We start from the raw sequence: 500,619 nt of genomic DNA on the forward strand, positions 1-500,619 counted from the left end.
CTGGATGCCAGACCGCTATTTGAAGGCGATTAGGATTCAATTAGAAAAAGTTTCCTGGACGGAGGGGTCCCGGGAGGGTAAACAGGCAGCTATTTCAGAAATGCGCTAATCCCAGGTCTTATGACAACCCTCAGGCCAGCCCAGTGGCACGGATCAGCTGGGGTAGAGTCCAGTTTTATGGCTGGCAAAGTCCGTGCGAGGCAAAGCAGCAGCAGAAGGAGGAGGTTTTGCTGTCTCTAGTTAGGCTCCTTCCTGAGGTAAAAGTGGCCATATTGCACTCAGCCCTTTGATGAGCGGGTAAGCCTCATTGATATTTAAGGCAGTCCTTCTCAAATAGTGAGGTGCGACCCCCTGCGTGCGTGTGTGTGTGTGTGTGTATTTATTTATTTATTTGTTGCTCGCTCGCTCTCTTTCTTTCTTTCTTTCTTTCTTTATTGCTCACTTGCTCTGTTTCTTTCTTCTTTCTTTCTTTCTTTCTTTCTTTCTTTATGTATTTATTTATTTATTTCTCGATCACTCTCTCTTTTTTTTTTTTCTTTATTTATTTATTTAATTCGACTTCTATGCCGCCCAATCTTGAAGGACTCAGGGCGTCTTACAACAATATAAAATATATTTTAAAAAAACAATTAAAAAGAAGTCAAATATACAATTCTAACTATACTGCTCAAAATAAATAAATAAATAAATAAATAAAGGGAACACTTAAACAACACAATCTAACTCCAAGGAAATCAAACTTCTGTGAAATCCAACTGTCCACTTAGGAAGCAGCACTGATGGACAATCAATTTCATTTTGTTGTCAGTACGTTTAACTTTGTACAGAACAGAGTAGTCAATGAGAATATTTCATCCATTCAGATCTAGCATGTATTCTAGGATGTGTTTTTTGAGCAGTGTAAAAAACCCCGATTAAAACACATAATAAACTAAACAGTCAACATCATAGTTCCCTCTAAGCTGAGCAGTGAGCAATCGCTCACTTAAAAATCATCATCAACTCAAAGTTTTCCAAACCTGCCCAGAAGCCCAGAGGGAAAGAGTGAGAGGGAAGGAGAGAGAGAGGAAGAGAGAGAAACAGATAGAAAAAAGAGAGGAAGGAAAAGAGAAAGAAAAAGAATGGGAGTAAGGAAGAGAGAAAGAAAATCAAAATCTAGTTTGAAACTAGCTCAACTATTTAAGTGGCATTTTGATATTGATAGAGTTGCCCTATTATGAGCTCACTGTTATAGACACACAGTACAGTATTTTATTGTGAAATTCTCTGAGGCAAAACAGGGTGGGTTTTTAATTTGTTTGTTTGTTTGTTTATTTATTTATTATTTCTGTGCCGCCCAGTCCCAAAGGGACTGCCGCTCAGATACTATACTTTTCCGCCCACCCCCCAAAAAAATTAGAGGGAACACTGGTCAACATGCATGCGTAGCATTCATACAATTTGGGCATGATGGTGGTTAATTCATGGCCCCCCAAGCCTGCTGGCAAAGCCAGGTCTTCGTGACCTTACAAAAAGTCGTTAGGTTGAGAGCAGTACGGACCTCGGGGGTGGATGGGGAGTTGGTTCCATAGAGGTGGGGTGGCCAAAGAGAAGGCCCTCCCCCGGGTAGGGTAGAGTAGAATAGAATGGAATGGAATAGAGAAAAATAATGGGTTGGGAATGGAATAGAATAGGATAGCATAGGATAGCATAGCATAGCATAGCATAGCATAACATCATTGTCACTTTCAATGTTCACTAATTGGCATACATTAAAAAGGAGATTTCATTGCTTACAGCTCTTAAAGAATCATCACCCCAATTTTACACTACATAAACATGACAGGAAAAAGACACATATAGAAACTTATGCATATACCCACATATATTATATGCAGGGGTGGGCTGTTGCCTGGACCCGGGGGGCGGAACGCAGTGGGGTAGCAAAAATGGAGCTCCACCCCAGAGCACCCAATTTACACTAAAAGATGTTGAATGAAAATGCAGGGCGTCCTACATAAGCCACACCCACAGTGTGGTAGTAAAAATTTTGGTAGCCCTTCACTGATTATATGCCAGAGAGAAACAACAGAGTCCATTTTGGATGTATACATGTTTATAGCGAAAGAAACTAATCTTATGAGTTTACTGGATGGATGGCCTCGGCCAGTGTTTCCCAACCTTGGCAACTTGAAGATATCTGGACTTCAACTCCCAGAATTCCCCATTTCTGGCTGGGGAATTCTGGGAGTTGAAGTCCAGATATCTTCAAGTTGCCAAGGTTGGGAAACACTGGCCTAGGGAACAAAGCTGTTCCAGAATCTGGTAGTCCCGCTAGAAATAAAGTGGTACCTCTACTTAAGAACTTAATTCGTTCCGTGACCAGGTTCTTAAGTAGAAAAGTTTGTAAGCAGAAGCAATTTTTCCCATAGGAATCAATGTAAAAGCAAATAATGCATGCAAACCCATTAGGAAAGAAATAAATGCTCAGAATTTGGGTGGGAGGCGGAGGAGGAAGAAGAGGAGGAGGACAGTCGCTGCCAAAGGAAGAAGGCGAGGTGAGGTGGATCAAAAGAAATCCAAAACTTTAAGGCTTAAAAAAGAAAGAGGGACTCTAAGGCGGCGAGGAGGAGCACGCGCCTCCCATACACCTGGTGCGAGGCTGCCTCCCATACAGTGTGACGGAGAGAGAAACCCAGACAGGCGAGAGGGGGGAACCGAAAGGCAGCTGCTGCTACCTGCTTCCTCTTCCTTCCCATGCTGAAGGGCTCCCCTCTCCTTTCGCTTGCTTGCTTTGTAGCCAACGCCTTTCCTTCTCTTTGGTGACTCCTCGGTTTATTTATTTATTTATTTATTTATTTGTTTGTTTGTTTGTTTGTTTGTTTGTTTGTTTGTTTGTTCATTCATTCATTCATTCATTCATTCATTCATTCATTCATTCATTCAGTCCCTATCTGGACCGGGACTCATTGCTCACAGTCACTCATGCCCTCATCACCTCGAGGTTCGACTACTGTAACGCTCTCTACATGGGGCTACCTTTGAAAAGTGTTCGGAAACTTCAGATCGTGCAGAATGCAGCTGCGAGAGCAGTCATGGGCTTCCCCAGGTATGCCCATGTTTCACCAACACTCCGCAGTCTGCATTGGCTGCCGATCAGTTTCCGGTCACAATTCAAAGTGTTGGTTATAACCTTTAAAGCCCTTCATGGCATCGGACCAGAATATCTCCGAGACCGCCTCCTGCCGCACGAATCCCAGCGACCGATTAGGTCCCACAGAGTGGGCCTTCTCCGGGTCCCGTCAACTAAACAATGCCGGTTGGCGGGTCCCAGGGGAAGAGCCTTCTCTGTGGCGGCACCGGCTCTCTGGAACCAACTCCCCCCGGAGATTAGAACTGCCCCTACTCTTCCTGCCTTCCGAAAACTCCTTAAGACCCACCTTTGCCGTCAGGCATGGGGAAACTAAACATCTCCCCTGGGCACGTTAATTTATACATGGTATGCTTGTGTGTGTGTTTGCTATTACATGGGGTTTTTCTTAAATCGTTAAATATTTTAATTAATTGGATTGTTGTGACTGTTTTACTTGTTGTGAGCCGCCCCGAGTCTTCGGAGAGGGGCGGCATACAAGTCTAACTAATAAATAAATAAATAAATAAATTTATTTATTTATTAGATTTGTATGCCGCCCCTCTCCGTAGACTCGGGGTGGCTCACAACAACAATAGAACAATTCATAACAAATCTAATAATTTAAAAACAGCTCTGTGGGATCTAATCGGTTGCTGGGATTCGTGCGGCAGAAGGCGGTCCTGGAGATATTCTGGTCCGATGCCATGAAGGGCTTTATAGGTCATAACCAACACTTTGAATTGTGAACGGAAATTCATCGGCAACCAATACAGACTGCGGAGTGTTGGTGTGACATGGGCATACCTGGTGAAGCCCATGATTGCTCTCGTAGCTGCATTCTGCATGATCTGAAGTTTCCAAACACTTTTCAAAGGTAGCCTCATGTAGAGAGCGTTTTGCTGAAGCAGAGTTTATCCGGCCGGGGAGAAGCACCCCCTTTTGCTTTTCCGCGGCCAGACACTCTGGGAGGAAACCTCACGCCGAGTGTATGGGAGGCAGCGTGAGGAAGTCACCACAGCGAAGTGGTTTATTCCCGCTCCAAGCACCCAGAGAAAGGAAAACGCTCCGTTCGCTCTGGGCTGCCAAAGCCTCTTTAAGCGCCACCAAAAGGCTCCTTTGGCAGTCCAGAAAAGCCCGAGATGGCCGGGATCAAAGGGGGAATGGCAGGGAACTGGCCAGGCCTTTGTGCCATTCTCAAATTTCCTGGGAAATTTTTCCGGGCTTGGGTTCTTAAGTAGAAAATGGTTCTTAAGAAGAGGCAAAAAAAATCTTGAATACCTGGTTCTTGTTCTGCCGGCGTGTCTCAACTATCCTTAATTACAGGGTAATTAGTCCAGGAAGACACACGCCACACGATAAAAGGAAAATCCAAAAGTTTTTATAAACAGAAAAACAGAAACAGATCCCTTTTTAAATGTCAAAGGGATTTTCTGGTACACACAAGGCACAGGTTAAATGCAGTCCAATTGCTCACCCAATAACTGGGAAATTGAGTCCAATTCTAAAGTCCAGAGAGTCCACACACGCAATCCTGAACAGCAAAAACCACGATCGTGACGAAACAATGAATCAGATAAACTGCCATGAGGCTAAAACACCAGGCTGCGCCTTTATCTGTAGCACTAATTACAGCAGCTCCACCCAACCACAGGTGGCCTCATTTTCTCTTGTAATAATCCTTCAGTTGTTGTCTCCTATGCATCACTCTACGCATGCGTGGATGTGTCATTAATTCTTGTTCAGAATCCAGGGATGATACAGATGACTGATCTCCTGGGCTGTCTGCCAAACTCCCCTCTTCCCTGTCACTCACGCTTCCTTGGTCAGAGGAGACTTTGTCGGCAGATTCCACTGGGAGCAAAACAGGCATGTGGATGTCTCCCCCACCTTCACCTCCACATTCCTTGGGGCAGGAGCTGGGCCAGAGCTAACCACAACAGTTCTTATCTAGAAAAGTTCTTAAGTAGAGGCACCATTGTACTTCGAAATGGAGAGAGGCTTTCCTTTCCCTTAAAAGACTCAAAGGCAGTAAGAAATTTGGATCATCGTCCTTTGAAAGGGTAATTGTTTTGACACATCAAATTGCAAGGAGCAAAAGAGAAAATAGGAACCAGCCCAAGGTATTTCCAACCCAGGCGGAATGATGCAAGGCGTGCGCCCACATCACACTGGCCTTCCTGGCATATTTTTAAAAATTATTTTTTCAAGAATTCTGTCCGATGAAATTTCATTGTCCATTAAGTAATCCCTGAAACGAGCCTATAATGAACCCTAATTGCTCCGACTAGTCGAGCCACGTGGAAGGATTTAGAAGGTATTAAGGCAGTTGGGTACAGAGCGCGGGTTGTTACCTCGCCATTACTTTCATAATTCAAGGAGAAAATTAGTCCTTTTAAGGGAAAATCCTTTTGATTCCCCTTCATCCTGCTTGGGGTGATAGAATATAGCTTTGTCTGCTTTCAGTTCAAGACGGTGTAACAAATGAGAAATGTAACAAAACCTCCTCTCCTCTGTTTTTAATCACTAAAAAGGAGAAAAGAGAAGAAAAGGAAAAAAAAAAGAGAGAGAGAGAAATAAGTGGGGGGGAAAGCCAGAGCTTTTAAAAGGAACATCAGCTATTCCTGCATAAGCCAACAGGCATTTACGGAAAGAATTGATGCTTTTGAACTCCCTAGGATTCTGATTTGAGGGCTGTTCCCATCTCAGGGTAAAACCCAGAGCGTCTCAACCTTTAAAACCCCGGAACATTAAACGACCATTCAACCAAAATTCATCTGATACCACAAACATACTGACAGGCGGAACAGAATGTACAGGTGTTTAAAGCCTTTTGAAAGACTGGGAGGGTGGGGGCAGTGCGAATCTGTGGGGGGGGGAGTTGATTCCAGAGGACTGGAGCCACCACAGAGAAGACCCTTCCTCTCAGCTCCGCTAGTCAACACTGCTTGGCTGACGGGACCTAGAGAAAGCCGACCCTGTGGGATCTGACTGGCCACTGGGATACATGAGGGAGGAAACGGTCCAGTAAGTACTCTGGTCCTAAGCCATGTAGGGCTTTATAGGTAATAGCCAACACTTTAAATTGCATCCGGAGGCCAATCGGTAGCCAATGCAGCTCACGGAGTGATGGGCAGAGGTGGGAACACAGTTCCACTGGCGGAAATGAAGCTGTGTGCCCAGCTCCAGCTGACTATCCCCCCCCTACCATCCTCTTCCTCCTCCTCGGAAAGCGGCAGGGAGACCAGCACCAGCAGGAGTTGCAGGGGGGCCATTTCCTCCCCCCTCTTTTCTCAACAACTGATTGGCACCCGTTCTCCTAGCTACCCAGCCTGAGGTAGTAGGGGCGACCCAGGAAGGAGAGCGCAGGAAACGCGAAGCAAATTGTCACCCCAGAGAGCAACACTAGCGAGGTTGTAAGTCGAGGACTTAACAGTTCACTTGAACAATGATGATCGTTCAAGCCACTTCCACCTGGTCACATGGCCAGCAAGCCCCTCCTACCCAGTCACATGACCATCAAGCCACACCCACAAAATAAGCCACACCCACAGTGTGGCAGTAAAAATTTGGGTTGTCCATTACTGGTGATGGTGATACATGGATATATCTTGGTAGACCCATGAATAGCTCATGCGGCTGCATTTTGGATGAATCCATTAAGTATTGTTTGCCGCCTACTCCAGGACAGCTGGAGGCTCTTTGAGTCTTGATGGTGGGCCTAAAATTTCATTGTGATGCTATAAAGTCTGTCCTCGTTTATCTAAACATAAATCAAATCTGACTTCCTGGTGAGTTGCGGGGATAAGTATCCTCAGCACCTCGAGGTTCGACTACTGTAACACTCTCTACATGGGGCTACCTTTGAAGAGTGTTCGGAAACTCCAGATCGTACAGAATGCAGCTGCGAGAGCAATCATGGGCTTCCCTAGGTATACCCATGTTTCACCAACACTCCGCAGTCTGCATTGGTTGCCGATCAGTTTCCGGTCACAATTCAAAGTGTTGGTTATGACCTATAAAGCCCTTCATGGCATCGGACCAGAATATCTCTGGGACCGCCTTCTGCCGCACGAATCCCAGCGACCAGTCAGGTCCCACAGAGTTGGCCTTCTCTGGGTCCCGTCGACTAAACAATGTCGTCTGGTGGGACCCAGGGGAAGAGCCTTCTCTGTGGCGGCCCCGACCCTCTGGAACCAGCTCCCCCCAGAGATTAGGATTGCCCCCACCCTCCTTGCCTTTCGTAAACTTCTTAAAACCCACCTCTGCCATCAGGCATGGGGGAACTGGAGACATCTCCCCCGGGCCTATATAGTTTATGTATGGTATGTTGCATGCATGTGTTTAAATTATGGGTTTTTAACTTTGTAATATTAGATTTGTATTGTATATTGTTTTCTATTGCTGCTGTGAGCCGCCCCGAGTCTGCAGAGAGGGGCGGCATACAAATTTAATTAATAATAATAATAACAATAATAATAATAATAATCATCATCATCATCATCATAATCATCATCATCCTCTTTGAACAGTATAAAAATGGTGCGATATTTAGGATGCCCCCCCTGTATTAGATGCTCTCCATATCTAGTGAGGAAATGACCTTTGAAGGAGTTCCCCTCCTATTTGTGGCTTGGGACAATTGCTGTCATTCTTTCATGGTTGGTCTTATTCGAGAAGGGAACCATGGTTTCGTAAAATACCCCCACTCCTTCATTACATTTATTGTAATATGATTGCACATCCCATTTTTCTAGCTCCAATTTACTGCACAAATGGCAACTGGTTTGAACATTTAATATAATGTATTATGTGACAATTAATGAGTTATCGTTGTTCATAAGGCCTGATATTTGGCATGCTCTGTTTAAAAGGGGTTCTCTCAAGCAAGGAAAACTCACTGTATCCCTCTCTCTCCTGTCATCCTGACCTACCTGCTGGGATTATTGTATGTGTGTGTGAGAGAGAAACAGATGCATATGTTTCTGTATAGAGGACAGATATAAATCAGAGGTATGGATGGACGGAGGGATGGATGGATGGACAGACGGATAAACTCATAGACAGACAAACCGATAGACAGACAAAAAAACAAACAAATAAACTGTTAGACAGGCAGACAAATAGATTAGATAATAGATGATAGTAGATGGATGGATGGACAAACTGATAGACAGATAGATAAACTGACAGATATACGGACAAATAGATAGATTAGATAATAGATGATAGAAGATAGATGGATGGATGGATGGATGGATGGACCTGGATGACTGACAATCTCTACAAACTAATGGATTGGTTTGATCCAAAGTAAATATACATACATACATACATACATACATACATACATACATACATACATACATACATACATAACTATATTTACAGCAGCACGAAGCTTACAACTTCAGCCTGATGATGGTGACTGTGATTTTACCAAAACGTCGCATAGACATTCAAAATATTACACGGGGCAAAACCCGAACTCAGAACAATCTACATATATATATGAGGCCAAAATAAGGCCAAAATAGATCTATCCTAGTCTCCCTTAATTTTCAAATTCAGCAAAAAAAAACATGTGACATACAGATAGAATTGTCGGCTATCAATAAAATTAACTGCCTGGGAAATGGCCCTGGTTTGGGCCGAGAGGCAAATAAGGAGCTGTGATGTTCCTTCAATACTCCAGGGTGATTCGACATAAAAATATGTAACCCTTCCCTGGTGTAGAGCTGAAGGGATTGCATACTGTAGCCTAGAGGATAATTCTCTGCCTTACAAGGCAAAAGTTGCAGGTTCAAATCCCAGTGGGTATGGCTAGCTGATGAGGCCAAAATAAGGCCGAAATAGATCTACCCTACTCTCCCTTAATTTTCAAATTCAGCAAAAAAACATGTGACATATATATATATATATATATATATATATATATATATATATATATATATATATATACTTCCTTCCTTCTCTTTCTTTCTTCCTTTCTTCCTTCCCTCCTTCCCTCCTTCTCTTCCTCTCTCCTTTCCTTCCTTCTTTCTTTTCTTTCTTCCTTTCTTTCTTCCTCCCTCCCTCCCTTTCTTCCTTTCTTCCTTTCAGACAGAAAAAAACATTATCACTCCCATTTCCTCCCCGAAACCTTCAAGCCCCCAACTATGTCTTCTGCATAGGCCATGCCCCGTTTTCAGCCCCTGAAACTTTACTACGAAGCCAAAAAAATCTCTGATGATTCAAACCTTGGGAGTGCTGTGGGGAGGCGAGACCACACTTTGAAAAGCAGAGGAAGAAAGCCAGAAAATTAATATTGCAGCTGCTTCTTCTGATTAATGAGAGATAATTGCTCCTGAAAAAAGTCACCCCTGTGGCATTTTGTTGTCTCTTGGATCTTTGTTCTTTTCCCTACTATTATTGAGGACTTTCTGGAAGACGAAGCGGTTCTTTTCAATTTTTGGGTATTCAGAAAGTGTTGCCTGGTTACGGGGGGAATGGAGTAATTGTGGGGGGGAGATAGATTGGGAAGAGGTACCACAGCAGCCATCTCACTATGCCATGCTTTGGAGGAAAAAGACGGCTACAAGTTGACGGAGAACTTTAAAAAAAAAAAAAAATTATTTGCATATATCAACAATACAAACATAGACATTTAAAAGTTACAAAGAATAAAAATAAATAAAAAGCAGGCAAGTGTGCGGCAAGTCTGTATAACGTTATTAACTATGTACATTTTCTACTGCCTATTTTAAATAGAAACATAGAAGTCTGACGGCAGAAAAAGACCCCATGGTCCATCTAGTCTGCCCTTATACTATTTTCTGTATTTTATCTTAGGATGGATATATGTTTATCCCAGGCATGTTTAAATTCAGTTACTGTGGATTTATCTACCACGTCTGCTGGAAGTTTGTTCCAAGGATCTACTACTCTTTCAGTAAAATAATATTTTCTCATGTTGCTTTTGATCTTTCCCCCAACTAACCTCAGATTGTGTCCCCTTGTTCTTGTGTTCACTTTCCTATTAAAAACACTTCCTTCCTGGACCTTATTTAACCCTTTAATATATTTAAATGTTTCGATCATGTCCCCCCTTTTCCTTCTGTCCTCCAGACTATACAGATTGAGTTCATTAAGTCTTTCCTGATACGTTTTATGCTTAAGACCTTCCACCATTCTTGTAGCCCGTCTTTGGACCCGTTCAATTTTGTCAATATCTTTTTGTAGGTGAGGTCTCCAGAACTGAACACAGTATTCCAAATGTGGTCTCACCAGCATTCTATATAGCGGGATCATAATCTCCCTTTTCCTGCTTGTTATACCTCTAGCTATGCAGCCAAGCATCCTACTTGCTTTCCCTACTGCCTGACTGCACTGTTCACCCATTTTGAGACTGTCAGAAATCACTACGCCTAAATCCTTTTCTTTTGAAATAATAATTAATAATAATTATTTATTTATTTATTATTTAGATTTGGATGCCGCCCCTCTCCGCAGACTCGGGGCGGCTCACAGCAAGATACAACAATTCATGACAAATCTAAATATAATTTAAAATATTTTTTAAAAAGCATTAACTAAACAAACATACACACAAACATACCATGCATAAATTGTACATGCCCGGGGGAGGTGATTCAGTTCCCCCATGCCTGACGACAAAGGTGGGTTTTAAGGAGTTTACGAAAGGCAGGGAGAGTAGGGGTAGTTCTAATCTCCGGGGGGAGTTGGTTCCAGAGAGTCGGGGCCGCCACAGAGAAGGCTCTTCCCCTGGGCCCCGCCAACCAACATTGTTTAGTTGACGGGACCCGGAGAAGGCCAACTCTGTGGGACCTAATCGGTCACTGGGATTCGTGCGGCAGAAGGCGGTCTTGGAGATATTCTGGTCCAGTGCCATGAAGGGCTTTAAAGATCATAACCAACACTTTGAATTGTGACCGAAAAGTGATCGGCAGCCAATGCAGACTGCGGAGTGTTGGTGAAACATGGGCATACCTAGGTAAGCCCATGCTGCTCTCGCAGCTGCATTCTGCACGATCTGAAGTTTCCGAACACTTTTCAAAGGTAGCCCCATGTAGAGAGCATTACAGTAGTCGAACCTCGAGGTGATGAGGGCATGAGTGACTGTGAGCAATGAGTCCCGGTCCAGATAGGGCCGCAACTGGTGCGCCAGGCGAACCTGGGCAAACGCCCCCCTCGCCACAGCTGAAAGATGGTTCTCTAATGTGAGCTGTGGATCGAGGAGGACACCCAAGTTGCGGACCCTCTCCGAAGGGGTCAATAATTCCCCCCCAGGGTGATGGATGGACAGATGGGATTGTCCTTGGGAGGCAAAACCCACAGCCTCTCCGTCTTATCCGGTTTGAGTTTGAGTCTGTTGACACCCATCCAGGCCCCAACAGCCTCCAGACACCGGCACATCACTTCCACTGCTTCGTTGACTGGAAATTACTGATTGATGAGAAAAAAAGAAAAGTGATAATCTTAATTAGTATAAATATCTTAATTTTCCGAATTTCCATTATACATTATACATTATCCCCAGGTAATTTTTCTTTATACTTTAATAATTTAGTATGTTGTGATGGTTTGGCCTTTTTTCTAGCCAGCGATAGAATAAATCCCAGCAGTTATAAAATATAGATTCTTCTTTATTTTTGAGTTCTAATGTTAGTTTGTCCATTTCTGCGCAGTGTATAATTTTCTCCAGCGGAGAACTATCAATGAAACATTGAAACAATGAAACAACTACAAATCTCCACCACTAAATGCTCTGTCTTACACAATGGTAAAAAGAATCAGAATACTAAATATAAACTTGGAGGAATTGAACTTATTGATAACCCTCAATCTGTCAAAGACCTTGGAGTACTCATATCCAATGACCTAAGTCCTAGAGCCCACTGCAACAACATTGCCAAAAAGGCTTTAAGAGTTGTTAACCTAATCCTTTGCAGCTTCTTCTCTGGTAATTTTGAACTGCTAACAAGAGTTTACAAAACATTTGTCAGACCAATCCTAGAATACAGCTTGCCTGTATGGAACCCACATTTCATATCTGACATCAACACAATTGAGAGAGTCCAGAAATATTTCACAAGAAGAGTCCTTCATTCCTTTTACAACAAAATACCTTACTCCACCAGACTTGAAATTCTTGGTTTAGACAACTTACAACTCCGTCATCTCCGTTCTGACTTAATTATAGTTCATAAAATCATATACCAAAATGTCCTCCCTGTTAACGACTACTTCACTTTAACCGCAACAACACACAAGCACAAAATTGATTTAAACTAAATGTCAACCGCTCCAAACTTGACTGCAAAAAATACGACTTCAGCAACAGAGTAATCAACGCCTGGAATGCACTACCTGATTCTGTGGTTTCTACTTCTAACCCCAAAACCTTGAACCTTAGACTATCTACAATTGACCTCTCCCCTTTTCTAAGAGGTCTGTAAGGGGCGTGCATAAGCGCACCATTGTGCCTACTGTCCCTGTCCTATTGTCTTCTTTTGTTACTTTTGTTACTTTTTATAATTACTTATCTAATGTTTAATATGTGCAAATTATCACCCTATAATTGTTTGACAAATAAATAAATAAATAAATAATAAAAAACATTCCAGGGCTCCTTCATGCTTCGAGAATGGCATCATGAAAGGGAGGTGGAGCAAACTGGTACACAGGGAGTCGCGTGCATGCGCGCACACACAATAGACACAAACACACATGCACTACACTGCGGTGGATTTGTGTGTCTTGCGCCCCGCGCGCAAATGTCCCAGTATGTGTTTGCTTCTGTGCATGCGCAGGAAGCAAAATCTTGTGACGGGACCAAGACGTACATGAGATTTTGGCGATGCGCAGAAGCAAAAAAAAAAACACAGCGAAATCTCTCTCTTGCACGCGTCCCCTTACGAGATTTTGCTTCCTGTGCATGCACAGAAGGAAAAACATGCTGGGGCGTGAACACTGTTGGGCAGCTTCCCCCCACGAGCGGGGACACCATACGGGCAGTGGAAATGGAGCTATGCGCACAGCTCCAGCTACCGTCAGTCAGTCATGCATGAGACCGACAAATTTCCGCTGAAAATCGCCAGGTTTTTTGCTTCTGCACAAGCACAGAAGCGAAAATACCGGCGAAAAAAGCAGAAATTTCACTTGTGTTCGCCAGTTTTCATCTATTTTTGCCGTTTTTTTGCTTTGGCGCATCCAGGGAAGCAAAAATATTGGCAAAAATAGCCGAAACCTTGCAGGATTTGGCTTGCTGTGCATGTGCAGAAGTCAAATCTCGCATGGGGCCTGCGCGCCACCGAGGACCATCCAGGTAGCGAGGTAAGTGGCTGCCCAACACTGGGTGCGAGCATACAAGACATCCGAAGCAGTGTGCGCAGCTGAACGTTTACTACCAAGTGTGGCATCCTTTACCAGTGTGGCATCCTATTAACTTTTAATCTTTACTGTTCCGGTAGGAACCCATGATTGCACTACACATCAGGGAGGAGTGCAGTGAAGAAGAGACGACCACTGGTTTGCAAACTTTCTGGGGAAAAAAATAAAGTCACCACTGCTACCACGTCTTCTTCCCGCCAGGCCAGGAATAATAGTAATAGTAATAGTAATAGTAATGGTAATGGTGATGGTGATGGTGATGGTGATGGTGATGGTGATGACGATAACAACAAAACAACAACAATAACAACAACAACAACAATAATAATAATAATAATAATAATTTATTAGATTTGTATGCTGCCCCTCTCCAAAGACTCGGGGCGGCTCACAACAACAATAAACAATGCAGTACAAATCCAATAATTAAAACTATAGCTAAAAACCCACTATCAATTAAAAAACAGTCAACACTACCCAATCATAACCACACATAAATCTTACTAGCCAAAAGGGGATACATCAATTACCCCATTCCTGGCGACATAGATGGGTCTTCAAAGTCTTGCGGAGGGCGAGGAGGGTGGGAGCAGTTCGAATCTCTGGGGGGGAGTTGATTCTGGGGGCCGCCACAGAGGAGGCTCTTCCCCTGGGTCCCACCAGATGACATTGTTTAATCAACGGGACCTGGAGAAGGCCGACTCTGTGGGACCTAATCAGAATGCAGGTAGTCCTTGGCTTATGGCCACAGTTGAGCCCAGGATTTCTGTCACCCAATGAGACATTAACAGTAACAGAGTCAGAAGGGACCTTGGAGGTCATCTAGTCCAACCCCTCTGCTCACGTGGGAGACAGGGACGGATTGCTGCTACCGTTGCGCTGTGTGCAGCTTTAGTTGTCTTGCTCTCACTTCTGCGGATATGCAAGAAGGGAAAGAAGGGGACACACATGTGCGCGAGATTTGACCAACTTTTTTGGTTCTGCACATGACCCAAAATCTTCGTGAGATTTTGATTCCTGCACATGTGCAGAAGCAAAGACACGCTGGGAGGTGCATGCACACATATAAGACAACCAAAGCTGTGCACACAGCTCAACTTTTGCTACCGATGCCCCATCCTGTATCATTCCAGGAACAACCCACTACTGGCGGGAGACCTATACTAGGGATTTGAACCGCCAAATGGTCGACCTTAAGTCGCTAAGAGAATCATTGAGTTAACCTGCCTTCCACGTTGACTTTGCTCACGAGAGAAGGTTGCAAGAGGGGATCATGTGGCACCTCCACCCACGCAACCGTCATTAAACAGGAATCAGTTGCCAAGCATTTGAATTTTATGCAGAAGTTATAAGTGTGAAAAATGGCCATGTCACTTTTTTCAGTGCCGTTGTAACTTGAAATGGTCACTAAATGAACTGTCGTAGGTTGAGCATTATCTATATAAGCAGCAGGGACTTCTAGGGCAGGGGTCTCCAACCTTGGCCACTTTTAAAGAAAATCATTTATATTTTTCAAATTTTCACATCTTAACATTTTCAAGCAGATCGACATCTACATATATTTACATCGGCATTAATGCTTATGTAATTTATACATTGTACATTCTTTTTCCTTGTTGTCTTTTCACATCCATCTCCTATTAACTTTTAATCTTTCTTTTTTTTGTCCATTCGTACCATTTACCATATATTTCGGAGTATAAGACGCACCTTTTTCCTCCCTAAGAGGGGCTGAAAATTCAGGTGCGTCTTATACTCTGAATGCAGCTTTTTTTCAAAGCTTTTTCCCCCCAACCCTAACTAGGTGCTTACGATCTTCCCAGCTTTTGTCTTGCAGATTCTTTCATTGTTACTATCTGCAAAGAATATTTTCCAAGCTCTAAGTCTTTGCAGAGTTTTTTTCATTATTCTAACTTGCTCCAAGTAAGTTTCTTTCCTGTCCTAACCAGCTGCTAACAATGTTCCCTGTTCTTACAGCTTCCACGCGCTTTCATTGTTACTCTCTGCTAAGAATATTTTCCAAGCCCTTCTTTGCAGGTTTTTTTCATTGCTCTAATTTGCTCCAAATGTTTCTTTCCAGCCCTAACCAGGTGCTAATGATGTTCCCAGCTCTTACCCACTTGCAAACTCTTTCACTGTTACTCTTTGTCAAGAATGTTTTTCAAACCATGTCTTTGTAGGTTTTTTATTGTTCTACTTGCTTCAAATGTTCCTCTCCAGCCCTAAGCGGCTTGCAAGCTCTTTCATTGTTACTCTCTGCAATGAATATTTTCCAAGCCCTAAGTCTTTGCAGGATTTTTAATTGCTCTACTTGCTCAGAATTTTTCTTTTCAGCCCTAACTAGGTTCTAACAATGTTCCCAGCTCTTCCTACCTTGCAAGCTCTTTCATAGTTACTCTCTGCAAATAAGGTTTTTTAAAGCCCTAACCAGGGGATAAAATAATGTGCTGAAACTGACCAGACTAAGGATGCTAGCCAAAGGAATATCTGGTAAGCAGATTCTTTTCCCTATTTTCGTCCCCAAAAACTAAGGTGCGTCTTATATTCCGAAAAATATGGTAATTCATATATTATGATATTCCGAGTCTTTTTGACCCTTCAATTACAGTGTTAATCTGTCCATCTCAGCACAGTCATAGATTTTTTAAATAATTCCCTTTTCCAAAGGTATCTGGGAATCTTTCCAACGTTGCACGTAGGTGATTCTTGCCACTGTTCCAATGTGTAACATTACATACTTAGTATTTGGGGGTATTGTTTCTTAACAATTCCTAACAAAAAGAATTCAGGCATACTGTATATCCAATTGTTATACCTATTATTTCCTGCAACCATTTATGGGTTTTCCTCCAGTATTGTTTAGTTTGGGGACACATCTACCACATATGAAAGAAGGGCTTGGGCACTGTATGACTGGTAGACTTCAACTCTCAGAATTCCTCAATCCCTCAACCTTCTGCATATGCAGAACCAAAAAGGCCCGAAAAATGCTGAAATCTCGTACGTATGAGCATCCTTGCATGAGGTTTCATTTGCTGTGCATGTGCAGAAACAGAATCTCACACAGGGGCACATGTGCATGTACCATTTTCACTACTGGATTGGCAATCCTGACTGTTCCAATATCAGCCTGTCCCTAGCTAGACCTGAATTCACATGCCCACTGATATGGCTCCATGCAAGGATGGGCCACGACCCGAAATTCTAGTAACGCCATTCCAGCGGTGGAAATGGAGCACGTAGCCTTGCTCCATTGTCACCAGGCATGCATGCGCTATGCACCCGCAACTGGCATGATTCTGGTAAAAATTACTGGTTTTTTTGTGCATGGCCTGCTTTCTGCTTTCCTGCACTGCAGGCGTCTCTCACACAACGATGGAGCCCCAAGCGAGTCATGGTCTTTGGGAGCAGCAGCGCTGTACTCCTGAAGGCCACAACTCGCTCAGGGTGCCATCGCCACGCCAAGAGATGCTTGCGGCATGGGAGAGAACAGAACAGGCGATGCGGCTGGAGCTTGGGCCTGGCGCCATAGCCCATAGTCTCGGCAGGAGAGTACTCACAATAAGGGCCAGTGGCCGGGTGGCAGTGCAGTGGAGCGGGCAGGCCACTTGTGACAGAACCACCATGAGCGGAGCAGGTGAGTGGATGGTGTTGTACATACTATTATTATTTATTTACCGCAACATATATGCAGAAGCCAAATCTCCCGCAAGGACATGCATGTGTGAGATTTTGGGAGTTGTTGTTGTTGTTGTTGTTGTTGTTGTTGTTCTTCTTCTTCTTCTTCTTCTTCTTCTTATTATTATTATTATTATTACTATTATTTTATTAGATTTGTATGCCGCCCCTCTCTGTAGACTCGGGGCGGCTTACAGCAATGATAAAAACAATATATAATGACAAATCTAATAGTTAGACTCTAAAATAACAATAATACATTTAAAAAGTCTAAAAAACAAAAAAAACCCAATATATAAAAACATACATACAGTCATATCATACACAGAAAACTACATAGGCAGGGGGAGATGTTTCAGTTCCCCCACGCTTGATGACAGAGGTGGGTTTTAAGGAGATTACGAAAGGCAAGAAGGGTGGAGGCAGTTCTAATCTCTGGAGGGAGCTGATTCCAGAGGGTCAGAGCCACCATAGAGAAGGCTCTTCCTCTGGGTCCCCCCAAACGACATTGTTTAGTTGACGGGACCCGGAGGAGACCAACTCTGTGGGACCTAACCGGTTGCTGGGAATCTCACGCATACTCCTGGTCAGTTGGAGTATGTTGAAGAGGTTGATGACTCTGATACAGATAGTGTTTATGAATTAGTGGCAGGCCCTGGGTTACATGTATCAGAACAGGTGGGAGGCCAGCCACAGGATGTTGCTATGAGTCCAGACTCCAGTGAAGAAGAGACAGATAATCGCTGATTAAACCCTCACTTCAGAAGAGTTCAAAGGCGCAGGGAGCAAGTGTTAGGGAAAAGATATTAAGGGGAGGAACGGGTTAATTACTGGAGTGATGTATTCGTCAGATCAGGGTGCCAGCGGGGAAGAAGGGCAGAGTTTTCAGTGTTGTAAATCTATCATGGGACATGTGTCGTTTTTGTTCCGGAGTGGGTTAGCTTATTCTTTATTATTTCACAGCTATTCCTGGTGCTTTTGAACTACGCTGTATAGACATAAATCTTAAGATAAGGGAGGAGGCATGGAGGAATGTTTGTATGCTCTAATTGCTAAAGATAAAGAGAGAGGAATGTGAATGTCTGTATTACATTTTGGAATACGGAGGAGAGGAGAATAAAATATTGAGGTTTTTTGTTTATGAAATCCTGCATTCAGTAAGCGTTATTTCCAATGTAACCGAAGTTCTACCAGAATCCAGAACAGATGGGAGCATGGATGCAGCTGCCACTTGTGGTGGAGCAGGAAGGCCCCTTGTGGCGGAGCTGCCACGAACAGCGCAGATGGGCTGTTTGCGGCAGAGGTGTCGCGAGTGGTGAGGGGGTGGGCAGTGGCGGCTGTCACCTCATTTGCTGGTTTCCAGGCCTTTTTGCTTCTCCACAGAGTTGGTCTCCTCCGGGTCCCGTCAACTAAACAATGTCGTTTGGCGGGACCCAGGGGAAGAGCCTTCTCTGTGGTGGCTCCGACCCTCTGGAATCAGCTCCCTCCAGAGATTAGAACTGCCCCCACCCTCCTTGCCTTTCGTAAACTCCTTAAAACCCACCTCTGTCGTCAAGCGTGGGGGAACTGAAACATCTCCCCTTGCCTATGTAGTTTTTTGTGTATGATGACTGTATGTATGTTTTTATATATTGGGGTTTCTTGTTTTTTAGACTTTTTAAATGTATTATTGTTATTTCAGATTCTAACTATTAGATTTGTCATTATATATTGTTTTTATCATTGCTGTAAACCGCCCTGAGTCTATGGAGAGGGGCGGCATACAAATCTAATTAATAATAATAATAATAATAATAATAATAATAATAATAATAACAACAACAACAACTCCCAAAATCTCACACATGCATGTCCTTGCGGGAGATTTGGCTTCTGCATATACCCTACTCTTCCTGCCTTCCGTAAACTCCTTAAAACCCACCTTTGCCGTCAGGCATGGGGGAACTGAACATCTCCCCCTGGGCACGTTTAATTTATGCATGGTACGTCTGTCTGTGTATCTGTTAGCATATGGGGTTTTTAAATATTTAAATATTTTAAATTTGTCTGATTGCTTATGATTTGTTTTTACATGTTGTGAGCCGCCCCGAGTCTTCGGAGAGGGGCGGCATACAAATCTAAGTAATAAATAAAATAAATAAATAAATATGTTGCGGTAGCCCTGGGAATGGTGGCCCGTTGCTGGCTCCATGTGACACTTATTCCACATGTGCCATAGGTTTGTCATCATGGGTATAGTTTTTCCTGCTTCAGCATGAGGCTGGACTAGAAGACCTGCAAGGTCCCTTCCAGCTCTATTCTGATTTACACCTCTTTAACTGTCTGGTTTGGTACCTGTACCAAATAGGAGAGGTGTAAACTTCAAGAAAAAACAACTGCAAATAGCCTACCTTCTGTTGAGAATCTGTATACTGCACAAGCCAGAAAGGGGGCTGCAAAAATATCTACACACCATCTCTTATGTCCTAGACATAAACTGTTTCAACTCCTCCCCTCAGGAGGCCATTAGAGAGCGTTACAAGCCAAAACAACTAGACACAGAGGTAGTTATTCCCCCTTGGGCCATGACTCTGCCAAACACCTAATTCCCACAGCACTGTCTAAGGATGTTTACCAACATAGTAGGGTTGCATTGTTATTATCCTTTTTCTCTTTCCTATTATCTTCTCCTATTAGTATCTTACGGTTACATTACTTTGCTGTTGGTCGTTTCTATCTACACTGAGAGTTTCTGCACCAGAGGCAAATTCCTTGTGTGTCCAATTATACTTGACCAATAAAGAATATTGTATACTGTATTGTGTATTGTGAACTTGGCTGGTCTGTGCAGTTGTTTCTGCAGGCGTGAGATATATATACTACAATAGTGGCTTGGTCCCAGTTTGGACTGGTTCTTAGAACCAGTATACCGGCGGTGGAAGGCTTGATTGTTTCCTGATTTCTTATTTGGCCCCCATGACAATCACTACATGATCCTTGACAAATGTATGTATACTGAGAGCATATGGACCAAAGACAAATTCCTTGTATGTCCAATCACCCTTGGCCAATGAAGAATTCTCTCTATCTATTCTATTTATTTTGCATTGTCTATAGATGTTATTAACGTCTATGTGTCAAGTAAACAATACCCGAATCAAGAAACTGCCAAAGAGCCATCAGTAAAACAGCCCAACCAAAGAATTGCTAAGATCATCCCCACCCACACAGACAGGCAAGACACCAAAATGAAGCTGACAGTAAACTGCACTCTTTACTAGCTCTGATGATGTTACCTAGTAGGGTAATGAAATGTCTGCAAGAAAACAAGCAAGCTCAGAGAGAACACCAAGGATGTCTCATTTCAACCCTGAGCTACAAATATTCTCCTTTAGATTTAGAATAACTTTTGTCACTTTGAAGGTATACTAATGTGTAGCTGCCATAGCATAATGTTAGGATAGGATTTGATATCTGGACTTCTGACATAAATGCCTCATACACTCCGACTTCATTAGCCAGAACAGGACTGTACATAAAGGTCACATAGTGAGTCTGCATTTCTGGTGAAATCTGCTTAGGAAGTGACTGGCCATAAAACGGTTCAAAGCAACTCTCCTCGAATAACAAGAATGTAAACAGGACGAAGGCTGTGATAAAAGACCTTGCTTTGTGGTAAACAGGAGATGGTTGTATTAACAACAAAACGTCCCAGGAAATTGGCCATGAGAGACATTTGCTCAGTGGAAACTAGGTTACGTGTCATATGGAGATGGGAAGGACTCGGAAGTTGTGTCATATCTTAGAGTTACGTTATTGGATGTTTGTGTATCACTTGACATGTACCTATAATCATTCCCAATTTGCATAATCCCCCAATAAAAGGAGGTGCACAGCTCAATAGAATAGAATAGAATAGAATTTTATTGGCCAAGTGTGATTGGACACACAAGGAATTTGTCTTGGTGCATATGCTCTCAACGTACATAAAATAAAATATACATTTGTCAAGAATCATGTGGTACAACACTTAATGATTGTCATAGGGGTCAAATAAGCAATGAAGAAGCAATATTAATAAAAATCTTAGGATATACGCAACAAGTTACAGTCATACAGTCAACATGGGAGGAAATGGGTGAAAGGAATGATGAGAAAAACTAGTAGAATAGAAGTGCAGATTTAGTAGAAAGTCTGACAGTGTTGAGGGAATTATTTGTTTAGTAGAGTGATGGCGTTTGGGAAAAAACTGTTCTTGTGTCTAGTTGTCTTGGTGTGCAGTGCTCTGTAGCGACGTTTTGAGGGTAGGAGTTGAAACAATTTGTGTCCAGGATGTGAGGGGTCAGTAAATATTTTCCCCACCCTCTTTTTGACTCGTGCAGTATACAGGTCCTCCATGGAAGGCAGGTTGGCAGCAATTGTTTTTTCTGCAATACTGTGTAATTTCACCCGGAGAGAAATGTGTCCAAGTTTTCTTTCTAGGATTCGCGTTCGTGAGTGATCTCCCATGGCTGGGGTTGCTCTAAGTCCCTCTGAAGACATCGTTCCCCTCAGGGACTTTGTAGCACCCTCACTAATGGGCATACATTAAAATGAAATTTTGTTGCATTCAAGCTCTCAAAGGGTTGCCACTTCCAACACACACTACATAAACACGACAAAATAAACAAAAACAAAATTAACCATATACAGTGGTACCTCTACTTACGAACTTAATTCATTCTGTGACCAGGTCCTTAAGTAGAAGATTTTGTAAGAAGCAATTTTTCCCATAGGAATCAATATAAAAGCAAATAATGTGTGTGATTGGAGAAATCACAGGGAGGGTGGAGGCCCTGTTTCCTCCCAGGAGATTCCTAGAGAGGCCCCACAGAGGCTTCTCCCCGCCTTTTCGGGCCGTTTCTTCCCAGGAGATTCCTAGAGAGGCCCCACAGAGGCTTCTCCCCACCTTTTCGGGCCCTGTTTCCTCCCAGGAGATTCCTAGAGAGGCCCCACAGAGGCTTCTCCCCACCTTTTCGGGCTCTGTTTACTCCCAGGAGATTCCTAGAGAGGCCCCACGGAGGCTAGTCTCCACCTTTTCCAGTTACAGTTTCAGAGGCTTGGGTTTGGTTCTTGAGAAGAGGCAAAAAAATCTTGAATACCCAGTTCTTATCTAGAAAAGTTGTAAGTAGAGGCATTCTTAGGTAGAGGTACCACTGTATATCCACATACGTATGACACAGAAAAACAACAGTCTAGTCTGAATGTATACATGTACAGTGTTCCCTCAATTTTCGTGGGTTCAAACTTCGCAAAAAGTCTATACCAGTTTTTAAAAAATGTTAATTAAAAATACTGCGCGGTTTTTTCACCCTATACCATGGGTTTTCCTGCCCCGATGACATTATATGTCATCGCAAAACTTTCGTCCGCCTTTAATAAATAATTTTTAATAAACTTTAATAAATAAACATGGTAAGTAATAATCTAAATGGTTGCTAAGGGAATGGGAAATTGTAATTTAAGGGTTTAAAGTGTTAAGGGAAGGCTTGTGATAATGTTCATAGCCAAAAATAGTGTATTTACTCCCCCATCTCTGCTTCGCAGAAATTCGAGTCGGAACGCATCCCCCACGAAAATTGAGGGAACACTGTACATAGCGAGAAAAATGAATCTTGCAAGTTTATCAGACGGATGGCACAGGGGACATATTATTTATTGGAAATACTTCTAAAATGGAGTTACTCAAACATGTTTGGCTGGAGAATTCATCCATCTTAAAATAGCCAAGTTTGAAAATCACTGCTCCAGAAGACACATAAAAGGCAAATTAGAATTCTGTAGTCAAGTGCACAAAGTCAGTTTAAGGTCAATGCTTAAACTGGGTTCGGATCCACTGTCAGAATTGTCTCCCAAAGGAGCATCCAAGAGACTTGCACTCAGAGCCCTGCGAGGATGAACCCTTCCCCAGCCTCTCTCCCACCCGCCATTGCAAGAGAGGCTGCTATTCTTCCTTCCCCTCCTCCAGTCATTGCTGCTCTGCAGCCCCCAACTCAACCGATTCCCATAAATGTATGCAGTAAAAAGCTGCAAATTTTTTTGCTACTACTCTGTGGGTGTGGCTTACCAGCCATGTGACCAGGTGGGAGTGGCTTCATGATCATGGGACCAGGGGGTAGCTTAAAGGTCATGTGACTGGCTTAAAAGTGAACAACTTGACGTCACTCACGTCAAGGGTTTGGGTTAGGGTGCCTGGTCTGTCCTCGCCTCAAAGAGATACAATTTCCCTATCTATTTACTATTACTGAACACCCAAAATATACTATTTAATTCTATGTATATATGCCATAAGCAACGGTGGGCTACGAGACGGAATGCTAAATTGCGCTCGCCTCCACAGCTCATAAGTTCTTGCGGGACCAGCGCAATTTTGCTGCTGCACCTGTGGAGGTAGCAAAATTGCGCCCATGTTTCGGCAAAGTTTTACCTGCGGCTCCGTGCGCGATTTTGGTCCACAGGTGCAGCAGCAAAATCATGCTGGTCCCGCAAGATCTTACGAGCAACGGTGGCGAGCACAATTTTGCGTTCCAGCTCATAGCCCACTGCTGGCCATAAGTGTACATACATATTACACACTGGCACACAAAATATACATTATCTACTGTTGTGATTCAGCCTGAGGCTCCTCAGGGACCGGCTGGATATCTGCCGGATCCATGCCCAGAGGAGGAGGACAGTGAACAGGAGGGGGAGGACCAGGCAGACAGGGGAGAGGAACGTCAGGAAGAGGAGGAGGGAGAGCAGCCTGAGACCCCCGGGGGGGGCCCTCTCCCCAGCTAGTAGCCTGGATTCATTGGATGAAGACGCACAGGCTATAATAGACATGAGGCAGCGACGAGCAGCTCAAAGACGGGGCCAATTAGAAAGGTATTTCCATCCCTGAATTGGCAACAGCTGGGTTTGGGTGTGGTTCTCCTCAGCAGGGTTGAAAAGGCAGGCCCGCCCTTACAGTCTTGTGGAGAGTTATCAATTGGGAGTCCTGTGACCTTGCTTCGATTCTTGGCGTCTCTGATCTTGGCTTGTGGCCTAGAAGTCTGGAAGACTTGGGGGAGGCGTGGGTTTTATTATCTCCAGCGTTGTTTTTGCCAGCAAGAATCCTGTTTTATTGCCTGGCCTTCGTGAAACCTCTGTGAAGCTTCATAGTGTTCCTGTCTTTAAGAACAGTTTTTGTTACCTGTGTTTGCTTTGAATTATATAAACTGCCTTTGCTTTTTACCAGTGTGTCTGGCTACTCTTTTTGGTTGGTGTTGGCGTCTGGGGGGACCCAGACAGAACATCTACTATATAAACTGTGTATGTACACAAAGATACACGCACAGCTCTTCTAAAATTATACACATTCAACCTCATTTACTGCGATAGGAAAAACATACCCAGAACCCAGAAGGGTGTGTGTGAGGAATTCAAAATCTTTCTACCGGTTCTGCATAACTGACCAAAATTTTTCTACCAGTTCTGCATACCTGACCGTACCCGTAGGAGCCCATCACTGGATGTATTATGCCTAAGTGCACCATTGGGCCTATCATCCCTGTCCTACTGTCTTTTTCTTTTATCTGTTATTTAATACATGCTTGACTGACTGACTGACTGACTAACTAGCTAAATAAATGCATGCATGCATACTTCCCCAAAATATGGAAATACGTATGCATTCCATATGTATACATATGGAAATATGTATGCGTACATATATATTTCCCCAAAAGGCCACTGGACTTTCTTGCTATTTCCTGGAAGACGTTTCGCTTCCCATCTAAGAAGCTTGTTCCGTTTTACGCATGAGAACCGAACGGAAGAAGCTCCTTTGGTAAGAAGCGAAACGCCTTCCAAGACAAGGGGAAGGGAAAGTTGGCTCTTCTATGACATGTGGACTTCAACAACAAGAATTCCTGAACTAGTATGATTGACTCAGGAATTCTGGGAGTTGAAGTCCACAAATCATAGAAGAGCCAACAGTTTGGGGAGGTGGGGAGGGAGAGCCTCTCTGGGACAACCAGGATGACTGAGAACTCTACAGACACACTCATTCCAACGGACATGGGCAGACAGCGCATGCGCGGAGAGGGTCTTACCGCGCAGACCGCGGAGAGGACAGGGTTTCTCGACCCCATTCGCAAACTCCCTACAAGCCAGTAGCTTGGCGAGGCAGCCAGCGCATGCGCGGCGGGGGTTCTCTCGCGCAGACGGAGAAGAGAGGGCGGGGCTTCTCGGGGGCCATTGGCAGACTCCCTTCCGACGACCGGATGTTGTGATTGTGTGACCGTTCGTGGTCCCTCCCCTTCCGGGGGAGCTCGACGGGCGCTTCCTCCCGGCGGTTCTGAAGGGAAAGATTTCAATTTTTTTAAAAAAAGAGATTCTGGGCCGGACGGCTGCGGCGGCGGCCGCTTGGGCTGCCCGTCTCCCTCGGCTTTGCTTCCCGGCTCTTGAATCTCCTCGGAGGCTCCTCGGGAGAGTCACCGTGGCCCGGCCTCGGTCATGGCGGACTTCGACGAGATTTACGAGGAAGAGGAAGACGAGGAGCGGGCCTTGGAGGAGCAGCTGCTGAAGCACTCGCCGGACCCGGTGGTGGTGCGCGGCTCGGGCCATGTGACCGTGTAAGCAAGGGCCGCCGAGAAGGGCCAAGGAAGGGGGTGGCGGCTGGCGAGATAAGGCCGGGCAGGCAGCCTTTCCGGAGCTTCTCTTTCGTCCCCACCCGACCTTTCCTGCGGCTTCTTTTAATCCGGTTGGAGGAGGAAACCGGCCTCGCCTTTTCTTTAGCAAAGGAGCCGCCGCTAAAAAAAAATAATAATAATCAAAACCCGCTCTTTCCTTTACAAAAAAGGCCCCGAGGGGGAGGAAACCCCCCCCCCCCCCAATTTCGGAATTTCCCTCAAGTTCTTTTTTTTGTTCTAAGCAGGTTTCGTTTTTCCCTCACAGCCTCCCTTTTCCTTCCCCTCTGGTTCCCGACGCTTTTATAAAAACGATTCCTCTCCCCCCCCATCCGCGGGATCGGTTATTCTGGCTCCTTATACAGGTAGTCCTCGATTTACGACCTCGGGGGAAGCCTCCCCCCCATGTTTAGGTTGCTGAGTGAGACATTGGTGAAGGGAATTGTCTCTCCCCCCCCCCCGTCCGTTTTCTGAGTTTTCTTTAATCGTTAGGGTGGTAGGTAGACAGTGTGTGTTTATGTATGTATATACAGTGGTAACTCGATTTAAGAATTTAATTCGTTCAGTGACCAGGTTCTTAAGTTTGTAGGTAGAAGCAATTTTCCCATAGGAATCAATGTAAAAGCAAATAATGCCTGCAAACCCATTAGGAAAGAAATAAAAGCTCGGAATTTGGGTGGGTGGAGGAGGAAGAAGAGGAGGAAGAGGACAGTCTTTGCCCAGAGTGAAGGGAGCGTTTCTTTTCTCTAGGCACTGGCAGAGGTTTATTCCCTCTCCAAGCGCCCAGGGAAAGGAAAATGCTTTGTTCAATCTGGACTGCCAAAGCCTCCTTAAGCGCCACTGAAAGGCTCCTCTGGCAGCCCAGAAAAGCCCGAGATGGCCGGGATTAAAGAGGGAATGGCAGGAAACTGGCCGGGCCCTCATGCCGCTCTCAAATTTCCTGGGAAATTTTCCTGGGCTCAGGTTCTTAAGAAGAAAATGGTTCTTAAGAAGAGGACAAAAAATCTTGAAAACCCGGTTCTTATCTAGAAAAATTCTTAAGTAGAGGCGTTTTTAAGTAGAGGTACAATTGTATATTAAGAATTGTCCTAAAAATGTGAGTTCCAGGTGTATTTATAAATGAAGGGGTAACAGCCATTGCAATCCCCGGAATATTAAATAATGATGCTGCAGTGGTCATAAGTGTGAAAAATGATCGTAAGTCACTTTTTTCAATTCTTTTGTAACTTTGAATGGTCACAATGCAAATTGTTGTAAGTAGAGGACTACCTGTATCTGATGTTTTGTAAGATCTGGTACAACCGAGATGCCATTGTGGCTCTGTGATGGAGTAATTTTTGAAACAAAGGTATCTTGTGGGAGCAGAGAAAAAACGTAGTAGTTTGCATAGTCTTTTTTCTGGTATTGGTTTCTATTGTATTGGAACTATTCTGAAGATAGTTCCACTGCCATCACTTTGCTGAACGCTTAATTCATCCAGCACGGTCTCATTTTTCAGCTTCTCATCTTTCCTACTTACCATCTTCTATTGCTTTATTATGATTTATCAATCTTTTATAACTTAAGATTAAGTCACCCACTAACTCTACTCTTCAGTACTATATTAAATTGTGGTTTTAGTTTCACAATCTGAAGGCAAAAGATCCTTTGCTATGTGCTACCTTGAAATCCTGGGAAAAAGTGTTTGGTTTAAGAAATTTCAGATAAGTGTATATAATTTTGCTATTGTATACAAAACATCATTTCATATAGTTAGTGAAGACTCTCAATGTACATAAAAAGACAAGATATATTCGTCAAGAATCATCAGGTACAACACAATGATTGTCATAGGGTACAAATAAGCAATCAGAAACAATATAAATTGTAAGGATGCAACCAACAAGTTACAATCCTGCAGTCATAAATGGGAGGAAATGGGTAATAGGAACAATGAGAAGACTAATAGTAATAGTAATGCAGCCTTAGTGAATAGTTTGACAGTGGTGACGATTTGTATAGCAGAATGATGGCGTTTGGGAAAAACCACTTATTTTGTCTAGTTGTCTTGCTGTGCTGTGCTCTGTAGCATTGTTTTGAGGGTAAGAGTTGGAAACAATTTACTGTATGTCCAGGATGCGAGAGGTCAGTAAATATTTTCATAGCCCTTTTTTTGATTCGTGCAGTATACAGGTCCTCAATGGAAGGCAGATTGGTAACAATTCTTTTTTCTGCAGTTCTGATTATCCTCTGAAGTTTGTCGGTCTTGTTGGGTTGCAGAACTAAACCAGACAGTTATGGAGGGTCAGATGGTAGACTCAGTGATTCCTCTGTAGAACTGTATCAGCAGCTCCTTGGGCAGATCGAACTTTCTGAGTTGGTGCAGAAAAAACATTCTTCGTTGTCCATTTTTGATGACGTTTTTGATGTTAGGTATCCATTTTAGGTCTTGAGATATGATAGAACCTAGAAATTTGAAGGTCTCTACTGTTGATATTGTGTTGTCTAGTATTGTAAGAGGTGGAAGTATAGGAGGGTTTCTCCTAAAGTATGCCACCGTTTCTACGGTTTTGAGTGTGTTCAATTCCAGATCAACTTGCCGTCTGTCTTCTGCATTGCTGAATCTGTCTATGTTGAATGTCTTGAAGGAAACTTTATTTAAACAAAATGATTTGAAACATTTTGTTTTAAGATTCAGAGTATATGTTACATATACCCATATACACTTGTATTCAAATTGTACTTTCTGCAAAGCCTTAACAGTGATCGTATGATTTGTCTGATTGTTTAGTTCAGGCCAAGGGATTATTAGATTATACACTACTACTATGCTTATAAGTCAGTGATGGCGAACCTATGGCATGGCTGCCACAGGTGGCATATAGAGCCATATCTGCTGGCACACGAGTCATTACCCTAGCTCAACTCCAATGAGCTTGCCAGTCAGCTGATTTTTGGCTCACCTGGAGGCTCTGGGAGGGCATTTTTCCCTCTGGAGCCTGGTGAGAGTGAAAAATGGGCTTACCGAGCCCTCTAGAGATTGGGAAATGGGATATTTTAGGCCTTCAGAGAGCCTCCGGGGTGGGTTTTCATCATTCCCAGGCATTGAATTATGGATATGGGCACTCATACATGAGTGATAGCATATGCACACATGCTTTCAGCACCTGAGCAAAAAAAAGATTCGCCATCACTGTTATAAGTCGATTTCCTTTTTGAGGTTTTGGAATGTTGTATATGTTTATATCCTGGACTTGCAAAAGTAATAAAACAGGATATCAAGAAAACAAAACAAACAAGAAACCACAGTGTCTGGGTCAGTAAGAAAATTCAGCTTAATTATGACTAAGGTAGCATATAGAGAATTGAAACAACATAATGATGACTTCTCAGGTAGAAGAATGCTTGGAATATATAGTAACAGCAATAGTATAGCTAAACTTAAAAACCTAATGCTTCTATTAATCACAGCCTTGACCTACTCATGTAATAACAAGTTTGACCTTTTTTCTAAGGCATGAATTCCCTTTAATATATAGTTTGTAAATAGGACATGCTTGGTTATTTCAACATGATTACCCTTATTATATGGAATATAATGTATAAATTGCTCTGGTTTTTTTTTAATGAACCTGGACACATTTCTTGTAGCTTTATTAGTATTATTTCTCATAATCCTTAGTTGAAGCACTTTCAGGATACTAATCAATGTAAGAAATAGTGCAAAATTATAGATTTAGTGTGGATTGTTTGAAATTATTCAGGAAAATGATTACATTATTGATTTAAATCCTATTTGCAGTACTTGACAGCTATTACAAATAAAGTACAATATTTTGCAACTAAATATACTCTTAATATTTAGGAGCATAGTAAAACAGTGTAAGCAGCCCATTTACTTGTTGTATTGTGTAAAATATTTATGGAAGTGAATTTGAAGGATTACTTTAAAATGATTTTCTATTTTCTATTTTCTATTTATATATTCAGTGATTAGTAATATATATCCTTATCTAGACCATTTATTAAAAGTCTACAAAAATACATGATTTATATGCAATATGGTACTTTGTGTGACACTTCAGTTCTTAGGGAATGATAACACTGAAAACAATGATAATATAATTATTATATTTCTATTTCAAAAAATAGTAATATATTTCAAAACTAATTTATCTACTGCTAACTGGAAGTTACACAGCTGACAAAGTAGTGGGCAAAGAGAATGCGAACTATATAATTTCAGTTTTTCAAAATGTATAAGGAGACTAACAGTGAAAATGGGGAAATCGTTTTTTAATGAATAAGCAAGGATACCCAGAAATAATAAAATAGTTTGCCAAAATGCTTGCTGGAATTAAAAAAAACCCACCTGAGTCACAAAATTATTTGAAGGAAGTTTAAGGTTAAAAGTATATTACTTGGATGCAACTGGCCAGGAAGCCTCTCCAGGATTCCAGTAGGTTTTTTCAAAGACCAGCAATGAGAACAAACAGGAAGACATGTTCTCCGTACTGAAGGAGCGGGTCCAGCAGTCACATGGGTTGCTCATGTCCAATCCGGTGGAACTGAGCCTAGTGTTAAAAAAGCTTGCCGGATCCGCCCCTTCCCCAGAATTCGCTCAGTTCGCATATCCTGCGGTTGTATTGTGATAGCTCGTTCAACATTCTAACACCTTCCCTTCGATCTTTTCCTTCAAAAGTAGTAAGAATTGTTTATCCTTATTTGTTTACTTGCACTAATAGCGCCAGCCGTTTGTGGCTCGGCTTTTTTCCTTGGGAGAAGTTGCGGTTTCGTTTTCCCCCGGCTGTTTTTGCCGTTTACGATCCCCGCTGCCGCTTGTGGATTCTTTTAATCCTTTGGCCTGGAGGTCCTGGTGCAAGTATTGATTTGAAAAACATTGATTCATTATTGTATATTGTAAAAGGGCTTAAAAAAATACCTCCTGCGGAGTGAGACGCTTGTATCTAGTCTCCTGGACTTAGTCGATCGCTTCCCCTTTAAGAATTCTATTACGGAGCGATTTTTCGGCGCGAAGGCCTTCGCGCCCTTTTTAAATTTAGGCCTCTCGTGTTGGCCTCCTGCCAGCCGCGTAGGCCTCAGTCCACCGCGTGGATCCCGGAGTGGGCTTTGGGACGCTCAGGCTTAATTCTCCACCGGCTAAGCCTCCAACCAGAGTGCCTTGGTTTACTTTAATTTAAGTTTAGGGAGGCTGGGCCACGCTGTATTTGGGGACACGAACTCTGGGTTTGCCCAGATTGCCCTCAAGTCTCAGCAGCTCCGAGGCCTCGGAGCAGGATCCATACCTCTTGGGAAGTCCTTGAAATCTTCTCCCTAATTATTCAGTTTTTGGCTCAGCCTGGTCTTCTGTTAATTGTCAGACTATGGCTACCTTTCCCAAGAGAGGCACAACTAAAGGTCCCAGAGAGGCCAGGCCTTCAGGCGATGAGATTACCAGTATCCCCCAGGCCTCGACCTCCTCTTCCTCAGGGGCCCGCCCCTCGACCAAGGTCACCAGGGCTGAGAAGAGAAGGGACCTAGCCCTACAAAGAATCCATGACAAATCAGCAAAGCGTTTGAAAGTACAGGCCCAAGTACTCAGTAGTCAAGACCCCCCAGAGGCTTCTAGTCTGCCTCCTTCTGGGGTCCCTGTGTTATCTCTGGATGAGCCAAACCTAGACAGACCCCAACCTAACCTATGGGGAATAGGTCCAGAGGAACCAGATATTATTGAAGATTCCCCCCAGCCAGGATCCTCCCAGGCCTTCAGGGATTCTTCTGCCATTCCTGCTGATATTTCTAATTTACCTCCTGAATTCCAATCTATTTTTTCTGTGTTGTCCAGGCCATTGATGCCAAATTCTCTACCATCAATGAGCTTCCCTTACCTCCTCCTCCTCCTCGCCCCTCCCGCCCCTTGGGTTCTTCCCCAGCGGTTAGAGCTCCTATTCAGGATGATTCAGATTCCTCTCAGGACGAATATGAGGATATGGAGGAGGATGAGGATCCCTTTCAAGGCCTCTCAGATGATGAGGAATCTCAAATAAAGGTTCCTTCTCCAATTACTATTTTTCCTTCTCAATTGTTCAAATCTCTCCTCCTCAAAGCTAGAATTTCTACGGGATTGGCGGCTCAGGAGAAACAGGCCTCCACATCCACTGATCCCCCGGAGGAGAATTTACCTTACTTCACAGAGGAACAGGAGGATAACGAGGTAATTCCTATGCCTAAATTGTTTAAAGATGCCTTACTTAAGCAGTGGGATTTCCCAGCCTCTGGGCTTAATCCCTCAACCAAGGACAGAAAATTGTATAAACTCTCCTCTTCCTATGAGGAGCTCTTATCCTTTCCTAAACCGGATGAACCTGTCAAGATCCTTCACTCGGCGGCTGCTGTTCCAGGCGAAGCAGAGGAAGTCCTCCGCCCAGAGGACAAGCGGATTGAACAAATGCTCAAAAGAGGATTTACCGCAGATTCCTGGGCCATTAAAAGTTCTGCAGCGGCTTCCTTTTTCTCCAGAGCCATGCTTCTGTGGCTTCGCCAACTTCAGCAGCATATTCCTCCCGATGACTTGAGAGGTCAACAAGACTTCAACAAGGTCTTTGCAGCTGCCCAGTACGTGGCTGATGCCACTTTACAATCTACTAGATTTTCTGCTAAGTCTATTGCAGCTTCTACAACGGCAAGAAGACTCCTATGGATTCGCCCTTGGCAAGCGGGAGTACGCCAGAAGTGGCAGTTATCCCTGGGACCCTTAAAGCGCGACCTGCTTTTCGGTGATCTTCTGGATCCACTCCTCACGGAAACCACGGACAAGAAGAAAGTTTTGGGTCCAACCACCAAAAAGGCTACCAAAACGCAGTCCTTTCGTCGCCCAGGGCGTCAGCAAGATCAAGCGGCTTCCTATCAGAGATCTCCAGGTCAGTATTCCCCCCGCTTTCGTTCCCAAGGTAGGAACTCCAGGGGCAGAGGCTTTCGCTTCCAAAGGGGAGCGTCCTCTAACAGGGCTTCAAAGAAACCTAGATGGTAATTTTTCCTCAATTCCCATAGGTGGTCGCCTAGCCCATTTCGCCTCTAGTTGGCGTCTCACCTCCAAGGACCCCTGGGTCATTGACACTGTTCAAACAGGCCTTCTTTTAGAATTTATCTCTCCCCCTCCGAAACGTTTTATTTCCTGCCCTTCTCCCAGGTCCTCCTCAGATTGTAACCGTATGGAGGAGGCCATTTCTCACTTATTGTCCATCAGAGCCATTCAACCGGTTCCCTCCGATCAGAAGAGTCTAGGTTTCTATTCCATCCTATTTATGGTTCCAAAATCCTCCGGAGGTTGGAGAGCTATTTTGGATTTAAAGAAGCTTAACCTATTCATCAAATATAGGAAGTTTAAGATGCACTCCTTATCATCTATTTTGGCCGCCATCCACACGGGAGATTTCATGGTCTCTTTAGACCTCACTGAGGCCTACCTCCACATTCCTATAGCCAAATGCCACAGAAAATTTTTACGTTTCTCCTTTCAAGGCAGGCATTTCCAGTATAGGGCGATGCCTTTTGGCCTTTCCTCGGCCCCTCGGGTCTTTACAAAGCTCTTGGGGTCCCTGGCGGCCTATATCCGGGCGTCTCCCATTCACATTTTATGTTACCTTGATGATATTTTGATTCATGGGAACTCCCTAGAGAAAGTGAAAACAGACCTTTCTATCACCATGTCAGTCCTTCAGGACCATGGATTTTCCATCAACTTTGATAAAAGTCATCTCCAACCTTCCACATCCATCTTACACCTGGGATCCATTATTAATTCAGAATCCTCCCAGGTTTTTCTCTCTCCCGAGAGAAAATTCAGTATAGGGGAGTTAATTTCTTGCATTTTATCTAAACCTTCAGTATCCATAGTAACCCTGTCTTCCCTTTTGGGGAAGATGGTGTCATGCATAGGAATCATTCCCTGGGCTCGCCTTCATGCTAGGGAACTTCAGTGGCTCCTATTACCCTTTCAGAGATCGGGGCACAGCAACTCAAATCGTCGCATTGTCATCCCACCAATGGTTCGCAGATCCTTCAAGTGGTGGAAGTCTCCGGCCATGGACAAAGGATCCCCGTTCAGGTGCCCGGATCAATTTGTCATCACCACAGATGCCAGTCTATCGGGATGGGGCGCCCACGCCCAGGGGATGATAGCCCAGGGCACGTGGTCCCCGGAGGAAGCTTCCAAGCCAATCAATTGGCTAGAGTTAAGAGCCGTTTCCCTGGCTCTGAAGCACTTCTCTCCTCGCATTCCCAACCGGCACGTTCTCATTCTCACCGACAACATTGCCACCAAAAGCCATATCTGCAGACAGGGGGGCACGAGATCCAAGGCCCTCATGAGGGAGGCCCTCAAGTTAGGCCTTTGGGCGGAAAAACATCTTCGGTCGCTCCTAGCCGACCACATCTCGGGGAGCCTCAACGTCCAAGCGGATTGGCTATCTCGAGCAACGATAGACCCAGGAGAGTGGAATCTCCATCAAGACCTGTTCCATCAAATCAGCCTCAGATTCGGCCTACCAATTCTGGATCTCTTCGCGACCAATGCGAACGCCCAGCTCCCTCGCTTCTTTTCCAGATTTCCATCCCCGGGAGCGGAAGCAATCAATGCCCTCCGGAGCCCATGGCCTCCAGGCCTACTTTACGCATTCCCTCCAATTCCAATTCTCCCGGACGTGATTCACAAGGTCCTCACCGAGAGGGCCCGAGTAATCTTAATCGCCCCTCATTGGCCCCGCCGGCCCTGGTTCGCGGATCTCCAACAGTTATCCGTACAGGACCCTTGGCGACTCCCCGTTTCGGGGGATATGCTGTGGCAGGGGGCCTCATTCCATCCAGATCCGGAGTGGTTCCACCTCACCGCCTGGCTGTTATCAGGAGAGACTTAGAACTGCGTGGTCACGACCCCGATACAGTGGAGGTCATTTTAAAGGCCAGAAGGGGTTCGACCAATCGAATCTACGACCACACGTGGTCCAAGTTTCACCAGTGGTGTCTACAGGAAGGCCTCTCTCCCCTGTGCATTCCCATACACAGAATCATTTCCTTCCTTATGCAAGGTTTCCATAAAGGACTTTCCACCAGCACCCTCCGGTGTCATCTGGCAGCCATTTCATCTGTCCTAGGGGGGCCCCGCAGACAGCCTCTCCGATCCTTCCCAGAAGTTCAGGAATTCCTCAAGGGCATAGCCAACCTCAGACCTTCCAAGGTTCACAGGTATCCATCCTGGGATTTGCCACGGGTTCTCCATTCCCTCACGCAGGCACCATACGAACCCCTAAAATCGGCGTCCCTCAGATACCTATCCTTTAAAGTAGCCTTCCTGGTGGCTATTACCTCTGCCCGACGCATTTCGGAGCTGGCTGCCCTCTCAATCAGGCAGGACCTTTGTCAATTTCATCAGGACAAGGTAGTCTTGCGACTGGACCCTACCTTCTTACCCAAGGTCAGTTCCATGTTCCACAGAACTCAGGATATTGTCCTACCTTCCTTCTGCCTCCAACGAGACCATCCCTTGGCAATTAGATGGCACACCCTGGATCTCATTAGAGCGCTGAGAATCTATATCCAACGCACAGGACCCTTTCGGAGGTCAGAAGCACTTTTTATAGCCTATCACCCCAGAGTCATGGGTGCCAAAGTGTCTTCAACAGTAATAGGCCGTTGGATCAGAGGGACTATATCTAAGGCCTATGAGTCGGCCTCCCTCTCAGTTCCAAGGAACATCACAGCGCATTCCACCAGGAGCGCAGCCACCTCGGCCGCTTGGGCGACTCAAGCCCCGTTGGAGGAGGTCTGCAAAGCAGCCACTTGGGCCTCGCCAAATTCCTTCATCAGGCACTACAAGATTGATTCTTACGCTTCAGCGGACGCTGCCTTCGGCAGAAGGGTACTCCAATCCGTTATCTCACATGATAGCAATCTAATCCCACCCTAGGGACCATCTATTGGGTATGTCCCATGTGACTGCTGGACCCGCTCCTTCAGTACGGAGAATAGGCGTTGATTGCTTACCTGAACGCCTCTTCTCGTACGGTGAGCGGGTACAGCAGTCACTTCCCGCCCTTGTATGTGTCTTCTTTACCTTCCTATAACCTTTCTTCCTCTAACAATGAGAGTTGAACACTACAGAGCTTCACAGCTGAGCCTAGTCTATGGATTCGCGAATTCTGGGGAAGGGGCGGATCCGGCAAGCTTTTTTAACACTAGGCTCAGTTCCACCGGATTGGACATGAGCAACCCATGTGACTGCTGTACCCGCTCACCGTACGAGAAGAGGCGTTCAGGTAAGCAATCAACGCCTATTTTCCAAGTGAATAGAATATTTTTTTTATTAAGGCTACTGACCAGAATTACAAATAGAAACAGATTTAAAGTGGCTTCCAGGTGTCATTTTGGGTTTCTAGCATAACCCCCAAAATGTGTTTATTTGTAGTTAGAAAATAACTCAGTTTGCCAGAGACCCAGTCATATGAATTTTTGTTGCAGTGTTTTGCAAGCCAAAATTTTTCATAATAGTAGTCTGACCTTCAGATACGTTAAGTTCATGTCACTTAACTTTGTCAGCCTTATGAAGAATACATTTGACATACTTTCCCAAGGCTAATACCTGAAATTTAATTTCAAGAAATTAACTTATTGCAAGTGTGTTTTCAAAGGAAATGCTACTTCAATTTAAAGTCTAAAAGAGCATCTTTTCTTGATCTCAGAAATTACTCAGATTTTGGATACACTGGGAAGCTTGTGAAAAACATTCACAAGACATTCTTTAGCAACCATTGTTTGGTTCAGGCTGTTCCATCAGATATTTATAAGTTAGAATTAGTTTATGTGTTTAATCAACTTATATGTCCATCCATCTCACTAGGTGGATAATACTAATTATGGGTTTGATTATATGTATCTTGTAGTACTGTAGTTGCCCAACTTTCTAGGGGTGGAAATACTTAAATATCCTAAATATCTATTACTAGAATATTGCTCTTTTTATCTACCCTGATAATTATTTGCAGTCTTTTGCAAATCCCAATTTTTAAAAAAGTTGTATTTATTATATTAGACATAATAGCCCCTTTCTTTTCTATTGCTGCTTTATTGTCTGAGCGCAACTGTTTGTTCCTGTGACACTTACTATCCTTATGTATCCATGAAATGCAAAAATAAACCACATAAATTCTCTTATACTGCTCTATATCATGGTTATCTTCTGGGCGTTTGGTCAAAAGGAATTACAGTATAAGGCTTGCCAAAAATTCTACTGGCAAAAAGGAAACATAAAAAGAAGTGAATATAAACAATATAAAGGTTTTGTACTGTATCCATGTGTACTCTCCGAGTCTTCGGAGAGGGGCGGCATACAAATCTAATAAATTATTATTATTATTATTCTGTCCAGCACTAATTGGGTCTATAGATATTTTCTTATTTTTTCTCTGACAAATATGAATCCTGATACTTTGAAGTTGACCTAGGGGAAAATATATTGAAGACCTGAAAAATATTTTTTAAATAGTAGCCCTACTACAATTTCCTTAAGAATAGATAATAACACATACCATTTTTCTGTTAGTAATGCTGTATAATTAATCATGAAATTTTTTCTTAGTGGGAAAGGAAATTTTGAATTATAAGATCATCAGAACCAGGTGGTCCCTAGAATTGAGTTTCAGACTAGGCTGAATATAGGTTAGCAGTATGCTTGTGTATTTGTTTTGTTGATATAAAATATAACATTTGTCTTCAATGGGATTAGTCCTTAGAATATACACTGCTCAAAAAAATAAAGGGAACACTTAAACAACACTATATAACTCCAAGTAAATCAAACTTCTGTGAAATCAAACTGTCCACTTAGGAAGCAACACTGATTGACAATCAATTTCACATGCTGTTGTGCACATTCAACTTTGTACAGAACAAAGTATTCAATGAGAATATTTCATTCATTCAGATGTGTTATTTGAGTTTTCTCTTTATTTTTTGAACAGTATATTTTAAAAGTCATTTAAAATCTAAACTGTTCCTTGTACCTTATACCTCTACTTAAGAACTTAATTTGTTCCGTGAACAGGTTAAGTTAGAAACGTTCTTAAGTAGAAACAATTTTTCCCATAGGAATGAATGTAAAAGCAAATACTGCGTGCAAACCCATTAGGAAAGAAATAAAAGCTCGGAATTTGGGTGGGAGGAGGAGGAAGAAGAGGAGGAGGACAGTTGCTGCCCAGAGCAAAGGGAATGTTTCTTTTCTCGGTGCTGGCAGAGGTTTATTCCCTCTCCAAGCACTCTGGACTGCCAAAGCCTCCTTAAGCACCACCAAAAGGCTCCTCTGGCAGCCCAGAAAAGCCTGAGATAGCCGGGCTTAAAGGGGGAATGGCAGGAAACTGGCCGGGCCTTTATGCCTCTCTCAAATTTCCTGGGAAATTTTTCCGGGCTCGGGTTCTTAAGTAGAAATGGTTCTTGAGAAGAGGCAAAAAAATCTTGAATACCGGGTTCTTATCTAGAAAAATTCTTAAGTAGAGGCGTTCCTAGGTAGAGGTACCACTGTATACTGTTGGGATATCCTTTGGGACTTATTTATTTCTTTAACAATTTTGGATTGAAAAAGTTTCTCCAGAATGACCTATAATAGTGATGGCTAACATTTTTGTTGAAAGTGCCTGTGTCCCCCCTCTATGACCTGCTCCCCCACATGCACACCTGACCCCCTGTGCTCCCCCGTGCTTCCCCATGCATGCACATGCAAGTCCTCCATGCTCCCCCTACACATGTGCATCCCCATGTGTGTGCATGCATGATTGCGTGTGTGATCCCCCATGCTCTCCCTGCTCCCACACATGTATCCGCAACTCCTGCGCATGAGTGTGTGACCTCCTGACCCCCCCAGCACATGCAACCAACATCAGCTGGCTGTCAGGAGGCACATGCATGGTGGAGCTGAGCTGGGGCAATGGCTTGTGTGTGCCATAGGTTTGCTATAACGGACCCATAACGATGACACCTTTTCCCTCAAACATTACAACTCAGATGACTGGTGCAAAGTTTAAAAGGCACTGAGAAGGAAGCAATGTTTATAGTTACTAAGTCCTTGTAGCAATCAGCTTAAAGGGCCTGGCTCTGGCCTCACAGTGCTTTCCTATCCTCCCTCTGGTAAAGCTTTATGATGTGGTGGCTGCCAGGAGACCGTTGCTGGAGAGAAGCTGGCTGCTCTGTAAGGCTGGTATATGGCAGCACAGTTTCCCTTATTGCAGCCTTGTAGATTAGCAGCTGAAAGGTTTTATCACCGAATCTGCTTGACCTCTTCGGATTCTTAGCATTCTGCACCATAGTGCTGCTGTAAATTTTCTAAGAGCAAGGACTTACTCAAACTCATAGTGTCTCCTGCTATTGCAAATTGCCATAACTTTTGAGGATTGTGATCCACCATGAAAATAGAGGTTTTGTTTTCTGGCAAAAGTTTACAGACACAGACATACCAAGCTATGGAATGTTTCATATTTCCTGCCTTTTAGCCATGCTGTTCACTCTGCAAGACAGTTTTGCGAAGCTCCTATGTGTGTGAAATAAGTGCAGCAAGCACATACAATAGGAGAACTTAGCAGCATTACATTTTTCTAGCTGTTGTCATATGGCAAGAGAAGGCTTTCCCCCCTTTCAGTGGAGATCCTTTTGCATAATATGAGTCTGTTAACAGATAAAGCTGAACAGTTGAAAGAAACGTAGAAGTAAGAAAAATAACTCTATCTGTTATATGTATAGCACTATATGCAGGTTAAAATTATACTTGGTAACTGTCAGAATTTATTTGTAATTATCGTATTTGTCAGAATATAAGACACACCTTTGTGTTCCACAAAAGAGGGTGAAAATGTTGGTGCGTCTTATACACTGCATACAGCCATTTTTTTGCCTCCCGAAAGCCTACTCCTGCATCCCATTTTTTAGAAAATGGGCCTGATTTTTGCAAAAATGGGGTGCGCAGAGGGTTTGAGAAGACTGCAGAATGCTTCTAGGGGATGGGAGAAGGCAAAATCACCCACATTTTTGCAAAAAACAAAAGTATTGTAAAAATATTCTGCTACACTGGTATTTTATTAAATAATATATTACTACACCACGTGGTTCAGAATACTTTTTCCCTTGTTGTCCTCCTCTAAAATCTAGGTGCGTCTTATACTCCGAAAAATAGGGTAATAAAAGAAAAAAGAAAACGTGATGGAGACACATAAATTATCAAAGAAAATTGTGTGTGTGTGTGTGTGTGTGTGTGTGTGAAATTCATTAAAACTGCTTGAACAAAAAATAAAATAAATATTGCAAAGGAAAAAAGAGTGTATGTCACAACAGTAAATAGTTACAATTCTTTATTTATCTAATGTAAATATTCAAGTACATATATATTTCAAACACATTTATACAACGATTATTTTTAACATACTGTATTTGGTACCGATTTGGTACAAATATTTCATTATACTTGTCTTCATAAATTCTTTGGTCATGTTATTGTCATATGACGTATTGTCATGTTTTCCCCCCTTTGAGGAGCTAGGGCGTGGTCTCCGTGTGACACATCTGGCCCGCCAGCCACCAGTTTGACACTCCTGAATTAGGTTTTCAATCCACTGAATGAATGATGCTATCCTTTTATCTTTTTCTAAAACTGCAGCATCAGTCTTTTAGCTGCAATATGGATATGAAGAATCCATTTATGTTATCCATTAAATATTGTCAAATTCCATATATTAGATGTATAAAAGGAATATTGTATTCTAAAAATTTCATATTTGTATCATCTACTTTCTCCCCCAAATTGATAAGTACTGTATAAAACATTGTATGGTAGAAACACGTGATTTTAAAAAAAGCATTATACTTATTACATCTTCAACGAAGTGTTGTTTTTGACAGTCCTTTTCTATACAAACGTAATGGAGTTCTAAATATTATTTTTATTGTCATAATCTGAGATTTTTTGCCACTCCTAGCTGTAGATGTTAAGACACTGCCTTTCTCTAGACAATATCTAATATTCCTTATTCCAATCATTGTTTAACTTTTATATATCAAACTGATTTATTAATAACAAATATCTATAAGAAGTAAAAGTAAGTTTTCTAGTTTTAAAAGATTTAATAAGTTGTTCTAATATCTCTGGTGTCAATGTAATTTTAATTCTCCTGATAAGTGGAGATGGCAGTCAGTGGGTTGACATCCGTCCGTAAACCAATCAGGACTGAGCTCAAGTTCTGTCAATCATCCCACTTTTTTTCAAAGGTCGAATACCTGGTAAGCAGATTCTTTTCCCTATTTTCCTCCCCCCAAAATAAGGTGCGTCTTATATTCAGGTGCGTCGTATACTCCGAAAAAAAATATGATATATAGAAATGCAGCATCATGTGCCCATGATAAGTGAGGGAAAAAACTTTAAACATGATAATTTAATGCTTGTTATGTATAGTGTATAGCAGTGATGGCTAACCTTTTTGGTGCCGAGTGCCCAAAGCATGCACGCGAAACCCCAAAATGCAAAGGGAGTGCCCCCCGCCTGCACCTTGCCCCCATGTATGCACAGCAGAGACCCAAAGGCCAGCTGGCCAATGGGAGACATTATGTACATGCGTGATGGAGCTGGGCTGGGGTGCCCTCAGGGAGGGTTCTGCATACCACCTGTGGCACACGTGCCATAGGTTCGACATCACAGGTGTATATTGGATTCAGTGATTTACTAATCTTCTCTCAACATGTCTCAAAGTGAACTTTGTAATAAAATAAATATTGTTGTTCATACCACCCAATGTGATATGAATGTGGAGACAAGAATCAATCTTAATTTGACTATCTCTTCGATGTGACCCATCATCCATCCTTAGAATTTGTAATAGCTGATATATTTGATTGGTTTAGGGACAGTGTTTTGTTTTATGAAAATCCATCCATCCATCCATCCCATTGTCCAAAGTGAATCTGGGGGGCTTACAATATATTAAAAGCCCAAATATGAAAACATTAAAGAACATTAAAATGAACAGGACTTAGATAAAACCAGGAATGATTGAAATAAGATTTATTGTGCTAAATTATAATATGCATTTACTGAATGAGTAAAATATTGCTGTGCAAATAATGCAGCTTCCCTAATCAATTTTACCAGTGGCTAAGGCACCAGGATAAAAACTGGGAGACAATAAGTCCCTTAGGTATGAATGGGTGATTTTGGCTCAGTCTCTCTCAGCTCGACCCACCTCACAGAGTTGTTGGGAGGAAAATAAGAAGGAATATTAAGTGTACTTGACTTGAGTTATTTATAAAAATAATAAAAGTGGGATGAAAGCAAATAAATCAAAATCTTTTGTTACTATACAGCTCTAAATGCTTTGTGAAAGTAAAGCAAAGATGAAAATTAGTGATTGGGAATTCATGTAAACAGTTTCATTTTACTGATAATTCTTTTCAGTCAAACTCTGGCAGCTTATTCTATTGTTGGCTGCAGTGGGAAAAAATAGATGGTGGTTAGAACAATTTGTGAGGAGACAATGGATGGAGCGGCAGTAATAAGATCCTGAGAACTACATTTCTCTCATTCACATGCCTCATTCATTCATTCTCCCACTCGAGCACAAATTATTTCTGAAGTAGATCTTGGTCAAATGTTTCAAAGAGTGCAGTTCATTTGACTTTTCTCCTTTCTTTTTTTCTTTAACCCCCCCCCCCCCCCATTTCATTAAATTCATTCAGAGCAAATTAATCCTTAAAAAAGCAAGAGAAATGAGAGATAGACAGGTGTTTGCAAGAGCCTGGAAAACTAACAGCAAAGTATAATTATAATATCTTTCTGAAGGATGCTACACAGCTCTGCCATTCAGTTTGGCTTTCTGTACTCGCATGCTCTTGGCTGCTCTTCTTTCATACTCTATATGACAGTGAAAACAAGTGGATGTTTTTATGAAGGAATGACCCCAGTAGCAAGAGCCTATTTTTTTAAAAGGTTCATGGCTGTGCCTGCAATGGCTGTATGTACCTCTGTGTAGCTATTCTGAAACCTGGCTGTTCCGTTCTTTGTAAAGTCTTCAACAAAACTTCTTGTAAGAGAGGAATCAGTGCAATTCATTAACAATCTGCATATCGTTTTGCATCTCTCTTCAGTTTCAGATTTTTTTGTTTCTATCCTATCCAATTCATCATTACTTTTGATTATTCCTAGCTTGCTTGGAAGATCTCATTTCGGATTAAAAATATATCTTATTTTCTTTTTTATTTGCTAATATATATATGGAGTGACCCAGACAGAACAATATATATATATATATTGTTCTGTCTGGGTCACTCCAGAAGCCAATACCAACCCAAAAAGAGAAGCCAGACACACTGGTAAAAGGCAAAGGCAGTTTTATAAAATTCAAGAAAAACACAGGTAACAGAAAATGTCCTTACAAACAGGAAAATGCTGTATCTTCAGATATATCCACGAAGGCAAAAGTCCATGCAGCAATACAGAATTCTTGCTGCCAAGCCGAGGCTGTAGATAGCAGACCTACACCTCCCACGGGTCTTCCAAAGCTGCTGGGCCACAAGCCAGGAACAGAGACGCCAAGAAACAAGACAGGATAATGCAACTCCAAACTGCTGGTGGGGGAGAGGCCCCCCTCCGGGCTCTCATGCTGTTCTCCTTCATCCCATTCCTGATTTTCCTCTCCCCCGTCCGACTGTTCAGCCCCCTCCTCTTCGCTGTCATCCTCCTCCGGGCATGGAGCCAGCAGAGACACAGCCGGTCCCTGAGCAGCCTCAGGCTGAACCACAACTATATATATATATATATATTGGTCTTTTCCTATTTGATTATGGAACCCCAGGTTGAGTTACCATACACGGTTCTTATTGCCAAAGGCTGTTGTCCTCTATCTTTCTCTGGGTAGCATGACAGATTGCTTCGAAAGCATTTGAATCTCTTCTCCTTCGCAATGTTAGCCAGTGATCTCATCTGCTTTTGAGTTTTTCTATGCAGAACTGTTATCTATTCCATATTTCCTCAGGCTCTCTTTCATGTAGGTTTAATGCAGGAAATAAGGTAGTAAGCTCCTTTTTTTGCCAGTATCGTGAGCAACATGCATGCAGATCTTACACATCACTGGATGGTTAACACTGGAATCAAGTAAACTCAGTAATAGGGAGTAGAAAATACAACGTTCAATCCATTGTTGCATCTGTGTGAAGAATAGGGAATATACCATAAATTACTCGTCAGATATGTAGATTGAAGCTTAAAAAGATAGAATGTCCAACAGATGTTGCATAGATCTTGGAGGGAGATGGGTGGTTAAGAAATAGAATACATACATACATACATACATACATACATACATACATACATACGTACATACGTACATACATTTATCATTGCATTTAAAGTTTATTTTAAGACCAATTAGCCTTTTAAACATGTACATATTTTTAAAATGAAAAATAGCCGTTCTTAAACTAATAAATATCAGGTAGGCACTGTAGAAGCTTTTAATAGTTCATTAGTGACGCATGAGTTGCAACATATATTCAAAACTTGGAAGGCACCCGAGCCTCACTTCTTATAGCATGAATTTGCTTATCAGTCCTTAAAAGCATTAGTTATACATGGAGCCTGAGAATGAAAACTAAAATGATAATTAAAAACAATGACACGGTAAATGCAGCCCCAGTTCCTGAGGCCTTTTTGCTCATATTTTCGGGTTTTGTGAAGTACTTATCGTCGTTCCTATGTTCTTATTCTCAGCACGGGACTTATTAGTGGCTAATTATCAGGCCATCATGGTTCATTATTAATCTTTTATTATAGTATAATCTCTTCTCCACAGTTAATTGTGTTCATGGGAGCAAAAGGTCAGCCTTTTTTTGCCTACTAGAAAAAGGGAGGTCAAGATGAGAGAATAACACATGCCCTAAAAGCTTAAGATACTTGGAATGAAGTAGCTTGACCTTGCTGAGTCACTTTTGGTTAAGGATGACATGATTACTTCCAGAATCTCTCCTGAAGTTCCTGGGTGTGTTTTTCTCCGTCCTCCTCCTCTTTTCTTCATAGCTCTGGTTAACAGCCTGAGTGGATGGATATTATTTAAAATTGTGTTCACATTATGGAGTTTTGAAAGGGATATAAACTGTAAAGCTCCAATTGGAACACTTCTCATCTTAACATTTTAAAGACTCTTCCTTATGTACGTCTACCCCATAAAAATTATGAAGGTGAACGACAGCTGTGGGAGGGCGGGCACTGAAAACAGTGTTTACACACATTTTTCAGTGCCACTGTAACTTTGAACGGTCACTGAATGAATGATTGCAAGTTGAGGACACACTGTATATTAGGACTCAACCACCGATGTGTACTATTGTTCAGGAATAAAATACCCAGGAGAACTTTACATAACAGGTAGTCCTCGATTTACAACCACAATGGATCCAAGAATTTATGTTGCTAAGTTAGACATTTGTTAAGTATGTTTGGTCTGTTTTATGATTTTTCTGGCCGCAATTGCAGCAGTGGGCTACAAGCCAGAATGCTAAATTGCGCTCGCCGTGGCGGCTCATAAGTTCTTGCTGGGCCAGCGTGATTTTGCTGCTGCATCTTTGGAGGTAGCGAAATTGCGCCCGTGTTTTGACAAGGTTTTACCTGCGGCTCTGTGCACGATTTTGCTATCTCCACAGGTGCAACAGCAAAATTGCGCTGGTCCCACAAGAACTTATGAGCCACCACGGCAAGCGTAATTTAGCGTTCCGCCTCGTAGCCCACCGCTGCGCAAATGTTAAGTGAATCACTGCAGTTGTTAAATTAATAACACTGTTATTAAATGAATCCGGCTTCCCCATTGACTTTGATTCTCAGAAGGTCATAAAGGGGGGGGGGGGAATCACATGACCCCATGTTAACGGTCATAAATGTGAGTCAGTTGCCAACTGTCTGAATTTGGATCACATGACCATCGAGAGGTAGCAACAGTCATAAATGTAACTTGTTGTTATTATTATTATTATTATTACTACTACTACTACTACTATTACTATTATATAAATGGTCATAAGTCAACTTTTTCAGTGCCATCGTAACTTCAAACAGGCACAAAATGAACTACCTGTACTTATAGATATGTATGGGAATATTTTTGAGTGAGCTAATCTTGTAACTACTGTACAATAATCCCAGACTTCTGAAAGTTATACAGGAGATAGAGCAGTATTCTGAGCGGGACGTCAAGCTAATCGAAATTGGATAGACAATTAACTAGGGTTGCAAGTACTCTTGGTTTCCTTCTCACTGGAGAAGCCTGTTTTGTCGACACAAGTATGCTAGGCACATGTTGGGAAATTGTACTTCGTTAGCAGGTGTTGATCACATGCTTAGTGAAGCAAGATTTCTCATCCAGGGTTCCTTTTATAGAATGGCTTAAATCATTTATTTCTGCTTTCTTCTCTGTGGTGCCTCATCGTAGAGTGCAGCACCACAAAAGTAAATAAATCAAAGGCACTCTATATTTGTAGATGTGCTTGTGGAGTGCAGCAGAGTATATTGGTAGATGTGTGACATTTTAGCATAGCATCAAAACATCATTGAGCAAATGCAACTATGTTAAAGTCGGTAAAGCCATTAATTTAAACCATGGTTGATTCCTAGCCGTTAGGCATCCTTAATGGCCAGATCTTAACAAAAGGACCTGCTTGGATAACTGTTTCTATTGCTTCCCTAGAGGCGAGCAGTGATGCTACCATCCAGGTTTTTTGGTAGAAGGCTGTTCTGTAGAACAGTTTCTGCCAGAAAAACATAGTCATCATAAAGCTGCCTCCTCCCTCCTTGCTGGTTGCTGCTTTGGCTGAGACTATTGCTCAAGGCTCAGCTCTTTCAATGAGTAAGATTATATATCTGTTGAGATGGTGAGATAAAAAGTATTTTCAATGTGAGCTTCACTCTGGATTTCCCAAAGGTGCTTTGTCAGGAGGCAACTGGACTTTCTGGTTTTTTTTCTTTGAAGACATTTCGCTTCTCCTCCAAGAAGCTTCTTCAGGTCTGACAGGATAGTGGGGAATGGAAGGATTTATATTCCTTGCAGGCAGCTGGTCATGCTTTTAGAACAGTGTTTCCCAACCTTGGCAACTTGAAGATATTTGGACTTCAATTCCCAGAATTCCCCAGCCTGCTTTTGCTGGCTGGGGAATTCTGGGAGTTGAAGTCCAAATATCTTCAAGTTGCCAAGGTTGGGAAACACTGTTTTAGAGAGTTATTGAAGCACTTGGAGATTTATCTGTGTCCTCAGGGTCACCTGAGTGGTGCTCCTGGTTCTTTTAAGTCTGGAATTTTTCCTCTGGAAAGCCATTCCTATATACTTTTAGCTTTACAATTTGGGATGAACACCATTTGAATTGTGTGGGAGTAGAAATTGCCATGGCCAAGTCATTGCGGGGGAAGAGTTTCACTAATATATATATGCATATGCATATGCATATACATACACACACACACACACACACACACACACACACACACACCTCGGCTCATATAGTATGAAAGAAATGGTGGAATACAATCATCAAAGGATGCAAAAGGAGGGACAAAATGAACTCTGAATGATAAAAGTTAAAATAATGTTAAAATATATTTACGTTGAATTGTCCCATGATGACTTATTTATTTATTATTTAGATTTGTATGCCGCCCCTCTCCGCGGACTCGGGGCGGCTCACAACAAGACACAACAAATCGTAACAAATCCAAATAAATTTAAATATTTAAAAAGTTTAAAAAGAACCCCAATATACTAACAAACACACACACAAACATACCATGCATAAATTGTACATGCCCGGGGGAGGTGTTTCAGTTCCCCCATGCCTGACGGCAAAGGTGGGTTTTAAGGAGTTTACGGAAGGCAGGGAGAGTAGGGGCAGTTCTAATCTCTGGGGGGAGTTGGTTCCAGAGAGTCGGGGCCACCACAGAGAAGGCTCTTCCCCTGGGCCCCGCCAACGGACATTGTTTAGTTGACGGGACCCGGAGAAGGCCCACTTCTGCGGTGAGTTGGCACAACAAGTTGCCCATGATGGTTACATCAAGCTAGCTGCACCAAATTGTCTGATTCCTCTCCTTCCTACAGGCCTGTTTTTGATCTCCAATCCGCAGACTAACCAGACCAAAAACTGCTTAGTTGCCAAGCTTGTGCAAGGTCGGCTAGGTGCATCCCCCTGTTGAGACAGGTGCAGCAAACCCAACAAGCAAACCTAGTAATTAGAAATGTAGCTGGCTGGATGAGATTTCAAATTGCCACATAATTTGGTAAAGTACAGAAAGTTATTTATGAGTAAAGGGACGTATGGCAACATCCATGCAAGGATAAGGGTTGGATGAAAAGTCATGTTTCCAACAGATGGAAGTCCTGAAGCTCTACAGAAGTTCTGACATGTTATTTCGTACATATTCTTTCACTTCAGTTAATAGGAAGTTGCTGTGAGAAATGGTTATGCGACTCTTGTTCATGAAATGGAATCCTGCGCATTATTTTGCTTTAAGCAATACACTGTGATGTTAATTTTGACTTCTCCGTACTGAAGGAGCGGGTCCAGCAGTCACATGGGTTGCTCATGTCCAATCCGGTGGAACTGAGCCTAGTATTAAAAAAGCTTGCCGGATCCGCCCCTTCCCCAGAATTCGCTCAGTTCGCATATCCTGCGGTTGTATTGTGATAGCTCGTTCAACCTTCTAACACCTTCCCTTCGATCTTTCCTTCAAAAAGTAGTAAGATTTATTGTCTTTATTCATTTACTTGCACTAATTGCGCCAGCCGTTTAAAAGAAAAAAATAAAAAAATAAAGCGGCTCGGCTTTTTTCCTTGGGAGAAGTTGCGGTTTCGTTTTCCCCCGGCGGTTTTTGCCGGTTACGATTCCTGCGGCCGCTTGTGGATTCTTCTAATCCTTTGGCCTGGAGGTCTTGGTGCAAGTATTTATTTATTGAATTATTGATTATTTATTGTATACAAAAATATTTAAGGGCTTAAGAAATACCTCCTGCGGAGTGAGACGCCTTCTAGTCTCCTGGACTTAGTCGATCGCTTCTCCTTTAAGTATTTACGGGGCGATTTTTTCGGCGCGAAGGCCTTCGCGCCCTTTTTAAATCTAGGCCTCTCGTGTTGGCCTCCTGCCAGCCCCGTAGGCCTCAGTCCACCGCGTGGATCCCGGAGCGGGCCTTGGGGGTCCCAGGCTAAATTCTCCACCGGCTAAGCCTCCAACCAGAGTGCCTTGGTTTACTTAATTACAAAGTTTAGGGAGGCTGGCCCCGCTGGATTTGGGGGCACGAACTCTGGGTTTGCCCAGATTGTCCTCACGTCTCAGCAGCTTCGAGGCCTCGAAGCAGGATCCATTCCTCTTGGGAAGTCCTTGAAATTCTTCTCCTTATTATTCAGTTATTGGCTCAGCCTTGTCTTCTGTTAATTGTCAGACTATGGCTACTTTTCCCAAGAGAGGCACAACTAAAGGTCCCAGAGAGGCCAGGCCTACAGGCGATGAAATTACTAGTATCCCCCAGGCCTCTTCCTCCTCTTCTCCAGGGGCCCGCCCCTCGACCAAGGTCACCAGGGCCGAGAAGAGAAGGGACCTAGCCCTACAAAAAATCCATGACAAATCAGCAAAACGTTTGAAAGTGCAGGCCCAAGTAATCAGTAGTCAAGACCCCCCAGAGGCTTCTAGTCTACCTCCTTCTGGGGTCCCTGTGTTATCTCTGGATGAGCCAAACCTAGACAGACCCCAACCTAACCTATGGGGCATAGGTCCAGAGGAACCAGATATTATTGAAGATTCCCCCCAGCCAGGATCTTCCCAGGCCTTTAGGAATTCTTCTGCCATTTCTGCTGATATTTCCAGTTTACCTCCTGAGTTCCAGTCTATATTTGCTGTGCTGTCCAAAGCCATTGATGCCAAACTCTCCACCATCAATGAGCCTTCCTTACCTCTTCCTCCTTCTCGCTCCTCCCGCCCCTTGGGTTCTTCCCCAGCGGTCAGAGCTCCTATTCAGGATGATTCAGATTCCTCCCAGGATGAATATGAGGATATAGAGGATGATGAGGATGCTTTCCAAGGCTTATCAGATGATGAGGAATCCCAAATAAAGGTTCCTCCTCCAATTACTATTTTTCCCTCTCAATTATTCAAATCTCTCCTCCTCAAAGCTAGAATTTCTACGGGATTAGCGGCCCAGGAGAAACAATCCTCCACTTCCACTGATCCCCCAGAGGAGAATTTACCTTACTTCACAGAGGAACAGGAGGATAACGAGGTAATTCCTATGCCTAAATTATTTAAAGATGCCTTACTCAAACAGTGGGAATTTCCAGCATCTGGCCTTAATCCCTCCACCAAGGATAGAAAGTTGTACAAACTTTCCTCTTCCTATGAAGAGCTTCTATCCTTTCCCAAACCAGATGAACCTGTCAAGATTCTTCACTCGGCAGCGGCTGTGCCAGGTGAGGCGGAGGAAGTCCTCCGCCCAGAGGACAAGCGCATTGAGCAAATGCTCAAAAGAGGATTCACCGCTGATTCCTGGGCCATTAAAAGTTCTGCAGCGGCTTCCTTTTTCTCCAGAGCCACGCTGCTGTGGCTTCGCCAACTTCAACAGCATATTCCTCCCGATGACTTGAGAGGTCAACAAGACTTCAACAAGGTCTTTGCAGCTGCCCAGTACGTGGCTGATGCCACCTTGCAATCTACTAGATTTTCTGCTAAGTCTATTGCAGCTTCTACAACGGCAAGAAGACTCCTATGGATTCGCCCTTGGCAAGCGGGAGTTCGCCAAAAGTGGCAGTTATCCCAGGGCCCCTTAAAGCGCGACCTTCTCTTCGGTGATCTTCTGGATCCACTCCTCACGGAGACCACGGACAAGAAGAAAGTTTTGGGTCCAACCACAAAAAAGGCTACCAAAACGCAGTCCTTTCGTCGCCCAGGGCGCCAGCAAGATCAAGCGGCTTCCTATCAGAGATCTCCAGGTCAGTATTCCCCCCGCTTTCGTTCCCAAGGCAGGAACTCCAGGGGTAGAGGGTTTCGCTTCCAAAGGGGAGCTTCCTCTAACAGGGCTTCAAAAAAACCTAGATGGTAATCTTACCTCCATTCCCATAGGGGGTCGCCTAGCCCATTTCGCCTCTAAATGGCGTCTCACCTCCAAGGACCCTTGGGTCATTGACACTGTTCAATCAGGCCTTCTTTTAGAATTTATTTCTCCTCCCCCTAAACGTTTTATTTCCTGCCCTTCTCCCAGGTCATCCTCAGATTGTAACCGTATGGAGGAGGCCATTTCTCATCTATTGTCCATCAGAGCCATTCAACCGGTCCCTTCCGATCAGAAGGGCCTAGGTTTTTACTCCATCCTATTTATGGTTCCAAAGTCCTCCGGAGGTTGGAGAGCTATTTTGGATTTAAAGAGACTAAACCTATTCATCAAATATAGGAAGTTTAAGATGCACTCCTTGTCTTCTATTTTGGCCGCCATTCATTCGGGAGATTTCATGGTCTCCTTAGACCTCACTGAGGCCTACCTTCACATTCCTATAGCCAAATGCCACAGAAAATTTTTACGTTTTTCCTTTCAAGGCAGGCATTTCCAGTATAGGGCGATGCCATTTGGCCTTTCCTCGGCCCCTCGAGTCTTTACAAAGCTCTTGGGGTCCCTGGCGGCCTATATCCGGGCGTCTCCCATCCACATTTTATGTTATCTTGATGATATTTTGATTCATGGGAACTCCCTAGAGAGAGTGAAAACAGACCTTTCGGTAGCCATGTCAGTCCTTCAGGACCATGGATTTTCCATCAACTTTGATAAAAGTCACCTCCAACCTTCCACTTCCATTTCTCACCTGGGATCCATTATTGATTCAGAATCCTCCCAGGTTTTTCTCTCTCCCGAGAGAAAACTCAGTATAGTGGAGTTAATTTCTAACATTTTATCTAATGCTTCAGTATCCATAGTTACTCTATCTTCCCTTTTGGGGAAGATGGTGTCATGCATAGGCATCATTCCCTGGGCTCGCCTTCATGCTAGGGAACTCCAGTGGCTCCTGTTGCCTTTTCAGAGATCGGGGCACAGCAACTCAAATCGACGCATTGTCATCCCACTGAGTGTTCGCAGATCCTTCAAGTGGTGGAAGTCTCCGGCCATGGACAAAGGATCCCCGTTCAGGTGCCCGGATCAATTTGTCATCACTACAGATGCCAGTCTATCGGGATGGGGCGCCCACGCCCAGGGGATGATAGCCCAGGGCACGTGGTCCCCGGAGGAAGCTTCCAGGCCTATCAATTGGCTAGAGTTAAGAGCCGTTTCCCTGGCTCTGAAGCATTTCTCTCCTCGCATCCCCAACCGGCACGTTCTCATTCTCACCGACAACATTGCCACAAAAAGCCATATCTGCAGACAGGGAGGCACGAGATCCAAGGCTCTCATGAGGGAAGCCCTCAAGTTGGGCCTTTGGGCGGAAAAACATCTCCAGTCGCTCCTAGCCGATCACATCTCGGGGAGTCTCAACGTCCAGGCGGATTGGCTATCCCGAGCAACGATAGACCCAGGAGAGTGGAACCTCCATCAAGACCTGTTCCATCAAATCACTCTCAGATTCGGCCTACCAATCCTGGATCTCTTCGCGACCAATGCGAACGCCCAACTCCCTCGCTTCTATTCCAGATTTCCATCCCCGGGAGCGGAAGCAATCAATGCCCTCCGGAGTCCATGGCCTCCAGGCCTACTCTACGCATTTCCTCCAATTCCAATCCTCCCGGACGTGATTCACAAGGTCCTCACCGAGAGGGCCCGAGTAATCATAATCGCCCCTCATTGGCCCCGCCGGCCCTGGTTCGCGGATCTCCAACAGCTGTCCGTCCAGGACCCTTGGCGACTCCCCGTTTCGGGGGATATGCTGCGGCAGGGGGCCTCTTACCATCCAGACCCGGAGTGGTTCCACCTCACCGCCTGGCTGTTATCAGGAGAGATCTAGAACTGCGTGGTCATGACCCCGATTCAGTGGAGGTCATTTTAAAGGCCAGAAGGGGTTCGACCAATCGAATCTACGACCACACGTGGTCCAAGTTTCACCAGTGGTGCCTACAGGAAGGTCTCTCCCCTCTGTGCATCCCCATACACAGAATTATTTCCTTCCTTATGCAAGGCTTCCATAAAGGACTTTCCACCAGCACCCTCCGGCGTCATCTGGCAGCCATTTCATCTGTCCTAGGGGGTCCCCGCAGACAGCCTCTCCGATCCTTCCCTGAAGTTCAGGAATTCCTCAAGGGCATAGCCAACCTCAGACCTTCCAAGGTCCACAGGTATCCATCCTGGGATTTGCCACGGGTTCTCCATTCCCTCACGCAGGCACCATACGAACCCCTAAAATCGGCGTCCCTCAGGTACCTATCCTTTAAGGTAGCTTTCCTGGTGGCTATTACCTCTGCCCGACGCATTTCGGAGCTGGCTGCCCTCTCAATCAGGCAGGACCTTTGCCAATTCCATCAGGACAAGGTAGTCTTGCGACTGGACCCCACCTTCTTACCCAAGGTCAGTTCCATGTTCCACAGATCTCAGGATATTGTCCTACCTTCCTTCTGCCTCCAACGAGACCATCCCTTGGCAATTAGATGGCACACCTTGGATCTCACCAGAGCGCTGAGAATATATATCCAACGCACAGGACCCTTTCGGAGGTCAGAAGCACTTTTTGTAGCCTATCATCCCAGAGTCATGGGGGCCAAAGTGTCTTCAACAGTAATAGGCCGTTGGATCAGAGGGACTATATCTAAGGCCTATGAGTCGGCCTCCCTCTCAGTTCCAAGGAACATCACTGCGCATTCCACCAGGAGCGCAGCCACCTCGGCCGCTTGGGCGACTCAAGCCCCGTTGGAGGAGGTCTGCAAAGCAGCCACTTGGGCCTCGCCAAATTCCTTCATCAGGCACTACAAAATTGATTCTTACGCTTCAGCGGACGCTGCCTTCGGCAGAAGGGTACTCCAATCCGTTATCTCACACGATAGCAAGCTAATCCCACCCTAGGGACCATCTATTGGGTATGTCCCATGTGACTGCTGGACCCGCTCCTTCAGTACGGAGAATAGGCGTTGATTGCTTACCTGAACGCCTCTTCTCGTACGGTGAGCGGGTACAGCAGTCACTTCCCGCCCTTGTATGTGTCTTCTTTACCTTTCTATATCTTTCTTCCTCTAACAATGAGAGTTGAACACTACAGAGCTTCACAACTGAGCCTAGTCTATGGATTCGCGAATTCTGGGGAAGGGGCGGATCCGGCAAGCTTTTTTAATACTAGGCTCAGTTCCACCGGATTGGACATGAGCAACCCATGTGACTGCTGTACCCGCTCACCGTACGAGAAGAGGCGTTCAGGTAAGCAATCAACGCCTATTCTGGATTAGAATTCACTGCCATATACAGATTGTTTATGATAAGGAGTGTGGACGTGAGTCTCGATGTAAACATGAGCACTGGGAAGAGCTGATTGATGTGGTCAAGAACAAAGTGGCAGCAACCAACGAGTTGCACATAAGAAAGGTTAAGGCACAGGCTAAGTGCAATTCAGCAAAGGGTCATTTTAGAAGAATGAATGGGTAACATTATTGATCTTCAGCATCAGGAGGTGTGGCGAGATACGATCTTCACTTACGATGGCAGAAACAAAACCTTCAAGAGCTGGAATTTGCCAACAGTTGTCATGTTTATGAGAGTGAAGATGGGGAATCATTACTATCCAAAAACCGAAGTGCCTGCCCTTCATTGCAAAGTTTCCCCTATGGAAAAAGATTGAAAACCTAGGTGTTCTTTAACCTGGTAGTTCAGAGCACTATACTGCCAATGCTCGAAACTTTGAAACGGTGTCTAAGGATAATTTTGAGGCACAAGAGGAAAACTTTGCTGCAAAATGGTAATGCTTGGCCTCACAACTCACAAACCAGGTGTGGTTCTTATCCTCTTAGCACACAAGTCTATCTTTAGCCACATGGATCTTCTGTCCTTTTCCAGAATTGGAGGAACGCCTTCAAGGGCATCTGTTTGACTGAAATGAAGGGGTGAAAAGGAGATTTAAGTCAACCAATCATAATCCAATATCCTATTTTGCTCCAATTCTCCATTCCTTTTCTTCAGTCTGTCTTTTGCACTCCCTACCTCTACTTTCTTACTCCTCTCCTCCTCTCTCTCCCTTCCTTTCCATCCATCCATCTTGTCTTCCTCATGAAGTTTTTTTACAATGCCTCTTAAGAAACCTGTCCATCATTGGCAAAATTGTGTAGCGAATGGTAATGATTATGGGTAGAAAGAAATAGAGGAGACCTAAATTCTCATTTCAATTTATTGAAATACTTTTATTTACACTAAATATGATAATGGAAGAATTACATTTCATTCAGCTCCTCCGTGCCTCTCTTTGTCTGTCTTTGTCTTTCTCTCTTTGTCTCTGTGTTTCTGTCTCTCTCTCCGTGTGTGTGCACATGGTAAATATTGACATGTATGATGCTGTCTATTTTCCTATATAAACATTGAAAACTAATGATCTGTAAATAAAAAACTGGTTTCTGAAGGATAATTCTTCAGCAACTGATGGGAGCCAGCATAAAATGAAGCACTGATCTAATCTAGAATAGTTCTTGGATACAGCCATCATTTCTGCAAGGGCAACATTACACGCCAGAGAAATCCAACCACTGATCTTCAAGAACAGAGTAATCCACATGAGAATAAGTAGTCCTTTAATAACTAAATCATTCCGTTAAGTACTCTGTATTTTAAGAAGAAAAAAATACCAATCTCATGTTTAAAAAAACACCAAATTGCACTCTGAGAGAAATTGAGGGTTCCTGCATCTGATATAAACCCTTATGAGATGCAGGAACCCTCAATTTCTCTATGATATGATTCTAGTTTCCTATCTAAAGACAAGCAGCAACAGACTACATTATAAGTAATTCAGTCAAGATACAGTATACCTAATGCATTTTGGACCATTTTTAGATTGGTGTGCATTAGCTGAAATTTAGCAGAACCCCTTAGATTGTGCGTGTGTGTCTTTGTTTTGTTGAAGCCACACAAGATACTGAAATCTTTAAAACAGCTGGAAGTGTGCTTTTCAAATGGAATCTTGAGAAGACATTCCATTTAGAATTGCTTCACAATTTTATGCATGAGTTGTATATAATAATGCACTTGTTCCGCTAAGATACGTCAAATGTGAGAAGAGAAGGCAAATGTCTTCCCTTGGCCTCCTGTTTGGGCAACAGTTTATAGAATGTAGTTCTTTAGCAAATGTTTTCTGAACATGCCTTGGGCATTGCCATAAATGCCTTCATGCTAAGAATCTCTTTGTCCTAATACGTTGAGTGAAAAAATGTCTTTCTTTTTGTTTGCAGGTTTGGGCTGAGCAACAAATTTGAAGCGGAGTTCCCTTCCTCACTGACAGGAAAAGTAAGTATCCTGAAAGAAAGTAAAGTTAATAAAACCACTGCATCTTACTATTGATGTTACTGCTTTTAGAGTAGGAAAATGGTTTCTTAATGCATATCAAGCCTTAGAAATATATTAACTGTCCTGATTTCTGGGTTCATTCCTGAAGGTTGCGCCGGAAGAGTTCAAAGCCAGCATCAGCCGAGTGAACAGCTGTCTTAAGAAGAATCTTCCAGTTAATGTCCGGTGGTTACTCTGCGGCTGCCTTTGCTGCTGTTGTACCTTAGGTTGTAGTATGTGGCCTGTGATTTGCCTCAGTAAAAGAGTAAGTTAGACCCCATTTATTATCATAAATGTTCTATACCGTGTGATTGCCTTAATGCCCGGGAGGCCATCAGCAAGTGTGTGTGTGTGAGAGTGTGTGCACGCACACACATACATATGCGCTCTGGGTGGGTGGTTGTTGTTTATTTAAATCCCACTCAATTTTGTGTGAGCATTGCAAAAATGTGTTCCTGACTTTGGTCCCTGCCTCCTCTCTACAATCCAGGGAGCATTGAAATTACCATTACATTTGATATAATTTAAAATCAAAATTGTTAAAATCATAGTGATACCTCATCTTACGAACCCCTCGTCATATGAACTTTTCGAGATACGAACCCGGGGTTTAAATTTTTTTTGCCTCTTCCGAACTATTTTCACCTTACAAACCCTCCGCCGCCGTTGGGATGCCCCGCCTCCGGACTTCCGTTGCCAGCCGAAGCGCCCGTTTTTACACTGGTGGGATTCCCCTGCAGCATCGCAAAATATGCAGTGGGGTTTCCCATGGAGGGGAGCCTCAGGGGAATCCCACCAACGCGAAAACGGACGCTTTGGCTGGCAACAGAAGTCCAGTGGTACCTCTACCTACAAATGCTTCTACTTACAAACTTTTCTAGATAAGAACCGCGTGTTCCAGATTTTTTTTGCCTCTTCTCAAGAACCATTTTCTACTTACAAACCCGAGCCTCTGAAACTGTAACCGGAAAAGGCAGGGAGAAGCCTCCGTGGGGCCTCTCTAGGAATCTCTTGGGAGGAAACAGGGCTGGAAAATGTGGGGAGAAGTCTCCATGGGTCCTCTCTAGGAATCTCCCGAGAGGAAACAGGGCCGGAAAGGCGGGGAGAAGCCTCCGTGGGGCCTCTCTAGGAATCTCCTGGGAGGAAACAGGGCCTCCACCCTTCCTGTGGTTTCCCCAATTGCACGCATTATTTGCTTTTACATTGATTCCTATGGGATAAATTGCTTCTTCTTACCAACTTTTCTACTTAAAGAACCTGGTTACAGAACTAATTAAGTTCGTAAGTAGAGGTACCATTGTATTACTTCTTGACTAACCCTGCCACAAAATGTTTGGTTTTTGGGGGGGGAAGGGTTCACATAATATCATTCTAATGAGTTGAAAATTTGTTACTATTATCTTCTGCATCCTTCCCCCCCCCCGCCCATTTGCAGAGAAAATTTCTGAATGAATGAAAAATAGAATAACTGTTATTTACTTGATAAATAACTGTTATTTGCCTGTATATAGATAGATAGGTAGTCCTTGACTTATGGCCACAATTGAGCCCAATGCTTCAGTTGTTAACTGAAAAATTTGTTAAGTTTTTAAAATTTTTGTACTTTGCATTGATATTCTTATGTAAGCCGCCCTGAGTTCCCGTGGAGAAGTGCGGCCTAGAAATCCAAATAAACTTTTCTTGCTGCAGTTGTTCCCCAAAAGGGTCCTAAGTCACTTTTTTTTCAATTCCATTGTAACCTTAAATGGTCACTAAATGAACTGAAGGGGTAACGGAAAAAAAAGACCTATACTTTTAAATCCTCCTTCTAAAGAGTACTGTACTTCAGAGTTACAGTATGTTTTTGTAACATGCAATATCTAGTGTGGTCTGAACCTTGCCTTCTCTTCTTTGGTGAGGTCTTAAGAATATTGTCATGTGCACCATATCCCTGGGTTGCAGTCTAATATTAAATTTATTCCTAGCAATTATACTGAGGATCCAATAACATTTTCCTGACATCATTTCCTATTTACCAAATTTTTCCAGCCACGCAGGAAGAACAGTTCTTAAGGTAAACGGGAACAGTGATTAGGCTGAACAATACAGCATAGTTGTCAGCCGTCCCGTTGGTAAATGCAACAGAAGAAACTTCTGGGACATTATTTTTCCAAGAGTGTAACTTTACTATCAATTACACACAGGCACAGACACAAGCAAAGCCAGTTTCCAGGAACAAATTCTCGCAAATGGGTAAAGGCAAACTTTTGTGTGATATGTTAACTCAGATTTCAGACATTTAAGAATAATTCATGCACTTCCAATCTCACTTCTTTATGCACACAAATACATTGGCACCTCTACCTAAGAACACCTTTACATGATACTTGTCAGCTCAGTGATTTACAGTGAGGAGCAGGTGGGGACATTCACAGCCCAAGAGGGGCTCTTGAGATCTGAGAGGAAGATGGGGGATTTTCAATCACAGCCACACAGAAAACTTTCTAAGAACATCCGATAACACAAAACAGAACTAAAAGGGGGAAAGACATTAAGGAGATTTTGAACACTAACATCACATGTGTGTCTCTTTAAAAATGAAATTAATGCTTCTTATCTGGGAACAAGGTATAATTATTATTTACCATAAAGTCAGGTTTTAACATTCAGCATGAAGTATGGGATTCTTGTTATCTGCTGATTACAAATATGTCAAATTGTGGGCGATAGAGATTAAAGTTGAGAACATAATAGCTGAATATATCTCCAGTGGATTAGTAGATATTCTTCAGTCTTCCTATTTGCACACCCACTCCCTCTATTTACTAGGATGCCTAGTACTACATATACTGATGGTATATTAAGAAAATGGACTAAATTAACGCAGAACATTTAATTGTTATACAATGTAGTAAATAAGGCATTGTGTTTCTTTCTGTAATTGATAGCACTATTGATGAGCGAGCTAATTTTGCCTTGTTCATAACTTGTTCAGCCAGTGAGTAACATGACATTTTCAGACCAAGTTCCATTTGTAATTAAGCTAAAATAATACCTCAATGGTCCATGAGGTTTTAAATATATATTTTTAATTATTTTCTAAAATATTAGGAGAAAATCTTTCCCTCCCTTCTTTTAGTACAGCTCATGGAAAGAGTAGCATGATTTCCCTTCTGAGGAATAATTTGACTCCAATTGAAAAGGCACAGCAGGAGTTGTTGCTTCAAACATTTCCAAAAGGGTGCTGCCTTTCTCAAAACCAATCATTAAAAAAAAATAGTCAAAAAATCTTTCTAGCACATTGCTACTTTTAAATTTATAATAAATCTTTTCTCCTCAATTTAGTAAAAAACTGTTTTCAGAGTAATAATATGAGTGATTTCTATGTTCAGGATTTTCTGATGGAGAAATAATTTGCATGCTTAAAATAAAATTGCAGTACATTTATAAGTTATTCCTATCGTTAGTAAAACAGTTGTGCAGTTTTATGGATTGTGTTTACTGTATCCTCACATGGCCATACTTTTCCCTCCAGATCTTTTTTTTTTGAATAGTATGTTGTAGACCATCAAAGATGCCCTAAATTGACAAGTTAAAAATTATCCTTTATTTGAAGATCATCTTCATGATAGAATTACATTAAAGCCAGTACTTAAAGTTTTTATTGTATAATTTTGGAACTACTTCATTAAGCTTCTCCAAGTAACAGAATTTTTTTTGAAAGTGGTCCATCATACACAAAGGGGGAGCCACTTCCATTACTCCTCAGTAAACCCACATAGGATAAAATGGCTTCAGTATTGTGGCCCACTATGGCCCTTTTTTAAATTTAAGAATGATAGGTTGAAGTGGTTCCCATAAATAATCATACCTTGTTCCCAGATAAGAAGCATTAATTCCATGTGATGGTTAGTGTTCAAAATCTCCCTAACGTCTTTCCCCCTTTTAGTTCTGTTTTGTGTTATCAGATGTTCTTAGAAAGTTTTCTGTGTGGCTGTGATTGAAAATCCCCCATCTTCCTCTCAGATCTCAAGAGCCCCTCTTGGGCTGTGAATGTCCTCACCTGCTCCTCACTGTAAATCACTGAGCTGTCAAGTATCATGGTTAATTAAGCTGCACATGTCAGTCTTTTTTTCACCTGGCAAATAAAGCAAGCCCGAGAATTGGGTGATGCCCTTTAAAGTCACCTTTTCTTGATCCGCTTTCGAGGTACTTGCTAATGTTTCATTTAAATGTTCATTCCCATTTTGTTTAGGGGCCAGGGGTTGAGCAGATTTAAATGCTTGGCAGCATTTAAGTAACAATGAAATGATTTACAAAACTGGAATATTTTTTATAGAGGGGAACTACATTAAGCCTTAGGATGGTTTAAATCGACATAAAAGTATAAAAACAAAGCTTGCTTTCCAGATGCATGTTGCTTGTTTAATATTGTTTTAATTTTCTTTTTAAAAGCTAGGTTTTTAATGTTGCCTTAAATCAGGATTCTGTTCAATTTGTGCTTCAGGTTTTCTCCAATTTAAGAGTAACAGTTGTCAAATGTTAATTTTTATTTTAATTTTAATCTGCAGCTCCTTTGGAGGGTTGCATTGAATCTTCCCGTATTCAGTTTCCTATTTATAATGTAAAGTGTTTAATTGTACTAGTATTTGGGAAGCTGGTTTCATTGCCACCCTTTCTCCTTCCCCTCCATGCAAGCAATGAAATTTAAATTGTACAGCAGCCGTAATCTATTATTTAAAAGGCTCTGGCAAGAAAGATTACAAGGTAGCTTCACATTTTTTGAATCGGGTTTTGCCATTGGTTTAACAGCGGGTGGGCAGGCAGATGCCCTCTCGGAGGAGAACCTATTGCCATTTTTCACCATTGATAGAGTAGCCTTTCAGAGTCAATGAGCTCTGTCAATGTGAGCTTGTCAAGGCTACAACTTCATAGACCTGAGAGGCGGTTTGAGAGGTCAGCCCTTTTCAGGTTTGCTGTGATGCAAATGAGCTTTAATGCTTAAACAACTATTGGAATTTTTATGTCTGCTCCTTGTTCTTTTTTTCCTTCACAAAGTCATTGACGAGACATTCAGTGCTTTTTAAATTGGAAGTTGCATTGTGCTAAAGACCTAGTACAGATTTACCGAGGGCTGAAAGCAGTTAGATCATGTTCTTTTCATGGTGCGATTAGAATCAAATCGATTTCCCTACAGCCTTCAGCATTCAGATGGCAATTTTAACAAAGCTTAGGGGGCTAGACAAGGGACAAAACGACTGAACTGAATGTTAATTACACTCTGCAGCCTTATTTTCTTTTGATTTGGAGCTGACTGGCAACTAAATTAACAAAAGTGTGACCATAACTGCTGCCCTATTTTCATTTAAAAGGAGAGCAGGCTCTAAAAGGCTATCTTTACAAAGAAACAAGAGAGGTCTGCTGATCATTGTTAAAGGGCAGGCCCCGTCTTTCATTAAATAAAGTAAAAAGTATTAGTCAAAAGTAACAGAACTTCAAAAAAAAACCCCACTACAATGCGGTAATTTAATCGCCACTATTAAAAGGTGACTGGAATCCCTTCTTTTTTAGGGAAAAAAGATGGCACAGAATCTTACAATTCATCCGTAATAGATGATTCTTTCATTTAAGGCACAACTGAGGTTTGTGCGTTTGCATTGGTTGGAAATGCAAAGAATCCCCTCCCCCACAACCTCTTTACATTAGTCCATACATATTTGTGTGTATAATGTTCATTCACAAATATGTTTGCCTGCAGAACAATTCACATACTGTTTTCAGATTTTTTTAAAAAATATTTTTGACGACACTAAATAAATTTGGAGAGTAAGTTTAAATAATTTTTTTAAAAATCTTGCTGGACCATGGATGCAGTTTATAACACCTCTTGTTTAGTTTCAATTGAAGTGCAGGATACTTTTCCATGCACACATGCAAACCCTCTCTCCCTCAAGTGCCCCCCCTCTCTTTCCCTTATAAGGAAACTGCAGCTGTACAAAGTTGAATTTGTCACAAGGCTCAGTGATCCATGCCTTTGCACCTGCAACACTAGTCTCATCTCAGCACCTGGTGTCATGATTTATCCTTCCTTATACATAAAGACTATAAACCCGTCTTATTGTTGTGTGGTTGATAGCACAACCCTGTCGAATGACTATAAACAGTAGGATATATTTCTGTTACAACTCAATCGGAACTCTTGCCAAGTGTTCTTAAAGTTGCGTGGTTTCGCAGAGGAAGAGTTAATTCCTGGGTTTAGAACTGAGAATTTAGGTGCCGGGGTTTAAGGATCCAATTTTCCTTTCGCATAATTTTACACGAGGTGTTAAGTGAGGGAGCATAGATTTACAGCTCAGTATCTTGTTTTATGTGAAAATCCCTATTGTTCTTGTGTAGGTTGCTTGAAAAACGCATCCCATTAGATTAGATTCAGTGGATTGTGAATTAATGACTCTGTTCCTAAAAACTCTTTGTTAACTAAGAGCTTCGTAAGTTTTCCAACTATTTGAGTGTTTATTAAAAATTGCTTTGCTTCCATTTTACTCTCTATAAGCATGCATAACCTCTTGTTACTACGACCCCAACAAGTAAATTGTAGAGTACAACAAACTCCTATGTCTCTTTCCGCGGAAACATTTTCACATAAAGGCGGTTGCAAAACAAACTCCCCCCTGCCCCAAAGCAACTCAGGAGTAAAAAATTCTTTTTATTTGCTTTCTAGACAAGAAGATCGATTGAGAAGTTGTTAGAATGGGAAAACAATAGATTATACCACAAGGTGAGTATTGCAGGGAGCAGCTTCGTACTGCTGGGGCTAGAGTGGCTCAGTATGGAAACAGATGCTTTTGTTAAAGGCCAAATATGAAAAGTGGACCAACCGGGGATGTCTCAATGCCGGCAATAAAACATCGCTCATTTTTCTTCTTCCCTTTTCTCTCTGTTGTCTAGCTGTGCTTGCATTGGAGGCTAAGCAAAAGGAAATGTGAATCGAATAACATGATGGAATATGTAAGTTAAAGGGCTGTTTTGTGCGTTTCTCTATTAAATGATCATTTATTTTGCTTCTGATCGTATTCTTTCCATGATTATTAATCAGCGAAGGTGTCAGGAGGCTTAATCGCCTGAGTGGCATGGATTTTCTACGGTTCACAGATGCATGGATTCATGCGCAGGGCTGATTTATAAAGTTATGAATGACTTGAAAACAAGGCTTCACTGTGTCCTTGGAGGGGTGGGGGAAATAATAAATTAATTGCCAAGATAAAATGGCTTGCACATGTGCTGATGGGGTGTGAAATTTTCAAATGCTGTATAAAAAGAATAACTGCAACTTTGGTTACGCAGTGAATTAGACGTGGGCTGTTTTATATAATGCTAATCAAGCCTTGGCGTATGGAAAAGACCTTTCAACTTAGCGGTTGGAGCTTAGGAACTCTGTAAAGACTTTGTAGATTTTAACTGCTCCCGTATCTCAGCAGCCCTGAAAGTACTGCCTTCACTCTAATGTTTTAAAAACCTTGATTGTAAGAAAGGAAGTTCAGATCTTCCTGCTTCTGGAGCAAAACTTTTCATATTTTTATAAAGACTTTTGGAAGATGCAAAAGTTCTTCCTTTTTGCAGTCTTTGCAATTGAAATGGTTCTGCTTAATTGTTCTTTTTATTTTCCTTGGGGGGCACAGGGGAATTGACTGTCATAAAGTCAGCCCTCCCTAACAAATACACTATTGCAAAATATACCAGCATTGTGAAAATTTAAGATATAAGCAGGGGTTAACAAATTAAGACTAACCTGCAAAAGTATCTTGCTTTAGCTATTTCTAATGCATCCATGCCTTTTAATTATATATCTTGTCTATTATTTAACACAATGCACGCATTATAGACAGTATGTTAGAAGATTGATTTAAAACAGTGCTTAAATAGTTACAAATTATCTTAAAATCATCTTTTCTGTTAGCACAGAAAAAGAGGAAATACTAAGGCCTATATCTAGCCTAAAACATAAAAGACTGCCTAAAATGCCCTTTTTACAGAGTAGCTCTATTCAACAAACTATTTCTTTTAACATCTATTATACTTAACATGTTAATTTATGATCATCTATTATAGCGAACATGTTAATTTATGATAGCAGACACATGATAACTTTGCAATAATTGAAGGCAAGAAAAGAATTTTTGGCACTGGTTTTTAAGATTGGCTATGTAAAGAATTCAGCACTTTATTTTAATAATTACTTCAAGCTTCTGGCCTTTATAAGACCATAATAAAAAATAATAGACTTTTTGCATGCTCATAGAGAGATACTCTGATTACAATTGCTGCTTTCCAATAAGGTGTTCGGAGGGTAATAAGTTAATATCCCAGCCTTTAAGCCTATTGTAATGGTATTATAATGCACACAACAAAATCCAGGTCAGTTTCGAAAGCAACTGTGCAGAACTTCAAAATTGAAGAGGGGCATATGAGTGTGCAGGCAGCATCTGATGGCAGCTCCCTTAAACCACATACCTATTTTCACAAGTTCATGCTTCAGTGGTGGAGGCAGCTACACAATCCTAACAAAGATACAGCTGCTTTAAGCAGTTGCTGGTAGGTAGTATGAAAGGGCTACTACCTGATTCGAAATGCCAGTTTAGCTTTGAATATCATCATCATCATCATCATCATCATTATTATTATTATTATTATTATTATTATTATTATTATTATTATTTAGATTTCTATGCTGCCCAGCTCCACTATTTACTATTAAAATAATTGAATGTGTAGTATTAAAAACGAAAATGCAGGGGCCATACCACATGCGCAGTAGCACTTTAAAAAAAAAAAAAAAAGGCAAAAACAAGATGGCAACTGCATGCACATTGTCGGAAACTCGGCTTCTGCACATGTGCAAAAGAAAAAAAAAATACTCGGGGGGAAATAATCCCCCTTCCCCCCCAAAAAATCAAAACAAAAACCCCCCTGATTTTTTCTTTTTAAAAAAAGAGAGATACCAGCGCTCACCGACTTAACCGGTTCAGTGACATCATTGTGACATCACCAGCAGTTTGCTACAGGTTCAGGCAAACCAGTCCAAAACGGGAGGAGCCCACCTCTGATAGAGACCCAATTCGGGGTTCTTAAGACATCAGGCTTAGTAACAAGGCTAGAAGCCCTGAGTTTTAGTCCTGGCTGCATTAATCATGAAGCCATCTGGCTGACCTTGGGCTAGTCACTCTCAGCCCTAGGAAGAAAAATGCAAGGGCCGGCTACTTGCTTAAAACAAACAGATTAATTTAGGAAAAAGTCACTTCCTTTGTTCCCCAACGATGTATATATGTCAGTTGCAAAAAAAACCTGGAGAAGATTCAAAAATTTGCTTATGTACAATAAGGGAGCAGTATAAAAGCAAAATTAAATGCTGTCTTGGCTTTGCCTGTAGTCATTTGGATCCTGGCTTTGGGCTATTCCCTTGTCGTGCTGAAAAACGTTTGCTAAGAAACTTTGAAAATAACTATGCTGTCCATAATTCATTTTTTTTCTTTCTCTTTTAACAGGTCATTCTTATAGAATTTTTACCAAAGACACCAATTTTCCAACCAGATTAGCATTTGCTTTACCTAGAGACTTCCTGAGTATGCTTCATTTCCAATGGTGCCTTGCTTGGTGCTCTCCTTGTCATGATACAGAGTTGGTTCTACAGGATCTTGTGGTGTTCTTCGTTCTTTTCCTTTCCCATTTCCCCCCCTTTTTTTGAACATGTTTCAAAGTTCCTTCTGTCAAATTTGGCACATAGCATTCTGTGTGATTTAAATTATTACCTTCCCCCCTTTTTTTCTTCTGTTAATGAACAGAAGTCTTGAGGTATGGGGTAATAACGTGTGGGTATGTGTTTGAATATGCACACACATACATACGTGTGTGTGTTTCTATATGTATATATATGCATAGCTATTATATACAAATGAAAATAGCTATAAGTATTCTAACCCCAAGGTAGACATGAAAATTGGCAATCATTTGTAACCTATGCACTTGCGTCTCTAAATCTGAATCTCACTCTATTTGGCTGATGACAATATCTGTTTTTATCAGACTTTCCCCCCGTCCTCCTACTCTCTGGGATATAAAACCGGCCTCTTCCAAGCCAATAAGCAGTATTCCTCCATAGCCCTAGCATCTATTCCTTTTCTTGTACCTTGGGGGGAAGGAAAATACCCTGTCTGCTCAGAAGATGTTCCTCCTCCAGAAACATGGATTGCTGTTTCTCCACGAGAAGACTTAAAGTCGCAGTTTGGCAGGTGTCGAATGGCTAATCCTGCTCAGGACTGTAAAAATTGACTAGTATTTCCTAAGAGGGCTGCTGCATGGACAACGGTTGGATAATCTTCCTGTGGCTAAGAGATTTGAAGTGACTGAAGACTCCTAATCTCTTAATCATGGGTGGGGGTGGAGGGAATAAAGCGATATTTTTGTTTATACCAACTCCATATCTGTTTGTGTGGGTGCTTGTGAGAGAGGGGGAGAGTGAATGAGCGAGTGAATATGTCTGTCGGCGGGCAAGCCAGCGAGCATTGTGGTCCATGCCATGTTAACAGCTTTCTTATTGTTTACCCGATTGAATAATACATGAGGATGCAAGATGGGCAGAAATATATTTGTTAATGTTTGAGTAATTTTGCGTTATTGAATGTTACAGTGTTTGGCTCCAACCCATAGGAAGTTGTCTTTCAACCCCATTAAAATCACTGGGCCTAGTTTATTGGTTTCTAATGCGCTCAAGTTCTATTTATTTCTATTAGGACTTAAAAGTTCGACTAATATTCTCCTTTCTTTATTTTGAAGCTTTCCCTGGGGTTGGGGCCTTTGTGTATAAAACATGAACAGCATTTGTACCAGATGCTAGATGTGTCGTTAATGTCTTGATTTTTACATCTGTATTTCAGGTGGATGAATTAAAAAATATGGTTATTTGAATTAATAGTTTACTGAATGTCTGGAGTAAATACTGCATTCTAACTTTTAAATGTTATGTTTACATGGTTAGCTTTCTGTTTTATTTTATTGTTTGCACAAGGAAACATTTAAAAAAATATGACTATGTAATAATATGCTTTGGTCAGGCCAGTTTTTAGTTTCTTGGCTGTGCATATCTTCATGTATTAAGTTCAATGCCTGTTGTATGCAGTTACTTCTGAAACATTTGTTTCCGGATTTAAATGTAGGTGAAATATAACATATTTTAAGGGCCTGTTCTTCATGTAGCAGAGCAATAATGTGAATAGCCAACAAATACAGTTTGCATAATATTTGTATTAATGAAATGTTTATCCCACTACTACAACAATATCAGTTCTTTTCATTTAAATATGTGTTTTGCTTTTATTGTCATAACACAGATACATTTTATTGTGTATTTGCCAATGTTCGCTACTCATAGCAGATTGCTGATATAGTTTGAATATATTTTGTAACAATTTAAAGCTCTGCTTGCATATTACACCATATAGTGGCTCCAATATACTTATATTGGCTAATCTTGTTGTGGTTGATCCAGAGTCTGGCATTTCTGAATCTCAGAATCTCAATGGGAAACAAACGGAGTATTTGCATAGGCCCTTCTGTTACTGAAAACAATACAACTGGCTTTGATTATATGACATGCATTGTACTTTGCTCGAAATATGTACCCCTGGACTTCTCTTTAAAATGGGTAGTTTTCTTATTACTTTAAGCCATAATACAGTATGCTTGTTTGGGGCTGAGCGTGTTGCGTGACTGAAATCATGGTTTATTTTAAGGGCATTAAACTAGGATTTGAAACCATGATTTGTTGTTGGCTTGCTGACTGCAACCTTGATTGAGGTAATGTGGAAAATGAACATATATGTATGGTTTGGATTCTTTTCTGGTTCACTGTTGGTTTGATTCTGTACTCTATCAAGGACCACTTTAACTCGGCCTTTAGAAAGAAGGGTAGCCAAAAAAGAAGGAAAACAAATTAAATTTTCCCAAAGCTAAAATTGCTTTGCCCATCTGCAAAACTGATTCTAACTTGATTTTTTTTTTTTTTTAAATGATACTAACATTATTCTATGGTTGATTATGATACATGAATGCAACCTGCGAAAAAACTTTAAAATATGTATGTAGTTTTATGCAGGTATTCCAAAACTATTTCCTAACATTCATGATCTGCTTTTTTTCCTTAACGAAAGAAACCATGTAAAGCATTTTCTCCTCTCCTGTGAAATTTCCATAATGTCTTAGAACATCAATATTAATAATGAAGGTTTGGGCTCTTTTCCAACACAGTGTTCTTATTGATTTGAATGGGCTTATTGTCCTTATATCTGTGTTGTTGGTGTAAAGTCTCAAGTACACAAGATGTAAAATTCACCTCTGTCCCTAAACTGGAGAGAAAATTGCTATTAACCCTTAGCTTCTTAGGTCTCTCTCTTTACTTCTGTGAAGGTAAGACCTTTTTCCAAGGATCCGTTTTGCATTACAGTATTTAGTTTTCCTGGGGAAAGAAATTGTCAATTTCTTGCATGTGCAAGAAGCTTGGCCTGCATGCTAGAGCTCCTGTATATGGATATAACTGCTGAGTAGGTTGAATGTTTGATTGATTACATTAGAAAAAACTTATAAATATAAATATTTTCTTCCTTGAGAGTTTTTGTCTAGTGGAACTTTACATGGCTAGTTTTGCAGCTATAATTAGGGCTACAAGGACAGTAATGAAATGAGGATTGCTCCAATACCATATTTCTCTCTTAGTTAAACAATATCTTTGACCTAGCTCAGGTAATCTGTTGGATGGTGATGCAATCCAGTGGTTTTTAGAACCAATAGCACCAGTGATAGGAGGCTCCGCCTATCTGCCCTGGGGGGCTTCTGACCATACACGCATGCGAACTGGTAGCAGAATCATTTACAACCCACCCCAGTTACAAGTCCAACTAGCAAGTTTTGTTAAGCAGCATAAGTTTCTCCTTGAGCTGAAGCTCACTTTGCAGATGCTTCGAGTCACTAGAATGAGGTAAGATTTCAATTAAAATTGAAAGACGAGGTGACCCTGTGTAAAACCTTGCTTTTTAAAATTGCTCTACTAAATAGATATTAGAAACATAGAAACATAGAAGACTGACGGCAGAAAAAGACCTCTTGGTCCATCTAGTCTGCCCTTTTACTATTTCCTGTATTTTATCTTAGGATGGATATATGTTTATCCCAGGCATGTTTAAATTCAGTTACTGTGGATTTCCCAACCACGTCTGCTGGAAGTTTGTTCCAAGGATCTACTACTCTTTCAGTAAAATAATATTTTCTCATGTTGCCTTTGATCTTTCCCCCAACTAACTTCAGATTGTGTCCCCTTGTTCTTGTGTTCACTTTCCTGTTAAAAACACTTCCCTCCTGAACCCTATTTAACCCTTTAACATATTTAAATGTTTCGATCATGTCCCCCCTTTTCCTTCTGTCTTCCAGACTATACAGATTGAGTTCATTCAGTCTTTCCTGATACGTTTTATACTTAAGACCTTCCACCATTCTTGTAGCCCGTCTTTGGACCCGTTCAATTTTGTCAATATCTTTTTGTAGGTGAGGTCTCCAGAACTGAACACAGTACTCCAAATGTGGTCTCACCAGCGCTCTATATAAGGGGATCACAATCTCCCTCTTCCTGCTTGTTATACCCCTAGCTATGCAGCCAAGCATCCTACTTGCCTTTCCTACCGCCCGACCACACTGTTCACCCATTTTGAGACTGTCAGAAATCACTACCCCTAAATCCTTCTCTTCTGAAGTTTTTGCTAACACAGAACTGCCAATGAAATACTCAGATTTAGGATTCCTTTTCCCCAAGTGCATTATTTTACATTTGGAAACATTAAACTGCAGTTTCCATTGCTTTGACCATTTATCTAGTAACACTAAATCATTTACCATATTACAGACCCCTCCAGGAATATCAACCCTATTGCACACTTTAGAGTCATCGGCAAATAGGCAAACCTTCCCTACCAAACCTTCCCCTATGTCACTCACAAACATATTAAAAAGAATAGGACCCAGAACAGACCCTTGTGGCACACCGCTTGTAACCTGACTCTGCTCAGAATACTCGCCATTAACAATAACTCTCTGATGTCTATGCTTCAGCCAGCTTGAAATCCACTGAACTATCCAGGGATTAAGTCCAATCTTCACTAATTTATCTATCAGCTCTTTATGTGGAACCATATCAAAGGCTTTGCTGAAGTCCAGATAGGCAATATCCACGGCACCACCTTGATCCAACACCTTTGTGACATAGTCAAAGAACTCAATGAGATTAGTCTGACACGATTTGCCTTCAGTAAAGCCATGCTGATTTGGGTCCAATAAGTTATTGTTTTTTAGATGCTGATTTATCCTCTTTTTGAGTAGAGTCTCCATCATTTTAACTACAACTGATGTCAAGCTAACTGGCCTGTAGTTACCAGCTTCATCTCTACTGCCCTCTCTATATTCATCTCTATATTCTCCATAATAATGATTTCCACACACTTAGCAACTGACAGTTGGCTGATCACCCACTAAAACCAGGGCTACACTTTTGCTACACTCATAATGTTTATACAACTCTTGTTAATTTGGCAAATTAAAAAAAGGCCATGTTCACTCCTTTGATTTGGGTTGCTTTATATATATATAAAGCAACCCAAATCAAAGGAGTGAACATGGCCTTTTTTTAATTTGCCAAATTAACAAAAGTTGTATAAACATTATGAGTATACAGTATATATATATAAATTTGCCACCATGTCTTTTTTCCTACTGGTATGTACTGGATTTTTAAGGAAATTTGGGAGGGGGGGGCTGGGTTGGATTTATTGAGTTGCAAGCACAAACTTAAAGAAATGGCTAATTTATTCATGCATGCCTATGTATTAGATAACAGATTTACATCCCACATGGAAGTAGCAATATGCACATTAAAGCTGATAATAAAAATATTGGAAGTATGAAGACTAATGAGGCAGGGGTGAATTTCAGTTCCCCCCCACCCCCTACCGTTTCTGTAGCCATGGCTTGGGGAGCGTGGCAGGGGAAGGATACTGCAAAATCCCCATTCCTTTACCACTCTGGGGCCAACCAGAGGTGGTATTTGCTGGTTCTACGAACTACTCAAAATTTCCGCTACCGGTTCTCTGTGGAATTTCACCCCTGTAATAAGGCCAGAAAAACTATGTTATTGTCTAAATCTTGCATCCACAAAGAATTTTCAGAGACTTTACATTTAGTCACTTTAGGAGTGTTAACAGAATTACAGTTACACTCCTAAGCGACTAAATGTTATGTTGCATTTACATTGCTCATTTGGTAAGAATATTATGTTGTATTTACATTGCTCATTTAAAATAATCCTGTGGTTACAGGCCTTTCGATATGCAAATTACTTGATGCTCTCCCTGCTTCTATTAATTTTCCTCTGAACCAGATGTACTTCAAGGTACTAACAATAGCAGGAAGCCCACTCTAACAACTGTCTGGAGTCCCCAAACCTACCAAATTAAAGATTTGTGGACTTCAATTTCCATAATTCTCAGCTGCAGAATTCTAGGAATTGAAGTCCACAAGTCTTAAAGTTGCCAAGTTCGAAGATCTCTGCATTAACTGCTTGTCAGTACCCTCATTTTGGGGTATAACACAAGTAAGGAAAAAATGTTTCACCGGCTCCTTGACGGGCCAGTATAAGGAACTGATACCTCAATCCTTAAAATGTAATTCTTAAAATGAAACTGTTTTATAATTACGCAGGTCTGCATTTGGAAATACATGTTCTTTATGAAATTATCTCCCCCAAAAAAGTTTTCAAGCTGTACATACCAAGGTTAATCTTTCTGAAGAGTAAGCAGTCTTGAACATGTTTACTAAGCATAAAACTATAAATGTAACCATGACCAATTGGTCAGCTAATGAAGAAAAATCAAAATCAAAACCTCTTACGAGGATTAAGAAAACACAACCCTGCCTAATCAAGCATTTGTTTGTGTGTGTGTGCGCACATAGGTATATATGTATTTCCTTAAGTTTCTTGTTAACTAACTGCTGATTTGGTCCAGAGAGTGAATGCTATTCTGCACCATGAAATCCATGATATACAGACCTAAAATATAAAAGTTGATTTTTAAAAAGTTGATTAAATGCTACGTGAACAAATAGATGAACAAACCTTTACATTATACACATGATCTGCTTTCGGGGTTTGAGTTTTTTTTTAATGTAACCTATCCATCTTTCCGAAGTAATTTTAAATGCTATCCAGATTGCTCCTCTTAGATATAAAATCTAAGAACATGTTCTGCTAAAAAAATGTTCAAGTTTTGAATAAAATTGCCTTGTCTATATAAAGAGGGTAGTGAATAACATTTCTCCGTACTGAAGGAGCGGGTCCAGCAGTCACATGGGGTTGCTCATGTCCAATCCGGTGGAACTGAGCCTAGTATTAAAAAAGCTTGCCGGATCCGCCCCTTCCCCAGAATTCGCTCAGTTCGCATATCCTGCGGTTGTATTGTGATAGCTCGTTCAACATTCTAACACCTTCCCTTCGATCTTTCCTTCAAAAAGTAGTAAGATTTATTGTATTTATTTATTTACTTGCACTAATTGCGCCAGCCGTTTAAAAGAAAAAAAGACAAAAAGCGGCTCGGCTTTTTTCCTTGGGAGAAGTTGCGGTTTCGTTTTCCCCCGGCGGTTTTGCCGGTTACGATTCCTGCGGCCGCTTGTGGATTCTTCAAATCCTTTGGCCTGGAGGTCCTGGTGCAAGTATTTATCTATTGAATTATTGATTATTTATTGTATACAAATATTTAAGGGCTTAAGAAATACCTCCTGCGGAGTGAGACGCCTTCCAGTCTCCTGGACTTAGTCGATCGCTTTCCCTTAAGAAATTCTACGGAGCGATTTTTTCGGCGCGAAGGCCTTCGCGCCCCTTTTTTTAAATCTAGGCCTCTCGTGTTGGCCTCCTGCCAGCCGCGTAGGCCTCAGTCCACCGCGTGGATCCCGGAGCGGGCCTTGGGGGTCCCAGGCTAAATTCTCCACCGGCTAAGCCTCCAACCAGAGTGCCTTGGTTTACTTAATTATAAAGTTTAGGGAGGCTGGCCCCGCTGGATTTGGGGGCACGAACTCTGGGTTTGCCCAGATTGTCCTCAAGTTTCAGCAGCTTCGAGGCCTCGAAGCAGGATCCATTCCTCTTGGGAAGTCCTTGAAATTCTTCTCCTTATTATTCAGTTATTGGCTCAGCCTTGTCTTCTGTTAATTGTCAGACTATGGCTACTTTTCCCAAGAGAGGCACAACTAAAGGTCCCAGAGAGGCCAGGCCTACAGGCGATGAGATTACTAGTATCCCCCAGGCCTCTTCCTCCTCTTCTCCAGGGGCCCGCCCCTCGACCAAGGTCACCAGGGCCGAGAAGAGAAGGGACCTAGCCCTACAAAAAATCCATGACAAATCAGCAAAACGTTTGAAAGTGCAGGCCCAAGTAATCAGTAGTCAAGACCCACCAGAGGCCTCTAGTCTGCCTCCTTCTGGGGTCCCTGTGTTATCTCTGGATGAGCCAAACCTAGACAGACCCCAACCTAACCTATGGGGCATAGGTCCAGAGGAACCAGATATTATTGAAGATTCCCCCCAGCCAGGATCCTCCCAGGCCTTTAGGGATTCTTCTGCCATTTCTGCTGATATTTCCAGTTTACCTCCTGAGTTCCAATCTATTTTTGCTGTGTTGTCCAAAGCCATTGATGCCAAACTCTCCACCATCAATGAGCTTCCCTTACCTCTTCCTCCTTCTCATCCCTCCCGCCCTTTGGGTTCCTCCCCAGCGGTCAGAGCTCCTATTCAGGATGATTCAGAATCCTCCCAGGATGAATATGAGGATGTAGAGGAGGATGAGGACCCTTTCCAGGGATTATCAGATGATGAGGAATCCCAAATAAAGGTCCCTCCTCCAATTACTATTTTTCCTTCTCAATTATTCAAATCTCTCCTCCTCAAAGCTAGAATTTCTACGGGATTAGCGGCCCAGGAGAAACAAGCCTCCACTTCCACTGATCCCCCGGAGGAGAATTTACCTTACTTCACAGAGGAACAGGAGGATAACGAGGTAATTCCTATGCCTAAATTGTTTAAAGATGCCTTACTCAAACAGTGGGATTTTCCAGCCTCTGGCCTTAATCCCTCCACCAAGGACAGAAAGTTGTATAAACTCTCCTCTTCCTATGAAGAGCTTCTATCCTTTCCCAAACCAGATGAACCTGTCAAGATTCTTCACTCGGCAGCGGCTGTGCCAGGCGAGGCGGAGGAAGTCCTCCGCCCAGAGGACAAGCGCATCGAGCAAATGCTCAAAAGAGGGTTCACCGCTGATTCCTGGGCCATTAAAAGTTCTGCAGCGGCCTCCTTTTTCTCCAGAGCCATGCTGCTGTGGCTTCGCCAACTTCAACAGCACATTCCTCCCGATGACTTGAGAGGTCAACAAGACTTCAACAAGGTCTTTGCAGCTGCCCAGTACGTGGCTGATGCCACCTTGCAATCTACTAGATTTTCTGCTAAGTCTATTGCAGCTTCTACAACGGCAAGAAGACTCCTATGGATTCGCCCTTGGCAAGCGGGAGTTCGCCAAAAGTGGCAGTTATCCCAGGGCCCCTTAAAGCGCGACCTTCTCTTCGGTGATCTTCTGGATCCACTCCTCACGGAGACCACGGACAAGAAGAAGGTTTTGGGTCCAACCACGAAAAAGGCTACCAAAACGCAGTCCTTTCGTCGCCCAGGGCGCCAGCAAGATCAAGCGGCTTCCTATCAGAGATCTCCAGGTCAGTATTCCCCCCGCTTTCGTTCCCAAGGTAGGAACTCCAGGGGTAGAGGGTTTCGCTTCCAAAGGGGAGCTTCCTCTAACAGGGCTTCAAAAAAACCTAGATGGTAATCTTACCTCCATTCCCATAGGGGGTCGCCTAGCTCATTTCGCCTCTAATTGGCGTCTCACCTCCAAGGACCCTTGGGTCATTGACACAGTTCAAACAGGCCTTCTTTTAGAATTTATTTCTCCTCCCCCTAAACGTTTTATTTCCTGCCCTTCTCCCAGGTCATCCTCAGATTGTAACCGTATGGAGGAGGCCATTTCTCATCTATTGTCCATCAGAGCCATTCAACCGGTCCCTTCCGGTCAGAAGGGTCTAGGTTTTTACTCCATCCTATTTATGGTTCCAAAGTCCTCCGGAGGTTGGAGAGCCATTTTGGATTTAAAGAAACTAAACCTATTCATCAAATATAGGAAGTTTAAGATGCACTCCTTGTCTTCTATTTTGGCCGCCATCCACTCGGGAGATTTCATGGTCTCCTTAGACCTCACTGAGGCCTACCTTCACATTCCTATAGCCAAATGCCACAGAAAATTTTTACGTTTTTCCTTTCAAGGCAGGCATTTCCAGTATAGGGCGATGCCATTTGGCCTTTCCTCGGCCCCTTGGGTCTTTACAAAGCTCTTGGGGTCCCTGGCGGCCTATATCCGGGCGTCTCCCATCCACATTTTATGTTATCTTGATGATATTTTGATTCATGGGAACTCCCTAGAGAGAGTGAAAACAGACCTTTCTGTCACCATGTCAGTCCTCCAGGACCATGGATTTTCCATCAACTTTGATAAAAGTCACCTCCAACCTTCCACATCCATTTCTCACCTGGGATCCATTATTGATTCAAAATCCTCCCAGGTTTTTCTCTCTCCCGAGAGAAAACTCAGTATAGTGGAGTTAATTTCTAACATTTTATCTAATTCTTCAGTATCCATAGTTACTCTATCTTCCCTTTTGGGGAAGATGGTGTCATGCATAGGCATCATTCCCTGGGCTCGCCTTCATGCTAGGGAACTCCAGTGGCTCCTGTTGCCTTTTCAGAGATCGGGGCACAGCAACTCAAATCGACGCATTGTCATCCCACTGAGTGTTCGCAGATCCTTCAAGTGGTGGAAGTCTCCGGCCATGGACAGAGGATCCCCGTTCAGGTGCCCGGATCAATTTGTCATCACCACAGATGCCAGTCTATCGGGATGGGGCGCCCACGCCCAGGGGATGATAGCCCAGGGCACGTGGTCCCCGGAGGAAGCTTCCAGGCCAATCAATTGGCTAGAGTTAAGAGCCGTTTCCCTGGCTCTGAAGCATTTCTCTCCTCGCATTCCCAACCGGCACGTTCTCATTCTCACCGACAACATTGCCACAAAAAGCCATATCTGCAGACAGGGGGGCACGAGATCCAAGGCTCTCATTAGGGAGGCCCTCAAGTTGGGCCTTTGGGCGGAAAAACATCTCCAGTCGCTCCTAGCCGATCACATCTCGGGGAGTCTCAACGTCCAGGCGGATTGGCTATCCCGAGCAACGATAGACCCAGGAGAGTGGAACCTCCATCAAGACCTGTTCCATCAAATCACTCTCAGATTCGGCCTACCAATTCTGGATCTCTTCGCGACCAATGCGAACGCCCAACTCCCTCGCTTCTATTCCAGATTTCCATCCCCGGGAGCGGAAGCAATCAATGCCCTCCGGAGTCCATGGCCTCCAGGCCTACTCTACGCATTTCCTCCAATTCCAATCCTCCCGGACGTGATTCACAAGGTCCTCACCGAGAGGGCCCGAGTAATCGTAATCGCCCCCCATTGGCCCCGCCGGCCCTGGTTCGCGGATCTCCAACAGCTGTCCGTCCAGGACCCTTGGCGACTCCCCGTTTCGGGGGATATGCTGCGGCAGGGGGCCTCTTTCCATCCAGACCCGGAGTGGTTCCACCTCACCGCCTGGCTGTTATCAGGAGAGATTTAGAACTGCGTGGTCATGACCCCGATTCAGTGGAGGTCATTTTAAAGGCCAGAAGGGGTTCGACCAATCGAATCTACGACCACACGTGGTCCAAGTTTCACCAGTGGTGTCTACAGGAAGGTCTCTCCCCTCTGTGCATCCCCATACACAGAATTATTTCCTTCCTGATGCAAGGCTTCCATAAAGGACTTTCCACCAGCACCCTCCGGCGTCATCTGGCAGCCATTTCATCTGTCCTAGGGGGCCCCCGCAGACAGCCTCTCCGATCCTTCCCTGAAGTTCAGGAATTCCTCAAGGGCATAGCCAACCTCAGACCTTCCAAGGTCCACAGGTATCCTTCCTGGGATTTGCCACGGGTTCTCCATTCCCTCACGCAGGCACCATACGAACCCCTAAAATCGGCGTCCCTCAGGTACCTATCCTTTAAGGTAGCATTCCTGGTGGCTATTACCTCTGCCCGACGCATTTCGGAGCTGGCTGCCCTCTCAATCAGGCAGGACCTTTGTCAATTCCATCAGGACAAGGTAGTCTTGCGACTGGACCCCACCTTCTTACCCAAGGTCAGTTCCATGTTCCACAGATCTCAGGATATTGTCCTACCTTCCTTCTGCCTCCAACGAGACCATCCCTTGGCAATTAGATGGCACACCCTGGATCTCACCAGAGCGCTGAGAATATATATCCAACGCACAGGACCCTTTCGGAGGTCAGAAGCACTTTTTGTAGCCTATCATCCCAGAGTCATGGGGGCCAAAGTGTCTTCTACAGTAATAGGCCGTTGGATCAGAGGGACTATATCTAAGGCCTATGAGTCGGCCTCCCTCTCAGTTCCAAGGAACATCACAGCGCATTCCACCAGGAGCGCAGCCACCTCGGCCGCTTGGGCGACTCAAGCCCCGTTGGAGGAGGTCTGCAAAGCAGCCACTTGGGCCTCGCCAAATTCCTTCATCAGGCACTACAAAATTGATTCTTACGCTTCAGCGGACGCTGCCTTCGGCAGAAGGGTACTCCAATCCGTTATCTCACACGATAGCAAGCTAATCCCACCCTAGGGACCATCTATTGGGTATGTCCCATGTGACTGCTGGACCCGCTCCTTCAGTACGGAGAATAGGCGTTGATTGCTTACCTGAACGCCTCTTCTCGTACGGTGAGCGGGTACAGCAGTCACTTCCCGCCCTTGTATGTGTCTTCTTTACCTTTCTATATCTTTCTTTCCTCTAACAATGAGAGTTGAACACTACAGAGCTTCACAACTGAGCCTAGTCTATGGATTCGCGAATTCTGGGGAAGGGGCGGATCCGGCAAGCTTTTTTAATACTAGGCTCAGTTCCACCGGATTGGACATGAGCAACCCCATGTGACTGCTGTACCCGCTCACCGTACGAGAAGAGGCGTTCAGGTAAGCAATCAACGCCTATTTTTTAAAAAAAAATAAACTAAGTCCTTTATTTATGGATATGTGCATTGGCTTATTTTGAATTTAATCTCATTTCAAATGTACCTTTGAACAAAGATACGGTTTTACTACTTTTGTCAAATATACTGACAGAATGTTCTCTGAAGATGTCTCTAGAATTGAATTGTATACTGCTTGATTAATTCCTCAGTTGTTACATAGTTAAACGTCACATGTCTTTAAAACAATATTAATTTACTTTCCTAGCCTGTTAAAATGTATGCGTCTATAAGAGATCGTTTTCACAATATAGCCTTTGGCTTGGCGTCAAGGTTTGGGGCAACCAGAGTTCTTAACCAGAAGTTTCACCAGCATCCTTTGATGAATTATATGACCTTTGTCATATGGCAAAAAAAAAAAAAAGTTGCAATAAAGCTGAAAATGGATAACATACCATCCACATTATAACTTCATTCCTGGTCATTGTGGACCTCCTTATCCTAAGCTGGTAATGAAACTATTTTATACAGAGTTATCTAGACCAGGAAGTTTTGGTTTTGGCACCGCTAGGTTCTGAAGGCACACACCAATTCTGGCCAAATAAAGGAGAATGCTTGAAATGTCACGGGATCACTTTAAATGGGTTTATTGGGCTAGAACAATGCTGTGGACAACCTGAGGTTGACACTATACTCATTGCTGAGGTCAGCATTCCCACTGCCAAATGTCTGTCTCTTGGCTGTATTTGGAAATTCTTGGTCATCCAGGTCATAGTTGTCATTCCCCACCATCCAATCATAGCTGAAGAAGCTTCTTGGATGAAAAGTGAAATGTCTTCAAAGAAAAACGAGAAAGTCCAGTTGCCTCTTGAAAAAGCTCCTTTGGGACTTGGTTGTGTTGCAAATACTACACGAGTTGGAACTACCATGTTGTATTTTCTCTAACCTCCACCTATCAACAGGTAAGCTGGACCCAAATAGTTTTATCCTTAGATTTGTCAGTTTCTTAAGCAGTTGAGTGAGAAATTATGCTAGAAGGTGTTTCCCATTACCTCCTGGAATTTTACCTCTTGGAAAAGAATCAAAGAATTCAGATAGCCTTCCCAACAGCCCTGAATATTGTAACCTCTGCGAAAGACATTAGGTTGTCTATTACCAGTAATGAGCCGCTGCCCCCCATTGGGGGGCACGCAGTGAAGGTAGTAAGTTTATGCACTATTTATTGAATACTTAATAGCTTTTTTCATTGTCCCTCCTTCTCTAGTACCTTAGTATGATCCTTAATTACTTTTAAAATAGGAAATAATTAAATAGTATATTTTGCCCATAAAACGCTTTAATCATTTTAATCATTATCTAGAACTGAATTGTTCTAGCAATTAAAGAAAAATGAGCCACTTGCCTAATGTGTTACCATAATGAAGCTTGTGGTGAAGTTCAGTACAAAACCTTAAAATATTACTATGTCCCTCAACAAATAATGCTGTCTATCATTTATCCTTTTTGTGGCTATTCAAATAATGTGACTTAATCAACTGAAAAAATCTAAGCACCTATTTGAAAACTTACCTTGGTCGGTAAGCCACTCCCACCCAGTCACATGACCTTTAAGCCACCCGCAGTCACATGATTGTCAAGCCATTCCCACCACCCCCTTAAGCCACCCCCTGGTCACATAATTGTCAAGCCACTCCCACCTGGTCACATGATTGTCAAGCCACTCCCACCTGGTCACATAACCGTAAAGCCATACCTATGCAATAAGCCAAGCCCTCAGTGCGGTAGTAAAAATTTTGCAGCCCTTCACTAGCTGCAAATTTCACATGATGAAATTTTCCACCCCACTGTTGCACCCAGTTAGCTCTTTTTCCTCTTTATACTTCCACATGAAAACAGATCCTTTAATTCTGCATATCACTGGTAAAATTCCACTTATATACAGTGGTACCTCTACTTACGAACTTAATTCATTCCGTGACCAGCTTGTTAAGTAGAAAAGTTTGTAAGAAGAAGCAATTTTTCCCATAGGAATCAATGCAAAAGCAAATAATGTATGCAATTGGGAAAACCACAGGGAGGGTGGAGGCCCTGTTTCCTCCCAGGAGATTCCTAGAGAGGCCCCACAGCGGCTTCTCCCCACCTTTTCCGGCCCTGTTTCCTCCCATGAGATTCCTAGAGGCCCCACAGAGGCTTCTCCCTACCTTTTCCGGTTACAGTTTCGGAGGCTCGGGTTTGTAAGTGGAAAATAGTTCTTGAGAAGAGGCAAAAAAATCTTGAACACCCGGTTCTTATCTATAAAAGTTCATAAGTAGAGGTGTTCTTAGGTAGAGGTACCACTGTACCTCTATTTTAAACTACTTTCAGTAGAAGAGCAATCCACTGCAGGACTTATTTCTGAATAACACAGGATCGACTTAAGTCTTTAGGCCGATTATAGTTGGGTTTTAATGCAATTCCTTCAATTTTTTTTCAGATTTCTTTGTGTATGAAAGATAGTCTCATTTCATTAGAAGTACTCTCAAAGAATCCAACTTGTCAGTTCAAGACTAGCCTCCCATCTCGTACAAAATGGCTTTTGAAATTGTAGTATGACAATCTGCTGTTCAAAGAGGACTTTTTAAAAGAGGGCAGGTGTTTGTGTGGTGGTGGTAGTGGTAGTTTTTTCTTTCTGGATCTCAGCCATGTCTAGCCTTTTCTGACCCAGCTAATGGGAGTCTACACTTGTGGCCTTCTGGATTGTCATTGTCATATGTCATTCTTGATTTTTCTAAATAAACAGCACATTTGACTATTTGTGGAAAATCCTTTCAATCTGGAATTAATCTTAATATTCTAATATATTTTGGAGCATTAATATGAAATATATCTCCCTTGCCCCTAAAAAGCTTCGCATAAAAGATAGGAGGTGAATCAACGTTAGTGAAATAAAGATTTATTTACAGTTTACATAGAGGTGTGATTAAAATCGGATCTCTTAATAAAATGAGAGCATTGGTTAATCGACTTTCTCCTGAAAAGAAATGCTTTTAAAGTATTGTAAAACACGTATCTGATAATGTGTGTATATTCAAAGACATGGAAAGAACGATTAATAGGGTGGGTGTTTAAAACGCACAAAACACTTTAAAACCAATCTGGTTATTTTAAGTTGATCCACTCACCAACATTTCACAACTATTGTCTTTTTCTCAAATATCCTTTTTCCTGACCCAACCCAAAGCCTTAAATAATGCATTCCAGTCCGAAATCTCTCTAGAGAAAAACTGTTATGTGTTACAAAGGAATAAAATTGTGAAGCTATCTTACAAAGACTTGTTTTCCTTTCCTAAGTGAATGAACTTTGCATGGTTTCACCAGAATGCTTTTAATCGACAGTTTTATTCTTTACTACATAGGAAGCTTCCTTCTTCTCAGCTAAGCCTTTAGTCCAGATAATTCAGTAGAGTCTGGCTGGAGCTCTGCATGGCTTCCCAACCTTAATGAGATGCCAAAAATTAAATTAGAGGCTCTACCACCGTGCTGTGGTCCTTTCCTGGTAGAGAGATATCTCACCGACTTGAATGGAAGGCTGTGCTCAGGGTGAGCCTTGCTGAATTTCAGTGGTGATTATTTTCAGTAGCTACACCGAAACGTCTCTTATCTCATAGTTAGCTGTACATCATGGTATGGAACTAAGTTGAATGCACACGAATGGAGCTAAATTTTAATATACATTAATACTGCAGGGCTGTGAGCGTATCTTAAATTATTTTTAAAACTGTCGAAAAATGTGTTACGAGCGTATATTCAAAGGATATTCTGATTGGGTGGCATTGTTAAACATAGAAACAAAATTGACGGCAGAAAAAGACCTCATGATCCCTCTTGTTTGCCCTTATACTATTTCCTGCATTTTATTTTAGGATGGATATATGTTTATCCCAGGCTTGTTTAAATTCAGTTACTGTGGATTTACCAACCACGTCTGCTGGAAGTTTGTCCCAAGCATATACTACTCTTTCAGTAAAATAATATTTTCTCACGTTGCTTCTGTTGATAGTAAAGTTGTTGTTGTTGTTTTTTAAAAAAGAGCATCTTCATTTTTCTAAGTACCATTTAGTTTCTTGTTCTTTTTTAAAGCATAGGTTTCACCACATGCTGCTCCGTGGTGGGGTTGCTACTGGTTCACCCCAGTTCGGGTGAGCCATTGGTGGCAGGAGACTCCACCCACCCACCCACTCGAATGTCATCGCGGACAATCTGCGCATGTGCAGAAAGTTCTGGGCATGCGCAGAAGCGAAGTGAGCATATGCGCGTATGTGTTCACAGTTCCAAACTGGTAGCGAAGGTAAGCGAAGCCCACTACTGTCACTGCCTGCATCCTCTTTGGTAAAAAGGAAGAGAGTTTTGACTATGAAGGATTTGTTAATATGAATGGAATGGCTCTGCAGATATTTATAATACAATTGATGGGAAGCAGAGAGACATTAAAATTATTATTTATTTATCGGATTTATATGCCGCCCCACTCTGAGGACTTGGGGCTGCTTACAATGTATAAGGAAAAAATATACATCCTAAAGCCAATTAATTTAAGTTAATAATCTAAAAAAGACCTCAAAACCAATGAAAATTTAAACCAATTTTAAAAGTTGGAACTTTATTTTAAAGGATTTTTTAAAAAACAAATGAAAAGCCATGATATAATATCCAAGAAAATTGTGTTGAAATATTTTTTTTAGAAGAAAGGTGAAATTCAATTTGTAGGTGAGAGTTTGCCCAATTCTGTCTTCCAAGCTAGAAAATGGGAACAAGTACGTAATCAAACCTAAGCCTCCACAAAGGTTTTACTGCCAGTTACTCTCAAAAACTTTAGACTTCAATATTTTTAAATACGGGGATCTCCTAGCATCTGAAATTAAGTTCTCTTCAGCAGTCCCAAAGTCTAGCGTTAAACTCTTCGTGTGCATCTTTCTATATTTAGAGGGTCTTTTGATATTGTGTGTGTTTTTTTAAAAGCAACCGGTAAGAAAAAAAACCAGGCTAACAGTCTCTTTATACGTATAATTAAAAAAAGCACCCCGGAGCTACCCTGAACCGTGCAGGGTGTGGTAATTTTCGGTTTGCAAAGCAGTATGATACAATGTTGCTGAGCAGAAAGGCCCACGATAGATTTAATGTAGCCAATTGTGCCCTTCTTTTAAAAAAAAAAAAGTAACTGTTCAGTATGAGTTAATTTTGGGGGTTTTCTCCCCCCCCCTTTCTTTCTCCAGCATCTTTCTCTCTTTTTAGGCTTTGTGCCACATTCTTCCAGACAAATGCGTATTCCGCGCGGACCACTGTTCTGCTAAATGCTCTCAGTTCTCCCTTTGCAATCAAGATTATGTTGCTAAGGAGATCTTGCTTTTATTGGTGCCATTGATTTGTGTTAATACGTTTTGAATACCTCTCGGCATTCTTCCGCAGACAAGGCCAAAAGAAAAACTCCCCCACCCCACCTCGAGTTTCCCAATTTACATGACAAAACAGAGCGGTGGTGTAATGAAGCCGATAGAAAGTGGCCAGTTGAAAAGAGGACCAAAGAAGGCTACTCAAGTGAGAAATGAAGCAATGTGCCCGGCACAGTCTGGGCTGCCTTTGCTCCAGCTGCAGGATCTGGCTTGGACTTGGGCGAGGGATGCACATGGCGACGAGAGAGCGCCTCCAATCTGCAGAGACCACCCACTTCTCAAAGCCCCAGCTTTCCCTTGGATTACCTCACTGGTTTTAAGACAAACGCTCACAAAACGAGTGGCCTGAGTAGGAACGAAGGCTTGATCAACCTTGGGAAAGAAGAGAGGAGAGCCATCTCTTTCCACTTCCTCTGTTCCATATTGGTCCATCACTGTGTGAGACGCACTGGCTTCCAATCGGTCTCCGAATGCAATTTTAGGTGTTGGTTATAACCTATAAAGCCCTACATGGCTCAGGACCACATTATTTACGGGACGATCTTCTGCCACACATATCCCAGTGACCGATTAGAGTTGGCCTTCTCCAGGTCCTGTCAGCCAAGCAATTTATTGTATTTATATGCTGCTTATTCTAAAGCGGACTCAGAGCGGCTAACAAATGGGATAAATACAATACAAATAAGATATAATCAAAATACATAATAAAACCAGTAATATAATACCAATAATTCTGCACGAATCCCAGCAACCAGTTAGGTCCCACAGAGTGGGTCTTCTCTGGGTTCCGTCAACCAAACAATGTCGCTTGGCGGGACCCAGAGGAAGACCCTTCTCTGTGATGGCCACGGCCCTCTGGAACCAACTCCCCCCAGAGATTGGAATTGCCCCCACCCTCCTTGCCTTTCGAAAGCTGCATAAAACCCACCTCTGCTGCCAGGCATGGGGGAATTGAGATACTCTTTCCCCCTAGGCCTTTAAAATTTTATGCATTGTATGTCTGTATGTATGATTGGTTTTTATATAATGGGTTTTTAACTGTTTTTAGTATTGGATTTTGTTATATACTGTTTTATTGCTGTTGTTAGCTGCCCCGAGTCTGCGGAGAGGGGTGGCATACAAATCCAATAAATAAATACATAACATAACATAATATCCTAAAAAAGAACAAATGCTCTTTGTTATCCTTAATAATATCCTAAAAAAGAACCATACACACACAGCAGTCAATTTAATTCCAGGCCTGACGGAAAAGCAAGGTCTTAATGGCTTTCCGAAAGACCGGTAGGGAGGCAAATCTCTGGGGGTAGTTGATTCCAAAGGGTTGGAGGCTCCACTAAGAAGGCTCTTCCCTGAAGTCCCACCAACCGATATTGCTTGGCGGATGGAACCTGGAGAAGGACGACTCTGTGAGCCCTTACTGGTCACAATGAGGGAGGAGGCTGTCCCATAAATAGTCTGGCCCTGACTATTATACTTTGTACAATGGTATAATGTTGGCTTGTGTGTGGAAGAGCCTTTTCTGTTGTGGCTCCAGTCCTCTGGAACCAACTCCCCCAGGGATTCGTACCGCCCCCACCCTCCTGGCCTTCCCAAAGGCTTTGAAAACACACTTATGCCAGCAGGCCTGGGGCCGTAGTATTTTGCTCCTATTAGTAGTATGAATGAGTGGATGGTTGTATGTGTGCTTTATATTGGGTTTTAACTTTTACATTCATTTTTATTACATTTGCTTTGGGGTATTTTTAATTTTTGTATTTCATTTTACTGTTGTACGCTGCCCTGTGTACATCAGGAGAGGGGTGGCTTATAAATTTTGAAAATAAATAAAGGAATAAACAAACTTTGTATCTGAGCCCTGAAGGCCCGTCCTTGAGACGTGTGGAATAGGAGTAGTACTGGAAAAGAAGTCGCCAATTTTAGAACAGTGTTTCCCAACCTTGGCAACTTGAAGATATTTGGACTTCAACTCCCAGAATTCCCCAGCCAACAAAATCTGGCTGGGGAATTCTGGGAGTTGAAGTCCAAATATCTTCAAGTTGCCAAGGTTGAGAAACACTGTCTTAAAACACTAAAAGAGCCACAACGGTCTTAACTGGAAGCCCCCATTCAATTCTGCTGCCGACCAGAAGTCTGATTCCCCCATCATAGTCTCCTGCTAGTGCGGTGTCCATTTCCCTCTACCTGTCCTAATTAAAAGCCCTATCAATAAATCCAATTAATAAATAAATTAATAAATAAACCAACCAGCAGCGGGGAGCCGCAACAGAGGGACGAAAGAGCCACATGTGGCTCCAAAGTCACCCCTTGACTTACAACAGTTGGTTTGGCGACCATTCAACAGCGCCCCTAAAAAAATGGGACTTAACTACCGTTTTTTGCAGTTACAACCTTGGTGGCGGCATCGACACACGATCAAAATTCAGAGGCTTGTCAACTGATTCATATTGCAGCATCCCCAGGCTCATGTGATCCCCTTTTGTGATCTTCCGGCAAGCAAAGTCAACGGGGGAAGCCAGATTCACTTAACCACTGGGTTACTAACTGCAGTGATTCGCTTAACAACCGTGGCAAGAAAGGTCATAAAATGGGGCAAAATGCACTTATTTATTATTTCTTGAGTTTTTTGCCACCCCATTTTTTCAGAGTTCAAAAAGTTTTTGTTGCATGCAGAAATACAAATGTGTTTTCTCTGTAGCAGTTCATTGATTTCAAAAAAATCAACACTAGATTTTTTTAATACATAGTGTAAAGGTAAAAACCCACATACAGTGGTACCTCATCTTACGAACGCCTCTTCTAACGAACTTTTCAAGATACGAGATTTAAGATTTTTTTGCCTCTTCTTCCGAACTATTTTCACCTTACGAACCCAAGCAGCTGCTGTTAGGATGAAGGGGTTTCTTTTTTCCCCCTTTTTTGTAGAAAGAAAAGGGAGGGGCTGCTTGGAGTAGGAAAGATTTTGCAGAGAACAACGTGCTTGCAGAGGAACTGAAAGGGTGTCTTTTTAAGAAAGAAAAGGGAGGAGGGAGGGGCAGCTTGGGGGAGGAAAATTTTTGCAGAGAACAACGTGCTTGCAAAGGCACTGAAACGGTGTCTTTTGAAGAAAGAAAAGGGAGGGGCGCCCCCCTTGCCTTTCTTCCTTCCCACTCACCCTTTAGCCTAGCCTTGCTTCTTCCACCCGCCCTCTTTAGCTGCTCCTCCCTGTCCTCTGTTCACCTCCCTTCTAAAGTTTGGGATTTTCCTGAAGGATTTGCACGCATTATTTGCTTTTACATTGATTCCTATGGGAAACGTTGTTTCATCTTACAAACTTTTCACCTTACGAACCTCCTCCTGGAACCAATTAAGTTCGTATGATGAGGTACCACTGTATTTATTTATTTATTCATTTGTTTATTTATTGATTTGATTTGATTTGATTTGTATGCCGCCCCTCTCCGAAGACTCGGGGCGGCTCACAACAGTAATAAAAACAATATAGCAGTGTTATCTTCATTTTAGATGTCAAAAGGCTTTGTGGCTCCCTGTGTTTTCTCTTCTGTGGGAAATGGGTCCAAATAGCTCTTTGAGTGTTTACAGTTGCCGACCCCCGGTTTAGTGACTGAAAATACAACAGCACTGAAGAAAAAGTGACGACCTTTTCCCCCACATGACTGTTGCACAATCACATGATGAAATTTTGGATGCTTAGCAATTGGTGTGTATTTATAACAATTGAGGTGTCCTGTTGTACAATTACATTTTGTGACTTTCAATGATATGGGAAAGCCGTATTCCCTCACCAACTGTGTTACTGACTTCACAATTAATTTATACCGGTAATTTAATTTAATTTATTTCACTTCTATGCCGCCCAATCCCAGCGACCTACAACGAAAATAGTACATACAATAAACAAGTCAAAAAATTAGCAATAAGAATATTTAAAAAAAACATGATAAAACATTACAACATTTTTTTTAAAATTCATTTTAATGCATATATTAAATAAATATATTTTTCAAAAAAAGAAAAAAAATTCTTGCAATTCAGACAATAAAGCTACTATATGATGGAAAAGCTTCCAGGACAAAATATTGTATGGAAAATTCAGTGTATGATCCGATACATAGGGGACACTTATAAAGTCACACATCTTTTTTCTTAATAATCTGGAAATATCTATATTTCTCTCTGCAACCTCTGCAAGATTTTTCAAACTCCTCTGTTGTTCAGTTATAATCTTTCTTTTCTACCCTGTTTTCCCAAACAAGACATGGCCTGATAATAAGCCCAATTGGGCTTTTGAGTGCAAGGCCAAGCACTTATTTCAGGGGTCAAAAATATATATACTGCTAAAAAAAATAAAGGGAACACTCAAAGAACACATCCTAGATCTGAATGAATGAAATATTTTCATTGAATACTTTGTTCTGTATGAAGTTGCATGTGAAATTGATTGTCAATCAGTGTTGCTTCCTAAGTGGACAGTTTGATTTCACAGAAGTTTGATTTCGGAGTTATATTGTGTTGTTCAAGTGTTGCCTTTATTTTTTTAAGCAGCATATATAGGACAAGGTTTTATTTTCGGGCAAACATAGTGTGTGTCACACTGAAGTTTCCACACTCCAGTTAAAAAATGTCACATGGACTTTCTAGAATTCGGAGGCGAGTCTTTAATGTCAACAGAGTACACTAACTATATCAGGAGTGAAATACTCCTGGTTCACTTGTGCCTGTCAGTCATCAGCAGTAATGGGCAGCCAAAATGTTTACTGCCACACTGTGGGTGTGGCTTAATGTGACTGGGTAGGAGTGGCTTGCCAGCCATGTGGCTTGAACGATCATTGTTCAAGTGAACTGCTAAGTCCTCAACTTACAACCTTACCAGTGTCGCTCGCTGGGGTGACAATTTGTTTCGCGTTTCCCATGCTCTCCTTCCTGGGTTGCCCTCCCGCCCCAGGTTGGGTAGCTAGGCAAACAGGTGCTGCCAGAAGCATAAATGCTGCCAGTGCCGCTTCCACCCATGGCTTCTGCTTGCATCTCAGGCGGGAGGTGGCCATGTGAGGCTGGAGGGGAGCCAGGCAGGAGAGAGGGAAGCTCGTCCGAGACCAGGAAGGAGGAAAGAGGAAAAAAGCAAGGAGCACAGATGCAGCAGCAGCAGCAGCAGGGAAAAAAAGGAGAGCCGAGCCGAGACCAGTAATCCAGGACGTGACCGCCGCTGATCAGCTGGAGCTGCGCACGCATCTTCATTTCCGCTGGTGGAACTGCGTTCCACTCCATCCTGCCTACTGCCCACCCCTGGTCATTGGAGACCCAGTTGCGAAGGGAGTGTGAGGCTCCGCCTGCCCACCCAGATGCACAGATGGTAAAAGAACCCAACTGGCGGAGTCTGGGTGAGTGGGTGGAGCCTCACACTTCCTTCGCGACTGGGTCTCCGATTACTGACAGGCACGAGCGCACCGGGAGCATTTCACCCCTGGTCTATATATAAATTTCTGAAAGTAGTCATTTTAAATGACTCATCCGATTTGAACAAAAGGCAAGGAGGTAAATGTTCCATTAAAAACCACTGCCAACATAATTTTACCGTTAGCTTTTATTCTCAGCCTTTATTCCACCCTTTCCATTAGCGGTGTTGATTGCTTTAATTAAGGACCTTCCCTTCCATATGCAAAGATAATCTTTCTGAATGGCTTTCAAAGTACACGGAACAAAGTCTGCGGTGCACTTTGATAATATAAATATATTGTTCTCCTCTCTCTAGAAAAGGCCTGATCCTGCAAGCCACAACGTAGCTTGCAAGAGATTCCAGTGGTTTTTCTCCAAACCAGCAATTGCCATTTAAAAGCTCCATCTGTTGTAAGACTTTAGAAAAAACAAAGTAAGCAATAGGGAGTGGCAATTGGGCAATGGAGGATCGAATCTGGATTGCATCTCTTAGTACAGTGGTACCTCTATGTACAAACGCCTCTACTTGCAAACTTTTCTAGATAAGAACCAGGTGTTAAAGATTTTTTTTGCCTCTTCTCAAGAACCATTTTCCATTTACAAACCCAAGCCTCTGAAACTGTAACCGAAAAAGACAGGGAGAAGCCTCCGTGGGGCCTATCTAGGAATCTCTTGGGAGGAAACAGGGCCAGAAATGGCGGGGAGAAGCCTCTGTGGGGCCTCTCTAGGAATATCCCTGTGGTTTCCCCAATTGCACACATTATTTGCTTTTACATTGATTCCTATGGGAAAAATTGCTTCTTACCAACTTCTACTTAAGAACCTGGTCACGGAATGAATTAAATTCTTAAGTAGAGGTACCACTGTATCTCACTTGAAAGCAGGAATGTGTGACATATGTACTATCCATTGAAGCAATGAGAAGAAGGTGACGAGAAGTTGGAATAAACCAACCTTGGAAGCCATAACTCTACTGATACAAAGCCATTTTAAATAGGTGGCATTTGGCTAATCACAAAACATTCACATGGTTTTCCGGAGCCAACTCTGTTAAGATTAAACATGGCTCTTTCAATTCAAAAATACATGGCTTAGGGCCAGGCTATCTTTGGGATCGCCTTCTGCCACACAGCTCCCAGCAACTGATAAGGGTCCACAGGATTGGCCTCCTTGGGTCTTGTTGGGGTCGCAGGGGAGGGCCTTTTCTGTGGCAGTACCAGCTCACTGGAACCAACTACTTCCGAAGATCCATGCTGTCCCATTCTACTGGCCTTCCGGAAAGCCTTAAAGACTTGGCTCTGATGGCAGGCCTGGGGCAGTTGATCAATGAGACACCTTCTAGGTTCAGTCTCAATGGAATGTATGATTTTTCAGTTGTTTTAAATTGTCTTTTTGATGTATTTTCCCTGTTGTACGCTGCCCAGAGTCTTTCAGGAGTTGGGCAGCATATAAATCAAATGGATGGATGGATAGATAGATAGATAGATAGACAGACAGACAGACAGACAGACAGACAGACAGACAGATAGATAGATAGCTAGATAGATGATAGGTAGGTAGGTAGATTTGGATAGTCTTATGTTACTTTAAAAATGAAAGTGCTTGTTTGCCTCCATTCTTTGAAGCAAACTCTCCACACTTGGGAATGCTTTTTGAATATTGGAAAACTTGTCCAACTTAGTGCCTCCAAACCTATTAGGCTTCCCCTCCAATCCCTTAGCTAGGGTTGGTCCAAATCCATTCTGGCTGAAGTTGTGACAACCTAGCACACCCGGAAGGACACTTGTGGTGGCGGAGGAGACACTGCTGTTATATATCTGTATATTTGCATTTATTTTATTTGTTGTATCTTGATGTCCTGTATTTTGATAAATTCACGTTGACTTATATTTTTCAGAGTATAAGATACACCCTTTTACCCCAAAAACACGGCTGTGTCTTATACACTGAATGTACCCCCACCCAGCCACCCCCGAGGAGCTCCAGGAGATGAAGAACCAGAAGAGACATCTAGAGCAATGCTGGAGGACCAGTAATCCAAGGCTGACTGGACACTTTTAAGAGCCTTTATTAGGACTTATTTAATGGCGATACGGGTGGCAAAATGTTCACATTTTTCAACACTTATTGCATCTGCTGATTCATGCCCAGCACTCCTTAATGTAGGGGGAACAGAGGAGTCCCTGTGCGGTAGAGCTGAGGGGTTTGCGCTCTCTCTCTCTCTCTCTCTCTCTCTCTATATATATATATATATATATATATATATATATATATATATATATATATATATATAGATAGATATAGATATATATAGATATATATATAGTATGTATATATGTATATATGTATATATATATATATGTGTGTATGTGTTTGTGTGTATATACATGTATATATGTATATGTATATTTGTGTGTATATATATACATATATGTCACATGTTTTCGCTGAATTTGAAAGTTAAGGGAGACTAGGATAGATCTATTTCAGCCTTATTTTGGCCTCATCAGCTAGCCATACCCTCACTGGGACTTGAACTTGCAACCTTTGCCTTGTAAGGCAGAGAATTAACCTCTAGGCTACAGTATCCAATCGCTTCAAGCTCTGTACCAGGGAAGGGTTACGTGTTTTTTGTGTCAAAAATTAAGGGAGACTAGAATAGATCTATTTTGGCCTTGTACTGGCCTCATTAGCTAGCCATACCCTCACTGGGATTTGAACTTGCAGGCTTTGCCTTGTAAGGCAGAGAATTAACCTCTAGACTACAGGATTTCTCATCCCTTCAGCTTTGTACCAGGGAAGTGTTATATGCTTTTTTCTGTTTTTTTCTGAATCTTTATATATATATATATACGGGTATATGTATGTAGATTGTATATATTATAATAATAATAATAATAATAATAATAATAATAATAATAATAATATATTACATTTGTATGCAGCCCCTCTCTGAGGACTCGGAGTGGCTCACAACAAATAAAACATATACAACCCTTGGTTTTTTTTCTTCTTTTTTAACTGCATTCTTATGTTCTGCAATGCGTGAGGGTGGTACCAAGACCAAGAACAGGATAATGGTACCACCCTCCTCCCTTACATCAAGGGCACCACAGACAAAATTAGTAAAATTCTACACAAACATAATATCAAAACTTCATTTGTCACTAACCAAAAAATATCAAACATCCTAAGAAACCCAAAAGATAAAATCCAACTAGAACACCAAGGAATCTATGAAATCCCTTGCAAAACATGTGCAGCCACATACATTAGACAAACCAATCGAAGAGTGAGCGCACGCATTGCAGAACATAAGAATGCAGTTAAAAAAGAAGAAAAGACTTCCTCCCTTGTCCAGCACATTAAAAAAACAGGGCACGAAATTGACTTTGAAAAAACTAAATTACTTTCCAAAACAGAAAATTTATACAGAAGAATTACTATGGAAGCAATAGAGATAGAGAAACACCCCTTCAGCATGAACAAACGTGATGACACGTCCCGCCTACCAGAGATTTGGAAACCAGCCTTAAACAAAAAAACATATCATAATCATCACCATGTCAATCCTTCAAGTAATTGATATTCCTCCAACCAATCAAATCACTAAAACATAGTCACCCAATCTATTTGCTACATTCAAACCAAATCTCCACCCCCAACACTATATGTAAGGAACAAATGGCAGTTGCAAACATTCCATATTTACAGCAGCACGAAGCTTAAAACTTCAGCCTGATGATGGTGAATGATTTCACCGAAACGTCGCATAGACACTCAAAATATTACACGGGGCAAAACCCGAACTCAGAACAATCTACATACATATACCCGTGAAAATCTACGAAAACACACACACACACACACACACACACACACACACACACATATATATATATATATGTATATATGTATGTATGTTAAATGTTTTTAGCTGGAATTTTAAAATTAAGGGAGACTAGGATGGTCCCATTTTGGCCTTGTTCTAGTCTCCCTCAATTTTAAAATTCCAGCTAAAAACATTTAACACATACAGAATATAGTTGTCGGCTATAAAATATATTAACTGCCTTGTAGTGGTCCTGGGTTGGGCCTAGAGGCAAAAAAGGAGCTGTGACGTTCTTCAGGCTGGTGTTTCTATCCTTGTTCTAAGGCAAACACTTAGAACAAGGACAGAAACACCAGCCTGAAGATGATGAGTGGGACCTCATCGAAACGTCGCCAGAAATTTCCAAATCCTACACGGGAAGAAACCATGTTGCTTTTAAAAAATATCTGTCCAAAATGTGCAAGCACCCCTGGCAACCAGCAACAGGATGAAGTCCTTTGAAGGCACCTTCAAATGCCCACGAGAGACACAGATAAAAAGCAAGATTTTGAGTTCCCTTAGGGATGCTTCTATCCAGTTCCTAAGGGAAGACTTTGTGCTCAGTTAGATAAAGAACGCTGTCAAAACCCACTCTGGAAAGAGTGCCACTTCTCCAAGAGATAATCTCTGGTATTCTTGTCTCTTCACCCCACCTCCAAATGTTTGTTTTGACAAATCGGGTCTTTTCCTTTATCTCTCTTTAAACAAGAGAAGGTTTTAAAAGCTTAGAGGTCTGAGCCCTCTGAGAATTCAAAACTTCAGTTCTTTGGAACCAGCACTAAGTATATTTATCAAAGGTTTATGACAAATCCCCCAGAACAAGGGAGAATGCTAAATACATTTCAAATAGGCTGGAACTTAGCTAAATAATGATGAATCAATACCGCACTAGTTCCTTCATAATAGATAGACGTCACTATTCTCAACCAGAAAGAAGAAGGGAAAAATAATGAAAATCCCCCCCTCCCTAGGAATGAAAGTGACATTTCAAAAGTTAGACCATACATAGGCAAAGATGTCTCTCCTTTTATTAGCAACTAGCTGATTACATGGTGTTGCCTGGGTATTTATTTATCCCAGTCTTGTATTAACATGCAAAAAAATGAATTCACAATTGGGTTCCTACCAGAACGGGGGTTGGGGGGTTGTCATGCCAGTAGTGGAAATGGATCTGCGCATGCAGCGCCAGGTTATTGGCGGATGGGCGCACACATCAGAAGGAGATTTGCTTCTGCACATGCGCAAGAAGCAAAATCTTATGAGAGGAAGCACGCGCACATGAGATGTTGGTGATTTTTGCCGATATTTTGCTTCTGCGCATGTGCAGGAGCAAAAAAGAACGCCAAAACCTCATGTGCCTGCACATCTTGAAAGATGTGCTGCCAGTGCATGCGCAGAAACCGAATGTTGCACCAGATGCGCGAGTCACCCAGAGTTGTGCACACATCAGCACCTGTAGCGGCGGTAAATTGGAACCCTCGCCTGAATGAATTATATCTACAGTGTCAAATCAAAGCAATTTTGGATTTCTGGAGACATCACCTGCAAAAAGATATTGACAAAATTGAACGGGTCCAAAGACGGGTTACAAGAATGGTGGAAGTTCTTAAGCATAAAACTTATCAGGAAAGACTTAATGCACTCAAGGACAGAAGGGAAAGGGGGGACATGATCAAAACATTTAAATATGGTTAAATAAGGTTCAGGAGGGAAGTATTTTTAATAGGAAAGTGAACAAGGGGGACACAATCTGAGGTTAGTTGAGGGAAAGATCAAAAGCAACATGAGAAATAGTAGAGTAGTAGATCCTTGGAACAAACTTCCAGTAGACGTGGTTGGTAAATTCACAGTAACTGAATTTAAACATGTCTGGGATAAACATATATCCATCCTAAGATAAAATACACAAAATAGCATCCTTCCATCCCCCCCCCCCCAGCAGCTGGCCTTCTATGTTGGTCTTGAGCTGGGCAGGTGTGTGAAAGAGCAGCGGAGGAACTTGGAGGGCGGATCAGGGGGCTGTCCGGGTCCACTAGGCAAAGACTCCGTGGGAGAAGGGAAGCGCCTGCTGAGCCTTCGGACCCACTTCACCCCTCTGCCTCCTCTCCCGCCTTCACCTCCACCCAGGCACCTTTGGGGCAGGGAAGAGAGAGAAAGAGAAAAGCGAGGTAGAGAGAGAAAGAAAGAAAGGGAGTGAGAGAGAAAGAAAGAGAAATAGAATGGGAGGAAGAGAGAGAGAAAGAGAGGGAGGAAAGGAGGGAGAGAGAAAGTCAGATAGAGGGAGGAAGGAAGAGAGAGAGAAAGCAAAAAAGAGGAAGGAAGGAAGAGAAAGAGGCATGGAGAGAGAGAGCAAGAAAGAGGAAGGAAAGAAGAGAGAAAAAGGGAGGGAGGGAGAAAGAGAGAGAAAGGGAGGGAGGAATAGAGAGATAATTTTTTTTTGCTAATTTTTTTTGGCTAAACTTTTTTTACCCACCCCCCCACCCCCGCTCAATAGTGCCCCTCTTTCCCAATCTTAAAATCTGGTCACTATATGCTAGCGGTGTCACCAGATAGTAAGTAATAGGTGTACTAAGTTGGGTTGAAATTGCTCAACGCATTCCAAAGTTATGCTGTAATATACATACATACACACACACACATTTTATGGTATCCTTGCCCTTCCATGCCCACCAAGCCACACCACACCCCCAGAACTGGCAATAAAAAAAAATTGAATCCCAACACTGATCTGTGCCAGGATTTGGCCTCCTTCAGTCAGTGCAAATTCACTGAGAGGGTGGGGTGGGAGAAATGTAGTTATTGCAAATGATCTGGGTTCTGATCCACAGCAATGTTCATGTTTCCTGGGAGAGGCAGACAATCTCGCGGCTGACCCATTCTATTTATTTCATTTCATTTCATTGGTCTGGTCTGGTCTGGTCTGGTCTAGTCTATTATTATTATTTATTTTGTCAAGCATTTATGAGAAAATAAGTATAAATGCCGCTTGGCGGGACCCAGGAGAAGAGCCTTCTCTGTGGCGGCCCCGACCCTCTGGAACCAACTCCCCCCAGAGATTAGAATTGCCCCCACCCTCCTTGCCTTTCGTAAGCTACTTAAAACCCACCTCTGCCGCCAGGCATGGGGGAATTAAGACTTTTTTCTCCCCCTACGCCGTTACAACTGTATACATGGTATGTTTGTATGTATGTTTGGTTTTTATATATTAAGGGGTTTTAATTTGCTTTTAGTATTGGATTTTATTGTATATTTTCATGATTGTTGTTAGCCGCCCCGAGTTTTCGGAGAGGGGTGGCATATAAATCCAATAAAACTTGAAACTTGATAAATATAAACATCACATTTACATTTATACATATAAACAGATATAATTCTAAGCATAAGCAATAAGTACGAATAAATGGGAACAATAAGAAAGGGGGATGGTAGGCACGGTGGTGTGCTTATGCACACCCTCTTAGGTCCTTTTCTCATTGGCTTTTTTCCTGGAATGCCCACTAAGAACCTAAAGCAGAGATCTCCAAAATAGGCAACTTTAGATTGTTAGTATTATGTACAAGACAGTTGGGTTGGCAATATATAAACAAGCTAACAATGGATATTTGCATGTATTGAAGTACTATAGCTTTAAGAGGTAGTGTGGCAATTTGCCCTAAGAGGGAGCCAGAGAACATGATTCTCTCTCTGTTCTTTCTGCTGATTCACTGAGGCTTGTAATAATATTATTGTATTGAGAGATGTTGACTGATTTGAATGTATATGACTGGATTGTTTAATTTGACTGTGCTAAAACTAAACACTATTTTTTACACTTTAATACCGTATATCTGGTTTTTTTATTTTTTATTTTATTTATTTATTTATTTTTTACAATACACAATGAGGGTTTTAGTGGGTATATATCTATATACACCTAGTAAAATACATGATGAAGGTTATAGAGGAGATACTCATAGTAAAATATATCTAAGAAATAATAGAAAAGAAGATATAGCAATAGAACATATCAATGAAAGAGTAGAAGAAGAGATATAGGAATAGAAGAAAGGTATAGGAGATATAGGAGAGCAATAGGACAGGGGACGGAAGGCACTTACTGACCTCTTAGGAATCTGGATAGGTCAACCATAGATAATCTAAGGGTAAATTGTTGGGGGTTTGGGGATGAGACTATGGAGTCCGGTAATGAGTTCCACGCTTCGACAACTCGGTTACTGAAGTCATATTTTTTACAGTCAAGTTTGGAGCGGTTAATATTAAGTTTAAATCTGTTGTGTGCTCTTGTGTTGTTGTGGTTGAAGCTGAAGTAGTCGCCGACAGGCAGGATGACTAAGTAGCTACTCATGTCTCCTGGATATCTGCTGGAATTCCACATTTTCCTCTGTGCATGTTCTTGATAACTCAAGGGTTCACACACTCCTCAACAGACTTCAAGTCCCAGAATTCTGGGAGTTGAAGTCCACAAGTCTTAAAGTTGCCTATTTTGGAGACCCCTGACCTAAAAGATGCAGAAAGAGAACTCTGCCAAATATGTATGTGTGTTTGGCTGAGGAACAAGCCTCTCTAGCATCCCCAGAGGCTTGTCAGTCTTCATGTCTGAGGCATTTTTCCCCCGCTCAGCTTTGGGCAGGCGGCCCGCCAAGTAATCTCGGGAGACACGCTTTTAAACTGGTGGTCACTTGCGTGTCACGTGGCCTGGAAGCAAACTTGCGGTTAACGGCTTTCCTCCTGGGACCGTGGAGGTCCAAAGTTGAAAATAATGATCTTCCATAAAACACAACACAGCGACTGCTTCAATGAAGAAAACATGTGTGTCGCCTCCCAAGTGAAAGCAGATGGACCTCAGCAGACCGTGATAAATGTGATCGGTTTGGAGGCAACCCAGCCAAAGGGCTCGACTCGGGAGGATTAGAACCAGCTCTCCGCTCTTTAGAGAAAGTAAGAATAAGTTTGGCTTTTTGTAACTGTGAATCCTCCAAGTGCACGTGCATGTACACACAACACACACACACGAGTAGTCTTAGAAACATAGAAACATAGAAGACTGACGGCAGAAAAAGACCTCATGGTCCATCTAGTCTGCCCTTATACTATTTCCTGTATTTTATCTTACAATGGATATGTTTATGTTTATGTTTATTTAGATTTGTATGCCGCCCCTCTCCGCAGACTCGGGGCAGCTCACAACAAAGTGAAAAAAACAGTTTACAACAAATCTAAATTTCTACTAAAAACATTTAAAAAACCCCATTTTCTAAACACACATCATTCATAAATTGTATATGCCCGGGGGAGATGTCTCAGTTCCCCCATGCCTGACGACACAGGTGGGTCTTAAGGAGCTTACAAAAGACAAGGAGTGTAGGGGCAGTTCTAATTTCCGGGGGGAGTTGGTTCCAGAGGGCCGGGGCCGCCACAGAGAAGGCTCTTCCCCTGGGGCCCACCAACCGACATTGTTTAGTTGACGGGACCCGGAGAAGGCCCATTCTGTGGGACCTAATCGGTCGCTGGGATTCGTGCGGCAGCAGGCGGTCTCGGAGATATTCTGGTCCAGTGCCATGAATATAGAAACATATATGTTTATCCCAGGCATGTTTAAATTCAGTTACTGTGGATTTACCAACCACGTCTGCTGGAAGTTTGTTCCAAGGAGACGTGGTTAGTAAATCCACAGTAACTGAATTTAAACATGCCTGGGATAAACATATATCCATTGTAAGATAAAATACAGGAAATAGTCTTGCCAATCTTTGGTTAACAAGGATGCACGCAGTAATTAAACTATTAGATCTTGGCCAACGAATGATTGTACGGTTGTTGTACAAATAGGCGTAATTGATTTTAATATAGCTCGGAATTTCTAAACAGTTATATAATTTTTAATTTAATTGGATTGATTTTTATTTTAACCTGCTGTTTTTTTACATGTTGTAAGCCGCCCCGAGTCTTCGGAGAGGGGCGGCATAGAAATCCAATGAATGAATGAATTAATTAAAAAAAAATCTGCTATAAACATCAGAAGCATCTAGCGCCGATGAGGTAGCATTAGATAAGCAACATGTACCTAAAATAAAGAATGGTATGTTATAGAAATGACCAACATTAACAAATTTAGAAGAGATCAATAGGTAGGGCAGGGGTCCCCAAACTTTTACCACAGGGGGCCAGTTCACTGTCCCTCGGACTGTTGGAGGGCCGGACTATAAAAAAGAACTATGAACAAATCCCTATGCACACTGCACATACCTTATTTTAAAGTAAAAAACAAAATGGGAATGTACCATTTAGAGGGGGGGAAGAAGTTTGAAATTTATATATGTTTATGTTTTGGTTTTAATTTCCTTTTGTTAACATCTGATTGGCTATGCAAGGTTTTCTTGGCTTATAGAAAATGTATAAAGAAAGAAGGAAGCACTTTGGCATAATGGTTAATAAGTTAGAAATATAATTGATGTTGTACCTTTTGAAGGAACATTAAGGAGGGAATTTAATTTTAAAAATGAATGTAACTGGATGACAAAATTAGAGAAAAACTTTTGCAACTTTTTTGCTGATTGATATTAGTTACTAACAAAATACTGCATTTTATTCGTGGAAAATTAGATGGTACACTGTGTTGTTTGAATGTATGTTAAGAGAAAAATAAAAAAAATTACACCCCCCCCAAAAAACAGTCCCTCCTTCCTCTGTCCCTCCGTTTCTCCTTCCTTCCTTCCTTCTTTTCTTCCTTCCTTCTTTCCCTCCTTCATTCATCTCCACTTCTCTTTACCTCCCTCTCTTTCCATTTTCTTGCATTCTTGCTCTCTTTTCCCTGTGCTCCTGTCACTCACTGGGGGGGCGGATAAATGGCCTCAGTGGGCCGCATGCGGCCCTCGGCCCGTAGTTTGGGGACCGCTGAGGTAGGGGAACAAACTATCAGTCTGTTCAACAACAGAGGAATTAGGATAAGAGTCACTCGAGGAAAGGCAAAGAAGGAGAAAGAGGAAGTAGAAAAGTGAAGGGCGAAGAGAAGGAGAAAGAAGGTAGAGGGAAGTAAGGGAGAAAGAGGGGAGTGTGAAGAAGTGAAAAATAACAGACTGATAAACAGAAATAATAGACATTGAGTTAAGAATGATTGATAGAAATGTATAATTGTGTATATTATTGATATATTCTAAGGTATATGCATTGATATGTGTATGAAAATTGTGGAGAAAAAATAAAACAAAACTTTCATTTTAAAAAAGCATTTAAAAAAAAGCATAATCCTCAATTTGGCAACTGATTATTTACGGGACCGCCTTTTGCCACATTTATTTTATTTTATTTTATTATTTTTTAATTTAATTTTTATTTTATTATTTTATTTTATTTTATTTTATTTTATTTTATTTTATTTTATTTTATTTTATTTTATTTTATTTTATTTTATTTTATTTTATTTATTTTTCTGTTTGTTTGTTTGTTTGTTTACTTACTTACTTACTTACTTACTTACTTACTTACTTACTTACTTACTTACTTATTTATTTAGATTTGTATGCCGCCTCTCTCCGAGGACTCGGGGCGGCTCACAGCATATATAAAAAATCAGGAGAATAGTGTAAATCCAATTAAATTGTAAATCCATAGTACAATTTAAAAACAATTAAAACAAAAACTTATCGACCACATACCTCCCAGAGACCAATAAGAGCACACAGAGTTGGCCTCCTCCAGGTCTCGTCGACTAAGCAATGCAGGTTGGAGGGGTCGCTGGGGAGGGCCTTCTCTGTGGCTGCCCCAGCTCTATGGAATCAACTACCCCCCCCTGATGTTCGTACTGCGTGGGATTATGACTGTTTTATAATCAATGGGTTCTTTTTTTTTTTAATACGGGGTTTTATAGTTTTAGATATTATATTCGACTTCTTATTGTTCTGTATCTATTTGTCTTTACATTATTTATACTATATAATTTGAATTTATATTATTATTGTAAGCCACCATGAGTCCTTGGGCGGCATAGAAGTCAAATAAATAAGTAAGTAAGTAAGTAAGTAAGTAAGTAAGTAAGTAAGTAAGTAAGTAAGTAAGTAAGTAAGTAAGTAAATAAGTAAATAAGTAAATAAGTAAATAAGAGAAGGATTTAGGGGTAGTGATTTCTGACAGTCTCAAAATGGGTGAGCAGTGTGGTCGGGCAGTAGGAAAAGCAAGTAGGATGCTTGGCTGCATAGCTAGAGGTATAACAAGCAGGAAGAGGGAGATTGTGATCCCCTTATATAGAGCGCTGGTGAGACCACATTTGGAATACTGTGTTCAGTTCTGGAGACCTCACTTACAAAAAGATATTGACAAAATTGAACGGGTCCAAAGACGGGCTACAAGAATGGTGGAAGGTCTTAAGCATAAAACGTATCAGGAAAGACTTAATGAACTCAATCTATATAGTCTGGAGCAGTGTTTCCCAACCCTTTTTGAGCCACGGCACATTATTCATATTTTCAAAATTCTGGGGAACACTGAACGGGGGGCGGGGCGGGGCGTGGCGGGGCGGGGGGGCTAAAGAAAAGTTTGGGCAAAAAAAATATCTCTTCCTCCATTTCACTCTATTTCTCCCTCCCTCTTTCTCTCTCTCTCTCCCTTCCTTCCCTTCTTTCTCTTTCTCCATCCCTCTTTCTTTCTTCCTCTCTTTTTTGCTCTCTTTCTCTCTCCCTCCTTCCCTCCCTCTATGTCTTTCCCTCTCCCTCCTTCCCCCCTCTCTTTCTCTCTCTCTCTTGCTTGCTTTCTTTCCCTCTCTTTCTCTTGCTTTCTTTCTCTCTCATTCTCTCTCCCCTCCTTTTTCTCTCTCTCTCTTTCTCTCTCGTTCACCACGCCAGCAACAGAGAGAAAAAGAAAGAGAGAGAGAGAGAGCCGGAGAGAGAATGGAGGGCGCCGTTGTCTTTGCCTCCGCCCGCCGGCTCTGCAGCTAAGAGGCAGCAGCCATCAGTCCCCTTGCCCTCCCAGACGTCCCCAGCGCCCGGCCACGCGCCGCCTCCCGTTAGCCCGGCCGACTTTTCCCTGCTGCCGTTTTCTCTTCATGGCGCAAAACCACACAGTCCCGGACTCCCGGATCGCTCGCTTCTCTGGTCAGCAAAGCCATCTGCCCAGGAAAGCGCCGCGCTGGCCGGAGAAGCAAGCGATCCGGGAGTCCGGGACTGTGTGGCTTTGCGCCATGAAGAGAAAACGGCAGCAGGAAAAAGTCGGCCGGGCTAACGGGAGGCGGCGCGTGGCCGGGCGCTGGGGATGTCTGGGAGGGCGAGGGGGTTGATGGTTGCTGCCTCTTAGTTGCAGAGCCGGAGGGCGGAGGCAAAGACAACGGCGCCCTCCATTCTCTCTCCGGCGGCGGAGGAGAGGGGGCAGATCGCGCCCCAAGACAGGAGGCGGCGGCGGCGAGTGAGCGGATCGGGCGGGCAATGGGGCAGGGCAGAGAAGCCAGGGGCGTGTTTGGCCGGAGGCACCGTGGGGAGGCAGGGGCGGCCGCGGCTCCCTTTACTCCTACTGCCGCCCCTCCCCGCCCCTGCCTCCTTTTTCCCGCCTTCCTTCTTTGGGGCCCAGCAGGAGAGTGCCGGAAACAGCTGCATCGGGCAGCAGCCGGGGGACAGCTGCGAGTGGGAGCTCCAGGTCGGAGGCACTGGCGGTCTGGCACTGGCAGCGCCCCGCCCAGCTGGAGCTTCCAAAGACTTCGCGGCACACCTGGCCATGTGCCGCGGCACACCGGTTGGGAAACGCTGGTCTGGAGGACAGAAGGGAAAGGGCGGACATGATCGAAACATTTAAATATGTTAAAGGGTTAAATAAGGTTCAGGAGGGAAGTGTTTTTAATAGGAAAGTGAACACAAGAACAAGGGGACACAATCTGAAGTTAGTTGGGGGAAAGATCAAAAGCAACATGAGAAAATATTATTTTACTGAAAGAGTAGTAGATCCTTGTAACAAACTTCCAGCAGACATGGTTGGTCAATCCACAGGAACTGAATTTAAACATGCCTGGGATAAACATATATCAATTGTAAGATAAAATACAGGAAATAGTATAAGGGCAGACTAGATGGACCATGAGGTTTTTTTCTGCCGTCAGTCTTCTATGTTTCTATGTTTCTAAGTAAATAAGTTAAGTAAGTAAGTAGTAAGTAAGTAAGTAAGTAAGTAAGTAAGTAAGTAAGTAAATAAGTAAGTAAGGCATCAGACTAGAAACTAGGAGACTGTGAGTTCTAATCCTATCTTGAGCACCAAGCCAGCCAGATGATGTTGAGTCAGTCACTTTCTAGAATTATAGCACACATATAGGAGACAATGGGAAACTACTACTAAAATAACATCTTGCCAATAAAACTGTACAAACCTGTCCAATCTCCAATAATCTGATGAACTGGATTGGAAGGGGAGAAAAAATAAAGGATTACAATTTATTAATAATACCGATTCCCCAATGGTCAATAAATTTTGCTTTAATAGCAAGTTCATTATGAAAGCCATGATGAATAATGCAAAGTGCAGCGTTGTTGATAGCAAACTGGATTCTGTTTGGCTTGACCCTCTGCCAATTCCTCAGCTGCAAAGTTATCGTACTATCCATCTTCATAAAATATTCCCTTTTAAAATATTGTTAAACAGCAGGGAAGGATAGCAGCACAACAGTTGAAGAAATCATCATCTAAATTTGTATACATTTTTACTTTTCTTTGTGGTTATTATAATTATCCTTCCTTATGCTATATAGTGGTACCTCTGCTTAAGAATGCCTCTACTTAAGAACTTTTCTAGATAAGAACCGGGTGTTCAAGATTATTATTATTATTATTATTATTATTATTATTATTATTATTATTATTATTAATTAGATTTGTATGCCGCCCCTCTCCGTAGACTCGGGGCGGCTTATAGCAATGATAAAAACAATATATGATAACAAATCTAATAGTTGGAATCTAAAATAACAATAATACATTTAAAAAGTCTAAAAAACAAGAAACCCCAATATACAAAAACATACATACAGTCATCATACACAAAAAACTACATAGGCAGGGGGAGATGTTTCAGTTCCCCCACACTTGATGGCAGAGGTGGGTTTTAAGGAGTTTACGAAAGGCAAGGAGGGTGGGCGCAGTTCTAATCTCTGGAGGGAGCGGATTCCAGAGGGTCAGAGCCGCCACAGAGAAGGCTCTTCCCCTGGGTCCCGCCAAACAACATTGTTTAGTTGACGGGACCCAGAGGAGACCAACACTGTGGGACCTAACCGGTCGCTGGGATTCGTGCGGCAGAAGGCGGTATCTATGGTATCTATGGTGCCAAGATCTTTTTGCCTCTTCTTAAGAACCATTTTCTACTTAAGAACCCGAGCCCGGAAAAATTTCCCAGGAAATTTGAGAGCGGCACGAAGGCCTGGCCAGTTTCCTGCCATTCCCCCTTTAATCCCGGCTATCTCGGGCTTTTCTGGGCTGCCAGAGGAACCTTTCGGTGGTGCTTAAGGAGGCTTTTGCAGTTCAGAGTGAACAAAGCATTTTCCTTTCTCTGGGCGCTTACATAGGGAATAAACCTCTGCCAGCTCCCAGAGAAAAGAAACGTTCCCTTTGCTCTGGGCAGCGACTGTCCTCCTCCTCTTCTTCCTCCTCCTCCCACCCAAATTCCGAGCTTTTATTTCTTTCCTAATGGGTTTGCACGCATTATTTGCTTTTACATTGATTCCTATGGGAAAAATTGCTTCTACTTACAAACTGTTCTACTTAAGAACCTGGTCACGGAACGAATTAAGTTCTTAAGTAGAGGTACTACTATACATACATTTACTATATCTTTACTTAACATTGTCTTGTTAGACATACCGTATTTTTCGGAGTATAAGACACACTGGAGTATGCTTACCAGGTATTCATCTGGCTAGCATCCTTAGTCTGGTCACCTTCAGCATATTATTTTATCCCCTGGTTAAGGGCTTAAAAAAACTTTTATTCTGAGAGAGTAACAATGAAAGAGCTTGCAAGCAGGTAAGAACTGGGAACACCATTAGCACCTGTTTAGGGCTGGAAAGAAACATTTGGAGCAATTTGATCAATGGGGAAAAAGACTTAGGGTTTGGAAAACATTATTCGCAGAGAGAAACAATGAAAGAGCTTGGGAACATTAATAGCACCTGGTTAGGGCTGGAAAGTAAAGCAATGGGGGGAAAACCCATACAAAGACAGGGTTTGGAAAACATTCCTGACAGAGAGTAACAATAAAAGAGCTTTCAAGCAGTAATAGCTGGGAACATTGTTAGCACCTGGTTAGGCTGAAAAAAAAGCTTATTCAGAGCCGCTCCAAGTCCACGCAGAGGGGCGGCATACAAATCCAATAAATAAAATAAATAAAATAAAGTTAGAACAATGAAAAAAAACCTGCAAAGACTTAGAGTTTGGAAAACATTCTTCGCAGAGAGAAACAATGAAAGAGTTTGCAAGGTAAGAACTGGGAAGATTATTAACAGCTGAAAGAAAAAAAACCCCTGCATTCAGAGTATAAGACACACCCAAATTATCAGCTTTTTAAGGGAGGAAAATGGTGCGTCTTATACACTGTTCCCTCGATTTTCACGGGTTCGAATTTTGCGAAAACTCTATACCACGGTTTTTCACAAACATTAATTCAAAAATACTTTGTGGGTTTTTCCCTATACTATGGTTTTTCCCACCCGATGACATCATATGTCATCGCCAAACTTTCATTCTCCTTTAATAAATAATTTTTTAATAAACTGTAATAAATAAACATGGTGAGTAATAATCTAAATGGTTCTTAAGGGAATGGGAAATTGCAATTTAGGGGTTTAAAGTATTAAGGGAAAGCTTGTGATACTGTTCATAGCCAAAAATAGTGTATTTACTTCTGCATCTCTACTTCGCAGAAATTCGACTTTCGTGGGCGGTCTCGGAGCGCATCCCCTGCAAAAATTGAGGGAACACTGTACACCGAAAAATACAGTAAGTTTTCTTTACAGTTTCTCTCTTTTAAACAATTATAGAATTTATCCCATATTTTGTAGTACTCTGAGTCCCCCTTCTCCTTTAACCTCCCTCTTAACCTATCCATCTCTGCGCAGTCTGTGATTTTTTAAAATTATCATTCCCACTTTATGGATTTCTTCATTTACCCAGAAATGTGCAAGGGCCATTCTTGCAGTTGTCAGAATGTGTTTAATTAAATATTGGGTCACTTCTTTGTAATTCTTGGTGAAAATACCTAATAAGAATAACTAATACCTAATAAGAATAATAAGAATAACTCTGGGTTTTTTCAATGTTACTTTTAATTATTTCTTTTAATCAGAGAACTCTTTATTCTAGGTATATATTGCCAAAAGAAGAAAGCTACCTCCAGTAAAAAAAATCTAGTTTCTTTCTTCTGGGTTCTCTGTCAAATTATGGAAGTTCTGGGAGTTGAAGTCCACAGGTCGTAAAGTCCACATCTCTACTGACTTAGGAATTCTGGGAGTTGAAGTCCACTGGTCGTAAAGTCCATAGCACTAGTGACTCAGGAATTCTGGGAGTTGAAGTCCACAGGTTATAGAGGGGCCATAGTAGCCCACATCTGCCCTAAAGAATGTTGTTCCTAAAAATAATATGGGAGAATAACATCTGCTTTTCTCATCAATATCACATTCCCCCTCTCTTTGGATGTGATCCAGTTTTCTTTTTAGGGGAGAGACATCCATCAGTGAGAGCTGATGCTTCAGAGCCCAGAAAAATAATTCTGAGGCACAAGACATAAGAGGAGATTTGTTGAATTAGACCAGATCCAACTTCCTGTTTCTCCCCATGGTTAACCTAACACCGAGCAAAAACTTGCCAGCCAGCCAAACATACAGAGTACTAAGTTAAAACATGAACCAATTTTAAAAGAACATTTTATACGATGAAGAATGCTAAATATTAAAAATTACATATATTTTCATACATGTATATGCATACACACATATATATGACACTTCAATTATTTCAAAATGTCAAGAAATTTTAGATTTCTGCTATTTACTTGAACTTGTAGGAAAAAGTAAGGTATACATCTTAACAAAAAATTTCTTAAAAAGGGAATTTGTTCAGGCATAAAAATGAAGATTTGATAGAAAACATAGATCTTTAGCTTTTGAGAAGATTTTTTGGCTACACATATACCACTGGACTATGGTTTGGGCATATCACGTGACTCAACAGAAAACACACATATATTATACATGTCCCATTTTTTTTGCTGAATTTGAAAATTAAGGGAGACTAGGATAGATCTATTTTGGCCTTATTTTGGCCTCATCAGCTAACCATACCCACTGGAACTTGAACCTGCAACCTTTGCCTTGTAAGGCAGAGAATTATCCTCTAGGCTACTGTATCCAATCCCTTCAGCTCTGCACCAGGGAAGGGTTACATATTTTTGTGTCGAATCATACATATTTTTGTACGTATCACATGTTTTTTTGGTGAATGTGATCCGACATTAAAAATATATACATATTTGTACATATACATATACACACAAACACACACACACACACACACACAAATATGGGAGAGAGCAGGTGACTCAATAGAAAACCATTTAATCTTTCCCTGGCTCAACTGATAAGGGAGGAGAACCTGTGGCTTAGAGGTTAAAAGACACTGCCTAGCAAGGCAAGCAGCCCAGGTTCAAATCCTAGAAGGATATGGCTAGCTGATGAGAGCTAAATAGCTTGAAATGGTTCTATACTAGTCTCCCTTTATTTCTTTATCAGTTCTTTGTACGTTTGAATATATACACTGCTCAAAAAAATTAAAGGGAACACTTAAACAACACAATATAACTCCAAGTAAATCAAACTTCTCTGAAATCAAACTGTCCACTTAGGAAGCAACACTGATTGACAATCAATTTCATATGCATTCACATCAATTTCAATTTCACATGTGCACATTCAACTTTGCACAGAACAAAATATTCAATGAGAATATTTCATTCATTCAGATCTAGGATATGTTAATTGAGTGTTCCCTTTATTTTTTTTGAGCAGTATATTCAAAAGCATTACATTTATAGTCCATATATGACACCCCTATGCCTCTCCCATCAGATACAATCACTAATCACATCTACTCCATAATGCCTCAGAGACAACAGCAACAACAGGTGTTGATCAACATTTCCCCATTATTGCCCATAAATTATTTTGCAGCATTTTCTTATTTCTCTTGCCTTAGCATTTAGGAATGTCCCCTTAGTTGGGCCACACGCTAATTTACAAAAGAATATCTGTCAGCATATATTTTCTCCAACTATCTTATTTTTTTAAAAAAAATATTTTTATTAAATATATACATTAAAAAAAGACCAACACAACATATAAACATACATTTACACACATATAAATTAAATATTTTCAAGTTGGTCGACGTCCGTACTTTAACGTTCTGATCTCTATATGTTTATATACAGTATCTGTACATATAGTCTTGAAAAGGAGCCAATTTTCATTGTGAGTTTTCATTCCTCTTTTGCATGCATTTATACCACATTGTCCAGGTAGAATAATAGTCCGAATCTTTTTTGTCGTTCAATTCCATGGTTAACCGGTCATTTCTGCAGTCTAATTTTTTTTTATTGTCTCTTTATCTCCAGGTACTTTTGAATTCTTCCATTTTTGTGCATAGGTGATTGTAGCCGCCGTCACAACATGTAGCAATTCTTCAACTATCCTAAAGGAACTAATATTTAACATGTTGAAGCTGGAAGGGACCCTGGAGGCCATCCAATCCAACCCATTCCAAACAGAATTAAATCTTCTATATTTATATACATTTCTATGTATTATTTTAGTTTTGAATTTTCTTATATCCTGCCCAGCTCAAATGCTGGGGAACAAAATCCATCTCAACAGTGTGATACAGGTGAACATCTAACAGAAGTTCATTTGGTGATTGTTCAAAGATACAACGGAAGTTTTAAAAAGTGGCTGTTTTTTTACAGTTACTACAACCTTTGAAGTATCTCTATGAGTACATGTGATCAAAATTCAGATGCTTGGCAGCTGGCTCATACTTACGACCGTTGCTGTATCCCAAGGTCATGTGATCCCATTTTTTGACCTTCTGACCAGCAAAATCAATGGGGAGAGCCAGATTCCGTTAACAACAAGGTTATTAACTCATCAACTGCAGCGCTGAGTCATAAAATGGAGCAAAACTCCCTTAACAAATGTCTCACTTTAACAATATAAATTTCAGGATCAATTGTGGCTGTAAATTGAGAACTATTGTACCTATACTGTATTGGTTGCAAGTATGTTTTGGGACAGAATTCAAAACGTTGATTTTTTTTTTTTACCCTAAATCAGAGGTCTCCAACCTTGACAACTTTGAGTCCTTTATAAGGACTTCAACTCCCAGAATTCCCCAGCTAGCAAGCTGGTTGAAGATTTCTGGGAGTTGAAGTCCTCCAGGTTTAAAGCTGCCAAGGTTGGAGACCCCTGCTCAAAATGGCTTGGGTTCGGTCTTTATCACTAGATTGACTTCTTCAGACAAAAGAGTATTTGCCATTATTGTTGTCGTTGTCGTCCTCGTCCTCCTTTTCTCCTTCTCCTTCTCCCTGGAGGGTTAAGTGAAATATCCTGTATGTCCAAAATACTCTAACTTTCGCTTTTTAATGGCTTTGATAATTTCCCTTTGCTTTCCCTGGCAGCTTATCACCTCCTCATTTAGTGATTTTGTCAACCCAGCTTATACATTCTTTGCGCCTTCCTTCTTTGGGGCCCAGCAGGAGAGTGCCAGAAACCGCGGCATCGAGCAGGAGCTGGGGGACAGCTGTGAGTGGGAGCTCCAGGTTGGAGGCACCGGCAGCGCCCTGCCCAGCTGGAGCTTCCCTGGCGTCGGCGGCAAGTGTCCTTTGGGGCCCGGCGGGAGGGCACTGGCGCTGGAAGCGGGAGGGTGCCGGCTGCAGCGGCCCCAGGCAGTTGCGGGGAGATGGCGGCGGCGAGAGGGAGCTCCAGGGTGGAGGCACCGACGGTGGCTGTTGGACGTGCTGCTGGACGCCCTACATGCTGGCGCAAGGGGCTGGCATATACGGCGTCCAGCAGCACGTCCAGCTGCCGCCGTCAGGGCTCCCGCTCGCAGTCAGCCGAGAGAGAGAGATAGAGAGCGAAAGAAAGAGACATAGCAAGAGAGACAGAGAAAGAGAGAGAGAGAGAGAGACATAGCAAGAGAGACAGAGAGAGTGAGAGAGACAGAGAGAGAGAGAAAGAGAGATATAGCAAGAGGCAGAGAGAGAGAGAGAAAGAAAGAGAGACATAGCAAGAGAGACAGAGAGAAACAGAGACAGAAAGAAAGAGAGAGAGAAAGAGAGACATAGCAAGAGAGAGAGAGAAAGAGAGACATAGCAAGAGGCAGAGAGAGAGAGACATAGCAAGAGGCAGAGAGAGAGAGAGAAAGAGACACTGAGAGAGAGAGACATAGCAAGAGAGACAGAGAAAGAGAGAGAGAAAGAGAGACATAGCAAGAGAGGCAGAGAGAGAGAGAAATAAAGAGAGACATAGCAAGGGAGACAGACAGAGAGAGAAAGAGAGACAGAAAGAGAGAGAGAGAAAGAAAGAGAGATAGCAAGAGAGATAGCAAGAGAGGCAGAGAGAGAGAAAGAGACATATAACAAGAGACAGTGAAAGAGAGAGAGAGCAAGAAAGAGATAAAAAAAGCAAGAAAGAGATAGCAAGAGAGAGAGCAAGAGAGCAAGGGAGAGAGAAAGACATAGAGGAAGGGAAGGAGGGAGAGAGAAAGAGAGCAAAAAAGAGAGGAAGAAAGAAAGAAAGAGGGATGGAGAGAGAGAAAGAAGGGAAGGAAGGAAGAGAGAGAAAGAGGGAGAAATAGAGAGAAATGGAGGAAGAGAGAGATTTTTTTTGTCCAAACTTTTCTTTAGCCCTCCCCCCCCCCCCCCGATTCAATGTTCCCCAGGATTTTGAAAATATGAATAATGTGCCACCGCTCAAAAAAGGTTGGGGAACACTGCTTTAGAGGACCGTCCAAACTTTTCTTTCCTTTTTTTTAAGGAGATGCCAAGCTGTGATGATCACCTGGAAACAATTTCTAAACTATGCTGAGAATCCCAGAAACTGGGCATGAATGTGTTTCTTTCATGGTTTGGATAAAAAATAACTACCTTTCCGTCATGATTTTTCAGTCATAGAACATAGAATCATAGAGCTGGGATGGACTTCAAAAGTCTTCTACTCCATGGGTCTCAATCTTGGCAACTTTAAGAGTTGTGGACTTCAACTCCCATAATTCCTTAGTCAGCGAGCTGAATGAGGAATTCTGGGAGTTGAAGTCCGCAAGTCTTAAAGGTGCCAAAGTTGGAAATCCCTGGCAGGAGTCTCATATCGCCTGAATCCAACGGTTGTCCAATCTATGTTTGAAAACTTCCAATCAGTGATGGGCTCCTATGGGTACAGAACAGGTAGAAAAATTTTGATCCCCCCCCCTCTTTTTTTCCCCTTCTGGGCTCTGGGTATGATTTTTCTATTGCAGTAAATGAGGTTGAATGTGTATAATTTTAGAAGAGCTGTGCATGCGTGTGTGTGTACATACACATACAGTTTATATAGTGGATAATGTATATTTTTGTGTGCCTGTGTGTAATATGTATGTACACATATGGCATATAGGCATAGAATTCAATAGTATATTTTGGATCTTCAGTAATAAGGAAATTGTATCTCTTTGAGGCGAGGAGAGGCCAGGCACCCTAACCCTAAGTGTTGGTTATGTCCTATAAAGCCCTTCATGGCACCGGACCAGATTACCTCAGGGACCGCCTTCTGCTGCACGAATCCCAGAGACCAGTTAGGTCCCACAGAGTGGGTCTTCTCCGGGTCCCGTCAACTAAGCGATGTCGCCTGGTGGGACCCAGGGGAAGAGCCTTCTCTGTGGCGGCCCTGGCCCTCTGGAACCAACTCCCCCCAGAGATCAGAACTGCCCCCACCCTCCTTGCCTTTCGTAAACAACTTAAAACCCACCTCTGTCGCCAGGCATGGGGGAATTGAGATCCTCTTTCCCCCTAGGCCTTTACAATTCTATGCATGGTATGTATGTATGTATGTTTGGTTTTTATATCAATGGATTTTTAATCATTTCTAATACCAAATTACTATTGTACACTGTTTTATTGTCGCTGTTAGCCGCCCCGAGTCTCCGGAGAGGGGCAGCATACAAATCCAAGAAATAAATAAATAAACCCTAATCCTTGATGTGAGCGAGGTCAAGTTGGCCACCTTTAAGCCACCCCTGGTCACATGATCATTAAGCCACTCCCACCTGGTCACATTGCTGGCAAGCCACACCCACAAAATAACCCACGTCCAGTAAAAAAGTTTTGCAGCCTTTCACTGCCTCCAATGACGAAGCACCTACAACATTTGAAGGCAAACTGTTCCATTGGCTAATTGTCACACTGTTAGGAAGTTTCTCCTTAATTCCAAGTTGCTTGTCTCTTGGATTAGTTTCAAACCATTGTTTTTTGTTTTACCTTTGGGTGCTTTGGTGAATAGGTAGACCCTCTCTTCGTTGTGGCAGGATAAACCTTTGACAACTGTATCATATTTTTCGGAGTATAAAACGCACCTTAGTTTTTGGGGAGGAAAATAGAGAAAAGAATTTGCTTACCAGTTATTCATGTGGCTAGCATCTGTAGTCTAGTCAGTTTCAGCACATTATTTTGTCCCCTGGTTAGGGCTTTTAAAAAACCTTATTTGGAGAGAGTAACAATGAAACAGCTTGCAATCCGGTAAGAGTTGGCAACATCGTTCGCACCTGTAAAGAAACATTCAGAACCAATAGAGCAATGAAAAAACCCTGGAAAGTGTTGTGGTTAACTCTGGCCCAGCTCCTGCCCCAAGGACTGTGGCTGTGGGGGAGACATCCACATGCTGCAGGCCTGTTTTGCCCCCGGTGGAATCTGATGATGAAGGCTCCTCTGACCAAGAAGACATGAGTGACAGGGAGGAGGAGAGTGGGGCAGACAACTCAGAAGGAGATCAATTATCTAGCTCCTCCTTGGATTCAGAACAAGAGTTAATGATACAGCCACGTATGCAGAGAGCGATGCATAGGCAACAACAACTGAGAGATTATTATCAAAGAAAATGAGGCCACCTGTGGTTGGGTGGGGCTGTGGTAATTAGTGAGGCTGCTATAAATAGCAGCCTGTGGGTTTGGCCATTGTGGAGGATTATTGATCGTTGTGTTTCGTGCCTGCTTTACTGACTTTGACTTTTTGTGTGCTGATTTTTCCCTGCTTGGAAACTAAACCAGAGCAAAGTGTGTTTCACTTTGTGAAAGAAGAAGGACTGTGAATTGCCTCACAGCTGCAAGCTAAGTATCACAGAACTGATAAGGGACTTGTACAAATTACCAGTTTGTTTGGAGACGAGTGCTCTTTGCTATACCAAAAGAGGGCTTAGGTTAAGTGAATATTCATTATAAAGAACATTGTTTTGAATTTTCAAATGTGTGTGTGTCTGAAATTTGTACCTGTGAATTTTTGGGAGGATTCTACCAGAGAGCCCGACAGAACAGAAAGTCTTAGTGCTTGGAAAACATTCTTGACAGAGAGTAACAATGAAAGAGCTTGCAAGCCGGTAAGAGCTGGGAAGATCGTTAGCACCTAGTTAGGGTTGGGGAAAAAAAGCTGCGAAAAAAGCTACCGTATTTTTCGCTCCATAAGACGCAGTTTTTTTCCTCCCAAAGTAGGATGAAAAATCAGCGGCGTCTTATGGAGCGAAGATGCAGGCAGGGAGGGGGGGAGGCGCTGGAGCAGAGGGGGGGGCGGCGATATACTCACCAAAAGTATCTTGCCTCTGTCGCCGCCTCTCCTCTTCCAAACCCCGAAGAGAGCCGCGCCTTTCGGTCTCCAGAAGTGCTGGGCCGGGGAACGCCTCCACCGCGCAGGTTTAGGAGGCGGAGCGGCACCGGAGGAGCGTTGGCGGCTTCGAGCCTTTGGGAAGGCTACGGGAATCGCTTCAGGAGGCGGGGAGGTCTCGAAGACCCAAAACCCAGCCAGTCGCTCGCAGCCGGTCAGAGCTGCCCGTCCGACACCTCCGTCCGACCCGTCCGATGCTGGCGCCTCCCTCCCTCCCTGCCTGCCGGCCCCTGCGCGCCCCAAACCCCTCCAAACTCCCGCGGAAGGCAGTCCCCGTCCCCCCCCGCTTGCCAGCTCTCGCTTTGGTGTTTCTCCGGTGGAAGCAAGGCGGTTGAGTTGCTCCGAGGTTCTGCTTCCAAGCAACCGTTTGCCGCCTCCCCGCAAACCCCCTGCCCGAAGCTGCAAGCGCGAGATCCTGGGGCGAGGGGGAGGCGGCAGTCCTGAGCTTTACACTGGGGAGGTGCAGCGGGGAACCGGGGAGGAAGCCACCCCTCTGTGCTGGGAGGGAAGAAGGAACAATGTTCACTATCTCCCAGGACCACCAAGCCCCCTTCCAACAGCACATGCGAGGCTCCTGGCCTGCCAGCTCTCAGCTTCTCATTTCTGCTCTCTCTCTTTCTCTCTTGCTCTTTCATTCTTTTTCCTTTCTTTTTCTTTCTTTCTTTCTCTTGCTTTCTCTCCTTCCTTCCCTCCTTCCATTTCTTTCATTCCCCCTCTCTATTTTTATTTCTCTTTCATTCTCTTTCTTTCTCTCTTTTTCTTTCTTTCTTGCTCTTTTTCTTTCTCTCTTTTACCTTCCCTTCCTCTATTTCTTCTTTTCTTTCTCCTTCCTACCTTCTTCCCTCCCTCCCTTCCTTCAGTCCTTCCTCTCTTACTCTCCCCTTTCATAAGTTTCCTTGCTTCCTTCCTCTGTTCTGTCCCTTCCCCCTTTCTTTCTTTCTTTCTATTTTTTTTCTATTTTCCTCCTCTAAAATCTAGGTGCGTCTTATCAGCAGGTGTGTCTTATAGAGCGAAAAATACGGTACATTCAGAGTATAAGATGCACCTGAATTTTCAGCCTCTTTTAGTGAGGAAAAAGGTGCGTCTTTGAAAAATACAGTACAGTGATCCCCCGCTCGTTGCGAGGGTTCCGTTCCAGGACCCCCCGCAACGAGCGGGTTTTCGCGAAGTAGCGCTGCGGAAGTAAAAACACCACCTGCGCATGTGCAGATGGTGTTTTTACTCCCACAGCGCTAGCGAGGAGCCGAAGATTGGGGGCGGCGCGGCGCGGCTGTTTGCCGCCGGCATGGAGGGCTTCCTAGCAGCCCCCCAAACCCGGGTTGGGGGTCCGGGGGGCGCTGGCTCTCGGCGCTTTCGAGCTGAGTCCGGGAGCGAATTCGCTTCCGGACTCAGCTCAAAAGCGCCGATAGCCAGCGCCAAGGAACGGCTTGTCCACGCTGGCTCTCGGCGCTTTCGAGCTGAGTCCGGGAGCGAATTCGCTTCCGGACTCAGCTGAAAAGCGCCGATAGCCAGCGCCAAGGAACGGCTTGTCCACGCTGGCTCTCGGCGCTTTCGAGCTGAGTCCGGGAGCGAATTCGCTTCCGGACTCAGCTCAAAAGCGCCGATAGCCAGCGCCAAGGAACGGCTTGTCCACGCTGGCTCTCGGCGCTTTCGAGCTGAGTCCTGGAGCGAATTCGCTTCAGGACTCAGCTCGAAAGCGGCGAGAATGAACGGCGTGGGCGGGCGAAGGGCGGGCGGCAGCAAGGAGTTTGCGTGGGCGGTGGGGAAACTCCTCGCTGACGCCAGCAAGAGGGGGAAGACCCAGGGAAGCCGCCCAGCAGCTGATCTCCCGGTTGCCATCTACGCATGCGTGCCCATAGAAAAAACGGGCACGCATGCGTAGATGGTATTTTGACTTCCGGGTTGAAAAATCGCGAAGTACCCTGTTCGCAATGGTTGGGGACGCAATAAACGGGGGATCACTATATATCCATAGCCATCCTCAATTTCATTCTGTGCAATTGGTGGTGATGGGAGGGGGGCAGCTGCTACAACTTTTTTGCTTCCTTTTTTCCTGTTCTGGTGAAGCGGCCAGGTGAAAGCAAAGATAGCCAAAAGAGTTACGATGCCTGGCGTTGTTTCCTGGTGCCGTGTTCCATCGATTCCCATTGCCTGGCCAGGCCTCGGAGGAAACGAATGACTTCACAGTACAGGGGCAGCCAATTGCACTGGGTGTTACCTCTTGCATTTCCCAAATTTCCGATTAATCCTCCATCTCCCTAGCCCTGAAGTTATTGTAAAACGAAACCATGTGTCTTTTATTTAAACAGAGCCCTGCCAAATGCTTAGAAAAAGAAGCATCTCAATTTATGTTCGCAACGGACTTCACGTTGCAATCCAGTACAATTGAATGAAAAACATATTTGCGTTTGAACGAAGAAATTCCCATCTGTGTTTCAATTTATTTTTAAAAGTCAGAGCCTTGATAGGTGTAATATGCATCAAGAATGGAGAGGAATATTGTATATTTTACCAACTTTTTTAAACAATGACTGAAGCTGCAAAAACATGATCAAGAAGGAGATGAGGTAGTATAGGTACGGCTCATAAGCCACTATGCAGGAACTATCGGATGTAAGTATAGGTTTGCTGTGAGTCATCGACAGGGATGGGCTATATGCTGGAATGGTGGCAGCAATGGAGCATGTAGGTTTGCTCCATTACCGCTGGCGTGCTCAATTCCGCAATTCCAGTAACAATTACCGGGTTTTTTGCTGCCGCGCATGCACGGAAGGAAAGAAACCGGCAATTTTTGCTGCCAAACGGACGACTGCACATGGATCTTGCTGCAGCGCCTAGAGAAGCAGCTGGGGCCAGCAGCAAAAGCAGCCGGCGTGAGCTCCAGCCGTGTGGCCTGCTCTCTGCTCTCCCGCGCCACAGGAGAGAGATGCCTGTGCCGCAGGAGAGCACAGAGAGGCCGCACGGCTGGAGTTCGGGGCCACCTGGCCTGCTCCCCACACCATGACCCAACTTCTCCTTGTCCCTGCAGGAGGTCATGCGATGGAGCAAGGTAATGACTGGGTGAGATGGCAGAGCGGGTGGTGATGGGCTGCTTGTGGGGGAGCTGCTGTGAGCGGTGGGACGAGCAGCAGCGAGATGAGTGGCGAGTGGCGGCAAGCAGGGGGATCAGCGGGGCAAGCAGCAGCAGTCACCTACTTTATTTTGGCCTATTTCCAGGCCTTTTTGCTTCTGCGCATGCACAGATGCTCAAATACCTGGAAATCCTGTGCCGGGCGGGGCATACACACATGCACTCCCAGCCCGTTCTGATAGTGCCTGGAATGGTGGCCCGCCCTTGGTCATCGATAACCTAAATTCTCAAAATGTGCAATGGTAGCCATGGGCAATCCATGGTTCACAATTATCAGAATTACACAATTGGAAGGGACCTTGGAAATCTTCTAGTCCAGTGATGGCAAACCTTTTTTTCCTTGGGTGCCAAAACAGCATACGTGTGCACTATCACTCATAATTCAATGCCTGGGGAGGGCAAAAATACCTTCCCCCACCCACCGGAGGCCCTCTGGAGGCTGGAAACAGCCTGTTTTCCAACTTCTGGTGGGCCCAGAAGGCTTGCGTTTTGCCCTCCCCACGGTCCAAAAGCTTCCGTGGAGCCGGGGAAAAGTAAAAACTCCCCCCCATCCCCCTGGAGGCTCTCTGGAAGCGTCTGTGTGAGCCAAAAATCAGCTGGCGAGCACACACATGCACTTTGGAGCTGAGCTAGGGCAACGGCTCATGTGCCAGCAGATATGGCTCCGTGTGCCACCTGTGGCACCCGTGCCATAGGTTCGCCATCACCAACGTCCAACCCATTACACAAAGAAGAAAACCCTCTACCAGGGATGGCAAACCTTTTTGTCATCATGTGCCGAAATCACACACACGCATTCATGACAGCGCGCATACACCTGCATCCATGTTACACCAACACTCCGCAGTCTGCATTGGTTGCCAATCAATTTCCGGTCACAATTCAAAGTGTTGGTTATGACCTTTAAAGCCCTTCATGGCATCGGACCAGAATATCTCCGAGACCGCCTTCTGCCGCACGAATGCCAGCGACCGATCAGGTCCCACAGAGTGGGCCTTCTCCGGGTCCCGTCAACTAAACAGTGTCGGTTGGTGGGCCCCAGGGGAAGAGCCTTCTCTGTGGCGGCCCCGACTCTCTGGAACCAGCTCCCCCCAGAGATTAGAACTGCCCCTACCCTCCTCGCCTTTCGCAAACTCCTTAAAACCCACCTTTGTCATCAGGCATGGGGGAACTGAGATATCTCCCCCGGACCTATACAATTTATGTATGGTATGCTTGTGTGTATGTCTGTTTAATAATGGGGTTTTTTAATATTTTAAATTGTAACTTATTAGATTCATTATAAACTGTTTTTATTGTGTTGTGAGCCGCCCCGAGTCTACGGAAAGGGGCGGCATACAAATCTAATAAATAATAATAATAATAATAATAATAATAATAATAATAATAATAATACAATCCATGTACTCCGTGCATGCATGCATGAACACCCCACGCGTGTAGGTGGGGGTTGCTGTTACTGATGCTACTGCTGCCCAGGAGTCTGTGCTGTGGTCTTCTTCCCCTCACCAAGCCCTCACTCTGCCCACAGCTGAGATGAAAAGGCATCGTGAAGCAATAACAGTTCACTTGAAAGATGATGATAATTCAAGCCACTCCCACCTAGTCACATGGGCGGCAAGCCACTCCTACCCGGTCACATGACCATCAAGCCACACCCACAAAATAAGCCACACCCCCACAGTGTGGCAGCAAAAATTTTGGCTGCCCATTACTGGTTGTGTGCACAGCTTCAGGCCCCGAATCATCTTGGTTTCTTTTCTCTGCACTTTTTCTAAAGTCTCAACATCTTTTATTACATCGTGGCAAACAAAACTGAATGCAGCTTTCCAAGTGTGACGGTATTCCAATAGTCCAAATATCCATCTACTACAGTTTGGTTCAACAAGTTTATACTATCCGTTCTCTAGTATGGGAGAATATGCACACAGTGGGGAAAACAGGATCAGAGACTTTGGCTGATTTGGGGGCCAAAGATGTGTATACAGACTCACATCGTTTGCAAACAATGCCTAAATTTCTCCCTGTGTGTTTATAAGTAGTAAAACCCCCAGTTGCCAATTTCTATGTAACTTGACTCTCCTGTGAGACAAATAAAACGAAGAACTCTGAAGGCTTCTTTCTTTCTTTCTTTCTTTCTTTCTTTCTTTCTTTCTCCCTTCCTTCCTTTCTCTTTCTTTCTTTCTTTCTTTTTCCTTTCTCTCTCTCTCTTTCTTTCTTTCCTTCTTTCCTTCTCTTTCTTTCCTTCTTTCCTTCCTTCCTTCTCTTTCTTTCCTTCCTTCCTTCTTCTCTTCCTTCTCTTTCTTTCCTCCCTCCCTTCCCTTCCTTCCTTCCTCCCTTCTCTTTCTTTCCTCCCTCCCCCTTTCTCTTCTCCCTCCCTCCCTTCCCTTCCCTCCCTCCTTCCTTCCTTCTTCCTTTCCTCATTGAGATGACCTGCAATTTCTCCAGTGCAGGATGGTTAAAAACAAACCAACACACATTTGCGTCAAATCACCTATTGTGTGCGAAACACAGAAATCCTTGTTTTGTCTAGGAAAGGGTCGTAGGCTAAGCAATGAGATTCTTGACTCACAATTTGGGTGGACGTTCGCACTAAATATCTAATCGCAAACCCACTTCCTGTTTTATGAAAAGCTGGAAGCTGCACAGCTCGTAATTTGCTTTTTAAAAAATTATTTACAGCCTCCATGCTTTGGAGCCAGCTTCTCTCCCCAAGAAGCCAAAGAGCGCCCTCTTTTGTTCCTTAAAGTTCTCTGCAATATATATATATATATATATATAGTACATACGGATGTCAAAGATATTTAACAGAACTAGGATTTACTTCAGAATGAGAAATGGAAATGGATGTTGTGTGTGCGCTGTTCTGGTTTGTGTCAATTTCATGCTGCTGTTTAACATGTTGCCACGCTAATTATCTATTTTAAATTGTTTTTAATCAGAACACGGCTAGGAGATGTTTAATGGCGTTAGGATGTTATGTTGGTAGCTGCAAAGAGGTCCAAAATCAGTAACTTAACTGCAAGTCAGACACTAAAATTTGACTTGTTTGAATACACACACACACACACAGAGAGAGAGAGAGAGAGAGAGAGAGAGAGAGAACACCCCTTTTTTTGGGGTACAATCCAGCTAATCAAGGGAATCCTACAATAAACTATGGCTTCTTGTGAGCAGATAGAGAAATAGTTTCCAAATATGAAACAAACTACAATGGTACCTCTACCTAAGGATGCCTATACTTACCAACTTTTCTAGATAAGAATTGGGTGTTCAAGAGTTTTTTTGCCTCTCCTCAAGAACCATTTTCAACTTACAAACCCGAGCCTCTGAAACTGTAACCAGAAAAGGCAGAGAGAAGCCTCTGTGGGGCCTCTCTAGGAATCTCCTAGGAGGAAACAATGATGAAAAAGGCAGGGAGAAGCTTCTGTGGGGCTTCTCTAGGAATCTCCTAGGAGGAAACAGTGCTGGAAAAGGCAGGGAGAAGCCTCCGTGGGGCCTCTCTAGGAATCTCCTAGGAGGAAACAGTGATGGAAAAGGCAGGGAGAAGCTTCTGTGGGGCCTCTCTAGGAATCTCTTGGGAGGAAACAGTGCTGGAAAAGGCAGGGAGAAGCCTCCACGGGGTCTCTCTAGGAATCTCCTGGGAGGAAACAGGACCTCCATCCTCCCTGTGGTTTCCCCAATCGCAGGCATTATTTGCTTTTACATTGATTCCTATGGGAACAATTGCTTCTTCTTACAAACTTTTCTACTTAAGAACCTGGACACGGAATGAATTAAGTTCGTAAGTACCACTGTAATTGCTTTGGCACAAGCAAAAAAAAAAACCCTGTAAAAATTGCTTGAAGTTGATTTAATAACTTGACTAGTTCAAAACTTTTTAACCCTTGTTTTCTTCTTCAGTTATAATTGTTAACGATGGTTTACTTAAGTGCTTTTGGAATGTGGGGAGAGGCAGTGTGAGATGGAATATGTTAGCAAAATGTGTGTGCTCTATTTTTATTAATGAAGTTTCAGCATTATATGTAATGTTCACTGTGGATTGAGCAAGCTATCTTTAAAAGAAACTGTGGTCTGAAGGATTTGTGAACGCACTCTACATATCAAATGGCACTTCACATATTTTTCCCCCAATCACTGTATTGGTTTTAAAACTTTTCTATTTAAATATAAAACTGACGTGTATTGGTTTGCATCTACCTTTTGGGATAATATGGGGCTTGTTTTGGAACCTTATATAAAAAGACAGCCTTAAAAGCTTGGCTGTAAGTATTTTAAACTGCTTAATTTTATGTGGTTCCCATGTTGAGGCCGTTTAGAGCAAAAGTGTGGGCTTTGTTAAAAATTATCCAATTCATGTAATTGGATTAATTCCATTGTTTTCTACTCATTTTTTGCATCATGACAAATAGCAAATAATGGCAGTACAATGGCTGAATTTAAGATTCAATCTGTGGCAAACAAACATTGAGTAGTAATGTTGACTAAAAACAGATTGCTTTACATTTGTCAAACAAAGACCACAGATTGAAGTCTTGCAGGTCAACCTGTATCACCTTTACTCAAACAGATGCTGTCATTCAAGGGGTAGCGTAGAAACTTCCCTTAAACGTGGAGAATGGAGGGGAAAGCTAAATATACACCCTACTTACTGTAGAGAACCAATATACACTATTATATAACCAGCCCTTATCTGAGCTGCAAAAATCATTAGCTAATTCCTGCCACTTAGTTGCTGTCTCTATTTTTGCAGCCAGATGTGGAATTCATAGTTCATCCATTAAGTCAAAATAAAGTTTGCTTTGTTTTCGTTCCTGTGAGAACACAAATCATTGCAATATATAAACGACTGCTTGCAAGTTGGGTCAAACCAAGTAATATATGGGCCGAGTTGTTAAAGTCATACTCAATTTTCTTCAGCCTGGTGTCCTTGAAATGTTGTAGAGGAGTAACAGCCAATCATTTCCACCAAAAATTTGGGAGCTGTAGCCGTACATCTGGAGAATACCAGATAGGGGATGTCTGTCGTAACTCATATATGTTTAATTTACAGATACTTAACCTGCTTCTTAAAGATTAGTAGCCCCACTCTCATCTGCAGTTTTGATCTTGCAACTTTGGTTGAATTTTTTGTTGTTAATTTAGTAAATAAACCAATAAAAAAAAATTATATATATAAAAAAGAATTTTTGGTTTGACTACTCTTCCTTTTCTTGGATGAAGAAGGAAAAAACAATATTTATATACTAGGGCAAATATGAAACTGGCAAGGTTTAGCCTTGAAATGTTCTGGTGCTTAATTCCAGCTGCAAAACAGCAATAAGAAATGACTTTGTGTACACCAGTGATTTTCAACCTTTTTTGAGTCGCGGCACATTTTTTACATTTACGAAACCCTTGGGCACATTGAGCGGGGGGGGGGGGGCTAAAAAAAGTTTAGACAAAAAAATTATCTCTCTCTCTTCCTCCCCTTCGCTCTATTTCTTTCTCCCTTCCTCTTTCTCTCCCTTCCTCCCTCTATGTCTTTCTCTCTCTCTCTTGCTTTCTTTCTCTCTCTTGCTCTCTCTCTGTTTCTTTCTCTCTCACTTTCTCTTGTTCTCTTTCTCTCTCTTGTTCTCTTTCTCTCTCTCTCGTTCTTTCTCTCTCTTGCTTTCTCTCTCTCTTGCTTTCTCTCTCTCTTGCTTTCTCTCTCTCTTGCTTTCTTTCTCTCTTGCTTTCTCTCTCTCTTGCTTTCTTACCCTCTGAGCTTCGTGGCACACCTGACCATGTCTCACGGCACACTAGTGTGCCACGGCACACTGGTTGAAAAACACTGGTGTACACGAACCATTTATTTTGCTCTTACTAACCTTATTATAAACGATCTCTTCTGCCCAGGGAGATTAAGCTAAAGGAAATGCTTCTAATTCTAAACTGATAAACTAGCTAAACTTAAAATCCAGAAGTCTCTTTTTTAAGCCAAAGGACTGTGAATGAACAGTGTTGGTTGCTTAGTTCACTTAGCACTGCATTCTTCATCCTGGCTTAAATGCCTCAATAGAATCAGACAGTTTCTTCCTGCAGTTTTTTTTTAAAAGAAGAACAAAAAAGGGTCAAGAAACAACTTGTAATTAACCTACAGAGCTGTAAACTGCAGAGATTGTGCCACTCAAATTCAGCAAAAGCCCCAGAATAATTTTCGTTTTGATAGGTGTGATAGAAAAGTTTTGAGGTGAACAGGGCACATCAAAATAAGTATTGTATTTTTTGGAGTATAAGATGCTCTGGAGCATAAGATGCCCCTTAGTTTTTGGGGGGGAGAAAAAAAAACTGCCTCTGCCTACCAGCATCCTTTGGTATTCATCTGTCAGTGTGTGAGAGAGTTGAGGGCTGTTTGGAAACTGAAACAGTATTTGCTGCGTGAGCAACAAGGAGAGAGGAAGGAGTCTGGGCATGGCTTAGCTCTGCAGCTCTGAATCTGTGCTGAGCTCTGAAACTAAAACTGAAACTGAAACACCTCTCCTCTGCTTGTGTTTTGTTTGTATTTACCACCATGTCGGGAAACCTGCTTTTGGTATTGTATATTTACTTCATGTGTTATATGTAAAAAAGGCACTAAAAACCCTAGCTGATCAGATTACGGAGGCTGAAGCCAAATACCCTGATTCACTGGCCATTATTTTGGGAGATTTAAACTTAAGAGATGAGCTACCAAAATACTTTCAAATTGTAAATTGTCCCACCAGAGGCAATAATATCTTAGACCATTGCTATACAACAGTAAAAAATGCTTACCGGGCCTTACCAAGAGCAGCTGTGGGCCACTCTGATCATTGCATGATTCACCTTGTACCTGCTTACAAACAAAGATTTAAAGCCACAAAACCAACTATTAAATCAGTGAGGACTTGGACTGATGAAGCAAAGTTAAAGCTACAGGCTTGCTTTGACTGCACAGACTGGAATATTTTTAAAGACACCTCTGCAGACCTAGATGAACTCACAGATACCGTAACATCATATGTCAGCTTCTGTGAAGACCTATGTATACCAACCAGGAACTTGCAAATATACAGTAACAATAAACCTTGGTTCACAACCAAACTCAAGCAGTTACATCATTCCAAAGAGGAAGCCTACAGAAAAGGTGATAGAATGCTCTACAATCAGGCCAGAAATATATTAACAAGGGAGATCAGAGCAGCAAAAAGGAACTACTCTGAAAAGCTAAAGAATCAATTCTCAGCAAATGAACCAGCAAACATGTGGAAAACTCTCAAAACCATCACCAGTTAAAGCAAACAATCTTCCCAAGCTGAAGGAGATCAGCAATTGGCAGATGACCTGAATGTGTTCTACTGCAGGTTTGAAAAGAAACCATAACCACTTATCTGCACAACCTCTATCCTAGACACACCAACAACAGCTAAATCTTCTGCAACTGAACCCATCCCATTGGGTTTACAACCCCTAGTGATCCCAGAAAAGGAAGTGAAAGATCTATTTCACAAACAGAATCCTGGAAAAGCACCAGGCCCAGACAAGATAACTCCTTCTTGTTTAAAAGTCTGTGCTGACCAATTGGCCCCCATCTTCACCCAAATCTTCAACAAATCACTAGAGTTGTGCTATGTTTCTTCCTGCTTCAAATGCTCAACAATCATCCCAGTGTCGAAGCAGCCCTCCATCAAGGAACTGAATGACTACAGACCAATTGCTCTAACACTTGTAGTTATGAAAACCTTTGAAAGGCTAGTGATGTTCCACTTGAAAACCATCACGGATCCACTGTTAGACCCCCTGCAATTTGCATACCGAGCAAATAGATCAACAGATGATGCTGTCAGTATGGCTCTACACTACATGCTTCAATATCTTGAATCTCCAATGACCTATGCTAGGGTCCTCTTTGTAGACTTCAGTTCAGCATTCAATACCATCATACTGGACATTCTCTTAACCAAACTAAATCAGCTAGCGGTACACCTTAACAGTGAGAACAATTAACCAGTGGAAGGTCTTGCCTTCATAAGTTGTGATTGTTTCATCGCTGGAAGCTTTTAAGAAAAGACTGGATAGCCACCTGTTGTGTCCCAGCACCGAGTCCCCCAAGAATCAGATGCACACCACCGGATTAACTAATAAAGATTTTACTGTATAGGAAAGTCTTATGAAAGCTTCACCGCACTGATAATAAAGTCTTAGCAGCTGGCCAGTGTCCCAGGAATAGATAAATACAGCAAATAATTACTAGATTATAGTAGGTTTCTTATTATGGACTTACAGGAGCTGGCTAGAAGTCCGGAGCTCATCAAGAACGCCCAGAATGTCATTGTTCTCTACTCCACCTTAAATAGCCTGAGGGTATGGCCCAATAGCCACCAGTGCTACTCACGAGTAAACTTCCTCCTGAGTAACCGCTCCTGCCTCCCAGAGGCCCTGCGAATCCTAGCACCAAGAAGAGGCTCCTTGGTTGCAGAAGGCCTTGGTTGCTCTTCAGCCTCTGACACCACATCCTCTTTGCTGTCAGTCTCGGGTGCCCAGAACATAGGATGCCTATACAACACTTCCACTATCTCTGAGTCCTCTGGGTCCCTTACTAATTGTGCAGGATGTGAGCGGGTCCAACAGCCACCTATCTGAAATAGTATAGGGCAGTGATGGCAAACATTTTGTTCCTCGGGTGCCGAAAGAGCATGCATGCACTATCATGCACATGTGAGTGCCCACACCCACAATTCGGTGCCCAGGGAGGGCAAAAACAGCTTCTCCTGCCCTCCTGGAGGTCCTCTGTAGGCTGGAAATGTCTGTTTTCCAACTTCTGGTAGGCCCAGTAGGCTCGTGTTTTGCCCTCCCGAAGGTCCAAAGGCTTCCTTGGAGCGGGGTGGGTGGGTAAAAATGCCCTCTCTCATTCCCCCGGAGGGTCTCTGGAAGCCAAAAATGCCCCCACAGAGTTTCCGTGCAAGCCCAAAATCAGCTGGTCGGCACACACATGCATGTTGGAGCTGAGCTAGGACAACAGCTAGCATGCCAGAAGATATGGCTTCACATGCCACCTGTGGCACCTGTGGTTTGCCATCACTGGTATAGGGTCTCCAGCTTGAGCAAGGGTTAGACTAGAAGACCTCAAAGGCCCCTTCCAGTTCTATTCTGGTTGATTGATAACTATTTTTTTTTATGGTTTAGTAACTTGGGAAAGGCCAAAATAACAACAGAACTACACATCCAATAAATATGTTTCCTGTTGTGGTTAGCTCTGGCCCAACTCCTGCCCTAAGGACTGTAGATGTGGGGGAGACATCCACATGTTGCAGGCCTGTTTTGCCCCTGGTGGAAGGCTCCTCTGACCAAGAAGACATGAGTGACAGGGAGGAGGAGAGTGGGGCAGACAGCTCAGAAGGAGATCAATTATCTAGCTCCTCCTTGGATTCGGAACAAGAGTTAATGATACAGCCACGCATGCGGAGAGCGATGCATAGGCAACAACAACTGAGAGATTATTATCAAAGAAAATGAGGCCACCTGTGGTTGGGTGGGGCTTTGGTAATTAGTGAGGCTGCTATAAATAGCAGCCTGTGGGTTTGGCCATTGTGGAGGATTATCTGATAGTTGTGTTTCGTGCCTGCTTTGCTGACTTTGACCTTTTGTGTGCTGATTTTTCCTCGCTTTGAAACTAAACTAGACTGTGAACTGCCTCACAGCTGCAAGCTAAGTATCTCATAACTGATAAGGGACTTGTACAACTTACCAGTTTGTTTGGAGACCAGTGCTCTTTGCTCTACAAAAAGAGGGCTTGGTTTAGGTGAATTTTTATTATAAAGAACATTGTTTTGAATTTTCAAACGTGTGTGTGTGTCTGAAATTTGTACCTGTGAATTTTCGGAAGGAGTCTACCAGAGAGCCCGACAGAACATTTCCTAACCTTTTCTTTTTAGTATAAAATTTTTTAACATTATTTTCCTTCATACACTTTAATACAATGCCAAATATCCTCTACTTCCAGTACAATATAATGCAGTATTTTGTTAGTAACTCTTGTATAATCCCAGAAAAAAAAATCATAATACAAAATTGTTAATTTTTCTATAAATCCATTATCCCTTATTGCAAAAAAAAAAAATCTAATCTTGTCTTCCAGCAATCACAATCATCATGTATTATCTCTCTTCATTAATGTTCTTATTGTACTTATACCACTGTTGTAAGCCGCCCTGAGTCCTTCAGGACTGGGCGGCATAGAAGTCAAATTAATTAATTAATCAATCAATCAATCAATCAATCAATCAAATACATAAATAAATACATAGATAAATAAATGTTCCCTCAAATATATACTGACAAATAAACAATATTTCTAACATTCTAGTTAACTGGTAGGCCTTAGTGCTTCCTATTTCTCTTTACACATTTTTCTTAAATCTAAAAACCCCTATATAGTCTATCAAATCACAAACATTGAAGATACTAAAAAAGAAAAGAAAGAAAAGAAAAGAAAAGCAATACAACCAATTTCATTCATTTTCTTCAGTGCACCATAAATCATCTATTGCTCACTAATTCCATTTTTATAAATCTTTCAAAACCATCTCTGTTCTTATATGCCAATTTTACTTATCGGTTTCGACTTGCTTTATTAATATACTTCTTTAAAAGTATCTCTATTCTTATATTCCAATTTTACATATGAAATTCATCTTGCTTTATTAGTACATTTCAATAAAACTAATTAAGCTTATTTTAATATAATCAACCAACCTTAATATATTTTCGTTAAAATTCTTTGAACCTATTTTAGTATATTCAACGAACCAAATATTTCCTAAGTTTCCCAATCTTGTCCCAGAGTCAGTAGTAGCTTTTAACTTTCAATACCCTTTTGCCAAAACATTTGGCCAGCTTTTGCCTTTCGGTCTGATGGTTTGCCATCATAATGATACGTATACAGTGTTCCCTCGCTTTTCGCGGGGGATGCGTTTCGAGACCACCCGCGAAAGTCGAATTTCCGCGAAGTAGAGATGCGGAAGTAAATACACTATTTTTGGCTATGAACAGTATCACAAGCCTTCCCTTAACACTTTAAACCCCTAAATTGCAATTTTCCATTCTCTTAGCAACCATTCAGATTATTACTCACCATATTTACTTATTACAGTTTATTTTTAAAAAAATTATTAAAGGCAGACGAAAGTTTCGCAATGACATATGACGTCATCGGGAGGGAAAAACCATGGTATAGGGGAAAAACCCGTGAAGTATTTTTAATTAATATTTTTGAAAAACTGTGGTATAGACTTTTCGCAAAGTTCGAACCCGCGAAAATCGAGGGAACACTGTAATGATATGTATAAAGTAGCATCTGTGAGAGAGTAAAATGTTAAATTTGGCCAAGCGTGATGTTGAGTCATTGGATCCCGAAAGCCCTCTGAAGCTTTAACAGCAAGCCGTCCCATCTGACTAAACAGATTTTGGACCCTGACTGTGAACTTAATGGCCAAGAGCAGATGGGAGTGTGGGAATCTGGACTCCGAAGGTGAGACCTACCTAGCCACTCAGAGGTCGATGGGCATTTTTTTTTTTGGCTCTGCACTTCGGCGGTCACCCATCCAACTTATTTGTTTATTTGAGCTGCTTGCTCCCAAAGAGTCTGGGTGGGCAGCTTTAGCAACAGGGAACCTTCCCAGGTTGCCTGAATATTCTCCAGAACTTTGTATCACTGGGATTTAGATTTCCAGTGTGTAAGTTGCATTTTCTCTGCTCAAAACCACTTCATCTGCAAATACCACGGACAGACACACATGCAAACAGCTCCTACTTCCCCACCACCACCAACCCCCCCCTAAATATATTGCAGGAACTCAATTCATCTGCAAACACACTGACAAACGCACATACACACACGTGTTTAGAAAATGGGGTTTTTAAAAATGTTTTTAGTAGAAATTTAGATTTGTTAAATTGTTTTTTTCACTTGTTGTGAGGCGCCCCGAGTCTGCGGAGAGGGCCGGCATACAAATCTAAATAAATAAATGAATGAATGAATGAATGAATGAATGAATGAATGAATGAATGAATGAATAAATAAACAAACAAAAATAAAATAAATAAAATAAAATAAAATAAAATAAAATAAAATAAAATAAAATAAATAAAATAAAATAAAATAAAATAAATAAATAAATAAATAAACAAACAAACAAACAAACAAACAAACAAACAAACAAACACATGGGGGAATTGAGATCCTCTTTCCCCCTAGGCCTTTACAATTCTATGCATGGTATGTATGTATGTATGTATGTTTGGTTTTTATATTAATTGATTTTTAATCATCAATACCAAATTAGTATTGTACACTGTTTTATTGTCGCTGTTAGCCACCCCGAGTCTCTGGAGAGGGGCGGTATACAAATCCAATAAATAAATAAATAATAAATAAATACATACATACATACATACATACATACATACATACATACATACATACACACAACAACTCGGCCGCATGAATCCCAGTAACCGGTTAGGTCCCACAGAGTGGGCCTTCTCCGGGTCCCGTCAACAAAACAATGTCGTTTGGCGGGGCCCAGGGGAAGAGCCTTCTCTGTGATGGCCTCGGCCCTCTGGAACCAACTCCCCCCGGAGATTAGAATTGCCCCCACCCTCCTTGTCTTTCGTAAACTTCTTAAAGCCCACCTCTGTCCTCAAGTGTGGGGGAACTGAGACATCTCCCCCTGCCTATGTAGTCCTAGTACATGATATGACTGTATGTATGTTTTTTTATATTGGGGTTTCTTGCTTTTAGATTTTTAAATGTATAATTGCTATCTTAGATTTTAATTATTAGATTTGTCAGTATATATTGTTTTTTGTCACTGTTGTGAGCCGCCCCGAGTCTGCGGAGAGGGGCGGCATACAAATCTAATAAATAATAATAATTATTTATTTATTTTATTTTATTATTTATTTAGATTTGTATGCCGCCCCTCTCCGCAAACTCGGGGCGGCTCACAACAAAGTGAAAAAAAACAACTATTTACAACGAATCTAAATTTCTACTAAAAACATTTTAAAACCCCATTTTCTAAACACATGTACATACACACATACCATTCATAAATTGTATATGTCCGGGGGAGATGTCTCAGTTCCCCCATGCCTGACGACACAGGTGGGTCTTAAGGAGCTTACGAAAGGCAAGGAGAGTAGGGGCAGTTCTAATCTCCGGGGGGAGTTGGTTCCAGAGGGTCGGGGCCGCCACAGAGAAGGCTCTTCCCCTGGGGCCCGCCAACCGACATTGTTTAGTTGACGGGACCCGGAGAAGGCCCACTCTGTGGGACCTAATCGGTCGCTGAGATTCGTGCGGCAGCAGGCGGTCTCGGAGATATTCTGGTCCAGTGCCATGAAGGGCTTTAAAGGTCATAACCAACACTTTGAATTGTGACCAGAAATTGATCAGCAACCAATGCAGACTCCGGAGTGTTGGTGAAACTTGGGCATACCTAGGTAGGCCCATGACTGCTCTCGCAGCTGCATTTTGCACAATCTGAAGTTTCCGAACACTTTTCAAAGGTAGCCCCATGTAGAGAGCATTACAGTAGTCGAACCTCTAGGTGATGAGGGCATGAGTGACTGTGAGCAGTGAGTCCCGGTCCAGATAGGGTCGCAACTGGTGCACCAGGTGAACCTGGGCAAACGCCCCCCTCGCCACAGCTGAAAGATGGTTCTCTAATGTGAGCTGTGGATCGAGGAGGACGCCCAAGTTGCGAACCCTCTCCGAGGGGGTCAATAATTCCCCCCCCCCGGATGATGGAAGGACAGATGGAATTGTCCTTGGGAGGCAAAACCCACAGCCACTCCGTCTTATCCGGGTTGAGTTTGAGTCTGTTGACACCCATCCAGACCCCAACAGCCTCCAGACACCGGCACATCACTTCCACTGCTTTGTTGACTGGACATGGGGTGGAGATGTAAAGCTGGGTATCATCAGCGTACTGATGATACCTCACCCCATGCCCTTGGATGATCTCACCCAGAGGTTTCATGTAGATATTAAATAGCAGGGGGGAGAGGACCGACCCCTGAGGCACCCCACAAGGGAGAGACCTTGGAGTCGACCTCTGACCCCCCACTAACAGCGACTGTGACCGACCGGAGAGGTAGGAGGAGAACCACTGGAGAACAGTGCCCCCCACCCCCAACCCCTCCAGCTGGTGCAGAAGGATACCATGGTCGATGGTATCGAAAGCCGCTGAGAGGTCAAGAGGCACCAGGACAGAGGATAAACCCCTGTCCCGGGCCCACCAGAGATCATCCATCAACGCGACCAAAGCAGTTTCCGTGCTGTAACCGGGCCTGAAACCCGACTGCTGGGGACCTAGATAATCGGCTTCTTCCAAGGATCGCTGGAGCTGGAGTGCCATCACCTTCTCGACAACCTTCCCCATAAAGGGAAGGTTTGAGACTGGCTGGTAGTTATTAAGTACGGCTGGGTCCAGGGAAGGCTTCTTGAGGAGGGGGCGCACGAGCGCCTCTTTATAGGATGATGGGAAGGATCCCCTCCCCAAGGAAGCGTTGATAATCTCCTGGACCCAGCTCCGTGTCACCTCTCTGCTGGCCGAAACCAGCCAGGATGGACACGGATCCAGTAAACAGGTGGCGGAACTCACAGCTCCAATGGCCTTGTCCACTTCATCAGGTGTCACCAGATCAAACTCTTCCCAGACAGATAGACAAGTACGTGCCCCAGTCACCTCAACTTACTCGTTGTCAGCCGACTCTGTTTTCCAATTGGAGTCGAGGTCCGCCCGGATCTGAGCGATTTTATCAGCGAAAAATGTGTTAAAATCCTCGGCACTACTCTGTAAGGGCTCCCGAACTCCCCTCTGATTAAGAAGGGAGCGGGTCACCCTAAACAGAGCGGCCGGGTGAGATTCCGCTGATGCAATCAAGGCGGCATGATACACGCATCTTGCCGCCTTGAGCGCCACTTTGTAAGTCTTAATAAAAGCTCTTACAAGTGTTCGATCAGATTCAGACTTACTCTTCCTCCATCGCTTCTCTAGACGTCTCTTCTGGCGTTTCAACTCCTGGAGCTCCTCGTTGAACCATGGAGCTCTACGGGGTCTAGCGCCACGGAGAGGTCGCAAAGGCGCAATCTGATCAAGAGCCTCCGCTGCAGCCTTGTTCCAGGCTTCCGCAAGAGACTCCGCCGAACTGTGGACGAGTGCATCTGGAATAACCCCAAGCGCCGTCTGAAAGCCCTCTGGGTCCATCAGGCGTCTGGGGTGGAACATCTTAATTGGTTCCGCCTCCCTGCGGGGAAGGATTGGAGCCAGGAAGTCAAGCCGTAGTAGAAAATGGTCTGACCATGACAAAGGCAATGCTTCTAAGCCCCTTAGTCTCAGATCATTGCTCAATTGCTCAGAGAGGAATACCATGTCGGGTGCGTGTCCTCCCTCGTGAGTCGGACCCTGTATTACTTGAGTCAGGTCCATGGCTGTCATGGTGGCCATGAACTCCTGTGCCAGTCCAGAGGCTTCGCTGAGTGATGGCAGATTGAAGTCCCCCAAGACAATAAGTCTGGGGAACTCCACCGCCAACCCGGCTACCTCCTCGAGCAGCACAGGCAGGGCTTTTGACACGCAGCTGGGAGGCAGGTACGTGAGAAACAAGCCCACCTGAACCCCTGAGTCCAACTTCATCAAGAGAGACTCACAACCCGCAATCTCTGGAGCAATGAGTCTACGTAGGGAAAGGCTCTCCCTGGCTATAATAGCCACTCCTCCCCCCCCTTCCCTGGGGTCAAGATTGATACCATATCTGAAACCCAGCTGGGCAAATTTCAGAGAGAAGAACTCCTCCCTCTGGGCCCAGCCAGGTTTCAGTAATACATGCCAGGTCGGCCTCCTCATCCAGGATCAGATCCCGGATGAGGAGAGCTTTATTTACCACCGACCTGGCATTAAGCAGCAGCAACCTGAGCCCAGGGCCAGAATAATAATAATAACTCACCCCCCAAAAAAGAAACCCTAAATATGTTACAAGAACTCACTTCATCTGCAAACATACAGACAGACCCACATACACATAGCCACTCCAAAAAACCCTAAATGCAGTGCTCAAAAAAAAAAATAAAGGGAACACTTTAAAAACAGAATATAACTCCAAGTAAATCAAGCTTCTGTGAAATCAAACTGTCCACTTAGGAAGCAACACTGATTGACAGTCAATTTCACATGCTGTTGTGCACATTCAACTTTGTACAGAACAAAGTATTCAATGGGAATATTTCATTCATTCAGGTCTTGGATGTGTTATTTGAGTGTTCCTTTTATTTTTTTGAGCAGTATATATTGCAATAACTCACTTCATCTGCAAACATACACACAGAGAGACAGACACCCACACACCCACACACACACACACCAAAACCCCCTGAATAAAATGCAGAAACTCACTTCATTTGCAAACACACAGACAGACCCACTTACACACAGCCCTCCCCAAAGAGCCCAAAATATATTGCAGGAACTAATTTCATCTGCAAACACACACACACACACACACACACACACACACACACACACACACACAGATATGCATACACACAGCTGCCTCCCAAACCCTAAATATACTGCTCAAAAAAAATACAATAAAAGGAACACTCAACACATCCTAGATCTAAATGAATGAAATATTCTCATTGAATATTTCATTTGCATAACTATTCCATTTGCACAACAGCATGTGAAATGGATTGTCAATCAGTCTTGCTTCCTAAATGGACAGTTTGATTTCACAGAAGTTTGATTTACTTGAAATTATATTCTGTTTTTTAAGTGTTCCCTCTTTTTTTGAGCAGTGTATGTTGCAAGAACTCAGTTCATCTGCAAACACACACAGACACACAGCCCGCTCCCCCCCAAAACCCCTAAATATATTGCAAGAACTCACTTCATCTGAAAACACACATAGACACACAGCCCCCCAAAAAACCCTAAATACATTGAAGAACTCACTTCATCTGCAAACACACAAAGACACACAGCCCCCCCAAAAAACCCTAAATATATTGCAAGAACTCACTTCATTTGCAAACTAACAAAGACACACAGCCCCCCCAAAAAAACCCTAAATATATTGCAAGAACTCACTTCATCTGCAAACACACAAAGACACACAGCCCCCCCAAAAAACCCTAAATATATTGCAAGAACTCACTTCATCTGCAAACACACAAAGAGACACAGCCCCCCCCCAAAAAAACCCTAAATATATTGCAAGAACTCACTTCATCTGCAAACACACACATACACACAGCTCCTGCACCCTCACCCAAAAAAAGCCCCTAAATATATTGCAGGGGCTTTGGTTGATGCTGTGTGGAGATTATTGAGCCAGAGTACAATCGTTTTTGAAGTTGGAGGATTAAAAAAGATATACGAGGACCTTTGAAGAGCAGAATCCATGCCTGGTGCCGTAAACATATTCCACGTCAGACCAAAGCATTACTCAACGAAGAGGAGCTCCCACCTAGGATTGGGTAGTAAACGATCCCCTTAAAGCCAGATCTGTCAAAGCATTCTTGGCCAGAGTGTGTTGATACGGCTGCTGCATTGCTCGGCTGTTTGTCCTCCAAACTTCAGAAAAACTTGATAACCATCTTTCTTCTGGGGCTCACCTCGCTTGCCTTCAGGAAAATTAGCGGGCTAAGCAGTGGTCTGATGAGAGGCAGCTCAGTCTGCAGATGTGGGGGAAACGCATAGGTCAGTGATCGTGAACCTTCTTTTCCCTCGGCTGCCGAAAAAGTGTGGGCGTGTGCTACTGCACATGCGTGAATGCCCGCACCCATAATTCAATGTGTTGGGAGGGCGAAAATAGCTTCCCCTTCCACCTGGAGGCCCTCTGGAGGTCAGAAATAGCCTGTTTCCAAACTTCTGGTGGGCCCAGTAGGCTCATGTTTCACCCTCCAAAACCTTCCCTGGAGCTGGGGGAAGGTAAAAACGCCCTCCCTCATCTCCCCGGAGGCTCTCTGGAAGCCAAAAACGCCCTCCCAGAGCCTCTGTGTGAGCCAAAAATCAGCTGACCAGCACACACATGCACGTTGGAACTGAGCTGGGGCAACAATTGGCGTGCTAACAGATATGGCTCCGCGTGCTACCTGTGGCACCCGTGCCATAGGTTCGCCATCACTGGCATAGGTAAAAGCCCCGAGACCAAAAGAAGAGGAACCAGTGGTGGCCTGTTACCGGAACAGTCAGGTGCTCGGTTCTGGTAGCATTTTTCAGGATGCGTACGCAGCTGCATGCCCCTGACATGCTCCCATGTCAGATTTGGCTTCTGCGCATGCGCAGCAAGTAAAATCTCATGAGATTTTGCCGATTTCCACCAGTTTTTTTGCTTCTGCACATGCGCGGAAGCAAAAATATTGTGGAAAATCGCCAAAATCTCGCTCGCACAAGCATCCTCACACGAGATTTCACTTGCTGCACATGCGCAGAAGCCAAATCTCGTTCCAATGGGCATGTGTGTGCCTGCTGGATGCCCATGTGCCTTCAACAGCCTTGGGGGGCACACCGGTAGCACTGAAGACGGCAAGCCTTTGCTGAGAGGAAGGGAGAAATATTTTCACTCTTGCAGGATTATATTTAATGGAATCTTACAATCAACATGTAATGCCGGGCTTCATGTTACGAGCCCCAATTAAGTCAGAAATGTAAATTCAAACACACACGCTGTTATAAAGTGAACAGAAACACAGTTTATCCAAAATAAAGCTGTGCACACGCACTGGTGGGCCCAATTCATGTTTTGCCCTCCCCAGACTCAAAAGAATTCCTGGAACCAGTGGAGGATAGAAATGCCTTCCCCCATCTCCCCAGAGGCTCTCTGGAAGCCAAAAACATCCTCCCAGAGCCTCTGTGCAAGCCAAAAACCAGCTGGCCGGCACACACATGCATGTTTGATCTGAGCTAGGGCAACAACTTGAATGCCAGCAGATATGGCTTCACGTGCCACCTCTGGCACTTGTGCCATAGGTTTGCAATCCCTGGTGTCTTACGCTTGGGTGAGGATGTTGGACTAGATGACCTACAAGGTCCTTTCCAACTTGGTTAATCTGTATCATTGTCTCAATGTCTCTGGATGGTAACACGGTTTTTTGGTCTTCAGTTCAGATTTGGATGGCTGAATTTACTTGTTTTGCATTCAGTCCCACAACGTCAGCTAACGCTGTAGTCCTCTCTTAGAAGTAAGTCATGTTCTAGTGGTGGTAATTTATGCAGAGGAAAATCAGCATAAAGAAGGCAGGCTAAATTTAATCCCAGAGTCTTCCTCCTTCAAGCAACAGTGTTATTTGCTGCCACCCCTGCTGTCTGATTTAAATGTTATGGCCTGCTTAATCTTGAAAAACACCACCCCATGGCAGATCATGCAGAGCGAAAAACCTTTGAGAAGTGCTTGTTCTGTGCATTAACCCACTGGGTCGGTAGAGTTGTGTCTGCAGTCAAACTTTAGGAAGGTCCATTCTGTGCCACGCGAATATATTTTTCCTGTAAAGCAAAGCCCACATATTATGTGCATTTAAAACTATAATTAGATTTCTGTGTTTGTTTTCTCCATGAAAATTCATGTTTATTTTGTGCCTATGATGACTCATCAGCTGACTGATTGACTGGAAATTCTTATTTTTCTCCAGTCTAAATAACCTTCCTATTTTCTAACTCAACTGTTAGTCATAAATCATGGTTAGGTTTGTTTAGCCGTGTTTAGCCTTCCTCTGGCCAACTTCCTGCGCCAATCATTAGTAAAAAGAAAAGAAAAGAATGGAAGGCTCAAGAAATATAAAGAATTTTCTTTTCTTTATCTCTTTTTTAATCCCTTAATTACTACAATTTATAAAAGCTATTTAGGGGAAAAATTAAATATTTATAGACGTTTATTCCATAGATCTAGAGTCATGTCGCTACCTGCAAAAGCACAGAAGATCCTACAATATATAATATATAAATAGAGATTGAATGAAGTTAACTTTTATAGCATCAGTAACCTAATTGTGAGACAATAGTTGTGGACATAGTTCCCTCTAAGCTGAGCAGTGAGCAATCGCTCACTTAAAAATCATCATCAACTCAGAGTTTTCCAAACCTGCCCAGAAGCCGAGAGGGAAAGAGTGAGAGGGAAGGAGAGAGAGAGGAAGAGAGGAAGAGAGAGAAACAGATAGAAAAAAGAGAGGAAGGAAAAGAGAAAGAAAAAGAATAGGAGTAAGGAAGAGAGAAAGAAAATCAAAATCTAGTTTGAAACTAGCTCAACTATTTAAGTGGCATTTTGATATTGATAGAGTTGCCCTATTATGAGCTCACAGTTATAGACACACAGTACAGTATTTTATTTTGAAATTCTCTGAGGCAAAACAGGGTGGGTTTTTTATTTGTTTGTTTGTTTATTTATTTGTTTATTTATTTATTATTTCTGTGCCGCCCATTCCCGAAGGGACTGCCGCTCAGACACTATACTTTTCCGCCCCCCCCCCCCAAAAAAAAAAATTAGAGGGAACACTGGTTGTGGATCGAGCTTTAGCCCTTTCCTATTTCTCTAAACACTTGATTGGCATTATCCAATCTGACAGTCACTGTCAGTGATAGAATATTAAAGTTTGTTGCAAAATCAAGTTACAGCCATACAGTCATAAGTGGGAGGAGATGGGTGATAGGAATGACGTGAAGACTAATAGTCATAGTAATGCTGCCTTAGTGAATAGATTGACAGTGGTGAGGAATTATTTGTTTAACAAAGTGATGGTGTTCGGGGGAAAAAACTGTTCCTGTGTCTAGTTATCTTCAACATTTTGAGGGTAGGAGTTGAAATAATTTATGCCCAGGATGCGAGGGATCCGTAAATATTTTCATGGTCCTCTTTTTGACTCGTCCAGTACACAGGTCCTCAGTGGAAGGCAAGTTGGCAGTAATTTTTTTCCCTGCAGTTCTGATTCTCCTCTGAAGTCTGTGTCGGTCTTGTTGGGTTGCAGAACCAAACCAGACAGTTATGGAGGTGCGAATGACAGACTCAATAATTCCTCTGTAGAACTGTATCAGCAGCTCCTTGGGCGGTTTGAGCTTCCTGTGTTGATGCACAAAACACATTCTATGTTGTGTTTTTTTGATGATGCTTTTGATGTTAGGTGTCTCTTTTAGATCTTGAGATATGATAGAACCTAGAAATTTGCAGTCACATTGTGAGGTCTCATTTATACATTACTGCAGACTGTATCATCAATTCCGATGTATTAATTCACTCAAATAATTAAAAATAAAGAGTTTGCCAAGTTTGCCAAAGTTTGCCAAGTTTGCCAAGAGTCAAAAGACTACCATGGCAGAACTAACTAGAATACTTTGAGAAAATGAAACAAAATATGTAAATTCTAGGCTGTGAGAAGCTTACCAAAAGTTAGACTCAACCATGGATGCATCAAAAACTGATGGAAGTAAAAATCATATTTTAAAACCTCAGCATGGGTGGATTTGATTTGTGTTAGCAAGAGAGAGTAAAACAAAAATGCTAATATTATGTAACGAAAAATAAGCAGTCAATTTGTTGCATCCATAAAGGTTTTTAAACGACATTTATGGCAAAGTAGTATTTCATTTTTCAGCATACCTGCTGTAATATAGTTCCCGTACTGCCAATATTTCAGGACCTGAGTCATACTGGGTGGACTTTAAGTGGAGGTGCACTCTGGGAGAAGAGTAAAAATCAAGCAGGAACCATTTGAATAGTGAACATTTTCATAGTAGCTCAGAAGTCTTTTTCAAAAATGAAATTCAATGTAGAGAAAAACAGTCTTACACTTAGGCAAGGAAAACCAAAAGTACAGCTACAGATTGATTGAAACCTGGCCAGTGATGAGTTTCAATTTTTTAAACTACCAGTTCTGTGGACGTGGCTTGGTGGGTGTGGCATGACTTGGTGGGTGTGGCAAAATCTCCATTCCCCCCCCCACTCCAGGGGAAGGATACTGCTAAACCTCCATTCCAGCCCACTCCAGGGGAAGGAGATAGCAAAATCTCCATTCCCTCCCCACTCCAGGGGAAGGATACTGCAAAACCTCCATTCCCGCCCACTCCAGGGGAAGGATACAGCAAAATCTCCATTCCCTCCCCACTCCAGGGAAAGGATACTGCAAAATCCCCTTTCCCTCCCCACTCCAGGAGAAGGATATTGCAAAATCCCCATTCCCTCCTCATTCCAGGGGAAGGATACTGCAAAATCCCCATTCCCTCCCCACTCCAGGGGAAGGATACTGCAAAATCTCCATTCCCTCCTCATTCCAGGGGAAGGATACTGCAAAATCCCCATTCCCTCCCCACTCCAGGAGAAGGATATTGCAAAATCCCCATTCCCTCCTCATTCCAGGGGAAGGATACTGCAAAATCCCCATTCCCTCCCCACTCCAGGGGAAGGATACTGCAAAATCCCCATTCCCTCCCCACTCCAGGGGAAGGAAACTGCAAAATCCCCATTCCCTCCCCACTCCAGGCGAAGGATACTGCAAAATCCCCTTTCCCTCCCCACTCCAGGGGAAGGTTACAGCAAAATCCCCATTCCCTCCCCACTCCAGGGGAAGGATACTGCAAAATCCCCATTCCCTCCCCACTCCAGGGGGAGGATACTGCAAAATCCCCATCCCCTCCCCACTCCAGGGGGAGGATACTGCAAAATCCCTATTCCCTCCTCATTACAAGAGAAGATGACTACAAAATCGCATTCCCTCCCCACTTCAGGGGAAAAGGATACTGCAAAATTCCCATTTCCTCCCAATCAACTGGGACTCGAAAGGCAGAGAATAGGGGGGGGGGGCAATCAGAGGTGGTAATTTTGGATTCTCCAAACTGGTAAAAATCTGCTGAAACCCATCTCTGAACCTGGCTCAAGAACAGTTGAATAATACTTAGGAAATGTTGCAACTATTTCACTGGGGTGCCTTGGTTTTCTTTTCTTTTTTAGTAAAATATGTTGTACACATATTTTATACACATGATAGCATATCTGTGTTATTTCTTAAAGTTAGCGGGAAAATTAAGCAATTGTAGCCTTTGTATTTTTTTTTAAATGGTATGTTGCTTTTTATTATTTTGTTGACCACATCCGGATAAGATGTTTTGCTAAATACTTCATATTATGGATTTGAATCATCAGCTGTGGAATGAAAGGAATTCTCTGATTTTAACATACCATATTATGTTAATTGTGCTTTTTAGCATGATCTTGGCAGTGTTAAAGCACTCAGTGAATACCATGTTTTCAAACACAAATTTGCTCTCTATAACTTATGGTGGGCCCATCTTATTTTGCAGGGAGTGTTAGCAGGAGCAAACAACAGGATTTGAGTATACATAAGAATATTGGTTGTATCTTTTTTTTGGCAATTGAGCATAAATTGTTTAAAAAGCAATTTTAAGCAATTCCCCACTACTGTCTGTAGCTCCTTTGAAAAGAACAGACAACTGCATAATTCAATGTCATAATTAACTTCTCTGGATGATTTTTAATTATATTGAGAGGGAAATGGTGGAGTCAATCCCATCATTAAGCAGAGCACAGATAGTAATGATATGTAATAATAACAGAGTTGGAAGGGACCTTGGAGGTCTTCTAGTCCAACCCCCTGCTTGGAGAGGATATCCTACACCACTTCAGACAGATGGTTATCCAACATCTTCTTAAAAACCTCCAGTGTTGGAGCATCCACAACTCCCGGAGGGCAAGTTGTTGCACTGATTAATTGTTCTAACAGAAAATTTTCCTTAGTTCTAAGTTGCTTCTCTCCTTGTTTAGTTTCCACCCATTGCTTCTTGTTCTCCCCTCAGGAGCTTTGGAGAATAGGTTGACTCCCTCTTCTTTGTGGCAACCCCTGAGATATTAAAACACTGCTATCATGTCTCCCCTGGTCTTTCTTTTCATTAAACTAGCCATGCCCAATTCCTTGCAACCCTGCACCGGGCGGCGGAGGTCTCTGGACCGATGGGGTCCCCCCCCCGTGGGTCAGTGCCGGGCAATGAGAAACCCTTGTGAGACAGAACCCTGTGCCCCCTGGCTGCTCTGGCTCTCTGGACCATGGCCCACCCCTGCCGATCCTCTGTTTCTTTTCGGCGGGAGCAAGAGAGAATGAGAGAGAAGGGAGAGAAAGAAAAAGGGAGAGGAAGAGGAAAGAGAGAGAAAAACAGAAATGAAAGTGAGAGAAATGAGAACAAAAAGACAGGAGAAATAAATGAGAGAGAGAAGGGGGGAGAGGAATAGGTACACAGAAATGAGAATAGACCTGGAGGGAGAGAATGAGAGAGTGGGAAAAGAGGGAAAAGAGAGAGAGAAAGAAAGAAAAGGGAAAGAGAGGGAGGCAAAGAGAAGTGGAGAGGAAGGAAGGAGGGGAGAAGGCGGGTTGTCCTCCACTTACAATGGTTCATTTACTGACCGTTCAAAGTCGCAACAGCCCTGAAAAAAGTGACTTATGCCCCTTTTTCACACTTACAACCTTCGCAGCAGCGCCACGATCGCATGATCAAAACTTGGCCACTGTTTCGTATTTATGACAGTTGCTGTGTCTTGGGGTCACATGACCCCCTTTTGTGACCGTCTCACAAGCAAAGACAATGGGGGAGGGGGGTGGAGATGCCAGATTCACTTAACAACCAGGTTTCTAACCAATCCACGCCCAGGTATGAAAATATGCCGCTCAGACATTATACATGTTCTGCTGGGCTCTCTGGTAGGAGCCTCCCAAAAATTCAAGGGTACAAATTGCAGACACATACATGTTTGAAAATTCAAAACAATGTTCTTTATCACAAAATTCAAAATAAACTAAGCACTCTTTTTGTATTGCAAAGAGCACTCCTCCCAAAACAACCGGGTAGTCTGTACAATTTCCCTTAAGCAGTCATTAAGTACTTAGCTAGCAGCTGTGAAGAAACTTCACACCCCTTCTTCTTCCAAGGAAGTGAGACACACACAGGTTGCTCTGCTGTGGTTTCAAAGGCGTGAAAAATCAACAAAGTCCGGAAAACAGCAACACACGATTCCTGAAGAACTGCGATCAGATACTCTTTCACAACGGCCAAACCCACACGTTGCTATTTATAGCAGCAGCCCTAATTACTGGAGCCCCACCCAAACACAGGTGGCCTCATTTTCTCTTGTAATAATCCTTCAGTTGTTGTCTCCTATGCATCACTCTACGCATGCGTGGATGTGTCATTAATTCTTGTTCAGAATCCAAGGATGATACAGATGATTGATCTCCTCCTGGGCTGTCTGCCAAACTCGCCTCTTATTATTTATTATTATTTTTATTTATTGGATTTGTATGCTGCCCCGCCCCTCTTCCCTGTCACTCATGCTTCTTTGGTCAGAGGAGGCTTCATCAGCAGATTCCATCGGGAGCAAAACAGGCCTGCGGCATGTGGATGTCTCCCCACATCCACCTCCACATTCCTTGCGGCCGGAGCTGGGCCAGAGCTAACCACAACAATACATTTCTGCCCACACTAAAAAAAAATTAGAGGGAACATTGGCTTCAATGCTTTAATGTAATTTCAGATTTCTGTCTGGGACGTCATGATTCCTTGTGAAACACACACACATACATAGATTGCGTTGTGAGAGATTCAAAACTCTGGTGAGACAGCTGCAAAGTAGAGACAAATTTTCCTTTGGAAAAGAAAGAACGTTTCCAAACTGGGCCAAAAGAACTGCACTGGAGAAAGCCTGTGCAACAGCTTAACCTCTTGAAAGACCCACCTCAGAGCTCTTGTGTTTACTCTTGTTGAATCCATGACCCCAGACAACCCAACACACTTGAAAAGTTGTTAAAGTTCAATTTGGTTCAGGGAGAAAGGGCTCAGGTGTTATTTTGTTTCTGCCCCGTCCCTCCCCCTTCGGTGGGGGTTGACACAATGACATCTGCTGGACATTGGCTTGCTGGGTTGGCCACACAAACAGTTTTAAGCTCGAAATACCATCCTAACCTCTTTGATTTGTTGCTGCCTTCCACACCTGATTTAATGACAGTAAACTTTCTGCCATAGAGTGGTGTTTTTTTTGTAAAAAGAAAAAAGTGTTTAAAGATAAACACATCTAATTCTCAAAGTGATTTCAGTCTTTTGACAATAATAAGTGGCTTTTTTTTTTTGCACAATTTCCAAAATCTTCTCAATGCCAGCACCCTAACATTTGAATTATTATTATTATTATTATTATTATTATTATTATTATTATTATTATTAATAATAATAATAATAATTAGATTTGTATGCCACCCCTCTCCGAAGACTCGGGGCGGCTCACAACAACAATAAAAACAATATAGTAGTGAAACAAATCTAATATTAAAAAACATATAAAACCCTATCATTATTTAAAAAACCAAACAGCACATTCATACCAAACATAAAACGAAGTATTTTAAAAAAGCCTGGGGGAAAGGTGTCTCAACTCCCCCATGCCTGGCGGTATAAGTGAGTCTTGAGTAGTTTACGAAAGACAAGGAGGGTGGGGGTAGTTCTAATCTCCAGGGGGAATTGGTTCCAGAGGGCCGGGGCCACCACAGAGAAGGCTCTTCCCCTGGGCCCGCCGAACGACATCGATGGGACTCGGAGAAGGCCAACTCTGTGGGACCTTATCGGTCGCTGGGATTCGTGTGGTAGCAGGTGGTTCCGGAGGTACTCTGGTCCAATGCCATTGTTGAATGTGTGTGTGTGTGTTTTTTCTTAAGTCAGTTACTGCAGTGTTGGCTTTTATGACTTACCCTCTTAAATATGATATTGGTTGAGAAACTGCTAATATAAGGAGACCCAAAATTATTAAAACTAGCTAGTGACAGGGCAAATTTTAGATTATCAATCCATCTTTTATTTCAGCCATAGACCAGAATTTAAAATTAAAATGTTAAAATAAAATGAAGTGGAACAGATAAACACGTCTAATTCTCAAAGTGATTTCAGTCTTTTGACAATAATAAGTGGCTTTTTTTTTTTTTTGCACAATTTCCAAAGGTGCTCAATGTGGGCATCTTAATATTTGAAATATATATGAAATGTCATTGTTGGAGGAGTGTATGTGTGTAGCGGGGGAGGTTTTCTTAAATCAGTTGCTGCATTGTTGGCTTTTATGACTTACCCTCTTAAATATGATATTGGTTGAGAAACTGCTAATACGAGGAGGCACAAAATTATTTAAACCAGACAGTGGCATGGCAAATTTTAGATTATCAAGCCATCTTTTATTTCAGTCATAGACCAGAATTTGAAATTAAAATATTAAAGTAAAATGAAGTAGCACAGAATAAGATTTAACAGTATGTTGCTGCTAGTACCGAGATAGTCAGTGAGCTTCTAAGAGAGAGGGGGAAGGGGGAGGGGGAGGGAAGGAGGGGGAGGGGAAGAGAGGGGGGGAGAGGGGGGAGAGAGGGAGAAAGGGGGAGGGAGAGAGAGAAGGAGGGAGAAAGAGAGAGGGAGCGAGGGGGAGGGAGGGAAGAGAGGAGAGAGAAAGGGAAGGAGGGGGATGGGAAGAGATGGGGAGAGAGGGGAGAGAAGGAAAAAGGGGGAGGGAGAGAGAGGAGGGAGAGAGAGGGAGGAATGGAGAGGGAGGGAGGGGGAGGGAGGGAGAGAGAAGGAGGGAAAGAGGGGGAGAGAGACGGAGGGAGTGGAGAGAAAAGGAGAGGGAGGAAGGGAGAGGGCGGGAGGGAGGGGGAGAGAGAGAGAGGGAGAGATGGAGGGAGGATGGGGAGAGGAGAGGAAGAGAGAGGGGGAGAGGGAGGGGTAGAGAGAGGGAGAGAGAGGGAGGGAGAAGGAGGGAGAGGAGAGAAAGAGAGAGGGAAGGAGGGAGATAGAGGGGGAGAGGGGGAGAGAGGAAAGGGGATGGGGATAGAGGGGGAGAGAGGGAGAAAGAGAGAGAGACGATGTTCAGAATTTAATTGCTTACATATTTATGCAATCAACTCTTCACTTTTAAGCACTGGACCCCAAAATGAACTCAGGTACTCGATCTGTTCCATGCATTGTTATGAACAAGGCACTGAGAACCTCCCTATTTGATGAAACCTCCCTATGTTTCTGAGGCTCTCTGGCTATCTACTTCTTTCACCATAAGCATCCTTGACTGCATCCATTTGAAATCTCCCAGCCCATGTCATAGAAATCATAAAATGACAGGGTTTCTACCAGGGGTGGGTTCCACTTACATTCCCTACTGGTTCGCATCGTGTTGGAAGTGCATGTTTTGTGCACACTCATGCATGTGCCTACGTCGCATCAGGGAAATGATCCTCTGCACATGTGCAGAAGGCTTTGCGCAAGCACAGAGAGTTCTTTGCCAGCCACTTTCAAGGAGCGGTGACCAGAGGACCTGTTTGTGGGCATGTGGGAACACAGTGGGGTAGCGAAAATGTAGCTCCACCCCAGAGCACCCAATTTGCACTGAAAGATGTTGAAAGAAAATGCAGGGCGTCCTCCATAAGCCACCCCCACAGTGTGGTAGTAAAAAATTTGGTAGCCCTTCACTGACCATTGCTGCTACTTGGGTTCCATCACCTGTTTTGCAGAAGCCTATCACTTTTGGAGATCTTCCGCTCCAGCCCCCTGTTCAAGCAAGAGACCCCGTACTATTTCAAACAAATGATTTTTCCATCTCAAAAACACACAGTGATGGAGCACCAACAACCTCTGGAGGAAAGCAGTTCCACCGATCAGTTCTCACAGTCAAGAAATTCCTCCTTAATTCTATGTTGGATCGCTCTTCTAGCAGTTACTTCTGTCCAGTTCCCAGGTGCTTTGGAGAATATCATGCATAGACCTTGCTTAAAAAAAATTCTCTCTGTATATGTGTGTGTGTGTGTGTGTATTCCTCAAGAGAAATATCACATTTCTTTCCGTATTTTCAGAAAAAGGGTTCTATGTCGAGTTATTGGCAAGGCCAAACCCAAGTGGAATTTATTTGGCTTTCAGCTGAAAGCAATTGAATTATCTTTAATGAGCTGACAGCTCTAATTTTATATAGATCGGGTTTTCTGGGGTTATTTTAGTGCTCAACAGAACGGGGCTGACGCAAAAACCCTCATACTGTGTGGTATTGTGTTTCATTTGTAAGTCTAAAAACAGACCCGGCCAGTTAAATTGATTAAGGCCTGCACCGGCGGTGGGGAATTCTCTGAAGACAGACAGCTACTTTCTCCCAAGGGGCCATCAATTGCCTTAGATCAAACATTTTTACTCTTTTCTTCTCCAGTTGTGTCTGTAACATACCAAGATCTGCTTTAAATGTCCCTCTCTTGATCGGGATTTAATTGATGCTTGCTTGCTGCCTTTTTCGACTTTAAAGTGATTATTCCTAGCCCCACATCCCCCACCTTTTCCTCCCTTTGAACAAATATCACTAAAGCAGCCCTACACTGGAGAAACACAGCAAGCATATGGGGAGAAGGGGGATACCATTTGGCTCCCCAAATCACTTTTTTTTTTGTCTTTAGCTAAAAAGGTCAACACTGCCTGAGCGATGGCAAGAAGGGTGTTGGCATATCCTCCTTGGTGCCAGGAATGAATTGGCTGTTTGGATGGCATCACATTGCCAGAGGGAAACCCACCCACCCCAAAAAAAGATGGCATCCCACACAGATTGGCATAGACAGCACCGGAATCATCATGGCCAAATTATGTCACCAGTGGGACCGCTACTGGTTTCGCACCGGTAGGAACCCACCCAGTGGGCAGCAGGCAGGACGGGGGTGGGACGCAGTTCCACCGGCGGAAATGAAGATGCCTGTACAGCTTCAGCTGATTAGCGGCTGCCACTTCCTGGATTACTGGTCTCGGTTTGGCTCTCCTTTTTCCCTCTGCTGTTGCTGCTGTGTCTGCGCTCCTTGCTTTTTTCCTCTTTCCTCCTTCCTGGCCTTGGAGGAGCTTCCCTCTCTCCTGCCCGGCTTCTTTCCAGCCTCACGCGGCCACTTCCCACCTGAGGTACAAGCAGAAGGTGTGGGTGGAAGCGGCGCTGGCAGCATTTATGCTTCTGGCAGCACCTGTTTGCCTAGCTGCCCAGCATGAGGTGAGGGGGCAACCCAGGAAGGAGAGTGTGGGAAACATGAAGCAAATTGTCACCCCAGTGAGCGACACTGGTAAGGTTGTAAGTTGAGGACTTAACAGTTCTCTTGAACGATGATTATCATTCAAGCCACTCCCACCTGGTCACATGGCCGGCAAGCCACTCCTACCCAATCACATGACCATTAAGCCACACCCACAAAATAAACCATACACACAGTGTGGCAGAAAATTTTTTGGCTGCCCATTATTGAACCCACACCTGAAAGTAGTCCAAGGAGGAAGGAGGCCAGTGGGTACCATAAAGGGGGTAACTCCACTGTGAAGGGAAGGAGAAAAGGCCTGCTGCTGCAACACGGCTGCTTTTCTCCTCCTTCTCGGACTCATGCTACTGCAATACTCTCTACCTTTGAAGAGCATCTGGAAACTGCAAATTGTGCAGAATGCAGCCGCGCGCGAGCAGTCATGGGCTTGCCCAGACACGTACATATCTCTCCAACACTCCATGGTCTGCATTGGCTGCCAATTGGTTTCCGGACCCAATTCAAAGTGTTGGTTGTGACCTGTAAAGCCCTACATGGCATCGGGCCAGAATACCTGCGGGACCGCCTTCTGCTGCACGAATCCCAGCGACTAACTAGGTCCCAAGAATCAGCCTTTTCCAGGTTCCGTCAACTAGACAATGTCATTTGGCAGGACCTAGGGGGAGAGCCTTCTCTGTGGGGGGCCCTGGCCCTCTGGAAAAAGCTCCCCCCCCGAGATTCATACTGTCCCCAACCTCCTTGCCTTCTGTAAGAGTCTTAAGAATCACTTATGCTGCCAGGCTTGGGGCTACTAGATTCTTGTCCCCTGGCCAATGAAATGTTGTTGAGAGAATGCTGAGCAAATGGAATAATTGTTTTTTATGGATATTTGGGGTTTTTAGACCTTAAATTAATTAATTGGATCTAAGATACTATATTGTTTCTGTCGGGCTCTCTGATAGGAGCCTCCCAAAAAATTCAAGGGTACAAATTTTCAGACACACACACGTTTAAAAATTCAAAACAAAGTTCTTTATCACAAAATTCAAAATAAACTGAGCACTCTTTTTGTATTGCAAAGAGCACTCATCCCAAAACAATTTGGTAGTCTGTACAAGTCCTTTACTCAGTCCCTTAATTACTTAGCTTGCAGCTGTGAAGAAAACGTCACAGCCCTTCTTCTTCCATGAAGTGAAACACCCACAAACTTTGCTCGGCTTTGGTTTCAAAGTTGTGAAAAATCAACAAACGAAGTCCTGAGACAGCAAGGCCGTCCTGAAGCACAATGATCAGATATTCTTCCACAACGGCCAAACCCACACACTGCTATTTATATCAGCAGCACTAATTACTGGAGCCCCACCCAAACACAGGTGGCCTCTCTTATCTCCTGTAATATGCCTCTATTGGTCTCTTCTACGCATAACTCTGCGCCTGCGTGGGTCCAAAACTTCCGCATCCGAATCAACCGACGATAATGGAGATTGACTTCCTGGGCTGTGTGCCAAGCCCCCCTCATCCAAGTCACCCCCACCTTCTTCTTCATCTGAGGACACTGAACTACCTGCCTCTGTCGGCAATAAAACAGGCCTATGACATGTTGAAGTTTCCCCTGCATCCACCTCCACATTCCTTGGGGTGGGGCTGGGCCAGAGCTAACCACAACACTATATATTGTTTATTATATGTTGTAAGCCACCCCGTATCCTTAGAGAGGGGCAGCATAGAAATCCAATTTAATAATAATGATAATAATAATAATAATAATAATAATAATAATACACACAGTGGAAAGATGAGAAGGAGATGAGAAATAGACAGGTTGAACGCTAGAAGACTTGGCTGAAATTCTCCGTCAGTTCTGTGGGCATGGCTTGATGGGGTGGTGCCGCCCCACCTCGCCGTGAGTGATGTCGGGTTGGCCACGCCCATTCAGTCACATGACCCTACCAAGTCACACCCACAGAACTGGTAGGAGGGGGAATTTGAATGTCACCCCTGCTCCACAGGTTAAATCATTCAAGCCCAGAGGTGTGTGGCTGCGGCTGACTTTTCCGAAATCAGCAATGAGCTCTGTAGTTTTTCCTATGCTTACATTTTACAGTGGTTCTCAAATATTGGGGCACACAGAGCGATGCCAGGGGGGCGCATGACCCTGGGGGACGTGGGTTTTTTGCTGCAGGGACTAGGGGTTTTTTTGCACGGAACAATAGCGCACAGCACAGAATAGGAAATATGAAGTGCATATAACAAACCCTTAAGAGACACCATGGAAAGATATTTAACAGGGATGAAAAGAAAGGAGGAAAGAGACGGAGATAATAAAACAAATGTAAGTCTCCCGAAAACTAAGATGAGGTGGGAAACAAGGAAAGACCAGTATGTTTACTATGTCTAAAAATGTTGGCAGCGGACAGCATGAAGCCTAATAAATGAAGACGACACTTCAACACATTACACCCCAATCATGCTGATAAGCCGCTTGCGTTTTTTCAGCAAAAATGTGCTGAATATTGCAAACAATTGTCCTGGCTGAGAGTTGGGGGGGGGATGTTTACTTCTTCTGAAGGTGGGGGGCATAACAGAACATAATTGAGAAACACTGGTTTACAACAAGGGAAATCTAAAGAGAAACCATTGTTGATTTCAGAAAAGGCAAGCACAGCCAGACAATATCAACTCTCAAAGTTTAAGAGAACATTTTACAAATGTTCCAGGCCAATTTCCCATTCCTGGGCCTCTTTAAGATATCTGCAATTCATTATTTTTAAGAAACAATGGATTACATGACAAGAATATTTGCCACATATTTATGCATGAAATGTACTGATGAGGCAGCTTTCGAAGCATCGGCTTTTTGTAGTGTTTATCCTGTAGATCACTAACAGCACTAAGATTAAATGTAATAAACAGAAGATTCATGTTTCTTTTGCTTTGTTTTCTTCAAAGAATTGACTGATATTCTCTGCCCTGCTCCTTAAAACCTCATTTTCATCACCTCTACCTGGACTACATTTGATTTCTATAATATGGTTTACTAATAAGTTTGGATCTTAAACATTTATCAGAATGTGGTTCTACTCACACATGTATCAGAGAAGAGAATAGAATTCTTTATTGACCAAGTGTGATTGGACACACAAGGAATTTGTCTTTGGTGCAGATGCTCTCAGTGTACATAAAAGAAAAAGATACATTTGTCAAGAATCACGTGGTACAACACAATGATTGTCATAGGGGTTAAATAAGCAATCTATATTAATAAAAATCTTAGGATACAAGCAATAAGTTACTGTCATACAGTCCTAAGTGGGAGGAAAAGGATAATAGGAATGATGAGAAAAAACCAGTAGAAATAGAAGTGCAGACTTCGTAAAAAGTTTGACAGTGTTGAGGGAATTATTTGTTTAGTAGAGTGATGGTGTTCGGGGAAAAACTGTTCTTGTATCTAGTTGTCTTGGTGTGCAGTGCTCTGTAGCGATGTTTTAAGGGTAGGAGTTGAAACAGTTTGTGTCCAGGATGCGAGGGGTCAGTAAATATTTTCACCACTCTCTTTTTGACTCATGCAGTATACAGGTTCTCAATGGAAGGTAGGTTGGCAGCAATTGTTTTTTCTGCAGTTCTGATTCTCCTCTGAAGTCTGTGTCAGTCTTGTTGGGTAGCAGAACCATGCCAGGCAGTTATAGTGGTGCAGACTCAATGATTCCTCTGTAGAACTGTATCAGCAGCTCCTTGGGCAGTTTGGGCTTCCTGAGCTGGCACATATCTGATACCTGATCACACATATAATTACAGCTGCTGGATTAATATATGCACAACTATGGAAAACTGATAAACCTGCATTGCTTAGTCGATGGGACCTGGAGAAGGCCAACCCTGTGTGATCTTATTGGTCTCTGGGAGGTATGAGGCAGGAGATGGTCCCATAGATAATCTGGTCCTAAGCCATGTAGGGCTGACCATGTTAAATATGGTATGGGAACAAAGCTGATGGATGTTCTTGTGGACTAAAACCTATTTCATTATTAGCTGATACTAATTCAGGAAAATTGATTGGAAAACCCTCTTAGGCATTAAGATGTGTATCACTACAATGATTATACAGTGATCTCTCATTTTTCACGGGGGATGCGTTGCAAAACCACCCGTGAAAAATTAATTTCCGCAAAGTAGAGGAAAGATATTTTTTAATGTATTTAATGAGTACAGTGATACCTTGTCTTACAAACTTAATTGGTTCTGGGATGAGGTTCTTAAGGTGAAAAGTTTGTAAGACGAAACAATGTTTCCCATAGGAATCAATGGAAAAGCAATTAATGCGTGGAAGCCCAAAATTCACCCCGTTTGCCAGCTGAAGCACCCGTTTTTACGCTGCTGGGATTCCCCCGAGGTTCCCCTCCATGGGAAACCCCACCTCCGGACTTCCGTTGCCAGCGAAGCACCCGTTTTTGCACTGCTGGGATTTCCCTGCAGCATCGCAAAAACACAGAAGTCCGGAGGTGGGGTTTCCCATGGAGGGGAGCCTCAGGGGAATCCCAGCAGCGCAAAAATGGGCGCTTTGCTGGCAATGGAAGTCCGGAGGCGGTGCATCACAGTGGTGATGGTGGGTTTGTAAGGTGAAAATAGTTTGTAAGAAGAGGCAAAAAAATCTTAAACCCCAGGTTTGTATCTCGAAAAGTTTGTATGACGAGGTGTTTGTAAAACGAGGTATCACTGTATTTGGACTTAAAACCCACGGTTTGCATTAAACAGTCATTCTATAATGTTTCTCAGCTAGAACTACATGTGATATCCTACCAGTTTCTGTAATAGAGTACAGTACTATAGAAGAATTTTGTACATTTTTAATGGATTTAAATTTTTAAATAGATTTAATAAATGTAAGCCCCCTTTGAAAAAACCCGTGAAGTAGCGAATCCGCAAAAGATGAACCGTGATGTAGCGAGGGATTACTGTACTTCACTTTGTATAAACCAAGGATATCCAACCTTGGTAACATTAAGACTAGTGGACTTAAACTCCCAAAATAGCTAACTGGAGGATTCTGGGAATTAAAGTCTGCAAGACATAATGTTGCCAATGTTGAATGCCCTTGGTATAAAACAATGTATAAAACTTGACAAAAATATACAGGTGAAACTCAAAAAATTAGAATATCGTGCAAAGGTTCATTTATTTCAGTAATGTAACTTAAAAGGTGAAACTTAATATATGAGAGATATTCCTAACATGCAAGGCAAGATAGTTCAAGCCATGATAATTGTCATAATTGTCTTCGAGTCTACGGAGAGGGGCGGCATACAAATCAAATAAGTAAGTAAGTAAGTAAGTAAGTAAGTAAGTAAGTAAGTAAGTAAGTAAGTAAATAAATAAATAATTGTGATAACTTTGGAGTACAGATCATGAAAACCCCAAATCCCCCATCTCAGAAAATTAGAATATTACATGCAATCAATAAAACAAGGATTTTACATAGAACAATATCAGACCTCTGAAAAGTATAAGCATACATATGTAACCAGAAAAGACAGGGAGAAGCCTCAGTGGGGCTTCTCTAGGAATCTCCTGGGAGAAGACAGGGCCGGAAAAGGCAAGGAGAAGCTTCCATGGGACCTCTCTAGGAATCTCCTGGGAGGAAACAGGGCCGGAAAAGGCAGGGAGAAGCCTCTGTGGGGCCTCTCTAGGAATCTCCTGGGAGGAAACAGGGCCTCCACACTCCCTGTGGTTTCTGCAATCACATACATTATTTGCTTTTACATTGATTCCTACAGGAAAAAATTGCTTCTTCTTACAAACTTTTCTACTTAAGAACCTGGTCACAGAATGAATTAAGTTCGTAAGTAGAGGTACCACTGTATTAAGTTTCACCTTTTAAGTTACATTACTGAAATAAATGAACGTTTGCATGATATTCACTTGCTTGCTTTAAAAAAAAAATCCAGAGAGATTCTGTGAGCAAAGATTATTTTGGTAATAATCTTGGGTATATCCTTTTCTTTAATCAAATAGGTGATGTCCAGAATATCTCCGGGACCGCCTTCTGCCACACGAATCCCAGCAACCAGTTAGGTCTCACAGAGTTGGCCTTCTCCGGATCCCGTCGACTAAACAATGTCATTTGGCGGGACCCAGGGGAAGAGCCTTCTCTGTGGCGGCCCCGATCCTCTGGAACCAACTCCCCCCAGATATCAGAGTTGCCCCCACCCTCCTTGCCTTTCATAAGCTCCTTAAAACCCACGGCATACAAATCTGATAGATAGATAGATAGATAGATAGATAGATAGATAGATAGATAGATAAATAAAATAAAATAAAATAAAATAAAATAAAATAAAATAAAATAAAATAAAATAAAATAAAATAAAATAAAATAAAATAAAATAATAAAATAAAATAAAATAAAATAAAATAAAATAAAATAATAAATAAAATAAATAAAATAAAATAAAATAAAATAAAATAAAATAAAATAAAATAAAATAAATGTACACTCGTAAAAAAAGGCCACAGGAGGGGGGAGGAATCATGTTTGTGAAATTTCTGTGAAATTGACCTTAATTTATTTAATCCTCTGAAAATTACCCTATGCTCGTGAGCTGTGGGTAATCTTGGAAAGCGTAACACTGACCTGGTGTTAAAATGAAAGTAATGGCGTGTCATGGTAAATAGGAGCAAGCCCACCATGAAAGTCACAGCCAGCCCACTAAATTCATTCCCGGACTAAGGAAGATGTGGTTTATATTAGTGACCTGTAACAAAGTTCATGGCCTTTGGGAAGAGTTTATTCCATGAAACCAGCCCTGTGATTAATGGTTTATTTACAGCCCTGACATGCAAGCTGTCAGAACTGTTCCTCAGCCTTTGATGTAGAACATGCTAAAAGGTCTTATCAGCTCACAGGAGATCAGCAAGAGAAGGATGAGTTGATACGGTGAACATTCTGGCCCCAAAGCTTTCTTCTCCACGGATCAAAATGCAAGGAAAGCTACCAGGTCACTTATCCATCACTGCACTGAGTAGTAAACAGATATGGTGCAAGACAATCATTCTCTCCAAAAGCCATTTATTGCATCTTTGGCAGAAGATACTGACATTAGATGCTGATTTGAGAAATGGGTGCTGCAGTGGTGTCAAATCTAAATTTAGACTATTGGTCCAATTACAGTGGTACCTCTACTTACGAACTTAATTCGTTCCATGACCAGGTAGAAAAGTTTGTAAGAAGAAGCAATTTTTCCCATAGGAATCAATGTAAAAGCAAATAATGCGTGTGATTGGGGAAACCACAGGGAGTGTGGAGGCCCTGCTTCCTCCCAGGAGATTCCTAGAGAGGCCCCACGGAGGCTTCTCCCCGCCTTTTCTGGCCCTGTTTCCTCCCAGGAGATTCCTAGAGAGGCCCCACGGAGGCTTCTCCCTGCCTTTTCCAGCCCTGTTTCCTCCCAGGAGATTCCGAAGAGGCCCCACATAGGTTTCTCCCTGCCTATTCCGGCCCTGTTTCCTCCCAGGAGATTCCTAGAGAGGCCCCACAGAGGTTTCTCCCCGCCTATTCCGGCTCTGTTTCCTCCCAGGAGATTCCTAGAGAGGCCCCACAGAGGTTTCTCCCCGCCTATTCCGGCCCTGTTTCCTCCCAGGAGATTCCAAAGAGGCCCCACATAGGTTTCTCCCTGCCTATTCCGGCCCTGTTTCATCCCAGGAGATTCCAAAGAGGCCCCACATAGGTTTCTCCCTGCCTATTCCAGCCCTGTTTCCTCCCAGGAGATTCCTAGAGAGGCCCCACGGAGGCTTCTCCCCGCCTTTTCCAGCCCTGTTTCCTTCCAGGAGATTTCTAGAGAGGCCCCACAGAGGTTTCTCCCCACCTTTTCCAGCCCTGTTTCCTCCCAGGAGATTCCTAGAGAGGCTCCACGGAGGCTTCTCCTTGCCTTTTCTGGCCCTGTTTCCTCCCAGGAGATTCCTAGAGAGGCCCCACAGAGGCTTCTCCCTGCCTTTTCTGGTTACAGTTTTGGAGGCTCCGGTTTTAAGTGGAAAATGGTTCTTGAGAAGAGGCAAAAAAATCTTGGACACCTGGTTCTTATCTAGAAATGTTCATAAGTATAGGCGTTCGTATGTAGAGGTACCACTGTACTGAGAACGATTGCCCCAAACTGATCACCAGAGAAGATGAGGGCAAAAATCCCAAAAGGTCCATGCTTTTACTGTTGTCCATCCCTGAAAATAATTTCTTGCTTGCATTCTTGGCTGAGACTGACTCTAACATCTGGTTTCTATTATGTGTCAAGAGGAACAGTGGATATGTCAGGAGCAATGCCAGCACTGTGGAAGGACATGACTTGAATCCAGAATTCCTTATCAGATGGATGTTCTCCAGAGTGTTTCTTTTTTTAATGCTATAGATTTGATACTTGAGTAAGTTTATGACTAATGATGAAATAATACTTGTTGGCTTTAGTTTTATTCCCATGTTCCTGTTCTTCTAGTTGGAGTTCTCAACTAATTCTTTCTTCTGGGTTGAGCCAGGTGATTTTTGAACTGCTGCCAAAATGTTGTTTCCTGAATCAACTTTTAGTGCAGGAACTTTAAAAATTATTGGTAGCTGACAGTCGCTGTTCCTCATACAGCTGCAAATCCAGGGCATGCCACTTGAAAACTACCTTTCAGTTTTGGCCAAAGAAAGCTTAGAACTACGTCGCCTTAAACACAACCTAAGCATAGCCCCCAAAATCATCTGCTACAATGTTCTTCCTGTCAATGAATACTTCAGTTTCAACCACAACAACAACAGATACAAACTTAAAAGTAAACTGCTCCAAATTCGACTGCAGGAAATAAGACTTTAGTAAATGAGTAGTTAATGCATGGAACTCACTACCAGACTCTGTAGTTTCATCACCAAACCCCCAAAACTTAACCCTTAGACTGTCCACTGTTGACCTTACCCGATTCCTAAGAGGTCAGTAAGGGGCGTGCCTAAGTGCACCAGCATGCCCTCTGTCCTCTGTCCTAATGTTTCTCTCTTATTAGTATCATGTATATAAACATTGTTATATATTTGTATACTACCAATACGTACTTGACTAAACATTCAAACAAACAATTCTTTTGAGGAATGGGCCCAGTGCATTTCTTTGGATGGCTGAAGTCTAAAATTGGCATATAAGAGCAAAATTTTCTTAAGGGTACTCTGAAACTTTGGAGAAATTAGGGGATTATAGTTTGTTGTTCTCCTAAACTAATGTCAATATTAGTTTCCATTCTCCCAAGCACCTGAAGGCAAAACAAGAAGCAATACAAATCTAATAATTAAAACTAAAAACCCATAATTTAAAAAACAGGCACATAACATACCATACATAAACAATATAGGCCTGGGGAAGTTATCTCATTTCCCCCCTGCCTGACGGCAGAGGTGGGTTTTAAGGAGTTTACGAAAGGCAAGGAGGGGGTGGGGGCAGTTCTAATCTCAGGGGGGAGCTGGTTCCAGACGGTCGGGGCCGCCACAGAGAAGGCACTTCCCCTGGGACCCGCCAAACGACATTGTTTAGTCGACGGGACCCGGAGAAGGCCAACTCTGTGGGACCTAATCGGTCGCTGGGATTCATACGGCAGAAGGCGGTCCCGGAGATATTCTGGTCCGATGCCATGAAGGGCTTTATAGGTCATAACCAACATTTTGAATTGTGACTGGAAATTGATCGGCAACCAATGCAGACTGCAGAGTGTTGTTGTAACATGGGCATACCTTGGGAAGCCCATGATTGCTCTCGCAGCTGCATTCTGCACGATCTGAAGTTTCCGAACACTTTTCAAAGGTTAGATAGTTTTACGGGACCGTCTTACTTACTTGCATCTTACTTACTTTTTGAAACATATAATAGGCCCATTGGAAGCCCTCTCCATGTACTTTTTATTGTCTATCAAAAATTCATTCATTCATTCATTGAGCCATTCACTCCGATAGAACTGAAGCCTGGTAGGTTGAGCAGCCAGAAGTTTAATTTGAAACAGCTGGTTCTTTTCTAAAACGGCTTGACTCTCTTCCAAATAGTTGGGCCGACTTATGACTCGCCCTCCCTTTCCTGGCTTGAGGTGGAAGGGCTGTGATTAGTCCTCCCAGCTGGGTCATCGTAGTTCCTGCAATCTCCCGTTCCAGAGCGATATGTTTTGCATTACAAACCTTTGGCCTAACGACGTTGGGTGGAGTTGACGATTTGGCTAAGAGAGAGTAGCTTGTTCGTTTCTAGTTTTTCTACAATTATTTCATAATAGGAGCGGCTAAGAATTCTCAACCGGGTTCAAATACCCAGAAAGATGTCACACACAGACGAAGATAAAATTCTGTTCTCCATTGTCCTAAAGTGCAGAATTGAGGTTTAGAAGAGAGTTTAGAAGAGAGTGAACTCTTAGCATAGCTGGCTCAGGAATTCTGGGAGTTGGAGTCCACATAAAGGACTATTGTTTGTTTGGTTTTTTTGTTTGTTTGTTAGTTTGCTTGCTTGTTTGTTTGGATGTTTATTAATTGATTAATTGATTAATTGATTAATTGATTAATTGATTAATTGATTAATTGATTAATTGATTAATTGATTGATTGATTGATTGATTGATTGATTGATTGATTGATTGATTGATTAATTGATTAATTTTGTATGCTGCCCCTCTCCGTAGACTCGGGGTGGCTCACAACAGTAATAGAAAAGCAATGTATAATACAAATCTAATAATTAAAACTAAAAACCCATAATTTAAAAAACATGCACACAACGAAGTGAGACACACACACTTTGCTCTGCTTTGGTTTCAAAGGCGTGAAAAATCAACAAACAATACATAAACAATATAGGCCTAGGGAAGTTATCTCAGTTCCCCCATGCCTGGCAGCAGAGGTGGGTTTTAAGGAGCTTATGAAAGGCAAGGAGGGTGGGGGCAGTTCTAATCTCAGGGGGGAGCTGGTTCCAGAGGGTTGGGGCCACCACAGAGAAGGCTCTTCCCCTGGGACCCGCTTGCTTGCTTGATTAATTGATTAATTGATTTCTATGCCACCCTTCTCGACAGGCACTCAGGGCAGCTTACAACAAGGATAAATACAAAGTACAAAAAGCGTGTAAGAAATCTATTATTAAAATATTTTTAAAAACCCCAATTTCCTAAAAAATTATCATCACATCCATCCCATTAAATTAACCATTCATGACATCGGCCAGAGCTAGATATTAACACATGCACGCACCCACACCAGTGCCTGCCGGCAAAGATGGGTCTTCAGGGCCTTGCAAAATGCCAGGATGGTGGGGGCGTTATGAATCCCTGGAGGAAGTTGGTTCCAAAGGGCCGGAGCCACCACAGAGAAGGCTCTTCCCCTAGGTCCCGCCAGATAACATTGCCTGGCTGATGGGACCTGGAGAAGGCCGACTCTTTGGGACCTGACTGGTTGATGGGTATTCTGCTGGGCTCTCTGGTATGAGCCTCCTGAAAATTCAAGGGTACAAATTTCAGACACACTTACATTTGAAAATTCAAAACAATGTTCTTTATCACAAAATTCAAAAGAAACAAAGCACCCTTTTTGTATTGCAAAGAGCACTCATCCCAAAACAACCTTGTAGGCTGTACAATTCCCTTAATCAGTCCTTAAGTACTTAGCTAGCAGCTGTGAAGAAACGTCACAGCCCTCCTTCCTCCAACGAAATGAGACACACACACTTTGCTCTGCTTTGGTTTCAAAGGCGTGAAAAATCAACAAAGTCCCAAAAACAGCAAAGCACGGTCCTGAAGAACTGCGATCAGATAATCTTCCACAACGGCCAAACCAGCACGCTGCTATTTGTATCAGCAGCTCTAATTACTAGAGCCCCACCCAAACACAGGTGGCCTCTCTTATGTCCTGTAATATGTCCTCAATTGGTCTTTTCTACGCATAACTCTGTGCCTGCATGGGTCCAAGACTTCTGCATCCGAATTGACCGAAGATAATGGAGATTGGCTTCCTGGGCTGTGTGCCAAGCCCCCCTCTTCCAAGTCACCCCCACCTTCTTCGTCCGAGGAAACTGCATTACCTGACTCTGTCGGCAATAAAACAGGCCTATGACATGTTGATGTTTCCCCTGCATCCACCTCCACATTCCTTGGGGCAGGAGCTGGGCCAGAGCCAACCACAACAATGGGATACATGAGGCAGACGGCGGTCCCAGAGGTAATCTCGTCCTAACCTATGTAGAGCTTTATAATAACTTTTTATGGGGTTTTAGTTTGTTATTGTTAGGTATGTAAATAGTGTGTACATAAATAGGGTACATGTAAATAAATTATGCAAATACAGTGAATATGCATACCGGCCGTGGATTGGCTAAGCCATGGCCAGGAAATTCAAGAGACTGTCAAGCCACACCTCTGCAGAAAAAAAGTTTAAAAGGGATGGCACAGCCGCGTGCATTTGTCTTTTTACCTAGCAATATTGTACTGCACAGATCCGAGCGGGAAAGTCGGTGGCTGCCCCGATTATATCACATGCCTTAATTGATTGACAAGTTATAAAGAACTTGAGGGGAGGGGTGTTACATATGTAAATAGTGTTTATGTAAATAGGGTATATGTAAATAGGTTATGCAAATAGAGTTTGTATGCATGCCGGCTGCAGATTGGCTAAGCTGCGACCGGGAAATACAAGAGGCTCTCAAGCTGTGCCTCTGCAGGAAAAAAGTTTAAAAGGGATGGCACAGCCGCGCGCCTTTGTCTTTTTAAATTGTACTTGCTGTGTATTTATTTCATTTTTTACTTTATTTATTTATTTTGTCCAATACACAATACATATTGAGGAGAATAGACATGAAGTATTATATATAAAGAAATGATATAAAAATAGGGAGAAAAGATATATAATATATGAGATAAGGAGAGACAATTGGACAGGGGACGAAAGGCACACTAGGGCACTTATGTACGCCCCTTACTGACCTCTTAGGAACCTGGAGAGGTCAATCGTGGATAGTCTAAGGGAGAAATGTTGGCAGTTAGGTGTTGACACTACTGAGTAAGGTAATGACAACTCGATTGCTAAAGTCATAATTTTTACAGTCAAGCTTGGAGCGATTAATATTAAGTTTGAATTTGTTGTGTGCTCTTGCGTTGTTGTGGTTGAAGCTGAAGTAGTCATTGACAGGCAGGGCGTTGCAGCATATGATTTTGTGGGCAATACTTAGATTGTGTTTTAGGCATTGTAGTTCTAAGCTGTCTAGACCTAGGATTGATAGTCTGCTTTCATAGGGCATTCTGTTTCAAGTGGAGGAGTGGAGGGCTCTTCTGGTGAAGTATCTAGGGCAGGGGTCCCCAAACTTGGCAACTTTAAGACTTGTGGACTTCAACTCCCAGAATTCTCCAGACATCTATGCTGTCTGAAGAATTCTGGGAGTTGAAGTCCACAAGTCTTAAAGTTGCCAAGTTTGAAGACCTCTGATCTAGGGTGTTGATGTCCGAGATGTGGTATGGGTTCCAGACAGATGAACTGTATTCAAGGATGGGTCTGGCAAATGTTTTCATTTTGTTACCGTTACAGCCCATTCCTAAAAAACCGAATCAGGCTACAACGTGTCTAGTCCATTTACTCCGATCTAACAGTTACGTTTTAACCTTAGATAATGTTCTACTTCTTTTACTGTTTTGTATCTATTTATATTGTACTCATACTGTTGTTGTAAGCCACCCTGAGTCTTTCCAGATTGGGCAGCATAGAAGTCGAATAAATATATAAGTAAAATAAATAAATAAGTGATAATCAACACTTGGATTTGCGTTCGGAGACCAATTGTATCTCATGATTCTTGACAAATGTATCTTTTATTTTATGTACACTGAGAGCATACGCACCAATGACAAAATTCCTTGTGTGTTCAATGACACTTGGCCAATAAAGAATTCTAAAATGCTATTTGTAAATCTGAGAGAGCAGATATCGTCCTTTAAAAATATGCTACATTTTTTAACTTCAGAAAAGTGTGGAAATTTGGCGATGTGTATTGGGGAGCAGAAGAGCTGATGAATGCTTGAGGGAACTGGATAAACATAAGATGCTGTCTTGAAAGGAAGTTTTGGCCAGAGCAATTCACATGAGGGATTCCACGTGGATTAAAAGATCTTTTTTTTCTTTCCTGATAATCATTTGGACTGAAAGAGCAATAAATGTTCTGTTTCAATTCAATCCACTTAATAGGGGTGTGTGGAGACAACCAAATCTGGTTGAAGGACAGGGTTCTGGAATTTGAGAAACAGGCAGATCCAAACCGGATCTTTCCAGGGATAGATAGTGTGATCTCATTCAATGCTCCAATCCAAGATTTCTCCATTAAGTACACTTTTCTTAGCCACGAGCCTCTAACAACTCAGACATTTTAAGAGCCGTATAGCTCCATATGGTTCCAATTATTCAGTGGTTTACAGAATTGATGAATATGCTGCAGATCAACGATGGAGGATTTTAATGAATCATGTAGAGCCCTTGGGGCATTCTGAGTTTGGTAGTTTTCTTACAGATGTTTCATTACCTACCAGGGAATATCTGCAGATGTTCCTTCATTGGGTAATGCAATGTTTGCAAACAAGCCACCAAGCTCGGAGAACAAAAAGGGCTCCATAGTTCCACCCTAAGTTACAAATATTCTCTTCTTTTGTAATGGATCTTAGCATCCATATTATTGATGTCGATAAATATACTGTCTGGTATATTTTGTTTCTTAGAAACATAGAAGATTGATGGCAGAAAAAGACCTCATGGTCCATCTAGTCTGCCCTTATACTGTTTCCTATATTTTATCTTAGGATGGATAAATGTTTTTTAAAAAAATATATATTTATTAAGTTTTTCCATTTTTTTAAAGTACATGATCATAGTTACAGATGAATCTACATCATATATACATTCCTATCAATATAGTCTTTTAATTTCTTTTGAATTTCTTAATATTTTATTTCAATGCTTCTTTTAAGTTTCTTTTTTTGTCCATTGGTACCATATTGTCCAGGTTTCATAATAATCCGATTCTTTTTTATTATTAAGCTCCATTGTCAATCTGTCCATCTCTGCGCAGTCATATATTTTCTTGATGATTTCATTGTCTTCAGGTATTTGCGGATTTTTCCAGTTCTGTGCAAATACAATCCTTGCAGCTGTTGTAATATGCAAGCTTAAATATTTTACATTTTTAGAATAGGTACCTCTCATAATACCCAGTAGACAAAACCCTGGCGTATATTCTATTTTTATATTTGTTATTTGACACAACCAATTATTTATTTTTTTCCAATAGTTTCTTGTCTCTGGACATAACCACCATAGATGAAAGAAGGTGCCTTGAGTGTTTTTACATTTCCAACACATTGGACTGTAATTTGGATGGATATATGTTTATCCCAGGCATGTTTAAATTCAGTCACTGTGGATTTATCAAACACGTCTGCTGGAAGTTTGTTCCAAGCATCTACTACTCTTTCAGTAAAATAATATTTTCTCATGCTGCTTCTGATCTTTCCCCCAACCAACCTCAGATTCTGCCCCCTTGTTCTTGTGTTCAACTTTCCTATTAAAATCACTTCCCTCCTGAAACATATTTAACCCTTGAACATATTTAAATGTTTCGATCATGTCCTCCTCTTTCCCTTCGGTCTTCCAGACTATACAGATTGAGTTCATGAAGTCATTCGTTCTTTTTCATTGCTGCTTTTCCCTTCTTTTATAATTGCATATATTTCTTTTCCCTTCCCTTTTTCACAAATTTTTAACCTCAGAATGTGATGATGTTTTTAATGATAATAGCAGTAGTAGATGGTCTGGTATGCTGTACATCCCCGATGCATGCATGCATGTGCCCACATGGGATTTCACTTCTGCGCATGCACAGGAAGTGAAATCTCACATGAGGATGCTTGCGCATGAGCGATTTCGCTGATTTTCGGTGGGTTTTTTGCTTCCGCACATGCAGAAATTGTCCAAAATCACAGAAATCTCTCACACACGAGTGTCCTCGCGTGGAATTTTATTTCCTACACATGTGCAGAAGCACGCATCAGGGGTGTGGAAATGCGTGTGCATCTCCATTTTTCCAACTGGGATGGCAAACCAAACCGTCCATGCAGCAGTCCACTACATCTATTATCGTTAAAAACCGCATCACATTCTGAGGTAAAAATTTGTGACCACGCTAGTCACTGGGATCGCACCAGGATTACACTGGGCGCGCCAGCGATGGGGATAATAGCCCTGTTCAAGGAAAACGCCTCATGTCGGATTTCAGACAGGAATAGGAGGGAAAAGGGTTGTTGTTGTTTTTAAAAACGTTTGTCAGTAGTGTTGGGCAAACCGAACCTGCAAAGTTCGGGCTTGTACCGAACTTTGCACGGTTCGGTATACCGAACCTGATCCCCAAATTTTTGCAAAAGTTTGGCAAATTTCGGGTTTGGGAGAGCGCCAGGAAGCACCGCCACCCAGCTGTCACCTTCCAAAACATCCGTAGCGCTTCCCGGCGCTCTCCCGAACCCGAACCTGAGCTTTGACGTCACTGAGACGTCCTTCCTGACCAGCTAAAACGGGGACTCCAGGAAGGACGTCTCAGTGACATCAAAGCTCCACTCCTGGAATCACCTCGTGGGATTCCCCACCTCCTTTTGCGCCTCCCGACCGGCCCACAGCTCCACGGCTGTTCTGGGAAGCGCCGCCGCCCAGCTATCACATTCAGAAACAGCCAGGGTGCTTCTCGGTGGTCTCCTGAACGCCGAACCCGGAAGTTCAGCAAAATTTCAGGTTCAGGAAAGCACCGGAGAGCTCCCCGACTGTTCCGGAAGGCACAGCTGGGCGGCGGCGCTTCCTGGTGCTTTCCCAAGCACCGAACTTTTGAACTTTTGCCGAACTTTTGCAAAAATTCGGGGGTCGGGTTCGGTATACTGAACCATGCAAAGTTCGGTACGAGCCCAAACTTTGCAGGTTTGGTTCACCCAACACTACTCACAAACGTTTTTAAAAACAACAACAATCCTTTTTCCTCCTAACCCAAACTTTTTTAAAAATCCAGGTGCCGAACCCGAACTCGAACTTTGTTGGGTTCGCCCAACACTGTGAGGAATGATGCTTCTTTCTGAATGAAATGTAGAAATACAGAAATCAAGAGCTGCAGCAAATATGTACAGGATGAACTGATGTTACTTTCCCATCAACTAAATCACTAAGTGAGACAGATCCATAACGGCCAAGTTGTGATTTTGATCCTGGCAGAGGTGGGTTCCAGGCAGTAATGGGCAGCCAAAATTTTTACTGCCACACTGTTGGTGTGGCTTATTTTGTGGGTATGGCTTAATGGTCATGTGACTGGGTAGGAGTGGCTTGACAACCATGTGATCAGGTGGGAGTGGCTTGAATGATCATCATTGTTCAAGTGAACTGTTAAGTCCTCGACTTACAACCTTACCAGTGTCGCTTGTTGGGGTGACAATTTTCTTTGCGTTTCACGCGCTCTCCTTCCTGGCTGCCCCCCTACCTCAGGCTGGGTAGCTAGGTGAACGGGTGCCACCAAAAGCATAAATGCTGCCAGTGCCGCATCCACCCACATCTTCTGCTTGCACCTCAGGTGGGAGGTGTCTGCGTGAGGCTGGAGGGGAGCCGGGCAGGAGAGAGGGAAGCTTGTCCAAGGCCAGGAAGGAGGAAAGAGGAAAAAAGCAAGGAGTGCACAAGAGCAGCAGCAGGGGGGAAAAGGAGAGCTAAGCCCAGACCAGTAATCCAGAAAGTGACAGCTGCTGGTCAGCTGAAGCTGCACACACATCTTCATTTCCACCGGTAGAACTGTGCTCCACCCCATCCTGGCTGTTACTCACTCCTGGTTCCAGGCAAGGCTCCCTCATTGCTGCCACTACTAGTGCGATTGTGTGGGCAGTTCTGGGTGACCTGACATGCCTGCCTGAGATTTGGCTTCTGAGCATGCACAGGAAACCAAATCTCATGTGAGGAGATGTGCGCGAGAGAGATTATTCCAATTTGGGGCATTTCTTTTGCTGTGCAGAAGTGAAAAACCCCGCTAAAAATTGGTGAAATCTCTCATGCACAATCATTCTCGCACAAAATTTGGTTTCCTGCGCATGCGCAAGAAGCCAAATCTCATGCGGGTGTGAGCGGCCACCTGCCGGCCACCTGGAACTGGGACACAGCTCCATATTCGCTACCAGTGCGATGGTGTGAAGCACACCAGACTGGTGCGCAAGCACCCCCAGTGGCCTGCCGATGATGCAATTTTGGTTCAACAGCTCCAGTGCTGTCTTTGCCAGTCCATGCGAGCCCCCATCTCTTTTTCTGTATTCTTTCAGCTCTCTGAGCATGCACGGAAGTAAAAACGCACTAGGGGGTGCATGAAACATCACTATGAGCATCGGTAAGACAAGATAAGAGGATCCTACTGTCAATGGACTGAATTTAAATGTAAACCGGACAGCTCTATGACCCACTGAATCATCTTTTGAGAGAAATACAGTGGTTTTCAACCTGGGGGTCGGGACCCCTTTGGGGGTCAAATGGCCATTTCACATTGGTCACCTAAGACCATGGGAAAAGACAAATTTCCCATGGTGTTAGCAGTGAAGGGCTGCAAAAAAAGTTTACTACCACATTGTGGGTATGGCTTATTTTGTGGGTGTGGCTTGCCAGCCATGTGACCAGGTAGGAGTGGCTTGACGATCATGTGACCAGGGGGTGGCTTAAAGGTCATGTGACTGGCTTAAAGGTGGCCACCTTGACGTCACTCACGTGAAGGGTTTGGGTTAGAATTAGGGTGCCTGTCCTCTCCTCACCCCAAAGAGATACAATTTCCCTATTTACTATGACTGAATATCTAAAATATACTATTTAATTCTATGTATATATGCCATATGTGTACATATATATTACACACAGCACAGGCACACAAAAATATACACTACTATATAAACTGTATGACAGGGAGTCATTGCTCACAGTCACTCATGCCCTCATCACCTCGAGGTTCGATTACTGCAATGCTCTCTACATGGGGCTACCTCTGAAAAGTGTTTGGAAACTTCAGATCGTGCAGAACACAGCCGCGAGAGCCATCGTGGGGCTTCCAAGATTCGCCCATGTTTCTTCAACACTCCGTGGCTTGCATTGGCTGCCGATCAGTTTCCGGTCACAATTCAAAGTGTTGGTCATGACCTTTAAAGCCCTACATGGCAATGGACCAGATTACCTCCGGAACCACCTGCTACCGCACGAATCCCAGCGACCGATAAGGTCCCACAGAGTTGGCCTTCTCCGGGTCCCGTCGACTAAACAGTGTCGTTTGGTGGGCCCCAGGGGAAGAGCCTTCTCTGTGGCGGCCCCGGCCCTCTGGAACCAACTCCCCCCGGAGATTAGAACTGCCCCCACCCTCCCTGTCTTTCATAAACTACTCAAGACTCATTTATACCGTCAGGCATGGGGGAGTTGAGATAGCTCTTCCCCCTAGGCCATTACAAGTTATGCATGGTATGTTTGTGTGTATGTTTGGTTTTATAATAGAGGTTTTTAGTTGTTTTTATTATTGGATTGTACATGTTGTGTTTATTATTGTTGTTAGCCGCCCCAAGTCTGTGGAGAGGGGCGGCATACAAATCCAATAAATTATTATTAATTAATTATTATTGATGTGTATGTACACGCACGCACGCACAGCTCTTCTAAAATTATACACATTCAAACTCATTTCCTGCGATAGTAAAAACATACCCAGAGCCCAGAAGGGAAAAAAAGAAAAAACATTCAATTTTTTTCTACTGGTTTTGCATACCTGACTGTACTCATAGAAGGCCATCGCCGCTATCGTCTTTTTGCTCTGATCAAATGTCAGTGCATTTTGCCTAGCAAAAAGAATTCTTCAAAATATATATATATACTGAATAGGATAACTGCAGCCCCCAAACCAGGCTACCATTAGTTGCTCCAGATAGCCTTAACGCTGAGTGCTATTGCTCATACATCAACCACAGTCAAAATTCCAGACTGAGTGACCTCAACTCTTGTGGTTATCTTGTTATCACTCGCTGGACCGTGGAGGCCTCCTACAAGCTTTTTTTTTCAAAACAATCCCGTCCTAACCAGGCAGGAATTTCAACTGAATCCAGCTGCAAAGGTTCAAGGAACTGTGCAACTTGGACTGTAGCTGTTTTTTTTATACTGACTCATATTTCATCTTTATTTGCTGTTTGGTTTATAAGTGGAAGGCTAAGTTTTAATACTAAAAAGCCCAAGCAGATCCAATGCACTATTTCCTGAGGATATGGCTTAGTTAAAGACACTACAGCATCAGTTTCATTAGGTAGCTAGCTCCACATTATACAAAATTAAGATGCAGTAGTTAGTTTCCTTCTGTGGTAGATTTGAGATGTGGGAAGAGTAATTATAATTAATTAATTCCTTCCTTCCTTCCTTCCTTCCTTCCTTCCCTTATTTATTTATTGGATTTGTATGCCGCCCCTTCTCCACAGACTCGGGGCAGCTAACAACAATGATAAAAACAGCATGTAACAATCCAATTAATAAAACAATTAAAAACCCTTATTATAAACCCAAACATACACACAAACAAACCATGCATAACATGTAATGGCCTAGGGGGAAGGAATATCTTAACTCCCCCATGCCTGGCGGCATAAGTGAGTCTTGAGTAGTTTACGAAAGACAGGGAGGGTGGGGGCAGTTCTAATCTCCGGGGGGAGTTGGTTCCAGAGGGCCGGGGCCACCACAGAGAAGGCTCTTGGAAGCCCCACAACGGCTCTCGTGGCTGCGTTCTGCATGATCTGAAGTTTCCGAACACTTTTCAAAGATAGCCCCATGTAGAGAGCATTGCAGTAATCGAACCTCGAGGTGATGAGGGCATGAACGACTGTGAGCAATGACTCCATGTCCAAATAGGGCCGCAACTGGTGCACCTTCCTTCCTTCCTTCCTTCCTTCCTTCCTTCCTTCCTTCCTTCCTTCCTTCCTTCCTTCCTTCCTTCCTTCTCCAGACATAGCTGGCTGGAGAATTCTGAGAGTTGAAGTCCACAAGTCTTAAAGTTGCCAAGTTTGAAGACCTCTGGCCAAGGATCACAATCTTTCTTTACATAGTAAAAAAATGTGGTAGTGGGTTATAGACTTAACATTCCTTTCTATGTAAAATATACATTGCACTGATCTTCAAGGAACCACTTCTCCAGCAGGTCAGAGGCAAGATACATTTTCCCCATATGTTATCAGTGTTGATCCAGTCCAAAGGATCATAAATTTCGATAAAGGGTGTGTCCCAAGCTATATTGCAATACCTTGAAAGGGTGCTATAAGTCTGCCTTGAAAGGCATAGGGGTCTTTGTTCTCCCTGGCCAAAAGAAATAAACAGAAACTAAGATGGGGTTGGGGATGGAGGGCTGGGAGGCAGACCAGCTTTGAATTTTTTTTTTAAATAGACTGTCCCACATATTAATAATAATGCTTGATTTCTCAGCATTTGATGTGTGACAGCTTGTGCCTTATGTCCCTGTCCTACTGTCTTATTATCCTTTCTATTACTACATTCTACTTATATTATGTTATGTTAATATGTACTATAATACTATACTTGTTTGACAAAAAACAAATAAAATAAAATAAAATAAAATAAAATAAAATAAAATAATAAAAATCATGTTTACGGTAAGAGAGTAAAATATTGTGATGTTTGTTTGAAAGCCAGTTTTTTTGAATAATACAAAACACTCAAAATATATTTATCACTTATGTAAATTGCCATAGTATGAAAGTGATGGTGGTGGGACAGAAATAATTGACAGGGCTGGCCTCAAATAAAAACACTCCCAGCAAAGAGATAACTGGTTAAGCCAATCACAACATCTCATGGGTTAAGTGAGCTCAACAGTAGTAACTGTGAGAGGGATCTTGGAGTCCTCGTGGACAACCATTTAAATATGAGCCAGCAGTGTGCAGCAGCTGCCAAAAACCCCAACACAGTTCTAGGCTGCATTAACAGAGGGGGGTACAATCAATATCACGTGAAGTGTTAATACCACTTTATAAGGCCTTGGTAAGGCCACACTTGGAATACTGCATTCAGTTTTGGTCGCCATGATGCAAAAAGGATGTTGAGACTCTAGAAAAAGTGCAGAGTAGAGCGACAAAGATGAATAGGGGACTGGAGGCTAAAACATACAAAGAACGGTTGCAAGAACTGAGCATGGCTAGTTTCATGAAAAGAAGAACCAGGGGAGACATGATAGCAGCGTTCCAATATCCCAGGGGTTGCCACAAAGAAGAAGGAGTCAAGCTATTCTCCAAAGCATCTGAGGGTAGAACAAGAAGCAATGGGTGGAACCTGAACAAGGAGAGAAGCAAATTAGAACTAAGGAGAAATTTCCTGACAGTTAGAACAATTAATCCGTGGAACAGCTTGCCTCTAGAAGTTGTGAATGCTCCAACACTGGAAGTTTTTAAGAAGATGTTGGATAACCATCTGTCTGAAGTAGTGTAGGGTTTCCTGCATAAGCAGGGGGTTGGACTAGAAGACCTCCAAGGTCCTTTCAATGTTATTGTTATTGTTGTTATTATTTGCTATTGTTATTGATATTGTTGTTGTTATTGTCACAATTCAAAGTGTTGGTAATGACCTTTAAAGCCCTACATGGCATTGGGCCAGAATACATCCGGAACCGCCTTCTACCGCACAAATCCCAGCTGCCGATAAGGCCCCACAGAGTTGGGCTTCTCCGGGTCCCGTCGACCAAACAATGTCGTTTGGTGGGCCCCAGGGGAAGAGCCTTCTCTGTGGCGGCCCCGGCCCTCTGGAACCAACTCACCCCAGAGATTAGAACGGCCCCCACCCTGCTTGTCTTTCGCAAATTACTCAAGACCCACCTTTGTCGCCAGGCATGGGGGAGTTAAGTTATCCTTTCCCCCTAGGCTATTACAAGTTATGTATGGTATGTTTGTGTGTATGTTTAGTTTTTTATAATAAGGGGGGGTGGGTTTAGTTGTTTTTATTAATTGGATTGTTCGTGTTGTTTTACCACTGTTGTTAGCCGCCCCGAGTCTGCGGAGAGGGGCGGCATACAAATCCAATAAATAATAATAATAATAATAATAATAATAATAATAATAATAATATTAATAATATTGTTATTGTTATTGTTATGTGAACACGTGACTTGAGAGAGAGATCTATCTACATATTACTAATTGTATTTATCTGTTTGTCTTTCTGCACTTTCTGGTTAGCGAAACCATGCATTATACCATGACCATTTTTGATTCAGCGTAAACAAAATGATAAATAATTTTTTAAAAAACTGGGACCCATTCCTCCAGTGGCACAGAGGTTCAGACCGTTTCAGGCGAACTGGTAGTAGCTACCTGCGGGTGCAAGCCATATGCACAAACAAAACGCATGCACAGAAGGTCAACTGCATGGATGGAAGATGTACATGTGACTGTAGCTAGTGCACATGCGTGCTCACATTGTCGGTGCTCGGCGAAGTAGTTGGAAACAAATCAGACTTACAAGAAAGAAATTTTATATTTAATTATACATATTTTAACTGCGGCAAGAATTATATATGCGCAAAACTGGAAAGGGGAGGATATCCCCAAAGAAGAAGAAGTCATTACAAAAATATTAGATTGCGCTGAAATCGATATGATGACAAGACGCTTAAATGATCAAGAAGATACGGAATTTTATGAAACATGGAACAAAGTTTACATATGGATAAATAAGAAGAAACAGTAGAAGGTCAAGATAAATAATTAAATAAATGAGTAAATTGTTTCGGCAAAGATAAGATTTATGTGCTATAATAGAATTACCTAGAATATGTTTGTTTTAGAAGTATATTAGAATTAGTTTATATATGGAGAATTATTATGAGAAGAATTTTGAATTTATATTAGAATTAGTTTTAAATATGAAAAGTTTTAAATATGAAAAATTATAATGAAAAGTTTAACAAATTATTTCTTAACATTTATAATAATGAATTGTACTTAAATATGTATTCTTTTTTCTGTATTCAAATTTATACTTTTGAGATAAGCGGGGAAAATACAACCCCACTTTTATGTTAAATGTATGTTTGTCTGTTCGTCTATTTTATGAAAATTAATACAAATATTTGGGGGGGGAAAAAGGTAACTTATATGAATCCCATTTCTGAGTGGCACTGAAATTTCTAGTGTTCAGGCCTGCTTTATTCACAAAGTGCCATTGCAGCATTGCTGCAGTCATTTGATTGTGATTTCTGATGCTCCTCGCCTGCTTCCCACAAGTAAAGTCATTGGGGAGGCCGGCAGGAAACCATAAGTCACTCTAACTCCCCTTGCTTTCCTGCCTTCCCTGAGTTGTTCAGTGTCTCTGTTTAGGAAATGCTGACTTATTATTGATGTTTCATTTGTATTTGTATTTATTAGATTTGTGTGCCGCCCCTCTCCGAAGACTCGGGGCGGCTAACAGCAATAAAAAAGACAATGTAAACAAATGTAATATTAAAAATAATATAAAAACCCCGAATTTAAAGAAGCAATCATACATACAAGCATACCATGTATAAATTCTATAAAGCCTAGGGGGAAGGGAAAATTTCAATTCCCCCATGCCTGACAACAGAGGTGGGTTTTAAGGAGCTTGCGAAAGACAAGGAGGGTGGGGGCAACTCTGATATCTGGGGGGAGCTGATTCCAGAGGGTCGGGGCTTCCACAGAGAAGGCTCTTCTCCTGGGTCCCGCCAAACAACATTGTTTAGTCGAGGCTCCCAGAATTTTTTTTAAATTTTATTTATTTATTTTATTTGTCATACAAATATAGTATTGTATTGTAGTATGTTTAACATAATATAAGTATAAAGCAGAGATAGAAAAGATAAAGCCCTACATGGCATTGGGCCAGAATACATCCGAGACCGCCTTCTACCGCACGAATCCCAGCGGCCGATAAGGTCCCACAGAGTTGGCCTTCTCCGGGTCCTGTCGACCAAACAATGTCGTTTGGCGGGCCCCAGGGGAAGAGCCTTCTCTGTGGCGGCCCCGGCCCTCTGGAACCAACTCCCCCCAGAGATTAGAACGGCCCCCACCCTCCTTGTCTTTCGCAAATTACTTAAGACCCACCTTTGTCACCAGGCATGGGGAAGTTAAGTTATCCTTTCCCCCTAGGCTATTACAAGTTATGCATAGTATGTTTATGTGTATGTTTGGTTTTTTATAATAAGGTGCCATTTTTTAGTTGTTTTTATTAATTGGATTGTTCATGTTGTTTTACCAGTGTTGTTAGCCGCTCTGAGTCTGCGGAGAGGGGCGGCATACAAATCCAATAAATTATAATAATAATAATAATAATAATAATAATAATAATAATAATAATAATAATAAAAAAGACATTAGGACAGGAACGGTAGGCACAAAGGTGCACTTATGCACGTTTATTGTTTTTCTAATCATCATATACAGGTGGTCTTCGACTTAGAACCACAATTTATGTTGCTAAGTGAAACATTTGTTACATAACTTTTGCCCCCTTTTACAACTTTCCTTGTCACAGTTGTTAAGTGAATCATTGCAGTTGTTAAATAAGTATCGTTGTTAAGGGAATCCGTCTTCCCCATTGGTTTGGCTTTTCAGAAGATCCCAAAAGCTGATCACATGAACCCCTTGGACATTGTAATTTGTCATCAACATGAACCAATTGCTTAAGCATCTGAATTCTGATCATGTGATCGTGGCTTTTCATTAAGTGTGAAAAATCATCAAAAGTCACTTTTTTTCAGGGCCGTCGTAACTTTGAATGGTCAGTAAGTGAACTGTTGCAAGCCGAGGAGCATCTGTATACGCTTCTATGATGGGATCTTTCTGCCTCAGTAAAATAATAAAAAAATATATGGTCAGCTTAAAATAAAACGTTCCTTCTATGACCACTATATTTCAGCCTGCTTCATATTAGACCAGTGGTTCTCAACCTTTCCAGTGCCTCGACCCCTTAATACAGTTCCTCATGTTGTGGTGACAACCAGCCATAAGTCTAGTGCCAATTCTCCCAACAAAGCTTTAAGCTGATTGGCAGGAAGGTCAAAGAGACCCCCCCCCCCACTGTAAACGCCTGATTGGTCGGATTGTAAAAATATGTTCCTAGAAGTAAGGTGAAATTTCATGACCAAGAGAACAATTATCCAATGGAAGGGCTTGGAGTTGTAGGTACTCCGTCACAGGAGGATTTTAAGAAGGAATCTGTATGGTATAGGGCAGGGGTAGGCAAAGTTGGCTCTTCTATGACTTGTGGACTTCAACTCCAAGAATTCCTGAGAGAATCATGCTAGCTCAGGAATTCTGGGAGTTGAAGTCCACATGTCATAGAAGAGTCAACTTTGCCTACCTCTGGTAAAGGGCCGTGATGGCGAACCTATGGCATGCGTGCCACAGGTGGCATGCAGAGCCACATCAGAAGGCACACAAGGCATTGCCCTATGTTAGCTCCAGCACACATGTGTGTGCTAGCCAGCTAATTTTCAACTTGGGGAAGGCTGTTTCGCCTTTTGGAGGCTTCAGGGAAGCTTCCCGGAAGCCCCAGAGTGCAAAAAAACACCCACGGGGCAAACCGGAAGTTTGGAAAATGGACTTCCTGTTGGCCCATTGTGCTGTTTTTTGCACTCCAGGGCTTCAGGAAGCTTCCCTGAAGGCTTTGGAGTGTGAAAAACAGCACAACAGGCAAACAAAAAGTCTGTTTTTCCAAACTTCCAGTTTGCCCATTTGGCCATTTTTTCCACCATCCCAGATTTCAGTGAGGCCTGCGGGAAGGGAATTGTGTGCATGTGCAGGGGTGGTGTGAGGGTGTATGCATGCATGGTGGGGGATGAAATGGGTACATACTAGTGCACACACATACACACATACTTTTGGCACGCGAAATAAGCGCTTGCCATCACTGGTATAGGGTCCCCTGCTTGAGCAGAGGTTTAGTCTAGAAGAGTGTTTCCCAACCTTGGCAACTTGAAGATATCTGGACTTCAACTCCCAGAATTCCCCAGCCAGCATTCACTGGCTGGGGAATTCTGGGAGTTGAAGTCCAAATATCTTCAAGTTGCCAAGGTTGGGAAAAACTGGTCTAGAAGACCTTCAAGCAGTGGTAGGCCCCAGCCTAAATGGGAGGGGAGGGGAATGCGGTTCTGGTGGTGGCCATGTAGTGCATAGCCTAGCTCCAGTAGCGATGCCGGGTGTGCACGCGCCACCGGTGCTTCCCTGGACTTACACCTGCTCTGCCCCACTGTGAATGCTGCCTTCCCCCGCCATTCGCCCCTCGCTCGCCTCTCACGCCAGCTCCACCCACTGTCCACACAGAAAGGGGGAAACAAGTAAGTGCCCGCCACCGTTTGCTCCCCCACTGCCCAGTTGTTGACATTTGCCTTACTCGCCTCTCGCTCCGGCTCCCGCCCCCTGCACACATTGCCGCCGTTTGCCCCAAGAGTGAGAGGCGAGTGAGGCCAAAGGAGGACGGTGGGAGGGCACTTACTTGTTTCCCCATTTCCAGTTTTTCCCCGCTTCTGCGTATGCGCAGAAGTGAAAAAACCCAGAATCCATGTACGTATGCGCGCACAGGTGCGGAAACAGGGGTGCATTCCCATCCAGTTCTGGTAGGACTGGGAATGTACTGTAGCCTGCTCCTGCCTTCAAGGTACCTTCTAGTAGATTCTTGGAACAAACTTCCAGCAGACGTGGTTGGTAAATCCACAGTAACTGACTTTAAACATGCCTGGGATAAACACATATCCATCCTAAGATAAAATATACAGGAAATAGTATAAGGGCAGACTAGTCAGGAGGTGTTTTTCTGCCGTCAGTCTTCTATGTTTCTATGTTCCAACCCTATTCTATGTTCTGCAAAGCAGTCTGTTTCCCCAGTATCAATTCTCCCTCTTAAAGTGCATTCTGAAAAAACGATTGTGAGCTATGTCTGTGCAGGATAGAGAGGATCTTTCCAAAATACCCAGAGGCTTAAATCTCTGCTAAGAGGAAATAACGGTTTTGAGTTCACGTTTCATTTATTATAAACAAAAAGATACAGTGAAGGTGGGAGTCGGACAGCTTGTACCTAACCTTAAAACCCCCCCACAGTAGTTAAAATGTTCTTTTGTATCTAGAGTAGCTCCCATAAATATTTGGCTTATACAGATACCACTAATAAATCTGTTTAGAATGCTGCTATATTGTTTACACAAAGGAAAGCAATGGACTTTTCTTTGTCCTGATTCTTCTAAGTAAGAGGGATCCTGCTTTTTAGCACCTTGAATAAATATTTGCAGGGCCTTAACAAAATCCACCGAACCTTGCCTGTTTTTAAGAAGATATTTATTACTTTTAAAATATCCATTGCCAGATGTCCCCCGTTGGAGCCAGAAGGCTGTTTGAATGGGGAGCATAAATACTTGGTAGGTCTCTAAGGCCCTACATTAAGCCAACAGCAGAAAGTTGACTGTTTTATATTGTAGGGAGTTTGCACTCACCCTTCTCCTAGAAGAATGAAATATTCCAGAAATATTAAAAAGGCAGGATATTATATTTCTCTGGATGAGAAATGGAGAAACATGTTTTTGAGGCAGGAAGCAGATTTACTCTTAATAGCCCCAACCCTTCTCATTAGAATAGAATAATAGAGTAGAATTCCTTATTGGCCAAGTGTGAGTGGACACACAAGGAATTTGTTTTTGGTGCATGTGCCCTCTGTGTACATAAAGGAAAATTATCAAGAATTTGTCAATTTGTACAGTGTACATTTGTCAAGAATTATGAGGTGCAACACTTTTTTTAAAATAAAGTTTTTATTTACAAATAGAAAAACAATACTGAAAAGTGTTCGGAAACTTCAGATCATGCAGAATGCAGCTGCGAGAGCAATCATGGGCTTCCCTAAATATGCCCATGTTACATCAACACTCCGCAGTCTGCATTGGTTGCCGATTAGTTTCCGGTCACAATTCAAAGTGCTGGTTATGACCTATAAAGCCCTTCATGGCATCGGACCAGAATATCTCCAGGACTGCCTTCTGCCGCACAAATCCCAGCGACCAGTTAGGTCCCACAGAGTTGGCCTTCTCCAGGTCCCATCGACTAAACAATGTCGTTTGGCAGGATCCAGGGGAAGAGCCTTCTCTGTGGCGGCCCCGACCCTCTGGAACCAACTCCCCCCAGAGATCAGAATTGCCCCTACCCGTCTCGCCTTTCGTAAGCTCCTTAAAATCCACCTTTGTCGTCAGGCATGGGGGAAATTGAGCTATTCCCTTCCCCCTAGGCCTATACAATTTATGCATGGTATGCTTGTGTGTATGTTTGGTTTTTTAAATAAGGGTTTTTAAAATTATTTTAAATATTAGATTTGTTACATGTTGTTTCATTATTATTGTTAGCCGCCCCGAGTCTATGGAGAGGGGCGGCATACAAATATAATAAGTAAGTAAGTAAGTAAGTAAGTAAGTAAGTAAGTAAGTAAGTAAGTAAGTAAGTAAGTAAGTAAGTAAGTAAATAAATAAATAAATACAATTCAAAAAGAACAATAAATGACTATTACAAACATATAATTAAAAGAAAGAAAAGAAAGGACGGGGAGAAGGAAATAAAAGGGATTGTCATAGGGTACCAATAAGGCAATCAGGAAACAAACAATATTAATATACACTGCTCAAAAAAATAAACAACACAACACTTAAACAACACAGTATAACTCCAAGTAAATCAAACTTCTGTGAAATCAAACTGTCCACTTAGGAAGCAACACTGATTGACAGTCAATTTCACATGCTGTTGTGCACATTCAACTTTGTACAGAACAAAGTATTCAATAAGAATATTTCACTCATTCAGAACTTAGGATGTGTTCTTTGAGTGTTCCCTTTATTTTTGTGAGCAGTATAAATCGTAAGGATACAAGCAACAAGTTACAGTCATACAGTTATAAATGGGAGGAGATGGGTGATAGAAACCACGAGAAGACTAATAGTAATAGTAATGCAACCTTAGTGAATAGTTTGACAGTGATGAGGAAATTATTTGTTTAGCAGAGTGATGTTGTTTGGGGAAAAACCTGTTCTTGTATCTAGTTGTCCTGGTGTGGAGTGCTCTATAGCATCGTTTTGAGGGTAGGAGTTGAAACAATTTATGTCCAGGATGCGAGGCATCAGTAAATATTGTCAGGACCCTCTTTTTGACTCGTGCAGTATACAGGTCCTCAATGGAAGAAAGCTTGACAGCAATTGTTTTTTCTCCAGTTCTGATTCTCCTCTGAAGTTTGTGTCGGTCTTGTAGAGTTGTAGAACCAAACCAGACAGTTATAGAACTGTATCAGCAGCTCTTTGGGCAGTTTGAGCTTCCTGATATAATAGTCCACGGCAGATGTCAGCACTTAAGAGATAAAGAGATAACTAGGTCTATTCATAGGCAAAATGCCCTCACCTAAGATCCAACAAAGGTAGGATTAGCCCCCAGCCATAATAGGAATTGCCCCAAACCTTGTTCATTACATCATCACTGTTCTGCTGCCGTGTGCCAACCGCCCGTAATTACAGGGTAATTAGTCCAGAAAGACACACACCACACGATAAAAGGAAAACCAAAAGTCTTTATCAACAGAAAAGCAGAAAAAAACTCCCTTTTTAAATGTCAAAGGGATTTTCTGGTACATACAAGGCACAGGTTAAATGCAATCCAATTTCTCACTCAGTAACTGGAAAATTGAGTCCAATTCCAAAGTCCAGAAAGTCCACACACAGTCTTGAACAGGGAAATAGCAAAACCACGATCTTGACAAAACTATGAATCAGATAAACCTCCACAAGGCTAAATCAGCACGCTGTTCCTTTTATCTGTAGCACTAATTACAGCAGCCCCACCGAACCACAGGTGGCCTCACTTATCTCCTGTAATAATCCTTCAGTTGTTCTCTCCTATGCATCACTCTACGCATGCGTGGGTCAGTCATAAGTTCTTGTTCAGAATCCAGGGATGATAAGGATGATTGATCTCCTCCTGGGCTGTCTGCCAAACTCCCCTCTTCCCTGTCACTCATGCTGCTTTCTTCAGAGGAGCCTTCGTCGGGAGATTCTATCAGGAGCAAAACAGGTCTGTGGCATGTGGATGTTTCCCCCACATCCACCTCCACATTCCTTGGGGCAGGAGCTGGGCCAGAGCCAACTACAACAATCACCCAGCAAGATTCAACCACGCCTGAGACTCAAAAGTTACCCCTGCATTGCCCCATGGGGGTTGGACTTTATTATCAAACTTTATTGAGTCAGAGGACAGTATAGCTCTTCTCCAAAGAGAGGGGTGGAGGGAGGGAGGGTGAGAGAGAGAGAGATAGAGAGAGGGAGAGAGAGAGATATGAGTGTGTGTCTTCCAAAAATCCTCCCTCTTCATTATCAATTGTCTGAAAACAAATTTGAAAATGAAGGTTTCATGATTGTTTAAAAAAGCTCTTCATTTGTCTAAATAGATGAAGCTACTTCTCCTGGCCTGGAGTCTCACATCTGGACAGAAGAGCTAAATTTGTATACATCTTTGTGTCTCTGTGTGTGTGCTTGTGCTTGTGCATATATATAATGGATTGTTGGCTGCGCTCTAAAGCTAGAGGTGGTTGAGTTTGTCTTCTGAAGATATACACATGCTCAGTCTCTTTGTCCTGTTGTGGGCAGAATGAAGATAATCATGAGAAGGAATGCAATCAGTCTTATGAAAGATACAGTTAGCAGCAAACTATTAATATTTAAACTGCTTCTCTTTCTTTTTTTTCTTTTCTTTTTTTCTTTCTTCTTTCTTTCTTTCTTTCTTTCCTTCTTTCCTTCTTTCCTTCCTTCCTTCCTTCCTTCCTATCTTTCTCTCTTTTCCTTCCCTCTTGAAGTATTGTTTCAATTTTTGAATAAAAGAAATTTGTACTGATTAGACAGACTGATACCTGAATATTATATTTTATTTATTTTATTTATTATTTATTTTTCTTTATTGAAGAAAGAACACCACCACAATATATATGTGTCTACATGTACAAATCACAAAAGAGAAATTTGAGCATGGGGGATATAAAAAACATACAAATAGATGGTTTTTGCATATATCATAATAGGTAGTTAATGTCTTAGTTGAATGAAAAGGAGAGAGCAGTACAACACATTAATAAAATAAAAAGAAAAAAGGTGAAGAAGAGTTAAAGAAGGGAAGAGGAAAGAGAAGAAGAAAAGAGAAAGAAAAGAATAGAGAAAAAGAGAAGGAAACTACATATAGTCTTCGCAGAGGGGCGGCATACAAATCTAATCAATAATAATAATAATATATATACACCAGAGACAAATTAACCCCTTTGTTGACTATCATGTCTCACAGCCTTTATAGACTTGTTGCATTTCTGTTAATTACTGGTATTTTTGTGGTCATTGGTTTATATAGGAAGAAGTTTGATTTCTAAAACTGAAGTTTTATCCCGTTGTTGTTATCTAATGAGTCACTTGAATATGGTTTATGAATATTATATTTTAATTATGAAATAAAGGATGTGGTTTTAAGGTGATTATGTTATGAATATGTCATGATAGAAATTTAAGTTTTTATGCCTCCAGAACTGATACAGCTTATTTTTATTTCCCGGTAATGTTATTGTCGTGATCATATCTTGAAAGATTTAGTTGACATGCATGGATAATTAATGTTTAAGAATAAACAATATGGTTCATTTTTTAAATCTCTGAAAAGCGCAATTAATATGAGATAAGGGTTAAGAAATATATATATGAAAAAAAATAAGGATTATGAAAATTGAAAATAAGTACTTTGGCCTAAACGTATTAGATGAGTAAGAGCAGTTGATGAGATGTATTGGCTAATAGCATGGTAAATTTGTATAAGGATATTGGAAAATTTTATATTTGACTATCCAGGTAATAGTATGCTGTATGAGCCCAAGCGATCGATTAGGTCCCACAGAGTCAGCCTTCTCAGGTCCTGTCAACTCAACAATATCACTTGGCGGGGCTTAGGGAAAGAGCCTTCTTTGTGGGGGGCCCGGCCCTCTAGAATCAGCTCCTCCCGGAGATTCGCACTGCCCCCACCCTCCTCGCCCTCCGCAAGAGTCTTAAGACTCATCTATGCCGTCAGGCTTGGGGCAATTAGACCTTAGCCCCTTGACCAACGAGTGGTATGTATGGTTGTTGTCTGGATGGGTATGATTGATTTTTAATATAATTAGGTACCGGTATTTTAGACTAGTTAACTTAGTTTTAATTAATTGTATTTAGCCTATTGTGTTCTATTGTTTCTTTTTATATGTTGTAAGCTGCCTCGAGTCCTTGGAGAGGGGCAGCATATAGATCAAATCATATCAAATCAAAAAAGAAGGAAGGAAGGAAGAGAGAAAGAAGAAAGAAAGGAAAGAAAGAAAGAAAGAAGAAAACAAAACAAAACAAAAGGAGGCAGCACTTGCTGAATGATAAATAGAAACATAGAAGATTGACAGCAGAAAAAGACCTCATGGCCCATCTAGTCTGCCCTTATACTATTTCCTGTATTTTATTTTAGGATGGATCTATGTTTATCCCAGGCATGTTTAAATTCAGTTCCTGTGGATTTACCAACCACGTCTGCTGGAAGTTTGTTCCAAGCATACCACTCTTTCAGTAAAATAATATTTTCTCATGTTACTTCTGATTAGTGTTGGGCGAACCCAATGAAGTTCGGGTTCGGGGGCTGAATTTTTTAAAAAGTTCGGGTTCAGCACCCGAACCCGAACCCCGAACATTTGCTGAACTTTCGAGTTCGGCGCTTGGGAAAGTGCCAGGAAGCACTGCCGCCCAGCTGTCACCTTCTGGAACATTCAGGGCGCTTCCCGGTGCTCTCCCGAACCCGAACTTTTGCCAAACGTCTGGGTTCGGCATTCGGGAAAATGCCAGGAAGCGCCGCCAGCCAGCTGTCACCTTCCGGAACAGTTGGGGCGCTTCCCGGCGCTCTCCCAAACCCAAACCCAAACTCGAACTTTTGCCGAACTTCTGGGTTTGGCGTTTGGGAGACCGCTGAAAAGTGCCCCGGCTGTTTCTGAAGATGACAGCGGGCAGCGGCGCTTCCCAGAACAGCCGGGGAGTTGTCAGCCGGTCGGGAGGTGCAAAAGGAGGGGGGGAATTCCATGAGGGGATTCCAGGGGCAGAGCTTTGACATCACTGAGACATCCTTCCTGGAGTCCCCGTTTCAGCTGGCCAGGAAGGACATCTCAGTGACGTCCAAGCTCCGCCCCTGGAATCTCCTCGTGGGATTCCCCACCTCCTTTTTCGACTCCCAACTGGCCGACAGCTCCCCGGCTGTTTCGGAAGGTAACAGCTGGGCGGCGGCACTTCCTGGCGCTCTCCCAAACCCAAACCTTTGCCGAACTTTTGCAAAAATTCGGGTTCGGGTTTGGTGTGCCGAACCGTGCAAAGTTTGGTACCAACCCGAACTTTGCAGGTTCGGTTCACCCAACACTTCTGATCTTTCCCCCAACTAACCTACAAAAAGGAAATGGATAATTATTGCATTGTATTGAAGATTGAAGGTATAGGACATTGTACATGTTGATGACTAGGGGGAAATAATAATTAAAAAATTACCCTAGAATTCTCTTTTTGACAAAGCCATTGTTTTACTCCCCTGCCTTTGTTTTGCTAGCCGTTTAAAGCATCAGCCACTAGAGGTCGCAGATATTGGTCCAGCATCTGCACACGGGGAAGGGAGTGTTTTATTCACAAAGACCAGGGAAGGATAAACAGGGAATGAAAACCAGATGTTCTCGTCAAATATGAGACAGTCGCTGCTTCCATGCCCTGTTCACAAACTTCCTTGAACCTCTTGGCTGGCCACTGTTAGAAACAGGATCCTGGATTAGACAAAGCCCTCGGCCTGAGCCAACAGGACTCTATTTATGTTCTGCAGAACATATCTGGCACAACCGGTATATTTCTGAAGATTTCATTGCTGAATGAATGGGTGGAATCGACATTTTAATAGTAAACCAAACAAAGTGAAACCTAGAAATGCAAAGGCCCAGATCAGATGTAAAAACAACATTCTCTGATTTGGGGAATTCTCTTTGGGAACTGTCATCTTTCCATCCTCCCAAAAGCCGTTTGGAGTAAGCGATATATGAATAAAATAAATAAATAAATAGATAAATAGATAAATAGTTAAATTGACAAATTGATAAATTGATAAACTTATTTTCCGGGAAACAGGGTAAGGTACTAGAGAAGGAAGGACAATTAAAAAACTATTAAGTATTCAATAAATAGTACATAAACGTACTACCTATTATCAATTTATCAATTTATCAAATTGAAAAATTGATGAATTGATGAATTGATGAATTGATGAATTGATGAATTGATAAACTGATAATAGGTAGTAAGTTTATGTACTATTTATTGAATACTTAATAGTTTTTTAATTGTCCTTCCTTCTCTAGTACCTTACCCTGTTTCCCCGAAAATAAGTCACCCCCGAAAGTAAGACATAGGAGATGTTTCGTTTCGCAGCATCCCTGAACAGAACATATATAACACTGCTGTCCATAAATTGCATCCCAAAACGTTGCATCAATCAGATTTAAAACACATCCAACACGCATCCAACATGCGGCTGCGTGTTTGGATGCGTTTTTGCTGCAGCTGAACAGGATACAATTCATTGAAAAAAAAGAGACATCCCCTGAAAATAGGACATAGCACATCTTTGGGAGCAAAAATTAATATAAAACGCTGTCTTATTTTCAGGGAAATACAGTAGTATGATCCTTAATTACTTTTAAAATAGGAAATAATTAAATAGTATGTTTTTACACCTAAATGCTTTAATCATTTGAATCATTATCTAGAACTGAGCTTTTATAGCAATTAAAGAAAATTGATCTACTTACATAATCTGTTATCCTACTGAACCTTGTGGGTTCAGTACAAACCCTCAACAAATAATGCTGTCTATCATTTGTCCTTTTTGCGGCTATTCAAATAATGTGACTTAATCAACTGAAAAAGAGTCCAAGCACCTATTTGAAAACTTATCTTGGTCTGTAAGCCACTCCCACCCAATCACATGACCTTTAAGCCACCCCCGGTCACATGATTTTTAAGCTACTCCCACCTGGTCACATGGCCAGCAAGCCACACCCACACAATAAGCCATGCCCACAGTGTGGCAGTAAATTGTTTTGCAGCCCTTCACTGACTTCGTTTTCCTGGCGTGCGCGTATGTGCGCCCATGCAAGATTTAATAAATAATCTAAATAATAATAATAATAATAATAATAATAATAATAATAATTTTGCTTCTGCAAAATTTCATGAGGGGATGTGGCATGTGTGAGATTTCAGTAGCTTTTTTGTTTCTGTGCATGCGCAGAAGCAAAAAAACCCACTGAAATTTCACACGCGCACGCCCCCTCGTAAAATTTTGCTTCCTGCGCGTGCACAGAAGCAAAATCTTGCTCTGATATGCCCACCTGCACACCGGAGGCACAAAGCTGTACACGCAGCTCAATTTTCGCTACTGATGTGGCACCCATATTTGTACCAGTAACCACCCGCTATTGGGCAGATTGTTGGAGGGCAAGAGGCTGACTCTGTAAACCACTTAGAGAGGGCTGTGAAGCTGTACACAAGTACGATTCCTATTAGTGGCTTCAGTGGAGGCCCCTTGTGTGTTTGCAGAAGTGCCGGGTTGTAAATTATTTTGCTATCAGCACACACTCGTGTGCATGGGTGGGCTGCTACCCAGACGGGGGAAAGGCAGTGGGGCAGCGAAAATGGAGCTCCACCCCAGAGCACCCAATTTGCACAGAAAGATGTTGAAAGAAAATGCATAAGCCACGCCCACAGTGTGGTAGTAAAAATTTTGGTAGCCCTTCACTGCTCGCGTGTGATGCTTCTGCACATGTGCAGAAGCGTCCCGGGTGGGTGGAGCCTCCTCCTGTTGATGCTACCGGTTTTAAGAACTGATCTGAACTGGGAGCAACCCACCTCTGGTTGGAAGGTGCTAATACATGGTCAACTGAACCACAGTTTATGTAATGAGCCTGAATTGTCCAAGTTCGTGCAAGATGTGCAGCCACGTATTGGTCATACCAGCTGCATTTCCACATCACATAACCACAGTTTAGCCTGAGATTTTGTTCATTACCCAGTGTAGATTTCAACAGAGAGATCTGAGCTTGTCCTTCTGTTTAGTTTTTTCTTAAGCTACATCTCCTCCTCTCTTGCTTAACAGACTGCTGAGGTCAAGACAAATGGCGATTCAAAGCAATTTGCATAAAGAATGGATCTTCCCCTGCTAAAAATGGGTTCTCATGTGTTGTGTTGATTCTTCTTGTGTCTTCCTTCCTTCCTTCCTTCCTTCCTTCCTTCCTTCCTTCCTTCCTTCCTTCCTTACTTACTTACTTACTTACTTACTTACTTACTGTTCTGTCTGGGTCACTCCAGAAGCCAATACCAACCCAAAAAGAGAAGCCAGACACACTGGTAAAAGGCAAAGGCAGAAAAACACAGGTAACAGAAAATGTCCTTACAAACAGGAAAATGCTGTATCTTCAAATATATCCACGAAGACAAAAGTCCATGCAGCAATAAAGGATTCTTGCTGCCAAGATGAGGCTGTAGATTGCAGACCTACACCTCCCACAGGTCTTCCAAACTGCTGGGCCACAAGCCAGGAACAGAGACGCCGAGAACAAAGCAGGACACCGTAACTCCAACTGATAACACTCCACATGGCTTCAAGGGCTTGCCTGCCTTTTAAACCCTGCTAAGGAGGACCACACCCAAGCCCAGCTGTTCCTAATTCAGTGCTGATAATACTTCTTTAATTGCTCCTTTCTTTGATCTGACCGTCTCTGTCGCATGTCAATGACGGCTTGAGCTTCATCACCTAATGACTCCAAGCCACTGGCTGGGGAGAGGCCCCCCCCTGGGGCTCTCATGCTGTTCTCCTTCATCCCATTCCTGATTTTCCTCTCCCCCGTCTGACTGTTCAGCCCCCTCCTCTGCGCTGTCATCCTCCTCCGGGCATGGAGCCAGCAGAGACACAGCCGGTCCCTGAGCAGCCTCAGGCTGAACCACAACACTTACTTACTTACTTACTTACTTACTTACTTACTTACTTACTTACTTACTTACTTATCTCCCTCCCTCCCTTCCCATCTTCTAATCTGGATAGAACCATCTACAGACCACTCCTTATCTACCTGATTGATTATTCTAATTTCTTTCCTTCTTTCCTTCCTTCTTTCCTTCCTTCTTTCCTTCATTATCTCTCTCCTTTCCCAGCTTTTAATCTTGTTAGAACCAGCTAGAGGCTACTCCTTATACACCTGATTGATTCTTCTAATTTCCTCCCTCCCTCCCTCCCTTCTTTCCCTCCCTCCATCCCACCTGATTGATCCTTCTGATTTCCTTCCTTCCTTCCTTCCCTCCCTCCCTCCCTCCATTCATTCATTCATTCATTCATCCGTACCTTCCTTCCTTCCTTCATTCATTCATTCATTCGTTCATTCATTCTCTCCCTTCTTCATCCCCTCCCTCTCCAGCCTCTAATCTGGATAGAACCATCTACACCACCATTCCTTATCCACCTTGATTGATGGTTTCCTGAATCTCATATTGCAAAGCAATCTGGGAAACAGCGTTTCACCCCCCTAGAGAGGCAGCCAAAACGTTTCATTTTCCTTCAATGGGATTACGTAAGCGGCCTTCTCTTGCTGCCCAGTGGGTTAAACTTTTACGGCTGCTTCCCTTAGATCCTTCTTCCACTCTTTGTGCATTGCCAGCTTTCCAGGTGCTGAGGTTTCTTCTTTCTTTTCTTCTTTCTTTTTCTTTCTTCATTTGGCAAATGTTCCAGACAAATGGTCTCGTTAGGACTGTTTACCCAACGGGGATGTTACTGGTGTCATGCCCCCATCTCTTTGTATATAGTGTAACTTCTCCCCTATGGACAAGGCACGGCAGAGAAGAAACTTTGGTTAAACAAGGATTTCGTTTCTATTGTTAATTTGGCCGATTTCCATGGCTACATCTGTTCTTTTTGGCTACAGTACAGCCTCCAGCCCACATGTACGACAGAGATCTGGACGGACAAATACAAAGTCAGGCTTTCATCTCTGTCAAGATGCAGATATCATTGTTCTCTCCCTGGATGACCTGAGACTTAGCCGTACATCAGTGAGTTGCTATATTTGAACGTTTCTTTCCAAATAATAATCACAGTCTTCAGACGGGTTGATTCTCAGCACTTCCTTCTCAGAGCTGTTTTAAACCCAGAAAATGGATGGTCTAATCCAGTGATGGGCTCCTACGGGTACGATCAAGTAGACAGATTTTAATTTTTTCTTCTTCTTTTCCCTTATGGCCTTTGGGTGTGTTTTTCTTATCCCAGTAAATGAGGTTGAATGTGTATAATTTTAGAAGAGCTGTGTGTACATGCGTGTGTACATACACATACAGTTTATATAGTAGATAATGTATATTTTTTGTGCCTGTGTGTAATATGTATGTACACATAGGGCATATATACATAGAATTAAATAATACATTGATACCTTGTCTTACGAACTTAATTGGTTCTGGGACGAGGTTTGTAAGGTGAAAAGTTTGTAAGACGAAGCAATGTTTCCCATAGGAATCAATGGAAAAGCGATTAATGCATGCAAGCCCAATACTCACCCCTTTTGCCAACTGAAGCGCCTGTTTTTGCACTGCTGGGATTCCCCTGAGGCTCCCCTCCATGGGAAACCCCACCTCTGGACTTCTGTGTTTTTGTGATGCTGCAGGGGAATCCCAGCAGCGCAAAAACGGGTGCTTCACTGGCAATGGAAGTCCGGAGGTGGGGTTTTCCAGCGAGGAAAACCCCAGCGAAATTACAGCATCGCAAAAACACGGAACTCCTCGAAACCCCACCTCCAGACATCCATGTTTTTGTGATGCTGTGATTCGCTGAGGCTCCCCTTGCTGGGAAACCCCACCTCCGGACTTCCGTTGCCAGCAAAGCGCCCATTTTTGCGCTGCTGGTATTCCCCTGCAGCATCACAAAAGCACGGAAATCTGGAGGTGGTGTTTCCCATGGAGGGGAGCTTCTAGGGACTCGCAGCAGTGCAAAAACGAGCGCTTCCCTGGCAACAGAAGTCTGGAGGCGGGGCATCCCAGTGGCAGCGGCTTGGGTTTGTAAGGTGAAAATAGTTTGGAAGAAGAGGCAAACAAATCTTAAACCCCGGGTTTGTATCTTGAAAAGTTTGTATGATGAGGGGTTTGTAAGATGAGGTATCACTGTATATTTTGGATGTTCAGTAATAGTAAATAGATAGGGAAATTGTATCTCCTTGAGGTGAAGAGAGGCAAGGCACCCTAACCCTTGACATGAGTGACGTCAAGTTGGCCACAAAATAAGCCGGTCACATAACTCCTGCAACGTAGCTGGAACAGATTGTATTGGTCTTTGCCATTCCATTGGTTTATTTCAGAGATGTGGAGAGGAGGGAACAGTCTATCCTCCATACTAATCTATCCAGGCTCCATGCTCTGGGGAATCCAGAGCATGATACTATGGTCTTTCGAGACTGAAGGATGGCAATGCAAAATAATGGCTCTTATTTATTTGATTTTTATTTATTTGATTTTTATGCTGCCCTTCTCCGTAGACTCAGAGCGGCTTACAACATGTGAACAGTAGCATTTTTTATCAGAGCCAGCCTATTGCCCCCACAATCCAGGTCCTCATTTTACCCACCTCGGAAGGATGGAAGGCTGAGTCAACCTTGAGCCGGTGATGAGATTTGAACTGCTGACCTACAGATCTACAGTTAGCTTCAGGGGCCTGCAGTACAGCACTCTACCTGTTGCGCCACCCTGGCTCTTCCCTGGTACAAGTTGTTAGGGAGGTGAGCCCGTGGTCTGGAAGTTAAAATCCTATACTATATATATATAACACACAAACATATTATACAGCATATGCCGTATATATAAAACATAAAATTTCTTAATGATGAAAATGAAGGGAGACTAATATAGATCTATTTCAAGCTATTTAGCTCTCATCAGCTAGCCACACCCTTACTGGGATTTGAACCTGGAGAGCCTGAGACGCAAAGAGGAAGAGATATGCTCCCTCCCATATTTGAATACCACCTCTGTATATAGAGGGTATACTAAACCCGACCCCCTACCTTTTAATTTGGAAAGGAGGGTTATCTCAACATTTACATCAGTGAACCCTCTTCTCTCTTTTCATCAAATTTAGGAATTCCTCCAAGAGAGACCAAAATTTTTGCTTATCTTGATCTCTCATCGCAGATAAACAATTTGCTACTTAACCTGGCAAGATTTTTTGCTGTTCTTGAAGCACTTCATTTTCAAACCAAGGTTGGAAACCTTTTAAAACAGAAAATGATACCAGCTTTTATTCCTGGGAGCTTGATTAGCAAGAGATGTTGGGTAAACAAGAGTTGACTTGCTGGATTGAAAATGGATTCTGCATCTCTCTACCTGCTGCGCCACCCCGGCTCTTCCCTGGTACAAGCTGATATGGAGGTGAGCCTGTGGTCTGGAAGTTAAAATCATATATATATGAATATATATACGCGGAAGTTCGCTTCAGGACTCAGCTGGGAAGCGGCGCGAGCGAACGGCGTGGGCGGGCGAAGGGCGGGCGAGCGGCAGCGAGGAGTTTGCGTGGGCGGTGGGGAAACCCCAGCGCCGCTTCCCAGCTGAGTCCCGAAGCCAAACGCGGAAGTTCGCCTTTGCCTTCTGGCTTCAGGACTCAGCTGGGAAGCGGCGCGAGCGAACGGCGTGGGTGGGCAAAGGGCGGGCGAGCGGCATGCGTGCGGGCAGGCGGCGGACAAGCAGTGGACGGACAAGACAAGCGGCGGGCGCGGCAGCAGCGAGGAGTGTGCATGGGCGGTGGGGAAACTCCTCGCTGATGCCCGCCGCTCGCCCTCCCGCCAGCAAGAGGGGGAAGACCCAGGGAAGCCGCCCAGCAGCTGATCTGCCCGGCACCATCTACGCATGCGTGGCAATAGAAAAAATGGTGCGCATGCGCAGATGGTGTTTTGACTTCCAGGTTGAAAAATCGCCATATAGCCGTTCGCAATGATCGGGATCGCGATACCCGGGGGATCACTGTGTGTGTGTGTGTGTGTGTGTGTGTGTGTGTGTGTATATATATATATATATATATATATATATATATATATATATATATATATATATATAACACACACACACACACACATTATACAGCATATGCTGTATATATAAAACATAATTTTGCTGATAATGAAAATAAAGGGAGACTAATATAGATCTATTTCAAGCAATTTAGCTCTCATCAGCTAGATGTAGATGTAGATGTAGAAAGCAAAGGACTGTGTAACTCAAATAATACTCCAAATTGCAGTCCTTTTTAAGAGGAGCAAAGTATTAGAAATAGTTTTGAATTTGTGTTTAGTTCTAGCAATGGTACTAAGTTTGGTTAAAAAAATTATATATATATGTCACATTTTTTTTGCTGAATTTGAAAATTAAGGGAGACTAGGATAGATCTATTTTGGCCTCATCAGCTAGCCATACCCACTGGGACTTGAACCTGCAACCTTTGCCTTGTAAGGCAGAGAATTATCCTCTAGGCTACAGTATCCAATCCCTTCAACTCTGCTGGTTATGCGGGTTACATATTTTTGTGTCGAATCACCCTGGTGTATTGAAGGAACATCACAGCTCCTTATTTGCCTCTCGGCCCAACCAATTTATATATGTATGTATGTATGTGTATTATAATTGAAATTTATTAATGAAATTGATAGGATAGAAATTGATATACTGACAGGTATTAACAATGGTTTTTTTCCTTTTGCTATTGGGTTTTTTTTAGATTTTAATAATAGATAGGTTATATTATATACCGTATTTTTTGGAGTGTAAGACGCACCGGAATATAAGATGTACCTTAGTTTTTGGGGAGGAAAATAGGGGAAAGAATCTGCTTACCAGGTATTCATCTGGCTAGTGTCCTTAGTTTGGTCAGCTTCAGCACATTATTTTATCTCCTGGTTAAGGGCTTAAAAAAGAAATTTATTCTGAGAGACTAACAATGAAAGAGCTTGCAAGCCAGTAAGAGCTGAGAACATCATTAGCATCTGGAAAGAAACAGTCTGAGCAAGTAGAGGAATGGGAAAAACCCTGCAAAGACTTAGGGCTTGGAAAACATTCTTTATTGCAGAGAGTAACAATGAAAGAGCTTGCAAGCGGGTAAGAGCTGGGAATATCATTAGCACCTAGTTAGGGCTGGAAAGAAACTTACTCAGAGCAAGTTAGAGTAATGAAAAAACCCCTGGATATCATTCTTCACAGAGAGTAACAATGAAAGAGCTTGGATTCATTAATAGCACCTGGTTAGGAATGGAAAGAAACATCTGGAGCAAATAGAGAATGAAAAAAAAAATCAAAGACAGGTTTTGGAAAACATTCTTCCCAGAGAGTAACAATGAAAGAGCTTGCAAGCTGGCAAGAGCTGGGAACATTGTTAGCACCTGGTTAGGGCTGGAAAGAAACTTATTCAGAGCAAGTTAGAGTAATGAAAAAAACCCTGCAAAGACTTAGGGCTTGGAAAACATTCTTCACAGAGAGAAACAATGAAAGAGCCTGCAAGGTAAGAGCTGGGAAGATTGTTAGCAGCTAATTAGGGCTGGGGGGGGGGGGGAGAGGTACATTCAGAGTATAAGACGCACCCTAATTATTAACCTCATTTAGGGAGGGAAAAGTTGAGTGTTATACACCGAAAAATATGGTGGTTTTAGTTAGAAACATAGAAACATAGAAGACTGACGGCAGAAAAAGACCTCATGGTCCATCTAGTCTGCCCTTATACTATTTCCTGTATTTTATCTTACAATGGATATATGTTTATCCCAGGCATGTTTAAATTCGGTTACTGTGGATTTACCGACCACGTCTGCTGGAAGTCTGTTCCAAGGATCTACTACTCTTTCAGTAAAATAATATTTTCTCATGTTGCCCTTGATCTTTCCCCCAACTAACCTCAGATTGTGTCCCCTTGTTCTCGTGTTCACTTTCCTATTAAAAACACTTCCCTCCTGAACCCTATTTAACCCTTTGACATATTTAAATGTTTCGATCATGTCCCCCCTTTTCCTTCTGTCCTCCAGACTATACAGATTGAGTTCATGAAGTCTTTCCTGATAAGTTTTATACTTAAGACCTTCCACCATTCTTGTAGCCCGTCTTTGGACCCGTTCAATTTTGTCAATATCTTTTTGTAGGTGAGGTCTCCAGAACTGAACACAGTACTCCAAATGTGGTCTCACCAGCGCTCTGTATAAGGGGATCACAATCTCCCTCTTCCTGCTTGTTATACCTCTAGCTATGCAGCCAAGCATCCTACTTGCCTTTCCTACCGCCTGACCACACTGCTCACCCATTTTGAGACTGTCAGAAATCACTACCCCTAAATCCTTCTCTTCTGAAGTTTTTGCTAACACAGAATTGCCAATGCAATACTCAGATTGAGGATTCCTTTTCCCCAAGTGCATTATTTTACATTTGGAAACATTAAACTGCAGTTTCCATTGCTTTGACCATTTATCTAGTAAAGCTAAATCATTTACCATATTACAGACCCCTCCAGGAATATCAACCCTATTGCACACTTTAGAGTCATCGGCAAATAGGCAAACCTTCCCTACCAGACCTTCCCCTATGTCACTCACAAACATATTAAAAAGAATAGGACCCAGAACGGACCCTTGTGGCACACCGCTTGTAACCTGTCTCTGCTCAGAATACTCGCCATTAATAATAACTCTCTGATGTCTATGCTTCAGCCAGCTTGAAATCCACTGAACTATCCAGGGATTAAGTCCAATCTTCACTAATTTATCCATCAGCTCTTTATGTGGAACCGTATCAAAGGCTTTGCTGAAGTCCAGATAGGCAATATCCACGGCACCACCTTGATCCAACACCTTTGTGACATAGTCAAAGAAATCAATGAGATTAGTCTGACATGATTTGCCTTCAGTAAAGCCATGCTGATTTGGGTCCAATAAGTTATTGTTTTTTAGGTGCTGATTTATCCTCTTTTTGAGTAGAGTCTCCATCATTTTAACTACAACTGATGTCAAGCTAACTGGCCTGTAGTTACCAGCTTCTTCTCTACTGCCCTTCTTGTGGATAGGCACAACACTGGCCATTCTCCAATCCTCAGGAACATCTCCTGTTAACAGGGATTGGTTAAACAAATCAGTAAGGGGGGTAGCAATGACAGATCTGAGTTCTTTAAGAACTCTGGGGTGGATGCCATCTGGACCCATTGCCTTATTTATCTTTAATCGTTCAAGTTCTTCTAAGACATCGGCTTCTAAGTTTTTAAGTTTTTAAGAAAAATGTACGAAGAGACGAAGGAAGCACTACAGCTTAGTATTTAAAATGTTTGAGACATTGTTTGTATCAACTACTAATGATTAAATTAAATATAAGATAATTGCTTTATTAAAATATAGGATAATTGGTTCATCTGGTTGACAAAATTAGACTTGGCAACACGGAAAAATGATGTATACCAAATCAAATAAGTATGAATTTAGAATTGTTTGGGACTATATATGTCTTACTAGCATGATACCACCTGTTGTGGTTGGCTCTGGCCCAGCTTCTGCCCCAAGGAAGGTGGAGGTGGATGTGGAGGAAACATCCACATGCCACAGGTCTGTTTTGCTCCCAATAGAATCTCCTGACAAAGGCTCCTCTGACGAAGGAAGCATGAGTTGCAGGGAAGGGGGGAGTTTGGCAGACAGCCCAGGAGGAGATCAATCATCCTTATCATCCCTGGATTCTGAACAAGAACTTATCACAGATCCACGCATGCGTAGAGTGATGCATAGGAGAGAACAACTGAAGCATTATTACAGGAGATAAGTGAGGCCACCTGTGGTTGGGTGGGGCTGCGGTAATTAGTGCTACAGATAAAAAGAGCAGCGTGCTGGTTTAGCCTTGTGGCAGTTTATCTGATTCATAGTTCGTCAAGATCATGGTTTTGCTGTTTCCCTGTTAAAGACTGTGTGTGGAGTTTCTGAACTTTGGAATTTGGACTCAATTTCCCAGTTACTGGGTGAGAAATTGGATTGCATTTAACCTGTGCCTTGTGTGTACCAGAAAATCCCTTTGACATTTAAAAAGGGAGTTTTCTCTGCTTTTCTGTTGATAAACACTTTTGGTTTTCCTTCTGTCGTGTGGTGTGTGTCTTTTTGGACTAATTACCCTGTAATTACGGGCGGTTGGGACACGCCAGCAGAACACTGCCTTTTATTGTAAATGGAAATGGATGGCATATTGCATTGATGATTGCATATGGAGAGGGGGGAAAATTACCCATAAGAGGAGCAAGAGGTAGACGATTCTAATAATCACTGCGTGGCTGGTTTCTAGTGTGTGTTTAACCAACAGTCATAATGGGTTTCTTTCACTTGATAATCCATTTTTCCTGTTTATGAATAACAAAGAAAGAAAAAGATTCCCGAAGGTAGAAGAAAGCAGTGGTATGAATATTTATTGGGAATATTGATTATAGTTCTACTACAGTCTATTTCCAAGAGTGTCTCCCCATAGTTTGGCAGCCCAAATTATATGCAAGCAGTCCTCAATTTTACAACAGTTCCTTTAGTCACTCTTTAAAGTTTATGGCGGCACTGAAGAAAGTAACTTATGACCATTTTTCACATTTAGTGATCATTGCAGCATCCCTTTCTCCCTCCATTTCTCCTTTTCTTTCTTTCTTTTACTCTCGTTCTCGCTTTCTCTCTCGCTTTCTCTTTCTTTTTTACTCTCTTTCTCTCTCCCTCCCTTTCTTTCTCTTTTTTCTTTCTCTTTCTCCATCTGTTTCTTCCTTTCTTTCTTTTACTCTTCCTCTCTTCCTCTTTTTCTTTTTCTCTCTCTCCATTTCTCTTTCCTTCTTTTACTCTCCTTCTCTCTCCCTCTCTTTCTCTTTCTCTTTCTCTTTTTCTTTCTTTCTCCTTCTCCTTCCCTTTCTCCCTTTCTTTCATTTACTCTCTTTCTCTCTCTCTCTCCCTCTCTTTCTCTCTCTCTCTCCCTTTCTCTTTCTTCCTTTTACTCTCCTTCTCCCTTTCTCCCTTTTTCTCTTTCTCTCTCTTTTTCTTTCTTTCTCTTTCTCACTCCCTTTCTTTCTTTTACTCTTTCGCACTCTCCATCCTTCCCTCTCCCTCTTTCTCTCTTTCTCTTTCCCTCTTTCCCTTTCTTTCACTCTTTCTGTCTTCCACCCTCCCTTTCTCTCTCTCTTTCTCTCTGTATTTCTTTCTCCCTCCCTTTCTCCCTTTCTTTCTTTTATTCTCTTTCTTTCCCCCCTTCCTTTCTCTTTCTCTCTCTCTGTCCCTTTCTCTTTCTTTCTTTTACTCTCTTTCTCCCTCTCTCCCTTTCTTTAACTCTTTCTCTCTCCATTCCTCCCTCCCTGATTCTCTCTCTCTCTCTCTTTCTTTCTCTCTTTCTCCCCCTCTTTCTTTCACTCTTTCTCTTTCTATCTCTCCTCTCTTCCTCCTTCCCTGTTTCTGCTTTTCTTTTTTTCCAATTTTGCCCATTAAAATATGTATTTAATGTTTATTAAATGAAACTCAAGCTATGCATTTCGCTAGCGGTACTAAGTTGCTTGCTTGCTCTGCTTTGCATGCCACGTTCACTGGAACGAGCTGAGTACAAGGTAAACTGGAAATTACCTGCAGGCGTTTTCCAATCCGGCCCGACTGGAAGAGCATTGCTGGAAACATGGAGCGCTGTCAGAGTGAGATAAGAAAAAGTAGCAGCAAAAATGCATCTTGGCTTTTTGTGGAGAGAGGTGTATTAATGCTGCGAAAGAAACCTAACAATGGGGAAATGGGCGAATGTTTAATATTAGACAATTTGTGCAACTGATGTTCCTCCCGGGCTGGACTTGGGTGTAGAAGAGCCTTACGACTTGATCTATAGTAATCAAGCACAGGACTGCTCTGTGAAATTGCTTGCACTAAAATTAAGGTCATCTGATGTTGCTGCTTGTTAGTACTGTGTGTATAACTGGTTGGGTTTTACCATATATAAGCTAAGCCAGCAATGTATGGTTAAAGGAATTAGCACACTACTGCTTGAAGAGCTGGTGTTGCAGTCAGCTACAAGAGTGAGTCAGCAGCATCTCTCATCCATCCCGTTCCATATTTTTCATTCTGTTCTGCTCTGCTCTCTTCTCTCCCCTCCCCTCCCCTCCATCCATCCATCCATCCATCCATCCATTTATTCTATTCTATTCTATTCTATCCCATCCCATCCCATCTATTCCATCCCATTCCCTCCCATTCTATCCCATCCCATCCCATCTCCCATCTATTCTATTCTATTCTATCCCATCCCATCCCATCTCCCATCTATTCCATCCCATTCCATCCCATCCCATTCCATCCCATCTCCCATCTATTCCATTCCATCCCACCCCATCCCATCTCCCATCTATTCCATCCCATTCCATTCCATCCCATCTCATCCCATCTATTCCATCCCATTCCCTCCCATTCCCTCCCATTCCATCCCATTCCATCCCATTCCATCCCATCCCATCTCCCATCTATTCTATTCTATTCTATTCTATTCCATCCCATCCTATCCCATCTCCCATCTATTCCATCCCATCCCATCCCCCATCTATTCCCTCCCATTCCCTCCCATCCCATCTCCCATCTATTCTATTCTATTCTATTCCATTCTATTCATTCCATTCCATTCCTTTTTCTTTGCTGGGTTCCCATGTAAAGGGAACTGAGCCTCCATCCAAATTTAACACAGGTTCCTCAGAGCCATGCAGCAAGCTGGGGTTCCCATGGAGAGATGACTTTTTAATAAAGCAAAACATTTATACTTGTTGCTAGTAAACCATCTACATGATTTATTGCCTGACAAATAGTTTAAAGCACCCCGTCCTCGACCTGCGAGCTGGCTCAACCTCTGCCTCTCTGTCGCTCTGTTACCTCTGCTGTTTTGCTAGTTGGATCATTTATTTCTGAATGAAAGAGAAGACAGATGTTTCCGATTATGCTCTCGGTAAGAGGATGAGACCGGGGAGAAGGGGAGAAGAAACTTGGCCTGTCTTGCCACCTGAAGCTGTTACCAGATGTTCTTCTGCTCAAAACCATGCCGCGCATGGCCATTCTCACTGGCCGTCCTGAATAATGCTAGAATAGATTATGTATTTTTCCAGTCAAACCCCCCAATACAAAGTACTTTGGTAATTTCACGAAGCTGGACTGGGGATTGCAACTTGAGAGGAAACACATTTTCTGATGAATTACGACCAGGACGATTGTTTTCATGACTCTCTACCATTATTACGGGTGAAATGCATTTGGCACAATGTCAACCGTTAGCCATCTGGAAATCCCACTAGGCAGGAGCGGGTTCCTCTTACCGTCCTACCAGTGAGCTGCTACAACATTGTGCGCACATCCACTAGCGTGATTTCGCTTTTGCACATGCGCAGAGGGACGGTGTTCCTTCTGCGCATGCTCAGAGAGCCAAAACATAGCCGAAAATAGGAAAATCAAAGATGGCGGCACACACGGACCAGCAAAGACAGCACCAGAGCTGTTGCACCCAAATTGCACAATCAGTGGGCAATGCACCGGTACCACACCAGTAGCAATCCATCCCTGCCACTATACCTCAAAGCAGGGTGAAGGTTCGGTTGAAAAAATATTGACAAAATTTACTTGGAAGGATGAAGGATCAAGAGGAGCAGTAACCAAGCCAATTCTGATCTTCTAGCATAGGTAACACAGTTGCTAGCAAATGTTATAATTAATAGTATAGTGGTACCTCTACCTTAGAATGCCTCTACTTACGAACTTTTCTAGATAAGAACCAGGTGTTCAAGATTTTTTTTTGCCTCTTCTCAAGAACCATTTTTCACTTACAAACCCGAGCCTCCAAAACTAACCAGAAAAGCAGGGAGAAGCCTCCATGGGGCCTCTCTAGGAATCTCCTGGGAGGAAACAAGGCCGGAAAAGGCAGGGAGAAGCCTCTTTTGGGCCTCTTTAGGAATCTCCTGGGAGGAAACAAGGCCGGAAAAGGCAGGGAGAAACCTATTTGGGGCCTCTCTAGGAATCTCTTGGGAGGAAACAGGGCCGGAAAAGGTGGGGAGAAACCTCTGTGGGGCCTCTCTAGGAATCTCTTGGGAGGAAACAGGGCCGGAAAAGGTGGGGAGAAACCTCTGTGGGGCCTCTCTAGGAATCTCCTGGGAGGAAACAGGCCTCCACCCTACCTGTGGTTTCCTGAATCGCACACATTATTTGCTTTTACATTGATTCCAATGGGAAAAATTGCTTCCTCTTACAAACCTTTCTACTTAAGAACCTGGTCACAGAATGAATTAAGTTGGTAAGTAGAGACACCATTATATTCCTATAAATTATGAAAAAAAGATCTGCTGCCTGGTGGGATAGAATCCATGTTGGTATAGGAATTCGGAACCCCTGTAGCAACCATAAACCTGTGTCAGTCCTTCAAAATAGTTCAAGACCAGAAAAGCGAAGTCAGATTCCCTTAACAACCAGGTAACTAACTCATCAACTCCAGGGATTCACTTAACAACTCATAATATGGAGCAACATTCATTTACGAAATGTCTCGTTTAACAACAGAGATCTGGGACTCAATTGTGGTCATAAGTCAATTGATTTAGGGCATTGATGGCTCACCTTTTTCTCACTGTGTGCCAAAAGCGCGCATGCACGCATGTGCTGGCACCCATAATGCAATGCACAACCCCTCTGCACACCACACCCCCATGAATGTGCATGTGTCCTCCCATGCTCCAATGATGGACTGCTACCGGAATGGTAAGGTGCTCCATTCCGGTAGCGATTTTGGAGATGCGCGACCCTGATGTGCACACCTGCGCCCCCGCATGAGATTTTGTTCTGCGCATGCTCAGCAAGTGAAATCTCATGCCGCCAGGTGCCTGCAAACCTGCGACAGCTTCAGAGGCTGCACCGGTAGCGCCGAAGACGGCAGACCTTCCCTGCCGTGCTCCTTCCACCCCTGCGCATGCATATGTGCCCCCCCCCACTTTTGGGCCTAGCAGGCCTCCCTGCAGGCTCCTGGGACCAAAGTGGGCTGCAAGGGTGCATGGACCACCCGTGCACTCCCCTCACCCCCGTGAATGTGCATGCAATCCTCCTAAACGTGGTCACACATTTCCCGCATATGCCCCGCCTTCTGCATATGTGTGGCAGAAACCCAAAGATAAGGTGGCCAGCATGCATCATGCGCGCATGCACCTGAGCTGGGCAAGGGCTCTGCATGTCACCTATGGCACACATGCCATAGTTTCACCATCACAGATCTCAGGCCTTCTCTCTTCTTTCTACATGAATGTTCTTCACATGGAGCAATTGACCTGGTTTGTACAACCTGCTGACACAAAATGTACTTTGTTTTGTCGTGTGTTAGCATACGTATCATGTCCATTGTGGTTTTCAAGCTGTGATTTATGACTTAGCCTGTTGTGCAAACCCAGCCAGTTGCATTTATTATGTGAATCATCGTTAAAAGAAAGCCCACTTGTATTCCTGTGTTTTCCCAGCTACAAAAATCACTACACTCATCTTTTCTAAAAGTTAGCCAAACATTTCTCAGAGGTCAAAAGCTTCTCCAGTGCTGGGGGCTTGTATTTTTGCTGACTTTTTTTCTTCCATTCATGCGTGGAAGCAGAAAATTGCTGAAAAACACTGAAATCTTGCACACCCGCGCACTTTTGGATCCCAAAAGTCACCCCTTTTGCCTTGCACCGCTGGGAATCCCCACCTTCGGACTTCCGTTGCCAGCCGAAGAACCAGTTTTTGTGTTGCTGGGATTTCTCTGAACCTCCCCTCGCTGGGATTCAAAGTAGCATCAGCAAAAATGAAGGGAATCTCAGTGAGGGGACGCTCAGGGGAATCCCAGCGCTTTGGCTGGCCATGGAAGTCCGGAGGCGGGGCATCCCAGCAGCGGTGGCTCGGGTTTGTAAGGTGAAAATAGTTTGGAAGAAGAGGAAAAAAATCTTAAACACCGAGTTCGTATCTGTTCTGTCTGGGTCACTCCAGAAGCCAATACCAACCCAAAAAGAGAAGCCAGACACACTGGTAAAAGGCAAAGGCAGTTTTATAAAATTCAAGAAAAACACAGGTAACAGAAAATGTCCTTACAAACAGGAAAATGCTGTATCTTCAGATATATTTCACGAAGGCCAAAAGTCCATGCAGCAATACAGAATTCTTGCTGCCAAGCCAAGGCTGTAGATAGCAGACCTATACCTCCCACGGATCTTCCAAAGCTGCTGGGCCACAAGCCAGGAACAGAGATGCCAAGAAACAAGACAGGATAACGCCACACCAAGCTGATAACACTCCACATGGCTTAAAGGGCTTGCCTGCCTTTTAAACCCTGCTGATGAGGACCACACCCAAACCCAGCTGTTTCTACTTCAATGGTGAAAATATCTCTTTAACTGCTCCTTTCGTTGCTCTGAACGTCGCTGTCTCATGTCAATGACAGCTTGTGCGTCATCACCTAATGACTCCAAGCTACTGGCTGGGGAGAGGGCCCCCCCCCCGGGGCTCTCATGCTGTTCGCCTTCATCGCATTCCTGATTTTCCTCTCCCCCGTCCGACTGTTCAGCCCCCTCCTCTGCGCTGTCATCCTCCTCCGGGCATGGAGCCAGCAGAGACACAGCTGGTCCCTGAACAGCCTCAGGCTGAATCACAACAGTATCAAGAAAAGTTCGTATGAAGAGGGGTTCGTAAGACGAGGTATCACTGTAACTTGAATCAACCGGAGTCTCCTTTTCAAAGTGACAAGTAGTATTTGCACAATAAAGCCATAAAACAATGTTGATTTTTAAGAAAGCAAAATGAAAAATGACCTTTTAAACATCGAAATGTCTAAATTATGACCAAATTCTATTACTCTGTAATCGGGCCTATTTTATAAATGGGATCGGCTTTTCATTTTTTTTTTTTTAAAAATGGTTTTATTTTGCACCATGCTATCCCGTGCACCAAGGAGATTTCAACAGAATAGTAGTCTCAAATTCAGATCCTGAAACTAAGATTGATTTTTAAAAAAAATGTCCTGGCAACAAAGAGATAGATTTGGCCTCACATTGTGGGAAATGTAGCAAGTATAGTTGAGTGAACTGCTTTGTTGCTTTGAGCGTCCAAGAACTGTTTTTTCCCCCAACAGCCCAGAATGGAGATGTACAGATCTTCCCCCCAAAAAAAGAAAAAAAGATTATTTGTCTTCCCATTTTGACAGGACAAGTTTCAATCTAGCTAATTTACTCTTGCATAAACCCCCACCTTTTAAAAAAAATGTTGCCGTAAACAGTGGTAGATAGGACTGCCAATTAGAAGCAGAAGATGCCTAAAAGATGCTTTCCAGTTGTTCAAAATTCCTTTAAAAAAGCTTCTTTGCAGAAACAACTTTTCCTTTCTTCTATGATCGTTTCAGGAAGCCTGGAGAAGACGAGAGGATATTTGGAAGAAATATGCAGCACTGCTGACGAAAACCTAACAATTGGAATGAAGAGTATTCCAATATTTGAAGAGCTGTAACAAAGAAGAGGGAGTCAAGATAGTCTCCAAAGCACCAGAAGGCAGGACAATAAATAAGGGATGGAAACTAAACAAGGAGAGAAGCAACCTGGAATTAAGGAGAACCTTCTCAACAGTGAGAACAATTAGCCAGTGGAACAGCTTGCCTCCTGAAGTTGTGGGTGCTTCATCACTGGAGGTTTTAAAAGGAGACTGGACCGCCACTTATCTGAAATGGTATAGGGCTGTGATGGAGAAGCTATTGGCACGTATGCCATAGGTGGCACAAAAAGCCCTCTCTGCGGCATGCAAGCCATTGCCCAGCTCAACCTCCCTCCAGCCAGCTGATTTTCAGGTATCTGCCATGTGTGCTTGGAGGGTGGGGGCGCATGCAGGATACAAGTATGCGTGTGGGAATGGGGGTCACACACCCACATGTGTGGTACAGCCAGGGGTGGGCAGCAGGCAGGATGGGGTAGAACGCAGTTCCACTAATGGAAATGAAGATGAGTACGCAGCTCCAGCTGATTGGTGGCGGTCACTTCCTGGATTACTTATCTCGGCTTGGCTCTCCTTTTTTTTCCTGCTGATGCTGCTCCTTGCTTTTTTCCTCTTTCCTCCTTCCTGGCCTCAGGCGAGCTTCCCTCCCTCCTCCCCGGCTCCCCTCCAGCCTCACATGGCCACCTCCTGCCTGAGGTGCAAGCAGAAGGCCTGGGTGGAAGCAGCACTGGCAACATGTATGCTTCTGGCAGCACCCGTTCACCTAGCTACCCAGCCTGAGGTGTGTGGGGGGCAATCCAGGAATGGGAGCATGGGAAACATGAAGCAAATTGTCACCCCAGCGAGCGACACTGGTAAGGTTGTAAGTCGAGGACTTAACAGGTCACTTGAATGATGATGATCATTCAAGCCACTCCCACCTGGTCACATGGTCGGCAAGTCACTCCTGTCACATGACCATCAAACCACACCCCCAAAATAAGCCACACCCACAGTGTGGCAGTAAAAGTTTTGGCTCCCATTACTGGGTACAGCCCCTGCAGTCTGTTTTTGGTCCAAAAGACTGCAGGGAGGTCTTCTAGGCCCCAAACAGGATGTGGTAGGGGATGCCGCAAACCCCTCCCCCACATGGCCCATTTTTGGGCCCAGGAAGGTGCATGGAGGCCTGCTAGGCCCAAAATGGAGCAGGGGATTGTGCACACAAGCACGGGGGAAGCATAGGGGATTCTCATACATGCATTGTGTTATGGGTGCTGGCACGCGCGCATGCTCGCTTTTGGCACATGGCAAGAAAAAGATTAGCCATCATTAGTGTAGGGGCAGTGATGGTGAACCTTTTTTTTCTTTGGGTGCCAAAAGAGTGTGTGTGTGTGTCTGTGTGTGCGCTATAGCTCATGCACGAGTGCCCACACCCATAATTTAGTACGATTGTTGAATGAATGGTAATGGAAGTTTTTAAAGTAGATTTTTATGGATTGTTTTTATGTATTAATTGGATTGATTTTACTATTGTCTCCTTATATATGTTGTCAGCTGCCCCAAGTCCTTGGAGAAGGGCGGCATACAAATTGAAATAAATGAATGAATGAATGAATGAATGAATGAATGAATGAATGAATGAATGATGAGGATATATGATTGATATAACGATAAGGAGGTTATAAGACTGTATTTATGTATTAAATGTATAACAATTGTAAAAAGGAAGATTTTCCTTTGTAAGTTAGACGTAAGCTGCACATAAATCACACTACTCTTCGAGTAGTGCCAATTGTAAATAATGATACCAAATATGTCATATACGAATCAGAATGCTTTATTTCTTTTCTTTTTTCATCTTCTTTTCCCCTTCTCTTTTTTCTTCTTTTTTTTCATATTTGTTTTATGTGTACATATCGTCACTATGTTGTCTTTTGTTGTGTAATATTTAATGTAAATATTTAATAAAACTTTTTTTAAAAAAAAATTCGATGAATGAATGAATGGATGAATGAATGAATGAATGGATGGATGGATGGATGAATGAATGAATGAATGGATGAATGAATGAATGGATGAATGAATGAATGAATGAATGCCTGGGGATGGCAAAAATGGCCTTCCCCACCCCCTTGGAGGCCCTCTGGAGGCCTGAAACAGCCCACATCTATGTTGCCAGGCATGGGGCAACTAATGTATCCCCCTTTCTGACCATTAAAGTTATGAGTAGGTATGATCGTGTAGTATCAATTGTTTTTAAGATAATGGGTTTTAGCTACAGTTTTAATTATTAGATTTGTTTCTGTATTGTTTTATTGTTGTTGTGTGCCACCCTGAGTTTTCAGAGGGGGCGGAATACAAATTTAATAAGTTATTGTTGTTGTTGTTGTTGTTGTTGTTATTGTTAATTTCTCAAACTCTGGTGGCCTGGTAGGCCCGTTTTTTGCCCTCCCCAGGCTCCAGAGGCAAAAATGACCTCCCCCCACTAGAAACTCTCTGGAAGCCAAAAATGCCCTCCTAGAGCCTCCAGGCAAGCCAAAAATCCACTGGCTGGCACGCACATGCACCTTGGAGCTGAGCTAGGGCAATAGCTCGTGTGCCAGCAGATATAGCTCCATGTGCCACCTGTGGCACCTGTGCCATAGGTTCGCCACCACTGGTGTAGGGTCTCCTGCCTTGGAGCAGGGGGCTTGACTAGAAGACCTGCAAGGTCCCTTCCAGTTCTATTCTGATTGAAGAAAATTCCTGTCATTTCTCCATGGTCTAGCAGGGGATTCTTTTAGGGTAAATTAAAAGCACCAAATCTGCTCTCCTGTGGAATTGAGTCCTAACAGAGCCTTGACCTGTGAAGGTCTTTTTTGCTTCCAGACAGCTTCTTCCCACCCTTGGTCAATACTCGGTACACAGCTGCTTCATTAAGGAGGATAGATAAAGAAAGTGGTCCTTTGTGGATAATTTTACCAACATGTTTCATATACTGCAGATAGTCATCTACTACAGCTGCAAGACAGAGTAATGAAACAGAGTTCAAGTTTGGGTGGACCATCTGGTGGCTGGCCAAGAGGCCCAAAGACCAGTGGGTGGATAAAATAATATTTTTTCTTATGGTAACCCTTTAGTTTGCCGAATTCCCTTAAGTTGAAATGAAAATGCAAGGTCTTCCAATTGCCAGCAGTTGCTCAATGTTTATTCCAGTCGTGCTTCCCGCCAGGCATCACCCCTACAGTTCCTCCAACAAAGAATAAAATTCCATTCTACTTTTTCACACTGTCTTGTAACGGACGTGAAGAAAGTCCTACATGTTTCAGAGAGATCACACATATGAGACATTGCTCAACAAGACAGGAAGGAAGGAAGGAGGAAGGGATGGAGGGAAGGAGGGATGGATGGAAGGAGGAGGGAGGGAAGGGAGAGAAGAAGTAAGGAAGGCAGAGGGAGGGAGGGGTTAGGGAGGAAGGAAGGAAGGAAAGAAGGAAGTATGGAGGGAAGAAGGGAGGGGGCAGGGAGGAAGGAAGGAAGGACGGCGGGAGGAATGGAGGGAGGGAAGGAGGGAGGAAGGGGGAGGGAGGGAGGAAGGAGGGAGGGAGGGAAAGAGGGAGGGGGTAGGGAGAAATGGAGGAAGGAGGGATGGATGGAAGGAGGAGGGAGGGAAGGGAGAGAAGAAGTAAAGAAGGCGGAGGGAGGGAGGGGTTAGGGAGGAAGGAAGGAAGGGAAGAAGGAAGTATGGAGGGAAGAAGGGAGGAGGTAGGGAGGAAGGAAGGACAGCGGGAGGAATGGAGGGAGGGAAGGAGGGAGGAAGGGGGAGGGAGGGAGGAAGGAAGGAGGGAGGGAGGGAAAGAGGGAGGGGGTAGGGAGAAATGGAGGAAGGAGGGATGGATGGATGGAGGGAGGGAGGGAAGAAGGAGGGAGGGAAGGGAGAGAAGAAGGAAGGCAGAGGGAGGGAGGGATGGAAAGAGGAAGGGAGGTAGGGAGGGAGAGAGGTAGGGAGGGAAGGAGGAAAGGAAAGGAAGGAAGGAAGGAAGGTTTAGCATTGATAACTGTTTTTCAGTACATGAGGGTCTGTCAGAAAAAATAGGGAGTCGATATTCTCCAAAATACTTGTCTAGAACAAGATGTGAAGTGTGGAAGCTTGTTAAACAGAGACCCAACCTACAACTAAGGAAAAATCTCCTGACAATGAGAACAATCAATCAATGGAATAGGTTGCCTTCCAGAATTGTAGGTGCTTGATCCCTGGAGGCTTGGACCAGAATGGTGCAACGTCTCCTGCCTAAAGTTAGGGTTGGACTAGAAGGAACGCCAAGGTCCCTTCTAGCCCAATGGTTCTATGATTTTTACAGCCAAACTGCAGAAGATAATAGATCTTAGCTGCAAGATACCGGTGAACAGTAGATGGCAGCAAAGGAATGGAATTGCATTCAATTCTTTGCTGCCATCTCATGGCCATCCAAAAAGTCACAATTAAGCTATGTGAGTCTTTCATGTTCAGAGTCATAGGATTCCATAGTGGGATATCTAATGATGGAAAAAATAGAAATTAAATTAATATGTTCTTTTTATGGATACAGAGGATCTATGGCAGTGGTTCTCAACTTGCGGGTCGGGACCCCATTGGGGATCGAACAACCATTTCACAGGATTCGCCTAAGACCATGGGAAAAGACAAATTCCCCATGGTGTTAGGAACTAAAGCTTCTATTCTGGCACCTTGGAACATATTTTTACAATCCGACCAATCAGGCATTTACAGTGGAGGTGTCCCTCTGACCTTCTTGCCAATCAGCTTAAAGCTCTTTTGGGAGAATTGGCACTAGACTTATGGTTGGGGGTCACCATAGAAACATAGAAGACTGACGGCAGAAAAAGACCTCATGGTCCATCTAGTCTGCCCTTATACTATTTTCTGTATTTTATCTTAGGATGGATATATGTTTATCCCAGGCATGTTTAAATTCAGTTACTGTGGATTTACCAATCACGTCTGCTGGAAGTTTGTTACAAGGATCTACTACTCTTTCAGTGAAATAATATTTTCTCACGTTGCTTTTGATCTTTCCCCCAACTAACTTCAGATTGTGTCCCCTTGTTCTTGTGTTCACTTTCCTATTAAAAACACTTCCCTCCTGAACCTTATTTAACCCTTTAACATATTTAAACGTTTCGATCATGTCCCCCCTTTTCCTTCTGTCCTCCAGACTATACAGATTGAGTTCATTAAGTCTTTCCTGATACGTTTTATGCTTAAGACCTTCCACCATTCTTGTAGCCCGTCTTTGGACCCGTTCAATTTTGTCAATATCTTTTTGTAGGTGAGGTCTCCAGAACTGAACACAGTACTCCAAATGTGGTCTCACCAGCACTCTATATAAGGGGATCACAATCTCCCTCTTCCTGCTTGTTATACCTCTAGCTATGCAGCCAAGCATCCTACTTGCCTTCCCTACCGCCTGACTGCACTGTTCACCCATTTTGAGACTGTCAGAAATCACTATCCCTAAATCCTTCTCTTCTGAAGTTTTTGCTAACACAGAACTGCCAATGCAATACTCAGATTGAGGATTCCCTTTCCCCAAGTGCATTATTTTACATTTGGAAACATTAAACTGCATTTTCCATTGCTTTGACCATTTATTTAGTAAAGCTAACATGAGAAACTGTATTAAGGGGTCGCAGCACTAGAAAGGTTGAGAACCACTGATCTATGGCTTTCTAACCTGGTTGTAATTTATCATCAACTCTATTTTTCTGTTTCTGAAACCCTATAAATTTCCCCAGTGAAATTGTTGAACTAAACAAGAGAATTTTTTTCAGTGAAAGATTCTCCCCCAAATAAAATTGTATGTGAAAAATGAAAAAAAACTAAAATACACATATGAATCTTTGGTTCTGAGTGTGAATTTCCTGTATTATAATGTGCAAAGATTTTTTTTTAAAACATTCAAGTAAGTCCATTCCTTATGAATAAAAGTCTTATTATGTTTCCTGCTTGTCTATGAATCAAATCCTTACAGTATATTATTAATCGTGTCTCCTATGTCTATTATTAGAAAGACTACTGCATTTTATATTACAATCTCTTTACCAATGGGACGTAGATTCTTTAAAAAAAACCCATTTAATCCCCTTTTCTAGCCTTCCTTTATTTGTTGCCTATGACAGCTAACAAAATATGATCCTAAGGAAATCAGTCAAATGAATACCAAGAAATGTATAAATTTAATTTACAAATAGCAACTTCAGTGGAAGCCTGCAGATCCAACCCCCTAAGTGGCACAAAATAATCATGAATGTTTGAACGCTTAGTTGTAATTTTGCTGGAAAAAAGTTATTTCCTTCAACCTTCCAGGCATGTGCTAATAATGTGATACTCTGAGATTTTCCAGGACTTCGTGTTCCATAAAGGATGCAAATTCCACCCACACAAAACATAATTACCATATTTTTCAGAGTATAAGATGAACCTTTTTCCTCCCTAAAAGAGGCTGAAAATTCAGGCGCATCTTATACTCTGAATGTAGCTTTTTTTTCAGAGCTTTATTTTCCCAGCCCTAACTAGGTGCTAACGATCTTCTCAGCTCTTATTTTGCAAGCTCTTTCATTGTTACTCTCTGCGAAGAATGTTTTCCAAGCCCTAAGTCTTTGCAGGTTTTTTTCATTTCTCTAACTTTCTCCAAATGTTTCTTTCCAGCCTTAACCAGGTGCTAACGATGTTCCCAGCTCTTGCCTGCTTGCAAGCTCTTTCACTGTTATTCTCTATGAATAATGTTTTCCAAATCCTGTCTTTGCAAGGTTTTTTAATTGTTCTACTTGCTCTGAATGTTTCTTTCCAGCGCTAACCAGGTGCTAAAAATGTTCCCAGGTCTTACCGGCTTGCAAGGTCTTTCATTGTTACTCTTTCCGAAGAATGTTTTCCGAGCCCTAAGTCTTTGCAGGTTTTTGTTTTCAATGCTCCAACTTGCTCCAAATGTTTCTTTCCAGCCCTAACCAGGTGCTAACAATGTTCCCAGCGTTTACCACTTGCAAGCTCTTTCATTGTTACACTTTGTGAAGACTTTTTTTCAGGTTTTTTTCATTGCTCTGCTTGCTCAGAATTTTTCTTTCCAACCCTAACCAGATTCTAACAATGTTTCCAGCTTTTACTGGCTTGCAAGCTCTTTCATTGTTACTCTCTCCAAATAAGGTTTTTTAAAAGTCCTAACCAGGGGATAAAATAATGTGCTGAAACTGACCAAACTAAGGACGCTAGCCAGATGAATACCTGGTTGTTGTGGTTAGCTCTGGCCCAGCTCCTGCCCCAAGGAATGTGCAGGTGGATGTGGGGGAGACATCCACATGCCGCAGGCCTGTTTTGCTCCCAATGGAATCTGCCGATGAAGCCTCCTCTGACCAAGGAAGCATGAGTGACAGGGAAGAGGGGAGTTTGGCAGACAGCCCAGGAGGAGATCAATCATCTGTATCATCCTTGGATTCTGAACAAGAATTAATGACACATCCATGCATGCGTAGAGTGATGCATAGGAGACAACAACTGAAGGATTATTACAAGAGAAAATGAGGCCACCTGTGGTTGGGTGGGGCTCCAGTAATTAGGGCTGCTGCTATAAATAGCAGTGTGTGAGTTTGGCCGTTGTGGAAGAGTATCTGATCGCAGTTCTTCAGGAATCGTGTGTTGCTGTTTTCTGGACTTTGTTTGTTGATTTTTCACGCCTTTGAAACCAAAGCAGAGCAACGTGTGTGTGTGTCTCACTTCGTTGGGAGAAGAAGGGGTGTGAAGTTTCTTCACAGCTGCTAGATAAGTACTTAATGACTGCTTAAGGGAAATTGTACAGACTACCCAGTTGTTTTGGGACGAGTGCTCTTTGCAATACAAAAAGAGTGCTTAGTTTATTTTGAATTTTGTGATAAAGAACATTGTTTTGAATTTTCAAACATGTGTGTGTCTGAAATTTGTGGGTCCAAGACGTCTTCATCCAAATCAATGGAAGATAATGGAGATTGACTGCCTGGGCTGTGTGCCAAGCCCCCCTCTTCCAAGTCACTCCCACCTTCTTCTTCGTCTGAGTAAACTAAACTCTGAACTGACTCTGTTGGCAATAACACAGGCCTGTGACATGTTGAAGTTTCCCCTGCATCCACCTCCACATTCCCTGGGGCAGGAGCTGGGCCAGAGCCAACCACAACAACCTCTAGGAATTTTCACTGGCTTATTAGCTATTTTTTCTGGTGCACATGGGAACCCTCAAGACAGAATCTTCCAGCCAGAATTTTCTAATCTCCATGGCACAAATTCTTGATTCTTTGCAAACAGCAGATAAAGTAAAGAGATTTCAAGAGGAAAGTTTCTTTGTTCTTCCTTTCCAGGTGCAGTTTAATCCAAATATATTTTGATCTTCAATACCCATCAACTCCAACAGTACATATGTAACATTGTAACCTTGTATTGCTAACTAGGACATACAAAACCTTTGCCAGGCCAATTTTTGAATACAGCTCGTCCAGCTGGAATCCACACTGTATTAATATTTATTGGATTTGTATGCCGCCCCTCTCCGCAGACTCGGGGCGGCTAACAACAACGATAAAAACAGCATGTACAATCCAATTAATAAAACAACTAAAAACCCTTATTATAAAAAACCGAACATACACACAAACATACCATGCATAACTTGTAATGGCCTAGGGAGAAGGGGTATATCGGACATTCACACGATCAAGCAGATCCAGAGGTATTTCACGAAAAGAGTACTCCACTCCTCTATTCACAATAGAATCCTTTATGCCACCAGAGTTGAAATTCTGGGCTTGGACAATCTGGAACTGCGCCGCCTGCGATCCGACCTAAGCATAGTGCAAAATTGTCTGCTACAATGTTCTACCTGTCAACAACATCTTCAACCACAGTAAGATATGAGCAAACAATCGATACAAACTCAAGGTAAATTTCTCCCAACTCAATTGCAGAAAATATAACTTCAGCAACAGAGTGGTCAACGTCTGGAATGCTCTATCTGACTCCTCAAATCCTCACAGTTTCAACCTCAAACTATCTACTATGGACCTCATCCCATTCCTAAGAGGTCTGTAAAAGGGTGCCTACCATCCCTGTCCTACTGTCTCCATTTATCTGTACTTACTTCCCTTGTTTATGTTCATGCCTATACTTGTTATCTTGTATATGTTTGACAAACAACCAAATAAAATAAAATATACTTGGGAGTGGAGGCAATTGTAAAACTAAATTGTCTGGAAAGTGTCCGATTAGGAAACTGGTATAGCATAGATTGATCCTATCGACACATTACCATTTATTGATTTGTCTGAAAGGGTGACAAAAAAGTCTGTTTCATATTTTATTAGGCAATGTATTCTGTTTATTCTCACTTAATAATAACAAAATAAACTTTTGCTTATAAAGTGAGAATTCCAGAAGTTTCCAAATCCTCAAATAACTTTTCCCGAACACGTAAGTGTTTCCATATTTTGTTGATGAAAACAGGGAACAAATTACGTTAAAGGGTCTACATTATGTTGCTAGAGAAATTGCTACATTTAAAAATTTTTATTTATGCGTTCCAAATATTTTCCCTGTTGCCTTTTGAGACATCAGATCAAGCCAAACAGAAAAACATCCAGAAGAACTGTGAGGATTAAGATTAAAAATGGATGCTCCACTTACTTAAAAGCAAAGTAGATCAGCTGGTTTTTAAAGACTCTTGTAAAAACATTCTGAGGCTGTGGGATCTACAAGGCGCCTGCCATTTTGCCTGGTTTGAAACATGCATGCTATAACTTTGAATGGAACTTTGTTTATCCTTGAGGTATTGTCTGGTTCTAGATCTAGAAATTTGTGTTACTTGGGCTGCTAAACCTCCTCTTTTCTTTATGATCGACCCTCATGTACTGAAGGATAGCTATCAAAGCTCAAATCTAGCCCTTTCTTTAGGAAAGGATGGGATGGGATGGAATGGGATGGAATGGGATGGGATTGGATGGAATGGAGTAGAATAGAATAGAATAGAATAATGAATTTGGTTAATGAAACTGACTTGCAACAACTGATGGGACAATGGGACAAGGCAAGATGATATATGGCAAGCAGAATCCGACACCAAGCTACAAGAAACAAATTGGAATCACTTTATAATATGTAAATAGATACTTTGCTCTTGAGTTTAAATGGTTTATACAAAAAACACCCCTGATTTTGTGGTGGGGTGTGAATGTTTGTCTGGTGGTGGGCACTAATCACAAAGCACCTGTTTTATTATCATCATTATTATTATTATTATTATTATTATTATTATTATTATTATTATTATTTATTAGATTTGTATGCCGCCCCTCTCCGTAGACTTGGGGCAGCTCACAACAATAACAAAGACAATGTAAGAACAAATCTAATAATTTAAAAAACACTAAAAACCCCATTATTAAAAGCAAGCATACACACAAACATACCATGTATAAACTGTGTAGGCCCAGGGGAGATGTCTCAGTTCCCCCATGCCTGACGGCAGAGATGGATCTTAAGAATTTTACGAAAGGCAAGGAGGGTGGGGGCAGTTCTGATCTCTGGGGGGAGCTGGTTCCTGAGGGTTGGGGCCGCCACAGAGAAGGCTCTTCTCCTGGGTCCCGCCAAATGACATTGTTTAGTCGACGGGACCCGGAGAAGGCCAACTCTGTTATGTCATGTGTGTGCGTTTATATTTTAAAAAATCAATAAAAATATTAAATTAAAAAGTAGAATAGAACAGAATAGAATAGAACATAAGAAGAGCCATGGTGAAAGAGGCCAAAACCCATCAAGTCCAGCATTCTGTGTCACACAGTGGCCCACCAATTGTCCATGGGGTTCTTGAGCAGAAAGAGAAGGCAAAACCCTCCATTTCCCTTGACCTCCCAACAAATGGTACCCAAGGGAAGGGACCTTGGAGGTCTTCTAGTCCAACCCACTGCTCAGGCAGGAAACCTTGTACTGTTTCAGACAAATAATTGTCCAATCTCTTGTTTAAAACTTCCAGCGTTCCAGAAGCTTTATGTCCCACAATAAATCACACATACCAAATTGAATAGTAGTAACTTCTTCCAAGAAAATTCACCCTGGAAGAATTTTCAAAATGCTCTTCAAAATTCAAGGCAGAATATTTTCTGTATGCCCAGAAAAATTTAGGTCCTTGCTGCATTTTCAGATCTGAAAGGCAAGATCTGAGGAGAGGTCATCCAGAAGGTGGTGGTCTGGAGACCACGTGGTACCTCTATAAGCTGGCACTGACTTTGATGGGCATAATCACTGGCTGAAAATTTTCTGAATTCTTTGGGTTTGAGTTCGAATTCTTTGCAAAGCAGGGGGTAGGAATCGTTAACTGTTAACCTTCCTTCCTGTGAGAAGGGTGAAGTGGGGGAATGGCTTTCTTTTTCTGTAAAACGCTTTGCTGCCTTCTTGAGGATTTTGTTATCATTGAAGAACTTCACAAGAGCAGCCTCTGTCATTGATGACTGAGCACAATGCTGAGCCAACACAGCTAAGCGGTAAACACAATTAAGCCCCAATGAAATGAGGCATGCTGCTTGAGAAACGAGATTACTCAGGATCATACATCTTTCCTTTCTGGGTCTGCTACATCGGGGTCTCCAATGTTGGCAACTTTAAGACTTGTGGACTTCAACTCCCGGAGTTCCTCAGCCAGCTCTGCTGAGTCCATAAGTCTTAAAGTTGCCAAGGTTGGAAACCCTTGTTCTAGATGGCTTGTGCATTTCCCCTTTTTCCAAAATCATGTAAGACTCAGAAGAAGAGGGATCTGTTTGTTTGATACTTTTGAGAAACTTTCGACAGACCAATCCTTGAATACAGCTCATCTGTCTAGAATACAAACTTAAAGTAAATCGCTCCAAACTCGACTGCAGGAAATACGACTTTAGTAACCGAGTAGTTGATGCATGGAACTCACTACCAGACTCTGTATTATCGGCACCTAACCCCCAAAACTTTACCCTTAGACTATCCACTGTCGACCTTTCCCGTTTCCTAAGAGGTCAGTAAGGAATATGCATAAGTGCACCGGCGTGCCTTCCATCCCCTGTCCTAATGTTTCTCTCTCACTAGTGTCATGTACAGTATATAAACATTGTTAAGTCTTTGTATACTACCAATTCATGTTCTATTCCTAATCTATTCTATTCTATTCTAGTATAGTCTAGTCTAGTCTATTTATTCTATTCCATTCCATTCCATTATTCATTCCATTAGTTCTATTCTATTCTATTCTATTCTGCTAAACCATGGTTCTGTCAATTGTGTATAGCTAGACTTCCACAACATGGCAAGTCATAGATTACAGTTTATAAAGTAGAAAAATACATCCTTGGGACCTAGTTTATGAGTCCTTATAATCTGTTGAACCAAGCCCAGACAACATTTCTGTTGTGTTGTGATATTTTGATGTCCATAATATCCACTCAAATGCCATGACCGATGTACATAATGTTCGGGCGTATTGGTAGCAGTGGCCACTAGTGATTTGGAGAACCAGTAGCGGCGGCAGCACAAGGTCCCGCCCACTCAACCAGACATCACCATTTTCTTGCTTTTAACTCTAAGTGCATGCGCAAAACTTTCTGTTCATGCACAGAAGGAGATAAAGTGCATGCAACAGTGGCATGCACCAGGCAGGGGTTCCTCTTCACCTATGCTACCAGAATACTTGGGGTGACTGGCGCACACATTGGCGCAAGATTCGGCTTCTGTACATGTGTTGAAAGCCAAATTGTGTGTGAGGATGTGCAAGAGAATGAGATTTCAGTGATTTTCACTGATATTTTTGTTCCCACACATGGGCGGAAGCAAGAAACCAGAAAAAATATCACTCGCACCTACATGCACGCATGCCCATCGGTCAGCTGGAGCTGCGCACACAGCTCCATTTTTGCTACTGGGACGCCACTTTTGGGCAGTACCGGCTGCAACCCACTACTGGCGTGCATGCACGCAAAGCACACACTTCCGAACTGGTATGGGAGGTAAGTAGATTTCACCCCGCGATACTTCACAAATTTATTGTGAAGTTGAAATTAGAGGACCATCTCATCTATGTTGGTTTTGTTCTGGCTTAATTATTATTATTATTTATTAGATTTGTATGCCGCCCCTCTCCGCAGACTCGGGGCGGCTCACAACAGTGATAAAAACAATACATGGTAACAAAACTAATAGTTAAAATCTAAAATAACAGTTTTACATTAAAAAGTCTAAAAAGAAAAAGACCCCAATATATAAAAACATACACATAGTCATATCATACACAAAACTACATAGGCAAGGGGAGATGTCTCAGTTCCCCCATGTCTGACGGCAGAGGTGGGTTTTGAGAAGTCTACGAAAGGCAAGGAGGGTGGGGGCAATCCTAATCTCTGGGGGGAGCTGATTCCAGAGGGTCGGAGCCGCCACAGAGAAGGCTCTTCCCCTGGGTCCCGCCAGACAACATTGTTTAGTCGACGAGACCCGGAGAAGACCAACTCTATGGGATCTAACCGGCCACTGGGATTTGTGCGGCAGAAGGCGGTCTCGCAGATAACCTGGTCTGGTGCCATGAAGGGCTTTATAGGTCATAACCAACATTGTGACCGGAAACTGATCGGCAACCAATGCAGACTGCAGAGTGTTGGAGTGACATGGGCATATGACTGGGTAGGAGTGGCTTGCCAGTCAATTGACCAGTTGGGAGTGGCTTGAAAGATCATCATCGTTCAAGTGAACTTTTCAGTCCTCGACTTACAGCCTTACCAGTGTCACTTGCTGGGGTGACAATTTGCTTCGTGTTTCCCACGCTCTCCTTCCTGGATCACCTCCCCCTTGCCTCAGGCTGGGTAGCAAGGTGAACGGGTGCTGCCAGAAGCATAAATGCTGCCAGCGCCGCTTCCACCAATGCCTTCTGTTTGCACTTCAGGTGGGAGGTGGTCGTGGGAGGCTGGAGGGGAGCCGGGCAGGAGAGAGGGAAGCTTGTCTGAGGCCAGGAAGGAGGAAAGAGGAAAAAAGCAAGGAGCGCAGACGCAGCAACAGCAGCAGCAGGGGGGGAAAAGGAGAGCCGAGCCGAGACTAGTAATCCAGGAAGTTACAGCCGCCAATCAATTGGAGCTGCGCATGCATCTTCATTTCCGCCAGTGGAACTGTGTTCCACTCCGTTCTGCCTGCTGCCCACCCCTGCATACCCACACATATATAAACTTGGCTGAAGTCTAATGACCTGGACATGCTTCTTCAAAGCCAACTCCTTTGAACTTCCTAATGAATGCATTTATGATGGGAGCGTCTGTTGAAAAGAAAAATTGTCTGTGTCAAAAAATGATTCATAGTTTCAGAGGAAGGAAAAGCATATTTTGGAGTTGTTTTGTGTCCTTATTGTCATCCAGCTAATTGGGCTAATTATATACTTCCCATGGAACTTTAGGAGCGGTTCACCTGGAATGACATTGAAGTTAGAACTATTATTTCAGGTATATTTGCCATATTTGTTCCTGCATTAAGTATACCCTGGAAGACAGGCTCAAATTACAGAAAGACCTGGACAGACTAACACAGTGGGCCCACACCAACAAAATGATGTTCAACATCGACAAGAGCAAAGTCCTTCACCTAGGTAAAAAAAAACCTGGACACACATACAGCCTGGGAGAAACCCCTCTCAGCAGTAGCGAGGGTGAAAGAGATCTCAGAGTCTTGGTGGATAATCAACTAAACATGAGCCAACAATGTGCAGCAGCAGCCAAAAAAGCCAATATAATCCTAAGCTGCATCAACAGGGGAATACACTCCAAGACCAGGGAAGTCTTAATACCACTCTACTACACCCTGGTCCGACCACACCTGGAGTACTGTGTTCAGTTCTGGTCGCCACACTTCAAAAAAGACATTGAAACTCTGGAGAAGGTGCAGAAAAGAGGAACCAAAATGATCAGGGGTCTAGAAACCAAGACTTACGAAGAGAGACTGCGGGAACTGGGCATGGATAGCCTAGAGAAAAGGAGGGCCAGAGCGGACATGATAGCAGTCTACAGGTATACGAGGGGTTGCCACAGAGAGGAGGGGATCACTTTATTCTCCAGGGCACCCGAGGGCTGGACGAGGAACAACGGCTGGAAGCTGACCAAGGAGAGATTCAACCTGGAAATAAGGAAGAACTTCCTGATGGTCAGAGCGATCAACCAGTGGAACAACCTACCAGCAGACGTTGTGAACTCCAATACTCTGGACATTTTAAAGAGGAAATTGGACTGTCATTTGGCTGGGATGCTATAGGGTTCCTGCTTAGGCAAGGGGTTGGACTTGATGACCCGCATGGTCCCTTCCAACTCTAACAATAAATAAATAAATAAACAAACAAACAAACAAACAAACAAACAAACAAACAAACAAACAAACCAATCAGTTAACAGAATGCATACATGTACTTCTGAGTCCATTACCACAGTTTCTAGCAAATACTATAATTAATGGTAGCGCTTTTAATTATGAAAATAAGATGTGCTGCTTGGTGGTATAGAACAGTGGTGAAATACAGGGGAATTTTTTAATATGGTGTGGCTTGGTGTGCCCTAAGAGCCGGGGTGGCACAATGGTTAAAATGCAGCACTGCAGGCTACATCAGCTAACTGCTACCTATAGTTCAGCAGTTCAAATCTCACCACTGGCTCAAGATTGACTCAGCCTTCCATCCTTCTGTGGTGGGTAAAATGAGGACCCAGATTGTTGGGGGCAATATGCTGACTCTGTAAACGGCTTAGACAGGGCTGTAAAAGCACTATGAAGCAGTATATAAGTCTAAATGCTATTGCTATTGGTGTGCAGGGCCTGGTGGGCATGGCAGGGCAAGCATACTGCAAAATCTCCATTCCCACTCACTCCAGGAGGAAGGATACTACAAACTCCCCATTCCCACTCACTCCAGGGGAAGGATATTGCAAAATCCACATTCCCTCCCCACTCCAGGAGAAGGATACAGCAAAATCCCCATTCCCTCCCCATTCCAGGGGAAGGATATTGAAAAACCCCCATTCCCTCCCCATTCCAGGGGAAGGATACAGCAAAATCCCTTTTCCCTCCCCACTCCAGGGGAAGGATACTGCAAAATCCCCATTCCCTCCCCACTCCAGGAGAAGGATATTGCAAAATCCCCATTCCCTCCCCACTCCAGGGGAAGGATACTGCAAAATCCCCATTCCCTCCCCATTCCAGGGGAAGGATACAGCAAAATCCCCATTCCCTCCCCATTCCAGGAGAAGGATACAGCAAAATCCCCATTCCCTCCCCATTCCAGGAGAAGGATACAGCAAAATCCCCATTCCCTCCCCATTCCAGGGGAAGGATACAGCAAAATCCCCATTCCCTCCACATTCCAGGGGAAGGATACAGCAAAATCCCCATTCCCTCCCCACTCCAGGGGAAGGATACAGCAAAATCCCCATTCCCTCCCCATTCCAGGAGAAGGATACAGCAAAATCCCCATTCCCTCCCCACTCCAGGGGAAGGATACAGCAAAATCCCCATTCCCTCCCCACTCCAGGAGAAGGATATTGCAAAATCCCCATTCCCTCCCCACTCCAGGGGAAGGATACAGCAAAATCCCCATTCCCTCCCCACTCCAGGGGAAGGATACAGCAAAATCCCCATTCCCTCCCCACTCCAGGAGAAGGATACAGCAAAATCCCCATTCCCTCCCCATTCCAGGGGAAGGATACAGCAAAATCCCCTTTCCCTCCCCATTCCAGGGGAAGGATACAGCAAAATCCCCTTTCTCTCCCCACTCCAGGAGAAGGATACAGCAAAATCCCCATTCCCTCCCCACTCCAGGGGAAGGATAGTGCAAAATCCCCATTCCCTCCCCACTCCAGGGGAAGGATAGTGCAAAATCCCCAACCCCTCCCCATTCCAGGGGAAGGATACAGCAAAATCCCCATTCCCTCCCCACTCCAGGGGAAGGATAGTGCAAAATCCCCAACCCCTCCCCATTCCAGGGGAAGGATACAGCAAAATCCCCATTCCCTCCGCACTCCAGGGGAAGGATACAGCAAAATCCCCATTTCCTCCCCATTCCAGGAGAAGGATATTGCAAAATCCCCTTTCCCTCCCCATTCCAGGAGAAGGATACAGCAAAATCCCCATTTCCTCCCCATTCCAGGAGAAGGATAGTGCAAAATCCCCTTTCCCTCCCCATTCCAGGGGAAGGATACAGCAAAATCCCCATTTCCTCCCCATTCCAGGAGAAGGATATTGCAAAATCCCCTTTCCCTCCCCATTCCAGGGGAAGGATACAGCAAAATCCCCATTTCCTCCCCATTCCAGGAGAAGGATAGTGCAAAATCCCCAACCCCTCCCCATTCCAGGGGAAGGATACAGCAAAATCCCCATTCCCTCCCCACTCCAGGGGAAGGATATTGCAAAATCCCCTTTCCCTCCCCATTCCAGGGGAAGGATACAGCAAAATCCCCATTCCCTCCCCACTCCAGGGGAAGGATACAGCAAAATCCCCATTCCTTCCCCATTCCAGGAGAAGGATACAGCAAAATCCCCATTCCCTCCCCACTCCAGGGGAAGGATACAGCAAAATCCCCATTCCCTCCCCACTCCAGGAGAAGGATATTGCAAAATCCCCATTCCCTCCCCATTCCAGGAGAAGGATACAGCAAAATCCCCATTCCCTCCCCACTCCAGGGGAAGGATACAGCAAAAAATCCCCATTCCCTCCCCATTCCAGGAGAAGGATATTGCAAAATCCCCATTCCCTCCCCATTCCAGGAGAAGGATACAGCAAAATCCCCATTCCCTCCCCACTCCAGGGGAAGGATACAGCAAAATCCCCATTCCCTCCCCACTCCAGGGGAAGGATACAGCAAAATCCCCATTCCCTCCCCATTCCAGGAGAAGGATACAGCAAAATCCCCTTTCCCTCCCCATTCCAGGAGAAGGATACAGCAAAATCCCCTTTCCCTCCCCACTCCAGGAGAAGGATATTGCAAAATCCCCTTTCCCTCCCCATTCCAGGGGAAGGATACAGCAAAATCCCCATTCCCTCCCCATTCCAGGGGAAGGATACAGCAAAATCCCCATTCCCTCCAAAATCCCCATTCCCTCCCCATTCCAGGGGAAGGATACTGCAAAATCCCCTTTCCCTCCCCATTCCAGGGGAAGGATACAGCAAAATCCCCATTCCCTCCCCATTCCAGGGGAAGGATACAGCAAAATCCCCTTTCCCGCCCCATTCCAGGGGAAGGATACAGCAAAATCCCCATTCCCTCCCCACTCCAGGAGAAGGATACAGCAAAATCCCCATTCCCTCCCCACTCCAGGAGAAGGATATTGCAAAATCCCTATTCCCTCCCCATTCCAGGGGAAGGATACAGCAAAATCCCCATTCCCTCCCCACTCCAGGGGAAGGATACAGCAAAATCCCCTTTCCCTCCCCATTCCAGGGGAAAGATACAGCAAAATCCCCATTCCCTCCCCACTCCAGGAGAAGGATATTGCAAAATCCCCATTCCCTCCCCATTCCAGGGGAAGGATACAGCAAAATCCCCATTCCCTCCCCATTCCAGTGGAAGGATACAGCAAAATCCCCCATTCCCTCCCCATTCCAGGGGAAGGATATTTGCAAAATCCCCATTCCCTCCCCATTCCAGGGGAAGGATACTGCAAAATCCCCTTTCCCTCCCCATTCCAGGGGAAGGATACAGCAAAATCCCCATTCCCTCCCCATTCCAGGGGAAGGATACAGCAAAATCCCCATTCCCTCCCCATTCCAGGGGAAGGATACAGCAAAATCCCCATTCCCTCCCCATTCCAGGGGAAGGATACAGCAAAATCCCCTTTCCCTACCCATTCCAGGGGAAGGATACAGGAAAATCCCCATTCCCTCCCCATTCCAGGGGAAGGATACAGCAAAATCCCCATTCCCTCCCCATTCCAGGGGAAGGATACAGCAAAATCCCCTTTCCCTCCCCATTCCAGGGGAAGGATACAGCAAAATCCCCATTCCCTCCCCACTCCAGGAGAAGGATATTGCAAAATCCCCATTCCCTCCCCATTCCAGTGGAAGGATACAGCAAAATCCCCTTTCCCTCCTCATTCCAGGGGAAGGATACAGCAAAATCCCTATTCCCTCCCCATTCCAGGGGAAGGATATTGCAAAATCCCCATTCCCTCCAGGATATTGCAAAATCCCCATTCCCTCCCCATTCCAGGGGAAGGATACAGCAAAATCCCCATTCCCTCCCCACTCCAAGGGAAGGATACTGCAAAATCCCCACTCCAGGGGAAGGATACTGCAAAATCCCCATTCCCTCACCACTCCAGAATAGAATAGAATAGAATTTTTATTGGCCAAGTGTGATTGGACACACAAGGAATTTGTCTTGGTGCATATGCTCTCAACGTACATAAAATAAAATATACATTTGTCAAGAATCATGTGGTACAACACTTAATGATTGTCATAGGGGCCAAATAAGCAATGAAGAAGCAATATTAATAAAAATCTTAGGATATACGCAACAAGTTACAGTCATACAGTCAACATGGGAGGAAATGGGTGATAGGAATGATGAGAAAAACTAGTAGAATAGAAGTGCAGATTTAGTAGAAAGTCTGACAGTGTTGAGGGAATTATTTGTTTAGTAGAGTGATGGCGTTCGGGAAAAAAACTGTTCTTGTGTCTAGTTGTCTTGGTGTGCAGTGCTCTGTAGCGACGTTTTGAGGGTAGGAGTTGAAACAATTTGTGTGCAGGATGTGAGGGGTCAGTAAATATTTTACCCGCCCTGTTTTTGACTCATGCAGTATACAGGTCCTCAATGGAAGGCAGATTTGCAGAAGGATACTGCAAAATCCCCACTCCAGGGGGAAGGATATTACAAAATCCCCATTTCTACCCCATTCTGGAGCCAGCCAGGGGTGGTATTTGCTGGTTCTCCCAACTACTATGCTAAGAGTTCTCCAGAACCTGTTATAACCTGTGATCTTTTCCAATGTGCTGATCCAGGAGATATATTGGTTCACTAAGGAGTTCCAGGAGATGAAGTGCCAGAGGAAATAACTTGGATGGTTCCTGTCCTTGAAGAGATGTGCTGAAGTTGTGTAGGGTTTCCTATCTAAGCAAGGTCCCTTCCACTTCTGTTGTTGTTGTTGCTGCTGCTGCTGCTGCTGCTGCTGCTGTTATTATTATTATTATTATTATTATTATTATTATTATTATTATTATTATTACATTTGCTGGGTTCATTACCTTGCTCTCGTCTAGTTGACTATATCTGAGTTTTGTTTTGTTCGTTTTGTTTTTTCTACTGCTTTTGTGTTTTGTTCACCATCCAAAGTTGTTTGGAACTCAATGGCATTCAATTAAATAAATGAATAAATAATCATTGTATTCTCTCCCCCCCCCCCCAATGGTATTTAAATGCATCTTTAAAGGATCCATTTTTTTATAAAAGAGAAAACAACATACTTTTTTCCCAGACAGTCTAATGGATGCTTGGAATGTTTTTAAGACACATTCACAGCTGCGTTATTGTGTAAGCTTCATGGAAATTTAGCAATGAGGTTTTGGAAATGAGGAAGAACTTTGAGTGTATGTAAAAGAAAAGAAATACTATTATTATATCAAGATTTGGTCTGCTAACTTAGAACTTATGTCCTGTTATGCATCTGATATATCTTGTTAATCAAGACTCATAAAATGGAAATTATTCGTATATACAGTGATACCTCATCTTACAAACGCCTTGTCATACAAACTTTTCAAGATACAAACCCGGGGTTTCAGATTTTTTTGCCTCTTCTTACAAACTATTTTCACCTTACAAACCCACCACCGCTGCTGGGATGCCCCGCCTCCGGACTTCTGTTGCCAGCGAAACACCCGTTTTTGCACTGTTGGGATTGCCCTGAGGCTCCCCTCCATGGGAAACCCCACCTCTGAACTTCCGTGTTTTTGTGATGCTGCAGGGGAATACCAGCAGCGCAAAAACGAGTGCTTTGCTGGCAACGGAAGTCCGGAGGTGGGATTTCCCAAGTGAGGGGAGCCTCAGTGAAATTGCAGCATCGCAGGAACACAGAGGTCCAGAGGTGGGGTTTCGAGGACTTTGGTGTTTTTGCGATGCTGCGATTTCACTGATGCTCCCTTCGCTGGGAAACCTCACCTTCGGACTTCCGTTGCCAGCAAAGTGCTCATTTTTGTGATGCTGGGATTCCCCTGCAGCATTGCAAAAACACGGAAGTCCGGAGGTGGGGTTTCCTATGGAGGGGAACCTCAGGAGAATCCCAGCAGCACAAAAACGGGCGCTTCGGCTGGCAAAAGGGGTGAATTTTGGGCTTGCACGCATTAATCACTTTTTCATTGATTCCTATGGGAAACATTGTTTCATCTTACAAACTTTTCACCTTACAAACCTCGTCCCAGAACCAATTAAGTTTGTAAGACAAGGTATCACTGTATTATAAATTACTGGCCTTTCAACAGACACAGCAGTTTTCTATTATTAAGGACCCATTTTTAAATTTAACTTCAGCTTTGTCTTTTCAGGTAAAATTTACTGTACTCTCTTACACCTATCAAAATAAATTGCTAATGAGTATCTGAGTGGCAAATCTGCAAATGTCTCTCTCTCCCTCTCCATACCTTCCTTCTTTCCTTCCTACCTTCCTTCCTTCCTTTCTCCCTCCCTCCCTGTCTCTCTTTCTTTCTTTTTCTTTATTTTTCTTTCTCTTTCTCTCTCCCTCCCTCCCTCTCTCTCTTCCCCCTCCCTCATTTTGTTGTTATTATTATTATTATTATTATTATTATTATTATTATTTTGTTCTTATTTATTCATCTTCTGGTGTATCCTAATTTTTTCAATATTGTGCATAGATTATTCTCGCTGCCATTATGATATAGTACTGTATTTTATTCTTGTAGTTTTTTTCCTATATACCCAATAAAAAATAGTTCCAGTTTCCAAGTTATATCCTGTTCTTTTATTTCTTCTAACCATGATTTAATTTTGCTGCAATATTTTTTTGCTGTCATGCAGGTCCACCATAAGTGGTAATATGTTCCAAATCCTTTCTTACACTTCCAACATGATGGGGATATATTTGGGGAGATCTTGACTAGTCTTGCAGGGGGTAAGTGCCTCAATCCCAACAATACACGAGCACACAATAGATTCAAATTCAATGTAAACCTCTTTATTTTATTTGTTTGTTTGTTTGTTTGTTTGTTTGTTTGTTTGTTTGTTTGTTTGTTTATTCATTCATTCATTCATTCATTCATTCATTCATTCATTTATTTATTTATTAGATTTGTATGCCGCCCCTCTCCGAAGACTCGGGGTGGCTAACAACAATATAAAAAGACAATGTAAACAAATCTAATATTAAAAACAATCTAAAAAATCCCAATTTATAAGAACCACTCATACATACAAGCAGACCATGTATAAATTCTATAAGCCTAGGGGGAAGGGAAATTTCAAGTCCCCCATGCCTGATGACAGAGGTGGGTTTTAAGGAGCTTGCGAAAGGCAAGGAGGGTGGGGGGCAACTCTGATATCTGTGGGGAGCTGGTTCCAGAGGGTCGGGGCCGCCACAGAGAAGGCTCTTTTCCTGGGTCCCATCAAATGACATTGCTTAGTCGACGGGACCCGGAGAAGGCCAACTCTGTGGGACCTAACTGGTCGCTGGGATTCGTGCGGCAGAAGGCGGTCTTGAAACTCTTCTTTAAAAAATTATTTTTATTGATTTTTAACAATTTTTAGATACACACAACATAAAACAAGTGTATAGTGAAAAAGTGCCCACCACCCGACAAACATACATACCCCACCACCAATCGGGCGTGTAACCCTCTTGAAACTCGACTGCAGAAAATATGACTTCAACAACAGAGTGATCAATGCCTGGACTCTGCGGTTCCCCAAACCCCCAAAATTTTAACCTTTGACTGTCTACAGTCGACTTCACCTCATTTCTAAGAGGTTTGTAAGGGGCGTGCATAAGCGCATCAGCGTGCCTACAGTCCCTGTCTTATTGTCCTATTGTCCTATTGTCCAATTTTACCTGTACCTACTTTGCTTTTGTTTATGTTTATACCAGTACCTGCTATCTTGTACATGTATTGACAAAATAATCAATATATCAATCAATCATGTTCTGTTTTTCGCTGTATGCTGCAGACATTGTCAGTTTCAAATTTATTTCCCAATTTCCCCCCAATTTTGCAAATCAATATTATGTCCGCTTTTTTTTGCCCATCATGATGATGATGATGATGATGATGATGATGATGATTATTATTATTATTATTATTATTTATTATTATTATTATTAATTAGATTTGTATGCCACCCCTCTCTGTAGACTCGGGATGGCTCACAACAGTAATAAAAACAATATATAATAACAAATCTAATAGTTACAATCTAAAATAACAATAGTACATTTAAAAAGTCTAAAAAGCAAGGAACCCCAATATATAAAACATACATACAGTCATATCATGCACAGAAACTACATAGGCAGGGGGAGATGTCTCAGTTCCCCCCACGCTTGACGACAGAGGTGGGTTTTAAGGAGTTTTCAAAAGGCAAGGAGGGATCATATCATTGTTTCCTTGACCATCCCCTCTTCCATTTTATATCTTAATAAAAATTTGTAAATTTTACTAATCTATTTTTCATCCGTGCCAAATAAGATCTTGTCTAATTCCTGTGGTTTACTTGGGAATTCATATATTTTTATATCACTCTTGTACTTGGCATGTATTTGTGTGTTTGTCCACCAATCCATATTTAGCCCCAGAATTATACTTAATTTGATGGTAGAAACATTTTTTTTGTCTTGCTAGCCAACTGTAGCTTAAAAGAAATTGGTCCTAAAGACAAGTGCTACTGTATGCTGATGATATATTATTTATTATTAAGAATTTAAAAACTTTCTCCTTCAGAATTTATTTATAACTGGTAAAATAGTAATAATCAATAATAATAATAACCTCAATCGGAGTAAGTCTCAAGAACTTTCTTTAAGCTTTATGGAAATCTGTAAAAATTATTGTTTCTCTTGATGTTTTAATTTTCTAAAAATACATTGGAATAAAATTCCTAATTAAAATGTCTAGGTGCAAATATTTCACTGTTTACTTAAGATCAATTTTGATCTAGACCAGTGGTTTAAAAATCCCAATGAATTAATGGGAGAACAGAAGGGTTATGCAAATGAATATTACGTGCACTTAGAGAAATTCTAACAGTAATACTTTAAAGGTGTTTCAAGCATATTGATAGAGAAAAAATCTAACTTACAAGTTATATGATCATAGGAGCTTTAATATTCATGACTTTTAGCTTTACCACTGGACATCTGTTTCGACTTATACTTCTCTGTGGAATTCAAGGGATCAAGTAAAAATTATAATGGGGCAATTAAACCTCTTGTTTGGCTCCATTTCAGCCATAATTCTGTACATTGTGGAGGGTTTTTTACGCATCTTTAAAAGCTTTGAGGCACATTTGAAAAAAGTTGGACTGGAACTCCAGTTTTGATTCTTATTCGTCTGACAAAATTGCACTTTGGGATAATCCCAGTTTGAAAAGAAAGTTTATTCCTGCCTTCTGCCGCATGAATCCCAGTGGCCGATTAGGTCCCACAGAGTTGGCCTTCTCCGGGTCCCATCGACTAAATGTCGTCTGGTGGGTGCCTAGGGGAAGAGCCTTCTCTGTGGGGGCTCCGGCTCTCTGGAGTCAACTTTTTGTTAAAAAAGCCTTTTTTTTTGTACCTGGACAGCAACATTTCAGATGAGTGAGTTGTTTCATTTTTATGAAAAACTTAATCACTGGTGTGCATATTCTGATAACGACGATAAACAACTCCTCTTTCCCTGAGGGAAAAAAATGCATCTTGCTTTCCATCATGGATGAGTCCAAAGCCAAAAGCAGTCACAAGGTGCAAAAGTTAGGCCTCAGCATGTCTACAGTTGAAATAATAGAAAATGGTCAAGCTAAAGGGGTGTGCATAAGTGCACTGGAGTGCCTTCTGACCCCTGTCCTATTGTCTCTCCTATATCCCATATATCTTCTCTTCTATCCCTATATCTTTCTTCTATTCTCACATTTATTATTATTATTATTATTATTATTATTATTATTATTATTATTATTATTTATTAGATTTGTATGCCGCCCCTCTCCGTAGACTCGGGCCGGCTCACAGCATACAATAAAACAATTCATAACAAATCTAATAGATTTTAAAAAACATTTAAAAAACCTATTATTAAGTCAGACATACACACAGACATACCATACATAAATTGTATAGGCCTGGGGGAGGGGGGGAAATGATGCCTCAATTCCCCCATGCCTGACAGCAGAGGTGAGTTTTAAGGAGTTTACAGAAGGCAAGGAGGGTGGGGGCAGTTCTAATCTCCGGGGGGAACTGGTTCCAGAGAGTCGAGGCCACTACAGAGAAGGCTCTTCCCCTGGGATCCGCCAGACGAGATTGTTTAGTCGACGGGACCCGGAGAAGGCCAACTCTGTGGGACCTAATCGGTCGCTGGGATTCATGTGGCAGAAGGCGGTCCCGGAGATATTCTTGTCCAATGCCATGAAGGGCTATACTCTCTCTTCTATTCTTTCTCTAATTCTATTTCCTCGAAGGTGTCCTCTATTACCTTCATTGTGTATTATTGTGTATTGAAATAGATAGATAGATAGATAGATAGATAGATAGATAGATAGATAGATAGATAGATAGATAGATAGATAGATAGATAGATAAATAGGCCTGTAAACTATTTGTCACAAAAAAGGAATACCATAAAGAGTGGAAGGGATGTACAGTATGTTCTTATTTAATTCATCTATTTCACAGGCAAGAGTGAAAGGGCAGCCCAGTCTTTCTCCTGCTTATTCAGTGACAGCCTTATCAGTATCATAGATGATTGAAAAGGCAATTTCTCCCCCTCGGGGACTGTATTTCTGTGTTTCCGGGGGGAGGGGGGATAAGGAGGGATGTCTTAGTGAGAATTCTTGGCAGCCGTATAAACTCAAGCTAAAAGCCCGTGATTCTTGGAAGGAAGTGGTGACTATAAATTACGCACCATATAAGTAGGTCATCCAGATAAGTTTGTTCTTGTGAAAGGAGGCCTCTCCAGAAGAATGTTTGATGCAACCCATCTGTCGTCCATTGCAACCTCTACCAAATTTTGTGAATCTCACCCACTCGTATTATGTCAGTATCACAGCAATATGGGAAATCCTACTTGAATTGTCTGATTGGCTCCTACAGGTACAGTCAGGTATGCAGAACTGGTAGAAAAAGTTTGGTCAGGTATGCAGAACCAATAGAAAATATATATATATATTTCTTTTTTTCCCTTCTGGGCTCTGGGTATGTTTTTCCTATCGCAGTAAATGAGGTTGGATGTGTATAATTTTAGAAGAGCTGTGCGTGTGTGTGAGAGAGTACTTACACATATTGTATATATAGTGGATAATGTATATTTTTGTGTATATACACATATGGCATATATACACAGAATTAAATAATATATTTTGGATATTCAGTAATAGTAAATAGATAGGGAAATTGTATCTCTTTGAAGCAAGGAGAGGCCAGGCACCCTAACCCAAACCCTTGATGTGAGTGACGTCAAGCCGGCCACCTTTAAGCCAGTCACATGACCTTTAAGCCACTCCCAGTCACATGATCATCAAGCCACATGGCCGGTAACCCACACTCACAAAATTAGCCATGCCCACAGTGTGGTAGTAAAACGTTTACTACTGGATAGGAACTTCAACATCTCCTATCCACAGCTGGCTTCTTTCTACTTGGCAAGAACTCTGGAATCAAATGGACAGCAGGGTTGTCGGGTTGCTGTTATTCTTTGAAGAAGACTAATACATTATAAGAAAATAAGTCAACATTCCATACTAGGGTACGGCGCATATGGACTAGCAATACACTGAACTAGGGGGTGTTTTTTCCTTTTCCTACAGGTGTGCATCGTGACGCTTTCAGAGACAAACTGCCATCTTTGGTGCTACCGATGCAACTTTGAGGGCGTCGTGGGTGTGCGCACATCAGGCAGGCACGTGCATGCCCATCATCACAGGATTTGGCTTCTGCGCATGCACAGCAACTAAAATATTGTGTGAGAACAAATGCACAAGCAAGATTTTGACAATTTTCACTGAAGTTTTTGTTTCTGCGCATGCGCGGAAGCAAAATATCGGTGAAAATCGCCAAAATCTCACACAAGCATCTTCACATGGGATTGCTTTTGTTGCACATGCGCAGAAGCCAAATCTCACAGGGGGGGCATGTCTGCCCATGTTGGAGACGCGCAGCAGGATACACATCACAAAAATCACTACCAGAATGGAGCACTGCCCCTTCCGGTAGTGACCCATCACTGGATGCTTTCCAGTGCATGATTTTAGTTCCACACATGCTCAGAGGGACGATTTTACTTCCATACATGCTCAGAGAGCCGAAAAATCACCGAAAATTAGGGCAAAAATGTGACGGCATGCATGGACTTGTAAGAACAGCACCAGAGCCATCATGCCTACATTACATCAGCAGCACCCACACCAGACTGCACCGGCAGGAACCCACCTCTGATCTGGACATTTCACAGATCACAAATACAATAATTTAAATATTTTTTTTAAAAAAATCTATGTTCAAATACCAATGTCCAGGCCACAGGTGTCAAACTCGCGTCATCACATTGCTGTCACACGATGTTTCCCGTTTGCAGTGCTGGGTGGGTGTGGCCTGTGCATGATGCACCTGGCCTGCAGGCTGCCAGTTTGACACCCCTGGTCTAGGCCCGTGATGGTGAACCTATGGCAGACATGCCACAGGTGGCAGGCGGAGCCATATCTGAAGGCATGTGAGGCATTGCCCTATGTCAGCTCCAGCATGCATGTGTGTGCTGGCCAGCCGATTTTCGGCCTTCTGGAGGGCGGGGAAGGCAATTTTCGCCTTCCCCAACCTTCAGGACAGCCTCTGGAGCCAGTGGATGGTGAAAAACAGACTTAATGGGCCTACTGGAAGTCTAGAAACCCATAGGCTTGTTTTTGCCCTCCCCCCCTAGTCTTCAAGAAAACCTCCTGAAGCCTGGGGAGGGCGAAAAACAGCCCAACAGGCCTACTGAAAGTCTGGAGGCTTCAGTGAGGCCTGCACACATGTATGGGGAGAGTGGAAGGTCTGCAAGGATGTGCAGGGGGAGCATTGCATTATAGTTATGAGCACATGCAAGCGTGCTATCGCACATTCACCCACCCTTTTCGCACCCGAGCAAAAAAAAAGGTTCACCTTCACTGGTCTAGGCCAGGGGGTAGGAAAAGTTGCCTCTTGTATGACTTGTGGACTTCAACTCCCAGAATTCCTCAGCCAATCATGCTAGCTCAGGAATGCTGGGAGTTGAAGTCCACAAGTTATAGAAGAGGCAACTTTGCCTACCCCTGCTCTAGGCCATCTAACCATTGAAGTGCAGCATCATTTATATTTTAAAAAATCAGATACTGGACTAGTGTATCCCATCAGCTTAGAGATGGTCATGATGTCATCTACAGTTGGATGTGGGAACTTACAGAGGATACTGCGCCCCATTTTTACAGGCGTGCAAGGTGCGAATCCTATTCAGGATTGTTTGTTTGTTTGTTTGTATATTTATTTATTTGTTTGTTTGTTTTTTGTTTGTTTGCTTATTTATTTATTTGTTTGCTTGTTTATTTGTTTGTTTGTTTACTTACTTACTTACTTACTTACTTACTTACTTACTTACTTACTTACTTACTTATTAGATTTGTATGCCGCCCCTCTCCGAAGACTCGGGGCGGCTAACAACAATAAAAAAGACAATGTAAACAACTCTAATATTAAAAATAATCTAAAAAACCCCAATTTAAAGAACCAATCATACATACAAGCATACCATGTATAAATTCTATAAGCCTAGGGGGAAGGGAAAATTTCAATTCCCCCATGCCTGACGACAGAGGTGGGTTTTAAGGAGCTTGCGAAAGGCAAGGAGGGTGGGGGCAACTCTGATATCTGGGGGGAGCTGGTTCCAGAGGGTTGGGGCCGCCACAGAGAAGGCTCTTCTCCTGGGTCCCGCCAAACGACATTGTTTAGTCGACGGGACCCGGAGAAGGCCAACTCTGTGGGACCTAACGGGTCGCTGGCCTGGTAATTCAAAACTGGCACCTTTTGGGGGGGGGGTCATTGATATCTCTTCCTATAACTGGGCATTCAGTGCCTCGTTTGGCTTTTCATTGGGAATCAATGTTAAAGTTGTTGGGGTTCTGACCTAGACTTCCCCAAAAGCACGAAGCTGACTCCACGTCCCGATATAACCCCTTTTATTTAGTTTACAGTGAATTCCTCTCCAGCAAAGGCCAACAGTTTTTTTAAAGATATTTCACAATTACAGACTTTTATCAGGCTAGGAGAACTGCCAAGCTGATATCTTTCAGATTCCACACTATGACAATACTTGGCAAGAATGCAGGGACAGATCTTCGCCCAAATGAACAAATTGTCTCCTGCAAACTTCCTTCCTCTTTCTTTTATTCCCAATGGGAAGGGCCCTTCATCGTCCCACCTGCGGGCTTGCTCCCAAGTCAACCCTTGTTCCTCAGCTGTTCGTCTGACATCTCTGTGCATTTACACACTGGGAACAAGCTCCAAGTGTTCTTCTTCTGCCTCATAGGTATCCGACTCCGAAGGCAGCTGATAACTGTCGGATGGGCCTCGTCCCATTTCTGTCTCAGATGCAGAGCGCTCATCAGAGCCTTCCCCAGACTCCAGAACTGGCCCATATTCCTTCCCAACCTCCTCACTGTCTGAATCTGCTCAACTTGCCACTAGCAGGCAGTGCTGAGCTCCTACGAGTACGGTCATGTATGCAGAACCAGTAGAAAAATTTTGGTCAGGTACGCAGAAATTATAGAAAAATTTTGAATTTTTTTCTTTTTTTTCCCCTTCTGTGCTCTGTGTGTGTTTTTCCTATTGCAGTAAATGAAGTTCAATGTGTATAATTTTAGAAGAGCTGTGCGTGCGCACGTGTGTGTATACATAGTTTACATAGAAGATAATGTATATTTTTGTGTGCCTGTGTGTAATATATATGTACACATATGGCATATGTACATAGTATTAAATAGTATATTTTGGATGTTCAGTAATAGTAAATAGATAGGAAAATTGTATCTCTCTGAGGCAAGGAGAGACCAGGCACCCTAACCCTAACTCAAACCCTTGACGTGAGGGACATCAAGTGCGTGCGTGCGTGTGTGTGTATGTGCATACACTTTATATAGTAGATAATGTATATTTTTGAGTAGTATGTGTAATGTGTATGTACACATATGGCATACATACATAGAATTAAACAGTATGTTTTGGATATTCAGTAATAATAAATAGATATGAAAATTGTATCTCATTGAGGTGAGGAGAGGCCAGGCACCCTAACCGAAACCCTTGACATGAGTGAGGTCAAGTTGGGCCACCTTTAAGCCAGTCACATGACCTTTAAGCCACCCCCCCGGTCACATGATTATCAAGCCATTCCTACCTGGCCACATGGCTGGCAAGCCACACCCACAAAATAAGCCACGCCCACAGTCTGGTAGTAAAAAAATTTCTAGGCCTTCACTGCTGACAGGCCGCAGCAGTTGGGCAGATGATGTGTGAGTGCCTGTGGGCTCCTCCTTGGATTTTAGTAATCCTGCTGATAAATGAGGACAGTCGGCGTGCACTGTTAGGAGCGAATTGTTCATAATTTTTCTGTATTCCCTCACTAGGGCATCTTGCTTCCATAAAGCTGGCGGCGCTATCTGGCTCAGAACCGGAAGCCAGCACAGTCAGAGTCGTTTTAATACATCTGCTTATAATCCTCACGGTGTCATTGAGTCTGGCGTCTAACTTAGTAGTACGGCAGCTGTTAAGCATAACATAACAAGCACGGGAGGCATAGAATTCAACATTCCATAAAATCTATTAAATAAAAAATGGAGAGGGGGACATCTTTCCATTCAACATGCAGACAGGGGTGGGCAGCAGGCAGGACGGGGTGGAATGCAGTTCCACCGGCGGAAATGAAGATGTATGTGCAGCTCCAACTGATCAGCGGCTGTCACTTCTTGGGTTACTGGCCTTGGCTTGGCTCTCCTTCCCCCCCCTGCTGCTGCGTCTGTGCTCCTTGCTTTTTTCCTCTTTCCTCCTTCCTGGCCTCGGACAAGCTTCCCTCTCTCCTGCCTGGCTCCCCACCAGCCTCACGTAGCCACTTCCTGCCTGCAGAAGGCGTGGGTGGAAGGGGTCATTTCAGCATGTATGTTTCTGGCAGCACCTAGCTACCCAGCTTGAGGTGGGGGGGTGACCCAGGAAGGAGAATGTGGAAAACGTGAAGCAAATTGTCACCCCAGTAGGTGACACTGATAAGGTTGTAAGTCGAGGACTTAACAGTTCACTTGAACGATGATGATTGTTCAAGCTACTCGCACATGGTCACATGGCCGGCAAGCCACTCCCACCCAGTCACATGACCATTAAGCCACAGCCACAAAATAAGCCACAGCCTGCAGAGTACAGCAGCGAGACCAGTGGTGGGCAGCAGCTGGTGCAGTCAGGTGCTCCATCCCAGTAGGAAATTCCTGGATGTGCACGCAGCTGCACATCTACGACACATGCACATGTGCCCCTGCATGAGTTTTGGCTTCTGCGTATGCACAGCAAGAAAAATCTTGGGTGAGGACGCTCGCGCGAGCAAGATTTCAACAATGTTTGCCATTGCATGCATGTGCAGAAGTAAAATATCGGCGGGGGAAAAATTAGCAACTGAAGGCTAGAGTCTTCAGAAAGGGGTGGCATAGAAATCCAATCAATCAATCAATCAATCAATAAAAAGATCCTTTGCTTCTGCATATGAACGGAAGTAAAAATATCGGCGGAAAAAAATTTAGCGACTAAAAGCTAGAGTCTTCGGAGAGGGGTGGCATAGAAATCCAATAAATAAATAGATGAATGGATAGATAGATAGATAGATAGATAGATAGATAGATAGATAGATAGATAGATAGAGGGAGATAGATAGAGAGATAGAGAGATAGAGAGATAGAGAGATAGAGAGATAGAGAGATAGAGAGATAGAGAGATAGAGATAGAGAGATAGAGAGATAGAGAGATAGAGAGATAAAACAGATCCTTTGCATCTGTGCATGCGCGGAAGCAAAAATATCAGCGAAAATCGCCAAGATCTCACTCACGCGTGCGTCCTCACACAAAATCTTGCTCGCTGCACATGCGTGGAAGCCAAATCTTATGCCAATGGGCACACCTGTGCCCCCCGATGCCCGCGCACCCACGAAAGCCTCAGAGGACACAATGGTAGCCCCAAAGACGAGTGGCCTTTCACAGAGCAAGACCTTATTTGGTGTTTAACAGGACCTAAAATATATTATAGCAGTCTCTTCCTGAATTTCAGAAGGACATTTTTGATCAGGAATCCTACTATATCGAGATAGACTGCCTTCGATGGATGGCATTGAGCTGTTCTGAGGAACTCAATGGCCACAAAAATAATGTGAATGTATAACTATAATGGTGAGGTCAGCGGTGGGCAACGGGCCGGAAAACTAAATTGCGCTCACCACCACGGCTCGTAAGTGGAGGTAGCAAAATCGTGCATGGAGTCACAGGTGCACCTGTGTTTTGGCATGTTTTTTTGCTTTCGTGCATGCCGTAACACGGGTGCACCTGCGGCTCCGTGTGTGATTTTGGTACCTCCACAGGTGCAGCAGCAAAATTCCGCTGGCCCCGCAAGAACTTACGAGCCATGGCGACCAGCGCAATTTAGTGTTCCAGCTTGTAGCCCACCGCTGGGTGAGGTTAAGTTACATTAGGGTTAATTGGGTTGATCCACTAAGAGATCAACCATGTGGTGGCATGGTCACCACAATGTGAAAGAGTCGTTGAGATTCTAGAAAGGGTGCAGAGAAGAGCAACAAAGATGATTAGGTGACTGGAGGCTAAAACATATAAAGAACATATGAAAACATATAAAGAACAGTTGCTGGAATTGGATATGTCTAGTTTAATGAAAAGAAGGACTAGGAGTTACATGATATCCGTGTTCCAATATCTCAGGGGTTGCTACAAAGAAGAAGCGGTCAACCTATTCTCCAAAGCTCCTGAAGGCAGGACAAGAAGCAATGGATGGAAACTAATCAAGGAGAGAAGCAACGTAGAACTAAGGAGAAATTTCCTGACAGTTAGAACAATTAACCAGTGGAACAACTTGCCCCTAGAAGTTGTGAATGCTCCAATGCTGGAAGTTTTTAAGAAGAGATTGGAAGCACAAGGGAGATTTTGATACATCAAGTAAGTATCTCTGTACATTTAATGTTGATTTGTCTATTCTGAACTATTTTCTGATTTGTTAGTGGTTAGTGTTGGGTGAACCGAACCCGCAAAGTTCGTGTTCGTACCGAACTTTGCAAAATTCAGCATACCAAACCCGAACCTGTCCCCATTTCGGCCGGCCAGGAAGGACGTGTCCGTGACGTCAAAGCTCTGCCGCTGGAATCCCCTATTGGGATTCCCCACCTCCGTTTGCACCTCCTGACTGGCCGACAGCTCCCCGGCTCTTCTGGGAAGGTGACAGCCGGGCATTAGCGCTTCTCGGCGTTCTCCCGAACCCGAACCTGAACTTTTGCAAAACTTCTAGGTTCGGCATTCAGGAGAACACCGAGAAGTGCCCCGGCTGTTTTGGAAGGTGACAGCCGGGCAGCGGCGCTCTTCGGCTCCTCGAGTTTGGGTTTGGGTAAAGTTCAGGTTTAGGTTTGGCACTAGACCCGAATTTTTATGCCAAAGTTCGGGTGCCGAACCCAAACCCGAACTTTGTTGGGTTCACCCAACACTATTAGTGGTTAGGTGGAGACAATCTGAATCCATATATATTTTATATCCAAGAATTTGCAGGCTCGTGTAGACAAATGATTTCAGCAAGTCTTCTCTCTTTTTCAATGTATCCTTTTCCAGCAATCAAGCTACACTCTTTGTTGTACAATAAATAAATCATAGTTATGGCAGTAATAAGATAATTGAAACCTAATTGTTTATTGGACTTGAGTTTATTATTTGACCGAGGAAGAACAAAGAACAATAAATAAAGGTTGAGTTTACACAGACAAACCCCATTATTAGCCTACTAAATTAGTCTTACACATGTGTTCATAATATAGCATATATTTATTTGTTTAAATTTAAGCCAATTTTCCTGGCAGGGGAAAAAATGGAAACTTAAACATTAAAAAATACTTAAGCAGATCAGATTCTAGGGTGGGCTTCAAAAAATTTAGCAAGGGATTCTCTGCCCGGTTGCTGAGTGGGTGTGGCCATGGTGGGCGTGGCCTAGTCAGCCTCCTGTATCATGGGAGAGGCTTTTTACCCCATAGGCTCTGGAGGCTTTCGGGAGGGTGAAAATGGCCTCCCCAGGCTCCAGAGGCCCTCTGGTGGCTGGAAATGAGCTCTTCCAGTTTCCAGCATTCCCAAATGTCTGCTAGGCCCATTTTTTGCTTTTCCTGAGCTTCAGTGCGTGCCCTCCATTTAGCTGCATCCAGTGAAAGGCAGCCACTTATCTCATTACCCAGACGGTCGCGGGCATGTGCACTCCCGACACATGCGTGCATATGTGCCCTGCTTGAGATTTGGCTCCTGTGCATGCGCAGCAAGCGAATCCCATGAGAGTTTGGCTATTTTCGCTATTTTTGCTTCTGTGCATGGACAAAAGCCAAAAATGGTGAAATTCAATGAAGTCTCATGAGTGCAAGAGAGATTTCAGCTATTTACGCCGATATTTTTGTTTCTGTGCACGCACAGAAGAGAAAAATGGCAATTTTCACTGGACACCTGTCGGTCATTTATTATTTCATTATTTATTTATTAAGATAAAGAGTTGAGATACTCTTTCCCCCTAGGCCTTTACAATTCTATGCATGGTATGTCTGTATGTATGTTTGGTTTTTATAACAATGGTTTTATAATTGTTTTTAGTATTGGATTATTATTATATGCTGTTTTATTATTGCTGTTAGCCGCCCCGAGTCTCCGGAGAGGGGCGGCATACAAATCAAATAAATAAACAAGCAAGCAAGCAAGCAAGCAAGCAAGCAAGCAAGCAAGCAAGCAAGCAAGCAAGCAAGCAAGCAAGCAAGCAAGCAAGCAAGCAAGCAAGCAAGCAAGCAAGCAAGCAAGCAAGCCTCTCAGGGCCAGGTCATGCTGTTCCCTGGCCATTTCCACTACTCAGACGGCATCCCCCCATGTGGGGGGAGGAGCCCATGACTGCCTGTATCCCAAATGGACCATGTGGGGACTTCTGGGAGGGGAGGGGATGGAAGGGGTAGGAGAGGAGGGGTGGGAGAGGAGGGGCCAGCCGTGAGTGGGGATTTGGGGGGTTTTCTGAACTACACAGAATCTTAGCTAAAGATTCTACCAAACCCCAGCAGCCCACCCCGATCAGATTCCTCAACAGTTCTCCAGTGGAGACTTCCAGTGAGAGAAAGCTTGTTCAAACATAGATTATTTCCTCAGGCATCTTTGTAACTGCGGAAGACTTCTATCATTACTGTCACTACATTATTTCACAATCATATGAACAAGGCAGTATCCAGTGGTGGGCAGCAGCCAGTGCGCCCAAGTGCGCGGCTCCGGTAGGACATAGAAACATAGAAGTCTGACGGCAGAAAAAGACCTCATGGTCCATCTAGTCTGCCCTTATACTATTTTCTGTATTTTATCTTAGGATGGATATATGTTTATCCCAGGCATGTTTAAATTCAGTTACTGTGGATTTATCTACCATGTCTTCTGGAAGTTTGTTCCAAGGATCTACTACTCTTTCAGTAAAATAATATTTTCTCATGTTGCTTTTGATCTTTCCCCCAACTAACTTTAGATTGTGTCCCCTTGTTCTTGTGTTCACTTTCCTATTAAAAAGGAAAGTGAACACAAGAACAAGGGGGCACAATCTGAAGTTAGTTGGGGGAAAGATCAAAAGCAACATGAGAAAATATTATTTTACTGAAAGAGTAGTAGATCCTTGGACAATCCAGGATACGTGCCCCTGATGCACCCCCATGTGAGATTTGGCTTCTGCACATGCGCAGCAAGCAAAATATCATGTGAGAATGCACATAAGAGTGAGATTTTGGCAATTTTTGTCGAAAGTAAAATCTCACGAGATTTCGCCAACTTTCACCCATTTTTTGCTTCTGCGCATGCGCAGAAGCAAAAATATCTGCAAAAATCACCAAAATCCCACTATCATGCACATCCTGACATGAAATTTTGCTTGCTGCACATGCACAGAAGCCAAATCTGATGCCAACAGGTATGCACGTGCCTGTGACAGCTCCGCAAGGAGGTAAAAAGAGCAGCTCTTCACTGCCAATATACATTCCTTTTTGTCCTCTTGTTGGGTTCCACATTTATACAAAAAGAAGACAGCTACTCACAAGACCCAACAAAAAATTTTCCAGACAAAATTAAACAAGTCCTTATGGGAGAAAAACACATCATTTTTTAAGTATTATGTAAAAAATAGTAACTGAGTGCCAATCATTGGTTGAATATTTATTATTATTATTATTATTATTATTATTATTATTATTATTATTATTATTATTATTATTATTATGTTAGTAAAACACAGCAAACAAGATCACTATGCTGGATTTCGTATTTCATCACCAGTCGGGCGCTTCCCAAGCACCTAGGACTGCGTGATGTAGCGGCGAATTATGTTTGTCGATCCCAGTAAAGCGGCCTTTTGCAATTGACAGATGGAGATTTTGTCAATTCCGATGGTTTTCAAATGTCCGCTGAGATCCTTTGGTATTGTGCCCAGCGTGCCAAGTACCACTGGGACCACTTTCACTGGCTTATGCCAGAGTCGTTGCAGCTCGATTTTTAAATGTTCGTATTTCACTAATTTCTCTAGCTGCTTCTCCTCAATTCTGCTGTCTCCTGGGATTGCGATGTCGATGATCCATACTTTCTTTTTCTCCACAATCACAATGTCTGGTGTGTTATGCTTCAGAATTCGGTCAGTCTGAATTCGGAAGTCTCACAGTAGTTTTGCTTGCTCATTTTCGACCACTTTTTCAGGCTTGTGATCTCACCAGTTCTTTGCCACTGGTAAATGGTAGTTCCGGCACAAGTTCCAGTGGATCATCTGTGCCACAGCATCATGTCTATGCTTGTAGTCAGTGTGTGCGATCTTTATGCAGCAGCTGAGTATGTGATCGATTGTTTCATCTGTCTCTTTACAGAGTCTGCACTTTGGATCATCTGTTGATTTTTCAATTCTGGCTTTGACAGCATTTGTTCTAATGGTCTGTTCTTGTGCCGCCAGTATTAGTCCTTCTGTCTCCTTTTTGAGTGTTCCACTTGTAAGCCATGACCAGGTCTTTTCTTTATCCACTTTGCCTTCAATCTTCTCCAAGAACTGTTTATTATTATTATTATTATTATTATTATTATTATTATTAATATTATTATTATCATCATCATCATCATCATCATCATTATCATCATCATTATCAGGAATATTAGTATCAGTATCAGTATTAGTATTAGTAGTATTTATTAGATTTATATACTTATATAGTTCTCTTCCCTGAGAAGACATTTAAGTGTTAAATAATTTTGTGTAACTGGATAATTTCAATTTTGATTGAATTAATCATGCAGTAATTTTAAAACTATTGAATATGTTCCCTTTACTCTTGAAAACAGAAACCCTCAATTTACAACCACATTTAGGACTGGAATTTGAGTTGTAATTGAGTATGATCATAGTTCGAGTCATCACGTGAGTGGACCTGGTTTTACAATGATTGTTACAATAGTCATACAGTGAATCACTCTGCTTCTTAAGCAAATCCAGCCTCCAAAATGGAGATTTTTCTTTGCTCAAAACTGGCAACAGAAACAACAGAATAAAAGAGTTAGAAGGGACCTTGGAGGTCTTCTAGTCCAACTCACTGCTCAAGCAGGAGATCCTACACCCATGATGGCGAACCTATGAAGTGTATAAAATCAAGCATGGGATAGAAAAGTTGGATAGAGAAAAATTTTTTTCTTTATCACACAATACTAAGACGAGGGGGCACTCCCTAAACCTCATAGGTAAGAAAGTGAGAACAAATAAAGGGAAATATTTCTTCACCCAGAGGGTCATTGGTTTATGGAAGCCTCAGTGGCAAAAAAAATTGCCCCAGCAGACAAAGCGGAAGTTCAGAAAAACACTCTTCCGGTTTGCTGTTGTGCTGTTTTTTGCACTCCGGAGGATTCATGAAAGCTTCCTGAAGGCCTGGAGTGCAAAAAACAGCACAAGGGGCAAACTGGAAGTCCATTTTTCTGAACTTCCGGTTTGCTCATTTGGGCATTTTTTTCACCTAGCAGGCTTCAGAAAGGACTGTGCACACACACGGGGGGGGGGGGGAGCAGAGGTTGAGTTGTGCCAAGCACCTGAATTGTGACCACATGACCGTGGGATATGTGTGTGTGTGTGTTGTGGTAAATGTCAGTATAGGTTGTGAAGTCACTTAAAACCATTGTTACAGTTGTAAGCCAAGAATTATCTGTACTGCAGTTTCAAACGTGTTTATACTAATCAAAAGTATTATCAGAAAGTGTTTCTTTTATGAGAGTAAGGCACCCACAAGTCATGTTGTGCTAGTTCTTATTTCCTTGGAACCCTTATTATTATTGATCCGGGGTTGGCCATTTATTTATTTATTTTAAAAGTTTATCCGTAAAAGTTTAAAGACCGATTTATGTCGCCAGGCTTGAGACCATTAGATCCTAGTGTCTTAACCAACAACTATGTTTTATTGAACGAATGATGACAAATGCTTTTAAATTATATTGCAGTTTTTAAAAGTCTTTTAAAAGTTTTTTAACCATATTAATTGGATTCCAGATGTGTTGTTATGTTTTTTTGATATGTTGTGATCCGCCCCAAGTCCTCGGAGAGGGGCGGCATACAAATCCAATTAATTAATTAAGTAAGTAAGTAAAAGAAGCTTGCATTGGCTTGGTTTGTAATAAACTTTTTTGTATTCGGGAAGGTAATTACTTTGTTTTCTTCAGGGTTTCTTCTGAAGGTGATCTTGAAGTTCAGAGAAAGTAACTTTCAGAATCATTGGATAATGTGAATCGCCAGGCCGGACGCCCAAGTCATATGCCTAAAATGCTAATCAGTTTTATATTTCCATGCTACTCTCATGTGAAAAATAAAATGATCTCGGTTTAAGTGTTTAAACCTCCTAATGGCCAAGGAACATGCCACAATATGCATAAAATACATATGATTAATTCAAATGGGTGGTGAAAAGTAAACACAACATGAGAATGTGACTCAAGGGGAGAGAGAAGAGGCATGGATGTGAATAATTTACACCCGTGCTAAACAATACAAGTTGTGCTTGTTCATGGCAACTTCCTGAAACCTATTCTCTCTAATCCAGACACCCCTCTAAACTGGCATGGCCGTTGATCACATTGGCTGAGGATGATGGGTGTTGTAAATCCAGGAACCAATTTGGAAAAGACTTTCTTGTGTTTGGCTATGAGCGAATGAGATTGGTTTATTTAACTTGCATTTACAATATTCGTACAATGATTTCTCTTCTTTCTTTCTTTTTTAATTCGGGGGAAAGTGTAAGCAGGAAAAACAGTACCCAGAATGCAACATTTCAAACAGTAATGGTCAGGTACGCAGAACCAGTAGAAAAATTTTGAAATTTAAATATATTACATCGTAATATATTATATTGCAGTGATGGTGAACTTTTTCCCCTGTAGTGCCGAAAGAGCATGCGCACACGCTATCACGCATATGCAAGTGCCCACACCCATAATTCAATGTCTGAGGAGAACTAAAACAGCTCCTCCCACACCATGGAGGCCCTCTGGAGGTTGAAATTGGCCTGTTTCCCAACTTCTGCCCTCTCCAGGCTCCAAAGGCTTCCCTGGAGGGTAAAAATGCCCTCCCCCATCCCCCTGGAGCTCTCTGGAAGCCAAAAACGCCCTCCCAGAACCTCTATATTAGCCAAAAATCAGCTGGCAGGCACACACATGCACACTGGAGCTGAGCTAGGGCAACGGCTCGCGTGCCAGCAGATATGGCTCCATGTGCCACCTGTGGCACCTGCCCCATAGGTTCGCCTCTCCTGTTATATTATCTTAGAATAGAGGTCTTCAAACTTGGCAACTTGAAGACTTGTGGACTTCAATTCCCAGAATTCTCCAGCCAGCATAGCTATTCTGGCTGGAGAATTCTGGGAGTTGAAGTCCACAAGTCTCCATGGTTGCCAAGTTTGAAGACCTCTGTCTTAAAATAGCCATTTTACGAAAAGCCAACACAGTTCTAGGCTGCATTAACAGAGGGACAGAATCAAGATCATGTGAAGTGTTGATACCACTTTCTAAGGCCTTGGTAAGGCCACAGTTGGAATACTGCATTCAGTTTTGGTCTCCACGATGCAAAAAGGATGTTGAGACTCTAGAAAAAGTGCAGAGAAGAGCGACAAAGATGGTTAGGGGACTAGAGGCTAAAACATATGAAGAATTGTTGCAGGAACTGGGCATGGCTAATTTGATAGCAGTGTTCCAATATCTCAGGGGTTGCCACAAAGAAGGAGTCAACCTATTCTCCTAAGCACCTGAGGGTAGAACAAGAAGCTGAACAAGGAGAGAAGTGGAAGGGTGGAACCTGAACAAGGAGAGGAGCAACTTAGAACTAAGGAGAAATGTCCTGACTCCTGACAGTTAGAACAATTAATCAATGGAACAGCTTGCCTCCAGAAGTTGTAAATGCTCCAACACTGGAAGATGTTGAATAACCATCTGTCTGAAGTGGTGTAGGGTTTCCTGTCTCAGCAGGGGGTTGTACTAGAAGACATCCAAGGTTCCTTCCAACTCTGTTGTTGTTATTATTATGTTAACACAAGGTTTCAACCTTAAAAGGAGATGCTTTGAGAAAGAATTGCAAAAATTCCCATTATTGCCTCGTCTAGAATGGTGTGGCAGTAAGTGGGTACTTCTAACGTCTACCAAGAACCCACTCATTTCCTGAATGGACTACTGTAGTTAATTCCAGGTGCTCCAGCATTTGAGGAATTTGAAAGCAAATGTTTCCTTTTCATTTTTTGAGACATTTAGAAAATGCCATGAAAGTCCATGAATATAATAGGATTTTTCTATTGCATTTTAATATGATATTTATTCTTATGAGTAAACTGTAGATTCTGCAGCTGGAAACATTTGTATAAGCTCATACATTTTGGAGGAAAGACATTCAATAGTGGTGTACTATGGACTTTGCTTTTATTGGCCAATTAATAAAGTCAGGCTAGCATTTAGCAAGCAATAAATACCGGTAGTTGATAGATAAAATTAAATCCTTCAGTTGTATTTTCAGCAATTAATAGTTGTTTCTTCTTCTTCTTCTTCTTCTTCTTCTTCTTCTTCTTCTTCTTCTTCTTCTTCTTCTTCTTCTTCTTCTTCTTCTTCTTCTCCTTCTCCTTCTCCTTCTCCTTCTCCTTCCCCTCCTCCTTCTTCTACCACTACTACTACTATTACTACTACTACTACTACTTCTCCTCCTTCTTCCTCTTCCTCTTCTTCCATAATGCCAAAAGTACAAATACTTTATTAAAAATTACTGCATTTTGTAATGAAAATTGTGGAGTCAGCACAATGACCTGGATCAATCACAAACACTGATTTGTTTTTCTAGAATGGTATATCACAACAAACCAGGAATCTCTTTTAGGTTCTTAGAGTCTTCGGAGAGGGGTGGCATAAAAATCTAATATATCATTATTATTATTATTATTATTATTATTATTATTATTATTATCAAGATTAAGTGCTAAGCTCACTTTTCTTGGGTGTTAGAGGCTCAATATCGGGTGGAAATTAACCCTTAATTAACCTCCCAAACCTCTTTCGAAAATATACTGCCTGGTTCATTGCTTTTCAGATACAAGCTTTTGAGAATGAATATGTGTATTTGTGTGTCTGTAAAATACAAAGATATGCATTGGCATCTTTGTAGCATAATGGAATGATAGAAGCAAATAGAGCATTTAATGTTTTGAAATGCATTCACACTCAAAAAATAACAACAAAATAAAAGAATAATAGAGCTGTAAGGGACCCTAGTGGTCTTCTAGTCCAACCGTATGCTCAAGCAGGTGACCCTATACTAGCAAATTTCAGACAAACCCTATTTCAGACAAACCGTCCAGTCTCTTCTTAAAAACCACCAGTGATGGAGCACACACAACTTCTGAAGCAAGTTGTTCCACTGGTTAATTGTTCTCACGGTTAGGAATTTTTTTTCTCAATTCTAGGCTGCTTCTCTCTTTGGTTAGTTTCCATCCATTGTTTTTTGTCTAGCCTTCAGGTGCTCTGAAAAGTAAATTGATGCCAGCAGTCAGAAGATGTTAGACAGACACTGTCCCACCTTTTTCCTCATCATGGATGTAAGAGCCATGTTAGCGCAGTGGTTAGAATCAGGGGGGAAATGCTCCCAGTTTGGCATGCCTGTCAATCGTCGGAAAGCCAGTCATGAAGGCAGCACATGGCTCCACCCACCTGCCCGGAAACCGCCATTTGGGTTATTTTGCCCTCTGCGCATACGCATAGCATTCTGTTCATCCGCAGAGGGTAAAAGAACCCAAAATGGCAGCGTCTGGGCAGGTGGGCGGAGCCTCGTGCTGCCTTTGCAACCGGCTCTCTGACGACTGACAGGAACAAGTGAAGTGGGAGCATTTCACCCCTGGTTAGAAAGCAGCATTGCAGGTTAATTCTGCCGACTGCTAGCAGTTCGATTCTCATCATTTCAAGGTTGACTCAGCCTTCCCTCCTTCCATGATCAGTAAAATGAGGACCCAGATTGTTGGGGGCAGTATGCTGACTTTGTAAATAACTTAGAGAGGGCTGTAAAGCACTCTGATATACCGTATTTTTTGGAGTATAAGATGCACCTTTTTCCTCCCCAAAAGAGGCTGATAATTTGGGTGCGTCTTATACTCTGAATATAGGGGTTTTTTCAGCCCTAACTAGCTGCTAATGATCTTCCCAGCTCTTCACAGGCTCTTTCATTGTTTCTCTCTGTGAAGAATGTTTTCCAAGCCCTAGGTTTTGCAGGTTTTTTTTTTCATTGGTCTAACTTTCTCAAAAATATTTTTTTCCAGCCGTAACCAGGTGCTGTTCCCAGCTGTTACCGGCTTGCAAGCTCTTTCATTGTTACTCTCTGCGAAGAATGTTTTCCAAGCCCTAAATCTTTGCAGGGTTTTTTTCATTACTCTACTTTTTTTGAATGTTTCTTTCCAAGTGCTAATGATGTTCCCAGCTCTTACTAGCTTACAAGCTCTTTCATTGTTACTCTCTGTGAAGAATGTTTTCCAAGCCCTAAGTCTTTGCAGGGTTCTTTTCATTGCTTTACTTGCTCAGACTGTTTCTTTCCAGGTGCTAATGATGTTCCCAGCTATTACCAGCTTGCAAGCTCTTTCATTGTTACTCTCTGCAAAGAATGTTTTCCAAGCCCTAAGTTTTTGCAGGGTTTTTTTCATTGCTCTACTTTTTCTGAATGTTTCTTTCCAGGTGCTAATGATATTCCCAGCTCTTACTAGCTTGCAAGCTCTTTCATTGTTACTCTCTCTGAATAAGGTTTTTTTTAAAAAAATCCCTAACCAGGGGATAAAGTAATGTGCTGAAGCTGACCAGACTAAGGACGCTAGCCAGATAAATATCTAGTAAGCAGATTATTTTCCCTATTTTTCTCCCCAAAAACTAAGGTACCTATTATACTCCGGTGCATCTTATACTCCGAAAAATATGGTAAGTCTAAGTGCTATTGCTATTGCAGCTAGATTTAAGCACTGTCCAAAGTGCTTAGGAAATTTCAGCCTTGTTTCTCTATTGCTGACAAGTTCAGCCTCCTCCTTTGCTTCTAATTAGCCCAACAATATGTGGGCTGTATGCAAATCCACTATGGCATTCTTGAAAATGACTCAGTCAAGTTGCATCTTGCTGAATACAGATGACAATATGAGACACTTAAATGGCATGTTCCGTTGCAAAAAATAAAAGAAAGCAAACAATCAATCAATCAATCAATCAAAGAGTTGTTATTTATACATGTGTGTGATTTGTCCAGGCACAAACATTTTCAGGCCTTTGTGACAACAATTTATGACTAATAGACTCAGTCCTTTAACTGATTCACTATGAGCCAATAGAGAGCTCTTTTACAACTATTTCCACCTATGTTAAATGACTCAGCTATATTCAATCGACATCATCTGTTTCCCAGAACAAGAAAGAAAGAAAGAAAGAAGGGAGGGAGGGAGGAAGGAAAGGAAGGAAGAGAAAGAAAGGAAAAGGGGAAAGAAAAGAAAAGAAAAAAGTGAAGGGAAGGGAAGGAAGGAAAGAGAGAAAGAAAGAAAGATGGAAAGGAGGGAGGGAAAGAGGGAGGGAAGAAAGGAAGAAAGAGAAAGGAAGGAAAAGGGGAAAGAAAAGAAAAAAAGTGAAGGGAAGGGAAGGGAAGGAAGGAAGGAAAGAGAGAGAGAAAGAAAGAAAGAAGGGAAGGAGGGAGGGAAGAAAGGAAGGAAGAGAAAGGAAGGAAAAGGGGGGAAAGAAAAAAGTGAAGGGAAGTGAAGTGAAATGAAGGGAAGGGAAGGGAAGAGAGAGAGAGAGAAAGAAAGAAGGAAAGAAAAAGAAAGAAGGAAAGAGAGAAAGAAAGAAAGAAGGAAAGGAGGGAGGGAGGGAAGGAGGGAGGGAAGAAAGGAAGGAAGAGAAAGGAAGGAAAAGGGGAAAGAAAAGAAAAAAGGGAAGGGAAGGGAAGGAAGGAAGGAAAGAGAGAGAGAGAGAAAGAAAGAAAGAAAGAAGGAAAGGAGGGAGGGAGGGAAAGAGGGAGGGAAGAAAGGAAGGAAGAGAAAGGAAGGAAAAGGGGAAAGAAAAGAAAAAAGGGAAGGGAAGGGAAGGAAGGAAGGAAAGAGAGAGAGAGAGAAAGAAAGAAAGAAGGAAAGGAGGGAGGGAGGGAGGGAAAGAGGGAGGGAAGAAAGGAAGGAAGAGAAAGGAAGGAAAAGGGGAAAGAAAAGAAAAAAAGGGAAGGGAAGTGAAATGAAGGGAAGGGAAGAAAGGAAGGAAAGAAAGAGAGAGGGAGAAAGAAAGAAGGAAAGAAAAAGAAAGAAAGAAAGAAAGAAAAAAAGAAAGAAAGAAAGTTATAAAAACCTGGATTTTTTTTTTAAAGGTTGGGACAGTTGATAATCAAAAATTTACCCTGAAAGATGTTGTCATGGAATCGAAAGAAAGACTTTATTTAGTCCTTCTGGGCTGTAAATTTACTATGAGATGATCTTCATAGAGAAAACTGCCTGGCACTTGGTGTTTTCTCAGCATTTGAAAACAGAACCTGTTCTCCACAATACCTTTCTTTTATTTTCCCAGGCTTTTGAAAACAACGCTATTGCTTTCAGCACAATTCTTGCACTGCAGTTTCTCTCCCCTCATCTCTGCTTTGTCCAGTCTAATCACGAGGTTGGGGTTGTTTTCAAACTTTTATTATAATTTTGTGAGCCACCAAAGTTACCTTTTGTTAATGAAGGGCCTTTAGCAAGCCACAATTTCTCAGCTTCTTATTCAGTTCTAAGCTTTCAAGATCCAGGATAGTTAGTCTATTTTCGTAAGGTATTCTGTTACGAGTGGAGGAGTGAAGGGCTCTTCTGGTGAAGTACCTTTGGATGTTTTCGAGAGTGTTGATGTCTGAGATGTGGTGTGGGTTCCAGACAGATGAGCTGTATTCGAGAATGGGTCTGGCATAGGTTTTGTAGGCTCTAGTCAGTAGTGAGAGATTGCCAGAGCAGAAGCTACATAGGATCAGGTTAACAACTCTGGAAGCCTTCTTGGTGATATTGTTGCAGTGGGCTTTAGCACCTAGGTCATTTGATATTAGTATTCCAAGGTCTTTTACTGAGTGTGGGTTTGCTGCGAGAATTTGTTTATTCAGTTCATAAATGTGGTTTGGATTCTTTTTGCCAATGTGGAGGGTAGAGCATTTGTTGGTTGATATTTGAAGTTGCCAGGTGTTAGACCAATCTGAGACAAAATCGAGGTCTTTTTGGAGAGTGGGTGTGTTGTCGGTGGTGTTGAAAAGTTTCACATCGTCGGCAAAAATCACACAGTTGCTTGCAATATTATCACAGAGGTCATTGATGTATAGGATGAAAAGAGTAGCAGGGGTGGGCTACTGCCTGGACGGGGGGGGGGGACACAGTGGGGTTGCAAAAATGGAGCTCCACCCCAAAGCACCCAATTTGCACTGAAAGATATTGAAAGAAAATTCAGGGCGTCCTGCATAAGCCACGCCCACAATGTGGTAGCAAAAATTTTGGTAGCCCTTCAACTAGTTGTTGGGTTCTATTCTTGGAGGTTTTACCTTATAACACTTTCCTGAAGTGTTAGATGCACACAGATGGTGTCCTATTGTTCTGGTCCAAGCTTAGGAAATGCTTTTCTCAGACAGATGAAACTCCATGCAAATTGATAAATCATACAGATGACATTTATTGCCTGGTATCTCCATATCATGGGCTTACTAAGAGATGAAATTCCTCAGATTTTATGTCCATAGTCTGTCCCATTACACGTGAGGATTTGGGTTGCAAGAATTTTCAAACATCGCCTCTAGTTTGGTGCTGATTTTTAATTACAGTGATACCTCATCTTACGAACTTAATTGGTTCTGGGACGAGGTTTGTATGGTGAAAAGTTTGTAAGAAGAATCAATGTTTCCCATAGGAATCAATGGAAAAGCAATTAATGCGTGCAAGCCGAAAACTCACCCCTTTTGCCAACCGAAGTGCCCGTTTTTGCGCTGCTGGGATTCCCCTGAGGCTCCCCTCCATGGGAAACCCCACCTCCAGACTTCCGTGTTTTTGTGATGCTGCAGGGAAATCCCAGCAGGGGAATCCCAGCAGTGCAAAAATGGGTGCTTCGCTGGCAACGGAAGTCTGGAGGTGGGGTTTCCCAGCGAGGGGAGCCTCAGCGAAATTGCAGCATCGCAAAAACACGAAAGTCCTCAAAACCCCACCTCCGGACGTCCGTGTTTTTGTGATGCTGTGGTTTCGCTGAGGCTCCCCTCGCTGGGAAACCCCACCTCTGGACTTCCGTTGCCAGCAAAGCACCCGTTTTTGCGCTGCTGGGATCCCCCTGCAGCATTGCAAAAACACGGAAGTCCTGAGATGGTGTTTCCTAGCGAAGGGAGCCTCAGGGGAATCCCAGCATTGCAAAAATGGGTGCTTCACTGGCAACAGAAGTCCAAAAGCGGTGCATCCCAGTGGCGGCGGCTTGGGTTTGTAAGGTGAAAATAGTTTGGAAGAAGAGGCAAAAAAATCTTAAACCCCGGGTTTGTATCTCAAAAAGTTTGTATGATGAGGGGTTTGTATCACTGTATATCTAAGAGGAGGTTAAGAAAGGGGAATAAACCACAGTGTCACTTTTCCTGATGAAACTGAGACGATGACAATAACAAGAAAATAAACCAAAATCCTTTGCTTCCCGTTCCACAATATTTTTCATTGTTTTGTGAAATTGTGTGGCAGCTACAAATCTGAGCAGGGGACGGGGGAATTAGATGTTTAGAACTTCTGGGCTTCTTTCAAAGTTTGCTGAAATGGGGCATAAATATGAGAAAAAAGATTGGTAATGCCTTTTATGGCAAACAAATGTTTGTAGAGGTTCTCAGTCATCTACGTAGGTCATAGTTGTCCCAAAGGTGCTTTTTCAGGAGGCAACTGGACTTTCTTGTTTTTTTGTTTTGTTTTGAAGGTAATGAGTTCCACGCTTTGACAACTCGATTGTTAAAGTCATATTTTTTACAGTCAAGTTTGGAGCAGTTAATATTAAGTTTGAATCTGTTGCGTGCTCTTGCGTTGTTGCGGTTGAAGCTGAAGTAGTCATTGACCGGTAGGACGTTGCAGCATATGATCTTGTGGGCAATACTTAAATCGTGTTTTAGGCGCCGTAGTTCTAAGCTTTCTAGACCCAGGATTGATAGTCTGCTTTCGTAGGGTCTTCTGTTTCAAGTGGAGGAGTGAAGGGCTCTTCTGGTGAAATATCTTTGGACGTTTTCAACGGTGTTGATGTCCGAGATGTGGTATGGATTCCAGACAGATGAGCTGTATTCAAGGATGGGTTTGGCAAAAGTTTTGCACTGCCCTATACCATTCCAGATGAGTGTCTGTCCAGTCTCTTCTTAAAAGCTTCCATTGTTGAAGCACCCACAACTTCTGAAGGAAAGCTGTTCCGCTGATGAATCCTTCCCTCAAAAAGTTTCTTCTCAGTTCCAGGTTCTTTAATTCTGCCGGTCAACTCAGCATTCCAATGCATCCTCTCTCTTCGGTTGGATAAAATAATGCTTCAGTTCATGCAAACATAAAAAAATGACTGCCCATTGCTGGGAATATAGCAGAACATCAGAGCAAAGCTTCTGCTCTGGCAATCTCACACTACTCACCAGAGCCTACAAAACTTTTGCCAGACCCATCCTTGAATACAGTTCATCTGTCTGGAACCCATACTACATCTTGGACATCAACACCATTGAAAATGTCCAAAGATACTTCACCAGAGGACAGAAGAGTCCTTCACTCCTCCACTCGAAACAGAATACCCTACGAAAGCAGACTATCAATCCTAGGTCTAGAAAGCTTAGAACTACATCGCCTAAAACACGATCTAAGTACTGCCCACAACATCATATGCTGCAACGTTCGACCTGTCAATGACTATTTCAGCTTCAACCGCAACAATACAAAAGCACGCAACAGATTCAAACTTAATATTAACTGCTCCAAACTTGACTGTAAAAAATATGACTTCAGCAACCGAGTTGTCGAAGCGTGGAACTCATTATCTAACTCAGCAGTGTCAACCCCTAACCCCCAATATTTTCCCCTTAGACTATCCATGATTGACCTCTCCAGGTTCCTTAGTGGTCAGTAAGGGGTGTGCATAAGTGCACTAGTGTGCCTTCCGTCCCCTGTCCAATTGTCTCTCCTTATCTCATTTATCTTTTCTTCCTTTCAAATATGTTCACCTATACTTTTATATCTTTTCTTCTATTCTTTTCTTTACTTATATTATTACATATCTTTCTCTTCAATGTGTATTATGTATTGGACAAAATGAATGAATGAATGAATGAATGAATGAATGAATGAATGAATAAATAAATAAATAAATAAATAGTTGCAGATCCCACACGGAAATAATTTCCGTGTGGGATCTGCAACTTTGCCCTGATGTTCTGCTATGTTCCCGGCAATGGGCAGTCCTTTTTTTAAAACCCAGACTTAATTATACGATAAGGCCCTCGCTGCCCTTCGCCTGCAAGCTAATTTCTGTTATTCTAATCTTGGTGTCACCTTGCCAAACCTGTTTGACCAGAGATAACAATAGGGTGAGTGCACACAATCCTACTACCTTCAACTCTCTCTCTCTTATTTCTTTTTGCGTTGTAAGACTCCTTACGGGTCGCAAAGTTTCACTTCGAACTCCCTGAATGAGCTCTTCTGAACGGCCGGCTTCTTGGTTTCCTGGATATCTGATTTACTATCTTTGCTGGGAAAGATGGCATCGTGCTCCCATTTCTTAGCTGTGGAAGATGGTTCTTTTAGACCCACATTTACTTGAATAACTGCAGGAGATGTCCAGGACTGAAATCAATTTAAACCAGGTATGGTTTACATTTCAGTCATTTTCTTGATATTTTGTTTCTGAGAAAGCAGAAGTTAATTCTATCCTTACAATGGAAACTGCAGTTTAATGTTTCCAAATGTAAAATAATGCACTTGGGGAAAAGGAATCCTCAATCTGAGTATCGCATTGGCAGTTCTGTGTTAGCAAAAACTTCAGAAGAGAAGGATTTAGGGGTAGTGATTTCTGACAGTCTCAAAATGGGTGAGCAGTGTGGTCAGGCGGTAGGAAAAGCAAGTAGGATGCTTGGCTGCATAGCTAGAGGTATCACAAGCAGGAAGAGGGAGATTGTGATTCCCTTATATAGAGCGCTAGTGAGACCACATTTGGAATACTGTGTTCAGTTCTGGAGACCTCACCTACAAAAAGATATTGACAAAATTGAACGGGTCCAAAGACGGGCTACAAGAATGGTGGAAGGTCTTAAGCATAAAATGTATCAGGAAAGACTTCATGAACTCAATCTGTATAGTCTGGGGAGGACAGAAGGAAAAGGGGGGACATGATCGAAACATTTAAATATGTTAAAGGGTTAAATAAGGATCAGGAGGGAAGTGTTTTTAATAGGAAAACACAAGAACAAGGGGACACAATCTGAAGTTAGTTGGGGGAAAGATCAAAAGCAACGTGAGAAAATATTATTTCACTGAAAGAGTAGTAGATCCTTGGAACAAACTTCCAGCAGACGTGGTTGGTAAATCCACAGTAACTGAATTTAAACATGCCTGGGATAAACATATATCCATTGTAAGATAAAATACAGGAAATAGTATAGGGGCAGACTAGATGGACCATGCCGTCAGTCTTCTATGTTTCTATGTTTCTACTGGAGATTTAGCTTCCCTTCTTTCTTTTAATTTTCATAAGTGCCAAAGCTAAACTAAATGCTATAAAACAGAGGGTTGATTTCTGCTATCATCCATGGAGACAACAACATATTTCCGGTATGTTGGTTTGTCTACGTGTTAGATTTATACCTTCCTTTTTTTTATTCCAAAGGAACAAAGTGGATAGTGTTTAATATCCCTCCCCTCTTTCTCCCAAACAGGAGAGTCTGAGAATAGATTTGAATCTTAATTTGGAGTCTCCTCGGGCTCAATCTAACCCGAATCACTACAGTGCGCTGGTTTATAAAGGGGCTCTAAAATAGTGTATCCTACCAAACTATTGTAGCATTGGCAGATGGTGTTGGAGTTAAGGGTTGTGTGTGAGACCGTATAGAGATTTGGGCATACTTGTACAAGATCTAACAGGAATAGACGGAAATAAGGGAGAATCGGATATCACTTCTCACACAAGCCCAGAAATCATTCATGTACATACACTCCTTTGTAGCTTATCTGAACATGATGGCTTGGCTTGCTCCCAGCTGAGTTGGGAAGAACATGCTGGGGAACTGGTCCTGAAAGTCAATGTGCTGAATTTCTCCAAAATGACATTACAGTATGTGATGTTTGTGCCTTTTCATTATTTATAATGTTGGGTTGAATCCTTTCTAGCTGGCTCCCATAGCCTATGTCATCTGATACAGATTAACTGATTAAAAGAGTTGGAAGGGACCTTGTAGGTCAATGATGGAGAACCTTTTTTTCCTTGGGTGCCAAAAGAGAAAGGGCATGTGCTATCCCACATGTGTGAGTGCCCACACTCATAAGTCAATGCCTGGGGGGGGGGGTTGATAATGACCTTTAAAGCCCTACATTGCATTGGGCCAGAATACATCCGGAATTGCCTTCTACCGCACGAATCCCAGCGGCCGATAAGGTCCCACAGAGTTGGCCTTCTCCAGGTCCCGTCAACCAAACAATGTCGTTTGGCGGGCCCCAGGGGAAGAGCCTTCTCTATGGCGGCCCCGGCCCTCTGGAATCAACTCCCCCCAGAGATTAGAACAGCCCCCACCCTCCTTGTCTTTTGCAAATTACTCAAGACCCACCTTTGTCGCCAGGAATGGGGGAATTAGGATATTCCTTCCCCTAGGCCATTGCAAGTTATGTGTATGTTTGGTTTTTATAATAAGGGTTTTTAGTTGTTTTATTAAATTGGATTGTTACATGTTGTTTTTTATCATTGTTGTTAGCTGCCCCGAGTCTGCGGAGAGGGGCGGCATACAAATCCAATAAATAATAATAAAAATAATAACAACTTCTCTTGCCCCCAGGAGGCCCTCTGGAGGCCAGAAATAGTCTGTTTCCCAACTCCTGGTGGGTCCAGCAGGCTCATATTTCACCTTTCCCAGGCTCCAAAGGCTTTCCTGGAGTCAGGGGAAGGTAAAAACACTCTCCCCCCCCCACCCCCTAGGCTCTCTAGAAGCCAAAAACACCCTCCCAGAGTCTCTGTGTGAGCCAAAAATCAGCTGGCTGGCACAGACATGTACATTGGAATTACATGTACATTGAAAGGGTGTTGATCTCGGACATCAACACCCTTGAAAATGTCCAAAGATACTTCACCAGAAGAGCCCTTCCCTCCTCCACTCGAAACAGAATACCCTACGAAAGCAGACTATCAATCCTAGGTCTAGAAAGCTTAGAACTACGTTGCCTAAAACACGATCTAAGTATTGCCCACAAGATCATATGCTGCAACGTTCTACCTGTCAATGACTATTTCAGCTTCAATTGTAACAACACAAGAGCACGCAACAGATTCAAACTTAATATTAACCGCTCCAAACTTGACTGTAAAAAATATGACTTCAGCAACTGAGTTATCGAAGCGTGGAACTCATTACCTGACTCAGTAGTGTCAACCCCTAACCCAAAACATTTTTCCCTTAGACTATCCACGATTGACCTCTCCAGGTTCCTTAGAGGTCAGTAAGGGGCGTGCATAAGTGCACCAATCTTTTCTTCCTTTCAAATATGTTCACCTATACTTTTATATCTTTTTTTCTATTCTTTTCTTTACTTATATTATTACATATCTTTCTCTTCAATGTGTATTATGTATTGGACAAAATAAATAAATAAAATAAAATAAATAAAATCTCGCGTGCCAGCAGATATGGCTCCGTGTGCCACCTGTGGCATCCGTGCCATAGATTCGCCATCACTGTTGTAGGTCATCTAGTCCAGTGGTCACCAACTGGTGGTCCATGGACCGATGGTGGTCCATGAGAAAAATTTGGTGGTCTGCAGAATTTTTTTTTTGCATTTTTTATATTACACTAAATCAGAGGTCCTCAACAATGCTCATCTTCGATGCTACTGATGCGCTTTCCGAGGCCATTGTGGGTGTTCGCATGTTCACTGAGTGTGCGCCCACCCGTTGGCACAAGATTCAACTTCTGTACATGTGCAGTAAGCAAAATCTCATGTGAAGACGCACATGTGAGATTTTGGCAACTTTTACCGATATTTTTGCTTCCACACATGCGCAGAAGCAAAAAATCAGCAAATATTGTTGAAATCTCGCTCGCGCAAAATTTCACTTGCTGCACATGTGCAGAAGCCAAATCTGACATGGGGCTCACGTGCATTCATCAGGGATGCACAATTGTGCACACAGTTCCTATTTTTCCAACTGGAGTTGCGCACTGGTCTGCATAACCAGCAGCCCATCACTGGCTATGGCCCCTAGGCTGGATAGGTGCAATGAGCATTTGTGTTGCTGCAGAGAGTCTCCCCCTTTGGAGTCTTTTTGTACGGGTCGGGAGGGGGCAGAAATTCCGATTTGGGGTCTGCTTCGGCCTCCTGGTGCGGGGCTTTGGGCAAAGGCTGTAGGGAGGTGCCACTGGTGGCGAAGAGCCAGTGGGCCTTGTTACAGTGGGACAGCATCATGGCCTAGAACTGGTTGACCATCTCAGCCCACTGAGCCTCCAGGCACTGGTACCTGGCTTTGCACTTTCATAGGTCTTTCCTCTGCTTGTTCCTAGTCCTCAGTGAGGTGCTTTTGCCAAGCTGCCTCCTCAGCCAGATCCAATGTGAACTGAGTCAGCTGTTTTGCTAACTCTTTCTCATAGACGACCCTCACTCTGTCAAAGACCTTGGAGTTACTCATTGCCAAAAAAAAGCATTAAGAGCTGTCAATCTAATCTTAAGTACCCTCCTCTCTGGTAACATCGAACTGCTAACCAGAGCTTACAAAACATTTGTCAGACCAATTCTAGAATACAGCTCACCTGTCTGGAAACCGCATTGCATATCAAACATTAATTCCTTCGTCTCCGTTCTGACTTAATTATAGTTCATAAAATCATATACCAAAATGTCCTACCTGTTAACGACTACTTCACCTTCAATTGCAACAACACACGAGTACGAAATCGATTTAAACTAAATGTCAACTGCTCCAAACTTGACTGCAAAAAATACGACTTTAGCAACAGAGTAATCAACGCCTGGAATGTACTACCTGATTCTGTGGTTTCTACTCCTAACCCCAAAACCTTTAACCTTAGACTATCTACAATTGACCTCTCCCCCTTAAGAGGTCTGTAAAGGGCGTGCATAAGCGCACCATTGTGCCTACCATCCCTGTCCTATTGTCTTCTTTTGTTACTTTTTATCATTACTTATCTAATGTTTAATTTGTACAAATTATCACCCTATAATTGCTTGATAAATAAATAAATAAATAAATAAAATAAATAAATAAATACAATTGAGAGAGTCCAGAAACATTTCACAAGAGAAGTCCTTCACTCCTTGTCCCGCAACAAAACATCTTACTCCACCAGACTTGAAATGCTGCAATTAGACAATTTACAACTGTGTCGCCTCCGAACTGATCTAACCATAGTTCACAAAATCATATACCGAAATGTCTTTCCTGATAATGACTATTTCATCTTCAACCACACAACACACAAGCATGTAATAGATTCAAACTAAAGTTAAACCACTCCAAACTAGACAGCAGAAAATATTACTTCAGCAATAGAGTGATCAACGCCTGGAATGCATTACCTGACTCTGTTGTTTCTTCCCCCAAGCCCAAAATATTCAACGTTAGATTGTCTGCAGTTGACCTCTCCCCTTTTCTAAGAGGTCTGTAAGGGGCGTGCATAAGCGCACTATTGTGCCTACTGTCCCTGTCCTACTGTCTATTGTCTATTATTATCATTACTTTCTATCTTATGGTTATATAAACTACTACCCTATACTTGATTGACAAACAAACAAACAACAGATAAATGATGGCTGCTTAGCTCCAACAACTACTTCCTGTTGGGGTCCTAGGCGGGGAGGTGAGGCCTGACTGACAGAGAAAGGGTGAGTAGAAGCTGGTGAGTGAGTCACATCAAATTGGCCACACCCACCCAGTCACATGACCATCTAGCCATGCCCACCCAGTCATTAGGCAGATCATATTAGTGGTCCACGGGATTTAAATTTATGAATTTAGTGGTCCCTGAGATCCAAAAGGTCGGTGACCCCTAATCTAGTTCGACCCTCTTTCCTAGGAGATCCTACACCATTTTTAACAGAGGGCAGTCCAATCTCTCTTCAAGAGCCGGGGTGGCGCAGCAGGTAGAGTGCTGTACTGCAGACCACTGAAGCTGACTGTAGATCTGAAGGTCAGCGGTTCAAATCTCATCACCGGCTCAAGGTTGACTCAGACTTCCATCCTTCTGAGGTGGGTAAAATGAGGACCCGGATTGTGGGGGCAATAGGCTGGCTCTTTTAAAAAGTGCTGTTGCTAACATGTTGTAAACCGCCCTGAGTCTAAGGAGAAGGGCAGCATAAAAATTGAATAAGTAAGTAAGTAAGTAAGTAAGTAAGTAAGTAAGTAAGTAAGTAAGTAAGTAAGTAAGTAAGCAAGCAAGTAAGCAAGTAAGCAAGTAAACAAACAAACAAACAAATCAATCAATCAATCAATCAATCAATCAATCTTCCAAGGCTAAAGCTCCCATGTCTACTGAAGGAAACGTCTGTTCCATTGGTTGATAGGTCTCAGTGTCTGAAAAATGTATCCTTATTACCAGGTTCAATCTATCCAGGATGCATTCAAAATTTATATTTGTCACCACGTTCTGCCATATCATACTCAGATTCAAATCATGCTGATCTTCCACTTTGAATTGGTCTTAATGTGAAAATAGTCCAGTTTCTTCCTTTTCACTTCTCCCTTGGGTGTAAAATTCAATGTCTATTACTTCCTTTAAGCACTGGGGACATAGAACAACTCAGACTAAAATTAATGTTTGTGCCTGGGTGTATACCTCCTAACCCAATGACTATAAATACTGGATTAAGGAAATAAACTTAATCCACAAATCCCCACCTCAAATAATGACACGTGTTCCATTATTATGTAAATTTCTTTACAGTTGTCAACATAGAGAGTTGATTTGTGTTAAGCTGCCAGCTTTCCTTTTTTTCACAAGATGCAATTATCTTTTGCAGGGTTACATTAAATGAAGGGCTAGGGATAACAGTACACCAAATCATTTAATCTATTTATAACAGATGTTCTAGTTATTAATAGTGATGGGCAAACTGAACCCACACAATTCGGGTCCGTACCGAATTTTGCGTTGTTCGGTATGCCGAACACAAACCCGAAATTTTTTGAAACTTCGGGCAAAGTTCGGGGTCGCGTTCGGCGTTCGGAGCTTTGACGTCACCGGCAGGTTGCTAAGGACGCCAAGGTGATCACTTCCTGGATTCCATGGAATCCAGGAAGTGATCACCTTGGCGTCCTTAGCAACCTGCCGGTATACGTGACATCAAAGTTCCGCCCCCGGAATCTCTTGGTGGGATTCCCCATTCGGGTTCGGGTTTGGGTTCGGTTTGGGTTCGGCCGAATTTTGCATAAAGTTCATCCGAACCTGCCGAACCCGAACACCGTTGGGTTCGCCCATCACTAGTTATTAACTTCATGGTAAAATATAGATACAGAAATAATTATCGTGAAAAATAAAGTGGTGGCAAAACTGTCTGGAGCATTTTGAGAACGATAGAAGTTTGTAGTTGAAATAAAACATTAAAGGAATTTTAATTTGATCTGCAATAGTTTTCAATGTACCACAATGGGGAAATGAAGATTCAGATATGAGTTAAAAGAGAGTCAAGATAGGTTTGTGGTAAAGGAACCAGAATCGGAGTAGGGAAACTCCATTGTAAATCCATGCTGAAAACTCACTAGGTGTGAGTCCCATCCTATGACACAGCATTATGCTGACGCAACAAAAAAAATTGAAGGAGACTGTCCTTGGGCAGTTGGTTTGAGTTCTAAGCTTGGCAATTTGGTTGCCAAAGTTTCATCACCATTCGAGGAGACATCGTCAACACAGTTTGAATTGTGCTTGTCTGTTCGAACACTGGCCTTTAAATACCCTTTTATGTAATGCGAATTCATACAGATGTTGTTCATTGGGTTACTTCTGAATCATGGTCTGATTTCGGACTGTTTACTAGGCTGGCTATTGTTACACAGCCTTTGGTTTTAAGTACCATCTGTGCAATGTAAATTAGTGTTTTTTGTTTGCATACTGCTAAGTCTTGGTCTGATTTCAGCTGTTTGCTGTTACTGAGACATGTTCTGATATCTTGAGAGCTGACGGGTTGTGATTTTTGTTGTTGCATAGTGGGGTGCCTGTTCATTTTAAACGCTATCATGGGGATGGTGGTTGGTGGTTTAAACACTATCATGGGGATGGTGGTTGGTGGTTTAAACGCTATCTTGGGGATGGTGGTTGGTGGTTTAAACGCTATCTTGGGGATGGTGGTTGGTGCAGTTCTTCCATTCTCAGTGATCATTGGATTGTGGTCAATATATCTGTCCCAAAAAAGCACCTTTGGGACAAACATGACCTGGATGACTGAGAAACTCCATAGACATTTGTCAGTATGTCTATTTATTGACTTATTGGTGGAAAAACCAGGCTTCGAGGAATTCTGTTTCTCTCCTTGATTTCGCCTGGGTTACAATTGTGGATATGAGAAATAATGGGTCATGTCTTTTGATAGCCAGGAAGTATTTCCATGGTCTGATTGATAGCTTTCTTCCTATTGGGCCAACATAGTTCTTTTTACACCATTTTTTTACGAGTCTCAGGAGAAGGGTGGCATAGAAATTGAATAAATATATATATACAAACAAACAAACAGTTTATAGTTATAGTTTATAGTTCATTAGATTTGTATGCCGCCCCTCTCCGAAGACAAATACAGTTGTTGCACTAGAGAGAGTGCAACAACACTGCAAGTTTTTGGAAGAAAGCTGAGTCATCTATTTATTGTGCAGCAAACAAATGAATAATAAAGGGGGGGGCAAAATAATTAAAATTAGTCATATGCAGGAAGTCCTTGACTTACCATCATTGTTTTAGCGACCATTCAAAGTTACAACTGAAAAAAATGACTTAAGATTGGGCCTCAAACTTATGACCACAGCAGCATCCTCCACAGTCATGTGATCAAAATGAGAGATTTGGTGACCGGCATGTATTTATGATATTCACAGTATCTGAGGTCACATGATCATCCTTTGTGACCTTTCCAGCTGTTTTCTGACAAGCAGTGGGGGGAGCCATACTCACTTAACAACGATGTGATTTCGTTAATAACCTACAATAAGAAAGCAGTATTAATTTTTTTTGGTCCCAGCATTTTAAATTGCTTGTTCACGGCTTTAGAGAATAGTTCTAGATATATATTCCCCCTAGATTTCCTTAGGGTCCAATTTCAACAGAAAATATTATCTCACCCATTTCACATACCATTCACCAACTCTTTGCTCCTGCACTCTCTTAGGTATTCAGACTGTCCCCAGCTTCATGGCAGCCATATGACTGCCTCTGCTCTTCATCTTTGGTTGAGGGGGATTTTCCAAGTCAGGGAATGTTGTGAGTGCTCCTTGTCCACCTCAGGTTATGTCAGATTCTGTGGAGGATGAACCATGCCTCTCTGGATACCCAGGGCTAGGATACCCAGGTTGCCAGGTGAAGCAGAGAGTGAGTGAGGGAGAAAGTGACCTGAGTGAGCCTGAGGAACCACTAAAGGGGGCTGATATGTCAATGGAGGAGTGGTCCCAGTCGGAGGAAGAGGGAGACACGAGAGTGGATAGCCCATGGATAGACCCTCGTTATATGAGATTGCTCAGAAGGTGAAAGGAGTTACAGAGTAAAAGGTATTAATGAATTAACTTAGCCTCTTTGTAGTGTGATGTCACTTCCGGGCATTATAAAGTCAAAGGATCTTGGGAAATGGGGGGTGGAGTTTCAACGCTGTTCAATGGAAGAGATGTGAAACTGGGGTTGTGCTTGAAAGAAGCTTTAAAACCATGATTCCTGCCACAATAATACTCATTTTCAGCTGGATGCTTATTGCCAGGCCTCTGATGAGCGTAATTCATATGCTTAAATGATAAATGGACTTTGTTATCTATTGGAATGCTGATTAGGCCGAGCTTAGTGTTTCTCCTGGACCTTTTATTTATTTATTTATTTATTCATTCATTCATTCATTCATTTGTCCAATACACAAATACATAGGAAGAAAAATAGACATGTAGTAATATATATAAGGGTAAAGTGAACTTAGAGGAGAGGATATATGAAAGAAAGAAAATATATATGATAAGTGAGAGAAGAGAAAGACAATTGGACAGGACGAAAGGCACACCAGTGCACTTATGTACACCCCTTACTGGCCTCTTAGGAACCTGGACAGGTCAATCGTGGAGAGTCTAAGGGAGAAATGTTGGGGGTTAGGGGTAGACACAATTGAGTCCGGTAATGAGTTCCACGCTTTGATAACTCGATTGTTGAAATCATATTTTTTACAGTCAAGTTTGGAGCGGTTCGTATTAAGTTTGAATCTGTTGCGTGCTCTTGTGTTGTTGCGGTTGAAGCTGAAGTAGTCATTGACCGGTAGGACGTTGCAGCATATGATCTTGTAGGCAATACTTAAATCGTGTTTTAGGCGCCGTAGTTCTAAGCTTTCTAGACCCAGGATTGATAGTCTGCTTTCGTAGGGTCTTCTGTTTCGAGTGGAGGAGTGAAGGGCTCTTCTGGTGAAATGTCTTTGGACATTTTCAAGGTTGTTGATGTCTGAGATGTGGTATGGGTTCCAGACAGATGAGCAGTAGTCTACGATGGGTCTGGCAAAAGTTTTGTAGGCTCTTGTGAGTAGTGTGAGATTGCCTGAGCAGAAGCTGCGTAGGATCAGGTTAACAACTCTAGAGGCTTTTTTGGCGATATTGTTGCAGTGGGCTTTAGCTCTTAGGTCATTCGATATTAGTATTCCAAGGTCTTTTACCTTGTTGACATTTAGCTCCCAAAAATAAAATCCTCCCTTCTCCGAGTCTTTTAAAACCTGCTTTCATTCTGTGTGCTTATATCAATAAAGAGTTTGATTTATTCCTAAAATAAAGGATTTTTGAGTCAGGGGTTTCACTCCAAGGACTGTGCACAGAACAGGGAGAAGACATGTGGCTCTCTTTAACCTGCAAGGTGCCCCCTTTACTTTGCCACCCCTACAGGGTGCCTTTGGCTCCTTTTGGAGCTCTCTGATGGGAAGAGCTCAGAGCGAGGCCATGGAGCTAAGCAATTCAGCCATGGCAAAAGAAAGCTATAAAATTGGTTGTGGCACATTTAAAAACCATCTTGCTTTGCCGTAGAGATTCTGCTCCCAAATGTGCTCATAATCTGTAAATTGCGATTGGTTGATAAGTTAAAGGCAATGTGGACCTCTAAAGCTGCAATATCATTATGTAAATTGCTTCACATTTTTCTCTAATTTTATCTGTTTTTCTTTCTGTTGCTTGTCTTTTTCCAAACTCTTGAAAGTCATCAGTATGGTTTATTCCTGACTGATACGAATATAATGAATTTAAATACCCAGCCATCATGGCATACACAGATGTTCATGATGTCTTGTTGAACAGCAATTTAAGTTTATGGAAGGGGGCAGCAGGTCCATTTACTTATGCCAGCATTTCTCAGTCTTGTGCTTTCTGAATCGGCCAGGTCCATCAACTCCACTGTGCCTAAGGGGAGAGCATGACAGGAGTTAATAGTCTAACCACCAGGAACATATTATTGTAAGGTTGCTTTATCCCATATCTTACCCCTCTACAATGTCATCAGCTTTGCATAGCCATCTGTGTTGGGTAAAGTGCCGGTTAATCAGTTCCAGGCTTTGAGTTTACTCATATTTGAACAAATTGCTTTTTGGGAAAGTTATTTGAGGCAGCATAGATATTATTTGATTGTAACGGGCAAGAATAGAATAGAATAGAATGGAGTGGAGTGGAGTGAAATGCAATAGAATAGAATAGAATAGAATAGAATTTTTATTGGCCAAGTGTGATTGGATACACAAGGAATTTGTCTTGGTGCATATGCTCTCAGCGTACATAAAATAAAATATACATTTGTCAAGAATCATGTGGTACAACAATGATTGTCATAGGGGTCAAATAAGCAATGAAGAAGCAATATTAATAAAAATCTTAGGATATAAGCAACAAGTTACAGTCATACAGTCAACATGGGAGGAAATGGGTGAAAGGAATGATGAGAAAAACTAGTAGAATAGAAGTGCAGATTTAGTAGAAAGTCTGACAGTGTTGAGGGAATTATTTGTTTAGTAGAGTGATGGCGTTCGGAAAAAAACTGTTCTTGTGTCTAGTTGTCTTGGTGTGCAGTGCTCTGTAGTGACGTTTTGAGGGTAGGAGTTGAAACAGTTTGTGTCCAGGATGCGAGGGGTCAGTAAATATTTTCCCCGCCCTCTTTTTGACTCGGGCAGTATACAGGTCCTCAATGGAAGGCAGGTTGGCAGCAATTGTTTTTTCTGCAGTTCTGATTATCCTCTGAAGTCTGTGTCGGTCCTGTTGGGTTGCAGCACCAAACCAGACAGTTATAGAGGTGCAGATGACAGACTCAATGATTCCTCTGTAGAATAGAATAGAATAGAATAGAATAGGAACGGGGAAGGGAGGGAGGGGAGGGGAGGGCAGAGGGTGAGAGTTGAGTCGAGTCGAGTCGAATATTCTTTATTGGTTCGATTGGGCACAAAAGAAATTTGTCTCCGGTGCATAAGCTCAACAAATAACCAAGTAACATAATCATAAGATACCAATAGGGGGTCTAGGACTTTTCACCTCCTCCTGTTGGCCGCACCTGATTGGATTCCAGCTTTCCATCTGCGACAGAAATTGATGCAACAGAGAGGAAGACAAGGGAAATGGAACTCATTCAAACTTGATGAGTGGGGGGAGAGGATGGAAGGCAAGGCATTGCTTGCTCCTTTGATTGGCAGGTGGCAAAACATCCCATGTTCCCAAAAGCCCGGGATGAATGGGGTTTTGTGCCCGTTCGGAGAAAGGTCTGTGACTAAACAGCTGTGACGGGAGCAGAGGTGGGCTGCTAAGGTGGAATGGTAACGTGTGCTCGCCCCCGTGGCTCTGAGTGCTAGCGGAGTCCAACAAGTCTGCAGAGAGAGGTGGGATACAAATCTAATAAATTATTTATTGATATTGATATTGAGAGATTGAGAGATTGAGAGATTGAGAGATTGAGAGATTGAGAGATTGAGAGATTGAGATTGAGAGATTGAGAGATTGAGAGATTGAGAGATTGAGAGATTGAGAGATTGAGAGATTGAGAGATTGAGAGATTGACACATTGACACATTGACACATTGACACATTAACACATTAACACATTAACACATTAACACATTAACACATTAACATATTAATATATTAATATATTAATATATTAATATATTAATATATTAATATATTAATATCAATATTATTAATAATTGTGCTACTGCACCTGGGCAGGTAGCCAAATTGTGCGCGGAGACGCAGGTGTGCCACGGGCAGTAGCATAATTGCACTGGACTCCATTAGCACTTAAAGCCATGGGGAAGAGCACATGTCACGGTTCCACCTTAGCAGCCTACCTCTGAACAGGAGGGGCTGTGACAGAAGGGCTGGGCCGAACAGCTAGGGCCTTTCAGCAAAGGAGAAAAAGCAGAGCCCAATACTCAGAGACGGAAGGCTGGAAACCAATCCGGCGCGGCCAACAGGAGGAAGTGAAAAGTCCCACTCCGATATTATACATATCACATATAATATATAATGTGTATGTATATTATACATATGTGATATGTATGTGATATTATATATATCACATATAATGTATAATATATATTATAATGTTATTATGTTATATATATATATATATAAAATATATAATGTATCTATTATAATGTTATTATGTTATTAATATGATGGTGATGACTAAATCCAATGAAGATGGATAAATATGACTATCTAAACATAATTGTACCCGGAATACACCCTGTTTGATGAAAATGGAATGTTATATAAATAAAACAAATAAAACATTAAAAAAAGGAAAAACAGGCAGAAGATGAGTTGTTTTCCCAACTAAAAAGTTTGCTTCCAAGTTCCTGATCCCGCCCAGTGACTATTGCTGCTGTTGTCTTGGGATTATTATGACAACATTCCAGCAAAATGTTTCAAGCGTCTGTACTTTTTGCTTTATTAGTTCCTGCCCATGGCGAGGCTTATAGTCTAGAGAAAAACAAGCTTTCTTGCGCAGCACTGTTGATTGAAGGATTAGCAACTGGCTTTGGCAGAAGAGCTGGGGAACTAGAGGAAAATTCCATACATTTTCTCCAAGGCATTTTTTTTTAAAAAAAAGGAAAGAAACAATTACGACCAGTTGATTTTTTTCCCCTCCTTTCCTGCACATCAGCTATGAATCGTTACTCTTCCTTTCCAAATACTGTTCGCCAGAGCCCTTGATTCCAACTGGCTAGTTAGCAAAGTGCGAAGAACAGTCCATCTGCCTTTCTGGTTCTAAAATAAAACCATATTTTTAAGCTGGCCTCCAGCCAGACAAACTTTTAAAGGATAGATTTCTCTCTCTCTCAAAAAACAAAAAAAAGATTCTTGAAAAATGGAAAAGTTTGCCCCATTGATAAGTGCACTTAGGATATAAAGCCAAGATGAGTGTTATTTTCTTTTTCCCAAAAGAGAGAACATGCATTTTGTCAGCATCAAATTGCTCATTGGTTCACAAGGGGCTTAGTCTGAATGCTTCTGTGCACATACCCCCCCAAAAAAACCTGCAGAAAATAAGATGTCGTCTTTTAGCACAGGATACAGTGGTATCTCTACTTATGAACTTAATTCATTCCATGACCAGGTTCTTGTTGTGGTTATTTATTTATTTATTTATTTATTTATTTATTTATTTATTTATTTATTTGTTTGTTTATTCATTCATTCATTCATTCATTCATTATTCATTCATTCATTCATTCATTCATTCATTTATTTATTGGATTTGTATGCCGCCCCTCTCCAGAGACTCGGGGCGGCTAACAGCGACAATAAAACAGTGTACAATAGTAATTTGGTATTGATGATTAAAAATCAATTAATATAAAAACCAAACATACATACATACATACATACATACATACATACATACATACATACATACATACCATGCATAGAATTGTAAAGGCCTAGGGGGAAAAGGAATCTTAATTCCCCCATGCCTGGCGGCAGAGGTGGGTTTTAAGTAGCTTATGAAAGGCAAGGAGGGTGGGGGCCGTTCTAATCTCTGGGGGGAGTTGGTTCCAGAGGGTTGGGGCCACCACAGAGAAGGCTCTTCCCCTGGGTCCCGCCAGGTTAGCTCTGGCCCAGCTCCTGCCTCAAGGACTGTGGATGTGGGGGAGACATCCACATGCTGCAGGCCTGTTTTGCCCCCGGTGGAATCTGATGATGAAGGCTCCTCTGACCAAGAAGACATGAGTGACAGGGAGGAGGAGAGTGTGGCAGACAGCTCAGAAGGAGATCAATTATCTAGCTCCTCCTTGGATTCAGAACAAGAGTTAATGATAAAGCCACGCATGCGGAGAGCGATGCATAGGCAACAACAACTGAAAGATTATTATCAAAGAAAATGAGGCCACCTGTGGTTGGGTGGGGCTGTGGTATAAAGAGTAGCCTGTGGGTTTGGCCATTGTGGAGGATTATCTGATCGTTGTGTTTCGTGACTGCTTTACTGACTTTGACCTTTTGTGTGCTGACTTTTCCCCGCTTTGAAACTAAATCAGAGCAAAGTGTGTTTCACTTTGTGAAAGAAGAAGGACTGTGAATTGCCTCACAGCTGCAAGCTAAGTATCACAGAACTGATAAGGGACTTGTACAAATTACCAGTTTGTTTGGAGACGAGTGCTCTTTGCTATACCAAAAGAGGGCTTAGGTTAAGTGAATTTTCATTATAAAGAACATTGTTTTGAATTTTCAAACGTGTGTGTGTCTGAAATTTGTACCTGTGAATTTTTGGGAGGAGTCTACCAGAGAGCCCGACAGAACAGTTTTTAAGAAGAAAAGTTTGTAAGAAAAAGCCATTTTTCAAGGTTGACTCAGCCTTCCATTCTTCTGAGGTGGGTAAAATGAGGACCCGGATTGTGGGGGCAATATGCTGGCTCTGTTTAAAAGTGCTATTGCTAACATGTTGTTAGCATGCCCTGAATCTAAGGAGAAGAGCGTCATAATAAATAAATAAATAAAAATTTTCCCATAGGAATCAATGTAAAAGTAAATAATGCATGTGATTGGGGAAACCACAGGGAGGGTGGAGACCCTGTTTCCTTTTAGGTTATTCCTAGAGAGGCCCCATGGAGGCTTCCCCCTGCCTTTTCCAACTCTATTTCCTCCCAGAAGATGCCTAGAGAGGCCCCACGGAGGCTTCTCCCTGCCTTTTCCGATTATAGTTTTAGTGGCTTGGGTTTGTAAGTGGAAAATGGTTCTTGAGAAGAGGCAAAAAAATCTTGAACACCCGGTTCTTATCTAGAAAAGTTCTTAAGTAGAGGCGTTCTTAGGCACAGGTACCACTGTACTTAAGTTTACAATTTTCTCCCCCCCAAAAAATAAAAAAAATAATCGTCAATCATCAGCATGCTGTAATTTGCAGTTCCCGTGGTTTTACATTAAATGAAGCAATCTCACTTCTCTGCTGCCGCTTCATACTTCTTAAAATCCATCATGAAAACACAGCCGCTCGTCCGTAAACGGTTAGCTTACTAGTCAGCATCCGCCATTTTGGCGGGAGGGGACGATCACATTCTCCATCACTCTTAGCCAGAAAGATGTGAAAACATCTGGCGAGCACCTGGTGAATGGCTGCTGTGGAATACATTGATGTCAAAATATTCTTGAACTCAGTTGGGGTTGTTTGAATGAAGTCGCCCAAAAGCCCTTGGATCAGCTTTTGAGATAAAAACTTAGGAGGGAAAAAAAATAGCATTTGTTTAAGATTGCATTCTGAGAGAAAACACAGAACGAATAGAAGTGTTATGTTTCTGGCTTGCAAAATAATAACCTCTCTGTGTCTACCCCTTTTTAAAGGGGGGGGGGAAAGCAGTTTGCCCTTTTGAATTGCTCCCTCCGGGTATCCTTTTGTTTCTGCTATAAAAGATGGATTAATCTGGCCCCTTCATCGGTCACCTCTAGCGTTGGATAAACAAGCCAAATCAATAGCTTTTTCATGCATTTTATCTCCTAAGGACCAAGGCAACCTCTTGCAACCTTCCCAATTGCTGTTGTCTTTTCCACTGCCTGTCTCCATAAACATGACAAATGATTCTTAGCCATACATAATTCCTCCTGTCACTTTAAGTGAATCTCTAGCCTGAATGATATGGGCAGAAATACCGCTATTCTTCAAGACAATATGTCAGTTCGGACCTTGAGAAATCGGGAGTTTGAAACACAGCTCCTAAAACGGATCTGGGTCTGAATTGGCAAACATAGGACAAATTAAGGAAATTTGAACCCCTAAAATAATAATAGGAACCCTAGAGCAGTAGCCTCCAAACTTGGCAACTTTAAGACTTGTGGACTTCAATTCCCAGAATTCCTCAGCCAGTTGCCAAGGTTAGAGACTCCTGCCTTAGAGTATACCTGCAACAGTTATTATTCTACTCTACACTCATGTGATCAGGTGGGAGTGGCTTGACAATCATGTGACCGGGGAAGTGGGTGTTAAAGGTCCTGTGTGAGAGTGGCTCACCGACCAAGATAACTTTCCAAATAGATGCTTGGACTCTTTTTCAGTTGATTAAGTCACATTATTTGCATAGTCACAAAAAAGGACAAATGATAGACGGCATTATTTGTTGAGGAGCACAGTAACATTTTAAGGTTTTGTACGGAACTCACAAGGTTCAGTATGATAACAGATTAGGCAAGTAGCTTAATTTTCTTTAATTGCTATAAAAGTTCAGTTCTAGATAATGATTAAATTGATTAAAGCGTTTATGGGTAAAAAAAACATACTGTTTAATTATTTCCTATTTTAAAAGTAATTAAGGATCATACTAAGGTACTAGAGAAGGAAGGACAATAAAAAACCACTATTAAGTATTCAATAAATAGTGCATAAACTTACCACCCCCACTGCGTCCTCCACCCAATGGGGACAGCAGCCGATTACTGCAGATAGTCCTCAACTTACTAGCACAATTTAGCCTGAAATTTCATTAAGTGAGGCATTTGTTATGTGAATTTTTCAGTCCCATTGTAACTTTGAACAGTCACTAAATAAACTGCTGTAAGTCAAGGATGACCGGTGTTCTACTATGTATTAGAATTACCATGTTGCCCTGAAAATAATGCCCTTGTCTTATATACTGCTCAAAAAAAATAAAGGGAACACTTAAACAACAGAATATAACTCCAAGTAAATCAAACTTCTGTGAAATCAAACTGTCCACTTAGGAAGCGACACTGATGGATAATCAATTTCATTTTTGTTGTCAGCACATTCAACTTTGTACAGAACAAAGTATTCAATGAGAATATTTCATTCATTCAGATCTAGGATGTGTTATTTGAAACATAGAAACATAGAAGACTGACGGCAGAAAAAGACCCCATGGTCCATCTAGTCTGCCCTTTTACTATTTCCTGTATTTTATCTTACAATGGATATATGTTTATCCCAGGCATGTTTAAATTCAGTTACTGTGGATTTACCAACCACGTCTGCTGGAAGTTTGTTCCAAGGATCTACTACTCTTTCAGTAAAATAATACTTTCTCATGTTGCCTTTGATCTTTCCCCCAACTAACTTCAGATTGTGTCCCCTTGTTCTTGTGTTCACTTTCCTGTTAAAAACACTTCCCTCCTGAACCTTATTTAACCCTTTAACATATTTAAATGTTTCAATCATGTCCCCCCTTTTCCTTCTGTCCTCCAGACTATACAGATTGAGTTCATTAAGTCTTTCCTGATACGTTTTATGCTTAAGACCTTCCACCATTCTTGTAGCCCGTCTTTGGACCCGTTCAATTTTGTCAATATCTTTTTGTAGGTGAGGTCTCCAGAACTGAACTGAACACAGTACTCCAAATGTGGTCTCACCAGCGCTCTATATAAGGGTGTTCCCTTTGAGTGTTCCCTTTATATTTTTTGAGCAGTGTATTTTTTTGAACTCTGAAATAAGCACTTGACCTTATTGCCATGCACTCAAAAGTCCATTTGGACTTATTATCAGGGGATGTCTTATTTTGGGAGAAATAGGGTAGCTGTTATTAGAATTCTAGTTCACCTAAGTTTATATTCTTATATTAAAAGGAGTAAAATGTGCAATGCCTCTTTAGTCCTCAGACCAAAGGTCTATAGCAGTGATGGCGAACCTTTTTTTCCTTGGGTGCCAAAAGAGCATGCGCGCGCACTGTCGCATATGGGCGAGTGCCCACACTCATAATTCAATTCCTGGGGAGGGCAAAAACAGCTCCCTCCACCCCAAGGAGGCCCCCTGTTTCGCAACTTCTGGTGGGCCCAGTAGGCTCGTGTTTCTCCCTCCTCAGGCTCCAAAGTCTTCCCTAGAGCCGGGGAAGAGTAAAAATATCCTCCCCCATTCCCCTGGAGGCCTTCTGGAAGCCAAAAACGCCCTCCCAGAGCCTCTCTGTGAGCCAAAAAGCAGCTGGCCGGGACACACATGAACATTGGAGCTGAGCTAGGGCAATGGCTCACTTGCCAGCAGATATGGCTCCCTGTGCCACCTGTGGCACCCGTGCCAGAGGTTCGCCATCACTGATCTAAAGTTTCTTTTGCTCGATAAAACTGGAGTAATACCAATCCCTAACTAAATTTGGCAGAACTGGCAAAATACATGTAATCCTACAGACGGAGATTGCCGCTCTCGATACTACCGATGCGCTACATGCGCAACTCCCTGTCTCTGGCATGTGTGCGCATCCAAGCAAGATTTTGCTTTGCACAAGCACGGGAAGCAAAATCTCATGAGGGGGACACAGGCGTGTGTGAGATTTCCGCATATTTTTTGCTTCAGTGCATGCGCAGAAACAAAAAATCGCCAAAATTTCATATCTCTGGGACCACCTTCTGCCGCACGAATCCTAGCGACCAGTTAGGTTCCACAGAGTGGGCCTTCTCCGAGTCCCGTCAACTAAACAATATCGTTTGGCGGGACCCAGGGGAAGAGCCTTCTCTGTGGTGGCCCCTGGCCTCTGGAACCAACTCTCCCCAGAGATTAGAATTGCCCCCACCCTCCTCGCCTTTCGTAAGCTCCTTAAAACCCACCTCTGTCATCAGGCATGGGGGAACTGAGATATTCCTTCCCCCTAGGCCTTACAATTTATGCATGGTATGTTTGCGTGTATGTTTGGTTTTATAATAAGAGTTTTTTAGTTATTTTAGTATTGGATTGTTACATGTTGTTTTTATCATTGTTGTTAGCCACCCCGAGTCTACAGAGAGGGGCGGCATACAAATCCAATTAATAATAATAATAATAATAATAATAATAATAATAATAATAATAATAATAATAATAATATGTTCGCTCATCCCCTTGCAAAATTTTGCTTCTTGCTCTTACGCAAAAGCTGAGTCTCATGGGGGTGAATGGGCGCATGCGTCAGGAATGCTGATATTCTTGCACATCTCTGTTTTTTCTACCTGGGACTGCACATTGGATCGTCCATGCAGCAGCCCACTACTCTACCTACCCCTGCCAATGACAGTGGAAAACCAAGCACCAACTTCTATCCCATTTTTAAAGAGTTCTGATGCAGATTGCTGGGTCCTTGCTGGTATCAAGGGGAAACCAGTGATTTCCATCAGGAAGAAACAGAGTAAGAAATCCATGGTGTTCCTTATCACTCCCAGAATCAATCTTATAGAAAAGGAACAATTAACTGCTTTGTTGGGCAACAAGGAAAAGGTTTCCAGGAGCCCCTAAAAATGGCATCTTGTTTTACACAATCCATTGACTGGTCAGCCATGAATTAAACCTTCTTTCCTTATTTAATTAAAAAATAAAGTGGATTGCTGAGATTTTATCTGTTATTATTTCAGACAAAAAAACAGAGTTGCATTGGCAGGAATAGTGACAACATAATTAAAATTTATAGGAGTAGTAGTAGTAGATTGGCAATAGATTAACATTTAACAAAAACATTAAATTTATACTGTGAATGCACTATAACCACCCTACGCTTTTCCTATATTGGATTTATTTATTTTTTATCGTATAGTTTACGCAGCTTATCTTCAAAACAACCCGAATTTTACATAAAGTTTGTATATTCTGCATTATATTTCTTTAGCCTCACATTTGGCCCACATAAAACATAAGCCTTTTGTTTTGTTTCTGTGCATAGCCCATAGCTTGATTGTATTTTGGTTTCAGATTCATATGGCAAACAGAGAGCTTCTAATTACTCTCATTATTTTACTGCTGATATATTTGGATTGGTTCCAAGAAACTCTTGAGATTCCATCCTCAAGTAAAGCCATATGTAGAGCTTCTGCTAATTTTCCTATGAGAAATACATGTAAATATACATCTGAAGTTCTTTGTATATGCCAGTCAGAAGGGTGTGCCCCAAATTTTTATCGCCTGGGGAGTCATATTATGCTTTCAGAGGTAGATATCCCTACTTGAGTAAGCAATGTATTGAAAAGTCTTTGACCTGTAAAAAAAGTGTGGACTGTGGTCAGTGAAGGGCTGCAAAAAAATTTACTACCACACTGTGGGCGTGGGTTATTTTGTGGATGTGGCTTGCTGGCCATGTGACCAGGTGGGAGTTGCTTGACAACCATGTGACTGGGTGTGGCTTAAAGGTCATGTGACTGGCTTAAAGGTGGCCAACTTGATGTCCCTCACATGAAGGGTTTGCTTTAGGGTTAGGGTGCCTGGTCTCTCCTTGCCTGAAAGAGATACAATTTACCTATCTATTTACTATTACTGAACATCCAAAATATACTATGCAATATTCTATGTACATATGCCATTTGTGTACATACATATTACACACGGGCACACAAAAATATACATTATCTACTATATAAAGTGTATGTACACACACACACACACACAAAGAGAGAGAGAGAAAGGGAGAGAGAGAGAGAGTTCTTCTAAAATTATACAAATTCAACCTCATTTACTACGATAGGATAAACATGCCCAAAGGCCAGAAGAGGAAAAAAAGAAAAAAATTCAAAATTTTTCTATTGGTTTTGCGTACCTGACCAAAAATTTTCTACCAGTTCTGCATACTTGACCATACCCATAGCAGACCATCACTGCCTGTGGTTCTTAAAATATAGATAATTTTCTGGAGACCTCACCTACAATATTGACAAAATTGAACGGGTCCAAAGACGGGCTACAAAAATGGGGGAAGGTCTTAAGCATAAAACGTATCAGGAAAGACTTAATGAACTCAATCTGTATAGTTTGGAGGACAGAAGGAAAAGGGGGGACATGATCGAAACATTTAAATATGTCAAAGGGTTAAATAAGGTCCAGGAGGGAAGTGTTTTTAATAGGAAAGTGAACACAAGAACAAGGGGACACAATCTGAAGTTAGTTGGGGGAAAGATCAAAAGCAACATGAGAAAATATTATTTTACTGAAAGAATAGTAGATCCTTGGAAAAAACTTCCAGCAGACGTGGTTGGTAAATCCACAGTAACTGAATTTAAACATGCCTGGGATAAACATATATCCATCCTAAGATAAAATACAGAAAATAGTATAGGGGCAGACTAAAAGGATCATGAGGTCTTTTTCTGCCGTCAGTCTTCTATGTTTCTATGTTTCTATGAGAATTGCCTTTAATTCACCAATTCTGGTCCACAAAGTACTTTTTAATAAAGGGGCCATGATGGTATACCAAACAATAATTCAAATCAGACGCCAAGATTTTTTAAAAAAGAATTTCCCTCTATTCATAATGTCCAGTGGGAGAAATTCTATAAATAGAGTCTATTTTTAAGAACTATTTTTAAATGCACCCACAGATTATCATCATATCATTCTTTAGTTTCTTCCTGTAGTTAACTCAAACCAAATATACGCTGCTCAAAAAAATAAAGGGAACACTCAAAGAACACATCCTAGATCTGAATGAATGAAATATTCTCATGGAATACTTTGTTCTGAACAAAGTTGAATGTGCTGACAACATATGAAATTGATTGTCAATCACTGTTGCTTCCTAAGTGGACAGTTTGATTTCACAGAAGTTTGATTTACTTGGAGTTATATTTTGTGTTGTTTAAGTGTTCCCTTTATTTTTTTTGAGCAGTGTATTTATTTTAATCCATTACTATTATACCTCTCTTAAGTCACATCAACTTGAACAGTGGCAACTGCATTTATCCAACAGCAGCCTTAGCCGGTCACAATAATACAAAAATGACCATGCACATCCAATGAAACTATTATGCACATGTCATATTACATATTTGCTTCCTCGTATCTGATCTCTAAATATAAAAGCCAAATACCATTCACTCATCATGAAATCTCCAGAACTGTAAAGCCTACAAACTTGAAACTTGGCATGTATAGTATGTTCCTCTTGGCTTCAAAGTGCTTGCTAAGAAAGGATTTTTCAAAATGACCATCAGATCATTAGTATTTCCTATACAGTATTATATTAACACGCTCTGATGCTAATGAGTCAGATGTTCTACACACCCTCCCTGTTGAAAAGAACTCTGTTTCAACTGCCAGTTGCCTTATATTAACACACTCGGATGCTAAGGAGTTACACATTCTACATAAATTTTCAAGTTTTAAGTGTCAATGTATCAATCCCACAGGTAAAATCCAGCCGGTTCTCACCGGTTCGCCTGAACCATTAGTAAATTGCTTAGAGAACCAGTTAAGAATAAAATGCAAGAAAGGTTTTTTCCCCCTCTCTGCCTCCCTTTAGTTAATAGTTCCACTTAACAGTTGCAGCTGGAATGCAGCCCTACATGCTGAATCAAGTCGATAAACAACAGAAACTGACAGGATTAGGGCAAGGAAACCTATCAATCACCCATCTAGGGGTGGGATTAACTTCTACCCTTCTGGAAAAAGGTCAAGAGTACAAACACATTTCCTTTATAAATAGTATTAAGTAATACTTCTGTGATCAGCTGATACTCTCTGGAGTTTCCCCAAGACCTTTTGTAGCTGCTGCAATGTTGGCTATTTCTTGTTTCTTCCTGGGGGGGGATACAAGAGGGGATAATGATACAGCTTGATCATATATACATATCTATATATGAATATTTGAATAGCAAGCATTTAACATATATGTCAACCATCCTGTTGACTCTCAGTTTCTACAGCCTATTGGTAGCATGTTTTAATTATCCTATGAAATATATGACTTTCTTTCGTATTCAAGTGCCTGCGAGTGAAATTATATTTATATTTGTATTTATTTTTGTAGCCGCAAATAGTCTTTATTTTCTTTCATTCATTTATTGTAATGTAACATTTTAACAACAGTTCTTTTGTTCATTTCAAACTGGAAGACTTGAAAGATTACAGTGGCAGAGTGGTTAGAATTTAATATTGCAGGATGCTAACTCTGCATTCTCATTGCCAGGAGTTCGATCCTAATTGGCTCAAGGTTGATTCAGCCTTCTAATCTTCCAAGATTGGTAAAATGAGGACCCAGATTGTTGGGGGATATATGCTGACACTGGGACCACTTAGAGAGGGCTATAAAGCACTGTGACACAGACTATAAGTCTAAATACTGTTGTTATTAGTATTATCTGAAAAAGCCAAGGTGGCACAGTGGTTAGAGTGCAGTACTGCAGGCTGCTTCTGCTGACTGCCAGCTGCCTGCAATTTGGCAGTTCAAATCTCATCACGTTCAAGGTTGACTTAGCCTTCCATCCTTCTGAAGTGGGTAAAATGAGGACTCAGATTGTTGGGGGCAATGTACTGACTTTGTAAACCACTTAGAGACGGCTTTAAAGCACTGTAAAGAGGTATATAAGTCTAAATGCTATTGGTATTGCTATCCGGACTATTAGCCTTAGATCCAGTGAATGTGTCCAATATACTTTTAAACAGGCTAGATAGCGATGATGATGATGATGATGATGATGATGATGATGATGATAATAATAATAATAATAATAATAATAATAATAATAATAATAATAATATTTGTATGCTGCCCCTCTCTGAGAACTCGGAGTGGCTCACAACAAGTAAAACATCATGTACAAGTCCAATATTAAAACAGCTCTAAAAACCCTTATTAAAAACAATCATACAACCCAAACACACCATACATAAAGATGATCATATGCTTGGGGTGTTTTTTCCATAGAGTAAACATTGGGTGAAGCAATGCTCTGATTGAATTCTAAAGGCAGAATCAAATTTTATTTATTATTTAATTGATAGCTATCTGACTCTCAAACAACTCTTTGAGTGCTTGTAATTAAAAACAACAACGGCATTACTAAAAGAAAAATATAACCGACCGGAATAGCACAGTAAAAAGAACCAAAGAAAACAAATGTTAAAGAGAGAACTCTTCCAATTTACCCGGTCTCTAAAGGCCTGAGAAAACGTTGGAAGGAGAATTTTAACTGGGGTCTTTCCAAAGCTTTGGAAGCAATTTTGAGTTTCAAGATGAAGAAGTAGAAATTATGCATTTGCAAATCCTTCTCTCCCTCCCCCAAAGTTTTGCAAATAAGGAAAGATAAAAAAAACCAGAGGGGGCATAGCTTAATGATTGGTTTCAGGATGCCCGTGCAAAATCACCTATTCTATTTTCGTAAAAATACTTTAAAGGTGAGCCAAAAAATTTTGCTCTGAAAATTTGCAGGCTTCATTTTCTCAAACACGGCAGCTATACAGTGCTAGCAAATTGAATCTTATTCCGCAATACTACCAGAAGTTAAAAATAACAAGCGGCGTGCCACAAGGGTCTGTTCTGGGTCCTATTCTCTTTAATATGTTTGTGAGTGACATAGGGGAAGGTTTGATAGGGAAGGTTTGCCTATTTGCCGATAACTCTAAAGTGTGCAATAGGGTTGATATTCCTGGAGGCGTCTGTAATATGGTAAATATTGTATTGGCAGTTCTGTGTTAGCAAAAACTTCAGAAGAGAAGGATATAGGGGTAGTGATTTCTGACAGTCTCAAAATGGGTGAACAGTGCAGTCAGGCGGTAGGGAAGGCAAGTAGGATGCTTGGCTGCATAGCTAGAGGTATAACAAGCAGGAAGAGGGAGATTATGATCCCACTATATAGAGTGCTGGTGAGACCACATTTAGAATACTGTGTTCAGTTCTGGAGACCTCACCTACAAAAAGATATTGACAAAATTGAACGGGTCCAAGGATGGGCTACAAGAATGGTGGAAGGTCTTAAGCATAACACATATCAGGAAAGACTTGATGAACTCAATCTGTACAGTCTGGAGGACAGAAGGAAAAGGGGGGACATGATCGAAACATTTAAATATGTTAAAGGATTAAATAAGGTCCAGGAGGGGAGTGTTTTTAATAGGAAAATGAACACAAGAACAAGGGGACACAATCTGAAGTTAGTTGGGGGCAAGATCAAAAGCAACGTGGGAAAATATTATTTTACTGAAAGAGTAGTAGATGCTTGGAACAAACTTCCAGCAGACTTGGTTGGTAAATCCACAGTAACTGAATTTAAACATGCCTGGGAATAACATATATCCATCCTAAGATAAAATACAGAAAGTAGTATAAGGGTAGACTAGATGGATCATGAGGTCTTCTTCTGCCGTCAGTCTTCTATGTTTCCATGTTTCTATGACAAGACTCCCATAAATTAAACTGAGAATTTAAAGATTGAAGAAAAAGGCCTGCTTGCATTTGTCTTACATCTATTTGTTCTGAATCCTTACCACTTAGATTCAGCGAATGATCTTGAATTGCAAGAGGGAGTAATAATCCAGTGTTCTACTTTTTTATACATCTCACGTACATTTATAATGTTTTGGCATGTCTTTCCTTGATTGATTGATTTTTTTCCTCCTTAAATTAAAAAGTTCCAAGCTTCACAATGCCTCCTCATAAGTTAACAACTCTGATTATCTTGATTTCCCTTGTTCCTACGTGTGATGTTGCTACTCATTGAAATGCAGTGCTTTTTAAAAATCTCCAAAGTAGTTTTGCAACTTTTAGTGACTTTGCAAAGTTACAATGGCACTTTCAAAAAAGTGAAATAGAACTATTTTGCAGAGTTACAACCAGTAGTAGGTTGCTACCGGTACGGATCAGGATGCTGCACCGCTAGCAAAAATTTGTGACCTCAGCATGCATGCGCAGACATCCGAGTGAGATTTTGCTTCTGCGTATATGCGGGAAGCAAAATCTTGAGAGGGGACATGCACGCGCATGAGATTACAGCAAGTTTTTGCTTCTGCGCATGCAGTTCGCTCTGACTATAACTCAGGACAGCATGAAATCCAAGCTAGAATAGCTGTGTAGTTAGCTATTCTTGCACAAGCAGCTGCGAGAGCGATCATGGGCTTTCCCAAATATGCCCATGTTACACCAACACTCCACAGTCTGCATTGGTTGCCGATCAGTTTCCGGTCACAATTCAAATGTTGGTTATGATCTATAAAGCCCTTCATGGCACCGGACCAGATTATCTCAGGGACTGCCTTCTGCTGCACGAATCCCAGCGACCAGTTAGGTCCCACAGAGCTCCGGGTCCCATCAACTAAACAATGTCGCTTGGCGGGACCCAGGGGAAGAGCCTTCTCTGTGGCAGCCCTGGCCCTCTGGAACCAACTCCCCCCAGAGATTAGAATTGCCCCCACCCTCCTTGCCTTTCGTAAGCTGCTTAAAACCCACCTCTGCCGCCAGGCATGGGGGAACTGAGATACCCTTTCTCCCTACGCCTTTACAATTTTATGCATGGTATATCTGTATGTATGTTTGGTTTTTATAATAATGGATTTTTAACTGTTTTAAGTATTGGATTATTATTATATGTTGTTTTATTACTGTTGTTAGCCGCCCCGAGTCTGCGGAGTGGTGCGGCCTACAAATCCAATAAATAAATAAATTCATTTTACTGAAGCTTCAATAGAGAGAACATTTTACTGAGGTTCTAAAAAAAATAACTGAGGTAATCTACCTCAACTACTTAAAACACCTGACTTGCTATGCATAATGTTTGGACATTAAGTGCTTTGAGGTCTCTCCAGCCTGGAATCTCAAAGGTATTTAATCCATTGGGAGTTTTTGGAATTGCTAATTTTTGTAGTTTGGGAAACTACAAAAATGTCTGAAGAATGTCAGCGTCTTTCCAAAAAATCCCAGAATTTCAGTGTGCAAGTCCTATCCTTGATACTTTAATATTTTGCAGAGAAGATGGAAAAATGGATGGATGGTAGTCATGAATGTGCTTTTAATTTTTTTATTTTTGTTCTCTCTCTTGTGCTTGCTTACTTACTTACTTACTTACTTACTTACTTACTTACTTACTTACTTACTTACTTACTTACTTATAATCAGACATTCACAAAACAACAACAAACATAAAACATGTATAGGGGCTTTTATCTGCCCTGCTCTTTTCAGAAGTTGTTTGGAGTAAAATTTTACATACATACAATTTCTAGAAACGATATACAATGTTCCCTCGATTTTCGCGGGGGATGCGTTCCGAGACCACCCGCGAAAGTTGAATTTCCGCGAAGTAGAGATGCAGAAGTAAATACACTATTTTTGGCTATGAACAGTATCACAAGCCTTCCCTTAACACTTTAAACCCCTAAATTACAATTTCCCATTCCCTTAGCAACCATTTAGATTATTACTCACCATGTTTATTTATTAAAGTTTATTAAAAAAAAATATTTATTAAAAGTGGATGAAAGTTTGGTGATGACATATGACATCATCGGGCAGGAAAAACCGTGGTATAGGGGGAAAAAACGCAAAGTGTTTTTTAATTAATATTTTTGAAAAACCGTGGTATAGACTTTCCGCGAAGTTTGAACCCGCAAAAATCGAGGGAACACTGTATTCCAAATGTGGTCTCCCCAGCACTCTATGCAGTATATAGTATAGTATATAGTATATTTCGTATATCTTTATTATTTTTTATTAATTTTTCCCTTAATCTTTTTTCTAACCATTCATAAACCTTATCCCAGACTTTGTAATATTCGGCTTCTTCTTGATCTTTTTTAATTTACATCCCATATATGATTTTAAAGGAATTCTCAAATTCCCTTAAATCCAATCAGTGAAAACCGCATCATGTAGAACATTTCAGTTCCCCTTCTGTAGAAGTACATGTCAAGCATAAACTTTATAATCATCTATTTGTTCTACTCTTGTTTCCCTCTTTATTTTCCTGAGGTTTTTTTAAAATTGTTTACAATGTGCCTTTGACATTCTGTACCTCATCCTCTCTCCTTGTTTCCCTCAACTGTATCCTGTTTTAATATTCCCTGTGGAAAGTCCTTTGTGGAATATTTGTATACAGATTGTTCAAAACTCCCTTCCTGACCGTTGAATCCTCTCTTCCTATGTCAAAAATCAGAGTCCTTTGGCTAAACTTCTCCAGGAGATGAGCAAGGCAGTCCCACACATTTTACAAACCAACTTCCTTTATTTGTGGTGTATATAAAACCTCATGTGTTCATAAACAGTAGTTTACTGTTTGTCGTAAAGGAAGAGAGGACATTAGCTTTCAAGAGAAAAAAAAACTTGAATGTTGCAATATTGTAAGCATTTACAGACTGATTTTTCCCACTTGACAAGTTTCCAAATGGTTTTGAGGTAATTCTGAGGTAAACTTAGAATTTAACTTAAACATAAGAGTAGAATGGTTGGTGTTTTTTTAAAGGTTTTTTTTGGAAGAAACTAGTATTGCATTACAGAAACTGAATGAAGTGGATTCCAGGGGTCGGATTAAAAAAATGTTAGAAACCAGTTCGCTGCCCTGTTGCTGGATGCGCGTGGCCATGGGGTGTGGCCTATTCATCATGGCGGGGCAGATTTTCACTTTTCCCAAGCTCTGGAGGCTTTCCTTGAACCTCCAGAAGGGCGCAAACTAGTATTAGCTTCCTGGGTGGACAGTGGGGGATGGCATTATGGTAAGAAAAATGGAGCTCCACATTCCCGACCCATGTGTGTGCCTGCCCACATGAGATTTGGCTTCTGTGCATGCACAGAAAACCAAATATTGCGCGAGGATAGTCATGCATGTGAGATTCCAGCGATTTTCAGCATTTTTTGCTTCCGCAATTTTGGGATTTTGTTTTTGTTTCTCCGCACGTGCGGAAGCAAAGATATCAACAAAAACCACCAAAATCTTGCACCTGTGAGCGTCCTCACATGAGATTTCACTCCTGTGCATGCGCAGAGGCTGAATCTCATGCTGGACTCATGCGCACCCATGCCAGATGCCCATACGCTCACCATCAGGAGCAGACCGGCAGGCAGCCCCTCACTGGATGTATTGTGCTTTGCTACACCTTCATCCCGCTCCCCACAAACCATGTCCCACTGCAAATATTTCCCCAACTCTAGCATGGTAGAGCAGAGTATCAGCGATACCGCACAACAAATATTTTCCACATTTATAAAGTCAACCAGTCTTTGTGAGCAATGTGTTTTAATAAAGTCAGATGTGACTGCCATCATTATTATTGTGGTCAAGCATTCTAAGAGAAACCAGGTACAGAGGCGTTAAAATGAAAGAGCCACAAAAAGTGCAACAATTGGCTTTTTTCCTAAGTAGCCAATAAATATCCAAACTGTCAGAGTTACACTGTCTTTGCCCTTTTTTAAAGTTGTTGTGTATTGTATGTAGTTGTCAGTTGAAGTTCTCAATCTGGTCCTCTGTTGGAGCGGGAAAATACTCTCTCCTGATTGGTTGTGGGCTGATCAGCTTCCTTATAAATGGAGCTGTGTCAATTGCCTCACAGGAGATATCGAATAACGAACTGTTAGAAATCACTTGCTAGCCTCATCTCCATTCTTCCCCCAGAACATAACAAAAGTATAGAGTTTTGGTTTGGTTTTAATTTCAATTGGTTTCAGTGAAGTTTTAAAAACAATGATAATGAAAGGGGTTGAACCCCCTTTTAATTACTCCAGTGCAGAAGTGTGCTTGTCAGTTTACAACACAATGCAAAACATTTAATTCTCAGTGTTCAAACTGGGTGGCTCTCAAAGCAATTTCTGCTTCGGAGCCATTGGAAAAGACAAAATACCACAGGACATCTGCTTTTAGTTAACCACTTTTGGAGTCTATTGGGGGGGGTAGTGAGTTTGAACATAACTAGAAATAAAAACAGTATATTTGAACAAGCACCGAACAGAGACTTCTTTTGGGAGATGTTAACAATTGTTTTCTGTTGCGTGTAACACTTTTCATTTAAATGTTTTGTTTCCTGGAATCCAGAATATTTTCCACTGTTTTTCTGCATGGCAGAAGAGGCCACTCAACCACAAAACTAGCAGTATAGTGATATGTCACGAGTCAGACATATTGGGTGAAAGAATATTGTGTTTCTCCTACAAGCGTCTATCAACATTCAACAAAGTCCAGGGCCCTCTAGTGATCAAACTATATAATAGCAGTATCCACATAGCCTTTTGGATAGATAGATAGATAGATAGATAGATAGATAGATAGAAAGATAGATAGATAGATAGATAGATAGATAGATAGATAGATAGATAGATAGATAGATAGATAGATAGATAGATAGATAGATACCGGTAGATAGATAGATAGATAGATAGATAGATAGATAGATAGATAGATAGATAGATAGATAGATAGATTAGATAGAATGCATCCGGAACTGCCTTCTACCGCACGAATCCCAGCAGGAGGTTAGGTCCCACAGAGTTGGCCTTCTCCGGGTCCCATCGACCAAACAATGTCATTTGGCGGGCCCCAGGGGAAGAGCCTTCTCTGTGGCGGCCCCGGCCCTCTGGAACCAACTCCCCCCAGAGATTAGAACGGCCCCCATGCTCCTTGTCTTTCGCAAATTACTTAAGACCCACCTTTGTTGCCAGGCATAGGGGAGTTAAGTTATCTTTTCCCCCTAGGCCATTACAAGTTATGCATGGTATGTTTGTTTGTGTGTATGTTTGGGTTTTTTTATAATAAGGGTTTTTTAGTTGTTTTTATTAATTGGATTGTTCATGTTGTTTTACCACTGTTGTTAGCTGCCCCGAGTCTGCGGAGAGGGGCGGCATACAAATCCAATAAATAATAATAATAATAATAATAATAATAATAATAATAATAATAATAATAATATATGTTTTCGTAGATTTTCACAGGTACAGGTATGAAGGTCTTGGCATATTCGGATTTCTTCCCATGTAGGATTTAGAGATTTCTGGTGATGTTTCGATGAGGTCCCAGTCATCATCTTCAGGCTGGTGCTTCTGTCCTTGTTCCAGGGCGAACACAGCGAGACCTGAGCTGCCTTCCCTCTATAAATACTAGTGGGTGGGTGTGATTTTTGAGATACAAAATATCGATGCTGCGATTTCACTGAGGCTTCCCTCGCTGGGAAACCCCACCTCCGGACTTCTGTTGCCATCCGAAGCGCCCGGTTTCGCACTGGTGGGCTTCCCCTGCTGGGATTCCCTGCAGCATCGCAAAATCCGGAGGTGGGGTTTCCCATGGAGGGGAGCCTCAAGGGAATCTCACCAGCATGAAAACAGGTGCTTCGACTGGCAACGGAAATCCAGAGGTGGGGCATCCCAGCGGTGACAGGTTCGTAAGGTGAAAATAGTTGGGAAGAAGAGGCAAAAAAATTGTAAACCCCGGGTTCGTGTCTCGAAAAGTTCATATGACAAGGGGTTCATAAGATGAGGTTTTCTGGCAGAAATCTCTGAACCCTACATGGGAAGAAACCCAAATATGCCAAGACCTTCATACCTGTACCTGTGAAAATCTACGAAAACATATATGTTTAATTATTTATATCTTACATTTTCATTTTTATAAGTTTATATGTGTAGGCTGACATATCCTTTCTGCTTTTTTAATGACTGTACCCCTCCCTCCTTATGCTGGTCTATGGCCATAATAAAGATATGATCTGAATTTGATTTATATTAAAGAGATTATCATAAACATAATTGCCTACAAATGTATTTTTGAGTCTGCAATATAGAGCTGCTTGTAGATTCACTACTGTGGGCATTCAATATTTTCCCACGGAGCGATAAGAACAGAGAAGCAATTGGGCCTCACAGCCATCTATTTATGAATGGTTTCTCCTACATAGAGGGCTGAAAGACTAGCTTCATTTTCTCCTTCCCTTTCACCAGCCTCCCTTATGAAAAGATTTGGAAACTGAAAACTATTTATAAAACTTCCAAATTGTCTTTTTGAGGTTTTTTTAAAAAAGCTTTTCCTATTTCCTTTACTTGTTAGAGCGTTGCGATAGCTGATCTATGATAGATCTATGATCTATTAAAGAATAACACTGTTATTATTACCAAATGAAACTCAAGGGACAAATCGTAAAAGAAAGCAGAAATCTAGTACTGTACAGTGTTCCCTCGATTTCCGCGGGGGATGCGTTCCGAGACTGCCCGCGAAAGTCGAATTTCCGCGAAGTAGAGATGCGGAAGTAAATACACCATTTTTGGCTATGGACAGTATCACAAGCCTTCCCTTAACACTTTAAACCCCTAAATTACCATTTCCCATTCCCTTAACAACCATTTACTCACCATTATTACTGGTACTCACCATTGAATAAGACACTTAGTGATCCTGATATTTATAAACATAATTATTTATTAATAATAATTATTTTTTTTGTTATTTATTTGCAAAAATTATTAGTTTGGCAATGACATATGACGTCATTGGGTGGGAAAAACAGTGATACTGTATAGGGAAAAAACGCAAAGTATTTTTTAATTAATATTTTTTGAAAAACCGTGGTACAGGCTATTTGCGAAGTTTGAACCCGCGAAAATCAAGGGAACACTGTAATACAAAATTCCATCACTTTAATTCATTTCCAAGCCAGCATCAGCTTTATTTTACAGGGCAAGGCAAGGTTAATAATACAAAACAGTAATTAAAGAAAGACAATTACTTCGTGGTGAGCCTTCCACTCCCAGGAGTTGTGTGTGTGTGCACGTTGCTCACAAACATTATGCACTTGTACTTTGTATGGCAAATGACACACCCATATGCTGCCTACTCCAACTTCTTGGAGTTGTCCACAGTATTGCATCAAGTGGCCTTTAAGAGTTTATGTCGCCATTAAAGATTATGTCTTTGCTACCCAGTAAGCAATAGTGGGCTACTGGGGGTAGTAAGTTTATGCACTATTTATTGAATACTTAATAGTTTTTTATTGTCCTTCCTTCTTTAGTACCTTAGTACGACCCTTAATTACTTTAAAAATAGGAAATAATTAAATAGTATCTTTAATCATTTTAATCATTATCTAGAACTGAACTTTTATAGCAATTAAAGAAAATTGAGCTACTTGGCTAATCATGCTTGGATACTTGGTTGTCCTCGAGTCTATACTATACTTCTTCTAATCTAGCAGGGTAAATAGCAGAATGGCTTTGTTTATACAACCCAACTAACCTGATGTGATTTAGAATGAATTTGCATTACTTACAACTAATGGACCACCAACTCTCCGGGACCACCTTCTGCCGCACGAATCCCAGCGACCGGTGAGGTCCCACAGAGTTGGCCTTTTCCGGGTCTCATTAACAAAACAATGTAGTCTGGCGGGACCCAGGGGAAGAGCAGTCATGGGCTTACCTAGGTATGCCCATGTTTCACCATCACTCCGCAGTCTGCATTGGCTGCTGATCAATTTCCGGTCACAATTCAAAGTGTTGGTTATGACCTTTAAAGCCCTTCATGGCACTGGACCAGAATATCTCCGGGACCGCCTCCTGCCGCACGAATCCCAGCAACCGATTAGGTCCCACAGAGTGGGCCTTCTCCGGGTCCCGTCAACTAAACAATGTCGGTTGGCGGGCCCCAGGGGAAAAGCCTTCTCTGTGGCGGCACCGGCCCTCTGGAACCAACTCCCCCCAGAAATTAGAACTGCCCCTACTCTTCCTGCCTTCCGTAAACTCCTTAAAACCCATCTTTGCCATCAGGCATGGGGGAATTGAAACACCTCCCCCGGGCTTGTTCAATTTTATGCATGGTATGCTTGTGTGTGTGTCTGTTAGTATATGGGGTTCTTTTAAATCTTTAAATGTTTTAAAGCTATCTGAATTATTTATGATTTGTCATATCTTGTTGTGAGCCGCCCCGAGTCTTCGGAGAGGGATGGCATACAAATCTAAATAATAAATAATAAAATAAATAAAGAGCCTTCTCTGTGGCGGCCCCAACCCTCTGGAATCAACTCCCCCCGGATATTAGGATTGCCCCACCCTCCTTGCCTTTGGTAAACTCCTTAAAACCCACCTCTGTCATCAGGCATGATTGATTCCCCTGGGCTGTTTCCGTTTTATGTATGGTTTGTATGAGATGTATGACTTTTTTTACATTAAGGGGTTTTAAACTGTTTTTAATTATTGGATTTGTACTATTGTGAGCCACCCCGAGTTTTTGGAGAGGGGCGGCATACAAATCTAATTAATAATAATAATAATAATAATAATAATAATAATAATAATAATAAATCTGTCAATTGCAAAAGGCTGCTTTACTGGGATCGGCAAACATAATTCGCTGCTACATCATGCAGTCCTAGGTGCTTGGGAAGCACCCGACTGGTGATGAAATACGAAATCCAGCATAGTGATCTCGTTTGCTGTGTTGTATTGACATAATGATAATGATAATGATAATGATAATGATAATGATGGAGACCTCACCTACAAAAAGATATTGACAAAATTGAACGGGTCCAAAGACGGGCTACAAGAATGGTGGAAGGTCTTAAGTATAAAACGTATCAGGAAAGACTTAATGAGCTCAATCTGTATAGTCTGGAAGACAGAAGGAAAAGGGAGGACATGATCGAAACATTTAAATATGTTAAAGGGTTAAATAGGGTTCAGGAGGGAAGTGTTTTTAATAGGAAAGTGAACACAAGAACAAGGGGACACAATCTGAAGTTAGTTGGGGGAAAGATCAAAGGCAACATGAGAAAAAATTATTTTACTGAAAGAGTAGTAGATCCTTGGAACAAACTTCCAGCAGACGTGGTTGGTAAATCCACAGTAACTGAATTTAAACATGCCTGGGATAAACATATATCCATTGTAAGATAAAATACAGGAAATAGTATAAGGGCAGACTAGATGGACCATGAGGTCTTTTTCTGCCGTCAGTCTTCTATGTTTCTATGTTTCTATGTTTCTATGTTTCTATGTTTCTATGATAATGATAATGATAATGATAATGATAATGATAATGATAATGATAATGATAATAATTCACATCAACACGTTCAACTGCAGGAACAGACATTTTTGGGGGAGATGAATCTTTAACTTTTTTCAAACTAGATCAGCAAGTCTAAAGTAAAATATTACCCTATAACCATCATGGTGAACCAATGGCACACGTGCCATGAGTAGCACGCAAAGCTACATCTGCCAGGATGAGAGCCATTGCCCTAGCTTAGCTCTACCACCCAGCTGATTTTCAGCTTGCATGAAAGCTCTGGGAGGGCATTTTTGGCTCCAGAGTGCCTCCGGGTGGTCGATGGAGGAGGCTGTTTTTGCCCTTTTCAGGCTTTAAGAAAGTCTCTGAAGCCCAAGGAGGGCAAAAATTGGACCTACCAGACCCACCAGAAGTTGGGAAACAGGGGATTGGGGAGTCATGTGCGCATACACGTGGATGGGGCTGTGTGTGGGGAAGGGTCATATATACACATACACTGGGGGGCAAAATGTGTGGGAGGCATTGAATTATGGGCGTGGGCACATACACGCACATGTGATAGCACTGCATTTTCGGCACCCAAGGGAAAAAAGGTTCACCATCACTACTCTAAATCCTTGAGGAGTTCCGAGGTGCTTCGTGCTTTTGCTTTGAAGAATATAACAGAATAAAATTTGCACCAAAGACAAATTCCTTGCGTGTCCAGTCACCCTTCGCCATTAAAGAATTCTGTTCTATTCTATTTTAATTGTAGTTAGGTTAGATGAGCTTTCTCTTTAAAATCCACAGGACGTTCTTTGCAATTACCCAAGAAACAAAATATATCTTGCTTGAAAAAACATTTTTTGTGATATGAAACAGTAGTGGGAAGTACACATGGTGTGTCTTCCATAGGAATTATGACTGATCAGGTGTGGCCGACTGTTGCTTTAAATCATTCAGGTAAAGTTTGTATTTCCAGCCTTGTGTGACGTCACACATTTCCTTGTGTGGATCACCCAATTAAAATTGTCTTGCTTGTTTGCAAACCTCAGATTAGAACCTGCAAATCAGATTGGACATCTGTTCATGAACCCTGGTTTGTTTTCCTTTTTCTTTCCAACCCCCTTTTTCTTCCTCCCTCCACCATCCCAATATTGTGGCTGGGACACGTTCTACGTCTCTTTAAGTATATGCAGGAATTAAATGGTTTGTACAGATAACAAAGGTAAATTAAGCTGTGTTTGTTCCGACTTTCACTTAGCCTCACAGAGCCTCTGGCAACTGCAAAGAAGCTAATTTGCAATGGAAAAAAGTGAGTTATCCTGAGCAAGTATTTGCTTGTTGTTTTTTTAAAATGAATGAGGATAATGGAAAAGCTGTATAGATGTATATAGATGGACAGTTCTGTTGTTTCACACCCTTACGGTACATTATCTTACTATTTTTTTAAATTTATTTATTTTGTCAAGTACGTACTGGTAGTATACAAAGATATAACAATGTTTATATACATGATACTAGTAAGAGAGAAACATTAGGACAGGGGACGGAAGGCACTCTGGTGCACTTATGCACGCCCCTTACTGACCTCTTAGGAATCGGGAGAGGTCAACAGTGGATAGCCTAAGGGTAAAGTTTTGGGTTAGGTGATGATACTACAGAGTTAGTTAGTGAGTTCCATGCGTTAACTACTTGGTTACTAAAGTCATATCTACGAGACCGCCTTCTGCCGTATGAATCCCAGCGATCGGTTAGGTCCCACAGAGTGGGCCTTCTCCAGGTCCCATCAACAAAGCAATGTCATTTGGCGGGGCCCAGGGGAAAAGCCTTCTCTGTGGCGGCCCCGGCCCTCTGGAACCAACTCCCCCCGGAGATTAGAATTGCCCCCACCCTCCTTGCCTTTCGTAAGCTCATTAAAACCCACCTCTGCCGTCAGGCCTTTACAATTTATGCATGTTATGTTTGTTTGTAGGGATGTTTGGTTTTTACAATAAGGGTTTTTAGTTGTTTTAGTATTGGATTTACATGCTGTTTTTCATTACTGTTGTTAGCCTCCCCGAGTCTACGGAGAGGGGCAGCATTCTAATCAAATCAAATCAAATCAAATTTCCTGCAGTCGAGTTTGGAGCAGTTTGTATCTGTTGTGTGCTCGTGTATTGTTGTGGTTGACAGGAAGGACATTGAAGCAGATGGTTTTAGTTCTAAGCTTTCTAAGCCTAGGATTGTATGTCTAGTTGTGTAGAGTATTCTGTTGCGAGTGGAGGAGTGGATTTTTTTTAAATGGTGGGAAAGACCTCGATTTGAAAGTTTACAGCACTGGATTGGAAAATTTAAATCACAGAAGCTGGACAATGCTTTATATATACTGACAGGACAGAAAAGTTCAAAGAAATGAAGGTTGGAATTGAACAACTTTCATACAGATCCCTCTACTAAATCCAGCTGAGATGACTTAATTCATATGTGATTTAAGGCCTACTTGAATGTATCTGGAATACCCATGTTTTCTAGGAATAACTTTAAATCCTTCTGTACAAATTCAGGGACATGTTTTCTGGGCAACAGATATAATTGCATTAATGTTCCTGGTAGTTGTTAAACTACTTGGTTTGTTGCAAATAATTTATGGTGATAATATTTTCTGTGTTCCTAGACTTATGGTTATTGAGTTATATGACTACAGATATGAATGTAGAATGCCGCAGATGGTACACAAATATTTAACAGATTAACAGAGTTCGAAGCGATCTTGTAGGCCATCTGCCCAAGCAGGAGACTCTACACCAATGATGGCGAAACTTTTTTCCCTTGGGTGCCAAAAGAACGTGGGCATGAGTGCCTACACCCATAATTCAATGTGCGGGGAGGCCAAAAACAGCTTCTCTCACCCCACGGAGGCCTTCTGGAGGCCAGAAACAGCCTGTTTCCCAACTTCTGGTGGGCCCAGTAGTCTTGTGTTTTCCACAGGCTCCAAAGGCTTCCCTGGAGCCAGGGGAGGGGTAAAATATCCTCCCTGCCCCTGGAGCTCTCTGGAACCCTACCAGAGCCTCTGTGTGAACCAAAAATCAGCTGGCCAGCTGCAAGAGTTCAGTATTCAGGCGTACTAGAAAAAGGAATATAATTCAGATTTTTGCAGACAGGTTTAAGGTTCAAACTTAAAATGGGCTATTGGGATGTGTGGAGAAACACCATATGTGGAAATCTGAGTTGGTCTCTGAAGTAAACCCAGAGGCTGATGGTTTCCTTGGCAGCCGGCGCAGGGGGTGGCGGGGTGAGGAAGTCTGTGTTGTCTCGGCTGGTCTTGCAGCAGGAAACAGCTGTCCTCGTTGCGAGCTGGTGGGCTGCGGTCATCTGGGTCCTCGGCGCGGGAGAACGTGGAGTCTATCTTGGCGATGACTTCTTTCTTTTCGTGATCTATCAGCTCTTTAGCAGCGGCGTCGGCGACCTCTGCGGTTTGCGCTAGCTTAATCACTGTTTGTAGGGTCGGTTCGTCTTCGGTGAGGAGTTTGTTCCTGACCGCGGCGTTTCTCATGCCAAAGACTAAGGCATCGGTGAGGCGAGCTTCCGGGTTGTCAAACTTGCATTTCGCAAGTACCGTTCGAAGTCGCGTTGCAAATTGGTTGATTGATTCCGCTTCGCGCTGAGCCATTCTTGAAAACTGGTGCCGGAAAACCATGGCTGGTTTTGTTGGCCTGAAATGGCTCGCGAGCTTGTCTTGTAGGACGTCCCAAGCGACGGATCTTGCCGGCAGCGGGTCGGTGAGAGTCTGGGCGAGGGCGCGGATTTCTGGACCGTAGTAATTTAGGAAAATGGCCCGTCTTCGATCGGCGTCAGCATCCCGTATTCCTGCTGCCTCGAGGAATATTTCGAAGCTGGCTAGGTAGTCGTCCCAGGAAGTCTTTTCTGGGTCGAAGAACTCAGGAGCCCGGCCGATTTGGAGGTTGTTCATGTTGCACACGTAGTTTCGTCCGTCGTCGCCAGTGAAGTAAACCCAGAGGCAGGGTTGGTTAGAACGGTACTTTTATTCAGCTCAGCATAGGTAAGTGACTTTCAGCGAGTACCGTCTGCTCTGCTTGGGAGAAACCGCTTCTTTTATACATTTGCGGTTCCCGCCAAAGCAAGAGCAGGGCGCGTCTGAGCCAATCAGGAGCGACTTCCTGATTTCCAGCTCAGACAGCGCTTTAGTAAGAACAAACTATTTACAGAGATACAAGGTAGCCATTACAGGATACAACAGTCTCCAGTCAGGGAAAACGTGACTTCCATTGCCCACCATCCAGTCAGAGCTGAAGAAACTTCTTGGATGAGAAGTGAAACATGTTCAAAGCAAAACCAGAAAGTCCAGTTGCCTCTTGGGAAAAAAAAAACACTTTTGGGTAATGGCAGGGGTAGGCAAAGATGGCTCTTCTATGACTTGTGGACTTCAATTCCCAGAATTCCTGATCCAATCATGCTAGCTTAGGAATTCTGGGAGTTGAAGTCCACATGTCATTGAAGAGCCAACTTTGCCTACCCCTGGGTTAGGGAAAACAGTTCTGAGACAAATTGATTGGTCGTTGACTCAGTTTCCTATGTTCTTGTTCATCCAAGCATGTGTTACTTCTATTAGAGAGTCATCCAGGAATATGTGATTATGGACTGTGCATCAGATGGAGCACACAGTAACTCAGTGAGAAGAGTTGAGTTGTGGCAGCATGTGGCTTCTTGTAAGGCTATAGATTATAGCTGTGAAGCACCTTTAATTAAAAGATAATATGATAATTGCCGTCCAGTTAAAATATGTTGTCAAGAAACATATGCCTTGAATTATGTAACCAAGCTACTAAAGAGCATTGAAGGATTGTGTCACAGCACGGCAGCAAACTGCCCATAGATGGTGACCATTGTTGATAGTAAGCCTTAGAGCAGGGGTGTCAAACTCGATTTCATTGAGGGCCATGTCAGGGTTGTGTTTGATGTCAGTGGGTCAGGGTGGGTGAGGCCAGGGTGGGTGTGGCCAGGGTGGGCATGGCCAGGGTGGGCATGGCCAGGGTGGGTGTGGCCATGGTGGGTGTGGCCAGCTTGACATCACTAGTGTCAGGATCACCTGTGGCCCAAGCTCTCTGCCAGTGAAAACAGGCTCCCAAGGTACATTTTAAACTGAGATGGCCTCCTGCAACCCTCTGCTATCAAAAATGGAGCACGGGAGAACCGTGTGCTGCCCTCGTAACAGTGATGGGCTCCTACGGGTACGGTCAGGTATGCAGAGTTGGTAGAAAAATTTTGAATTTTTTTCTTTTTTTCCCTTCTGACCTCTGGGTATGTTTTTCCAATTTCAGTAAATGAGGTTGAATATGTATAATTTTTGAAGAGTTGTGCACATGTACTTTATATAATAGAAAATGTATATTTTTGTGTGCCTGTGTGTAATATATATGTACACATATGACATATATATATATAGAATTAGTGTATTTTGGATGTTTAGTTATAGTAAGGGCAATGGTATCTCTTTGAGGCAAGGACAGGCCAGGCACCCTAATCCTAACCGAAACTCTTGACGTGAGTGACATCAAGTCGGAGAGGGGCGGCATACAAATCTAATAAATACAAATACAAATACCTTTAAGACAGTCACAGGATCCACCCCAGGTCACATGACCATCAAGCCACTCCCATCTGGTCACATGGCTGACAGGCCACAGCCACAAAATAATCCACGCCTACATTGTGATGGTAAATTTTTTGCAGCCCTTCACTTCCTTGCAAACTCCGTATTTGGCCTGGACGACATCCTGCAGCCCTCTGCCAGTGAAAACCGGAGCTCAGGCAGGTCACTCACAGTCCTCGTGACCTCTGTTTTCAACCGGGTCTGCTTCCTGCAATCCTCTGCCAGGGAAAACAGAGCTTAGGAGGGCTGCATGCAGTTTTTGCTCGGCTAAGGCAGCACAGGCTGGACCTTCGCACCCCTTGGGCTGGATCCAGCCCATGGACCTTGAGTTTGACATACACACACACACCTGCCTTCGAGTTTCTCACCTACTTGGTAGATGACAAACAGCATATTAGCCATATAAGAACATGATTAACTTAGAAAATAAACTGCAGTTCTAGATAGAAAATATGATAGAAAATGATCTGTGGATTTTTGATAGAAAATCTGTCTGCACCTTTCTGAAATAGATTATTTATTTATTTATATATTTTATTTTATTTATTAATCAGATTTGTATGCCGCCCCTCTCCGCAGACTCAGGGCGGCTAACAGCAATAATAATACAATGTAAACAAATCTAATATTTAAGTTAATTTAAAACCCTAATTTAGAAACCAATCATACATACTAACATACCATGCATAAATTTTATAAGCCTAGGGGGAGGGAAAGTCTCAATTCCCCCATGCCTGATGACAGAGGTGGGTTTTAAGGAGCTTACAAAAGGCAAGGAGGGTGGGGACAACTCTGATATCTGGGGGGAGTTTGTTCCAAAGGGTCGGGGCTGCCACAGAGAAGGCTCTTCCCCGGGTCCTGCCAAACGACATTGTTTAGTTGACAGGATCTGGAGAAGGCCAACTCTGTGGGACCTAACTGGTCGCTGGGATTTGTGCGGCAGAAGGCGGTCACGGAGATATTCTGGTCTGGTGCCATGAATTATGGACATCAGGCCTCTAAACAACTGCATGGGAATAGCTCATATTTAATTAACCTCTGAGTCAGCGGTGGGTTGCATTTACCTGCATGTGCATCCTCTTCACCTGTGCCAGCATGCACATCCCTGACGCGATTTTATTTCCGTGTATGCGTAGGAAGCAAAAAGGTGCTGAAATCTCACGAGATTTTGCTTCTGCCTCTTAACCCCCCCCCACTGCTTTTACCCCCCAAAAGTGAGTGAAAGCTCAGTTGCATCTTATACACCATATTTAGCCCCATCCAACCACCCCCAGCCTCTGCCACCCAGCAATTTACCTCCTTGCAGCAAACAGCGCAGAGCCTGTAAAGCCAAGAAACTGATTATCAGCTTCCCGACCTTCAGCTGATTGAAGCTGCAGCCACTTGGTAGAACTGAAAGTGAAACTAATGCTGCAAAGAGGCCAATTGCTGGGAGGGAGAGCCAGGCTGTTGAAAATGGACTCAAGGAGATAAGTTAATAATTAAAAATGTCTGTGGAATGTTCAAACTATTAGACTTTTTTTTAAAGAGGGCTTTATTGTTCTACTATAGACAACTTAACAAAATGAAAAAGCTTTTTAAAATAAATGCTTACTCTGAAGAGGCCCAGTGCTTTTGTATCTTTTTTGAAATAGCAAAGAATAATGTATACTTCCAGAAAGCCACATCAATCTTAACAGCATAAGAAAAAGTATAGTCTGAAAAAAAATATAACAGTGTCCTGTTTTAGTATTAAGATAAGGCAGCTGAGTTAAACCCTGACTTAGTCATGTTTGGAGTAGATCTATTTAAATAATTGGGGAGAGTTAGTGTGACTACATTTAAGAAAGCTTTCTGGCATTAATATACCACCATAATTAGTGATGGGCGAACCCTATGGTTTTCGGGTTTGGCAAGTTCGCAAAATTCAGCCGAACCCAAACTCAAACCCGAACTCGAACCTGAATGGGGAATCCCTTGCACGAAGAGATTCTGGGGGCGGAGCTTTGATGTCACCAGCAGGTTGCTAAGGACGCCAAGGTGATCACTTCCTGGATTGCCGAACACGACCCCGAACTTTGCCCAAAGTTTGAAACAATTTCGGGTTCGGGTTCGGCATACCGAACACTGCAAAATTCAGTACGGACCCGAATTGTGCGGGTTCCGTTCACCCATCACTAACCATAATGTACATTTCTCCAATTCTTTGCTATTTCTATGGGTCAGGCACACATGCACAGAAATACACAGCAAACTGTGAATATCATCTGTGCAGTTTGCTGTTTGCTGGAAGGCAAATTGATGGGAGGCAGAGGCAGAATTTTTTTCCTTGTTTTTTTCCCAAAAAAACTAAGATGCGTCTTATACTCCTGTGCATCTTATACTCCAAAAATACAGTACGTTCCCTGCTGGTTCAGAAGTGCAGTGACGTACATTTTCATCCTCTGCGCATGCAAAAAATGCTTTGTGCATGCACAGGCAGTTAAAAAAAAGAAAATAGTGACATCCGGGTAGCTGGGTGGGGCCTTGCACTACAGCTGCTACCAGTTCTCTGAACCACCAGCTGCTGCGCTACCAGTATGCCCGGACTGGGCCGAACCAGTAACATTTCCTCGTGTATCCCTGGCCTTCTCCAGGTGACGTCAGCTAAGCAATGCTGGCTGGTGGACCTAGGGGTAGAGCCTTTACTGTGGCGGACCCAGCCCTTCGGAATCAATTCCCTCCAGAGAGTCATATCGCCACCACCCTCCCGGCCTTTCGTAAGGTCTTAAAAACTCGCCTTTGAAGGCAGGCTTGGGGCTGTCGAGCACTGCCATCCTGCTCCTGCTGAATGTATGATTGTGATGGAATGATTGTGGATGATTATTTTTAATAACCGGGGTTGTTTAGATTAGTTTAAAGTTGGCTTTCTAACATGCTCTATTTTGTATTCACCCTTGTTTTGTTAGCCGTCCTGAGTCTATGGACAAGAGTGGCGTACAAATCCAAATAATAAATAAATATTAATAAATAAATTTCACCCCTGATTGGTCCCTTTTTATCTGCTGGGAGACTCAGAGACTCAGGCTCAGACTGCAGAGCTCGTATTTCATTTTAAAACACCTGACAGCTCCCTATAAAAGTGCTAGCTGTCGACTGCTGGATCTCATACATAGTTAAATAAAGATAAACTTGTCTCAAGCCTCTTCAGTCACCAGACCTAACATTTACTTTCCTGTTACTTTCAGCCCAAGCAGCAACCATTATCCCTCGAAATGTTGATGATAGAGATTTGTATACATTAACTTTTAATAACCTATTAATTGTAGAAGGCACTCTAAAATAAGGCAGTGGGTCCAGGTGGCATCCACCCCAGAGTTCTTAAAGAACTCAGATCTGTGATTGCTACTCCCCTGACTGAATTGTTTAACCAATCTCCTTTAACAGGAGATGTTCCTGATGATTGGAGAATGGCCAGTATTGTGCCTATCCAAAATAAGGGCAGTAGAGAAGAAGCTGGTAACTACAGGCCACTTAGCTTGACATCAGTTATTGTTAAAATGATAGAGACTCTACTCAAAAATCAGCACCTAAAAACAAATAACTTATTGGACCCAAAACCAGCATGGCTTTACGGAGGGCAAATCATGTCAGACTAATCTCATTGATTTCTTTGACTATGTCACAAAGGTATTGACGAAGGTGGTGCCGTGGATATTGCCTATCTGGACTTTAGCAAAGCCTTTGATATGGTTCCACATAAAGAGCTGATAGATAGGTTAGTGAAGATTGGATTTAATCCCTGGATAGTTCAGTGGATTTGCAGCTGGCTGAAACGTAGACATCAGAGGGTTGTTGTTAATGGTGAGTATTCTGAGCAGAGACTGGTTACAAGCGGTGTGCCACAAGGGTCTGTTCTGAATCCTATTCTTTTTTATATGTTTGAATATGTGAGTGACATAGGGGAAGATTTGGTAAGGAAGGTTTGCCTATTTGCTGATGACTCTAAACTCTGCAATAGGATTGATATTCCTGAAGGCATCTGTAATATGGCAAATGATTCAGCTTTACTAGATAAGTGGTCAAAGCAATGGAAACTGCAGTTTAAGGTTTCCAAATGTAGAATAATGCACTTGGGGAAAGGAAATCCTCAATCTGAGTATTGTATTGGCCGTTCTGTGTTGGCAAAAACTTCAGAAGAGAAGGATTTAGGGATAGTGATTTCTGACAGTCTCAAAATGAGTGAACAGTGCGGTCAGGCGGTAGGGAAAGCAAGTAAAATGCTTGGCTGCATAGCTAGAGGTAAGCAGGAAGAGGGAGATTGTACAGAGCGCTGGTGAGAATATTTGGAATACTGTGCTCAGTTCTGGAGACCACACCTACAAAAAGATATGCACTGCCCACTCCCTCCTGGTCTTTTGTAAAGCTCTGAAGACCTACTTCTACCGACGGGCATGGGGACCATGAGCGACGAGATTATCCCTGGCCGATGTTCCTAATTATTGAATTGGATGAATGTAGATGACTGCACAAGGGTTTTTTAGAATTTTTATTAATTTTGTATATACAGTGATACCTCATCTTACAAACCTTTCAAGATACAAACCCGGGGTTTAAGATTTTTTTGCCTCTTCTTACAAACTATTTTCACCTTACAAACCCATCGCCGCCGCTGGGATGCCCCGCCTCCGGACTTCTGTTGCCAGCGAAGCACGCATTTTTGTGCTGCTGGGATTCCCCTGAGGCTCGCCTCCATGGGAAACCCCACCTCCGGACTTCCGTGTTTTTGTGATGCTGCAGAGGAATCCCAGCAGGGGAATCCAGCAGTGCAAAAATGGGCACTTTGCTGGCAACGGAAGTCCGGAGGTGGGGTTTCCCAGCGAGGGGAGCCTCAGTGAAATCGCAGCATCACAAAAACACAGAGGTCCGGAGGTGGGGTTTCGAGGACTTCAGTGTTTTTGTGAAGCTGCGATTTCACTGATGCTCTCTTCACTGGGAAACCCCACCTCCGGACTTCTATTGCCAGCAAAGCGCTCATTTTTGCGATGCTGGTATTCCCCTACTGGGATTCCCCTGCAGCATTGCAAAAACACAGAAGTCCGGAGGTGGGGTTTCCCATGGATGGGAGCCTCTTGGGAATCCCAGCGCTTCGGCTGGCAAAAGGGGTGGATTTTGGGCTTGCACGCATTAATCACTTTTCCATTGATTCCTATGGGAAACATTGTTTCGTCTTACAAACTTTTCACCTTAAGAACCTCATCCCGGAACCAATTAAGTTTGTAAGACAAGGTATCACTGTATATTGTCTGCATTTACAGTGTTGTCTGCTGCCCTGAGTCACTTCGAGAAGGGCGGCATAGACATCTAATAAATAAATAAGTGTTCAGGGCTGCAAGCGTTTCTAACTGTCGGCCCGCTTACATAATGAGATTGATTACATGCTGTGCCACTGCATTTATGAGGGCAATTAGGAGCCATGCATATTTTAAGGACCAGTTCAGGATGGAGCACCTGATTTGCTTCACATGCATGACTGTCTCCGGATGTATACCAAGGAAACCTGCTGATTGGGGAAGTAGTTGGCCTGGAGCTGCTGGCATTGCTTGGACCTCTTGGCTCCTGGATCTTTCTGCTGGGAACTAGCCAGTCGCATAGTTCTCCCAAAGGTTAGCATTGCTCTGCTACCAAATAGCTAGAGAGTCCAGTAGCTTTTATTTGGGGGAGGTTTGAACTGGAGTGAGGGGGGGTTTGGAGGGGGGGAAGTGCAAGAAAACTGGAATACTGCGAAGGCGCAAAATTCTCAGCGGCTGAAACCTCCCCAAGGCTGAAGATCGCTTCTAGAGTGGAGGTAAGCTCTTTCATTGCTGACAGGTACGAATAGATTTGCAGGCTTAAAAGGCGTCAACATGTGGAATAAAATTGACTGTGTAAGTTGCCAACTGGCCAAGACTTGTTTCTGCAGCCTACTAAATAGCACATGTGAAGTCTTCTGCTGAATGCTTCTGTGTATATATAGCATCTTTCGTTTTGGAACAGATGCCTTTCCAGAACTATATGTATAATGAGATCATAATGGTCCTTCCTTCCTTCCTCCTTCCTTCCTTCCTTCCTCCTTCCTTCCTTCCTTCCTCCTTCCTTCCTCCTTCCTTCCTTCCTTCCTTCCTCCTTCCTTCCTTCCTTCCTTCCTCCTTCCTTCCTTCCTTCCTTCCTTCTTAGGGATAGGGATAGGGATAGGGATGGAATAGAATAGAATAGAAAGAATAGAATAGAACAGAACAGAACAGAACAGAACAGAACAGAATAGAATAGAATATAATAGAATAGAATGCCTGCAGAGGTTATTTTGAAGAATAGAGCTCACCAAAATTTATTGGCTGGCCGTTCGACCAAACACTGTTGATAGTCTGTATTGGTAATCCTTGAGTTACAAATGTAACAGAGCCTGCCAATTAGAATAGGATAGGATAGGATAGGAGGGAAGGGAAGGGAAGGGAAGGGAAGGGAAGAGAAGAGAAGAGAAGAGAAGAGAAGGGAAGAGAAGAGAAGAGAAGAGAAGAGAAGAGGAATTCTTTATTGGCCAAGTGAGATTGGACACATACGGAATTTGTCTTTGGTGCATATGCTCTCAGTGCACATAAAAGAAAAGGTACATTTGTCAAGAATCATGAGATACAACACTTAATGATTTTCATAGGGGTCAAATAAATGATCAGGAAACAATCAATATTAATAAAAATCATAAGGATACAAGCAATAAGTTACAGTCATAAGTGGGAGGAGATGGGTGATAGGAACAATGACAAGCCCAATAGTAATAGTAATTCAGCCTTAGTGTATAGAATAGAACAGAATAGAATAGAATAGAATAGAATAGAATGAGTTGAGTCCCCCCTGCTTAGGCAAGAAATCCTATACTATTTCAGACAACTGGTTGTCCAATCTCTTTTTAAAAACTTCCAGTGTTGGAGCATTCACATCTTCTGGTGGCACGTTGTTCCACTGGTTAATGTTTCTAACTGTCAGGAAATTTCTCCTTAGTTCTAGGTTGCTTCTCTCCTTGATTAGTTTCCATCCATTGTTTCTTGTCCTGCCCTTAGGTATTTTGGAGAATATATCAAGACAATTTTCAAGGGCGTGGAGTTCTGTATGCTAATGGAGTATACAATGCATTTTCTTAAAATTAAAACACTATTTTTTTTCATTTTTGTTTTATTTAAAGTTTGTATAAAAATGGATTGCTGGTGAACTGGGAAGTGTTTAGTTTTTGATTCTGTAGATAAGTATTCTGTAGATAACGGAATACTTCATCCTGTGAATGGTGTCACTGATGGAGTTGCAATCTGCAAATTATTTGAAAGGAGGCCCAGTGGGGCTGGCTGACAAGAAAGTTGCATAAAATATTAGTCTGAATGTAAGAATATTTTCTCTTCTGGTGTACAAAATTATGTAATTTATGTAACTGATGTTAACATTGGTCCAGGAACCTTTTTTAAAAAAAAACAAAAATACAAATTGCTCTGCTTTTCTTCTTTGATATATAAGTTTACATTTTGCTGCTCTTTAAAATCAAAATCTCCCTACGTAAGTTCTTTTTAAATATGTAATTGCTAATTGTTCATGCAACTTTCTATAACACACCCCGTATAGTTTGAGTGAATTTTCTTTTCCAAAAATAATTTGTATTAAACTTATCAAAATGTAAAATACAAATGAAAATATTGAGCAAACAGGGAGCCACAGAAGAGGGATGAAAGAGCCACATGTAGCTCCCGAGTGCAGGTTGCTGACTTCTGTCCTAAGATGTTCCCATAAACATTTTTGACCGCTTTCATTTAACTTATTATCTAATAAAGCCTTAGTAAGACCACACTTGGAATATTGCATCCAGTTTTGGTCATCATATCATTTTTAAAAATGTTGAGACTCTGGAAGAGTTCAGAGAAGAGCAACAAAGATGATTAGGGGACTGGAGACTAAATCATACAAATTTACTGGGATATTTTTTTAAACTTTTTTTTCTCCACTATAAAATAAAACAATACATGGTTACAAACACAAACACAATGCTTATAATCATTCATATATAAAACTTCTCTTCTTCTTTTTTTGTTACTCATTGAATGGAGACTCGTATCTCTCCTCATCTATTTTATACGATATCATCAATTCTTAAACCTCTAAATAAAGAAATCTTTTTCTCCACCTTACTATGAAAGATTACATTACATCAATGTGAACATTAACAAAATCTCTTTTTAACTACATTTTAATACTGTATCAATTCAATTCAATTCAATTTATTGGATTTGTATGTCGCCCCTCTCCGAAGACTCGGGGCGGCTCACAACAATAATAAAAACAATATTCCAGCGAAAACAAATCTAATATTAAAAAGCACATAAAACCCTATCATATTTAAAAAAGCAAACAACATATGCATACCCAAACATAAATATAAAAACTCTGTGGGAAAGGTGTCTCAACTCCCCCATGCCTGGCGGTATAGATGGGTTTTGAGTAATTTACGAAAGACAAGGAGTGTGGGGGCAGTTCTAATCTCCAGGGGGAATTGATTCCAGAGGGCCGGGGCCGCCACAGGGAAGGCTCTTCCCCTGGGCCCCGCCAAATGACTTTGTTTGGTCGACGGGATCTTATAGGTTGCTGGGATTCGTGCGGTAGCAGGCAGTTCCGGAGGTACTCTGGTCCAATGCCATCATATAACTAATAAAATTCTGTATGCATCTACAAAAAAATAAACTTCTCATAATGCATGACATATTATATAGAATAAAGTTCTATATGTTTGACTATAAACAATAATTAAATTTTGTGTTATACAATTATATAGTACTACCACCATTTCTCGTCTTTGCCATATGGCTTCCAAAATTTAAATCAAATTCTCATGTTCCAGTTTTTCCAGATATTAGCCAATTATTAATATTTACATATCTCTTAACTTTCTCTCCAGTCATAAAACTTCCCCCAAATTTTATAATAAAACATACAAATTGGATATGTCTAGTCTAATGAAAAGAAGGACTAGGAGTGACATGATAGGAGGCTCCTACGAAGACGAGGATGGTCAAACTATTTTCCAAAGCAGCAAAAGGCAAGTCAAGAAACAATGGGTGGAAACTAACCAAGGAGAGAAGCAACATAGAATTAAGGAGAAATTTTCTGACTATGAAAACAATAAACCAGTGAAACGAGTTGCCTTCAGAAGTTGTGGGTGCTCCATCACTGGAGGATTTTAAAAGGAGATTGGACAACCACTTGTCTGAAAATTTATTTATTTATGGTAGAGGGTCTCCTGCTCAAGCAGGGGTTTGATGTAAAAGACTTCTGAAGTCCCTTCCAACTCTATTATTCTATATTCTATGTCTTCCTTTCACTCTCTTGGTCTTCAGTAACTGCCTGGAAATATACATAATATATACATAGTATATTTCCTATATATACATAGGAATTATACATACATATACATATACATACATAGTATGCATATACATACATAGAAATATACATATACAGTACAATATGTATAATGTTGAGTATTAAACTCATTAACAACAATAAGTGACACTAAGTGCTAATGGAAACAGCATTTGCATTTTCTTTAGCTGGCAATAAGTATCATATAAATTTACAGTTTGGTCTGAAGCCCATTGTTTATGTCCCTTCATCCCAATGATCAATAAAATGCTTGCAAAATTATGACCAATATAACTTTATCAAGGTAGAATTGAACCTTATTTTCAACTGACTTAATAGCCTACCCAGGCTTCAAGTTCTGGGGAATCTAGCGAATAATACCATGATCTTTCAAGACTGAAGGATGCCAATATATTATTATTATTATTGTTGTTGTTGTTGTTGTTGTTGCTGCTGCTGCTGCTGCTATTATTATTATTATTATTATTATTATTATTATTATTATTATTATTGTCAATACAATACAGCAAATGAGATCACTATGCTGGATTTCGTATTTCATCACCAGTCATAGGAATGCGTGATGTAGTGGCGAATTATGTGTGCCAATCCCAGTAAAGCGGCCTTTTTCTATTGACAGATGGAGATTTTGTCAATTCCAATGGTTTTCAAATGTCCGTTGAGATCCTTTGGCACTGCGCCCAGCGTGCCAAGGACCACTGGGACCACTTTCACTGGCCTATGCCAGAGTCGTTGCAGCTCGATTTTTAGATCTTCATATTTCACTAATTTCTCTAGCTGCTTCTTCTCGATTCTGCTGTCTCGCAGGATTGTGATGTCGATGATCCACACATTTTCTTTTTCTCCACAATCAGGATGTCTGGTGTGTTATGTTTCAAAATTCAGAAGTCAGAAGTCCCACAGTAGTTTTGCTTGCTCATTTTCGACCGTCTTTTGTATCTATCTACTACCAGGATGTACAAAGTTAACCAGGAGATTGAGGGGTGGGAGGGGGTGGTCATTGCTGCCCCCTTGTTTATGCTTCTTCGACCCAGGGCTTTCTGCCAAGGAACTCTAGAGTCCACATTCCACGTGGCTGAAGCATCCCAAAACATCAATTTCCTTTTCATAAACAGCAAAACTGACCTGAAGGGAGAGAGGCTGTATATCAGACCATAAATTGCGGAAGAGAGAATCATATGCTCGGTGTCAGTTGGATAAATTATTGGAGCGAGAGATGAAGCTGCATCTTGTTCCAACCGCGCTGATATTGACTCATTAAGATGACTTTCCAAATAGGTATGACGGCAGGCCAAAACCTCCAAGCATTCTGGCTTCGCTGACATACGAGTGTTTTGCATGTCCAACATCCTCTTTGGCAGCAAAAAAAGAAGAAATGTAATGATGTTTAGCAGCCTGTAATAAACGTTGATGAGTTTTCGGACAGCTCATTGGACTCCTTTGAAGCCTGAGGAATGAGCATGTACAGTAGATGAGTTCTGTATGTTCTCCTTTGAAGCTGTTAAGAGGCTACGCATGTTTATATTTCCGGCTAGACCTGACATGCCAGATTATCTTGGAAGTATATATTAGCATAAGGTGTGTTTTTTAAAGAACCCTGCAATAACTCAGGCCTTTAAGGTGCCTTCAGGTTCTTTCTGCATCAGAGCCAGGATAACAGGAATAAGTGATTGAAATTCAAGCTTGCAGACAGAAAAACAGAAAGTCTGAAATTCTTTGCTTGTGAAATAATTACAGCAACGCCTGTTTTGTTCAACTTGCATTCAAAAGAGCAAGGACTGATCGTTTCAATTTTTTTTTTTTTAAAGGCCATGAATTCTGTCCCTCCTTGGCTCAGTAGCTTTCGGAAAGCCTCTCCCTTTCAGCCCAACCTATCTCACATTGTTGTAGTTGGGGTGAGAAAATAGGAAGAGGAAAAGAGTATTAGCAGGAGTGGGCTACTGCCTGGATTGGGGGGGGGGAACGACACAGTGGAGTAGCAAAAATGGAGCTCCACCCCAGAGCACCCAATTTGCACTGAAAGATGTTGAAAGAAAATGCAGGGTCTCCTCCATAAGCCACACCCACAGTATGGTAGTAAAAATTTTGGTAGCCCTTCACTGAGTATTTATTTATTTATTTATTTATTTATTTATTTATTTATTTATTTATTTACTTACTTACGGTACTTACTTACTTACTTACTTACTTACTTACTTAGTTACTTACTTATTTACTTACTTATTTACTTACTTATTTATTTACTTACTTATTCATTTATTTATTTTTTAATTTATTTACTTATTTATTTACTTATTTATTTATTTGTTTGTTTACTTATTTATTTATTTATTTACTTATTTACTTATTTACTTACTTACTTACTTACTTACTTACTTATTTACTTATTTACTTATTTACTTATTTACTTATTTACTTATTTACTTATTTACTTATTTACTTATTTACTTATTTACTTATTTACTTATTTACTTATTTATTTGTATTTATTAGATTTGTATGCCGCCCCTCTCCAAAGACTCGGGGCGGCTAACAACAATATAAAAAGACAATGTAAACAAATATAATATTAAAACAATCTTTAAAAACCCAATTTAAAGATCCACTCATACATACAAGCATACCATGTATAAATTCTATAATTTATATTCTTTATTTATTAATTTATTTATTTATTTATTTATTCATTCATTCATTCATTCATTTGATTTTTATGCTGCCCTTCTCCTTAGACTCAGGGCGGCTTACAACATGTTAGCAATAGCACTTTTTAAGCATAGTGCCCCAACAATCTAGGTCCTCCCACCTTGGAAGGATGGAAGACTGAGTCAATCTTGAGCCGGTGATGAGATTTGAACTGCTGACCTACAGATCTTCAGTCAACTTCAGTGGCCTGCAGTTCAGCACTCTACCTGCTGTGCCACTCCGGCTGTCTTACTTGTGCTCGAAAACTTTGGTTATTTTTTTTTTAAAGTCAGAATTCAAATAAATAACAAAAAGAAGAAAAGTAAAATTCTTGCTAAGTTTACTGTTAAAAGGCTGCCACAAAGAAGAGGGAGTCAACCTATTCTCCAATGCACCCAAAGACAGGACAAGAAGCAATGGATGGAAACTAATCAAGGAGAGAAGCAACCTAGAACTAAGGAGACATTTCCTGACAGAACAATTAATCAATGGAACAACTTGCCTCCAGTCCAGAAGTTGTGGGTGCTCCATCACTGGAAGTATTTCAAGAAGAGATTGGACAATCATTTGTTTGTTTGAGCAGGGGATTGGATTAGAAGACCCTCAAGGTCCCTTCCAATTTAGTAATTCTGTATCTTCACAAACATATTCATGTAATTTTCTTAATAACAATATGGGGTTGAGTTGCCATTTCCATCTTCTAGAATGCCTTATCCGAATCTCACTGCCTATTCGACTGGTTTTCAACCTTGACATCTTTAAGGCACGTACACTTTGGTATCAGTGATGAGCTGCCAATATTTTTACTGCCATACTGTGGGCGTGGCTTATTTTGTGGGTGTGTCTTGATGGTCATGTGACCGGGTAGGAGTGGATTGCCAGTCATGTGACCAGGTGGTGTGGATTGACAATCATGTGACCGGGGTGGGAGTGGCTTACCAACCAAGATAAGTTTTCAAATAGGTGCTTGGACTCTTTTCAGTTGATTAAGTCACATTATTTGAATAGTCAAACAAAGGACAAATGATAGTGTTATTTGTTGGGGAGCACAGTAACATTTTAAAGTTTTGTACGGAACGCACAAGGTTCAGTATGATAGCAGATTAGGCAAGTAGCTCAATTTTCTTTAATTGCTATAAAAGTTCAATTCTAGATAATGATTAAAATGATTAAAGCATTTATGGTAAAAACATACTATTTAATTATTTCCTATTTTAAAAGTAATTAAGGACCATACTAATGTAGTAGAGAAGGAAGGACAATAAAAAAAACTATTAAGTGTTCAATCAATAGTGCATAAACTTACTATACCCACTGCGTCCCCCCCTCCCCTCCGTGGGGGCCGTAGCCCATCACAGAGTGATTAATTTAACAATGACATAAGATAGGTCATAAACTAGGTAAAATTCATTTAACAATGGTCTTATTTATCAACAGAAATTCCAGCTTAGTTGTGGTGGTAAGTTGAGGGTTACCTAGTTAAGTTGTGGTGGTAAGTTGAGGGTTACCTAGTCATAAGATCACCAAGGTAAATTCAGAATAAATATGCTAGATCTGCAGGTCAGCGGATCAAATCTCATCACCGGCTCAAGGTTGACTCAGCCTTCCATCCTTCCAAGGTGGGTAAAATGAGGACCTGGATTGTGGGGGCAATAGGCTGGCTCTGTTCAAAAGTGCTATTGCTAACATGTTGTAAGCCGCCCTGAGTCTAAGGAGAAGGGTGGCATTAAAAAATTCAATAAATAAATATGGTCCTTGTTCATAACTTGAAAGCAATGTGAACAAGAAATCTCCGTTTTCTGAATCCTCAAGATGTAAATATGTATGCAGTAAGATTAACAGCGATGACAGAATGAAGCACAGCATACCGAAGTCACTTCCATTATAAACATAGGCTGTAGATAATATAAATATATTTTGACCCTTATCCTTTTCTGCTTTTCTTTTATACTTGATATATAAATGGTACATCGAAAGAGGATTTCCCCTGTTGTGACTTTCTCCATACAGTGAAATTAACGTAATTGTCAGGTAATCTTTTAGAGTTTGGATAGGATTGTCTTTCCAGACATAAACCAGAGAGTTCAAAGCACAGTGCCATCAGAGAGAAATGAATTTATACAGAAGCAGGAAGCACTAATTTATTATTATTATTATTATTATTATTATTATTATTATTATTATTATTATTATTTCAGTGCAACACAGCAAACGAGATCACTATGCTGGATTTCGTATTTCATCACCAGTAGGGCGCTTCCCAAGCACCTAGGACTGTGTGATGTAGCGGCGAATTATGTTTGCCAATCTCAGTAAAGCGGCCTTTTGCAATTGACAGATGGAGATTTTGTCAATTCCGATGGTTTTCAAATGTCCGCTGAGATCCTTTGGTACTGCGCCCAGCGTGCCAAGGACCACTGGGACCACTTTCACTGGTTTATGCCAGAGTCGTTGCAGCTCGATTTTTAGATCTTTGTATTTCACTAATTTCTCAAGCTGCTTCTCCTCAATTCTTCTGTCTCCTGGGATTGCGATGTCGATGATCCATACTTTCTTTTTCTCCACGATCACAATGTCTGGTGTGTTATGCTTCAGAATTCAGTCAGTCTGAAGTCAGAATTCCCACAGTAGTTTTGCTTGCTCATTTGCGACCACTTTTTCGGGCTTATGATCCCACCAGTTCTTTGCCACTGGTAAATGGTAGTTCCGGCACAAGTTCCAGTGGATCATCTGTGCCACAGCATCATGTCTATGCTTCTGTGGCACAGATGATCCACTGGAACCTGTGCCGGAACTTATTATTATTATTATTATTATTATTATTATTATTATTATTATGCAACAAAAAATATTCCAGAATTTAGAAACTGCAGTCAGACTTTGTAAATTTTGGGGTGGGTGGGTTGGATTTTGAAGCATGGAGAAAAAAAACTGTGGATGTCTTCTACATCCTTAATTATCAGCAAGTTCAACAGTTATAAATATACCACATTTTTCAGAGGTTAAATGGACTGGAGTATAAGACACACCTTAGTTTTGGAGGAGGAAATTAGGGGGGGAAATCTACCTATCAAGTATTCCTCTGGCTAGCGTTCTTAGTTTGCTCAGCTTCAGCACATCATTTTATCCCCTGGTTAGTGTTCTGAATTCTGGTTAGAACCTTGGTTAAATTGGAAATAACGCTTATCGAATGCAGGGTTCCATAAACAAAAACTCCATCTTTATTTCTCCTCTCCTCCATATTCAAAATGCATTACAGGCCAGATTGTGCCCCCTGTTCTTGTGTTCATTTTCCTGTTAAAAACACTTCCCTCCTGAACCTTATTTAATCCTTGAACATATTTAAATGTTTCGATCATGTCCCCCCTTTCCCTTCTGTCCTCTAGACTACACAGATTGAGTTCATGAAGTCTTTCCTGATAAGTTTTATGCTTAAGACCTTCCACCATTTTTGTAGCCCGTCTTTGGACCCGTTCAATTTTATCAATATCTTTTTGTAGGTGAGGCCTCCAGAACTGAACACAGTATTCCAAATGTGGTCTCACCAGCGCTCTCTACAGCGGGATCACAATCTCCCTCTTCCTGCTTCTTATATACTACTCAAAAAAATAAAGGGAACACTCAAATAACACATCCTAGATCTGAATGAATGAAATATTCTCATCGAATACTTTGTTCTGTACAAAGTGTAATGTGCTGACAACAAAATGAAATTGATTGTCAATCAGTGTTGCTTCCTAAATGGACAGTTTGATTTCACAGAAGTTTGATTTATATTCCGTTTTTAGGTGTTCCCTTTATTTTTTTGAGCAGTGTACTTCTAGCTATGCAGCCAAGCATTCTACTCACTTTCCCTACCATCTGACCGCACTGTTCATCCATTTTGAGACTGTCAGAAATCACTACCCCATAATCCTTCTCTTCTGAAGTTTTTGCTAACACAGTTTGATTTTTGGGTGCTCCATCATGAAATAAATAACATAGAATTTGAAAACTGATATAAAATAATTGATTGTTGTGTGGCTTCTCTCCAGGTCTGAAGACTCTCGGAAACAGCTGACTGATAATTCTGGATAGAGATAACTTCTCATAGAAGCTGAGCATCCTCTCCAGTGACACGGGAACATACCATTATGAATCCAAAAGATCCATTGGAAAAGACAGAAGGAAACTCCGTTCCATTATGTCTGGTCTGTGGCCAGAGGCATCTTCCAGAAGAGAACCATATATACACCTACACAGAAGATGTGGATGATGACCTAATCTGCCATATTTGCTTGCAGCCTTTACTTCAGCCACTGGACACACCTTGCGGTCATACGTACTGCACCATTTGCCTAACAGATTTCTTGGTGGAAAAAGACTTCTGTCCTATGGACCGCAAAGCTCTAGCTCTTCAGAGGTGCAGGAAGTCAAGCATCCTAGTGAATAAACTCCTGGATAAGCTAACGGTGAACTGTCCTTTCACAGAACACTGTTCAGAAATTTTGCAACGCTGTAATCTTGAGCATCATTTTCAGAATGGGTGAGTCCTTCTGGTCTTGCTTATATGTGGCTATCCGTGTTATGCATAGAGAAGTAAGCCTCAATCTGAATAATATTTTCTATCAGACATTCTCTTTCATTGTCATTATTATTTTATCCACAAAAAACTTCAAATGAGATTTATATGATAGATTTCGTATCACCATATCGCAAGTCGAATACTTCCCTAGCATCTAGGACTGTGTGATGTATTTTCATATGATGCACGCAGATTTATTTATTTATTTATTTATTTATTTATTTATTCATTCATTCATTCATTCATTCATTCATTCATTCAGTTAGTTAGTTAGTTAGTTAGTTAGTTAGTTAGTTAGTTAGTTATTGGATTTGTATGCCGCCCTCTCCGAAGACTCGGGGCGGCTAACAGCAATAATAAGACAGCATATAATAATAATCCAATACTAAAAACAATTTAAAACCCATTATAATAAAAAGCAAACAGACATACAGACATACCATGCATAAAATTGTAATGGCCTAGGGGAAAGAGTTCTGGAGACCTCACCTACAAAAAGATATTGACAAAATTGAACGGGTCCAAAGACGGGCTACAAGAATGGTGGAAGGTCTTAAGCATAAAACGTATCAGGAAAGACTTCATGAACTCAATCTGTATAGTCTGGAGGACAGAAGGAAAAGGGGGGACATGATCGAAACATTTAAATATGTTAAAGGGTTAAATAAGGTTCAGTAGGGAAGTGTTTTTAATAGGAAAGTGAACACAAGAACAAGGGGACACAATCTGAAGTTAGTTGGGGGAAAGATCAAAAGCAACATGAGAAAATATTATTTTACTGAAAGAGTAGTAGATCCTTGGAACAAACTTCCAGCAGACGTGGTAGATAAATCCACAGTAACTGAATTTAAACATGCCTGGGATAAACATAGATCCACCCTAAGATAAAATACAGAAAATAGTATAAGGGCAGACTAGATGGACCATGAGGTCTTTTTCTGCCATCAATCTTCTATGTTTCTATGTTTCTATCAGACATTCTCTTTCATTGTCATTATTATTTTATACACAAAAAACATCAAATGAGATTTATATGATAGATTTTGTGTCACCATATTACAAGTCAAACACTTCCCTAGCGTATAGGACTGTGTGATGTATTTTCATATGATGCATACAGATCCAAGTACGGTGGCCTTTTGCAACTGAGAGATCGTGATTGTCAATGTTTATTGTTTTCAAATGCTGGCTGAGGTCTTTTGGCACAGCACCCAGTGTGCCAATTACTACTGGGACCACCTGTACTGGTTTATGCCAGAGTTGTTGTAGTTCGGTTTTAAGATCCTGATATCGACTAATTTTTTCTTGTTGTTTTTCATCAATTCGACTGTCACCTGGTATGGTGACATCAATGATCCACACTTTTTTCTTTTCCGCAATCATGAGATCCAGTGTATTGTGTTCCAAAACCTTGTCGGTTTGAATTAGAAAGTCCCAAAGTATTATGGCATGTTTGTTTTCAACTACTTTCTCAGGTTTATGATCCCACCGGTTCTTTACCACTGGCAGATGGTAGTTGTAGCAAAGGTTCCAAAGGAGCATCTGGGACACATAGTTGTGCCTCTGTTTGTAGTCCGTCTGTGCGATTTTCTTGCAGCCACCGAGGATGTGATAAATTGTTTCATCAGCTTCCTTGCAAAGTCTGCATTTTGGGTCATCAGCTGATTTTTCAATCCTGGGTTTGATTGTATTTGTTCTGATTGTTTGCTCCTGGGCTGCAAGAATCAAACCTTATTGTTGTTGTTGTTGTTTTAATGACTCCATAATCCCTTCCATCGGGATGGAGTCCAAACAACTGAATAGAGTTGAATGTTTACTGACCGGATTGCATTCCTGTTGCCAATGTGAAGTTCACAGCAGATATATTCTCATTATTATTGTTGTTGTTGTTGTTGTTTTGTTTTGTTGTTGTTGTTGTTGTTAAAATAGAGTTTTATTTATAAACAAATATACATACAACATACAAAACAAAACAAAGACATTTAAAAATATTGGATGGATGTGTAGCAGATCTGTATAACAATTCTTACTATGCTCGCATTCTATTACATACCTATTTTTACATACTTATTATAAACCAGTTATAAAACAATAATCATATTTTATATAATTAATCTTATATCTATTTTCCCATTAACCAATTTATCACCGAGAAATAGCTCTTTTTTGTTATTAATGAAATGTTACTTAGTTACTTTATCCTTTTTTCCAGCCAGCAATAGAACATACCCCAGCACTTATAGAATTCCAACTCTTCCTTATTTTTTATTTCCAGTGTTAATTTGTCCATCTCTGCACATGCTGTTATTTTCTCTATTACTGTATATCATCCTCAGTGTTATGCTGGGCTTCACGTTATGAGCCCCCAATTAAGTCCAAAGTAGAAATTCAAACACACACAGTTGTAAAGTAAACAAAGTTGGTTTATCAAAAAGGAAAATATTGTCCAAACGCACTTTAATCAGCCAAAGTGCTCTCCCACAAACCACAAGTCTTGTGCAGTCAGGCGGTAGGGAAAGCAAGTAGGATGCTTGGCTGCATAGCTAGAGGTATAACAAGCAGGAAGAGGGAGATTATGATCCCACTATATAGAATGCTGGTGAGACCACATTTGGAATACTGTGTTCAGTTCTGGAGACCTCACCTACAAAAAGATATTGACAAAATTGAACGGGTCCAAAGACGGGCTACAAGAATGGTGGAAGGTCTTAAGCATAAAACGTATCAGGAAAGACTTCATGAACTCCATCTGTATAGTCTGGAGGACAGAAGGAAAAGGGGGGACATGATCGAAACATTTAAATATATTAAAGGGTTAAATAAGGTCCAGGAGGGAAGTGTTTTTAATAGGAAAGTGAACACAAGAACAAGGGGACACAATCTGAAGTTAGTTGGGGGAAAGATCAAAAGCAACATGAGAAAATATTATTTTACTGAAAGAGTAGTAGATCCTTGGAACAAACTTCCAGCAGACGTGGTAGATAAATCCACAGTAACTGAATTTAAACATGCCTGGGATAAACATAGATCCACCCTAAGATAAAATACAGAAAATAGTATAAGGGCAGACTAGATGGACCATGAGGTCTTTTTCTGCCATCAATCTTCTATGTTTCTATGTTTCTATCAGACATTCTCTTTCATTGTCATTATTATTTTATACACAAAAAACATCAAATGAGATTTATATGATAGATTTTGTGTCACCATATTACAAGTCAAACACTTCCCTAGCGTATAGGACTGTGTGATGTATTTTCATATGATGCATACAGATCCAAGTACGGTGGCCTTTTGCAACTGAGAGATCGTGATTGTCAATGTTTATTGTTTTCAAATGCTGGCTGAGGTCTTTTGGCACAGCACCCAGTGTGCCAATTACTACTGGGACCACCTGTACTGGTTTATGCCAGAGTTGTTGTAGTTCGGTTTTAAGATCCTGATATCGACTAATTTTTTCTTGTTGTTTTTCATCAATTCGACTGTCACCTGGTATGGTGACATCAATGATCCACACTTTTTTCTTTTCCGCAATCATGAGATCCAGTGTATTGTGTTCCAAAACCTTGTCGGTTTGAATTAGAAAGTCCCAAAGTATTATGGCATGTTTGTTTTCAACTACTTTCTCAGGTTTATGATCCCACCAGTTCTTTACCACTGGCAGATGGTAGTTGTAGCAAAGGTTCCAAAGGAGCATCTGGGACACATAGTTGTGCCTCTGTTTGTAGTCCGTCTGTGCGATTTTCTTGCAGCCACCGAGGATGTGATAAATTGTTTCATCAGCTTCCTTGCAAAGTCTGCATTTTGGGTCATCAGCTGATTTTTCAATCCTGGGTTTGATTGCATTTGTTCTGATTGTTTGCTCCTGGGCTGCAAGAATCAAACCTTATTGTTGTTGTTGTTGTTTTAATGACTCCATAATCCCTTCCATCGGGATGGAGTCCAAACAACTGAATAGAGTTGAATGTTTACTGACCGGATTGCATTCCTGTTGCCAATGTGAAGTTCACAGCAGATATATTCTCATTATTATTGTTGTTGTTGTTGTTGTTTTGTTTTGTTGTTGTTGTTGTTGTTAAAATAGAGTTTTATTTATAAACAAATATACATACAACATACAAAACAAAACAAAGACATTTAAAAATATTGGATGGATGTGTAGCAAATCTGTATAACAATTCTTACTGTGCTCGCATTCTATTACATACCTATTTTTACATACTTATTATAAACCAGTTATAAAACAATAATCATATTTTATATAATTAATCTTATATCTATTTTCCCATTAACCAATTTATCACCGAGAAATAGCTCTTTTTTGTTATTAATGAAATGTTACTTAGTTACTTTATCCTTTTTTCCAGCCAGCAATAGAACATACCCCAGCACTTATAGAATTCCAACTCTTCCTTATTTTTTATTTCCAGTGTTAATTTGTCCATCTCTGCACATGCTGTTATTTTCTCTATTACTGTATATCATCCTCAGTGTTATGCTGGGCTTCACGTTATGAGCCCCCAATTAAGTCCAAAGTAGAAATTCAAACACACACAGTTGTAAAGTAAACAAAGTTGGTTTATCAAAAAGGAAAATATTGTCCAAACGCACTTTAATCAGCCAAAGTGCTCTCCCACAAACCACAAGTCTTGTGCAGTCAGGCGGTAGGGAAAGCAAGTAGGATGCTTGGCTGCATAGCTAGAGGTATAACAAGCAGGAAGAGGGAGATTATGATCCCACTATATAGAATGCTGGTGAGACCACATTTGGAATACTGTGTTCAGTTCTGGAGACCTCACCTACAAAAAGATATTGACAAAATTGAACGGGTCCAAAGACGGGCTACAAGAATGGTGGAAGGTCTTAAGCATAAAACGTATCAGGAAAGACTTCATGAACTCCATCTGTATAGTCTGGAGGACAGAAGGAAAAGGGGGGACATGATCGAAACATTTAAATATATTAAAGGGTTAAATAAGGTCCAGGAGGGAAGTGTTTTTAATAGGAAAGTGAACACAAGAACAAGGGGACACAATCTGAAGTTAGTTGGGGGAAAGACCAAAAGCAACATGAGAAAATATTATTTTACTGAAAGAGTAGTAGATCCTTGGAACAAACTTCCAGCAGACGTGGTAGATAAATCCACAGTAACTGAATTTAAACATGCCTGGGATAAACATATATCCATTGTAAGATAAAATACAGAAAATAGTATAAGGGCAGACTAGATGGACCATGAGGTCTTTTTCTGCCGTCAGACTTCTATGTTTCTATGTTTCTATGTTTCTATGAATGCTGTGTAAAACAAAACAAAAGCAAAGCAGATAAAAGGCAGCTGTGAAGAGGTCACAGCCACCTCCCTTCAAGAGTCCTCATGCTGTACTTAACTGTGAATTGTTCCACAAAGTCCTTGAAAATCCTGAAGCAGTTCACAAAAGTCTTTATAAACCCTGAAGCAAACCACAAGTCTCTCTCACACATAAGGCTGGCAATTTATCAGCAGCCCCATTAGCCTAATTGCCCCAGCCACAGGTGTTCTCCCTTATTTTCTATAATACTTGTGCAGTTGTTCCCTTCTTGTCATAAACCTGCGTCTGCGAGCTTCTATGAATCCCTCCTCTTCTGAATCTAACAATGATGATGATGATGGCTCACTATTGGGGTAATTAGCTAATGGGCTCCTCCTCATCTGATCCTGCTTCACTCCCAGAACCTTACCCTTACGCAGAAGCTTCACTGTCTGAAACTGTTGGCAGTAAAACTGGCCTCTGATAATGTGAGGATTCTCCCACACCAACCCCCACCATCCTTGGAGCAGGAGCTGGCCCAGAGCCAACCACAACACTCAGACGGAACCTTTTCATTTTTCCAGTGTTGTGCAAATATTAATCTTGCCACAGTAGTTATGTGCAGGATCAGATATGTCTGACTTTTTTTTTTGAATTTTTGATGTAATATTCCCAATAAAAAACCTTCTGGATTTTTTTTTCTATTTTAATTCCTAAAATTTCTTCCAACCATCCCAGAAATATCTGCTTCTACCTAGGATCGAACTCAAAGACTTATGATTGTGAGACGCTCCACCTCTAGGCCATCATACCACTCCCTGTTTCTTCCTTAATTTAATTTAAATTAGGCTATCAGTTTAGAAATTAAATATAAGGTGGTCTTTTAGTAGCAACAACTTCATTTTATGAATGAATGTATCCTCCATCTTTCAGCTTGCATGAATTAAAAGGCAGCTTGTAACAACAAAACCAAATTTAGACACTTTCTGGGTCACATCAGGTTTCATGCAAATGCTTCTAAAAGGCGTAAGAGATGGAGCATGAGGCATCTTAGGTGCGTAAGCTTTTTGCATTATGCATACAGGATGATGTTGCATTATGGGATGCAAGCAGATAGGTGACATTGGCAAAAAAATGGTTACGCCAATCTTTCTGGAATAGAATCATAATGTAAGATGGGAAATATAATTCATGACAGGAGAATCCATTCAGCGACGTGACCACTGAAATCAACATTCAGAATCAGTCAGTTTAGTTAGCACTTAAAATAAGGTGACCAGATTATAACTTCGGTAAAGCAGAATACCATTGATTGGGGGGGGGGTGATGGACAACTGAAAAATCTCTACAGACTTTTACCTCGACATTTGTTTTTATGTATTGCTTCCCAGTTCAGCACTTCTATCAATTTATTATCTTTCCTGTTGAGCCATCCAGAGTGAATAAAGTGTTTCCTTTCTCTGGGTGCTAGCTTCTCCTAGCGCCCAGAGAAAGGAAATGCTTTATTCTCTCTGGGCAGTCCAGAGAAAGGAATATCGGGACTTTTTAAAAACCCCGCTGGCTGGGGAATTCTGGGAGTTGAAGTCCAGATATCTTCAAGTTGCCACGGTTGGGAAACACTGCTCTAGATGATTTATTTTATTATTTATTTATTTTGTCCAATACAAATTGAAAGTTAAAGAGAATAAAAACATGTAATAGTAAATATCAGGGAAGGGATAGAAGAAGAGATATGAGAATAGAATACATCAATGAAGAGTAGAGGAAAGGATATATGAATGGGAGAAAAGATATATAAAATATAGGAGAGACAGTTGGACAGGAGACGGAAGGCACACTAGTGCACTTATGCTCGCCCTTTACTGACCTCTAAGGAATCTGGAGAGGTCAACCGTGGAGAGTCTAAGGGAAAAATGTTGGGGGTTGGGGGTTGACACCACGGAGTCTGGTAATAAGTTCCACGCTTCAACAACTCGATTGCTAAAGTCATATTTTTTACAGTCACGTTTGGAGCAGTTGATATTACGTTTGAACCTGTTGCGTGCTCTTGTGTTATTGTGGTTGAAGCTGAAGTAGTCATTGACAGGCAGGATGTTGCAGCATATGATCTTGTGGGCAATACTTAGATCATGTTTAAGGCGTCGTAGTTCGAAGCTTTCTAGACCCAGGATTGTTAGTCTAGTTTCGTGGGTGGGGGGGACAGAAACATGTGCTTTCTCGTTTCTTTTTTTTTTTCATTTAACCAGACTGAGCCCCAGCAATATGTGGCTGGGTAAGGCTAGTAGATAAATAAATATGCTGTGGATGACCATCTTAACCGCATTCATTCCTATTTTAAAACTGGAGAGAAGGGCTTGCACGTTTTAATTAGTCTCACATTCAGCCTAGGTTTCATCATGAAGCGCTTTAATATTCCCCCCTCCCTCCATCTGCTTGAAGCCAATCGAATGAGATCCAGACTGAAAAATAAATAAGGTCTGTTGTCTGTGGTACATACGTATAGAGCATCGTCTGATGCTCCCAGGCTCTTGTGCTGCGTTCAGCTTCCTTCCTCGCTTCTTGTCTTGTGCAGCGCAGCTCATAACCTGTCTACCTTTCTGACCAACGATGTCAATGTATCAGCCACTTCTAAAGAGAAAAATCATTCTGAAGAAGGCAGAAGGTTGCTGCGTGCCCTCAGCTTGAGTTTTTTGCTGTGTTTCTCCTCTTCTTTTTCAAGCTCTGAGCCCTGTTTTTGCCTCCAGCTATTTCTGCTCCGTTCTCCCTAAAAACCCTCCGTCCCTAACCTCGTTTGCAGAATCAGCTCAAATCAACTTGCAGGTCAATGAGCTTCTTTCCAACGTAGCTTCGTTTAAATGATTTGCATCCGTTCATAGATGTCTTCTCAGTTGGGCTGAAAAGGCTTATAGGGGAGGACCTGAGTTGGCTGACGAAAGAAAGAAAGAAAGAAAGAAAGAAAGAAGGAAGGAAAGAAAGAAAGAAGGAAGGAAGGAAGGAAGGAAAGAAGGAAGGAAAGAAGGAAAGAAGGAAAGAAGGAAAAAAGGAAAGAAGGAAAGAAGGAAAGAAAAGGAAGCGTGGAATTCTGTATCCCCCATCACAGAGAAACTGAGGCAGAGGAAGGAGTAAAGTGAAGACTTGAGCAGTTTGCAAACATACTACTTGCAAAAATGAAGGCTCTCCTATTACTGGTCCTTCCTTGGCTAAGTCCTGCAAACTATACAGACAGTGTGGGGAATCTGCACTTTCTGTACTCAGAGTTGTGAGTACTCACAGTTGTGTTGTGGTGGTGTCTTTGTGTTGTGTCTGTGGTCTCTTGTAAAAAAAACCCCAGCATTACTTTTCATTGCTTCGCGTTAGTGCCTCCATAATATGTGTGTTTGTATGTATAAATGGACGAGCTTGCTAAATCTACGGAATTTGCCGGAACTGAAAAGGTGGAATAGAGATTGAGTTCTCTGTGCTGGAAACCGCTCATATTAAGCCTGTTGTTTCTGGCTTTCTTCTTCCTTTCCCTTCTTTGAGTTTAAATGTGGGAATCAGGGATTTTTTAATTTCCTTTTTAATTTCTAAGTAGACACCATGAAGAACTTGAAAATAAATAGGTGTTGAATCTCTGCTGTCTGAGTCCTTGAAGACTTATTCACATTAGGTTTGCGAAGAGAATGAAAATATAAATATTCCAGATCACAATGCTAATATTCGGTATTATAGGAAATACAATTACAGAAGTATCTTTTTGTAGGTGTGAAAAATATGAAAGCCAATTTTACAGACTACAGTTTTGACCAGTATAACCTGTATGTATGTTTGGTTTTATAATAAGGGTTTTTAACTGTTTTAATATTGGATTGTCATATGCTGTTTACTACTGTCGTTAGCCTCCCCGAGTCTACGGAGAGGGGCGGCATACAAATCCAATCCAATCAAATCAAACAATATCCATAAATTAAGCTTATTTATGTTATCAACAGTAATGGGCTGTTGCCCCCATGGGGGGGGACGCAGTGGGGGGTAGTAAGTTTATGCACTATTTATTGAATACTTAATAGTTTTTTAATTGTCCTTCCTTCTCTAGTACCTTAGTATGATCCTTAATTTCTTTTAAAATAGGAAATAATTAAATAGTATGTTTTTACACATAAATGCTTGAATCATTTGAATCATTATCTAGAACTGAACTTATACAGCAATTAAAGAAAATTGAGCTACTTGCCTAATCTGTTATCCTACTGAACCTTGTGGGTTCAATACAAAACCTTAAAATGTTACTGTGCTCCGCAACAAATAATATTGTCAATATCATTTGTCCTTTTTGTGGCTATTCAAAGAATGTGACTTTATCAACTGAAAAAGAGTCCAAGCACTTATTTGAAAACTTATCTTGGTCAGTAAACCACTCCCACCTAGTCACATGACTTTTAAGTCACCTCTGGTCACATGATTGTCAAGCCACTCCCATCTGGTCATATAGCCAGCAAGCCACTCCTACCCAGTCACATGACACACCCCAAAATAAGCTACGCCCACAGTGTGGCAGTGAAAAATTTTGGCTGTCCATCACTGGTTGTCACGAGCAGTTTTTGGAATGCAAAATATCCCCCTCTAAAGTTTATTTTTAAATACCAATGCATAACTTGCAAAATATGTTCTGAAGTTTAAAAAACTCTAATAAGCCATGCATTTGCAAGATGACTAAGGAAGCAAATGCTTGAGGAAAGTATCCAATAAAATAACATTATAACAGGGCTGTGAAGAAGGTAATTAAATAATTGGTATGCTTTGGGTGTAGGAATGGGAATTGCCTAGAACCAGGGGTGAGCATCAGGCAGGACAGGGTGGAACAAACATGTCTGCACATGTTTGTGTGCACCTTTCAATTTGGGCATGCGTGTACACATAGTGTCTAAAAGTTTCATCATCACTGACCTAGAAAATATGCTTGCTGGAATCCGAAGGAATGTAAGAAAACAGGTTTATTTATTATATTTGTACTGTATGTTGCCTGACTCCTTGCAATTCTGGCTAAAAAGTATATGTTAAGTACAGGAACACGTGCCAGTCCTTAAAATACATATTTAAAAATTATTTACAAGCAGCAGTATTTCCCTCTTCAGGACTCTTACTTCAAATGTTTTCCCTGGGTTAGAGGTCTCCATCTTGATGCATTGCAGAAATATTGGCTTAGAATTGGCCTGTTTGAATATATGAGGGTCGATGTTGTAGAACATGAGGTTAGAAAAGTTCTTTTTTTTCTTCCAAAAGCATTTGAAGCAAACTGGTCTAAGATGCAGGATTTAACCATTTTATATAGAGAAAATCATATGAAGAGTAAAGGTTTATGACCACAAATGACATAATATGGAATAGGGAGAGGGAGAGGGAGAAGGAGAGGGAGAGGGAGAGGAAGAGGAAGGGTAGGGTAGAGTAAGATAAGATGGGATGGGATGGAATGGAATAGAATAGAATAGAATAGAATAGAATTTTATTGGCCATATAATTGGACACAACAAAGAATTTGTCTTGGTACATATGCTCTCAGTGTACATAAAAGGAAAGATACGTTTGTCAAGAATAATAACATATAACACTTAATGAAAGTCAGGGTACAAATAAGCAATCAAATCATATTAGGAACCAGTCAATATAAATTGTAAGGATACAAGCAACAAAGTTAGAGTTATACAGTCGTTAGTGGGAGGAGATGGGTGATGGGAATGATGAGAAGATTAATTAGTGCAGACTTAGTGTTGTGATTCCGTCTGAGGCTCCTCAGGGAACGGCTGAACCTCTGCCGGCTCCCTGCTCAGAGGGGGAGGATGAGGAACAGGAGGAGGAGGAGGAGGCCCAGGCAGAAGGGGAGGAGGAATATCAGGCCGAGGGAGAGGGAGAACAGCCAGAGTCCCCCAGGGTGGAGCTCTCCCCAGCAAGCAGCCTGGAGTCCTTAGATGAAAATGCTCAAGCCATCATCGATCACAGGCAGAGAAGAGCAGAACAACGAAGGGGACAATTAGCCAGGTACTTCCAGTCCTAAATAGGTAACAGCTGGGTTTGGGTGTGGTTCTCCCCAGAAAGGCTGAAAAGGCAGACCCATCCTTCCTGTCTTGTAGAGTAGTATCTTTGGGAGTCCTGGGACCTGGCTGTGATCTTTGGCGTCTCTGATTCTGACTTGTGGCCTTGAAGGCTGAAACCTTGGGGAAAAAGGCGTGGGGGCTTATTCTCTACAGTGGTGTGTGTGCCAGCAAGAAGTCTGCTGTATTGTCTGGCCGTCAGGACTTTGCTGTGAAGCCTCATAGCCTGCCTGTTGGGAAGAACAGGTTTTTCTCTGTGTTTATTTTTCAAACTATAAAGTGCTTTTGCTTTTACCAGCGTGTCTGGCTGCTTTTTCCAGTTGGTGTTGAAATCTGGGGGCACCCAGACAGAACACTTAGTAAGTATACAGGAATAGAATGGAATAGAATAGAATAGAATAGAATGCAACGCAATGAAATGAAATGCAATACAATACTTTATCAGCAAAGTGTGATAGATACATAAGGAAGTTGTCTCTTGTACATAAGCTCACGGTGTGCATATAAACAGCAAATAATAGGCCATAGATCATAAATCATAGTTGCAATCATTATTCATATGCTACAACCAACCCCATAGAAGAAGATAGTAGGAAGGATGAGGAGATGAGAAAAGATGAAAAATGAGCAGATGCAATTTCAAAATTAAGACACTGGCAACTGGGACATCCAGTTTCTAGTAGTAGAAGCAGGAAATTGGTCAGAGTACGTCTGCAGAAAAGTACCCATCATTGCTCTTTCCTGGATATTCTGATTAATTTCTCCTGGGTGGCGAGGGCTAGCATGCACAATAGCTACTCAGCATGAATTGATTTTGCCTTCTTGCTATCCTTGCCGACATGCAGTTTTATCCGATTGGTTTGCTGCCGGATGTGCTTCTCCTGCTATCAGCAAATGTAGAAATCTGTTTAGTGGTCCAATCTCTTGGGGGGGAGGGAAGGGAAGGGAGCAGCAGTAACAGGAGCATTGCATGGAGTTGCCTGTGAACTGGGTCAGAGAAGCCAAATTAGCAGATGTGAGTTGCAGGGGTTGCTGCTCCTTTTCGAACAGAGTCCGTGGTGGTTAGAAGGAGACTCTTTCTCTCCTCCTCCCAAAGATTTCTTCATTCTTGTATGCAATAGACCAGGGGTAGGCGAAGTTGGCTCTTCTATGACATGTGGACTTCAACTCCCAGAATTACTGAGCTAGCATGATTGGCTCAGGAATTCTGGGAGCTGAAGTCCACAAGTCATAGAAGAGCCAACTTTGCCTACCCCTGCAGTAGAGTAATCCAGAGCAAGGGTCCACAATCTTGGCAACTTTAAGCCTGGAGGACTTCAACTCCCAGAATTCCCTAGCCGCCAAAGGCTGGCAAAAAAAGGTAGGTGAGGTTAATACAGTTTTAATGAAAACTTAATGGCCAGCTCTGGGAAACCCTAGATCGTTCTGGTCTAAAAATAAAATACTGGTCTGAAATGATTGGAATGTTGATAGCAGCTGTGCAGGACCTAGGAGAGCTCCCAGAATGAGAGATTATCCTTTGCCAGAACATTTGATATATGCCCTCAAGGCCTAACAACTGTCAAAGCAGACCCCCTCAATTTATATGTGTGTGTGTGTGTTTGTGTCCCATGTCATCTTCAGGCTGGTGCTTTCAATTTTGTGCTTGGGTGAACAAAGCATGATCTGAGCTGCCATCCCTCTATAAATACAGTGGTACCTCTACTTACGAACTTAATTCATTCCGTGACCAGGTTCTTAAGTAGAAAAGTTTGTAAGAAGAAGCAATTTTTCTCATAGGAATTAATGTAAAAGCAAGTAATGTGTGCGATTGGAGAAACCACAGGGAGGGTAGAGGCCCTGTTTCCTCCCAGGAGATTCCCAGAGAGGCCCCATGGAGGCTTCTCCCCACCTTTTCCGGCCTTGTTTCCTCCCAGGAGGATTCCTAGAAAGGCCCCACAGAAGCTTCTCCCTGCCTTTTCCAGCCCTGTTTCCTCCCAGGAGATTCCTAGAGAGGCCCCATAGAGGCTTCTCCCTGCCTTTTCCAGCTCTGTTTCCTCCCAGAAGATTCCTAAGAGGTTTAGATTTAGGTTTATTGGATTTATATGCCGCCCCTCTCCGCAAACTCGGGGCGGCCCCACAGTGGCTTCTCCTAGTCTTTTCCGGTTACAGTTTCAGAGGCTCTGGTTTGTAAGTGGAAAATGGTTCTTGAGAAGAGGCAAAAAAATCTTGAATACCCGGTTCTTATCTAGAAATGTTTGTAAGTACATGCGTTCTTAGGTAGAGGTACCACTGTACTGGTGATGAATGTGGAGTGTTGGCTCAGGTGCTACAAGCTGTGTTGAAACTTCCTGGTTAGTTGGTGAGGGAACACCTTGAGTAATTGGTGCAATTGAGGTATGCAGATTAGTTGATGTTTGCAGATTAGGGGTGACATCCTGAGTAGTTGTGGCAGTTGGAGCCTGCAGACTAGTCAGCTGTTTTGTAATGTATGTATCATCAGGGTTTTGGGTTGTCTGTAGGGTGGGTGTGGGTTTGGGTTTGGGTCTGGTGAGTGTGATTGGTGGTGACGATATCTTCCACCTACCAGATATCTGGAAACTAGCCCTTATCAACAAACGAATCCCAGCCATGAAAACCCAGACCCAGACCCAGAACAACATAGGACACCACCACCAATCACCCAAACCACAGCAGCGCCTCCAACTCTGGCACCCCCTCCGACACAGCTTGCAGTAGCTGAGCCAGCACTCCTCACCCACCCACCAGTATTTATAGAGGGAATGAAGCTCATATACAGTATATATTATATACTGCTCAAGAGGAACAATCAAATAACACATCCTAGATCTGAATGAATGAAATATTCTCAATGAATATTTCATTTGCACAACTATTCCATTTGCACAACAGCATGTGAAATTAATTGTCAATCAGTGTTGCTTCCTAAGTGGACAGTTGGATTTCACAGAAGTTTGATTTACTTGGAGTTATAAGTGTTGTTTAAATGTTCCCTTTGTTTTTTGGAGCAGTGTATACACACATGCACACACACACTTACATACATACATACATACATACATACATACATACATACATACATGCGTATATATATATAGTTTAATTTTTTAAAAGCCACTTTAAAGTTTGTTTAAAATAATTCTATTTTTGCCCATTGTTAGAGGCGCTGGAGGTGAATTTTAAAATATCTGCATTTATGACTAGAAGACATTTTTTATTCTAGTGTCTTAAAAGCTATAAATGCATCGTCCTGCAGACTTTATATTTCAATAAAGTGCCTTAGTCTGACTTGCCAATGTAAAGAGCGAAAATATTGGCCATGGGAAGAAACACTGAGTTCATTTCTCTAGTAATCCTAGTAAATGTAAAAAGGTAACAGATTCCCTGCGGATTTTACTCCACTACATGTTTCTGACTATAGGGGGCAGCACTCATCTCATTTCTACAGTCACATGGCCAGCATAACATCACAGAGTGCTGTTACCTTCCCATCAAAATGGTACCTATTTATATGCTCACATTTGCATGCTTTTGAATTGCTAAGTTGGCAGGAACTGGAGCAAGGATGGGAGCTCACACTGTCTTAGGTCTCAAACCTGGGTTGCTGATTTTCCAGTCAACAAGCCCAGTAACTTATTGCATTTTTCAGAGTATAAGACACACTGGAGCAGTGGTCCCCAAACTACGGCCCGCGGGCCAGATGCGGCCCGCTGAGGTCTTTTAACCGGCCCGCGGCAGCACACGAGATTTTACCGATCAATATAATAAGAGGGAGAAATAGAGAGGAAGAGAGAAATGAAGAGGAGAGATAGAAAGGGAGAAATAGAGAGAGGGGGAGAGAGAGAAAGTGTGAGAGATATAAAGAGGGAGAGTTAGAAAGAGAGTGAGTGAGAGAAAGAGAAGAGAGAGAGAGAGAGGAAGAGATAGAGAGGGAGAGAGAAAGGAAGAGGGAGAGATTGAAAGAGAGAGAGAGGGAGAGAGAGAAAAATGAGAAAATGATGGAGGGAAGGAACGAGGGAGAGGAAAATGAAACAAATGAGAGAAAAGGAAGAGGGAAGAGAAGTGGAGAGGAAGGAGGGAGGGAAGAAAGGAAGGAAAAATGGAGTTTGTTGATTTAAGTTTAAATTTACTTGTTAATAAAGAAGTATAAATTACTTTATGACTTAATTATTAATTACTTATTACTTTTTCTTTATTTTAAATATTGTATTTGTTCTCATTTTGTTTTTTACTTTAAATAAGGTATGTGTAGTGTGCATAGGGATTTGTTCATAGGTTTTTTTTATAGTCCGGCCCTCCAACAGTCTGAGGGACAGTAAATTGGCCCCCTGTGTAAAAAGTTTGGGGACCCCTGCACTGGAGTATGACACACTTTAGTTTTTGAGGAGGAAATTAGGGAAAAGAATCTGCTTACCAGGTATTCATCTGGCTAGCATCCTTAGTCTGATCAGCTTCAGCATATTATTTTATCCCCTGGTTAGGGCTTTAAAAAAAAACCTTATTTGGAGAGAGTAACAATGAAAAAGCTTGCAAGCCAGTAAGAGCTGGGAACATCGTTAGCACCTGGAAAGAAACATTTGGAGCGAGTTAGACCAATGGGGGGGGGGGAAACTGCAAAGGCTTAGGGCTTGGAAACCATTCTTAGCAGAGAGTAACAATGAAAGAGCTTGCAAGTGGGTAAGAGCTGGGAACATTGTTAGCACCTGATTAGGGCTGGAAAGAAACATTCAGAGGAAGTATAGAATGAAAAAAAAACCATACAAAGACGGGGTTTGGAAAACGTTCTTCGCAGAGAGTAACAGTGAAAGCGCTTGCAAGCCGGTAAGAGCCAGGAACATCGTTAGCACCTGGAAAGAAACATTTGGAGCAAGTTAGACCAATGGAAAAAAACCTGCAAAGACTTAGGGCTTGGAAACCATTCTTAGCAGAGAGTAACAATGAAAGAGCTTGCAAGTGGGTAAGAGCTGGGAACATTGTTAGCACCTGGTTAGGGCTGGAAAGAAACATTTGGAGCAAGTAGAGAATGAAAAAAAACCCTGCAAAGACTTAGGGCTTGTAAAGCATTCTTTGCAGAAAGAAACAATGAAAAAGCCTGCAATGTAAGAGCTGGGAAGATTGTTAACAGCTAGTTAGGGCTTGGGGAAAAAAGCTACATTCAGAGTATAAGACACACCCAAATTATCAGCCTCTTTTAGAGAGGAAAAGGGTGCGTCTTATACTCCAAACAATACGGTAACCGCTGAGCCACCACCCCACGCCAGTAGTTATAGTAACCCAAATTAATAAGGAGAGAAAAAATGAATACAACATTCAAAGTGTCTTTTCCTCCACTTCCTCCATTTCATTGTTTATTCTTGAGAAAGGATGAACCAAATATTTGCTCTGCTCTGTTTATACTTGCTGGTGAAATCAAGGATTACCATATGGCTGCTCTTAAATCTTGGAATCCCAACTTGTCAGCAGAGTCTTGTCGTAATTGTCAAGATGGCAGCTATGAAAGGGGCAATCTATGTGCGGGACGCATTTTTTTCTCTGCAAAGCATAATTTTAAAAGGTGGAGTTTCTCTTGTTCACTGTTTCTTGCTTCTGCACATATGCGGAAGCCAAGATTTCAGCACTGCATATGCGCATGCCCATGTGGTAGCTCTGAGTAATAGCAGGTCCCTACCAGTACAGATAAGGATGCTGCAATAAAACTGGTAATAAAACTGGAATTTGTGGCCACAGCTTCGGGTGTCTGGCATGTGTGCAAGATTTTGCTTCTGCACATCTGCAGGAAGCAAAATCTCAGCCACGCATGTGTGAAATTTCGGCAATTTTTTGCTTCTGGACACATGCGTGCGTCCTCTCGCAAGATTTTGCTTCCTGTGCATCTGCAGAAGCAAAATCTCACTGGGATGCTCATGCGCACATGCCAGAGACCCAAAGCTGCATATGCAGTACACCAATTGGGGCAGTATCGGTAAACCCTGCCTGCTTAGGAGGGCAAAAACAAGCCTACCAGAAGTTCGGGGAGGGCCTGCAGAGCCTGGGGAGGCAATTTTCACCTCCCAGAGTCTTGAGGAAAGCCTACGGAGTCTGGGGAGGACAAAAATCCCACCACCACCGCAACCGCCTTCTACCGCACGAATCCCAGAGGCCAGTTAGGTCCCACAGAGTTGGCCTTCTCCAGGTCCCGTCGACCAAACAATGTCATTTGGCGGGCCCCAGGGGAAGAGCCTTCTCTGTGGCGGCCCCGCCCCTCTGGAATCAACTCCCCCCAGAGATTAGAATGGCACCCACCCTCCTTGTCTTTCGCAAACTACTCAAGACCCACCTTTGTCACCAGGCATGGGGGAGTTAAGATATTCCTTCCCCTAGGCCATTACAAGTTATGCATGGTATGTTTTTGTGTATGTTTGGTTTTTATAATAAGGGTTTTTAGTTGTTTTATTAAATTGGATTGTTACATGTTGTTTTTTATCATTGTTGTTAGCCGCCCCAAGTCTGCGGAGAGGGGCAGCATACAAATCCAATAAATAAATAAATAAAATAAATAAATGGTGCAGAAGGTCAACTAGGCCACACCCAACATGGACACACCTATTCAGCAACCAGGCAGAAAAACCTTTGCTAAAAATGTTGAAGCCCAATCCTGCCTGTGTCCCTTTCACTGTTGAAGACTGGCATAGGGTGTTGGGGATGAGTCTGTTTTATCTGCATCTTGAACTGATGCACAGATCATTCCTGTAATCTGTAATTTTTGTGGAAATCCGTTCATACTCTCCAGCCATTTTGAATGGTTATCCTGGTCTTTAAGATCAAAGGGACAGTAAAGCAGGGGAGAGTCCTTTGGTCGTTCATTCCAGCATTCTTGACTTTCCAAATTGTCTTTGTTGTCCTTATTTCCCCCACGCTTTCAACCAACGGCTCAGCAGCCAAGCAAAGGAGGAAGTCAAAAACTGCCCCACCCTGAGGTAATTTCTTTTTCATTACTCCCTCATGGAATCCAAGTTGACTCTTAGAGCCAGAAACAGGAAGAGACAGTTCGGATAATGTCCCAAACATAAACAGTAGCAGAGGAAACCACTTTATCATGCTGTAAATGTCGAGTGAATGATTTTATCCTGATTAAATCGACTGTGAACAATGTGCAATTACTGTGTAATATGATTGCATTTTTGAATTCACCTTTCATTCAAAGCTTTGCAATAACCAGTAGTTTGTTGTGAGTTAGGAAGAGTTTTATCATTTCTTTTGTAGAAGTCAAACTATATTTCCTTAGATCAGTGTTTCCCAACCTTGTCAATTTGAAGATATCTGGACTTCAACTCCCAGAATTCCCCAGCCAGCATTCACTGGCTGGGGAATTCTGGGAGTTGAAGTCCAAATATCTTCAAGTTGACAAGGCTGGGAAACACTGCCTTAGATTATTTGGGGGGGGGTCCCACCCTCCCTAGCAGCTGTTCTACAATATTCTCCAGCTTCAATTCTAAGGAGGAATGTCATAACTAATTTATTGACTGGCTGGCTGGCTGGCTGGCTGGCTGGCTGGCTGGCTGGCTGGCTGGCTGGCTGGCTGGCTGGCTGGCTGGCTGGCTGGCTGGCTGGCTGGCTGGCTGGCTGGCTGGCTGGCTGGCTGATTGGATTCGATTCGATTCGATTCGATTTGATTTGAATGTTGCCCTTCTCCAAAAACTCAGGGCAGCATACATAATGCCATGTATGTGAATGCTTTTATTTAAAATATACTGCCATGTATGTGAGTGCTTTTATTTAAAGTTTAAGTTTAAGTTTAATCAGATTTGTATGCCGCCCCTCTCCGCAGACTCGGGGCGGCTCACAGCAATAACAATACAATGTAAAACAAATCTAATATTTAAGTTAATTTAAAAAACACCACAAATTAAAACCAATCATACATACTAGCGTACCATGCATAAATTTTATAAGCCTAGGGGGAGGGAACATGTCAATTCCCCCATGCCTGATGACAGAGGTGGGTCTTAAGGAGCTTACGAAAGGCTAGGAGGGTGGGGGCAATTCTGATATCTGGGGGGAGTTGGTTCCAAAGGGTCGGGGCTGCCACAGAGAAGGCTCTTCCCGTGGGTCCCGCCAACCTACATTGTTTAGCTGACGGGACCCGGAGAAGGCCAACTCTGTGCGACCTAACTGGTCGCTGGGATTCGTGCGGCAGAAGGCAGTCCCGGAGATATTCTGGTCCAGTGCCACGAAGGGATTTATAGGTCATAACCAACACTTTGAATTGTGACCGGAAACTGATCGGCAACCAATGCAGATTGCGGAGTGTTGGTGTGACATGGGCATATTTAGGAAAGCCCATGATAGCTCTCGCAGCTGTATTCTGCACGATCTGAAGTTTCCGAACACTTTTCAAAGGTAGCCCCTTAAAATATAAAATAGAAATACAAATCTTTCCTCAAAAGGAAATCCTACACTGTCTAAACTTAATCTCACAGCAAAAGACTCAGGCAGGGGCAAAAATAAATCAATCAATCCAGAATTGCCAATAGTATTTTATTTCATTTTATACTCGTTCACTAGGCCTCTTCAATCTGTAGCTGCAGTGAGATGAGTTGCTGAAGAACCTGAATCAAGATGGCTGCTAATGAATAACGTGGCTCTATTTTTAGAACCTGTCTGCCACCTTAGATTCTCTCTCACACGTACACATTTTCACAGCCTGACAAGATTCCGGCAAGAAGTTAGAAACAGCAGTTTCACTGTCGAGTCCTTGGTGCTCCCTAAGCATATAGCTGAGTTTCCAAATGCTGACACAAACCAAAGGTCTCACAACACAGAACGTGGTAATTGACTAGTGCCTGAGTGAATACTTAGACCTTTGTTAAGATAGAGAACAGAACTCCCAAAACTTGATTCCTAGATGCTATCAGCATCGCAAATGGATATAAAACACAAACATGAACTATGGGTTTGCCACAAATGACCTATAAAGCCCTTCATGGCACCAGACCAGATTATCTCCGGGACCGCCTTCTGCCGCACGAATCCCAGCGACCAGTTAGGTCCCACAGAGTTGGCCTTCTCCGGGTCCCATTGACTAAACAATGTTGTTTGGCGGGACCCAGGGGAAGAGCCTTCTCTGTGGCAGCCCCGGCCCTCTGGAACCAACTCCCCCCAGAGATTAGAATTGCCCTCCCTCCTCGCCTTTCGTAAGCTCCTTAAAACCCACCTCTGCCGTCAGGCATGGGGGAACTGAGATATTCTTTCCCCCTAGGCCTCTACAATTTATGCATGGTATGTTTGTTTGTATGTATGTTTGGTTTTATCAATAAGGGTTTTTTAGTTGTTTTAGTATTGGATTGTTACATGCTGTTTTTATCACTGTTGTTAGCCACCCCGAGTCCACGGAGAGGGGTGGCATACAAATCCAATAAATAAATACATAAATAAATAAATCTTAGAAACATAGAAGATTGACGGTAGAAAAAGGCCTCATGGTCCATCTAATCTGCCCTTATACTATTTACTGTATTATATCTTAGGATGGATATAGGTTTATCCCAGGCATGTTTAAATTCAGATACTGTAGATCTTAAAGTTAAAATGGATACAAATTTTGATGTAGAAATATTTCACCGTGGAAATAAGTCCATGGCACACACAATCAAGGAGATACAATCAGTAAAGGTCTCCCTGTCAACACCGTGCATGTGTTCAACATGTGCGCACATGCACTGGCACGAGATTCGGCTTCTGTGCATGTGCAGAAGCCGAATCTGATGCAGGCGCAGGCGTGCACATGGTGGTGATGCAGAGATACATGCGCATCTCTATTTTTCCTACCAGGACGGCAAGCAAATTCACCAAAAAGTACTTTGATTCTTCTCGATACTCTATGTTCTACATGTCCACCACCATCCTATTTCTCAAAATATTATATTTTGGATTGAAAAAAACATTATATTTTGGAGAAAAGGAGCGAAGTGGTCAACTAGATGTTGTGATAGATAAGTACCGGTAGGTAGTCTTTATTTGAGTCGCTGATCAATTTGGATATTGCTGAACATCTATTATCTTTCTTTCCTATTGCCCTCGCTGTCATTCAGTTTCTTGTGTATAAATCCAATGAAATTAGAAACTCATAATCAACTCTCCATGGTTCAGAATATGAAGTCTTGGCTGATTTCCTGAAAGTATCTGTTTGCAAGGAAATCTGGGCTGGTCCTCAAGACTAGAGATTTACTCTTCTTCAGACACATGTTGGAGCCTATCTTCAGAGAACTTCTCTCTGCTGGAATATAGGATTTGGGCTACTTTGTGAGTCGTATTTGGAGGTGGAAGATACTTATAATGTAATCTATTGGATGCCCTGCATGGATTGCCCCAGCCTGTGACTATGTAGCACAGACAGTGAGGAAGCTAACCAATAGATTACAAGAGCAAAAGTGAGCAATCACACAAGGCGATCCAAACTCATTGGTAGCCTCACATTGCAATGAACAAGAATGCACATTCAATTTGGCAGCTACTAAGATTGCTGGCAGAGCAGGTACAAAAACAGCCGGGGAAATGATTGAAACCTGGGAAACAGGTGCCTTGTCAGGGGATTACTGTACCTTGTCAGGGGATTAGTTACTTAGGAGCCAAGGATTTAGCAGCACAACAACCAATCACCGTCCATCAACATACCAATCAACCAATAGGGAGGTGTCACATAAAATACAACTCATAGGCTACCCCAAAGCACATATTCCAGTAGAGATAAATTCCCTGAAGATGGACTCCAGTACGAGTCCAAAAGCTTGGAAGACTTCTGGTCCCAGTGACTGTCCCAGATTGGTTCTTGCAACATTATCCTGGGACCCATATATTTGCTTTTATCTATCTATCTATCTATCTATCTATCTATCTATCTATCTATCTATCTATCTATCTATCTATCTATCTGATTGATTGATCAATTGATTTCTATGCCACTCCTCTCCAAGGACTCGGGGCGGCTTACAACATATAAAAATGGTAGGTTACAATAAGTTAAATCCAATTAAATTAAAATTACATAGAACATCTAAAATCCCTGGTTATATTAAAATCAATCACACACATTAGTGCAGTAACCATGAAATCATTCATGGGCCAGAGGCTAAGGTCTAATCGCCCCAAGCCTGGTGGCATAAATGAGTCTTTAGATTTTTGCGGAAGGCAAGGAGGGTGGGGGCAGTGCGAATCTCTGGGGAAGTCTGATTCCAGAGGGGGCCCCCCCCAAAGAAGGCTCTTCTCTAGGCCCCACCAAGCAACATTGTCTAGCTGACGGGACCTGCAGAAGGTTGACTCTGTGAGACCTGACCGGTCGCTAGGATTCATACTTATTTATTTATTTATTTATTTATTTATTTATTTATTTATTTATTTATTTGTTTGTTTGTTTGTTTGTTTGTTTATTCATTTGTCCAATACACAAATACATAGGAAGAAAAACAGACATGTAGTAATATAAAGGTAAAGTGAACTTAGAGGAGAGGATATATGAAAGAAAGAAAATATATATGATAAGTGAGAGAAAGGAAAGACAATTGGACAGGGGACGAAAGGCACACCAGTGCACTTATGAACGCCCCTTACTGGCCTCTTAGGAACCTGGAGAGGTCAATCGTGGAGAGTCTTAAGGGAGAAATGTTGGGGGTTAGGGGTTGACACATTTGAGTCTGGCAATGAGTTCCATGCTTCGATAACTTGATTGTTGAAATCATATTTTTTACAATCAAGTTTGGAGCGGTTCGTATTAAGTTTGAATCTGTTGTGTGCTCTTGTGCTGTTGCGGTTGAAGCTGAAGTAGTCATTGACCGGTAGGACATTGCAGCATATGATCTTGTGGGCAACACTCAAATCGTGTTTTAGGCGCCGTAGTTCTAGGCTTTCTAGGCCCAGGATTGTTAGTCTATTTTCGTAGGATATTCTGTTTCGAGTGGAGGAGTGAAGGGCTCTTCTGGTGAAATATCTTTGGACATTTTCAAGGGTGTTGATATCTGAGATGTGATATGGGTTCCAGACAGATGAGCAGTAGTCTAGGATGGGTCTGGCAAAAGTTTTGTGGGTATTTGTGGGTATCTCTTTGACTTGGAAGGAGTCAACCCGCAGGGTCCCACCACTCCCGGTTCTAAGAAATAGTCCGAACAAGGAGCAACCTACCTCTGGTCTGAACTCTCAGTATTTATTTTATTTATTTATTTTTATTTATTCTTTGTCCAATATACAATACATATGAGAGAGAATATACATTAGGAATATATATATAAAGATAGGAAGTAAAAAGAAGGGAAGTGGATAGGAAGAGAATATATATATAGAGGAGAGAATATATAAGATAAAAGAGGTAAGAAAAGAGAATTGGACAGGGGACGATAGGCACATCAGTGCACTTATATACGCCCCTTACTGGCCTCTGAGGAATCGGGAGAGGTCAATCGTGGAGAGTTTAATGGAGAAGTGTAGGGGATTGGGGGTTGACACTATTGAGTCCGGTAATGAGTTCCACGCTTCGACAACTCGATTGTTAAAGTCATATTTTTTGCAGTCAAGTTTGGAGCGATTGATATTAAGTTTGAATCTGTTGTGTGCTCTTGTGTTGTTGCTGTTGAAGCTGAAGTAGTCGTTGACCGGAAGGACGTTGCAGCGTATGATCTTGTGGGCAATACTTAGATCGTGTTTTAGACGCCGTAGTTCTAGGCTTTCAAGGCCCAGGATGGTTAGTCTATTTTCGTAGGGTATTCTGTTTCGAGTGGAGGAGTGGAGGGCTCTTCTGGTGAAGTATCTTTGGACGTTTTCGAGAGTGTTGATGTCTGAGATGCGGTGTGGGTTCCAGGCAGATGAGCTGTATTCGAGAATGGGTCTGGCATAGGTTTTGTAGGCTCTTGTGAGTAGTGTGAGATTGCCGGAGCAGAAGCTGCTTCTTTGTAGTTGAAGAAGAAATAGGAGCCGGAGGCAGCCAAGCACTGTCCTCTCTGAATGCTTTTTTAAGACACTCCACATGTGTCTGAAACTGTGAGGCAAATAAAACCTTTTTGCAGATTTATTGCTCAATGCAGGAAGATCCAAAAAGAAAGGACCTTACGCACTTTGAGTCTTCATACACATTCTCCAGAACATCCTAATATATTTTATAAGTCTCTTGTGTACAGTGGAACCCCGACTTACGAAATTAATTGGTTCCGGAAGGAGGCTCGCACGTCGAAAAGCTCGTATGTCGAAACATTGTTTCCCATAGGAAACAATGTAAAAGCGATTAATGCGTGCAAGCCCGAGGGCTGAGGGGAAAAGACGTCGGCTGAAGCGGGGAAGTTCGCCAGGAGTCAGCAAAGAAGCCGCACGTGTGTTTTAAACGATCGGAGCCGACATGGGGAGGCTTTCAATCAGCCCCCGAGCCCGGGTTGGGGGCTCGGGGGCTGATTGAAAGCCTCCCCATGCCGGCTCCGATCGTTTAAAACACACGCGCGGCTTCTTTGCTGATTCATGGTGAACTTCCTTGCTTTAGGAGTCAGCAAAGAAGCCGTGCGTGTGTTTTAAACGATCGGAGCCGGCATGGGGAGGCTTTCAATCAGCCCCCGAGCCCCCAACCCGGGCTCGGGGGCTGATTGAAAGCCTCTCCATGCCGGCTCCGATCGTTTAAAACACACGCGCGGCTTCTTTGCTGACTCCTGGCGAACTTCCCCGCTTTAGGAGTCAGCGGAAAAGCCACGCGTGTGTTTTAGAAGATCGGGGCCAGCCTGGGGAAGCTTTCCATGCTGGCTCCGATCTTTCAAAACCGGCACGTGGCTTCTTTGCTGCTCCTAAAGCGGGGACGCCCCCCCCCCCAAGCAGAAGCCAAGGACCCCCCCACCCCCAAGCAGAAGCCAAGCGAATGCTTACCAAGTGGGATACTACGAGCAGAGAGGAGCCGGGCGCTTCCTTGCCTTCCTTCCTTCGCCGAAAGAGTCAGGGAGGCGTGGCTCGTATCCCTGATGTGAGCTCGGGAGGCGAACGGAAATGACGCTCCCTCCCAAGCTCTTATCTCGAGTTGCTCGCAAGTAGAGCTGCTCGTATGTTGAGGTTCCACTGTACTGGGAAAAATCTTCCTGTCAAGGTTACTAATTTTGGGTTTTGCTTTTTTTTTTGTCACATATTGAACATGTTTATATTTTTGCTGGAAGGGGGAGTAGCTTCATATTTGAACGACACAATTTGAGTGTCCAATTCAGGTGGAGAAATATAAAAAAAAATATGGTTTGTATTTTTCAAAGATTTTTTGTTGTTGTTTCCAAAAAAATAATCAGATTCTTTCGGACTATCTCCTCATGCCAAGATACATGATTCTGACTTGCCAGAATATTTCTGACACTCTCAAGTGTCAATGAAGTTGTACCAGATGTCTGAAAAGCTGCTACGTCTCCAGAAAAGAAGCAACAGGATTAATTTTTCCATCCCAATTCAGTTTGTTCTTGATGAGTATGTGAAAACACTATTCGTGTAATATCAAAAATAATCAAAAACAGGAGGCAATTATTTTGGCCGAGGGGAAAAAAACAGAAATATCTGGAAACTACCCATATTCAAGAGCAAAATATTCATTCAGCTTTGAAATGGACCTCTATTTATTAAATATTTCCAGGTCAAATGTTATTTCATTTTATTTTCATAACTTGTAAGATCCCCTTCTTATGTGAAATCAGAACTATCACAGAGGAATTCAAGCAGAAAGAACATGCGATTTCACGTATGTGCCAATTTTGGGGGAATCATACTTTGTAGAAGATGAGATGTTAGTAATGATCAGGCAATATTAAGTTCAATGTTGAGCGGTGGCAGTGATGGGCTCCTATGGGTACGGTCAGGTACGCAGAACCGGTAGAAAAAAAATTGAATTTTTTTTTTCTTTTTCCCCCCCTTCTGGGCTCTGGGTATGTTTTTCCTATCGCAGTAAATGAGGTTGAATGTGTATAATTTTAGAAGAGCTGTGTGTGTGTGTGTGTGTACATACACTTTATATAGAATATAATGCATATTTTTATGTGCCTGTGTGTAATATGTATGTACATAAATGGCATATATACATAGAATTAAATAGTAGTATTTTGGATGTTCAGTAATAGTAAACAGATAGGGAAATTGTATCTCTTTGAGGTGAGGAGAGGCCAGGCACCCTAAGTCAATCCCTTGACGTGAGTGACATCAAGCTGTCCACCTTTAAGCCAGTCACATGATCTTTAAGCCACCTCCCGGTCACATAATCGTCAAGCTAATCCCACCTGGTCACATGGCCGGCAAGCCACACCCACAGAATAAGCGATGCTCACAGTGTGGTAGTAAAAATCTTTACAGCCCTTCACTGAGCAGTGGGTTGCTCCTGGTTCGGCCTAGTTGTAAGAACCGGTAGTGCTGGCAGTCGGAGGCTCTGCCCATCCACCAGGGATGCTTCTGCGCATGCGCAGAAGTGTTGCACATACAGAAACCAGTAGAAACCGGTAGTAAAGGGTTTTAGACCCCACTACTGTCTATCTCAGGGACCGCCTTCTGCGACACGAATCCCAGCGACCAGTTAGGTCCCACAGAGTGGATCTTCTCCGGGTCCCGTCAACTAAACAATGCCGCTTGGCGGGACCCAGGGGAAGAGCCTTCTCTGTGGCGGCCCCGGCCCTCTGGAACCAACTCCCCCCGGAGATTAGAATTGCCCCCACCCTCCTTGCCTTTCATAAGCTACTTAAAACCCACCTCTGCCGCCAGGCATGGGGGAATTAAGATTCCTTTTCCCCCTAGGCCTTTACAATTTTATGCATGGTATGTTTGTATGTATGTTTGGTTTTTATATTAAGGGGTTCTTAATTTGTTTTTAGTATTGGATTATTATTGTACACTGTTTTATAATTGCTGTTAGCCGCCCCGAGTCTTCGGAGAGGGGCGGCATATAAATCAATCAAACAAACAAACAAACAATAAATAAATAAATCTCCTTCTAGAAACTTCTAGGCTCATGCTAACCTTTGATAGGAACGCTAGGAAACTATTGCGTTAGATCGTGTTTTGTTCTGTTTTTTTGTCTTGAAATGAATCTCAGAGGAATGTTTTCTTACGTTCTTTTAACAAGTGATTCAAAACACACAAGAAAAAACAAATCTGCTGATCTCTTGTTTGCGTGATTTGAGGTTAAACAGGAAACGTTACAGTCGGGGCATCATGTCCGGTGACAAATATTGTTTGTGAATAGGGGCCTCCACACGGGGAATAAATATTTTTTCTCTACAAGCATAATTATAATTTAGAAAAAAAGGTATGAAATACTTCAGTGTTTACCTCAACCATGAAGCGTGGGTTCTTACTTATCTCGCTGACGGTTTGCTTCCTCCCACGCGTGCGTATGCAGTGCTGAAAAACTAAAAAGAAATCCTTCCTCAAAACCCTCCGAAACAAAATGGCGATGCATGCACGGTGCCAGAAACTCAGCTTCTGCACATGCTCAGAAGAATTTTAAAAAAAAAAAAAATTAAAAAGATGGAGTCACCACAGACCAGCACCGACCGAATCAGTTTCTTGACGTCATTGTGACATTGTCAGCAGGTTGTTACTGGTGCGGGTAAACTGGCCCGAACTGGGAGGAACCCATGTCTGTCAAGCATGTATTTCTTTCTTTCCTAGAACAAATGGAAAATCCCAAAACCGATGGCACTGGGAAATCTGAAGATGTCACAATGATAGCTGCATAATTAAAACCTATCCCTGTTTTTTACAAGCCTTTGTATACAAGCCGCCCCGAGTCTGTGGAGAGGGGCAGCATACAAATCTAATAAAAAAATAAAATAAAATAAAGTACAGTAAAGTAAAGTAAAGTAAAATAAAATAAAATGAAATGAAATGAAATGAATTGAAATGAAATGAAATGAAATAAATGAAATGAAATAAAATAAAATAAAATAAAATAAAATAATAAATGTACAAAATAGAAAAGGTTGGGGCTTTGTTCATGTTGCAGCTCCCATCTATTTGTTATTGCTTTATTCCCCCTCTTTCATTTCCATGATTGTTGAGGTTAGAGTGGAGGCGTTGGAGGTGTATTTACAAATTTCTTTCTTGGTCCAGACTCATTTTTCCCATACAAGTAATGCTTGACTTAGTCACAATTGAGCCCTATATTTCTGCGGCTATTGAATGAGGTTTGCTCCATTTTATGATTTTTCTTGCCAGTAGTGGCCTGAACCCGGTAGCGTGTGGTAGCAAAAATCATGATGCGCAAGCAGCTGTATGTCCCTGACATGCTCACACATGCTGCAGCTTCTGCGCATGCATTGCAAGCAAAATCTCATGCGAGGAAGCTTGCTCATGAGATTTCATCAATTTTCAGCAGGTTTTTTGCTTCTGCGCATGCGCGGAAGCAAAGAAATCGCCACATTTGGTGCTTCCTTTGGCAGGTTATTTGTGTCACCACTTTTGCCATTTCTGAAACTGGATGAGAAATTCACAAAAACCTCCATATTTAAATCTCCTAGAACAGTGATGGCGAACCTATGGCACAAGTGCCACAGGTGGCATACAGAGCCATATCTGCCGGCACGCGAGCCGTTGTCTAGCTCAGCTCCAGCAAGTATGTGTGCACCAGCCAGCTCAGGGGTGGGCAGCAGGCAGGACGGGGTGGAACACAGTTCCACTGGCGGAAATGAAGATGAGTGTGCAGCTCCAGCTGATCGGCGGCGGTCACTTCCTGGATTACTGGTCTCGGTCTGGCTCTCCTTTTTTCCCCTCCTGCTGCTGCTGCATCTGCACTCCTTGCTTTTTTCCTCTTTCTTACTTCCTGGCCTCGTACAAGCTTCCCTCTCTCCTGCCCGGCTCCCCTCCAGCCTCACACGGCCACCTCCCGCCTGAGGTGCAAGCAGAAGGCATGGGTGGAAGCGGCGCTGGCAGCATTTATGCTTCTGGCAGCACCCCTTTGCCTAGCTATCCAGCATGAGGCGGGGGGGGGGGGGGGTGACCCAGGAAGGAGAGTGCGGGAAATGCAAAGCAAATTGTCACCCCAGTGAGTGACACTGGTAAGTGTTCTGGTTTCTGGTAGAAATTTAGCAATTACAAATAACTCTTATTAAATGCATCATTTCATGAATAAAGAAACTCCATTTATTTCTCTGCTCTCCTGTAATTCAAACACATTCCATACAGACACTCGGTCCATTATCTCTCTTAGCTGCATTCCTCACATTCCTTCTCCTGCTCCACTTAACAAGATTTGTTTTCCTAACAGCATGACTTTGAAAAACAGCAGAACTGACTGTTAACAACACAGAATACTTTTGCTTACTTTAGCGCAGCAAAAAACACATCCATTTCCCCTTCAGCAACGTTGAAACTCCACCCTTCTTCTCCACTGACCCCCTGACGTGCCAAATACATCACTACAGTATTTAACCCATTCCTCTCCTTAATATCTTCTTCCAGACCTCTGTTCTCTACGTTTTTGGGGCCTTCTGAATTTAGGGTTAACCCAGCGAGCGTCTGATTCTCCCTCGCTAGATCCTGAACTCATAGCCCCATCCTGTGGCTGGCCTCCCACCTGTTCTACTACCTGTAACCCCAGACCCCCCACTAATTCATAAACACTATCTGAATCCGAGTCCTCAATATCTTCATCATCCTCCAACTGATCAGGAGTATGTACAACAGTAAGGTTGTGAATTGAGAACTTAACAGTTCACTTGAACAATGATGATCATTCAAGCCACTCCCACCTGGTCACATGACCTGCAAGCCACTCCTACCCAGTGACATGACCATTAAGCCACACCCACAAAATAAGCCACACCCACAGTGTGGCAGTAAACATTTTGGCTGCCCATTACTGAGCCAACTGATTTTCAGCTGAGCCTCTGGAGCCTGGGGATGGTTAAAAAAAACGGGTATATTGGGCCCACCAGAAGTTGGGAAATGGTCTGTTTCTGGCCTTCAAAGGGGAGGCAGGGGAGGCAATACTTTGCCCTTCCAGGCATTGGATTATGGGTGTGGGCACTCATGCAGACGAAATAGTATGAGAGCAAGCGCTTTCAGCACCCAAGGGAAAAATGGTTCGCCATCACTGTCCTAGAATATAACATAAGCAGTTTGGCTTAATGTTCTCGTTCTCTCTCTCTCTCTCTCTCCCTCCCTCCCCGTGTGTGTGTGTGTGTGTGTGTGTGTGTGCTTTAAGGAAAAATATATTTTCCTCCAATAAAATGCATTGCTGTACCAAAATATTTTACTGCTGTTCGTTAGGTCCTTATACAATCTAAATCATGTAATCTGGAATCCTGCATTATGCAGCAAGAACATTTGGATCACGGTTGCCAGATGGATGAGCCCAAATGCGTTGTGGTTCTACCTGATCCTGGGCTGCTTAACTGGGCCCCGTCTGAATTACACAGGCTTTGGTGGCTGAATTTGCAGGATCTGGATAATTACAAATTTTAATTTCTAAAAACTTTGTAAATCGTTCGCTGCATTCCCTTTAGGCATATAAAGTGCAGCTGCTCTCAACAGCTGTGGGATTGAACAGATATAACTACATGTTCTGGCCATGTCACGTACATGGAACTCTCTTGCCTTGAACTTCAGTCAATCTCCGTGCCCGAGGGTGCTCCAATACCAGCTGTTTCCATGTGTTAGAAGCCATGAATCTAAATCTAGAATAGTACATATGTAGCTGAGAAGGTCCTGGTTTTTTTTTCTCAACTTATACAACCATGTATACATTTTGGAGGATTGTTTCATTTTTATTTCTTTTTAGAATAGAGTGGAGTGGAGTGGAATGGAATGGAATGGAATGGAATGGAATGGAATAGAATAGAATAGAATAGAATAGAATAGAATTCTTTGTTGACCAAGTGTGATTATACTCACAAGGAATTTTGTCTTAGTTGTATATTCTCTCAGTGTACATAAGGAGAATAAAATACATCAAGAATAGAAAGATACAATATTTAGTGATAGTCAAGGTTACTAATAAGCTATCATTAGGAAACAAATAAAATATAATTGAAAGATACAAGCAAATGGTTATAGTAATAAGTGGGAAGACATAGATACTAGTAAGGAAGAGAAGAAGAATAGTACAGTAGTACCTCTACTTAAGAACGCCTCTACTTAAGGACTTTTCTAGATAAGAACCGGGTGTTCAAGATTTTTTTGCCTCTACTTAAGAACCATTTTCTACTTAAGAACCTGAGCCAAGGAAAATTTCCCAGGAAATTTGAGAGCGGCATGAAGGCCCGGCCAGTTTCCTAAACAATGCCGCTTGGCGGGACCCAGGGGAAGAACCTTCTCTGTGGCGGCCCCGGCCCTCTGGAACCAACTCCCCCCAGAGATTAGAATTGCCCCCACCCTCCTTGCCTTTCGTAAGCTACTTAAAACCCACCTCTGCCACCAGGCATGGGGGAATTAAGATTCCTTTTCCCCCTAGGCCTTTACAATTTTATGCATGGTATGTTTGTATGTATGTTTGGTTTTTATATTAAGGGGTCTTTAATTCGTTTTTAGTATTGGATTATTATTGTACACTGTTTTATGATTGCTGTTAGCCGCCCCGAGTCTTCGGAGAGGGGCGGCATATAAATAAATAAATAAATAAATAAATAAATAAACAAACAAACAAACAAACAAACAAACAAACAAACAAACAAACAAACAAACAAACAAATAAATAAATTTAAACCCCTTTAAACACGTCCATCTCAGGCTTTTCTGGGCTGCTAGAGGAGCCTTTTGGTGCCACTTAAGGAGGCTTTGGCAGTTTAGAGTGAACAAAGCATTTTACTTTCTCTGGGTGCTTGGAGAGGGAATAAACCTCTGCCAGCGCCCATAGAAAAGAAACGCTCCCTTTGCTCTGGGCAGCCCAGAGCAAACAGAGCGTTTTCCTTTCTCTAAGCTCTGCGTTAGAGTCCGTCTTTTTTTTTTTTTTTAGGCCTTAAAGGTTTGGATTTTTTTGATTCCCCTCACCTCAACTTCTTTCTTCAGCAGCGACTGTCCTCCTCCTATTCTTCTTCTTCCTCCTCCTCCCACCCAAATTCTGAGCTTTTATTTCTTTCCTAATCGTTTTGCACGCATTATTTGCTTTTACATTGATTCCTATGGGAAAAATTGCTTCTACTTAAGAACGTTTCTACTTGAGAACCTGGTCACGGAACGAATTAAGTTCTTAAGTAGAGGTACCACTGTAATACAGTAAATTATTTGACAGTGTTGTGGGAATTAATTACTAAGCAGAGTGATGGTATTCAGGGGGAAAACTATCCTTGTGTCGAGTTAAGGAGCTCGGTGGTGGTGGCAATGGCGCAGCAGGGCTGGCGGTGAAGGTGGCTAGGGATACCGGAGGCAGTAGCGGTGGCTGAGGGAAATCCCTGGTTACCTTATCAGTCGTGCACTATCCTCGTCGCCAAATGTTATGTCCTTAGCGGAATGAAGGACTGCACTCGTGGTGTGAGTAACGGCTCTTTATTGATAACAAGTAACAGTTACAGAATTCAGCAAAAAGACAACAAGGCCGTGCCCGGCAGCTATATATATGCCGGGCTGCCAACCAATTACATTATAGTATTTTCCCGCCCAAGGAATATGGGGCGGGTACAATGCCTAACTGTCCTCTGGACACAACAGAGTTGTTCTGGTGTGCAGTGCCCTATAGTGTCTTTTTGAGTGTAGAAGTTGAAACAATTTATGTCCAGGAATTGAGGAGTCTGTAGATATTTTCATAGCCCTGTTTTTGATTTGTGCAGTATACAGATCCTCAACAGAAGGCAGATTGATAGCAATTGGGGTTTTTTCCCCCTGCAGTTCTAATTATCGGTTGAAATCTGTGTTTGTCTTCTTTGGTTACACAGCCAAACCAGACAGTTATGGAAATGCAGGTGACAGACTCAATAATTCCTCTGTAGAACTGAATCAGCAGCTCTTTGGGTAGTTTGAGTGTCCTGAGTTTGCGCAGAAAGAACATTCTTTGTTGAGCTTTTTTAATGATGTTTTTGATATTAGTTGACCATTTTAGGTCTCAAGATATGATAGAACTTAGAAACTTGAAGGACTCTGTTGTTGATACTGTGTTATCTAGTATTGTAAGAGGTTTTCTTCTAAAATCCCCCACCATTTCTACATTTTTTGAGTGTATTTGGTTAAAGATTGTTCTGGGTACACCACAAGGCTAGTTGTTCGACCTCCCTTCTGTATGAAGATTCCAGTAAAAGGTTTTTTTATTTTTTCCCTCCGCATCAAAAACATAGATAACATACATCACATATACTGTACCTTCAATATAAGTCAATATACATATATTGTCGTTTAAAAGCAATAGTATAATAACCTAAGTGCCAGGCCCAAAGCCATTTATTTATTTCTTTATTTATTTCTTTATTTATTTATTTATTCATTCATTCATTCATTCATTCATTCATTCATTCATTCATTTATTGGATTTGTATGCCGCCCCTCTCCATAGACTCGGGGCGGCTAACAACAGTAATAAAAAACATCATATAAATCCAATACTAAAACAACTAAAAACCTTTATTGTAAAAACCAAACATCCCTACAAACAAACATAACATGCATAAATTGTAAAGGCCTAGGGGGAAAGAATATCTCAGTTCCCCCATGCCTGACGGCAGAGGTGGGTTTTAAGAAGCTTAAGGAAGGCAAGGAGGGTGGGGGCAATTCTAATCTCCGGGGGGAGTTGGTTCCAGAGGGCCGCGGCCGCCACAGAGAAAGCTTTTCCCCTGGGCCCCGCCAAACGACATTGTTTTGTTGATGGGACCCAGAGAAGGCCCACTCTGTGGGACCTAACCGGTCGCTGGGATTCATGCGGCAGAAGGCGGTCTCATAGATACCCTGGTCCGGTGCCATGAAGGGCTTTATAGGTGATGACCAACACTTTGAATTGTGCCCGGAAACTGATCGACAACCAATGCAGACTGCGGAGTGTTGGTGTTACATGGGCATTTTTGGGAAAGCCCATGATTGCTCTCAGAGCTGCATTATGTGAAATTAGAGGCTTTGGGCCTGCCACAGTTAGCAGCAATAGGGAAACAGAAGGTGTGTGTGTGTGTGTGTGTGTGTGTGAGAGAGAGAGAGAGAGAGAGAGAGAGAGAGAGATACCACCACACATTCCTTACACGGAGTCCAAGGTCAACTGAAGAAATGAAGAAGCCAGTGAATCCCTGCACCGGATCGGTCCACGTGCTTGCACTTGTGGGTGTGGGGGATGTGAGATGAACCTTAACCTGGATTGGGAACTGAAGATAATTTAGTATTGGAATGACGGAGCATCAAATCCAACATGGCGAAGCTAATAAATCGAACCTTGTGTGAGAGCACAGGAGTGGAATGTGATTTATTTCTCAGATGCTATTTGGTTCGTTGACACTAAGTTACATTCCAATTTTAATTTTATTATTCAATCCATCTCAATCTTCCCTCTCTCCCCTCCCCTCTTTCTATCTCAGGTGGCTATTCCACCTGTAGTACCCATCTTCTTACACCTTCTGCCCCCTTTCCTACTACGATCTCCTCCTTTTTCCTTCTTTCTTCTCTGCCTCTCCTTCTATTCTCTCTCCTTCCTCCTCTTTCTTTCCTCCTTCTCTACTTCCCCTTCTACACTCTCTCCCTTTTCTCCATCTTTCCTACTTCCTCTTACGCCTTCAAAATCCTTCCCTGAAGATTTTTTATTCCGCGTGGAAGCAAAATATAAATTGCCAAAATCTCTCTCACACACACACCCCTACATGAAATTTTGTTTCCTGTGCATGTGCAGAATCAATATATTGCTGGGGAATGTGTGTGGGCGTGCCGGACACTGTGCACCAGTAGCACATGCTGTGCACCAGTAGATCTATTTACATAATTGGGAGGAGTTAGTGTGACTTCATTGAAGAAAACTTTCTGGCATTAGTATACTGCCATAATGTATATTTCTCCAATTCTTTGCTCTTTCTGCGGGTCAGGCACACATGCACAGAAATACCCAGCAAACAGTGTATGTCATCTGTGTTGTTTGCTGTTTGCTGGGAGGCAGAGGCAGATTTTTCCCCTTGTTTTCCTCCCCAAAAACTGAGATGTATCTTATACTCTGGAGCGTCTTGTACTCCAAAAAATATGGTATTTCCTTAGCGGTGCTACTGCCCAGATGGGGGGGAATGCAGTGGGGTAGCAAAAATGGAGCTCCACCCCAGAGCACCCAATTTGCACTGAAAGATTTTGAAAGAAAATGCAGGGCGTCCTGCATAAGCCACGCCCACAGTGTGGTAGTAAAAATTTTGGTAGCCCTTCACTGTATTTCCTGAGCAGCCACAAAACTAGCATATATAGTTGAATTAAAGATTCTGTTTTCTTCTGAATCTTTTCTCGGATTTATCCATGGTTGGCCTACCAGGGGTCAAAAATCTTAATAAATTGTGTGTTGGTGGATGTCACACGTTGGCAGTTATGTCATATATTTTAAGCGATAGGAAGCTGCAGCAGAGGGATGAAAGAGCCACAGAGCCCTGGCTTGCTGACCCCTGGTATAGTGGACACACACTGGGTCTGTGTGAGTGGACTTTGTTTCTAGGAGATCCAAGCACCTGCAATTTTTGAAGGCCTTTCAAAATCTGAAGTGCATCAGTTTCTGAATTTGAAATAAGAAGCTGACCTGAAAAAAACGTTTTGATGAAAGTGCATGCTCAAAATTGCCTCGATTATACCTCTGACTCATTTACAACCACAAGGAAGAGTAATTCACCATCATTTTATTATCAGGGGCTGAATAAAACAGGATGGTTTTTGTTCTAAAAGAATGCAACTGCAGAGTTTTGAGCCATTGTTATTTTTCAAGCATGGTGATACGATCTCCAACTAACATCTCCAGTTGCTCATTCTGTCAACAACAACTGAAAGGGGGTTTATTTCCCTTTAGAGCATGAGTGATGTTTACTCTGATTCAGCATGCCCGTCACCTATGATACCATTCACCCCAGGAATACACCACTAAATAGAAAGAGATGTTCTAAACCCCGCAAAAATGCTTACGGAAGCACGTCTGTACTAAGTTGGGCATTGTTTTAAGAGTTACAAACTATAATTCAAACCAGACACTTCAGGAATGCATTCTCCTTTCCCCCAAGACAATACTACGTTAGCTCCTTTATATTATTTATTTATTTATTTACTTACTTACTTACTTACTTACTTACTTACTTACTTACTTACTTACTTACTTATTAGATTTGTATGCCGCCCCTCTCCGTAGACTCAGGGCGGCTAACAACAATAATGAAACAATATGTAACAAATCTAATATTTAAATTAATTTAAAAGACCCTTATTTAAGAAACCAAACATACACACAGGCATACCATGCATAAATTTTATAGGCCTAGGGGAAAGGGAATATCTCAGTTCCCCCATGCCTGACGACAGAGGTGGGTTTTAAGGAGCTTACGAAAGGCGAGAAGGGTGAGGACAACTCTGATCTCTGGGGGGAGTTGGTTCCAGAGAGTCGGGGCCACCACAGAGAAGGCTCTTCCCCTGGGTCCCGCCAAACAACATTGTTTAGTCGACGGGACCCAGAGAAGGCCAACTCTGTGGGACCTAACCGGTCACTGGGATTCATGCGGCAGAAGGTGGTCCTGGAGATATTCTGGTCCGATGCCATGAAGGGTTTTATAGGTTATAACTAACACTTTGAATTGTGACCAGAAACCGATCAGCAACCAGTGCAGACTGCGGAGTGTTGGTGTAACATGGGCATACTTCGGGAAGCCCATGATTGCTCTCACAGCTGCATTCAGCACGATCTGAAGTTTCCGAACACTTTTCAGAGGTAGCCCCATGTAGAGAGCGTTACAGTAGTCGATATTATCAACTTTCTTCATTATAATTCATCTGCAATATATTCTTTGAGATATTGGGAAGCATTCTCTTGCTGATATTTTTGGTTTCAATAAATGCCAGCTATGGAAGATGTGTTCCCTCCAGCAGCTTCAATATTTCAAATGCTCGGTAAATATGTGTTGACAAGCAATTAACTATCTGCTCTCTAGGCTCTCTGGATGGATGGCTCTCTGCATCCCACCATTTCACTGAACACCAGAGACAGCTTGCAGACAACCATGAAAATGTCTTATGATGAGGGTGTGACATGAAGGCAATACAGCCAGAGAACCAGTGTGAGTCCCTTTATTGGCATCAACTTTGCCCTCAACATCCTGTTTACTTTTTGGCCTGGAGAAAAGCTCTCCAACAAACCTGCATCAGTTTCTGACCACAGATACTCCAGTCCAAACGCTGTAAGCAGAATGACAGCAATCAGTCACTCCAGCAGCGCAAGATAATAAGTCCCAGAAGCAAAGGATTCACGGCAAGACAAGCACACAGAAGCATAACAATACTTCACACAGTCAGGAGGAATGCCAGGAATGCTGGCCAGAACTCTCAACACTATATGAATTCAGTGTTTGTTCCTGACAAACGCCCCTCCCAACTGCCTCTCCTTTAAACTCCATCCCCAGGTGTGCCTTGTGAAGGGAATCTGGGCCCTTTCCTTCCTCATAAGCCACACAACCCACGTTGCTCTCTTCTGCGTTCCTCTCTAGGTTGAGGAGGGAGTGGGCCTTGGTCTTCATCTGAACCCCCTCTCCCTTGTTCTACCTCTCCCCTGCTCTGCCCAGCCTGACTTGCCCTTCCTCAGTTTCGTCCACAGCCAAACAGAGCCTCTCCCACTCTCTGTCAGCTGTTTGTCTTCTGTCTCAGATTCAGACTCTGGGGGCATGACACGTCTGTTTAATGGAAAGAGACTGGTGTGTCTCTTGATGTGGAAGCCCGAGACAACCAAAATAGCATTTGGTTGTATGCACAGAATTGTACCACTTCAGAATAGTTTGTAAACATCAGCTATGCTTCATAGCTCTCCTTTAACCCTTGCAATTGTGGATACAACATTTGTTTATTTTTTTTGAATAACAAGAAAAGGAGAAACAAAAAAAAGAAACTCTTTGGTGGTGGTGTTTTCTTACTTGTTGACTTGGAAGATGAATTTCAAAATGTTGCTTGCAAAATAGTAGTTAAATCGTGGGGATATCTAGAGGCTCCAATGGTTGAACCATCTTGTCCACATCCCAGATAACTATGGGATTGTATTGCTGTGAGTTTTTAAATTAATAAGTTAGGCAAAGGACAGAAGAAATGCAAGCACAATTATGTGCTTGCTTGACCTGTGTCCAGCAATACTTTACTTTTTTTCAAGGATATTTCTGTTATTTTCTTTGATTCTATCTACCCACCTTATCGGTTATATTTCCTCCCTTTTTTAAACTTTTGCTTTACTCTGCTTCCCTCTTGCCAAGAATAGTTGTTTTTTCTAGTCTATCATCTGCTTATATCACAAGCCCAAAGGAGGTTAATATTTGTGCTTGCTAATCATCACCCCCAGGGAGTAATCAGACTTATTTTTTCCAGGCTTGATGGATTGGTGGTTCTTTCAGTCAATTATATTTTCAGTAACTGTTTCCAAATCCATAAATAATTTGGAAGTCTCACGCCTCAAAAATCCAGCCTTCATAACCACACATTACCTCGAGGAACATCCTTTGGTTTTTATTGTCAAATAATTCTTGTTCTTCTCCATGATCTTGTCTAACTAGGATTCATCTCTTCTATCAGTCCATCTTTATCTGCAGTTTTTCCGTTTTTCAGTCTGCACAGTTCTTGTTCCATGCTTGTGAATCTAGAGATGTTAACCGTCTGAAGTTAAAGTTTCTCCTGAATGTAAACATTAATTAGCACTTACTATGTGGCTGGAACTTTCCTACTGGGATCTGGTCTGTTGATGCCATGATCCACTGTTTCAAATCTATTTGCTCCCTACAAATGTTTTTCTCATTCTATAATTGTATTTTTTTTAAAAAATTGGTATAGTCTGGTTTTTTTTTTTTTTGCTTTCATTAACCTTCATTACAGGCAGTAATAGGCTGGGGGTGGGCAGTGGGGTTAGTAAGTTTATGCACTATTTATTGAATACTTAATAGGTTTTTTTATTGTCCTTCTTTCTCTAGTACCTTAGTATGATCCTTAAATACCTTTAAAATAGGAAATAATTAAATAGTATGTTTTTACCCATAAATGCTTTAATATTTAAATCATTATCTAGAACTTAACTTTTAAAGCAATTTTTAAAAATTGAGCTACTTGCCTAATCTGTTATCATACTGAACCTTGTGTGTTCAGTATAAAACCTTAAAATGTTACTGTGCTCCTCAATAAATAATGCTGTCTATCATTTGTCCTTTTTGTGGCTACTCAAATAATGTGACTTAATCAACTGAAAAAGAGTCCAAGCACCTATTTGAAAATTTATCTTGTTCAGTAAGCCACTCCCACCCAGTCACATGACCTTTAAGCCACCCCATCACATAATTGTCAAGCCACTCCTACCTGGTCACATGACCATCAAGCCACACTCACAAAATAAGCCACGCCCACAGTGTGGCAGTAAAAAGTTTGGCAGCCCATCACTAACCTCACCACGGGTTCGCTTCCTCCTACTCCAGAAAATTCAATTTTTAAAAGAAAACTGAAAACCAGATGGCAGTGCACGCACAGTGCTAGAAGCTTGGCTTCTGTGCATGCGCAGAAGAAAAGAAGTCAGCAAAAAATTTCCCCATCCCCAAAATCCCCCAAAAAAATATGGCGGCATTCACAGAGCGGCATCAACAGAACCACCTCCGTAACATCATTTGCGGCTTGCTACTAGTTCTATAGAACCAATACTAACCGGTGTTCTGTCGGGCTCTCTGGTAGACTCCTCCCAAAAATTCACAGGTACAAATTTCAGACACACACACGTTTGAAAATTCAAAACAATGTTCTTTATAATGAAAATTCACTTAAACCAAGCCCTCTTTTGGGATAGCAAAGAGCCCTCATCTCCAAACAAACTGGTAATTTGTACAAGTCCCTTATCAGTTCTGTGATACTTAGCTTGCAGCTGTGAGGTAATTCACAGTCCTTCTTCTTTCACAAAGTGAAACACACTTTGCTCTGATTTAGTTTCAAAGCGGGGGGAAATCAGCACACAAAAGATCAAAGTCAGTAAAGCAGTCATGAAACACAACGATCAGATAATCCTCCACAATGGCCAAACCCACAGGCTGCTCTTTATAGCAGCCTCACTAATTACCACAGCCCCACCCAACCACAGGTGGCCTCATTTTCTTTGATAATTTATTTATTTATTTATTTATTTATTTATTTATTTATTTATTTATTATTTAGATTTGTATGCCGCCCCTCTCCGCAGACTCGGGGCGGCTCACAGCATAACACAACAATGTATAACATAATAATCTCTCAGTTGTTGTTGCCTATGCATCGCTCTCCGCATGCATGGCTGTATCATTAATTCTTGTTCTGAATCCAAGGAGGAGCTAGAGAATTGATCTCCTTCTGAGCTGTCTGCCCCACTCTCCTCCTCCCTGTCACTCATGTCTTCTTGGTCAGAGGAGCCTTCATCAGCATATTCCACCGGGGGCCAAACAGGCCTGCAGCATGTGGATGTCTCCCCCACATCCACAGTCCTTGGGGCAGGAGCAGGGCCAGAGCTAACCACGACAACCGGGAGGAACCGACCTTTGCTCCATTAGATGTCTTCCAAAATTGTTCCTAAAAGCAGTATCTTATAATAGTTTCAAACTTTCCTGTAATTTCTAGGGTTTTTTTAAAAGGATTTGTCATTTTCTTTATATCTTCCTCTTTTTTTCTTCCACTGATTTGACATTCTTGACTGAAATACCTTTGTCCCTTGGTTGTGCAACCTTCATGTTGCCTAAAGGTTTCATTCTCTGCCTTTTTTGGCTCACATGAGAATAGAGACATGTTTCCATCCCCCTTAAAAGAATATCTAGGTTTCTCAAAAGATAATTGCTTAATTAAGACATTAGAAGCCTTTTGTAGTGTAATCTTTGTGTATTATATAAACACTGATCATTTTGTAAGGATTAACCATCTGTATTGATGTAAATTTACAGGCACTGTTTACGAAAGAAAAGCTGGATTTATTCTGAACATTCTTCCATCTACCAACTACTTAATGTATGTGGTGTGCAAAGAAAGAATAAAAACACCAATCAGAATCAACAAATACTGTGAAGAATTGGCCTGCATCCATCAATGGAATAGCAGACCCAAATAGAATAGAATTCTTTATTGGCCAAGTGTGATTGCACACACAAGGAATTTGTCTTGGTGCACATGCTCTCAGTGTATATAAAAGAAAAAGATACATTTGACAAGAACCATGAGGTACAACACAATGATTTTCATAGGATACAAATAAGCAATGAGGAAACAATCAATATTAATAAAAATCTTAGGATACAAGCAACAACCTACAGTCATACAGTCATAAGCGGGAGGAAATGGGTGATAGGAATGATGGGAAAAAACTAGTAGTAATAGTACTTAGCAGACTTAGTAAATAGTTTGATAGTTTGACAGTGTTGAGTGAAATATTTGTTTAGCAGAGTGATGGTGTTCGGGAAAAGACTGTTCTTGAGTCTAGTTGTCTTGGTGTGCAGTGCTCTGTAGCGACATTTTGAGGGTAGGAGTTGAAACAGTTTATGTCCAGGATGCGAGGGGTCAGTAAATATTTTCACTGCCCTCTTTTTGACTCGTGCAGTATACAGGTCCTCAGTGGAAGGCAGGTTGGCAGCAGTTGTTTTTTCTGCAGTACTGATTCTCCTCTGAAAACTCTGTCAGTCTTGTTGATAGACCCAAATAGTCATTGAGGGAAGTTGGTACATTGTGAGCCTCAAAAACATGTCCTATGTATAATCGACCTAATGTTCCCAGATGTTTTCGATTATTCCTTGCCATTATGTGTAATGGAAATTGGAGTCTAAAACATTTGACATTACAAGATTGCCTATCCCTAATTTAAGCTTTGTTCGGAATATCACATTGCTCACTTTGTGTACAACACAAAAACACCCAGGCACAAACTGAGGAATGTGATATTCGGAACAATGCTTAAATTAGGGAGAGGCAATATTAGAATCTTGCAGTGAGTCCTGTCCAGATCTGTACATTGGAGGAACGAAACAACCACTTCACAAACGGTTACCCATGACACAACATAGGAGAACAAACTCATCAGGACAAAATTCAGCTGTGCATCTGCATTTGAAAGACAAAGGATTCTCTTTTGAAGACAGCAAAATCCACACATTCTGGACAGAGAGGACCACTAGTATAAAAGAGGGGTCAAAGAGGCCATCTACATTAAAATTGAATAACCCTCCCTCAACAGAGGGGAAGAGATACGACCAGAGACTGTATTCAGCCAGTTTAGGCTGCGGAAATTTGGATTGTTCGCTGAACCAGCAAATACCACCCCTGCCTGTAGCATCTTGTATGTATGTTTGTTTGTTTGATTGATTGTTTGTTTGATTGTTTGTTTGATTGTTAGTTTGATTGTTTGTTAGTTTGATTGTTGTTTGATTGATTGTTTGATTGTTTGATTGTTTGATTGTTTGATTGTTTGATTGTTTGATTGATTGTTTGATTGTTTGATTGTTTGATTGATTGTTTGATTGTTTGTTAGTTTGATTGTTTGATTGTTTGATTGATTGTTTGATTGTTTGATTGTTTGATTGTTTGATTGTTTGATTGTTTGATTTTGATTGTTTGATTTTGATTGTTTGATTGATTGGTTGATTGTTTGATTGATTGATTGATTGATTGATTGATTGATTGATATGCCGCCCCTCTCCGTGGACTCGGGACAGCTTACAAAATATTAAAAGAACAATATAATATAATACAAATCCTAAATCCAATTAATATAAAACCCACTAATCTAATCTAAAATCCCTATTATATTAAAAATCAATCATTCCCACTCAACAACAGCATACATATCATTTGTCGGCCGGGGGCTAGAGTCTAATGCCCCCAAGTCTGGCAGAATAGATGAGTCTTTAGATTCTTACGGAAGGCGAGGAGGGTGGGGGCAATATGAATCTCTGGAGGGGAGTTGATTCCAGAGGGTCGGGCCCCCCACAGAGAAGGCTCTTCCCCTAGGTCCCACAAGCGACATTGTCTAGTTGACGGGACCCAGAGAAGGTTGATTCTGTGGGACCTAGCTGGTCACTGGGATTCATGCGGCAGAAGGCGGCCCCACAAGTAATCTGGTCCAATACCATGTAGGGCTTATGGAGTAGACTCCCTAGTATCCTGAATCCACTAATGATAACAGATAACAAATTAACAGAGTTGGAAGGGATCCTGTAGGTCATCTAGTCCAAACCCCCCCCCCCCCACTCCCAACCAGGAGACCCTACACCAGTGAACGGCTGCAAAAAAAATTACTATCACACTGTGGGCGTGGCTTATTTTGTGAATGTGGTTTGCTGGCCATGTAACCAGGTGGGAGTGGCTTGTTGATCATGTGACTGGGGGTGGCTTAAAGGTCATGTGACTGGCTTAAAGGTGGCCAACTTGACATCACTCACATCAAGGGTTTGGATTAGGGTGCCTGGCCTCTCTTCACCTCAAAGAGAAAATTTCCCTATCTACTTACTATGACTGAACATCCAAAATATACTATTTAATTCTATGTATATATGCCATGTGTGTACATACATATTATACACAGGCACACAAAAATATACATTATCTACTATATAAACGGTATGTGTATGTGTTCTGTCGGCGTGTCTCAACCGCCCGTAATTACAGGGTAATTAGTACAGGAAGACACACACCACACAATAAAAGGAAAATCTAAAAGTTTTTATAAACAGAAAAACAGAAACAGCTCCCTTTTTAAATGTCAAAGGGATTTTCTGGTACACACAAGGCACAGGTTAAATGCAGTCCAATTGCTCACCCAATAACTGGGAAATTAAGTCCAATTCTAAAGTCCAGAGAGTCCACACACACAATCCTGAACAGCAAAAACCACGATCTTGACGAAACAATGAATCAGATAAACTGCCATGAGGCTAAAACACCAGGCTGCACTTTTATCTATAGCACTAATTACAGCAGCCCCACCCAACCACAGGTGGCCACATTTTCTCTTGTAATAATCCTTCAGTTGTTGTCTCCTATGCATCACTCTACGCATACGTGGATGTGTCATTAATTCTTGTTCAGAATCCAGGGATGATACAGATGACTGATCTCCTCCTGGGCTGTCTGCCAAACTCCCCTCTTCCCTGTCACTCACGCTTCCTTGGTCAGAAGAGACTTCGTCGGCAGATTCTACTGGGAGCAAAACAGGCCTGCGGCATGTGGATGTCTCCTCCACATCCACATTCCTTGGGGCAAGAGCTGGGCCAGAGCTAACCACAACATGTATGTATACACACACACACACACAACACAGCTCTTCTAAAATTATACACATTCAACCTCATTTACTGCAATAGGAAAAACATACCCAGAGCCCAAAAGGGAAAAAAAGAAAAAAAAATCAAAAATTTTCTACTGGTTTTGCATACCTGATCATCCCTGCCCTACACTCTTTCTGACAGATAGCAGTCCAATCTCTTCTTGAAAGCTTTCAGTGTATTCTCATGTCATTAGGAGCAGAGGTCTACTGTTTTAATGTCCACAATATGCTAGCGGTGAGGTCCAGAAATGAGAGCCCTGAAAACCAAAAATAGGTGTGATGGGCACGCACACACTGCAGTGTCAGGGTTATAGGCACACCCAACTTTTCATTTTCTTCAGAATGATTCTTTGCAAGTTACGAAAGGTCACCCTGTGAATTTAACAGGTCAAAAAGAATCATTGACTATCTTAATTGATCCTTTTTATGTTTTAATGAGAAAATCTTTCTTGCCAATATCCCTTTCCATCCATCTCACTTTCCTTCACACCAGTCGCCGGGCAATTGACTGACTTCTTTTAAATTTTTAACAAACCCCTGGCCGCATTTAACATGGTTTCTTTGGACCGGGCAGATTATTTATGGCTGGTGTCTCATCAGGATGTGCTGTCCATTGTAATGGGCATACCTAAAAGAGCCAGTGGGTGATTAAGGTCCGAGGCTTCTAGGTCACAAAGGTCAGAGGTAAATGTCAGTAAATCCAGACTTGTGGGAGGCGATTAACACCAGGTTCCATCAAATACAGAGGTGTAAAGACAGCGTTCAATTGTTTTCGGTGATCTGCCTCAGGCGTCGTTGGGCCTTCTCAAGGGAGCGAAGCCAGAATATCAATGGAGTCTGGAGTCTCACCTCTTAAAAATTTCCTCAGGGCCCAAACGCAGCATTTTAAGCTGTAAGGTTTGGTTAACAATAGCCACTCCAGGAGAAATTAAAGCTTATGTGGCTACCACAACTTTGTCCAGAAAGGCAATGGGAATCTGGAATGAAAGAGTATAGTTTTTCTAATAATAGGGCTGTGCATTCTTTTTAAAAAAGATATGATTGGGAGAAAGTTCTTCAGATATTATTCAACTTTGAGCAACAACAGGTCTGTGCTTCATTTTTTTCAGTGCTGCTGCTTTGTGAGACCTAGTCTCTTTAATAAGAAGGTGTTTTAAAGCTTCTTCTTCATCTTAATTTAATTTAGTTTAATTTATTCGACTTCTATGCCGCCCAATCCCGTAGGACTCGGGACAGATTGCGACAATAAAAAACAACACAATAATGAAAAGAAGTCGAACACCAATAGTAAATAAAATCCCATGACCCTAACAACCTTTTTATAAACTCTAATCAATCTAACAACATACATACCAAACAAACATAATTCAGGCACGTCTTCTTTCCAGGTTTGCTTAGAAATTTGCTTAGAAAACACAGAAATGTGCAAACAAGTAAGTGCCCGCTCGCTGCTGCCCACCACCTTTTGCCCCACCACTGACCGCTTGCCATTGCTCACCTCACTCGCCTCTCACTCTTGGTGAGGCACATATGAGACTACAGTAAGACCTCACCTATCACTGGTGTTACGTTCCAGACCCGGCCGCGATAGGTAAAATCCGCGATGGGGAATTTATTGACTGATAATTTATATTGTAATTGTTTGGTAAGTTTTCATTGTTTTAAGTGTTTATAAACCCTTCCCACACAGTATTTATTTTAGATACAGTATTTAAATGCAGTATTTACAATTTTAGATATATTTTTTTGGAAAAACCTGCCGATCGACTTCCTCAGAAACCCGCGAACCAGCGAAGATCCGCGAATGATTTTTCTCATTAATATTTCTTGAAAACCCGCGATGAAGTGAAGCCTCAGTAGGTGAAGCGCGATGTAGCGAGGGACTACTATATTGACCTTTTGAATAGTTTCTTTCTTCGCATCCTATAGTATAAATTGCTTTTGAAATTCTTTTTCTATCATTTTGAAATACTTCCAAGTTCTATTTCTTCTGCTGGGTGGATAAATTGGCTAAAACATGCCTTCCTACAAGAACATGTAGACTTAGTCGCACCATCTCTCTGGATTGCAGAGTGAATTATTTAGCATTCTATTCCACACCCCACCTCAGGGATTATCTAATAGCAGCGCTTCACATCCAAAAATGCATACTATTAAAAGCCATCGGATTCTATTGGCAATCTAGCCTGGAAAGAAAGCTGTCATATTTTAAGAACAATGGTTTTAATATCTCCCATTTCCTATTCTGTGTAATAATGGTGGAAACATTATTGCCCTAAGCAGACACACCTAGGTATATATGTCTTCATTTTATTTTCCTTGTTAGTAATCTGTTGCAAAAGTACATCTAATATATCAGTTCTTTAACAAATAAGTTACCTTCCGAAAGATAACATGCACATCCATAAAGAAAGAAAGAATATTGCCATAGTCCAGTGATGGCGAACCTTTTTCCCCTCGGGTGCCGAAAGAGCATGTGCATGCGCTATTGCGCATGCATGAGTGCCCACACCCATAATTCAATGCCTGGGGAAGGCGAAAACAGCTTCCCCTGGAGGCCCTCTGGAAGCTGGAAACGGACTGTTTCCCAACTTCTGGTGGGCCCTGTAGCCTTGTGTTTCACCCTTCCCAGGCTCCAAAGGCTTCCCTGGAATGGAGGGAGGGAGGGTAAAAAAGCCTTCCCCCATCCAACTGGAGGCTCTCCGGAAGCCAAAAACACCCTACCAGAGCCTCCGTACCACCTTCGGATAGGCCTGTTTTTTACCCTCCCTGAGCCTCTGTGTACACCCTCTTACTTACCGAGTCTCCAAAGAGGGGCGGCATACAAGACTAATAAATTATTATTAATTAAATTATTATTATTACATCCAAAATGGACTCCATGGGGACTCCTGAGAGGGGAGGGGTTGACTCAGGCTTCCATCCTTCCGAGGTGGGTAAAATGAGGACCCGGATTGTGGGGGCAATATTCTGGCTCTGTTAAAAAGTGCTATTGCTAACATGTTGTAAGCCGCCCTGAGTCTAAGGAGAAGGGCGGCATAAAAATCGAACAAACAAACAAACAAATAAATAAATAAATGTATGCGTGCTGGAGCTGACCTAGGCAACGCCTTGCTTGCAGGGGTGGGCAGCAGGCAGGATGGGGTGGAACACAGTTCCACTGATGGAAATGAAGATGCGTATGCAGCTCCAGCTGGTTGGCGGCTGTCACTTCCTGGATTACTGGTCTCAGCTCGGCTCTCCCTTTTTCCCCTGCTGCTACTGCTGCATCTGGGCTCTTTGCTTTTTTCCTCTTTCCTCCTTCCTGACCTTGGACAAGCTTCCCTCTCTCCTGCCCGGCTCCCCTCTAGCCTCACGCAGCCATCTCCCATCTGTGGTGCAAGCAGAAAGCGTGGGTGGAAGTGGCTCTGGCAGCATTTATGTCTCTGGCAACACCCGTTCGCCTAGCTACCCAGCCTGAGACGGGGGGGGCACCCAGGAAGGAGAGTGCGGGAAACGCAAAGCAAATTGTCACTTACAACTGACAAGGTTGTAAATTGAGGACTTAACAGTTCACTTGAACGATGATGATCATTCAAGCCACTCCCACCTGGTCCCATGACCTTTAAGCCACACCCACAAAATAAGCCACACCCACAGTGTGGCAGTAAAAATTTTGGGTGCCCATTACCGCTTGCATGCCTTCCAATATGGCTCCACATGCCACCTGTGGCATGCATACAGTGAAGGGCTACCACATTTTTTACTACCACAAGTAGTGGTACCACAGGGCACCCTGCATTTTTTTCAACATCTTTCAGTGCAAATTGGGTGCTCTGGGGTGGAGCTCCATTTTCGCTACCCCACTGCGTTCCTCCCCCTCTGGGCAGTAGCCCACCCCTACATGCATAGCATAGATTCACCATCCCAGTTCTTGGGTATCAAGTTAAGAAAGGTGCCACTCAGTAAAAGACCTTGGAATACTAATATCAAATGATCTAAGTGCCAAAGCCCATTGCAAAAATATCACCAAAAAGGCTTCTAGAGTTGTTAACCTGATCCTACGCAGCTTCTGCTCTGGCAATCTCACACTACTCACCAGAGCCTACAAAACTTTTGCCAGACCCATCCTTGAATACAGTTCATCTGTCTGGAACCCATACCACATCTCGGACATCAACACCCTTGAAAATGTCCAAAGATACTTCACCAGAAGAGCCCTTCACTCCTCCACTCGAAACAGAATACCCTATGAAAGCAGACTATCAATCCTAGGTCTAGAAAGCTTAGAACTACATCACATAAACACGATCTAAATATTGCCTACAAGATCATATGCTGCAACATTCTACCTGTCAATGACTACTTCAGCTTCAATCGCAACAACACAAGAGCACGCAACAGATTCAAACTTAATATTAACCGCTCCAAACCTGACTGTAAAAAATATGACTTCAGCAACCGAGTTGTCGAAGCGTTGAACTCATTATCTGACTCAGTAGTGTCAACCCCTAACCCCCAACATTTTTCCCTTAGACTATCCACGATTGACCCCTCCAGGTTTGTTAGTGGTCAGTAAGGGGCGTGCATAAATGCACCAGTGTGCCTTCCGTCCCCTGTCCAATTGTCTCTCCTTATCTCATTTATCTTTTCTTCCTTTCAAATATAGTTACCTATACTTTTATATATTTTCTTCTATTCTTTTCTTTATTTATATTATTACATATCTATTCTCTTCAATGTGTATTATGTATTGGACAAAATAAATAAATGGATGGATGGATGGATGGATGGATGGATGGATGGATGGATGGATGGATGAATTGATGAATTGATGAATTGATGAATTGATGAATTGATGAATTAATGAATTAATGAATTAATGAATGAGGGGTGAAAGGATCCCCATTTCTCCTGGTTCCTGTAGTCTGAATTTGCAGACTTAAAACATTGCAGACTAGAGGAACCAGGAGCATTATTCAAGTGACCCTGAGGATACAGATAAAGGGCTTCAACGACCCTCTGTGTAAAAGGATGTGAATTTCAAGCTATCTGCAAGGAACATAAATCCTTCCATTCCCCACTATCTTGTCAGAGTTGAAGAAGCTTCTTGGAGGAGAAGCGAAATGTCTTCAAAAAAATCAAAACATCCAGAAAATCCAGTTGCCTCCTGAAAAAGCACCTTTGACCTGGATGACTGAGAATCTCTACAGCTTTTTATCATAGATAGTTTCTGTCTAGTAGATTATTATCTTTTTTAAAAAAATTAATTTTTATTGATTATAAAAAATAAACAAACAAACATAACACATAGGACATAACAAAACACTAAATGAGCATTTCCAAATTGTGAACTGTAGGTGGTACACATCACAAAGGTAAAAACTTAATGAAAAAATGATTTTCATGAATATATCAAGTTAATATATAGTAATTTATCACTAAATAGGGATAACATATATAAGTTAAGATTAACACAATTTGCATTTTCATTCTTATTTTGCTTATATTTGAAACTTATATAGTCAAGTTATATAGTTATCTTTTTACGTTCTGTTTTCGGTGCAATGGCTGCTTAAGTATCTACCGCGTGTACATCCCGAGAATATTTATGCTGAAAGTTGAATATGTTAATGAGTGACTGTGCAGACCACTGCCCTAAAAATTGGGTTCAGGATCCAAGAATCGGTTGGGGAAAGAAGCATTTGGGTGGGTGGCTTAAGTCAGCCTCCATCCTCCAAATGCAAGTTTTAGACTTGAATCACCAGCAACGGAAGCCTGTTATAAAAGCAATAATGACTGTGTATATTTTACGGCTTCTAACAGACAGAAAAGAAAGAGAACAAAGCTTTAAAAAGTTGAAAGAAATAAGAAACAGGAGTGGGGGGAAAAATCAGCATTTGACTTCGGGGAAAAGGGCAGGGTCCTTCCTTTTCGTCAGCGAGCCTAAATCTGCATTCTACAAAGCAAACAAGTTTTATTTCCAATTGTTTCTGGAACGGTCTTTTGGAAAAACACTGGGAATCCCAAATCTGGCAGGCAGCTGTCAGGCCATGCGACAGTCACTGTTTGTCATGGTGGGGGACTTGGTGCCCCCCTCCAAATATGAGTGGTTTTATTCTTTCCTGAAACATCAGCTGAGGCAGTCAAGCTTTCTAGCCACACATTGCCCTCTTTCATTAGGCGGAGACAAAAAAAACCACCCCGATTATGACCCTCTTCTTTGTTTCAGTCGGTCACCTGCCAGGCTAGCTTAGTCTCCCTCTGTTTCCGATCCAGTGAAACACCAGTGACAATTGGCCCTGTGTTTCCCAAGTCGATCTCTTTAGCGAAAGGAGGCTTTCATTGTGAATTAATCATGTAATCCCTCCTTACTTGAGGGACCATCTCTCGCTCTTCCGCTCCAAGGCTAAAAGCCTAGGAAAAGATGCCAGGCCCTCAAGCTTGGCTGTTTTATAACAACATACTTTGCCTGTTTGTCACACAATTTCCTTTCAGAAAGTTAGCACTTACTCAAAGAGAGGAGAAAAGAGTGAGAAAGAAAGGAAGGAAGGAAGGAAGGAAGAGAGAGAGAAAGAGAGAGAGAGAGAAAGAGAGTGAGAGAACAAAAGAGAGAAAGAGAGAAAGAGAGAGAAAGAAAGAGAGAGAAAGAAAGAGAGTGAGAGAACGAAAGGGAGAAAGAAAGAGAGAGAAAGAAAGAAAGAAAAAAGGAGGAAGGAAAGTGAGAGAAAGAGAGAGAAAGAAAGAGAGTGAGAGAAAGAAAGAGAGAAAGGAAGAGAGAAAGGAAGAGAAAGAAAGAGAGTGAGAGAAAGAAAGGAAAGAAAGAGAAAGAGAGAGAAAGAGAGAAAGAGAAAGAAAGAGAAAGAAAGAGAAAGAGAGAGAGAAAAGATAGAAAAAGAGAGAGCGAAAGAAGAAAGAAAGAAAGAAAGAAAAACAAGCAAAGCGAGGGACTTAAGAGAAAAAAAGAAAGGAAATATGTCTACATTTACCTTACTATTTGCTGTTCTCCATAGTTCTCCCTCCTTGCAAAGCATCATTGTTTCGACTACATTCATGCACTTTTTCTTCGCAATCTGCCTTTTGTTCTTTAAACACCTCGCCTGTCCCATTTTTTTCCAAGATCTTGGCAACTCCATTCAAACTTAACGTTTTTAGTCGGTTGCAAGTTTGAACAGTTGCAGGAACTGGGTACAGATAATCTAATGAAGAGAAGGACCAGAGGAGACATGGTAGCAGTGTTCCAATATTTGAGGGGCTGCAATAGAGAGGAAAGGGTGAAGCTATTTTCCAAGGTACCTGAAGGCCAGACAAGGAATAAGGGATAGAAATTGATTGAGGAGAGATTCAACCTAGAAATAAGGAGAAATTTTCTGACAGCAAGAGCAATCAACCTATGGAACAGAAGGTGCCTTTGGAAATTGTGGGAGCTTCATCACTGGAAGCTTTCAAGAAGAGACTGGACAGACATCTGTCACAAATTTATCTATCTATCTATCTATCTATCTATCTATGCAGTGATCCAGCGATCCAGTTATTTATCTATCTATCTATCTATCTATCTATCTATCTATCTATCTATCTATCTACCTATCTATCTACCTATCTATCTATCCAGCGATCCAGCGATCCAGCGATTTATCTATCTATCTATCTATCTATCTATCTATCTATCTATCTATCTATCTATCTATCTATCTATCTATCTACCTATCTATCTATCCAGCGATCCAGCGATTTATCTATCTATCTATCTATCTATCTATCTATCTATCTATCTATCTATCTATCTATCTATCTATCTATCTATTAGATTCAGGGCGGCTCACAGCAAAATAAGTACAAAAATACAATATATAAGAAATCGAATTTAAATTCAATTCTAACACCCTATACTTAAAAAGAGTCATCCACATTCATTCCATATACATTATGTCGGAGCTAGACATAACACTCGATGGCCCCAAGCCTGCTGGCAGAGATGAGGTTTTGAGGCCTTGCAGAAGGCTAGGAGGGTGAGGGTGGAGTTGATTGCAGAGGGCCGGGCCTGCCACAGAGAAGGCTCTTCCCATAGGACCTACCAGGCAGCATTGCCTGGCAGACGGGACCTGGAGAAATCCAACTCTGTGGGACATAAACGGCCACTGGGATAGAATAGAATAGAATAGTGGAGCGGAGAGGAGAGAGGAGAGGAGAGGAGAAGAGAATTCTTTATTGGCTAAGTGTAATTGGACACACAAGAAATTTGTCTTGGTGCATATGAGGTGCAGATGATACTTGAGACAGAAATGGTGTAGGATTTCCTGCTTGGGTAGGGCGTTGGACTAGATGACCTACAAGGTCCCTTCCAGCTCTGTGTAATGGGTTAATCTGTTAGTCCCTTCCTTTTCTTCTTGACCTGTTCGTTCTTTCTTCCCTCATGTATTTGTTTTGCAAGTCTCTCCTCAGACATTATAGGATTTTTATCTACTTTGTATTCATATTTTGATAAGAAAAACTGTGTGTAATCTGTGTGTAAGCTCTTAATGCTTCTTCATTTGGGAATGGTGCCGCATATACATTTAATAATAAATAATAATAAACTAAAAAAATGGAAAACTAACTCAGTGTTACCCGCCCTCCCAAATGTTGACTTTCTGGACGAAGTTGTTGTTGTATCCTGAAATGGCTACCTTGTAACTCTGTAAATAGTTTGTTCCTCTTTCCAGCGCTGTCTGAGCCCAAGCAGGAAGTCGCTCCTGATTGGCTCAGACGCGGCCGGCTCTCGCTTTGGCGGGAACCGCAAAAGTATAAAAGAAGCGGCTTCTCCCTGCAGAGCCAGTCGGTACTCGCTGAATTGTCACTTTACCTTGCTGAGCTGTCACTTATTCTCTGAGCTGAATAAAAGTACCGATTGCTCAAACCCTGTCTCTGGGTCTACTTCACTGGCGACGAACGAACGGAAGAACTTCGCGTGCAACATGGACAAAATCCAGATCGGCCAGGCTCCAGAACTTTTCGATGCCGAGAAAATGACTTGGGACGAATACATGGCCACCTTTGAGATATTCCTCGAGGCGGCGGGAATGCAGGACGCCGGAGCCGATCGCAGACGGGCTATTTTTCTAAACTACTGCGGCGCAGAGATCCGTAGACTTGCCCAAACTCTCACCGAACCAGAACAAGCAAGAGCCACAGCGTGGGACGTCCTTCAACAGAAACTAGCGAGCCATTTTAAACCAACCAGACCAGCCGTGGTTTACCGGCATCAATTTCACATGATGGCTCAGAGAGAAACCGAGTCAATAAGCCAATTCACAACGCGGCTTCGAACGGTACTCGCTCAATGCAAGTTTCAAGATCCGGAAGCTCGCCTCACCGACGCCTTGATTTTCGGCATGAAGAACCACACAGTGAGAAGTAAACTCCTCACCGAAGATGAGCCGACTCTACAAACCGTAATCAAATTAGCGCAAACCGCGGAAGCAGCCGACGCAGCGGCAAGAGAATTAAAAGAGCACGGAAGGCGTGAAACCATTGCCAAAATCGACGCCGAGTCTCCCAGCGCCATGGGAACAGACGCCCGCGGCCAGCTAACTAGCAACGGGGACGACTGCCTCCTCCTGCAAGACCAACCGAGACACCCTAGAGCTACTCATCCAGCCCCCTGCGCGGGCTGCCGGGGAAATCACCAGCGCCATCGATGCCCGTTCCGCGACACCACTTGCCGCCGTTGCAACCGGAGAGGCCACATCGCCATCGCGTGCAGGGCAACGGCACCAGAAGAAACTTTTGCCACACAACAATACCAGCGACCCCAAAACCACCCCCCCCAATCGCGAGAAAGGAGACCGTTCCGCAACTCGGGTCAAAGGAATTACCCCACCGCTAACCGAGACTACAATAGAGGTAACTCTCAATATTCCGTGAATAACACGGCAACCAAAAAGGGGGCTAAAATTGTTATCTCGTTGTTGCTAAATAACCAGCCTTGCTCAATGGAGCTAGATACGGGTTCGAGATATACCATCATGCCCTGGGAAAAATTTAAGCTATATATGCCTAATGTGTCTGAGGCTGACCTAATTCAAACCTCTTTGGTGATCAGAGACTTCCAAGGGGGGGTAATCTCGGTCCTGGGAACTGCAAATGTACCTATTGTATTTAAGAATGTCAAATGTACCCTTCCCATGCTTATTGTGACGGGGGCCAAACACTCCCTGCTAGGGCTAGCATGGATGGAACCGTTGGGGATTGAAATTTCGGGTGTGTGTAATGTAAACTGTGATAGTATGCCTAACTTTGTGAAAGAGTTCCCTGAAGTGTTCAGCCCCACCTTAGGATTGTATAAGGGAACCCCCATATCTTTCTCTATTGACCCCAAGGTCCCACCAGTTAGACTGAAACCTCGCAGGGTTCCCCTTCCGCTTCTCCCCAAGCTAGACTTACAGCTGGACAAACTCATTAGTCAAGGTATCTTGGTCCCTGTGGAACAGGGGCCATGGGAAACTCCCATAGTGACACCCCTGAAGCCAGATGGCTCCTTAAGAGTTTGCGCTGATTACAAATCAACCCTGAATAAGGCACTCCAACACCACCCCTACCCCATTCCGGTTGTGCAACAACTCTTACACTCCCTGGGGGAGGGGAAAAGGTTCGCAAAGATCGACCTGGCGCAGGCTTACCAGCAACTTCCGGTCGATGAACAAACAGCAAACGCTCAAACAATTGTAACGCACAGGGGGGCTTTCAAATGCACGAGGTTACAGTTTGGGGTGAGCATAGCCCCAGGGATATTCCAGAGCATCATGGAACGCCTATTGTCAGGGGTAAATGGGGCCATCCCATATTTTGATGACATCTTAATTGCAGGGGAAAACCAGGAACAAGTGAACAAAAGAATAAGGGAAGTACTTAAGAGGCTACAGGACAAAGGGTTACGAATCAAGCCTGATAAATGTGTCTGGGGAACTAACAGTATTGAATTCCTAGGATATAAAATAGATAAGGAAGGTATCCACCCCACAACTGAGAAGCTGAGAGCAATCAGAGAAGCCCCAGAGCCACGAGATAAGAGTGAGTTGCAAGCATTTTTGGGCCTCCTTAATTTTTATTCCGTTTTTTTAAAGCAGAAGGCAACAGTAGCAGAGCCTCTCCATCGTTTACTCCTGAAGGAAGCCCGCTGGACATGGGGGAAAATTGAACGTGAAGCCTTTGCTCAAATAAAAAATTTAATAACTTCTAAAAGTGTAGTAGTCCAATATAGTGCCTCACTACCCATTAGGCTCACGTGCGACGCTTCGCCGTACGGCATAGGAGGAGTCCTAGCTCACGTTCTACCTAATCAGACAGAGGCCCCAATAGCATTTTTTTCAAGAACCATGACCAGCACGGAGAGAAATTATAGCCAGTTAGACAAGGAGGCTCTGGCATTAGTGGCAGGGGTAAAGAAGTTTCACAATTACATTTTTGGAAGAAATTTTGAGCTAGTCACTGACCACAAACCCCTACTAGGCCTGCTAGCCCCCAACAAGCCCACTCCACCTTTTATGTCTCCAAGACTAATCAGATGGGCCCTTTTCCTCTCTGGGTATCAGTATGAGCTCACCCACAAGGGGGGGAAGGAAATCAATCATGCAGACGGCCTCAGCAGATGCCCCATAGCAGACCTGGTAGAAGACCCCGTTCCAACCACAGACGTGCTAATGATAGAACTCGAGGAAAACCCACTAACCACAGCAAAAGAGGTAGCTGCACACACGCAGCAAGACCAAATCCTGAAACAAGTAGTGAACTGTGTTCTAAAGGGATGGCAAAATGATATTGTTAAACCTGAATTGTGTGATTTTAAGAACAAAAGGCTTGAATTGTCATATGTAAAAGGTTGTTTGCTGTGGGGGGATAGAGTGATCATCCCCAAACGCCTAAGGGAAAAGGTACTCAGAATGTTACACGTGGGCCATCCTGGGATTGTCAGGATGAAGAGCCTAGCAAGGGGGCATTTATGGTGGCCAGGGCTTGATGCTGATATTGAAAGTTGGGTTTCAAAGTGTGACCCGTGCCAAGAGTCTAGGCCCAATCCCCCCAAAACAACTCCGGCTGAGTGGGAACAGCCTGCTGGCCCTTGGTCTAGGATCCACATTGATTTTGCTGGCCCAGTGGGGTCTCAGTATTTCCTAATAGTGGTTGATGCTTTCTCCAAATGGTTGGAAATAATAGCAATGAACAACATAACCACAAGTGCCACTATCAAGGTATTGAGCAGACTGTTTGCATCCCATGGTTGCCCTGATCTATTGGTGTCTGACAATGGACCACAACTAACAGCCAGGCAATTCGAATTATTCCTAGATGGCCTGGGGGTCAGACATGCCCTCATCTCGCCTTACTCGCCCTGGGCTAACGGGTTGGCAGAACGTTACGTAAGGGTGGCAAAAGAGGCATTGCACAGGTCAGGCCCTGGAGATGTGCAACAGAACTTGGACCAATTCTTATTAACCCAGCACATTACCCCTAACTCGCACACACATGTAAGCCCTGCAGAGTTATTGATGGGGAGAAAGTTGAGGTCACCACTAGACAGGTTAAACCCAAGGTTCTGTTTGAATAATAACCAAATGTGCATAAAACCAGAAAGAGAAATGTATTTGGGTCAAAATGTATATGTAAAATGCTTTGATGGAAATGTAAACTGGATGAAGGGAATTATTGTTAAGCAAAATGCACCCAAGACTTATATTGTTAAACTGGAGGATGGTCGTTTGTGGAAACGACACATAGACCACATTCGGAAACGAACTGAAAACCAATTACAACAACCCGCTGACTCGGACTCTCCCCCCTCAACAGACTTTTATACATTGCCCGAACTAAGAAACACGCAGAGAGACTTATCGGGCCAGGGGGAACCATCCAGCGACGCCGAGCCATCCTCGTCCTCCGAGGCCTTCGTTGGGCCCGCCAGGCCTAGTCCGCCGCACCGGGAGAACAGCGGCGAGCCATCCTCCACAGTCAGTGGCGAAGGAGAAATTGAACTGCGCAGGTCAGCGCGAGAGCCTCGGAGGCCTCACCGATTGGACGACTTCGTCACATGGCTTTCTTGATGGATGATTCCAACTATGAGGGGAGGGGTGTTGTATCCTGAAATGGCTACCTTGTAACTCTGTAAATAGTTTGTTCCTCTTTCCAGCGCTGTCTGAGCCCAAGCAGGAAGTCGCTCCTGATTGGCTCAGACGCGGCCGGCTCTCGCTTTGGCGGGAACCGCAAAAGTATAAAAGAAGCGGCTTCTCCCTGCAGAGCCAGTCGGTACTCGCTGAATTGTCACTTTACCTTGCTGAGCTGTCACTTATTCTCTGAGCTGAATAAAAGTACCGATTGCTCAAACCCTGTCTCTGGGTCTACTTCAGTTGTCTCCATTCATTTTGGCAATTTTTGTTTTTAAGTCCTGTCGTCTTTCATTTTCTTTAGGTGCAAAGGGGCATCGCATTATGGCTTCAGCAAGGAAAGAAGAAGATGCTCCCCAGCTGGACCGGCCGATTTGAATGCCGCTTTAACAGTATCGGCTCTTGGATCGGAGCTCTCCGCTGCTGCCACAATTGCCTTAATGACAGATGAACCAGGACTAATTAACCCTGCCTTCAACGCCAACTTTGAGGACATCCCGCCAGGAACCAACTCCACCAATCTTTATACAAGCCAACAACCTAGAAGTAAGAACAGAAGTGAGCTTCAATGTTGTTAGCAAGGGGTTCTTTGCCTGGTTGCTGGGTGGGTGTGGCCATGGTGGGCGTGGCCTAGTCAGCCAACTGCACCACGGCAACGGAGACGTTTTTGTCCTTCCTGGGCTCCAAAGGCTTTCCTCAAGCCACCAGGAGGGCAAAAAATGGCCTTTTCAGGTTCCGGAAGCCCTCTGGGGGCCAGAAATGGGCCTTCCCAAACTTCCGGTAGGACAGTGCAGGGTTCCTACCAGTACGGTCTAGAGTGCAACACCGCTAGGAACCCACTGGTGACGCAATTTTTGTAGATTTTTTCCCCTACTGTCTCCTGAGGAGAAATGCGCCAAAAGGAAAAACATGCTGAAACCTTGTGAGGGGATGCGTGTGTGAGATTTCAGTGGTTTTATTGCTTCCTCGCATGCGCAGAAGCAAAAAAATTGCCAAAATCTCACACATCCATGTCCCCTCGTCGTGAGATTTTGCGCATGCACAGGAGCAAGAATACGAAAAGATGGGGGGAAATCCAAAAATACAAAAACAAGATGGCGATTGCATGCACAGATTCAGCTTTTGTGCATGGGCAAAAGATAATAAACTTGGGGGGGAAATCCCCCCCCAAAAAAAATCTTTTTTAAAAAGAATGCATTATTTCCAGCTTTCTACACCATCTAAAGTTGGTTTATAAGCTTTTTTTAAAATTATTATTATTATTATTATTATTATTATTATTATTATTATTATTATTATTTATTTTACAAATGTGACATACAAAACAAAGGAAAAAACATACATAAAAACATATATATACAACATTTGGGAAATGAAAGTTTCCCCACTTTTTTGGGGGGGGGGATATTTGATCAGAGAATTACACTTCTTTTACATAATATTAATTTTTGAATTCTTTTATTTGACATGTTGCTTTGCATAAATTTTTATTTATTTATTTCTTTTAGCCAATCATAAAATTTTGCCCATGTTTTATAGTAATCTGATTCTTCTTTTCCCTCTAATCTTTTGGATAGCCTGTCCATCTCCCCACAGTCTAGTATTTTTTAAATTATTATGTTTTCTTCCGGTATTTCATCTGTTTTCCACTGTTGGGCATATACTATTCTGGCAGCTGTTAGTATATGTATAACTAGGTATCTTACTCCTTTTTCTATTTTTTTTAAAAAAATACCCAATAAATATAATTCTGGGTTTTTTTCGATTTCTTCATTTGCTATTTCTTTTAACCAATTTGTTATTTTATTCCAAAACTTTTTTGCCTGTGTGCATGTCCACCATTGGTGGTAGAACATGCCTCTTTCTTTTTTACACTTCCAACATATTGGAGAGGTTTTTGGGAACATTTTTGCAAGTCTTTCTGGCGATAGGTGCCACCTGTAGAACATTTTTAATTGGTTTTCCTTGAATGCGGTCGATCTTGTCATCTGCCAATTGTTAATCCATAATTTTTCCCATTTTTCTAGTTCAATTGTGTAGCCAAAATTCATTCCCCAGCTTATTTTTATGAAGCAATGTAGTGTGGCACATTAGTGGGTTGTAAATCCCATCCCTACTGGTTCATGCGCATGCATGCAACACTTCTGCACATGCTCAGAAACCTCTATGCATGCGCAGAAGCATCCCAGGCAAGTGGATAGAGCCTCCCGCAGCTGTTACCAGTTCGCTGAATTGGTCCCAACTGGGAGCAACCCACAGCTGTTGTGGCAGTTTAAGAAGTTGGACAGAGTAAACTCACCGTCATTTGTGGGAATTCACTGAATGATTTTGGGTTGGTTACTCTCTCTTAGCCTTAATCATTTTTCCAAGACTGTTTGGGGATTATTATTATTTTTAAAGGAAAAACCTCTATGAACTTTTGAAGACATGGTGGGTTTTAAATATAACAATGAAAAAAAGAGATAAATATTTTGGCAGCCTCTCCTTTTGATAATTGTCCCCATGGGTCTTCAAAATCATGCTCTGAGAGGTTACACCCTTTTCTAAGTTGATTTGTTGCATATACAAAAGCCTGGACAAACTGAAAGTTCATTCCAAATGCCACTAACAGTTGAAGTTCACATTTTAATTTGAATGTTGTTGTTTCTCTGAGCTAAGAATTAATCTCCAAAAGTTGGAGAAGTACAGAATGCAAACCAGATCTGTGTTCTTGAGTTGCAAATCGGATGAGTTCACTTTGAATGACAGATTAAGCAGAATTCTTGAATATACACATTTATTTATTTATTTATTTATTATTTATTTATTTATTTATTTATTTATTTTATTTATTTATTAGATTTGTATGCCACCCCTCTCCATAGACTCGGGGCGGCTCACAACAATAACAAGAACAATGTAAGAACAAATCTAATAATTTAAAAAACGCTAAAAACCCCATTATTAAAAGCAAGCATACACACAAACATACCATGTATAAACTGTATAGGCCCAGGGGAGATGTCTCAGTTCCCCCATGCCTGACGGCAAAGATAGGTCTTAAGAACTTTACGAAAGGCAAGGAGGGTGGGGGCAATTCTAATCTCTGGGGGGAGCTGGTTCCAGGGGGTCGGGGCCGCCACAGAGAAGGCTCTTCTCCTGGGTCCCGCCAAATGACATTGTTTAGTCGACAGGACCCGGAGAAGGCCAACTCTGTGGGACCTAACCGGTCGCTGGGATTCGTGCGGCAGAAGGCGGTCTCGGAGGTATTCTGGTCTACTCATGTATATTGTTTAAAGAATTGTGTTGAAATTTGTGGAATTGTCATTAAGGATAAGGGACTATTCTAGTGCAAAGCTTTCTTTCAAAGGATCTTTTCTTAATTTAATATATTTTAAATACACATTTGGTAACTTTGATTGTAGCATATATTTCCATCTTTTTATTATTGACGATGGTCAAAATGACATTCTACTATGTTGTTGAAAGACATTACTTTTGGAAATTTCTGTGAAATTTATTTACTTACTAGCTGTACCCAGCCATGCATTGCTATAGCTCAGTCTGGTTTTTATGGTTTTCCAACTCTAAAACATGCAACATAGAATTGTCCATGTGAGAAGCAATGTGTGTAGACCTAAACCACACACACATATTCAAATGCAACATTGTGTCACAATTAGAAAGCAATAGGTGAAGAAAGTCATATTTTGATACTTGTATGTTTTTACCTGTCACAGATGTGGCATCTATACACTGTAGGTATATAAAACGTGCACATATACGAATGCAACGTTGTATCAAAATTTCAAAGCCAATCAGTGAAGAACGTTCAGATATTTGAGGTCATGAACAAACAGATATTTACATTATTTATATAGATTTATTTGTTCATCCATTTAGTTTCCTCCATGCAGTTTTATATAGTATTCTCCTTCATGTTTATGGCTATGAGAGGGAGATACAATATCCCAGTGTTTTTCAACCAGTATGCCGTGGCACACTAGTGTGCCGCGAGACATGGTCAGGTGTGCCGCGAAGCTCAGAGAGAGAGAAAGAAAACAAGAGAGGGAAAGAAAGAGAGAGAGAGAAAGAGAGAAAGAAAGAGCAAGAGAGAGAGAGAAAGCAAGCAAGAGAGAGTGAAAGAAAACAAGAGAGAAAGAAAGAGAGAGAAAGAAAGCAGGAGAGAGAGATAGAAAGAGAACAAGAGAGAAAGAAAGCAAGAGAGAAAGAAAGAAAGAGAGAGAGAGAGAGAAAGAGGGAGGGAAGGTGGGAGAGAGAAAGACATAGAGGGAGGGAGGGAGGGAGGGAGAGAGAAAGAGAGCAAAAAAGAGGAAAGAAGGAAGAGAGAAAGAGGGATGGAGCGAGAGAGAAAAAAGAGAAGGGAAAGAAAGAGGGAGGGAGAGAGAAATAGAGCGAAAGGGAGGAAGAGAGAGAGATAATTTTTTTGTCCAAACTTTTTTTAGCCGCCCTCCCCCACACACACACTCAATGTTCCCCATGGTTTTGTAAATGTAAAAAAGGTGCCGCGGCTCAAAAAAGGTTGAAAATCACTGCAATATCCTATAAGACAGATGTGGCAATACCCACTAAATAAGTGTGAATAAGTGCGGACGTGAACTTACTTGTTGTCCAAGTCTAATACCCAAGTGTTAGAATTCATTCTTGGAATGTATTTTTATACAATACCTAGTAATTAGCCTACAGTAGATGGCAGAATTTATATGTGTATATATTTATGGTATATATTGGTTGCCGATCAATTTCTGGTCACAATTCAAAGTGTTGGTTATGACCTATAAAGCCCTTCATGGCATTGGACCAGAATATCTCTGAAAAGTATTAAGACGCCAGACCAAGTGCTAAACAGTGGTTCCCTTTATTCAGCTCTTTCTGCAAGTGACAATCAGCTGGGAACTCACCAGCCGGCAATGAGAAACTCGGCTCTATTTATACTCTTAAGGCTCGCGCCAAAAGAGCTGTCCTGCGTCTGAGCCAATCAGACGCAACCTAGTCTTTCCAATCTGCCTGGAGACAGCATTCACCTCAGGCAACTATTTACATGGCATATTTACATACTTAACACCCCTCCCTCCTTAGTCAATTGCATACTGTCCATCAATTGAGCCATGTGATGAAGTCCTCCAATCGAGTGGGTCTGCGCGAGGCTCGCTCAGACCTGCGCAGATCAGTTGAGTCTGGGACTTCATTGGTGGAGGTTGGCTCTCTGTCGGATCCGGAACCTGGCTGGGCCCGAGTGGGGGCTCCGGCCTGCTGCGCTGTCCGGATGGAAGCTGAATCGACGTCGGAGGAGGATGATGGTGGCTCGTCGGTGTTGTGGGAGCGTTCCAGCCTCAGTAAGCCCAAATCTACATCCAATAATTCTGGTTGTGCATAAGAGTCTGCTTTGGGGGAAGATGTTACAATGGCGGTTTGCTTATTTTCAGAGTTAATCCGCCCTCTTAAGTAATCAATGTGCCGTTTCCAAATACGGCCATCCTCTGTTTGTATTAAATATGTTTTAGGTCCCTTTTGTTGAATGACTTTCCCTTTTACCCATTGAACTCCCCCATCAAAATTCCTGGCAAATACATTTTGGCCTAGATACATGCTTCTTTCAGGTAATACAGACATTTCACCTTGACCCATGGTATTGGAATAGCGAGGGTGCAACCTGTCTAAAGGAGACCTTAGTTTTCGCCCCATTAAGACTTCTGCAGGGCTTCTATCGGTGGCAGCATTAGGAGTAATATGTTGCATTAACAGGAATTGGTCTAATTTATGTTGTATTTCCCCAGGGCCTGCTCTGCGCAGCGCCTCCTTCGCCACACGTACGTAACGTTCAGCCAACCCATTAGCCCATGGGGAGTAAGGGGAGATTAGCGCATGCCTGACCCCTAGATTACTCAAGAACACCTCAAACTGTCGAGCGGTCAATTGTGGCCCATTATCTGAAACAAGGACATCAGGACACCCATGGGTTGCAAATAAATGATACAGAGCCTTAATAGTGGCACATGTGGTTATATTTTGCATTGCCACTATCTCTACCCACTTAGAAAAAGCATCTACGACAACCAGGAAACACTGGGACCCAATGGGGCCAGCAAAATCTATGTGTATCCTGGACCAAGGTCCAGTGGGCTCTCCCCACTCCACGGGGGCAGTTCGAGGGGGATTTGGCCATGACTCTTGACAAGGGTCACACCTGGCTACCCAATGCTCAATATCAAGATCTAGGCCCGGCCACCACAGGTATCCCCTAGCCAAACCCTTCATTCTGACAATGCCTGGGTGTCCCACATGTAACATAGTCAGTACCTTTTTCCTAAGTGTTGCTGGAATGACCACTCGATCCCCCCACAGTACACATCCTTTTAGGTAGGACAATTCTAGTCGCTTTGTCTTAAAATCTGCCAGTCCCCCCTCCTCTGGTCCCCCATGCCAACCCCTGTGTATACAATTTATGACTGTTTGAAGAATTGGATCGGACTTAGTATGCTCAGCCACTTCCCTGGCTGAAGTTAGAGGGGTTTCTTCTATTTCTAATAGTAGTATATCTTCAGAAGGAACTGGGTCTTCCCCTCTTTGTGCCAAAGGGCACCTACTTAGTCCATCAGCGTGGCTTATGGACTTACCTCCCTTATGGATTAAGGTATACTGATAACTGGAGAGGAATAGAGCCCATCTAATTAGTCTAGGGGACATGAACGGAGGGGTAGGTTTATCTGAAGGCAACAGTCCCAAAAGGGGTTTGTGGTCAGTTATTAATTCAAACCTCCTTCCAAATAAGTAATTATGAAATTTCTTAATGCAAGCTATTAAAGCCAGGGCCTCCTTATCCAACTGGCTATAGTTACGTTCAGAAGAGGTCAACGTTCTAGAGAAAAACGCTATAGGTGCCTCAGTGTTGTCTGGCATTACGTGGGCCAATACTCCGCCCACCCCATAAGCCGAAGCATCGCATGTAAGCCTTATGGGCAAGACTGAACTGTACTGCACCACCACACTATTAGAAGTCAATAAGGTCTTTATTAGAGAAAATGCTTCGCGTTCAGGTCTGCCCCAGGTCCAGGGAATTCCCTTCTGAAGGAGTCGGTGGAGGGGTTCTGCGACCGTTGCCTTCTGTCTCAAAAAAATAGAATAAAAGTTCAGAAGACCTAAGAAAGCTTGTAGTTCAGTCTTATTGGTTGGTTCAGGTGCTTCGGTAATTGCTTTTAATTTCTCAGTTGTAGGGTGGATACCCTGACTGTCTATTCTATACCCTAGAAATTCAATGCTAGTGGTGCCCCACACACACTTGTCTGCTTTTACTCTGAGCCCTTTAGATTGGAGGCGTTGTAGCACAGCCCTGATTCTCTGGTTTAATTGGGGAATGGATTTAGCTGAAATTAGAATATCATCGAAGTAGGGTATGGTTCCTTCAAGACCCGTTAGCACACGCTCCATTAGACTCTGAAATATACCGGGGGCTATGCTTACCCCGAATTGCAATCTGGTGCATCTGAAAGCACCTCTGTGTGTGACAATTGTCTGAGCCAAAGAGGTAGGCTCATCGACCGGAAGCTGCAGGCATGCCTGAGCAAGGTCGATCTTTGCAAAAACCTTTCCTTCTCCTAGGGAGTGTAGGAGGTGCTGAACCACTGGTATGGGATAAGGGTGATGCTGAAGGGCCTTATTAATAGTAGATTTATAGTCCGCACAGACTCTTAACGAACCGTCCGGTTTTAATGGTGTGACAATTGGAGTCTCCCATGGTCCTTGCTCTACAGGGACTAGGATTCCTTGAGCAATAAGTTGGTCTAGCTGGTGGTCTAATTTAGGCAGCAAAGGTAAAGGAACCCTTCGTGGCTTCAGGCGGATGGGTGGGACCTTTGGGTCTATGGAGAAGGAGATAGGGTCCCCTTTATAAGTTCCCAAAGTTGGGCTGAATACTTCAGGAAACTCATGTACAAAATCTGGGGTATCAGAGGGGGACTGAACCAAACAGATGCCAGAGATCTCAATTCCTAAGGGGGGCATCCAGGTTAACCCAAGGAGGGAATGCCGTGCCCCATCTACAATTACCAAAGGTAGGGAACATTTTACAGATTTGAATTGTACAGGAATATCAACTTTACCCAATACAGGGATGACATGTCCCTGGAAATCCCTTATAATTAAAGCAGTTTGAGTTAACTTAGATTTACAAACATTTGGCATATACATTTTGAATTTGTCCCAAGGCATAATAGAGTGTTTAGACCCGGTGTCCAGTTCTAAATCACAAGGCTTGCCATTTAGAAGTAGAGAAATAATGATTTTGGTGCCTTGCGTTGCATTTGCGCAATTTACGTAAGTTTGACAGTTACCTCTGTTGTAGTCGCGGTTAGCGGCTGAGTTGGTTTTCCGGTTGAAAGATCTTGGAGGCCGGTTTTCTCGGGCTTGTGGAGCCTGGTAGGAGAATCGCTGTTGGCGAGGAGCGGAAAAGGTTTCTTCAGGCAGGGAAGCCCGGCAGGCCTCAGCGATGTGACCGCGCCGATTGCAGCAGCGACAGATGGCATCCCGGAACGGGCAGCGAAGTCGCGGATGATTTCCCCGGCAACCCGGGCATGGGGCTGGTGGGCGAGGGTATCTTGGTTGTCTTGAGGGGTCGTTCGGAAGCAGGAGGCATGTGTCGTCGTCGGCGGCTGGAGGGCTGAGGTCGTCTGCTGGGTCAGCTGCGGAGGAGATTTTGGAGACGGTTTCTTTGTTTTCGTGGCTTTGGAGGTCTTTGGCTGCTGCTTCGGCGACCTCGGCAGTCTGGGCGAGTTTAATGACGTTTTGCAAAGTAGGTTCGTCCTCGGTGAGGAGTTTGTTGCGCACTGTGGCGTTTTTCATGCCGAATATAATCGCGTCTGTTAGTCGGGCTTCTGGGCTGTCAAAACGGCATTTTGACAGTACAGTTCGGAGTCTGGTGGCGAATTGGTTAATAGACTCAGCTTCTCGTTGGGCCATCCTGGAGAACTGATGGCGGTATACCACAGCCGGCTTCGTGGGTTTGAAGTGTCCCGCAAGCTTGGATTGTAAGTCTGGCCACGGCACGTTCTTGGCTGGAAGCGGATCGGTGAGCGTTTGAACCAGATCGAAAATTTCGGGGCCGCAATAGTTAAGGAAGATGGCTCGCTTTCTGTCGTCTTCGGCGGTCCCCATACCGGCGGCTTCCAGGAAGATTTCGAAGCGGGTCATGTAGGCTTCCCAGGACGCCTTTTCGGGGTCGAAGTAGTCGGGTGCTCGGCCGATCTGCGAAGGATTCATCTTGCTCGTAGGTTCTCTCCGGTTCTCGTCGCCAGTGAAAAGTATTAAGACGCCAGACCAAGTGCTAAACAGTGGTTCCCTTTATTCAGCTCTTTCTGCAAGTGACAATCAGCTGGGAACTCACCAGCCGGCAATGAGAAACTCGGCTCTATTTATACTCTTAAGGCTCGCGCCAAAAGAGCTGTCCTGCGTCTGAGCCAATCAGACGCAACCTAGTCTTTCCAATCTGCCTGGAGACAGCATTCACCTCAGGCAACTATTTACATGGCATATTTACATACTTAACAATCTCCAAGACCGCCTTCTGCAGCACGAATCCCAGCGACCGATTAGGTCCCACAGAGTCGGCCTTCTCCGGGTCCCGTCAACTAAACAATGTCAGTTGGCGGGCCCCAGGGGAAGAGCCTTCTCTGTGGTGGCCCTGACTCTGGAACCAGCTCCCCCCAGAGATTAGAACTGCCCCTACCCTCCTTGCCTTTCGTAAACTCCTCAAAACCCACCTTTGTCATCAGGCATGTGGGAACTGAGATATCTCCCCCGGGCCTATACAATTTATGTATGGTATGTTTGTATGTATGTCTGCTTAATAATGGGGTTTTTTAAATATTTTAAATTGTAAATTATTAGATTTGTCATGAACTGTTTTTATTGTATTGTGAGCCGCCCCGAGTCTACGGAGAGGGGCGGCATACAAATCTAATAAATAATACTAATAATAATAATAATAATAATAATATACTCTATGCTCTTTTGTTTTTAAGTAGAATTTCCTGTTTTCTGTTATAATAAAATAGTTGAGCAGTAAAGCACATGGTGACTGTACTCTTTGTTTGGTCTGTATGGTGCTTTACATAAACAGAATTTCTAACACTAAAATACTATGTTACACTGAGCTTTCCACTGGCTAACATATACTAAGGGTCTTGTGCAATGATGGAATAAGGTTTAAGGTTATCTTCACTTTAGCAATAAGTAAGATTTTCTGATTATTCAGCCCAGGCCTAAATATTCTCTGTCTTCTTCCTCTTCAGCCACAGCTCCACAGTTTGAGCGTTCTACAGTACGAAGCAGGTCTTTTAAAAAGATAAACAGAGCTCTCAACATCCTCCGAAGGACAAAAAGTGGCAGTGCCGTGGCTAACCATGTTGAACAGGAACGAGAAAACATTGAAAATCTGATCGCTTCAGAGGCAGGTAATCATTTTTTTCCTCCAACTTATAAAAACTTCATTTTTTTTCCCAACTCCAGATTCTATTGTAGGATATAAAAATAAAATAAAACAATAAAGTCAGTATAGGACAGTGATGGCGAAGCAATGGCACAGATGGCCAAATCTACTGGCATACTAGCTGTTACCCTAACTCATCTCCAAAATGCACGTGTGTGCCGGCCAGCTGATTTTTGGCTCACAGAGGCTCTGGGAGGATGATTTTGACATCCAGAGAGCCTCCGGGAGGATGGGGGAGGGCACTTTTACTCTCCCTCGGCTTCGGGGAAGCCTTTGGAGTCTGGGGAGAGACGGGGTGGTGCAGCAGGTAGAGTGCTGTATTGCAGGCCACTGAATCTGACTTGTAGATCTGTAGGTCAGCGGTTCAAATCTCATCACCGGCTCAGGGTTGACTCAGCCTTCCATCCTTCCGAGGTGGGTAAAATGAGGACCCGGATTGTGGGGGCAATAGCCTAGCTCTATTTTAAAAAGTGCTATTGCTAACATGTTGTAAGCCGCCCTGAGTCTAAGGAGACGGGCGGCATAAAAATTGAATGAATGAATGAATGAATGAATGAATGAATGAATGAATGAATAAATAAATAAATAAATAAATAAAACATGACCCTACTGGATGCACCAGAAGTAACAGGCCATTTTTGGCCTTCAGAGGGCCTGTGGGGAGTGGAGAAGTTGTTTTCGCCCTCCCCAGGCATTGAATTATGGGTGTGGGCACTCACGCATGCATGATAGCACCCACCCACGCTCTTTCAGCACCGGAGGGAAAAAGGTTCGCCATCACTAGTATAGGATCTCCTGCCCTGGGCAGGGAAGTTAGACTAGAAGGACCTCCAAGGTTCCTTCCAATCAGTAGTGGGTTCAGGAATTAGTTTGCTAGTAGTTCATGCACGCACAGAAGCATACCAGGTGGATAGGCGGAGCCTTCCGCCGCCACCACCAGTGTTACTAGTTCTAAGAACCGGTCCAAACTGGGAACAACCTCCTGCTTCTTCCAACCCTATTATTTTAAGTTCTATATTTCACCTTTTTGATCATGAGCTGGGGTGGCGCAGCAGGTAGAGTGCTGTACTGCAGGCCACTGAAGCTGACTGTAGATCTGTAGGTCAGCGGTTCAAATCTCATCACCGGCTCAAGGTTGACTCAGCCTTCCATCCATCCGAGGTGGGTAAAATGAGGACCCGGATTTTGGGGGCAATATGCTGGCTCTGTTAAAAAGTGCTATTGCTAACATGTTGTGAGCTGCCCTGAGTCTAATGAGAAGGGCGACATAAAAATTGAATAAATAAATAAGTAAGTAGGTAGGTAGGTAGGTAGGTAGGTAGGTAGGTAGGTAGATAGATAGATAGATAGATAGATAGATAGATAGATAGATAGATAGATAGATAGATAGATAGATAGATAGATAGATAGATAGATAGATAAATGTATGTGTGCTGGAGCTGACATAGGCAATGCTTTGCTTGCAGGGGTGGGCAGCAGGCAGGACGGGGTGGAACACAGTTCCACTGCTGGAAATGAAGATGAGTGTGCAGCTCCAGCTGATTGGCGGCTGTCACTTCTGTCACTTCTTGGATTACTGGTTTCAGCTCGGCTCTCCTTTTTTTCCATGCTGCTGCTGCTTCATCTGGGCTCTTTGCTTTTTTCCTCTTTCCTCCTTCCTAAATCTAAAATCAACCTGGGCTTTCCACCTTATGATGGCCTTTCTTTCAAAATTAAATGCTACGTGCTTAGTTTTAACTTATTTAAAGCAATGTTGTGATTAATAGGAATTTTACCCCAAAATAAAGGGTGGTGGGGGAATATAATTCACTGGGGGGAAAAAATCATAAATAATTTTCCTCCCAGCAGTGAGCGTTTAGTGAATTTATGCACACCCTCAATCTTTAATTGCATGTCTGCAGAGCAGGATGTCTTGATTTACTACCCAAGGCCTATGAGGAGGGCTCGGTGCTAAATTCGCAGACAACTTGCAACATATGCTAAAAAATGTGGGCAAACAAGCTGGAAAACCAAGCGATTCAAAGGAAAACCAGAGCTTTGTTCACATCCACCATTTTATTTATTTTATTTATTTGTTTTGTCCAATACACAATGAGGATTTTAGTGGGTATATATCTATATACCAGTGTTTTTCAACCAGTGTGCCGTGGCACACTAGTGTGCCGCGAGACACGGTCAGGTGTGCCGCAAAGAAGGAAGCTCAGGTTCTGGTCTCACAACTTTTTGCTGAGAGAGAGAGAGAAAGAGAGTGAGACAGAGAGAGAAAGAAAGAGTGAGAGAAAGAGAGAAAGAAAAAAAGAGAGAAAGAGAGAGAGAGAAAGCAAGAGAGAGAGAAAAGAGAGAGAGAAAGAGTGAGAAAGAAAGCAAGAGTGAGAGAGAGAAAGCAAGAGAGAGAGAGAAAATAAGAGTGAGAGAGAAAGAAAGCAAGAGAGAGAGAGAGAGAGAAAGAAAGCAAGAAAGAGAGAGAAAAAAGGAGAGGAAGGAAGAGAGAGAGAAATGAGCAAAGAGGGGAGGAAAAAAGAGAAATGAGGAAATGATTGAGACAGAGAATGAGAGGAAAGAGAGAGAAACAAGAGAGAGAGAGAGAGAAGTGACTCTTTTAAAAACATATGATAAAAAGCACCTAAAAAATAAGAGAGGAAACCCCCCAGCCCTCACCTGTTTTTGGAAATGGTTCAAGAGTATGTATACACACACACAGATACACAAGAGGGGGAGGAGACAGGGATGGAAAAAGAGAGGAGAGTGTCTTAGAGTGTCGTTTTGTGTCCTTTTGGTTGGTGGTGTGCCCCAGGATTTTGTAAATGTAAAAAATGTGCCGCGGCTCAAAAAAGGTTGAAAATCACTGCTATATACACATAGTAAAATACACAATGAAGGTTATAGAGGAGATACTCATAGTAAAATATATCTAAGAAATAATAGAAAAGAAGGTATAGTAATAGAACATATCAATGAAAGAATAGAAGAAGAAATATAAGAATAGAAGAAAGGTATAGGAGATATAGGAGAGCAATAGGACAGGGGACGGAAGGCACTCTAGTGCACTTGTACTCGCCCCTTACTGACGTCTTAGGAATCTGGAGAGGTCAACCATAGATAATCTAAGGGTAAAGTGTTGGGGGTTTGGGGATGACACTATGGAGTTGAATGCTCTGCTCCTCGAACGGAGGATACGTGTGGCCCATCTGCTTTGAAGACTCAGTGACAGATCAAAACTGGGACCCATGATAGCTGTACTGTTTGCACAGTGTACGGTTTTGCAGAGAGGGCCTCCTGTTGAGTTAGACTTTAAAGAGAATAATATACCAAATGCCTTTTGGCTCTCAGCTGTTACCGCCTACTTTCTGCAGTCATCTGCGTCCATGATGATTCGTATTCATTTAATCTGGTCAAGGTTCAGGAGTAGGCTGTTTCTAAAATTATACTTCCTACTTCACAGCTTTCCCTGAGGTCAGTTGCAGTTCAAATGTTTAACTGCCAGTATTATTTTAACTTTCCTCTTGGTAGCTGTCAGCCAGGGGTGTGTTCTAAGCCAGTGAAGGGCTACCAAAAGTTTTACTACCACATGGTGGGCATGGCTTATGCAGGATGCCCTGCACTTTCTTTCATGAGAACATAAGAAGAGCCATGCTGAATCAGGCCAAAGCCCATCGAGTCCAGCATTCTGTGTCACACAGTAGCCCACCAATTGTCCATGGGGATCTTGAGCAGAAAGAGAAGGCAGAAACCTCCCTTTCCCTTGACCCCCCAACAAATGGTACTCAAGGGAATCCTACCTGCCTCAGCCAACATAGAGGCGGCACATGGACATCCGTTTCAATAACCACCAATACACTTGGCATCCATTAATCTGTCTAATCCTGCCTTGGATCTATCCAGGCTGACAGCCGTCACGACCTCTTCTGGAAGTGAATTCCATAAACCAATGACCCTCTGGTACAGTGGTCCCCAAACTACGGCCCACGGGCCGCATGTGGCCCACTGAGGCCATTTATCCGGCCCACGGGTGAGTGACAGGAAACCAGAAAACCTTGTATAGCCAATCAGATGTTAACAAAAGAAAATTAAAAACAAAACATAAACATATATGAATTTCAGACTTCTTCCCCCGCTCTAAATAGTACATTCCATTTTGCTTTTTACTTTAAAATAAGGTATGTGCAGTGTGCATAGGGATTTGTTCATAGTTTTTTTTAATAGTCCGGCCCTCCAACAGTCCGAGGGACAGTGAACTGGCCCCCTGTGTAAAAAGTTTGGGGACCCCTGCTCTGGTAGGTGGGTAGGGAGGGAGGGAGGGAGGGAGAGAGAGGCAGGCAGGCAGGCAGGCAGGCAGACAGACAGACAGACAGACAGACAGACAGACAGATATATTAGAGGGGGGGCTAACCATGGTAGCCTATATCTAACCAAAAACAAGCTCCACAGAGCAGCCTTCCCCAGCCAATACAGTGGTACCTCTACCTGCAAACAGCTCTACGAACTTTTCTAGATAAGAACCGGGTGTTCAAGATTTTTTTGCCTCTTCTCAAGAATCATTTTCCACTTACAAACCCGAGCCTCCAAAACTGTAACCAGAAAAGGCAGGGAGAAGCCCTTGGGGCCTCTCTAGGAATCTACTGGGAGGAAACAGGGCCGTAAAAGGTGGGAAGAAGCCTCCATGGGGCCTCTCTAGGAATCTCCTGGGAGGAAACATGGCCTCCACCCTCCCTGTGGTTTCCCCAATTGCATGCATTGTTTGCTTTTACATTGATTCCCATGGGAAAAATTGCTTCTTCTTACAAACTTTTCTACTTAAGAACCTGGTCACGGAACGAATTAAGTTCGTAACTAGAGGTACCACTATATTTGTAAAAGTAACAAGGAGTGGGTACAAATAGACTAAACAAATGCATAGAGACGCTGTGCGTGTGTGAATGAGAAATACTTTTTCCAAATCTTGTTTGTAGCCTGGGAAAAGCCTGGTATTTTCTTGTCATCGTCTACAGATTTGGCCGTCTCGTATCCCTCTTGACCAATCCCTCCCCCCTCAAACATGTGCAGAAAAAAGTATAAAGTAAGATTAGAAACATCAAGAGAAGAAAAACTCTACCTAGGATAGCTTTTGCAGTCTATTCCCACATAAACAGTGGAGGTTTAAGGAGCCTATGGCAGCCAGGGGGATGTTGCTTCGCTGGAAAACTTAGGCAACAAGATTAAAAAGCAATAAATGAGATTTAAAAGAGCAGATCCAGGTGGATAAGGATGCTATGAATAGAATTGTGGGCTTAAAACTGACTCTGGCACTGATTAAGAAACTCTTTTATCAGCCATGGTAGCAGAGTTTCCTAGACAAATGCACTGAAATTACGGTAGCAATAAGTGGAGTGGTGGCGCAGTGGTTAGAATGCAGTATTGCAGGCTAATTCTGCCAACCATTAGCAGTTTGATTCTCACTGACACAAGGTTGACTCGGCCTTCCATCCGTCTGAAAAGAAAAAAAATCCAAAAAAAAATAATCCAAAAAATATTGCAGTGCCCATGGACAGGCGCCGAATAAATCAGTCTGATCTAGGAGGAATCCCCCTTTGCACAAAAGGTAATTAAGTGGCACAAATTCACTTAACAACTGTCTCCCGTAGCATCAGAAATTTTAGATTCCATTGTGGTCATAAGTCAAGAACTACCGGTACTTGACAGATGAAATAGTTGATGTTGAACATAATAATAATAATAATAATAATAATAATAATAATAATAATAATAATAATAATTTATTTATTTATTTTATTTATTACTTAGATTTGTATGCCGCCCCTCTCCGAAGACTCGGGGCGGCTCACAACATGTAAAAAACAAATCATAAGCAATCAGACAAATTTAAAACATTTAAATATTTTAAAAAAACCCCATATGCTAACAGTCACACACACAGACATACCATGCATAAATTAAACGTGCCCAGGGGGAGATGTTTCAGTTCCCCCATGCCTGACGGCAAAGGTGGGTTTTAAGGAGTTTACGGAAGGCAGGAAGAGTAGGGGCAGTTCTAATCTCCGGGGGGAGTTGGTTCCAGAGGGCCGGGGCCGCCACAGAGAAGGCTCTTCCCCTGGGGCCCGCCAACCGACATTGTTTAGTTGACGGGACCCGGAGAAGGCCCACTCTGTGGGACCTAATCGGTCGCTGGGATTCGTGCGGCAGGAGGCGGTCTCGGAGATATTCTGGTCCGATGCCATGAAGGGCTTTAAAGGTCATAACCAACACTTTGAATTGTGACCGGAAATTGATCGGCAACCAATGCAGACTGCGGAGTGATGGTGAAACATGGGCATACCTAGGTAGGCCCATGACTGCTCTCGCAGCTGCATTTTGCACGATCTGAAGTTTCCGAACACTTTTCAAAGGTAGCCCCATGTAGAGAGCATTACAGTAGTCGAACCTCGAGGTGATGAGGGCATGAGTGACTGTGAGCAATGAGTCCCGGTCCAGATAGGGCCGCAACTGGTGCACCAGGCAATAATAATAATAATAACAACAACAACAACAACAAACAACAAACAACAAACAACAAAAACAGAATTGGAAGGGACCTTGGAGGTCTTCTAGTCCAGTGTTTCCCAACCTTGGCAACTTGAATATATTTGGACTTCAACTCCCAGAATTCCCCAGCCAGCGAATGCTGGCTAGGGAATTCTGGGAGTTGAAGTCCAGATATCTTGAAGTTGCCAAGGTTGGGAAACACTGTTCTAGTCCAATCCCCTGCTTATGCAGGAAACCCTACACCACTTCAGACAGATGGTTATCCAACATCATCTTAAAAACTTCCAGTGTTGGAATATTCACAACTTCTGGAGGCAAGCTGTTCCACTGATCAATTGTTCTATCTGTCAGGAAATTTCTCCTTAGTTTTAAGTTGCTTTTCTCTTTGTTTAGTTTCCACCCATTGCTTCTTGTCCTGCCCTCAGGTGCTTTGGAGAATAGGTTGACCCATTCTCCTTTGTGACAACCCCTGAGATATTGGGAGACTGCTATCATGTCTCCCCTGGTCCTTCTTCTCATCAAACTAGCCATGCCCAGTTCCTGCAAATGGTCTTATTTATTTATTTATTCAATTTTTATGCCGCCCTTCTCCTTAGACTCAGGGCGGCTTACAACATGTTAGCAATAGCACTTTTTAGCAGAGCCAGCATATTGCCCTCACAATCCGGGTCCTCATTTTACCCACCTCGGAAGGATGGAAGGCCGAGTCAACCTTGAGCCGGTGATGAGATTTGAACCGCTGACCTATAGATTTACAGTCAGCTTCAGTGGCCTGCAATACAGCACTCTACCTGCTGCGCCACCCCAGCTCTTCATATGTTTTAGTCCCTAGTCCCCTAATTATCTTTGTCGCTCTTCTCTGCACTTTTTCTAGAGTCTCAACATCCTTTCTGCATCCCTTTTGCATAACTTTCAGCTTTTAGCAACGCTGATTCCTTATAATAAGTACCAGATCTCTCAAAATCTAACTCTTAACTAATGTGGAAGTGCGTCATGTTTTGCGTTCTTGCATAAAAAGAAAAAAAAAGAAGAACAAAACTCATTCATTTAAAATGCAATCCTTTTCTGCATTTGTTTCAGCCTCTCCAAGGTTATATCATCTCATTCCAGATGGTGAAATGACCAGCATTAAGATCAACCGCAGGAACCCCCAGGAAGCTCTTGCCATTAGAGTAGTGGGGGGCAGCGAAACGCCTTTGATTCACATAATCATTCAACATATTTATCGAGACGGTGTCATTTTCAGAGATGGAAGGCTATTGCCGGGAGATATGATCCTGAAGGTAAACGTTCAGACAACTGAGCAGGGAATAAAAGGGGCCTGAAGAGCTATAGGCCCAATTTCTAAGAAGGGGTTCTAATTGGAAGCCAGGCTTGGTAAACAACTGAGCAGGGGTGAAATCCAACAGGTTTGGACAGGTTCTGGAGAACGGGTAGCGGAAAGTTTGAGTGGTTCAGAGAACTGGCAAATAGCACCTCTGGGTGGCCCCAGAGTGGGGAGGGAATGGGGATTTTGCAGTATCCTTCCCCTGGAGTGGGGAGGGAATGGGGATTTTGCAGGATCCTTCCCCCAGGAGTAGGGAACTGAAAAGGGATTTTGCAGTATCCTTCCCCTGGAGTGGGGAGGGAATGGGGATTTTGCAGGATCCTTCCCCCAGGAGTAGGGAACTGAAAAGGGATTTTGCAGTATCCTTCCCCTGGAGTGGGGAGGGAATGGGGATTTTGCAGGATCCTTCCCCCAGGAGTAGGGAACTGAAAAGGGATTTTGCAGGATCCTTCCCCCAGGAGTAGGGAAGGGAATGTGGATTTTGCAGGATCCTTCCCCTGGAGTGGGGAGGGAATGTGGATTTTGCAGGATCCTTCCCCCAGGAGTAGGGAAGGGAATGGGGATTTTGCAGGATCCTTCCCCCAGGAGTAGGGAAGGGAATGTGGATTTTGCAGGATCCTTCCCCTGGAGTGGGGAGGGAATGGGGATTTTGCAGGATCCTTCCCCCAGGAGTAGGGAAGGGAATGTGGATTTTGCAGGATCCTTCCCCTGGAGTGGGGAGGGAATGGGGATTTTGCAGGATCCTTCCCCCAGGAGTAGGGAAGGGAATGTGGATTTTGCAGGATCCTTCCCCTGGAGTGGGGAGGGAATGTGGATTTTGCAGGATCCTTTCCCCAGGAGTAGGGAAGGGATGTGGATTTTGCAGGATCCTTCCCCTGGAGTGGGGAGGGAATGGGGATAATGCAGTCAGAAGATCTGAATAATAGTTCAGCCATACAAACCAGATACATTAAAGCGTGTAAAATAGTATTTACTTTAGCAAATATCGTAGTCAAATTAAACAGTCCAGTCAGACACAGTCAAATCAGTCAATAATTCTCAATACATTTCACAATACCATAAGCCTTACTTGTGCAGCTTACAAATACATAAACCAGCATTGAACACACAGTTCTTACTACAGCAATACCAAATATAGAAAATAACAGAGACAGAGAGAAACAATCATGCTTCTGGCTCCCTCTTGTGGCAATCTCATACACTAACACTTAAAGCTATAGTGCTTCAATACATACAAGCATTCATTGTTAGCTTGTTTATATATTGCCAAACCCAACCTCTTCTGTATATAGTACAGTACTAACATAAACTGACCAGACGTCCTGCTTTTGGTGGGACAGTCCCGCTTTTGAGCAATTTGTCCCACGTCCTGTGGTGTTTTTAAAAACTCCCGATTTTTAAAAAAACTGAGGTCTGGTCACCTTAGCTTTGGAGAATATAAACTACGGCGATTTAGTGTGCATTCAAAGTGACAATAAAATTGTTTCTAAAATTTCTTAAGTTTTCTAAAAGTACTACGGGGAACTCTGGGAGTTGGAAGTCCCTACACGCCTTTAAAGTCGCCGAGGTTGAGTAAAAAGATGTTGTAAGGCAACGCGAGAAACCCCACGTGACTTTCCCCTTCACCCCCCCTCTCAAAGAAGATGCCCCTTGGTACAAGTCCCTTATCAGTTCTGTGATACTTAGCTTGCAGCTGTGAGGTAATTCACAGTCCTTCTTCTTTCACAAAGTGAAACACACTTTGCTCTGGTTTAGTCTCAAAGCGAGAAAAATCAGCACACAAAAAGTCAAACGCAGCAAAGCAGGCACGAAACACAACGATCAGATAATCCTCCTCAATGGCCAAACCCACAGGCTGCTCTTTATAGCAGCCTCACTAATTACCACAGCCCCGCCCAACCACAGGTGGCCTCCTTTTCTTTGATAATAATCTCTCAGTTGTTGTTGCCTATGCATTGCTCTCCACATGCGTGGCTGTATCATTAACTCTTGTTCTGAATCCAAGGAGGAGCTAGATAATTGATCCCCTTCTGAGCTGTCTGCCACACTCTCCTCCTCCCTGTCACTCATGTCTTCTTGGTCAGAGGAGCCTTCATCAGCAGATTCCACCAGGGGCAAAACAGGCCTGCAGCAGGTGGATGTCTCCCCCACATCCACAGTCCTTGGGGCAGGAGCTGGGCCAGAGCTAACCACAACACCTCCCAGGCAATGGTGACCTGCTTTAGCTAAATTATAATCTGGTCGCTTTATACTAACACTGCTGGCACTTGCTGTGTACCAAGGTCACATGATCACCTTTTGCACACCTTTAGACAAGCAAAGCCAAATGGGGAAGCCAGATTCACCTAACAACAAGGTTATTAACATACCAACTGCAGTGATTCAGTTAACAACTGTGGCAAGAGAGGTAGTAAAAGGCGGAGAAGCCACTTAATAAATGTCTCACTTAACAACATAAATCTGGGGCTCAATTGTGGTCATAAATCAAGGACAGAAGAATAAACACAATTTTCTAGAACATGAAACATGAACAGATTTCTTAGGATTAGGAGCTTTATAAATGCTCCATCTACCCCCGTCTCCAACATTATTGCTGAAACTTCTTTATATCTTTTTTGCAGGGTAAAATAACTTTAGTTGCTGGGGGAAAGTTGCATTGGACAGACCCTTCTTATAGAGTTCATTGCTATACCATGACACTGGATCGCTAGATCTTTTATTTATTTTTCTTAATAGCGTTGGAAGCACTCGCAGAGGTAGTGGCAAATATCCTAGCAAAACATATAAAAACAGCTTAAACAAATCATCATGGGTATAAAATGTCTTGGCTGGGAGCCATTTCAATGGTACTGTGACTTCCCGAACATTTCAACCCAAGACCTTCTGCGAGGTAACACCCACCCACTCAAATATCAGTTCAACTAGATATTTTTGTCTGGAAAACCAAAAGAGGCACTCCGAGTGCCTTTTATTTAAATTTAGAGGACTGGTAAACAGTTCCCATTTTAATACTAGACAACACAGTAACGAAAGTAGAGATCTTAAAAATTTCTACGTTCTATCATATAGGTATCAGTATCAAATGACAGAACAGTATCAGTATCAACAGTAGAGACCTTCAAATTTCTAGGTTCTATCAAATTTCTAGGTTCTATCACATTATTATTTATTAGACTTGTTTGGCGTCCCCAGAGCAATAATAACAAATAATAATAATAATAATAATAATAATAATAATAATAATAACAACAACAACAACTAATAATAATAATAATAATAACAACAAATAATAATAATAATAATAACAATTAATAGTAATAGTAATGTTTATGTTTATTTAGATTTGTATGCCGCCCCTCTCCGCAGACTCGCAGACTAATAGTAATACTAATACTAATACTACTAATAATAATAATAATAATAACAACAACAACAAAACAACAACAACAACAACAATAATAATAATAATAATAATAATAATAATAATAATAATAATAATAATAATATAGAAACATAGAAACATAGAAACATAGAAGACTGACAGCAGAAAAAGACCTCATGGTCCATCTAGTCTGCCCTTATACTATTTCCTGTATTTTATCTTACAATGGATATATGTTTATCCCAGGCATGTTTAAATTCGGTTACTGTGGATTTACCAACCACGTCTGCTGGAAGTTTGTTCCAAGGATCTACTACTCTTTCAGTAAAATAATATTTTCTCATGTTGCCTTTGATCTTTCCCCCAACTAACTTCAGATTGTGTCCCCTTGTTCTTGTGTTCACTTTCCTATTAAAAACACTTCCCTCCTGAACCCTATTTAACCCTTTAACATATTTAAATGTTTCGATCATGTCCCCCCTTTTCCTTCTGTCTTCCAGACTATACAGATTGAGTTCATTAAGTCTTTCCTGATATGTTTTATACTTAAGACCTTCCACCATTCTTGTAGCCCGTCTTTGGACCCGTTCAATTTTGTCAATATCTTTTTGTAGGTGAGGTCTCCAGAACTGAACACAGTACTCCAAATGTGGTCTCACCAGCGCTCTATATAGCGGGATCATAATCTCCCTCTTCCTGCTTGTTATACCTCTAGCTATGCAGCCAAGCATCCTACTTGCCTTTCCTACCGCCCGACCACACTGCTCACCCATTTTGAGACTCAAGACCAGTAGTGGTTTGCACCTGTTATGAATGGGATTGGCAATCCGTTAGCGGAAATGGAAATGTGCATGCATCTCCATTCTCCCGATGCATGTACATGCATTCCCGCATGAGATTTGACTTCTGCACATGCACCGGAAGTGAAATCTCATGCAAGGGTGTTCTCGTGTGCAAGATTTTGCCCATTTTTGGCTCTCTTTTTTGCTTCTGCACATGCGCGTAAGCAAACATATTGGTGAAAATCACCGAAATCTTGCTCTCACGTGCATCCTCACATGAGATTTGGCTTCCGGCACATGGGCAGAAGCTGAGTCTCACATGGGGAGATGCATCTTGCATGTTGGACGCATGCACGCCGGTCTCTAGGAGTATTTGGTAACAGTGAAAGGTAGGAACCCCCACCTGCTCAAGGCCTAAAATGGTCACCTAACATCACAAATGTCATCAAAAAAGCACAACAAAGAATGTTCTTTCTATGCCATTGCCAACTGGTCAAGGGGAAATCAGGGGAGATTTTACAGTATCCTTCCCGTGGAGTGCCCACCAAGCCACGCCCACTAAGCCATGCCCATCAAGCCATGCCACAAAGCCACACCCACTAAGCCATGCCCACCAAGCCACGCCCACAGAACTGATAGCAAAAAAAATTGAATCCCACTACTGTTGCGGTTGTGTGTAGTTCAGCCTCAGTTAGATATAACCAGTAATGGACTGCTGCCCCCACGGCGCGGGACACAGTGAGGGTAGTAGGTTTATGCACTATTTATTGAATACATAATAGTTTTTTTATTTTATTTATTTATTTTATTTTTTAGATTTGTATGCCGCTCCTCTCCGTAGACTCGGGGCAGCCAACAACAATAATAAAAATAGCATATTTTTCTTTTATTGTTCTTCTTTCTCTAGTACCTTAGTATGACCTTTAATTACTTTTAAAATAGGAAATAATTAAATAGTATGTTTTTACCCATAAATGCTTTAATCATTTTAATCATTATCTGGAACTGAACTTTTATAGCAATTAAAGAAAATTGAGCTACTTGCATAATCGGCCCTGGCCCTCTGCAATCATCTCCCTCCAGAGATTCACACTGCCCACACCCTCCTCGCCTTTGGCAAGTGTTCTAAGACTCATTTATGCTGCCAGGCATGGGGAAATTAGATCAAGCCCCCCCCCCCCCGCCTGTTTAATAATGAAATGTGTGGTTGTGAATGAATTGGCTGATTGATTTTACTGTATTGGGTTTTTAGTTGTAATTTTAATTGATTAGATTTCTTGCTGTATTGTTTATCCTGTGAGCCGCCTCGAGTCTTTGGAGAAGAGCAGCATACAAATCTAATTAATAATAATAATAATAATAGCAATAACAATAACAATAATAATAATAATAATAATAATAATAATAATAATAATAATAATAATAATCTGTTATCATACTGAATCTTGTGGGTTCAGTACAAAACCTTAAAATGTTACTGTGCCCCTCAACAAATAATGCTGTCTGTCATTTGTCCTTTTCGTGGCTCTTCAAATAATGTGACTTAATCAACTGAAAGAGTCCAAGCATGTATCTGAAAACTTATCTTGGTCAGTAAGCCACTCCCACCCAGTCACATGACTTTTGAGCCACCCCCTAGTCACGTGATTGCCAAGCCCCTCCTACCCAGTTACATGACGATCAAGACTCACCTACAAAATAAGCCACGCCCACAGTGCAGCAGTAAACATTTTGGCAGCACATCACTGAATATAACTGACCCACAGTTCTCTCTTCCAGGTCAATGGCATAGATATCAGAAACGTGCCTCACAGCTACGCTTTGTTCGTCCTGAGCCAACCGTGTCAACTTCTCCGTCTCACGGTGCTCAGAGAGCAAAGGTACCAGTGTGGGAATTCTGGACTCTTCCCTGTTGTTCCTTGCCACAGAGATGAGAATTTGCACATCATTCTGAACAAAAGCAACCCAGAGCAACAGCTGGGCATCAAGTTGATCCGTAAAGCTGACGAGGATGGTGTCTTTGTTTTCAACCTCCTGGAAGGAGGCCTGGCCGCCCGTGAAGGGGAACTTCGAGAAAACGATAAGGTTTTAGCCATTAACGGGCACGACTTACAACACGGGAGTCCAGAAAGCGCAGCCCAGTTAATACAAGTAGGTTGAAAGGGCTTCCTCAAAACACGTCTGAGAAATGAAGTTTAAACGTTTGTTTGTGACCAAGAAATGCAAACTGCCGTGTCAGCAGATAAAAGGAGGGGATGGGGGGAAATTGCCCTGCTTTTATTGTTGCCACAACTTTAACAGATGAACAGAGTTGGAAGGGACCTTGTAGGTCATCTATTCCAGTGATTTTCAACCTTTTTTGAACGGCGGCACATTTTTTACATTTACAAAACCCTGGGGCACATTGAGCGGGGAGGGTGGGGCTAAAAAAAGTTTGGACAAAAAAATTATCTCTCTCTCTTCCTCCCCTTCACTCTATTTCTTTCTCCCTCCCTCTTTCTGTCCCTTCCTTCCTCTTTCTTTCTCCCTCGCTCTTTCTCTCCCTTCCTTCCTCTCTTTTTTGTTCTCTTTCTCTATCCCTCCCTACCTCCCTCTATGTCTTTCTCTCTCTCTCCTTCCCTCCCTCTCTCTCTCTCTTGCTTTCTTTCTCTCTCTTTCTCTTTCTCTCTCTCTTTCTTTCTCTTGTTCTCTTTCTCTCTCGCTCTCTCTTTCTCTCTCTTGCTTTCTTTCTCTCTCTCTCTTGCTTTCTTTCTCTCTTGCTTTCTCTCTCTCTTGCGTTCTTTCTCTCTTGCTTTCTCTCTCTCTTGCTTTCTTTCTCTCTGAGCTTCGCAGCACACCTGACCATGTCTCGCGGCACACTGGTTGAAAAACACTAATCTAGTCCAACCCCCCACCCAAGCACCAGTGATGGCGAACCTTTTTTTCCTTGGGTACTGAAAGACTGTGTGTGCGCGCTATCCAGTGGTGGCAGTGATGGGCTCCTACGGGAACGGTCAGGAACACAGCTCCAGTAGCAAAATTTGAAGCTCCACCCCAGAGCTCCCAATTTGCACTGAAAGATGTTGAAACAAAATGCACAGTGTGGTAGTAAAACTTTTGGTAGCCCTTCACTGAGTGGTGGGCTCCTATGGGTACGGTCAGGTACACAGTACCGGTAGCAAAAATTTTATTTATTTCTTTTTTCTTTTTTCCCTTCTGGGCTCTGGGTATGTTTTTCCTATCACAGTAAATGAGGTTGAATGTGTATAATTTTAGTGTGTACATACACTTTATATAGTAGATAATCAGGGGTGGGCTACTGCCTGGACGGGGGGGCAGACCGCAGTGGGGTAGCGAAAATGGAATTCCACCCCAGAACACCCAATTTGCACTGAAAGATGTTGAAAGAAAATGCATAAGCCACGCCCACAGTGTGGTAGTAAACATTTTGATAGCCCATCACTGGCGCTATCGCACATGCGTGAATGCCCACACTCATAATTCAATGCCTGGGGTGGGAGAAAACAGATTTCCCCACCCCAAGAAACCAGAAATTACCTGTTTCCCAATTTCTGTTTGAGTCCAGTAGGCTCGTGTTTCACCCTCGCCAGGCTCCAAAGGCTTCCCTGGAACCAAGGGAGGGTAAAAACACCCTCCCCCATGTCTCCAGAGGCTCTCTGGAAGCCAAAAACGCCCTCCCAGAGCCTCTGTGTGAGCCGAAAATCAACTGGCTGGCACACACATGCACGTTGGAGCTGAGCTAGGGCAATGGCTCACGTGCCAGCAGATATGGCTCTACGTGCCACCTGTGGCACCCGTGCCAAAGGTTCGGCATCACTGCCCTATACTATTTTATCTCTTCTTGAACGCCTCCAGTAATGAAGCTCCCACAACTTCCAAAGGTGGCAACTTCTGTTCCGTTTGTTGATTGTTCTCACTGTCAGGGAATTTCTCCTTCTTTCCAGGTTGAATCTCTCCTTGGATCTGTTTCCATCCATTGTGTAATCAGGTCTTCAGGTGCCTTGGAAAACAGCTTGGCCCCTTCCTCTCTGTGGCAGCCCCCCAAGCAAAACCTTAAATTAAAATTAATTAAGAATAGATTCAAAATGGAGTTTAAGAGTTAAAAAATAGAGTACTGGAATTGAAAAAAGGAAGAAAACTGCTTAGGCTGTCCTTTCTTAAGTTAAAATGAGATGTAGCTTTTCTTCTTTAGATAGAATGAATAATTGAGATTTAGGATTTTTAAAATTATTTTATAGGAAAGAGACTTTATAAGTATGCTATTATTCATTGAAGATACATGTGTTGTTATATATGTATGGTTTTATGGTGGAGTAAAAATGAAAAATGTTATTGAAAAACAAAACAAAATATTATAATGTATCCGGAAGACATTTTCTTTAATCGGTTTAAAATCAATCTGGTGTGAGCGCGGCCATTTTGTGAACGTGTCTGAAAATCCATTTATTCAGCCAGTTAATGGCTTCTGTCTGTGTCTCAATATGCAGGCTAGCAAGAAGCAAGTTCACTTCAGCATTTCCAGGCAAACCAGGCGACAGACCCCAGATATCTTGCAGGAAACCGGCTGGGGTTGCCATGATAACCATCAGTCCTTCATTACTGACAAGGTGAGGCCTGCACTCTTTCTCCTCCTCCTCCCCCTATTCCTCTTCCTCCTCCCCCTCCTCCTCATGGCATATATCAGGGGGCTGGATCCAGCCCATGGGGAGCTTAGAGTGGCCACCCAGAAATCCAGCCTGTAGTGCCTCTGCCAGCGAAAATGAAGCTTGGGAGGGCTACGTTGGGGCGTGTGGCCATTACCACCACTAGTGGTGCTCTGTGCCTACAGCTTAAGCTGTTTTGCATGCGTAGACGTGTCCCCAGTGTTTTTACTTCTGCGCATGCACAGAAGCAAAAAATTGCTGAAATCCCTCTTGAGCACACGGCCCTCCACAAAATTTTGCTTCTGTGTATGTGCATGAAGCGAAAAATATGTAAAACATTTTTTTAAAAAGATGGCGACGCCAAGAGGACTGCCACTGGAGCAGTCATGCACAAATTGCGCAATCTGGTGGCCGCTACTTGTTGTGGTTAGCTCTGGCCCAGCTCCTGCCCCAAGGACTGTGGATGTGGGGGAGACATCCACATGCCACAGGCCTGTTTTGGAATCTGCTGATGAAGGCTCCTCTGACCAAGAAGACATGAGTGACAGGGAGGAGGAGAGTGTGGCAGACAGCTCAGAAGGAGATCAATTATCTAGCTCCTCCTTGGATTCGGAACAAGAGTTAATGATACAGCCACGCATGCAGAGAGCGATGCATAGGCAGCAACAACTGAGATATTATTATCAAAGAAAATTAGGCCACCTGTGGTTGGGTGGGGCTGTGGTAATTAGTGAGGCTGCTATAAATAGCAGCCTGTGGGTTTGGTCATTGTGGAGGATTATCTGATCTTTGTGTTTCGTGCCTGCCTTGCTGACTTCAACCTTTGTGTGCTGATTTTTCCCCGCTTTGAAAGTAAACCAGAGCAAAGTGTGTTTCACTTTCTGAAAGAAGAAGGACTGTGAATTGCCTCATATATATCAGAGGCCTGGGGAAATAAAATTATCTTTGCTGATGCTGACATCTTATACCAAATATTTTTGGTGTTTCATTTCAAGCTACACTCTGTTTCTGATAGACAGTGGTACCTCTACCTTAGAACACCTCTACTTATGAACCTTTCTAGATAAGAATTGAGTGTTCAAATTTTTTTGCCTCTTCTCAAGAACCATTTTCCACTTACAAACCCGAACCTCCAAAACTGTAACCGGAAATGGCAGGAAGAAGCCTCTGTGGGGCCTCTCTAGGAATCTCCTCGGAGGAATCAGGGCTGGAAAAGGTGGGGAGAAGCTTCTGTGGGGCCTCTCTAGGAATCTCTTGGGAGGAAACAGGGCCTCCACCCGCCCAGTGGTTTCCAAAATCGCACACATTATTTGCTTTTGCATTGATTTCTATGGGGAAAATTGCTTCTTCTTACAAACCTTTCTACTTAAGAATCTGATCATGGAACAAATTAAGCTCGTAAGTAGAGGTAAGTAGAGGTACCACTGTACAAGCAGATTGTGTATCTATTGATTTTCTACCTTCCTACAGGAAGTAGCACCTGGAGATGAAAAAATTAATATGGCAGCCACACCCATTATATTCAAAGTGTGTGTTTTTGTGCGTGTATGTTGCATTGCAGGACTTCAATCCCAAAGCTATAGGTACCACATTAACTTTTCTCACCACATCTGTGGAAACCAATCTTCCTCTTTCTTTTTTAAAAAATTGAATACTTTGAAGACAAATATACAGTATAAACAAATACAAAGTAGAATACAGATAAATAAACCAAGGATTGGAACACGTCATGAAAGATTTTGCTTTTTGGCACACCTTAAAAATATGGGGTAGAAACATTTCTAAATTGTTATAACAAGCTCCAAGGTCCAAGATGGCATCAAAGACATTGTTTAGTTTCTTATTACTGATTTTATTAATATGTCATTGGCTATATTGTTAGTGAAAGGTTATGGCTTCTTGTGTTTCTTTGCTGCCATCTAGTGAGCGCATGGAAATTTACAAATCTGGAAATTTTGTATCCAGCTCATGCCTAAAAGCGTTCTAAAGAATAGAATGGAATGGAATGGAATGGAATGGAATGGAATGGAATGGAATGGAATGGAATGGAATGGAATAGAATAGAATAGAATTCTTTATTGGCCAAGTGTGATTGGACACACAAGGAATTTGTCTTTGGTGCATATATGCTCTCAGTGTACATAAAAGAAAAGATACACTTGTCAAGAATCATGAGGTACAACACTTAATGATTGTCAAAGTGGTCAAATAAGCAATTGTCATAGAGGTCAAATAAGCAACTTTTGTAAACTCCTTAAAACCCACCTCTGTCGTCAGGCGTGGGGGAACTGAAACATCTCCCCCTGCCTATGTAGTTATTTGTGCATGATATGACTGTATGCATGGTTTTTTTTAAATATATATTGGGGTTTCTTGTTTTTTAGACTTTTTAAATGTATTATTATTATTTTAGATTCTAACTATTAGATTTGTCACTATATATTGTTTTTATCATTGCTGTAAGCTGCCCCGAGTCTACGGAGAGGGGCGGCATACAAATCTAATAATAATAATAATAATAATAATAATAATAATAATAATAATAATAATAATAATAATAACTTCTAAATAAGACCATTATACAACTGCTTAAACAAATTGTTGAATGGAGCTGAAAATGGTTTCTAAACGAGCCTCAGAATTCTTTTCCCCCCAGCTCTCTGCTTTCTAGCGCCTATCTTCTTATTCCTGCTGGAATCATTTAAGTGGATCTGTTCATGCATGAACTATTTTCTCTACACTATCGCCAAAAACAGAATCTCTGTGCTATGCTTTTAAAATCACTTTTAAAATCTCCTTTGAAGAGGATTCTTTCACAGTTGTTATGTAATAGATGTTATCCCAATTTTTATAGAGTTTTGTAGAGACTTCCATGTCCAAATAAAACTGCTGCCCCTATATATACTTGGGCATTGGTCTGATGGATTTTACACCTGTGTGACGGAGGCCAAAATTAATTGCTTGCACAACCATCCAGGTTCATATACAAACCGTTATCATCTTTATTTACTGCTCAAAAAAAATAAAGGAACACTCAAATAAGACACCCTAGATCTGAATGAATGAAATGTTCTCATTGAATACTTTGTTCTCTACAAAGTTGAATGTGCTGAATACGAAATGAAATTGATTGTCAATCAGTGTTACATAGAAACATAGAAGTCTGACAGCAGAAAAAGACCTCATGGTCCATCTAGTCTGCCCTTATACTATTTTCTGTATTTTATCATAGGATGGATATATGTTTATCCATTCAGTTACTGTGGATTTATCTACCACGTCTGCTGGAAGTTTGTTCCAAGGATCTACTACTCTTTAAGTAAAATAATATTTTCTCATGTTGTTTTTGATCTTTCCCCCAACTAACTTGAGATTGTGTCCCCTTGTTCTTGTGTTCACTTTCCTATTAAAAACACTTCCCTCCTGCACCTTATTTAATCCTTTGACATATTTAAATGTTTCGATCATGTCCCCCCTTTTCCTTCTGTCCTCCAGACTATACAGATTGAGTTCATTAAGTCTTTCCTGATACGTTTTATGCTTAAGACCTTCCACCATTCTTGTAGCCCGTCTTTGGACCCGTTCAATTTTGTCAATATCTTTTTGTAGGTGAGGTCTCCAGAACTGAACACAGTATTCCAAATGTGGTCTTACCAGCACTCTATATAGCGGGATCATAATCTCCCTCTTCCTGCTTGTTATACCTCTAGCTATGCAGCCAAGCATCCTACTTGCTTTCCCTACTGCCTGACTGCACTGTTCACTCATTTTGAGACTGTCAGAAATCGCTACCCCTAAATCCTTCTGTTTTGAAGTTTTTGCTAACAAGAAGTGTTAGGAAGTGTTGCTTCCTAAGTGGACAGTTTGATTTCACAGAAGTTTGATTTACTTGGAGTTTTTTAAGTGTTCCCTTTATTTTTTTTGAGCGGCGTATATTTCCACTCTGTAGGATAATTTGATTAAAATGACCCCTCCTCCCTTTTCTTACTTTGAAAGACAATACTTGGATTAGAAATTTCTAGAGCACAGATGTAAATGTGAGGTCAATATTGCTTTCAAGTTGCTAATATCCAGTGCCAAGAATAAGCTTCGGCCTTCAACATCATTTGTTATTATAAAATGGTTCAGCTGTCCCTTTTGGCGATGAAAACCCATGACATCCTGCCTCTATGAGGAAAGAGCCTGGCTCTGAAGCCAGGGACAATTGTAAACATTGGCTTGTCCAGCGCCAAAGCTTGGAGGCACTCGGGTGATTGCATATCCAGATTTCACTAGCTTCCACTTGGAGCGAATTGTGCAATGTCAGACATTTCTACACTGCACATGAGGCAACGTGCCAACTGTAAGGAACCGTAAGATCATCTGATATTTCCATCTTCGGGTGTTGTTCCCAAGCAATTGTTCAACACCTTTAATTCCTGCTAGTAAAATGTGCAGAAATCAGGATTCAAAGGGCAGAATGTGATCTAATTACAATTACTTAGGCATGCATGTAGTAGGTCAAGAAGAGCATCTTTAAAGCAGCTGTATCTTTTTGTGAGTATAGTATCTACAGCCGGCACAGAGTCTCAGGAAAAAGATGGAATTAAGATGTGACTCTGACCTCTGGTAATCACGCCTCGCCCTTTAAAACCAGAATGTTGTACAATAGCAACTTATCTGCTGCTTTTCACGGTGCTTTACAACGCTCTTTAAGCAGATTACACAGCCAGCATATTGTTCACAACAATCTGGGTCCTCATTTTACTGACCTTGAAAGGGTGAAAGCCTGTAGATTGATTTATAGATAGATTTATAGATTTATTAGATTTGTATGCCGCCCCTCTCCGAAGATTCAGGGCGGCTGTATATGTGTATCATACACATACACATATACAATATCTATCTATCTATCTATCTATCTATCTATCTATCTATCTATCTATCTATCTATCTATCTATCTATCTAACATATCTTTCTATCTATCTAACATATCTTTCTATCTATCTAGCTAGCTAGCTAGCTATCTACCGTATCTATCTATCTTTCTGTCTTTCTTTCTTTCTTTCTTTCTAAATCTCTCTCTCTATCTATCTACCTACCTACCTATCTACCTACCTATCTATCTATCTATCTTTCTTTCTTTCTTTCTTTCTTTCTATATCTATCTATCTATCTATCTATCTATCTACCTACCTACCTATCTATCTATCTATCTATCTACCTACCGTATCTATCTTTCTTTCTTTCTTTCTTTCTTTCTATATCTATCTACCTACCTACCTACCTATCTATCTATCTATCTATCTATCAATCAATCATCTATCTTGCAATGTTCAAAAACAGATGTCAGCCTCCCAGAATTAAATTGCTGCCAATGTAACAATCAATATTAAAATGGAAGCAATCTATTGGGATCTCCCTATCAATGGAGCCCCCACAGTAATGCTAAAAGCCTGGATGGAATTGGTTATTTTAAAAAAATATTACTCCTGAGAACATTACCTTGTAACTAAAGGCCTTGGTTATCAGTGATAAAACTCAGTTCATAATGCATTTCAGTTTCTTCCACTATCCCCCTCACTGCCTGCGTAAATGTTATTTTTATATCTAAAATAACAGAGAAGGAAGCCCATTCACCAGCATTCCTTTTGAGCCTTTAAGATGGCTTGACATTTATTGCAATCTAAAGGAGAAGTTCTTCCGAGGCAGCTTTTAAGAGAAACTCCTAAAAGGTTTTGCTCATGACCTAGGGAGAAATCAGTAATTTCCTCCTCCTGCTGCTAACAAAATGAAGTTAGTGACAGCAGATCAGTCTTGAAAAGATCGACAACATCATCTTCTTTGTGGAATGATTTTTAAGACCGGCCTATTTCACTGAGACAGAGGAAATAGAATGTGCAAGTTTAGGTTCAAAAGTTCGCTGACTTGCAAAAATAAAATAAAATACAAGACGTTTCCTTTCAACCCGCCACACTTGCCAGCAAGAAAAGTCACAGAAATAGAAATGAAGTCAACCTGGATTATTTTATTGCTAAGGAAGGAAAGGAATGGTTTCTTGGCTTAGGGCACAGAATCCTTCTCCAATAGGGAGACTGTGCAGGGTCTTGTGAAAAATCCAGGATGGTCAGTCACAATGGCGCAATCAGAACTCTGCACAGGACAGTTGTGGCTTTGATTGTGCTGATGTGACAAAGATCTGGGGGCATGTAAGAATCCAAGAGGATTCGGGCTTTTTCACTGCCACATATATATATATTCGTAGCCTAGGGAATTATATATATATGATGAGGTCAAAATAGGGCCGAAATAGATCTATCCTAGTGTCCCTTAATTTTCAAATTCAACAAAAACATGTGACACATACAGAATATATCTCCGGGACCGCCTTCTGCCGCACGAATCCCAGTGACCAGTTAGGTCCCACAGAGTTGGCCTTCTCCGGGTCCCGTCAACTAAACAATATCGTTTGGCGGGCCCCAGGGGAAGAGCCTTCTCTGTGGCGGCCCCGATCCTTTGGAACCAACTCCCCCCAGATATCAGAGTTGCCCCCATCCTCCTAACCTTTCGTAAGCTACTTAAAACCCACCTCTGTCATCAGGCATGGGGGAATTGACATTTTCCCTCCCCCTAGGCTTATAAAATTTATGCATGGTATGCTAGTATGTATGATTGGTTTCTAAATTGGGTTTTTAAAATTAACTTAAATATTAGATTGTTTACATTGTATTATTATTGCTGTGAGCCGCCCCGAGTCTGCGGAGAGGGGCGGCATACAAATCTGATAAATAAATAAATAAATAAATAAATAAATAAATAAATAAATAAATAAACAAACAAACAAATAAACAAATAAATAAATAAATAAATAAATAAATAAATAAATAAATATAGTTTGTCAGCTATGAATAAATAACTGCCTTGGAAATGGTTCTGGCTTGGGCCGAGAGGCAAAAAATGAGCTGTGATGTTCCTTCAATATACCAGGGTGATTCAACACAAAAAAACATGTAACCCTTCCCTGGTACAGACTGAATGGATTGGATGCTGTAGCCTAGAGGTTAATTCTCTGCCTTACAAGGCAAAGCTTGCAAGTTCAAGTCCCAGTGAGGGTATGGCTAGCTAATAAGGCCAAAATAGATCTATCCTAGTCTCCCTTAATTTTCAAATTCAGCAAAAACATGTGACATACATTTATATATATATATGTATTCGTAAATTTTCACGGGTAGAAGTATATAGGTCGTGGGGTATTTGGGTCTTTTCCTGTGTAAGATTGGTAGAATGAGATGAGGTGAGGGTGATTAGTAGTGGCATCCTGTGTTGTTCAACATAGGGCTCCACACCAATCACCCTCACCAGACCCAAACCCATACCCACCCCACAGACAAAATACAACCACCACCCAGTAGCCAAATCACAGTGGCATCTCCAACTGCTGCACCCTCCTCCAACATCCTCACAAAGCAAACTGACACACACCATAAACACATAACCAGACCACAAACTCAGAGCCAAACCATAACCCGGGATGTTACACCACAGACATACATTACAAAACAGCCGACTAATCTGCAAACATCAACTGTATCAACTACTCTATACAAGTCTCCCTTCATTTTCATTATCAGTAAAGGTATGTTATAGAATAAAGTTTGTCGGCTATAAAATTAACTGCCTGGATGGGCCCTGGATGTATGTGTGTGTAGTGTGTGTGTGTGTGTGTGTGTGTGTTTCTGTCGAATCATCCTGGTATACCCAAATATGGGAGGGAGCCTACTGTTTCCTTTTTGCCTCTCAGCACACAGACCTACATACAGTGGTGATCTACAAGCCGGAACACTAAATTGCGCTCGCTGCTGAAGCTCATAAGTTCTTGCTGGGCCAGCGTGATTTTGCTCCTGCACCTGTGGAAGCGGCAAAATCACATCCATGTTTTGGCATGCATGGAAGGACAAAAACCTCGATGAAACATGGGCGCACCTGCAACTTCATGCGGAATTTTGCTGCCTCCACAGGTGCGGCAGCAAAATCGCACTGGCCCCGCAAGAACTTATGAGCTGCCATGGCAAGCGCAATTTAGCGTTCTGGCTCATGGCCCACCGCTGCCTACATACCTGTACTCATGAAAATCTGCAAATCACCCTGGTGCACCCATAACACCTATAATGTATTACACTTCTCTGGTATAAAGCTGAAAGGAGAAGATCGTGTTGCCTAGAAGTTAATTCTCTGCCTTACAAAGCAGAAGCTACAGGTTGAAATCCCATTGAGGGTATGGCTAGCCGATGAGAGGAAACAACCTCGAAATAGATATACTAGTCTCAATTCAGCAAAAATATGTTTTACACACACACGCACAAACACACACACACACACACACATATGAGAAAGGGAGGGAGGGGGAAGAGAGAGAGGGAAAGTTTCTCATCTTAGAAACATAGAAGTCTGACGGCAGAAAAAGACCTCATGGTCCATCTAGTCTGCCCTTATACTATTTTCTGTATTTTATCTTAGGATGGATATATGTTTATCCCAGGCATGTTTAAATTCAGTTACTGTGGATTTATCCACCACGTCTGCTGGAAGTTTGTTCCAAGGATCTACTACTCTTTCAGTAAAATAATATTTTCTCATGTTGCTTTTGATCTTTCCCCCAACTAACTTCAGATTGTGTCCCCTTGTTCTTGTGTTCACTTTCCTATTAAAAACACTTCCTTCCTGGACCTTATTTAACCCTTTAAGTTTAATATATTTAAATGTTTCGATCATGTCCCCCCTTTTCCTTCTGTCCACAAGACTATACAGATTGAGTTCATTAAGTCTTTCCTGATACGTTTTATGCTTAAGACCTTCCACCATTCTTGTAGCCCGTCTTTGGACCCGTTCAATTTTGTCAATATCTTTTTGTAGGTGAGGTCTCCAGAACTGAACACAGTATTCCAAATGTGGTCTCACCAGCATTCTATATAGTGGGATCATAATCTTCCTCTTCCTGCTTGTTATACCTCTAGCTATGCAGCCAAGCATCCTACTTGCTTTCCCTACCGCCTGACTGCACTGCTCACCCATTTTGAGACTGTCAGAAATCACTACCCCTAAATCCTTTTCTTTTGAAGTATTTGCTAACACAGAACTGCCAATACAATACAATACAATCTTCCACAACTGTACGGCAGGGATAATGAAGGAAGGTGAGTTAAGAAGGTGTACAATCAAACAACAAATGAATGGTAAAGTGGTCCCAATTGACCTATGGGAGAAGTTCTTTGCCCAGTGACTGAAATTATGTTTGTTCTTTGTCCTTCACAGAGTGCCCTTCATGCAGTTACCTGCCATGAAAAAGTGATTGTTGTCCGAAAAGATAATGCAGAGTCCCTGGGAATGACAGTGGCAGGCGGTCCGTCTTCGCACAGAGAATGGAATCTACCTATTTATGTCTTAAGTGTTGAACCAGGTGGAGTCATCAGCAGAGATGGTCGAATAAAAACAGGTGATTGAATCTCAGTACAGAGTATGTTTTGAGATGGGAATCCACCTCAAAGCAATTTTTCAGTCTTCTTTATGTACTCTTTAGATATATTTAGCTAGAACAACTTTTATGTTGGCTTCTTCTGTCATTACTGTGCTGTTAAATCTTGAGAGGTTAAATTAGACTAGATTGGATCACTGGATTGGATCAAGCATTAAAGTAAACAGGGTTGCAAGGGATTGTGGAGATCTTCTATCCAGTCTAATCCCCTGCTCAAATAGGTGTCTTATATTTTGTTGAACCCTGAAATAAGCACTTGGCCTTATTGCTATGCACTCAAAAGCCCGATTGGGCTTATTATCAGGGGATGTCTAATTTTGGGGGAAATAGGATAGAATATAATCTAGCAAATTACATACATGCGGGGTGGCGCAGCAGGTAGAGTGCTGTACTGCATGCCACTGAAGCTGACTTGTAGATCTGAAGGTCAGCGGTTCAAATCTCATCAATGGCTCAAGGTTGACTCAGCCTTCCATCCTTCCGAGGTGGGTAAAATGAGGACCCGGATTGTGGGGGCAATAGCCTAGCTCCTTTAAAAAAGTGCTATTGCTAACATGTTGTAAGCCGCCCTGAGTCTAAGGAGAAGGGCGGCATAAAAATTAATTAAATAAATGAATGAATGAATAAATGAATAAATGAATGAATGAATGAATGAATGAATGAATGAATGAGTGAATGAGTGAATGAGTGAATGAGTGAATGAATGAATGTTTTGGCTAAAAAGAAATTCCCTAGATCTTTTTCATGCCACATGGCGAAAGCGCGCCTGCATCGGCACACATAATGCAATACACCCATGATACTCCCCTTTATGCCCCTCTGTGCATGGGGGCATGGTACCCCATGCACTCCCACTGTCTCCTTTGGAGGACCTATGGAGCCAGGGGGAGGCCATTTTCACCCTCCTTGAAGCCTCAAAGAGCCTGGCGAGGGCAAAAAACAGGCCTACCAGAAGTACCGGGAATCTGGAAACAGGACTGTTTTTGGCCTCCAGAGGGCCACTGGAACCTGAAGGAGGCTGTTTTCGTATTCCCAGAGGCTCGAGGGAAGCCTCCAGAGCCTATGGAGGGCGAAAAATGGTCCTACTGGAAGTCCAGAAATGGGCTGAAAATCAGTTGGTCAGTGGGAGACACGCATGCATGCACAGTGGAGCTGATGTGGACAAGGCTCAGTTGCCCTGATAAATGGCTCTGTGTGCCGGCATGCATACTATAGATTTGCCATCATGCCCCTAAACTAATCCGACAATTTGTTCTATACCACACTACTTCCTTCTTTTTTAAGTATTTCAAGTCTGGTGGATTAAGGTGTTTTGTTGTGGGAGGAGGAATGAAGAATTCTTCTTGTGAAATTTTTCGGGACACCCTCAATTGTATTAATGTCTGATATGCAATGCGGGTTTCATACAGGTGAGCTGTATTCCAGAATTGGTTTGATAAACGTTTTGCAAGCGCTGGTTAGCAGTTCGATGTTACCAGAGAAGAAGCTGCGTAAGATTAGATTGTCAATTCTTAATGCTTTTATGGCAATGTTGTTACAGTGGTCTCTAGGACTTAGGTCATTGGACATGAGTACTCCAAGGTCTTTGACATGATGGGAAAGATGATGGGAAATATGGCAGATAGGGAAACCTCAGACTGTTTTCCCAGATAATCTATGAAAATATATATTCAACCTGAGGCTCGTAATGACTTTGTTACTGTATATTGGACTTTACTGTTTGGATATGTTATTGCAAATCAGCTAGTATTGTTCTTCTTATTACAACTTATTTTCTTCTGCGTTCTCTCATCTGTATGTCAATCTTAGCAGAAATACTAAAAGATCTGTTGAAAGGCACTTGAAGTACAGTATATGACAATAACTTAGAGTTGAATTAATAAGCGATAAATTCATTCAAGAACCATAGGCATCTCAAGGAGTCCTAATCAGAAAAATGGTATCCAGCCCCCAAGCTATTTTCACTCATCTATCCCAAACATTAATGAGCATTGATCATAAATCATTGTGTTGTATCTTATGATTCTCAATGAACGTATATTTTCTTTTATGTACACTGAGAGCAGCTGCACCAAAGACAAATTCCTTGTGTGTCCAATCACACTTTTCCAATAAAGAATTCTATTCTATTCTATTCTATTCTATTCTATTTTATTCCATTCCATTCCATTCTATTCTATTCTATTCTATTCTATTCTAATAAGGAAACATGTTGATTGCTTGAAAGACTGCAGCTTTACCCACCTCCTACACTTACTGGCCCAAGGAAAGGTCTTATTCAGTGGTGAAATCCTATTTTTTTTACTACTGGGTCTGGGGTGTGGCTTGGTGGGCGTGGCTGGGGAAGGATACGGCAAAATCTCCATTCTCACCCCATTCTGGGGGCAGCCAGAGGTGGTATTTGCTAGTTCTCCAAACCACTCAAACTTTCCGCTACTGGTTCTCCAGAACCTGTAAGAACCTCCTTGATTTCACCCCTGGTCCATCTAGTCCAGACCTGGGCAAGGGGCAGCCCGCGGGCCGCATGCGACCTGCCCGCTATATGTGACTGGCCCGCCCGTTATCTGTGACCGGTCCACGGAGGTCGGGGTCCGCTCCAGTGCAAGGATGAAAGAGCTCACCGCATCTGCTGGGACTCCTCCGATTCCTGAGAGCAGCCGAGCACAGAAACCACACAAACACTCCAGCGCAATGACTGTGGTGCACCGTGTTGCCGTAAAGCAAACAATTAGGGGTCTGTATAGTGGGTCTGGGTGTTTAGATCAGGCCAGGGTCTGGATCTTTACAGTATTGGGTAGAACTGAGTTAATTATATTAGTCCGGCCCTCTAAAACCATCCCAATTTCTCATGCGGCCCCATGGCAAAATTAATTGCCCACCCCTGATCTAGTCTGCCCTTATACTATTTTCTTTTTTTTAATCTTAGGATGGATCTGTGTTTATCCCAGGCTTTTAAAAATTCAGTTACTGTGGATTTACCAACCATGTCTGCTGGAAGTTTGTTCCAAGCATCTACTACTCTTTCAGTCAAATAATATTTTCTCACGTTGCTTCTGATCTTTCCCCCAAATCACCGCAGATTGTGCCCCCTTGTTCTTGTGTTCACTTTCCTATTAGAAACACTTCCCTCCTGAACCTTATTTGACCCTTTAACATATTTAAATGTTTCGATCATGTCCCCCCTTTCCCTTCTGTCCTCCAGACTACACAGATTGAGTTCATGAAGTCTTTTCTGATAAGTTTTATGCTTAAGACCTTCCACCATTTTTGTAGCCCGTCTTTGGACACGTTCAGTTTTATCAAATTTATATTTTATATTTATATTTTATCAAATTTATATAAAAATTGTAACAGCCAGATGTGGCTCCAAGGAGAATAGAGATGCTTCCTGGTTCTTTTTTTATTTATTAGAGTTGCAAGGGACCTTGTAGGTCATCTAGTCCAATCCCCTACTCAAGCAGGAGACCCTATCCTACCCCAGACAAATGGCAGTCCAATCACCCTTTGAAAGTGTTGGAGGGCTCACAACCTCCACAGCCAAGCTGTTCCACTGGTTGATCGCTCTCACGGTCAGAAAGTTCCTCCTTATTTCCAGGTTAAATATCTCTTTGGTCAGCTTCCATCCATTATTCCTTGTCTGCCCCTCTGTTTATTAGAAACAAGACTGCCTTCACTCACATCCACTTCTGAGAGAACTTCATGGCATTGTTTTCAGTGATGATTTTAATTTTCCTAAAGCTCCAAATTTTTCCTATGAAAAAAGGGAAGTCATTGAATGTATAATGATTGGAGTTTTGGTTTAGATTCGTGGACCCCTTTCACCTCCCCATTCTGCTATAAAACTAATTGGGTATTCAGCATGATCTCTCAGCTAGTGTTGGGTGAACTTCACGAAGTTCGGGTTCAGCGGACTCACCCGAACTTTGCCGTGAAGTTCAGGTGATTTACCCAAACCCGAACAGCAGCAGCGCTTTTTAAAACTTTTTTTTTAAGTTTGGGTAAAGTTAAGCTTAAGTTTGGTTAAAGTTTGGGTTCAGATTCGGGTTCAGCCAAACGCTGCGAACCACCGCTGCCCGGGGGGAGAATGGGGAATCCCATCCTTCCTCCCCGTTTCGGCTGGCCAGGAAGTAGTCTCCATGACGTCAAAGCCCCGCCACAAGCAAAAGGAGGTGGGAAATCCCACGGGGGGATTCCCCACTCTCCTCCTGAGCGGCGGCGTTTCGCGGTGTTCGGCCGAACGCTAAATCTGAACTTTACCCGAACTTTTTTTAAAAGTTCGGGTGCGGGTTCGGCATGCAAGTTCAGTTCGCCCAACACTACTCTCAGCATGATCTTACCTAAGATAACAGCTATTTTAAAAATTACCAAGTGATGCACTTTTATTACTTCTGAACCAAAAGGCAGTTCCATTGAACGTAATGGAATTTAATTTTGAATGACATATCTTGCATGTTAAAGTTGCTCTCCCCACTTTCTAACTGTGGCTAATTCATAGCACACTATCACAAAAATGATGTGCAAAACTAACATTGGAGAGCACCGAAAAAAAAGTTTAAATATGGGGAGAACCCTGAAAAAAAAGTGTCAGACTTTTACTGATACTTGTGGCATCTGGAACAAATTATAAAGTCATTTCTTCTCTGTTCCCCATTTATCTCCAGCCATTTTAGTTGCTGATTTCCACTTGGGAATAGGTAATGCTGGAACTGGATGACATGCGGAGACACCGGTGTAAAAAATTAAGCTAAAAACTGATAAGAAGACCAGATGTTTTTTTTAAATAATAGCAAAATGTAGGCCCTTTCTCTCACCTATAGGTGTATCAATCTTTCAATTCAAGATTGTGCATACTACAATCTTAAACCATAATTGATAAAGATTAAATTCAAACATTTGAATACCCACTAAATGATGTTGGTTTCTCTTTCATTTTAAATATATGCAAGATGCATGATTATATACCAATTAGTTCATACTTACAATCTAGCATCCTTACTGGGAACAGTATTGTCTAGTCAGCATTAGACTCCTTATATACGCTGCTCAAAAAAATAAAGGGAACACTCAAAGAAAAACATCCTAGATTTGAATGAATGAAATATTCTCATTGAATACTTTGTTCTCCACAAAGTTGAATGTGCTGGCAATGGTTGAAATTTATTGTCAATCAGTGTTGCTTCCTAAGTGGACAGTTTGATTTCACAGAAGTTTGATTTACTTGGAGTTATATTGTGTTGCTTAAGTGTTCCCTTTATTTTTTTGAGCAGTATTATAAGGACCCTAACTAACCCTATATAAGGATATGATCAAAAAAACAGTGAGTGAATGAATGTCAATTATTTGTTTAATGAATATCGGATGCCAACCATCCAAATGAGAGCGTATGGAGTTTAATGAATATACTAGACAGATTAGAATAGAATAGAATAGAATAGAATAGAATAGAATAGAATTTTATTGGCCAAGTGTGATTGGACCCACAAGGAATTTGTCTTGGTGCATATGCTCTCAGCATACATAAAATAAAATATACATTTGTCAAGAATCATGTGGTACAACACTTAATGATTGTCATAGGGGTCAAATAAGCAATGAAGAAGCAATATTAATAAAAATATTAGGATATAAGCAACAAGTTACAGTCATACAGTCAATATGGGAGGAAATGGGTAATAGGAATGATGAGAAAAACTAGTAGAATAGAAGTGCAGATTTAGTAGATTTAGCCTTATATATTTAAATTTTTGGAGGTTAGTTGGTATTGGTAGGTTAGCAGTTTCCAAGAACATACCAATCTAGAATTAGTCCTTATAGTAATATTTTTTAAAATATCACAACAGCCAAATGAAAAACATTCACAAATACTTAATTTCCCATTTTTTTATACAAATGCCTCCGTGGACACACATGCATATTCTGTTGCAATATACATAGGGTCACAAATGTATTGTCATTAATTCCAGACAGCATATAACATCTATTTTGCTCAAAACAATTGATTTTTATTTTATAAAAGGTTGACTAAGGCCTGGAGTTAAAAAGATGTCCAAAGCTAAGTTTCTGGAACTTTCTGATTTAGAAATTAAATGTAGATACTATGTACATTTGCAATAGCTCTGATAGTGTAACTAAAAATACCTTAAGCTTTCCTCTTAGTTTCCAAATGTTTTCCTTCACTATTTTAGCATGCTTGATCCGCCATTATTCTTCGACTTCCTTATCTTTGAAAAGCAAAACAGTTTTTTTCATCTCACTTTTGCAAATAACTCACTTTTCCTCCTGCTCAATCTCAAAACATACAAAACCCACATAAAAATATAGAATTAATATTAATAGCAGGACCAGGCTCTCTGTTGTGACTGGTCCGCATCCAGCTTAGCTGGTCACGGATTTCAAGGACCAGGAAACAGATGTGCATTAGTATTCTTTGCCAGTATTCTTGTCACTTAACTCTGAGAGTGAGAGTGGGGAGGAGTTGGAGACTGAGGATCCATTAGAGACTGTAGCATCTCCCCAGTTATGGTATGGAGTGAGTCAAAAGACGATGGGGAATTAGAGAGCCCTTGTTAGATGCAAGGGTCAAGAGAACTATATCCAGGCAAGAATATCTGAGAAAGAAAGGGTCTTGGCATTAGTAGTTCTATGGAACACTTGGCCACGCCTGGTCCCTGTATAAGTGACAGGCTTGGAAGAAGGAGGCGTGGCGAGCCAAGTTTGAAAAATCATGGCCATGGATTGTGAGCTCCAGAGCCAGGAGCACTTTATGCTTTCGGATCGCTCTAACAAATGTACTTTTGCATATTCTGGAACAGACTCTGGAGAAACTCTAAGTTCTGTTAATTGAGAGAATCACTGTCAAAGAATCTCCCCAAATAAATCCTAGCCCAGGATTTCATTCTTATCTCAAAGATTATTAAGCCAGGAACACTGCCAGTATGGACTAAAATATTAACCTGTTTTCACCTGGACATTTTAATAGCAATGTAGTTTTATATTGGATCCTCTGAGTGCGTGTATGTGGTTTTTATTCTGATCATTGACCCATCCAGACAGAATACTCTCCATCCAAAATGTATGTAAAACCAATGGTCATATCCAATTCATAAATATTTATTTGTTTGTTTGTTTGTTTGTTTGTTTGTTTGTTTACTTACTTACTTACTTACTTACTTACTTACTTACTTACTTACTTACTTACTTACTTACTTACTTACTTACTTACTTATTTATTGGGTTTGTATGCCACCCCTCTCCGCAGACTCGGGGCGGCTAACAACAGCAATAAAACAGTATATAACAAAATCCAATACTAAAAACAGTTAAAAACCCATTATATAAAAACCAATCATACATACAGACATACCATGCATAAAATTGTAAAGGCCTAGGGGGAAAGGGAATCTCAGTTCCCCCATCTCTGGCGGCATAGGTGGGTTTTAAGCAGCTTTCGAAAGGCAAGGAGGGTTGGGGCAATTCTAATCTCTGGGGGGAGTTGGTTCCAGAGGGCCGGGGCCGCCACAGAGAAGGCTCTTCCTCTGGGTCCCACCAAGCGACATTGCTTGGTTGACGGGACCCGGAGAAGACCCACTCTGTGGGACCTAACTGGTCGCTGGGATTCGTGCAGCAGAAGGCGGTCCCTGAGGTAATCTGGTCCGGTGCCATGAAGGGCTTTATAGCCCGAGTTGGCCTGTCTCAGAGTGGTGAGTGTATCATTGAATGAAAAACATTTACACTATTCTGTTTCTTTCGTGTCTGCTAGGAGATATCCTGCTCAGCGTGAATGGAATTGATCTGACGGGTGTCAGCCGCGGAGAGGCAGTAGCCCATTTGAAAAATGTCTCCTCATCCGTTGTGTTCAAAGCACTAGAATTGAAAGTGTGTGAGAACGCAGAAGGAGAAAATGGGGACTTATTGCCCGATGCCAACTTGAGACCCTCCAGTCAAAGGGAGTGGTCCACTTCCTGGGTGATGTGGCTAGAATTACCAAGGTGAGTTCAAGCGAAGAAAGTTTTATGAGATTTTTTCATTCAAAGGTTTTTTATTTTTTCTCCACCATCATGAAACAAATTCACATGTATATACCATATATTCACATGTATATACCAGCGAAGCCTTTGTAGCCTGGGGAGGGCAAAACACAATCCTACTGGACCCACCAGAAGTTGTGGAATAAGACATTTCTGGCCTCCAGAGGGCCTCTGGGGACCAGGTGGAGCTGTTTTTCACCCTCCCCAGGCAATGAATTATTGGTGTGGGCACTCATGCAGGCACAATAGCACACGAACATGCTCTTTCGGCACATGAGGGGAAAAAGGTTCGCCATTACTGACCTCTACTTTCCAAGAAAATCGTGTATGGATCTTTAGGATCCATCTTTAGGATTGGACCACCCTGCGTCTTTGCAAAACATCCATACAGCTTGCGGATTTCACGGGCACCATTTCAGTCCTAAGTTTGTTTTAAACTGTTTGTCTTTGCCCAGATGTTCAAAAACTCTGCACACGGTGGTGGTGAAATTGTCCAAACCGCCTGGCCGTTCGCCCTCCGCCTGGCCTTAAAAATTGTTCTTAATGGCCTACGAAGCAGCTGTGTTATATTTTTGTAGGAGAAAAAGAAAGAAAGAAAAAAACCAAATAAAATGAAACCACAAAGTACATAGTTTGTTACCCACTCACAAAAATGCATTATAATGTATTCTTGGGACATGATTTATACTTCCTTACAACATTTGTATCAACCTGATTTTTTTTTTTAATGAAGTACTGGCTGGATGACACACTATTAAGTTTACCCTCAAGCTGAACTTTGGCAGCCCATAAAATAAGGCAAATCAATTACACAAGTCACTCTTTATCAGATTTGCCACAAATCCTTTGCTTTATTCAGTCTTACTGAAATTTATTGAAATATATAAGATTATACTGGAAAGCGAGTGTTTATGGTTTTGTTTCAGTTATATGTTACATGTGTTTTGCAAGGATTATTTTTAAGCCATTTTGGGGAGAACGTTGCATCTCCTCAGAAATATTTCAGGTATTCCTCAAAAAGCATCAGAATTGGTAAATAGACATATATAGTGGTACCTCTACTTAAGAACGCCTCTACTTAAGAACTTTTCTAGATAAGAACTGGATGTTTAAGATTTTCGTGCCTCTTCTTAAGAACCATTTTCTACTTAAGAACCCGAGCCCGAAAAATTTCCCAGGAAATTTGAGAGCTGCATGAAGGCCCAGCCAGTTTCCTGCCATTCCCCCTTTAATCCTGGCCATCTTGGGCTTTTCTGGGCTGCCAGAGGAGCCTTTTGGTGGCGCTTAAGGAGGCTTTGGCAGCCCAGACTAAATGGAGTGTTTTCCTTTCTTTGGGCACTTGGAGAGAAAATAAACCACTTCACTGTGGTGACTCCCTTGCGCTGCCTCCCGTACACCCGGTGCGAGGAAAGGCAAAAGGGGGCACTTCGCCCCGGCCAGATCAACTTGGCTTCAGCCAAACCGAGGAGTCACCACAGTGAAGGAAAGGCGACGGCTACAAAGCGAGCGAGCGAGTGGAGAGGTGAGCCCTTCAGCATGGGAAGGAAGAGAAAGCAGGCAGCAGCAGCAGCAGCAACCGCCTTTCGGTCAAAGGAACGGGAGGTTCCTCCCTCTCGCCCGCCTGGGTTTCTCTCTCTGGCACAGTGTATGGGAGGCAGCCTCACACCGGGTATATTGGAGGCGCGTGCTCCTCCTTGCTGCCTCAGAGTCCCTCTTTTTTTTTTTAAGTCTTAAAGTTTTGGATTTTTTTGATTCCCCTCACCTTCTTTCTTTGGCAATGACTGTCCTCCTCCTCTTCTTCTTCCTTCTCCTCCTCCCACACAAATTCCAAGCTTTTATTTCTTTCCTAATGGTTTTTCACACATTATTTGCTTTTACATTGATTCCTATGGGAAAAATTGCTTCTATTTAAGAACTTTTCTACTTAAGAACCTGGTCACGGAATGGATTAAGTTCTTAAGTAGAGGTACCACTGTATAGTGTAGTAGAGTCAGATCTGGGGAATTATATGAACATGTCCAAAAAGTCAACAGAAGCTGGAGGTAACTCAGAGGAGATTTTAAGAGTTTGTAGATTCTGTAGGTCCTGTCAACTAAACAATGTCGCTTGGTGAGACCCAGGGGAAGAGCCTTCTCTGTGGCGGCCCCGGCCCTCTGGAAGCAACTCCCCCCAGAGATTAGAATTGCCCCCACCCTCGTTGCCTTTCGTAAGCTACTTAAAACCCACCTCTGCTGCCAGGCATGGGGGAATTAAGATTTCTTCTCCCCCTAGGCCGTTACAATGGTATGCTTGGTATGTTTGTATGTGTGTATGGTTTTTTTATATTAAGGGGTTTTAATTTGCTTTTAGTATTGGATTATTATTGTATATTGTCTCTGATTGCTGTTAGCCGCCCCGAGTTTTCGGAGAGGGGTGGCATATAAATCCAATAAAACTTGAAACTTAAAACTTGAAACTTGAACTGTAAATACTTAAGAAGGGGTCTTGGATAGAAGGATTGAGAGAAAGAAGCAAACTATAAAAAGAATGTGTGTGTGTGTGTGTGTGTGTGTATACTTAGGATATTCATAGGATGCTACAAATAGGCTGTAGGAAATAATAATAATAATAATAATAATAATAATAATAATAATAATAATAATAATAATTTATTAGATTTGTATGCTGCCCCTCTCTGTGGACTCGGAGCGGCTCACAACAAAATAACACAGTATAATAAATCTAATATTAAAAAACATTTTAAACGCCAACATTAAAACCATGCAACACAATCATTCCATGCATAAACTATATATGCCTTGGGGTATCTTAATTCCCCCATGCCTGGCAACATAGGTGGGTCTTTAGTAATTTACAAAAGGCAAGGCGGGTGGGTGCAGTTCTAATCTTTGGAGGGAGTTGATTCCAAAGGGCCGGGGCTGCCACAGAGAAGGCTCTCCCCCTGGAGCCCACCAACCAACATTGTTTAGTTGACGGGACCTGGAGAAGGCCAACTCTGTGGGACCTAATTGGTTGCTGGGCTTTGTGCGGCAGAAGACAGTTCTGGGGGTATTATGGTCCGATGCCATGTAGGGCTTTATAGGTCATTACCAACACTTTGAATTGTGACCGGAAACTGATCGAGAGACAATAGTCAACAGGATGATTGACATGCATGTTAAATGTTTTGTATTCAAATACTTTGATATATATTTGTATATACTCAATTTTTCTGTGTGAGTTGGTCTTGCAGTGTATTTGTTTGTGTTTTTTTACGTATATATTTAATAAAGATTATTTTTTTTTAAATAAGAAAGAAGCAAACACAAAATACAGAGCCCCCAAAATAAATATACTGCTCAAAAAAAATAAAGGGAACACTCAAAGAACACATCCTAGATCTGAATGAATGAAATATTCTCATTGAATTCTTTGTTCTGTACAAAGTTGAATGTGCACAACAGCATGTGAAATTGATTGTCAATCAGTGTTGCTTCCTAAGTGGACAGTTTGATTTCACAGAAGTTTGATTTACTTGGAGTTACATTGTGTTGTTTAAGTGTTCCCTTTATTTTTTTGAGCAGTGTATTAACATACAAGTTAATAACCATCTGTCTGAAGTAGTGTAAGCAGGGGGTTGGACTAGGTGACCTCCGTGGTCCCTTCCAACTCTGTTATTATTATTACGTGTGGAGAACAAACAGAGAACTCATGGAAGTGCTAATAATTTTAACTACAGTTTCACATTTCCTCACCCCTGTGATGTGCTGCCAAACGTTTTACTGCCACGATGTGGGCGTGGCTTATTTTGTGGGTGTGGCTTGATAGTCATGTGATCGGGTAGGAGTGGCTTGCCAGCTGTGTGACCGGGTGGGAGTGACTTGACAATCATGTGACCAGGAGTGGCTTCAAGGTCATGTGATTGGGCGGGAGTGGCTTACCGACCAAGATAAGTTTTCAAATAGGTGCTTGGACTCTTTTTCAGTTGATTAAGTCACATTATTTGAATAGCCACAAAAAGGACAAAGGATAGAGAGCATTATTTGTTGAGGAGCGCAGTCACATTTGAAGGTTTTGTACTGAACCCACAAGGTTCAGTATGATAACAGATTAGGCAAGTAGCTCAATTTTCTTTCATTGCTATAAAAGTTCAGTTCTAGATAATGATTAAAATGATTAAAGCGTTTATGGGTAAAAACATACTATTTAATTATTTCCTATTTTTAAAGTAATTAAGGATCATACTAAGGTACTAGAGAAGGAAGGACAATTAAAAAACTATTAAGTATTCAATAAATAGTGCATAAACTTACTCCCCACCCCCTGTGGGGGCAACAGCCCATCCCTGTCTCACCCCAAAATAGAGACAGTGTAGGCGTTATGGACATCCAAGTTTAGCAAGGATCAGATTAAACAGTTTAAATGCTGGCTCAAAATTGTAAACAACAAATGCTACCCTCAGCACAACAGATGGGAAATGTCGTAACTCAACATTATTTTTATTTTACAACAAAGAAATAAGATGACCTTATTGCTTTCCGGGGAATTTTAACAGTTATTTTATTATTATTATTATTATTATTATTATTATTATTATTTATTAGATTTGTATGCCACCCCTCTCCACAGACTCAGGACGGCTCACAGCAGTGATAAAAAAATATACAATAACAAATCTAATATTAAGAGTCTAAAATAACAATTTAACATTAAAAACCTAAGAACCCCATTATTTAAAAAGCATACACACAAACATACCATACATAAAAGTGACATAGGGGAAGGTTTGGTAGGGAAGGTTTGCCTATTTGCCGATGACTCTAAAGTGGGCAATAGGGTTGATATTCCTGGAGGGGTCTGTAATATGGTAAATGATTTAGCTTTACTAGATAAATGGTCAAAGCAATGGAAACTGCAGTAATGTTTCCAAATGTAAAATAATGCACTTGGGGGAAAGGAATCCTCAATCTGAGTATTGCATTGGCAGTTCTGTGTTAGCAAAAACTTCAGAAGAGAAGGATTTAGGGGTAGTGATTTCTGACAGTCTCAAAATGGGTGAGCAGTGTGGTCGGGCAGTAGGAAAAGCAAGTAGGATGCTTGGCTGCATAGCTAGGAAGAGGGAGATTGTGATCTCCTTATATAGAGCGCTGGTGAGACCACATTTGGAATACTGTGTTCAGTTCTGGAGACCTCACCTACAAAAAGATATTGACAAAATTGAACGGGTCCAAAGACGGGCTACAAGAATGGTGGAAGGTCTTAAGCATAAAACGTATCAGGAAAGACTTAATGAACTCAATCTGTATAGTCTGGAGGACAGAAGGAAAAGGGGGGGGCATGATCAAAACATTTAAATATGTTAAAGGGTTTAATAAGGTTCAGGAGGGAAGTGTTTTTAATAGGAAAGTGAACACAAGAACAAGGGGACACAATCTGAAGTTAGTTGGGGGAAAGATCAAAAGCAACGTGAGAAAATATTATTTCACTGAAAGAGTAGTAGATCCTTGGAACAAACTTCCAGCAGACGTGGTTGGTAAATCCACAGTAACTGAATTTAAACATGCCTGGGATAAACATATATCCATCCTAAGATAAAATACAGGAAATAGTATAAGGGCAGACTAGATGGACCATGAGGTCTTTTTCTGCCGTCAGTCTTCTATGTTTCTATGTTTCTACAAAGTTGCATGATTTTTAGCAATAGTATGGCAAAATCCCTTTCATTATTTCTGCCTTATTGGCGTATTCACGGAGGAAATTGTTCGAAAGAAGGCAACTCATTGTTTTGTGCAGAATTCGGAAAGCGGGCGGGTGAGTGTGCTTTAATTCCCGTATACTCAAAGAAAGGTTTTTGCTTTCTTAACACCAACCACAATTTTTACTGGGGCTCCTTCTTCCCATGCCAAGCTATACACATGTACTAGTTTCTCCATCCTTCCCCTGTCTCTATGGCCCCTTTTTACTGAAGGAAAATTACCCACCATGTAAGCAGGTTTGGAAACAGGAAATTCATTGTAATCATATCTACAGCTGCACTCATAGAAAGGGACCACAGTGTGTATGAAAACCAAGGGGAATTAGTATGCGGTGCTAGAGTGTTGGGTCTTCAAAAAATTCAGATTAACAAGAAAAGAGGCAAAAGCTGATTATAATTGACAGGAACAGGGGTGTATTTCTTAGTAGGCTTTGCTCATTTGACTAGGCACTCAGAATTCAGTATTTGGATTTACTTGCTTTTACAAAACTGATCATCACATACTTCAAGCTTGCCTTGTGAGTTGTATTGACCGGCTTATGTTCTTTCTCCGGTTCTTGCTTTTCTGAGTTTTGCATGCCACATCTGGAAGCCCTTTAAAGCAGGTCTTTTCGCCTGAATGTGCATCACATTAATACACATTAACTCATTTCCCCTTTGTCTAAGAATGTAACCTCTTAGGAGCAGGGTTCTCATTTTGTGCTACGAAGGGCAACTGACCGTCCAGTAAAAGCTGAGGAAAGGTTAAATAGGCCTCAAGGATATTTCCTTTTTTTCCCCTTTTGTTATTGAACTGTCTTGGGAGAAATAAGGGTCTTATTAACTGCGTATTTCGGGCTGGAAAGCTTTTGTGAATTATTTAACATGGGTTGATTGTTATTCCAAAGAATAGAACAGAACAGAATAGAATAAAATTCTTTATTGGCCAAATGTGATTGGACACACAAGGAATTTGTCTTTGGTGCAGATGCTCTCAGTGTACATAAAAGAAAAGATACATTAGTCAAGAATCATGAAGCACAACACTTAATAATTGCCATGGGGGTCAAATAAACAATCAGGAAATTGCTTTGCAGTGCTTTGCAGCCCTCTCTAAGCAGTTTACAGATTCCGCCTATCGCTCCCCAACAATCTGGGTCCTCATTTTACCCATCTCGGAAGGATGGAAGCCTGAGGAGTCAACCTTGAACCGGTCAGAACCGAACTGCCAAACTGCAGTCAGCCAGCAGAAGTAACCTGCTTTACTGCATCTTAACCACTTGTGCCACCCTGGCTGGAAGTAGGCTGGGAGTATTGATTGTGAGCAAGAGCTCTCTTATTTGTTTGTTTGTTTGTTTGTTTGTTTGTTTGTTTGTTTGTTTGTTTGTTTGTTTGTTTGTTTGTTTACTTACTTACTTACTTACTTACTTACTTACTTACTTACTTACTTACTTACTTACTTACTTATGTATGTACGTACGTACTTACTTACTTACTTACTTATTTTATTAATTGGATTTTTATGTCACCCCTCTCCGAGGACTTGGAGCATAGGTCACACATTTGCTAGATGATATTTATTTCAATTTGACCTTTCCAAACACATTCCTCCCCCCACCCCCCAGGCAGATTTAAAACTAATGGTGAAAAAAACCATTAACATCCCCCCTCTCATATTATTTCTAAAAGTATAAATTAAGCAAAATCATCACAATGAAAGGATTTGACAAATGTTACTAATAAAAGAACAGCAGTGTTTTGATATCTGTCCAAGGATTGTCTTCCCTATAACACTATAAAAACTATTACATATTATGAGGGCTCCTCTCTGAGCTTCCTTGCTTTCTTGCAGATGTTTCATTATCCTAAGTAGGTAATATCATCGGTAATAGTCACATCATCAGGACTAGCACTGATGAGGTTGTTGTGGCCCGTTCGTGCCGTGCGCAGCTGATCACAGATTCCAAAGATCGACAGATGGATGTGGATTGGTGTTGTGGTTGGCTCTGGCCCAGCTCCTGCCCCAAGGAATGTGGAGGTGGATGCAGGGGAAACATCAACATGTCATAGGCCTGTTTTATTGCCGACAGAGTCAGGTAGTGCAGTTTCCTCGGACGAAGAAGTTGGGGGTGACTTGGAAGAGGGGGGCTTGGCACACAGCCCAGGAAGCCAATCTCCATTATCTTTGGTCGATTCGGATGAGGAAGTGTTAGACCCACGCATGCGCAGAATTATGCATCGAAGAGACCAATTGAAGAAATATTACAGGAGATAAGAGAGGCCACCTGTGTTTGGGTGGGGCTCCAGTAATTAGAGCTGCTAATATAAATAGCAGCGTGCTAGCTTGGCCGTTGTGGAAGATTATCTGATCATTGTTTCTTCAGGACCGTGCCTTGCTGTTTCCAGACTTTGTTTGTTGATTTTTCACGACTTTGAAACCAAAGCAGGGCAAAGTGTGCGTGTTTCACTTTGTGGAAGAAGGAGGGCTGTGACATTCCTTCACAGCTGCTAGCTAAGTACTTAAGGACTGATTAAGGGGATTGTACAGACTACCAGGTTGTTTTGGGACGAGTGCTCTTTGCAATACAAAAAGGGTGCTTTGTTTCTTTTGAATTGTTGTGATAAAGAACATTGTTTTGAACTTTCAAGTTTGTGTGTGTGTCTGAAATTTGTACCCTTGAATTTTCGGGAGACTCATACCATAGAGCCCGGCAGAATAGATTGATATACTAGGCCAGTGTACTTGGCACCCGAGTCTGATAACGAGGAGGTCGGAGATGATGTTGAATTGGAGACTGAAAGCCAACTAGGGCCTGTTGCACCTCCAGAGGCGCATATGAGTGACTCAGGAGAAGAGGAAAAGCCTCTTCTTGATGCCGGAGTCCACAGAAGTATCAGAAGGCACAAGTGGCTGAACAAGAGGAGGTCTCTGTGTGAATAGATCTATAGAACACTTTGCCACGCCTTTTGGCTACTTAAGAGTGAGCCTCACAACAAGCAAATGTGGAACTCAACTTTCGAATGTGGGGGAGGCGGAGCCAACTGAGGAACAGAACGGATGGTGTGGAGCCGAGCTCCTCCTAACATCACCGTTTTTCAGGCTCTCTTTGATCTCACGGGGATCCCAGACTCTGCGAAAAAGGGTCTGGCGTTAAGGGGATACCGTTAGCACGATTCGAGGCGGCAGCCCGATCGGTGGAGCGGATCTTTCCCCCCACGACTGAGTGCCTGCAAGCTAGGAGCGACATGGCGGCCTAGAGTGTTCCCAGCTGGAGGTGACTAAACTAATACTAGCAACGGCGATCGGGGCAGAGGAGTTGACTATTAACATACCGGAGCTGGATTGAGACTGAGATTTACGAACTTAGCTTTTTTTTTCCTCAAATACGGGCTGGCGTCACTTGAGTTAAAAATCTGACAAGCAGTGACAAGGGAAGGATGAGGGAGGAATTGACAGCTTCCTCCTTCCGGCTGGCGGCGAGCGTTTGTTTGAAAGTCATATTATTTACCTAAGAAAGCCATTAATAACATCCTTCAAAGCGTAGAATAAACACCAAGAAGATCTGACGTCCCGCGAGGAAATGCAATTCTCCGAATGAACTTTTAAATGGTTAAATCTGGAATTTTCTAAAGAGGACTCAACGAGACGGCGTGATTCGTCCACTTCCTGGTTCCTGTTCCCTCTCTGGCTCTTCGATCTTTGTTTTTGTTGCTGCGTCACAGTAGAGCGAGCGGAGAGAACGTCGGCTTTTTCAAGCTTCAAGTTTGGTGGTCTATGAGGGACAGCGATCGGAGGCATCTTTTTCACTCGATATCAGGAGCGGTAGGTCGCAGAAGAGGTTAAAAGCGGCAGGAGAGCACTCTAGAGACCACCGGAGAGATCGGCCCTACTGACCCTTCTGACTAACTTACCCAGCGAAATAACGAACCTAACGAATCTAAAATAACATCAGCACGAGATAGCATTGAAACCTACCCGAACTTCATGAATTAAAGGTTGAAGATTTAAAAGGGTTTGATATTTCATTTAATTGTTTAACTGCATAATAAGTAACTCCTATACTCTACTATCTCGCAAATTCCTAATCTTTATTATTAGTGGATGATCAACATAAAGTTTTTGTAATTTACCAAGTCTGTATCCCTCTACTATATATTGTCACCATCTATATCAAATAATTAACACTATAATCAACTCTAATTTAATGAATTTATATGAATGATCGTATTGACTTTATAATTTAATATAATATATTTAATATAACAAGACATTAACTGCTATTATTAATTTTCTGTATATATCAATTGATAATTACTGTCTCTCTGTAAAAATAACTTAGCTGTAGGATATTTGAATATACTATTAATTTTGCAAGTACTAACTATAAACTATAAAACTTGTACTGGGTAATTAATAATAATAGTACAATAGAAATAGAAATAGTAGATAAGATATACCTGCAACAATATTTTGAATCAATCTATATATATTACTTAGTCATTGTTAATTTGTTACCGGTCAATAGTAAACGACACTTTAATTAGAAGCTTATTTTAATCAAGATAAGGTAGTATCCTCTTTGTAACTGTTATATACTTTGCTTAACCTATATACATTTACTTAATAATTAATTAGTATTTATCCTGTCTGTACATATTCCTTCTATCTTCCCCTACGTAATTTCACTCTCTAGAGGGAAGAAATATCTCTAAACTTTTATCTGTTAAGGTTTACTATTGAGTCCAACAGGAATCGATATCCCAACTACAAATTATTGAAAATACTCTGTTTTACTGTATCGATACCAAACTCTGGATCAGACCATCAAACAACTGTACCAGTGGGCAAATTGGTGGTCGACTATAAAAATGACAAGCCTTTCTAATTTGTCTAGGCTAGGATCAGGGAAAAAATCAATCACCCATTCTACATCAGCCATACCAAGTCCCTCTACCCAGAGATCCCTTGACGATATGATACCTAGAGAGAGGTCTAATTCTTATAAAGATCTCCAAGCTACGCTGCTTCAAATGCAGGAGCTAATGTTGAAAAACCATCAGGATATTAAAAAAGAATTAGGTGAGGTGAGGAGCGATACATCCGAACTAAAAGAGTGGATGCAGAACATGGACAAAAAACACGAGGCTTTTCAACAACAAATGACTAAACAAGAACAGAGGATACAGGTCTTAGAAGACAAAATAGACCATGAACATAAACAAATGGAAGACCTGACAGATAAATTAATACACGCCAATAGAGATCTAGAGAACACTGTAATTCAATTAGAGAGCGAAAAAGCTAACCAATATCTCAGATTTCAAAATCTCAGGGAGGAAAAAAGCGAAGACCTACCTGATATTATGGCCGATATCCTTTCAAAGGCCCTGGGCATTGAAAAAGATACAATGCTAAACGAAATCGATGAAGCCTATCGTATAAATACTAACTACGCTAGACGTCATAACCTCCCCAAAGAAGTTCATATCAAATTTATCAAAAAATCAGTCAGGGATGAAATCCTTCATAGAGCCCGGGAAGATCCTATAGAACACAAGGGAAGACAACTGGTAGTATTAAAACAGGTCCCAAAACATGTCAGAGACCTTCGCAGGCCATACACCTTTCTGTCAGCAAAACTAACCAGACACAATATAAATTTTAGATGGCTGGTCCCAGAAGGTATGCTTGTGACCTGGCAGGATAGGAAATTAAAAATAGACTCTGTCGAAAAAGCCGAAGAATTTTTCGAAAAAAATTTCCCTACTGATCGAACTTCTGAAACACAAGACGATACCGGAACAGCGACCCTCCCTTCCACTAGTGTACAACTTATAGAACAGAGCCCTACAAGTTTAGAAAGAACGCAGGCTACTGATAAACTAACTTTAGGCAATAATGGTTATACAGGATATCCAAAAGAAACTAGAAGTACAAGGGCAACAAGACCCAAGTACAGATAACTTAAATCTGGCACAAGAAAAGTTAAACAAAGGAATTGAACTATATTCAATTAATATAAATGGTCTAAATGCGCCAAAAAAGAGAAGCCAAACTTTAAATAAAATTGCTAAATTAAACTTCGACATTATTGCAATGCAAGAAGTCCACATCAAAAATAAATTTGAGTATCTACTCAAAAGAAATAAACTTGGGAATCTGTTTACATCACTTGCCGGGGAAAAAAAGAGAGGTGTAATATGTTATATTAATCCTAATATTCAAGCTGAATTGAAATATAAAGATAGAGAAGGTAGAATCTTAATTATAGAACTTACTATAGAAAAGGATAAAATAACTTTAATAAATATTTATGCCCCGAATGTAGGTCAAGAAAATTTTTATAAAAAACTATTAATCACCATCCGAGAACATTCCACTGATAATATCTGCTTATTAGGCGACTTTAATGGCATAACCAATAATGATATGGACTATAAGAATGATAAAAAGACCAAACAAAAGAAAAGAATATTACCTAAAACCTTTTTTGATCTAATCAAAGAACTAAAATTGAAAGACAGCTGGAGGGAGAGAAACCCCAAACTTAAAAAATTTACCTTTTATTCTGATAGGCATCAATCGTGGTCAAGATTGGATATGATCTGGACAACAACAAAAATTAACACCAAAATTCATTCGTTAGATATAGAATCTAATTACATTTCAGACCATAGTGCGCTTAAAGTCTGTTGGAAAGGAAATAAACAGAGTTATAGATGGTCGCTTCAGAAATCTATTTTAAATCAGGAAGATTTTAAGCAAAAACTTAAAACTGAAATGAATTATTTCTTCCAAGAAAATCTAAAAGACGACACTAGCCTTCAAAATGTTTGGGACACTGCCAAAGCTGTTATTAGAGGGATAGCTATTTCAATCATGACTAGAAAATTTAATCAAAAAAAACAGAAGTTAGCTAATTTAGAAGAAGAGTACAGGGCCTTAGAAGAAGAACTTCAGAACTTCCCCACTAAAAAAGAAATCAAACAAAGTATGCTACAAATTAAACACCAACTAAACATAATTGACCAACAAAATTGGGCACAACAAATAAAAAGAACTAACCAATATAACTTTGTGAATGCCAACAAACCTAGCAAATGGCTAGCCAATAAACTCAGGAAGCAAAATGAAAAGAAACTTATAAACTGTCTAAAAGACAAAAATGGGGAACCATGCCATGACCTGGAAAGGAAAAAAACGATTGCTAGCGATTTTTTTAGTAAACTCTATGAATATTCTGAAACTATACTAAATAATACGCATGATACAAAAATTCAAGAAATCCTAGAGCAGGCTAAACTCCCTAAAGTACCGCAAGAAATGGTCAATACAATCAATAAACCGATCACAGAAATAGAATTAAAAGAGGCAATAAAAAGTCAAAAAAACAACAAAGCACCAGGTCCGGATGGACTCCCCACAGAACTTTATAAAGATCTTCCCAAGGAAATGGAAAAAGTCTTCTTAGAGACGTTAAATGATGCTCTAGATAGTGGCAAAATTCCAAATTCATGGACAGAAGCAAACCTAGCGTTAATTTCAAAAAAAGATACAGATCAGACTGATATAGCTAATTACCGCCCGATTTCTCTTTTAAATGCCGATTACAAAATTTTCACCTCTATCTTAGCGAACAGAATTAAAGGTTTTTTAAATTATTTTATACATCCAGATCAGAACGGTTTTCTCCCCGGGAGACAGCTAAAGAATAATATTAGAATCGTGCTTGACACGCTCGAATATTACGAAGCCCATAATGAGAAACAAGTGGCGTTAATATTTCTTGACGCCCAGAAGGCCTTCGACAATGTGTCTTGGAAATTTATGTTAAAACAGCTTGAATATATGGAATTTGGCTCCAAATTTATTAACGCAATAAAAGCAATTTACTCTATTCAATCGGCATATATAATTCTCAATGGGGATACATCAACTAAAATCTCTTTATACAAAGGCACAAGGCAAGGTTGTCCATTGTCCCCTTTACTATTTATATTAACACTTGAAGTACTAACAAGAATAATTAGAGACAAAGAAGACATATGGGGTCTAAACTGTAAGAAAGAAATTTATAAACTCCAAGCTTTCGCAGACGACTTGGTATTCATCTTAGAAGATCCTTTAAATTCAGGTCCTAAACTATTAGAAGTTCTGGAAGAATACGGTACAGTGGCAGGTCTCAAAATAAACAAAACCAAAACCCAAATTTTAACAAAAAACATGCGACAAACACAAAAAGATATCTTATCTGCCAAAATGGACATGCAAATTGTCACAAAAATTAAATATCTTGGTATCAATCTGACAAATAGAGTGTCAAGCTTAAAAGCAAACAATTATGATACATTATTGGACAAGATTAAAAAAGACCTGTCAAAATGGAGGAGTTTACAACTATCTTTTCTGGGAAGAATCGCAGCCATCAAAATGAACACTTTGCCCAAACTATTGTTTTTATTTCAAACTATCCCTATACAAGTAAAACAGGATTTTTTTACTAATTTGACTAAAATAACCAACAATTTTATCTGGCAAAACAAGCGGCCCCGAATTCGACTAAAATACCTACAAGGAAAAAAAGATGAGGGCGGTTTGGCACTTCCAAATTGGAAGGACTACTACACTGCTGCATTGCTAGATTGGATAAGAGATTGGATGAGTCTAACAAACACTAGACTTCTTAAATTAGAAGGCCACGACCTCCATGCAGGATGGCATTACTATCTTTGGGACGAAAAGTCGTCAACCCACAAATACTTCTCCAACCACCTGATTAGAAAATCGTTAATTGGCACCTGGAAAAAAACTAAAACGAAATTATACAAAGGAATTCCCATGTGGTATGCTCCTTTAGAAGCCTATGTACATCCCAATTTACATAAGAGAAATAATATATTAAGATATAAAGACATCTTAAACCCAAACGGGACAATCAAAACAAGATTAGAACTTGAAAATTTGGGCCAAAAAGTGGAATGGTGGGAATACCTCCAGATCCAGTCTAAATTTAACAAAGACAAAAAAAATTTCGGGATTACCAAAAACGCTCTGTTAGATAAGCTATGTATAGGCCCCCAAGATAAGATAATCAAAAATTTTTATGGCTATTTAAACTACAACGACTTGGACACCTTTAACCAAAAACCCAATGTTAAGAAATGGAACCGCGACCTTAAAAAAGAGATAACAGAGGAGGAATGGCAAATAATTTGGACAAAGAACTATAAACTGACTATTGCCACCTCTTATAAAGAAAACCTGGTCAAAATGTTTTACCGTTGGCATATTACCCCAGTTAAATTAACCAAAGTGAACAACAAACTTTCACCAATCTGTTGGAAATGTCAACAAGAATTGGGTACCTACTTTCATCTATGGTGGGAATGCAATAAAGCCAAAACCTATTGGGAAATGATTGGAAATTGGATTGAAGAAATATTAAACTTGACGCTTGACAAGACCCCTGAATGTTTTCTACTAGGTATAGTTAGGCAAAAATTGTCGAAACCCCAAGTTCATCTAATCATCCACTTAACTACCGCAGCAAGACTAACTTACGCGCAGTGGTGGAAAAATGAAGACCTTCCCCCAAATGAAGCAATATTAAGGAAAATAATGTACTGCGCAGAAATGTCAAAACTGACCCTATTAGTCAGGAACGAACCGTTAGATACGTTTAACAACTGTTGGGACCCTCTCTATAAATGGATAGGTAGCAACAGAGAGACCAATAGGCTTTAAGGGAAAAAAAAAAAATGAACTGACACAATTCCGGTATAAAGGACTTTATTATCTAATATTATTACACGAGACTGTATATGTATTTAATTATGTAAACTTACCACTATTACTGATAACTTCTTAACAAGATTTGTAAACGCAACACTGGTATTTATCATTTTTGATAATCTAGCCGAAATATGTTACTGAGCAATAATATCTTGACCTAATTTTCGTTTTCAACTCAACCCCCCTGCTTATTCGCCGATATTGTTACCAGTTTTGTTTTTGTTTGTATGTTTTGTTTTTTGTTTTTTGTCTTCTTTCATTGTACCATATGTTGTATATATGATGTATATGTTTACATTTTAATAATAAAAAAAAAAAAAAAAAAACTTTCGAATGTGAGTGATGGCTGATTTGATTTGGCTCTTGAACTATTTAAGTGAATTACAAAATAAGAAGGTGAAATCTTGGCTTTCTGGGCTCCTTGCCAACTTAGAGTGAGTCATGCTTATTGTATTTTTGGAGTATAAGATGTACCAGAATATAAGACGCACCTTAGTTTTTGGAGAAGAAAATAGGGGAAAGAATTTGCTTAGTTTTTGGGGAGAAAAATAGGGGAAAGAATCTCTCCTCTGAGAGGGGCGGCAAACAAATCTAATAAATTATTATTATTATTATTATTATTATTATTATTATTATTATTATTATTATTACTACTACTACTACTACTACTACTACTACTATTACTACTATTTCTACTACTACCAGGTATTCATTTGGCTAGCATCTTTAGACTGGTCAGCTTCAGCACATTATTTTATCCCCTAGTTAAGCACTTAGGTTTTTTTTTTATTCTGAGAGAGTAACAATGAAAGAGAGCTTGCAAGCCAGTAAAAGCTGGGAACATCATTAGCATCTGGAAAGAAACAGTCTGAGCAAATAGAGCAATGGAAAAAAACCCCGCAAAGACTGAGTGATTAGAAAACATTCCTCTTTGCAGAGAGTAACAATGAAAGAGCTTGCAAGCGGATAAGAGCTGGGAACATCATTAGCATCTGGAAAGAAACAGTCTGAGCAAATAGAGCAATGGAAAAAACCCCCGCAAAGACTGAGTGATTAGAAAACATTCTTCTTTGCAGAGAGTAACAATGAAAGAGCTTGCAAGCGGATAAGAGCTGGGAACATCATTAGCATCTGGAAAGAAACAGTCTGAGCAAATAGAGCAATGGAAAAAAACCCCGCAAAGACTGAGTGATTAGAAAACATTCCTCTTTGCAGAGAGTAACAATGAAAGAGCTTGCAAGCCAGTAGGAGCTGGGAACATTGTTAGCACCTGGTTAGGGCTGGAAAGAAACTTACTCAGAGCAAGCTAGAGTAATGGGAAAAAAAAAAGCCTGCACAGACTTAGGGCTTGGAAAACATTATTTGCAGAGAGAAACAATGAAAAGGGCCTGCAAGGTAAGAGCTGGGAAGATCGTTAGCAGCTAGTTAGGCTGGGGTGTGTGTGTGTGTGTTGTAGTTAGCTCTGGCCCAGCTACATTCAGAGTATAAGACACACCCTATCAGCCTATTTTAGGGAGGAAAAAGGTGTGTCTTATACACCCAAACAGTTGGTAATTAGAGGTCAGAGATCAAAGAGACATATTTGGGAGTGATTTATAGTCTGAGATGCTAATGAACGGCTAAAACTGAAACTGACTTATTTCTTGCTTTCTGATGCATTTTAAAAACTCTTAGAATTACATGCTTGAACCTTGTCAAATCCATGTGTGTGTGGACCTATTTCTTGGTGGGCTCATCACCGGGACAGAACCGATGTTACCTAGTTAGGGTAGTGAAACTTCTACAAAAAAACAAGCAGGCTCAGAAAGCATCAAGGACCCCTCGTCGCAACCCTGAGCTACAAATACAGTACTCTCCTTTATTGGTATTATATATTATATTAGCCCGGGTCTTTTCAGAATAAGTGATTCTTTTCGTTGTTTTCTCGACTTAACCTACTTCTACCGCCCAGGACTTAGTGAAGCAAAATATACTGCTCAAAAAAAAAATAAAGGGAACACTTAAATAACACATCCTAGATCTGAATGAATGAAATATTCTCATTGAATACTTTGTTCTGTACAAAGTTGAACGTGCACAACAGCACGTGAAATTGATTGTCAATCAGTGTTGCTTCCTAAGTGGACAGTTTGATTTCACAGAAGTTTGATTTACTTGGAGTTGTATTGTTGTTGTTTAAGTGTTCCCTTTATTTTTTTTGAGCAGTGTACAATCTCGTTTGGCGGGACCCAGGGGAAGAGCCTTCTCTGTGGCGGCCCCGACCCTTTGGAACCAACTCCCCCCGGATATCAGAGTTGCCCCCACCCTCCTAGCCTTTCGTAAGCTCCTTAAAACCCACCTCTGTCGTCAGGCATGGGGGAATTGATACTTTTCCTCCCCCTAGGCTTACAAAAAATTATGCATGGTATGCTAGTATGTATGATTGGTTTTTAAATTGGGGTTTTAAATTAACTTAAACTTAAATATTAGATTTGTTTACATTGTACTATTATTGCTGTGAGCCGCCCCGAGTCTGCGGAGAGGGGCGGCATACAAATCTGATTAATAAAATAAATAAATAAATAAATAAATCTCCAGCATGAACATCGACAAGAATGTTCTGTAGCAGAACATTTATTGTATCCATGCTAGAGGGAGAACATAGAGTTATGTTCTCTTGTGCAACACCCTACAACGAAGAACATCTAAACAATGAGTCACTAAAGACGGAACGAGACATTCCCTCTCGATGGAATATTTCACTCTTCTGCTCTGAAGGCCCAGAAGCATTATCCAAGCAAGTGCCAGGCATTAAAAGAGCTAGACTTTTTTGCCATCTCCAAAACACATGGACAGGAGCTTGGGGTGTGTCACACACTGCTCTGATCATCCCAACTTGCCTGGGATGTCTTATGTTTTGGGGAGACTGGGCTGTGGTGTTTTGTGCACATTTCATTACCCTGGGGCCAAAAAGGAAGTGAGTCACAATCCTATCGTTTTGCCTCTTCACTTAATTGATAGAGAATATAACAGTTCCACTTGCATACTGTTTATGGCATCGGACCAGAATACCTCCGGGACCGCCTTCTGCCATACGAATCCCAGCGACCGATTAGGTCCCACAGAGTTGGCCTTCTCCGGGTCCCGTCAACTAAACAATGTCGCCTGGTGGGGCCCGGGGAAGAGCCTTCTCTGTGGCGGCCCCAGCACTCTGGAACCAACTCCCCCCAGAAATCAGGACTGCCCCCACCCTCATAAACTCTTGAAAACTCACCTATGTCACCAGGCATGGGAAAAATAATATACCCCTTAGCTATTATAATTTATGTTTGGTTTATTTGAATTGTATGACTTTTTTAAATATATAAGGGTTTTAAACTGTTTTTTAACTATTGGATTTGTATATTGTGTATTGTCCTGTTGTGAGCCGCTCCGAGTTCTCGGAGAGGGGCGGCATACAAATCTAATAATTTATTATTATGTCAATACAACACAGCAAACGAGATCACTATGCTGGATTTCGTATTTCATCACCAGTCGGGCACTTCCCAAGCACCTAAGACTGCGTGATGTAGCAGTGAATTGTGTTTGCTGATCCCAGTAAAGCGGCCTTTTGCAATTGACAGATGGAGATTTTGTCAATTCCAATGGTTTTCAAATGTCCGCTGAGATCCTTTGGCACTGCGCCCAGCGTGCCAAGTACCACTGGGACCACTTTTACTGGCTTATGCCAGAGTCGTTGCAGCTCGATTTTTAGATTTTTGTATTTCACTTATTATTATTATTATTATTATTATTATTATTATTATTATTATTATACACTTCTCTTTCTCTCTCTTTCTCTTCCCCCACCTCTCTCTCTCTCTGTCTCTCTCTCTCACACACACACACACACAAACACTGAAACACACACACCCCACACCACAAACTTCTTCCTGAAGCCAGGAAACATTTCTTTGTTTTGTTGCCTTTTCAAAGTTGCTTAAAACTGAATTCCTCAGAGGGCATTTAGAAATGAGGGGTGCGTGCGTTTAACTGCTTGGCGTTGTTTACTTTTTATTGTAGAGTATTAATTTTTTTTTCTATTTTACTGTTGTAAGCAAGGAGCCTGGAATAGTCAGATGACAGAGTAATCTAATAAATTTTATTTATTTCTTTATTTTTTATTTATTTTGTCGAACAAGTATAGGATTGTAGTTTGTATAAGCATAAGTAGATAAGTAGAAAGCAATGATAAAAAATAAAATAGGACAGTGGGACAGAGATGGTAAGCATAGTGATGCGCTTATGCACGCCCCTCACAAACCTCTGAGAAAAGGGGAGAGGTCAACTGCAGACAATCTAAGGTTGAAGATTTTGGGGTTTGGGGAAGAAACTACAGTCAGGTAATGCATTCCAGGCATTGATCACTCTATTGCTGAAGTCGTATTTTCTGCAATGTAGTTTGGAGCGGTTTACGTTAAGTTTGAATCTATTACATGCTCGTGTGTTGTTGCAGTTGAAGGTGAAGTAGTCACAGTTGTTTCTTCCCCTCACTCTTAAGGTTAAGCTCCCCTACTCAAAAGCCCCAATACTCAAGATGCAAATTTAGGAGAGGCCCTCCTAGTAACTTGTAGAATTGTTAGATTATCATGCACGGATTGCCTATCTCCAAAATTTGATAATCTCTGATTCTAGTAAATTAAACTACACAGTTGTTTATAAAATACAATAAAGTTCTAGAAGTCAATACAGTGTTCCCTCGCTTTTCGCGGGGGATTTGTTCCGAGACCGCCAGCGAAAGTCGAATTTCCGCGAAGTAGAGATGCGGAAGTAAATACACTATTTTTGGCTATGAACAGTATCCCAAACCTTCCCTTAACACTTTAAACCCCTGAATTGCAATTTCCCATTCCCTTAGCAACCATTTAGATTATTACTCACCATGTTTATTTATTAAAGTTTATTAAAAAAAATATTTATTAAAAGCAGACGAAAGTTTGGCGATGACATATGACGTCATCGGGTGGGAAAAACCGTGGTATAGGAAAAAACCCGCAAAGTATTTTTTAATTAATATTTTTGAAAAACCGTGGTATAGACTTTTCGCGAAGTTCGAACCCGCGAAAATCGAGGGAACATTGTACATGTCTTGTGGTTAGACACAATCCATCAATAATAGCTATCAATAATAGTGAAATCCTGACCAAATTGGATCCTGACCTTGGTAAATCTGGTGCATTTACGACTGTATGAAGAGTGGAATTCAGAATGCTGAACACTGCACACAGATGGTAAACGAATAAAACTGGAGGCATGGGGAAAAAAAGCAACAGACACCTGCTTTTCGCATTAGAAGCCAGTCCAGCTATTATACAAGCATTATACATTTATATTCTGCCAGCAGGTGGAATATATGTAGTTCTCAAGGGCCTAAGCTACAGTACTATAAAAATCCTGCAAAAGAACAGAGCAAAAAACTGTTGCTTTTAAGAAAAACAACTTTGTGTTTTCATTTTAAAATTGCTCTAATTTAAAGGCAAAGCACTGACTGCTGCTACTTTTAAAAGACAGAAATAGAAATTGCAACAGGTTCATCAGCTATGTTGATAATGCAATACGGCAAGCTTTTGCGTACATAGAATCCTGAATCTTTGGTTTACAATTGGTTGTGTAGTGATTATAATATCTCTCCCCCTTCAAGATATTTATGACCTCGATACAATGTTCTGATTGATAGCTGGATCCTCTTGTTCTGATGTATTGCATTTTGAACGTTCAGCCAATGGCCCATATTTACGGCTGTTTGCAACATTATTGTTTTTGCTGAAAGCTTGATGTCTACTTGGCAAAAAGTGCAAGAGGATATTAATTGGATGTTAAATATAAGATGGATAATCACTAAAGAAATGGCAGTATTAGTCAAAAGCAGCGGTCCCCAAACTACGGCCCGCGGACCGGATGCGGCCCGCTGAGGTCTTTTAACCGGCCCACAGCAGCACACGAGATTTTACCAATCGATATAATAAGCTCCCGAATCTCCTGTCCACCCACTGCGGTCGGCTGCTGAGCGAGGAGGTGGAGAGGCAAGAGGTGGGGAGGAAAGCGGGCATCAGCAGCTGTCACGGGGCCGTTGTTGTTGTCGCGGCGGCTGCCCTGTGCCGGCCAGCAAAGCTGGCTGACCAGGAAAGGGAGGGAAAGGGATGGAGGGAAGGAAGGAAGGAAGGAGAAATGGAGGGAGCTTGTTGATTTAAGTTTAAATTTACTTGTTAATAAAGAAGTATAAATGTCTTTATTACTTAATTATTAATTACTTCATTACTTATTACTTCTTTATTTTAAATATTGTATTTGTTCCCATTTTGTTTTTTACTTTATATAAGGCATGTGCAGTGTGCATAGGGATTTGTTCATAGGGGTTTTTTTATAGTCCGGCCCTCCAACAGTCTGAGGGACAGTGAACTGGCCCCCTGTGTAAAAAGTTTGGGGACCCCTGGTCAAAAGTAATGAGATGGGAGAATTTAGAGAAATAAAACAAGCAGCGATAGAAAGCGCCCAGGCAGTAATAGTTGGAAGGATGCGACAAAATGGACAATGCAAAATTGGTACCGGTACATGGTGGACCACATTCATTTTGAGATTATGGACAAAAGGATGAATTTGGCCAATGAAACTGATTTGCGACAACTGATTGGACGATGGGACAAGGTAAGGCGATACATGGCGAGTAGAATCCGAGACCAAGCTATAAGAAACAAATTGGAATCACTTTATAATACAGTATGTAAAAAGATATTTTGCTCTTGGGTTAAAATGGTTTATACAAGAAACACCCCCGATTGGTGGTGGGGTACGAATGATTGTTTGGTAGTGTTCTGTCGGACTCTCTGGTAGAATCCTCCCAAAAATTCACAGGTACAAATTTCAGACACACACACGTTTGAAGATTCAAAACAATGTTCTTTATAATGAAAATTCACTTAAACTAAGCCCTCTTTTAGTATAGCAAAGAGCACTGGTCTCCAACCAAACTGGTAATTTGTACAAGTCCCTTATCAGTTCTGTGATACTTATCTTGCAGCTGGGAGGCAATTCACAGCCCTTCTTCTTTCACAAACTGAAACACACTTTGCTCTGGTTTAGTTTCAAAGCACGGAAAAATCAGCACACAAAAAGTCAGTCAGTAAAGCAGTCATGAAACACAACGATCAGATAATCCTCCACAATGGCCAAACCCACAGGCTGCTATTTATAGCAGCCTCACTAATTACCACAGCCCCACCCAACCACAGGTGGCCTCATTTTCTTTGATAATAATCTCTCAGTTGTTGTTGTCTATGCATCGCTCTCCGCATGCGTGGCTGTATCATTAACTCTTGTTCTGAATCCAAGGAGGAGCTAGATAATTGATCTCCTTCTGAGCTGTCTGCCACACTCTCCTCCTTCCTGTCACTCATGTCTTCTTGGTCAGAGGAGCCTTCATCAGCAGATTCCACCGGGGGCAAAACAGGCCTGCAGCATGTGGATGTCTCCCCCACATCCAGTCCTTGGGGCAGGAGCTGGGCCAGAGCTAACCACAACAGGTAGTGGGCACAATCACTGTGTGCACTTGTTATATGTTGTGTGAGTGTTTTATATTATAAAATCAATAAAAAAATATATATATATTTTTAAAAAGAGTTTCTGGCAAAAGGAGCCCATTACAGGCAGTGAATTCACTTCATCACTGCCACAAGAAATGGCTCATTCATATGGATGCTGCAACTTAACAACCGTCGTGATGTACGATAGAAAATTCCAGGATCCATTATTGTCGTTAAATCGAGGACTACCCATTAGCCTATAAACAGCTCTACTAAATGTATCTTAAACTGAACGGCGGATATAATTTAAAGTCTGATATGGCTAAGAAGCAGATAAGCAAAATGTTAAGTAATGAACATCTAGAACTTTAAGGTAGAAATGTGACTTAAATGGAATGCTTTTTTTGTTGTTGTTAGGTCTTTGTACAGCTGCAAAGAAATTGTCTTGCGAAGAAACACAGCAGGAACCCTTGGCTTCAGTATAGTGGGAGGCTATGAAGAAAACAGTGGGAACAGACCGTTCTTTATCAAATCCATTGTGGAAGGGACTCCGGCGTATAATGATGGAAGAATCAGGTAATAAAAACTTATTGGCTAAAAGCAAATTCTGTCATTGATCTGAGGTTGCCTTTGATCAAATTAGGCCTATGAAGCATCTGTAAAATTTATATTGAAAACCGCTTTGCCAGGATTGTTAATGTTCTGTCCGGATGGATCAATTATCAGAAAGACCCCCATGCACGTTGGTTCAAAAGTACACATAAGCAAAGTCTATTAGTAACATAATTTCTGCAATACAAGAGTTAACGCAAGGAATCCCATGCTGGCCGCAAGTTTCTTTAATTTGCAGTAGATAAGGCATGTCTGGGATGCCAGCCAGCTTAGAGTCACAAATCTCCACTAATGATGTGTCTTTGGTTTTTAAGTCAACTCACAGTCCAGATAGTTTAAACAGTTCATGCAGGCAGAAATGTATGTCCATGGAAGCAGAAGTCTCTCAGCTCCAAGGCACCTTGCTCCATAATGAGGAACGTTGTTTGCCACAACCCCTTTCCCATCAGCCTGTCCTTATATACTGTCAAGGTGTGGCCAAATGTCCCATAGATCTATATTAATGCCAAGAACCCCTTGTAGGGAGATAGTCATGCCCGGATCTCATCCTCCTTACCCTTGCATCTAACAGGGCGTCCTGATCCTCAAACTCCCCATCGTCCTCTGAGTCAGACAATACCATAGTTGGGGGCTCTACAGTGTCTGGTGGTTCCCCAGTTTCCAACTCCCCTTCACTCTCACTACCATTCAGATGGTAAGAACACTGGCCTGCGATGCCAGTACTCATCTGTCTCATGGTCCTTGAAATCCATGACCAGCTGAGTCAGACGTGGACCACTCACAACAGTTAACAAAAATGTTCTCCTTTTTGACTTGTAGATTAGAGTGAGTGGATCTATGTGCTATTGTTTTCCAAGGACCTTTCTCTTACTATCTGCACCAATTCTAAGAAGGGAATTATCTATGAACATGTTTGATTCATTGCAAAATTTGTGATCTGATTGAAAGCTGCCTATTGCCTATGCCAACTGCCTTCTTCTTTGATTATAAAATTGGTCACACGCAAATGAATCTGAATGAAGATCTTACTTCCTTCTTAATATCACTTACTTTGCAAATGTTTGGTGGTGTGTACCAAATAAGAAATGAAAGGAAACTGTTATCTCCTACTTAAAAGAGGATCACAGCTGGCTCTTTTTATCTAGGCTACAGAAATAGATGCAAGAAAGGAAAGTCAATTTTGGTATAAAATGAGTTGACATTTTACCCAGTGCAATTGAAGGCTTTTGTAACAACCTGTTTAAGCCTTTGTTCCCTGGCACATATACCGTAATTGTGCTAAACGAGACAATTGATATAATAATTGATAATGAGGCACATCAATATCAGAGAAGAGCAACGAAGATGATTAGGGGACGAGGCTAAAACATATGAAGAACGATTGAAGGAACTGAGTATGTCTAGTATGAGGGCAGATTAGATGGACCATAAGTCTTTTTCTGCCGTCAATCTTGTTTCTATGGATGACTGAGAATCTCCAGAGATTTGCAAAATAAAGAAAACTGTCTTGGAACTGCAGATGAGCCCAACTTTAATTTACTCCCTTCTCCTTCCAGGTGTGGCGACATCCTCCTTGCAGTGAATGGCAGGAATATCTCAGGAATGGCGCACACCTCTTTGGCAAGGATGCTAAAAGAACTGAGGGGGAAACTTACTCTCACTATTGTATCTTGGCCGGGCACCTTTTTATAAAGATGCGTTTCAACTAGAAACAAACGAATCTGTCTACTTTTTTTTTTTTTGTAGCAAAGAATCAATGTGCACATTATGTAAGTAGAACAGTCTAGAAATGCTCCATAGTACATGTTTGGGAGGAAAAAAAACATGCTGTTGGATGTTAATTGGAACACTGACATATGCCCTGTTAAAACTATGGAAAGTTCCTGGTGTCAATCAAGGTGCACAATTTACTGTGAATATGTTTCACACTGGCGTTTTTATATCTATGTCTCACCTGCTCTTTAGATAAAGAAGGAAACACCTTTAGCTAATTTGAAAGTGATTTCAGAAACCTTGAAGTGATGGGACGCTTCTCTAATGATTACGCTGACAACATCTATTGCAAGATGTTAGAAGTCCGGCTGACGAATCTATTTATTTCCACTATTTTGTGCTCAGTAAAAGCAGTCTTTTTTAAAAAAAATTCTTTCTAATATATTATAATGGTGTGTTTTATTTCTACAATTAAATTAATTGTAATTTGTAAAGCCAGATTAATTTAATTAAAAAAAGAAAAAAAATACTCAACTTTGCATGAATTAAGTTTTCTAATTCATGAAATCAACCATTTCATCTGAGTGTTCGGTTTTACTGTTTTTATCCTTCAATTTTGGGTTGGGGTCTTCTAAACTACACTGTTCAAAAAAATAAAGGGAACACTCAAAGAACACATCTTAGATCTGAATGAATGAAATATTCTGATTGAATACTTTGTTCTGTATAAAGTCGAACGTGCACAACAGCATGTGAAATTGATTGTCAATCAGTGTTGCTTCCTAAGTGGACAGTTTGATTTGACAGAAGTTTGATTTACTTGGAATTATGTTCTTGTTTAAATGTTCCCTTTATTATTTTTTTTAGCAGTATAGCATCCTTACTGCTGTAAGGTGCAGAAAGCAAAGAATAAAGCGAGAAAGTCCACAATTGCATGATCAAAGACAGGAGACATTACACCTGGATACTATTGACACACTATGGATTTCTAGCCAAGATAGCTAACTTGCTATTTAAAATGTATTTACTTATCTTAAGCAGTGTTTCCCAACCTTGGCAACTTGAAGATATTTAGACTTCAACTCCCAGAATTCCCCAGCCAGCGAATGCTGGTGGGGGAATTCTGGGAGTTGAAGTCCAGATATCTTCAAGTTGCCAAGGTTGGGAAACACTGATCTAAAGGACTAAATGAAACACTGGTTCATCTTTCCTAAAACAGTCCATTGAGTGCCACGTGTGAAATACGTATTTGAATGTGAGAAGCCTTTGCAATTTCTTCACTTTCCACTTTGATGAATCTTTGGATTAAACGCAGGGAATCTCAGTAACCAAGCCTTCACCGTTCCAATGGCATAGAAGACAAAACGGTCCGCTTTTAACATGAAAAAATTCACTCTTTATTTTCAAAAACCCAAAATGAAACGTATGCTTTTTTCCTACTAAACAGAACAAGATTAAGAGCAACATTTTTTTTTAAGACCCAGAAAAATAATTAGATTTGGAGCAATCTATTTCTGGCATGAATATAAGCAACCAGGCAGAAATATCGCATGCCTATTCGGCCGGGGCAGCTTCAGTGTTTTCCTGTTCGGAGGCAGGTTCGCCGCCACCCATTTCTTTCCCTTCCTTGCTCTTTTTGGACTTTTTATGTTTATGCCTCCTGTGGCTCTCTCCTTCTTCACTATCATGGCGGCGTCGGCTGTTACTAGGGAGAGAAAAGGGGGGAGGGGGGAAAAAAGACAAAACCCACTTAACCGATGTTTCAGTTAGCGACATAAATTTTGGGCTCTGCTGTGGTTGTAACTGGAGGATTTACCTGTACTCACTCTCTCACACACAGGGCCATAAAACATGTTGATTAATCCAAAGAGATTTTTAAAAAAAATATTATTTTAACAGATTTGTCGCTTTGCAATGTAAATGTTGGCCTCAATTGATTTGCTTAGCAAAGGGAGGCAAGCAAGTGGAAATGTTTCACTTGGCAAATAAGCAAAGGACATTAAACAGACTGATGCTTGATTGATGGATTTACATGCCACCCCTCTCCGAGGACTCGGGGTGGCTTATAACATATAAAAAGAAACAATGGAATACAGTAGGCTAAATCCAATTAATTAAATCTGAGTAAACCAATCTAAAATCCCTAATTATATTAAAAATCAATTATATCTATTCAAACAACAACCATACATACTACTCGTTGGCTGGGCTAAGGTCTATTCTCCCCAAGCCTGGTGGCATAGATGAGTCTTAAGACTGTTGTGGAAGACAAGGAGGGTGAGAGCATTGCGAATCTCCCAGCGGAGCTCATTCCAGAGGGCCGGGGCCTCCACAGAGAAGACTCTTCCCCTAGGCCCTGCCAAGTGACGGTTAGGTCCCACAGAGTTGGCCTTCTCCGGGTCCCGTTGACGAAACAATGTCGTCTGGCGGGACCCAGGGGAAGAGCCTTCTCTGTGGCGGCCCCGACCCTCTGGAATCAACTCACCCCGGAGATTAGGATTGCCCCCACCCTCCTTGCCTTTCGCAAACTCCTCAAAACCCACCTCTGCTGTCAGTCATGGGGAAATTGATTCCCCCGAGCTGTTTCCGTTTTACGCAAGGTTTGTCTGAGATGCATGATTGTTTTTATACTACGGGTGTTTAATTGCTTTTTATTGTTGGATTTGTACCGTGTTTTGTGTTGTGAGCCGCTCCGAGTCTCCGGAGAGGGGCGGCATACAAATCTAATAAATAATAATAATTGTCTAGTTGACGGGACCTGGAGAAGGCTGACTCTGTGAAACCTAATCGGTCGCTGGGGCTCATACGGCAGGAGGCGGTCACACAAGTAACCCGATGCCATGTAGGGCTTTATAGGTCATAGCCAACACTTTGAATTGTATCCGGAAACCAATCGGCAGCCAATGCAGTCCACGGAGTGCTGGAGAAATATGGGCATGATTAAGAAGGCCCATGACCGCTCGTGTGGCTGCATTTTGCACGATTTGTAGTTTCCAAACACTCTTCAAAGATAGCCCCATGTAGAGAGCATTCCAATAGTCGAATCTTGAGGTGACAAGTGCATGAGCAACTGTGAGTAGAGACTCCCTGTCCAAACAGGGCTGCAACTGGTGCACCAGGCAGGCCGGAGCCAAGCCACCTCCCCTCCCTGGCCACAGCCGTGAGATTATGTTTCCTGGTCAATCTCTCCACACAGACATGGTAAAACAAGGGTATTAAACTCCAAGGCTCGGATCTGGATGGCAGGGTTCTTAGATCTGCCTGTGGAGCCCCCCTGGAAACAGCAAAGGATCAGCCTGCAGTGTCTCTGCCAATGGACAGTCCTCCCGAGGTCCATTTTTTCTGGAAAAGGGTTGCAGGAGGCCAGCGCAGCTGAAAACTGAGCTTGGGACCCTGTTTTCACTGGCAGTGTGCTCGGGCCACCACAGGCACCCCACTACTGAGCTGGTCACAGCCCCTCCCCGACGTCAAAAGCATCCCAAATGCAGCCCTCAATGAAATAAAGAATTTGACACCCCTGAAGTAAAGGATGGGGCCCTGCTTTTGACATGAATGACAAATGGGCGCTTTTGCAAAGAGCGACCAAACACTCCAGACTACCTCCGAGACTGCCTTCTGCCGCACAAATCCCAGCGACCGGCGAGGTCCCAAAGAGTTGGTCTCCTTAGGGTCCTGTCGACCAAACAATGCCGGCTGGCGGGACCTAGAGGAAGAACCTTCTCTGTGGGCCTCCCCGCCCTCTGGAAGCAGCACCCCCTGGAGATTCGCACTGCCCCCACCCTCCTCGCCTTCTGAAAGAGTTTAAAAACTCATCTTTGCCACCAGGCCTGGGGTTTTAGATCTTCCCCCCTGACCAATGAATGTTTTTTAGTATGATTGTCGAATGAATTGTAAATGATAGGGTTTTTAAAAAATCAGAATTTTAAGGATTGTTTTTTAATGTATTAATTGGATTGTTTATTACTTTTTTCTGTTTTCTGTATATGCTGTGAGCCGCCCCGAGTCCTCGGAGGGGGGCGGCATACAAATCCAATTAAATCTAAAGCTAAAATCCTTCCCCACCCCCACAAGAGTAGTGGGTCCCATCCCGGGAAGGCCTCCTGTCTTCGGTGCTATTGGTGCACCCTCCGAGGCCTTGCGCGCATGTGGAAGGCAAAAGTCAAAGAAATCTCGCTCGCATGTCTACACATAAGATTTCTCTTGCTGCGCATGCACAGAAGCAAAATTTTGCACGGGGGCGCACGTGCTCAGGTGAGCAGCTGAAAGCATCCTGAAAATCGCTACCGGAACAGAACACCTTACCGTTCCGGTAGCAGGCCGTCACTGGTCCCATCACTGCCTAGTGATCTTGCTTGCTCTAAACAGCCCACCCAGACCGACAAACTGAACCTTTCGTTAAAAAATTCCCACGATCAAACTAAAAAAAAAAAGATTCCGATTCTAACTATCACCTACGGTCAGATCTTTACTAACTTTGGGGTTCGCTTTACTAACTTTGGGGTTCGTTTTTCACTAAGGGAGAAAAAAGGAGGGGGAGAGAAATATTACAAGATAGCCAACATTGTTTATTTTAGGCCCCACCCTTGAAGCCGCCATTTATCGTGATAGAGTTTAGTAAGCAACTGACCTCCGTGACGATTTGTGTCTCGTCTCTTCTTTCTCTCGGTGCCTCCTTTCCCGGTGCCGCTCTTCTTTCTCTCGACTTGTCCTATGTCGCTCGTAGCCCCTCTCCGCATACTCTCTGTATCTGTATCTCTGCTCCTCATCGCTGAGAAGAGAACAGAACATTCCTCAAACTAAAGGTGGCAACTCTTGGCTTCTCCCATATACCCCCCAAAAGCACAGAGAGATTGTTTTAATTTTTTTGTTTTTTAAGAAAATATAATCTTTATTGAAGATAAATAGGGGAGGAGATACATAAAAAGACTGTGCAAATATTGATACAAATGTATCTGAGTTTTGAGTATACAGTGTTCCCTCGATTTTCGCGGGGGTTGTGTTCCGAGACTGCCGGCGAAAGTCGAATTTCCGCGAAGTAGAGATGCAGAAGTAAATACACTATTTTTGGCTATGAACAGTATCACAAGCTTTCCCTTAACACTTTAAACCCCTAAACTGCAATTTCCCATTCCCTTAGCAACCATTTAGATTATTACTCACCATGTTTATTTATTAAAGTTTATTTAAAAATATTTATTAAAGGCGGACGAAAGTTTGCCGATGACATATAACGTCATCGGGCGGGAAAAATTGTGGTATACGGAAAAAACTTGCAAAGTATTTTTTAATTAATATTTTTGAAAAACCGTGGTATAGACTTTTCGCGAAGTTCGAACCCGCGAAAATCGAGGGAACACTGTAGTTATAAGTCAAAATACACACACATATACTGTATATATAAAAGGAAAGGAAGCTAATGAGGGAGAAGGAAGGAAAAAGAAAAAGAAGGTAAAAGAAGGAAAGAAATAAAAAAGAAAAGAAAAAAGAAGAAAAGGAGAAGTAAATTCATATCTATAAACTTGTCACACGTTGTAAATAGTGTCAACATCTGTTGACCCGATCACTCTACAGCTTTTAAGATCTTTACTGTCAGTAAAGATGAAAAAATTGAATTTCTGAACTTGAGTTAGAGTTTAAATTTTTGTCATGTTGAATTTGTTCATCCTTTTATCCACGATTCGTAATGTTATTTTATGGCTTCGTGGGATAGTTGTTTGGGTGAAGGTTACGAGGGTCATAATGAAGTTGTATTCAGAGAGAGATTGCTGTTGGGAACGTTTTGTCTGCTTTCTACATCCTACGAAGAATAATTCTGAAAGGCGGATTCAGGCAGGAACAAGCTATGTAAGGGAACAACACAAGCGACCAGCTAGCACTACCTTTTATTGAAATTCATTTGGGTGTTTTGGCCTTCAGAGGGCAGAATAAAAATGTTCTGACCCAGCACCTAAACAGGACAATGCCCTGTAGTTAAATAACTGTTCCCTTTATTAGGAGCACCAACAGCCCTGGAAAAAAGTCTCTTTTTCTCCCTCTCTTTCCTTCCTCCCTGTTTTTTTCTCTCTCCATCTCTCTTTCCCTCCCCCTTTTTCTCCCTCTCTTCCATTATCACATATACTTATTCATCTCTGCTCCCTGCCTTTTATCTTCAGAGCTAGGGTGGGACATCACTAGCAGCGTGTGAAGTTTCCGTCCCAAGGACTGGTTCATAGATTTCTACTCCTCCACCTTCTATGCATCCGAGCATCAGGCACTGGACCCAGCTGTTTCTCCTCTTCCTCATCAGCCATCTCCAGACCTGGGGGCTGTTGACTCTCCATCTGAGGGCTGATGGATGGCCATCTCCAGTCCCTCTTCCCCCTTGGAGCTCTCAGACTGCCTTGACGCTGCCTGACACCCACGCCGCCTCCTCATGCGGTTTGGCTGCTGGAGGAGCCGGCTGCCGACAGGCCACAACAAGAAAGCTTCCTGAATCTTTCAAGACATGGCACTCTCCCAAAGTTAAAGCTACGGCAGACACCACAAAGTGGGCTTCGGACTTGTCTGGGTTCAAAAGTTAAGGAGAAACAGGTGGACTGGTAGATAGAAAACTATCTAAAGTTGCAAGTTGTTCTAGATAGCTGAGGGGGGGGGGGATAGACAATACAGCTATAAGACCTGCCACAAATTTAAGCCTCTAAATAGAAACGATCCTTGGCTCCATTTGTCAGGAAAGGTACTTTTTTATTACCGTGTTTCCCCGAAAGTAAGACAGTGTCTTACTTTCTTTTTATCCCCAAAAGCCCCACTATGTCTTACTTTCGGGGTATGTCTTATATTGGGGAAAAAATTGTCAATTTTTTTGTTTTAACCATAAAATTAACATTTATTAACAACCTGAACAGTATTGTATTCACCACAAAACAGCAGATGATACCCCAGTATGCCAGTGTGTATGTTTTACTGATGTATGATTAATACTGTGTGCATTACCGTATTTTAAGCAGGAGGCGGCAGTGACAAGTGCAGGGGACGGCGCGGTGATGTATGGAGAGGGGGACGGCGCGGTGACGTATGGAGAGGGGGGCGGCGCGGAAGTGGGCAGGAGGCGGCGCTCATTAAGATCAGAGGGAGGTGGCAGACGCGGTGACGTATGGAGAGGGGGACGGTGCGGACGTGGGCAGGAGGCGGCGTGCAGCTATATGAGAGGGAGGCGGCAATACCCTCGTGTTTCCCCAAAAGTAAGACATATGTCTTACTTTTGGGGTACGGCTTATATTAGCCGACCCCCCTGAAACCCCCGATACGTCTTACAATCGGGGGTGTCTTACTATCGGGGAAACAGGGTAGAAGTCAGGTGCATTGCAGTAATGTATAGCCAGAACTGAGAATCGTGCACCAAAATCCTAAGACCTACTTTTGCGTCCCTTAACTGCCTCCCATTGATGACCTCCCCACCCCTGTGACCAATCAAATTCCATCAAAATGTTTTCAGAACAATCACTGGTATGCAGGCTGGTATGCAGCTGCATTCTTTTCCCAGCCAGGTGACCTTGAAGCAGCATCCTGGGGAGATACAGCAGTTACTTTAGTTTCCCCCAAAGAATTCCCCCTCCCATCCCCTTTCCCCAGAGTTCGTGGCAGACTGACACCGCATAGTAATGAAGCACAGAAGCAAGAATAAGATGGCAGTTGACATCAGCATTGGCATACTGCAGTGTTTCCCAACCTTGGTCACTTGAAGATATCTGGACTTCAACTCCCAGAATTCCCCAACCAGCATTCGCTAGCTGGGGAATTCAGGGAGTTGAAGTCCAAATATCTTCAAGTGGCCAGGGTTGGGAAACACTGGCATACTGCTTCAGTAGTCCTACCAATAAAATTACACCATGACTCCACAAAGTCCCCCTAGGTGAACCTCACCTTTTACCAGAGCACAATGTCAATACCTGTTTACAGTACATGTTGTACAACATGTTGTTCTTTTTAATCTTAGACTCAATTTCACAAGGCACTGAAAAATGGTTAAAAGATTCATATTTGTTCCAGTGTATCAAACCTGAGTGATCTATGACTCTCAAGCTTCCCACTTTTTCTTATTATTCCACAAATGATGACTTTATTAGGCTAAGGACCCTCTGGCTTTTCACAGTCATATGTCAGGTTTGCTACGGATGTCAGAGAAGAAGAGGAAGAGGAGGAGGAGAAGATGAAGAAGACACGGGCAAGAAGGGAGAAGAAGAGGAAGTGAAAGAAAGAAGAAGAGGAGGAGGAGGAGAAGGAGAAGGAAAAGAAAAAGAAGAATTTCTCTTCCCTCCTTTTTAGTTAAGTCTGCAAGCAACACAGTATCTTCCCTAGGCCAAAAGTCATTAAAGTTCATGTTGGCACCCTGGAATGACCAGATCATTTTGTGCTTTCAATCAAGATGCCTAAGAAACAGATGTTAAACTGATCTTACAGGCTAAGACACTGACCTGTAATTTTAACACAAAACCTACCAAGTAGAAAACATTAGTACTAAGCCTCTATAAGAACAAACATGATGGCAATATATTTTAAGCTCAACCCTTAATGCATACGTAGCATTTTTTAAGCTGAAAAGAAGAGAATTATTTAAAACAGCACAATTCTCTCTACAAATGAGGGGAAGGAAAATAGATCTCGGTATGAGAATTCTGAAAAGGCGATTCCACCCCTTTCTGTGACTTAATAAAATTCACCACCTTAAGTTTTTGAGTCTTGTGTGCAGTGTTTATTTTTGCACTTCTGGTTTGAATTTGAGTTAGCTGGCTAGGCTTTCAGAGAGGAAAGAAAAACAAAGGCCAGCCCTTGTCCCCTAAGAATATGCAGCTGCATGTGAAGTTTGAAAATACGTTCTTTTTTAAGCGGGCCATGAATCTCCCAATGCAAAGACTGGAATTGGATCTTGATACCCACCTATTAAACACGCTTGCAGTTGGACTGTGCTCCCGTTCCCGCTCCCTTTCCCGAGTCCGCTCCCGCTCTCTGTCGCGATCTCGATCCCGTTCTCGGTCTCGATCTCTTTCACGCTCTCTGTCTTTATCTCTTCTGGAATAATAATCCCACGGTTTGGTTGTGTCCATGAGACTAGTCCACGATGGGGCAGAACCTGTAAGGTGCGGAAAGGTGACTAAAGAAAAAAATTCCAGGATTAGAAAACAAAAACGTTGGAAACATTTGAAAAGCGTAAAATGAATTGCACTGGGATTATTCTCGATTTATAAAAGGGAAGTTCAGATTAGATTAACTGTAAAACCCATCTTGAATGATGGATTGAATAAAGCTTACAAATTATTTTTTCTCCTTCCCAGTGGTGAATTCTACACCTAGTGGCAATTTCAAAAGCAGTGTCAACATGAGTATCTCTTCCCTTATTTTATTTAAAAGCATTATACTTAAAAATCTGGTTTGTTATGTTTTGTAATTGCAGCTGCGCTTATTTATTTTCTTTTACATTGTCTTGAAAAGGATAAAGAAAAAGACCCAGATATCTGCAAAATCTTCCAAGTTTGGCAGATGTGTTTAAAGTGGTCCAAACTAAAACCAAAAAACATTTTATATTCTGGAGTGTTGAACTAAGCCAAGGATAAAATGAAGGGGTGGGTGGGTGAGTTATTTGATGTTGTTTCAAGTCTTTTGACACATGTAAATTAGCTTTTGTTGCTTGGACAGAAAGAAAAAGAGAATCTCACAGTTCATAAACTGCCAACATTATTAAAGATGACTAAGGGGAGACGGTGAGAGCAAGAATAAGGAAGATTTAAATTAGGAACATATGTAAAGAAACAGGTATTTTAAAAATAACACCATTGTTGCCTGCCTGGTTCTCTTAGTGAGACGCTCACCCCACCCCACCCCACCCCAACCTCTAAATACCCTATTTTCCCCAAAATAAAACATCCCCTGATAATAAGCCCAAGCGGGCTTTTGAATGCATAAGAGCAAGCGCTTATTCCAGGGTTAAAAAAAAGGCAGGGTCTTATTTTCGGAGAAACACGGTATAGTAACAAAAGGATGCATTTAAAGCAAATATGAAGCCAAGGGTTAAAGGGATGTTAATTTTATAGTTGCTGGTAGCCTGTGTATCAAAGCGAAACTATCTTTCGTAACTCAGTGCAGCTTTGAGGCGGGTTGTTACAGAGGCACCAAAAAGGAATTTCATCCGTTTCTTCCATTATTTGCTACGAGAACTTTGAAAAACTTTTGGGTTTTTTTAAAAATGAAAATAGTCCTTGACAATTTTTATGAAATAATAGTGAAATGATAATCTCACCTTGTGTTGTTGTTTTAGGACAAACACCCCCCCCCCCCCGATATTTATTTTGATTTCTCCTGTGCCCTATAGAAGAAACTTGATTTGTTTGTTTTGGTTTCTCCTGCGAGAACAGACTTTGTTCAAAATATTCCAAGTTCTCTTACTGTCAGCTTGGAATAAAACAGGGGTTTTTGCCCCCATTCAGTACTCACTCAAACCAATTTACTAGGCACCGAGCACTTAAAACCAAACCAAGACACTAATAGAGATTCTAGTCTCTTAAGTCCTCAAAATGTGTAAATATGTGGGAAACGTTACTCCAAGCATCACATTGGTTAATTTTGGCGTTACAGTTCTCAATTTACAACTGTTCTTTTAGCAAAATTTGAAGTGATGATGGCTTCAGAAAAAATGACTTACAACCTGTCCTCAAAGTTATGACCACCGCGTGTATGTACAAATACACACACACACACATGCCCAGTATTTGCTAGGTATGTCTTATAGTCTGGAGCGGGGTCCCCAAACTTTTTACACAGGGGGCCAGTTCACTGTCCCTCAGACTGTTGGAGGGCCGGACTATAAAAAAACCCTATGAACAAATCCCTATGCACACTGCACATACCTTATTTAAAGTAAAAAACAAAATGGGAACAAATACAATATTTAAAATAAAGAAGAAGTAATAAGTAATTAATAATTAAGTAATAAAGTAATTTATACTTCTTTATACTAAGTAATTTATACTTCTTTATAATTCTTTATACTAAGAGTAGTAGATCCTTGGAACAAACTTCCAGCAGATGTGGTAGATAAATCCACAGTAACTGAATTTAAACATGCCTGGGATAAACATATATCCATCCTAAGATAAAATACAGAAAATAGTATAAGGGCAGACTAGATGGACCATGAGGTCTTTTTCTGCCGTCAGACTTCTATGTTTCTATGTTTATTAACAAGTAAATTTAAACTTAAATCAACAAACTCCATTTCTCCTTCCTTCCTTCCCTCCCTCCTTCCTCTCCACTTCTCTCTCCCCTCTTCCTTTTCTCTCATTTGTTTCATTTTCCTCTCCCTCGTTCTTTCCCTCCATCATTTTCTCATTTTTCTCTTTCTCTCCATCTCTCCCTCTTCCTTTCTCTCTCCCTCTCTATCATTCCCTCTTTCTCTTTCTTTCTCTCTCTTCTCTCTTTCTCTCACTCACTCTTTCTAACTCTCCCTCTTTGTATCTCTCACACTTTCTCTCTCCCCCTCTCTCTATTTCTCCCTTTCTCTCTCTCCCTTTCTATCTCTCTTCATTTCTCTCTCCCTCTCTATTTCTCCCTCTTATTATATCGATCAGTAAAATCTCATGTGCTGCCGTGGGCCGGTTAAAAGACCTAAGCGGGCCACATCCGGCCCGCGGGCCGTAGTTTGGGGACCGCTGGTCTGGAGCATCTGATAGTCTGAAAAATACGGTACCTTTTAATATTGAAATTTACTATTACTGCTTCCATTTAAATTTTTTACATTCACTTTGTGTTTTTAACATTTTATCTGTACATAGCCCCAAGTCCTTCTGTGACTTTAAACATTTTTTAAAGCTTTTACATTTGATAAAACAATTTCAGGGAAAAGATATTTGTAATTAACTGTTTATCTTGCATGCTATGAAAATACAGGTAGTCCTCAACTTACATTCATTTGTGTAAACCATCGATCCAGAATTATGACAGCCTCACAAACCAGAAACTTTCTGGTTGTCTCAAATTGCAGCCTCACCCACAGAGTCGTGCGATTGTGATCTGGGAGTTCGGCAACCTGTTTCCGTTTATGACCAGTTGCTACCTTCTCCACCAGCTTCCTCAGAGACTCAATTTGAGAGATAGAACAACCTACCCAGATTGCTTAATGACCACAACCGGTAGTGTTGGGATTGTTGTTGTTGAGAAAAGCAGTCACATGGTATCTGAACTACCACTTTGCTCAGCAACTGAGATTCCGATAGTCAGAATGGATGTCAGACAAGGAAAGACTATATATATTTTCAGTTAAATGATTCTCCCCATGCCGTCCTCCTCACAATATGGCAGGTGACTGGTGCCTGCCAATAGACACTTGACAAATGAAAGATGCCACCTGTAATAGACAGACTTAGGAAATCAACACTATTTTAGATTATTAGTTTTCCTGTAGGCAAGAAGAAATTTTAGATATGAAAATATAGCAAGCCTAGTAACATTTTCAAGCAGTGAAGACACTTACCACCACCGTATGGAAATGCACGAGCAGAGCGGCCATCATAACCCGAGGAATGTCCACTGTTGGAAAATAAATATAAATCAAGCCTCTTTCATATTTTAAGGTTCTGTTCCAATTAACCAATTTCTATTGCATCAGTTACTGAACTGTGCATTTGTTTGCAAGCATAGAAAATGATTAGCGTATTTTTTGGAGTCTAAGACACACCTTTTTCCTCCCTAAAAGAGGCTTAAAATTCAGGTGCGTCTTATATTCTGAATGTAACTTCCCCCCCACACACACACCTTTTCCCCCCAGCCCTAATTAGGTGCTAACAATCTTGCCAGCTCTTACTTTGCAGGTTCTTTCATTGTTACTCTCTGCAAATAATGTTTTCCAAGCTCTAAATCTTTGCAGGGTTTTTTTCACTGCTCTAACTTGCTCCAAATAAGTTTCTTTTCAGCCCATACCAGGTGCTAACGATGTTCCCATCTCTTACCCACTTGCAAGCTCTTTGTAGGTTTTTTAAAAAAAATTCTCTATTTGCTCTGAATGTTTCTTTCCAGTCCTAACCTGGTGCTAATAATTTTCCCAGCTCTTACTGGCTTGCAAGCTCTTTCATTGTTATTCTCTCTCCAAAAGCCCTAACCAGGGGATAAAATAATGTGCTGAAGCTGACCAGACTAAGGACGCTAGCCAGATGAATATCTGGTAAGGAGATGTGTCTTATACTCTGAAAAGTATGGTAATCATCAATATGCTGTATGGGCTGCCCCTGTTAATTGGATGACAGAGCTCTGAATATACTATGCCTTTAGCTATGCAGGAATAAATTAAAGCAATTAGCTATCTGGTCCTTCTTTGCATGGATAATAGAAGGTTTATCAATGCTTCTATTCTCCCTATGATAATCAGCATAAAAAAGGGTGAGGGTCAGAAGGAAGTTCTGTTTGAGTCCTTCAATGCACAGCCTCGTTGTTATTTTTGCACCCCTCTACACATTCTGAGACAGAAAGCCTTGCAGAATTACATTGAGGCAAGCAATGGACCCAATTCTCTGCTTTTTGTTCATACTCAAACATGAATGAATTTATCTTTGACCTATCAGCTCACTATTCCTACCAATAAATAAATATCCCTGTCCTGCTTTGTTCCTATCCTGTCTTTCCTTTCTTTCTTTTTGGTCTCTGAGTAAGTTTTATTTGCAATTTGATAAAAGAAGGGAAGATGTGTGTGGGATGGCAGCTTCCGTCCACGGTTTCAATATAGCTGTTCCTTCCCATCTGTTTGATCTGAAACAATTCAGCTGGCAGAACCAGCTGTTTATTAGTGAGTGTTTGTTCAAGAATGAAGTTAACTTCCACATCTTGTGAGATGGTTGGTTTTCTGTTGCTGTTCCTGGATTCATCCTGTCTTTCCATCATGCAGATCAGATGCAGCTATACAGTGGTACCTCTACTTAAGAACACCTCTACTTAAGAACTTTTCTAGATAAGAATCGGATGCTCAAGATTTTTTTGCCTCTTCTTAAGAACCATTTTCTACTGAAGAACCTGAGCCCGGAAAAATTTCCCAGGAAATTTGAGAGCGGCATGAAGGCCCTTCCCCCTTTAATCCCAGCCATCTCGGGATTTTTTGGGCTGCCAGAGGAGCTTAAGGAGGCTTTGGCAGTCCAGAGCGAACGAAGCATTTTCCTTTCTCTGGGCACTTGGAGAGGGAATAAACCTTTGCCAGTGCCCAGAGAAAAGAAACACTCCCTTCGCCTGGGCAGCGACTGTCCTCCTCCTCCTCTTCTTCTTCTTCCTCCTCCTCCTCCCACCCAAATGCCAAGCTTTTATTTCTTTCCTAATGGTTTTGCATGCATTATTTGCTTTTACATTGATTCCTATGGGGAAAATTGCTCTTCATATAAACTTTTCTACTTAAAAACCTGGTCATGGAACAAATTAAGTTCGTAAGTAGAGGTACCACTGTACTAGGAAGGCATCACCAGACAAAACAGTTCTCTACATCAAGGGTGCCAAACTCAAGGCCCGGAGGCCGAATTAGGACTGCAGGGTGCTTAGATCTGGCTCCTGGGGCTACAGTTCCTCTGCCAGCGGAAATGGAGCTTCGGAGGACTGTGGCAGACTTCCTGAGCTCTGTTTTAGCTGGAAGAGGGTTGTAAGAGGCCATCACAGATGAAAACAGAGTTCGGGATTCCGTTTTCACTGGCAGAGAACTCGGGTCCCCACAGGCGATGCCAATACTAGTGACATCAAGCTGGCCATGTCTCCCATGCCCCCCTGAGGTCAAACACAACCCTGATGCGGCCCTCAATGAAATTGAGTTTGACAGCCCTGCTCTACATGGTAGAGAACATGAGAAACATGACTGTTTTTATTTATTCATTTTATTTGAGGACAGAGGTCTTCAAATTTGGCAACTTTAAGACTGGCTGAGGAATTCTGGGAGTTGAAATCCACGTCGCCAAGTTTGGGAACCCCTGTTCTAGACGTTGTTCATCATTAAATCATAAAATGAATTATTAGTTTTGGATGCTTGGCAACTGGCCCACACTTACAACCGCTTGCAGCATCCTGTGGTCACATGACTGCAATTTATGACATTTTTACCAGAATTTGGCATTTTTTTCTGGTTTCCAGTAAAAACACTCTATAATGTTTTAGCTATGGGCTCACTATATGACCGCTGTGTTCGCGTAATGACTGCCACAAGAAAGATCGTAAAATTAGAGGTGGTCACATGGTGACCTGATTTATGACTGCCACGTATACTTAGAGTCAAGTTTTGTACCAGAAACAATCCAGGGACCTTCCAGGAGAATAACAGCAAAAAGCCCCACAGACATCTAGTGTCCAGATTACATTTTCCTGAATCAGAAAGTTACAATGATTAAAAAACATATTGTATACTAGTAGCTGGATACCTGTGCTTTGCTACGAAACTATGTGATCAGGCTTGATAAATTGACAGTTGAAATTTGAAAATCAATGAGTAATTATGATCAAGCTTGATGCATTGACACTTAAATCTTGAAAATTTATGTAGAATGTGTAACTCCTTAGTATCAGAACGTGTTAATATAAGGCAACTAGCAGTTGGAGCAGAGTTCTTTTCAGGTGGGGAGGGGGAGTAGAATGTCTAAACTCCCAGCCCGCAGGCTGGATAAATCACACACTAGCCACGTCCACACCTGGTTTAGCAAAGGGGCAGCATCAGAGCAGGTTAATATAAGGCAACTGGCAGTTGGAACAGTTATTTTCAGATGGGGAGGGGGAGTAGAACATCTAACTCCTTAGCATCAGAGTGTGTGAATATAATATTGTATAAGAAATACTAATTATCTGTCAATTCAAAAAATCCTTTCTTAGCGAGCACCTAGAAGCCAAGAGGAACATATGTGCCCAGTTTCAGGTTCTGGAGATATTGTGATGAGGGAGTGGTAATTGGTAGACAGACAGACAGATATAGATAGATATGGCAGATTGTTACTATCTTGTTTAGCTCTGTTCCAAAGCTTTAACTAATGAGTAGAAAACAAAATACATAGGAATTGCTCAACTAATATCCAACTCCAGACTTCAAATCTTATTTACTCTCTCCAATAGTTTTATCTTTTTTGGTTCAAGGAAATTCAAACAGTTAAAAACAGTAAATGGTATTTTTGTTCAAATTCACATCATAGCAATTGTTAAAATAAACCAAGTCCTTGTGATGTTAGATTACAAACTAAAATGTACCTTTCTATAGTTGGTATAAGGGAAGGCGGTGGTCCTCCAGGTGGGGGTGGAAAGCCTGAAATATTTAATTAAGAGGTTGGTTTGAATTGAAAACAAATTCAAAATTAAGTTAGTGTATATTAGCTGGACCCCAGCAGAAAAACAAGGCAGCAACATTTAGTAAAACTTTGAAGCAGTAAATGATAGAGTGCTAAAATAAAACAGTCTGCATAGCTTATTTAAATATTGTACACTTAATATATTCTAAGTTTGTTCTAATTCTTCAACTACTTTGAGAAAGTTGGCAACTCAAATCAGAGTATTAATGAGGTCCTCCAAAGAAAACTGAGTGCATTTTTTTAAAAGGGGGGATATATTCAAATGTTCCTTATACGAAAAAAGGAATTCACAGTTAAGTTTCATGCTACTTTTAAAATAAATAAATATACCTGGCGGTGGCACAGTTATTGGTATACCTAAAACAAAAAAGATGCACCCAGTCATTTCAGTAATGAGTTTATATTGTCTCATTCCCATATTGTGGTTCCCATATTGGCATCCACGCCAACAACATATTATTAAAAAGCCAATAAGAATTGGCAGTAAATGAATTTCTACCACCAATCCATATTGGCTTCAGTCCAAAAAGGTTCTGTATGTCAATCTACACAAATAGCAGAACCTGATCATTTGTGGTTGTGTCCATGCAAATGAATGAATGAATGAATAAATGAAAGAAAGAAAGAAAGAAAGAAAGAAAGAAAGAAAGAAAGAAAGAAAGAAAGAAAAACTCTACCACATGCACCCACTTTAAAATATGTGCCCAACAAATGTAATGGCATTGTTTCCATATTAATGACTTGAAATCTGTTGAGCAAGAGTAGATAATGACATTATTTAAATAGTGAAGACAAAACACAATTAGAAATTTCTGATTATATGTTTTTTTAAAAACGTTTGATGTTTAATGATATTTTTTATGTATCATTAAACTCAAGGGACTATAGAGAGAAAGTTATGTTACTTGTGATAAACACATTATAAAAAGGTAACTCTAAAATATTCGTTTAAAGTAACATCTTAATTATTCTTTTTCTTTGAAAAAAATACACATGCACATTTCAATGAAAAAACAAAACCCACCTGTGCCTTTATATCCTCAATGTTAACAGACAAGACAGCAATTTCAAAATGTAAAATGACAGATTAACGTTAACTGGGCCATACAGTTCTCATTAAAAGAGAATAATCCTCCTATTGATACATCATACCAGTCATGGCTGTTTGATAAAACTAACTTTAGCAATGATGAAATGACTGATCCCTAGCTATATATCTTAATTGAGATGATGGAAATTAGACCAAACGACCAGTTTCATATTATAAAATATCACAGGAACAAGTACATAAGATAGTAAATTCTGTCAATTAAATTGCTTTGTCATTTTGTTCATAAATCCTAAATATATATAGCTCGGTTGTTTCTTTGTACCATCCAGTTCCAGTAACTATTCTCAGTAATGTTTAGTCAACATTTTAGGTTTAGATTTTTAAAACAACATCAATTCTTTCAGTCTCTGAAGATATTTGCATCACAAATAGCTAAGTGAACACAGAAGGCGAGCTTCAAAGACTAATCCTCTTTTCAAAAGGATGTTTTATATTGGAATGTATGAAAACTTTCCGGGCAGAAGTTCCAAGTTAATAATAATATTGGCTAACAAGAAACTAATAAGAAACGTTTCTATCCCAATAGAGGAGACATGGGCAGATTTTAATTTTGGTTTGCTCTTTGAAGATGTAATGCTTCAAACCTGAAAAGAGCCAAAGCTACAATGCTTCCCCCATCCCAATTGTTTCCAACTGTATAAAACGGCAAGTGATTTAAAAGAAAAAGAAAAAAGGAAACCCTCAGGGCAGGATTCGTATGATAAACTTGCGCCTCCTGTTTCCACAATGTGCTTGATTGAATTATAGTACTTATTGAAGATGAGCTTCAATAAAAATCTGACCAGTGCCTCCTAAAAAACTTTACAATAGAGGTTTTGTTACTCTACTCCCTCACACCTTTATTTCAGGTTTCATCCATCAGTTACAAGTATAGTTTATACAGGTAGTCCTGACTTACGACCACAATTGAACTCCAAATCTCTGTTGCTAAGTGAAATATTTGTTAAGTGAACTTTGCCCCGTTTTATAACTTTTCTTGCCACTGTTGTTAAGTGAATCATTGCAGCTATTAAGCGAGGAACTCAACTGGGAAGGGAATCTAGCTATAATTTTGATCATGTGACTACAAGTATGCTGCAATGGTTATTAAGTGTGAAAAATTGTCATCAGTCACTTTTTTCAGTGCCATTATAACTTTGAATGGTCACTAACTGAACTGCTATAATTTGAAGACTGGCTGTATTTATACTGAAATGGATTTCGCTCAAATAACGGTTGTTGTTCAAATTCAAATGGAGATTCTCAGTCATCCAGGTTGTCCAAAAATGCTATTTTTTTCAAGAGCCCACAAACTTTCTGGATTTTTTTCTTTGAAGACGTTTTGCTTCTGATCTGAGACGCGAAACATCTTCAAAGAAAAAAAGCAAAGCCCAACTGCCTCTTGAAAGAGCACCTTTGGGACAAAAGTTCGCTACTATTTGGGCAAAAAAATAGTAGTAGGCAATGCTTTAATTTGTATTTTGGGGAAAGAAGCATTGGGGGAAGGGAGGAGAGTACACAGGCAGGCAGGAGAAGAAAGTTTGAACGATCTCAAAGCTATACTTAGACCAATTAGTATAATTCAGTGGGGAAATCCAATTTTTTTTACTCTCGGTTCGGTGGGTGTGGTTGGTGGGCGTGGCAGGGGAAGGATACTATAAAATCTCCATTCCAACCCCACTCTGGGAGCAGCCTGAGGTGTTATTTGCTGGTTCTCCGAACTACTCAAAATTTCCGCTACCAGTTCTCTAGAACCTGTCAGAACCTGCTAGATTTCACCACAGTATAATCTTACATTCAAATAATCGGATTTCCTTGTAATTAAGTTTGTAATCCAACCTTAGTTTGACAATTAATGACAGGTAAAAACTCAGTATGTAAATTTCATTTTATGAACTCTATAAAGAATTTTACTTCCTATAGCGGTTTATATAACTGTTTATCACAGTGTTATTTTATTTTTAATTAAATAATTATGATTTTTATTTTTGCCTTATCTAACAGCTCTCAGAAAACTGCACCCAACTATGATATGTTACTGTTGTAACTATAGTGTGAACTATAAGGAAAGTACCATATTTTTCAGAGTATAAGACATACCTAAGTTTGGGGGGAGGAACATTGGGGGGGGGGGGATTTTGCCTACCAGGTATTCATCTGGCTAGTGTCCTTAATATAGTTAGCTGCAGCACATTAGTTTGCTGGTTTTGGGTGGGGTAAAAAACAGCTTCTAAAGCACAGCTGAAAAAAGTTTTGAAAAAGCTACATTCGGCATATAAGACAAACCAAATTTTCAGCCTCTTTTAAAGGGGGGAAAGTGTGTCTTATACTTCAAACAATATGGCATACTGTTCATATACTGCTGCCACCTACATTATGATCTTTCTGGAACAGTATCGTTGTTTTCTGGGCACATTTGGAGTTACTGAGTATTACTAATTTGTTGCTTAATGCAAGTTCAAATGCTGTTTATTGCCATGGTTTCCACTGATTAGGATCTATTGTGCTGCTATTTCTGTTTTATATTCTATGTAATTTATATGGATAGTGAGAAAATTCTAAGTGTTGGATTGTCTAAAATGGAAGCAAATTACTAATAAATGCACTCTGCAAAACTCCTTCAGTGCATGATACCTATCAAGGAATAAGATGATTCAAATCACACAACATGCTGTCCTATTTTAAATTTAAAGTAGTGATCAGAAGATCCAAGGGTAGGCAAAGCTGGCTCTTCTATGACATGTGGACTTCAACTCCCAGAATTCCTGAGCCAATCATGATAATTCAGGAATTCTGGGAGTTGAAGTCCACATGTCATAGAAGGGCCAACTTTGCCTACCCCTGACCTAGTCCCATAACCTTATTTGTATTTTATATACTAGTTCAAATTCCACATAAAGCAAATTACAGCTGAATGAAACCCTCCAAAGACCAAGAACTATTTATTTAGAAGGGACAGCACAGAAATAATTATGATCTTTCAGGAAACAAGGAGAAATGTGAAAACTACTTCAGAAATGAGAACAAGAGAAATAATTATTAGAAGCCAGATTGAATTTTACAGTTTCCTAATAAATTGAATATTGCTAAGAACATGTCTAATTCGAAATATACAACATTGTGCTTTTGGGTACAGGTGAGGAACACACATTGCAATTGAAACACTGTCCTTTTCCCGCCCACTTTTCTTTTTACCTGGAGGAGGAATTAGAGGAGGAGCAGTACTAACTGATGGAGGCGGTGGAAGGAATGGAGGTGGAGGAAGATGGGTGGGCGGAGCTCCTGGAGGAAAAAACGGAGGCGGCTTGGAAAAATTGTTGTCTACATCACTGCTGGAGCGTTCAGAAAGAACCTATAAATAAAACCAATTTTATATTTGCCTTTGGACAAAAAGGAGTGGGAAATGTACTTTCCTCCCCTTTCAGGACCTTCTGCATTCTAAACTAATATTTGCATTTGTCTGCTTCCATTCAATGGACTAATCAAGAGTTTGGGAGGGAAAGGTAAATAATGCAATGTTTTGTGATGAATCCTTGAGAGAGAAAGATCAAATTAGTTGACGGCACATGCTACCAATCAGTGCTCTTTTTGAAATTTCTATATTGCATAAAGAAGGGCCGACGCCAGTGATGGTGAACCTTTTATTCCTTGGGTGCTGAAATTGTGCGTGCCTGTGCTGTTGTGCATGCCCACACCCATAATTCAATGCCCCCGGACCCCTGCGAATGCACCTGAGACATCCCATGCTTCCCCACCATGCATGCGCATAAAACCCCATCTCCCCCACGCATGCACACACAACGCCCCCTGCGCCCCAGTTTGGGACTAGCAGGCCTCCCTGAAGCCTCCAGAAATGGACTGTTTTCAGACTGCCAGTAAGCTTTCCTGGAGCCTGTGGAGGGCGAAAATGCCCCCCCTTCCCCCCCCCCCAAGGCCGAAAACATCCTCTCAGAGCCTCTGCATCAAGCCAAAAATCAGCTGGCCAGTGCTGGAGCTGAGCTAATGCAACGGCTCGTGTGCCGGCAGATATGGTTCCGCATGCCACTTGCAGCATGCGTGCCATAGGTTCACCATCACAGGCCTACACCTTTGGGGACTGCAATGAACGTTTTCATGGATGAATCCTTCACCAGAAGCAGATTCAAAATTTTTCCAATTTGAAATTCTCTCCAACTTCCTTCTATTCAATGTACAGTGGTACCTCTACTTATGAACTTAATTCATTCCATGACCAGGTTCTTAAGTAGAAAAGTTTGTAAGAAGAAGCAATTTTTCCCATAGGAATCAACGTAAAAGCAAGTAATGCGTGAGATTGGGGAAACCACAGGGAGAGTAGAGGCCCTGTTTCCTCCCAGGAGATTCCTAGAGAGGCCCCATGGAGGCTTTTCCCCGCCTTTTCCGTCCGTTTCCTCCCAGGAGATTCCTAGAGAGGCCCCAGGGATGCTTCTCCCCACCTTTTCCGTTCCTGTTTTCTCACAGGAGATTCCTAGAGAGGCCCCACGGAGGCTTCTCCCTGCCTTTTCCGGCCCTGTTTCCTTCCAGGAGATTCCTAGAGAGGCCCCACGGAGGCTTCTCCCTGCCTTTTCTGGCCCTGTTTCCTCCCAGGAGATTCCTAGAGAGGCCCCACAGAGGCTATTCCCGGCCTTTTCCGGTTACAGTTTCGGAGGCTCAGGTTTGTAAGTGGAAAATGGTTCTTAAGAAGAGACAAAAAAATCTTGAACACCTGGTTCTTATCTAGAAAAGTTCGTAAGTAGAGGCATTTTTAGGTAGAAGTACCACTGTATCTAATGAATAAATTCATGGCTTGATCAGGAGTCATATCCACTATTTATTTTTTATTTTATTTTGCATATCAACCATAATGTATGGGGTAAGTTAATCTTCTGTGCTGATGTAGGATGAAGAGGTATTTTTCGGACTGAGGGCACAGGTTATTTTGTTTTACATTTGTGAAACAAACCTGAATATTGCTATTCTCATTGGCACGCCGCCTTCCTTCTACTCGACTGATTGTGATGGTCTGTCCAATCACATCTATTGTCCCAGAAAGCCGTCTGAAAAAGAAAATACAAAATGTTTCTTCATCAGACAATAAGTGCAAACCATTTTCATTAATATTGTTTTGAAAAATGTAAGAATTATGTAAATAAGAATAGAATAGAATCCTTTATTGGCCATGTGTGATTGGACACACAAGGAATTTGTCTTTGGTGCAGATGCTCTCAGTGTACATAAAAGATACATTTGTCAAGAATCATGAGGTACAACACAATGATTGTCATAGGGGTCAAATAAGCAATGAGGAAGCAAACAATATTAATAAAAATCTTAAGGATACAAGCAACAAGTTACAGTCATACAGTCATAAGTGGGAGGAAATGGGTGATAGGAATGATGAGAAAAAAATTGTAAAAATAGTAGTGAAGACTTAGTAAATAGTTTGACTCGCTCAAGATTCATAAAATAGGAATTTATTATGGCTGATAAAAGCACAGGAAGTATAGTTATTGTTCTATAAGAGCTACTCCAATTTGGTACCCACCAGATGTGTTGGAACTTCAGTACCCTCAAATCTTTAGGATGGACAGGAATTTGGAGAACTGAAGGTCAATGCATCCGAGGGGCACCAGGCCATGGAAGCCTGCTCTAAAAAATTGTATAAAATCCCCCCGAAAAAATAATGTATAGATCTGCTTTAATCAGAATTGTTGCTATCAAAGAACAGTATAGGTTGTACTAGAGCAGGGCTGTCAAACTCCCAGTCTGTGGCTTGCAAAAACAGGGGCGTTTTTGCCTTTCCTCGGGCTCCAAGAGCACTCTGCAGGCCTCCCAACCTCTCTGCGCACCCTGTTTTTGGGAAAAATTGCCCCATTTTTTCACAAAAATGGAATCGGGGCAGGGCTTTCGGAGGGCCAAAATGCGTGTTCGGTGTATAAGACGCACCACCATTTCCAACCTCTTTTAGAATATGTGTGTGCGTGTTATACTCTGAAAAATACGCTACTTAAGAGAGGACTGTAAAACACAGAGGCATTATATAAGTCTACATGCTATTGCTAATCAGTATTTCATTTGGAAAGCAGAGCCATTGTATGCCCATTGTAATAGCACAGTGGGGATAAAAGTACTACTATCAGAGTAAAAATTATAGAATTATAGAATGAATCCAGGTGCAGAAAGTAATTGAAAAACGGATTGACACTCATGACATTTGCTATGTGAAATGACAGTGTTCTGTGTGTTAATTTTATCATCATCATGGGGGGGGGGGGGAGAGGCAAAATCCTAATGGGCTTTGATTAAATTAATCCATTTTGAAATTAATTTTAAATTTTAACACTCCCCAATTCTATAATGAAGTATACATAGGAAGTGTTTTTAATAGGAAAGTGAACACAAGAACAAGGGGACAGAATCTGAAGTTAGTTGGGGGAAAGATCAAAAGCAACATGAGAAAATATTATTTTACTGAAAGAGTAGTAGATCCTTGGAACAAACTTCCAGCAGACGTGGTAGATAAATCCACAGTAACTGAATTTAAACATGCCTGGGATAAACATATATCCATCCTAAGATAAAATACAGAAAATAGTATAAGGGCAGACTAGATGGACCATGAGGTCTTTTTCTGCCGTCAGACTTCTATGTTTCTATAGAAAACACTCTCTCCTCACAATACCCAGAATCTAGTTGGGTATTATTATCATGATTAATCTTTATTTATACTTCCACATTAGGGTTGGTAAAATCAGCCTATGTACTCAAGTATAGCCCCATTCCATCTATTGAGGAAAAATATGGCATCGTGGCTTTTTTAAAAAAAAAGATCATGTGCTTTAAAATGTTCTTACCTTAGTTCAGGGGATTCAGACCTCCCATATCGAGTCTGCCACTTCACAGCGCCTGAACTGGTTTTCCTCACTGCAGGGCCCATCTGCGACTGAGAAGAGGCGCTGCTTCTGGTGAGATAAATGATCTCGGTCTTTCTTTTCTTATATTTCTACCTTTTCCTATTATCAGATACAGTGGTACCTCAAGATACGAACCCCTCGTCTTACGAACAACCCGAGATACGAACCCGGGGTTCAGAAAATTTTTGCCTCTTTTTACGAACTTTTTTCATCTTACGAACGCCAAACCCGAACTTCCGGGTTCGGCGTTCGGGAGGCTGCTGGGAAGACCCCCGGCTGTTTTAAAAGGTTACAGCCGGGCTGCGGGGCTTCCCAGCGGCCTCCCGAATGCCGAACCCGGAAGTTCGGCAAAAGTTTGGGTTCGGGAGGCCGCTGGGAAGCCGCCCCGCCCGGCTGTCACCTTTTAAAACAGCCGGGGGGCTTCCCAGCAGCCTCCCGAACGCCGAACCCGGAAGTTTGGGTTTGGCGTTTGGCTTTGGGAAGCTGCTAGGAAGCCCCCCCCCCCCGGCTGTTTTAAAAGGTGACAGCCGGGCGGCGGCGTTTTTTTGCGGGGGGTGTTCCCCCCTGCATGGATTAATGGATTTTACATTGTTTCCTATGGGAAACAATGTTGCGTCTTACGAACTTTTCGTCTTACTGTACTATTTTCTACCCCTCACTCTCTCACATTAGTCCCCCCCCCCCATCTGTGCCTTCCTGTGATTCTGGGACGCGGGAACATTCCAAGAGAGGTCTCGCGATGCTTTAAAAATGTTCACTAAGTAGAAACTGCAACTCTTATTAAACTAAATGAAAACACAAACACACAAGCAAGCAAGCTAACCAAACAGAGCTGGATTTATCCAGGTACCATACAAATCCAGAGAAAGAAGCTATGATTTGCTTTGGGCTTATTTTTCTGTTTCAGGAAAAATAAGCCAAATAAGAACAATTCAGGAAAATAAAATTCAGATTCTCTGATTCACTGTAACCATCAACAAGGACAGAACCGTTCATAATCACACTTGAGAAGTCAAAAGTAAAATATACATATATTCATGGCAAAACAAGTGCAACATTTATAGAATCGAGGAATTAATTATAATACCTTTAAATTGCTGGGCTAAAATCTAGGGTGGTTTTTTTTTTACAATAATGTACTGCTTGATAAAAATAAATTTTACCTCATCTGAAATTTCTACAATCTTCTCATGTGAGCAGAAATTGGTGTTCCCACCCATCCTCACCAAGAAAATATATAAAATGATGGCAGTGCTTTCAATATTTGTGATACAATACAAATATTCTTGTTTCCCCTATTTATAGGGACAAAAACAACAACCCCTAATCAATAGATCTTTATTTGGTCGCAGACCAGCAAGGAGGATACAGAGATCGCAGTTAATATATTTTCTAAAATATCTAAGAGGGATTAGAGTTAATACTATGGCATTCAGTGCAGATTATTAATTATTGGCTGTGTAAAGAGAAATGATATTGCATTGATCTTCTAATATTAAAATTTAAGCTGCTAGACAGCATTTGTTTATGTATCCTTAACAATATACAAGTAACATTTTGAAATTAAAAGCAGTTACCTCAATCCAAACTAAATGCATAGCACAGTGATGGCGAACCTCTGGCATGGGTGCCAGAGGTGGCACGCGGAGCCATATCTGCTGGCACGCGAGCTGTTGCCCTAGCTCAACTCGGATTGAGGACCCGGATTGTGGGGGCAATAGGCTGGCTCTGTTAAAAAGTGCTACTGCTAACATGTTGTAAGCCGCCCTGAGTTTAAGGAGAAGGGCAGCATAAAAATTGAATAAATTAAATAAAGGCTTTGGAGCCTGGGGAGGGCGAAAGTGAGCCTACTGGGCCCATCAGAAGTAGGGAAACAGGCCATTTCTGGCCTCCAGAGGGCATCTGGGAGGTGGGAGGGAACTGTTTTTGCCCTCCCCAGGCATTGAATTATGAGTGTGGGCACTCGGACATGTGCGACAGCGCGCGCCCACGCTCTTTCGGGACCCGAGGAAAAAAAGGTTCACCATCATTGGCATAGTACAAACTTTTGTAAAATATAATCAAAATCATCTGGCTTCTAAGCATGCTTAAATTATCGTCAACATGTTATTTAGATGCAAATTATCCCTGTTTACTACCACTAATCCCCAATTTAGAGGTTTTTAAAACCACTGATTGCCACCGACCTTCTGTATCTCAGATTGTATCAAGATTTACAACCAAAGGATGAAAAACACAAGATGTGAGAAGGGGGGGAGAGATTATTTGTTCAGTTTTAAAAAGGGATGATAGAAACCCTGGAAACATTTTTCTGTCTCCAGCTGTTTGAAAGTGTGACTGACCAACTGACCTGCTTGTTGGGACTCCCATCTTGAATAAGGGTGGGGGAGATGTAAACTCAGGTTTGACGGGTGGAAGTGGTATTTCTTTCTCTATATTTCCAGTTCTGCCCTGCTGCACCTTCAGAATAAAGTTTCTTCATTAACATTATCTATTGCAAAATAAAGGATCTCTTGCAACAAATTACAAGGCAACAGCAATAGCAACAAAATCCTCTCTTTCCTAAATACGGATGCTCACACCAGCAAAGCTGTTATTGTGGTTTCCATTCCGAGTTTCATTTGTCCAAGGAAATGTCGTTTCTCAAAAATCCCAATAGCCATCCTGAAAATAAACTGTTTTCAGAATAGGAAAGGGGGAGAGTAATTTATAATTTATTCTGTAGTATTATGAAGGGGGGGGGGGGGAAGGAATCAAAGTAGAATTTCCCCCAAAGATTTGTTTTTATGCTTCAGCCTCTGCAGAGTATTTAACAAACGTGTTTTTCTTCGGCATGGAATAGGAAAACTGAGAAATATAGAGTACTACTAAACAAATAAATATTTTATCAGTCAAACTCAGCTCCACTATGGGAAAACAGATCCACGTGGCACGTCTTTACTGAAAGAGTAGTAGATCCTTGGAACAAACTTCCAGCAGACGTGGTAGATAAATCCACAGTAACTGAATTTAAACATGCCTGGGATAAACATATATCCATCCTAAGATAAAATACAGAAAATAGTATAAGGGCAGACTAGATGGACCATGAGGTCTTTTTCTGCCGTCAGACTTCTATGTTTCTATGTTTCTAGGGAATATTAGCTAAGCATCTGGTGCTCTATTTCCATCAATCCCTGTATTACTTTTCTCAAGAATCAGAAAAGCAAAAATGTCAAAAATGAATATTTCTTTTAAAAAACCAAGTATTAATAAGCAAAGCCTTAAAAATGTAGACTAATATTTTCCTGCAGACTGATAAGGTTCACAATAACTTGCTACTAAGCAAAGCAAACTGAGCAGTTATGCATAACAGACAAATAAAATCTAAACAACTGGCAGTTATTAGTCTCTTATATGGGGAAACATGTGTTTCTCCTCAGAGTGGGGGGAGGTTGGAAGCACAAATACTGTACAGTTGGAAGTATAGTTTCTGGTTTTGGTGGGTTTTTTTAAAGATTGTTTTCAGTAAGACAGGCAAAATGTGGAAGAGCCTTCTCTGTGGTGGCCCTGGCCCTCTGGAATCAGCTCCCCCCAGATTCGTGCTGCCTACACCCTCCTCGCCTTCCGCATCTCAACTATGCTGCCAGGCTTAGGGCCACTAGACTCTAGCCCCCTGGCTGACGAATGTATTGTAAGTTAGTTGATTGAATGGGAATAAGAGGATTTTTTATGGTCTTAGGTTTTTAGATTACAGTGTTCCCTCGATTTTCGCGGGTTCGAACTTCGCGAAAAGTCTATACCACGGTTTTTCAAAAAATATTAATTAAAAAATACTTCACAGTTTTTTCCCCCTGTACGTTTTTTCCTGCCCGATGACGTCATATGTCATCGCCAAACATTCGTCCACCTTTAATAAATATTTTTTTTAATAAACTTTAATAAATAAACATGGCGAGTAATAATCTAAAGGGTTGCTAAGGGAATGGGAAATCGCAATTTAGGGGTTTAAAGTGTTAAGGGAAGGTTTGTGATACTGTCCATAGCCAAAAATAGTGTATTTACTTCCGCATCTCTACTTCGCGGAAATTCGACTTTTGCAGGCGGTCTCGGAACGCAACCCCCGCGAAAAGTGAGGGAACGCTGTAATTAATTTAAGATAATTGGATTGAAGATGTTATATTGTTTCTTTATATGCTGTAAGCCGTCCCGAGTCCTCGGAGAGGGGCGGCATATAAATCCAATAAATAAATAAAATAAAATATCCTGCACTAATGCTACTTGGGGGAAGAGTTTCATACATCTTCCTGCATATTAAGAAAAACATAAACTATAATAGGGTCATTCTTTGTCAGGTGGACCAGGTGTCCACGTGACTGATTTTTGCAGCCTTATTTGAAAAGAAACCATCACAAAAACAACATATATGAGAGGAAAAAATGTGCTCTTTCTAATGAAATAAAAATGAAGATGATTGAAGGTGAGAAAAGAGAGAGCTCTGTTTCATCACATTCAGTTGTCTTCATTCGAAAGAGCAAGTTTTTTTTCTACCGCTCTCTGTTTTCTCACCTCCAATCATTTTCATTTTGTTAGAAAGAGCACTTTTCCCCCTATAATATATGTTGTTTTTTGTGATGGTTTCTTTTCAAATAAGGCTTCAATTTAGAAACATAGAAACATAGAAGTCTGACGGCAGAAAAAGACCTCATGGTCCATCTAGTCTGCCCTTATACTATTTTCTGTATTTTATCTTAGGATGGATATATGTTTATCCCAGGCATGTTTAAATTCAGTTACTGTGGATTTATCTACCACGTCTGCTGGAAGTTTGTTCCAAGGATCTACTACTCTTTTAGTAAAATAATATTTTCTCATGTTGCTTTTGATCTTTCCCCCAACTAACTTCAGATTGTGTCCCCTTGTTCTTGTGTTCACTTTCCTATTAAAAACACTTCCCTCCTGAACCTTATTTAACCCTTTAATATATTTAAATGTTTCGACCATGTCCCCCCTTTTCATTCTGTCCTCCAGACTATACAGATTGAGTTCATTAAGTCTTTCCTGATACGTTTTATGCTTAAGACCTTCCACCATTCTTGTAGCCCGTCTTTGGACCCGTTCAATTTTGTCAATATCTTTTTGTAGGTGAGGTCTCCAGAACTGAACACAGTATTCCAAATGGGGTCTCACCAGCGCTCTATAAAGCGGGATCACAATCTCCCTCTTCCTGCTTGTTATACCTCTAGCTATGCAGCCAAGCATCCTACTTGCTTTCCCTACCGCCTGACTGCACTGCTCACCCATTTTGAGACTGTCAGAAATTTCACCTGGTCCACTTGACAAAGAATGACCCAATAATATTCCGTTCTAGTCCTTTAAGATACTGGTCCCCAACCGGTTCCGTGGAGTTTTTCCATGGACCAGAGGGGGCATGGTTTCATACAGTGCCTGCATCCCATGGATGGGGCTTTGCTTGTTTGTGTGGCCTAGCTTCTGGCATACCACGGACCAGGGGATTGGAGACCTCTGCTATAAGAGCACTAGAGTTGGTGGAGCATTAGATTAGGTAGACTTTTACTTCTATACGACAACACTTGATAGCTTTCACATTTATCATCAAGGTTACATTAGTAAAAAGCATGAATGGACAATGAAGCATTATGGGATATTACAGAAAAGCACAATCTTGGGTCATACATTTGTTGTGATGGCAACAAATCTGGAGTTGAATGTAGAAAATGTGGTTCAATTGCTCAATTATGAGGTAGCCTTGGTCAACGTCTCTCAGGTAATCAGTATGAATAAAATAGTACGCAAGCATGATTTTTTTAAAGGTGAAAAAAGTAATAAAGCTTTGTATTAGCTCTGCTTATATTTAGCTTATATGAATTCTTGAGTATCAAATGTTGAACACAATACCGCACACAATGATTGAAAACGGGGCTTCCTACCCATAATTTCTTCGTGAACATAAAATATGTAACCTGAGCAAGGTTACAGATGTTAAACTAACCATCAGCATTTACATCTCTTCTCCTTTTTAAGTAATAAAAGGCTAAAAGGCTCCAGCCTATTAGGAGCAGAAGAAGAAAAACGAATAATTGGGAGCCAACCAGCCAGATGCATTCTACAAAATATTCTCTATCAGGTCCATTTTCTATCGTGTTTTAAAATAGCATTTTATTAAATCAATGAAACAAAACAACTAAAGTCTTTCTTCATGGAAAAATAAGTATATTATATGCTTTCTATGTTTTGCAAAGCTGTTGTATTGATGTGAAAACATAAATAAAATATCAGTATTACGGCAAAATTATTTATATATACACTGCTAAAAAAAATAAAGGGAACAGTTAAACAACACAATATAACTCCAAGTAAATCAAATATCTGTGAAATCAAACTGTCCACTTAGGGAGCAACACTGATTGACAATCAATTTCACATGCTGTTGTGCACATTCAACTTTCATTCATTCAGATCTAGGATGTGTTATTTGAATGTTCCCTTTATTTTTTGAGCAGTATATATATAATATTTGTATGCTGCCCACCCCAATAGGACTCAGGGCATCTAACAATAATGACTAAAAACAGTAAAAAAATAAATTATAGTCTTCGGAGAAGGGCGGTATACAAATATAATAAATAATAATATAGTAAAATAGCAATATTATAAAAAATACGTAAGGAATAAGCTTAAAAACCATACATGCGCACAGTCATTCTTAATTCCAGGCCTGCCAGAAAAGCTAGGTCTTAACGGAGATAGTACAGATCTCTGGAGGCAGTTGGTTCCAAAGGATCGGAGCCGCCAGGGAAGGCTCTCCCCTGAGGTCCCACCAGCCAACATTGTTTGGCAGACGGAACCCAGACAAGGTCAACTCTGTGGGCCCTTACTGGCTATAGCGAGGTATGAGGCAGGAGGTGGTCCTGTAAGTAGTCTGGCCCTGAGCCAACACCTTGAATTTTGTCCGGAGACTAACTCGTAACCAATGCAGTTTGATTAAAGTTGGTGTCATACGGGCGTACCTTGGTATACCCGCAATGCGCGCGCTGCTGCATTTTGCACCAGCTGAAGTTTCCACACGCTCTTCAAGGGTAGCCCCATGTAGAGCGCATTGTAATAGTCAAGGCGAGAAGTGGTGAGGGTGTGAGTGACTGTGAGGAGTGCTTCCCGGTCCAGATAGGGCCGCAACTAATTAAAGCAACTTTCTCAAGAAATATTGGTTTTTAAGTACACCCATTTCTTTACACCATGTAGGTGACACATATTAACTTGATGTGCCTTTTCTTCTCTCAGGCATTCTCAAATGCCTAATCCAGGGCCAGGCAAAGTTAGCTCTTCTGTGACTTGTGGACTTCAACTCCCAGTATTCCTAAGCCAATCAGGCTTCAACTCCCAGTATTCCTAAGCCAATCAGGCTTCAACTCCCAGTATTCCTAAGCCAATCAGGAATTCTGGGAGTTGAAGTCTACATGTAATAGAAGAGCCAACTTTGCCTACCCCTGGACTAGTCAGTTGTAACTACGCATCCAGTTGATAACTTCTTACACTGGCACACATAAGTTCTCAACCCAGTGGAGAGTTCAAATCCTGCCACAATAAGGTCTTGCCTAGAATTGTCTTCAGCCTTAGAAGCACTAAAAAAAATCTAGAATTTGCTGCTTCACAATGCCACTGAGACTAACAATGTGGTTTCCGAAAGGCCTCTAGGAATAATAGAGATTGGCGATTACTATACAGTGATCCCCCGGTTATTGCGTCCCCGACCATTGCGAACAGGCTAATTTGCGATTTTTCAACCCAGAAGTCAAAACACCATCTGCGCATGCGTGCCCTTTTTTCTATGGGCACGCATGCGTAGATGGCGCCGGGCAGATCAGCTGCTGGGCGGCTTCCCTAGGTCTTCCCCCTCTTGGCGGGCATCAGCGAGGAGTTTCCCCACCGCCCACGCAAACTCCTCGCTGCTGCCGCTTCGCTCGGCCGCTTCCCAGCTGAGTACTCAGCTGGGAAGCGGCCCGAGCGAACGGCTTGTCCGCAGCCTGCCTGCCCGCGCGCCTGCGGCTCGCGCGCCCTTCTCCCGCCCACGCCGTTCGCTCGGGCTGCTTCCCGGCTGAGTACTCAGCTGGGAAGCGGCCCGAGCGAACGGCTTGTCCGCAGCCTGCCCACGCCGTTCGCTCCCCCTCTTGCTGGCGGGAGGGCGAGAAGCCCTCCCCAGCACCCGCTCGCCCGCCCTTCGCCGCTCGCCCGCCCTTCGCCCGGCCACCCGCCGTTCGCTCGCTGCTCGCCCGGACACCCGGGTTCGGGGAGGTGCTGGCAAGCCGCCCATGCCGGCGGCGACGTTTTAAAACAGCCGCGCCGCTTTCCAATGAGTCCCGAAGACAAACGCGGAAGTTTGACGTTTGTCTTCGGGACTCATTGGAAAGCGGCGCGGCTGTTTTAAAACGTCGCCGCCGGCATGGGCGGCTTCCTAGCGGCCCCCCAAACCCGGGTTGGGGGTCCGGGGGGGTGCTGGCACCCCGCCCATGCCGGCGACGACGTTTTAAAATAGGAACCCCAATCTTCGGCTCCTCGCTAGCGCTGCGGGAGTAAAAACACCATCTGCGCATGCGCAGATGGTGTTTTTACTTCCTCGGCGCTACTTCGCGAAAACCCGCTCGTTGCGGGGGGTCCTGGAACGGAACCCCCGCAATGATCGGGGGATCACTGTACAGTGGTACCTCAAGATATGAACCCCTCGTCTTACGAACAACTCAAGATACGAACCCGGGGTTCAGAAAAAATTTGCCTCTTCTTACGAACTTTTTTCGTGTTACGAACGCCAAACCCGAACTTCCGCGTTTGGCGTTCGGAGGCTGCTGGAAAGCCCCCCAGCCCGGCTGTCACCTTTTAAAACAGCCGTGCGGCTTTCCAGCAGCCTCCGAACGCCAAACGCGGAAGTTTGGGTTTGGCGTCCGGCTTCGGGAGACGGCTGGGAAGCCGCCCGGCTGTTTTAAAAGGTCACAGCCGGGTGGCAGCGGGTTTTTTGCGGGGTTTTTTGGGGGTTGCACGGATTAATTGACTTTACATTGTTTCCTATGGGAAACAATGTTTCGTCTTACGAACCTTTCGTCTTACGAACCTCCCCCTGGAACCAATTAGGTTCGTAAGACGAGGTATGACTGTATATGGCTATTAATCAAGTTTGCAATCCTTCCTTGAGTTATGACAATCTAACAATGTCTTATTTAGGAAAGCAGGGTTGTGCAAAAGTATTTGTACATGAATTGTTCATGGAACGGTTGTTTTCAGGTGGCTTGTGTCTAAAACAGGGGTGGTTGATTTCAGCTATGGAGCTCATTTGTTTCAATATGGGATGAAATGGTTCTTACTGAAAGTAGTATTTCAGGCAGGAGGGCAAAACTATTAGCAACAGTCCAGGGCAACCGAGAAAAGGGGAAAAACACAACACTGCAAAAGGAGGAGGCATAAGGAGATATGCAGCAAAGCTAGCTACATGAAGGCGAAAGTGTCGCACAGTAGCCTCGTCCTACTCACTTCTATAGTCACTCCTGTATCCTGTGCATTTGGCTTCAGCAGAAATTTAAAAAAAAGTAAAATCATTTGAGGTTTCATTTTCATCAAACTGTGCCTCTCCCCAACGTAACGGCAAAACTTTCAGGCATCATAGCAGCCTTTGTTTTGTTTCAGATTCAAAACTACACACATTGTCTCTTTTGTGCACATTCTTTACATGGAGGATAACTTCTTTGGTCAGCAGAATTCTGCCTGAACTTCATTTTTGAAGTTGGGCCACCAAGAGAGAGAAAGCAAGGATCAAATGCTAGACCATGGGTCCTCAACCTATGGCCTGTGGGCTGCATGCGGCCCGCCAAAGCCATTAATTTGGCCCGTGCAGGACCACGAGGCTGCCCTGCCCACATTACCCTGCCCACCCTTCAGACGACTGTAGTACTTACCTTCATGAGCCCCATGGGCTGGAACTGAAAGGTAAGGACAACAATATTGGCCTGCAGAGATTTTCTGGAGATAGGGGAGGTGAAAAACAAGCAAACCCGGACCGCTTTTGGCCAAAGAATGAGCCGTTTTCACCTGGTTTTGGCCAGCAGAATGTTTCTGGAAGCGGAAGAGGTGAAAAACGGGATGCAGACACCCCATGAAGTTTTTAAAAATGGTGAAAACTTCCCGTTTTTCACTTCCCCTGTCTCCAGAAGATATAGAGACAGAGAGAGACAGAGTGAATAGAGAAGAGAAGGAGCTCAAGCTCCTTGGGGCTGAGAAGAATTGCTGCAAAACTGAGTTTCCTGAAGTGGACCACTAGATTCCTAAACAACAAAACAAAAAGCAAATAAAACACCCCCAAGAGCAAAACAAATTAAAGTTTAATTTGTATGCATTGTTTAATGGACTGCTAAATTGGCCATGCCCACCTAGTCACATGACCTAGCAATGCCCCCCCCCCCAGTCACAGGACCACCTGGCCATGCCCACCCAGGTAGTCCCCCCCCCCACCTGACAGTCTGAGCGACCGTGAATTGGCCCCGTTTAAAAAGTTTAAGGACCCTTCTATCACACCAAAAACGATACATGAAATCTGTTTAAATAGAATAACATATCTCACTAAAAGAATGCATCATATACATTATGTAACAATCACAGCAATCATTAGTACATTATGCCATCAAGTCATAAGAGTTGCAGCAAGAAAGATTTTAAAAAAAAGTGATTCTACATGCAGCACATCTGGATAACATATTTTTTTTTAAAAAGCTGGAGTGAAAACAAAACAGCTACGTCCACTTTTGTGTTTAGACTCAAACTTGGAAGTGGTATGGCAAACAGTAATTAGAGTGACTAAGGAAAGTTTACCAACATTCACCTTAAAAAGACTGTATGTGCCATCTGGAATCTCTGCCCCTGGCGTTACTTCCATAGCAATGTCTTCGGCCTAAGTCAAATAACACATCGCCCATTAAAACACCACATTATGGACTGATGGGCTACAACACAACTAACAACAGGTTACAAGAGAGTTGCAAGTTGGTGATTCCACATTACCAACACAGAGGCCCACAAGGAAATGGAGCAAAATGGCTGGATGATAGGAACAAGGAAAGGAAGGGAAATGAACTTTTGAACCACACAAGGGTTGCTAACACTCTGTGTGGAATCTAACTTTTGAAGGAAAATGGTTCTACAATTGTGGAACAAGAGGTTCTTTTTTATTACCGTAATTTTATTTGTAGCTGCGGTAACGGGTAAAATTTCGAGCCCCATTCGTATCCTCTTTTGTTTTTCACAGTAGGCTTTCCAAGTGTCTTCATTAAACCCATAATTGAAATAATCTGAGAGATCAGCGCCTTAGAAGAAAACAACAAATATTCTAGGAGTTAAATGCAACTACTAGGAAAGCGTGGAGGAATCCTGCCTTCCACAATGCTTTCTAGCTACTGGGTTTCCAAAATGAAAAGCAGCTGAATAACCATTCTGGGGGTAAAATACAATTTTCTTTTTCGGGAGCACTCCTTTTTGTTTACTTCCCACAACCACTTAGCAGTGTTTTATTACTTAGCTATGCTTCAAAGGGGAGGCACTTTTTCCTGTGTTAGATAAGCCAAAGTAGCTAAAACATCAAAACATTCTGAGTTAAAAAAAACCCTTTAAAATGCAAAACACCTAACAGCATATCCTCATGCATCAAATCGAACTGAGTAATACTTATTATTTTCCCTGCCTCTTGGAAGCAGCATTTTATAAGGATTGGGTCTACGACATGCTAAGATTAAATTTCTCCTCAAACAGGAATTGTGAACACATTTTGTGTGTTTAGTTGAAACAAGAAAAATCAATTTTCTGCTCACCTGTGGAGTTTCACTGACATGTTTTTTTTTACAATGCTATTTATTTTTGTGCAAAGTTTTCTACCTGGTTTTCTCCAAGGTTTATCTTCAAAAGAATCCAAATCAACTTCTAGTAGTGGAACACCATTAATGTTTCCTGGTGCATCAAGATCGACTCCTTTCACTTTGGTGCCTATAAAAAAAAGAATATTTTATGAGCCCCGCGGCAAGCAACATAATATTGTAAGCTTCTATAGGGAGAATAAGATACTTATTCCCTGCATACTGGCACTCGTGAGCCTGATAGTTACTGTTCTTATATTTATCTTATATATTAGATAACTAACCTATCCAGGTTGTCCAGGGGGAAAGCATTTTAAAATTCCCTGATATTTCCTTGACATTTCCCTGCAACATGTGATCTAGCTAAGGGGCGGTCATAGATGGCATCATACTAAACAGCTAAGCCGTGGAGAAATATTGGTAGCTGAGGAAGCAAGTTGTTGCCACAGTTATGCTCATTTTTGCTTGACTCTTCCAGGCAACGCAATCCATTTTTTAACGTGAGTTTTCCGAGACTTTTAAACATTTTAGTAGTTTGTTCCCCCCCCCCCTGATTTATTCAGTTTTTTTCTCAAATTCCCTGATAATTCCAATATTTCCTGAATCGCCAATTTCCCTGATGATTCCCTGATTTCCCAGGTTTGCTGGACACCCTGCTTATCTGATAGTTAATGTTCTCTTACACTGTCCAAGTGCAATGTAGCATCTTAAGAGACAAGAGCATAGCATTATTTTTTCCTATTTTCTTTCTTTGAAGCTCTAAATGCTTTTTTTGAGCTTTAAATGCTTACCAGAGGATCCATAACTTCGCCCTCCTGTTTTAATATTGAGGTTCACTGGTGCTGCTCCGTACCTTAAAAAAAAAAACCATTTTTATAGTAAAGGGTAAAAGATGAACAAGATTTTTGAGGAAATGTTTTTTTAAAAGTGTTCAGAAGTGCTATGGTGTGCACTCAACGTTAAAGAAGTGGCAACTTCTGGCTCAGCAGATACCCCAAAGCTTTTACTCAGTTCTCCATACACGCACATACACGGGTAACAATGATAATTGGGACTTTAATTTCCATCGCCTACTGCCATAATTGTAAAGCATAATATCTCATGACCACACACTGCTTAGAACTGCTAATAGTCATGCCTGATTCTGAAGACAATGAACCAGGCCCCTCAGGATATCCTGGACCAGGGGGCTGCCAGAGGTAGCTAAGATCGAGAATGAGGTAGACAGTGACTAGAGAGAGACAGAGGGGGCTGATGTTACAATGGGAGATTGGTCTCTTTCAGATAGGAAGATTTATTAGGGGAAGATATGTGGATTAACCCACGCTATCAAAGAATGGCTAAACGGGAAGAGGAGGTCCAGAATAAAAGGTATTAATCCACAGCCTTAGCTCTTTGAGGTGTGATGTCACTTCCAGGTTACATAAAGAAGGGTGTCTGGGAAAAGAGGGCATGGACTCACTACGTTTGTTACATGGAAGAGCCAAGAAAATGTGGCATGCCTGAAAACAAATGCTAAAAAATCATGTTTTCTGTCTCCCAAGATATTCTGAGCTGCCTTCCTGGTGCTTGCAAAAGCTGGTGGTGAGCTTCTGATTTATGCTTTGATTTGTGAGCAGTGTTATCTAGGAATTTAGACGGATTGGATTTTGGCAGGCTTCCCAGAGTCCAAGACGAGGCTGGTTGCTTAATGAGATAGAACTGTGCTTTACTTCTTGCTACTTGACTCTGCCCTGCAAAATATACTGCTCAAAAAAATATAAAGGGAACACTTAAACAACACAATATAACTCCAAATAAATCAAACTTCTGTGAAATCAAACTGTCCACTTAGGAAGCAACACTGATAGACAATCAATTTCACATGTCAGCACATTCAACTTTGTACAGAAAAAAGTATTCAATAAGAATATTTCATTCCTTCATATCTAGGATGTGTTCTTTGAGTGTTCCCTTTATTTGTTTGAGCAGTATGATAGATAGATAGATAGATAGATAGATAGATAGATAGATAGATAGATAGATAGATAGATAGATAGATAATGTTTGAAAAATAAAGAGAGTTTATATTTCAAAGAAGTGATTTTTTGAGGCTTGGAAAATTACTGGAGACCCGAGAGTAGAACACTTGGCAACCAGTCATTATGTGAGAAGAACCCAAGAACCCAAGACTGCAGTCGCATGACCACAGAGTTGGTCCTTTAACTGGAAACAATTGTTACTTGCTTCAAGGTAAGAAAGGAAGGGACTTTTCTGAAGCCTGCCTTATCTCAGAATCTAAAATCCAAGTGATTAAGCAGTGGACAACTTACCCATACTGTGGTGCTCCTGTTTTAATGTCACCGATAGTGACCTGAACATCATCTTCATCATCATCACTATCACTGTCACTGTCATCTTCAGCCTCTGTCACTTTCTACAAAAAAGAGAGAGACTATAATTAGAAATTACATATGTGCATGTGCCAAAAATTCTCTATAAAACTTCTCTCCAAAATAAAAGTTCAGAAAAAAAAAAGATGGTGGCGTCCATGCACCAGCACCAACAGAACCGGTTCCATGATGTCACTAGGCATTTGCTAATGGCTCTAAAAACCAGTGCGAGCTCACCTCTGCTTTTTACCCTCCACAGGAGTGGTCCATCAACAAGATCCCACCAAGAGCAAAATGTGCACTACTCAACCTCTAAAGAACTAAAGGGCTCTCTCATAACGGAAAATGTCATGTTCGTGAGACGACCCAAAGAGAAACACTGAACAACAATGGCAAGTATGTCAGGATTGCAAGCAGAAAACCACCATTCTCCCAAGAGAACACTGCTGCCCATCTATAGGTTGTGGGAAATCACATGCATAAGCCAGAAGGCTATCAAAATAATGTTTTTCTGGATGGACAAGACCAAGAATGAATTTTGGGGATCTAATGAAAAGGGTTACTTTTGGCAAAAAGGCCCACACTGGGTTCCGCCGTAAGAACCTTGCCCCATTTCTGATACATAGGATGGCACTATCAAAGTTTGGGTCTTTTTTGTTGCTTCTGGACCAATAGCAATAGCACTTAGACTTATATACCGCTTCAGTGTTTTTACAGCCCTCTCTAAGCGGTTTACAGAATCAGCATATTGCCCCCAACAATCTGGGTCCTCATTTTACTCACCTCCGAAGGATGGAAGGCCAAATCAACCTTGAGCTTGGTGAGATTTGAATTGCTGAACTACAGTCAACAGAAGCAGCTTATAATACTGCACTCTAACCACAGCGCCAAGGCTCATAAGGATGGCTTGCTATCACTGATGGAGCTAGGAATGTTGTGGTCTACCAGCGGCCAGCAAAGCTGGCAGCAGATTCGGACAGTGAGGAGGTTGAGGAGGAACATGGGCCAGTCCTGGAGTCTGAGGAAGGCTCTGAGTAGTACTCTGCGTCTGAGGCAGAGATGGGGCCAGGGCAGTCTGACAGTTACCAGCTGCCTTGGGAATCAGACATTTAATGTATCAATAAGTTGTTGTTGTTGTTATTGTTATTATTATTATTAATTATTAATTAGATTTGTATGCCGCCCCTCTCCATAGACTTGTTAACCATAAATTATAGGAATGTTCAAAACTTTCCATTTTGGGGACAGAATGTTCCAGGGAATGCTAAATAAATAAATAAGTAAGTATCTCATCCATACTATGACAATCTAGGATTGTCCTGGAAGCATTTTAAAAGTTTGGAAGTGATGCAATAAAATTGCAGATATGGAAGATGTTCCCCCAAATGTTCAGTTTCCAAAATAGACCCACCCACCCCCTAACAAATTATTACCCCCATGGTCTATATAGAATAGAATAGAATTCTTTATTAGCCAAGTGTGGTTGGACAAACAAGGAATTTGTCTTGGTGTATGTGCTCTCAGCGTACATAAAAGAAAAAGAGAAATGACAAAACCATAGAAATGGTGGTAGACTTTAGGAGAAACCCTTTCATCCTTCCACCTCTCACAATACTAGGCAACACAGTATCAACAGTAGAGACCTTCAAATTTCTAGGTTCTATCATATCTCAAGACCTAAAATGGTCATCTAACATCAAAAACATCATCAAAAAAGCACAACAAAGAATGTTCTTTCTACGCCAGCTCAGGAAGCTCAAACTGCCCAAGGAGCTGCTGATAGAGTTCTACAGAGGAATCATTGAGTCTGTCATCTGCACCTCTATAACTGTCTGGTTTGGTGCTGCAACTCAACAGGACCGACAGAGACTTCAGAGGATAATCAGAACTGCAGAAAAAAACAATTGCTGCCTTCCATTGAGGACCTGTATACTGCACGAGTCATAAAGAGGGTGGGGAAAATATTTACTGACCCCTCGCATCCTGAACACAAACTGTTTCAACTCCTACCCTCAAAACATCGCTACAGAGCACTGCACACCAAGACAACTAGACACAAGAACAGTTTTTTCCCAAACGCCATCTCTACTAAGCAAATAATTCCCTCAACACTGTCAGACTTTTTACTAAATCTGCACTTCTATTCTACTAGTTTTTCTCATCATTCCTATCATCCTTTTCCTCCCTCTTAGGACTGTATGACTGTAACTTGTTGCTTGTATCCTAAGATTTTTATTAATATTGATTGTTTCTTCATTGCTTATTTGACCCCTATGACAATCATTTTGTGCCACATGATTCTTGACAAATGTATCTATTTCTTTTATGTACTTTGAGAGCATATGCACCAAGACAAATTATTATTATTATTATTATTATTATTATTATTATTATTATTATTATTTTAATTGGATTTATATGCCACCCCTCTCCAAAAATTCCTTGTGTGTCCAATCACACTTGGCCAATAGAATTCTATTCTATTCTATATCCACTTAGTCATCATGAATGGCTTGATCAAAATTATAAAAAATGATAGATAGATTTCTATAGTTCTAGTTTTATAAAGAATACCATTTTCACTACGCCATTTTCAGCTGCTCCTCCTTCTTCTTCATTTCCCGTTGGGGTTGGAACACTTCAAGATAAAATAAAAAGCATCAGTGCTTGAAAGGGACCAGTATTGGTTTAAAAAAAAATAAGTGTAATTTAAATTACAATATTTTAGATGAATTATAGTTTTGTTAGGGAAAAAACCCAACTTTTTCAGTAATTTTTTTATTTCTGGGGAATAAAGATACATACAGTAATTAAGCCGAGTAACACTTATTTCATTTAATTTAACATGATTTCAGTGATATTACACATTATTTCATTATCCCCTGGTTACTTTAAAATATTAAAGTAGGTTTAAAAGTAGGTATTAAAGTAGATTTAAAATATTAAAGTAACCAGGTTAAAAAAACCTTATAGAGCCAATATTTTGTGAAGAAGTATACCACAGAAAATATAGGGTATATTTTGTACAGTATATAGAATTAAGCTAAGTTTAGAAATGGGATATATTTTACTACATCTAGACAATGATTGTATTGACATTCAGAGGGATTTTACACATAAGAGGACTTTACTCACAGGAGATTGCACTCACAAAGCCAGAGCAGAATAGGGTTTTAATTACATTGATTTATCATATTAATTACAAAAGTAAATCAGAAAATGCTCATTAAAGTTTTTTCCCCCAGACCATAAAGTTCCAGTTCAACAAGGATTCAAAATAAAATTAGTATAGATGACATTACTTAATAAAGTAATGAAGTTCATGACATAGCTCTAATAAAACATGTCATCCCTGAGCTATGCATGTGTTCGACTACTGTAATTACATGGAACTCTGAAATTATTTAAATTACTTTCTCAAAAATTATTCCGAACAAGTACTATTAAAAGTGGTCTCCTAGAAAAGCACTACAATGATGCACAATAAACTCCATCTAAAAATCTACTGAAATCATTTGCTTCATTTCATAATTAAAATTGTGATATCTACGGAATCCATTTTACCACATTTCTTGTATGGCTACTTATAAAACACAATATCCATAGTATGGTCGCTCTGAATTTTATTGCACAAAGAATACATTTTGTATAGTAACATCTTACATTCCATTTCACTAAAAACCTGACAAATACAGGTTAAGTAGTTTGAACTTTCATTGAACTAATAAAGAACATTATGTTAATAGCCCAATTCAAAATGCTGATCTTACCTTTTAATAAGATAAATAAGATAAGAAGATTAAAGACTTGGATAATTCATAACTTGATTATCTGACTTATTTGAATCTTAGGAAACCTTATGGAGAAGACCCTTTTATGTGCACACTAAAATATTATTTTGCTTTTGTGACTCCAAACCTTTGGGGAGATGGGCAGGTTTATAAATTTGATTAATAAATAGGAGGATAAGATGTTTCTCTTATAATTTTACATTATTTTAGTGTATTGAAGGCTGATTTAACTAGTTCTAATACAGTGGTACCTCGAGATACGAGTTTAATTCGTTCCGGACCTGGGCTCTTAAGTCGAGCAGCTCTTATCTCGAACGACTTTTCCCCATAGGAATTAATGTAAATAATTTTAATTGGTTCCAGCCCTCAAAAAACTCACAAAGTTAGTCTAAATTATGCAGAAAGACATGTTTTTAATGAAGAAATGTACATGTACATATAAATGAATAATGAAGTTTCTTTCACTTAACTTGTAAACTTTCTTAAACTTTTAAATTTACATATGTTCAACTTCTCTGCCACCCAATCCTGTAGGACAGAGGTCCCCAACCCTTTTTGCACCAGGGACCGGCTTTAAGCGATCAAGAGAGGAATTGGTGAATGAATGGACGGAGGGTGGGAAGGAAGGAAGGAAAGAGGGAAGGGACAGGAACAGAGGAAGGAAGCAAGGAAACTTATGAAAGGGGAAAGTAAGAGAGGAATGAGTGAAGGGAGAGAGGGAGGGAAGAAGGTGGGAAGGAGAAAGAAAAGAAGAAATAGAGGAAGGGAAGGTAAAAGAGAGAAAGAAAAAGAGCAAGAAAGAAAGCTGCAAGCACCCCCCCGAGCCCCCCAGGCCGGCTGCAACCTTTTAAAACATGCGCGCCACTTCGCAGCTGTCTCCTGAAGCCGAACGCGGAAGTTAGCGTTTGGCTTCAGGAGACAGCTCCTTGGCGCTTGTATCTCGAATTTGGGCTTGTAAGTAGAACAAAAATATCTCTCCCCTCCCAGCTCTTATCTCGAGTTGCTCTTAAGTAGAGCAGCTCTTATGTCGGGGTTCCACTGTACTGCAAAACTTTAAAATTATTTTTCCTTTATCAAGTGCTGTTTTTCAAGTGCAGAAATGTGGGTTCAGCTGCTGCTATATATTCAATTCAAAACTGAATAGGAATAAGACTGACTCTACACCTCATAACGAATGTTACAAAAATACTCACCTAACAGGTGCTTCCTCGGGTTTTTCTTCTTCATTTTCATCTTAAAGAAATAAAAACATCTAATCAAAATTATATCTCAATAAGATAGTATCAACCAGAATCACTTAATAATTTGCAGAAAATACATTCATTTATTTTCATGCTAATTCCTCATAATCTTTGCAGAGGTACAGACCCTCTCAACTTCATGGCTCTCCATATTTCAGCCAAATTTACATTCCAGTGGAAGGACAAAAATCCGTGTTAATTCTACAAAGGAATTTTCCTAGACATCTTTCACCTGAACAGGCAGTTACTCTTAGGAAACATCCTTACGTACACTAACATTGCCCTTTCTAAACACCAAACAACTTAATGCAACCTATACAGTAATCTAATTTTGATCACATGACGATATGATGCTACAATGGTCATAAACAATGGTCATAAGCCACTTTTTCACTCCGTACTATCAGTAAATGAACTGTTGTGACTCGAGGACTATCTCTATTATTTTCATAACCTTCTCTTTAGCTTCATTAATTATGTTTTCATTTGGCCTTGCACCAGTATTATTATAACCAAGTTTGAAATATCCCTTATCAGTATCCACACACAAGATTCAAATATATTTAAAGGGATGTGGTTTCCTAGGCAAACATTGAAACAATCCAGACAGGTTAGCAGTTTCCCAATCTCCCCTTTACCATTATCTGTCTGTGGTAATCTGTGTATGTACATATACATGTCTATATTTAAATATCCATATATGTATGCATGTGTGTGTATGTATGTATGTGCACCAACTCAGGAAGCTCAAACTGCCCAAGGAGCTGCTGATCCAGTTCTACAGAGGAATCATTAAGTCTGTCATCTGCACCTCTATAACTGTCTGGTTTGGTTCTGCAACCCAACAAGACATTGACTTCAGCGGATAATCAGAATGGCAGAAAAAATAATTACTGTACTGCCATCCTGCCTTCCATTGAGGATCTGTATACCGCATGAGTCAAAAAAGAGCCGTGAAAATATCCAGACCCCTCATATCTTGGACACAAATTGCTTCAATTCCTACCCTCAAATCGACACTATCCTCCCAACGCCATTACTCTGATAAAAAAATAATTCCCTCAACCATGTCAAATTATTTCCGTAGTCTGCACTACTATCAATCTTCTCATTGTTCCCATCACTCATCTCCTTCCACTAATAATTGTATGACTATAACTTTGTTGCTTGTATCCTTACGATTCATACTGATTGGTTCCTCATAGGATTTGATTGCTTATTTGTACTCGGACTATCATTAAGTATTGTACCTCATGATTCTTGAGGAAAGTATCTTGTCTTTTTATGTACACTGAGAGCTTATGCACCAGAGACAAATTGTTTGTGTGTCCAATCACACTAGGCCAATAAAAAATTTATTCTATTCTTTGTAGAAAGTATGGATATGGATTTATATTTTTCCCTAATTGCTTATTTGTACCCTATGACAATCATTAACTGTTTTATCTTATGATTCTTGACAAATGTATATTTTCTTTTATGCACACTGAGAGCATATTCACCAAAGACAAATTCCTTGAATGTCCAATCACACTTGGCCAATAAAGAATTTTGATCTAATCTAATACACATGTGTATGCATGTGTGTATATACTTACACTCGCATATATGTGTATGGTTACATATTTTTGCTGATAAGTGAAAAGGAAGAAAATTTTCCATAGAAAATCAACTACACACACACACACACACACACAGGTTTTTCTGTCAAGTCACCTGGCATACCCAAATATGGGAGGGAGCTCACTGCTCCCTTTAGCCGTTTCAGCACCACTCCAGACACCAAACCATATTTTTCCAAATAATGCTGCTTAATGTGGTCAATGCGTGTGTTAAGGGCCCCACACCCTTTCTTCCCTCCTGTAAATTGACGAAAGCTCAGTAATTTTTTAGCAGTTTTAAATAAATTTTAAATGTTCCAGAGATTGTGATGGCTATTGCCTCTTCATTTATAACTATACCTGGAACTCACATTTTTAGGACAATTCTTTATACACACACACATATATTTATATATATGTACGCATGCACACACGGATGTATAGAGATGGACACATATACATAGGTACCTATACACACAAACATATACATATATATGTCACGTGTTTTTGCTGAATTTGAAAAATTAAGGGAGACTAGGATAGATCTATTTCGGCCTTGTTCTGGCCTGATCAGCTAGCCATACCCTCAACTGGGACTTGAACTTGCAGCCTTTGCCTTGAAAGGCAGAGAATTAACCTCTAGGCTACAGGATCCCCTCCCTTCAGCTTTGTATATACAGTACTGTCTGTATGTATGTACATACTTATTCTATCCCAAAATTAAAAGTTATAATCGTGTGTATATACACACACTGACAAAAGAGTCCAACTTTTAATGTCGGGGTGATGCAAAGCCTTGGCTCACTTCTTCCTCAGAAACAGAAGGCTAAATCGCATCATTGCAAATAAAGGGGATTCTAGCCGCCCTTCTCCCTCCCTCCAAGGACCTGGTGCCTCAAAAGTGCCGTTTCCCAAACCTCGAAGCTGGCTCCACAGAGGGCCCATGCCCATCCTTGGAGGACCCTCGCAGTCCCCCCCAGCCTTTCCCTCAACGCAAACAGCCCAAGGGGTAGACGGAGGTTTAAAGGGATGCGAAGGAAACCCGGCCCCGCGGATTAGGAAGGGGGGGCGACTAATCGAGTCCGAGGCTTTATCGGGCCTTGTCGTCCCCGCACCAGGCCGGTTCTTTTAGCCGGAGACTGAGCGAAGGAGGGGGCGCTCGAACGCGTCGCAAGCAGCCAAGAGAACCGTACCGCCGTAGAGCCACTCTTCTTCGTCCCCGGCGCCGCTCAACTCGGCCGCCAGCCGCTCCACCTCACCGCCCGCCGACATGGCCGACTCTTCTTTTTTTTTTCTTCTATCCTTCGCACACGCGCACTCCCACCGGCCCGCCGCGCGAGCCCGGATTGCACAGCGCGCTTGCGCACAACTCCCGTCCCCCCCCCCTCCCTTTCCTCGCGTAGCAAACGAAAGAAGCGGAGAAGAACGGCGGCGGGGAAGAGTCGTGACGTCTCTCTAACACCCACCCACCCCGCCTCTTCCTGATAGGGGCGGAGCGCTGTCGGCCTCCGCTCCTCCCGAAAGCCTAGAGAGGCTCCAGCGAGAATAGGTCGGAAAGCGATCCTGAAGCGATTGGGCGCCGTCCTGAATGCTCCGATACGGAAGTCGGGCTCAACCTCCCCAATGCGGCGCCCTGCAAGCGCGTCGGTTCCCACCCCGCCCATCATTGAAAGCAGGGCATTCTGGGAAATGTATTTCCATTTGGCAAGGACTTCCATTTGACTAGGCGAGGGATAAGCAAAGTTGGCTCTTCTATGACATATGAATTCTATGAATTCCTGAGCTCCAGGATTGAGTCAGGAATTCTGGGAGTTGAAGTCCACAAGTCATAGAAGAGCCAACTTTGCCTACCCCTGCGCTATGGGCAATGCGTAGAATATTCTGTCCTATGTTTCTCTTTTATCGTTACTTTTTACTTAGGTTAATACAAACTACAGTACTACTATTCTAAACGTTTGACAAATAAATTAAATAAATAAATAAAATAAAGTTTGTAGAAAAGCAGATATGTAAACATGCAAAGCAATACGTTAAACCAAAATAAGGCAAAAATGCATATACAGTACAGTATCTCCAATTGAAATTCTGAATGAGAAGGGAATGTAAATATCCCAAATCTATGTTTTATTTATGTCTGGGTTTTTTCTTTTGTCTTTTTTGCTGTTTTTGTTTTTTTTCTTTGTTTTGTTCTTTACTTTGCTAGTACAGTATTGTGTTTATACAAATTTATTGAAAGTTTAATGTTTTGTTTCTATTTTTAAAATTCAATTAAAATATAAATAAATAAATGAATAAAAAATAAATATAAACCCTTTTCCATTCCCTGCTACCCTGTCAGAGTTGAAGAAGCTTCTTTGGGTGAGAAGCGAAACGTCTTCAAATAAAAATAAAGTCCATTGAATTCTGGGGGGGGGACCCCACTTTTGGGGCTTTAAGGCAGAGGTCCCCAACCGCCGGTCCGCGGACCGGGACCGGGCCGTTGGGGTTTTTCAGCCGGTCCGCGGCGCCGCTGACAGCTAGCTTTGGCTGCCGGGGGGGCGGGGAGGATTAAATCCTACCCCCCTCCAGGAGCAGCAAAAGCCTAAGCGGCGGGGTGCATTTCGGCAATGCTTTCCCTCCGCGGTGGGGGGTGCAGGGCAGGCGCAGGCAGCCCCAGGAGACGCCGCCGCTATCCGGGCGCGGTGAAAGCGAGTCGGTCGAAAGGCTGCCCGGGTCGCGCCTGCGGTCGTCCTCGTGCTCCCATCGCGCAACAAGTGCGGGCTTGTTGTGGCTGCCGCGCGCCGCTTTGCCTCCCTCTGCTGCGAGCCTTCGGGGCTCCGGGGCGGCGCGGCTGGCGGGAGGGCAGCTTCCAGCGGGACGTTGATGGGTCTTGGAAAGCTTTCTCGTGGCGGTGGCTCTGGCGCGGCTGCAGAGCGTTGGTGGGAGCGGGAACTCCGTCGGATCGCCCGAACTCCAAAGCCTCAGCGAGGTTTGGCTGCCGGGGGGGCGGGGAGGATTAAATCCTCCCCCCCTCCAGGAGCAGCAAAAGCCTAAGCGGCGGGGTGCGCCCTTTGCATTTCGGCATTGGCGCTCTCTCCTCCAGGAGCAGCAAAAGCCTCAGCGACTGATCGCGTCGTTTGCCTTTCTGCTCCATCGCTGAGGCTTTTGCTGCTCGTGGAGGGGAGAGCGCCAATGCCGAAATGCAAAGGGCGCACCCCGCCGCTTAGGCTTTTGCTGCTCGTGGAGGGGGGGTTGGCGGTGCCGATACCAAATGCTTTCCCTCCGCGGTGGGGGGTGCAGGGCAGGCGCAGGCAGCCCCAGGAGACAAAGAGTGAATGAGAGAAAGGAAAGAGAGAGAAAGGGAGGGAGAGAAAGGAGTGAGAGATAGAAAGGATAGAGAGTAAGAGGGAATGAGAGAAAGGAAAGAGAGAGAAAGGGAGAGAGAGAAGGAAAGAGTGAGAGATAGAAAGGATAGAAAGAGGGAATGAGAGAAAGGAAAGAGAGAGAAAGGGAGGAAGAGAAGGAAAGAGTGAGAGATAGAAAGGATAGAAAGAGGGAATGAGAGAAAGGAAAGAGAGAAAGGGAGGGAGAGAAGGAAAGAGTGAGAGATAGAAAGGATAGAAAGAGGGAATGAGAGAAAGGAAAGAGAGAGAAAGGGGGAGAGAGAAGGAAAGAGTGAGAGATAGAAAGGATAGAAAGAGGGAATGAGAGAAAGGAAAGAGAGAGAAAGGGAGGGAGAGAAGGAAAGAGTGAGAGATAGAAAGGATAGAAAGAGGGAATGAGAGAAAGAGGAAATGAAGGAAATGAACCCCACCCCCATATGACCAAAGCGCCCCCCCCCCACCGGGCCATGGAAAACTGGTCTAGCTTAATGCCGGTCCCTGGTGCAAAAAAGGTTGGGGACCTCTGCTTTAAGGGATACTGCACTGGCGATGATAATCAGCTGCTTTTAAATATCCAATTCAAAACTGAATGGGAATAAGACTGACTCTAGATTTTGGATCAAAATACATAAATGGTTACAGGAAATAACCCAAACACTAATAGAATGTACAACAGAGCTTGTGCTCCTGGGAACTTTTAAAAAAGACTACAATAAAAGTATTAAATATCTAATGTTACACATTACCACTGCAGCTAGGATAATATTTGCACAATTTTGGAAAAACTCAGAAATCCCTTCAGAAAGTATAATAAAATCTATGAATGTGCTGAAATGATCAGACTTACAATAGAATTAGGTGGCCAGAAAGATTCAGACTATTATGAGGCTAGGGAACAAAGGTATCAATGGATTGAGCATAAAAAAGAAAAGGTTATAATTAAAGCAGAGGTGTAGTATGTAAATAGAAATGTATAAGCAATATGGATAAGAAAAATAAGATTAAGTGTAATGTGATTAGGTTTAGAGAAAAATGCAACTGTAACAATGCTGAATTACTCAAAGTATTATTGTATTATTGTTTTAAAGCAAAGAATTGAAAACCAATAAATTTTATATTAAAAAAGGAATAAGACTGGCTCTACACCTCATAATGAATGTTACAAAAATACTCACCTAACAGGTGCTCAAAGGATGTTTGATCTAATGTTCCAGAAAGATGCTTGGGTATATAATTGATGCACCGGCAACATTGCTTTTTCTTTCTTAACTAAAAAAACCCTAGCAAAAGTTTTCCACTCATTCTACACTCATAATTCCCTTAATATTTATGAAGCAACAGCATGGTCTTTTGGAACTTCCAATGCTATTAAGACCAAAAATTTTATCTTATCAAAGTTTTCTTTGCTTTCATATATATACCCAATTAGTCTTTAAATGTTACCTTTATAATCTTTGATACTGAAACTTCTTTCTGTAAACCACAGCTCTTCTTTGCCCTTCCTTCTCCCTGTCATTGTCTTCAAGTTTAAATGTTGCTTAACTTTTAAAAATTACCCCCCCCCCTTAAAATAACAACTCAAGAGCCTAAAAGGCTGAATTATCTGACTTTGGAATAGTTCCAGGTGTTATCTTTTGACTATGATAAAACTATAATGAGTTACTAACATTCTGTAAATACTTACATTTTACTTACAAACTTACCCTTTATTGCTTTATTCAGGGGTCCCCAAACTTAAGACTTATTATTATTATTGTTGTTGTTGTTGTTGTTGTTGTTGTTATTGTTATTATTATTATTATTATTATTATTATTAGATTTTTTATTAGATTTGTATGCCGCTCCTCTCAGAGACTCGGAGCGGCTCGCAACAATAAAACACAGTACAAATTCAATTATGAAAAACAGTTTAAAAACCCTTAATATAGAAACAATCATACATCCCAAACATACCATGCATTAAATGGAACGGCCCAGGAGAATCAGTTCCCCCATGCCTGACGGCAGAGGTGGGTTTTAAGGAGTTTGCGAAAGGCAAGGAGGGTGGGGGCAATCCTAATCTCCGGGGGGAGTTGGTTCCAGAGGGTCAGGGCTGCCATAAAGAAGGCTCTTCCCCTGTGTCCCGCCAACCAATATTGTTTAGTCGACGGGACCCGGAGAAGGCCAACTCTATGGGACCTAACTGGTCGCTGGGATTTATGCAGCAGAAGGCAGACTCGGAGATATTCTGGTCCGATGCCAGAACTGGACTTTAGTTCCCAGGATTCTCCAGCCAGCAATTCTGGGAGATGAAGTCCACAAGTCTTAAAGTTGCCAAGTTTGAAGACCTCTGCTTTATATCCTTCCAAGGCCAAATTCTGGCATTAAACATAGTTTAGCTTTGCAAAATGACTCCTGGATCAAATAAAAGCATTACAAGCAGTCTTACACTGCTCCCTTATAAAAAATGTGGAAGCTGCTTACCATTATTAAAGACTATTTTACTGTATAAAGGAGAAAAGCTACAATCTTTTAGGGCCATGCTATCCAATCTTGGCAATTTCCAGATATGTAGATTTCAACCTCCGGAAAGGTCATTGCCGAAAATTCTGGGAGTTGAGGTTCACAGTTAGAAATATGGGGCATTGCCCAAGAGCCGAGGTGGCGCAGTGGTTAGAGTGTGACACTGCAAGCGACTTCAGCTAACTGCTAGCTGTAGTTCAGCAGTTCAGGTCTCCCCACTGGCTCAAAGTTGGCTCAGCCTTCCATCCTTCCGTGGGTAAAATGAGGACCCAGATTGTTGAGGGCAATATGCTGATTCTGTAAACCGCTTAGAGAGGGCTGTAAAAGCACTATGAAGTGGTATATAACTGTAAATTTATTTATTTATTTATTGGATTTGTATGCTGCCCCTCTCCGAGGACTTGGGGCGGCTCATAACATATCAAAACAATAAACAATATCTAAAAAATCCTATTAACATAGCTAAAAAACTTTAAAAACTCTAATAACATTTAAAATCATTCATTCCCATTCACACAGCAAGACATACTACACTCATAGGCTAGGGGGCTGGGGTCTAATGGCCCCAAGCCTGGCAGCACAGAAAGGTCTTTAAACCTTTAATTTATTTATTTATTGATTGATTGATTGATTGATTGATCGATCGATTTGATTTGTATGCTGCCCCTCTCCGTAGACTCAGGACGGCTCACAGCATACAATAAGACAATTCATAACAAATCTAATACATTTAAAAAACATTTAAAAAAAACCATTATTAAACCAGTCATACACATAGACACACCATACATAAATTATATAGGCCCGGGGGAGGGAGGGGGAATGCCTCAATTCCCCCATGCCTGATGGCAGAGGTGAGTTTTAAAGAGTTTACGGAAGGCAAGGAGGGTGGGGGCAGTTCTAATCTCCGGGGGGAGCTGCTTCCAGAGGGTCAGGGCTGCCACAGACAAGGCTCTTCCCCTGGGATCCGCCAGACGACATTGTTTCGTCGACGGGACCTGGAGAGGGCCAACTCTGTGGGACCTAATCGGTCACTGGGATTCGTGTGGCAGAAGGTGGTCCCGGAGATATTCTATATTCATTATATTCTATAATGCTGTTGCTATGCTATTGCTATTACTATGTCAGTCCCAGCATGCATGTATGCGCTAGCCAGTTGATTTTCAGCCTTTGTTGCTCTCCCCAGGGTTCAGGAAAGCCTCCTGAAGCTTGGGGTTGGTGAAAAACAGGCCAACGGCCTAACCAGAAGTTTGTTTCTGAATTTTCGATTGGCCCATTTGGCTGTTTTTCACTCTCTGTTCTGTTCTCTTTGCCCAAGCGTCTCATGTGAATTCCTTTGTCAAAATTCAGCACACAATATTAATCCATTGTGTTTGAAGAGGACTTTGACATCTAATGGGTTGGAGGCTGTATGCGATGTGTCCGCAAGTGGCTGGTAAGGCCTATATGGGCATGAAATGTTCTGCAACATGTTGGGCAGGCATGTGTGGGCACAGCGGTGGGCTACCAGCCGGAACGTTAAATTGCATTCGCCTCCGCAGCTCGCAATGTCTTGCGGGGCCAGTGTGATTTTGCTGCTGCCCCTGTGGAGATAGCAAAATCGCGCATGGAGCCGCAGGTGTGTCCATGTTTCAGCATGCGCGGAAGCAAAAAACTGTCGCTGAAACACGGGCACATCTGCCGTTCCATGCGCGATTTTGCTACCTCCACAGGTGCAGCAGCAAAATCGCGCTGGTCCCACAAGAACTTATGAGCCGCTGCAGGGAGCACAATTTAGCATTCTGTCTCGTAGCCCATCGCTGTGTGGGCCCCATTGTAAAGATGTATACATTTACATTATTACCTAATTTGCAAAATGGACAAAAATCTGTTGGTGAGGGGGAAACTTCATAAAGGTATTTTAAATATTTTAGAACTCTGGAAGCTCCAGGTGTCATTTTGATTATGTAACATTTTAAAACAACCTTGTCAATCTGAGTATTTTGGAAATGGCATACAACTAATGGAAAAAGTAAAATAAAATCCTTTGATCTATTAAAATTGTGTTCACAGAAATGAAAGTCTCCTGCTGTTCTAATACCCAGTAATAACAATTCTGCATATATTAAATCTGTAATAAAAATTACAGATTGCAATTAATCCCACATTCAGACATCAGCAATTGTGTTAGTTAACCCGGGACTATCAAAACCATATAAAAGCAATACGGTACAGGTAGTCTTCAACGTACAACCACAATTGAGCCCAAAATTTATGTTGCTAGGTGAGACATTTATTAAGTGAGTCTTGCCCAATTTTATGACTTTTCTTGCCAGATTTGTTAAGTGAATCACTGCAGTTCTTAAATGAGCAATACATCTGTTAAACTAATCTGGTTTCTCCACTGACTTTTGCTTATCAGAATGTCAGAAAAGGAGATTATGTGACCCCAAGACAGTACAACAAGGTTCATAAATGTGAATATTCCATTATTCCCTTCTTTTCTCTTCCAATCCACATTCCATTCTATTCTTCATTCCATTCCATTCTTCATTCCATTATTCTATTCTATTCTACTCTATTCCATTATTCTGTTTTCTATTCTGTTCTATTCTTCATTCCATTCCTCTATTCTATTGTTATATTCTATTCTTCATTCCATTATTCTTTTCTATTTCATTCTATTCTATTCTGCTCCGTTATTCATTCCATTATTCTATTTTGTTCTGTTCTATTCTATTCTGCAAAGTTTTAGATAACCATTAAAATACGAATTCAAATTAAGAACAGCGGTGAAGCGGAACAGGATAGCGGGGGGGAAAGGCCATAAAACAAAGCAGAAACAAAGAAATGGCGAGCTGCGTGTGACCAGCCCCAAACAAAACCATCCGCGGCGTCCACTTTAACAATCCTTCATACCAGGGGTCTCCAACCTTGGCCGCTTTAAGACTTGTGGACTTCAACTCCCAGAATTCCGCCAGCTAATTCTTCAAGCTTTGCCGGCTGAGGAATTCTGGGAGTTGAAGTACATAAGTCTTTAAAGAGGTCAAGGTTGGAGACTTCTGCTTTTTATACCTTCCTCGCTTCTCTCCACCAACTCAAGAGTTAAACTTTTCCGGGGCTCCCCCACTCCCGACGCCGGAGTGCGTCCCCGGCTTACCCTCGAACAGCCAATCAGCGCGGGACGCCGGCAGACAGCGCCTACGTCATCACTCCGCGCCCGCCTTGCAGAAGGCATGGGTGGTGTGTTGTGGCAGCTGATGCCGTGGCTCTCCGGGCTTGCGAACTCTTCCTGATCTCCGGAGACTTGGATTGAGGGAGGGGGGGAAATCCCGGATCGCTTTCGGTCGCTAATCTCGGCCGGTGGCGCAAGGTCTTCCCAAGCACCCATGGCTTCTTTGCCTTCCTGATCGCCTGGCTTTGTAGCGGCAGTGGTTCCCTGGCTGGGATTGAAGGTTGGACAGCTTCCATTGAAAAGGCTGGCAGCGGATTCCAAAATATTGGACGGAAGGTTGGACGGCTTCCATTGAAAAGGCTGGCGGGGCATCCCCAAATATTGGACGGAAGGTTGGACAGCTCCCATTGAAAAGGCTGGCGGGGGGGTCCCCAAATATTTGGCCAGGAACGATGTGCGCCGCCACTGTCCCTCCTCAACCTCCACCCGGAGTGCTTGCTTTCTGCCGCAGAGCTTGGGAGCCTGTGTTGGCTAAGGTCAAGCGAGCCGTAGTCTTCATGGACCCACCTTGCGCCGAGAGCCTTCACTGGACGTGCGGTGGCATTGATGGGCTCTTGCAAGCCGGCGCCCACAACGTCAAGGAGTTCTCCAGCTTCGAATCCGGGCAGGTGGACCAACCCAAAGCCGTCTTCGTGGTGGGCACCGTCTTAAAAGGCCGAACCGTGGACGTCATCCGGGACATCGTCAGCCAAAGCAGCTTCCAGTATTGTGTGGTCTTCACCGGGGTCAGCCACGCCGTGCACTTGCAAGCTTACAACACGGGCCCCGGTGCCGAAAGTGAAAGCTCGGGCCAGGTGGTCTTCGAACAATTCGAAGAGAAGCTCTGCCAGTGGATGGGCAACATGAATTACACGGCGGAGGTGTGCCACGCCGCTTTGTTCCTGGCCCCGCTGTCACCCCACCTCTTTGTGATGCCGACCTTTTCCACGTTTTTCCCTTTGATGGCGGAGGATTTGGCGCAGATCAATAGCGCGCGGCCGGAGAAGAAGAAAATCAGCCACTTGAGTGAGGTGGACTTCTTCTCCCTGCCTTCCGAGTTGCAGCTGGCCGTCCGGTCGCTGGTGTCCGATCTCCATATCTTATTGGAGTATCTTAGCATTCGGGAAGAATGTTTCGCCGTGGGACCACTGAGCAAGATTATTGCTGGGGATCTGGCAAATTATTCTCAGGCCAAGATCAGGAGGAAAAATGCACAAAATAAAGCTTCTATCATTTTTGTGGATCGGACATTAGATTTGACAGGTAAGAATCGGATGCTAATTTTTAAAATTATTTCCTTTGCAATCAGTTGAGATCAGATTATTTTTAGGGAATATTTCACTATAATTAGGGAGATGTGTGACTACTTTTCATTGGAGTGGTATTGTTGTTTTTTTCAGGAGCTGTCGGGCATCATGGTGACAACTTAGCAGAGAAGATTCTCTCCATACTTCCCAAGTTACCGGGTCACACAACTGATGTGATGGTCAATATGATGGAGCTCACAAGCCTGCGCATCAATGAGACAAGTTGCAATATTATAGCTCCTGGCTGCTTGGCACAACCAACGTAAGACTACATCTGTTGGAAATGTAGAGTGGGGTTGGCAATGTTGAAATAAGTTTTGCATGCATTTTATATTACTGTAGAAATAAGTTTTATAGGCAGAATTCCCTTCTAATTGAAGCCTCCCATGCATGCATCCACATGGTGATTCTGACTGTACTTTATGCCTTTGCTTGATACAGATTTCCTGTTTCTTGTGGGTCAAATATGGGCCCCCAAGCTCTGTTTTTGCTGGCAGAAGGTTGCAGGAGTCTGTCCCAGCCAAAAACAGAGCTTGGGAGCCCATTTTCTGTGGCAGAGCAATCAGGCTGCCACAGACATCCCCCAACAAAAGTGACATCATGCTGCTCAAGCCTCCCCAGCTCCTACCCCAGCTCCACCCCAAGGTCAAACACAACCCTGATGCAGCACTCAGTGGAATTGAATTTGACACCCCTGATCTATGACAAAATCGCCCAGTCTCGTGATACAGAATTTGGCAGCTTCTGTTCCTCAAGGCAGGAAAATGCAGATGTTGGTTAGCACTTATAAAGCCCTTCATGGCATAGGACCAGATTATCTCCAAGACCGCCTTCTGCCGCACGAATCCCTGCGTCCGGTGAGGTCCCACAAAGTTGGTCTTCTCAGGGTCCCATCAACCAGATAATGTCGGCTGGCGGGGCCTAGGGGAAGAGCCTTCTATGTGGGGGCCCCTGCCCTCTGGAACCACCTCCCTTCAGAGATTTGCACTGCCCCCACCCTCCTTGCTTTCTGAAAAAGTTTGAAGACTCATCTTTGCTGTCAGGCCTGGGGCCATTAGATCTCTCCGCCCCGACCAACGAATGTCTTTAGAATAATCTATGGATTGAGTGAATGAGAATTGAATGTTTTTAAGCTTTTAACTGTTATTAATTGGATCAAATTGTTTAATTATGTATTCTATGTTTGTTGTGAGCTGCCTCAAGTCCACGGATAGGGGCGACATACAAATCCAATAAATAAATAAATAAATTGCCTTAAAATCATAAGGTTAAGCAGGTTAAGTAGAAAGTTGTTAAAGTCTAGGATCAAGAGAAAAGCAGATGTCAAAGAACGGATGAGAAAAAGAAAGAGAAGGGGGGGAAATGGCTCTGAAGAAGCAGCAGACTTAGGAAACAAAAGCCAAGGAAAGGTTTTTGAAGGAGGAGCATTTTTTTCTCACCAGATATCCTTCTGATCTGTGACACTATATAATGCCTATAACCGTGATGCCAAAGCTATGGCAGGTGTGCCACAGGTGGCGTGCACAGCCCTCTCCGGGAATGGGTGCTGTCACCCCAATTCAGTTCCACCGCACAGGTCCCAGTTCGGTTCTACCTCATACCGGCTAGGCCAGCTGATTTTTGGGTCTTTGCCGTGCATGCGTGGGTGGTGGGGGTGTGTGGGAGGCATGCGCATATGTGCAGGGACACACGATGCAGAGGTGCGTGGTGCGCCCCCATCCACAGCCCATTTTTGGTCCCAGGAGGCTGCAGGGAGGCCTGCTAGTTTAGTTTAATTTAGTTTTATTAGATTAGTATGCCGCCCCTCTCCGAAGACTCGGGGTGGCTCACAACAACAGCAAAAGTGCTATTGCTAACATGTTGTAAACCGCCCTGAGTCTAAGGAGAAGGGCGGCATAAAAATTGAATAAATAAATAAATAAACAAATAAATAAACAAACAAACAAATAAATAAATAAATACAAAGTAGGCCCAAAATGGGGCACAGGGGTATGCGTCACCCCCTCCCGCGGCCCATTTTGGTCCCCGAAGGCTGCAGGGAGGCCTGCTAGGCCCAAAATGGGGCACAGGGGTATGCGTCACCCCCTCCCGCGGCCCATTTTGGTCCCAGAAGGCTGCAGGGAGGCCTGCTAGGCCCAAAATGGGGTATAGGGGTATGTGTCATCCCCTCCTGCGGCCCGTTTGTGGTCCCAGAAGGCTGCAGGGAGGCCTGCTAGGCCCAAAATGGGGCACAGGGGTATGCGTCACCCCCCTCCCGCGGCCCATTTTGGTCCCAGGAGGCTGCAGGGAGGCCTGCTAGGCCCAAAATGGGGCACAGGGGAATGCGTCACCCCCTCCCGTGGCCCATTTTTGGTCCCAGGAGGTTCAGGGTGGCCTGCTAGGCCCAAAACGGGGTATGAATGGGGGCAAGGGGGCCCCGCGATGACAAAAAGGCCTATAATTTTTAGTCAGTAACTATCTTGGCTGCAGTTGATATGACTTGTAGCTCAACTTGTATGAAATCTACAAAGTTGAGTTTGATGGTTAACTAGAAAGGTGGCACTTCTGGAGAACTAAAGAAATCCAAAATAGTAAAGATGTCTGAGAGTAGGTAAGGATTTATAAGATTAGCAAATTAAAATTTAGATACTAATTTGAAATTACTTGCTGGATGATTAGTTACAGTCGCCTGATTACATAGGATTGTTAAAATGGACCTGAAAGTTAAACATGAATGTACTTTGCCTCAATGAGCAGCCTTCTCTTTATTCCTTCATTTCAATAGTTTTATTACATTTTACAAAGCACAAAGTAAAAGCAACATCAACTATTGAAGCAAATGGTGGAGTAAGAAGAGAATAGGGATAGAACTGTGATAAAAGGAAAGAAAAACGTAGATATGTACAAAGAATGACTTCCAACTTCTCCCGAGAATAGACAGACCACTGAAAGATTATAATAAAGTTTCCATTTTCCCCAAAATATTTTTTTTAAATTCCCCATTTTGAATTTTAACAATAATACACATATGCCAAAAATTGATTTTTCTCCATCTACCAAACATTTACAAAGAGCTTCCAATTACAGATGAATTACTTCTGTGATTTTTTTTCTCATAAGGGCCACTAACATGGCTATCATTTCCAGTTCTGTCATCTTCATTAACCATTATTTTATGTATATCATAGGAGCTTTCTAATACTGAGCATATTGAAGTTCTGCTGCTCTTATCATAGACTAGTAGCTGGATACCCATGCTTTGCTATGAAGCTATATGTTGAGGCTTGATAAAATGACACTTAAAAGCTGAAACTTAATGAGTAGTTACAATCAGGCTTGATAAATTGCCCCAGACTGGTCCTGGGTGAAGGAGTGGAATGTCTGCCAGTTTGAACTGAGGTAACGGAATGTGAGGCAACTGGCAGTTGGAACAGAGTTGTTTTTAGATGGGGAGGTGGAGTAGAATGTATAACTCCTTAACATCAGAGCATGTTAATAATTATATAAGAAATACTAATGATCTGATGGTCATTTTGAAAAATTCTTTCTTAGCGGACATCTAGAAGCCAAGAACATATGTGCCAAGCTTAAGATTTGTAGACTTTACAGTTCTGGAAATTTTGTGATGATGCATGAGTGGTGTTTGGCTTTTATATATATAAATAACAATAAAGCACTATGTGATTTCTCCACTGTTTTATCCATTAATCCTAAAAAAAAAAATCCTGTCTAAATTGTACATTAATTTTCAAAAAAAATTGAAATAATAATAATAATAATAATAATAATAATAATAATAATAATAATTATTATTATTATTATTATTATTATTATTATTATTATTTATTAGATTGGTATGCCGCCCCTCTCTGAAGACTCGGGGTGGCTCACAACAATAATAAAACAATATTACAATGAAACAAATTTAATATTAAAAACATATAAAACCCCATCATTTAAAACCATGCAACACACACATACCAAACATGAAATATAAAAGCCTGGGGGAGGTATCTCAGTTCCCCCATGCCTGGCGATACAGGTGGGTCTTAAGTAATTTGCGAAAGACAAGGAGGGTGGGGGCAGTTCTAATCTCTGGGGGGAGTTGATTCCAGAGGGCCAGGGCCGCCACAGAGAAGGCTCGCCAAACAACATTGTTTAGTCGACGGGACCCGGAGAAGGCCAACTCTGTGGGACCTTATCGGCCGCTGGGATTCGTGCGGTAGAAGGCGGTTCCGGAGGTATTCTGGTCCGATGCCATGTAGGGCTTTAAAGGTCATTGTTTTCAGCCCTTTTACAAGTTGATCAAAAGTGATAAAAGGTTCCCATTTGAATGTTACATTTTCAACTACTATTTGGGGATCCTTTATATATTTCAGCCAATTTAGGATAAATATAATCTATATATTTATACATCAGAATGGAGTGGAGTGAAGCGGAGCAAAATGGAACGGATGGCTGTTAATTGAGGACTATATGTAGAGAGGATCCAGGATGCAATATATTGTAAAATAAATGATGACATGGTATAATATGTCAGGGGTTGCTATTCATCTGAAGTTGTATTCACCTACTTATATTTACATACTCAGGGCCAGATGACTTTTACTATGTTCTGATACATTACACCATAATGTACTTACTTTTTTCAAATGACCGTAGCTGATAACGTTGGCTTCTTTTCTACAGCTTATTACATTTTAACTCTTAAAAAAACTGATTTCTATCTAAAACATCTGGAATTACTCATACAGATTTTTTTTTTTAAAGCTGGATTTATGACTGGAATGGTGATATAAACCAGAATCTTTCCTTAAACCCAGAAAAGTGCTGAGCATTTTCAAAGATAATGGACTTTTAAGACAGTCAAATAATAAATAAGACAAGCATGGTGTTACATTTCTAACTGTAATTAGAATTACTCTTGCACTGTTCTGCAAGCAGACTTGGTTTGTTTGAAAAGCTATTTTAAAATGTCAGACAGATCAACAGAGTTGAAAGGGACCTTGCAGGTCATCTAGCCCAAACTCCTGCCCAAGCAGGACACCCGACCCATGCTTCTACCTGGGATTGAACTCACGGCTTCCTGATTGTGAGGATCGAGCTAGGCTACAGCAGCTGGTCTTTTTTTTTAAGATGGAACTGTTTATAACCCTGGTTTCAATAAACAGTGTTGTTTGTAGGGGTTGTAGCAGAAATACCATATTTTTCAGAATATAAGACACAGCTCCCCCCCCCAAAAAAAGAGGGGGGGAATGTTGGTGCATATTATGGGGCTACATGGGGCTACCTCTGAAAAGTGTTCGGAAACTTCAGATCGTGCAGAATGCAGCTGCGAGAGCAATCATTTGGCGGGCCCCAGGGGAAGAGCCTTCTCTGTGGCAGCCCCGGCCCTCTGGAACCAACTTCCCCTGGAGATGAGAACTGCCCCCACCCTTCCTGTCTTTCGTAAACTACTTAAGACTCACTTATACCACCAGGCATGGGGGAGTTGAGACACCTTTCCCCCAGGCTTTTTTATACTTTGTTTTATGTTTGGTATGAATTTTGCTGCTTGGTTTTTTAAATAATGGTAGGGTTTTATAAGTTTTTAATATTAGATTTGTTCCACTGTTATATTGTTTTTATTGCTGTTGTGAGCCGCCCCGAGTCTTCGGAGAGGGGCGGCATACAAATCTAATAAAATTAATAAATAAATAAACCAATCAACCAACCAACCAATCAATCAATCAATCAATCATGGGCTTCCCTAGGTATGCCCATGTTACACCAACACTCTGCAGTTTGCATTGGTTGCCGATCAGTTTCTGGTCACAATTCAAAGTGTTGGTTATGACCCATAAAGCCCTTCATGGCATCGGGCCAGGATATCTCTGAGACCTCCTTCTGCCGCACAAATCCCAGCGACCGGTTAGGTCCCACAGAGTTGGCCTTCTCCGGGTCCCGTTGACTAAACAATGTCGTCTGGCGAGACCCAGGGGAAGAGCCTTCTTTGTGGCGGCCCCGACCGTTTAGAACCAGCTCCCCCTGGAGATTAGGATTGCCCCCACCCTCCTTGTCTTTTGTAAACGTCTTAAAACCCACTTCTGCCGCCGGGCATGGGGGAACTGAGACATCTCCCCCGGGGCCTATACAGTTTATGCATGGTATGTTGTGTGTATGTTTTCTTTTAATAAGGGGTTTTAAGTGACTTTTAATTATTAGATTTGTTATATACTGTATTATTACTGTTGTGAGCTGCTCCGAGTCTACGGAGAGGCATACAAATCTAATAAATTGAATTGAATTGAATTATACACAGAATACAGTCATTTTGGCTGTCCCAAAGCACGCCCCCCCCCTTCCCAGACCCTCTGTCCATTTTGGCTGTCCCAAAGCACGCCCCCCCCTTCCCAGACCCTCTGTCCATTTTTGGACAGAGCGTCTGGGAAGCCCGCAGAAAACTCCTGGGTGCTGGGGGATGGCAAAAATGGCCCTGTTTTTGTGAAAAATGACCCATTTTTGCCTGTTTTTCCACAAAAATGGGGTGGGAAAAGGGTCTGGGGACTGAACAAACGCCTGGAAAATGGCCCATTTTTCACAAAAAGGGGGTCATTTTTCCCATCCCCCAGCATCCAGGAGTTCTCTGCAGGCTACCCAGACACTTTCCACTCCCCAATTTTGCAAAAAACCCCAGCAAAAACCTGTCCATTTTTTGCAAAAATGGAGCTGTATTTGCCTTCTAATTACCCCATCTAGCATGACTGGAGAAGGAATTCTGGGACATGAAGTCCGCAAATCTTAAAGCTGTCAAGTTTGAAGTTTGTAAAAAGTGTACATGGTTGTGAAAGGTATTCTGTTACACTGATATTTATTAAATAATTACAAACTTAATTCTTTCCGTGACCAGGTTCTTAAGTAGAAAGGTTTGTAAGAAGAAGCAATTTTTCCCATAGGAATCAATGTGAAAGCAAATAATGCGTGCAATTGGGGAAACCATGGGGAAGATGGAGGCCCTGTTTCCTCCCAGGAGATTCCTAGAGAGGCCCCATGGAGGTTTCTCCCTGCCTTTTCCGGTTACAGTTTCGGAGGTTTGGGTTTGTAAGTGGAAAATGGTTTTTGAGAAGAGGCAAAAAAATCTTAAACACCTGGTTCTTATCTAGAAAATTAAGTAGAGGTGTTTTTAAGTAGAGGTACCACTGTATCCTACGTGGTGGTCTCTTCCAAAAGGCAGATGAATCAAAATGTGGAAGATCATGCTAAAATCAAAAACAATTCTCCTGAACTTAGCTGTTGTTGGTCTGTTTGCCTCGTTTGTGAATCCCATTGTTCAACAGATGGTCAACATGTGAACTCCAAAGTCTTATTTTAGTCTACCTCAACATGGTTAGGGACAGAATGGATGACAACAGTAAGTCATTTGGGACAGGGGGTCTCCACCCTTGGCAACTTTAAGAATTGTGGATTTCAACTCCCAGAATTCCACAAGTCTTCAAGTTGCCAAGGTTGGAGACCCTTGATTTGGGGGACAGTTAGGTTCTTCAGTCTTCAGAGCTACTTGCATATATTTTAATGCAAAGATCAACAAGCCATACAAATGCCAGATCTACTTTTACTGTTAGAATCTGGGGGGGGGGGGGGGGGGGTGTTCAGATGTTACATTCTAGCTCAGCCCCCCCCCCCCAAAACCTGGCTGCTTTTAAGACTTGTAGACTTCAACTCCCAGAATTCTCCAGCCAGAAGAGCCTCAATGGTACAGTGGTTAGAGTGCAGTACTGCAAGCTATTTCTGCTGATCACCGGCTACCAGAAGTTTAGCAGATCAAATCTCAATTAGGCTCAAGGTTGACTCAGCCTTCCATCCTTCCAAGGTCGGTAAACTGAGGACCCAGATTGTTGGGGGCAATATATGCTGACTCTCTGTAAACCGCTTAGAGAGGGCAGGGAAGCACTGTGAAGCGCTATATAAGTCTAAATGCTAAATGCTAAATGCTATACAGTGATACCTCGTCTTACAAACGCCTCATCATACAAACTTTTCAAGATACAAACCCGGGGTTTAAGATTTTTTTGCCTCTTCTTACAAACTATTTTCGCCTTACAAACCCACCGCCGCCGCTGGGATGCCCCACTTCCGGACTTCCGTTGCCAGCAAAGCACCCGTTTTTGCGCTGCTGGGATTCCCCTGAGGCTCCCCTCCATGGGAAACCCCACCTCCGGACTTCCATTGCCAGCGAAGCACTCATTTTTGTGATGCTGGGATTCCCCTGCTGGGATTCCCTTGCAGCATCGCAAAAACACAGAAGT

The 500,619-nt window shown here is 42.0% G+C and overlaps 4 protein-coding genes across 26 annotated transcripts in view; 3 read left to right on the forward strand and 1 right to left on the reverse strand.

The window, feature by feature from the left end:
• Positions 1–25,448: 25,448 nt before the first annotated feature.
• Positions 25,449–67,691, forward strand: CHIC2 (cysteine rich hydrophobic domain 2). Its single transcript, XM_070757144.1, has 6 exons — positions 25,449–25,794; positions 56,266–56,320; positions 56,469–56,624; positions 63,060–63,116; positions 63,287–63,346; positions 65,881–67,691. Exons 1-6 carry the CDS (start codon positions 25,676–25,678, stop codon positions 65,929–65,931), a joined length of 498 nt encoding a protein of 165 aa, XP_070613245.1. The 5' UTR covers positions 25,449–25,675; the 3' UTR covers positions 65,932–67,691.
• Positions 67,692–120,933: 53,242 nt separating this feature from the next.
• Positions 120,934–436,784, forward strand: LNX1 (ligand of numb-protein X 1). 5 transcript variants are annotated; one of them, XM_070757148.1, is made up of 11 exons: positions 120,934–121,125; positions 308,367–308,857; positions 367,039–367,280; positions 377,021–377,182; positions 384,817–385,019; positions 391,007–391,378; positions 393,715–393,834; positions 403,163–403,343; positions 411,142–411,370; positions 434,874–435,032; positions 436,625–436,784. In XM_070757148.1, the coding sequence occupies exons 2-11, from the start codon at positions 308,466–308,468 to the stop codon at positions 436,758–436,760; spliced, it is 2,196 nt and encodes a 731-aa protein (XP_070613249.1). In that variant the 5' UTR covers positions 120,934–121,125; positions 308,367–308,465; the 3' UTR covers positions 436,761–436,784. The 5 variants fall into 5 exon arrangements, with proteins under 5 accessions (XP_070613249.1, XP_070613246.1, XP_070613248.1 ...); XM_070757145.1 differs by lacking the exon at positions 120,934–121,125 and adding an exon at positions 287,634–287,895; XM_070757147.1 differs by lacking the exon at positions 120,934–121,125 and adding an exon at positions 287,634–287,808.
• Positions 436,785–438,154: 1,370 nt separating this feature from the next.
• On the reverse strand, positions 438,155–486,918 carry FIP1L1 (factor interacting with PAPOLA and CPSF1). 18 transcript variants are annotated; one of them, XM_070757179.1, is made up of 18 exons: positions 486,797–486,918; positions 480,343–480,382; positions 477,933–477,996; positions 475,299–475,402; positions 473,778–473,839; positions 473,009–473,116; positions 472,313–472,443; positions 471,963–472,031; positions 463,452–463,561; positions 461,042–461,149; positions 459,151–459,244; positions 457,386–457,542; positions 453,431–453,457; positions 453,003–453,057; positions 449,284–449,339; positions 445,698–445,911; positions 441,409–441,549; positions 438,155–438,480 (listed from the first exon to the last, which is right to left on the reverse strand). In XM_070757179.1, the coding sequence occupies exons 1-18, from the start codon at positions 486,867–486,869 to the stop codon at positions 438,336–438,338; spliced, it is 1,758 nt and encodes a 585-aa protein (XP_070613280.1). In that variant the 5' UTR covers positions 486,870–486,918; the 3' UTR covers positions 438,155–438,335. The 18 variants fall into 18 exon arrangements, with proteins under 18 accessions (XP_070613280.1, XP_070613278.1, XP_070613283.1 ...); XM_070757177.1 differs by having other exon boundaries at positions 438,155–438,486; XM_070757182.1 differs by having other exon boundaries at positions 438,155–438,486; positions 445,698–445,890; positions 486,797–486,900.
• A 4,132-nt stretch (positions 486,919–491,050) lies between these two features.
• Positions 491,051–500,619, forward strand: part of SCFD2 (sec1 family domain containing 2) — a 198,059-nt gene continuing 188,490 nt past the window's right edge. Inside the window, exons 1-3 of one of the 2 annotated variants that reach the window (XM_070757175.1) lie at positions 491,051–491,289; positions 491,346–492,311; positions 492,449–492,617. In XM_070757175.1, the coding sequence (XP_070613276.1) occupies positions 491,462–492,311; positions 492,449–492,617 (1,019 nt within the window). In that variant the 5' untranslated portion in view covers positions 491,051–491,289; positions 491,346–491,461. Of the gene's footprint in view, positions 492,312–492,448; positions 492,618–500,619 lie in introns of both variants that reach the window. The other variant, XM_070757174.1, reaches the window with a different exon arrangement.

Source organism: Erythrolamprus reginae, chromosome 7 (genome assembly GCF_031021105.1).
Source record: "Erythrolamprus reginae isolate rEryReg1 chromosome 7, rEryReg1.hap1, whole genome shotgun sequence".
Taxonomy (NCBI): Eukaryota; Metazoa; Chordata; class Lepidosauria; order Squamata; family Dipsadidae; genus Erythrolamprus; species Erythrolamprus reginae.

Bases quoted from the DNA above. Each gene is read 5' to 3' on its own strand.
- CHIC2 (XM_070757144.1), top strand. From the start codon at position 25,676: ATGGCGGACTTCGACGAGATTTACGAGGAAGAGGAAGACGAGGAGCGG. The intron at 25,795-56,265 runs GTAAGCAAGGGC...TTTTGTTTGCAG, and splicing joins GGCTCGGGCCATGTGACCGT to GTTTGGGCTGAGCAACAAAT. The intron at 63,117-63,286 runs GTGAGTATTGCA...TCTGTTGTCTAG, and splicing joins ACAATAGATTATACCACAAG to CTGTGCTTGCATTGGAGGCT.
- LNX1 (XM_070757148.1), top strand. From the start codon at position 308,466: ATGAATCCAAAAGATCCATTGGAAAAGACAGAAGGAAACTCCGTTCCA. The intron at 403,344-411,141 runs GTGATTGAATCT...CGTGTCTGCTAG, and splicing joins AGATGGTCGAATAAAAACAG to GAGATATCCTGCTCAGCGTG. The intron at 435,033-436,624 runs GTAATAAAAACT...TTCTCCTTCCAG, and splicing joins TATAATGATGGAAGAATCAG to GTGTGGCGACATCCTCCTTG.
- FIP1L1 (XM_070757176.1), bottom strand. From the start codon at position 483,263: ATGTCGGCGGGCGGTGAGGTGGAGCGGCTGGCGGCCGAGTTGAGCGGC. The intron at 472,444-473,008 runs GTAGAAAACTTT...TTTTCTTCTAAG, and splicing joins TAAACCTTGGAGAAAACCAG to GCGCTGATCTCTCAGATTAT. The intron at 463,562-471,962 runs GTGAATGTTGGT...TTTATTCTGAAG, and splicing joins GCACATACAGTCTTTTTAAG to GTGCAGCAGGGCAGAACTGG.